The 573,658-nt window shown below is 44.4% G+C and overlaps 15 protein-coding genes and 3 long non-coding RNA genes across 50 annotated transcripts in view; 7 read left to right on the plus strand and 11 right to left on the minus strand.

The window, feature by feature from the left end:
* Positions 1 to 2,291: 2,291 nt before the first annotated feature.
* RASD2 (RASD family member 2) lies at positions 2,292 to 10,665 on the plus strand. Its single transcript, XM_054631712.2, has 3 exons — positions 2,292 to 3,066; positions 6,517 to 6,796; positions 8,357 to 10,665. Exons 2-3 carry the CDS (start codon positions 6,526 to 6,528, stop codon positions 8,884 to 8,886), a joined length of 801 nt encoding a protein of 266 aa, XP_054487687.1. The 5' UTR covers positions 2,292 to 3,066; positions 6,517 to 6,525; the 3' UTR covers positions 8,887 to 10,665.
* A 10,325-nt stretch (positions 10,666 to 20,990) lies between these two features.
* LOC143694039 (uncharacterized) lies at positions 20,991 to 29,491 on the minus strand. The gene is made up of 4 exons (XR_013182216.1): positions 29,110 to 29,491; positions 27,203 to 27,290; positions 21,148 to 21,325; positions 20,991 to 21,062 (listed from the first exon to the last, which is right to left on the minus strand). It is a non-coding gene; the product is annotated as an uncharacterized LOC143694039 (long non-coding RNA).
* A 7,584-nt stretch (positions 29,492 to 37,075) lies between these two features.
* On the minus strand, positions 37,076 to 43,619 carry MB (myoglobin). 2 transcript variants are annotated; one of them, XM_054632232.2, is made up of 4 exons: positions 43,267 to 43,619; positions 40,896 to 42,941; positions 38,604 to 38,826; positions 37,076 to 37,906 (listed from the first exon to the last, which is right to left on the minus strand). In XM_054632232.2, exons 2-4 carry the CDS (start codon positions 40,988 to 40,990, stop codon positions 37,760 to 37,762), a joined length of 465 nt encoding a protein of 154 aa, XP_054488207.1. In that variant the 5' UTR covers positions 40,991 to 42,941; positions 43,267 to 43,619; the 3' UTR covers positions 37,076 to 37,759. The 2 variants fall into 2 exon arrangements, with proteins under 2 accessions (XP_054488207.1, XP_077034632.1); XM_077178517.1 differs by lacking the exon at positions 40,896 to 42,941.
* An 18,101-nt stretch (positions 43,620 to 61,720) lies between these two features.
* Positions 61,721 to 232,780, minus strand: RBFOX2 (RNA binding fox-1 homolog 2). 21 transcript variants are annotated; one of them, XM_077178524.1, is made up of 16 exons: positions 148,159 to 148,377; positions 124,010 to 124,168; positions 123,580 to 123,686; positions 122,396 to 122,620; positions 112,119 to 112,265; positions 99,186 to 99,239; positions 89,894 to 89,986; positions 87,113 to 87,173; positions 84,672 to 84,725; positions 84,445 to 84,537; positions 83,194 to 83,326; positions 75,198 to 75,240; positions 72,719 to 72,795; positions 70,174 to 70,262; positions 69,185 to 69,257; positions 61,721 to 68,065 (listed from the first exon to the last, which is right to left on the minus strand). In XM_077178524.1, the coding sequence occupies exons 2-16, from the start codon at positions 124,077 to 124,079 to the stop codon at positions 68,011 to 68,013; spliced, it is 1,374 nt and encodes a 457-aa protein (XP_077034639.1). In that variant the 5' UTR covers positions 124,080 to 124,168; positions 148,159 to 148,377; the 3' UTR covers positions 61,721 to 68,010. The 21 variants fall into 21 exon arrangements, 20 of the variants coding, with proteins under 20 accessions (XP_077034639.1, XP_077034635.1, XP_077034636.1 ...); XM_077178520.1 differs by lacking the exons at positions 123,580 to 123,686; positions 124,010 to 124,168; positions 148,159 to 148,377 and adding exons at positions 197,289 to 197,339; positions 232,298 to 232,780 and having other exon boundaries at positions 112,119 to 112,262; XM_077178521.1 differs by lacking the exons at positions 75,198 to 75,240; positions 123,580 to 123,686; positions 124,010 to 124,168; positions 148,159 to 148,377 and adding exons at positions 77,806 to 77,845; positions 197,289 to 197,339; positions 232,298 to 232,779 and having other exon boundaries at positions 112,119 to 112,262.
* Positions 232,781 to 247,272: 14,492 nt separating this feature from the next.
* MYH9 (myosin heavy chain 9) lies at positions 247,273 to 317,726 on the minus strand. 2 transcript variants are annotated; one of them, XM_077178538.1, is made up of 42 exons: positions 317,572 to 317,726; positions 301,716 to 302,068; positions 296,792 to 296,948; positions 286,520 to 286,547; positions 285,689 to 285,782; positions 280,625 to 280,717; positions 279,861 to 279,924; positions 279,219 to 279,317; positions 278,208 to 278,351; positions 275,219 to 275,314; positions 274,011 to 274,129; positions 272,759 to 272,911; positions 271,393 to 271,566; positions 270,450 to 270,623; positions 269,764 to 269,878; positions 269,222 to 269,284; positions 267,217 to 267,410; positions 266,761 to 266,882; positions 266,329 to 266,398; positions 265,212 to 265,372; positions 264,366 to 264,474; positions 263,249 to 263,380; positions 262,412 to 262,618; positions 261,781 to 261,918; positions 261,155 to 261,278; positions 260,196 to 260,367; positions 259,389 to 259,601; positions 258,767 to 258,911; positions 258,078 to 258,284; positions 257,016 to 257,120; positions 255,578 to 255,730; positions 254,977 to 255,225; positions 254,270 to 254,482; positions 253,384 to 253,596; positions 252,867 to 253,028; positions 252,058 to 252,186; positions 251,626 to 251,714; positions 251,290 to 251,413; positions 250,006 to 250,214; positions 249,479 to 249,587; positions 248,981 to 249,153; positions 247,273 to 248,823 (listed from the first exon to the last, which is right to left on the minus strand). In XM_077178538.1, exons 2-42 carry the CDS (start codon positions 302,046 to 302,048, stop codon positions 248,703 to 248,705), a joined length of 5,949 nt encoding a protein of 1,982 aa, XP_077034653.1. In that variant the 5' UTR covers positions 302,049 to 302,068; positions 317,572 to 317,726; the 3' UTR covers positions 247,273 to 248,702. The 2 variants fall into 2 exon arrangements, with proteins under 2 accessions (XP_077034653.1, XP_054488445.1); XM_054632470.2 differs by lacking the exon at positions 269,222 to 269,284.
* Positions 317,727 to 339,479: 21,753 nt separating this feature from the next.
* Positions 339,480 to 347,985, minus strand: TXN2 (thioredoxin 2). The gene is made up of 4 exons (XM_054632064.2): positions 347,855 to 347,985; positions 347,171 to 347,355; positions 346,035 to 346,158; positions 339,480 to 341,282 (listed from the first exon to the last, which is right to left on the minus strand). The coding sequence occupies exons 2-4, from the start codon at positions 347,353 to 347,355 to the stop codon at positions 341,166 to 341,168; spliced, it is 426 nt and encodes a 141-aa protein (XP_054488039.1). The 5' UTR covers positions 347,855 to 347,985; the 3' UTR covers positions 339,480 to 341,165.
* A 732-nt stretch (positions 347,986 to 348,717) lies between these two features.
* On the minus strand, positions 348,718 to 357,740 carry FOXRED2 (FAD dependent oxidoreductase domain containing 2). Its single transcript, XM_054631764.2, has 9 exons — positions 357,543 to 357,740; positions 356,520 to 357,065; positions 354,823 to 355,074; positions 354,127 to 354,396; positions 353,259 to 353,425; positions 352,460 to 352,625; positions 351,715 to 351,956; positions 350,708 to 350,878; positions 348,718 to 349,942 (listed from the first exon to the last, which is right to left on the minus strand). The coding sequence occupies exons 2-9, from the start codon at positions 357,041 to 357,043 to the stop codon at positions 349,677 to 349,679; spliced, it is 2,058 nt and encodes a 685-aa protein (XP_054487739.1). The 5' UTR covers positions 357,044 to 357,065; positions 357,543 to 357,740; the 3' UTR covers positions 348,718 to 349,676.
* A 115-nt stretch (positions 357,741 to 357,855) lies between these two features.
* Positions 357,856 to 365,348, minus strand: EIF3D (eukaryotic translation initiation factor 3 subunit D). Of its 2 annotated transcripts, none has more exons than XM_054631755.2 (15): positions 365,191 to 365,348; positions 364,759 to 364,892; positions 364,505 to 364,550; positions 363,991 to 364,127; positions 363,811 to 363,896; positions 363,262 to 363,334; positions 363,011 to 363,123; positions 362,670 to 362,802; positions 361,941 to 362,088; positions 361,577 to 361,707; positions 361,047 to 361,132; positions 360,692 to 360,821; positions 360,071 to 360,213; positions 359,012 to 359,292; positions 357,856 to 358,012 (listed from the first exon to the last, which is right to left on the minus strand). In XM_054631755.2, exons 2-15 carry the CDS (start codon positions 364,879 to 364,881, stop codon positions 357,999 to 358,001), a joined length of 1,644 nt encoding a protein of 547 aa, XP_054487730.1. In that variant the 5' UTR covers positions 364,882 to 364,892; positions 365,191 to 365,348; the 3' UTR covers positions 357,856 to 357,998. The 2 variants fall into 2 exon arrangements, with proteins under 2 accessions (XP_054487730.1, XP_054487729.1); XM_054631754.2 differs by having other exon boundaries at positions 363,011 to 363,126.
* A 63-nt stretch (positions 365,349 to 365,411) lies between these two features.
* On the plus strand, positions 365,412 to 379,500 carry LOC143694113 (uncharacterized). Its single transcript, XR_013182343.1, has 2 exons — positions 365,412 to 365,733; positions 373,941 to 379,500. It is a non-coding gene; the product is annotated as an uncharacterized LOC143694113 (long non-coding RNA).
* Positions 379,501 to 379,819: 319 nt separating this feature from the next.
* Positions 379,820 to 432,449, minus strand: CACNG2 (calcium voltage-gated channel auxiliary subunit gamma 2). 2 transcript variants are annotated; one of them, XM_054631770.2, is made up of 5 exons: positions 431,559 to 432,449; positions 430,869 to 431,014; positions 384,815 to 384,898; positions 381,005 to 381,145; positions 379,820 to 380,583 (listed from the first exon to the last, which is right to left on the minus strand). In XM_054631770.2, exons 2-5 carry the CDS (start codon positions 431,008 to 431,010, stop codon positions 380,048 to 380,050), a joined length of 903 nt encoding a protein of 300 aa, XP_054487745.1. In that variant the 5' UTR covers positions 431,011 to 431,014; positions 431,559 to 432,449; the 3' UTR covers positions 379,820 to 380,047. The 2 variants fall into 2 exon arrangements, with proteins under 2 accessions (XP_054487745.1, XP_054487744.1); XM_054631769.2 differs by having other exon boundaries at positions 430,869 to 432,446.
* A 14,065-nt stretch (positions 432,450 to 446,514) lies between these two features.
* Positions 446,515 to 456,240, minus strand: IFT27 (intraflagellar transport 27). 2 transcript variants are annotated; one of them, XM_054631973.2, is made up of 8 exons: positions 456,109 to 456,240; positions 452,414 to 452,493; positions 451,298 to 451,357; positions 450,577 to 450,636; positions 449,519 to 449,636; positions 449,098 to 449,207; positions 448,795 to 448,896; positions 446,515 to 448,173 (listed from the first exon to the last, which is right to left on the minus strand). In XM_054631973.2, exons 1-7 carry the CDS (start codon positions 456,140 to 456,142, stop codon positions 448,798 to 448,800), a joined length of 561 nt encoding a protein of 186 aa, XP_054487948.1. In that variant the 5' UTR covers positions 456,143 to 456,240; the 3' UTR covers positions 446,515 to 448,173; positions 448,795 to 448,797. The 2 variants fall into 2 exon arrangements, with proteins under 2 accessions (XP_054487948.1, XP_054487950.1); XM_054631975.2 differs by lacking the exon at positions 451,298 to 451,357.
* Positions 456,241 to 465,970: 9,730 nt separating this feature from the next.
* Positions 465,971 to 475,960, minus strand: PVALB (parvalbumin). The gene is made up of 5 exons (XM_054631580.2): positions 475,881 to 475,960; positions 475,374 to 475,441; positions 473,310 to 473,442; positions 472,751 to 472,860; positions 465,971 to 467,551 (listed from the first exon to the last, which is right to left on the minus strand). The coding sequence occupies exons 2-5, from the start codon at positions 475,432 to 475,434 to the stop codon at positions 467,523 to 467,525; spliced, it is 333 nt and encodes a 110-aa protein (XP_054487555.1). The 5' UTR covers positions 475,435 to 475,441; positions 475,881 to 475,960; the 3' UTR covers positions 465,971 to 467,522.
* On the plus strand, positions 473,438 to 512,019 carry NCF4 (neutrophil cytosolic factor 4). Of its 4 annotated transcripts, XM_077178540.1 has the most exons (13): positions 473,438 to 474,607; positions 483,827 to 483,952; positions 491,643 to 491,750; positions 501,610 to 501,694; positions 502,846 to 502,999; positions 503,306 to 503,376; positions 504,778 to 504,905; positions 505,886 to 505,943; positions 507,512 to 507,610; positions 508,352 to 508,482; positions 508,576 to 508,641; positions 509,414 to 509,638; positions 511,896 to 512,019. In XM_077178540.1, the coding sequence occupies exons 3-13, from the start codon at positions 491,707 to 491,709 to the stop codon at positions 511,918 to 511,920; spliced, it is 1,086 nt and encodes a 361-aa protein (XP_077034655.1). In that variant the 5' UTR covers positions 473,438 to 474,607; positions 483,827 to 483,952; positions 491,643 to 491,706; the 3' UTR covers positions 511,921 to 512,019. The 4 variants fall into 4 exon arrangements, with proteins under 4 accessions (XP_077034655.1, XP_077034656.1, XP_077034658.1 ...); XM_077178541.1 differs by lacking the exon at positions 483,827 to 483,952; XM_077178543.1 differs by lacking the exons at positions 483,827 to 483,952; positions 491,643 to 491,750.
* On the plus strand, positions 509,641 to 525,802 carry CSF2RB (colony stimulating factor 2 receptor subunit beta). Its single transcript, XM_054631963.2, has 14 exons — positions 509,641 to 512,019; positions 512,851 to 513,020; positions 515,167 to 515,296; positions 517,281 to 517,474; positions 517,788 to 517,936; positions 518,831 to 519,002; positions 519,083 to 519,215; positions 519,315 to 519,475; positions 520,363 to 520,508; positions 520,609 to 520,783; positions 521,794 to 521,884; positions 522,153 to 522,222; positions 523,015 to 523,118; positions 523,411 to 525,802. Exons 2-14 carry the CDS (start codon positions 512,951 to 512,953, stop codon positions 524,612 to 524,614), a joined length of 2,799 nt encoding a protein of 932 aa, XP_054487938.2. The 5' UTR covers positions 509,641 to 512,019; positions 512,851 to 512,950; the 3' UTR covers positions 524,615 to 525,802.
* Positions 525,803 to 549,440: 23,638 nt separating this feature from the next.
* TST (thiosulfate sulfurtransferase) lies at positions 549,441 to 558,226 on the minus strand. Its single transcript, XM_054631186.2, has 2 exons — positions 557,641 to 558,226; positions 549,441 to 549,933 (listed from the first exon to the last, which is right to left on the minus strand). Exons 1-2 carry the CDS (start codon positions 558,224 to 558,226, stop codon positions 549,635 to 549,637), a joined length of 885 nt encoding a protein of 294 aa, XP_054487161.2. The 3' UTR covers positions 549,441 to 549,634.
* Positions 556,309 to 557,508, plus strand: LOC143694114 (uncharacterized). The gene is made up of 3 exons (XR_013182344.1): positions 556,309 to 556,653; positions 556,924 to 557,009; positions 557,441 to 557,508. It is a non-coding gene; the product is annotated as an uncharacterized LOC143694114 (long non-coding RNA).
* Positions 558,227 to 558,290: 64 nt separating the features above from the next.
* On the plus strand, positions 558,291 to 561,126 carry MPST (mercaptopyruvate sulfurtransferase). The gene is made up of 3 exons (XM_054631187.2): positions 558,291 to 558,431; positions 558,868 to 559,520; positions 560,133 to 561,126. Exons 2-3 carry the CDS (start codon positions 558,926 to 558,928, stop codon positions 560,429 to 560,431), a joined length of 894 nt encoding a protein of 297 aa, XP_054487162.1. The 5' UTR covers positions 558,291 to 558,431; positions 558,868 to 558,925; the 3' UTR covers positions 560,432 to 561,126.
* Positions 561,127 to 567,233: 6,107 nt separating this feature from the next.
* The window catches only part of KCTD17 (potassium channel tetramerization domain containing 17), a 7,223-nt gene continuing 798 nt past the window's right edge, over positions 567,234 to 573,658 (plus strand). The window contains exons 1-7 of one of the 5 annotated variants that reach the window (XM_054631183.2): positions 567,234 to 567,446; positions 568,067 to 568,175; positions 569,901 to 569,992; positions 570,911 to 571,006; positions 571,388 to 571,513; positions 572,230 to 572,308; positions 572,553 to 572,842. In XM_054631183.2, the coding sequence (XP_054487158.1) occupies positions 567,240 to 567,446; positions 568,067 to 568,175; positions 569,901 to 569,992; positions 570,911 to 571,006; positions 571,388 to 571,513; positions 572,230 to 572,308; positions 572,553 to 572,809 (966 nt within the window). In that variant the 5' untranslated portion in view covers positions 567,234 to 567,239 and the 3' untranslated portion in view covers positions 572,810 to 572,842. Of the gene's footprint in view, positions 567,447 to 568,066; positions 568,176 to 569,900; positions 569,993 to 570,910; positions 571,007 to 571,387; positions 571,514 to 572,229; positions 572,375 to 572,552; positions 572,843 to 573,658 lie in introns of those variants that run through there. The other 4 variants (XM_077178544.1, XM_054631185.2, XM_077178545.1 and 1 more) reach the window with 4 other exon arrangements.

Genomic DNA, 573,658 nt, shown 5'->3' on the forward strand with positions numbered 1-573,658 from the left:
CCAATCATGGGATGTCTTTGAAAAAGTAGGGATTTTTTTGACCTCTGGTCTCCTGAGCCCTGAGGGAAAGTATGAAACCCTTTTTGTCAACTCCTTAACTGGTAGCACACCAGAAGAAATAAAACAAAAAACACCAGCCCAAAAAGCGACAACAATGTCTTTCAAGCCTCTGAAGTCTCACAGTTAGCAATTATCTTTCAAAAGTTATTACCTGAAAAGTAATTTATTATTTTACTAGCTGTTCGGTAAGATATCAAATAAAGCTAAGGTGCCTAGTTAAGAATGTTCTTATTTTATTTTATTACCATTTGAAGAACTTGATTGGTTATTTGAAATGCTGGAGAGAATAGCTGAGTAGGAGTTTGGGCTGGGTGAAGCCAGCAAGCCAAGAGTTTTGCATCTGGTTTACAAAAGAGCATGAGTAGGCTGAAATTCCAGGCTGATGAGATGGTCTCCACTATGACTACACTTCTTTCTTGGTAGAGAACTTGGTACACTTGACACGTGAGCCATAGGGATGAAAGAGGAGTTTATTTTCTGGAGCACTACAGGATCTCCCTTTGCTGGGTTCTGTGGCCATTCCTGCTCCTATGGCAATGATACCAGGATGCTGGTCACTCTCTTTGGATCTGAGCTACACAAGAGCTGACAGGACATCAGAAATGGTCCAGGTTTTATCTGAACTAATGACTTAGAAATGGGAAGCATCATATCTTAAGTCAAAAATTTGTCTGAGCCATGAAAGTACTCTCCCACCTTTTGCCAAAAGGCTCAGGAGCTGACAAAGAAGACCTGGTACTGTGGTCCAAAACGAGTTCACTTCTGCTCATGACCCAATACCAGTTCAGTACTGCTGCAAAATTTCAATGGTGCTCTGCCATGTCCTGCCCCTTCTTCCCAAATCTGAAGTTTTTTGCAGGATCTGCTGCTTCCCAAATTTGATCAATGTTGTTTTGCCTTGTGTTAGCCTGTGAGTCCCCAGATGCACATCCTGCTTGGGATGACCGTGACCCTGACTTCAGTGGGAGCTGCTTCCTCTCACAGACAGTTCCAGCTGGACTCATCCCACAGCCTGTGTTGTATCCTTTGAGGTCTGGGAGCACAGAGACACTCACAGGCGTGTCAGGCTGTGCCTGCAACAGCTGTGGAACCTCCTCAGTGGTTGCTGTGGATGGCTGTGGATGGGTTCAGTGCAGCACTAGGAGCAAAGGAGGGAAGCTTTATTCCAAGGGTGGCAAGAGATACATCCCTGTACTCTGAGGAAAAGGAGGAGAGAAAGTGAAGCTTCTTGGAAATTCCTCAAAAGCTGCAGGAATTGGTGAGGGGAGGAGGCTTTGAGATGATACGTACATGGTAGTTGAAAGAATCTTTGCGTTCAACAAAGAGTAAATTCCTCAGGGGAAACAAAAAAAACCCAAAAAAACAAAAAAAACAGGGAGAACTGTGGGAGAGCTGAAACTGTGTTTGCATTTGGAAGACTGTGCTTCCCTTCCATTTTCTTATTGTCAAAATACCCTGAAAATAACTGTTTTTCTTCCTTTCCTGCTCCACCCCCAGTTAGGAGTTTAAAGTAGGAAATGCTGAAGTATTTAATCTCAAATCTTTCAAAATCAAGTTTTTGACATATTTTAAAATAAACTCATAGATCTAAACTACTATTTCAGTTCAAAAAGAAGAAAAAAAAAATTCAAGTAGATCAGCAATGAAATAAACGGCAAACATGTTTCACTTGGGATTGAACAAATGCATTGAATTCACCCTATTTTTAGTTTGTTTCTCTTTTTCCTGAGCTTCAGTTCCACACACTTTCAGTTTGTTTGACCTTTTTACCATTTCTATTACTCATCCCTAGTTTAGTTTTTCATTTATTTAAATATTAATGAAAGAACAACAGTTACAAATTATTCTTATTTCTTAAACAAACCATGTAAATGTCTTGAGGTTGAGCAAACAGGGGAAAGCATTCCATACAGCAAAAGATTTACAGAAATTATGGACAGAAAGCCCTTACTTGGGGAATGAGTCTGTCTGCTGCTGTCTAGCAGAAAAAATCAGCAGGCAAGTACAGAGCTTTTAGAAAGAGCTTATGAATTTGCCGCTTACTAAGTAAATGAATTCTCTGTGTCCCTCATACACATACACTAACTCATTCCCCACACATGCATACATACAGGTCTCTGGTGGAAAGACAGGGAATGTGCAGTCTGCAATGCACATGAACTTTCTGTTTGGAGGAGAAAAGATTTTTCCAATAGGCACAAAATCCCACCCCCTCAGCACCCCTCCTTCCCCTGTGTCTGACACTGACTTCAAGGGAGGAGTTGAGCCAATTATCTGTGAGTCCTACAGAAGGAAAATCTGCAATTTGCCAGTAGTTGTGAGAGAGAGAGGGAGAAAGGCAGGGAGGGAAGGAAAAAAGACTTAACTGGCAAATGTAAAGAAAAGCCCCTTTTATCCTAGAGAGAGAATATTTTAAAGCAAATCTCAGACCAGAAGAAAAGAAGTCCGTGGGAAGGGATGAGCCAGGCAAGATCTGGGGAAGCATAGGGTCACCAAAGCCAACTTCCATACTGACCCTGATCTTTCTGCAGAGGATCTGAGGCAGCACAGAGGCAGGGTGGGCCAGCTGGATGCACCCACTACCCTGCACGAGTATGTGCTGCTCCTGAAATTCTTTCCTCACAGTAGAGCCTACAAAGTACAACTTGCAAGAAAAGGCAGTGGGAGCAGGAGAGACTCTGCCTCTCCTTTTCTTGAACTGAGCCTGTGAGGAAAAGAGCTCATCTGCCCAAAGGGAAAAACTGCCACCATTCTGAGACTCTTCTTTAGCCTAAGTCGGTTGCCTGATCCAGTACTTACATCCATGGGGGAACGCCCTCTGGAGCCCTGCGGTCCTTCCCAATCCTGCTAAGTTCTTGGGAAATACTGGAGAAGAACTGAGCCCAGAACAAGCAGCGTGGGATCCACAGAACAACAGCCTTTTACAACAGCAGCCACCTCTGATTAAAATTATCAGCTTCATCAGACTGCACCAAGACCCAGGACTGCTCTTCCTGGGAAAGAGAGGTAAGAAATCAGCACGGAGTTTGCAGTGAAAGTAGGAAACAAACATGCCACAGGAATGATTTCTGGTGTGCATGAAAATGACAGGGACACTAGCAGTGAGTAAGAATTGACAGGTCTGTTATGCATGTTACAGTTTGTGTCTGTCTTGTCCTTTTTAGCTGGGTGCAGTGATTAACACTGGGGTGGCAAACAGAGACACAACCAGCAGCTGAAGACAGAGGAGTGCAAGGGAGGTAGTTCAGAAGTCTATTCATGAATGGGGAGTTGTAGGGAGAGCATACACCCTGATGGGAGGGTGGAGAACTAAGGTGCAATAGCTCTGGGTAGGGTGAATAAAGAATATCTTCCTTAGGTATCTCCCTACAGGTGCTCAGGCTCAAATTTGTCAGTAGCTCACTGGCATTCAGACAAGTGCTCTCCAGAGCATACAAAAGCAGGTTCATTGTCATTCATTCTGATGCCTGCCTATAAAAAGAGAAGTGGTGCTTAGCTGGTAGAGGATAACACAGGGAGTCAAGAGAAATGGAGTTTAATGCTGATTTTGGACTGTGGTTTCAGCTTTCTCTGGGCAAATGAGCTTTTCCCTTCATTTAGTGTTATTTAGAGATAACATTAATTGCCTGTACTTCTATAACATTTTGAAATCCCTGCACTGTACCAATTTAAACTTTCTAACATCAAGCCAGTACATAAAGCAGAAGGTACCACTGAGAATTAATCTATGCTTAAGCATTTAATAAACTGGAAGGAAAAGATGTAGATTAAAACCAGCTGGAGGTTGTTTGTCTCCTCATTCTCTTCTGATTGATTTTGCTTTACTTAGCACATGAACATGTGGTCTCTCCGTTTCCTTTCCACTGTCTTTAATCCTTTTCACTGTATGAGCCCCTGTGCTCCACCCTGCCACTCTTGGGTGTCAAGGCTGAAGTTTCATTCCTTTTCTGAGGAGGAAAGGAGACAGACTGTGTTGAACTAGAGAAAAAACTGAATTGAGGGGATAAGAAGAGAAGGCTCAAAACAAAAATGTAAGTTCCCAGTTCAATGGCACACTCTGAGTCAGGTTTGCAGCAGAGGTGATGAGTAGCAACTCCACAAATCGAAATGCCGGAAAGCATATTTTACTTTGAGGGAAATGAAATGCAGTTAAGAAAGCACAGGAGTCATCTTGACAGGTGGAACAAGGACAGTGTAAAGTGATCAGGTTCCTCAGCATGCATGTTCTGTACAGGACATAAAAGGCATTCGTTCAAAATGCATAACTGCTCTCTCCCAGATGCTTTTGCACTGAATTGTACAGAACTGCTCTCTAGCAGGTGTAAACCACACAATCCACTTGTCCTCATGCAGCTACACCGGTCCATTACAGCCTGGAGAGCTGCCTCACCTCTAGATACTGGTCCTGGGTGGCCAAAGTAGTTTGTAGCTTTTACAACTCATCTGTTTCCCTGCTCTTCTCTGCCAAATAAATAAGCCTCAGAGGGTGAAAAAAAGCTTTTTTTTTTTTGTCTGCCCATGGATGAAAAACTGTATTGGAGTGGCTAGGGATAATGTAAATGGCAGTGTTTCAGAGACTGAATATGGTATTTCTGCACTACTGGAGATAGGTCCTGTGGTAAATAAAACACAGAATCCAGTTCAAATACCAGCTGTGCTTCTTGCTGTCATTTCTGCCACAGTAATCCCAACAGTACCATAATTCTGCATGTGTGTGTCCATTAAAAAAAAAAAAATGCCAGTTGTGTTCTGGCATTTATCTGGCTCTAATATTAGGCTGTCCTGCCCTCTGAATGTAATTCAGAGTATAGCTACTCCAAGGAGACCATTGCATTTCTTTTGTGCATTAAGTAGGGCTGAATATGCCATTGTTGTGCTGCAAATTATGGCAATAATAATAAATAGTCATGTTTTGCTGTTTCCTTGGGCTATAGCACAGAGCTTGTAATGATGCTGGATTAGAATTCCAGAGACTTCTTTATTTAGCACTGACTGTATCTTCACTGCTGCTTTGGTGCTGAGCACATGTTAAACAAAGTAAAATCTTTTAAGCTCTTCCATGAGATAATTGTCAGGTACATAAAAGCTTTGGACATAAAAGTCACTCAAGGGAAAGATAGGAATCCAGATCTGGACCCAGAAATGATCTTTCTGTGTACATAAAGTACTTGCATTGTAATATTAAATAAACAACACCTAAGTTAAATAAATGGCACAGTGGGAACTTGAATATTCTTTAATAAGAACCTAGTAACCAAAATAAACTCAGTCCAAAGTGTGCCTCCTTTGCTGTAACAGTCAGCTTTCCCCACAGAGGGGCTGTACTTTTCTTTCATCACACAGTTCATTTGAACTGGTACACTAAAATAGTCTGAGCAGCACTTTTTCTTTCCTACCAAAGTTTCCTGCATCTGAGTGCTATGTCAAAATGCAGTCTCCAGGGTCTCTAGACTCATTTTAGATGTCATGGGTTGGAAATCTTGTCTAATAGCTATTTAAGATGGCTGTCCTTCATCTTTTCTCCTGCTTATACTTAGCACCTCTGCTTGGCAAAGCCAGTGGCACCCGAAACATCTGCATGTATAAAGACTGGAGCTCCTAAAAAAATCAGTTTCTGCAGTTCTACCCATTGACAGCCATCCTGCTGCAACAATGATAGTTTGCTTATAGGGAGTTCCCACACTACCAGGCCAAACAGCAGAATTAAAATCTGTTTTCTAAAAGGTTACTGGAGGCACAGATCTTTGAATTTATCACCAGCCAGTGCTGTTTTGTGGCTCACGCTCCCTGCATCAGCAATTAATATTGCATGGGGCCAGTTATTTAAAGTTACAGAGATGTCTAGCTTGCACTGATGTTAAGCATGATTCTTGTTTCTGTCTGACTTTTGGCTGATCTCAGAAAATTAGTATTAAGCACAGCTCCTATTTAGGCAACCAAATGAAGCAATCTAGGTTCTAATGGCAGCTGCAGTGGCTGTAGTATATTGGGGAATCTGACCTCTGTGTTTATGTATCTAAATGAGAACCAAGTTCTACTGAAAAATCTGGTAAAATGTGTAAGTGACACAGATGGTGGGAAGGAACTTGGTGTCTCAGATGAAGAGCAGCTGATAAATTCAGCCCTTAATGTTTAAATGTGACAGCAAATTACAATTCAAAAGCATGTTATTTTCAATGTAAATGCCTTCATTTTTATACTACTTTAAAAGAAAATAAAGAACAACAAAAACAATAAAACAAAACCAAAACAAAACAAAAAAACACTCACTGAAAATGAGACTGAAAAGTTTAAGCATTTCCAGTGAAAAAAAAATCTGTATGAACCACTGATTGCTCTGCTGTGCAGGACTATGCTCCAGAGTTCTCTTTGGCAAGCTGGTGGTGAGGAGCTGCCTTATTTTACCCTCCATTTGGTTTGAGATCTTTCCTCCAACTCTGCTATTTCCTCTTTCAGGACCAAGCAATGATGAAGACTATGTCTGGTGGAAACTGCAACCTGAACGTGCCAGCCAAGAACTCATACCGCATGGTGGTGCTGGGAGCCTCCAGGGTGGGGAAAAGCTCCATCGTCTCTCGCTTCCTCAATGGCCGCTTCGAGGATCAGTACACTCCCACCATTGAGGACTTCCATCGCAAGGTCTACAACATACGGGGAGACATGTATCAGCTGGACATCCTGGACACCTCTGGGAATCACCCTTTCCCTGCCATGAGGAGGCTTTCCATCCTAACAGGTGAGAAAGTCATGGGGAAGGTCATAAGGACAGAGGTTAGCTTGAAACGTGTAGCCTGGGGATGACTGGTTTTTGGGACATAGCTAAAGGGACTGCTTGATTTACTGCAAGATGTATTTCCATAGAGTCATATTTCCTGGCTGGCATGGTCCCAGCATTATAAGGAATGCATTAGCCACAGTAGAGAAGACCAGTGGGTGAAGGTCTAAAATTGAGGTTTTCCCTAATCCATCTATCTTCCCCTCCTGCTTTGTACTTTTACTGATGTCACAAATAAATGGCTGAATGCAATTCTGTGGGTATAAAGAGCAGCAAAGGGCAAATTAAGCATGTTGTTGTAGGACACATACAGTGAAAAATAAATATAAAATGCACAGGAAGGGAATTCTAACCAAGAAGGTCCCAAGGATTTTTTTATTCTGAAAATTTCCAGCCTGATTTCCTTGATTTAATATTCCAGTAGAAGGATAGCTTTACTTTTACCCTTTCTCCTTAATCTGCATCTAATCAAATGTGTTTAAAGACAAAACAAGGGGAAATGGTGGGACCATTTTGCCTCTTCTCACTGTTAAGCCATTCCTGTTGTGGGCTAAAATATATTTTTTAATTATAAAAGTGACAGTAGATGTATATTCAGCCACAGCTCACAACAAACCTTTCTGGATTCACTATCCACCTTTCTAACTGGCCAGTGAAACATGGCATTCACATCTGACAAGGCTACAATCCATATTCAGTGAGGTCCTAGAACCAGTTTCTGGGATGCAAATGTACGCTTTAGTCCCTGAAAGCTCTCTTAGCATGTTCCACACACATGTCATTCAACAGGCAATGATTTGACTTATTTTCTACTTCCTATTCCTATTCCTATTCCTATTCCTATTCCTATTCCTATTCCTATTTCTATTTCTATTTTCTATTCCTTCTACAAGGAATTGCAAGTCAGGAAATGTCAAAAGGAAATGCCAGGGGATGTGTGTCATTTATGTATTAGGGTTTTTTCATGGTCTGCTTCTCTTGAGGAAATACAATGACAGCAGAGTGCACTGAAAAACCTCTAATTCCTGACTTGGGTGTTCACGAGTGATTAGCTGTAAACCTTCAGTTCAGGTGTACCTTCATGTATTGTGTAATCAAAGGGTTAAGGCTGAGTGGCTACCAGCTCTCCACTCTTTCTGGTGTCAGAAGAGGATGTGTTTTACAGAGAGATACAAATGAAAGGAAATAAAAAGAAGAGCAGTGCAGCAGAGCTAAGATAGAAACATGTCAACAAAAGAGATAAAAGCAGGCAATAACTTGCAAGCCCAGTGCAAACTAGGAATGCAACTGGATATGATTGGAGTAACATCATAGCCAAAAGTCTTTTCCATAGTACTATAGAAAGATGTGGGGAGTTAAATGAGAAGAACTAAAGTACCGCTGAGTGAATAGGTGCCAAAGGACCAAATAAAAAATATGGGGAGGAGATGAAAATAAAAGAATTGCTTTTTAAAAAATTGCTCCTCTGAAACTGGCTGTGACCAACAAGCCTTTACAGTATATATATTTTTTTAATTGCAGGGGATGTTTTCATCCTGGTGTTCAGCCTGGACAATAGAGAATCCTTTGATGAGGTCAAGCGACTCCAAAAACAGATCCTTGAGGTCAAATCCTGCCTGAAGAACAAGACCAAGGAATCAGCTGACCTCCCCATGGTCATCTGTGGCAACAAAAATGACCACAGTGAAATCTTCCGCAAGGTACGCACTGATGAAGGTGAGAATCTTGTCTCCAGTGATGAAAACTGTGCTTACTTTGAAGTGTCGGCCAAGAAGAACACCAATGTGGATGAGATGTTTTATGTCCTCTTCAGCATGGCCAAGCTACCTCATGAGATGAGCCCTTCCCTCCACAGGAAAATCTCCATCCAGTATGGTGACACTTTCCAGCAGAAATCCTTCCGGATGCGCCGAGTCAAGGACATGGATGCCTATGGCATGATCTCTCCCTTTGCTCGCCGGCCAAGTGTCAACAGTGACCTGAAGTACATCAAATCAAAAGTTCTCAGGGAAGGGCAGTCCAGGGAGAGAGAGAAATGCACAGTCCAGTGAAGGAGGCTTGCGCTTCTGTCTGAAGACAACATCCATGTGCAGTGCCTTAAAGAAAAATGGTCTGTGGAAGCAAAGAACAGGCTCATGGGGTTTATTGAGAAAACCCAACATGGAGAAAGGATAACTTCCTGTGGATTCTGCTGAGTCACAAATGTAGATAACATCAACCTTGAAGAGGACTGGGAATAATCATACAGCTGAGATACAAGTGCATTTTTTTTTGTCTTTGTAATGTAGCTCCTCTTCATTCCCCTTTTTGTTTGAAAAATAGAGTCCTGAGAAGTAAAGACATTTCAACCTTATTGTTACAAAGAAAATAGATCAAAAATGCACAGCATTAACAGTGACCCAGCATGCAGCTCTTGCTAAGAGAGAGGAGATTATATGTGTGTATGTGTGTGTATCTCTGTGTGCCCAAGTGCACGTGTGCATGCATGTGTGGAGCTCTCCTTTTAAAAAGTGGGACTTGCAATTCAAAGAGCAGCAGTCTTAACTGAGCATTCCCAGATTGGGAGTGGACTCTATATATGGATGCATGACTTTCACTCCTTCTGAGGGCACCTGCATTAAGAATTTGGGTTTATGTTTGTTGGAACAGTTACCATTTGACATTGACATGATTGTTCGTTTGTATTATAGTTTTTTTTGCAATTTGTTGGGTTTTTTTATTGTCTGGGGGTGAGTTTTTAGCAAAATCAGATGGCAAGTGCATTTGATATTAAACAGTGTCTGCTTTCTACCAGTGAAAGGTGGTTTTCATCTGTAACACTTTCTAATACATACGTTGACTGAAAGTGAAATTATTCTGCAAAAAGCCAATGCATTTAGCTGCTTTGCAAGCCTGGTGCGATGTTGTTTCTCAAAGCAGCCACACCAATTCTGAGTTTCATAATACAAATGCCACTCTTTGCCTTTCTGGCCATTGGACTAATGATTCCTTCCTTTGCCTGTATCAGTTGAGAGTGACCAGGCTTATACATAGAATCAGACCATTTCAGAGGCAGGATTGGATTCTTTTTCAAAAATAAGAACTGAATGGTTATAGGGCCAGCTCCTGCATATTTCTTCTGCTGACATGCTTCTAGTAATTTTGTTAATGGTTTCCCTCACTGTCCAGTAAAGGTTTCCTTGATCATTTGCACTGCAGGAGTCCTTCAGAACAGAAGCTTTGTCCTGGCTGTTCAAACAGGATTGAACTGACTGGTCAGATAAATCTGGGGCTGTCCATTCACTTCTTTCCTTTCTCAGCCTTCCTTATCTTCAGTTCTCTCCCTGTTCTGCTTCTGGCTCTGTTGTTTGATGAGCTCCTGTTCACCCACAAAGTCTGATATATTCTCTTAAGTGTGAGCTTTCCACTCTTGCTGACTGGAATGAGATGTGTGCACACATACCTGTGGGCAGAGCGTGGCCCCGAGACAGTAAACAACAGTAGAATATATATATTATATATACCTCAGAAAGACCTTCAGATATATTGTCCCTCCCTCACCCTCAAGTTCTGTGTTTGGCTACATCTGCCTTGCTGTGTCCTGGGCAGAGCCGTGAGCTAGTTTGTGCTATAATTTGACAGGAAACCAAGAATTATGATTGTCTGTAAAAATTAGCCTCTGGGATTCAAAGTCCCATATTCATTTATCAACCCCACCCTTCATTGGTACTGTATTGGTAAAATACACTGTTCTTTTATTCCTGTTGCCAGGGCAGCACCTTTCTGACCACATCTCCCTCCCTATCTATAAATATGTATATGGTTTATGATTAAACCTGATTTATTTATTAGCTGTGTCCTGGTTTGGTTGTTTGGTTGTTGTTTTTTTTTTAATTTCTCCAAGAATAATGAGGAAGGTCCTGTGTTTATGTTGTGCAGGTGAATCTAGGTAAGCGAGTTCTGGATTGAGAGTCCTGATTAGATCTCCAGTAAGTTCTGGAAGAGCCTTTTATGTCCTCCAGATGCCAGGGGCTACACATTTTCCTGTTCGGAACGGAACTGTGTCTATACCCATATCTATCTATCAATCATCTTTTTGACCACTAACTTATATATACAGATATCTGCAGAGGCAGACAGTTACTTTTCCCTAAGCTGCCTCCAAAATGAGAGAACAACAACTCTCTCCTCCCTGCGCAGAGCTGACATGTTGATCCCTGGTGCAATTTAATGTGGTCTCTGCGGAGACATCACTGTTTAGCTCAGCAATCTCTCCAGATCACCATCTGTACCTCCTACTTCTGTGAGTCCTGGTCCCTCTGAGCACATCCTCACCACCCGACAGACTCCCCACCCAAGTGCCTCAAGGACATGGAGTGGGTTTGAAGATGGAGTGAGAAAGGCATAAATAATGGATATTGATTGGGTTAAGGGACCCTGGAATACTAAATGAGAACTCCTTGCCCTATAGACCATGTACTGCCTTACTGACCCTGCACCTGCTCTCCCAGGCCTGCAGGATAAAGCTGAACTTTTAAAGAGCCTTCAAAATCAAGTCTCTGTCCTTGTCTTATAACACTGACCTTACCATTATTTTCCTTACTTTTCCACACCTCCACAAACACAGTCTTTCCATCTCCACAAAGACACCAGATTTCCACACCCTTCCATCTTCTCCTATTCCTGCCTCTTCCGCCATGGACACAAAGCCACCCAGCATTGAAAAGCAACATTGCAGTGACAACAGAGGCACAAGTGTAGGGGAGGCTGAAGACCAAAGAGCAGGTGCTCACATATGCTGGATGCCACAGGAATGCCAGTGATCTCCAGCTGCATAGTCCAATTGGGCCAGCTAATGCTCAAGGTGAGAAGCATCTGAGAAACTGGCTGGGAATGAAGGTGAAGCTGCATTACAGTTACCCACAAAAACAAATGGCAATAAGCAGATAATCTTATTAAAGTAATCCTAGTCTTCTCATTGCATTTTGTTACTGATGGTAATTGCTTTTGAAGTTAGATTTTCATGCTCCTGAGGACATTTTTTTTTCTTTTATTGCATCATTATAGTAATTCTATTAATATCTATATCGTATTTGGGCTCTAAAAGTGCTTACAGCCCCTAAACCAGACAGTATGTGTATCAGTTGTTTATTCACAGTTAGCAGTCATTATGTTCTGTGGAAAGGCCAGGGACTGGGAAGCAGAGAGCAAGGCTACCTTCCTGCACAGGGGACATAAGGCAAGGCAGGAAGAGGAAAGAGGAATTGTTTCTTTCCTGCTAACCACTGAATGCATCTGGCTATAGAACAGAAAAGGGAAGAGGTTTATGGGAAACTCTTATTATGTGTGTTCAAAAACTGTGAGACCCTGAAAGGAGCAAAAAAGAGACCTACAGCCAGGTCTCAGAGGCACCACCAAAAAGAGAAACCACCTCTTTTTCTTTTTTTTCTTTTTTCTTTTTTTCCTTTCTTTTCTTTTTTTTTTCTTTTTTTCCTTTAAGATTCAAAAGACCTGCATGGAACTTACTGCAACCCAAGAAGTCATGAAAATGCACAGGACTAAGGGCAGGTCTGGAGGAAGGCATCTGTCTGGAAGAGATGCTAAGAGTACCCTTACTTGGTCTTACCTGGTGTAATTAATTTGCTTTATTCCCACAGCTACCTCATCCTACACTGCAGTATATAAACCCTATCACTAGGGATGCAAAGCCTTGCTTAGGGTTTTTGTGTATTTACTTTCAGGACAACAAGCAGAGACCCAGTTGAGGATCAATCACAGCCCTGGAACAAGACTAAGATTTATTTTTTATATTGCTCAACACAGCAAGATTGTCCTTGTCCTGAAGAAATTACCAATCAACACATAGGAGCTACTATAAATATTGGCAAAAATCTAATCAAGTCACAGGGTCAGAACTAATCAGGAAGGAAATAGTGATCATGGGGAATTAAGTAAAAAACAATCCAAGGGTGGAGAGGACAGAACGAAGGCCTGTTTTGACATCCAAAGGATTAAATTAGGCTTCTGTTCTGAAGGATCCCCAGGAGAGCTGCTGCCACCAGGCCAGCCTGATGCTAGAGAGAGGCTTTCATGATGCAGCCTCACAAAGAGCGTTGTCTCCCTGAGACCCTGGGGTCCAATATGTCTGATTGTTTCAGAGGTCAAAGGTCTTTCACAAAGGCAAGTAGGAAATGGTGGGATAATTTTTTAAAGGGCAGCAGAAGAGAGCTTCAAAAGGGTGCTCACAAAGGGTGAGCCACAGGAGGTTGTCCAGGTAAATAATTGAAAAGATAGGCTAGAATGTAAGCTATAAAATGTACCTTTCATCTTTATTTCATGCTTCTCTACGCACAAGTCAAAAAGAAGACATTTTATTTAGCCTTTTTTACCTTCCTCAAATGTTAGCCACTGCCTACTGCTGCGTAGAAGCCACCTCCCACCTCTCATTACACCTTTTTCTGCCTTAGATTTATTCTCCTGTCATCTACCTTATTATGGGCTGCTTTGCTAACCCTGTCTTAGTATCTTGGCTAGGGTAGAAGGTTACAAGAAAAAGTGGTTTTGAAGTAACTGATGATTATTTAATTTGATTTGAAATCACTGTTACATTCAGGGGCTTTATTGGCATTATTGTTTCTGTAAAATTACACAGTGGCAGGCTCAGATTAAAGGATCTCCTTGAAAAAGTATATAAAACATGATATAATGTACATTTTCCCCACTGGTTTCTATAGCAACAGCCTTTTCTCTGCACTCAGAAAGAGCAGGGAATTTGCAGGGGGGAGATGAGTAGCAGTAGCTCTGCCCTGCTCAGATCTTTCACTTCTGAGTCCTCATGGGAAATTTTCCTCCCTTCAGTTTCTCTTATGTGGAGAAACAAAGACCAACAGCCAGAGCTGCTTTGCAGACTACTCTATATGTCTTGTAAAGCTGTGGGATGGATATTTACCACAGACAAGGAAGTTTTATTGCATGATTTCCATTTCCATTATGTGATTGTCAGCTGGGGCATTGCTCCTGGCACAGTGCCTGATATGGGGAATACACATGGCAAAGTGCTATGAACCAACTGCTGCACTCAGTATAGTTAGAGCTAACTGTGAGCCTTGACCATCTCCACTCTTCCCTGTGCCTGTCAGGCTCACTCTGAGCCTGAGATTTCCCAGAGAACCATTTCCTTTTGCATCATGGCAACATCAGCCAAAGACCTCTCCTTGCCTCTACCACCATTTGTCATCCACAGTGAGCAGAACCACACCAAGTCCCAGGCATCGTGTTCCTAGAAAGTTATTGACAGCTTGGAAGGAGACCAAGAACTAGCAAGAAAAACATTTTATGAGCCTAAGGGGATTGACTTGAGTAAGCCTTAAGAAAACTCTGAAAGGGATAACTCTGTGCTATGCAGGCAAACAAACTCTGAGAGAGCCTGGCTGAAAACCCCTTGATGTATTTGAGGTGGAGATGACAACTGAGACAGCTCTTTTTTTAGAGTTGGACAGGGGGATAGTTCAGTGGGAACAGGAGTATTAAGCAGGAAAATGTAGGCAAGACAGCAGAGCAGATTTTAGGGCAGTGGAATCTACTGGAAAATTTTCTAAGAGATATCAGTAAAGTCCAATTAGGAAAACACTTGGAAAAACACTGAAACCTACATGGGCAGCAGGTATAACCTGGTGTTGGCAGTGGCTAGGCTGACTGAGCCAGTAAGTTTTCTTGATCCCACACACTTGTTTCTGTGATGGACCCTGAACCCAAGTCTGCTTCAAAGAAATTTCCTCAGACTGACTGTCCTCACTGCACACTCCCAGTCCCACAAGTGGAGGGTTGGTAGTTCACTGGTCCTCTCTCAGGAAGCCACTAACAATAGGGACAACACCTCTTAAGTCAGACCGTGGTTTTCACAGCATTTCCACAAAGATCCCTGGACCACTTGGAGTAAACAGCTCCTTTGGTGAATAGCCCATGAGCAGGTTTTTTGCATTTGTTTATTGTTCAGAAGTATTTGATGACTCATTAATGCAAATGGGTCCTGTGCTTTAACTGGGGTGGTTAACTAAGATTATCAGTTCAGATTAAACATGAAAACAAGGACAAATGAGGCCACTGTGTTTCAGGACATCATGTAGCAAAGTAAAATAACATAAAGGAAAAAAATCCAACTTGAGTATGTGTCCCCTCATTACTCTGACCTAGAGGCATTTCAGATAGACTGTATTTATTCAAGAGTGTCTTCTCACAAGCATTTGGCTTTCAGTTAGTATAGAACACTAATTCACACATAAAAACATCAAATATTTTACACCTTTTCATAACAATGGAAAGGTTAACAATCTCAGGTTCAGAGTGAGCCTGACAGGCACAGGGAAGAGTGGAGATGGTCAAGGCTCACAGATAGCACTAACCATACCTGAGTGCAGCAGTTGGTTCATAGCACTTTGCCATGTGTATTCCCCACATCAGGCACTGTGCCAGGAGCAATGCCCCAGCTGACAATCACATAATGGAAATGGAAATCATGCAATAAAACTTCCTTGTCTGTGGTAAATATGTCTTGAGTCCATATTTTGAGGTTAAAAAGAAGCAAAACAAAAACCCCCTACAGTTTCCAGAGTTGTGGCCAATGAATGGGTGGTGATGGACAATTCCAGCTGCAAGAAACAATTCCTTCACACATTGGGACCTTATCTGGAAAACTGGACAATTCTATTACACTGGGACTTGTGGTCTTTCTGTTCCACTGGGTACTAAAACCACACCAAACCACAAGAAACACATTTCCAGCAGTGGAACTGTATCTTGCATTTCAGAACCCACTAGCATCAGGACTGTGACAGATCCCAACCAGTTCTTCAATGTCTTTGCAAAGCTTTCAGGAGTTTCAGAGTTAAAGAAAGCTCAAGGTGGTAAAATAACTGTGTGTTAGGTAACATGGGTTTCTGTCTTGTTCCTCAGGTCGGAGATCTAACCACCCCTAAGAAGAGTTCTACCAGTTTCCACACCCTTTACATAAATCAGTGTCTTGGTTTCCCATCTCTGAGAGAGGGCAAATAGCACTTGTGGGATAGCTGAGAGAGGATAAACATCATCTGGATTGCGAGGCATTTGGGTACCACAGCAATGGATAGACACATTAAAAGGTGAAGGAGGCAGACTGGAAACAAATACCACCTCAATCAGCAGCTGAGCTGCTGCAGTGCCAGCTACACAGGAGAGCAATTGCACTCTGCACAATCCCTGCTTTCTGCTCTACCTACAGACTGGTTCTCTTCAGCATCTTCTGGGCTGGGAAGTCCTAAAAGCTACAGGATTAAAATGACACTCTGGCAAGCCCCTGTCCCTCAGCCACTACCTATCTGTGTGCTAAGCAGGAGTGTGCTGTGGAAAGGTTTTAGCTCAGGGACCCTTGGGTGGATGCACAGTATACTATCTTCTCTCATCCTCTCTCTGCTGGAAAAACCAGTGTCTCAGGAAAATACATCCTTGTTAAACACAACCTGAGGGGTTAGATGATGGCATGGGTAAGATCAGTGGCAGTGCTTTTGGTTGATCCAGGGCAGAATGTGTCATCTTTTCTGTCACAAAACAGTTTGTTCCTTGCTGGGTGGCTCACTGCCAAGGTAATAAATAGAAGTTTCTAAAAAGAAATAAAATAAAAAAGGAAAAACAAACACAGAGCAACGACTTGTTCTGCAAATTGACAGGAGACTTGCCTGAGGCAATGGATAAGGGGTGACAGGGATGAACAGCTCTCTTGTGGAGCCTTATTAAAGAGAGGAGCAAAGCCCTTCTCAGATACTCTTTATGAGATGCTGCCATCTGGGAGAAATCTGGATTGCCAATTATCAGAGAGAACAATTCCAGCTGGCCACAACACTGTCAAGGCAGAAATTATCTCCTTACACAATGGCACTGACTCAGACTGCTTGCAACTTTTGTCAACTTCGGGGCAGTTACACAAGGTCTGCCATCAGCCATAGTGCTATTTATTTTTATTATGGAGTCCTGCCCACAGACCAGGACCCCGTTATTCCAGAAAATATACAAATGCACAACAAATAGGAAATCCCAATGTATGCAAACACAAGGGCAGAGTCCTACTCATTATCTCCTGCCCTCCACAGCATCTGTCTTATATCCTATGATGGCTTCTACCTGTTTCCTACCAGTATCTTATATGCAACCTAAAGTGACAAGAAGCTGCTGTATGCAGCTATATTAACCCACCAATTTCCTGGTGAACATCTGAGAGCTAATTATTTCAGTAAAGACCTCGGAACTACTACATTGTGGCAGTAGCAGCACCAAGACCTAATGTGATTTAGTAATTCTCTTCCTTCAGGTGGTCTCACTGGAACAGAGAAAGCAAGTGTAAGGATTATACACTGTTTCCAAAAAGCTCATGGGATGGGTAAATTCTTTATTATTCTTGCACTGGTTTCTTACAGTGTTTCCCAGTTGTCCTTGCCAAGGAGACTTCTCTTAAGCAAACAGAGCATCTTTGTGGCATGTTGTAGTCCAATTGTTGTGCCAGCCCCATGTGGCTCATGGTTGTTCAGACCTAGCTCTGGACTGTGTCTTGAGACAAGCAGAGAAGCCCTGTTACACCAGGCTATCGTGAAATCTGAACCAGGGCAGGAAGTGAGGCAGCCATGCTGGCATTGCCAAGTCATGGCAAAGGCCTGCTGACTGCCCTTTCCTTTGGTGACCAGATGGTATCTCAAGGAATGTGTGCCCCTCTCCTGCCTGCGATCTGGGACCTCCTATAGATCTCAGGAGAAAGAAATGCATCATATACTGCTATGAGCAGGGTATGCACACACTTTTGAAATACAAGCTGATTGAACAGACATTTTTAGATGGATTTAAAATATAACACCTACAGAATTTAAATCTGAAAGCAGTGAAAAAGCACAAGGACTCCTCAGTGAGCCCTTTGTAGAGCTGTAGCCCAAGCAAGAACTGCTATTTCACCTTGATCTCCCAGAGAGGAATACCTCCAGCACAGGCTTTTAGAAAACAGTTCACAGTACCCTAAAACTTTGTTTCCTCCCTCCACAGGATGATCATTGGAGAAAGGGCTGCCCTTGCATGGTAAAACCCTGACAGATGAAAAAGAATCCAGCCAATGGAGAGAGCCCTGGTAGCAGCAGAACGCTGTGCTCCGCTAGACGGTGAGCAGATGTGTAAGAAATGAACACACTTGACTCAAAGGAGAGTCTTACGGATGTCTTCTATCCCTTCTTGGGATTTCACAACTTCCCCAATGAATTTTCTCTTTTCAGACAAGAATTCTGCCAAAGAGGAAAATGTCTGAAAGCACCTCATTAATTAAGGAGCCTTGAGTTTTGATGATTTTCCATGAAACTTCAGGCTCTGAATTGACTTTTGAAAATGAAATGAGCTTAGGCTCACTTAAGCACTTTTTCAACTTCATCCAAATTGGTTGAGTGAAGAAGGAACATTTAAGAACTGAGATTTATGAGGAGAAAATATTGTTCTGAAACAAAATTCCACTAAAAAGAAAACCGAAAACATAAGTGACTTTGCTTGAGAGGTGCTTTAGTAGTGAAGGTTTTCTCAGCAAAACAAGAACTGTCTGAGAGGCCCTTCTGCTTTGCCATTCATTAACATTAGAAAAACAAATTTAAAAAAGAGAAGCTTTCTGTTTCTTAAAAGAACTGAGAAAAGGAGTGTATTCCCAAGTGAAATGTTTAGTTTTAATTTTTTCCCATGGCATCTTTTTGTCAACCAAGAATTAAAAGAAAATGGAGGGTAGAACTCCAGGCATAATCTGTGCTCCCACCTGCATTTGTCTGGCTCATGTATTCCCTACATCTACCTTTTACCTCAATGGCTATAGGAGAATATGAAGCAAGAACATATAAAGCAGCCAGTTTTGTTTTGACTAGAGGTATGTGGGATCCTACAGGACCCCAACATAGTAGAACATCATTAGCAAGTGAGTGATAAAACTATCTCTAAATTAGTTCTATGTTTTGTGTCTGCCACTATTCTTAACTAGGAAGGTCCTGTCCTCTCCTATTTATGCCAAGTTTTTACAAAAAGCCCAGAAGGGAAAGAGAGTACCTGTTATTTCTAGCCCTGGTAAACTTCAGGTTAAAGCTTACTCTTTTTTCTGCTTAGCCAGAATGAAGAGGGAATCAAATGTCTCTGTTGAGCTGTGCTGATACTGCCAGGTACTTCCTTATTTTTCATGTCAGACTCGTATTCTGTCCTCATCACCTGCATGTTGTTGCATACTGCAGTGCCATGTTTGTACCTCCTTGATGGCTTTTAGTCCATGACCTTGATGTATGCTCAAGCCTGCAACGAGAGTCTCCACGGATACAGACACAGTCTCCACAGCCTATTTCTTTTTGGCATGTCTAGGGAGGTGACTGAGGAGAAAAAGTCTTTTTGGATCCATGGCACAGTGACTCTTCTCTGCAATATGTTGTGTTCCACCTCAGAAAGCCATCAGATGTCATTTCATGCCATGTCACACAGAGAGTGACAAATTACTGCTAGAACTGAAGGCTTTCCCCTGTCTTGTCTTGCTTCACACAAGTCAACATTGATGCCAGGCAAAGCATTAGAAACTGTATGGTAAACAGCCTAGATCACAGGAATCTTTCTGAAATTCCAGGCCACAGTGCTTATCTTGTCTGTGTCCCATACAAGACAGAACTGTTTTGGTCTGCAGAGAAATGAAACTTGTGATAATACTCTAAAAAGGGACTCGTGATATGCTCCAACAGATGCATGGTGTCTTCCAACAAGTTCATTGTGGGGCACAGTCCCAGACCATCCCAGAAATAAGTGTACAGCCAGCCAAAATGACTTTGACTTCAGAAGTGAGAAGTCAAGTGAGAGCACTTTGGAAGTCTGGCAGTGCTACACCAGGGCAGTTATGCAAGACTTGGTTGATAAATGGTGCTATGTTCAAACAGTTTGGTTCTGGGGTACTTACAGGAAAGTACAGCTGAGCCCAGAGTTTAGGGTCAGTAGCCTCAGAGGGACCAGACTATGTTGGCACAACCCTAACAAGCTTCCAGGGCAAGTTTAGGGACAAACTGGTCTTTGAGACCATGCCAGCAAGGCAGCAACCTCACAAAGGCCTGACACATGATAACTGGTCCCCCAGTTGTCTGCTGTAACAGGAAACATCAGAGGCTCATCCCTTGACATGACTCCAACTGAATATGGGCATTAAGCCAGAAGCTACTCTGTGGTGGGATGTAGAGCCTGCCTCTTTGCCAGGAACTGAGTATGTCAAAAAACGTCAGGCCAAGGGCGACAAGAGTCAATCTTCAGGTTACCCCACTACCATGAAAGACAATTTACTTCCTGAAGCCTGGAAGGGGCAGACAAGAGAAAAAAACAAAAAAGTGGGCAAAACATGGGAAAAAATAAGCAGACGGGGCTGTCACAGGGTGAAGACTGTCCTGTGGACAGGAAATGTCTCTCTGGAATAGTTTCAAAAGTTTCGTTTTCTGCCTGTGTTCCAGAGGCCAGAGGCAAGAGCCTGACTATTTTTAAAGATAAGTTTGACGCATTATGAAGGACCTTGTGTGACATGATAGGATGTTGCAGTCAGGAAATGGACACCCTGACCCAGGAGAGGCATTCCAGCACTGCACTCCTGAGCTTGGGTTCTGGCTGCTACAGGCTTCACTATCTCTCTCAGGAGGAGACAGGAAAAGAAATGAAAAAAATCCAAAAGCCAAACCTTTCATTTTACTCAAACAGAAATAAGTCAGAAGGAAACAGGAAACTTCGGGAAGCAAACTCAGATGAGCAAAAAAATATCTAAGGGTGTATGTATGTCAGATGTCCTCTTTAACTGAGTAGTGGTGCTATTCCTGGGATCTGAGGTTTGACATCAGGCCAGCAGTAGTAGCTGGGCACCAATGGCCTATGACTTGCTGAGTTGATGTGAAAGCACAAGCCCATGCAAGGTATTCCAAAAGTCTGTGCCTCCAATTAGGCTGTGAGAACATGTTGCCAGGGTGAGCCCATACTAGCATGTAATCTGATGCAGGCCCAAAAAGCTGGAGGTGTTGATCCTGAATGCTAAACAAAAACACTGGAAACTAATACCCCAAAGACTTGGTCTTTTGTATCTTACCATAAAACTTGAGAAGCTGAACAGTGGTTTAAAGAGACAACTTACCTGTTGGAGCTATAGGTCTCATGCTTGGCTAGAAGTCTTGACTGCTTTCCCCAGCCTGGGGACCACACACCTTTCCTGGTCACAGAAAAAGCAAATGCACATTCAGGCAAAAGGACACTACAAAACAGAAGCCATCAAGAAAGCTGGGACAGTTTCCCACCTGGACAATTATGGTCTCCAGTGTTCTGCTAGGAAATGGGGTGACACAAGCCTCTGTCCTGCAGAGAGGAAGACACTGTATGGGAAATTCCCCCTTGGTGTTCCTTTTTGCTGCACTCCATCAGGATTTATTCTTCCTCCATCTTCTCTTCTTCTCTGGTCCACTGTCACCTCTCATCCTGACACAGAAGAAAGGGCTTTAAGGTGGAAGCTGTGTTATAGAATTCACAAAATCAAATGCTCAGAAGCAAGAGACATCTTGGTCACATTAAAAATTAAATGGTGTCAGGTTGTGTTCTCAGACTCCAGAACTGAATCACCCACTCTTAAATTATAGTACATTCCCTGTCACTTTTTGACCCAGATCAAGGAGGGGTTCTACCAGGCAATGTCTTTAAACAGTCTGTGATTTAGCCCAGGCCAAGAACAATTCTTCATAAGGAGTTTGTAGACAGCCACTCATGGCTACCCTCTTCTGGAGGGTAACAACATTTAATGTAAGTAAATGCAGACCATTCCATTCCAGTTGGTTTCAGTGCCAGAGAAAGATCTTACATTTAGTTTTCTAGTACAGCTGTAGCCTACAGTATTGTTCAAGGAGCAGGGTAGAAAAGACTACAGGGTTTGGAAATACCTCTCATGCAACCTGCTTATAGTGTGAAACAACATCATCCTTCACATCTCTGTGACAAAGAGAGCTGTGACTGCTTCCTTCATCTCTATCTCTGTTTATTAAATGGCCCATTGGTAAACTCATGGGAATAAACTACAACAGGCATGAAACTCACCTTTTTGGAAGGTACAGCAGAGAAACAGCAGCACATTTCTACGTCTAGGGCTCTGGAGTAGCAAAAAATATAGGTAGTGGGGAGGAGGAAAGCAAGACTGCTCAAAAAGAAATGAGGTATGAGGGTAGGTCACACAGGGCAAGGTTGCTGACTCTAACCATGAGTTAAGGGTCTTGGGCCAATTTACATTGCCCAGCTGATGCTATTCAAAAAGCTTACATGTACATGCAAGTCAAGCTACAAACTTTCAGCTCCATTCATCTTTTGCATCAGAAGTACTTGGAGCACAACAGCAGTAAATTAGTGCCAGCTCTCCCACTGAGATAATTCAGAGGATCTTTTCCTGCCCAGCAGGGTCTGATTTTTCATGTAGATTCCATATTGTGATTAATATGGAGGCATTTTCTCATGTAACAGGGGGAAAAAAACCCAAATCCTCTAAAATCTTCAACAAATAGGGCTTTTTGGGGGAAAACTTGCTTTGTTTCTTCTTCTCTTCTCAGTGAACTATTAATTTAAATGAAAAACTGTGCCTGCAATGGGCAATGATACAAAGAGATGGATTGATCCACCCTATTTCACTCTTGCATACCTTTTGGGGAGCATGTACCTTCTGAGTGAGACTTGTCAATCACCTTGGTACTTGATATTGTCCTTACCTCCCACACCACTGATTAGTGTCACTCACTGAATGAGCAGAGAGGGCGCGGAGGCAGATTCTGCCAACAGCAAGAAGCTTACTTCAAATCAAACTTGCAAAATACAGCCTAAGATTCATGCCATGTAGGTGGAGGGAGGAGGAGAGGAACACATCTTTTCCTTGAAGAACTCATGGCTTCATGGCTGCTTTTTTTCCTTGTAAAAAATAAACTGTCTAGTTTAAGGAGGAAAAGAGAGAAGGTAGGTTGGTTTTTAGGACCACTGTGTGGTGCCTTGGTAGTAAAACAGCACAGGGTGAAGGGGTGAGGGATATACCAGGAAACTGCACTACTTGTGGAGGGTCTCTGTGAAAGCAGGTCATCCATACCCATCTACCAGAGACAGCTAGATTGTTTTTATGGAATTATTTCCACATGGCAGGAGCCCAAGGGACTCTGCAATGTGATGGAGAGGTAGGGAAGGAAGAAGGAGAGAAGTGGGAGGCTGGTTTTCATGTCTGCATGTTGACAGCCAACATCTTGGAAGCTTGATGGAGAAGTCTTCTGCTAAATGTTGGCCTAAGAAGAGGTGACACACGGTAGCTAGAAATGGTGTGGAGCTGCAAAGAACTGAACTGGAATCTCTCCAAAGCTTGAGCATGCCTGGGAATTGGAGCTGTGTTCACATCCTATGAATGGTTAATTTGGATGTTATGGAGTTGAAAGGAGTGTTGGAAGGTCCTAAATTTTATCTGGCTGCAAACAAAGAACAGGAATTATACCTCAGACTGGGGTGTGACAGAAATCTGTGTTGCATAGTGCATTTGGAGGCAGGACTTGCCTGGAGTGGGACAGAGATTTACCTGTATGGCATGGGTCCCACCTTCTGCAAAATTAGGCTGTTAATATTGCTGAAATAGGTACTGTGAGGCTTAGGAATGCTTGCAAAAGGGTCCAGGGGAGCCCTAATACTCCAAAGTCAAAGAACAATGAGCCCCCATCACTTCCACTGATGGCAGTGAGATCTGAGTGGAGGAAGGGAGTAGGGGAGGTTTGCAATGGGGTTGAACTGGGCTTTTCAAAGAGCCATATTATTGGAGTGTTATGAGCTTTGACATCTGCAGGATGAGGAGTCTGACAGGTAAATTTTGATGTGAGAAAGGAAGCCTTAAGGGAAGAGGACGTAAAAGGCAATGGAGAGCTGGGAGAGTGCTCTTAAGGGTAGGGACAGAACCTCCTGCAGTCATTCAGGGGTAAGAGAGTACTTGGAGCAGTAGCTGCCCATCCCAGCATTAGCCATGAGCCCCCAGCCAGAGTGTGTCAGGAGCCCCAGCCACCTTCACCAGCCCTGGCAGAGGCGAGGGGAGCTGCAGGAGCAGGGCTGCCCTGTGCCTGTCCTGCCTACACCCAGACCCACCTCCTCTGGCTTCTCATAAAAGCAGCAGATCCTGCACTAACCTGGCACATGGACTTCCACCCCCCTCTTGGGCCACTAACTACAACCCACAAAGCCATCAGTACCATTAAAAGGCCATTATCTGAATACATACAATTAGGGATTACAACACAGCTTGATTCTGCACCCTCTGACACTGCCAACAAAGCCCTGCTTGGGCAGCAGTCCTTTTCAAGGCATGGATGGGGTTCTCCACATGACGTTCACACTTTCAGGAACTGATCATTTCACTGCCAAACAAAAGCCATACAGCTGGATTCCGTGCACAAATGACTCCATCTAGAAACAGATGTCCAATTAAGGGAAAGGATACTTCCAAAAAATCATTTTGTTTCCTACAGTTTAGAAGCTTTTTTTTTTTTTTAATTGACTTTTCATGTTAATCAGTTTGGGGTTGGTTTATTTTTAACTGAGTTTGTAAATTCCTTCACACTAAGCCCCCAATACAGAAAGAACAGAATCTGCTATTTATTTTTGTTTTTTCAATTGCAGAACAGCTATCACATTTTCCACTCCATCTTTTGTCTCAAAGACTTTTGTGCCATTGTAATTCAATAGACCTAAGATCTGTTTTTAAGGGAAGCTGTAGAGCTCAGAAGATCCAGCACCAAGCAGGTCCTGTGAGTTTTTGAATGCTCTTAAGGACAATCAAGAGAAGTAAAAAGTTTTAAGATGAGGTTAGTGCAATGATCTAGTTTACACCCCTGATGAAGTGCGTCCAACAGTCAAACAAATTACCTGTAATGGGGAAAAAAGAATGAGAGTTTACAGAACAGATCATTCTGCCCAGAGATCCCTACAGCCTCATGGAAAATCATTCCTTGGAGCTGATGAAGACAACAGAACACATGGAGAAAGGAAGGGGAAGCTGCTTAGAGCAGGTTCATGCCAGGCAGGTGTGATTTCTTGGTCTGTTTTGGTGCCACATCTTTCTTCTGGGCTCACCCATGTTCAATGGCTCAGGACCACCACTCTCCAGTAAATGCTGGGGTTTCATGGAGAGGAGGGTCCCCATCCTTCCCAGGCCTCCAGGAACCAAAAAGCCTCCTGGAAAAGCATGTTTTGCCAGTGTTGGGCTGGAATTGCCCAGCTGTTTTGGCACTGGCTTTCATCAGGATTTCCACCCTCTTGCATTTCATTGCCCCTCACCTGCAAACACCCGAGCCTTTGGTACAGGCAACCAAAAACACAAGAGAGGCCAGTGGGGCAGGTGGAGGTGTAAGTGAGTGCCAGAGGATGGAAGGAGGAGAGGGGAGATTGGATTCTCCTACACCACGCTCAATATGGATTTGAGCCACGCTGTGTGTCAGCGCTGACCCTCTCTTGCGGGTGAGGAGAGGGGCTGGGGATGTGTGTGGGAGCAGCAAAGGGATGGGCCAGCCGGCTTTCCCAGCCGGGGGCTCTCCTGGGAGCCACCCTCACACTCCTCCGCCAGGGCCGGCAGCCGGGATCCCACCGGGATCTGCGCTGCACAGTCGCCTCCACCCTCACCCACAGCTCTGCACAGAGCCCTGGCCTATCTGTGGGAGACGATGGGAGGGGGTGCAAGAAGCCAAAAAAAAAAGCAAACCAGCAGAAAAAAAAAAAAAAAAAAAAAAAAAAACAACGAGAAAAGAAAAAAAAAATCACCCACCCCCTCTCGGCGGGGGCGCGAGGCGCCAGGGCGCCATCTCGTGGCGGCTCCCCCTCAGTGACGGCCCCGCGCCATGTCCGCGCCAGGGCCCCCGCTTGTGCCCAGAACTGGCTCCAAGCCCTCCCGAGCTGCCACCAAAATGCGAATTCCTGCACAAAATGCAGATTTCTGAGGAAGTGGATTATTTGGAGGGTGGGGGAGTTGAAACGCCGGGAAAGCGCTTCCCACTATTGCAGCGGCAGTCATGACCCGAGCAGCGGGCTGGGAGCGTCCCCTGAACGGCGGCTCCCCCCCCTCACACGGCCCGACCCAGAGCACTGCAGCTGTGCAAACACCGTGGCTCCTGGGGCAGCCCCTCGGCCACAAGGCTCGGAATGCTTCTGCGGCTCCCGGCGGCCCAGCCTTCCCACTGGGCCGGGGAGGAATTTTCTGACAAAACACACTTCAAATCAACAAATGTCAGTTTGTTAAACATCGTGCTTTAACCGCTGTGAAGTCTGGTGGCGTGCTGGTAACTAAAAGCCTGAGTAACCATTCCTTTGCTGCATATGCCAGGTGGGAAAATTTTCAGCTGGGGAATTGGATATTGCTAAGGTCTTCATCTATGGGCAGTTTGTCTTGGCAGTGTTGCAGGAAGGTTTACATGACCAATCATGGAAATTCTGGTCAAAGGAAGAGGGGAGGCAAAATAAAAGTCCTTGTGAGCAGCTGTCAGGCAGCTACTGTCCTCTGTAGCTCACCTCAGAGTGCTTTGCTCACATTCAGAGAAGCAATCATGGCCCCAAAGCTCAGGAAGTGAAGACGATGAAATGAGTTCTCAAGTTTTATTCCAAGCGTGGTTCTGAAGTGCGGCAGCAGAATTGAAAGCTTTGGTGCCTTCGTCTCTGAATTAATTGTTCTTGACCTTCTTAGTCATTGGACTTGATGCAATGAGTCATTTGAACTTTTCACAAGGAATGGTTTGATGCTGTTTGGCTTGACTGGAAATCTGGCAATCCAACCCATTATATCTACCAAAACAAGGGAAGTCTGTTGTGACAGTATCAACCACTATATCTTATGTATAACTAAGTGCTCCTCAGATGATATTAGAAAAATAGATTTGGGGGTTTTTTCTTTAGAAAGTAGCAGAGATCATCTGTATTATCTGAGGTCATTTTTTCTGTCCCTCAATACAGCATGGCTAAAGAATTTCTCTCCATAAACTTCAAGTTGAACTCACAATGAAGCTAATGTCAAGTGTGTCATTTGGGGTTATTTTCTGCAACTGAATCCAGTTTTGTTGCAGTGCTCATCTCCTTTCTCTGACTGTTTTGTAAGCCAAGCCACCTCCTATCTTGTCACCTTCTACTTGCTAGAATCACTCTTTGAAGTCCTTTGTGTCATGGTGCCTACTCCTACAGACTGAGTACACTGTCTTTCACAATTACCCAAAGGAGTTATGTGAAGAACAAGTAGATCCATTTCAGTGTATTTTGTGTCTGACAGTTTAAAGCTGTGTTGAGTATATGAGGCCATGTAATGAAATCGTGTAACATTACCTTGTGCAACAGGATGGAGCATCTGGAAGCAAATGAGCAAAGTCTGTCCTTGGTTGAAGTGACTGTCCCTTTCTGGAGCAGGTGGAGCCTACAAGAGAAACAGCAGGGGTCAACAGCTGCATGTCAGGCAGGCTGTGCTTACACCCAGCTTTTCCAGAGGAACTTTAGAAGCTGCACCACAAAACCGGCTGTGGTCTTCTGTAACAGTTACATCAATACAAAGGTGAACCTCCAGCAGAAGACAGTCAGGTGACTTAAGGAATGATGGTCATGCTCTTATTTTTTACATTCATGGGGAGTGACACAGATTAATTTTACCTTATTGGGAAATTATCTCAGTGCAACCCTTACTGGCAACAAATGTCAGCTCAGGAAGGTTGTCTACAGAGCACAGACTATTTATCTTTGGTCTCTTGTGCTTTGTCCAAACACTCAGCCATTCCTCCACTAGTTATAATAAAGGTAGTGCCTCAAATGCATCAAAAGTTTTCATTGAGGAAGTTGTGGGGTTTTGGTGGGGTTTTTTTTTTGGGTTTTCTATTGGATAAATGATGTTCTGTAGAAGGCTGGGGAAGATGCTCTACAATGAAACTCTGAAACCAGTCATCTGAATGTGGAATGACATAGCCCACCACCATGTCTGTAATAAAGAAGCATGTTGAATCTGAAGACATAAATGTCCTTTCCCTGGTTCTATTTCTCATTTCAGTGTCTAATCAGATCTCCAACATCTGGCTAGATGCTGCTGTGTGAGTAGCTGTTTCACATCTGGGACATTGGACAGTAACAATGAACTGAATGGAAGAAAGAGTCTGAGCCAGGAATGCCAGCTTTATAGCAATCTTGGTTTGAAAAGAACTTTAGGATTTACTGAAGAGTTGGGAGGAAGAAATCCCACATACTTGGGCAAAACAATATCTCTTCCAGTAATGCATGTGACAACATCCCAAGGAAATAATGACAAGAAAGAAGAACTAGTCAGTGCTAGTTAAAGTGGTTTTTTTTCCCTTTCCCATTTTTCCTTGCTCAGTTTCCCAGAGGATTCCTTCTTGACCCTTGTGCTGTGGTACCAAACATGACTCAAACTTCTACTTGACTAATGTCACCATTTACAGTCTTTCTCTGCAGCCTGGGTGGGCAATATGCTTCCCATTTCTGTCTCTGTCATAGGCCAAATCCCAATTACTCAGGGAGAAATAAGCAAATGAACAAGTGATCTCATGACACCTAGTTTAGGCTGTACTGGGGAGTTGCATTAATTCCTCCACAGAACACAGAATAGTCTTCTCAGGACATAACAGTATACAGCTTAAGAGTGGAGCAGAACTTGGTATCATCCCATGTCACTGCTACGTCAACTGCACCACTCAGCTTGGTGTCATCTGCAAAACTGCTGAGGATGCACTTGATCCCACTACCTGGGCATTTACTATTAAATTGTACTAATATTGAACAGTTTTGGTCCTTGTATGGACTTATGAGCGATTTCTATGGACTTTTGACCACTCCTCAAGGGTCAGTATACACTGCAAGGACACCACTCTGCCTTCTTAGGCATATCTAGTGCATCTTTTGCTCTTTTCTCAGTTTGCTCCAGTCCCACTCCAATAAGAACAACCTAACAGGGAACAAATCCTGTTGTAAATATGAGGCTTGGTTTACACAGTAATTTGTACCAAAATATTTCCTATCCAGAATTCTTAATAGCAATCTATGGTATCCTACTAGGCAGAGAAACCTTGCACTTGGCCAGCTCTGACACCAGTCAGCCAAGTGCAGAGGATGAGATTTAAATAAAACAGTTCATTAAGGAAAAAAAACCAAAACCACAAACAAACCAAAGCATTTCAACAGTTTCCCAAATAAAAGTATCTGGCTGGTCCCCCCTGGTTTCCTGCAACACTTACCCACCTATGCAGCTTCATAGTTCTTGTTTAAGGATCATTTGATGAGATGAGAATGAGTTTGCTGCTGTTAACAGGGGACCATGGCTGGCAGTCATACCACATAGATTTAGCCATGACATTGAGGATGCAGAGCTAGGCCACAGGACGAGCAGTGTCTCCTCCTTGAATGCCCCGTAAGGGGGAAAAATGAAAGAGAGTGAATATGAAGCAGGGACTGTTAATGGCAGTAAAACCTCCCCAGGAAACCTAGCACCAAGCCCCAAACCACTGAAGAAGGAGACAAAGCCCATGTGGCAGGAATTCAGTAACTGTTGCTGAGCAGAACAGAGCCCACCCTTTGCACAGCAACACGAGCTCATTTTGACTGATTTCCATGGATATCTGCTTCTACTACATCTGCTGTGGGGAATTGCAGTTTGAAGGCTTTAAATAGATCACAGTTATTGCCACAAAAGGCACTAATAAAAGGGGCTCATACTTCAGCTGATGAATAGATGCAGAACTGATTTCCAAGTTTGTACTGCATCATGAGCAGCAAAAAAATCACTAATCCTAAGCCTGTGGCAAAGAATTTGCTGCATGAATCCAGGTCTTTGAATGGTCTCACACCCACTGAAATTGATGAGTATTGAGAGGCCGTGTACATTTGGGACTCTGGAACAAAACATTTAGTTCTGTGTATTAACTATAGCCTTTGTGCTGTACATACACACATGTACACCCACACACACACACCCTCATCACAGACTTAATTGTAGGTAACTGTAGGTAAGCACTTCCAACAGGAGGGAAATTAAATGCCCAAAGAAAGGTTATTCTTTACATTTATTTCTAAGATGCTCTGTCCTCAAGATACAAGTGATGTGTCACTCCTCTCTCTCAATAGACACTTTCTAGTATGTATTATCTCTTATCTCACCAACACCAGTACTTGGAAGGATGCTGTACTCTGCAGCACTTACTCTGTTTTGGTCTATTTCTAACGTTGAGAAGCTCTAGCACACTTTTCTCCATAATTAGCCCCTTTACTGAGGGTGGTGCAGTGTTGTCCATCTCCAACCTGACCATAGATGGAAAGAAAAAGCATTGCCTCCATTTCTACTTCTTCCCTGCTGTATGTTGCCAGAAGAATTGGAACTGAAGACTTCCCAGTTATGAGCCACTGTGTATGAACAGGGATGTGATGCAGCTCGGAAAGGAAATGTTTCTTGACCATCCTCCATGAAATCTGTACATTCCTTCCAGCCAGGCACAGCTGCAAGCTATCCTCAAAACAGAGCAATAAGGAAAGAAAACCCTTTTTCTCTTGTTGTACTCACTGAAGAGAGCTGTGAGTGTGGGTAGATCCAGATGTTACCGTCAATGAGGTGGGAGGAGAGGTTGGAAGCATTGCTTGCAGGAAAAACAACCCCAGGCTCTCTGAACACCACACAGCAGGCTGTCACATAGGCTGTTGTTCCCAAGCAGCCTCATGCTTTGCAATATGTCACTTAATGCTAGGCACAGAAATATCTTCTCCCTCCTCTCTCCATTTTTCTTCTCAAAGAGAATGCCCTTGGGAAGGAGCGGTCCCATTAGGACAGTAACAGCCTCAGAGCTGTATGAAGGCTTTTAGACAGTCCTGGTTAGAAATACTGGTAGAAATACTCCAGGACTCCAGCACACCAAGAAAGAGTTTGGTGGTTTAAAAGGATTCAGCCAGCCATGTGTTGAGTGAGGAGGGCTAGCTAAATACAGTCAGTATGAAAACCAGCACTGGGTTTTTTGTTGTTATTTTTTAAAGCCTACTCCTTTAGAGCCTAGGCACATGAGCTAGGCAGGGATCCCTCACTGAAACCTGGTCTCCTGAAGGCAAGCCCTTACCAAAATGGAAAGGCACAGCTCATTTTTAAAAGACCAAAGAATTATGAGCTGAGTTATCTATGTGATAAAAGGCACGCACCTGAATCTTGTTCACTAATCACACTATTGGATGGAGGTAGCTGGAACAGCATTTTTTGGAGGCTGGATTAGACAAAATATGACTGGATCTGCCAAACTAGGCAGAAGAAGGTCACTTCCGTGGACTATAAATTAAGTTAGGCAAATGAAACCCAGATGGCTTAGACCCACCCAAGATGGTGGCAAAATGTTAGAAATCAAGGAGGGGATTACAGATGAAATTGTAAGTATGTGCATAATTACACAGGAAGATCTGAGGTTCATGCACTAGGTTCTCTTCTGCTGGTGACATATTTTTAGATATCCATGGCCTTTATTATCTCAGTCTGGGACTCTTCTTTTTCTTTGGAAGTGAGAAGGTTAGCAATTTCCCAAGTGCCACCATAGTGCATAGTTTATCTCCAGAGAACTTAATTTCAAGTTCAGCCCCACAGTCTTTAGACTGCTTCACTTTGCATGCAGCATCTGTAATCTCTTGGGGTATTTACACTGCACCCGCATTGTGACTGCACATCTATACACAGGATGTCCTTTGGCAACTGCTAAAACTCAACCACTTCAAAGCAAAAACTGCTCACTGGCAGATGGCACAACTTCACATGTCTTCCTACACAAAAAGATCACAGGCATCCACTGCCCTGCAGCCAGCAGCCTGACCTAGTGGCAGCTGAATGAAAAAAGCCTGAAAACAATGTACTCATGCCTCTCTGCCTCAGTTTACCCATTCTAAAATGGGCTTAACTGCACAGATGGAAAGCATAGATAGGCCTTAACTAAAGTCTGGGCTAAGAACAGTAGAGCAAATAACTCAGGCATATTGTAAGAGAGGTGCTGTTTCAGTATTTTGTAGACTGAGACTTTTAAACTGGATGAAACTGAGTTCTTAATTACCTTTAGAAATTAGAACAGAGCTTGTCCCTGATGACACTTACAGTCAACAAGTTTCTGATCTAAAACAGATAAGGAAGCTATGACTCTGCTCAACTAGAAAAACCATAGTAGGAAATATGTTTAAAATTATATTCTAATTACTCTTCTTGTTATGAGCTAGGAATTTGTGACTGTTATGAAGAACTCCATTTCATGACAGAGGATTTTGATTGAAAAGGAAAAAAATTGATGACTTTATACACTGAGGGATCATTTCTCATCTGTAGAGGGAACATAGCAAAAGACATAGGGACACCAGCTTAAATGTGACATGCTAAAATTAGCTGGGGAATTAGTTGAGTTAGTAATACATGCAATTATCATGGCAAAAACAAAATGTACAAAAAGTTTCTTTCTCATGGTTTATGGGCCAGCTTTGTGAAAGCATCACATCCATAATCTTAGCACCATGAGAAAACTCCATCTTTCTTCCCATACAAAAGCATACCAATAAGCAGCTTGAGTTAGGAAACTCCCTCCATTGCATTACAGCAGAAGGGTTGTCAGAATGATGGTAATTCATTTTTCTTTCCTCCTTAGGAGTCCCATAGATGCATTTGCCTTCAGAGGGGGAGCTGAGGGCTGCAAGTGTGGCACTTGGTGTGCTCTGCCTCCTCTTCCACCATCTCTGGACAGCTTGTCTGAGCGTGACTGGTGCAAACCCTTTGCTCAGCCACAGACTCTGCAGGGACACCATATGGCTGGTTTAGACAAAACTCTGTGGTATTTTTACTCCTTTATACCCAACGAACTCACAGTTAATCCGTGGCATCCCTCAAAGGGCACCAGACTATTCATCCAGCTGAGTGAAAAAACACAGACTCACTTTGACACTGTATCAGCTAACTCTCCAGATAACCCCAAAGCTTGCCAAAAGGACAAGCCTGATGTCATGCAAGCCCTGAGCAGAGCAATCCCAGATCTTGGTGAGGGTATCAGCTCCAGGAATTTTCCACCCCTCTGGTGAGAGCTTGGATGCTGAAATTTATCATGAATAAGGAAGCATGTTAAGGGAGGACAGAAGATAAAAAATCTTAATAAAAGCACCATTAATTATATATACTGGTAAGTAACAGAAGATCCACAAGCTAAGCATAGAGACATAGAGAATTAAGTGCTAATAATCCAGAAAGTCTTCCACCCAAATCTATTCTGACACTTGAACATTTGAACCTGTTTTAAGGACAATCTAAAATAAGATTGAGCACCCAGCAGCTGCATTCATACTGAGCTTTCCTTGGAGAAGGGAAACGGGAAACAGGCATAATTTCCTTTAAGCCCTCCTCCAGACATACGGTGCAGCTAAGTACATACCAGTATGTATCCCTCCCCATCCCAAATACACATTGCCTTGTCCATGCAGCTGCCATCTATGCTGGCATGCCCCATGCCAGGGCTTGCCTTGCCTTGCTCAGGAGAGCCCCGGACCTGCCTGTCTGACATGGCTTATCACGAGTGGCCACTGCAGGGCTGGAGGGGAAGGTGGAGGCAGCCTGCTCTGTTTATTTACTTGCAGGGGATGAAAGCCAAACTGGGAAAGGACTTTGGTAAAGTGCAGTCAAGTGACTATAAAGTACTGCTTTAAAAAGGCACAAGGTCACCTTTGCTGACATTTGGATAAGGATTTTATAGAAGTCACAGGACTGAGAGATGGGCTTGTTGTGGCTATGATCACAGGGGAGGGTGGGATTTATGTTCTGGTTAAGAACACTGCATTGTTGTGACTCTTTCGTGTTCACAAATGCTCATTTATTAGGCTGTTGGATAAAAGAGGCTGATTGGGCTTTTTCTTCTCACTTACTTAGACTCTGTTGGCACAACTTCATGAAATTTAATAGCCCTACTACCCACCAGTACTCCCCGGATGCCCTGTTCTTGCATAGTTTGTCTTCTTATTTGGTTAGACCTTAGCTATTTCAAGGCTGTACTTCATTTGAACACAATGTGAGAACTCATATATATCATTCTCTCAGATGAAGAACTGGTGCACAAGAATGCTGGAATCTGAAGGATTTGGACAGACGTTTGCTATATTGTGTATTTTGAAGCTGGTGCTTGTGTTTAGGTATGTGTGTGTGTGTGTATGTCTGTCTGTCTGTGTCTCTGTGTGCTCAGTCTGAGAAGCAGACTCTGATTGTTAAGCCCTGCACAGCCTGGAAAAGCAGCCTTGAGCAAACTTGAGATTAATGAGTCCAGGAAGAAGGAGGACACGATCTGCCATGCACCTTGTGGAAAAAAATGTTATGGGCAAGGATGTCTACATCACAAAAACACCTGGTTCCACTATTTCTTTTCCTCAGTGGCATAACACACAGGACAAGTTTTGGCCAGGTGGTAGAGACCATAGGGATCATGACAAAAATAATCCTCATCTGAAAGTATGTAGTATAGGTAGCATTTGTGTCCTTATTAAATTAATATAGGCATTACATCCTTCAGGCACTGTCTGTGCTTCAATTCCCAGAAACCAGACTTATCTGTTCGGTGACTATTACATGGACTAGAAACATCTCTGCCCTTTCCTCCCATTAGCCCTGCAGGGAGATGCAAATATGAAGAATGTCACAAGCTTCATACTAATGTGCTAAATATTTAACATAATTAGTCATCGGAGCCCTATCCCTTTCTCCCACTGAGGTGACCAAGAGAAGATCACAGGATTAATAGTATGGTCCCCAGCCCTTGTTCTGTGAGGCCATTTGACGTTGGCAGGTGTATTGGAGTCAGCAGGATCAGCAGGCAGAGGGAAAGACAAGGGGGACAGGCAGCACAGCCTGCAGTTATTGCACCCTGGCTGGGGCTGACAGCTCATTTGCACAGCGTCTGGGAAGCGAGGGCCTGCTCCCCTCATCTGAGATTCTGATGAGTGGCTGGTGTCTGACACCGAAGCCCAAGAGATCCCAGACAGGTCACTGGCTCGGAGCCATGGCGAGTTCTGCATGCAATGGAAACCGCAGCGGGGAGAAGGGCTGCAAGCCCGACCTGGCTGCAGCCGGTGCGTACGTGCTGGAGCAAGGTGGCTGGCAGCCACACAGTCCACATCTCATCGTGTGACTGGGAATGAGTATGTGACACCACATGGTCCCAACGGGCACCGGGGCTGGGGACAAGTCCCTGGGACCCATCCACCTGATGTAAAGCTATTCCTGGAAAAGAAGGAGGAAAATGTCTGGGCTCGCGCTGATATAGTTTATCTCCACTAATGGACTTTGTCCTATATATGAACCAGAAAAATTTTATGTGCTAGCAGCAGAGTGAAAGGAGGGCCTCCAACAAAGACTCTGAATCAATATAGCACGGAGCTAAAAAAATCCTTTTCCCACCATCTGCTTTGTTGTAGGAAACTTCCCCTGTCCTTAAAGCCAGGGCCATTGCAGGAGTTTTATAGACTCACTCTGTAGGAATTACATATATCCCTGCAGTCATGTCAGGACTCAGCCAAGGGCATACTCTGTGCCTAGAGTAGCAAAGGTGCAGGGAGGTGGATTTCACCACAAGCACCCCAAATCACTGAGCCTGCTGGAGTTACCTTCACTGTTACTGGTACCCGAATGTGCTGGTTCATCTCGGCTTGCACATCTTCACTGAGCCATAGGCACAACCAGAAAACATCTGTCAGACCCCACATCTGACCAGGAGATTTATGGATGGTTCCTAGTGCACTGACACAGTGGGGTAAGGCAGGCAGAGAGAAGGTCAGTGCTCCCAATGGGCTGACATTTAGTCCAGGTACCTAATAACTGGTAACTAGGCACAACACACATGCAAACTCTCCTTCCTCCACCACATAAAAATATCTAGACAACTCCAGTCCCACTCAGACTGACAGAGGCAGCTGCTATAGCAGAGCTTTTAATCCTAAAGCAGAGTCTGTTGTCACTGGCAGGAAATCTTATTGTGTTGGACAAGCAATCCTAGATCTTAATTACATATATTTCCCTCCCCACAAAACCAGACGGACTAGACTGGAGTCAGACGAAGCACACTGCTTAAGCCAGGGACCACCTGGCTGTAACTTCATCTAGGTGACAGCATATGCCTTTGTGACCTCCTCTGAAAGGTTGAAACACCAAGCAAGCTCCCAGAGGTAAAGTGAGGAATTGTAAACAGCAAGAAATCAGATATGCACAGTTCTGCGACGGAATTTATTGTTCCTTCTCCTTTCAGAGACTGAATTCTTTTGGCCTTTGCCCTGACCAAAGACACAGCAGATCATGCTGGTACAGGATTGATTTTTAAGGGAGCTGGTGGCTCCTTCACTGTCTCCACTTAACTCAGTGTAGCAGGGACTACCTTGAACTAGGTCCTGCTAGTAGCTCCTGTTACTGAGCACCTCATTTTTCTTCCTTGTGCTTGCCCTCAGACTGTCTCTGTGAGATAAGGTGCATTACTTTCTTCACACCAAAAAGAGCAGCTGTGTCACTTCCATGCATTTCTCCTAGCCACAACCCCCTGGTGTTGGGATGGGGAGAGGGCAACAGGAAGAGGGAGGTATCTTGCCATTCTGTCTGTCTCACTGTGTTTACAGATGTACACGACAGGATGTGGGTGTACATCTGTAAACACAATGCAGCATGCACTGCAGGGGCACCTCAGAAAAAAATCAAAAGGCTGCAAAGACCAGAGTTTGGGTCTTCAGAGCTGCCATTGCAGCCTTCCACCTGAGCTGATCATCCCTCCGTTCCGGTGTCTGGAGAGAGCAATGCACTGCACTGCTGCTGGGAGCCAAGACTGCTTGCACATGCCACCTCCCCATAAATGAATAAGGGACCTTCCCTCACCACATTCCCCCAGCACAGCAGTGGCCACAGCCTTTAGTCAGGGAGCTCTTCTCTCAGCACTGAGGCACTGAGCTGAGGCTGCTGTCTTGTGCTGTGAGGTCCAGTAATCAGGTCATGTCCCCATGGTGACATCCGAGTGCCCTAAGTCCCTGGCTAAGACAGATGCCACGTGCTGCTCAGGTCATAGACTGACAGTGCAGGTTGCTCTGCAGCCAGATATGTATGCAAAACACCTTTCCATTTTCTACTCTTCCCCCAGTTCTCACTGGGGTGTTGGTACAGCCAGGAGCAAACACACAACTCTGGTGCAGGGATTTTTATTTTCTGAGAAACACATATTTCACTTCCCAGGGCAACAGAGCTTCAGACACATAGTGGTGGCTACTAGAAAGCCTACAGATCACAGGTAGTACTGGTCTTTATAGTTTTGCTAATGCAAGTTTAACAACTAAACCTCCAGAGCTGGCAGGCACTGGAGACTGACTGGCTGCATTCACCCCCACAAAGCAAGGTAACACTGTGCTGGAAGCTCTCCATAGTAACCTGCTAACAGTCTGTGGCAGGAATGGGATGCTGTGTCCCTGCTTCCCATTCTCACATCTCTCATTTGAGTCATTCCTTCACTCATTCACCACACTCAGCACTTCCCTTGATCCTCCACATCCCTTCATCTTTGGCCATGCCATTTGCCTCTCAGATGAGACTGAGTTTCAGGGAGAGAGAGAGAAAGGGGATAAAATAGGCTGAAGCTCATAGATAACCCCTAATGTTATTTTTCCTAAAAGAGCAGAATATTTCTTTTGTATACATGAAGCCAGGAAACAACAGTTTATCATGGATATCACTCTGAGTGCCTCAATGCTGCCTGGAGTGACTCTTGGCCTCTCATCAAAGCTTTCCCACACAGCAGAGATGGCCAATTGTGAGATGTTCAAAATAGCGCTGGGGAAAGATGCGTGGCCAGGCCCTCCATCGTGGCGCTCCTTTGTGCGTATGTGCTAACCCTGGAAACCGAACTCCTTGTACTTGCTGGCCATATCATTTCGGAACAGCTCCAGAGCCTTCTTCATTGCAGCCTGGGCATCAGCCCCAAAGTCTGCAGCGTGTTTTTCGGCAAGGACCTTGATAATGACTTCAGAAATGAACTATGAGGAAGGAAAGAGAGAAAGAAAAACTGAAGGGACACTCAAGGTTTATTTTCAGAAAAGCCAGACTAAGAAATAGGTTGCAGAGCCTGGAAATATCTCTGAGCTAATTCAGTAGGCCTTCCTGCAGCCTCTGGAGAGACAGTGAGGTCTAGTATGCAAGGAGTCTGGGCTAGGCAGAAGCACTGGGCTCTATTCCTAGCTCTGACGCTGATCTGCTTCATGACCTTGAGTAGACCATGGCCCTTTCCACTTTTTGTCAGCCTCATCCATTAAGACTGCAAATTCATGCCCTGTGTTTGTATAACACTTACTTTTATGGGTCTTGGTCTCCAATGGATCCTCCAGGGCTTACTCTAAAATTGTATGTCCCTTGTGTCCAGTCACTGACAGTCCTTATGTAATTCAGTTTCCCAGGCATGCACAGGCTGCATGGGCTGGTTTATTGTTGTCAAGGGTTGGTCAGACTGCGTGTGGTGTTTGGAATGGGAAATCTAAACTTGGATATTCACATACCATTTGCATACCATGAGCCCTTTTTGTGCCTCCTCCTGCTTGTACACACAGACCCTGGACTTGAGGGAGAGCTCACTGAAGTCCAACTAGTCATCAATAAATGAAAGCCCAGCTCTCACATAGCTGTCTTACACACATTCACTACACATCAGACACTGAGACTCTCTGCCCTTTTCCATACCTCCAAATATTTGACAGGGATTTTGTGCTTGGTTGCATGGGTCTGAGCCAGGGGCTTCAACTCGGCCTCATGATTACCCTTTGCCTTCAGGATTTTGCCCAGTTGGGTAAGAACAGTAACTCCATGTTTCTTCAGATCTTCAGAGCCCTTCATCGCATCAGGGGTCTTCAGGCCTTTGAACTTTTCAAAGCGATCGAGGGTCTCAGGATGGTCCTGAAAGAGTCTGTGGACAAAAGCAGAGGGACTTTGGAGAGGGGAAGCTCCTGACATACCTCCCTTTGAGTACTCAATCTACTTTATTCCCATCTTCTTACCCATTTCTTAAGATGATCACCACTGTCTATTTCCATTCCCTCTGGTCATGACAGAGACACTGCCCTAAACGTGCCCAACTAGAGCAACAGAGGAAGTGTCTGTATTTTTTCCATATAGTTCTGATAACTCTTTGGCACCCATCCCCTGGATTATGTCAACGGTTTTAAGACAGAGACAAGAGCCAAGAGCCAAGGCTAGTCATGATACTGAGAGGTGAGTTTTTGTATTCATGTGAAGGAAAACCAAAAGTAGACAAAACCGCCTGTCTTCATCAATTTACTGTTGCTGGAGAGCCCACCTATAGACTCCTGCCTCTCACTCAAACTCTCTTATCAGCCCATGATTTGTTGTCCAGGAAATGAGAGCTCTACAAGCTTCTCATAGCAAAAAAACCCCAAACCAACAAAAAAAAAAAAAAAAAAAAAACAACAAAACAACAACAACAACAACAAAAAAAAAAAAACCCAACCAAAAAAACAGCCCCCAGCCTCAGGTCCCTTATATCTGGAGGCTGTGTGTTCTTGAATGTCATCTGGATGAGAGAGTTTAATGTGCCCCCAAACCTGATGATTGCAGACATGGAGGAACTTGGTTCCTGTCCTTTTTTCCCACCCTCTCTCCCTTCCCTCTTCCCTCTCTCCTCCCTCAGAAACTCCTTGGAGGAGACCTGGGTTGGCAGGGGAGCGCAAAGTCACAGGCTGACATCTATTTATTTAATGCCATGCTCTAATCTGTGATACTTGTAAGAAAAATGGTACTAGTTTTCCATTGGGAACTGCTTTTTCTCGCATGTGGCAAATTCAGAGCCAAATTAGCCACCTCAGAGATGGATGGGTGAAGATGGCTCAGGTTCCTGTTATTCCTCCAGCACTCCTGTTCTGGACCACAAGAGGGGAAAGCCATCACATTTCCACCCACTTCATTCCTATTCCATTCCTTACCCTTCAAGTGGCAGCTGATCTGGATCATGATAATGCAGGTAAGGAAAACAGCCCCCTTCTTTGGCTCATCTTTCAAAAATGTTTTTTACAGCTTTGCAGTAGATGTGCCTGGAGATGTGGGCTCCTTGCCTTAGCCATGCTTGGGATAGAAATCCCCCAAGCAGGTGCCAGATCTCCACTACTCTCCTCGGTGTCTGTACCACACCCATTTGGGTGTGCACAGTCTGAGAGGAGAGCTGAAGAGAATCTCCTCAAAGTCTGCATCCTCTCTGGTCTTAAGGGACAAGCTAGGCTCCAGTGTCCACCTAATGTTCTTTCCTGCTTTGCAGTATCTGGGGTGTTCACCACTCCAAGTGCCAGGATCACAAGGACAACATGGAGGATGGGGTCCTCTCTCAGTTGGAGACCTCAGCAGCACTTCTGACACTGGAATGATGGAGAAGGGAAGTAAGGGGAAGGATGTGCCTCATTTCATACTTAGACCTCAAATTCATCATGAGGTAATGGACAAGTGTTATTGCACAGATTTCTGGCCAAAAAGCAGGATGGGCAGGGCTCTGCCAGGTGAGACTAAGGTGGGGAGAGGGAAACTCTCAGGTACTTCGTAGTTAATTTTACTGAAATAGATTCCAAGAAAATTGCCACAGAGGTAATATTCCTCTCTTTTCATTCTTTCTCTGCTTCCCCACATCCTTTCTGCAGAGCATCTGAAGCCCCATGACACACTTCACTCCAGCATTTCTCACTGTAGTGCTTGGGAAATGAGGATCCAAAGCAGAGCTTGGCCACCAGAGGCAGAGAGACAAAGCACAGCCATGTGTTAAAAGCAGCATTGGTCTGCTCCTGCACCCATAGAGAGATGGAGAGACAGAAGCACAGCCAATTTACACAGGGAGTAACTTTTAACCCAGAAAATAGCAATGGAAAAACCATCATTCTACAAGAAAGAAAACACCTTGTTGAAATAAACACTGACAAGCATGTCTCTCATCAAAAGCTCTCAGCTTTACTCTTAGGACTGAAGCTCCTTGCTTACCTCATTAAAATTTGATGGCCATGGCCAGCGAGGTCGGACTCCACCTTTCCCCAGACTGTCAGGACTTGCTGCCATTCCTGGTCACTGAGCCCCATGGTTCACCAAAGACAGGTCCTGAGTGCTTCCTGCAGCCGTTTGCCTTTCCCCAAAGGGTAGCTGGAAAGCTCACCCGTGGGATTTATAGCCCCTGCCCACAAACCTACACCTGTCAATCATCAGCTGGACTTCTTGCTCTCTTTCAGGCTTGTCTAACCTAATCAGCCTCTCTGTTTTTTCCTAGGAAGCTATTTTGGGTCAGGTACTATTGTGGGTGCCACTGATGGCATAATTTCTGCTTCTCGTATTGGACTGGCACATGTCCCACTCTAGACAGAAAGGGCACTGCCGGAATGCTGTGCCAGGAGCCTGTCCCAGGTTCCTAAGGACCCAGAGACAGTGTCAAGCTTTATGGCAGGAGATTTCTGAAGAGCCCAGTCATCTGCAAGGCCACCCTGCCTCCCTGTCCCCTGGCCTGCCAAGGGCAGGCAGGAGAAAAGGCCGGGACAGCCAGTAGCATTGACTCCATCACTTCAAAGGCCTTTCCTTTCCCATAATGATCTCACCATCCTTTTCTCCTGGGGTAACACACCACTTGTGACATGCCCTTAAGAGATAACCATATTCAAAGCCGCCCTGTCATTTCCCCACCTGCTGCAGGAGGAATGAGGGGATAAAAGCTGTATTGGAGCCAGTTTCCCCACATCTGCCTGCCAGGATCCTGCTGCCTGCTCTTCTGGGAAATACCTAGGATTAGCTGATGGCTGAGTCTGGATATTAGAGCCAAGAGATGTACAACTGAGCCAGGAAGGTAATTTGCAGCAGACCAGAGACACAAGGACATCGCAAAGCTACATTCAACACCCACCCAATCAGCAGTTCTGCTCTCTGGCTACTTCTGTCAAGCCAAACAAATTTCAGTGTTGGAAGGAAAAGCCACTGAGCTGACAAACCATGTGGATATGCTTTGGGAGGGCTCCTAGACTTTCTGTCAGGACTGGTAATGGCCTGGCACCCCAGTGGGGTGACTGGTCCCTTCCGGGGGTGGCTGCAGTCAGAGCATAGCCTGATAACAAAGCCCAGCCAGTACTGCTGTCCCGAACTGTGCACCTGGCTCTGGATGTTTCCAAGGAGAAGGCAGGCAAGAAATATCAACTAGAGGCTGAAGACACCTGCCTTGGAATTCAGGAGAAGAGGATTCAACCCCACAGTGTCTACCACAGTGCTTCAGGATCTGAGCTTCTTCAGTGCCTCTGCACTCTTCCACTCCCTACAAGTTCCCTGCTCCCGCCTTGCAAGGGGAGAGAAGTGCCCACATACAATGGGCAGCAAGGATGATGGAGCTACAGAGCCTCGCATGCCTTAGAAACACAGAGGTTTAAAGGGAATTCTGTGGGTAAGAAGGGTGGCAAAAGCCCAGTGGAGGTGTCAGCTGGCATCCAAGCCTCGAGATAAGGACATTTTGGCCATTACGTGTTGCAAGCCTCTGTCAGCCAAGTCAATTTGAGACTCTGAAATCCTCCCCTTCCATCTCCTCTATGCACTAGTTTGCTTCACATCCAAAAATCTACATCTAACACTTCAATTTCAAGATTTCACCCTGATTTACCTGTGCAAACACCAGGTGACTACCAATTAGCCAAACTAAGCTAATCTTATGGAATAGAGGTTAGTACTCCTCCAACTCATTCCCTGTGCAGTTCTGCACAGCACAGGGCTGAGACAGGGGAGATGACATATCTGCAGCCTCACTGCCCATGTGCTCACAGCAGTAATGAAGCATTTGTATCCTTCCAGGCTTGGGCAGGATCCTGAACACTGACCTTACTGGTTTACACACCTTTCAGACACACCAGAAACGTGCTCCTAGTACATGAGAGGCTGCTGCTTATGCACCAAGCTCTGTATATTCCCCAAGCTGGAGCTACGCAGTTGCTGTAATAACTCCATTTGAAATTGGTCGACTCTTCGCTCTCTGCAGCTTTCCCCAGGGCTGTGAAGCCAAAAGTCCTGGTATGGACATTAACATTAAATTGTCAGAATACTTAAAATGGGTATGAGATTCCATATTGCTTTTTTCTGCAAGCAAAGTAGTAATGAAATGAAATCATAAGCTTTTCTCCCTAGAGCTTAAATAAATAGTCTACAGAAATACTAGAAGTTTTATAGTGCACCAGACCACCCCTCAACCCCGCAGCCATGAAAAGGACATAACATTTTAGTATCTACAGTCCTCTTGCCTTCCCCATGGGGCAAAATCTATCACTTGCATAATCATCTGGATAAACACAAAGCACAGAGAGCCAGCACAGGGGCTGCCTCCTTTAAAACGTACCAGGTGACTGAATAGCCTGTTTCAAGCAGCTCTGCTTACACCGGGGCCGTGCCGGCACACGTGGCTGCGTCTCTGCCCCCACACCTGAAGCTGTCACTGAACCAGCAGAAATGGACCTCGGATGCTTTTGGCCAGGCTTTGGGGCGCATCGCTGGAGCAGTGCGGCCGCTTTCACCCCACTGCAAAGCGCCTCGGATGGCCGTGCAGGAGCAGCCCCTGCTGGAGCAGGGTGCAGTGCCCTGACTGACTCGGGGACCTCCCCAGCCCGGCCGCTCCGTGGCTCGGTGTCCGGCGCGGGCCCGCAGCGCTGCCCGGCCCGGCCCGGCCCGGCGCGGAGGTGCCGCGGCTCCGGCCCCGTGGGCTAGGGCTTGCTGCCACCTCGTGGCCACGGGACACCGAGCCGCGGGCACCGGGGCGCGTCCCGGCCCTGCCGCGGCTGGGAGGCTCGGGGAGCCGGCCGGCCGGCAGTGCTCTCATTCCGGAGGTTGGAAGGTGACCCCGGGGCAGGCAGGCAGGCAGGCAGCGTTGGGTGCAGAACTTCTGTGAGGGGCTCATTTTCAGTACGAGATGTAGAGACATCGTTATTCCTTGGCCACTTGGGATGCTGTGCCTTCCCCCCTGCCCCCCAGCCTTGATATTGCAGAGGGCTGGAGTGGTGGCATGGGGACAGAGGAAGCTCCCATGGGACAGCAGTAGAGCTACAGCTGAGACTCAGGGTACTGCCGCGAGGAGAAATACTGTTCTAGAAACTTCATGGGGTTTGTTTCTACCCAAAAATGCTACCCAAAGGTGCTTAGGAAAGGTCCCCTGACCTTACAGGCTCAGCAGGCAGGTAAAGAGCGGTCTCTGGCAAAACAGTGAATGCAATTCACCCCTGCCTTGCTCCACCCTCTACAGCTGGCAAACCTTTCTACAGGTATTAATTAATTTAGAACGTGCCACAATTCCATGGACAGAAATGCCACTTGTCCTTCTCTTTGATGGGAAATTCTGTGACTCACTTGAGCCCACAGACACACCAGTGAAAAAGCAGGGATTGGCTCTTGGGTATAGTTTCACCAGCTGTTTTGGCGTTATTCCTATGGGGTCAGCTGCCCAGGTAGAGCTGGGGGACACAGAGGAACACACACCAGCCATAGGGATGGACCAGGTCCAAGTTTGTTTGGCCATATTCAATTATTTTTCCTAGAGTATCACTGTTGTGAAGAGAGAAATCCAACCCTGGGCTGGAAAGTGAATGTTAAAGAGCCCAGCAGTCCCCCACACTGCCTTGGTGGTTAAGAGAACAAATTTCTATCTCTGTTTCCTCTGCAGCCAGACCTGCTGCAAGCAGGGAAATGGGCACCCAAGAGAGAGGCAGTGGCAGAAATCACAGATTTCTTTTTCATTTGAAGTACGTCTGTGAAATGAATTTTCCAGAAAGAAATAGACAGACATGTTCCAAAATCCAGTCCTTCCTCAAGAAACAACCCAAATCATCTTGTGTGCTTACACAGCATAATGTCTCAGAGGAACAAACAGATATTTTGACCAAATAATTTTTTTATTTTCAATGAGCTATTTTTTTTCCCCACAACATAATTTTTAAAAAGCCCTGAGAGCAGCCAAGGGTCCCATGGCTGGGAGCAGTGATGACAGCAGCCCCAGCTCTGCTGTGAGCCTGGGTTGTATAAAGAGTGACGTGACGTAAGTAATACACACTGCTGTGGTCAGGGGGAGGCTGGCACTCAAAAAAAGCCAGGAATATTATATAACAACAACTTACATAATTACCTCTTGCATAATGCCAGGGAAAAGGCCCTCCGTAACGCAGCTGTGGTTTCTATGGCATTTTGCTGAAATACAGCTTCTTCTAAGAGACTCATTTGTGCTTTGTTTCAGGAGCCTGCAGCTCAGTCTATGCAGACAGGCAGGTGAGAGTCCTGCACTCACAGCAGCTTGAGCTGGAGAGGTGAGGGATGCAGTAATGGGATCTTACAGCAGGGCGAGAGCATTGGCTTTTGGGCAGCCCTGCCATTAACTTCAGCACTCTGAGAAGCAGAAGACTGTCATGTAAGAGCCCCATCCTTAACTGAGTGTTGTGTAGCCTCCACTGCTTGTAGGAAATGAGATGGAGTCTAACTGATGATGGCAGTGGCCAAATCCCATTCCAGGCTCACTCCTCTCTTCCCCTTGTTCTTAGACACTATTCTTAGCAATGCCTCCAGGCAGGGCTCCTGTTCACTGATGGATTTCAGCAGCTGAGAGGTGACCTGACCTGCTTGCTTAAAAGGAAGAGAAAGGACTAAGAGCAGAAGATTTCAGCATCAGGACAAGAAGATTTGGGCTGTGAGTTTGCAGAGCTATGCTATATACTTACCATGGATTTTCTCTGGGATCAAGCCCTATGCTGTGAAGTCAGAGGTAGCTTTACCTTCACTTCAGTGCTCACAGGATCCAGCCTTTGGTGACTATCAGACATAACACAGGCATGACCCAGAGCTCCTGTGCAATTATTGAGGCATCTCACAATGTGTGTTAACTCTGCACAGCACCTGGGGAAAACGTTTATCTCAGCTAAACAAGACACTTCTTGCACACCAGTGCTTGCATTCAGTGGGAGAATGTGCAGGAAAGCAGAAGGGCAATCCAGGACAAGAATATCTAGGCTACAATACAGAAACTGAAGCTGTCTCTGAGGTTGCAGCAGCTCTTTCTGGGGATGCAAACCTTCTCTGAAGGACTGGGAAATGCAGAGCACAAAAGGACTGAGGATTTTGTGTGGGAAACTGTGAGTGCAGTTTAAGAAAGGAAGAGAATTATTAGAGAACAACAGGCAGATTTTAAAGTCTCACCCACTCAGGAGCAAAAGAAGAAAATTATTTTTTAGAGGTAAGAACACAGGTTATACCAGTGGGACCCTGGAGATCTCCAGGAGTCAGTGGGAGATGCTCACCCATGTGGCATGCAGCAGTCTCTTCAGGTGGATTAGACTTTGTAACACCATACTGACACTCAAGAATTTGTGTACTGCCCTTTGAAACACTAAAGCAAGAGAGAAATTCCTCCCTCATCCCTCATCATCAATAAAATATTGTAACTAGAGCCTGCTGAAGGACAACTGAGAAAGGCAGGGCCACAAAAACACATATGGGCAGTAAAGGTCAAGCAATCAGCCTGCATTCAGTATTGGGTGTCTGCCTGCCACCCTGAGCTCTGCAGCTCAGAGCTACCCACAGGAAGCTGCAACAGAGACATTTACAACGTGGCTGAGGCTGGGATTTAGTGATGGGTTAGACGAAATCCAGGCAGCTGGAAGGGGTGGCCGCTCCCCACTCCATGCCTTATGCCAGAGAATGTCCTAATTGTCCTCTTCCCAGTGCCTTGGGTATATGGGTGGTGCCTTGCAAGGTTCCTGGGTGCTGCTGGAGAGGTGCTCACCCATGTGCATGCAAAGGCAGCAGCAGCTGCAGCATGGCCAAGACCAGAGTGAGAGCAGCCTCAGCAGTGACAGAGCTGAGCCACTGTGCAAACAAGTGCCCTGAGTGCAGCCCTCCCTCCTACGTCCTATGTCCCTCCTACGGACACACCAACAGCCGTGCCCAGAGTCTGAAGGGAGCCAGCAACAATAAATAATTCCTCCTGCTTGAGTTGCTCCTTGAGGAAGAGAAGGCACTGGGCCTCAGCACACAGTGTACAGCTTAGCTGTGGGCTCTCAGTCTCCCAAAAAAAGAGTGGGAGAGCCCATCACTACATGGTAAAATTGGGTGATACAGCTGCAAATTTCCTTCTCAGTCTGCTGGGCAGGCAATGGCCCTCAAGCTACCAGCACTTAATATGAGGCTGTGCATGTGTTTAAATTGGATTTGGAGGCAATGACAGCAGATCCTCCCCCACCCCACGATGCCTGTGCAGTTCTTTATGAGGGCTTCAAATGAACTGGATTAAGAAACTGATCTGAGTTTGAAGTATCTGTTTATCTTTTGGAGAGTGTATTTTGAAGCCAGATAAGTTCTGTGGTCTGGACCAACACATGCTGGCAGGGGGGACGGGGAGGCAGAGCTACTTACGCAGGCATTCTTTATGGAAGGAACACCCGTGGAGTCATCCTCCAAAACCCCAGGCACCACTGTCTAACTTGTGGGACAGCACATACAGGTTAGGGTTTCCCTTTGCCTGAGTTTCATGGGGTGAAAAGAGAGAAAAAAGACACGTTTTCATTCCCTTTACATGTAAAACATCCTCTCATCCACGAAGCATGGAGCTTCTGTGAGATAAGAGCCCATGGGGAAGCCAAGATCTACCCCTCATTTTTATTGATGTTTACACTTGCCTTTTAATGAGCTCCAGCAGGTTCTCGCTTCCAGCTGCAGTTGGCCCTTTTCAAAGTTCAAGGTCTCATTTTGCATTATTGTTCCACCGCCAAGTGCACCCTTAGGGAGGAGAGGAACAACCAGGACTCCTTCTCTTCTGAGAAGCAGCACAAGTTTAAGCAGCCCCTAATCCAGTAGTGCTTTCTGTGCTCTGCTGGTTTTACTGGGAACTCCTGCAGGAAAACTGATCCCTCTGATAAGAAATACTTGGCAAAATAATCACAGCTTTCTTCAAGCAGATCAGCACTGAGCAGCAGTGAGCACGTGTGGCCTGGCTGCCTGAACAGAACACTTACCACTCAGGGTGGGGTCTCTGTTCTGCATCTCTTCCCTGTTGTTTCCTTTGCTGTGCTTGCAAACAAATCTTTTGCCCTGTCCTCTTCAGGGTCCTGCTGGCAAGACAACCACAGTGGTGGTGCTTGCTGCTGGCTGCAAGATACTGGCACAAAAATTACAAATACTGGAAGATTTCACCTCTTCTGAAAATCCCAATCCAGTGGTTCCTTAGGTAGTGGTGCAGGTGTAACATGGCATCCCTGCCAAATGCTCAGCCTGGCCAGCCCTTCCAGCTCTTTGGGGTCTGGGGTTGCATATACACATGTCCCAGTCTGGGCACCCTTGGAAAGCTCACCTCTAACCATCTTACATACACAGGATTAATGGACAACTATCTCATCTAGCCTCTTCCCTGAGCAACACTAGTGGCAGGGGCCCAGAGAAAGTGTAAGAAGCAGGAACAGCTCTATTCCATCACAGCAGCTTGAGGCTAAAGGACTTCCCAAGGTTATATTTGCATGCTTGCATTTAACAGCCATAGGCAAAATTCTTCATAATTTTTGTTAATCCTCTTACACATGCTCCCCAAAATATACTTCAGACATGGCTGCAGCCTTACTAGGTCAAACTGTTTAAAACAACCTGCTGATTTGGTGACTTTGCAGAAGATCAGCCAATGCACAAAGACAAAAAATCTGATAATCACTTTCTAACCATTCACAAACAGCTTTAAGGCGTGCTCATCAAAATAAAAACGCAAACCAGCAACAAAAATGAAGCTCCATTACCCTCAAAGATCTCTGCACATGCAGGGCTCCCATCTCTCATGCCTTTTTAATTGTGAGTTCCCCAAACACCACGGTTTTATTTTTTGATCTTCCTCCTCCTGCTAAGTGCTCCAGTGTTGGTGGCACAGCTGGTCGGATCCAGCTGGTCTGTGGCAGCATCTGTCTGGAAATTGCTTATCTTAGCCTGCGGTCCTTTTATTTCCTTCCCCATCAGCTGCAGCAGAGATTTCACTCCACGTGGTGAATTTCACTCTGCTCCAAATGAATTCATGCTCCTTCTCCATGTTTCTGTGCTAATTTTGTGACTTGTCTATGAGTTTACAGCAAGGGCCAAATTACACTGGATTTATTATCCTCCTGAGCAAAAGGCCAGCATTTATCTGCTGCTCTTGTAGAACTGCAGCTCATGGAGCTGAGAGAGGTACACTGGCTCCCACAGAAAGACATACAGGGCCTCACCTACTTATTGGGGCAGAGAGGGTCCAAATCACAAACAAAAAACAGACAAGGGCACACTGGGACCACAGATCAAAAAGTCAGGAAAAGAAATGGGACTGCAGATAGACCAGACAAAACAGGCAGACCTTTTGTGTCAAAAAACGTGTAATACAAATGTCTCATCTGTGAGCACAGTCTGGGCTGAGAGAGAATCTTTGGACAGGAGTTCAGATGGAAATTCAGATGGGAATGTGGTGAGTTTTGACTTGTTTGGTTTTTAAACAAACTAAAAAGACTGACTTGAACAAAGTGAGAGGAAAGCAGGAAAGTGAAGTCCTGGCCAGTCTTACCTGCAAGGAGTGAGTGTGGGAAGTCATTGAGTCCATATCTGCTGCTCCCTTTTCATGGGTCCTGCTTTCTGGTGTTTCATTTTGCAGACAGAGTTGTGCCTCTCACCTGGTGAGTGATAAGCACAATGCCAGGGCACTCCAGGTGCTGGCTCTGCAGCTCAGGCCACTCTCTTGGCCTAATTCACATGAGTATTTAATACAGGAATCATGAACCCTCTCATTAGGATGAGGCCAGCAGAGGTTCAGGGCTGCTGGCAGGCCCAGCAGCTACCAGGCTCTACACAAAGCAGAGGGAAATGCCCACAAGAGGGAGAGTTGGTGCCACTCTCCACAGTGATTCTGTGCAAACAGCACTTCCCAGTCTAGCAACTCTAAGAGCCCATTCCCCTTGCTCCACTTCTCCCAACAGAAATGTTTTCCTCTCCTGGAGATTCCCTTTTCCATGGTATTTCCCATCCTCCTCTTTCTCCACATGACTGGTATCTCATCTTGTTTGTGTGGGGTAAGCCCAAAGGCCCCACCGTGTGGGTGCTGCCATCGGAAAGGCACCAAGATCTTCTGCTCCCCTTTACTCCCACTCACATTGGGCTGTGCTGGGAGGGCACCCCTGCACCAGCCTCAGCACAGGCAGCCCCCCCTCTTGCCCAGCTCATCACTCAGAGGTGGCACCCCTGGTCTCTACCCTGCATGGAATTACATGGAAAATTCCATTTCTGCTGGGCTCTGCTCATCCTCAACACTCCAAGCCTAAAGCAGGCTCCACTGGGGTATGGGATTTTTAATCCATTTTCCAAAAACAGTTGATGGCTACCAGCAACAGGATCCTAGAAGTCTCTGAGCTTCTGCAGGGCAAATCTTAATGTGAGGAAATAGCAGAAAACCCTGATGATGTGGAAATAGCCACTCTGCAACCCTCTATGGCTGGAAGTGCTCCATGGTGCTGGAAAAGCATGAGCACCAGCAGGACTTTCCTTGTGGGATCATCCCACCAGCTCCACAAACAGCATTCCTATGCTCCCAAGTCCAGAAACTTTCCAGAAACATTCTGATGATTTTGGCTGGTGATTCAGCAGGAACTGTAACACAGCTCAGAGCATTCCTGGGGCATTTTCCTAACCTGAAACCTTGGAGAAATGCCTTCAGAGGAGATCCACATGAACCACATCACCAAAATCAACACAGGACCCCCAAGCATGGCATATCTTGGCCACCATGAGCCTCCAGCTCCCAGAACAAAGCAGGCTAACTGGCTCCCTCTGCAGAGAGGGATTTTCTGCCCGAAGGAAAAAGTCATGGGCACTTCTTCTGAAGCACATTGTGTCTGCTGGCATTAATGTGTCAGGCATTGCACACAAAGCTGCCCTGGAAAGCAGCATTGACACGAGATCACAGGAGCCCCTAAGCCTGATCAGTGGCCAAGGAGCTCACCACAATGGTGAGCATGGTCCATATCCCAGCTAGGGGCACTGGGCAGGGAGGCCAAGGAAATTTATCAGCACATCCACAGGATCTGCCTTGCAGGACATCCACATTGCTGTGCAAGATGGTGCACATTGACAGGGAGGAATGAAATGCAAAAAGGAGAGAGATGCCCCCAAGATAATCCAAGGGATGGAGCACCTCTCCTATGAGGAAAGGCTGAGATTAGAGTTTGGTCAGCCTGGAGTAGAGAAGGTCTAGGGTGACCTAATAATGTCCTTGCAGTACCTGAAGGGAGCCTACATGAAGATGAGGAGAAACTTTTTGCAAGGGCTCATAGTGACATAGGGGGAATAGATTCAAACTGAAAGAGTAGGTTTAGATTAGATATCAGGAAAAATTCCTTACTGTGAGGGAGTGAGGCAATGGAACAGTGCCCAGAGAATTTGTGGATGCCACATCCCTGGAAGTGTTCAAGGCCAGGTTGGATGAAGCTCTGAGTAACCTGGTCTAGTGGAAGATATCTCTGCCCAGGGGAGCTGGAACTCCATGATCTTTAAGGTCCCTTCCAACCCAAACCATTCCTTGACTTTAGAATTCTAAGCCAGCGTATTGTAAGTAGAAAATTTATTCATTCACTTCCAAATTTTAGCTCTAGGACTGGGCTCATGAGCTCAGGTACCCAGTTAACTTTTTAGAGCAGCTTATGATGATCCAGCATGTGCAGAAATGCACAGTGTGAAGAGCCAGCACCTAATCCCAGCTCCTGCAGTGGATCAGAGCATCTCGGTCAGCCCTCCCTGCTCAGAGAGGGCTGCCTGAGCAGACACAGTGAGACAGCAGTGTAAGCAGGGGCTTAGAAAATACAACTGACTACTGCAAGCAGCATGTTTTTACTTGGCTTTAGGTATGGTGACAGGAGATAACATAGCCAAAAGGCATCAGAGGTGAGAAGGCAAAGCAGAAAGGAGAAGGGCCACCCCTTAGCAAGGGTGAGGCAGTGAGGTTATTTACACAACAGCCTGTGGATATGTGTCTTATTTATACAGGATAAGAAGAATGAAAATAGGGTTATCTTACGTTGAGTGAGATCATTTAATAGTACACAATTACTTCATACAGATTTAGCAAGAAGTAATTAAAAGTAAGGTTGTGCTCTGAGGCAGAGTTCCCCTGCCACTGAATTCAGGTCCAGTGGGAAGTTCACACTTGCAGCCACTCACCAAATCAAATCCCTGAACTTCAGACATTTCCCCCAGCATCTTAACTGTTGTGTCCTTTGAAGTTATATTTTAGGTTTAAATTTCAATCTTTATCCTCCTTTCTTACCTTTCTTTCTAGTTTGAAATCCAGAGGCAGCTTCCATCTGCTGATCTGAGTGCCCTGGTGCAGGGGAACAGGATCTCCTGCTCCCCCAGATGGGCAGCCTCAGGCAGCCAGGATGCATCCATGTCACTGGCCAGAGTCTTGCTCCCTGCCCTCATGCAGGGGTTCAGAAGCATACTGTGGATAGGAAGGAGATCTGCCTTGGGAGTGGAGCTTGGAAATGTTATGTTTTCATCTGAAGGCAAAATCAAACCGCGTAGACCCCTGATGGAACACAATGCCAGGGTGTCAGGAGGCTTTTGGCTTGCCAGGAACCCAGAAGAAATGTTTTCAGCCTGAGTGAGGTTGACGTAAATATTTTCTTTCTTTTTTCATCCCTCTGAACTCACAGGTGAACCAGAAGCCACGGGTTTGCCACCTTGGAAATAAATTTACAACATCAGCAAATGCTTTTTGAGTGCCCCAGTGAAGTAAGCAACTTGCTCCTTCCTTTCTGTTTTCACCCATGTGTGACTGCACGAGCCCTCTGTCTCTGCAAGAGCACGACTTTTACTACTCTGGCAGCAGAAAAACATGAAACCACAACTGCCCCAGTTCTCCATCATTTTTCATCCCTGCACAGCACACATGGGGTGTGCCTTGGACCAGGGGGCTGTGTCAGGTAAGAACTGCCACATCACAACTGCATTGCACCCACCCTGGGCGGACCCAGACAGCATCCTGGGGCAGGGCGTTGATGGGTCCAGGGACAAGAGCCCAGCTAGGGACACCATCGAGGAGAGCTGTCAGGTGGGGACAGCATGGGCTGAAGACTTTTCCCTCACCTCAACACACACAGCTGCAATATCCCCAGCATGTCCTGGCACAGAAACCAATAGAGCAGATTTTCACAGTGATGAACACAGGGGAAAAGAGAAACAGAGGGACATTTTGTGAAGGCTAAACACCCACACCAGCTTTGCAGAAGTTGTTTTGCTTTCCACCTGCTTATTCCCACCCACTTAGGCAACTTAATACTGACTTTTCATTCAATTTTTTTTTTTTAAGAATTTGAAACAAAATGAGCTAATTACAGAGTAAATATTTAGCTTGAAATGAGCAGCAGATATTCAAAGCCATTTTCTGACATGACAGATGATCTGAAAGGAGCTATGCTGCAGGCATTGTATGCCGATCAAACCCAATTTAAAAATACAAGGCATAGAAGCAAAAATAGACATGACCCCAAGCACAAACATCCCCACACAGGCAAATGTCTCCTGTAAAATGCCATGGGTGTTTTCATGACAGCTGAACCTGGCGGCACTGGAACTGCATCACCCACCTCTGAGGGTGCTGCCGTGGTGAACCTGTGTGAACAGCACTGAAGCAACACACAAACATTGCCCTGGCAGGGCTCATCCAGCTGCTCCAGTTTTGGGACCCCAGCATGGGCCCTACATTTCCTGAAGACCTAGGGAAAATTCCTGTCCCCTTATGCACATGACCTAACTTCCAGCTCTTGGTATGCTCAGTGGAATCTAAGTGACTCTTGCTACCTTTACCTAAATTATTGTGACATTCAGCTGACAGGTGGGAGCCAGGTAATGTGGGAAAAGTAACCTTTTCACCCTTAAGTGCTGAGGAGCTCATATCCAAGCAGTCACACCTCAGACACGCTGAGGAGCAGAGAGATGCAGGAGGAGCTGCATCTGCTTAGCATCTCCAGCTCCAAGCCCACAGAGCACACTCAGAGATCAACCTTTTCCCAAAGCTTTGGCTCAAACCCTGGTGCTCCTGAAGCAGCCCTGGGCTTGCAGCAGAAGTGGACAGAGACCTGAGTCCAACTTTGGTGAGCAGGATTGGGAAACAGGAGCTCTACAGCCACACACCACCCACAAAATGGGTGTGGATGGCTGGAGCCTGTGCTGGGTCCCTAAAGGAGTGAAGGGTTATGACCAGATGTGGGTATGGCCCCACATGGGAGATGCAGCTGGACCTCCAGGACCTGGGGCAGCCTGGAGAGGAGAAGTATGACAGACCTCACTACCCACACTTCACATGTGGGAAACCAGCAGGGCATTTATGGGATTAATGGGCAGAAGGAAAATCTTCAAGGCAGTAGCTCTGGGACAGGAAAAAATGAGGAAATTCACACAGTATCCCTGAGTCACTGTACCCACATCCTGGGGGATGCATTAGCTAAGGAAGACAGGGTCTCTACCAGGTCATCCCAATGTCTAATGACCCAAGTATTTTGAAATCAGAAACACAAGGAGCTGCAGTGATGGCAGTGAAAACATGGACATGATGTGGCTCCTGGCAGAATTGTTCCCCAGTGCACAAATACTAATGAAGACAACTTCAAGCATGAGGTGCTAGTTTGGTTCTTCAAACTGAGGGCTGAGCAGAAGGCACCAAAGTGGTCTTGTGGGCAGAAGGAAGTGATGCCCCTGCCCAGAGGACACAGCCCATCAGTTCTTCCACACCAGCCTCCTGCCTCTTCCCCTTGGCTGTCACTAAGGCAAACAGCCATCCCTGCTATCCCGTGCCTGAGGTTTGGGATGAAACTTCACAGAACTCCTTCCCCCTGTTCCCTCCAGGAGGCCCCAGTGCCAGGGCTACTCCATCACCCTTGCCAGGCTGTGTGGTCCCTTCACCTTTTGGTCAAGCCTTTCACCCAATTTATAGCATTAGCACCATGCTGACAGTCCTTTGGTCCTTCAGATTTCCCACCCAGGAGCTTGGTTGTTTTGCAGAAAGCAGCTGTAAAATCAGACCACCAATGGGCTGGGTCTGAGACTGGGTCCTGGGTTTGCTGCTCTTCACTGGTCAGTGACATCTGCAAGGTGAAAGAGAAGAAGCCAGCCCTGTCCCTGGTGTGGCCACAGACCCTCAGCACTGCAGCACAGCTCTGGCTCTGGAAATGGCCTTCCTGCACATGGAGAGCCAGGAGATGCCTGGGATATCCCAGACCCAGGCGCCTCACTGTGGCTTTGGGAGGTGAGGGCTGGTAACTCCCAAGCTCTGAAGCCTCTCCGGGTTGTTTGTGGAAACACTAGTCAAAGAAAAGAGGTGCTAAAAAATAAACTATAAAATGAAGTGGAGTAATAACTGTCCTGGGTAGAGGAATCTCAGAAATGTCATGGCCTTGACTGCCCTGGTGAGTAAGACAGCTCTGGGTATTCACAGCCCTGCTGAGTCCTGCAGTGAGTCCTGGGAGGCCGGCTAGACCTGGCTTTATTGGCCCCAGTTCTCCTTTTAGTTTTATCCAAATGGCCAGACTACTGAAGTACCATCCAAAATGTGCCTTTCTGCTTTTTCTGCCTTGCATCACCCTGTGTGCTCAAGCCCCATTGTTCCCGTGGGTCATTCCTTTGGGCACATTCATGGCTCTTGGTTTCTCTGACTTAGAAGATGAGATGGCAGCTTTTAAAAGCATTTGTATTTTCCCCAATGCCTGGAGTGAAACTGAGGCCAGAAACATTTCTGGGCATGAAATATGCCTCTGAGCATGTTAGGATTTTGTTCCATGAGGACTTCTTGGCTGCCAGAGGGTAGAAGCAAAGGATTTGGAAAAAGATAACTTCTGTTCTGCAGCACTCCCTGAGCAGCCACCTACCACCAAGCCAATCAGTCAGGGCAGCATAGCAGAGCTCAAAGCTTGGGACCTGATTGTTTGCAAAGCAGAAAAGACAAGATTCATCCACTGCCTCTTCTCTCCTCCTGGCAACTCTCATTGTATTTTGGGCACAGATGCTCAGACTCAGTGCTGGTAACTGTTCTAGAAACATGCAGCCCCAGGAGACCGATGGAGCTGCAGTGGCAGGGAGGGAATGACGTGGATACACGTGGTGAGCAAAATCTCCAGGGGTCACATCAGAGATGTACTGTACCCAGATCCAGCTCTTATTCAGGACACACTTCCTGCACACGCAGGATTGCTGAGATCTCAGCCTTGGCAGTGCCTATAAGGCTCCTGTTCCTCTAGAGCCTCTTAGCTGTGAGGATCCCCTGCAAGGAGACAGGAAGTCATAAAAAGGCACAAGATGATCAATATTTCACATTTTTCCAAAGGAAACGAGAGTTAAAATTCACCATGCATCTGTGCAGCTCCAAGTAGAGCTGGACACTGTTACATCACAGGGACGAAGTGGCTCCTGGCTCTGCACCGCGGCCACACAGTAAATGTCCCTGGTGCCATCAGTCACCAGCAGGGAGAGGGATGCTCAGCCAAGGTGTTTCTCAAAGGACCCCTTTGTTTTTGTCAAGATGTTTCATTTCAGGGCACGATGAGGGCATGCCAGAGACAGGCAGGGCTCCAGAGTATTGAGTTTTCTAAATGCACAGAACTCCCCAGTTCCCCCTGCAGTGCCAGATCACACCTGGCCTGCAATTCACAGTGAGTTTTGTGCAGCTGCTGGGATGTCCCACCTGAGACACCTCTCAGGGTGTTGTCATGGCTCTAAGCACCAGGCCATTGCTAGGAGCCACTGATGGTCACCACTTCCACAATTTGAGCAGTTCTGGCCAGGTGCAAATGTGTTCAGCCCCTGGAGGGCTATTTGGCTTCAGTTTCATTTTCTTTGTTTTGAAGGCACCATTCCTCAGTGGAATGCAACATACTTGAGAGCTTGAAGGCTCCAGGATCAGCCAGAGGAAAATCAGGAGGTCTGGCATCCCATGGCTGGAGTTATTTAGGACCCTCCTTGCTACTAGGGATGCCTTACAGCTGCTGCCTGCATGCTGGTCTTTGGGGGGACAACCAGAGCAAGCTCCCTTAGCTCTGTGCAGGGGGTTTCTACCCAGTTTTGGTGTGAGGATACTGGCTGATGGTTAGGAGGCCTTTCATGGTCCCCCACAGCTCATGGATAATGCTGGGGACCAGTGACTTGCCAGCACAGGCCCCAGTACTTACTCATGCTGCTGCTGACATGTACCAAATCCATAGTGCAAGAGGTATTTGATGTAAGGAGCCTGTGGGAATGGGGTTTTTCCCTCAACCCTGCAGTAACTGCAGGTATTTGCTCTTTTCAAGTCAAAGCTATCTGAGAGCCCAGAGCTGAAGAGATATTTTGCACAGTCGCTCAGTGACCCGAACTGCTGAGCCGGGCTCTGCCTGCCTTCCCTCCAGAGCTAATGACCCTCTCAACCACAGCAGGACCTGGATCCACACCAGGGATGAGTCGGCTTCACCACAGCTGTCATCTCCAATGCTTCAAGGCTGTCTCACCCAATCTGACCCCATGAAGTGTGTCAGACTCACCTCTCCAGACCTCTGGATGCACCAGCTCTCAGCTCAGCGCTGCTCACATCACACTGTTAGTGGGGAGCAAGCGGGTCATTTCTGTTCCTTTACCACAAACCCCATTGCAGGCCCCCAGAGAAAAAATAAGAGTGTTACCCCTGGGTCACAGCTCTGCAGCCAGCTCAGCCCTCATCCTCAAGGCCACTGTGCAAGTTCAGCACACACCAGCTTTTCCCCAATTCTGACTTTTTCATTTTGTCCCCAAACTTTTCAATCAGCCCTCCACAACACCCCTGTGCAAAGCTTTGCACGGATGGCACCGATTCTCCCTTTTCCTTTCTCACCTTCAAGCCCTGCAGCTGAGTGGGACCAGCAGGGCAGGCAGCACACCCACATTCACACTGGGGCGAGCCAAAATCCCTCCCCAGCCCCTTGTGCTGTGGGCAGAGGCATCCGCAGCTGCCCTGCACGGGGGAGAGCGCGGGGACAGCCGGCGGCATCGCGCCCACGTGAGCCGCTCTGGGCCAGGAGCAAGGAGCTATTTCTGGAGAAGCGCTTCTCATGGAGCAGAAGCAGCAGAACTCAGAAGCACTGACCGAAAAAGAAAGGCCCTGGTGTTTTGAGCAGGAAGCGAGGTTTCCCAGCCTCCCGCCGGGAAGGACGGGAGACATCCTTGCAAAAAGAAGAGAGGACTGTGGTGCTCTGTGGCAGCAGGGCTCCAGAGGAGCTCAAAGGCTACTTCAGCAAGACCGTAAACACGCCAGATCTGCTGTTGTTGCAGAGCTCTGTGAAATTGGCGATGTCTGAGCGGAGTTCAGCTGGAGAGCGCTGGTGCTATAAAAAACAAAGTGACTTTGGGCTTTGACGCTTCCTCCTGACACACAAAAAGGTGATTTGTGATTCAAAAGACAAGGAATTTATCATCAAAAGGAGCTGGGACAGAGCTCAGTGTTTACACATGGAAGAACAAGACAGGCACCAAGAGCAGATATATTTATACTCATCCATTAATAAAAGAAGCCAAGTCAACCATACCTTTGTGCTAAAGTTAGAGCACAGCACTCTGCATGTCCTTAAAAAGGCAAGAAAGTTTCCACAAACTGGGACAGCTGCTCCCAGTGCCGGCTCTGTGCATCTCCTCCTTGGCACTCTGGCATCGGTGTGCTGCAGCAGGAAAGGGGCCAAGCATGGCGAGGCTTCTCCAAGTGGGAAGGCTGACTCCTAAAGTCTGGTCATGGGCTGGTGGCCACTGCATCTCAGGAGCCAAACAGTCCCTGCTGCACTGTCAGAGACCTGCAGAAGATGACTGCCTCTTGCCAGAAACAAAAATCCTCCAGTGTACTTTCAGCTCCAGTATTTTCATTGCTTCCCTGGTTATGGGGCTCACACAAGCCAGTTTTCTCCTCTGCCACAGGTGGAATGGGGGAATGCTGGGCTTGGCATGCTCAGGCTGGCTCTGTGGGCAAGGAACTGGTTTGTGGGGAAAAGCAAAGGGAAGAGAAGCAGCACTCAAGGGTTCCAGGTTTGGGTCAAAGGGTCAGTGCAAGGCCAAGGTGGACAGAGAGCACCCAGGACAGAGGATGGTCCATCTCCAGTGAAGTCAGCAATAGGGCTGGATGATGCAAGTCGAGTGAAGGTCCTGGATTAGTATTTGGCATTCATTAACACACAGCTACAGTTGGAGTTGCCTGGCTTCACCTGCTGTGTGCTGGGGAATGTTACACCAATTGGCAGGAAAGACACAGAAAAGTCAGCTCTCTGTTCCTTGGGAGGTGCTTCTAGAAAGCAATCAATTATCCTTCCTGACAAATAACAGATGAGCTCTCACAGTTGTTTTCCTGTTTCCCTTCTCTTCCCCCACCCAGTTCCAGCCCTCAAACCATGCTGGAGCAGCAGGAGCCAGCACTGGACATGCTATGCCAGAAATGATTGCATTTCAGGCAAACTGAGAGCAATCACAAAAAATACGTCTTACCTAAATCAAAGTTAAGCACATTGCAGTTTTTCTTCTCCACACCCCAGTGAAACAGCTGCAAGCAACAAGCAAGCCCGGCTGCACAGGGCAGGAAACAGCTGCAGGCACACAGCAGAGCAGGGGTCACCTCTCACCTTCCAGGACACTGAAGTTGTTGGCACTGCAGAATGCATTTCCCCTCTGAACTCACGCAGAAGATGCTACAGTTACATGAACTTGACTGACCTTTGAGCAAGACATAGCACTAGATGGCCTCCACAGATCTCTTCCAACCCATATTATTCCACAACTTTGCAATTTTCTGCATAAAGACAGAAAGAGGGCATGCAAATAACTCTTCCTCCCACACCAGCCACTAAGCTAAGCTCTCCTATCAAAGGGATGCTCAGGCTGCTATCTCTGAGCCAGTACAGTCAATAGAAGTCCAGTGGCAAAATCCTGACAAGAAGTCAGCTTTGCTACTGGCACAGGGATCAGGACTTCTTCCTCAGCTTTTGGGTCAAATCTCCTGATGCAGCTTGTCAGTGCCAGCCTAAGATGCAGTCTTAGCAGTCACAGTAACCTCACCCTTGAGCTCTTCTGCAAGTTCAGTTTGAATTAATAAATCATTTCAATATGACCCAAATGCTTTCCAGCAAACGTTACCATTTACTGACTCCATCCCACCCTGCAGCAGACAGGCACAGCTGTGTGGCACCGAGGTTCTTACTTGGCAGCCACGCTGGTGGACCCGTACCAAGCCCCCTGGTACAGAGTCCACGCCAGGGCTATTGCCAAACCCTCTCCCCAGGTCCTTCCTGATGACAGGGGCACTGTCACTCTCAGGTGATGCTACCTACACACATAGAAACAAGCACCATGGCCCACAATCAGCTGTGACTAATGTGATTTGTCTATTTCTTATTACAATTATTTACAGCTTATAGAAAGGGGGATGCATTAAATCAGCCGTGTTTGCTTCCTCAGCCAGCTTGCAGTGCATTTAAAGAACCTCTGCTTCCTTTGGTGAGCTCTGCTTCTGATAAAGCATGTTGAGCAATGCTGAATATTACAACACATTTACTAATTAGTGAATTATGAATTACTTTGACTAATTAGTGAATTCCAGGATCAGCCATTTTACAGCTTTGCCGTGAAACAAGGGTAGGCTGGAAGACCTAGAGCTCCCTTCCTGTGCCTCTGAAGCCTGCCTCTGCAATACCTTCTCCCAGCACTGCAGAGCTTTCTTTCAAGACCTTTCCCATTTCCACTGATGCAGAATCCCTTAACCAGCTTTTCTTCAACCATTATTCAGCCCTGATTTCCAAGCATCTAATTTTAGCAGTCACTGTTGAATATCCTCTTGAGTTATTGTTAGAATGAAATGAGGATCATCTGACAGGAACATATCCTTGGTAAATACTGGGAAGGAATACTTAAGGAGCTAGCACACCTTCCTGCATCATAATCGACAATCCTACTGCCCAGGGACACACCTTATCCCCACCCTTTTTGTTCCTGGTACCTTGCATTTCCAAAAGCAATTAAAGCACCAGCCTCAACTGTACCAGGCATATTTGGCTGTGTAAATTTGGTCAGTTATTGTTTCAATAATCACTTTCAATTAGCCACAGGGATTTATTATTTACTATTTTTAGGATCATTTCAGCTTTAGAGGCACCTGATTACACAGATCTATATTTGCATGACATCTTTCACTGGAGGATTTGTAAGTACTATGTAAAATGTGAACGAATTTCTGCTTGTCTGCAGCAATGCTCTTTTTACAGACAGGACAACAGGGGCAGTAATTAAAAGACATGTCCAAACTCCCAGAGGAAATTTACACTGACAGAGGAACCCCAGCTTCCAGTGGTGTGTGTTAACTATTACACCTGTGCTAACACAGACAGAGCAAGGTTGGCCACACAGGCACTAAAGGAGATGCAGATACGTAATTTGAAATGGTTGTCTCTCCTTCCACATTAACAGGTTCAAACACCAACTAGGCTTGAAGAGAAAAAAAAAATTAAAAAGCTTCTTATCAAATACCAAACAATTGGCCCTTCTCTGCTAATAAGAAGCAATGGGAAAGAATGGCAGGGAAAGGTGTGGATTTTCTGAGAGGTCGGTATAGGAACAGATGGGGCTGGGATTTTGCCAGCGTGAGTTGCCAAGGCCCTTTATCACTGCTAAGAAGATCCAAGCTCCCGGCTCGTTCTTCACACAGCTTCCCTTCTTTGCATTTTACCTGCCAGGGCAATGCACCAGCGAAATCCATCCAGATGTGCTGAAAAACAAACTACACAGGGGAGCCAGCAGACTGGTGTTTCTCTCTTTTATTTAAAAACAGTGCTTCATTACCATTTGCAAAGGGTTAGGAAGGGTTTCCCCCCTTGCTTAGAGTTTATAAAAGCCAGCAACATGATCAATAATTTATACACATGGATAGTAATACAAAAAAAAGGAATAAAAGCTAAAGATCTAACTACTCCAACCTTCACAATTCCAGCTACTTGATAATAATAGGAATAACCCAATGAATACTGTATGGTCTGAAAGCTACTATACAATATGATACTTAACGAGGGAGGGCGGGAAGTTAAAGGCTGTCACAAAGCCCTGGGATGCAGATACTGCTTCTCCAGAGTCAGCAGGGAAATGGGACCCTGGGCAAGCGGCTCGGGCGTCCTAGGAAATGATCCAGGGGAAGGGAACGCATCCCCCTCGGGACACGCCCTGTTCCCCGGGGTACCTGGAATGGGAGGTGCTGGGGAGACTGCGAGAAGGGGCAAGTCTGTTGCTGCCATTGGAGGTGCTGTGGCATCTCAGCCTCGCACTGAAAATCTCCAAGTCTCAAAGAGATCAGCCTGTGAGGTCAGTAAAATACTCCACCAGCTCTGTATCACTCTATAGCCCTGGTTCTCATTTGCTATCAGCCCCAGGTTTTAGCTCCAGCTATTTACAAGCAGGATTTATCATATAAAAAAAAAAAAAAACCAAACAAAGCAAAAACCAAACAAAGCCTAACAAAAACCCCAAACAAACAAACAAGAAAGAAAACCCAAGGAAATAAAACAAAACAAAGTCATATCCCCTAGGGTAAAAGAGGATGATTTTGTCACTTGATAATGCAGCCAAATTGAGCTGCCAAAACTACAACACTCGCACACACAAAATACTGTGAACAGAAAAAAATAGAAAAATATGACCAGAACTGAGACTACTAATGTGGGAGGCCTGATTTCTGTAAGGAATTTACTCCTCAGGGAAGCAACAAGCCCCTCCACCAGCAGAGAACCGGGAATCTGGCAAGAGATTTATTGACCCACTTCAGAGCATCAACAAAAATTTAAAAAGAAAAAACATTCCTAAGATTAATGGGCATTTTGCTGACTCTGACTGCCAGCCAAATGAATATCTTGATGGACGGCTTTAGACACCAGCAATCTCCTGGTGAAATCAGGCAAGGTTTTTGGCTGATGCATTCCTGCTCTATCACAAGTTGAGAGGCAGCATGGGAAGCTGGTCACCTGCACAAGCCTGGGCCAGCTGTAGCCCATGGCCCCAACAGGACACCACGGGCAGAACTGGCAGCCCCAGCAAGAAGCTGTCTTCCAGGGTCAGCAGTGGCAACAGAGACAGGACTTGGCCATGCTGAGTCCTGCTCAGGCTGCCACTGATGCAGGCACTGCAGAGGGATGGGGGCTCTCCTGACAACTCCTGGCTGGAGCAAAGCAGACCAGGCACAAACCCCACAGCCTACTTGCAAAGGGCCCCATTTCACACTCTGGCTATCAGACTCCTGCTTGCCTTGTTGACTGGAGTTTTCATTGTAGAAGTTTACTGGGGTTGGAGGGTGGAGAGGGCAATCAGTAAGGTGGGGATGCAGGGAACAGGCTTTTCAGACATTAACATCACCAAAAATAGTGTTTTATGCAACAAAGAATCAAGTCTCACTGGTGTATACTACAAAATGTTTGACATTATCCAAGAGCATGTCAAAAATAAAAACACAAAGAAGTTTACATTGGATGTTCATCTTGTTCACTAGGTTGGTTCTCCCCCCCACCCTCCTATTTTAAAACAGTGCAAACAGGTAAAACACTTTAAAAATCACCCCTCTACACCAAGGACAGCATTCCCCCCACCCTGCCAGGCTGGAGGGTCACAGGCAGCAGGTCCTCTGCCAGGCTGCCTGTGTGCTTTCCCTTTGGAGCTAGATTCAGCAAAAGCACTCCCCAGAGCTGTTGTTTGGGTTTCCCTTTATTAAATTCCTAAGTGCTCCCCAAACCTGTTTTCCACTTGCCTCCATCTTTGTGGCTAGGATGGGAAGATACAGATAGGGATGGGCTGGGGAAAAACATGGGTAGAACTGGGAGGCTCTGCTTTGTATTCCCCACTGATAGAGCTCTGGGTGCTGGAATTGAAAGCCCAGCAGCCAGTGTCTCTCTTCAGACAGGGAAATGGCTTCATTAACCGTTCCACAACCAGCACTCAAGCCAGCTACTCAGAAATCCCTCCTCAGCTCTCACTGTACACTTCACATCCATGGATCTCAAAACAGGTAAGAACAGGGATAAACTTCAACTTCACTTTAGGGACAGGGAAGCAAAGTCTAAAGTAGCAACATGACTGCCCCACAGGGACCCTTGAGGGGTCACTGACAGAGCCCTGTCTGAAACACAGGTCTCAGACTCCAGAGCCAGTGCTCCTCACTGGGCAAATCTGCTCCCTCTCAGGCACTGGAACAGCCAAGTCATAGCTATCTTTAAACATGGCTTTGTCTATCTGAACTCATGACACAGGACCCACCTAACTGCTTAACCTGGGAAAAGCTGGCTACAGTAGGCTCATACCGAGCTCCCCATTGCCTCCAGGTCCCGTCATGGCTTTTCTTAGAAAAGCTAACTCACCTACAACAGTGCAGCCTCCCACACGTGGGGACAGGAGAACAGTTTGCTAACGTGCTGGGCATCAATGTAAATTATTCTCAGCAGAGAATATGCTATACCAGTAGTAGTTACTTTATACCAGCACAACTGTAACTGCAAGGAAATACAGACCAGCACATTAAATAAACCAACTCTTCAAAGCAAAACTTCATCTGTATATCATCCTGTGCTGGCTGGACCTATTGCAAGACAGCACAAGCAGCTACCGTTAAAGATACATTTTTTTCTCTGCATCAAGAGGAATCCCAGATGCCACCAGACTAGAAGGTGACAAACAGCAAGCTATTTGCCAGGCTGCCTGTGCAGTTTCCCTCAGAAAGCCAAACCCTGCTTTGCAAGGGACCTGTGACTGCCGACCCATTGCACGGACAAGCACTAGCTGCCATCATTCTAATCAGCCAGGGCCCAGTTCAATTTATTAAACGTAATTAATTTTGCATAGGGAGATATAGGCTTTGTCCTCACTTCTTCAGAAGATGGATATAGCCACACCTTGGCTACTCTGAAAGCATCTCTAGCCAGTTCACAACACATCAGAGTGAAACTGGAGCTGTTGTTCACCAGCACAGAAGAAAGGCTGAAGAGCTCTCCTGTCACACACAACACTCACTCAAGAAACCTTGCCATGCAAGTTTTTGGGAGGTCTGGTGCTTTGGACACCTGGAACCAGTGAGCTACCTCTGGCCCCCAGCCATGCAAGTGTCCCGGTGTCCCCTCTGCAGCTCAGTGCTGGGAGCAGAGAGCCAGGCCATCAGCAAGCCCCCTCAGGGGATCTTGCAGCATTAACTACGGAGCCACAGAGACACCAGCTGCTTAATGCACCAGAGAAGCCCGGCAGGGAGGGACCAGAGCAGGCCAGGCTGGGATACAGGAGGAATCAGGCTGGAAGGTCTTAGAACAGGTATTACTCGGAGATCGAGGGAGCAGGGCCCCCCAAAGGTTGGGTGCTTCTGCACTAAACCCCTCACATTCCTCATATCCTTGGGCGGGCTGAAGCTGCCATGCATAGACTCTGCCAGGAGGCAGAAATGGGGCTGGCCTCCCTATTCCCAGGGAGGCCAAGTGGCAGGGGGGGATTGCAGGTGGCACTGCCAGGGCAGGGGAGGGCACATGGGGTGGGAGAACCTGGCTTTTGGGGAGCCGCAGTCAGAACCAGCTGAACTGAATGTGGGAGAGGGGCAGTGGGGGAGCAGCTGCCCCAGGGGGCTCTGCAGAGGCTCCTGGGCTCACAGCCTGAGGAACTGCCTGCAGGAAGGGAAGGGATGGCCTCGCTCAGGCCCTCCACCCACAGTGGGGAGAACAAGTCCAGTAGAGGCTTTTGCTGCATCCCAGCTCCACAAGTCCCCTGGCTGCTCTGCAGTGGAAATAACTCCCCTTGAATATGACTCTCTCTACCACAAGTCCTCCCTCTTCTACCCCAACTCAGGCAGTAAAAACCCCCAAACATGCCGAGTCTCCCTCATTTCCTAGATTTTGTGAAAGCCCCAACACCCTGTTCTCCCCCTCCCTATTTTCAAGCTAAAGTATTTATATACAAACAACAAAAAAATTGTCATAACAGCAACAAACCAAACTTTGGCTTGGGGAAAAAAAAAGTAAAAAACCAACAATAAAACCAGGAAAAAAAAAGGTGGCCAACAGGCTGGCAGTTTGGTGTCCCCTTTATCTAGCAATTCCTCCAGAAAAATCAATAGCTTCAGGGTCTCTACCTTAACCAATGGTGTCCCCATTCTTCCCATTTGAGGTGCCTCCACTCTGCTGTGCACAGAGAGGCTCCATGCATCACTGGGGAAGAGCAAAAAACGTGTGGTGGTGTGTGGCTGGACCAGGACACTCCCCCAGGAGAAAGACCTCTGCTTGCAGATGTTGCTTAGTGTTAAATGCAGGAATTTTCCTATTCTGTATCAGTGGTGGATGGAAAAGCAGGTGTTCGACAGGAGCTGGAGAGGCTCTGTCAACAAATCCATATTCTGAGCTGCCCTTCTGAGGGCAGGGGCTCACCCCAGCACCAATCCATGGAGTCGAGGCAGCCCGGTACAATCACACTTCTGCATCTCTCCAGCATGCAATTAGAGCCTGCCTCTGATCACTGGGTTTACTGGGAGCACTCTAGGAGCCAGCAGCTGAACAGGGAGATCTGGAGAGCAGCAACTCCACATCACATCACAGCTCACAGTCATCTAAGTGTGCTGTCTTTGAAACACAGCGAATTCTCTGTCTGTGAGAGCAGAAGGGAGATGGTCTTGGGAGTCGTGGACCCCTCAGCTAAATAGTTTCTATCCTTCCAAGTCTTCTAATATGTAGTGTCTATATGGACTCAGCAGACCAGGTGCACAACTTTTTGTGAGAAGCTGGGCAAAACAAACCCAGGGGCTCCAATGCAGCTATGGAATGGCCTGAAATAGCTTGTGGTAAGAAGTTCCTATGAATTCAGAGCTTGCATGAACTGTTTCTGCGATACAAAACTACTTCAGGATCACATTTAGATATAAAAGATCCTCTTCCCCCACACAAACCCACAAGCTTGTCCTTCACCTCGAGCAGCTTATGTGTGACTGGTTTTTCCTCACTCAGGTTATTTGAAATAGATTACTTGCAGAAGCACCTAAGCAGCCCAGGATGAACAGCAGCAGAGCCCCTGCAGGCTGGGCCTCAGAGCATGTGCCACGCTCGACTCTTCTGCTTGCTTTCTTCCTCTGCAAGGTTGCAGGTGCTTCACCTCCCCATGTTTAATCACTTGCTGTCCACAACAGAGGTACTCTGCATGATCCTGCACTGCATCTGCCACTCCTCGAGGAATGAAGGGGTGGAAAGGGACAGCAAGAGAGAAAGATCTTCAAAAGGAGGAATGAAAACTATGACAATTACAGCCACCTGCAGCAGACAAAAATCAGTGAGTAAAAGTTCTGTGTGTAGGGAAAAGATCATCCTTATCAAAAACTCCTTTCAAAGTCTTGTCCCCTATAGAGCAGGTAACAGCTGAAGTCTTTGGGCAGGTTGAGGGACTCTTCTCTTGCGAAGTCTAAAGTTCTGACACTGCTGAAACTGTCACAAACCTGTGAGCGTCAGATGGTGATAGAAACAAAGAAAGTCTCTGCATTTCCCCCATTTCCAAATGTAAATGACTATTTCCCACCAGCATTCAGGTCCCAGCCACAGCCAAAGAGTGCTTCCTTCTGCAGACCAGAAACACGGCAGGTGGAGACTTCTCCCTCACGTCCTCCTGTCTCATAGGCACCAAGCACCAGACCCAGGGAAGTAACTCTGTCTGCGTGTTCCTGATTAATTGCATGATATCAGCTTCTAACAGCTTTCCTTATCGCTAATCGCCTTTTCCGTGATTGGTAGGATAAGCTATGCACCAACATACAGACACGGAAATGCATTATTTTTACCACAGTTAAAAAAAACCCCAAAAATGAAAACAAAAACAAACAACAACAAAAAAAAAGCACAATCTTTGGAACAAAAGAATTAAAGGCAGAAATTTAAAGGAAAAAAAATACATATTCGAAGAACATAGTGAGGTATAAAAAAGTATTTTCTCTTTTGTTTTTTTTTGTTTTTCCTCCTCGACTTGCTATAGAGTTCCTCTACTAGTAAATATTGCAATAGCCAGGCCTCATGAACTGGGGGGGGCTGTCCCGCTTGCAGGGGGCTCACGTCACTTCAGTAGGGGGCAAATCGGCTGTAGCCACCTCGGTATAAACTCGCCTGTAGAAATGAAATGGGAGAAGAAAAGGTTGTTAGGAGAAGAACTGGGAAGAGATATCCAGGACAGCACCCAAATGCTTCTGGAAGGACCTGTCCTCGCACTGACCCACCACCATGAGCACCTCTAAGAAGCAAGAAAGAACTCTGCCTGCAAAACCAAAGATGTGGCTCAGGAGGGCATGCTCATGGCCAGCCAGCTGGAGGTGAAGTTTGGCAAGTCTTGCTGGAAGGGAATTCAGTACCAGAGTGGGGACTCACCAGTCCTAATCTCAAGCCAGTTGTCCAGGCTGCCTTTAGAGACTGCGGAGACCAGGACTTCTAGGATGCTCTTCACCTCACCTCAAGGTAAAGGTCTAAAATAGATATGATAACTGGGTATCCTAGAACTACCTGGTTTTCCCTCATTGACCCTAAAGAGAATCCACACGATGAGCTGAGGCTGAAATGGAGTTGCTACACTGCAGATATCTATTTTTAGGTGTCTTTTTCTCTGAACACATTTGTATTCCAGCCTTTGCAACAACACAGATACTGCGCTGGCTAGCAGATGGGCAAGCATGTGTTTTCAGCAAGCTGCTCCACTCCCCTCCGATGCCAGCATACCTCATCCTGCCCTTGCATAACTACTGCTGGCAGGCAGGACACCACATCCTTCCACTAGTGCAAGAGGGAACCAAGTGAAGCAGCTTTGCTTCACTTGCAAGATGTCACAAGAACAACTTATTCCCTTGCTTTCCTAGAACTGAAAATGGCAAAAAAAGGTATCCTGAATCTCTAATTATTGCTGATTTTTGCTCTATGTATCACCTCTATACAGTTCTACTGATTCACCAACAGTGTTCTGGCTCCTGGCAGTTCTGTTTGCTATTCCTTTTTATTTTTCATGGTACTAGATGATGTGCAAGATTGAGTAATAACTGGTCTCCTACAGCCTAGCTGCTTTATAAGTGTACACATAGACATGAATGTGGAACAACTGGGAACACAGCATTGCTGCTAAGGACCTCCTCCCTCAACAAAGAAGTTTTTCTGGGTGGGTGAGGTTTCATTGCATGATACCCAGTGGCTGTTCCCCATGCTGGAAATGAGAAACAGCACAAGAAAGAAAATCCCACTTACCACAGCGCCAACTCCGTAGCTAGCGGCAGGGGCAAGGGCATGGTAAGGATCTGCTGTGTACACCCTGCCATAACTGAAGAGAGGGAGAAAAGATATAAAAAGAAAAAAAAAGTCACTTGGGAGGGGCAGAGTAATAGCTGTCTGACCACAGATAATGGAAGCAGCAACATGCCCTTGCACACACATGTATGCATCCATGCACACACAGGCACGCAGGCAGCTCCTCTGCAGAGATCCTATGAGCATGCTGCCATGCATTGTATGAGATGGGCAAGAGAACAGCCTGCCAGGAGGAATGTGGCACAGGCCATGAGCCTGACCTGCAGGAAAGAGGTCAGCACCTTTGAAATGTCAGCTAGTGCATCCCCTACCTTTGGGTAATTGCATGATGCAGTTAGGACCAGAGGGACTGCTGGCACTAGTGCTACTGGCACAGTAACAGCTGCTGAATGAAAGCAGTGAGGGATTCTCCACTATGGGAGGAGTATAACCTTTAATGTGCTAGGATTAAAACACGGCCTCACTGCACAGGCAATGAAAAATCTTAAGGCAAGCACTCTGATCAAGACAATCCTTTGTATCTATTCAGAGCTACATGCTAAAGCATCCTAGAGCACTGCATGAGCTGAGTCATTTTTACTTTATGACGGGGAGAGAAAGGCACCCAGTGATTTAGTAGCCTGCCCAAAGCCAGATCTCTGACTCTGAGGCTGTAACCACACTGCCTGCTTTGTGCAAAGAATCACAAGGATAGGGAGGAGGCCAGGATTTGTGCCAGCTCACATACACTGAGGGCAATACTGTCCAGGAGCAGAGACAAACCGTGCACTCAAGTCTTCCGTGTTGGGTGGTGCATGCATGTGTGCACATGCGAGTGCAGGTCAGACAGAGAAATGGGGGAAAGAAGCAGAAGTTCTGTGATGGATCAATGCTCCTTGAATCCCTGAGCACAGCAAGCTAGCCCCCATGGACACCTCTCCCTTACATACCCATCGCTGTAAGCTGCTGCAGCGGCTGCAGCGGCTGTGGCTGCTGTTGCAGTAGCAGGCTGTGCATATCTGTAGGCTGCATATCCACCCTGCAGGAGAGAAGAGAACTGACTTTACAGATACCTGTCCACCCATAGAGAGCATTAAAAAAAATACTAAAAAAAAGTCACACACATCACAAGGAAAGGAAGTGTTTCAAACTGCATCAGCTCCCATGTCATGTCTATCACAAGCATCAGCCATTAACTCATGTATATTCCTTTCCTTAGAGGGACCAGGGAAGCCCTTCCATTATCCTCTTTAGAAAAAGGAATACACTAAAGGAAGACTGAGCATTGTTACAACCCTAGAGAAAATGCAATTTGGCATGGAGGAAATGGAAACTAGGAAAGACCCGGAATCTTGCATGCAAGGTAATTTTTATGACCCCTTCCTCTTAAGGAGGGGAAATCAGAGGTGGACACTTTCTATGAAGTATTTTAGGAAGGGAACCATTCAGAGAAATTCCTACTTTTTTTTTTTACCCTCTCTCTTTTACAGCCAGGAAAACCCAGAGGGCTAGAACTAAGTGGGATCCACATGTGCAAAAGTAGCAGTAGTCAGAGAAGGTGAAAAGTAATCAGGAAAAGATGGTCAGAGAAGACAGTCTCGTTAGTTTCAGGGCTGTCAACAAGCAAACCAATATTGAGGCCAGCCAGACTATTCTCCCCTCCTCTCCATATACGAAAGAAACAGGTCAAGAGAATCATACAGAACAGCCTGTTCTGCTGCTGTATTTCTGCCCATGCTACACACCTGTAGCAAAGGTGATCAGAGGTAGTTACTAAAAATGTACTTAACAGCTGTGTTGTCAAAATGTGAATTCTGACTCAGAGAAGACCTGTGAGTCTCCTTCTGAAACTCCCACAAGGAGCTCTTGGGGCAGAGCAAGGCCTGCAGTACTGGAAGACCAAGGCCAGGCACCTTTCAGATCAGGGACAAAGGTGGCATAGCAGGCAGCAAATAGGACTCTGAAGCCCTGGTAAGATCTTTATTGTATTTCTGAACACTTTTTTTAACCTGGGGTGAAGGCCTGGTAAATGAACCATAGTTTTGACTTTCTAGAAACACAATGAGCCATAAAAAACATCAGAAAATGCCAGATTGCTTTTGGCTTTTTTTTTTATTTTTTTCTTCCAATTGACATTTCAGGGTTTGAAGGACCAGAAGGCAGAGTTATGCTCTTCACCTTCAGAATAAGCTCAACATACCTCTACCACTTCTTCCCTATATATCTTTTGCATACATGTAACTAACTAAGGGAACAAGATCAGCTCCACTACAGAACTGTGTCTTTGCTCAATCCAAACCTGGGTAGCTTTTAAATTAGAAGTAGTGATTTTAAATTAATATTGGTTTCTTTCATGTGGCCTGCATTAGCCCTGTGAAGGCTGATGTGCTATCCAAACATGTTTGCAGATCCTTTCCTACTCCAGAGAAAAGGGAGTTGCAACCTCTTCAATCTTTTAGTTAACAGGAAAAAAAGCAACACAGATGTAAAAAGCAACACCTGTTAAACATCACCACATGGCCTGGAAAAGATGCCATGTTACAGTTTAGCCCTTTTAATCTCACCTGGCTGTTTCAAATCCTGCATTTTGGATTGACAGTTGGGGATGTTTAGCTTGGTTTTGCCATGCTATTATTGTACCACCATGTAAAACATGACAGAGGCCAGGGGAATGAGGTGCAGCCTTAATCCAAATCCAACCTTCATTAACCTCACCAAATTAAGACAAGACTTTGTATCAATGCCACTGCAGTATTCCCCTTAGGCTATATGCTTCCTGAACCCTTGGGTTGTCACTTGGGCACAGTGTAGGAGGCATTTTCTCCAGACACTACCTTCCACAGGGCAGCTGGCCTTAGCAGGCACCCTTGATTCCCACTCTGCCCCACACTTCCACACTTGCCAGTCACATTTCAGACCAGAAGCTGCTTCAAATGTGCCTGGCACATACTCTGAACATGACAGCAAGATGCAGTTTGAAACCAAAAAGGCTTATCATGTAATTGTCATTTAACTCATGTCTCTCATAAAGGAAAACGAAACAGAACAAAACCAAACCAAACAAAAAAAAAAAAAAAAAAAAAAACAAAACAAAAAAAAAAAAGAAGAAGAAGAAAGAAGGGTTGGAATCAGGTGTGGGAGAGGGAACAGAGTAACATTTATTAATCAAAATTAAAAACTAAGCATGCTGACATCTGGAGCTAGAACAACCAGCAAAGTCACCACGTTCAGACTCATATTGGCTAGTTCTATCCATCCCAGCATTCTCTTGGGACAGCAGCTCGCCCTAGGCTCTACCACAAGCTCAGTGAAGTACACAGCCTCAAGTACTAGAGCGTGCAGCCACAACAACCTGCTATTACGGAAACAGTCAGTCACCACTGGAGTTAACATTCCAACCTCAAGGACTCCCACAGCCCCCCCTTGCCCCCCAGAATGGCTCCCACCCCAGCCCTGTCCCACACCACAATGTTAATAATTATAACAAGCAATAACCCATCTGTTATATCAGAGAAGGGAACAGAGACTCCACTGAGAGATTTAGAGCGGGATGTTAACATTTCTTCAGTCAACTGCACAACAAACAAAAAAAAAACAAAACAAAACAAAAAAACAGGAGAAATAATTCATTGGAGAAATGAAGTTAAGAAATAGCTGACGTGTATTGCTTTTTAACCATGCACTGATGCAAATTTGAAGCTACTGGTTATTTAAAAAAGGAAAAAAAAAAATCTCAGGATAGAGGTACACACATACAGGCAGACCTGCTCACTTCAAAGCAATCTGCAAAGTCTACTTAGGTGTACTTCAAATAAAACCAAAAATGGGGATCATAATGGCCATGGTGCATTCCTGTCATAGGAGCAATGAGTGTGGACAGCTGGGAGATTTCTGAGACGGGATGTATTTAGCATGACCAGCAGGTCCAAATACACCAAACTAGGGTGAAGGAAAAAGGAAGAACTGTTGTAACTATAATTTGTTTTTACATAAATCCTTTCACCAAGCTCTGGGACTGTACAGAGCAGGCACAGATTGCCTTACCCAGCTGATGCTCCTGTTCTCCACAACTCAGGATCCACCTATATAATTCAATAAATACATCTAAAGCCTGTTCAGCTTGTCCAATGCACCAGATATTCTTTCCTGCTATTCCTTTTCACACAAAACTTGCAACTGATATGCAGAGCTCATCTGCAAGGTCCTAGGGCCCCTAGTGATTTCTGGTGCCACCCACTTCAGGTACTCCAGTAAATAAAAAATATAACAGTATAGAGCATCTGCAACCACAGCAACAAAGAGGGAAAATGTGTTTCCAAATGAAAGAAAGAATTATTAAAAAAAAAGAAAGAAAAAAAAAAAGAAAGGAAAAAAAGGCCCTTGCCAGCTTCAACACATTCCTTCAGTGCCACAGCTAACTGCAACAGAAGAAACCAATGAGTGGCATAGTGCCTGAAACTCAGGACAGCCATGCAAATTCCCACTCCACCTATTTGACTCCACAGGGACAGGTTACCCATACAGATTCTGTTTTTAAAAACCTTCAGTCTCATCTCAAAGGAAGTAAGTGTGGCTGAGCTTCTTGTGCAGATGTTATGTCTGAGACGTTTCTATCAATGGGACACTTTAATTACTGCCTCCATAAGGGAATGGGAACTAGCAAGAAGGCTTGTGCATTGTCACTGAGCATTAGAAACAACCAAAAGGACCATGCAAATTAAGATTAGCCCTTTTTGGTATACAGGCTTTTGGATTGTCTGGGGACCATGTGAGAGAAATGACCACCAGCCTAAATGTTGCTTATGCTGATTCAAGTTCTCTTTCTCCATCTGGCATTCCAGTCTTGCTGGGGCTATGCTGGATCCCTTTCTCCATGTAGTGTTTGAGCCTACAGACCTGAGCTGTCCAACAGCTGTATTTGTTAGGTATGAACAAAAGCTCAATTTAAAATTACTCTTCTGTGATGTTACTATCCTTGGCTCACCAACAAAGCAGTATTTTACTTTAAATTCCTTCTTTAACATTAGATGGCAGCTTTTTCAGTATTGTCTTCTATTTTCTGAAATAAGACAAACATGGGAAAACAACATCTACAGGAAGCTGCAATCCCAACTAAAGCAGCATTCCAATTACTGAGTATGTTAATGAAAATAAATTAGCATTTTATGCAGTTCAGCTCAAGTACATCTTCTCCACCACTCTTCAAGTCCATATCAGGTGATCAATCCAACGTGAGCAAGAAGAAATCCAAAACTAGAGCTTACTATGCAAGTGTGGTATAAATCTCCCTTTTCTTTTTCCCTTCCTGCCTTAGAAGGGCACACAAAGTATGTCACTGCCCTCTTTACTCCAAAGAGCCTTTCTGCCCCTAGGACACAAGTGTGTCCATAACCCCAGAGAAATATGCAACTCATGGTACCAGTTAGGTACATTTACTGCTTGCCAGGTTTAGGCAGCGAGCCCAATTTTAGGGTCTTTTATTTGCCATCTCTCAGATGTGTCTTCTCCACCCCCATACTTCCATACGACAGAAGTTACGAAGCAGAAAGGGCTAGAACCGCTTCTGGTATTTCTGTATTAGGAGGGTGGCATACGTGCACCAGGAATGAGCATGAATGAATTAGAAGAGGTGACAGGACAACAGTGTCCATTGCAGCAGGTGCTTCTACATGGTAATGGGACAAGCATGACCTTGTTAACCTTTCCACTGAATTAAAGTTTTGTTGGTTTTTAGTTTTTTTGTTGGTTTTTGGTTGTTTTTTTTTTTTTATTTTGAGTGAAATGCCACTTGGTATGAAATCTGGACACACGCCACCCTGCTGCAGCGGGGGCTTGGCTCACACGTGAGTCTGCGCTGCTCTAAAAAAGCCTCTGTTCCCATCTCTAATGTGGTGCTGGAATGGTTAGTATAATTCAGTTTTTTCCACTGCAATCCACAATCTGATTGGTTGGCAGGTCACACTGGCACTCCTACCTGAGGTATTTTAGCGCTAATGATTGGTTCCTGTAAGACTATTCTATAACAGAACACAGGAAGAGCAGTTCAAAAAAACACAGCTGTGGAAAGAAACAATCATACAAACAGCCCGCAGCGGGGCTCACCAGCCTTTTCTTTCCAGTGGATGCAAGCACGCTTTTCACAGGCAGGAGCAGTCTTGGCACAGGTGGGTTTGTTTGGGTTCCCCCCCCGCCACCCAGATTGACCCCATTGTAGAAGAAAGATAACCTTTCTTATGATCCGAAATGAAGCCCTCTGCATCCTGGGGCAGCTTGTTTTATCAATTCAGGTGTCTTGCCAGAGTGGGACGCATCCAACAACAGATGGAATGCCTTCTTCACAGAAGAAATGGCTAGCAGGATGGTTGCCCCAGGAAAGAAAAAAGGAGTGAGGAAAAGGAGGAGGAGGAAAATGAGAAATCTGTGCATAGCATTATGCAGAAAAAGCAGCCCAAACTTGGGACACTGCCCTTTCATCTCACCTACTATAAACCACTCCCTGCCAGCTCAGCTCCTTTTCCACAACCCTATGGACTCAGAAATCTTAAGAGAACCTCGATTTAATCCCCCCCAGTCCTAACTCAAATGTCCTCTGCCATACCTTCCAGAATCTGGGTAAACCTATCACAGAGGGATAGAGGCTCTGCAGTGAAAAGCATAACAAATCAGTGAGACACAGGGACATTGAAGTCATTCCACCTGTGCCAAGCAAACTGTTTGGAAGGGCAACTTCAAGTTTGGATAATGGTAACTTTTTCCTGAGCTCCATTGGAGGGCTCTGGCTAGCAATAACACAGGTAAAAGCATCACCATCTACTTCGATGCAGTCCTCTCTTCCATCATCCTGCTTTCTGATAGTGACACCACTGCCACCAACAGCAAAGTCATCAGAAATCCACCTAATGGCTCTAACCTGACCTGGGGGCTTTGTGTTACATGGCGGTACTGCTCTGGAGCACCAAGTGGTTACAGGAGTTCACTGCTGAAGTTTCTGTCCTTACATGTTATATAAGCCTCTCCTCCCCAACAAAAGCTCTGAAGAAGCTTTCTCAAAAATAGGGAGTAACCCTGGCCAGACTTCCCTTTCAACATGGCAGCCTTTTATATGCCACACTCTGTGGGAAGAGGCACTAAGCACCACTCATTTTCTTGGTTACGTGCCATAGCAAAGTCAGTGTCTGTAAAGGCAGTGCTTTAGGAGTGAGGCAGGAAAACACAGAACCTTCCGTAGTCCTTGACACAGCTTTATAAAGAAACACTTGACTAGGCAGATCAATCTTTAAAGAACTGCACACATGATAGTATATGGAAGAGTGAAGAAATGCATGCAGTTCTTTCTATCTCAGAGAGCACATCTTCCAACTGCTCTACCTGGGCTGGAAAAAGCACCTGTCCCAAACTTCCTCCTCCATATAAGCCAACAAAATCCAAAAGCTAGTTCCATCCATTATCCTGAGTCTAACCCCAGGGTCCTCTTTATAAATGGCAGGAATAGCACCTTCAAAGGAGCAGGACTGTGAAATCTGTGCTGACAATTGTGTCACTACCCAAACTATACAAAACTTCCCAGCTGCAGGGAGCTATGACCTACAATGCAACAACTGGGAACTCTGATAAAGCCAGGCAGGCTATGAGCTGCAGTGGCAACTGAATATTTTAGCTTTGAAAGGCAAGTTCCTACCATATTCCTGCCCTGCAACAGCTCTCCCTTGGAGAGGAAAGCACTTTGCTCACTGGCTAGTTCAAATACCTCCATCCACAACCCACCTATGTACACACAGACTCCCTGGAGATTTGCAATACAGACTGACTGGGTAGGACAAAGACAGTGACAGGACAAAGTCTCCCATGGTATAATAGCTAATTCCCCAACAGGAGGAGGCTGCTGACTCTTGTAACCGAACATCTCCACATATTTGTACTTTACAATTCCCTGAAGAGGTGAGAGAATCTAGCCTACTTAGGTGCCATTCCTACCAGCAAAATGAGATGTCAGTTTTCACTCTAGCATCTCAGCCTCCATTTTTAATCAGTCCCAGTGTCTTCCCCAAAGGGATAATCTCCACATCCCAGTGGCACATGAACATTTTTAAACATACAACTTGTTCAGTGTAGTGTGGGCTACACAAATCAAACCCAAAAAGGCCCCAAGAGGGAAGAGAAAGGGGAGGGAAGAGGGGGAGAAGGAAAGGGAAGGTCTGAGGCTAAACCAGTCCTGTTATTTTTATATCCAAATTATGTAAATGAGAGAAGTGTTGAGAGAAATTTTAATTTGCTAATCATCTCTCAGGTTGATTAGTACCAGTGTGAATGTGGGGGGCAGGACACCAAATAAACTGACCCTGGCAATGATCAGGAAACCCAAAGGCTTAGGTCTTGCACCCAGGGGCAAGCGCAGTGACAGAGAAGCATGCTTGCATTCCTAAATATATAAATATATATATCCACAGGAAGAAGAAAATAAAAGTAAATGATATTTAAAAAACCAAACCAAACGAACAAACCAAAAGAAAAAGAAAAGAAAATAAAAAAAGGCTGGCTTGTCAGGGGTTGGGGACAAAGAAGGCTCCGGTGTGTGTACTTACATAGAGGTCAGCACCGTAAAATCCGTCCTGGTAAACCACACTGCAGAAAATCCACACAAAAACAAAACAAAACAAAAAAAAAAACCAAAACAAAAGAAAAAAACAAACAAAAAACAAAAGAACAGAAAACACATTCCGGTTATTGAGGACGGCAGCATGCACATGCGTTTTACACAGGCAGGTGATGTATGAATCCACAACCTGGGCTTTTGGCAGGAGCAAATCAGCAAGAGAACATGTGTGCGCACGCACGGCTCCAAGTCATCTTCCATGGCATGCAAAGGGGCAGGGGGTGGGCAGAGGGGGAGACAGTATGCAAAGGAGAGACGGAGGGGAACCACCATCTTGTACAGCAAATATTGACTCAAAAAGATCTGACGTCCTGAAGAGAGACACAAGGGTGTAGAAGCCTCCACTCTGGTTATTCTCCTGGAATGATTTTAGTTACCCCCTAAAACACATGGAAACATTGGCTTCATGAAGTGGGCTTGTGAAATTGAGGAGCCCTTCACAGAAGGCATCCCACAGGGGCTGGAGTCGCCTACGTCAGGAAGTGTGGTTCAGAGACTTGTGCCTGATTACATTTTTCAGGCTTCACAGGGCTGCATGAGTTTTGTTTCTGACATCCATACATCACCTGCTTTTACCCTGCACATTAGACATGCGATAAGATTTGGCTGATCACACAAGCATGCAAAGTATTATTATTCAGCATCTTAAAGAACCGATGCAACACCTCAGGAAAACAAGTCAATCAATTCTGATCAAAGTAAACACAGAGAAATGTAATTGAAAAGAAAAAACCAAAAATACCCACAATGCATTGCTTTCACAAGCAGAGATAATGAGCTAAAAAGGTTAGGTGACTGGTCCAAGATCCGAAAATTGAAAGGTGCAGTGGGAGTCCCTGGTAGTAATTACTTATTCCTTAGCAGAGAGACGCAACTGGAAGGGTTTCCATGGGATGGTGCTTTTTCTGCTTTAAGCCATAGTTTTGTTTCTCTCAGAACTTCAAGCACGAAAACTGTTAAACAGAGCCTGGGGTTCCCAAATAGCTGCTCTTACCAGAGCATTCACTAGGCATAAGACTACACAGCTCACTCTGGGGACAGGGGTTGGGGAAGGATGAGGAAGGAAGAGAGGGGATGCCCCCCACCCATTTGAGTTCAGCGTGTGCTTCATATACTGAGGAATTTCCTCCAGCTTTGTCCCCTGAAGAGCTCCACACAAACTCGCTCAAGGCTTTAAAAAGCATTAACCCAACCATCTGTGATGCTCGTGGATCTGATGTGCATGACTTACCCACAGCATTAAGAAAAAAGAAGGTATGGAACACTAGCTATTCTTTTGACTACCATTTTTTACTCATCAGATAGAATGTGAAATGCTGCCAAGAGCCTGCAACCCTCAGACACCCACCTATTGTAAGGCACACACACACAAAAAAAGCCCAGCAGATCTTGCCAAAATTCTGCATGCTATTACTAAAAAAAAAAAAAAAAAAAAAAAATCTTGCAGTGTTAGCTACTGCTTGAATAATTTAGTCTTGCTGCCTTCCCCAGGAAAAGTACACTCCATTCCCAATGGACACAGTTACTGTAGTCTCCAAGAGCGCTGGGAGCAGGAATGAAGATAGAGACCCTTGTTAGAGGAAGAGGGGAGCCACTTCAGCAGGGAGAAGCAGGCCATAAGATCATGTTTGTTGAAGCTAAATTTTTACAACCACATAACAAAGAGTTTGGCTCCTGGGGCAGTGACTTACATTGCTGGGTTCTCTATCTAGGACCAGGAGTGTTTTAGCAGTGATACTCCACCTGCTCCTGCAGGAAAGGCAAACGCACGACAGAGGAAGTGACTTGGTTTATGAACAGGTTAGCAGTTTTAACAGTTATTCCAAACATAGGCAGTTGGATGAACATAAGCATTACCACATTGGATCAGGCCACTATTTCTATCAGCAAGAGATGCTAGCATCAGCTCTCCAGAGAAAACTGCAAGGAACACTAATAACAGGTAAGAATAAGACTTCCTGGATCCAAACACCCAAACACACATGAATCCTTCATCTTTGCTTTAGTTAGGATTTGACTGACATCAGCTTCCAGGGCTGAAATTCAGCAAGGTTTATTTATATGGCAGAATATCCATACTTGTGATTTTTAATGCTAGCAAAACCAGAGAATTCCTTCATCTGAGAACCACATTTCGGTTATGTAGCTTGACCAGAAGTATAAAACAGCCTGGCAGCCAGTCAAATCTTGGAGCAATCTGTGAAAAGCCTACTAGCTGTGCTAAAACACATCCAAGGGAAAAAGAAACAGGCTGGTTTTGTAAAGTAGCCAGCATATCATTTAGGTGTACCAACAGCTGACTGTTGTGTTGGAAAAGGAGCGAAAAAAAACACTTCAAACCCTCAAAGCTGACTGCTGCCCTGTATCTAGTCTTCTATCTACTATGGCTTCAAATCAGTGAATTTCATATATATTTACACTCCTAGACAAAATTACTATTTACTATGGCAAGTCTATTCCTCATATAGGTACTTAATGACCATGCACAAGCCAATGACTAACCTATAGTTTGAGAAATAAAATTTATCAAGCTTATTTAACTTTGAGAGTTTTATAGTAGGTGAGTTTTTTTCAGACTGTCTGGATTCTTTCAGCTTTTGGTCTGAAATGTTATTTGTTAGCATTCTCATTTAAAAAGCATGGCTGCTACAAATCAGGGCAATATTCCAGTACAGTTTTTACTTGTGCTTTATATCAGAGATTATAATGTCTCCTTATTTCTACCAAGTGGCACCTCAGTTGAAAACTGAAGGTTGCAGTACTGTTCAAAGTGAGGTTTAGGTGACTATCTAACTCACCTACAATAGTCTAAGCAGTTGCTTTCTGAGGTATCAAAACCCTTCTCTGGATAAACAACCATGGCCACACATAAGTATGGGCATTCCACATAGGCATTGGCAAATCCTGAGTTCTTGAAATAAATATTAAAACTATTAAGAGCTATGATTTCTTGCACCTTCCTCTGGCTTAGCATTTGACACTGTCAAAACTTACTCTCACCTGGATGGTGCTCAGGTCTGATCCAGTATGGCAATACCAATGAGCTTTTATTAATCTACATTCTGTATTTTTTAAATTCTGCTAAGCTCTCAAATGCAGTGATACCATTAAGTTTTCTAACTTAAACACCACTGAGGTTTGGGAATACCAATTCCTTCTATCAGGTTTGAGTTAACCTGTAACCCACTTTACTGTTTTCTTCAACATTACTCACTATGTCTTGGTCATTCATGTTGCTGACTGATCTTATGGTGTCATCTTTCCATTGGCCAGGAAGAAAGTAATGGATGGAGGGCAAGATGTCAGGAACGTGTGCCTGTCCCTGACCCCATGGAGGTCAACAGTGCCCACACAGAGTGGTGGCTGTCCTACAGGTTACTGCAACATGGAATTGTACAGCACATTTTGTATTATTCCACTAGGAATCCAATTTGTTCTACAAAGCATCTTGCAGAGACAGACTATGATGACAAAAAACACCAGTAGTAGGTAATTACATCCCACTGCTTGGGACTAGGGACAGTTCTGGGACTCTGTGAATCTGCCTTGCTTACTGGTGTCCTGTAAATGTTTACTAGGTAGTATGCTGCCCATGAAGACATGGGATCAGTTAGCAAGGTCAGAAAAATTCAGTGTAATACCAGTAAACACAGACATGAGACAGTATTTGGAAGGGCTAATCATTGGAGCCTGGCCCATATTTCAAATGAAAATAAACCTTTTACATGGGACTCAGGCTGGATTTACATCAAAGACTAGGCCTTCCCAGTGCCCCACTCATGACAGCCTCTGGCTAGGAATGCTCTAGCTGTTACTCCCAGGGATGAAAAGCACATTCCGCCTCCCTGGTGCAAATATTTCATATTCTGCTAGATGGTAGCACTTAGCTCAGCTTTTCAGCTTTGCTGCTTTGTTTCACTGTGGAGCACTCCCCAGTAAAATTGGACCAGGCCATTTTTAGAGCAATAGACAGACAATTGCAGGTCAGAGGCTATGGTTAGAGGATAGAGAAGGTAAACTAGGAGTGATGGCAAAAAAGTGGATTTGAAAACCCAGAAGAAACACTCTGTTCAGAAGACCAATATTGAGACGAGAGGTTTCATTTAAAGTCTTCTGGTGAATTAATACAAACATTGCCAAAATTGCCAAAAAGCAAAGCTAGACAGGTACTTGAGCATTGCAGCTTGCTTCCTGGAGCTCCACTTTAAAAATCAGACTAGACTCTGAAAGGATCACAGTAGCTCTCATCACTTAATCTGCTGCAGAAGGTATTGTGAGCTTATCCAGCATAGATCAGGCCAGCTCCCTGCACTGATGTGTATGGATTCCACTTTCCCTCTTAATAAAATATTTATGGTTTTTTTTCTTCCCCTTTGGGCCTAGTGTAAAGGAAAAGAAGGGTCAGTCCACATCTCTGTGCTGGAAGATTCGTTTCTACTCCTGTTCTTTCTGAGAACATGGCCTGGAAAATATGGCAAGTAGAACTCAAGACAATATGATTAAAGCATCCTCAAAATCAGAAACAAAACAAAACAAAAAAAAAGACAGTTTGGAAGGGATTTGTTGATTTATCTATCTGTCATTCCACCACATTTAAACAAACCAACAAAAACCCAAACCAAAACTCACATACAGATCTAGTTCCCTCTACTTTTAAACAGCAGAATACTCCTTTGTAACAGCATTTTTTGCACTGCATTACTAGTGAAAATTTGAGGGCAAAGAATGCTAAGGCCACACATTTGCCATTGCTTCATTGCATTATCATTCTCTCTACATCCCAAACACTCCCAGCTTTAAATTAATGGACTTGATTAATCTTTGTTTTAAACCTTTTTAAACCGTCTCCAACAAAGAAAGCAAATCCATTGTGGGTAACTGGCTCTTCTGTGTCCTACTGCCAGATGGTGAGGCATGAATTAATGGATAATATTTCTCATTCCTGAATATGGAAACACAAATGGAGTACAAAGAGCAGAAGTTTTTCAGGAATTTTAGATCTTCTCTTTGTGTCCTTCTCAGCAGCACTATAACATATTGGGTCAATGGATGACAAATACCATATACAGACAAATTGAGAAATTATGAGAAGGAACCCATCAGCACTTTAAGCTGTTGCAAGTACTGAAAATTGTTTCAGTCAAGAACTTAACACAGAAAAATTTAGATTTGCCCCCACTGTATGCCATCATGTGCAGAATGCTCTGGCACTAGCAAGATCTTGACTCTCACCATCCAGACAATTTTAGGGTTTTGTTAACCGATTAGCTCTTTGACACGGCTGTGCAGAGCACTCTGCTCTTGTGACAGTGCTTACCCTGGGTAGGCAGGGATGGCCGTGGGAGGAACTGCCCGCACTGCCCCGTACACTGTCCTTCCTCGGCCCCTCAGATGGGCGCCCCGAAACGCGGCCGCTGTGGTGGCTGCAGTTGGATAGGGGAAGCCTGGAACTGTGAAGATAGACAAGGTGGAAGGTGAAAAGGATACAATCTCCACTCCAGAGAGCAACCACCTGCTTCAAACAAAGTGACACAACAGCTCCACAGCGGTGGGACATTTGGCATCAATCCTGCAGAAGGACATGCTTATAACCCAGCAAGCATCCCATACATACTTCCTGCTACACCATGGCCTTTGGGGGTAGAAGGGTTGCAGAGAGGTTTGGCATGCAAGAGGTTAATGTTTTGGCATGCCTTACCCACCCCAAACAGGGCTCAAATCCCCCCACCTTTCAATACTGCCATGCAGTCTGGTTAGAGTCTGAGAAGCATGGGGAGTTACTATCAATACAGCACGCAGTTCTTCCAAAACTGCAGAGGCTCTTTAAAATAATTTGTCAAGAGGCCCTTAAAGTCAACCAACTTACATCAGTCTCTTCCCTCCTTTCCCCTCCCACTCTTTGCCACCCAATCCTCTGTATGTTCATTTTAAAGCCTGAAAGACAAGATAGCCCATATAACAGCAGCAGCAATTTCCCATAAAATGCCAGTTTACTGAAAGCCCACCTTCATTTAACAAGTGTGACCAATAACTGGCACCACATATAGCAATGCCTCTATTATTATACTTTAAACTGGAGTAAACTGGCTTGTGATGAAACTTTGCAAAACCTCAGAGGCATCTGCAAACACGTCATAAACAGATACTGAGAGGGAACGAGTCCCAGGGCACAAACCCAACCCAGCATGCATCCAGGAGCATGCCACTAGGGGCCCTGCAGACCCGTGGTTCAACAGCTTGTATAATATGTACTTTAGGGATTTGTCTGTTAGGTTTCTTCCATTTCAATACAAGGAGGGGAGCAAGGGAATGGCCCATTCCTCACACACACCCTCCCCTTGTTCTGCAGCCTCCTTGTCGTTCAGAAGGACCCATTCAGCAGTACAGCAAGACACTGCAGATGAACAAGTTACAGCAACTGCACACTATACTTTGGCTCAAGGTAAACTCATTCCCAGCGTGACCCATCCTTTCAAGTATATATTATACAGACTGGAGAGAAGAAGGGTAACAGGTCATTATTAACTCAAGCACAGTAACAGTACAAGGGCCATTGGGGGCTACTTACTGATTAAAGGAATGTAAGTGTTAATACCCCCCCTTCCTGACAGGGGCACTGCAGCGTCATTGCCCAGCGAGACATCTGCTTGAAAGCTGGATGCTAATTTAATTAAAAAAAGAATAAAAAACAAAAACAAAACCGTAAAAAGGTTATAAAGAAACAGCAGATTAAGAACATAAACAAACACCACTGCAGTTAAATGGCAGAAGTGGAAGTGTCTACTTAAGCTCTACCTGCATATAACTCAGGGCCGTACACCGCTCCAACCACAGGACTCAACTTCCAACCTGAAACAACAAAGACTGCAGTGAATGCCAAAATCTACACCAAGAGAAGGAACGGGCAGCGTGGGTAGGGGGAATGGTCTCTTGCATGCGCCCCAGCTTCACATGCACAGCTCTTTCCAATTTCTGCTTCGCCTCAATCCCCCTTGGTGTAGATGGAGGCCAACTGCCCTTTCCTAATGTCAAGCTCTAGGTGCAGGTCACCGGTGTATCGGAGGGAACAGCAAAACATCAGCTGATCTGCAGCAGGCAGAGGCACTGCTGTGGGAATGCCAACTACCTTATATGTGTATTTGCCACGAGCACCGTGCGACCTGGCATTCCCTACGGGAGCCTTGCTGCCAGCTCCTCCCTACTTTCACTGGGAACACTGCAGATATAAGCCCTCTCTAAAGCCACTGGCCCAGACTGTCATCTCAGGCAAGTCAAATTATAGCCTTGAATTCTCAAAGCACCCTTCTCTCGTCTGCTAGAGATCTGCTAAAAAGCAACAGTGTCTGAATTTCCTCATTAACTGCATTATGCAACTGTAGTTCATTAAAAAAAAAAAAAAATCATTCTATTCATCTCACACTTTCTCCTCACTGTTATTTTAGCATTTCTCTCCTTTATGCTGCTTTTCAGGTGAAAGCCTTCACAGAGAAATTATTTCAATATAATCTGGATAATTGGCAAGAACTCCAAATCATCAAGATAAAACCTACAAGAGAATAGAGCTTAAAGAAGTATGGGTATGAGTTGGTACATATGTCCAGTCACATCTAGAAACCTATTTGTCTTTCCCCCCTCCATCTTTCTAATGCGGGAAAGAAAAGAAATATAAAGCTAACAATGTGATCTGGGCTGGCTTCCACAAAGCATTTCTTTCAGAAAAGATCTCAGCTGTTCAGCTAGCAATCACAGAGGCATTTTTATTTAAATAAATCTATACGCTTCCTCTGTCTTGGAGCCCTGGTGCACTTGCTGAACTTTTAACACCTCTAACCACTCTAGAAGCTATATGAACAACTCTGAGAACTGCATCCCATCACCACCACACGTGCACCTGCTGGCAGAGTGTCAATGACAGATGCAGTGCAGGCTCCCTCTGCAAGTACAGGCACACTGCTGCTGCACTGGTCACCTTGATGGCAAAATACTCCAGTAGTGGCAACAAGAGCACTGTCAACTCTTAAATTTAATAACAGTTGTACAACCATACTTGCCAGTACTCCTTAAGCCTGGTCTAATACTAAATTTCTTTGCATAGCTTTAAAGTTGGCTTTAAACTGCTGGCTGCAAAAGCAAAATATTCTTGTAGGCTATCACTTTCACAAGTAAGCCAAGTTTCAGTACCAAACCGTCACATACATGACATTTTCTGCTCTTGTTTTCAGGACAATGTACCATGGATGCCTTGCCTTTTGCTACAAAATCTCCTAGTTCCTTCCAGGTACTGTGAGACCCACAGTCCCAAGCCTTTTGCCTGGCTATGTTTCCCCAGCTCTGTACCCAAGGTAAGATTTACTTGAAAGGGACCACTCAGTAAGTCAGCAGCAGAGCAACATAAAACATTTTTATCTTCTGAGTCTGGAGACTTTGTAATCAAAACACATTGTCACACCAGCTACTACCTGTATGCAGCTTCCTGCCTTGTAGAAACTGTTTGGGAACACTTTCACACTGAAAAGAACTTTGCTGCCCGTTTCAGGAGAAAGACTCAGATTCAAAATCTTTATCAAAGCAGCATTCTGCTGGGAGAATCACTTTTTATGCTATATATGCCTATGAAGTAATATGACTTCACAGAGAACCACCAAGATATCCCAATGAAACAGGATTCCTCACTACCCAAACAACTTGGTCTTTCTCTGTTTAGGTTCACTGGAAAATTCAGTGAATACAGGCAGTCTGAAACAAAAAGCAAGCAAACAAGCAGTGCAAAGGCTCTGTTTTACTGGTTGCTTGGGGACAGCTGTACTTTTACAGATAGAACCTAAACTGAGCTATCTTAAATTATTCAGCTAATTACTTAGATTAAGCATCTTAAGTTATGTTTCTGCATTCATATTTAGGTATGTATGTGATGGCAGTGAGACTCAGGAGTACTGCACATCCCACCATACAGAATCAGCTTGCAGTAGTAGGGCAGGCAACCCACTGGCCCTTGGCACCTTCACCCACCTTAGCCACATGGGGCATGTCCCTACTTCTTTCTGTCCCCACTTCTCCATCTGGAAAATGGTATTCTCCACAAACACTTTTGGGTTATACTGAATGGTATAATTATACAAATTAGAGTTTGTGAGGTTTTATTGGTTCCTTTTGGTCCTGAGGAGAGGTCATGACTTTTCTCTTTTGTCTTTCTTCAAACGTTTCAGCTCATCACTAGTACAAACTGTCTCTCTTACCATTTGCATAAGGTGTGACCATCTTCTTATTGGTCATCACTCTCGCAGTGGCATTGTTAACCTAAAAGTAAGAAAGGGGAGGGGGAGTAGAGGGAAGGAAGCACAGAACGTTAGGGAAAATGGTGAAAAACTCTCAGATACCACACACACACACATACACACTATACTTCTCTGAGCAAAAAAAATTAAACAGCTAATTTTACATGAATGCAATCTTTAAATTACTTTTAACAGTTGCCATTTAATTATAAAAGTTACAGCTAAACGTGGCATTTTAAAATTATGCATTAAACAAAAGGCCAACAAGAGTAAAGTGCAGATTCTCCACCACCCTGACATCCCTAGGCACGGGATTATTTACAGCTCAGTGATCAAAAGGGCAAAACCCTTGATGCTTTGTCCAGGTTCTCTTAGAGAGGCAGGAATAATTTCTGCAGCCCAGGGCAGGGGAACTGAACCAGGTGATGCACAAGCGGACTTGCTTCTCAAGCTCACCGCTGGAATTGGGGCCCGGCAGGTCACTGGCAGAACACTTGAGTAGAAAAAGGTAGCCTGGAGTCCCTCAGCATTAGATTTGAACTCCCAAGGCTTGAGGAACATCACCAACTCTTTAGATGATCTACATTCACTGATTTACACCCACCATTTTCAGATCTTTTTCCAGATAATTTTTTCCTTGTCACAAATCTCATGGGACAAAAAGAGTACATAGCAGCAGACCTGGATCATTTTTGGGTTTACTGTGCCCTCCACCCTCTTTACAGAGCTCTGCACAGTTCCAAGCGGTTTGACTGCTCAAGCAAGTGGGGTGTTACCACAGAGATGGTGCTGATAAAGAAAAGATGGACTAGTTTGGAAGCCAAGTTACTGCAGCCCCGTGTCAGCCTCAAAGCTCTTGCAAGGAGGGTGAAGTCTTTATGAATCATCAATAATTTATCAAAACGCATGCCCAATGGGAATGGAGGCCAGGGTGAAGAAGAAAAAAAATGGATACAAAAATAGAAGCTGCCTCAGGCCCTTGAGATGTATGGATGGTGGGCGTACACAGGGTGGGGAGTCCAGAGCTACATTTTACTCTTGTTTCAGACCCAAAACAATAGAAACATTACACATTTAAAAAAGAAAGAATGGGAAACAACAATGATGAGACTGAGAGCATGCAGTTAAACACACACAGATAAAAAAAAGAAAGAAAAATAACACACCACAATTGATTCAGAGGGTGGGGAGGGGAGGAGTGAGGGGATAGGGTCTCACAGACAATCATTAGATGGAGCGAGTGCCTGAAATCAGCTGCTACAGCAAAGTGCAACACAAGCACTTAAAGGAAAAATTGCCAGAACCAATCAGAAACCACCAGTCAGCAAAGAGACCAACAGCTGCATTTAACTTAGTAAAGAAATAAACTGGGGAGGGGGCAGAAAGAAAAAGAGAGAAAAACAATAACAGCTACAAACAGGTCTCAGATAGAAAGAGCAGCAGAAAGAAGGGGCAGGAGAGAGAGAGGAGGATATGGGTGCATTAATAAAAACCAGCCAAACTGGAGTTCAGTAACTCTGAGTAAGATGTGCAAGGGGAAATCACCATGAAGTCAGTAATCAAACAGCTCAGACTGCTACAAAACAATATGTACATCCAAAGTCCAGGCGGCATTACTCAACAGCATTGAAAATAAAAGGGAGAGAAGGGGAAGGAGGTGGGTGGGGACAACAAGTCAAATCACATTTCGTAGTGTTAATGTGAGATGGCAGATGGATTTTTTCTTTCTTAATTTTTTTTTGTAATTTTAAGAAAAATTTAAAAAAAAAGAAAAGAAAAAGCTTCTTCTCTAGCACTTTTGTTTCACTTACCGCCAACTCGTACCATCGCCAGCATTGTGTATAGTTACCATGGAAAGAGTGAGTCAAGTGAAGGGCCCTAAACGCTAAACCATCGAAAAGGGAAATAAAAAAACAAAACAAAACAGAAAAAAAAAAAAAAAAAAGGCAAAATATGCAGACATCTTACTCAAAAACGGCGGCTTTTTTTGTTTCAATATTTGTACTTTTTGGTTTGTGTTTGTTTTTTTTAAAGAAAGAAGGAGAGAGGGATGATGCCAGTTAGCCTTCAACACAGTGGAACACCAAACTGGTCAACACCAGACAGGCCCAACATATGGCCATGACGGCCAGCCAACATTAACCCTTCCCTCCCTGGCGGCGAGAGCTAGCAGACTTTAAGGATTAGCTTTCACCAAACCTATTCTTGACCACGGGCTGATCAAGAAACCAGCAGTGTATATAGCACAGCCCACCTGAGGCTGCTGCCCCACGTGTCCCCACCCCTCCCACAGGCATCATCTCACACTTGCATGGAGGAGAACTGGCCTCAGAGGAAAGAGAGGATACTGGCTGGCCCCCTGCTTTCTTTTTTGGACACAGTTAGAAGTTGGACAGTACTCTTTCAGTTAGTTTTGTTCAGGCCTGGTAACAGGAAATCGGAGCCTTGCAAACTGAAGCAAAGGAAAAATCAAGACAGCAGAAGGGCAAAAACTTGGAGTGGGTGGGAATAAAACTTAATAAAAGAAGAAAGAAAAGGAAAAAAATACCCAAAACAACAATAAAAAATATTCTGTAAAGGGTGTAAACTTCTATACATTTCAGTGCAGGGAGGTGAAGGACACAGACAAACACACACGCACACACGAGACTGGGATCCAAATGTGAAATAAGTGAGGCAAGACACAAAAAGAAATCAAAAGAATAAATATAAAGAAGAAATTGAATTACTGAAGACATGCACCTCGATTTTACGGCCCTCTACCACGGTGCCGTGTAATTTCTCCCTGGCCCTGTCTGCATCAGCACTATTCTCGAAAGTTACGAACCCGAATCCCTGCATGCAGCGGGAGAAGGGGGGAAAACATGCACATCGTTATATATTGAAATACTGATCTCTAGGTAAATAGAGAAAAAATATCACAGTATGAAATCGACATCAGCACAACTCAGCAATAACCTCCTAGAGTCACATTGTTGGTTCATGCATGTTTCATAAATGAAAGAAATTAAAATCAATAAAAAAGGAACTGTAATCATAATAAGAATAATAAGAGTAATTAAAAAAAAAAAAGAAAACATAAAAGCAATTGAGGCCAGACCAAAAAAGAAGTACGAAGTTACTCGAGACAATTTTTCATTTTGGTTTGGTTTGGTTTTTTGTTTAAAAACACTAAACCCTGCTCTGACACAGGCAAGCTGGGTAAGGCCAAGTAGGGCTTCTCTCCCCTCTTAATGAACACACAAATTTCGTAGGACTCCCGTCCACCCCAGACACAGTACAAGGCATCAACACTGAGCAGCACTTTTTTCCCTTGAGAACTGCTATGAGAGTTTGAGCAATCTGAGTTCATGCCTGGCACCAGGAATTCTGCAACACTTTAGGCAAATCAAACGTTGAACCTTACTTTTCCCACCTGTGGAATGGAGACAGTAATAATTACCTACCTTAGAACACTGTTGAAAGGAAGGGCTCTTTGTAAAGCATCCCTTGTAAGCTCTTCAGGGCACAGCTCATGCCTACTTCTAAGCCTGTAGCTTCCCCAATGATACATGGGGCCCTGAAAGTAAGCAAGGCTTCCAGGTGGCACCATAAAATAAGCATTTTTAATGTGAAGATTTAGAGTATCGCATACTGTAGTTTCAGAATATTCTTATCTCTGAGTACTGTGGTGGACTTGACTGTACATCTAAACACCTAAATACTGATTCATTGGTCAAGGCAGGTTTTGTATGACACTGCTACACATCTGCTGACCCTCTGGTACCCATCTTACTCAGCTGTGTTCTGAGATGGCAACCTCCGCACTGTGGATAGCAACAGATCTCTGCCTGGTTAGAATACAGAATTTCCAGAAAAATCGACATGCCCTGCTTGGAGCAATCACAAAGGCTCAAGGACTGCCAAAATGTCACTTTAGTTAGATAAATTCAGGTTTACCACACCCATGAAGGCACAAGCAACACATGACTGTCCTACACATGCTCATCCTGCTGCCAGCTCATGCAGTGCTATAACAGGGCAGGGTAAGAGACCATGCTTCCTTCTACAGAGCTGAGTGCACTGACATTAAGAGAGAGCCAACATGACAAAATGAATTAGGATTTTAACTAGGAGCAAATGGCATCTTAATACAGACAACTGTGATGAGATACTCTTCACGCCATTAGAGATAGTGGACCCAAACAAAAAAGCATTGTTGCATTCTGCTTTCAGGACATTTTAACAACAGCAACAACTGGCTCCTGTGGCTTGGTATAAAGCAAATACTGCTTTAATGTACAGAGAGTAATTTCCACTGGCTCCAGCACCCTCAGGAGCAGAACAACAAAGCTTATATTTGATGCAATGGAAACTGCCTCCCAATGTTAACTGAAGAGCGAGGTGATGAGAGTGATCTACAGCTATGCTTGTCAGGGAAGGGGGGCATGCTAGCCAGGCAACCTCCTTCATGCACCTTGGGATCAGTAAGTATTTGGACTGGACAGCCCAAAAAACAGATAGCATCTTGATTTCTAAGCATTGTTAGCAATAAGACACAAGCAAGCTATTATTCTTTAAGTGCTTTTTAAAGGTCTTTACAATACTAATCTTACTAATCTGAACAGCCCAAGCTGTTTAAGTGACAAGCTGGCCTTTATCATCCACAGCCAGGTTTCCAGCACAAAACTGCCATAAATTTGTAAAATGCAGGGTGGTGGCTGTAGTTTTTTTTTGAGGGGGAAGGTTTACTTTTTTCCCTCCCCCCTGAACAGTAATAATAAAGGATCTTAGCCAGCACTGCAATGCTGAGATCAACAAAAGCGCTCCTTTGGGCTCCAACCCAATAATCTAAAGCTTCAGATAATTTAATTTCTCCAGCTATAAATAAAGAGCTATATAAATAACAAACTGATGCCTCTTTCAGAACAGCATAGAAGTTGCCTGTTTAAATGAATTAAAATCAGAGCTACAAGACACAGGGGCTAATAAAACAGCCCAACTGCATATAACTCTCAAATATGTTGCAGAGAACTGAGTGGATGCGGGGGGTGTAATAGCACAGCTGATTATGAAGGAATAGGGTACTGTGCCTGCTTTAAAGAGACCCTACAGAGAAAGGTAAGCCTGAGAAAAAGAGCAACACCTTTCCCTCTGGTTCTGCATAATGGGGAAAAAACATCCTTTAAAGGCTGGGGGAGGAGGGGAGGTAAAGACTGCAACAGGAATCTCTATTTCCCTCTTCTCTTTTTGCATTAAAATTTCTGTTTGTTCTAGACAAGCCTGTGGAGAACAAATGAAATTTATGTCTTCAGTGATGATGTGAACTGAAAGCTGGAGTGCAGATGGAAAGTAATTCTATAGACATTAATCTGTGCGGGCTAGAACCAAACTAAGACTATTTTAATTCACATCTGTTTGCAATTAGTGAAGTCTGTATGGGATTTTTAGAAACTATATTATCATTAAATATCTTTAAACTGAGTAGGAATTTTCAGTATTTTTATTAAGTTAACTCAAGGTAGCATAGAATCCACATGCAGACTATATGAACATAATTAACAATGTGAATTAAACCAGAATTAATCTGATTCAGAACAACATAACTAATTAAGCATATTTTATTGACAGATCAGCCCTTAGCTTGTGCAACTCTTTGCTGAGCACCATTTGATGTCAATGCTGAATTAATATTTTACATAGTTGACTATGGCAGTTAGTATTTGTGTCCTCTTGGTTTGTCATATTAATGCATCTCTTAGACATTCAAATTTCTATCAGGAAAAACAGGTGAGCCACACTTGACATTTTTGTTATTTCTAGGCTTAAAAACTAGCAATTAGATATATATACACACATTTTTTAAGTGGGAGAGAAATAATAACATACATATATTTTTTATTCCTTCTCACAGATGACCTGTAAAGAATAGGGATTAATTTGTACCTAAATACATATGCAACAAACACTTTTCAGTTTTCCCTCAGCAAGGTTGTCTTGACCTTGAAAGAAAAAAAAAGAAACAAAGCAAGAGAAAAAAAGATGGGGCAGGTATCCAATATTTACCAGCTTAGCTTTATAGCAGGTACTGGATTGCTCCATAGTAATAGGTATGGAGCCAGAGGAAGGGAAGATCGTAGATGAACACAATACTTAGGTTTTCTAAAATTTAGATTATACACATAGTTTGAGTTTAATAATGTTATGATAACAAGGCTGAAATTTTCAACAATTCCTCCCCACCAGCAACTGCCACAAACTTCTCCAATGCAGAAAATAAGTTTAACTTCTCCCATGCAGAAGATAAGTTTAACCCAGCGAACACTAAATTCCAATAAACATTTTTAGGAGTGGTGAGAAATTTGCAGTACCAGACTAATCCCTTTTTACCCAAAGGTTTATTAAAAGGGCCTGAAGAGACCGAGTAACTGTCACCCTTTTAGTCTGGCCTCAGATTCTGCAATAAATAACAAGCAACATGATGAGCAGTGAAAAAAATAATAAATGTATATATATATATATATATAGTATTTGAACGTTTCCATCTCTGAAGAATGAGAAAGAAAATTTACCATGTAACCGTAAAGGGAGAAATCAAAACCAGACGGTTCTCCTGGGTGTGGCCAGAACACAGAAATTAAACAAAAAACAACAACAAAAATAAAATAAAGTAAAATAAAAAAGAAATAAAACCAAAGAAAACTAAACAGAGCCCCTTGAAATCCATGCATTGTTAACCCTTTGTTTGTCATGGAGTTTAGACCAGTCACCTCAGCAGCAGCGTCTTTGCCTTGTACCACTGGAACATGCAGCCAGCAACCAGCCTTGCTGTTATCTGCTGCTGTGCTTGTTTCTAACCAAGTTTTTTTTGGTTTTTTTTCCCCTTATTTCAATATTAAACTTTTAAAAGCCTGAAAAAATTCCCAAAGAGGCAGCAGTTTAGGCTACCTGTTTCCAAGGCATTTGGAAAGAGTAGGAGGGTTTCAGCTATAATCCACCTGAGATGAGCAGGGCTGAATGCACCGACAGCAACACAGCACAAAACCCAGAAACAAGTTATTGAAGTCACACACACAAATGCACCCCTCATGTTGGAGAAAATATCTGTGTAAACCAAGCTGCCACCATTCCAGGAGCTCTTCCAGTTCCTCCCAGCCCCTGTGCCATGATTTGCATTAAGGTACATACACATGTAGAACATGCACATGTCCGTGTACCTGTGCAATCTGGTGAGTCAGATACAGAAATTAACCTGACTAAAAAAAAAAACAATATAAGTATCTTCAAAAAATCCTGCAGGGCTATTTTTAAGCTCTATCATTTCCACAATCCAGCTTGAGCTGCTCCACTGCCAATCCCTGCTGCAAAACAGCAGAGGGGACAGAGGCCAGCAGCGAGGAGCTGGAGCCCAGCCTGCACTGCTGGGCAGCGAGAGCCTGGGGCTTCAGAGCAGCTCCAGCCAGCTCAGGACAGGGGCTTCACAGCCCCAGTCATCCCCAGTGTGTGCTGCTCCTCCTCTCTTCAACTGATCCTGGACCTCACTGCGTGGTCCATGAGTTTAACAGGCTGAACTGACTGAAGACAAGCTCATTCCTCTCCCTGCTGCATCAGCTAATTTAGCACCTAGATCCAGCTCCCTACATAGTGAAGTGAGCACTGCTGGAAAAGCACTTCCACAGAAGCAGTAGATCAGCTTATACTATGAAACCATAAACGTCAGCCTGAAATGCAAGTTTAAATATATCAGTTCAGTGTATGGACTAATTGATCTCTTTAGTTCAGTATTGCAGACTTCAAGGCATGAAACCAATGAACTAGGATAAAGGGAGACTGGTCATGTCTCCTTCATGCCACTGGCATCCTAAAGGGATTTGGTGACCTGAGAAAGTGATGCTGGTCACCAGTACTTAAATTGTTTTTAAACCTCATTGTATTAACAATAACATTGTTTGTATTTCTGGTTCAACTGATGAAATCTGACCAAAAATTATAAAATGAATTAAAATGAAAACAAGATTTCTAATTCATTTTATGCAACAAGGGGCTTTCCACTGAGTGGAAACTAGGCCCAGAACAAGAGTGCCTCAACTCAAAGCACCTAATCCCTTTAAAGTAGAAATAAATGCACATGCAAACTTACAATCTTTAAGGCACCATTACCAAAACCTAGTCACATTCTTATCTTAACTTACAGTTAACTGCAAACTTAAAAATCCACACAGCTTCCACAGAAGTTTTTTGTTAATATAGGTTTACTTACATAAATTCAAACACCAACAGATGCAATTTCTCTCATAACTGACTACACAACTAATATTTGAAATAAATATGAAGCACTTATAGGCCCTATAGTCCTATACAAGAATTTGGAGATCTGGGTCTCCCAAGTGGAAATCAGTGAGGGACATAAAACTTACAGTATCCTGAAACCATGAGCTCCTCTGCATTAATATGAACTCTTACAATTTTAAAAGCTACAAACAACCCCAAAACCACCAAAACCCACTCCCTATTCAACCAAGATTTTGCTGTATCCTTACATACTCTTGGTCTCTGAATGTCAATGAGGGCACATCTTGGAATGCCACACGGTACACAGCTGGTGAGCAAAGAGCTTGGATTCCCTTCCCCTGCAGTTTTACAAATGCCACAGGGTACTCATTACACAGGCAGACTGCATTAATTCTGCAAATATGTCCACTTGTTCAATTCAACACAATAGTGGCAAAATACCCATCTAGAGGATGCATCTCCACTAACAAAAGGAGCAGGAATCCTCTCGACTTCCTCTGGAGGTGTTTTATTCACGGTTCAGTGAAGTGTATGGTAAACTGCAACCATGGGCAGAATGCTATTTAAAGGCACTTATACCAGTCAGAGCTAGAAATGTAATGGTAAACAGGATAAATGAAACAAACAGCTAGTTTCCTGGAAGCAAGCAAAAAAAGCCAAATACATCAAGGGAAGACTGACGTCATTCTATTAAACAAGAAAAAAACAAAATGTAATTCAAGGAATGTTTAAAGTTTTTATCTTGTTTCTCACACAGAGTGAAGCAGTAGCAGTGTGAGGCCTATCAGGGCCCGTATATTCCTACTAAACAGACTCAATCTGGGAAGAAAGCGAGTTACAAAACAAGAATTCATATTGCTTTGAGAGAAGAATCAGCAAAACTCATTAACTGCCTCCTACGCTGCTGTGATAGAGAAAGTCAAAAAATACCATTTCTGAAAGAACCTGAGGTGAGATGGATACACCCAGCTCCCTCTTTGGTCACCAAACTCTCTAAGTACACAGAGATCCTTTTGATAGATCTTCCCCAGGCTGTCAAAGAAAGCTGCCTGGTCATCTCAGGTGGATTCAAAATGAAGAATGCTACCTGAATACCTCCTCCAGTCCCTCCTTCTGACAGCACTGGAGTGATCCCAGTAGAGTTCTCCCGCCACAGCTCGGCGGGGACAAAGCGCTGCTCAACCCTGTCGCACACTGGGTGGGGGCAAACCCAGGGCAGTTTGCAATTTACCACTGTACCTTTAAAATATTTACAAAACATATACACAAAACACTACAACCCTTAGGAACCCAGGGAGGGGAAGGGAGCATTGAGAACACAGCACAAGGCAGGCAGCAGGAGCATCTGCTTTCGGATTCCCAAGAGAGAGGAGGAGGAGAAGAAGAGAGAGAGGTTTCATATCATTAGATTAGAATGGAAACCACAGGGCAGGAAAATGCATTCAGATTTTTTTTCCTAAGGTGTAGGAAGAACCCAAGAGTGAGTGAGTGGCCTCCAGAAAGATCCATTTCCTTTGCTTCACCATCAGATCACCAAACTGTAGTTTTTCCATTATTATGTGAATACCAGGTGCTTCGTGCAGCTACACCCCACTCAAACACTGGGGCCTCCCATTTTCATGCTAAGCAGGAAGAATCTTGCATTCTTTTTAAAAGAAGAATTATTTTGGGTGAGAAGGATGCAAAGATACAATGAAATAACTCTTTGGCTGTTTTCTCATTCTGTTCAGATTCTGGACAACCCTCAATACAGGCTACTAGTTTTGTAACTGCTTTTTGCTGCGAGACAACAAAAAAAGCAGTAGAAAACTGCATGGTTAATAAAGACTAGAAGAACATTTCTCTTTTTTTTCTTTTTTTTTTTTTTCCCAAATATTTATTAAGGGTTCAGGGTCAACATTCATCAAGGAACTCTTCAGTAATAATTTTTGTTTTAACTGAAAACCAGAAGCCTTGGGCTTTAGCAACAGCACAAGAAGGTACTTTTCATAGTCATAAATCAAGACTTCACAGAAAAGCTTTCAATGTCAATGCTGCCTAGAAGGGAAAGGGCAGCCGTGGGCGTTTAATACACAGGGCTGTATGGATGGGAGAGAGAGAGTGAAGTTCATGTGTGAAGAGGAAAACACTGCTCTGGAAAGCATAGGCAGTGGGATATGAAGAACATTTTGCCAGGCCAGTTATTTTTGTTCTTTCTTTTGCAATTATATGTGAACAAGTAGGGATTTGATAGAGGCCAGAGGCTATTCTCAAAACCAAACAGTAATGACTAAAATCAAAAGTAATTCACAGGTAGCTTTGGCCTACAAATATCAAAAGAACAGCAGAGAGCAGAATAAATATTTACAAATTCAGCACAGCTGATTGTTTTGGTAAAGCATATAGATTTTTAACCATGCAGGGAAGTAAAACTCTAACTAAACCATATAGACATTTACTTGTTCAGACTGTCTTGTTAAAAAACAAAACAAGAGAAAACCATGGTATTAAGCAGAAACAGAGGATGAGGGGAAAGGGCTAAAACTCATGTCTTTTGTATACAGATCAATGGCTTTCTGGTTTCCAGATAATACAGGACTGAAGAATTTCAGAATGCATCTTGGGCAACAAGGGTGGAAATTTGCAGAAGGCTCTGAACGTGAACATACCCCAGAATATATCTTGAAGCAAAGAGGCCACCATAAAAACTGTGGACCTCAAATCCAAGCAAAAGGCATAGACTCTAAACCAAAACTGCTTAGCTGAATTGCAACTTCAAAACCTTTTGTGTGCATGCACACATGTGCACACACGTGTGTGTGAGGAGGAGGGAAATTTTGTTTTAATTGAAAATGGGAATCTTAGCATTGATTAAGTCAAGCAGAGTATAGACATGCACTGTGCAAGCTTCCCCCATAGAGCTTTGGCAATGCACCTCGCTCCTGACCTGCAAAACTCCCTGCTATTCCAGTGCTGAACCTCCTGGGCAGAGAGAGAATCACAGCAATTTGTCATTGTGGTGATACTGGTTACATGATGAGAACCAATTGCCAATTAGGACAGAGACCACTGAATCTCTCTGCAGCTGACCTGAGCAACATTTGAAATCTCATCTCCAGAGATATAAATTGCCATTAACCCTCAACAAAACTTGCCTCTTAATATATCTGTAAGAAGAAAATAGGAGTGTGAATGCAAATTCTGTGGGGGAGGTCCACATGGGGCAGGACAAGTGGAATGAGGATGCTTATATTAAAGCACCAATATCTCAAACATGAAAGGTCAGTATCTCAGAAATGCCAAATAAGTCTGCAAAACAGTATATAAAATCCTTCCACATATGAGATATGACAGTTTTTCTACAGAAGTCTTTTAATGCAATGAAAATGGCAGGGATGGGAGTGAGTTTAGCTTTTGTTCTTACAGCCTCCCATCACACAAGGCTGTTTTACCTTATTCTGCCTTCCTCACAGGGCAGCCATTGCCAATGCAATGGAAACGGGTTGGTATGAAGGCTCAGCTGACTGAGACCCTGTTTGTTCAAAAGGCTGGAGAACCTGATCCCACAGACAGGAGCATCTCTGAGCACTTGTACATGCTACCCAGAAACAATCATGCTCAGAGTCTCAAGTCAGAGGGAACAGGAGACAATCCCTAAAATAGCTTTTCCCTTCCCCCATCACTCTAATTCCTGCTGATCTCTACAGAATATGTTCTCTAGGCAATGAACTGCCTTTTACTCTGCAATCAAAACAAGAGAAGCGGGTACAGAAACAGGACTTACCTTCGAGCCACGCTCATTAAAGATTATCTCTACATCAAGGATTTTGCCAAATTGCTGCAGAGAGACAAGGGAAAAGAAAAAAAAAACATTTATTTTTGGCAGTACATTTTTCCTACCTTTTGCAAGGGCTGGCTTAGTGCAAGAAGGTAGGTGAGAATATTTCCATTTCTAGCATACAGGCAAAGGGATAAAATTCCAGTGACATGACCCAGTTCTCTTGGGTTAAAACATGCAGATCATCATGGTCACAAACTCCAGGTTTTCTCACAAAAGTCTAAAGGAAGAAAAACAATCTCCAGAAGAGTTTCAGGGATCTGAGGAAACTCATCTTTCCCCCATTAATCTAAACAATTCTTCTTTCCCTCATTCTACTATTTCACCTAAGACATGGTTCTATGATTTAATCTCAGATATCCAACAACATTTCTCACATATAATTCAACATTTCAACTTCCTCCTGAAGTGGCTATAACAAAGAGAAACTTAAAAGTGATGTTTCTCTGGAGGGAATAGTAACATAAGACTCCCAGCCTCAGGGAATTCCAACACTAAAGCTTCTTTCCTTCCCTTTGTTTTCCAAAACTCCAAGCCTTCAAAAGAATTTATGGCAGATTCAGAAACCATGAAAATGAAAAATTCCCAACAGTTTGTTTTTCAGAAAAAGATCATTCAACTTAAACCTGTGACATATACTAGGTGGTCAACAACCTGTGCAAGCTTATCACACATAATAGAATTCTGACCTCTGCCTCAGCCTGGAGACCCCAAGGAGAGCTCTGCACTGAAAAGGTTCCAAAGAGCTCCCTATTTAGCACAGAAGGAAATCTACCACTTCCGTGGAACCATGTATGGATTACATCTTTCACCTTGCTAGGAACTAATTAAAATACTTTATTGAAGCAGCCAGACTCAGAACAATAGCCTAGAAGTAAAAGTATCACCACTTCAACAGAGACTCACAGTGCTCGGTCCTCCAGGAGTGTCAATGCTCTATTTCCAAACTGGATGTCTGCTGTCTAGATGTCATTTTTAGGAGTGTGTATATGGAATAGTCTTCATTTTAGAGACACATACATACTGTACTCAGACAAATGCTAGATCAGTTTTTCCTATTCCATTATTTAGGAAAGCTTCCATCAACATGGTTTTGATTGAAGTTTGATAGCAAATGAAGGAAGGATCAACAAGAAAATAAAGAATGGTTTTACAGTTAAAAAAGATGGTGAACACAGGGTCTAGGCACTGAGACACTCTCCCCTTTGCCCAGCATTCTTAAAATAGCATTTTTTTTTAATTTAACAGTTGCATTCAGAGTCAAATGAGTATAATACTAATTCTGTTGGTGACCCTCTCAAAAGGCTTGCGGCGAGAGTTGAAAACCTGGAACATTTACAGCAGAGAGCCATGGTGGCTAAGAAGAAGCTCTGAATATGTTAAGCAACAAAAAGTTGCTGAGTCCCTTGAACAAGTATTCCGCAACTGTCTGCAAGCAAACAAAACCCTTCCAACAGTTTTAGCTATAGTTTCTGTCTGCTTGTCTTCTCCATTTTTAAAAAGGAGATCTTGGTTCACAGATGTTGTTTTTACTGTTCTATTGTTTAAGGACAATACTTGATCCTCTATTCATCCCAAGAACAATTGAATTCACAACATCCTACGTTACACAAGTTTGAATAATGCTAATGTAAACATGCATCTTCCTTGAAACCTCAACATCCCAACAACTTAGGCTTGATCCATGCTGGTTCCTTTTTTGACTGCTTCTCTGCCAATCACAGCTAAAATACGTTTTCTATTTCTATCCCACACTTGGTGTGGGCTTGTCAATAAAGGAGATTAACTGTTGATTGCTTTTTGTTGTCTTTGTTGCATACAGCTTTGCTACTGCCATGAAAGGAATCAGTCATGATTGTCATGATTGCTTTCTTGGTAGACTCTCTCAGCATCGTTACATGACTGGGGCTGAACCAATTCAGCAACTTGTGGCTGCTGAAGGGCTGTCCCTGCTCCTTTGTCCTTCCTTGTCTGGTCTCACCAACCTTCCAGAGCTGGCCTCAGTTTTCATTCTCACCTGCAGATAAGCTGATACAGCTCAGCAATGTTGCGAAAACCTAGCCCAAGAAAAGGAACACATACAAAGATTTTGACAATTTACTGAGCTGAAGTGGCTTGAAGGGTCAGTGAGCATTACAGCTCAAAGAAGCAAAAGGGAGCAGAAAGCAGCACACCCTGCCCAAGAGCAGGATCTGTCCCCTGCCAGATCAGCTCAGCTGCCTAGTCTTGCCACACACACTGAAACAGCCAGGCTCTCAATAAATGCAAATGCCAAAATTATTTTCAAAATCTTAAAAGCCATCAAAAATCACCATTTTCTACCTCATTAGAATCATCTTGAAAGAGAACAAACTGGGCAGCTCCTGGTGCACAATTAGGCCGTGCCATCCTCCCCTCTCTGCACAGCCGGCTGGGCTGGATCCTGGGGCATTGCTGCCAGCGGTGCCTGCCAGCCCTGCTGGTCTGAGCTCCCCGTGCAGGGCTCCCACCCAACAGGAACCCTGTGCTGGGCCTTTGACTCCTCGTGCTGGCAGAACGCCGGCGGTGACACTGAACGCGAGAGGTCTGAGCGAGCTGCACAAGAGGGGGCATGAAGATGGTGGAGGTACAGCGTTTCCTACATGACAGAATTAAGAGCCTGCAGTCACAGCAAACACAGGCTTGACATCTACTGCAATGGGCTACATCCACCCATGCAAACTGCCCCAATCTCTTTTCCACCTCGGACTTGTGGGTGTTTGAAGAGGCAAGGGGAAGGACCTCCCTGGGAGAGGAGAGCAGAGACAATGGGGGCTGACTGCTGAATGGAGGCTTGCTGGGGAGGGGTTTCCTGCTCCCTGAAATTCCCAGAAGGAAAGCAGAGCTGGGAGGCAGAAGGACATGTGCTGGGCTCTTCAAGGGCCTGCTGCAGCCATTGCCACAGCTCCTAACACGAGACCTCTTGTCCCCACTGCTGCAATGGTTACAGCAGGTCCCAGCACTAGAAGGCACTGTTTTTTTGGTAGCATGCCAGAATTTTCCTGAAGAATGAAAGCAGGAAAAAAAGAACTAGTTCATTTTAACAGTTTATAACTCCTTCAAAGCTGAATCTAATTTAGTGGAATATAAAAAGGCACTTTGTTCCCCGATGGTGCTTCGCCTAACAAATGTCAACAGTCTATTGCAAACAATCGAAGTTATAAGAGCTCCTTAGTGAAAGGTCACAATTTTTGTATGAGAAATGCTAGGCCATCTAAATACAAGGGTCAACACCAAGAGTCCTCATAATAATATTTTAAAATAATGTATATACAGGCATGTTTGTATTGTTCAAAAGACATAGGGACTGGCCAAATAAAACAAGTCCCATGCTTAAGTCATCCCATGAGGACTAACTCTCTAATCTCTAACCTTGAAGACATGAAATCACTGAGCTCACAGACTTGATTGGCTCACTCAATGATTACCAAGAACTTCTACTTGGAACTCTGCACAGGCTCTGGAGGAGGTATTGCAGGACTACCTGTCTCCAATTCTCCCCATCATGATTTAGAAAGCTTACTATATGACCAAGAGGCCAGCATTCCTTACCACATCAGGTCATGCAAGCAGCCACCTCCATGAACTGTTCACACACCTACCATGTGATGGGAAATTACACACACACATGGTATTCCAGTCATGCCACAGCAAAGGAGCGATAGAATCTTGTTTTATCTTACTGGTCTCTTCCCTGGAATGAACTTGACAAGCTTTTAGTTATTTATGGTAAAGCAGGTAAATAAGAATCAGACCCTCTACAATGGTAGCAGGGAGTGTTGGAAGTAACAGTTTTTAAGAGGCATAAAGATACAAACAGACAGGAGTTATGACCAGAAACTAATCTTCTTGCTTGAATACAATCTACCTTATTATAGATGCAAAGGCATGGTGCAAGAAAAGAGATGCATGCTGTGTGTTTCTTTTCACACAGATGTCATGAAGGCAACAGATTTTTCCAGCTGAGGCCACAGCTACATTAAACATAATAAATTTGAGAGATCTGGCACTAGAGAGCTTTTGTCTTCCAAGGCACTGACAATTTGGTAGGGCCCCTCCTATGTGCTCTGTTCCAGCTGGCCCTGACTCCTGTGCCTGTCTAGGGCTTTCAAAATCAGCTCCAAAATGTGCCAGACTTAATAACTTAATCCTAAAGATGTTAACAACAGAGACTACAAGGCAAATTCTCTAGAAATCATGGAACAAAAAAAGATAATGAGAGACATCCTGTGACAGCCTTATCCCTACAAGAAAACTCTAACTGTCCAAGCAGTTTCACCAGCCCTACAAAATTCACTAAGACATGAGTCCAGTGAGCTATATGAACTTTAAAGGTGTCAAACAGTCCATTCTTAAAGATGGTCAATATTCAAAATAGCCAAGAAACCAACATCCTATGCAGGAAACCATGAGGCACATGAGCAAGAGCATTTTATAAGCAGGATAGATCCATGCTACAGAGAGAGTCCTTTCCCTAGGTCCCAGCTCCATGGGATATCATTTCAGCTGAGCACAACTGGCTCCATCATACCGTGTATTAGTCAGTGCTTAGTTATGGCAGCATGGTCTGCCAGAGGTACACTGTCAGCACACCAACTTCCTCACCCAAAGCTGAGTCACATCTCTTCAAGCAATGGGGCCAACCCATGTCAGCCAAGCTACACCACTATGCTTTGCTGACAGGAAGATGGAAGCATCAAGGATTTATAAACCAAAGCACTACCACATTTTACCAAGTGAACAGATAATGAACAAGCACTAAGCAGCCCTTAGCAGGGTTGAGCTGTTGCCCAAAAAAATACACATTTCTGAGAAACCAGACTTTACAGGAAGCCAGACAGAGTGCAGATTTCTAACAGGATTTACAGACAACAGCCATCACAGGAAAAAAAAAACAAAACAAAACACGATGATGAACACAGTTTCTCAGTCTTTTCTTGTTCTCTAAATACCAAATAAAAGATTTTCACATGAAACAGTGAGATGGGGCTGAACAGTATTGCAGGCCAGCACCCAGAGAGACATCTTAACACAAGTCTAGCTTCCAGATCTATCCTTCCAGCTCCTTGTCCTGCTTTGTGCCATTCCCCAGAGGTGTGACTGCAGTGTAACCTGGTACTGATGCTGTAGAAAAGGGTACTTGGACCCATGCCCACAAAAGCAGCATACATTCCAAAATCAATTTGAGAGTACTTAGCATGTAGACTGAATCCATATGAAACTGGGTCAATAAAAGACAACTCCATGTAATTTTACCCAGGCCTTTTATCCAATTAAATCCAACTACTGCATAACACTGTTTACTGAATGACATTCAGCACGGCCTTGCTGCAGACGCACCTAGTAACTCATAAGAAAATCTAAAAAATCTTAGATAAATGTATGATCCAGCCATCACTGCCTTCCAGCAGAGGGTCAGTACAGAAGTTGATAGCAGAGAGCTTTCTCAGAGCAAGACAGACAATACAAGAGCTATTGGCAGCTGCAGGGGCACAAGCACCCCTGCACACCATGGCCAGGCAGAAAAAACACAATGTTCAGGCAGCACTGAGCACACAAGTCCTTTCTGAAAGGTGGTTTCAGAAAACACCCAGGTGAAGCACATCAATATAATCAGCAGCACCTCTTATAACTCTAACTAACACCAGCAAGAACAAAGCCACACCCTGTGACAGGGGCTCACTGTCATCACAGGGAGAGCTTGGAAACAAGAAAAGCCAAAGAGAGACCACTTTATGCCAGAATATTTGCTCTCCAATACTGGTACATGGGACTTGTTACATGCAATTGGTGGCCAGTAGTACCAGGAGATGAAAAACCTAAAATACATCTTGATATCCAGAAGACAGAATCTCCTCCTTCGGGTGTCCAATCCGCTCAGGAAGCAGAGTCCCCTTAAGCAAGTGTGCCATTGCTATACTTTGGGCCCAGTGCATCAACACCTGCAGGTCAGAGCTTCTTGCTCTACCATATTATTACCCATAGACCTTAACACTTAAACAAGTACTTCTTCCATTGCCAATACCTGTGCATCACTAATTACTTCCATGATTCAATTTATTTACTGGCAAATACAGACTTAAAATTCTATCAAGTTCTTGCTGACAAAGAGCTGTAGTCTAATCTGTTATTGCTTTAGCCTCAAACTATAGGCTTATGGAGGTGTTTTGCTCTCTTGACACCAGAATGAAGTTGGATGAGAAATTATATCCACCAGGATATTTTAGGAAGTGCAAAGCGACAAAATGTTTCCTCAGAGGCCAAGATTTGAGGGCTGCAAGAGCTTCCAAAAGGATCTGAGCTTGCAGAACTCTGTAGCTTGGGTCATACAAAGCAGTGGTCCACCACAAAGATACATCATAAAGAACCTTGCAGTAGCAATATGAATTATGCTTAGAGAAGAAAAAGGATAACATCACCTGCCTGAATGTCATCCTTTTACAATGTAAAAAAACAGTGGCTACCATTCTGTCACCTGTAATAAATGACATTTTTAATAACTTCATTAACTGAAATTAATTAAATGGGACATAATAGTCACCTTTACAGAAAACATCTATGGGTTATTACTGCTGTAGCTGATAACACACAAAACCTCTTCATCAATTGGGTTGATTATGCTCCCCAGCAGAAAGAGCTAACAGTCTACAAGTAGTAGCTATGGATTGAGCAAGTTTTAGTAAAAGCAGGGTCTTCATTTGAAGCCAGAGTCTGCAAAAATTCACAGCCTGTACTGTGCTAACCCACCTTCATCTGCAACCCTCATCAACATAGCCCTTATGTTTATCTTACCCTTAACTGAAGAGCATTTCATCACAGTAAATTCTGAGAAACATCAATTCTGACTCCTTGTACTGCTGCTCTCACAACAGGTAAGAAAGATTTTGTGCAATGTTCATCCATATGAACTACCAAAACAATCCACTTGCTTGTTGTTGTAGAAAAAATTCAAGATTCAGTTTGGGAACAGAAGGATCTTCCTCTTGAAGGCTGTTCAACCCTGCCTCTATCTTTACCAGGAGACTCTGAAGTCCATCCAGCTCAAAAGTCCAGAAATGACCAGACTATCCCAGCCAATTTTACACTGTGAGGACAACAGCTTCTTGAAGCATGAAAGGGAAACCATGAGGTGCAAGCACAGACACTATCACAGCACAAAGCTGAAAGGATTAGAAATATGGTGAGGGGAAACATCAACTTTCTTCTGCATACACAGTCCAGAAAGGAAGGGTGCATCCTACCACCAGTGTAGGAGAACATGACTACCATCATGTCAGGGGCCTTGCACACATTAGCCAAAGAATGTCCCTCAGAAAATGGATAGTAAGATTTTGAAAGAAGAGTTGCTAATTTGTTTTTAACACTGATGGCAACTCTTCTTCTCCTTGGTAAGCTGTTCCATTGTTCAAATAAACCTCAATGACTATGAATTTTTTTTCATATTTCAAGGGGAATTGTGTTAAATCTCAGCTTCCAACTGGAAAATCTTATGACTGTAAACAAGACCTAAACCCCTTGTCAGCAGGTATCACCCATATTTAAGCATTTGTATAGAAATGACTTACCATCTCCTAACATCTCTTTTTAATAAGCTGAGTAAATAATGTACCTAATACCTTAGCAAGTTAAAAAAATCACTCACCTTCCAAGTCCTAGCTTATTTCTTTTGGTCTTAAACTGATCTCAGAACTGAATAAAATTATGGAGTCACAGTCTTTTCAATTTGGAACATGAGCAAGATCACATCCCTCCTTCAACCTGATAAGCCCTTTGAATTATTGAAGCAACTATCTTCAACAATCACTAGTACTTTCCCAAATCAGTGTTTTCCAAAGAAAGCTTTCCATCTTAGGAGCACAGTCCAGTTCCCACGTACTCAGTACTCTGCAATGAGCTGCATCAAACACATTTTTGTTGGATTTATCATCAGTCAACCAGGCATATCTACTCATTCTCTAACAGTAACTTTATCTGTCTCTTTCCTCCTCCTCAAATCGTTTTCTAACTGCAAACCTTACTGGCAAGGTTTTAATAGTACCATCTCCATGGGCTGATACAGATACTAAACAAGACAGCGATGGAAACAGATCCCTGGGGAAATTGACAATAGAAACAGTCTTGATCACAGCTATCTCCCAAGTAACCACTACTTTTTATTATCTATCATTAGAGGTTTTTAATCCCTCTAATGTGTGTTGTGCTTGAGATAAGTATTATTTTTCTTAAAAATTGGTCACTTGGAGAAATTCAATTGGTTGAGCAATGTTTCACTCTATCAGTACTGCTTTGTACAATCTTGTCAAAATAGACAAGACAGCATATACATCTGCAAAGATGTATATTACAAAGTTCTGCTAAATAGATACCAGCATGTTTCTTTCAGATTCTAATAGGCTTCTCTAAAATGTTCCAAAATTATTTTTATCTTGAATCAACATACAGATAAATAGTTCTCAGCTCTTTGGGTCATCCCTTTCAGGTTTTTTACAATAGTGAATCTTGGTGGGCGTGTTCCATCCTTTTGCAACTCCTTTAGCTCACAAGAATTGGCTTAAAAAATTGGTATTGATGAATAATGAGCTCCTTGCTTTGGCTATTATTGTTGGACATACCTTATCTAGATCTGCTGTTTTTTAAATATTAGTGAGTACTGTCTCATCCTTCTCTGTTATTAATTATGTAGAAAACCAGATGAGGTAAAAATAACCCCTCTTAAATTCTAAACACAATCAGTTGGGGGTTGGTTTTGCCCTGTTTGATGTTTTGTTTTGCTGTTGTTTGTGGGGTTGCTCCCCAAAAATACACAACTACCTCCTGATTGTATACTGTACCCATACACAGACCTTTTATCTTTGCATGTAAAAAGCCTGATGGGTTCTCTAAACTTAGCTCACCGGTATCTCCATGACTAGCACATTTCATTTCTCACCTGTTTCTTTGCTGAAGTTTGCACCTATATTCACTGCTATTTACTTCCTCCTCCTTGCCTAAGGTGCGGAATGCTTTGAGTTTTATTACCACAGTTTCACCAACTGTGGAGTCATGCCTTCCTGGCCATCAGTATGATGCTGCTGAATACTTTATGGCTTCCATTAATACTTCCCTTTTAAAAATACCTTCCTGGGCAGTTATCCTGCCAATTGTTTAAACTCCAAGAAACAGACTATTCTAAAGCTCCTTACAGTGCTGCCTGATGCCATATTCTGTCTGCACAAAGCAAATACAGACAAATAACAATCACTGGTACCTAGGCAACGGTGGGACTTCAGGTCAGCTATTAACTCTTCTTTATCTGCAAGAACAAGGTCAATTATTGATTTATTCCACAGTGGGTGCAGAACTGTGTGCATTAAAACACTGCCAACTCCTTCTAGAAGCTTTCTGGAAGTCTTTTCGTTGGCCTCATGAAATGTAAAGTAAATATTACCTGTTTTAAGCAGACATATTATTTTCCTCCCTGTAAGATGCATATATATAAAGGAAATGTTTGGTCTTTTCCTGAGGATATCTCAAGGACCTGTTAGAAACACATTATGGCTGAGAGACCATTGGAACCCAAATAGTTTAAATTTGTTAAGAAATCCTTATGAGTGCAGTTCTGCCAAATGGTGCAGGTTTAGAAAGCGTTATGTAATATGCATTTAATCACACATGGGACAACATGTCTCAAGTCCATCTCTACTCAAGTCTGGACAAAAGCATTAGATATTTTCTGTGCCCCAGGACTGGGCTGACCTCTCGCATGCTGTTCCATCCTTGAGGGGACTTCTTTACTCCCTCCCTACCATCACATTTATTTCTTCCTCCATGGCTTTACTGTCTACCCGATTTCTCTCTTTGTACAGTAGCTTGGGAGAATCACTCCAGGCAAGGATTTTGAGTCTCTCAGATATGACGTTGAGGAGATGTGACCTGACACACAGAAGGGAGAGGGAGAAGATGGGGGTTACAGGCTAGTCACAGCTGAAGACTCAGACAACCATGAGTCCCCTTTAGGAGTAAGGGTAGGTTTCAGTGAGTCACCCAAAGGAAAGCATCCTGATCCTGAAAAAGAAATAGGAGCAAGCAGGATTCAGAGAGCACGCTCTCCTGCTCGAGGCTATGAGCACGCTGAGAGAGGCAGCACTGAAAGAAAAAGGAAGATGTGCAAGAATCATTCATTATTTCCTTGGCAAAGTAGCAAAGTTCTCTATTACAGAAAAATGGCACATGGGGTGTCATGTGTCCCAGAAGATGAACACTTTGCTGGCAGGCATAACTCTCAGCAGCCACAGGGCCAGGTGAACTACCAAAAGGTTTTACAAGGAATATATCATTTACCCAGTTAAAATCACATCAATGTGCTGGAACTTGAGATCATATTTAGAGAAAAAATAAGCACCAGAGGAACACCAGAAACCAATTCATATAGCATTATTCCCCATCCCTCCTATGCACAAAAAGGCACCATGTAGGCCCAAGAAAGGAGAAGAAATCTTAAACCAAGTAGTTAAGAGTGCATTTTCTACAAGTCACTTCTTAGGACAGCAGTTAATCTAAACTGCTTAGGTGTCCCAACCTGCAAAGCATAGGCAAAAGTCACCAAGACAGGGATGTCCTCGTAATTCTATCTCACCCATGTCTCCCACACCAGGAGCACATGGCAGAAAAGCATCAAGGTGAACAAGTGTGAAAAGGGCTAGCTGTCAATTAAGCACCAGTCCCAGGAGAAGGGACAGCAATGGGGAACACTTTATGTAAGCGACGCAGCTCCCAGGAGAGGGGAGCAGCCGTAGCACAGAGGAGGACGTGATAAATACGGACTGGAGCAGGTGGTCCAAGAACTGGCTGTGATTTCAGCAAGCATTTGTCCAAACAGGACAGAACTGCCTGCTGTGCAGCCCTGCAACAGCAAGAAGCAGGCTGGAAAAACCACAAAGCAGAGCAGAAGATTCAGCAATCACAGACTGCCAGATGAATTTAATTCTGAAAACATTCCCACAGGCATCAAGAGTATAACAATAATCTAAGGTATGAACAACATGGAAGCAAACCCAGACCACTTGCAACAGAATCACAGATCCATGGTTTTGGCTGGGAATTGACTCCAGAGGTCATTTTGTGCATCCCCTGCTCACAGCAGGTATAATGAGATCTTTTTGGCCGGGTTGTGTCCAGTCAAGTCGGATAGTGTCAAGGATGGAGGTTCCACAACCCATATGGGCAATGTGTTCCACTATTTCAGCATCCTCACAAAAAACCTAACATTTTCCTGGTATCTAATTGATAAATCAAAGGCAGAGAGGCCCTGGAAAGAGACCTAGACAAATTAGAGGGTTGGGCAATCACCAACCATATGAAATTTAACAAGGACAAGTGCCAGATTCTGCACCTGGCATGGGGCAACCTTGGATGTCCTGACAGATTGGAGAATGAGATGCCGGAGAACAGTGCTGCAGAAAGGGACTGAGGAGCCTGGTTGATGGAAAGTTGAATATGATGAAAGGCCTGAAAATTCACTCTTGTTGAGTACATTAACACTTCCCTCAGCCCATTTCTTCAGCCTGGCCAGGTCCCTCTGAATAGCAGCCTTGCCTTTCTGCATTTTGGCCACTGTTTTGTTCCTTTTGTACTGTCTGAGTTACAGACAGATAAGCCAAATTCTTCTCTCATTTACAGCATTGAAGTCCATGAATTAGACACATTTACAATACTGCAACACTACTCTGCATGTGAGAGTGCACCTTTGTGCATGCATACACACCCACACCTGAGATGGCTCAGGAGATGCAACAACTGAAACAGAAATACTGCAGAATTTGGAGAAGCAGCTGCTATAAGTGAGGACCAAGGTATACACTCCAAGCCTAAAGTGACAAGAGCTTTGGGCTTTCCTGACTTCGATTCATTGGACTGCACCTCAAAAAGGCAGCAGCTGTTAACTTCATAAATAATAATAAATATTTCTGAAGACTTTAAAACCTGCTATCAACCCAGGATCATATTATATCAACAATATAATGATGATGATGATATAACATACACATAACTTCACCTGAACGTTAGGTCATGAGATATCTAGCTCGTTTATCCATGTTCACATGGACAGAGTCACCATGTGTACTCACATAAACACATTCTTCCTCAAAGAGATTATAAATCAAGAATCATGAATAGCATCCAAGGATTAGGAAAGACTATGTGGTCAAAAGCAATGGAAGGTATATCATACACAATATAAAATACCATCTGACTTGCACTAGCTTTTCCACATGCAATCACTGCTTGGCAAATTGTTTGCAGCCATCTTTCACCACAGAAATAGATCACGAGGAAAGAAATACTTCAACATGCTTCTAATGCAACTGAAAAACAGTGCTTTGCAAGTCAGTGTTTAATCCTGGCCTTTACTCAGAAATAAGGTAAGGTTTCATTTTGTTTTGTTTTTTTTTTCCCAAACCAATTGTTAGATTACACTGAACATTGGTGCTCAGAGAAGCTGTGGGTTGCCCCAAGCAGTGGTGTATGCCCCATCCCTGGAGGTGTTCATAGCCAGGCTGGATTGAGCTTTAAGCACACCTAGTGAAAGATGTACCAGTCCATGGCAGAGGTGTTTGAACTGAATGATCTTTCAGGTCCCTTCCAACCCAAACCATTTTATGATTCTATGAACATCTTAATAGGAAGACCATTGTTATAGTTCTCATGTGTATTAACTAGCTAAGTTAAACACTACCAATTGTTCTACTCCTGCAAATATATTACATGTGCTGACTTAAACTGAGGGGGAAGGGCTTTTCATTCACACAAATACACAGCACCAGGTGTCCCACCTTTGGAGGAGGAGAATCTGCCATGCCTGAAGAGGTGCTCATAACTTACCCCAAACATCTGCCGAAGGTCAGGATCTCGAAAGCGGAAGGGAATGTTAGACACATGAAGTCGTTTTGGAGTGGATTTGCTCTCAGTATTCTCACTGCTCTGTGTCTGTGATTGCTGTCCATCTGTCTGTGCCCCTCCTTCTGTCTGCTGAAATCAGAAAAGACAAAAGTGTGCACATGAGCAGAAATCACACAATTTCCTTTCACGTGTCTTGTCTGCCCCTTCTTAGGTATCAGCACTGCACTTGCAATGGAGCCATCTAGCACCTGGCAATTATTTTGATAAACCCAGTAGCACTTAACAATCGATCTGTTGTTCTTCCCCTCCCTTTCCATGAGTAAACACTAATGAGATCTCAGCCTCCCTCCCCTCCTATCACCTTCCAGCTTAGTAGATTTGTCTTTGGTTTTCTTTAATTGCTTCTCTCTTTTAGACCATTCTTCCTCACTTCAGCTGCTACCATATGAAAGCTCTAATGAAGAGACGGATCTCTCATATCCTGGAGCTGGGAGGTAGCACCGCCACTCTAATCTCATGTGGCAGGATGTTCATGCAATCATCAAAATCCCACAGCTGAAGTGGCAGCTCTTCACTGGGCCAATACCAGAAGTGCATCCTGAGGCAAAACGGCATCTGCTCTGTCAAGCTCCCTTCAGAGAAACATTACCCTAAAAGAAGATCTATAATTAAATGGTAAAATCCATATAGGAACAGCTTACGGATGTCTCTGATTAACTTTTTACATACATTTAAGTGAGCCCAGGAACAGGAAACAGTCATCACCACTGCAAGATTTAGAAAAAACTCCAAGTCCTGCCTTTTGCTACCAATTCCATAGCTAAGAAAGGCAATTTGTTCCACTGTTCTCAAGTGCTGACTGGCATGGCAAAGAGAGGTCAAGGGGTACACCGGGGTATTTGTTCACAGAAAAAGTACAAGAAGCAGGCAGAGGGATACGGGAGATCTGTGTGCCAGATGAGAGTCCTAATGCCTGCACAGAGATTACTGGCAGAAGAAAAGTAGGGAACAGAACCTCAGCTGCTTGTGTGAGCTTAGACTGAAAAGTGCTAAAATTTGAGCACAGCACCAAATATAAAGGCAAGGCCCCTTTGCAAAATGAGAAAGGCTTGATGAGAAAATAGCATTTTTCACACTTTAGTCAGAAAGATGACCTCAAAACCTCAGGGCCACAGAACAAAGCAGACTACAATTTAGTCGGTTTTATTGCTCTTGTCCCTTTCCAATTGCATTCACTGACAGGCCAAGGTATTCAAAGAGCACCCACCCACTCACTCTGTCTCCTGCTGCTTGCCTCAGACTCCCAGGAGTTAAGCTTTGACTACCCGTGTGATGCACTTTAAAGTGTCATTTCAACTCTTTAGATGCCAACCTGACTTCCTCCTTAACCCATCAAGTAAAAAGAAGTCCTACAATAAGGCAAGGACTGTAATTGCTAAGAGTCAGTCTTCTTAAGGCACTTTCAAGAAAACATGTGGGCCTTAAAGATATAAGGGCTGAGGGTTTTGCTAGTTTGGGTCCTTCTTTCCTCCTGTTTTAAATATGCAATTTGTGTACCAAAGATGAAAGAAATCTGAGGGGAGCTGCCCACACCAATTCCCCAACCACTGACTGAACTTGATAGGTTGCTCTGCACATAATTCAGTATACAACACTTCACAAACATTTGGAAACATCTCTTCACAGACAAACTCAATTGGCAACACTAAGAAATTATCTTCTGCCTAGAAATACCACTTAAAGATATGACCTTGAACTCGTATATTGACTACAAAGCAAGTGTATATACAAAGACAAGAGCAAGCAAACAGTGAGCACTGGGGTCTTGTCATGCTGAGCAGAGCAGTGGCAGCTTTCCATTTCATTTCAGTAGAGCTGTGCATGCAGCACAAAACATGTTTGATCTGGTTAACATAAATTATCTCTGATAGGAAGAATGACAATACTGCCCTGACAAATATGTCTACTTCCCATAGCTGTGCAAGTCTCAGGAGAAGCCTTGTAGAATGAGGCCTTTTTATTTGTCTAAGACTCAATCATCCCCCAAACATCAAATTTTGGAGAAAAATTTCAGAAACTTCCTTTTGATCTTATCCAAAAGCTGTCCCCCCGCATGTTCGACCTCTTCTCCTTCCCTCACCTCTATGACAAAAAGGCTCTCCAAACTCATAGAGAGTACACCCTAGGGGAGGAATCAATGCAGCTGGCTTGCAATTAAATCACACCAAGCTACTTAGTGGTTTTATTTTTATGCTTCCATCAGAGTCCTCTGCTCCTCAGGGCAAATTTGTCCAAGAAGGACAAAACACAGGAGTAGCTTATCTATCACCACTGCATACAACACCTGCAAGTAAGTACTCCAAAGTAACTCCCAAAAATCACCAATACTCCTGCTAAAAGGGATAGCTACATTAAAATATAGGTTGCACAGGAGTGGATCTGGCGTTTCCAGAGGGGAGGAAGCCAGAATGTTGTATGCACTCCTCTCCCATCCATTTGCTCCCAGGCAGAGGGCAGAACTCCTTTCTTACCAAGGGTGCAATGTATCATGTACAGTGGCCTGCTCAAAAGCACTCACAGCTGTTCCTGCATATGGCAGAGAGCTGCTGCCACACAGGAGTCTTTCTGCAGCACGTGAGACGTGCACAGTGAGACAAATGCTTCCAAGAGAAGAAATGATAGAAGGAAAAAGGGATCTTGGTCCACTCTTACGTTTTTAACTCCACTGAGAGACTCCAAATGCTTTTCATGCTTTCACATAGCCTAATTTTTCAGTAGTAGTATAAAATTAAATATCTTCTTCTCTATGCTGTAGCTCCCTCATCTCTATCATCCATGGCCCTAAGGTAAGATTTGAACTTTCCACCACTGTAACATTAGCTCAGTACATTTGTCCACTGCCACACATTCAACTACAACGTAAATGAAAAAAACAGTCTCTTCAGATCTTTTTTTTTTCCTTTTACAGTTATTCCTTGGCTTAATTCATTAGGAAAGAGATGAAAGGAAGGGCCTGGAGCCTGTTCTCAGGCACCACACAACAGATCCTGGCAGCTGTGCTACCCTGACCAAACCAGATGATGAAAGCCCTCATTTCACCAAGTGCTCACTCCCCACCTTGACTGCTTCCCCACAGGGCATTCAAGCTCCTTCTGGCCTTGTGTCAGCACTTCCCAGTGAAGAAAGAGACCTCTCCCTTCTCTAGAGAGCCAGCTCAGAAGGGCACTAACACACATTCCCTAGGTCCCAATGTCTCTCATCAGGCAATATAAACATGCTGCACCAAGGTCTCACACTTAGGACAGTACTGGATTCACTGCACCTCCTCAGCACAGCCTGTGTAGCATGCACTGATGCAGGTGATAATGCCATTCATGCCTGAACAGGAACGCTTTGAGCTCTGCTCAAGGTCACTGAGAAGCACATCAGAGCTTGGGACAGCAAAGCATGTGCTTCACGTTTAACTCCTTGCGGCCTGTGTCCCTAGGCCAGCTTCTCTCTTACACCTGCCAGCAGTAAGGAAACCCTAAGCAAGAAGGGGCAGCTGAAAAGAAAAGCACAGATTATACTTGTGCACATAGACATGTAAAAGGGGAGGAGGACACCTGGAAACATGAGAGTGTTCCAAAAGGTTTGGGGGCAGCTCTACAACTACCTTCCCACCTCTCAACTGGTCTCTATCCTAATGCAGGTGAACAAGCAATTGCTGAGGATTTCCCCTCAGCAGCAGGGAGGCAGGGGCTCCAGCACCACCTGAGCTCCAAGCAGATCTCATCTGTGCGGCTAGACAGAGGGATGCCTCCCCGGCGAGGCAGACAAGCACTGGTGCAACACACCAACACAGATTATTAATACCCAGCACATTCTGTTTCCATCTCCCACTTGCTTCTAGAACTGGAACCACTTCAGATCCAAGTTCCAGACAAACAAAAACCAACCCCCCATTCTCTCTCCCAGGAAGCAGGCGGTCCAAAGCGTTGTGAATCATACTGAGGAGGTTAAGAGCCATAAATCATTGCAAAGAAAATATTTACAAAATACAAACTGTAACTAATAACTATATTTAAAAGGGGATTTGGGTGGCTTACAAAATCTAGGAGACAGACTGTGCTAACTCCACTGCTCCTCAATCACTCTTGGATCCAAAAAAAGCCAAAACCAAACACCCAACCTTGTTTGGATCAAGAGCTTGAAGAACTGTGGAGACAAGGACCAAAAGCTACAACTGGGAGAAGGGAATCTTCCCACAATGAAGCAGAGTGCAGATAATGTGGAAAAATCTCTACAACTTCTAGTGAAGAACCTGTGTCAAAACAACCAGTCACTCACAAATGAACAGAAAGCCACTGAGGAGGTTTCATGGAAAAACAAGAGAAGAATTAGGCTCTAGACACAGAATCAATCTCCTTCCCCACCATCCTCTGCTAACACAGGCTTGAGGTCCCACACATCCAATAGCAAATGCCATGGGAACTTTAGCTGCTTAAACACTTGTTCAGCAGACAGAAGACCTTAAGGCTAATTATCACTTTAAAACAGCAGTAAATATAATTTTACATTTATATCCATGTACTTGGTTTTCAGAGATGCCAGCAGTGCTATATTAAAAAAAAATGGGCACTACTTACTGGCACTATTAACTACCATCCAAAATATTCTGTATGCTAAAAAAACAGAACCAAAAATTCTAAGAACATACCAATTAACTTCTATAAGGCTTTTTACTATTTTCCACACAGTCAGGTGAATTTACGGTATATTTTTTCTGATATATATTTTTTATTTATATTCTGATATATATTTTTTGTTAGTTAGCTATTTTCAGACATTATGAAGCTTAAGTAATTTTATTCACTTTCCTCATTAAAGACATACCTCACAGAACACAAACCTAACATAGGAAAGCACATAGGGAGCTTTGCTGTGCTGCACAGTACCTCTGCTGTGTCCAGTAACATTTTCAACTCAAAGATGGCTATTTCTAACCAGAAATTCTTTAGTGCTTTTTTCTTTTCCTTTTCCCTCTCAATGAAGTGGTGAAATGGAGCCCCCTGAAAGGCCTGCTCTGCTGGTCAGATTGTCAAACCTTTTGTGAGCAGTTCCAGCCCATTCCTCGCAAACAAGGATGCCCTGACAAGGTGAAAGAGAGAGCAAAATTTCCCAAGCTAGTGGTCACCACTCCATCAACAATGGCAGAAGAACTGCCACACAGTGACAGACTTAAGATCCATCCAGCCCATTATCTTGTTTCTAACAGCAGCCAAATGTTTGGCATCTGTGGAAGGAACAAGAACAGGGCAAATGCTCGCTGACTTTCCTCCAGCAAACTAAGCCAGCTGATGTCTCAAATTGCAAAGCATCCCATGGACAAGAGCTGCAATGCTAATTTCTTCATTATATGGAAAAAATAAGTAGTAAACCCTGCTCTTTTTTCCATACATGGCAGCCAGTTATTTCCCACTTGTATCCTAGTAAGTGAAAATGGGAAAGCTCCATATTTTAGTTGCCTTACCATACAATCTTCTATGTACTCGTCATATACCTTTAGTCCTGACAGCTCTTTCTGTAAGTGAAGATTTCATTTCTTCGCATAAAAAACCTGCTACATCCCTTTCATCATCGCTTTTATCCTTCCCTGTACTTCTGCTAGATCTGCTAAAACCTTTGAGAGATAAGCAGAATTACCACAGCTATATACTCTAACGTAATGATATTTGTTGATTTATTTCCTATTTCTCATTTTTAAATCTGCCTCACTAGACACAAGTCTGCATGTGCTGACAATCTGCCTCATATTCAAAGCAAACTCTTGATGTTAAATGTCAGGGTTTGCAACCTCAAGACAGCAATTTCTAAGCTGAGTTGGCCAAACAATCACCAGCAAACTACTTATTTGAAGCTAGTTCTTCCTCATGTCTACCTGCTTAGCAGTATCAGAAAATAACTAATGATATTCATTAAACACATTCTTCACCTGAAATACATCACATGAGCAATTGTTTTAATTATTAAAGGGATGAAAAGTAATTACAGAGGAAAACTCTGCAAATTCAGTCTAGGCAAGAAATACCCAAGGGGAAGTCATCATTATAACATTGTCCATGTGTTGCAAAAGTCAGTTGAGGAATCCTCAGTGTGTTGGCTCTCTTCTTTCTAAGCCCTTGCTAGATGTACAAGGCACAGCCAGATGACCAAGCACCTTCCCCATCTTGCTTCTGAACATGACACATATGGGCCCCCACCATGAAGGTGTCTTCTTTGAGAATATGAAAGTCAATACCCCTTTATGCCATAGCAGATGATTTAAGTACATTTCATTAGAACACATCAAGAAGCAGAGACACAGTGCTCTGTAATTAAATAATACTTTATACTGGCTCATGACAACGTAACACCAAGGCGACAGCACCTGCCATTTTCATGTGAAGTAATTTACATAAACTTATTCCTCTACTTCTATACCTCCAGCTGCATTCCATAATTTATACAGACATACAAATTCTTCCCTCTGACATTAACAAGAGAAACAAGTTGAATAATCAGCTTGCAGTAGTAAGTGCATTGCATTTACTATCAAGCAAGCTTTTTTAGTTCAGCAGATGATTAATCTTCCCTCTGCGGGTAGAGTACCAGGAGATGCAGAGAGCTGACAATTGCTCTCGGCTTCTGGCCATGCTCTCCACACACTTACCTTGCAACAACAGCATTTGCTGGATCCCTCCAAGAGCTGCTCTAATTCATTAATCCAGCAAAAGAATTGGACAGCTTTCTGCCAGGTCAGTGAATTAAAGTGGCTCACGTAAGGAATGCCAGAGACAGTAAATAGGAGTGGGAGTTTGTGCTTGGAGCCAGATCTCTCCTTTCTGACAGCAGTGAATCTCTTAGATCAGCTCAGCTGCCAGAGGTACTGCAGCCTAATTAGCATCTCCCCTTGCAGCTAACTGTGCTGGGTATTTCCATTAGGGATAAGAGCACTAAGGTAAACCAAGAAGGGGGAAGGGGGAAGAAACCAGGCAGCCCAGCACGATAAGTGAAATGCTGAGTATCAACTGTTTAAGAGAAGGGCTGCAACAGGCAGACCAAGTAGGCCAAATAAGGTCCTGTACCTCAGCCTGCTTTTAATCCAGGTCTTTCAGCTGTGCTTTGGGACAGTATCAAGAGAAAGGACAGATGCTTGGACATGAAGACCGAGAGGTCTTCCTGCCACATGCCAGGCAAGAAACAAAGCCCCACAGATGAGACTTGGTCCTAAAATAGAGATTCCAAAATACAAAGCTGTTTGTATTACACCAACTACTGTGCCAATTTCTTTTCTATGCCTCAATCCTGAGACTCCGAATGCTTTCCACTACATTCAAACCTCTGTAACCAAGCTCATCCTCAGCTCATGACACCAACCAGTCATACCCTCTTTGTTCAGGGTTTAAGTCTGTGTAGAAAGGCATGGACTTCAACTCTCAAAGTTTACTTTACGTAAGTTCACTGCTGATCTTAGACCTCAGGCTCCCAGACCACTGTCTTTTCACTCAGACACTACCACTAATCTCAAATCATTCTAGCTAGCTAGCCAAGTTTATATGAAAAGGTGCTCCCACCCTGTGTCTTAAGGATCCTGTTACAGACCACATTACATTGCTGTGTAACATCCAGCCAAGGAGATCAAGCCCTCTTTCTATTAGTGACCTTTAAACTATGCCCACGTTCTTTTTACTTTTGCAGTTATCCTAAAGGCTATCAGCCCGAAAAGCAGGAAAGGTCCCTATCTGACCACACCTTTTGCTATCTCCCTCTGTCCTGCCAACACAACCAATCACAGGCCTTGTTCTTAAAAGCAAGCAGGGAACTTATCTGTCCGGCTGAAGGAATTTCTGAATCATCCCATGGGAGCACAGGCTTCAAGTCAGCAGCTAAAAAATCCACTGGCTGTTGAGTGTGGGGTACTGCCTTCACACACGTGACAGCAGCTGTGCTTGTCAGTCACAATGATGGGAGGGAAGGCTCAAACCTCACCCATGATGGCTTTTTGCTTTATTAAAGTTAGCACTGCTGTTTGAGCAAGATGGTAAAATGGCTAGAGGAGAAGATGCCTTAAAGCATAACAGTCTAGTCCATACGGACTGAACGTGTGTGTCAAACAAGTAACAGCCAACACACATGATGGACAAAATGCTTAACATTAGCTGTAGATGTTTAAGATTAAATAACCAACCTGTTCTGCTGTATTTTAACAGCATTCTTTAACTTGAGTAACTACGGAGCCTTCTAGCTTCCCCTAGGTCCTACATCATTAATCAGCATACTGAGAAGAAAAGTTAAAAAGGAATTACATCCTAAGGCAGCCCACAAAATCAAAATAACTTCATAGAGGACTCCTAGACAGAAAGATAAAGAGACTTGGAAGATCCAAGTGGATGTGAAAGTCTGGTGTGAGAAAAGCCCCTGGTTGAGGCGATTTACCCCTGCTCCCACAGGTTTCTTCATGTGCCACCATATGGGATCCTCTGGGTTTGATCAGTCCCAGGCATAGCAGCCACAGCAACGCCCTTGTGTGCGCCCTTAGCCTTTCCCAGCCAGCTATGGCCACAAGCCTGACTCCGCATGCTCAGCTTGCACGTCTTTAACCACATCAAACAGTCACTCCAGACGTGCACACCTGTTTCCAACAGCCAGTACAAGTGCTATGTGCTATTCAGCCTGTTTCTTGGATTACCCCCTGCCAGTCAGGCTCCTTCCACAGACTCCTGGCAACACCACTGCCTGCCAGCAGTCTCCCAGCAACACTCCCTCCCACACAGATGGGCTCCCAGTCCCTCCTCGCAGGCTAGCCACAGGCTGTGGGCTCCTTGGAGCCAGCATTAGTTGATGAAACACAGAGCTCAGCCCTGCAGAGCCATAGAGATGGCTCCTAATATGGAAGAGGAGCAGGAAGGCTGGCAAGAGCTTACATCCAAGGTCAAGGCTAACATCATTTCCATTAAAAAGAAATGCTCTTAAGCTCTGGACAAGGATGGGAACAACAAAAACACAGGGGGAAAGCCACTGCCCTGTTTTTTATTCCCTGTTTCTAGCTTTCTCATCCAACTGGCAGGGCCTGAGGTAGTTTTTGCTGGAGATGGGCAACCAAAATCTTACGTGTTGGAATGATATCAGACAATGTGGAGCTAAAATGATGACTTGCATTTCTGCACACTGCATCAGCGCTTGGTTTTGTTTCCTGTGTGGTCTTTCCTTATCTACTTTTTTTGCCAAGCAAGGCGCCCTAAGTTCCTTTTGCGCACTAACGTGCCTTACAGAGTGTGTACTTTTTCAAGATGCCGAAGTTGTGGCATTCCCAGGAAGAAATCCAAGGTATCTTATCGAAGTCATGACCAATGGCGCCAACCATGCAGCCACTGCCCACTGCAGAAGCACACATCAGGAACCATGAACACTTGAGCTGGCACTATCAGTTCCTCCAACTGTTGGCACTGAATTCATTCAGTACTTACCAGGGAAAAAATTAATCTCTACAACCCAAACACCAACTACAAGTAAAACTGAAAGCATTAACAGATTAAATCCACCCCTGAGCGCCGAAGGCTCTCACCATAAGGCTCTTTATTAGGAAGTTAAGTCTTAACAAGTGGCTTAAGGGGTGGATAAAGCTTTTCCTGGGATAATCTGCCAGCATGTTGCCCAGTGCCAGTTCCAGGCCATGGAAAGAAGAAAGAAAATATGTAAGATGATGGAAATCTTGGTTTGGCAAATGGATGACCAGTAACTGAGAGCTCATCTCCCATTCTTGCTCCCTGAAGTTCCCTGCTGTCTTCAGAAAGTCAAAGAAAAGTAATTTTCTACTCTGTTAGCTTCCTGAAAACAAAACCACATTGGGATTACACCTAAGATGCATGTGCTCACCCTAATTCTTTGTACTGTCAACTCTCCAGAATTTGCCTCCATCACATCTATTTGAACCATTCGCCAATTAACACAAAGTAATTAACACTTTTGTCAGAGGCTGTCTTTGGACAACACCACCATGCTAAAATCACCATGATCATGATTTCAAGTACTACTGTTCTCTGCAGGCACCAATTTACAAGGGGAACATGCAAAAGGGGAAACCCAGTAATGGAAAGTCAGAAGCCACATTTTGTTTATAATTCTCTCCTTTCAAGTCTACTGCTGGTTTGCTGCACACTTGAGAAACAGCAATCTAATCAGTGGCTGCCTTTCCCCAAAGCATTGTGCCGTTCTGGCTGGGCACCCTGTGCACTTACTGCAAGAGATCCGTTCTGCGTGCTGGCCGTGTTCGTGCTCTGCTCCCCATGCGGCTGCGTGCTTCCGTAGAGTGTCAGATTGTGCTCGCTGGTCTGGCCTGCATAGTCCTGAGTGTGTGGCACCCCATACTCTGTGGGAATCCCATTCTGTGGGGGTGGTGGAAATGGGATTGTGGTGAATGGCTGCACCATTGCATCAGGAGTTGCTGATGGCTCCTGGTTACCCTTAAGAAAGGAAAAAGGAGAAAACAGCTTTATACTACAGAAGATAGATCAAAACATCAGCCTGAGAGACAACACACACGTTCATGTGAATATCCCACCCACCGTCACCATAGTATTCCACAGTCTTCTATTATCTCTCCTATCAAAAAGCACATGCCTTGCTCCTCTGAGCCATGACACTGTTTTCTTAATCTTTTCAGGGCAATTTTCTTGCTACTGGGTGGCATATAGCGAACAAATTACAGGGTTTGCAGATTGCATACCCCTGTGATCTCACACAAAGCTTTACACACAGTAAGGTATTATTTCAGAAGAGGGAAGAGGCACTCACACATTGGAACAGAGAAGAAACAGAGAAGAACAGGGTTTCTCAAAACCCCTAGAAGTACCATAACTGGGTCCATCTCCTCAAGCCTGACCCCTCATTGTTCACAAGCAACCCCATAAGCAAACACATCATGTGGTTCAAAGCACACCTCTCTGTTATGTTACAGTGATAAAAAAGTACAGTTTTTAAAATCCATCTGCAGAAGCCCCCTCCTTTGCCCTGACAGCACTGCATACACAGCACAGGTATCTGTTGCTGGAATATCCCATTTGCTTCTTGCTGGCCATGCAGGAGACACCAAAGAGCCGTAGGGAAACAAGCTAAGTTCGCAAGCCAGCCCACAGTCACTCTTTCCCAATCCTGAGCATCTCTACAATCACTCAAGGCACTAATTACCCACTCCTGCCTCAGCTTAGGGTATCCCACAGAGACCTCTTGCATAGTGGACTTCTTAGAAGCTTTTAGCGCAGTCTTAGATGTAGCTAACACCAATCAGATGACTCAGAAACAAAGAACTGACCATGCAAAAGATACCCCCAGAAGACAATAAAAATGCTACCCCACCATGTCAAAAAACCACGAGAAGGAAACAAAAAAGCATGCAGCCCTACAGCCTCTGCAGGGATCTCACCAAGGGGGGAGCTGCATTCAGCCACCTGGGGTGAAGGAGAAGAGCCTTGACACTGAAGCCCAACCCTGGGAAGCCCAGGCTGCTGCACCGCTCCCCTACTGCTTTCACTGCCGCAGCAGAAAAAAAATCCACAGAAAAGATTTATGATAGGAGGGCTGTTTGATTTATGTGCATGTCAACAGACTAATACTGATTTTAAATTTTGGCTGCTGTTCCAGCCCTGGGTCCTCCCCCACAAAGCCTGGAGGTGCTCGAGGCTATTCTGACACCAGCATGCTTAAATCAATGGAGTAAAAGCGAAACAGACCTTATCCCGTGAATAGGAAAGGCAGAGTGGGAATTACCAAGCAGCCTTTCAGCAGAGAGCATGCAGGGGCTGACAGACCTCCAAAGAAGCCGGACAAACCTTTCAGTCCCTTTATCAGCCTACCTGCAGCTTTCCCTTCCGGGCGGAGGAAACAATGATAAACGCAGTGCACCTCCAGCCAGCACCGGGTCATTCAGACACTGGCTGAATCCCAAATTTGCTCTGACATTAGTCTATCTGGTCTGCCTCCCCTGGGGGCCACGTGGCCACGCGCTCCTGCAGCTGGGGAGAAGGAGAGGGAAGGGCATTCAATACCACTTAGCAGAGCGGAGCTGCAGCCTTGGCCCGTGCTGAAGAAGGAACGGTTTCAAGTCCAGCCTTGCTGCCTGCAGGAACACAAACTCCGCAGCCTTATCTGAGAATGAAGAATTCAGGGGAGCATGCCAGCCGTGGCCAGTGCTCAGCTCCTTGCACGCACTCCTGCAAGCACTTGCAGCCCTGCGTTGCGTGCTCGCAGCTCTGCGGAGGTTTTTCACGCACCAAGCACATTTTCTGAAAGCAGGACAGGATTTTTGTTTCCCCCTCAAAAAAGGAGGGGGGCTCCACCAGCCCTCCAGTTCTGCTCATTCCTTTGCTATTCTCAGCTTCAAAGCAAGCCACTTCTGACTCCAACTAACCCATCATCAAGATCTGCAGAGCGAGTTCCAAAGCAGGAGGCAGGACAGACAGAACGACGGCCATCCCACTGCAAACCAGGTATCAGGAATCCTACTGCTCACCTGCTCAGACCATTTATCCCCTGACATGACAGCTCCATTCTGTCCACGTACTGTCTCCTTTCCAAGCTCTTCTGTTTACAATATTTCATTGGATTTGATGGCCTGCATTCTTCCCTACACCCCACCTTGTCTGCCCCCCTTTCTGACATTTCCAGTAGGAGCTAAATAGGAAACTGACTTTTTCTTTTCAATTAAAGATTTTTCCACAGGAAAAATAGAGGAGCAGAAACCATTACCAGTCTTCTTAGAACAAGCTAGATTTCCAAGCCAGCGGCATCCCAGGTCAGAGGCAGAGAATGCTGATTAGCCCCAAACAAAACCTATTCTGCCATTGTGTCAACAGTGCAGGGCTGCTCCCCAAAGGACATAGTCCAGCATTCTGTACAACCTCAGTCTTAGACTGTTTAAAATGCCAGTCCAGGAACCTTATATATTCTTATTTTCAATGTTTTTCCCCCTCAGTTAATACTGTTCCTTCCAGTTTAAATGCATGTCAACCTTTTAAGTATTTTCTCTCCTTTCTTCAATTATCTATCTATAAATGTTTGAAGGATGAAAAATACTTTCTCTCTCCTCTGTTGCTTGTGGCATTTTGATAATACATATTTAGTTTGAGTTTAATCACACCTCTCAAGCCAAAATATCCTGGTGAGTTTATTTATTACTTCTCTCTGACCTTCCTAAGACTTTTCAAAGAAGGATTTCTGGGGAAGAATAAAATGTTTTTAATACCACTGTCACTCCTCCACTCCTCAAATCACACTAACATGCAAAAATCATATTTTTTATTACAAATGCATCCTTCATTTAATGTCTCAGGTTATCTGGAGATCTATCATTATTATATTTGTCCAGGTTTCATCATGCCATGGAGTATCTGTATCTCAAATTATTTTTCTCTTGATATGATTATGGACATATTTCCCGTCTGATTTTTTTTTGTAATTTTAATTTCCTTTGATGCTTTAGAATTACTTTTTTCCCCTGTTTCCACTAGCGTCAACAGAAAAGGACTCCTGATGAGATCTCTGCAGGTTTCACAGCATACTGATATCCTCCAAACCCAGAGGAGATTCTACCTCTTCTGTTATTCAACCAAATTTCAACATTTACACAATACTTCATATTTTCAAGAGGTAACACAGAACACACACACACAGATCCCATTTATCTTCAAATACAGAACATGAACTCCTTTCCCTACTTCTAAACCACCATGTAAAATTCTGCATTTAGGGGTGCTGCTTGTCACACTTCACAGGAGGTAGAGAGAAAATGGAGAAATCCTCACATTTCCAGGTAAAGGAAAGTATCTTGTCTATCCAATCTTGACATACCTCACTGCACTGCCAACCCTGCCTGTTTAAGCTTATGAAGAGGTCTTAAAAATTTACTCAAATGCAACAAGAAACCCAGATAATCATGTCCAAGAGCAGTCACCAGCCCCAAACTTACACAAGGATGCCACCACAGGACTAGGAAAATCTGGGTGCAGCTCCCCACAAAAACTACTACCATCTTAAACTCCTGTGATGGTATGAAGTAAGTTTTAATCCAGGTGTCTGTCTTTTAATCAAGAGCAGACAGACACCTCTCTTGGCCGCAATGCACCAGGCTGGCAGTCTCCAGGAGGTGAGTGTGAGGGGCATTTGGTTGCAGGAATAATTTTGGCAGTTCCAGATGAACTGATTAGCTCTGCCAGTTTGTGCTGCCATGCACCAACCATGATAACTGCCATCCCATGCTCAAAGTGGGAAAGGGGCTGTCCAGTGCAAGTGAAACAGTGCAATTAACCCACACTCCTTAAAAAACCAAAAAAAAAAACCACCAAAAAAACCACCAAACCACACTTCAGTAAGATATATGTTGACCTATAATTCAAAGTAAAGTGATAATTCCTGTGTCTTCTATTCCTTCTGATGCTCTGTTCCCACAGAAATCATTCATTCACATCAGGTAGGAATTCAAAGCAGCTGCCCCCTTGCAAAATGTTGGTATCTGATTTGTGAGCAAGCCCTCAGGGCACAAGAAGGATATGGTTACCCATGTGGGCTCTGCTTTCAGGCCCCTATTCTCAGCCCTACAAAGGTCCAGTCATGTCCTTGCAGGTGCCAACTTTCTTCCTTAAGTCAGGAGTTTGCCTACACAGATCAGTACAAACTGATCCCACATTTTGTTTAAAAACAAATTAGCTAAAGCAGTGAAAAACCCCTAACAGGGACACATTTCTAAGAGCTTATGCAGCTTTAAGTTAATTAATGAACTTTGCAGCTCCAAGCTAAGCGGAGGAACGATGAGTAACCGATGAGTAACTGCACGTGGCGATACCTTGTGGAAGGGTGGGAGCTGGGGACGACAACTCAACAAGGAGCAATGTGGTTCAGCAAATGTGACACAGGATGAATTCTTTCAGCAGACAGCAGGTGGTGATCCAAGATCACGGCACTGGAGCGCAAAGAGCAAACACCAGAAATGCACACAAAGGCCTCCTGCTTCCATAAAACTGTCAAAGATCAGTCTGCTCTGTGAAGGAGTGGTTTTGTTTTCCTCATCAGAGAAATGGGTGTAAGTAGAGGGATATGAAAGGAGTCTTATAGCAATGCAGCTCCAGATCTCTTTGGTATTCCTATGCCATAATATGCATAGATAGAAAACCCTAACCAGACAAATAAAAATTATACTCCTGGTAAAGCTAAGCTAGTAAAATTTCTGTATAGATGTGGCAAACTGCCATAAGGTAACTGGTCTGTGTTATCCATAACCCTACTGTGAGTCATCAGAATCACAGAAAGATGCAGGGAAATGGTACAGCATATAAACATCAATCTCTTAAAAATGCCTTTGAACTCTGCTAACCCCCAAATCACTGGGATGTGGGTATAAGCCTATTAGTGGAATGGGGTTTCTAATACATATGTCTTCACTGAACTAATTTTATGAATCCTCGAAGCAACTGACTTGCAGCTAACAGAGGCAATTAACCTGTTTGTGAAGACCAGAGTTCCAGGCTACAACTGTTTGCTCTCTGCACTAACCTAATCCCTTCTGTAAACAGCAAAAATGTTTGGAGCTGGGATCTGAAGAACCTGTCAGGAACCTGGAGCTGCTGCCCACCCTCAGCTCTCTGTAAGAAAGGGATCCTTCTGAGTGAAGGGAATGCAGGGACCATGCTGTCCCTCCTAGAAGCCAGGTCATAGCTTCCTGTCAGGGATGCAAACATCACACATGCAAAGCACTGCTCCCTGGCTGTACAAAGACAAGAGAGAAAGGGCTTACCGTACAAGGCTGCTGCTTAGGAGCATGAGAATAATTAATTAATTAATAATGGCCTGTGTTCCACCCCCCTCCCCTTCTCACAGATCAACAAAAAAGCTGCTGTAGCAGGGTCTCTTTTCCAGCCCCTTCCAACACAGTCTCCCTTCCCAGTTCTCAGCTGCAGCTTCAGAGGGGTTCTGGCTGGAGCTGCCACCATCCCCCCTCCAGCTGTGCACTCCTGCCCTCTCTCCCCTGCCAGCCTGCCCACCACTGAGCCCTTTCAGCACATATCCCAGGAAAAAAATCACTCACTTTTTATTGCCAGGTTAGTTTTGTTCCCAGTTAAGAGCGCTGAAATAGCTTGGCAAGGAGCTGGAGGAGAACCAGAGCCAGAAAGGACAGGGGGTGGAGAAGCTGGGGAGGGAAGGGCCATGGGCACCAGCACTTGGATGAGCTCAGGCTGCCAGGGAGCTGCAGTCTCCAGCCTGCATTAACCCTCTTCTCAGGCAATCCCACACTTTGCCCGCTGATAACAAATGTATCAACAAGCTAATGGGAACGGATACAAAGCAGCAGAAGCGATGCTCCCCACATGCACCAGGAACTCCCTGGTTGCTCCAGCATTATCCCTTGCCCAAAAACCACAGGCTGGGGCATTCATTACACCAAAGACAGATTCCACCCTACACTGGTGGCTCTCACAGCACACAGAACCTACGCCTGGGTTTTTAAAACTCTGCTTTTACTCTTTAGGGCCATGAAGATACTCAAACACGAGACAAAGTGATGTACAGAATGCTGAAGTGATGGATTTCCAACACCTGAGACACCCCAAAACAGTGATTTGGCCACACCAACCCTTCAGGTGCCCACAAACATGATACAAGCTCTCTATTCCAAAATGCAGCAATAACACTTCCTCCATTGTGGCCATTTCATTACAGATTAGCTTTGAATGGGAAGAGAGGGTAAAATGCCTACAGAAAAGAAATCTGGGGGTGAAAAGGATATATACAAAGCATATAACCGTCTCATATCCTTCATCTTTGTACAAACCCGTTCCTGGATTCAGAGGGGTATGTGACCCTAACCTGACACCCACTCTCCACATTACAAAGGCATTTCTGTAACTCCAGAGAGCAAGACTGACATGCCTGTGTGTCTGGGACACAAACTGATAAAATCAACACTCTTTCTTGGTGTGGGTTGATCATAAAAGCACCTTGAAGAGGATCACTGTAATAAGGGGTTTTGTATTTCATCTGCACATCTGGAGCTTAATCTTCATTTGATCTATGACACACTGTAGTAATAGAAAAGGATGCTGGATTTTGACTCTACTGTCATGGGCATGAGAGCAATTCCTCCTGAATCCTCCCAAAGACAAACTCTAAACCTAGGTAGTTCTGGAAACATCTGCTGGAATTTTATGGCAGTTTTGTTAAAATAAAGGGAAGTTAAGTTCATTGGTACACTTTTTAAAATTTAAATCAGATGTGATCACTCAGGAAACGCCTTTTCCACTGGGTTAAGCCTCAATAAGCTAATCTTGCACCAGTCCAAAAAAAAAAAATCTAACAAGAGATGCCTGCACTCACACTTGCACCTAGCTAACCATTTAAAGGCATGTCTCCTTCAACTTCCTGGTGCAAGCTTGCACTAGATTATCTAATCTTGCCCTTCCTAGATATGTAAAGCAAGGGAAGAACAAGTTATCTTCCAATACACACTCTGTCATTCCAGGCCACCAAAAAGTGTTCTGTAAAATAAAGCAGCTGGCCTTGGCCTTTTTTTTTTTTTTTAATGTGTTTAAGAACATGTTTATGGAAAAGAAGTTCGAGCCCCCCTTTTGCAGGAAAGGATAAAAGAAAATTATAGTCTTATCTTACTGTTATACACAGGAAGCACTCACTCATCCCTATGCTATCATCACTTCCAGTAATGGCCAACTTTTGCTCTACCCCTATGCACAAACACAGGCTCTCATGCACACTTGGTAAGATGCCCTTGGGCAACCTGCAAAGAGGCTTCCTGTTGGATACAACCAAAGCTTTAGTTACCCAACATTAATAAGGCCCAGGGCCACATCTACTTACCAGCCTGAAATGTATCTTTCAGATTTTAAAAAGCCCTCATTTCTGCTCCTGAAATCTACATTATTCCCCACTCAAAAGAAAAAAAAAAAAAAAAAAAAAAAGGTTAAATGTTACTGGCACAAAGGCATCCCACCAAATGCTTTCAATCCAGTCATGCTCTCTGGGGTTGATTAGAGAGAATTGTGCTTCAAGAGACATCAGGGTCCCAACATCTGTTTGCATTCTGCATTAGGAATTAAACTACCTCTGAGAATTACTGGGGAGAAGGGGATAAGGATGGAGAACAAAGGAAAAAGTCACCAGGATGGATACATCCTCAGCAACAAAGCAAGCAATTTAAGAGAAAAGCTCAGGCTCAATTTTTTGGTCCAGATTGGTCTTTTAGCACCTACCCTGGTTGTTCTTCCCATCTCTGCAACTTTCCAAGTGACTATTTTCCACTCAACATGCATAGTCAAACATTCTTAAGGAAAAAAAAGATTTCCATAAGATGACTAGCTTTCAACAAATCAGCATGAAAATAATGTCTCAAAATACCACGAATCAAGTCCTTCATAATCCAGCAGGCACCCAGGGTGGTACAAGCATGTCCCATACAAGAGAGATACTCTTCTGTCAGGCAAAACCAGCTAAGTTCTTTCTCTGGGACCAGAATTGAAATGAGTCACAGCTAAGGAACAGTGTGCTGCAGATGTGTCACGTATGTTTAATCCAAGCTAGCTGCCATCAGCTATTCAGCAGATTAGCAAACCAATCACACTCTCCATTGCATGACTGTGGATCCTCTCTCAGGGAAGCAGCAGAAACCGGAGGCCAGTCATGGGGAAGGAATGGGTAACTGCTTTTCAGGAGAGGTCCATGGTTGCAGCAGGATATCTGGGCACTATATGATATTTTTGATGGCACAGAGGGCCTGCATGTGCTGGGTTTTCTTTTTTCTGCATTACTCCAGAGACAGCTAACCAATGGTTACCGGTGCTCCTTAGAAAAAGAAGGGCTACAGCGCATGGAAATATAACAGGGAAGAAAATACCACCTGGTCCCACAGTATCTCTTGACCAGGTTGGCAAGGTAGTGTCACGGTTACCGTCTCCTCAGCTAATTCTGCAATCAGATTGCTCAGTTCAAACAGCTTTGTTTCAAGGGAGAGAGTAACTCACCAGCTGATGTATTTCAGAAAACCAGTATCTGCTTCTCCAACCCCAATCAAGGACCTAGCTGGACAGATAAGCAATTTTTCATCACGTCTCTGCTCTGCAAATGGACTATTGCTCTGCATCTGCAAGTACATCACCAAATCTCAGTGAGCGTGGAGAGTTACTCCTGCAACCTCAAGAACTCAGATGGCTTTCCTCAATGTTTAAATCCTTGTGAAGCTCTCTCAGCCCTTTAGAAAGATTTGTATCTACTTTAGTGACAAGGATTTCTCAAAGCCCTCGCTATGTAACACAGCTATCTGCAATAGACTCTTCCAGATCTCTCTATATTTCCAGTGCTCTTCTAGGAAGGATTTTGAAGATCACTGTTGGTATCAGGCTTTCCTGTCCTTCTCTTCCCTGCTGTGAAGGCAATGAGCTGAAGGAAGTAGTGAGCTGTGCAGAGGGGCTGCTCTGAGCTGACCTGGCTCCTGGAGGAAGGACAAACCTCCAAGCCCTGTCAGGCAGCTTCACGTACACTGGCCCCTTCAATTCCCCAGATTTCAGTGGACAGCAGGGAAGTCTTCCCGCCTGCCTGCACTAACTCCAGCACCATACAGAAAAAAAGCAGCCCTGCCTCTGCTGCCAGAGCAGGAGGAGGAAAAAGGGAGAAAGCGCCGGGAAGGGGAGAGCACATCTGGAATCAATTGGAGAGCGCTGAATGCCTTGGAAAGAACTGCAGAGCTGGCAGAAACCATAGCGAGGAGCCGCGTGTTCGGACGTGACTCTGCAGCAAAGGTGGAGAACGAGACGTATGCAGCATATTTAAACACAAAACCAGAGCTCCTCTTGAGGCTCTGGGGTTTTTTTCATGCAAGCAGCTAAACGGCTCAGCCCTGTCATATTTTCACTGCCACTGGCCTATCATGGGTACGCTCAGAATTCAGTACAGAAGACAGGAGATGAGATGAGGCAAAGGGGACCCATCTGTGTCTCGAGTACCAGGACTCAGTCACGCAGCAACAACATTATATCAAGCTGCTCTCAGGGTGCAGGGCGGAGGAAGTCTGTGACTGACTTGGCACATATTTCAGAACAGAAATTTGACGGTTTAAAAACACAGATTTCTTCCCACAGTTACTTTCCATTCCAGCATTCTCCTATCTCTTGCTAGTCATTTGTTCCAAGAGTAGTTTTCCATTTTCAAAGAAGCCTCCACTGTGTGTCCTGGAAAGCAGAGGTTCTGGAAAGGAGCAGAGAGCCATAGAGATGCAACTCACCAGTGCAGAAGCCTGGTACAGAGAGTAACTACAGCTTTCAGATATATTACCAACCTGAGCGTGTGGGAAGCATTGCTACTTGGGTATGTGGCCTTGGCCAGACAAAAAATAAGATATATGCTTCATTTTGCAAATTTTAAAAATGGAATTTAAAAATTCAGAAGGGAATATGAAAGAGCTACATAAATGACCCCAAGATTGGAAAAAGCCACATGGCCACACACTGAAAACCTTGAAAAGCCCAATTTATTTTGCTTATCATGAAAAAAAAAGTGATAACTGATTATTTTATTAAAGTATATTAATTGTGAAGAACAAAGTACATGCTAATAATATTTAATCTAATGAAAAAAGTCATCAAGAAAACCAAAAGCCAAAAGCTGAGTCTGATAAATTCAGCCCTGGTAAAAGACACCATTTCATTTTGTTTACTGATTTCTAAATGACAGTCATTAAGTCAGCTGGTAAGAAGGACTCAGTCTTTTCAATCTTTTCTGGGTTTTGTGCTGAAAACATTACATCACCCAAAACAGAGGTACCTGAGTGAGACATAACGGCCTACAATGCAGGTACAGCCAGAAGAGACAGCCTAAAGCCAGATCTATACAACAATATCCTGGAAAGCTACAAGAACTGGTGGAAGTCAATGCACATAAATTAAAGCTGATTAAACTAAGCAGTATACACATTTATAAGCATAATAACCTCACCTCATGGAGAGGAACAAGCTGTTGAAAAGCATAGGTGCAGTTTAGTGTACCACCTAATATGACAAACTACCAGCTGACCTTGGAATCAGGAGCTGCTCTTCCCCTCCCCGGCTGTTGTGAGATCCAGTCACGCCACAGCCACTGCCAGAAAATTAATCCAAACAAAAGTCATCTGTTTGGTCATAAACTCAACTGTCTCGCTCTGGATCTGCTTAAGCACAATGCCCAAAGCAGTGAGGAGGCTGAGCATATGGCTGGGGCACAGAGACAGGGGAACTGTTCTTCTCACAGCAGCCCACAGTTACACTACATTAAGTGCAACTTTGAAATGCACCTGAAAGCCACTTCATCCCAGAACAAGAGGCTAGATGGACATTTATCATATGCTATTGCCACTACCTGCTTCACTTGTACTTAACTTCTAGAGCATCCCCACATAAGCCAGCATAAAGCTGGTTCATACACAGTGAATTTGTCGAGTATCTGAGGAAAAATTTTCCCATTGTTACAAAATCCTTTTAAAGCCTCTTTTCCCCAGGCCTTTCAGCTAATGTATGCTTACCACATTCCTACTGTAACCACGAACCAGTACAGACTTCTTCCCTGCACAGGCCACCTGCACAGCTCATAGGTAAAGCTCGAGGTGAGCAGCACATCTGACCACCTTTCAAGTGCCTTTTCCTGGACTGGGTATCACTAAAGCAGCTCCTGCAGCCCCCACACTCAGCAGCACCATTGGAAACCTGCTGCTCCCTTGCCACCACCACGTCAATGCCCTGGGACACATGAAGCATGTGCTGGTTTATCAGTAGCAACACGCAAAATATTCACATTAAACTACTGCTTATCACTGGCACTGGTACTTTTAAACTGCTCTATTTTACTGAAGCTAAATCAATAAACCTTAAAAGCTAAATTGAAATAAGAGCATCTCATGTCAGGGCATGTCTGTCAGCATCTGCAGCTCCCATAATATATTATTGCGTGAGTTCCCGGTAAATTGACCCCTCCATAATTCTCAGCAGATCCCCACCTTCCACAGCCAAGTGCATTAAAGGTCCTTTTTCTCCTGCCTCCTTGCAACACCTACAGAAAGACAAAAACACAGGCTATGCAAAACTTAAACCCTTAAACCCAAGCCAGTTGGTTTGCCCTTCTGTACATCCCCTTTCACACTCACAGTGTCAGGCTAAACAAAGCCCCTCACTCCAGGATACAGGCCTGGAAAAAAAAGCATTAGCATCTGGCAACCAAGAGCAGCACCCAGCATACGGGCCTGAGAGCAAATACAAGTCTCTGGCACGAAGAGGAAACACTGGGACATATGCCTGAGTGCTCCTGTCAATCTTGCAGTGGGGGAATGCCCGATTTTTTTTTTAATATATTTTTATCATATTACTGAAAAGAAATGCCAGGGACTGCTGTGGCCCCTGTCCCTTGAGGCTCCACTGCTGCCATCAGGCTGCACTGCCTTTGCAGCAATGAATATTTAAACAGGGCAATAAATATTTCAGAGCACATTCATCCCAATAAGAAGTCTACTACCATAAGAGAGATGAGACAACCACACAGGGCCGGAGCCACTCCCTCTTCTGCCCCTCTGGCTCCCACACTGCCTGCCCTTCCTTGGCCCTACTTCCCTCCAGCCCTCAACAGGCACCTGACAGCCTCAAATATTCATGAGCACAGTTCCAGTTACTTTCCAAACAAGCAAAAACACCTGTGAAAAAAGTAACAAGGTGCTCTCTTTCCACAGAGGTGCAGAACACAGCTAGATCATGCTTTGCTTTCATCTCTCCTGGGGTTTCTGGCTCTTGGGCGCTCATACTCGGGAAGAAAATAATTTGCTTGAAGACCCCACAGGGTCTTAAATCTTTAAGTATTGCACCTTAAAAGAGAAAAAATCCTAGCAGCACCAAACCCAAAGCTCAACCAGCACCTGGTTGAGAAACAGTATGTGACAATCTGTCCTTACTCCCCACAACTCCCTTCCTCAATTTCAGCAGCGCATTTATTCAGGCATTTCTCGGGTATGAGCAGCTCCACTAGCCTCTCAGTGGGATACTAACAGACATGCACACCTTGGCCATCACTGGCACAACTAAAATCAGCTAGAAATCAAGTTTAGGATGTAACACAAAACCCATTCATTTACTCAGCTATCACCTGCTTGTCATTCATGTACTGGGGACTATTTTGACTATGACAGTGATAAAAGCTTTGGGTTTATAAGTAGGACCTTAGTTATGCTCTCACCTCTAAGCTCCTTGGTCTTTAAAGATCATTTCAGGGGGTAACTAATACTCTTCAGAAAATCAAAATCACATATAAAGACATTTATTGAGGATCAAATTTGTAGGGCCACGAAACCATGCAACCAGACTCAAAAATTATCTTTTGTAGCAGCTTCCACTGCATATCTACCTAGATTCAAAAGACCTAAGATATTTGCTGCTCACAGAGCATATGGACAAGGCTTCAGAGAACAAATACACCTACTCTGAGTGAAAGGAAGCCAAAAAGACACCCTCACAACCAGCAAGCAAAGGGTTATCCTGAATGACAGACACAAGCTAGTCTGCCCTGGCTAGCTGAGCTACACCATGGCATCTCCTTTCCAGGTAAAAGCTTTAATTAACAGCATACAGGAAGAAAGTAATCTCTGCCTTTATTAGCACCCATGGACCATCTTTTAAAAGACGATGGTAACCAAACCACAATCACAACGTGTCACATGCTGCCAAAGGTGCCCCTTGGGCTGCACAAGAAGACACTCTTCATACCTGGATCCTGGCCCAGCTCAAGGTACAAGCTGGGCACCAAATGGCTCTGCCCTGCCATGGCTTGGGCACAGCAGGGAGCGTGCAAGGGTATGCGACAACTCAGCAAGGTCTGCAGATGCAGTCTTGGATTAAACTGCTAAATTCCCCTGCAGTCTCATTTCAGCTGCTTTTAGACCTCTGAAGGAGAACAGCCGGGTCTTTGCTATGCGCAGGAAGGGCCCTGCAGCACTCTGAGTGAGTTTTCTACCGCAAGCCAGAACTCCTGCTATTTCCTCCTTGGTTCTCATAGCCAAGGGAAGAGACCAAGGCAACCCCCGAGTGCTGAGCAGCGCTCTTGGGATGGCCAGTTTCCTATTAATGAAATTCTCTCGTCCTCCTGCTCTGTGGCACGAAACAGCTCCAAAGTGAAGTACTGAACCATCAAACAGCAAAGACTCTTTCCAGACAGCATTACAAGGAAGAGCACCTGCCTACTGATAGGTGGGTCAATCACCCACCACCACCCTCTGTCCCTTCTGCTCCTGAAAGAGCAGCAGCATCCCTTGGTCAAGACTGGCCATCAGTCACGCCACCAAAAAGATGCTGTTTACATTAAAAGCATACAATAGCAGTCACAGCAGTGTAATTCAGAGACTGACAACAATCCCGCTGCTTTGCCAGTGGTGAGTCCTGGGATTTTATATCTCTGCTTCTAACTACCACCCCAGCTGTCCTTCATATATCACTGAAACGAAAGGATCATCAGAAGTCAGATGCAACCTGGCCCAAAAAACACCTTGTACTTTCCTATCTTATTAAAAGACCTCATACACAGAGAAAGGAAAACATCTTGGAAGATGAGCAATTACCTCACCAAGTAATTTAGAGCAGGAGCCACCATTTTACAGCAGACATCAAAATAATGAGCACTCCTCTGCTGACTGTGCAGCTCTGTGTTATTCCCATGATGGGCTGCATACCCAGCAGCATGTTAAACATGGAAAAAGCAGCATCTGATCCCACTCAAGAATAAAAAAAAATACATTTTTGATACGATACAAGAAGTGTTAGAAAGGAAAACAACATTTAATTCTGTGGCTCCTGAGGACCTCTCATGACTCAGAAAATAAATGCAAACAGATGAAAAAGTTAATTTGGATCATATCAGCTTCACTGGCATGCAAAGGGCAGAGCAGGCACCCTGGGGAGAGGGAGGGAAAGATTTGCCATAGATCAGGTTACTATCGCTGACAACTGACCTAAAACGCCACAAGATTCGACCAGACCCTACCCGATCTTCTAATTTTCAAAGGAGCTACCGCCTCCTTTAAGAGATACAATGTGTGAAACATGTAACACTGAGGTGGGGGAGGAAGGAGATCCCGCAGCACAAGTATGTAAGTGGTCCAGATAATAATCCTCACCACGTTAAGAACGAGCCCAATTAACTGAAACAAGAACAAAGCAGAAGTGAGTTGCTCTTTTGAAGATGTAGAATTTTCAATGCAAAGCAATGAGGAGATAAGGAACCAGAATAATCTCTCCACAGTCTGAGGCTACTGCATGGAACAGACAGGCAGTTGCCCTGTCCTAAAAAGATGCTCCTTGAAAACAGACGTCCATCTGCAACCCAACACACTCAGCTTGGGAATTTAGAGACCCAGCTTGCTGTATGGGCTCCATAGTCTGATTCTCTGGATGGGCCAGCACAGCCCACAGACACTGTTGTCAAACCTGAGAAATGCTGTTCAGCATCAGCCCTCAACACTTGCTTTTAACTCAACCTCATTTGATGGGATCTGAACAGCCCATCATCACAAACTGAGCTTTAGTTCTGTCCTATTAAATTTTTAGGAAGGGTTTCTACTCAAAAGTGGCCAACAACATGAGTAGTAGCCCACAGTAGCCAATATATTCATTGTTAACAGAAGTGTCCTTGATTTGTTAGGCCTTCAACATCCACTAGATGATTCACAGGAAGACTGATACATCTGGGAAACTTCCTTTAAGTTCTTTGCAATGAAAATTACTCTTTTAGGTTCCTCTTGCATGTCTAGGACATAAAGCCTTTTCAGAGTTTCGGTATTTGGCACCACAGGGCACAAGGACCACCTCCATTTTACAGCCATGGCTGATGATCATAAAGGAAAAAGTTTAGTGCTCTGCTTCTGCTGGGTACTACCAACATCACACCTAATCAACAGATTCACCTCCATGCACTTCTGCAAGAGCAGGGCCACCACAGCTGACCTCACATGAGGGCACAGGAACAGCTCACACAGGCACAGTAATCCCCTGGCAGAAATTTGGGACAGACACAGCTGAAGGCAATTCCTGAACCACTTCACAGCTGAACTCTTGAAGATGTCCCTGCTCATTTCAGAGGGGTTGGACTAGATAACCTTTAAAGATCCCTTCCAACCCAAATCATCCTATGATTTTAAGGTTTTATGATTGGCTACAGGAACACTCTTCTGCTAGGATTGTCTGAACAGTAGCCAGGAGGCTCATCACAACTCTGCATTTAAACCATGTCACTGGATCTCAGAATAATTATGTAGTGACACACACAGCCTCACAGCTAACCTAGAGGCCTACTACACTTTTGAAAGCCACTACAGCCCTCTACAAACGCCCTAGAAGAATGAAATTCATCTTCCTGTACGCTCTTCCAAAACATTAGCAAATTCCTATTACTCAGTTCTAGCTATTCTTCTTCTCTGTGTTACAAATAACACAGCTCAAAGTTTCCTACCCACCCACTGTGGAAAAAAAAAAAAAAGCCACTGGCTCTCTACACAGTTCTGCTTTAAGAAGAGGTCTGGCTGGGAGATGTGTTCTTGGCCATGTCAGCTGCTAAGCAGGACCCCAGCCACTGATCAGGCAGGGAGGCTTGGAGCTGGCAGGCAGGAGGGCCAGGCAGGCATGGATCTGAACGGAGACACTCGGGTCTGCAGCCTTCAGTGCAGCTTTCTCTTGACTTCTGTGCAACATTTGCAGTAACTCCTGCAGCTCACTGTCAAAACCAATTAAGAGTACTCCTAACAAAAACCAAGAAAAGTTCCTGAGAAATCACAGTTGAGCTGAAAGGGACAATAAAGTCACCGCCTTTCTCACCTCCTCACAGCAGGGCTTGCTAGAAGACCTTCATTTTGTCTAGGGCCAAAGTCACCATCAGGCTGCTCAAAGCTACAGTTTCAGACTTGATGGAGAACAAGGATCATGGATCTTTAATCTGCTTAAACCCGATTTAGATTCATCTCATTGAATAAGAAAAAGTATTCAGAAGTCTCGCTTTCTGATGAAGCACTGAGATCTCCACAGTATTTTTTCCACCCTTCAGAAGTCCATGTTCCCAGATAAATTCACTCTCACACCCTTGCAGCATTTTGATCAAAAGAGGCTTTGAAGGGCTAGAGTCCCTCAGAAAAATTCTCTTAGGATGAAGATTTGCAACTGGCTTTGGATGACCTAAATTCTTTCTGCCACTAAGAGAGTCAGCCCCTCCTTGACTACAGCACCTCATCAGTCACACTTGGTGTATTCACAGTCTGTCACCCATGTCCCTGTGAAGGACACACGGAGCAAGGAACTGTCCAAAGTTCTCACCACAGCCTTCAGTCACAACCTTCCTCATTCCTCTATCTCACCATACTACACTCTTTCCCACAGATTGGCTCCATCACACAGTCTAACATGATTCTGAAAAAGTATTTACACCTCCCCAACCAAACTCATATAAAAAGGACTCCTGGAACTACTTTGCCTCCCTTTCCCACTGCTTCAAGATAGAATGCTTCATCCTGGACAGGGTGGAAACAGACCTGAGAAAGGATTTGCAAAGCCAATGTAGCAACGTTAAATAGCATCACGCACAAAGAAAAGCAAAAGGGAAAGTTAAAGCAAACAAATCTGCATTAAATATTTGAGTACAAAGCAAAGCTAACACAGCACAATATCTTATAGTCAGCCAACAAATTGATTAATTCACTAATTTCACCAAATTAACATGCTATTCCTTCTATACCTCCTGATTTAGGCTGGAAGGATCCTTTTTAAGTTTAGATCAATTTAAAACTATGCCTGTTGAAAATGAAATCCTTTCACTTGCTGCCCTATTTATCTTAACTACATTTTATAAAGCAGGAAGGAACACACACTGCAAAAACAAAAGACTTTCATACTCTTGCTCTCTAATATTCTGAAGTACTTTGCATAATTGTTCAGTTTTGATAACCTCCTTTCATATGATGCTAGAGCAAAAATGAGAAAAGCTACAAAGAACAACAAATCAAATTAATGGTTTCACTCTTCATGGAGGGTACACTAGACAAAGGAGGACTAGTACTACCTAAGAAATCCAAACTCCTCTCCAAGGCATTTTTAAATCAATCTTTTAAAGTAATTTAAAGCAGGTTTTGCTATTAAGACTGGAGGGAGAGCATAGGCCTAGATAAGAAGCTTCAGTGAGACCCGATAGGTGAATGATGGTCTATGCACTGCGTAGGTCAAACTCTGATTATCTACATCTTGGCTAATCAAAAGCAATTATCTGAAAGTCAAATATGCCCTCCAAGTCAGGTAACTCATGGAGACAGGACTTATATACAGCACACAGAAATCCTAAACTCCACAGGACCTCAACTGCAGACACTATGAATTTTAAGCAGGATAACCAGGAGGACAGTTCAGAGGGTTTTAACCATACTCAAGACTCCAAGCCTGAGGGCAGACTTCAGAAGCTAGAAAGATTACCCTTGCAATTACTTGGACATTTTTGGTGCATCCATGCACCCTCAGATTACAGGCTACTTGGAGTGCAATTCCAGTTAGGTATTTAGAGACTACTTGGGGTAAAAATCTCCATTACAGGCAGGGCTGGTAAAGCCAGGCTGTTTACTTCCCATTGTAGGACCCAAAGTTCAGTTATTAAAATTCCAAGATACCATTCAAATTGAATTTTTTTCATGCTATCTACAAATGATTTTGGAGTTGGTGACTTCTTTTGTTACTTAAGCCATAGCAACCCAATCCAAGAAAAAAGTAGGGGGCATATTTTGTCTTGTTTATGATTAAGAGAGGAGGAAACCACCACATATGCTTTCAAAAGTCTAAGAGAACTTATTACTTACACAAAAATTTGCATTTCAGGAATCTACATTTAGATCACCAAAATCATGCCAACATTATAACAAAAGTATGGAAAATTACAGCACCTGTCTTACATTTAATCAATCTCCCAGTAAAGCTATATGCAATGGTCAAAAAAGGCTAGAAGATAGAAAAGAAAGAAGTAACAGTATGCAAAACCTGCCAGAAATGAAAGAACCAACCCCTTCTTTATATTTCTCACAGAAAGAGCAAATGGTGGCAATAAGCTTTATGTTAGACACTAGGAAAGACTTAACAATGCTCAGAAAGGCCAGCAGTGGCATTGCAAATACTTTTAAGGCAGGTTACTTGTCATCAGGAATAGCTTAGATACTGTTTATTCTAACAGGAAACAGAGATGCTCTTACAGGTGGCTGGTAGTGCCCCTTGCACCCCATTTTCTGTGATTTTATGCTCTGATTTGGACATCATCCTCAGCTTCACAGGAGATACTGGCCAGGTCAGATCTAGGTCTGGAGATCACTGACAGCAGGGAAATTATCCACCTCCAGTACTTTGCACCATCTCCTTTGCAGGGATGATGTAACATCAAGGAGCAGTTACCCACCTCAAATCCAAAAAAACCAAGAAACAGACCTGTAAGTACAGCAGGAGAAAATTAAATTGAGACAAGAAGCCTGAGCACTATCAGCACAGGCAGCGACAGGGAGCAAAGAGATAGAACAGACAAGTATGACTGCAATAGGAACAGAAAAGGCAAACTAAATGAGGAATGAAGGGAGTGGGTGGAGAGTTAAAAAAGCCTATGACAAGGAGAATATAGTGAGGACAGGGAGGAGGAGGAGGAGGAAGAAAAGCAAAGAATTAGCAGGTCTAAAAATCAGCTGAGAAGGAACTGAAGGGATCAAAGTAAAGTAGTCGTCTGGCAAAACAGGAGGGCACATAACTAGAGAGGAATGGAGACTGGGAGAGTATGGATATGGTATGGCTTGTATGGGACAAGCTACTGACCAGGCATCATGGGGAGAGGGTGAGAGGAAGAAGCAACCATCTGTCCTCCAGTGATGAAGGGCAGAGGTGAGACAGGAGAGATCACACAGGGGTGGAAGAGAGGGCAAAATGTGCATACCAGTGTAGACCCCCAAAGCCTAAACCAGAGCCTAATATTGCAAAACGTCACCATTCCTCTGCTGTCAGCAAATATACAAAACCAACTGGCAAACACAGATCAAGCTGGTCTGCACAGAAAATGACAGCTAATTACATAGTCAGTCAAAGTGGCAGAGGTCTGTGGGCTGTATCTGGGACGGCCAACTCTGCCACTGATAACTTGCAGGGGTCATCATGGTGCCACATACACTGAAGCTGATGGGGACAGTTAGAGGGTTGTCTGTTTTTTCTTTTCTTTCTTGCAGAAAAAAATAGCATACAAACATGTGATTAAAGACTATCATAAATAGCCACAGAAATAAAGAGAACAAGTGAAGGTTTCTTTCCCAACTTAAAATACAGAAATGCCATGTAGTTGAAATGCCTCCCCATTACCATCTTGATCATTCTCAATTCAGTTTAAGAATAATATTGCTTAATGAACGGTTTTGCAGAGAAAAAATAAAAAAGATCAGGTATTAAGTAAAGCACACTGTTGAACAGCATTTGTTTTATTTTCTTTTATGCAGGCAAAACACACTATTTTTTCCAAAAGCTTACAGCCGAGCATTAATTACTCTGGCTTCTATGAACCCTACAAAATCAGCCTATACATCTCCTGCCCTCATTGGTCACAGCACAGCTTCCAACAGCCCAGCAAAAAAACCATCCTACACAGCAGAGGATCATAAGTGACTCTACAGGAGCATACCAAAATACTTTTGGTAGGAAAATTAACATTTCTCTACTCTGATTCCAGAGAATACGTCTGATAGAAAGAATACTGACTACATCCTTTTAAATAGTATTCTATTTAAAAGAAGACAGGCAAATTAACCATCTCCTCCCTGGTACTCAGACCTCCAGGGAATGCCTGTTAGTGAAGTCTGTGACTCTGCAGCTGGGAGGTAAGTACATTAAAGAACTCATTGCAAAGGGGTACCCAACTACACACACCATTTGCTGGAAATGGGTCTAAAACAGGAACAGGGAGCATTTTACCTGAAGCAGTCACTAAGACCAGAATCCACGTCTAAAAAACATCACACACAGAGACACCCAGTGCAGACCCCTTTTGCACTGGTGCTAGAATTTTATAGTAGAAGGCTGCTCAATACTAATTGCAATAGAGCCATCATGAATTAATAACCTGAAGGGAAAGATGCTGCTGGTTTAAAGAGCCTCCCATTTTTGCAACCTTGAACTTTTGTAATTTTTGGTAGCTCACTACAACCTCTTTACTGATCCAGATACTTCATAAATTAATAGTTCTTAAAATACAATTAAAACGGTATGTTAAATTTACACAGCCTTGGCAATCAAATATCACAGACAACTTAGGCATCCTCATTTCTCAATTCCCGGGGATAACCACCTAGTCACCTGCAGAAGACATGCACTAGGGAGCAGCGAGGTTATTTCTAGGACGGGACTCAAGGAAATGGCAGTGCTGTATCAAGTTGCTTTTCTCCATCCTGCCTAGGAAATGTTGAATAAAGCTTCTGCCATTCCAAGGCAGGTCTACAAACACCTGCAGTGGTTTACTTCTACTCCAATGCATCTCAAAGTGCTCAGCACAGGAGGCAAACAGAAAAATACTAAAAAACCAGGTTTTGACAGGCCCCACTGACTTTTAGGCCCTTAAGTGTATGCCCTTCTCAACCAGCAGTTAAATCTCTAAGTATAACAACAGTTACAAACACAACCCATAGCCCCACCTCAAGCAACTATGTCCTAATATCAGGGAAAGTGAGATGCAGATTAATCTTTGCATTCCCAAGGGATAGTCTCCTGGAAAAGTGATTGGACAGGATTTCTCTCACACAAACCTCTGATGCTGACATGGTGTCTTGCAGCACTAAGGAGAAGCCCTAAGATATACAGCAGAAGGGAATGAAAAACTAGGGGACAGGTATAGGCACTGAGTCAGATACCATGTAAACAAGCACCATTTCTTGAACAGCAAAGAAAGGGCAGAAGAAAGAACAGCAAAGAAAGAGCAGAAGTCCACAGACAGAGAAGAGAGCGATTCCCTTCAGACAGCTCATGCAAGTTTGCAAGATAACACCAAAAGACAGAGCAAGCACCAAGGACTACTGAACTGAAAGGAAAGGGACATGCAATCCTCAAAGCAGGGAAAAGGGACAGGGAAATAATGGTAGGTCCTAACAGAAGTCCAAGAGGAAAAAAGGGGGGGCTTCTACTACACACAGATAAAGCTTTTCTTTCTTAATTCTTTCTTTTAAAGGAGCAGGGGAATTCTGCAGCATCCAGCTTGCCTGGAGGGGAACAGAACCTAAAGCAGCCGTAAGGGGACGGGAGGGGGGAGGCTGTTCTGGGACTCAGTCTCCCTCGCAGACAGTTCAGACAAAGGAGGATGGTCTCCTATAATGGGATGCATTGTACATTTTTAGCTAGCACAAGGTGGCTGTCGTGACAGGGTTCCCCATCTCCTGTCTCCCCCCCTCAACTACACACCCCTGCATGATTCCAACATGGAACACAAAGATCTGTTTTATCACACCATTACTGTAATGGGAAGTAGAGAAAGACAGGGAAAGGGAATGAGGCAGAGGAACGAAAAGGAGACAGAGCAGCCTTTAATGAGTCAGCCGCTGCTCTGATTTAAATAAGATCTCCATTTAAGGAGCACTGCAATTGTTGGGTTTTCTTAATTTAAAAAAACAAATCACTGACTAAGCAAGCAACTTTTGGCTGCACAAGTTGTCTCACAGCTACACGCAGGGTCTGGGAGGGAAAGGGTTATAGAAGGGGGAAGGGAAAGGGAAGAAAACCTCTGGAAAAAATGAGACTGCTTGCTGGTTCATTTTAACAAGGACATAAATTAGTCTCAAAGCCACAAACGCCATCACCTCCCTGAGCCCTGGGCAGAGTGTAGCAAGTCAAACACGTGCCAAGATAAACGGCACTGGCTGGAGCCTCCAAGGGGTGCTGGGGGGAACAAGAGGGGGCATGCTGGCAGGCAGGGCAGCAAAGATGCTTCAAATGGTGCCACAAAATGGAGACTGGTGATTCTACAGCTGCACAAAAGCAGACTTTCTGATGTTTCTGCTTACACCCACATCAAAAGCTGGGAACTCAAGACAGATAAAGAAGGAAAAAGGGGTGCTGAGGTCAGAAAATAGCAGTTCTCCAAGGTCTGGCTTTAATTACCACAAGCAGCCCTTCCTCCTCCTATCTTGGAAGAAGGCCCGCCAGCGGGCAGCAGCCCAGGTGAAAGGTTCCATCGCTGAGAGCAGGGAGGGGAGCAGACAATGGCGGGGGGATTCATTACAAAGACACACACACACACACACTCAGCACTGCCGGCTGCCACATGGGCTGGGGGGACCCCTTAAGGAGGCAGCAGCTCCCTCCCCACTCTCTGAGATGCTCGACACCTTCCCCCTCTCCCAGCCCTGATGGGAAACAGATTTGGAGGAAAACGCCAGCAAGGCACTGGGCTGTCCAAGAAAGGGAGGGCTTTGTGCTCCACACAAGCCAGCAACCTCAGCATGCACCACACAGAGAAAAAGCCTTTTAGCATATAATGCCCATCCACAGAAGACTCTCTCTTTTATCTGCAATTAGTACATAATGTACTGGGCCTCGTTTAACACTCATTTTCACTGATTTAGGATTAAGGGGGATAAGGCTAAGGTACTATCTGTTAATGAATCTGAGCTCTTACTCTCATTAGCAATTTTTGTTTCCTCTTTTTCAAGCATATTTCTACTTTCCAGCATCTCCCATTTCTTTCCATCGCTGTTTCTAGTCTTGCCACTCCACACACTCTTATTTATTCTGTTCTATCAGCTTGTCATGCCTATGCAGAAAGAAGCTCATCTCCCAGATCTCCAAGGAAGACAGCAAGCTCGCTCCTTACAATGCAAGAGAACTCAGACCAGGTAGGCAATGTTTTCTAGAGACTGAACGAAACAGAGCAAGATTGTAGCAATGCTGAATTCATTCAGTGGCAATTACCAGCTTAACATACCAACAATATTTACTTTTCATAAATGAGACAGAGCCCCAAGGAAGCAAGTTCACAGGTTTATGTAATGGCACTCCACTGCTTCAAACAAAACTGCCAAATAAGAATAATGTGGCTGGGGATATTGTCTTGAATGTGCCACGCTCCTTCAGCCCCACACTTGGCCAAACCTGCAGTGACTGCTAAGGACCAGACTAGCAGCCAAATGATTCCCCTGAGAGAAGGCAGCACTCTGCTAGAGCCAAATTCACCTGTGCTGTCTTCCTCAACTCTGTGTACCAGGGCTACCCATCGCTCATCTAGAACCCCAACTGAAACACAGTCCGAGTTCTCCTCTCCTACTGTTTTTTTAATATGCATCTTCTCCAGCATCACAGCATGTAAATACACAATGCAAATCCTGAAAACCTATACTAAATAGCACATACTCTTAAGACAATCGTAATTCAAGGTCAAATAGTACAATAACACAAAGTCTTGATACCTCCTTCCCCACGTCAATAAATTAAGAGTCTCTGTGGAAGACAGATTTCCCTGGAGTCTATTAGGATATCCTAAACCTTTAAATGAGTTTATACCCTCCCCTGTTTCAGCCAGTACTTCAGTAGAATCTCATTCTTCCCAGCTCTGCACATCCCCAAGCCTGGGTCCTGGTGACTGCACTGCACAGACACGGGCTCCAAGCATGACGGCTGTGGCTGAAAGCACATTTTAACACAAGACTGTGCAGAACAACTCTCTGAAATGTGCACACCTGCAGCTTAAGGGCACACACCTCCATCTGACCAGGCACACTCAGCACACAGCAAAACACAAATGGACGCTGACTGCAGAGACACAGCTTTCCAGCATCGCTTGCTAAACTAAATATAGGTACAGAAAGCCCCACGAGATTTCTGCAGAGCTCGTCTGTCTCAGAACAGAAAGCCTTGGTCCAGATAAAAAGGACTCTCTAATGGAAGGGACTAAACAGCAGAAGCAGAAGGTGGGGCTTGGGAGCCTGGGAAGATACCTTTAGAGTGACAGAGACCTATTTTGCAGCCGCTGACAATCAATGCGAGAGGAGAGAGGGAAAGGGTCAAAGTGGGTGCTACTTCTCACAGCAGATTCAATCTGAGTTAGGCACCAGTGAAAGAGATGCCCCTTGTAGTGGGACATGCAGGATCTCAGCAGCAGCTAGTGAAGGGGGCTTCAGCCAGAGTTAAGGAAAGCCAAAAAGGCAGTATGCATCTATTCTGAAGACCTGCAAAGCTTTACAGAAAAAAAGCACTTGTGAAACCCAGTTTTGAAGAAAAGTTCCTTCTGAGAGTCCTTCCCTCCACCCCCTTTGGGAATATCCCCCAAAGGTTTCCAGCTCTGCAAGGCACTGCGGGGACATTATATAATGCCTAACTCCAAAGGATTCCAGCTCCACGATGCTGCTTTCCTACTCCTCCCTCCTTTTGCCCGCTCCCTCCGGTGGCGAGTTGCATATGCCATGCCAGGAAAAAAAAAAAAAAAATTCAAAATCCAAAAGCATACAGTAGCCTTAAAAGGCGAGCACTGTCCGACGAAAACCCTTTGCGGTGGATGCGCGATGGCCCTGGCAGCTGGGCACGCTCCTCAGGAAACGTCAGCCGCTTTCCCCCGAGAAGACACGGGCAGCCCCACGCCTACAGCTACCTACAAGGGCTTCCCGGCCCCCGCGGTGACCGGCAGCCGGATGGAGAAGTGCCGGGGAAGCCGTACACCTTCGGGATCGGCCGTTCAAAGGCGGGTTTAGCCTAACTCGAAGCAGGGGCAAGCCGTGCCCCTCGCGCACTGCTCTCTCTAGAGGGCACTGCGAGGCTGCTCCGGGCAGGGGGACCGCAGGAACCCCTTCCCCAAAGCTCCCACCGCGGGTGCCCGGCGCGGCGGGGCTCCCTCCCGCACCGCTCCGCACCGCGCCGGGCGCCCCGCTCCCCGCCCAGACAAAGCCGGGCGGGCAGCCGCCGGAGCCCGGCCCTCCCGCCACCCTTACCTGAGTTACCATTTTCTTTTTCTCCATAAACCAAAATGGGGGAGGCCGGCCGCACGGGAGAGGGAAAATTTACAAAAAAGAGAAAAAAATAAAACGAAATAAAAAAGCAGCAGCCCCGTGGAGGCGGGCGGCGGCGGCGGCTGCCTGCGCTGCGCTGCCTCGCCGGCGCGGTGCTCCCCGAGCCCTTTTTCCTCTCTTTCTTCTCCCGTGTTCCTCCCCTTCTTCCCCCTCCCTCCCTCCCCCCCTGCCGCCCCCCCGGCTCAGCCAGATGGCTGCGGGAAGCACCGCCCCGAATGCCGAAGGTAATTAATGCGAGCCGGGGCCGCCCCCGCCGCGCCCCGCCCCGCCCCGCCCGGCTGGGCTCGGCACGGCCCGGCCAGCCCCCGCCCCAGCCAGGCGCTCCCTCGCCTGCCCGCCGGGACTCCCCACTGCTTCCCGGGAACCGGGAGGCTCAGCGAAGGCGCAAACGCGAGCTGGAAACAAAAGCGAAGGTGGCGGCCCCGTGCAGCGCCGGTCCCGGCCGGCAGAACCTCACGGCCCGGCCCGAGCTCCTCCGCACCTACCATTCCCAGCGCCCCAGGCCTCCCCCGCCTGCACCTCAGCAGGCGGGAGAAAGCATCTCCCGGCTGGAGGATGCTGGAGAGATAGCTGTCAGTTTTGCACAGACCTCCCTTCTCCCACAAAAGGGAGAACGCGTGGGTTACACGGTGTGTTGGCTGAACCGGAAGCAGTATCCGTGCCAGGATCTGCATTTCTATCATCATAAAACCTGGAGACCGCTGGACTCCTTCCCAGCTTGCTTTTTTCCCCTCCCATTTATCTTCAGCAAGCATCTGGCCCTGAGCACCTGAGCACGCCACGGTTGACAGCATCTGTTCTCTCAGCGACCCCGTAAAACAGAGTGATACACTGCTACCCCATTTGCCAGACGGGATCTGAGATGCTCAGATTGATTTTTCCCAACATTGCACCCATGGAAACCCACGGACAGGGCTGAGCAGGGGTCTGCCAATCCCACAGTTAGACAAGAAGACTGTACTGATGCTCCACTGCTCATGACGCAGAGATAAAACCAGCTCAGGCAAGTTGTGCTTCTGATGTATCTCTTCTTGACACCTGGTACTCAAGAGACTCCCAAGGCTTTAGCTGCTTTTTTTTGCTAAATTACAGTGCAGTAACACCTTGAATCCCCATGTGTTCTTTGCATGAATATGCCCAGTTATAATTTACATGGGGGAAAAAAAAAAAAAAGCCCAGTGGTTTTGCTTCACGGGCTTCTGCTACAGTACTGCTCTCCAAGCAGCCCACGCTGACCACGATGCTTTTTAGTTTCCCAATTTCACTCGCTGCAAACTGACCTCTGGCTCCCTCCCTTCTTCCTTTTCTCCCCTTGCCCTTTCTCTCCTCATTCAGCAGGCCAGCAGGAGCATGTGTCACAAGCCAGTCTCTCCTCCGTTGTGAAAAGCAGGAGACCAAGACACCAGAAGCCCTTACATGCTACCAGCACATGGAGGCAGAGAGTCATGGGCCAGCCACCCAACACAACCAAACCGTGGTGTGGGATCCTCTGGGAGGGAGCCAGCCTCCATGGCTGCAGCCTACAAGTCTCTGAGTCAGAGTCCACGTTCTTCTGTGTTATCTCATCCTCTCTGGTAACTTGCAAGTTACAATATTTACATGCAGTGTTGCAAAACCAGGGAAAGTAGTGGATTTGGTTTCTCTCTCCCCATTACAAACCTGAGATTCTGGAGCACAGTTCTAGGTCAAGTGTAAATTCCATTTAAAAACGGCAAAAAACACAGTGACCTCCTTAAACCTTTGACACGACAAAGCACCAGGTTTCAGCATTGTGCATCTCATTCATCAGACCTCTGCAAATCACTCAGGATAATCTTCTTATTCTCTCCACTTAAGCACTTTAACTGTTGTGTTCACTCGGTCTTGTCTGTGCCATGAGGTAGCACCTTCTTGTCCCAGATGTAGGGTTGTAGCACCGTAGACCTTCCGGACATCATCCCACTACCAGAATAGCACTAGAATAGCACCATTTCTACTCCATTCTGGCCTTCACCTGAGGAACCTCCAGAAATACATGCCATCAGAAAGAGTCTTCTAAGGAAAACGAGATGCCCAACGATGCCCTGAACCTTCCCTTGCACTGCCTCCCACCACCTAGTTGGTACATCTGCCTTGCTCATGTGCCAGCAGAGTGGGAATTCCCTTCAGTGTGATGTGCTGCTGGTATCCCTGGTATCCCTCTTTAATCTCCAATCATTTCCTTCCCCATGCTTGGAATATATCCACCTTTGCTCCTGTTGAGCAAGAAAAAACGCCCAATATTCAGTAGATGTGCTCAGTCAACAAGACACACAAATCTGCAAGAGTTCCCATTGCTGCAAAACCAGCTGAAGTGAGTATCTGCTACAGAGTTTCAAAAGGTAAAAACACACCATGCAACATGACCAGAGGTGGCGACACTTGAGATCTTTGCTGTCTCACTGGAGCTCAGGAGCCACGTCTGATAATGAACAAGGCCTACAAAAAGTTGGTGGATCTGTGCAATTCATCTTTCCTCACTGAGGCATGGGGGTCCAAATGTTGTGTCACGGCCATGCAGAATAATTTGGTGGACCTCCACTTAGCTTCTCCTGCGTGAGAATCATGGAACCACTCCTGAATTTACCACGACAGTTTGCCAACCTCTATCAAGAAAAACCAAAACCCAAACTGCAAATCTTGCTGCTGAAAAGAACAGAGAAGCATGAGCAGAGCTGAAGGCTGGAAGCCTGAAGAACACACAGCTCAGAGCCACGAGATCACCCCTTCCTACTTACTGCATTTATTCAAAAAGCAATGTATTCAGAACAGCTCTAGATGCCAATACTTATGAGTTCCTACGGTTTCTCATACATCATGGGCACATATGCATCAAAACTTTGCTAGTGTGCTGTAGAAGTAACATTTTGAAATAACTATGGGCAAATTTAACCAGTCTGTCTCTGCAGTGCGAGGGCACAGCTGATAATCCTCATCATGCCAGGCAAAGCTCCTTGCTCCCACCTGAGCATGTCTGTGACACTTTTGTATTCTCTTCTGTGTTTGCAGAGATGTACATGATGGTTTCTGGTTAGCTCCTACCATTTAAATCCTAATGGAAAAGAAGCTGGAGAAGGATGTTTATGCAGCAGGCCAAAGGACAAGGCCACTGAAATCACACTGATGAGAGCACAGATTAAGAACTAACCTCTAGTTTGACTAAGTAGTCTACATGTACACTCTTAAATACTTGGGTTAGTTTAACACTCATAGAAATTATGGAACTACAAAGAGGAGGAGTCCACAAACACTCTGCTTTCAGAAAGTTTCAGGATATATTGTCCTTTTTTCTTTTTTTGGCTATATTATTTACCACCCTTTGCTACTAAGGGTGGAAAGCAAGCATAGCCTTCAATTTTAACATCCCATTACCTGCATTTCTGTGCTGGCTCAAGTTTAGATGGAGCAAACCTGCCAGCTGGACCAAGGCCAGAGGGAAGAAAAAGAGAGTTTCAAGTGCAAAGAACCAATTTATCAGGAAGAAATCTTAACAACCAAAAGACACACTTCTGCTGGTGGATTCTATTCATCTGCGTAATAAAACCCCCGATACAAGGTAACCTAACAAAATACTATTTAGTGGCTATCTGATGTATCTCACAGTAGATAATCTTGAATTGCTAGTCTACATTTCACATTTTCTGGATAAACGTGGTGCTTGTAAGGACATGGAGTGCTGACATTGAATAGCCAAGGACTGCCTAGAGAACATCATCTTTCACTTGGCTCCAAAAGTATTTGAGCCTGACCCACACAGCCTCTGTCTTCTCCAAGACTCCACACACTGGCCAGCAAATGTCACGTGTGCTCCAAATATAGCCCCCTCCCCCAGCAGAGGCTGCAATACAGACTGCGCCCAGCCCCGAGCGCTGCTCTCAAACCCACCCGTTCCCTTCACCCTACACATCCTCTCTGGGCCTCCAAAAGCAAAAATGAGACAAATGAGATTGTGGCGGAGGTTTTGTGGGTGATTTTGGAGGAGGGAGGAGGAGAATAGGTGAGGAGCTGCTCTGGGTGGATCAGCATCCCTGTGGGGACAGGCTGCAGTCACACATACAGGTCACATGTGCCCCAACAATGCAGTGAGACACACAACAACACGCCAGTTTGCAGAGCACAGCACTGCTGTCAGTTCAACATCCCCTACAAATAAACAAATGATCAAAGAAAAAGGCAAGAAATGTGAAGCAGAATACACAAGTCTCAAACAAGACAAATCTTGAAGTTAAAAAGTATCAAATGGTACTACTCAGGTGCAGGAGATTCAAAGCCATCTGCAGAGTCTCTGGGCAGAGGCCTGGGACACAAGAAGCCCAGCTTGGAAGCAGTGTCCTTCTACAAAACCAGCACGTAAGCTCCAGTTTTGTCCAAACAACATAGAGAACAAAACTCCTAAAGTCACCACTGTCCTTTTGCTTACCTGGACGACTGGGTATTGGTAATCCATACAATACACACCATACATAGCCAAAGATCCTCCAGCTAAAGGCCAAATGGACACAGGACTGGAAGCTTCAAATCCGAGTCTCCGTCTTTCAGCCTTGTGGGAAGGACTCTGGCAGCCCTGCGCAGTGCTTGGCTCGGGCCTCTGGGGCCACTCAGGTTGACACTAGCTCAGCTGAAAATAAAAAGGAGCTGCCTGGCTCGGCACAGCTCGGCCCCTCTCTTCTGGGATCCAGCAAGGCAGCGCTCAACCATAGGCGGTGGAGGCTCCTAAAATTAGAAATCCTCTACTGAAAACGGCCCTGCAAGCCTCGACTGAGGAGTGTCCTGCGATTCCCGGGCAGCAAACAGAGCAACTGCCAGGAAGAGGGGGACACAGGATCTTCGCAGCCACTGCTGCCAGGGATGGGAGGAAGCAAACAGCATTTAGGATCTGAAAAGAGCATATGTTCTGGGCTCTAGGTGCGTCAGAGGGAACACTCCCAATCCAGGACAGGGAAAAACATATGGGACTGTTCCTCCCCCACCACCATACCCTTCTTGCTGTCCTCTGCAGGGACAGGTGCTGGGATTAGCATAGTAAAACCCTTTGGTGTCAGGGAAGCAGGGAGGGAGAGGAGAGAAGCCACACTAATATCTCAAACTGAAGGGATCTCTTTCACAAGGGAGTGTATGCCCATATCATTTAACACTTCTCCCTCCCTCCCTCCCTAGCTGAGGCAAGCAGGGACAGCTGCCGGAACCGAGGCTGGCGGGGGGAGCTGGGCCCTGGAATGGCCCCCACTGCCCCAGCTTTGGGCCGGTGGGTTGTCCCCCTCAGCTGTTCCAGTCAAACTGGGGGCGGCGAGGGGATTAACTCTGTCACATGGGACGGTGAGCAGCAGGGAGAAGGGGGCAAGACTGGGCAGGGCCAGTTGTTGTGCCCATTTTAGGAAGCTCACCCTCCTCACTCCCCGGGAGGAATCTGCTCCCTGACCGACAGGGACAGATGGGGAGCTGCTTGGCCAGCAGGCTCACACCCCAGCAGCCTCACATGCCAGCCACGTTACCAGACATCCGAGGGCCCGCTGCTGATTCTTAAAGGATACACCATAGCCAGGGGGAGCACCGAGGGGGCCTGACCTCCCACAAAAAATTGCATGAGGTTTCACCCATCATTACAAAAAAACCACACCAAGATTTTTGTAGTGATGGGTGGACACTGGACCAAACCTGGGTTCTCAACGAGTTAACAGCCTAAGCCCACAAAAGATTCCCACCTTCTTCTCAAGGATAGCAGGGATAAAACCCCTCCCTCTGAGGTTTCAAAAATAAACATGCTAGAGTGATCAAACCCAAGAAGGGCTAGCCAAATTTCCCCCCTACACACCATTTTAAATACATAAAGTCAGGGAGTTTTTGCATTTCTAATCTTTAACTTTTCTGTAGTGCTGCTGTGCACCACTAAACAGCCTCCCTCAGCCTAGCTCTAGGGCAGCTGCCTTTCTATTGTCACTTATAATTTCCTCCCCCACAGAAAGGGTTAAACTTGAGATTTACTTTTCTTCATGAGTTAAATATGTGGATCATTATCTAGTACAATTTGCATGTGCAAACCTTTCTCATTCAGGTAAGGGGTGCCTAATCCACAGCCCTCCGACCCACTCAGCTCAGCAGGACATCTCTTGGCTCATCCTCAGCTCCCACTGCCCTTTCCCTCTGAGAGCCTCAGGAAAGGACAGCTATGAGCTGGGTGAGTGCTCATAGCAGCTGTCGCCCACTCTCATCATCTTTCCTAGAGGCACAGGGCCCTCTTTCCTTACAAAAGGAGCATGACCAATTTGGGGAGTATAAAGCATGACATTTTCTACATCTTAAATAAATAAATAAAAGTTTCTATAGTCATTGTTTCTGTGTGAAGATTTGCACAGACAAAGAAATTAGTTGCCCATAAATGGGAAAGCTGCTATGTTTCTAGATCTCTTCACTGGGGAAAAAAGTTGAGGCTCCCACAATGAACTTCCATCTCATTCTGCCTTTTGGCCAACTTATTTCACCCCAAAGAGACCCAAAACAGCTTTCTGGGGCTCACCATTATGCCCCTTCTTCCTCACCAGAGGACTTTTTGGCTACCTCTCAGCACTCCCTGCATACCCTGCCTGGGGGCACAGATAGAATCTGGTTTCCTCTGAATGACCAATACTTTTTTATTTCCTTCTCTTTTCTGTAACTACATGTTCAAAAGGTGCCCGCCCTTCATTCTTTTGCATAGCTCATTACTATGCACTCAAGCAATTTAGTATCTCCAATAAAATATTTTTATGAAAAGGCATTAATTTATACAAACCCAAAGACTTTTCCACAGCCTGTTTTTGCTACTTCATATTACTGCCCCAGGTTTTAAAACCAAATCCCTAACTAAGTTAAAAATCTTACATTTATTTCACAATCCAGTTCTTGTCATTTCCAACCAGGCCTCAGGGGAATAAAACATTTCCAAATCCTAGTACAGATATCTTCCTATCTATAAATACCCATCAAATGGGCAAAACAAAACAAGGAAGGGGAGCATCGCCTAAGCTCCTCTGCTGTTTTAACTACAGATCCAATAAAACTCCCATGCTTTAAAGTTTTTGATGCAAACTTAAATACTGTGATTTAACCAGCACTAAGATATTCGTGTGATACTTTGGTAAAAAAGCATCACACTTCTTGTGTCCCTCAGGTAATTAAATGACAAAAGCTTGGTTTAAACTCATATGTGCCAAGGTGCACAGAGCAGGACTTTGCTGACCAGTAATAAACTACTGAATTTTCTGCAAGACTGTCCACAGGGGCTGGTTTACTACTGCACACTGACTTGCAACAAATATTAGCCAAATATAAGAGGGCACTACACTCCATAATTCTGTTTCTGGATTAGTCCAACTACATTACCATGCAACCTACTATGCCCATGCATTTCCAGTAACACAAGTTAGGTAAGGTAACTGTTATAAAATCATGGCCTTGTTCCTGCAGATGCTTACATTTATGAATAATTTTAAATTTACAGAAATATGAAGACTGGAAAAGATGTCCTGACACACAGAATCAGATCAACTGCAATCATACAACATCATCTTAACTTTTCATGAAATTTATCACACTGCATCTTAGAGCTGGGTTTTACAGCTACGCTGCCCCAGCCAAAAGGCTGTTCTAGAATATCTGGGATTTGTGTTCTTCAGCTTAATGCTATTCCTGAGCAATTTCTGTCTTTCCTTTGTTCTTGTGCCAGTACTGTCCTATGGCTTAGCCGTATTTTATTTTTCCCTTACAATTAACCTTCCTCATGTATTCCCTTTCTAACCATCCAAACAAGCAGCTGTTCCAGTCTTCTGTCACATGACAGGCTGGCTACTCCCCAACCTCTAGAAGCATGTTCTTGCACCTGATCTAGCCTGTCCTCATCTTTATTTTGAAAGACATCGCCCAGAACAACATCAGCTCTGTTTCACATCTCCAGCACTAAAGTGCATCTTCTCTAGTCTCATTAGTACTTTCCTCTGCAGCACCACATCAGATGCTGTAGAACCTGTCTATTGTAAGAGACGTCATCCCACTATGTAAAACACACATTACCAAGGTAAGAAAACTGGTTATCTTAAAAACAGACAGACTGATAAGGCACAACCAGTTTTAATGGATTTGTGTTGCCTTTTATCACATTCTTTATTTTTATCCAAGCCTTTAATTAATATTTGTGTGCCAGCATGCAGTGGAGGTTAGGTCTGATTTACTCAGATCATTCCCCACCAGCAATAGGTCTATTCCACTTCCTGTTCTCCAAACATATGACAGCACTCCTATTTGATAGATTAAAACTTCTATCAGATCTGTAACTGCATGAACCAGTTCTTTCACTCTCAGGAATAGGCACCCCCCTTCCCCAGGCAACCCTGCTTCCCAGCCCAGCCTACCTGCACTAACTAAGATCTTTGAAATGTCCAGTGTGGTTGCCTCTATGGTGGGTTCATGCCCATTAGCAATACTGCCCTTGCTCCCAAGATCAACTTTACTTAAAACAACAAAGACTGGTTCAATTCTGTGACCACAAGAGCATCCTCATTAACAACCCTATTCTCAACACTAAGTGGCCCCACCTCCTCCCTTCTCTCTAATTGTATTTTGAGAAACTGTCACCCATTTCCTTAGCAACACTTTTAAGGTTTAATTCAGCCTGATTTTTGGCAGTTCTTATTTCATCCCTACTGATTTTAAAGGCACAGCAATCTCTGCTGATAAATTCTCTTTTGTAAATTTGCTTCTTTTTTCACCTAACAGCCTTTATAAAGTTAGGCTAAAGTTTCTTCTTAGAGGATTTTCCCCTTTACATATACTATCACTAATTTGTATCCCAAGTGCCTCTGAAAAAGAAATTAAAAAAACATCCCAACCAATCAAAAAAAAAGCCCACCAACTCCAAACCACACCATTCAGGGCTGCACTGACTTCATTAAATATATTGCTTCATGGATCAAAGCTTATATCATGATCATCCCATCCAAGGGTGGGGAGATGGAGGTTCCTAAACAGCTTGTTTTCCTGTAAAAGTCATAGCACCAATAATCCACTAACTGTGCCAACAACAGGTGATGATGCTACCATGACAAAATCTTTTGATCTGATAAATATTAGCAGCATTTGTTCTCCAAGATGTATCTGAAAAATTAAAATTTCTCATACTAATATTTATCTCTCCAATGGTACTGGGAATAGTATAATTTTCGAGCCTCAAGTTTCTGTCTGAATCCAATCCTATGAGGGATTACAGCAGACTCACTGCTGTACTTCCCAGTACTTCCCCTGGGACCTCTTTTACCATTCTTCCCTACATCAATATGACCAGAAACAAATCCTACATTATCAGTATTACTCTGCTTTCTTCTTTACAGTCTACTGCATACAATACAGCCTATCACCTTTTACATCTACCCTATCTGAACCATACATAATCTTGAGAGCATGTTAAAGCCATGATTACTATTCTTGCAGATTGATATTATCCCTATAATATCCAGTTTCATGTTCTGCACCAGTAGCTCTGGTTCTTCTATTTGTTATTTCGAATGCCAGGAGTCTACCAAAAAAAACACAAAAAAAAAAACAAAACAAAACAAAAAAAAAGCCAAAAAAAACCAAAAAACAACCAACAAAACCACAGCACTCTGATGTTTGCATTTATTGATCACTCAGCTCCAAACTCTCTCAACTCTCACCCATCTAGTTACTGCTGATCTTTATTAACACTTAATATTGTTTTTTCCAGCTCCTACCTACCCATCACTCTTTCTAGATATTCTGTTTTACATGCCACTGTAGCAGCATTTACCTAATTTTCCCCTTTCTGTGTACTAAGCAAGGCATGGAGATAACACAAGTTTTTCCCTGTGTTCTCAAAACTCAGTACTTCGCTTCACATGCAGTGCTCTCTTTGATGTCTGGAGACAGAGGAATATTTTTGGGAAATGCCAGGACCACAGCCCTGGGCTTTGCTTTGCTGCTTTGTTCAGACTGTTTATAGCAAGCATGCTAAGTCACAATTACAAGTACAGCTATAAGAACATAATATAGCCATACTCTCATGATGCTTGAAGTGCAGCCATGGAAGTTCCAGACATTTAACACTTTTTTTTTTTTTAATTGCTAAAAACTGTGGTACTGTGGGGACACAGCAATATAGCATGGAATCTGAGATATTTCCATGATATATAACCATTACCACACATTGATCTTTACTAAGAAATTACACCAACAGTTTCATTTTATGAACTACATTTATAAATCTTTTGCATAATTTTCTGGTCTCCAGACAAATTAATCCAAGCCTTATCTAGTTACTCCCACTAAAGGGCTCTTACCTCTGCTGAATCTAACTCTTCATCGCTAGAAGCCTGGCTGATGCTCTTCCTCTCACCCACCAAAAATGGCATCTTTAACAATTAGCCAATCACTACATCTGCTAAACTAGGTCATCAGGGATCTGATGAGCAGCTTACAATATGTCTCTGCTTTTAAAGACTGATGTAAATGTAGGAAACATGCCAGCAAGCAAGGATGCATTTTCTGGCTGGGTATGCACTGATTTCCATAGCAGCTAAATAGATCAAGCAGCTCAGCCAGTTCATACTAGTGTTAGACAAACAGCACCAAGATTACATCAACAGAGCTGCAAGAGACTCTCATTTTGCACCAAAGCAGGTCCCATGCCCTGAGCACAAAGGTGGCTTGTGCTCACTCCAGGTGAGAATTTATACTGGAAAGTCCCCATTCCTCTCTCTAGGGCAGCAATTATTGCTTGTTTGCTGGAATGGATGTAATGGTTTCCAAAGAGCTGTGTGATTTTCATTTTTCTTCACAGATTTAATATCACCAATGACTAGAAAACTTACTTATGGTCTAGGTGTTATTCTGACCCTGCAATCATAAGAGATTCAAGTGGGGAGGACATAAATGTAAGCAGAGCACGCACAGAAAAGCTCAATATTCCAAAATGGCACGCAGAAGCAAACAGGACAACATATGGGTGACTGCAGAAACCGGATTTTTCTCACGTTTCAGAAACCTGCCAGTTTTATATAGATGTCCTGATCTCAAGAGCAAGAAGATTTGGTGGTGGATCAGCTGTTCAGGTGAGTGAATAACTCAGCACCCAGCCAGTGCCTTCTCTGCAAGTGAAACATACTAAGTAGGGAAATGTCACAGATAGGAACAAGATACATTAAAGCAGAAATGAAACCAGCAGTACTGGGGGATGTGGAGTAGCAGCAAACCAAAGTGTGTTGGATTAGCATAATAAGGACATCACAGGAAAGAATTTGAATGGGTTGGTAAAGCCATAGGAGCTATTTCTTGCCTGAAACCATATCTGATTAGTTAGTGCTACTGAATCCTCATGTTCATTAGGATTAATAGTCCATAAACACATTAGCACAAATGAAATTACCAAAAATACACTTTGAATCCAAGAAAAGTAAAAGCCCCCTGGCAAAAGGCCCGAGGAACCCAAAGCTAAAGAAAGGAGCAAAAACGTAAAGCAGCAAGGATTGCCCCATCATACCCACTGCTTCTGCCAAAGAAATACTTCAGGCAGACAACAGAACTTCAGTCATTACACATCCAGCTCTCATGGAGAAAACACACAATTAAAAAAAAATGGAGAGAGAAAAATTCCAAAGATAGTACTAAATAAAACTGGAGCTCTGAAATAGCTCCTGTTCATGTCTTTTCTCCTCCAAGTGCCAGAGATCTCCCTTTTCCATCTTTTTCTGCCACACATTCTCCGTTTGCAAGGCAATTTACTTAAGAGTGATAGAGTTTGTTTACATGTGCCACTACCACTCTAAACACTCTCCAACCAAGTTCCATAGTACTGAAACTGATCTAAAGTGGCATAACCACACCCACCCTAAATTGTGGACATAAGATAACCTGCATCCTGTTTCTGCCCTTGAGTCTTCACTGCATCATCTACACGTAGCTGTTAAATATTAATGGTTTGTCTAGACTGGAAAACTAGAACAGTTTTAAAAAACAAATACACAGCATAAGAGGAGAGCAGGTCAGAATTAGAAGTCATTACTTCTTAACTTAACTACTGCTTATTTTCAAAGCCTCAACAAACTCTGCTTTAGGGAAGGACATGGAAAAAGAAGGCAGAACAATAATACAAAGTCAGTCTGCTAAAGGAGCATATTGCAAGACCTCTGTCTGCTGGGCAATTGGCACTTTTTATTTTGTTCAGCTTTCTTACAGCCTTCCAGTAGAATGGTAACATTAGCAAACTCCAGAAACCTGTATACCAAAGGAGACTCATGAAATCACAAGCCTGGATCTTCTTCAACCAGAAACCAAACTCTTCCAATGCCCAGCCTACACCGTCACAGCTGTCAAGAGAGACAGACAAACACTCTTGAAAGTACAGATCCTGCCCAGATACCTTCAGCTGCCAGACAAGGACTCAAGTTAATTCAGGTGAGTTAGATTACCCAAAGTCTACCTCTGAAATTACTAGAAAGGAAAAATGTAAGGCAGTGATGAACATTCATCTGAAGTTTGAAAAATCCCCTGTCAAAAGACTGTGTTCCCAGAACTGAGGTTTTATTCAAGACACTAACGAGCTGGCTCCCATCAAGGCAGCTTTAACAGAACAATAACTTACAAGATTCTATTAGTGATTAAGCTGCAAAATAAACCTGCCAGTTGTCTTGATACACCAGCAGCATATAGAAGACAACAACTTCAGCTTTCCTTTCTACCCCAATCCAGTGCTTTACATGCACTACAGAACATGTTTCAATTATAAAATCTTGAGACAACTCCAGAATACTAGAATATAACATGCAGCAAGTCCAAAAAAAGCTTCTAAAACCAGGTGGGCTCCATCACCTTAGTTATTACCAAAGGCTCAGTATCAGTGTAACAGGGGGAAAAGAAAGCATACACAGACTTCCCAGAAAGAAATTATTTGTGTCTTAGGTCTGGGCCTTCTTTCAAGGAGAATTCTAAATACTTGGCACTGCTTTAGGAAGCAAATAAGTATACTTCTGGGCTAAGACACTTGATAATGAAGGTGATCATATCACAGCTTTCTTCAGGGACCACTTATATAAGCACTGATCTTGGTAATACTACATGTCCATCAAAATGCTTTTTGCTCATTACATGAGAAAACAAAAAGGTGTCCAGATGCAGAATTTCAACATCAAAGAAGACAAGGAGTTTTCTCTTGGTAGTTTAGACATTACATGACAGCCACACTGCCTTTGTATATTCCTTTGGGGGCAGTGGACAAAGAGGAAGCAAAAAGAATAGAGTGGAGGCAGTTTTCCTTCACTTCAGAAGCTGTTCCAGAACCTCAGTCAGAGAAAAGTTTTGCCCATTCTGTCTCTCACGGTCCCACCTGGTTTTTCACTTAACAAGCAGCAGCAGCAGTTCAATTAGTTGATCCTTAAGAGGACAACAGGGAGATCCGAAAAAGAAAGATTTGACTCTTCTAGAAATAGAGCAGCTTAAGTCTCAGCATTTCTTCAGATCTATGCTAAGCCTACAAAAATTAAGGTTAATTCTTTAATTAAAGAACCACCTTCCTAAGAATAAATATTATTAAAAGTCACCAGATGGTAGTATCAGACATACTCTCACCAAGTATTTTTAATTGAATGAATCACAGACTTGGGCTGGACCACACTGACGATTCCCAGGCAGTGTAAGCACAGCTCTGCCATTACCTCAGAGCCACCAGCAAGCGGCCATGTGGGGCTGCTGGAAATGCCACCTGCATTCCCAGTCTATCCCAGCAAACGGCTCATGGGATAAGCCACTTCCAACAAGGGTTTGAGCCAACACGTTCTGCCCCTCCTTTGCCTGGGGTGAAGAGAGAACATGAACAACCACTGCAGAGCATTTCAGAACATGGCTGTGTGGCTTACTCATCTAGCAGAGCACTTGCTTCCCAGCAGAGACAGTTTTGGTATGGACTTTCCTCCCCACCTCGCCTCCAGCTTATCAAATTGCCTCCACGTGACAAACCAAAATAGAATAAGGTACTTGTTCCAAGTTAACGAGTGGCCACACAATAAATTATGCTAGTATGAACTTAAATTTATCCCTACTTTAGAGTGGTATGGCTTCCCAGCTACACAAACAAAAGCAGAATTTGGGGGAAAGGTTTCCTGGGACAGCATTCTGCTGTTCCAACACAGAAGCAAAGCACTCCCTGCCCAGCTTGGTGCAGTAAGAATAGCAGAGCAGCTGCCCACATCCTGTAACTGTGTAAGCAAGAGGCAAAAAACATCAAAAATACTAAACAAAATTCTTAATTGAATTAAAGTAAGAGAGAAATAAACAGGCAGCACTGTCTATGTGTGATAGCTGAGTTTGAGACTGTATTACTGGCAGGAACTGAGGAATTGGAGAACATCATGCAAGCAGGACCTTTAGCTGCCACAACACCAGGTCACCAAATAAATCTCAGGAAGTCATCTGGAAACAGCTCCAGCACAGTAATATACAAAATATGACACTTTCAGAATAAATCTGCAAAGCTAATTTCATGATAGAATTACATCTGTCCATTAATTTCTGCAGTCCTCAGTTCAAAATCTTGCCCACCTGCTCAGCTTTAGATGATGAATCCTGTTTTTTCCCCCATTCCTGTTAAAAAAAAAAAATTAAAATCCCAGTAAGGCAACCCAAAAGAAATTCAAGAGCAAAATACCAGAAGTGCTGCAGTTAAGAGTTTGGTGCATTTGCTGAGTGCACAGAAGGGATCCAGAAATAGCATGCAAAGCTGAGGTCTGGCGAAAATGATGCAGTTTACCCTGAAAGAGGAGAGTCAAGACAGGCTAAATGAATGGTGACAGCAGCAAGTCATGCTTTAATGTAGGGGAGGACCCCAGGGATTACTCATCTGGAGGCAGAGGTGCTAGTTATTGCTGTGTCCCTTCTCCAGTGCTTTCAGTAGAGAAGTATATGGCTGTGGTGGAGAACAGAAAGAGGTATGTTAAGACTATGCCAGCTCAGAGGCAAGAAGTTGTCTTCACATCACTTTCTGCCTCAGACTAAGACAAAAATAGTAAAAGGCAGAAAACAGCTACATTTTGACTGGGATTTTTGAAACCTATCTAGTTTTAAGAAAGCAGGAGAGAGAAAAATTCTGGAAATCTTTTTATTCTCACACAGAGTCCCAGGACATGGGCACAGAGGCCTGCCATGGGCACTTAAGATAACTGCCACCCACACTTCTCCCCAAGAGCCAAAAGAACAGAATAAAGGCTGACATGGCTCAGTCCAAAGCCCTTTCATGCAGGCTAGTTTCAGCTCCCAGAAAGTTCTAAAACAGGCCACGGCAGCTGAAATCCCCAGACCAACAACCACTGAGGGCTTGCTCTGGTTCCACTATCTGCACAATCAAGATACCTGCTCCTCTGTGACCTCTACAAAAAAATTAAAAAATAAAATAAATTTTAAAAAATCACTCATGTTCATTCACCCTAATCTGCCACACTATCTGCATTCTCTGTCCCAAAACCATGCCATACAGATGGTTTCCTGGCTCCCATGAAAACCCCTATCTCTGCCTTCTCTTGCTATCAAGAAATCTCCACCGAAGACTTGGCTCATGTTCTCTGCACAACTCTCCAGTTACTCTGCAGTGGGACTACTCTCACTTTGTGGTAACAGGGCTACTAAGGCAAAAATTAACTGCAACCCCTCTGCATTATCAGCTGGGATATCAGCAGCACTCAACCTTCAGCCTCTGTGGCTTTACAGGTCTCTTAGCAAGAATTTAAAAGAACCACTTATCTCAGGCTAGAGATTCATGCATAGGCCAGAGTTAAAGTAGGGCAATACTTAAACTGCATCTCAAGCTCACATTGTAATGAAGCAAAAGCAGCAACTTCAAGCTCTGAAGGGGCACAGCAGGCACACTCCTGCAACTGCTCTGAACTAGACAGCTTCTGAGAAACTTGTGTGAATCTTAAAAATCTAATACAGCATGACAATGTTCAACCTGTTTTAGCAGGCAGATCCAGCTGCAGCATCATCTTTCACATACATTACCAGCTTCTCAGTACAGTGCTGAGAATGAGACCCTATTCTGCAGCATAGGAACATAGTAGATGTGCAAACACTGTAGGAAGCAAATTTCAGAATGGCAGATTGCCAACACCTCTGGGCAAATCGAAGAAAAACCATCACTGCCACCCAAATGCCCCAAGATTGTCAGCAATGGAACAGGAAAATGTGTAACCACCATCAAGACAAAAACAAAGAAAATGACAGTCACTTTTCAAAAGGAAAAACACCCATGTTTTCTTCACATTTGTTCCTGGCTTACCCTCTTTGTAATTATGGGACAGAGGTAATAACAGCCACCAAAAGTCCAGCTGTCACATTTTGATAATTCAGTGAATGCCCACACAGATCTAATTACCTCAGCCAGTCTACATGCCTGAGACCGCATGTGGCCACAGCCATTCCTCAGCCTTGCCCTGACAGAAGTTTGGAGAGTGAAAGCAACAGCAGTGCTAGGATGATCAGATGTTTTTTAGAGTGACCAAGGTTAAAGTATAGGGACAAGAAGAAGGGAAACAGCTGCTCTAGACCTAGAGACAACAGAATGCTTAAAAACCTAGAAAAATAATTAAACGAACTAATGAGCCAAGAACCACAGGTCAAGGCAGATACAATTCCTCAGCGGGGGGAGAGGTGAAGAAGGGGAGAAGGCCCCCCCCCCCATATTGGGACAGAGAGAAACCAAGTTAGCAGCTCCACAACAGAGCTGTGGCAATGAGAGGAAAAAGGGATATATCAAGACAAGAGGTGATTTATTTTTAAGTTTCAGGGCTGGAATAAGCAGCAGATGATGAACAAAAGGAAACGTCTGTGGTGGATCCAGACAGGAGACAGAAGTGGGATGGCAATGCCACAGGGTTTGTTTTGTTATTGGTTTTGTTTGTTTTAAAAGGAAGTTAATAGAAAAACACCAGCAGCTTAAAATGCTCCAAGCATATAGCCTGCCACTCCTCCTAGGTTGTAACAAAAATTCCTGTCTTGTAATGAGAAGGGCTTCTTGGGATCCAGCAGCCCTCCAACTCTTCACCCCCAGCTGGGGGGCCGAGGGGGTTCCCGTATCAGCGGCTCGGCAGCACGGAGCTCCCCACGCTGGCACCGGCCGCCTGCCCAATTCAGACCTGTAATCTCCCCCGACTTTGATTTAATGCAGCAATTACTGGTAATGTGGTTTGAAGGAGATAAATGCCCAGTACAGGGCTGGCTGGCACTGATGCTCATTTCGCTCATGATGCAAGAACAGTTTTAATTAAAATCCCCTTTATGATAAAGGAGCTGCTTGACTGGATGTTTCTGTGCAGCCCTGATACGGAGCCTCCTCCAAAGCGGATTAGAAATCAAAGTTTCCCTCTTCTCGCTACTGGCAACACACAAAAATAGGGAACACTGTCACCATGTCACCCCTCTACAATTTCCTTAACCCTAGAAGTGCTGGGAAAATGCCCACGTTTCCTTAAAAGCAATTGTTACGTCCTTGTCATGGCTCTAAGTGTTTTTCAAAAACTAAGCACAAGGGCTGCTACAACTGGAATAAACACTTCCTCTGTGATCCCAACCTGGTTTCCCCTCTATCTGGTTAAAAGGAAATCACCTTGGCTACTTCTATGGCAGACTCACACCTACAGCCTGCATTCTGGCAAGGAGAGATTTCAGCCCCATAGTGCTCTGGCAAGGTGGTGGGAAATCAGAATTTGGCTGAAAGGCTGGAAAAGTAGAAGCTTCTGCAGAGGAAGGCAGAGCAGCATGGACAGGAGAGAGGAAAGGAGCAACACTGCAAGATAAAGGCATAAAATTTGGCAGAACAGTCAAGATCCCAGCACAGACATGTTCCAGAAATGATCTGTCAGCTCTTGATCGAGTTACAGCAAATGTAGGTGCAATTTTGGGTTGGTTTTCTTCTTTACAGTATAGGAAATAACAGAGATGAATAGATTAAGCACTGCTAGTTTCTATTGCAAGTGCCAGGAGCAGATTGTCACAGTGAGAAATTAGCCTTGTGCATTACACAGAAAAGGCAGCACTGAGTTTGGAGGTCTGCAGACAGTGCAATATGAAGATAAAGAGCCTCAAGTCTGAATGCACATTATTCCTCTCCTCAAGCCACCCGAAAACACATAAATATAAAGAGGTTGATTTAAGCAGCTGAATTTCTCTGTGACCTTCAGAATATATCTGTGGGCCATGGGACTACCTAGGCCTTGACACAGGTTCCAGTCTTCTCAGAGCATGTGCCTCGTCATCGGAGCAGTGCTCCATATTCCCTGACATTGTCTTCTCCTCCAGTGATGGAATTCTGCTCCAAAAACCCTTTTTCTTTAACATAAGAAAACAATTTCAAAGTGGGTGTTATGTTCCATGACTCCCCACCCCCTTCAGATAGCACAGTATCAAACAACAGATGAAAAAAAAAGAAAGCTCCTGACAGAACCAGGAGGGATTCAACACAACAGCATAACCAGCTGACTTCACAGGAGACTGAAGCAGCAGACACCAGACCACCAAATGCACTGCTATGAATGATGAAACCAGCCTTCAGGAGGAACCTTGCTCCTCAACAGGATGAGCAAAGGGTAAAAACACCAGGTCAGAGACAGCAACACGAAGATTTAGTGTGCTTTTTCTGGTACACAAGGGAAAAAAATGAAACCAAAAAAGGCTTGGTATAATTAACAAGATTAAAGGGGGATTTAGGATCAGGACAGAAAAAGCAATGGGCCAGATTGATCCTTACAGGATTAAAGCTGGAATCCTACTAAGAGTCCAGTGGTTGAGAGATCAACGCAGTGTAATGGGATTAAATCAACATCAGCTTTTGTTTTTACACAACTGAACCTCCAGCGCCTGTATTTTTACTGCTTCAGATAAGCAGCAGAAAAGTTGACTGGTACCCACAAACAACCAGGGCACAGGCAGCCAAGCACTTCCCCTTTGGCTCTCTCAGGCAGAAGAGCAATAGGCAATGCCACTTTCAGAAATAAAGAACAAAAATAATGTGGTTTATTACAAATTGTCCAAAAAGCCAAGAAAGCTGAGGATTTACCATAGTCTGTGTTCTGGCCAGCCCCACATTAACTGGTATCAAGTGTGGTGGGATCACCCAGGCCTGATGGATGGGGAAGGCAGGAGAACAGTCCCAGCTGCAATCAGACATGCTGCCAACAGGCAATTGGATTTTGATATTGTCTCTTGCCGGCAAGGAACAAAGGACGCAGTATACTCTGCAGAACATATCAGCAAACACATTAAAGACAAATTGTCGCATGTCCCCATTGCACAACAATATCCAAGAATTACAAAAGTGAGAAAAGCCTCTTTCAGCATGTATCATTTGCATTACAGCTGGTGCAACACATGCAGGCCAGCTGCACTTCTGTTCCCCTGCCCCGAAATTTCCAGTGCTTGTCGGTAATTTGAGTTGGTAGCAAGGGGGAGGGGAAGAGGGAAACAGGACAAGGCTAGATATTCTTTCTAGATATGTAAGCTATTTTTAAAGTTTTTAATTCTTGTAGGAGAGAAAGCCACGCATGTTTAAATGAGAGGGTATCCATCACCACCACACTTGGTTGAAAAGGGAAGGGGTGTTTATTGCACACCTGTTCGCAACAGCTAAACAGCTGCATTGAACAGCAACATTCCTTATGCAAGGAAAAAGCATTAAAGGATCTCATTTCTACAGCACTTCTCAGTCCAAAAGGTGTTTAGAAACAGCAGTTACACACACACTGTATACACTCCACCCAAATTTCTTCTGCAGAAGAAAATTTTCCCCAGCGCTAAAATATAAAAATGCCAATACCACCCATTTCTTAAAAGATGTCACAGTCAGTATCCTCACCTACACTGAATGGGCTTCTTATTTTCAGCTGGTTGGTCCAAAAAAAGTAATCGCCATTCAGTGCTCCTCCTCAGTCAAGCAGCAGCCAAAATCCCAGTGTAATAAATCAGGGGGAGGGGGAGGGAAAATAGCTGGAACAACTGCTGGATCCAACAGGTCTCAGAGCAAATCTGCTCTGCAGTGCTGCTGAGATGGTCCCCATGGAGATATGCACCCCATTTATGCTCCACCTTCCTGAGAGATGTTTTGTCTTTACTCACAAGGGTTCTCCATCCAAAAGGTATGTAATGGATGCAAGGAGACATCACCATCATGATTGAGGGTGGAATGAAAAAGAAGACCATTACAACAAAAATGAAAAGTGAAAAAATAGGAACAGGCAGTTCGCACTGCACATTTTCTATCTTCTAGCCACGTATACATATTTGAATTCCAGCATTTTTCTGCATTTAAACTTTGTTTCAACACTAGATGATTTATAAATTGTAAAAAAAATGCACAGAGGAGTGTTCTAGTATCATCCTATGCCAGCTCCTTAAATATCATGAATAATAATCCCTAAGAATATCTTGAAAAACTGTCATCTGGTCAAAATATTTTCACTTCATTATTGTCTTATGTCCAAGATTCAATCAGAGCATTGTGTGGGGGACAGCATCTTTCATTTGAGGCAGGAGAAAAACTAACTGCCTTCGCCCTGGATTCAGCTTCAGACCCAAGAACCATCTGGTAAAAAATCAGCCAGCGCATTGTGCAGGCAGTATATTAGTCATGAGACACAGGACTCTGAGAACAATGAAACCTAAATTTAAGGGACAGACGAAGGAAACTTAATTACTTGTTTAAGCTTCTTCACAGCTTTGAGGAATCTTTAACATTTTTAGCAAAAGAATTTAGCACTGGAGGGCACAAAGCACATCCTCAATGGATTTCTTAATTTTCTGCAAGCCTGTTTTCACTTCCAGTGTGGAACTATCTGCACTGGTCCACCAGCACAGCTCGCCTCTCCAGTGCATGGCTGCAAGGTGAATCACATTGCCTTGGGTACGGGGTACCATCCAGAGCTGTGGTACTGCAGATACAGACTGCAGCTCCTTCTCCAAACTGACAACTCCATACAGAGAACATTTTTTCTGACCCCTCTACATCACTCAAGCTCCTTCTGTACTCAGTAGCCCTTGCTGAAGTATGAAGGGATCTTTTCCAGCTAATTGCATAAGCTGTCCAATCATATTTTTAGTTAGGCATGCCCACATACACAGTTGTTACTCTAGTGACTGCTTAGAGCTGTGGCAAAAAAGCCACCCCAATTCAGTCCAGTCAGAGACCTTTCCTATAAGATTGCCATTACCTTGGGGGATAGGACAGCTCTGATAGACTGGAAAGCTGGGTGGAGAGAAACCTAATGAGGTTCAACAAAGGCAAGTGTAGGGTCTTGTACCTAGGCCAGTACAGGACCTACTAGAGACCAGTTCCCTTCTCCCAGGAAAGACCCGGGACTCTTGGTGGATGACAACCTGACCATCAGCGGTGTGCCCTCATGGCCAGGAGGGCAAGTGGTACCCTGAGGTGCATCAGAAAAACTGTGGCCAGCAGGTCAAGGGAGCTGATCCTCCCCCTCCTAGCTGGCCCTATGAGGCCACACCTGGAGTGCTGTACCCAGTTCTGGGCTCCACATTTCAAGAAAGACAAGGAGATACCACAGAGGGTTCAGTAGACGCCACAAAGATGATGTGGGGTCTGGACCATCCCGTATGAGGAGAAACTTCAAGAGCTGTGCCTGTTTAGTGTGGAGAAGGGACAACTGAGAGAGGATCTCATTAATGAATTTAAATATCTCAAAGGTGGGTGCCAAGAGGTTGTTGCCAGACTCTTTCTGGTGGTGCCCAGCAACAGGATGAGGAGCAATGGCCATAAACTAAAACACAAGAAGTTCCACTTCAGGATGAACAAGAACTTCTTTACATTGAGAGTGGCAGAATATTGGAACAGGCTGCTCAGGGTGGTCATGGAGTCTTCTTCTCCAGAGACATTCAGAACCATCTGGACATGTTTCTATGTCACCTACTTTAAATGATTCTGCACTGGCAGGGGAATTGGATTAGATGATCTCCAGAGGTCCTTTCCAAGCCTAAGAATTCTGTGAAAACAGCAAAGTTCCGTCACAAATGGAATTAAGATTAGCAAATAAGCACCATGGGAAGTGCAGGAAACACAGATGTTCAGTCTCAAATTGCTATTATCTGCACTCTTCCTCAAGCTTTCAGCTGGAAATCACAAAGGCTGAGGTTTATTCTCTCCTTATTCTCTTACTGTTTATTCTCTTCCTTCCAAGATAAACAGGCTGTTTTGTGAAAAACTAACTTAAACAGGACCCAGCCCCTGTCAGTCTTCCAAGACTTGGACAGGCTTACAGCAAACTGAGTCCCCTGTGCTCACCACTGTTTGGACAGGTGGGAATACAGCAGTCAGGCAGAAGAGCCACTGGAGAAATACACCAACTAAGCAAACCTACATACCCCTAATTCTTTTGTTTAGACTCATCAGAGAAGGGAATTCCTGAACAGCAATGTGCTGTACACCTGATTTACACAAAACTGGATAAAATCACTGTAGCCTATAGAACAGCGCATCCTGATCTTGGATCTTCATCTTCTGAAGCCGGTACCTTAATTTGAAATGGCTTCTCTTTTTGAACTGCACTGGGCTTTCTTGTCTCAGTAGTGACCTTGGCATCTCCCACGATTACAGGCTTGCAGGAACACAGAATTGGAAAAGATCACCTGGATTATCAGCTCTAGTCCTCTAATAACACAGGCAGTCACATTATATAATTAATCTCTTTCATACACTCTTCTTTCTCTGTTTCCTAAATCTCCAAAGCCTGTATAAAACCCTAGATGCAAATAGATGCAAGTTGCTTTGTCACACAAAGCCCCAGAGGAACGCAATGCAGACATCCCCAACCCAGCTGTGCACAGAGCAGCTCGAGTGTGGAAGCAGTATAACCATGTTCATGAGGTGCTGCACCAAAGCTAATAAACCTTATCGAGCAGCAGAACTCATTATCTCAGCTGCAGTGCTGGACAAACATAACTATATTACTTCTGGATTCAAGCTGCTACGTATGCATGCCACAGCATGGCACCACAGGGACTTGCAGGCTGGGGAATCAGCTTACAGGCTACTAGCTCGAGGATTTTCGCATGAGCTCCATTTTATGATTTTCCAGGGCTTTTCTGCTCCAGAGCAAGAATCCAAAAATCAGTGTTTGTATTAACACAAAATGTCTTTTAACATACTCACAGAAATTCACCCAGACCTGACCTCTAACATTCATTCAGGAAAACCTTTCTCCATCCTCACAGCCGCAGTCTCCCAGAGGCAACTCAATCTCCACCTCTCTCAGCAGTGCCCATGCCATGTGCACACCTTTCACACGCAGCACCTGCGCTCTCCCTCCTGTCAGAGCTCTGGGTGATGCTGACATTCATTAGCCATGCCTACCAAACAGGTTCCAGCCAAAGACCTAGAGGCACAGCTAGACTTCCCCAGCAAGAGCTGCCCCAGGCTTCGTACCAGAAAAGATCAGGCAGTTTTTCCTGGATAGCCACTTGTTTTGCTGCTATCAAACGCATGCCATTATGTCCATACTTTTCACTGGCAGTAGCTACCTCTCATGAAAAAAGACCAAACAAATAATAAAAAGACCTGGCATGAGGAAGAGCTCGTTGCTAAGACTCAAGTTTGGCAGCAGAGTTGGGTTTCCAATCCCTTGGTGGTAAAGCTGATGAGCTCGGAGCCTAGAGGGAAAAATTATTCCAGTGAATGCAAAGAGAGATTTTAAGTGACAAAAAGGCAAGTAAAAGACAGGTCAGGAAGAAAACCAACAAAAAAATTCAAAATGAGCTTGGCAAGCTTACTAGCACTATTCCTGCTCTATGGTAATTAGTGGGTCTAGGTAGGATCTTCACTTTCATAGGGCTCTAGAGAAAGAAATAATTTCTCATTGCAAGAGGCAGCCAGCCCTCTGACAAACACTCAGCATGTACTCTGTACACGGCTGCGAGAAATGAGGAAATTATCCATACCCACTATAAACAGAGCAATGAATCTGGTGCTTTCCTACCAGAAGCCTAGCAACAGCATGGACCTCCCTTACCTTGGTCCCTCCTGCCTTTGATAGTTTCAGCTGTCTTTGAGCACAGGAGAAGGATGATTGATAAATTGCTTCATAGGGCTGCTGCTGCCCCTTCCTTTCAACCTTTCTTGTAACAACAGACCTCCAACAAGGCAACATTCATACATGTAACTCTCAGAACACATCATGCTCTTTAGAAAATACTTGAAATGAAATGACTCTAGATTATATCTCATGACTCACAGTACACAAAGATTCATCTGCTCATAAATGAAAAAACTCCGTCTTTCTTATCCAGTAAAGGGTTTAATGCTTTTCCCACCTTCAAACCACTCTGCTCCTGGCTGTCACCAGCACAACACCTGCCCCCATGCTGTCACTCCTGATCGCCCTCAGCACAAATACCCTCTTGCCTTCACAGCCCAAATTACCCATGTCCCATTTAGAGAACTTATGACTAGGAGCTCTCTTCAGCAATTCAAGAGCCCAGACAGCTGCACACAAATGGGGATGAGTGTGAGAAGAGACAAAACTAGAGTTAGATGGTCCCCCACAAACAAAACACTTGCCTGCAAAAACAGAACTCCTATATGCACCTCTTATACATAAGGCAAATACCCACCTTGAGTTGCAACACTGACAATACACTCAAACAGTTTGCAACATCAGAGAGACTATCGCACCATCTCTGCCTCAGAAAGACTTTATACAGCTGCATCCTACACAATGAAAGTGTTAAGATAAATAGTCTCTCTTGATATTTAATGGCACAGATAGTCTGCTCCCTTCACTTTGCTCACAACGCCAAGCATTAGATCATCACAACAGATATTTTAAGTTTCCTACTCCCCAGCTCTCCACAGCCCACAATCTCCTGCAGTCTACAAGGCTCTCAAATATTTAAGAGTATCCTGCAACAAGTTTCACCCGAGGGAATACAGTTCAGCAAGCAGGAATGTCAGACTGAACCAAGGCTACACCACCACTTCATTCTAGAGACAGCATTATAATCAAGGACTGTGATGTTGCAGGTAGCCTGTATGTCTAGGTTCAGTATCCAGGCCACAGCTGCAGAGGAAGGTGTATTCTCCTTTTTATTTTACTGTTTGTCAAACCTGACAGCACTCAATATTGCACAATCACTTCAAAGAAGATAATTCTGTAACATGCACCCCTGGGGGATGGGGGGCTGGGGGAGAAACATTATGGTTGCTGTGGGAATCTTAATTCTGGATTTCAGGACTTGCATATTTAAAACCTCAAATTTAACATTGCATTAATGTAGCTTCATGCATTGAATTAAGGAATGACTCAGTACAAATCTCCATGCATCTACTGAAGTCCTGACATCCCAAGGACAAGAGGCACAGAATAGAAAAGAAGATAGCACAGGCAACAAGAAGAGAATGAGAGGCAGAGAGGAACCTGTGAGCAGGGAAGCAACAAACTGGCACAGCTGAGGCACAACAAACCCCACACCAAACCAGATCTGTCAGTTGAGGCTCCTTGTTCTTACAGCTAAAGGTTATGTAGCTTGCCAGGATAAAAAGAGCTTAAAGCAGAAACATAAATGGGCACAAAGGAAAAGGTCCCTGAAAGGTCCAAGGAGGAGATTCCCCAAAAGTAATAGTGTAACCTGTACTGAGAAGGGAAAGATCATATCTAGATAGCAAAAATTCACTAATTTTTTTAATTATCATGGCAGAGTGCCCAGATGATGACTTTAAAACCCCTTCAGCTATTCAAGCATTTAATACTTGTTTTCTCCACTTCTCTGAAGTTTAACTGCAATGCAAACACAGCGGTAATGCTGTCTGAAGTTCAGGGTGCAGGCAGAAGCAGCAGCCAATGGGGTTCATCCATTGGCAAGCATCCCAAAACTCAACCCTGTTTTAAGAATCCAGGTCAGTGCTTCACGTTTTGGGCCAAAGCTGGTCTTTAGGCAGGCTAACGCCTATATTTTATACTAGAGTGCTCACACTTCTCTCAGCACAGGAGGTGAGACAGCAGGGCAGCTCTCCTCTGCTCCCACACTCATCCTCCCCATTTCAGCAGAGTAAGGAACATCTCCATTGTTCATTCCTTATCTAAGATCAGCAGCAGCATTGGCTGAATTACTTCTCCTCTCACCCCACCCACCAAACCAAGCACAAATCTTAGCTGAGCCATGGGTGCTGCCCAGTCTTTCTTCCTAAAAACCAGCACCCCAAGAAGGGGTCCCACACACCAGGCTGTGACCAGGGGCTGAGTGCAGAAGGTGGACGTGCCAGCCAGCAGGGCCTGCTGGATGAAACCAGGCAAGTGTGCATACCCCTGTGAAGAATCAGGTTACCCTGCAACAAAGATAGTGTGTGTATGTGCAAAGGAGGGAAGTCAAATCCTTCTGCCTGGGTTCCAAGGCTTGCTTTGTTGCTAAAATAAACCAGTGTTTGTTCCTGGGAGTGATGGGGGGCCGGACTCAAAGCAGCCAGAGGCAGAGAGAACCCTCTCATTCTGAGTTACAAACAAGGGTTTAAAAAAAAAAAAAACCAAACAAAACAAATCAAACCAAAAACTTGGGACCCAACTATTCTTTACCTCACATATCAGGGTAAGGAAACCCAAGGGCAAACTGCTGATCTCAAGGGTGCCCGGGAGCAGACAAACTATACGTTGATGACTGAGCAGTCCAAAAGCTGACTGCTCCAGTGGAAATTCCAGTCCTTGCTCAAAGGCTGAAAATATATATGCCTTTGTATAAGCTATTACTTTGCTTGCTGGATCTATATAACACTTTACATATTTTTTTTTCCTGACATTTTCCATACTCCACCAGAAACTTGAGTAACTGCGCCACTTCTGGAAAAACAAGCTTGCATCCAGCTTTTCTCAAAAGAGTTTCTCCCCCCATCCTCAAAGTCCCAAACTGCAAAACTATCTAAACCCTTCCTGCTCCTCTCCTAGCCTTCTGAGACTTACAGATCCCTTTCAGCAGCACTCCTTCACTACCTGGGATGTCTCTCAGTAACACTAAAAATCCCATAAAGCAGAGGCACATGGGAACAGCTTTATGCATAAAAAAAATTATATATACACACACAGGTCTCTCAGTTGGCAGAGAGTGAGCAGCATTATACCAAAAATTTTGTCTCCAAGGCACCTGCCCAAAACTGTTCTCTCTAGAGGCACTTATAACCACAGGAAAAGCCTGCTTGATACCCAGTTAATAGTACTTGCTCAAAATATTATTTTTTTCAAAGGGAAAACTAGCCCACAGTGAGTAGAGGCTGCACAGAGCTAAGCCCAACAGTGAAGGCCGCTCACGTTAGTGCAGAGTCCTTCAGCTTTCCATTCCTTATATGTGCAAAGTGTGCAAGCCCTCACACACGCTTCCTACTCACCCAGAGGTACATCATGTTAGCCTGGGTCCTTCAAACCCAGCAGTGAGATGATCCGGCAACACAAGAGGCACTTCAGTAAGACTGACGAGACCGAGGTTGGTCGAGGGTGGTTTTTTTTTGTTTTTTTTCTTAAAGAAAAAAAATCCAAACGGCTCAGTTTGAGGCTTAGAAAGCGTCTCGCCTCCTCCACCCCCCTCTTCCAGCTCTGGCTGTTCTGCGCTCTTCTCTCGCACTTAATCTCTCCCTGGGAGTTCCCAGCCCCGTGTGTCTGTACTGGCGTGCACAGCACACACTCTGCATTCGCCTCCAGGGAATTTCTCTCTGTCATTCTGCTTCTAAAAACACAATCTCAGCCTCACAAGATTCTTGCAATAGGCAGGGATGGGTGGGGTTAGTAATAAATGCAGCCCGGCTTCCAGTGCTGGAGAGCGCTTACTTTAGAAAAGGGAACTGTAGCCGTGAATGAAGCAGAGAAAAACCTTGTCCTCCAAGGTCACTGGGGGTGAGGACCCATTCCCCCCCACCCACTAATTGTTCCTCCAGAAATCATCCGTAGATGCAGGAGCCACGCAGGGTGCCATAGGCAGGTTCTGCACATCTTCATCTACCCCCTTAGTCAACACCCCAAATTCGGTCACAATTCAGTAGCTGTATTTAATCATTAACCACTGACAGGCATCAAGGGGCATAACTACAGGGATCCTGAAGCTAAGGAGAAAATCCGTGTGTGCCAGCCCTGGAGCTCCCTCAGGAAGAGCAACCACTGCCGGCATGAGCTGGGGAAGAGAAGCGACACAGATAAAGGGGTTAATCTGCTTTCGCAGGTGGCTCCACATGAGTGTTTTACAGACTTGCATACTGCTAGAGGGAAAGCAGCAGCTGGCTCCGGTTCCTCAGAGTGTATCGGGTTCCCACTTGCCTGGAGGCAGCTTCCCCCCTAAGTCTGACTGGGGCAAGTGCCCTCACAGCCCTGTGCTCCCAGCCTGCTCCAATTTCAGGACTGCAAAGCTCTGCTGGTGGGGCGGCAGCCCCAGGAAAGGCGCGCTGAGCGAAAGACACTCGTCCCAGTTCCCTCGACAAGCACCAGCAAGCCCTTCCCCGCACGAGCAAATCCTCGTCCCATCCCCCGTGCGCGATGCCACAGGATGAGTGTCACCTCGCATCTCATTAATCAGTTAAACCGCTCTTCCAAACTAGGAAAACGGGTTTCTCGCCCCCTTCCCTTCCCAGCTCAAAATGAAGAATTGACTTCCCTTGCTTCCAAATGCTAAGTTAAATATGGCCTCATCTCAAATGGGGAAAAAAAAAAAAAAGTAAAAAAAAAAGTGTTTTCATTGAGGTACTGGTCTCCTTGGAAATGAGTTTTGAAGAAATATTTTTATCTCAGCTAAAGATATAGAAATTGTGCTATTCCACATATCACCTCTGCTTCCTCTACTTACAGATTACTTAAATGCAATCCAGGGGGCTTGGAGCAAAGCACGTGTCGGGCTCCACACAAGGCCCTGTTGACATGGGGTGACCAATGGATGGGCCCCCTGTCACAGCCAGCCCAGACACCCGAGATGTGCTCCACACTCCCCAGGCTCCCCTCACCTTCAGCAAGCCACAGACACACCCCAGGGCAGGCGTGTCCCAGGAACAGACCCTGAGCACGTGGGATGGCAATAAAGGAAATAAATACATAACTGTCAGTGCAGTCCCACATAGAAACCTGGAGAAAAGGCTTATTCCCATTACCAGGAAGCAGTCAATAGGGATCTGCTGGTTAAAGACAAGCAAGACAACACTACTTTCCAGCCCAGAAAACCCAAGCCCTGCAGCTTAGGGAAAGGAGCAAGAGCTCCTCCAGAAAGCTGGGATTGCACAGGGTTGTTCCATTATGGCATTGCTCAGGTCTCCCATCTGCTCTCACCTTTTGGCACAATGGGTCAGGTTGAGAGGGTGAAAAGCAATGTTCCTAAAAATCACTTACTGCACTAAAGCCTATGCCCCACAGTCTCCAAAGAGTGAAGCATGTGATCCAAAAACCTGTTCTCAAAGGCTCTGAGAGGAGCGAAACAGCAGCAACGCTGACATTTGCATCACGATTAGACGCTTCTGTTAACATCTCTGAAGTAGGGTCACACCAGCAGCAGCAACTAGTTCAGCCAGCCTGCAGACTGAAGCAGACATTTCTGCACCAGATAACCTTGATGGCATTTTCAAGGTTTTCTTCTGCTCCAGAATCACAATTCAAAAATGATCTTATGGTCATTTAAATGAAAGCTGAGATTCCTTGTGTGTAGGGGAAAAAGTGAGAAGACACATGGACCAGGTAAAAAACCCAAATAAATCCTAGTTCATATAAAAGACTCGAAAAAGATGAGTCTTAAAACTAAGCTGAAGATTTATTAAAAATGCCCCTAATTAAAAACATAGAAAAAGAAACAAAAAGGAAAAAAATTCTTCCCCTTCTTCCCCAAGCTCTCATCCTATAGGCCACCTTCTGGGAAAGAAAATAAAAACTTTCAGAATAAGCCTACTCATTAATTTCAATAACTGAGGCTTGTTACAAATCATCCCAGCAATTCCACATTGTGCAGGTCACATTCAGCTCCAAATCAAAACAAGACCCGTGAACCCTCCTTGAACCATCTAAATACCACCTCAAAATTTATTTGCCACTATAGCTACAAGGCCATCACCTCCCCATGGAAGGCACACAGAAAGATTACTGAGAGCAGCAGACTTCTGGTGATGTAATGCCTTTGTCCTGGAGCAGGAACCCTGTTTGATGAACTGCAAGAGCAGGTTTCTCTACACCCAATATTCTCAAGCAGTGAGAGGAGTACCCAGCAGGTGAGGAAATGAGGCTGTGGGAGGACTTGAGAGGCACCACCACCCTGCTTCAAGAGAGCTGCTGCTGCCCAGAGGTTCAAATCAACACAACAAGCGTGAAGCACATGCCCACGACTATCCACAGCTGCAGAACTGGTAGCAGTGCCATTTTAGCCTCAGATTACAAGCAAGAAAAAGATTTGGCTTGGCTGATACAATTGGGGGAGGCAAGGAACAACTAGATGTTGTTCATTCTTCATTCTAGGTCATCATTATGCTTTTTTTCAGATTTTTCAACTACATTAGCTGGTATATAAAGAGTATCCATACAAGACATTTCTTTCTGAAAAATTTCTTCTAAAAGAACACAAAATATTCTCTAAGGAGCAAGAGGACAACAGTACATCAATGCATCTTATTCCAGAAAATCAAAGACAGACATGACTAAGACAGGCTTCTGATACAGGTAGCTAGGATCCCCTACAAATGTTTTGCCATAATCCTAACAACAGTAGTTTACAGGATAAGTGTCAGGGAGCTTGTAAAGTCTGCTGTGTGTGGAAATACACATTATCTCTTAGGGATCTTTCATGTCTCAAGCAGGATTAAAAGTAGAAAGGAAAAGATTTTAAAATTAATATATACCAAGCTATGAGAAAAATGTTCAGAGAACTGTAGCTTAGTGAAACACTGGTCCCTCTTCTGTGATGGGAGGCTGTTGTGTAAATCAAAGTGAAAGGGGAAGAAAGCAGTCTGCAAAGACTTTAATGCTTGTTAGAGAAGTAAGGAAGATCTTAGCAAGTAACAAAAGGGGAAAGAGAAAAAAGGGAGCAAGTAACCACCTATTTAATATTGTATAAAGAAATTTGGAAAAATAAGAGACACTGGGAAAAATGAAAAAAAAAATCTACCTGTTTCTGTACCAGTATCAAAAGCTTTAATTACATACAAGAATTATTGTGACCACTCAGTTATGTGCATAGGCTCAACCCAAGTATACTGCTGGCATATAAGTTTCAAATAAGACAAATGCTTAAAAAATAATTTACAGAAAGTTCTAGCCTATTTAGGAAAGATCTGAGTGGGCAAGCAGGGAATGGGCACGGCACAGTTTCAAAGAGTTGTTATCTGTTTCTAGCTGACTGTGTCTCAGAGGTGTATGATTTCAAATGCTCGTGGATTAACATTCTAGCAGATAAAGCTCAAGAAATGGTACGAGCTGGTGTGTCTGCTACACGCCACTGAAATCATATTAGATAGCACACAGGATGAGTGGCTAGATGAGCACCTCTTCATAACACAGGGAAAATCCCATCTGATCAGCTGGAATTTCTAATGCGACAACAGTTGCAGGAGGCATAGGGGGGCTGGTATCAAAGAACACCCTCCAGATTGCTAAATTAGAGAAAACAATTTCTTAGTTCATGAAGTGTTACATTGAAAATGAGTAAGTCCATATTAGATGCCATCTTGACAGAAAAGAGCAATCAATTGTAAAAATATAAATTGGCGGTAGCTTAGTTAAAGTGATTGTGACAATTGCATCTGGATATGTGCAAGGAGAATAGAGACCAAACCAATGCACCTACATACATACTCAGCACTTGAGTGGGACCAGAGGTACAGTGGCACATTTTTCCTAGACAGACAGATTGCTTTTCGGGCTTCCCTGTCACATCCCCGCACTTGAACACTTGTATATATGCTAGCAAGTGAAAAAAAAGAAAAGCTGAGAGAAGAAAATAGAAAGGAAATTAGAAAGGGAAAAAATAAAATTTACAAGGGAATCCTAGTGACAGGAGGTAAAATCCATAGTCAGAGCTGGAAGATGATAATGTGTTTTTAAAGCTTCTCAAGAATAGAAACCCCAGCAACTGCATTGATCCGCTACTATGGGGAAAAGGTAGAAACATTCCCAATACTGAAGGAAGAGCCAAAGCATTCAATACGTATTTCTGTTCTATATTTGGAGAAAAGTCAGCTGTTGCAGTCTGTGATAACAAAATGCCTTCCATTCCAACAGTAACTAAGGAAGATGTTCCAACAGCTACCCAACAGCTCTGTGGCTCTCTTATCTAGCTCAAGCTTGCAAACAAAAGGGATGCAACCAGATAACAAGTGGGTTTTAACTGTACTACAGCTGTGGACATATTGAAATGTGGACACTCTGCAGTCTGCTTTGAACTGCATCACCTGCACTTTGAGCTCTAATAAGCCCTAACTACAAGCACTAACATTAAACCTGCCATAAGGCCAAAAGCACACTGTGATGCAATGGCAACACCAAATGCAGGTGTTTCTTGCAGCCCATTATTATTAAAGCCTTGCTGCTGCTCGCTGAGTTTGGCCAGCCCCCATCATACCAGAAGACTCCATCAGGAAAGCAGCACTACTGCTAAAGGAATGAGACTGCAGAAGGCTGAACAGGGAAATTTAATTTCAAACTGAAGGAAAGCAGCTCCTCACAGCCAAAAGCCACACTGTGTCCACATTTTATGCAGAAGCTGGATTCAGACCGAGGATGAAGACTCAATCATTGTCCTACCACAGCAAACATTTCAAGAACCATCTACAAAAGGTCTGACTTGAGACTGGAACAGCAACATGCTCTACAGCATCTAGAGGGAAATTTCTCCAATTCAGTGGCTGCTTTCCATGGCTTATCTGACTCCAGCAGAAGATCCCAGGGAGAGAACAGGGGAATCAGACCTCTGCTAGTCCTGGGTTTGGGCATCCCTTGTGTCTTGGGGGGTTTTATTTGGTTGGATTGGTTGATTTTTATTTGGGGTTTGTTTTGGTTTTTTGAAAGAAGATTAGAGATGGGGCTGGAAGCTATCTGGGGAGAGGCACAGAAGGCAGCCTTGGGCACACATGCAGTTCCTATGGAGATAAGAGGATCTTCTTTGAGGTCAGTTTGCTCCTTTGGGTGCCACTGGAGACTACCCTGGCGGCAGAGTACTGCTCATTTGTGAGACTGCCTCTGCTCAGGATGCTGGATTATCTGTGATTATCACAATTTCTGAGACACAAGGTAGATTTCCTCTCAGCATCCAAAAGGACTACAGGAAGCCTCACTCTGCATTATCCTGTTTATGAAAGGAAGCAAGAATACAAAGTGCATACAATAAATCATCCAGAAAAAGACCACAATTCCTCTCAGATGTTTTGCCAAGCAAATAAGCCAAACACTGGCATATTACAAGAAAAAATCCAACATTTTGTTATAGAGCAACCCATTTCATTACTGAAAACTGGATTCCCTGTTTTCTCTTCTGCATGTATGGTACAACAAGAGGCTTCAGAAAAGAGATTACTTATTTAAAGCAACCTATCAAAGGCTAGTTCATCTTCCACAAAAAGCAGAAAGCCTGAAACAATAAAACACCCTGACATGCAAACAAACCCAACAATTTTTAAGGACTGTCCTGCTACTGACTTATCACAGTAGTTAAATTTAAGTCCTTAAATAAACTTCAGGAGATCTCAATTCATAGGCTTATCATTCAAGTACATAAGGTTAAAAAAAAAGAAATGGATACCACTAAAAGCTTTTTCGAGTTTGTTTGGGATTTTCCTCTCCTCACAACTATGCTCAAGAGCACCATTCAGGAAGGCACTGCCAATTCTTCAAGAGAAAAAAGCTTAGTAACTAGGAAAGGTACTTCACTGAAAACATGTTCCCAAAAATACACTTTTAAATTAAAACCAAGAACACCCACATGAACAAAACTAAATTGTGAAGCCAGAGAATTCAAAGTTAAACACTGAAGAGCATGCAAACATTTAGATGTAAGGAATTCTCACAGCTCCAGTTTGGGCATTCATTTGCAGAAACAGAATGACTATGCAGCCACTCCCAGGATATAGCAAACATGAGTTGGGCAGCCAAGTGGGAATTTCCATGAATTATACCTGTCAGCCTTACTGTGGTGGATCAGGAGTGAAGTCTGCAATCCTCCAATATCTTCTGAGGAGAATCTAGCTGGCTGAACATCTACAGAAGAAAAAGCTTCTCTGTTGCTGTGTTGCCACCCTAGGCCTGATTTTCAGGCTGTTTCTTCTGCATTCTATCACACAAGGATCTAGTCTGAAGTCCACACTGAACTGGCACAGAGCAAATATACTTAGGTACTTGTAAGAGGGTAACAGAGTAAGCTCCAACTCTGGTATTTAAACATAACTTTTTTAAAGCTCAGTTAGTTAATAACTGCCTTAATACCTTCATAAAGGGAAAAAAGTTGATCTCCCTTCAGTTTTTCCATGGAGTAGCAGAAAGCTATTACACAGCATCAAATTCCAACAGAAGTCTATTTTTAGTGTCAAATCAGGAGTACAATATCCAATTGAACTGATAAAAGGCAGAAAGATTCTCTCTGCCCTAGACTTGTCAGTGTTAAACAGGGTGTTTCTGTGGCTGTGGATTCTGAAGAGGAAGTCATAAACCCAAAAAAAAAAAAAATCAGCTCAGCTCCTACATCAACAACTCATCTCTTCATAGTCCACAGAGGAAGTTATACCAAAGGATGAACTGAAGCTGATGGCATCCAATTCAAGGTGTGAGACTTCAGGTAGCAAGAAGGAAACTGCTTCCAAAACCTTATCAATCAAGCTGCAGCACCATTGCCCCATTTTTTTTGTCTCTGTGTTTACCATGTCAAGTGGCTGCACTGCATCAGCGATTAATCAGCGCAGCAACATGCCAGAAATTAAGAAAGGGTATGAAGATGAAAGTATTGCAACAGAAGGTAAAGGAGAAGACAGAGCATAGCTCTCTTGCCTGGACCACAGGGGCATTTACTAATATGCTGAAACTTTGGCTTAGGTCTGTTGATAATAAATGGGAATACAGATGGAGAGTAATACCATCCTGCAGAAAGGGACTCCTTCTGGCTTGTTTGTGCAAAGGAAGGTTAACAATGTTAGTGAGTTATTCAGGAAGTAATGGATACCTTCTTGCCCTGAGCAAATTCCTTTTCAATAACAGTAGTATTTTCCTAGGCAATATGACTATATCAAGGTATAATGGCTACTATATTTATCTACAGAGGCCCTGTACTGCTGGGATCTAATTTACTATGGCTTAGAAAGCAGTTTACAAATCCTGGGATAGTAAAGTTGCTAGAGAGAGGAATAAAATTCTATCCTTTATTGCTTGGGTTGAAAACTGGGTTTTAATGTCCCTTTTTAAGGGTATAAAATGCATTCTCTTAAACTTAGAGACTCAAAGACTAATAAATCCTTAAAGTAAACTGTAAATACACCTATGAGAGGGAAGAAATCAGCTAACAAATACTACAATCTGCCCATTTTTTTATCCTTATCGTCACAGATACCTTATTTCTTATTTCTCTTTTATTCAAATAACGTTCTTTCATTTGACCCTCTAAGAAGAAGAAAAATCCATGACTTTCCCTAGCAGCCTTATGTACCTAATGAAGACAAAATAGCTGAATGCCTGAAATAAGGCTTCAGCGTGGGAAATAGCACAAGGATATAATCAGCAAAGAAGAAAGGAATTACTGCAGCTAATGAAGAGCTAACACCAATAAACACTGAATGACATCTCCTGAAAAACAACAAAACCCAATTGCTAAAAGACTTTGGTGGAACACAACCTGTGATAAGTATGGGTGGGTGGAAAGAGACCAAACACACGTGTTAAGGACTGCAGATATTTCCATTACATAACGGGAGTAAGAAAACCCAGGCAAAATCGCCATTAGCAGAACTAAAAGCAAAATATTTCAACAGGGGTATTGGCAGTTGTCAAGCCACATAAAGGAATAGCAGATTGTTCAAATGTAAAAGGCATTAATAAAGCATAAGAAAAGAGGTATAAATAGATATAAAACAGAGAAAGATTTTGAGATGACAGAAAAGCCACCGGAAAATTTTAGTTATAGAATATAATATCCCCAACTTCAATTCACAATGATCAGCAAAGGTCAGTTGTCAGAAATGCAATTCTGTTTCTGATCTCATTCTGAGCAAAGCACTCTTTAACTATACCTGTGCCACCACCATCTAGCTGGATTACTCTCATGGCTGCAGCAAACAGTTCCCTCCATCTGACTCGTCCCTAGGGGAGCTATGAGCTTAAGACTATTTAGAAAAGCGTGTGTGTGTAAAGACTGACTGCACTACTGGTCTCCCACTTTATAAACAAGAGAGAATCTATTCTTCAAAGTCTTTTCAGTCTATACACTTAACATGGAACTTCCAAGAGGCATACAGATAGATACCTACCTATGATTTAACAGATCTCACATGCACTGAGTACTGAAAACACTCACATTTTGTCACATGGGATGTCCCAACAACCTGGCATTTGTGTCAATGATTGTACTTGAATCAGGAGGATTTTGGCTTTTGTAGGAGCAGACTGGCTATAGATCTGATATTCAGCATCACTGCAGTCTGTGAGGTCACATACTGTGACCTTCAAACACCTCACATTAAGGCTCATCCACCTTCCCTTCTTTCTCTGACAGGCAACCATAACAAAAAGCAAACCTAAAAACCCCACACCCAAAGAAAAAGTACTGTGAATTCCATTCTGTTGCATTTTCTGATCAAATCCTGGCAAAATCAGACTCTTGCATTAGGTATTAATTGCAGCCTCCTTATTCTTCCAATCCCTTTCTAATAAAGACAGACAGAATGAGTAGCAACTCACTTAGTTTAGATGAAATGAATGGTTTGAAGTAACTATGGCTAGTCAACACATGCATTTATTGTGTCCTAGGTTCTATGCAATATAGTCTTATTTTATCTGAATCCAGATTTAAGCTCTGAAGTGTAACCATGCCATCTGATAAGTATTGTAACTGCTAGAGAAACTACACACTTGGATAACAAAGCAACAATATATTAAATTGTTCCCTGTTCCCAAATTTCCAGAAAGCAACAGTGACCAGAACAATCTTTTTTCATCCTTGTGCGACCTGAAGAATGCAGTTTCCCTTTCAGATAAAGGCCTTTCTATGGTTATCTAATGGTAATGTCACTACAAACTGGATTAGAGATGCCCAGAAACCTCGAAATTCGTACACAGATAGTCAGCTGTATCCAAAGTCTAAGTCTGAAGGAAATCAAATGCTCCAAATTGTGCTTAATGTAGTTAACTTTGCCCTTTAGGTAGCATAAACCAGTAAGAACATATTACACAGTGATTAGATTAATTCTTGAGTAAAATTCAGATGGCTGGCTCTATCTGTCTATTTCAAATTATTTCAGTGACGATCATTTTTCCCGTACTCTGCTCTGCAGCAGCAGCTGCTCGAGAAAAACAGCAGTTCTCTGTCTGGGGTGAAGTTGACAGCAACTGGGGACAACGCTGCTGTCAAGAGTTCAGCTCCCAGTTCTGAAATGCCATTCTACTGGAAATACCAAGGAGCCTAAATCCGGCTACATATACCACGGGATGTAAAATATCTCTATCTCAGCTTTCAACAGAAAGCTCGAGTCTCATGACATTTACTCCTTTGGCCCCTGTCAGTCTTCCTCCAGACCCCGCAAAGGATCGGAGCTAGCTGCCATAAATGGTTGGAAAACAAGATGTTGTTCTCCAAGCACTTGGAAATGAGCAGCACTGTTTTAGCTTAGAGAGACCATGGCAAGGAGCCAGGGTGACAGGTGCCCTAGAAATAAAGATGAGGATCAAATTGTTGTCAATGTAAGCCGCTGCTGTCCTCCTGACCTGTAAGAAAGGGTAGCCCATGCTCTCCAGGTGTAGCAGCAGGAACAATGGACCAGAAAACACGAAGACGTGTTTGCTGGTAGTACCTGAAGTGTCTCCTCAACAAAATCCATCTGCAAAGGAATTTCAGTGGGTCTCATGAGATGCAATCCTATTGCTAAATCTTTATAGGGCCTGGCAGCAAGCCAGCTTGATGCTGCTGTGACATCAGAGTGCAGTTTGTTGAAATCCAAAGGCAGCAAGTGTTAAAACCACAGATTCCTCCTAAAACTCCATGAGCTACAAACCTCTCGTGTGGGCAGCAGCAGCAACTAAATGCACTGAACAATTGGCTGGCCTTTGGAAACAGAGGTGGGAAGAGACGGGTCATGGGGGACTGCCTGCCCTCACCCCCAGGTAAACAGCAGCACAGCATCTGCTGAGGTTTTCAGTTAAAATCCATGAGACAGATCTCATCATTTTATCAACAGCCTCTGGAGACAGCAGCCTCTGACCTTTATCAGGAAGAGCACCCTTGTCCTCTAATCACAGACTTCCTGGAAAATGCAATCTAGCTGGCAATTAATACAGAATGGAAGGGGGGAAGGGGGGAAAAAAGCCTCCTAACATCAAATTATCACTCCAATATTTTTTAAGTATGTCCCCACCAAAATGCAGAATTCAAGCAGATTCTCACAACCTATTTCACTCCCACAGGCATTATTTAACAGTTTCTACTAAAAAGATTTTTCTCACCTCTCCCTCCACCAGAAAACCTGCCCCCTCCCACTCCCAGTCTTGCTTTGCAGATGTTGCCTGCGGCAGCACAGCATCTTGCTGTGAAAGCTCCAACGCAGGGGTGCAGAGCGTGACCTGGGCAGAATTACATGTGCCATTTCCACTGGGAAATCTAAGAGACTTATTAAGCCAGGACAGTGCCGATTAATCTACTAATGGAATGAATCAGAAGTGTGTTCCTGGACCCTTCCCTTTCACATCCCAAAACCTCGGGGGAGCTGAAACCATCTGGCAAATGCCTACTCTGAGCAACATTATGCTACTGCTGGAAATACCTCTCCCTTAATACTAAGAAGAATGAAACCATCTTCCATCCACCAGGTAGTCTCGGGAGCATCTGCGTAGCTGGCTGAGGTAGGCTGCTTGCACACAGCATCCTTCCCCAGGCAATGCAGAGCTGCTCACTCACCATGCAGGAGAAGCCAGCAGAACAGAGAGCAATCCTGTTCATTTACTCGGGGTCCCGCTGAAGCTGTGCCGGACTTGGTGTAAGGCACAGAGGTGCAGATCCCAGCCGCAGGCAGGCAGAGGCACGCTCCCTGCCCAGCCTGAGCAAATGCTCCTCCTCAGTCCTCTCAGTCCTTTCTTCATGCAAGTACGGTAGCAAGGACAGGTTTGTTTATGTTGATTAAAGAAAAATAATAATAACGATCTCTCTTCTAAATACATTCATAATGGAAATCTGACCAGAGAGCTTACAGGGAAATCAAAACATCAGACCAGTCCAAGGTCCATACACAGCAGATATTACTAAGACAAAATGAAGGACTGACTCAGAGATGCTGAATACCCCATACTATTTGAGTAATAAGGATGCTCAGGAAGAAACAGAGCTGAGGCAGCTGTTACAAAGAAAGGATCTTGGGCACTTTCAAGATCATATAGGAGCAGAGGAACCTCCTATCTTACAATTTAAACACACACACAAAAAAAAAAAAAAAAAATCCCAAAAAAAAAAAACAGAGAAAGACCAGTCATGTGGCTGTGGAATAATGTCAGTGCTAACAATTGGCTTTTAACTGTCACAAAATAACACAAATGCAGGACAGGGGAGTCAAGAGGTCCTCCATGCTCAGGGACAGCACAGAGTAGAGTATGTTTAGACCAACGTCCATCAGGAATTTCCTAACTTGTTATTACAGACTCCTAGAAACTGGAACTCTGATCCCCTAAATTACCCTTCCACTACTTCACTACATTGAATCAGAAAATGTTGGTTTACTCCACAATATCCAATTTAAGCCTTTCTTGATACCAATTAAGCTGTCTTCAATGGACATAGTAAATAATCAATCCCAATCCTCCATATTGTCTATTCTGTCCATTTTAAAAGAAGGAACAAGCTTGGTATTTTCCTATTATGTCAGGCTCCCTGAGCCTCCTTTTCTTGGTCTTCCCTGGACATTTTCTAGATTTCACCTGTGTAATGTCCTGAAGTGCGTACAAGTAGGCACAGTGCTCCACTTGCTGTATTAAGCTGCAAAGAATAACTGTCTTCTGCAGTTTACTTGACACACCTGGAAATGCATTCCAGGTTTTCAAGATTACAAAAACCAGCACCACATACTCAGTTTGTTATCTCCTATTACCCCAGATCTTTCCTTGGATATTACTGCTTAGCCAGTTAGCCTCCATTTTATACTGCATAAACAGTTCCTTTTGTTAATACTGCTTGGTTTTATTTAATTTCATATTGTTGGATTTCAGGGCATTTCTGGAATTTACGGTGATCTTTCCAATTTCTAATCCTATCTTCCAAAGGCTGCCAGGCCCTGCACATACATATGTTCAGTCACTGTTTTATTACCCTCAATTTTGATGAGCACTAGAGAACAGCAGAGCAGGCAAGCCAGACCACGTTAAGACTCCAGATCAGACACACACACACAGAAAAGCATGATATAATTGTTCCACATACGGTTTTCCAATGAGGTGTTCAGCCCCTTCTTAATTTCACCTTTCATTTGTCTAGTTTATGTAAAGGTCATGTGGGACTATGTCCAAAGCCAGTAGCTTTCTCTGTCTGCCAGGCCTGCTGCCATGTCAAACAAAAAAACAAAATTGATCTGACATGATTAGCCCTTAAAAATTAGCAATGTATGTCTGCTGTTGGCTTAATTTCCTTTAGTAAAGGATCTGACCATAAGCATCTGATCTTTCCCAGCATCTTTCCACATTCTGTAACTGCGCTGACCAATTGAATTTCTTGGGATCTCTAAGCACCTTTAAAAAAATTAAGATGCAAGAATAATATTTATTCACGCACATGCTCTTCATTCACTTGAAAGCTGTGCGATTTCATGATGTGCAGAATACACGCTGGGGAAACCCCACCACGGAAGCACAGGCTCTGCATGCCCAAAGGAGGGACCAACTTTCACAGTGCCAGCAGTGCTGGGCAGCACCCCTCCCTCTGGAAGAAACCAGCTCGGGCCAGGATTCTGCTCAAGCCAGGAAAGCCTGGAGAGTGCCTGCTTAGGCTCCCCTCTAGAGGAAGGCTATTATGAGCACTCCTCCTCCAACGACCCTCCTGGATCTGCCCCTGCTCACAGATTAAAGGCTTTTGTGGAAACCTTTTCCACTGTGATTCTTCAGCGAACCAAACGGTGGGACAGGACGCACGAAGGGGCTGCCCTCTCCCCACCCCTCTAAACACTACTTCCCTCGCCCAGAAGAGCCGCTCCAGCAGCACCTATGAGGAATCACCCCCAGAGCCTTGCGGGACGCCAGAGGCCGAGCCCCCGTGTCCGTGCGGCGGGCTGTGCTGTGCAACCCGAGGCGGCGGGCCCGGGCCGGGCCGAGCCGGGCCGGGCAGCGCTGGGCTGGCCGTGCGCCGGCTGCCCTCTCCCGGCAGCGCAGCGCCAGCGCCGCCCGGCCCCGCGGGGCACCCCCCTGGCACGGCACGGCACGGCACGGCACGGCACGGCACAGAGCCCTCTCCCGGCAGCGCAGCGCCAGCGCCGCCCGGCCCCGCGGGGCACCGCACAGCACAGAGCCCTGGCTCCCAAGAGCACGGGCTGTCCGACAGCAATGCGCTGCGGTACCTCTGGGTACCTAGAAATAACAGCTGCACAGGTATTATTCAAGCGGTTTTAAAAAAATCATTTATATATCTATATATATATCTAGATAGATAGATAGATATGTATATGCTGAGGACCCCAACTTCCCCTCATCCAAGAGCTTTAAAACCACCTCAATTTTAAGTTAGTGATGTACAGAAGAACTTTTCCCCCATAAAAAACACCTAAAGTAGGCAGCTGTTGCCACAGGATGCTGTGGATGCCAAAGGTTTAGGCAGGCTCCAAAACCATTTAGAGAAATTCAATAAAGAAAAAAATCTATCACAGGTGACTTTAAAAAAGAATAAAAATCTATAGCCAGGAAATCCCAAAGCCACAGGATTGCTTCAAGAGCACAGCAGAGGGGAAGTATCCCCAAATCTTGGCGCTGCTCCCTCTGTTTTAAGTACTTGCTATTAGACACTGTCAAAGCCAGAACACTGGAAGGCAGAGACCTTCTGTCTGACCCGGAATAGCTGCTTTCATGCCCTCCATAGGATATCATAGCTATCAACAGGCCATTTTCTCTGCACCATTTGGTTTTAGTCCTACAACTGATCCCGACTACTTCTAACACACATGCCATACTCTGGCGTAATCATTCAAAAGGGAAAATCTAAACAAGATGCTGTCCCTCTTGCCAAAGGAACTGAGGGGCTTGGGAATCTCCAGGATAAGACATGGAATAACACTCATATGGTCACCACAGGAGAAAAAGTGGTCTCCTGGTATCTCCCAAGGATGACTCACATCTCCTCTCCTTAACCCTTAAGCAGAGATGAGAAATTGCTTGAATCAGAGGACTCAAACATGAAAGGAATTTGTATTACATCATGCAAGCCCATTTCCTGCCAACGCCTTACAACCCCAGAGCTTTGGCCAGACTATTCATCAGCAAGGTATTTGTTACTTCCCTTGAGAAGCTGTTTATAGGTCTTAAGGAGCTTACTTCGAGGAAGTCTTCCCATGTACCTGAATTAGGTGCACTTCTTAACTATTTCTTCTCTTACAACTTTTTTCACGTGGTTACTTATTATCTTTTGTTATTGATTATGAGAAAGGCATGCACTGGCAATGGAGTTTGCTAGATATGTTTCTGGAAGGTATTCAGGGCTCTGTAAGGAAAGGATTCTGTGCCTTGTATTCAGAGATCAGAAAGGCAGCAGACATGAGGGAAGAGGGGAATAAATATACAGCCAGAGTGATCTACTTGCAAGACTCATGTCAACTGCAAGACATTGTGCTTCCTGTATTCTTTAAGAGGTTTGATGCTAGGAAATCAGCTAAACAAAGGAAAGGAGAGATTTGGGGAAATGTGGCTAATACAAGCACAGAGACTTGGTTCAGAGTGAAATTTCAGAAGGTTTATAACAAGCTAAGCTATTTGGTGGTTTGTGTCTTACAACATTTTTAATCCCCCTTATAACTTTTTTAACCCCCTTTTAATCCCCCTTCTTGCAGCATCTTAGGGATATAGTCTGGCATGAGAAAACAAGGAACCACTTCTTCATGCTTCAAGTGATCTAGCAAGTGCCTGACCAAGACAGTTCTGGATTCAGGGGAGATGCATCACCAGATCAATCTCAGTAGATCTTGCTTTTCCAACTCATCCTTAATTGTTTAAACTTCAATCTGTAACCAACTCCTCCTTCAGTTTTTAGCTAAACATTCTGTTCTCTATCTTCCTTCTCACAAACCACAATTTACATTTTTTTAACTCTCTTCACTCTCTCAACACGTTTTTACCTTCTGAAAGTACTGTGAGTTTTAAGCAGCGTGGGATGCAATCTGGTAAAGGACTTCTCAGGTTCCTTCCCTCCTGCAATGTTAAATGGCTTTCCATAAGCACATCTGAACTGGCCCAAACTCTTCATAGCTTCATGATGCAGTAACATCCCAGCAGTTCTCCCCCTACACACTCTTGAACCCCTTTGTGTGCAGCCACCTCAGAGATGCTTCTCACCTCCTGAATACATTGGACATTTTTGCCCAGACTACATTCTCTGAAATGAAGCTCATTTTCTATGGGATACTGCAGGTAAATCAGTAGTAGAATATCCCTTCAGTCCTGTCCAGTACAGTGTAGAAACACTTCATTGCTTGCCTGAAGAGGGGCTGTAGGAGCCAGGACATAGCAGATTTGGCAGACTTACCCCAGTCCACCTAATTTTAAACCTAAGCAAAGTGCTTAGTGTAGTTTTCCCTCATTAGCTTGGTCCCATCCCAGATTTCAGGTTAATTGCTTTCAAGCCAAGAGGGACTCCTTAAAACTACCAGGAACACCAAGCCTGGTCTTCTCCATTTTACTTGGAGGATCTCAGAAGCTTCCTGATCTTTGTCCTGGCTATTTACTCACAGAGTAAGGTGTTAAGACTTTATATGAGCCTCTCTAGAACCTCTCTCTGCCCCTGAGTTTAATAATTTGTATTAAATACACTTTTCAAACGGAGAGTGTAAGAAACAAACAACCCAAAACCACACAAATCATGCTCCTTTCTAGCTCCTGAATAACTTTACACTTCCCTGCCACCACCTCACAGGTTACAGAGCCACATAACATACATACTGGAGGTTTTATTTTCATGGTCAGTTACTAGGAGGAAAGCAAATTAAAAACTAAAACTTTTCAGGAAGACTACTTAGATTTGAACTTTGAGACAGTGAGTCTTTGTTTCAAAGATGACCAAGCAGGGCACTAGAGACTGTGAGTTGGTGCTATTATGGTACAAGTGAAAACAAACAAGTGACCAAACCATTTTCCTCCAGGATGACATTTTTGTTTGCTTCATGGCAAGAGCATCTCAAGTCTGTTGGTACTAAATCAAGAGATTTTTTTTGGGTGGATATACTAATGAATGCTGTGCCACTTAGCTGCTAATCAAGTTGTGGCAATATTCCCAAATTCACACTTCATCCACATAATGGAGAAGAAGAAAAGATAGGTAAAGGAGTCTCAGACCACACAAATGAGAGAGGACAGGTTTCCCCCTCTGAATTCTGTGTGGAGATCCTTGCTGTTTGCTGCCAAGAGACCACCAATGAGCAGCAGTGCCTCTGTGCAGCCAGCTCCAACAGGAAGCCCAGTGACCTGCTGTCCTGCCTCCCCATGAGAGCTCTCACACACCCTTCACATCTCAGGATGAAGGTCTTCCTTGCCAAACTCCCCACATCAGAAGGACTGGGCAAAGAAAACAAACAGGGAGGGAAAAAAGCAACGGGGAGGCTTCCTGTTCTCACAGGCTGCCACCACTGCTGTTCATTTTCCCCTCACCAGCCTGTGGCCCAGAGAAGGCAGCGCTCACATCCGCCTGGAGCCGGCGATGCCCCGTCAGATATTCCAATGCAGCAACGGAGTGAAGAGCCAGGGGAAAGGCTGACAATTGGAGAGGATTTAACAGCATTTCACCTTAAGCTTGAACTCAAAACTGAGAGGATACTGATAAAGCTGTTCCTAGCAGTTGCCATAGGCAGCCACTACCTTGGGCTGCAGCCTCATCTACATACAGGAGAACAAGAGGTCAGGCCTAGCAAGTGCTCAGATGGAAAATCAGACACTGAAATTAAGCTGTTGAAGGAAATGTCACTTGTGATAGGTAACGATGTTTCCACCACATTAGCACCAAGCCAATGGTTCAGTTTGATTTAAGAATTGTACTTAGGGAAGTACAAGCTTTTAAAAGAGGCTTCAAACCAATATCCTAACCCGTTGTGATAGCTGAGGATCACTTTCCATAACAGAAGAGGTATAATAGCTCTAACATCCTGACCCAGTTCTGGTGTGTGCAATTACCTCCTGCTTCCATAAACTCTCTCTCCTCCTCTCTTCCCTTTAGTGGCAGCTAAACAAGGTGTTCTTGCTCATTTTGCTTCCTGTTGGGGAACAAAATTATTCTGTGCAGCTGCCAAATTCTGCCATGGAAGTGCCAGTATTCGGCACTCTAACAAATCTCAGACATCATGTCTAATACACTTGGACATGAAAAGCACTAGAGCAATATAATATAGGCCTTGGCTATATATAAAATGAGCTGGCACAGTCAGCATGCAACAGCCTTCTGGAAGAAGAATATGTATTCTTGATGAGTTTGTCTGTATGTAAAAGCTGTATCAGTGTAGCTGTACCAGTCATTTTCCATGTTGAGACTAGCTCAAAGTACCTCAGAGCTGTTTGTCACAGCCCGGGAAATGAAGCAAAGAAGTCTTGGTTCACTGCATTTTAGGCAGGTGCTTACATTACAAAAAGAGAAATACCATTTTGTTGGCAGACCTAACAGAGGGCTGAAAAACTGAATAGTCCCGAGGGAATAAGCTCTCCTCACCAAAAGACCTAGTTCTCATCTCAGTTAGCAATGTTACACTATGTTACACCAATGTTCTGTCATTTTCCCTTTACCACGGGCTTTGTCCCTGCCATCAGCCTAGCTCTGGGAAAAGAAAGGGTATCCTGCCATTCCTGAATGGCCATTAGGCACCCACAGAGCAAACCCTGAATTCTGAGAACAGTCTCAGAGAGCTCTCCAGCTCCTTACAGGAGTGTAACATAGATCTAGTAGTGCAATACTAGAAACAGAAAGCACCTTTTTAGGCAAACTTATACAATAATGATTTAGCACACATGCTCCCCGGGTCCTATGACCACAAAAAGTCCAGCAAGTTGGCCCTCTGATGGGGCAGAGGAGGAACAAGGGGGCTGCACAACCACCCAGAGCTTTGGGTTATCATAAAGCAATCACACAACACCAGAATTCTGTGAGAAAGAGCCTCAACATGAACCCCATCTCATTTGTTTCAGTACTGCTGCTCATGCATGGTGACAACAGAATGCTTCAATACGTGGGAAAAGATACAAAATAAACTCTCTTCTTGAGACCTAAGCATTCCCAAGTGGCCAAAGTGAGGACTCAAAGCAATCACACATTTCCACTGGCAGGAATAAAAACTCCAATAATCTGGAACATCTGGGTATGATTTAACCACTAGAGGGTGTAAAAACAGCACAGTGAAAGGTTTGCAGCCAGCAATTTAACAGCATTCAGAGCCTGAAGGAATGAAAAAGGCATTCAAACAAATGAAGGAGGAGTAGGATGCTACATAAAGTGAAAGAAAGAGCAGAATTTGACTACTGTGGTCACAGGATGAAAAACCCTAAAAATGAGTTCTGCTTTGTTACTTCTCCTTAAGAAAACAGTGTGGGGAAAAAAACCACAGTACAAATACTTACGGTAAAGTAGTGCAATGGGGACGAGCACGATACACTGACTTACCCTCACCAGCTCAAATCCAGCTCCTAGTTTGAGGAAATCCAACACAATTGCTCCTGTATCTCATAATTACTTTGTTACAAGGTTAGGACCCCTACACATATTCCCACATCACTTCCTCCTTTCCCAATGCAAAAAAGCAGGTGATGGATCAGCCATTGCTGATCTCCCATGCCAGCCCCAGCCTGTGGCAACAGAAGACTTCTTTTTCTGCTGCTATCAAGTTAAAGGCTCGCAATCAGATTAGCTAAAAGCCTTGAAACCTCATTAGTGAAAACCAGATCTGAATTTAAGCTGCTTCAGGGACACAAGCAAGACAGAAGGACAAATACTTACTACGGATCAAAAATGTCATAGAGAGCAGGTAGAAAAACCAAATTAAACAAAAAACAGCCAAAAAATATTTTTACAAGCATTTTCTAAATGAAAGCACACAAGTTAAACTGCAGCTGTTTGTCCTCCAAGAAAAAGCTATCTGCCACGTGAAATACATACACACTTGCTAGCATTCATTACCCCCCGTGCTCACCCATATAGAGCTCCCCAGGGCTGCCCAAGCTGTAATTCTCATTTCACATCCTGGCTGTAGTATACCTTCCCATGCCCATCTATGCTGATCTAGCAATCTGCCAGCAATAATAGTTCTGGACATTCAAATCAGAAGAGTTTTTATGGGATGAAAAAGAGGAAACCTGTGAAGTGGGATGCACTGGTAGGTATCAAAACACCTCTAAACAAGTAGGTAAAGTGAAGCACCAAAATAACGTACAGAAGGTGCTACTAGAATGGGAAAGCCAAAAGATATGAGCCACTTTAAGGATCTGACTGGCTCTGCCTCACAGCCTAGCTTACCTCACTTAGCCTGGACAGCATAGGAACACAACTCTCACAGCATCCTAGTGTGTAGTATTTATTTGTGCTAGTTAACAGTTTAATATATCCCAGAAGACATTCTGAATAATTTCCTCCTATAAACTCATACTCGCATACCAAGCACCAAAGATTTAAGCTCTTCAGTTGCTGAGGCTGCACTATGCTGCACTTCCTTCCTAAAAACATCTCCCATTAAGCTGTTATTACATATACCCAGACCTCATCAAGAGATGATGAAAATCACTTTCTTTATATAGCAGTACCTGAGAGTATTAAAGAATTTGATTTTGGTTTTGTTATTTGCTCATTACTGAAATGTGCTGCATTATTGATTTTCCGTGCATATTAATTTCCTGCTACACTGGTTCATATTCTGCTTTGCAGTAGCACTGCAGAACACTGAAAAAAACTTCATTCTAAGAAGGGAGATTTAATGTGTGACAGTTCTATCTTACAACCATTAAATTTCATTTGTTCCAAAGCATCTCCTCCTTCCATCGTGCAAATTCATCAACTGGGATTTCTGTCTTCTGTCAGGAGGCAAGAGAATGCTTACAGATGCAGTGCACCGAACAGTGTAATTTTTACTGCTGTAAATCTACTGTAGGAACACATCCTGAATAAGAGCAAGGGGCAGGGGCCCTGCAGGACTTGAAAGGAATGCAAGACAAGTTCACAGATATTAGAAACAACCCAACAGGATGTGTCATTCCCTACTCCACCAGCAAAGCAGACTCTCACAAAAACTCAGTGTTGTTTTGCTCCCCAGATGCCAGAATTACAGCAATAAGTATAAAACAGGGCCAAGCATGTACTGGCACTGAACATCTACATTCATTAACACTGAGGAGATACAGTGGGACCTTAGGACAGGGATTCTAAGCTGTGACATTTTTAAGTATCAAGAATTTCCTGAGCTGTTAGTAACATGGATGATATTTAACCCCTTTACCAGGCACCTTGCCACATATTGCTGGAAGCCATAAAACCCCAGTCAATTAATCACATATGTCTCCACAAACAATCCACAACAGAACAAAACTATTTTCACCCCATAACATGACAGCCAGGAAACTGTCAGACAAAACACACCTAAGTGTACAGAGATGCAGGGACACATACATTTACTGCAATCAGACACTTACTTGATTGTCTCTTGCTGGATAGCCATGATAACCTGAAGTCAGAGGCTCGTTCTGCAAGACAAGAAAACAAAGAGTGAATGTAGGAGTTTCGAGGAATAGAAAGCAAGGAAATATAGGCCTGTCTTAACTCAGCCAAAGACAAGACCCTGCATGAAATGGGGGAAGAATGAGCTAAAGTATTCTGCCAACTTCCTTTTTTCCATGTAAGCCAATACACCTAAAATTTATTTTCAACTGGCATTTTTCATATGCCAAATTGTGTAGAAGGAAAAAAAAAAATCAAAGCCATAAAATAAGCATAAACTAATCCTACTCTACCCTCTGTAAAATCAGTTATGCATAATATTGGTCCTTTTCCAAAAACTTTTGATATGCAAACACATTTATTATGATGAAAACTGAAAAAAACAGAACATAAAATTACAGAAGCTATTGTGCACCTCGCCCAGTCTTGAAGAAATGTTTCCCTAAACATTAGCTGTAAATGTATCATATTTTTTTCCTTTTCAAAACAATATTAATAGTTTAATATGAAGTTCAAAAGTAGTCAATATAACTTCAAACATCCCAGTAAGCCTGCACAATATCTCAACACTCCCAACAGGAAATCAATCCTCTAGGCATCATTTCTTCAGCCCAGAAGGGATTCTGAGCCCACATATTTGGTCACATACTGGCAGCTCCATCATCCTCTCTGCAGGAATACATGAACCTCCAACACTTCTGGAATTTCTCTATGAAATTCCCAGACCCATCTCTATTTTAGCAGTGCAGTGAGGATTAAGATAATATAATACTTCCTAAATATTTATTTCTGTTTCTAAATTTATTTTTTGGTTCCTCTCCCTCCAACACATCCTCTTTGGAATGGGGAAAGGGCACACACATGCCTTTCTGTCTGAGCAGAGGATAAACTAAACTAGACAAAGTCTGTATCAAATTCCACCCTGGTACCCCTGTGCATTCACAAGCAACTCCCAGCAGAATGCTAGGAGGAGGAGCAGGAGGAGGAGGAAAGGAAAAGAAAGGGCCACCCTCCACAATCACTTTCTAAGTCTATCTCCTGTTATGACTTCTGAGGAGGAACTCAAGTCAGCCCTGCACTTTCTCCAGCAGCTCTTGGGGAAGGAGAGGAGGGAGAGAGAGGCCCTGACAAAACACAGCAAAACAATCTCAAATTGTCAAAAGCAAATACATTATGGGCATGAAGCTGACTGGAATGTACAATTACTGTCAGGAAAGAAGTTTTGTTGAGATGTTTAAAGTTTTGTGCTGGGACATTTGAGTGAAAGGCCAGCTCCTACCAGAGAGAGGTCTCCTACCCTACACACAGCCTGTGGCCACTGGCACAATTTCACAGTTTGCACAAAACGCAATTTAACACAACTCCTGCTGAAAAGCAAGGTGCTATTATTTCAGCGCAGAGACTAGCAATGCTATTTAAAGTTTGTATCCATCCTCCCTCTCTTCCTCTTTACCTCAAGCCTACACAGGGGATTCTCAGTGGAAACCTGCCAGGAAACAATCACCCTCTCCTCATGCTCTCAAGCTACAGTAGCATGCACAGTATGAAAGCTTCAAGGACAACAAAACTTTTAGCAGCCAATTTTTGGGGATTAACAGTAATTAATTAGGCTGGTCACTGTGTGAGCACATTCTTCTCAAATACTAGCAGCCAGAAAGCAGGTTAAGCACAAAACTCCACAAACTATTCGGAAAAAGAAAGAAAAACACAGAAATTGGAAGAAGCAAATGGAGACCATCAACTACAACATCATTCAAAGTTTAAACTATGAACTTAAGTAAGAACAAACAACACCGTGATGGAAATGTACAGTTAGTCTTTTTCTCCCTCAGTGTAAGTACACCTTATAAGCACTGTGATTGTTTATCCCACAAACTGCAGTTTACCAATGTATGCCTAAATACTATAAACATCCACCCTATATCAGGAGAGATGGTCTTCTCTTGAAAGACTATTCCAGGCATGCTTTTAACAGTACTTATACACACACCTGCAAGGTCAGTATCTCACACAAGTTCCTGTGCAAGTCTCTCTCAATACCCTCAAAACCAGAAAGATTTCTACACAGAGAATAAGGAACTAATGGACAACTTGCCCTTACGGATATTAAGGATATGGGCAGTGAATGCAAGCTGAAAGTTACAATAAAGAAAGAAAAATATAATTGTTATTTTCAGGATTATGTTCTTCACATAAGGGACTAATAAAGAGGGTCAATCATCACAAGGCTGTGGCAGAAAAGAGACAGAACTGAACTTTGTGGGATTTCCTGAAATCACAGTACCTGGATGCCAAGAAACCACAGCTAGAAACAGAACAGTTTCGAAAGTAGAAGAAAATCACAAAAGTGTGAATAGAAAGATGATTACAGATATCTGAGGGCAGTCCACAATATGTAAGAAGCCAGAAAGAAACAAGAAGAATTGAATGGAGGGGGAAATACCCCACATCCCACAATCTCTACTTTGTTTTTTGAAGGACAAACCTCACAGAATGCAGACTAGTAATGTCTGAGGAATATGGTTGCATCAGGAGGCAAAAGAAGAGGTGAAAGAGTGTTACATTAGTGAGAGTTCTGAGATAGCAGAGGTTAGAAAGAGGGCAGCAGCTGGAGCACTAAGGTCACAAAAAGGCCAAAGATATCTCTTTGCCTTTCATACAGCAATGCTACCACCAAGTACTGGACTCTTTGCAAAATCCCTGCTGTGCGTATCATTGCTCTAATTGAACTTAACTCTCCAAGAGAAGGCAGGAAGCGCCTAGGGAAACCGTCTCCTGCCAATAATCTCCAGTGCTGCCAATTTTACAGGTCACTAATGGTGAATCTGGGGCCTGCTGCATGATTATTCCATACGGAGTTTGCTTTTGTTGAAAAGTAAACAGAGCAAGAAGTGAAAGCGTTAAACTCCTGCAACTGGAACAGCACAGTCCAGCAACACCCACACAGAAAACCCCTGCTAGTAGGAAATCTAAGGCAGCAGAGGCTGGGGATACAGCTCAATCTCGTCCTCTGACTGCACATGAACAAAACTAATCTCACCAAATGGAAGTGGAAAAGGGAGAGAGGGAAGGTTTGACACAGATAAGTACCCACCACAAACATAGAGGGACTCTGCCTTCTGGCAGCAGCCTGATGGGAGAGGGAATCCCCAGATAACTCCATCCCTTTCACACAGCTCCCTCCTGCCAATTACATTTGCTTTCGATGCCAACATGCAGCCAGACATTCATAAAGAAATTGAGTTAGGTAGCACTAGCCTGCAAAATCAAATCAAACTGCCACTGGGATGTTTCATTACTTTGTTTACCACTGAAAGGCATTTCTCAGGCACTTGCAATTTGCTTTAGAGTAGGGAGAATAAAACTGGAAGCTAATACCAGAAATCAGCTTTCTGCAACACATATTGGGATTTTATTCAAACCATATTGATGATCTCACACATGAGCTTCCACACTTCCATAGGATGGGTGACCACTGTGGCTGTACCCCAGTGACAGCCCCTATGCAGGCCAACTAGATTTGACAGGATAAGTCACAACTCAGTCAAATCCACTAAGTCTTTACCACCCATTTATTTCAAAGTTTTCCCATTCTTTCATTTCCCAGCCTTGCAAACACAAGACCTTTTCCACTGGCACTTGCAATAGTAAGGTGTGCCACAAACTGCAAGTCACGGATACTGCCTCAGGTCAGAATATAAACTCAGTGCAGTCATTTGCAGATGACTGAAGCTCAAAGTAGATCCTCCTGCACATGTAGAACAGCCAGGCTTTGGAGTTTTTGGGAGTTTTGATACCACTCAACTTGACAAATTCTAAGAGCTGCTGAATTAGACACATCTTAAAAACATAAGAAACTACCAATCAACAAGAAGTGATCATCTCTGCAGGTGGCACTAACTTATGAAAGGCCTCAAAGGACTGGAATAAAGTCATTCCTCTATGGAAAATGTCACAACTCTAACACATAATCGAAGGTCTGAAAGTCGTTCTACCCTTTTCCTAAAATTAAAACTAAATTTTGGCTTAAAAATGCAATCATCCTATTTTTGGACTAACCTGACCCCAGAATCAATCAATTTCACGTCACAACTTGCCATTTTGCCAGATGCAACAATCTCTGAGGCCTGATCAGCAACTCTTTCCTGATAGCCAAATGAAACCTAGAGTCTGCAGATTAAAACTTTGCTCGTAGGAATCATTAGCTTATAGTGAGTTCCTCCACACTTCCCCCAGCCAGAAAATCAATTCCTGCTGAATCCAAGCTTCAGCTTGAAGTGCTGCGTCCTTTCCATTGCAAAGATAATCTCAGAAACATGGCCAAGTAATCTCTTCCCTGGATCTGCAGCATTCCTGCTTTGTGACAATGCCAGGATAAGTGGAGTGAGGTTAATGTAGTCCTTTCAAGTTCCATAACCACCTGCTGGGTTCCGAACAGCAGCAGCAAAACTCACAGGAACAGCTCATCTGTCTCTGCTCTGGCTGCCCCCAAGAGCTACGGCTGGTGCAGCAACCTGGTAGCTTGGAAAGAAGCAACCAGAAGCGAGAAAGCCAGAAACCCTCGGACTACACAGAGCAATGAAAAAAAGGCAACAAGAAATTACTTGTTCCTCCCAAAAGCAAAATGGGATTTTGAAGTGATGAGATAGCACAAGCTACACATTTATCAGACTTGTACTACACAAACAGAAGCCACTTTCTCAGAGCACAGTGAATAAGATGTTCACAATAAGAAAAAAAAAAAAGGCTGAAAACACTGGCTACAAAGCTATTAATCTGAAAGTGACAGTTGCGAAAAAGTAAAGATCATGAGCCATACAGAAATCCCAGTGCTGTTCATCACAGCCCAGTGGTTTCACCATCTTTTTTGTTTTACTTCTTGCATACAGGAAAGACAGAAATCCTGTGCTGGGGAAAGGGGGAGCGGCTGGGGGGATTGTCTTGAAAAAGGCTTTTTAGTATTTAACTGTGGCAGAGCACTGCTAAAACTGTAAATGCCTTGATCTTATTATCAGTTGCTAAGAAAATAGGCAATTCTTTATAAGATCCTTACTTGCACAAATTATTGCATATAAACAAAAAGGAAATAACCATTTCTTTGTCCAAGTGTATCTGATGCATTCAGTGTGCCTCCTCAATTGTGTGTGCTGTCTCCTACCCCAACTTGTTTTTGGATAAAATTAATGGGGAAAGTAGCATCTAAGGGTGAATTACCAATTATTAATGAAAAACTGAACCAAGCAGTTTTTAAATGGATCTTAATGTCACCCTTCTCCCTCGATACTTATCCTAATTTGATATACAGCTCTTGCTAATCACTCTGCAGCACCAATAACTGTGTCTATAGTATGGGATGCTTCCCTTCAGCTGTCTTCACTTTCAATTAAACTTGCTTCATGGCTTTGGCTGTTTTCCACATGTGCAGAGACACAGACATCACCTAGAGAAGACCTTCCATTTATTTGCTTCCTTGTTAGTGCCCTGACATCAACAACCTGTACAATTTGCTGGATGCAAGTAGCAGGACTTACATTTTACTTTTCACCCACTTCTCACCCATCCACTCCCCTATTCCCCCCCTTTTTTTAAGTGTATTTGGGGACTAAAAGCTTGAGATTTTGATAAAAGCCACCACAACAAATACACTGTGCACAGCTGCCCTTGATGACTGGGAAGAATGCTGGCTAGCACAGCCCTGGCTTCCGACACCCACCCCAATGGCTGAGGCCCCTTCTTGAGGGAGGGAGAAGCAGGGGTGCAGCTGCCAGCGCAGGACTCTGGCTGAAGGGACCTGGTGCTCATGAGAGAAGAGAAGCGCCCCCGAGCTCCCCACTCTGAGCCCAGTAGAGGCCAGGACAGAGGCTCATCCGGCCCCTCTTCCTTCCTGGAATTCTGGCCCTGTTGCTGCAGCAACAGCAGCCTCCGGCCTAGGCCCCCCCCCACCCTGCTCCAGACTTCCCCATATCCTAAAAATCCTGTGTTTTCTGCAGAGCCAGTAGGATGGGGCAGGAGAGCTCCCGTGCTGCCATGTCCATGGTGTCTCAGAGGGCTCTAGGGAATGCAGCTCCCACCTGCAGCCTCTCATCCACCCCAGCCCCATAGCATAAGGGGGTTCCTGTCCCAGGTGTCCACTCCAGCCTCTCAGCTCCACCAAGCTGGACACCCAGCCCTGTAGCAGGGCCATGGCACCCACGGAGCCCACAGCCTGCTGTGGGACGCAGCCCTTCCGCCTGGCCATCGGGAAGGGGCAGGACCCCGGCGGAGCCCAGCTGGAGGAAGGCCAGGCCTGCCAGAGGCTCCCCGGGCGGGAAGCCCAGTGACACAGTAAAGACAAGAAAGGAAAGTGATGTCAGATTAATAAAAATAGTCTCCTGCCCTGACCAGAGTTTGAATAGTCTGGAGCAGTAGGCTAGGGAAGCCCACAAGGTGGTCAGACAGAACAGGGCAATTTGGGGATGGCTGCATCCCCGTTGAATAGAGCCCCAGTGATGCCACCCAAAGGTGTCAGTGCAATTTTCTGTATTTTGAAATACGTATTTTCTTAACTCCACTCTCCTGGCACTTCTTTTCTGTGAAATCATATGCATACAATAGGAAGAATAACTGACTGGCATAGCAGAGACTGCAGAATGAAACACAGACAAATACATATCTGACCAAACCACACAGAAAAGTTTAAATACCTTCAGGTCTGTTAAAATATTCATGATGCAACAAGTTTACAAATGCGTACTCAGGCTTTAAGCTGACAGTGTCCATATGGAGTTACAGTACAGAAGTCTAATGCTGCAGAGAAAGGGGATTTTCATACACAAAAAGCACTTCCACAGCTAAAATTGAAGTATTTTATACATATTCTTTATAACAATGCTGACTCTTTTCTGACTTTTTTTTCCTAAATAACGGAAGCAGCTCTCTGGTCAGAAGCAGCCTTTCCTCCAGCTAGGTTTTTCATTTTCCAGATGAGCCAACGGATGTTTTCAGCTACTCAAATATAATTGAAGAGAGATGAGATTTCATTAATTTACTGTAATTTAAATGTGCAAAACATACACTTTCTTTGGACTACATATGCTAGCATCCTCATACTGCTCGAGGCATGAAGAAAATACAGTCTGACTCTGCTGGTCCATGACCTACAGTGGCAACAATAGACCCAGTGCAAGTTAAAGCCCCTGGGAATACTCTGCACTGTGTGACGTCTGTGATCCAGCAAATACAAGGACACTCTGCATGCACAGAAGTCAATAGCACAAAATATTGATTTCCCTCCTCTTTTACTAAGCAGAAGCCTTTTAAAATGGCAGTTCATCTTCATGCTCTTACTCAACAGAAACAGGACAGGGCTCACAACAAAGCTCTAAAATCCAGCACTGGGGGCACCTCTGGATGCCATAATTGTTACATGGGGCTGAGGAAGCATTTCACACATAATTTACTCTAAGCCAACTCATTACAGGGCAACATGCTCATGGCACGAAAATCTGGCTTGCTCAAACATGATGACTACAAGCTTTCACAAGGTGAAGACTACAGAGTTTTGCCTTAGCAGTCAGTCCACTGTTCTGTTTTCTAAAAAAACAGGATGGAGAATATAAGACAGAACAGGACGAGGGAGATGACACCACGGATCCAGAAGGGAAGTCAGTTGATCACAAGCTTCTTGGCTGATTTTACAAATGTTCACAGGCTGTTGCTCAAAGGCTAAAAAGAAACAAGTGTACTCCTACTTTGCAAATGAAATTATAGTTGTCATATTACCTCCAGAAGAAAAAAGCTGAAGCTAATTTGTCAGCTGGGTGTGAAGAGGCTGTGATATAAAATTAAATCTGGCTTGCTCTAAGGGAAATTGGCACAAAAAAGAGATAGAGGCTCAACAGCACACGACTCTGACAAAATCATACTGTATACTAAGTGCTGCAGGCAAATAGGTGCAAGAGAAATTATCTGTGCCCTGGACACACTGGCCTGATTGCATAAGCTGCCCTACATAGCTACAGAAATTATTTTCCCAGGTTCACATTACAAACCATCTTCCCTTTCCCCAAAGACATAAATTGTTCAAATAGTCTAGCCAAATGCAGTTTCATCTCTGGAATACTGCAAGTGCCCAGAGCCAGCTTGAGAAAGGAGAGAAGTGAGGTGGGCAGGCTGATGGGCTGGAGCTGTAATGGCAAGGGGTTAAAATGCCTGGAGGAGGGAGAAAGCAGAGAGCTTGGGGCAGCCAGGACTGTTTCTGATTAAGCCTGCAGGATTGTGGAGCTGCACAGGAAGTGCTGGGGGGCTGGGGGTCTCAGAGCCGCCATCCCAAACACACTGGAAATCTTTGTGTTCCAGCAGCACCATCTGGAAACAGTTAGAGAGAAACAACTCCCAGGCCTTCCTTCGCAAAATAGAGAAAAAATAGTAAATCCACTCTTAAGACCATTAAGTCTGGCCTCTTCATCCCCCTCCTGGAAAGCTCCTCTCCCTACAACAGCAGGGAACAAAAGGGCACCTCTAAAAGGGAATGAACCCCCTCTCATGCTGCTGCAAGAGCAACTTGCACAGCATGGCAGCTCCCTCTGCTTACAAGGGACACCCCAAAGTGCATCCCAAAGAGTATCCAGGGCACTAATTGCACCTAATATGATCAACTTGGGGGGAAAACGGACAGCAAGTCATTCCACAGCTAGAATATCCCCAAATGGGAGCTGTGCACATTCAGGGATACCCTGAATTCCGGCCCTTGAAATATCCTATTTCTCTGCCATAAATCAGCATATGGATTTGAGAGAACCCACTCCACCTGAGACAAATATTCCAGACACACACAAAAGATCTAATTCTGTTTTTAAGAGGACAGAAGGACCATGATGCAAAGCACATCATCATAGTGATGGCTCCCCCACTGCCTCAGAGGTACCAAGGATCAGAAGGGCAGCAGAGACTGATCCAGCCATTTCAACCCCTGACAGGCTCCTTCTGATAAGGGAACAACCTCTTAGTGCCTCAGCACATGTTCTGAAGACAAAGGAGGTGTCTGTCTCCAAAGTGCCATTTACTAGTATTTTAAAAGGGAAAAGTAGAGGTCATGACTGTTGAATTTTACCAGAATAAATCCTCATGTAACAGTTTATTAGAAGGTTACTCCCCTTGCAAGGGTTCCTATCTCCACGAAGAAATAAAGCCTGCTTTTACCCTTCCCTCTTTGCTTTACCTTTATTCATCTCTCCCACACACATCAGTATTTTTCAGGGTTTTCCTTCTAATTAGACACCAAAGTGCTACACATTTGCCTACAAAAATGTAGAGAAGTATCAAAACAAAATCAAAGCTAACCTTTCAACATCCCAATTAAGCAATTCCATATGAAAAGTAAGGAGTGATTCCTGCTATAACACAACACTATTCCACTACAGAAAACACACCTTTGCCTTTCTTTTTACATGCACCCTATAGCTGACTGCCACCTTCTTATGGGCTACAGACAGGTGGAATGGGATGTGGTCACATGCCAAAGCTCTCTGTAACCAGAGTGCAATTTATAAAAATAATAAAAAAGAAAGTCTTAAAATAACAGGTTTTCTAAGCCATTAACCAAGGACTCTTTGGAATCCACTTGTGTTATACAAACCTCCTCACTGCTCATGCAAAGCTCTTGCTAAACATGATTACCCTGAGTTACCTGCATGGCAGCTGTGGTCACACCTCCCTACTGCAAAGCATATGAAAAAACCAAAATCCTGCCTAAGCTACCAAAAATACCCAGCCTAGACAAACTGCACAGGATGGCAGGCTACAGCTGATATCCCAAGCTAGGCAATTAACTTATGCAGGAGGGATGAAGCATTCCCATGCAAGCAATGGTCACAGCTAGAACACTGTTAAAACAAGGAGAAAAGGAACACTTATCAAAAGATCTCCTCCTCTCACAGAAGAGGAACACATCCTCTCTGGAACAGATTTGAGTTTAAGTACATGCTTTGTTTCAAAATTTTAAGAAAAAGGAACAAAAAATTGGGAGAGAGGAAAGATAGAAAGAAAGAGAGAAAGATACAAAACACCATCCCACCTGATATGGGGGTCAAACCAGGTATTTGCAGTAAGCTACTGTTTCCATTTCATTGCAGGGAAGCAAGGCAAGCCTCTCTGAAGACTTTTCTAAGAAAGATCATGCTACCATGGAGAGCAAAATTAACCAGAGTAGTCTGAATTCTTCAGTTTGGTCCAGATGGGAATGCTAGCCCTGCTTATAAGGGATTGGTTGCTGCTGCTTCCCATTCTGCCAAAAAGGGACAAGAACTTTATGTATTAATGGAAAAATGAAGTGAGAGACTTCCAGCAGTCTCAGGTATTGGATATTCTCGTACATCCTGTGTGTAAATACAGCCATCAACAACAAAAATAAGATCGTGATTAAACAGCACGAGCTCATAGTAAGAAATTGGGCCTGTGAAAGGTCAAGAAAGGTGCCAGAGAGCTTTGTGGTGACTGCACTAATAAAGCCCCAGGCTGCTGCACCCCAGGAACCTGGGAGATGGCAAGATCTGGGTCTGTCAAGCAGGCAGGAGACAGACACAGTTCTTCCCTGCAGCATCCTACATGCCTCCAATGCATTTGTCTCTTTTTACGAGCTTTAGGTCTAGTTAAAGCCCAGGAAGTCCTCAGGAACAGCATACAAACTCCTCACAGAGCCTCAGTTCCACCCTATTGTCTTTATGGATAGTCTGAAGCCACTGGAAAAAGACCCACGCCCCCCTCCAGGAGGTCTCAAAACCCCCAGAATGCACATTCCTGCCAGCACCACACAAAAGCATCAAAGCCCCCTCCCTTCCCTGCCTGCAAGACAATGGAATAAACAAGGCAGTGGAACTAACCCAAACTAGTTCCTCGCTGATTTGTACCCTATGCCCCCTGCAGCCATTCCCATTCCAGCCTCCTGCAGCTATAATCACAGCCCCCCTCACCAGGTCCCCTGCCACGGTCCCTCCAGCAAAGGGAGCCAACACCACGGTGTGGCCGGACCGATCGCCCAGCTGCTCCACATGGAGTGCAGAATCCACAAGTCCCGACCGCCCTGCCTTCCGTGGTGCACTTCTCTGCATCTCTCCCACCCCATCACCATTTTTCATAAAGCTTTTAGGAAGGTGATAGCATTACAATTCCCCCAACTTTAAAATGGAATTGAAATTACTGCTTGGTTTTTAAGTGTGCGTGTGTGGGCAGGGATTGTCACAGCACATTCACCTAAAGCTTGTTTCCTTCACAATTTAGTCTAAAAACCTCTCTCCTGTGTGCAATCCCTGGAGATTTTTTTGCATTAAGAAGTAACATTTCCCTGCCTGAGTCTACAGATGAAATGCAGAACAAAAGAGATCTAAAAGCATTGGGCTCCTGAAATTACAGCATCATGTATCTTCCCTATGCAGCACACTCAGATAAAGGAAACGAAAAGAGAGCCACCCTCCCACTGAACGCACAAACATCTTAAATTAGGTACAGAGAAACTGGCAGTGTAGCAAACCTCCGAGCGGGAGCAGACCTAAGGCACTGTGGCAAACAGCAGAGGAGAGGGCCAGTCAAATCATAAAACCCTGCCAAAGCACCATTTGGGGTTTTTTGTTTTATTTCTCAAGGTTCCTTTGAAAATATAGCCAACATTTTTAGTCAAAGCTCTAGACAGTTGCAGTCCTACAAATTCAGTTCTACTTGCTCCTTCCTTCTGCACATTGCTCAGCCCAAGTATAAAGGGATTAAACCTCAAACTCCCTTGAGCTAGACAGTGATACAAACCTTTTAAGAGTATGGGTTTAGAGCCAGATTAAGCTAACCTCAAAAATCACTGTACCAACAAAGTAAATAGCTCTGTTTTTTTTCCTCTCTGGTTCCCAAGTGTGCACCCCTACTTTACCCCTTGCATGCACAGTAGGGATCACAGAAGAAAACTGCAAGTCAGATCAGCTTGCTGATCCTTCTGGAAACTAATCCCTCAAAAAGGAGAAGGATTAGATTCAGGAACAAAGGTGGTCGCTACAGGCCACGTAATCCCTAACACCTGTACATGGGAGGGTGCATGACCACATGGTTGGAGTCAGGGAGAAGGCAGGGCTTCTCTTCCAATGAAAGCATAGTTTCCCATCAGCTTAAGCCAACTGCAGCAATGAGAACCTTGCTGACAAGAATCCTCCTTAGAAACTACCAGTCCTTGACCTCCGTTCATTTCAGAGCCTTTTACACAGGTATCTAAAACAATGCTTTGGGATTCAGAATTCTTACTCCCTTGAAGAACTGATCATGAGAAACATCAAGCAATCATCCAAAGCAGGAGAAGAAAGTCATGATATCATCACATTTCATGGCTTCCCTTCCTCATGCCAAGACATCTCCAATAGTGTATGGCCTAATCAGATATAGGTGATGTTGGCTCATACTTTGTTCCTTTGTCCCTCAGAAGCACAGAGCAATGCAAGTCTGCTGTGGCATTACTAGAGACTGGAGCTGCTTAAATGAGTTTTCATGAGGCAAGTGATGCTCTAAGGATAGTAGCAATGAGTACTCAAAACCAAGCTGTCATGCTTGGTCCATTAATTATGTCCAGAGCTGGGAGAATCCAGGAGGGAAAAGGCATTTTCATCAATTAAATCTATCTACACTTGGTAGCTATTTTTCAGAACAGTAATTGGAGAAGACTTACAAAAACAAATGCTAATACCTTTTTCCCCAGTTTTTCCATCATAAAAGCACTGCTCTTAGCTACAGGCCCATCTACCACTGCCACAAACAGATGTCACAGATTTGACAAGACCAATTGCAGAACACTGATTCTGGGGAGAATGTCAATCGTAGGATGAGGCATGTAGAAGACTTCATAGTAGGCATACTAAAAATATGCATACCTTTTCTTTGACAAGAAGAATATTAAAAAAAAAATCTTCAAAAACTAATCTAAAAGAGTATATATTGCTTTCCCTCACAGGGATAGGAAAGAACAAAACAAATCTCATATAGTAGTCTCATTGCTTAATGCATTACAGGAAAGCACCTAAATGATGGCCACAGAAGATAAGGTTGTGTGTATATAAAACATATATTTTTACACATATATAATACATAGTTATATATGAACCTGACCAAAACTGAAACATAACAGACCCCTAAACTTTCTAGGCAATTACCAACATCAATGGAGATTTTGTAGCTCTAAAAATGACACAAAAAGGAAGGTCTAGGAGCATTCCTGAATTTGCAGTGTATCTTTCTAGTGCCAAAAACTAAGTCCTGAGGCACCAACAGTACCACCTGTAGTGTAAAAATGTTTGTATCAAGATGAAGCTTGTAATCCTCCTGGGTGAAAAAATGCACCTCCCAAATCTCATCCCATGTGAAGTCAGCACTGCATCAGTCAGAGTGTGTTGAAAGATAGCACTGGTGCCTGGAGGATTAGTTGCAGCTTTGAAGAAGCAGCAAAGAAAGAAAAAGGAGAAAAAAAAAGAAGGCTACTGTAATTTCACATAGATGTAAGTGCTGCATGAGAAAGCTGTTATCAGCCGCACAGAAGGACACTGTACAGATTTGGGACAGAAGGATTGAACACATGCAAATCACAGACTGAATTCTGTCCCCCACTGCTCTTGAATCAGATCAGGAAGATAAGAGAAAAAGACCAAAATCTGCTCCCTTCAGAAAACAGTCAAAAATCTGGGGGAAGAAAAAAGAAGGAAGGAAGAAAAAGTTTTCCGTTTCTCCTGCTGCCATTACTGAAGCCAAAATGGCTACAAATGAGAAACTCCAAAATTTAGAATCTCTACTCCACAAAGAGAACATAAAAGCATAGAGTGCCACATTTTGCAGACAGGCAATTCCAGCTCTCCTGCATCCTGGAAGCCACGTGTTTCAATCAGGCTTAGCTTCCCAACTCACTACCTGTAGGCCTCACCATTTATGAGTCCCAGTCTGCCACCCTTTGTATTTAGTTCTGGAGGGGCTGGATGCTTTTGCCACAGCAAAAACACATTTGCAAGCCCTGTGTGCTAACCAGGAAGCACAGTCCTAGACTTTCTCCCGGTTGCTGCATGAAGGCTTCACACCTTTGCAACTCCATGTCTCCCACTCATTCAACTTTAAAAGCAATAGGAGGAAGCTTGCTTCAGACATTCCCTCTCCTCTACTGACAGGGAATAGTATACCTCTTCTCCATTCCTGCCTATACAAAGGACAAAACAGATGACTTTATCCTTTGTTCCCTTCCTTCCAGCCTTTTTGATTCATTAGCCAGTCGATGCTCATGAAGTTTGTGATTTAGGTTTTCCTGGGGTTTGTTTTGCTCCTCTTTCTCCACTGACTTACTCTACTCTGTGCTGCAGAGAAGCCACAGCAAGCAATACCGTAGCCACCACTTCAGAGGTAACAGCACACTGCATTGCTCCAGGCATAAGTGCCAAAGTGGGGATAAAAAGGACAGCACATCAATCCTCCCTTATTGCCCAACATAACCACACACTGCAAACTGTGGCCAGTGACTCTCAAACACTCCCCCTTTGGCTGGGGGGACAACATTCAGCAAGAAAAGCTTTCCAAGGCCCAGGAGAAAGGCGCACCACTCCAGCATCCAGCATTTGCACAGGCATGAAAGGACTGGGTTTCTCTGTGAAGGGAGTTCTGTTTTCTCTAGCATCTGTCAGACCCTGGGGACCCCTTAGCACTTTATCAAATACTAGTCCCAAAGGGCTGTAACAGTGCAGGATTAAAAACATTTTTAAAAAAAGCCCTTGTTACATTGTACTCCATCACTTACATATTGCCTCACTACAGAAATCAGTTTTTGAGGAATATTATTGGTTCTGATTATTATTAATAATTCTGATTATTACACCTATTTCACTCATCAGTTACACCAGTTTTCAAATATCAGTGTAATTACTAAAGGAAAAGTCAATCCATTATCAAGGCTGATTTATTGGTCAAAATCCAGAAGGAGATTCTGGACAAAGACGACCAGACAAAGAAAGAGCCGATTTACATGATCCAATTAGAGGTGAAAAAACACTCCTCTGTGCAGCCAGGAGGAGGACCTGAAACTCCATCCGCCTTTGTCAACTGGGACCAGAGAGCACTGGGGTCAAAGGAAGCTTCCCCAAAGACCAGCCACCTGCTGTAATTGCTTAAAAAAGAAAACACAGAGGAACAAAGCAGAGAATCTATACAGTGAAGATGGTACCAAACATACATCCAGAAGTTCTTTTTAAGAGAAGCGATAACCTCCTTCCAAAAGTATAAAATGTGTCTTCAACAGCTTTTATGAGTTGTGATAATGTGAACAGTAGAGATCTTTTAAATGTTTAGCAAAAAACAATTATTCAGACTACTAAGAGTAACATCATAGACAAAAGGGAAATGGTTTCTATTAGAACAATTTTTTAAAAATTTCCTCTCAGAAATTGTGAAACGTGGTTTTTTTTTCTAGCACAATCAAACCTGAAAGCTCAGGATGCAGAAGTAAGGAGAACCTCAAATGGTGTGTGAAACATCAGGATGTGGTTTGCAGAGAAATCCACTCCACCAAGATGAAACACAGATAGGACACAATACCAGATGCTGCACGTGGAGACCTGGGACAAGACGATCAGGATGGGGAGCCCAGGCAGGCTTCAGCACGGCTACAAGGCAGAGACAGACAAAAACACACGCAGACCTGCCAACAATCCTTCGAGCAGCGAAGGGGCCGGCGCCCACCTACGCTGCGGATGGAAGGGCTGCAGGGCAAGCCGGGCTCACCGACCGTAGCTACACAGCCCCGGGCCAGCCCGGCGCAGGCGGCCGCCCCCGCCCCCTCCAGCCCGAACACACAGGGTGCCCCTGGGGCAGGCGCAGCAATGAATTCATCAGCGGGCGCTGGCAGGGTGCCTCGACGCGGGAATTCAATAGGAACAGCAGGCCGAGGAGGAGTGAATAATTCAGGCGTTCCGCTCGCTCACACCATGCCGAGGAAAGATGAAGCCCGCTCGCATCGCCCCGAGCCGCTCGGCGCACTCCTGCCCGGGGCCAGGACCGACGGCGGTGCGCGAGTGGCACCCGGCTGGGCGAGCCCCGGCAGAGCCGCCGGCTCGGAGCGCTGTGCCACGCTGGCAGCAGCCCGGCCTGCCCTCGCCACCAGCGGGAGCGGAGCGCCGACACACTACACAGCACGGCTTGTTCCCCTCGCACACACAGCTCCCTGTGTCCCGCCGGGAAGGAAAAGCCACCGGCAGCGTCATGTGCTCTCCATCAGCCCTGCTCCCAAAGCTTAAAGCAGAAGAGGTTGAAAGCTATTCTCTTGCAGCCATTGCTCTGTCCCTGGAAATGTTTGTGTTAGACTAGTCTATCAGAAATAGAAAAAGCTGCAGGGAGGGAAAAGAGGGATAAGGCAAGACAATATACAAGTGTTGGGGATATGAAAAATGTTAACCTTCAAAGCAATAGGCTTATAATACTGCATCCTACAGCAGAGTAAACAGCTTTTGGAAAAAATCCTCTGAGCTGGTCAGTCTATGTCAGGCCAAGTCTAATGATGACCTGGAGCACACAGTAACACTGGGGACAGTTTTCATCTACCCTATGCAGACTGAGAACAGACAATGATTACAATTCAACACACTCCAGTAACACAACCTCTTCTTGCCATCATTAGAATGGGAAAACTTCAAAAAGGGCAAAAAGTATCTCTGGATTTCTTTCCTCCCCATTGATTCTATCAAGAGACATCTAATGCTGAAACTGTTCTGCCAGACCTTGAGTCTTGAGGCCAGAACAGACCTGGCAGGTGAGGCCAAAGTTCTAGGGGCTCTCATTTTTCAATCATGCATCTCGCAGCACATGCTGCAACACGGCAAAAATGCCTCCAGCACATAATGTGCATGCTCCCTCCTGCTCCAGCCCAGCAGCCAGTTTTGCCCCAAGACAAGGTAGCCCACATTATCCTACTGGCCAGGACAAAATCATTGCAGATCGGCCAGGGCATGAACAAGCAGCAGTTACTGCAGCCGAGGGCAAGATGCGGAGCCTCACCGCTGCTGCTAGCAGCACTGGATCTGTCTTCACCATGAGGAGCTCTCTCCATCGTTTCCACTCTCAAGGACTTCCCAACCAATTCGGGATCGCACATTGCACACGGCGGCTGGCCGGCAGTACCAGCTGCACTTCCCAGCAAGCTGCACTTCCCAGGCATCGCACTACAGCTCACAGACACGCGCAAGCAAACAGTGTCTGCAATGGCACTGCACAAGGCTAAGCAGATGGAGGTAGATTGGGTCCACTGTGCTCAGTAGGAGCCCAGAGCGGGGGAAAAAAATCTCATTTGATACTTATTCCTTTTCCTGCACAGCAGACCAACAGGGCAAGGCATCTTAAACACAGATGTCCGTCCCATTACAGATCTCCCTGGGGCCTGCCAGGACTTCGACTGTAGTTCAGCAAACAAAGAATCCCAGACAGAACATGAAGCCTGGGCTCCAGAAGCAGCTTCTTTATCTTTAGTGCATTTTTTATATTTTTTAAATTTTTTGGCACTCTGCTGACTTTCACAAAGGTAATGCTTGGAATGTACAAATCTGCACCAAAAACTGCAGAGAGAAAACCTTAAGAATGGTATATTAGCTGAATACAAACTCAGTACACAGTGTATTTAGATTGAGCCTTTTGACCTTCAGATCTTACTGTACAAACACCTGCAAACCAGTAGCTCTTCCCTTGTAAAACAGCGGTGGGATGAGAGATGGAAGAAGAGCATGAAGTCTGTCTCAGCCTAAATCCTTCATTCCTTTTAACAAACAGGAATTACTGCATCATTAGATTTAGTAGCAGTACTTAAAACCAAATCAGATTTGGCGAGAGGAAAATAAAGCTATTGATTCCTGACATTTGCAACCTCAAGTATATTAGACCAGCTACACCATTTATATTTAGTACCCCAGTAAAGAAAGCAGCAGTCTCTAATTAAACAGACACAGCATAATCTTCGCTGAGGGATCAAACGCACCAGAAACCTTCCCCTTCCTGGTGCCACGGCTCCCTGGGAAGCCAGGCTCTCTCACGCTGCTGCCTGCTGCGGAAACCATCCCAGCCGGGTGAGTCACCAGCGCTATCCCCCAACGGGCATGATCCAGAGGGCCTCTGGAAACAGCTGCTGGGAGATCAGCAGAAAGAGAGAAATCAGACAAGATCCCAATTTTGCCTGCTCCAAGAAGATTGTTTTATTCTTCTCACTTTGTCTCCTCCATGCCTCCAGGGACTTGTCTCCCTATTGAAGGGGGTGACAGCCATCGTTTTAGCTTCACTGACACCATCATGGATTCTGGAAGCCGGAAGAAACTTCTATGATGTACCTCTTAATGTACAGAGAGAGCCTCTTGGAAGAGTTCCTGTGCAGCAAGGTCTCAGGCCATTACCTAGCACAAGGGGAAGGGAAAGCAGAACAAATCGGAGGGGACAGAGGGTTTCAATTTGGGAGTGCAGTGCTCTGTCAAACACAGCCAAAGCAGTTTTTTATATCCCCAAGATTTACAGCTCTCACCTACTTCCCCAACTCAAATCTTTCATGGAATTTACTGATTTTCTAAAAGCTCTGCACTATAAAACAATCCCAGTTCTTTTCATGTTTGCATTTGGCACAAACAGTGCTGGCATTGCTTGGACACATGCTGCCCAAATTCAGAGAATAAAGATGAAGGATGCAATTTCCCTGTAGCTTTAAATTCATTATAAGAAGCACTTTTCTTAAGTGATCCTACTCGCTTCAAGAAAATCGGAGCTATTTTATATCATGACATTCAACCTACAGGAAACAGCAAAGTAAGTACTGAAGAGGAATATTCACAGAGAGGAAACAGCAGGAAAGGGACTAGATGAGTATCTTCAACACACATAAAGTTTTCCAGCTCCATTTCACTTCCTGGGCCAGCTGAGAGTCACTGAGCAGCACTGTGCTGTGCCCAGCTGAAAACGTGAAACTCAACCCCGTGACAATCAAAGGAAGGGTGGGAATCTCTCAATGAGCCTGCCCAGGAGGTGGAATACTGGCCAAACCTCATTACAGGGCATCTCCTGCCTTTCTCTCCTCTGCTGCTTGCTCACTGTGACATTCAAGCTATCAGTCACAGAACTCAGCAGCGTGCAGCCGCCTGTACCCCCCTGCCCAGAGCCTCCCCGTACACTCCCCAGCATGCAGCAGTAATTGCCTTTCCTATTAGCCCACAGCGACAACAGCTGCCATGGCAACCAGCAATGATTTTAATAAGTTTGGTCTGTTTTCAAGGGCAGCACACGCGTGCCGGCACATGAGCACGTTGCAAACACGCGCCGGGGGAAGGAGGACCTGCCACCAAATACAAAGGCAGAGTTGAAAACACTTGGATCAGAGAAACCGTGGATGAGCAAACATTTACCCCCCTCTTCTGCAGGAGGAATGGATGTCCACTCACTTCTAAAGCCAAGTGGATGTGAGAGGGGTTGGCAGTGGTATGGCGGTACTAAATGTGCAAAGGCTCTCCTTGAGGAGCTACAGATACTACCAGGTGACAGAAGTGACAGGCAGCTGCACTGTGGGTATGTTGTGCCACATCACCCTGCACGCTGCTGCTGTCAGCACTGCTGAGATGAACACAGCCAGCACTGGACACCAGCTTGCCTCTCAAAAGGATAGCAGAGGAACACATCCACCATGGTGGAGGCAGCTGGATTTAGAGATAAATTATTCTCTTTGGCATTACTTATTTTCTATGAGATCAAGAAAAAGAAGCTCCAAGCCAAATGGAGCACAGAGAGAAAGGATCACTTCTTTCAGAACCTATTTACCCCCAGCTTAGCCTCGAGGTATGATTTCACACCATGCACCCCAACAAAGAGGCTGTGCCCATTGTAAATACCCCACAAACACAAGGATTGGTGGCCCAGAGTAAAGGGGTATTACCAGTCAGACCAACTTATACCAGGTGGTCTAAAGCTGTCTAACCCAGTAGTACTGACACAACATTTGCAAATCATAATATTTAGTACTACTGAGGTTTTTTCAAAAGCCTTTTGAAGGTTTAGTTTAATCAGCTGTCCATCATCCACTCACCAGCTGCTACAAAGGGACAATTTCTGCTATGCAAACTGCACCAGTATCTGTAAACTCCACATAAAAGACTCAGAGGAAACAGACAAGAGAAGCAAACATGATACACTGAAGCCCAGAATTCCAAATTAGCTGCAAAACTAAGCATACAGTATCATTCCAGTCTCACAAGCTATGCAGACTCATAGGAGAGGGGAAAAAAAAAAAAAGTAAATCTGCAGCACCTTTTCCACCATATCATGTATTTTGCACAAGCCTAAAGAAAATATGAAACATCTAACAGCTGCATGCAGATTCATAAATGTAATTAATTGGAATTTTGAATTTTGGTGCTAGGGAAAGATGCTGTAAAACGCTGCAAACTACCTTTTGCTAACACAGCAAGCTGATGGAGAGTAAGGTAAGGGGAGTGTGCAGTTCACCATGTGTTCCAAACAGCCTCCAAGGACCACCCTTTAGATGGAGGGGGCAGCAATAAAGGAGGCCACCTAGCTCAAACAAGGGGAGGAAAGATGGCCACTGAACCCAGTGCTCTGAGATTTCTGCTCCTCTGCAGGTGACCTGGGACTTGTTCATTTCTCTGTGCATCACCTCACACCACCTTTCTTCCTAACATGAATACTATGCAATTAGGATTTCAGAGGGGCTCAAATCCAGGATAACTGAGGCTAGGCTAAAGAATACAGAGATATTTAACTGCTAAAAACAAAGGATTAAATCAATGAACAGGAACCAAGAGTTCTGTTTTGATTCCTGTAATGCTATCTGCCTTGAATAAACTCTGGATACACTAGTCTTTGGCTAGCCCAGACAGGACAGAAAAAACCTCCTGCTACCTAGTGACTGAGCCACATGGGAAGCAGTGGACAAAAAAGACTTCTGGGAACCTACAGTTCCCTTCATCTGCCACCTGAGCCATGACTGTAAACCCCTCCCCCAAACAGTAACACTACCTCATTTCACTGTACATCCTCCCTTTCCAAGCAGCACATGAAAATGATGCTCCATCCCTGCCAGACTCATTGCTGCCCAGGGGTTTAAATACAGCAGCAATGAATTGACTGGTCTTGTTAATTCAATTCAGCTACATGGGAAATCTGTAAACAGAAGCACAAGCCATGACAATACTATCAGAGGGCTCTGAACATAAAACTGAAAAATTTGCTTTTGGTTATCACTGCTAACCATGCAAGGAAGAAGAAATTTTCATACTGGATATTTTACATTTTTACTGTTTAAGCTCTTGCAGGTAAGAAGAAAGTTTCCTACAGGCAACACTGCTTTTTCTAACCTGCCAATTAGTTTCACACACAAATGTGTGTGAAATGTCAGTCAAATTCGGAATTAGCATTTGACTAGATACACTTCCAGCAACTCCAATCCAGGGCTAATTTAACAGATATGACAGTACCCCTTGAGTCTCCAGGGAAGGGCAGGACTACCTGCCCTGGCTCCACTGGGACAGAGCAGCCTTTGGGAGAGGACTGATAACCACATCCCATGCTCTCTTCCCACTGCAATCTTATTTTCACAGTGCACCTGTTCAAATGCAGCCTATACAAATGCAACAGTAATTTTTTTCAAGCAACTTCATGAAGATAGTTGCCTCCACGATGCAATAACCATCTGTGTATAAGCACATTGTTCAGAGAGCAAAGCTAACCATCCAACAGACTCTGCACCCCAGGAAAATCCATAGAAGACAAAAATATTTACCTGCAAAGTAAAGTTGGGAAGTGACCTATTAAGAAGCTCTCCCCTACTTAATGTCACTGTATTCATTATCAAAAATCCTGCCCAGGAAGTCAGAGGTAGAGAAAACCTTACAATGGTAGGAATTCACCCATGGAAGAACAACAATGCCACATGTTTACTCCAGCACAAGGGATCCAGAGGTTTAGGGATGGTCTTTAAAATCCTGTCCTAAAAACAAAAGTAAAAATTGTCAATCCCAGAGCCAAGCAGACAGATCTACAGACCTCAGAATTTTTAAATGCAAACTTCCAACATTTCAGGCATCAAGAAACTGGTGACACAGTATAAGAAATTGCTTAGGAGAGTGTACATAAAATTTCTATTTACCTGAGGATTAGGTAAACTATACAAGCCAAACAAAGCACTTGATACTACTGTGCCAGCAGGTCTGGTGAGTTTGTCCACTGTAGTGCACCTTTTCCACACTATATGCATCATCTCTTTATCAAGCACCATATCCAAGAGAACCAACTTCACAGAATACCTTACAATAGACATGAGAGCCCAAGCACAGAGATTTCATGTTTATTTAATCACAAACCTCATAAAAGAGCTTGCTGACACCTTGTCAGCAACAGTGACTAGCTGACACCAGGCATCTTGCAAGGTTTCAGTGCACAGGAGAGTCAAACACACCCATCTCCTGCTACACTTCCCAAGGATGGTCAGGGACAGGCACAACTTCAGGCAGACTGTCATCACATTCAAGTTACAGCCAGAGGGTTCCTCATTCTGAGGTAACAGGACCAATTCTCTCCATTTTGCCCACAGATTCCACATATCTACTGAAATCCAACAGAAACAAAAACATAGGATGATCCAGATCTACTGAATCACTATCCACTCCTCATCTACATATTAAAACATGCAGACTGGCTAGTCTTTCTCTGATGCCTCAGAATTTTGGATGCCAGAAAGGATAAGAAAGGAGAATCAGGTCACCAAAGACTGCTGCTACAAGCAGCTACAGAAAGGATGGAACAAATGCTGGAACAATGGAGCTGCCAAACTCTGCCCCTATGAGCTACTCCCATGGTAAATGTCTGCAGTAATCATGAGGTCCAAAAATGAAATAAATACCATGTTGGGGGGGGGGAGCAAAAACTATTTTCTGGTTTTCACTAGAAAGGTCATGCCTATTTAAGGAAACCTTCCCAAGGAACATGGATATGCTCCATCACATCCATCAACTAAGAGTCCAGAGTTAAGTGTAATCACTCATCAAAGAATTCCTAGTCCTTAAAGGGGTCATGGTTGAAGCAAACCCAACTCATGCTACTCCTGGCATGCCAAGCAGTCACAAATACTTGATACTGCCCAAGATGAAAACATCAACCCACTGACCAGCAAAGAAAGAATTCTTACTTAACCCTTTAAGCAATAAATAACAGGAGGAAAACAAACACACAAGAAGTCTCATAGCACTTCCATCTACTCAAGTCAACACCTTCCCCATGGGAAACAACCACCCCCAGGAGAACTTATACATTGGTCTGGCTGAAAGAGAGAGATACACTCAGACATGTTATTGGACCTATAGACAGAGAGGTTTCAAGACAGAACACAAAGCATGAAGAATTCTTAGTGGTGTTAATTTGTGATTTATCAACAGATAAAACTTATTTTTCTGAAACTGTAGCATTTGGCCCTGACCATATGATATTCCTGTTGAAAGCCAGAAGACATCAGGCAAGATGGTGAAATGCAGCAAGCCTTTCCTGGAAGGAACCAATTAGGGGACAGGGACAAACACAAAAACCAGACATAACTATGAACATAATTTCAATTTCCTGGCAAAGCCACAAAGAGACATATATATAGGTATATAGACAGGTATCAGGTGGTCAGACAATATATACTCAAATATCAGTCTTGGCCTCATTCACCACATCCATCACAACAGCACTGAGGGGTCACAAGTGGGCACTGAGAGAAGGGATGGACAGATTGTATGCTGGTTTTGGCTTTCACAGAGTTAATTTTCTTCACAGTAGCTGTTATGGGGCTGTGTTTTGGATTTGTGCTGGAAACAGTGTTGATAATTCAGGGATGTTTTAGTTACTGCTGAGCAGTGCTGAGTCAAGGCCTTTCTGCTTCACCCCACCAGTGAGGATGAGGCTGGGGGTGCACAAGAAATTGCACAAGACACAGCCAGGACAGCTGACCCCAACTGACCCAAGGGATATTCCATACCACATGGCATCATGGTCAGCATATAAAGCTGAGGGAAGAAAGAGAAAGCGGAGACATTCAGAGTGAAGTCTGCCTCCCCAAATCAACATTACAAATGATGAAGCCCCGCTTTCCCTGGGGATGGCTGAAGCCTGCCTGCTCATGGGAAGTGGTGACAAAGGAATTCCTTGCATGCAGGGCTTTTGCTTTACCTGTTAAACTGCCCTTATCTCAACCCACAAGTTTTTTTTACTTTTAGTCTTCTGATTCTCTCCCCCATCCCAGCAGGAAGGAGTGAGCAGCTGTGTGGGGCTTAGTTGCCAGCTAAGATTAAACCACAACAGATGGAAACACTACAGAGTGAAGTTCCACTGTAACCCTCTCTATATGACAATCAAAATCCACAGTTGGTCCATTTCCTTTTACATCCTCCTCCTCTTCTGTGAAGTATTCTCTGGCCCATAGTTGATATCCAACCATCATACAGCCAGCACTGTTCCCAAATGCCACTATCACCTCCTGCTGAGTCCATCCCACCATCAACAGCAATGGCCTTGCCTCCTCTTTCTGTGACTGTGACATCTCAGCTCAGCTCTCACATCATGAGGCACCTGGCATGCAGACCACCACTCTTAGGGAAATCTACCCAGCCCAGGAAGTCACTTTTCCAAGAAGTGGTTAGGTATAAAGGTCAGATTGGGAAAAACCTGCTAGATCCAGCTGGTGACACTAGCAGATGCCAGGTCTCCACTGGATTCATGTGAGCTTTGGAGAGGACACCAGCTTCATCTCCTCCCCTCACTTCAAGGCAATGGGAATTCCCATAACACATGGAGAGGCACAAAGAAGGCATTAACAGGTCAGTCTTTATATCCTCTTTCCAAAAAGCAGTGGGATGGGGTGTTTATTCCTCCCCTACAGCTTTATACTACTTCCAATGTTGTAGTCTGACAATTCTAGCAGTAAGATCAGGCATCCAGCCAAAACTAGGCTTGTTGTCTGGGGTTCTCTGAAAGTGACAAAACCCCAGCCCTATAACACAATTCTGCCCCCCCCTTTACTCAGGTAAGGAGAACTGAATACCCATGAAGAGGCAATAAAAAGCAGGCAGTGGTGGAATGCATGAAGGACTCATTATTCAGCAAACAGAAAGGAAATACCAAGTCCATGATCAAACCAGGTATTTTTCACCTGACACACCTGTATCCCAAGCAGCAGGATTCCTTTGCAGCCCTAATGTGTCACATTAGGTAACAAACTCCTCAGCAAACATGCCTCTGTCCTCCTTGCTGACCCCACAAGCAACCACACTGAGACCTGTGCTCCAAGGAAAGGGGGAGAGCTGCCAGACCCCACTGGGAGCCAGCACAGGGACGGGTCAGAAGCCAGTTCCTGCCTTTGCTGTCCACACAGCAGCTCTTTGCCTCTTAACAGACCAAAACATGTTTTTTAACTCAAAAGGCAGTGTAGCTACATTCTCTCCTAAAATAGCAACTACAAAAGTCAAGGGCTGCAGATTAAAAAATAGCAACTATCCATGCCACTTCCAGTGTTTCCTCATGTGCAGGTATGTTACAATAAATCAGGATTATGTGCTACTTTTTCCTAATTCCTACCTCATTCAAGACTAAAAAGTGCTGTTCTGAGCAGTATAAACAACTGCAGAAACCAAAAGTTAGGTGGTTTAGTAGTTTAAGACAAGCAGCATCCATTCTACTTTAAAAGCTAGTTCGATTTCAAACCTTATCTTCCAAGTAAAATTTCACTATGTTGCTGACCAATCTCCTTAATTCAAGCTATTCTAGGTATTCTGCTGGGTTTTAAGATAAAGACAACATCACTGTACATTTGCCCAACATGACACCCTCGAGGATCAGTCTATGGAAGCAGAAGGCATCATATATATATATATATATATATATATATATATATATATAGTGGAAGCTGTAGAGAGCTGTAGATCAAGGATTAAAACATCACCAAAACCTGACCTCAATAAAAAAACCCAGCTACAATCAAAAAGACAAATAAAAATAAATTAGATTGTAAATGTCAATCTTTTTTTTTTTTGGCAAAACTGGTCTTGCTACCAGGTACTTCAATCCCCCACTTCCACAAAAAGACAGTATACCTTTTCTACCTCTCAGGAAACTAAAAAATAAAATCATTAGTACCTGTGAAGCACCCACACCATTGTGGTGAGTACTGTAGAAGAGACCATTAAAAATTAATAGGTCTGTACTCAGTACAAGGTTTAGGTTATCTGCAATATTTCAGTTTGATGTCATACATGAGATGAAAGAGAAGAAATGAAATATTGGATAGTCCAAAACCTGACCTTACACCCATTTTAACTGGTCACATTAAGTTTAATAGCGCCTCAGCACCATCTGTTTGCTGCACTTGCAGAGATGAAGTCATCTCCAGAAATGTAAAAGGTATGACCACAGAATTATGACTTCACTTGATGCCTTCTTGTCACATTCTCCTGCTGGGCAGTTACTGGCTATGAGTCCCAGCCCCTTCAGTGCAGATTCACCAGGAATTAAAGTCTGCCCAGTTGCAGCCTGCCGTACACAGGTTCACCCAGGTTCACTTCTCTGTCTCCTCAATCCTCTGCAAGGAGGAGACAGCACCTGCAGTTCCAGACCACCCAGGACAAACCTAACTCCAGCACCACTGCAGAGCTGCACACCTCTTCCTAGAACTAGAGCACTCAGAGCATTCTGCATTTCCACACACTTCAACTTCTGCTTTGGACAAAACAAATAACAGGATGGGCAGGTGCTTCAGAAGCCAGCTGGATTCTCCTGCAGGCTGTCCAAGAGACATTCAGATCTGCTGCTGCAAATCAGCAGCAGTGCTGCATACACTTTATTGCCTCAGTTTCCCCCATGATTCAAATAATTCCTGAGGCCACTGTAACATAAATACCTGTCTCCCACCCTCATACATGCCACCAGCCCCAGGACATCTGCCCATACCATGCTGCCAGCCCCCACTTCCTTTGGTATGCCCCATGGTTCCACCTGCTGCAGCAACATCACAGCCTAGGCTTCCTTCCCTGAATGAACCTTTTGGATCTCCCGAGGCTGGGTGGCTGGTCCTACTCATGGGAGCAGAAGCAGCACCACTCAGAGAGGGGTCTTAAATCCCAGGAACAACCCCAGGTCACCCCAAAGCTGAGCTTCAAGAACTAGTGCCTATAGGCAAGGAGAAGCACCTCCAAGACCTACTCCATCCTGGTCCAGCTTTGCTCCAAAGCTGCACAGGGCTTTTAACATGAAATAAGGGTAGGAAAGAGCCCTCTGATGGACCTGCTTTCCAGGATAGCAGAGTACAAAGGGTAACGAAGAAGCCATTGCTTACACTTCCCCTCATTTCTTCTTCCCACAAAAGGGAAGCAAAGACACAGAACAGAATAAAATCAGAGTCAGACAGAGATGGCTCTGGAGCACGATCTCTCGCAGGAGGTGCTTGGAGAGACATGCTTGGCTATTCCACCTGCAGATCCAGGGACCCAGGAAGAAGATGCCCAGCCCTGCAGCTGGGCAGAGCCTGGCCTTCCCCCCACCTCCCTGCCTGAGGTCAGTGAGCAGGCTGGAGGAAAGGCGACCTTCCCGCCCCTATCCGGGCAGGAGAACGGCAACCACAAGCAGCAATTTATAGCACCAGGATCCCAGCTAGAGCCTCCCTTCAGCCCACACAGCACTAAATCAAGGCTTTTTAGTGATGCCTCGGTGGGATTTTCTTCCTGGGCATCACCCTAACAGTGACAACCACTCCAAACGTCTGCAACAATCTCCTTCAGAAATAGCAGTGGGAAAGCTGTGCAGAAAGCCTCAGTTTAAAGTGCACAATGCTCCAGTCCCTTGAAGAAATCTGAGCTGGATACAGATCCCAAGGCCTCAGAGGCCTCTGGGGAACATATTTTGATATTTGTGACACACAGAAAAGCCACATAAGGTTGATTCTTTAGCCTCTCTATTAAAAGAAATTTAGCTATGCACAGTCAGAGGGGAAAAGTGCTGACATGATGAGGGTTTTTTGCCCCTTAACTGGTGCAGCTTCTTCTTGATCTCTATGCTAATACCTGCATTATTGCTGAGGCAATTATGAGCAGATAAAACCCCATAAAGTCATGCAAGAACAGCAACAAGTGCTTCTATTCCATGCTCTCTGAAGCAATCATCCAATCTTTCTGCACCACAAACTCTCCTAGACAAAGGCAAACATAAGCAATAGCCCCAGTAACACACAGCCACTTCAAAAACATGCCAGCATGAATCCCGCTGTCCTATCCAAGTAGATCTCATTTCCTCTTTTCTAATCAGTGTGAACCACAAGTACCCTCTGCCCACACTCCAAAGGTTAGAAGGTGGCACAGTGGTATAGCTGACTGAACACCAACGTCACACCAAGTGAGCTGACAGAAACTGCCAAAGTTTCCTGCTCTGCCCAAGCTGATGCTGGATCCAGCTCTAGTTCAGCTGATGCTGCTCATTACACAAGGCAACCTTCCTTCCTTTGTGGCCACTTAAATACCTCGTATCACTGCTAAGGAGTTGGAGTCCCATTTCTTTGGTCCAGCAACAGAGCTGACAGGGGTGGTTTAGACAGATGCTGTATGTATGTATGTATGTATGTATGACAAGCCAAATGAGGGAGAGACTGGAACAGTTCACAAACATCCTGGAAATCTTCCAGAACACAGAATACAGGTTAGAAGTCTAGAAAACTATGTGGCCTTTCTCAGCAAAGCTTTCCTGCAGGAGGTAGCCAGACACAGCTCAGCAGGACAGCTTGGCAGAGCCCTGACAGGGAACACTGCAGGGTCAGGAGGGTGGCATGCTCCAGGACTGGTGAGGACTCTTTCATCCAGTCCCTGCCATCGTTGCACTTGGCTCCTACAAATATCTCTAACTCAACCTGGAAAAAATGAGATGCATGCAAGAAAGCGAAGCAGAGGGAGGAGGAAGCATGCTGGAGAAAATGTATACACATCTTTCAAACTGAATTTACAAAAGATTGCTGGCAAAATTAAATTTACTGGAGAGCAAAGGGAGTTAAGGCCCAAAATGCAGTCAAGCAGCTCTAATCCCTAAACATTGGGATTATCTCATGACAGCTACACTCGGGTGTCCACTCAATACCACTGTAAAATGTAGATCAACAGAATGCTCCAATGAACTGGAACTCGTTACCTCTAATTGCTTCTCTCACTTCTCTTCTGGATGTTCCTCTGATCCCTCAGCCACTGCATTTCAACAGCAAACACACAGACAGAAGGTCAAGTAATATCAGAGACGGGCAAATTAAATAAGAGATTTCCAGACAACAAAAATATCTGCCCTTCTCCTTCACTTCATACAAAAACTAAGGTTTGCTGAGTGCCACAAGGCAAGTCAGCAGCACAGAGTGACAGGTTTTAAAACATCTTCAACTAATGTGATTCCTACATTTTCCAGAGGGGCAGAGGTTTCTGTGCAGCCAACCAAACACTGCTAACAACAGGCTTTATTTTTCCAAGCTAACAGGGGTATGTCCTTCAGCAGCAGTTTCCAGGGGGCCACAGACCACACACAGAATCCCATTCAGATCCATCTCAACTTCAGTTTGGCTTCCCTACCTCTAGTGCAAACGAAGCAGCTGATTCATTTTATTTTATTTTACTGCCTCCTTTGCATCTCCTGTGTTCTGGTACTGCTGCTGCCACCAGCCTCAGCAGCAGGGGCTGAAAGGGCAGTCACAGTAAAGCACAAAGGGAGCACAGGGACACAGCTGCCAAACCTTCAGTGACCAGCAAATCTTTTGAGACAGTCTTGAACACAGAAGTGCAAACCCCCAGTGCAGAAGGGCAAGGCAAGGGCCCTGCTTGCTGCATCACTGGGAGGAACAGAGGGTATTGCACAGGATTTGCCTGCAAGCTGCTCCAAACTCAGCTGGGTGGGCAACCTTTCCAACATGCAAGGGAGAGAGCAGGCCTCCTGCAAAATACCAGAGTGCTCGTGTTTCTAAACAGGAATCCTGAAAGGAAAAATAAAAAGCTTGTATCTACAGTTTATATCTACACATATGCAGAAGCAAACCATCTCTAGTGGAGCCAGATCTCTGTTTGGCTTCCAACCTCACAAACGTGGCCATCACCTCTAAACACAAACCTCTGGAATCTACAGAGAAATACTGAGAGATCCGGGAGAAGTACAAAAGCAAGCAGAATACTTCACTTGGACTTTCTATTTTTGTGAATATGGCAAGAAAAGAGCCAACATTAAAGCACTCTTAACAACTCTAAAATCCTAACTTTCAGTCTGTTTGCCAAAGGTTTTCTTTGAACTGGAGATTTTCTAAGTGTTCCCAGACTGTGTAAAGTCTAACTCATAACATTCAAATATTTAAAAAAACAAAGGGCAAAAGCAAACAGAGAAACAACAACAAACTTAGAGGTGATTCATTACATCTCATCACATCAGCAACTCTCTGTCGAAACAGCATCCCAGGAAACCTCATCCTGGATCCAAGGCAGGGGTCAAAAGATTGGAACTTCATTTCTTGCACTATAATATCATGTATCCCCTGCACTGCTCTGCATCTCTTTACAGAGACAGCCATGCCATGAAAAATAAGAGGGAGGAAAAAGCTAACCTGATTACACAGCTTTTCCACAATTTACTGGAACTAGATGTTCTCTTCTGTAAGATATAAAAATACAGACTTCCAAAGGGTCCCTCACAGCACAAAAGCTGTTATTCACTGCCCCCATCTTGATTACAATCCCAGTCAGCCCTCTTACTTGTAAACCCAAACCTATCTAGAAATTATCAGCAGACTGATTTCTTGCCATCCTCTGGAGCACCACAAACAGGCCACAGCTTGAACAAGGACACTGGTTGCCATGAAGCACCAGCCATGTCCCCACTCTCCCCTTTCTGTGGCACCCTGCAGTACAAGGTTTCCAGTCACTGTGCTGGAAAGAGGTCAGGCTGGTAGAGGGTGTCATAGACCATCTTCTGGCTCACGGTAGGATGAGAAACCGCAGACTTTCTTGTGGAGCAAAGACTTATCGTCTATTACATCATCTTTTTAGTCACAGGGGACTGATCTCAACACCACTAGTCATCTTTATGAACCCTGTGCTGACATGGCTGAATGACAACACAAAGTCACCACTCATTGCTGCCACTAAAGGTTTTTGTGGACTGGGCAAGGCACAGACCACAGCTGCATTAACTTCTGTCCTGACCAGCTGGCCACACTCACGGTTGCAAGAAAGGTAATTCTCCAAATACTCAGGGATACTGAGCACACAAGTCATTCATGAAAGAGGAACAAGGATCACCTCTGTTCACACCTTGCCTCTAATTCCACCCATGTATTACCACAAAGTATGATTTTAATTTACTAACCAGCCTAGACCCCAAAAAAAGTTAAATCAAAATTCAGCTTGGGACTAAAAGAGGAGCTGATTAACTCATTCAACCCCATGCAAAACAAGGGGATGATAGTTTAGTAACTTTTTCAGCAGTAAACTGTCTGTACACCTCTAGCACCTAGAAGGCGAAGACAAAAACAGCACCCCAGAATAACACCCTTGTCTGCAGTTTGAAAGAGAAAGGGACACTTCCCAGCTAGCCACAACACTTCTCATCTTTCATCACACAAGGAGCAGAGGAGGAGAGAGATTGTTGCAAGGGTACTTTCTCTTCCATCTGTGCAGCAGTCAGTCTTTTCTAACAAGAAGCAAATACAGCTGCATCAACAACTGCATTTCAGTGCAGTTTCACCAGGCTAATACAACTTTCTTTTTTTGTCTTCTCCCCTGTGTTAGGCATTATTTTTACCCAGATCAGCAAGCTGATCCAAATGATTCAATCATCCAAGTCAGCAAACAGAGCATGAGGTAGTTCCTTGCTAGTATTTATACGGTTAAATCAGCAGTACCTTTGGGGCCTTTTACTTCCAAAGCCTTTTACTTACAAACCTGTCCAAATACTTCTAGGTGACATTCCTGGCCGGTAGCATTTGACTTTTGCCATTTATGGAACAGCGAGAGCTAAAACCCAGCAGTTCCTGGTAGACCTTTTCCTCCCACGCCACGATTAGCTGAAATATGTCCCAGAAGCAGATAGCAGCCATGATCCGATTTGTCCCAATCCCAACTCAAGCAGCTTTACACCACCCTCCTAACAAGATCAGCACTGGCCAAACACCATTTATCCAGCCTGATCAAAGATGGATTAGATAATGAAACCCTAACTGCATAAGCTGTCTGAGCATGCTGGCCTGAGACAGCAGAAAACAAGAACACCACTAAATCTAAGGGCTATTCAAAGCTTTCAGGTACCCCCAGCCCCAAGGTATTAATAACTAGCTACTGTCTTATCTCCCTATAGCCTAGTTTTGATATTTCATGCTAATAGACCCCCCCAAAAATCTATTAGTTTTACAGCTACATTAATAATTTGTACATCTAAATGATTTATTTCAGCATTACACACTGTGTTTGTATCCTGAGCCATTGGTAGGTACAGGTTATTCAAAGAAGAAATGGTGGGGGGCATAGCATTCCGTGATTCCTTGCTATCAGCCCAGAGACACGAGGTCACCAAGTTTACACAGCAGCAACCCGTAGCTCTGGAACAGGAAGTAGAAAATTGACAGGATCTCCAGGAAAAACAAGGTACAACGGTTGCTGGTCTGATTTCCAGCTTTCAGAAAGCCTCTAGTACATAGGAGAGGGAGGAAAGAAAACATCAAAGAATAGGCTCTTTATTCCTCTTGTAAGCATTACATACAGTTAAACATAGAGGATTTACTAAAAAGAAGCTGTTATTCTAAAATAAGGTACTTCAAAAGAAGGCACTATCTAAAGCGAAATCCTTATGAAGGGCAATCTTGTGTTTTGTCTTTTAAGGAAAAAGATACCGAATTTCCCAAACATTAAAGAACATATTTTTCCTACCTCTGATGTTATTGGTAAGTTTGGCTTCTAATTTGGTACTTCTTGCTTGCAAACATGAGAAGATTCTCCAAATATATAAACTACACTTTTTAAAACTAAAAAAAGTCAAGGGAAACTTCTGGACAGAGAATTATAGAACAGTTTGGTTAGAAAGGACCTTAAGGATCACCTAGTTCCAAATGATGGTATGTATTTGCACATATATACATACATACACACATGTATATGTTTATTTTCATCTTTTATAATAAAAGGATTAAAAAAATTTTCCATATGGACACATATGGAAAGATTAAAATTAAGAATGCCAAATAAGTACAATATGAGTGTCCTAATCTGAAGAACAGCTACACTGACTACAGACACACTTAAAAATTGGGCTCTACTAGTTGCACCTCACCTAATTTCTCCACTGTTTCCCACTATCTGGTACAGAAATAAACCCCAACTTTCTGCTAATTAATTTGACAACCAATCCCTACTATCATGACCACCAGCATTACGCACACTGTTGTAGCCCCATGGCTGAACACTGCAATCTTACTATTCACTGAACAGACAAGACACTTTTCAATGTAAATACAGGAGGGAGTTTTTTATCTGTAGAAAAATTGTACTAATTTGCAATTAAAAACAAAAAATAAACAAACAAACAAAAAACCACAGACTTTTGCTAAACCAGCCCAAGTCCCTTCTTGAGCAATTTTCAGCTGATTTACCCAGGTTTGTATCAAAAACAGCCAGTTAAACCACTGTATCCAGGGTAAACTGGTGCATCTTCTGTAAGTACACAGGATCTCTGCCTCAGTTGAACTCTGAGGAGCTGGAAGAATTTCGTGTCACTATGCTTGTGCACTCATTCATAACTCCTAGCAAGACACACCGTATAAACACTGTGATGCTGAGCATCTTTCTCCTTGCAATTGTACACATTGCCTGAGTCATACCTGACACCTACGTGTGGGAGAGCACACTACTTCAAGGGATAAAGGAGCACTACACGATTTGCACTGGCCCTTGGGAGAGCACAAGCAGCAGCAGCGCTCGGGTACAAAGCTCCAGCAAACGCTCAGGCCACACCATCACACTTGGGAAAGACTGACGCTGTGGGGTGGAGAGACCACCATGAAAGGCTGAACATCAGACAGAACCACAAACAAAACCTTCCTGCCGCAAGCTGTTTAAAAAATAAATAATTCTTGAGCGTGAAAAACTGGGGACAGCCTAGGAAATAAAAAGGGAAGAGTGTTGGCCAACATTTGGCATCTTGATAAGAAACACCATGGAAAGAATGGGATACTCCCTTTGGAAAGCCAGGAGCCTTACTAACCCCAGAAAAGGTGAGAAGAGAAACAAGCTCAGATGAATAAATCACGCTGCTTCCAAAGAGCTCTGATATTCTCATCACGAGAGACAGAAGCAGAAAAGGCCAGTGCAACTGCCATGATAAAACAATCCTCCACAACACTCAGACAAAGGGAGGCAGAAACACCTTGGCAGTATCACCCCACAAACACAAAGGCCAACGCACCTGAAACAAGCGATGTTTTGGGGACGATCAAACCGCGCTGGCAGGAGACGACAGAAACGTGGGACTCTGAACCACCCTAGAAGACGCCCCACTGCTCCGCTTCCCCCCTTCCCAGGCAGCACCTGGGATTTCTCCTGGCGCTGCACAAGCCCCAAGCGCCGCGCGTAAACCCCGCCGGGCCCGGAGCGCTGCCGGTGTCCCGCACCCGACCCCGACCCCGCGGCCTCCCCGGGCTGCCCGGCGGTGCCCGGGGCGCGGACCCGGCGGTGGCTGCCCCAGGGCCCCGCGCCGCTGCCCCACGTGCTGGGCTGCGCCCCGGGAGCCGCCGGGCTCGGCCCGGGGGAGCCGCGCTCGCCTGGCTGCCCGCGGGGAAAGGGCCGCACGCCCGAGCGCAACGCGCCGAATCCCGCAAACCGAAATCAAACGCGGCCCGGCCCGGCCCGGCCGAGCCCCGGGGAGGGAGAACCGGGGACGGCCCGGCCCTGCCCGCTACCTGCATGCCGCCGCCGTCGGCCTCCGCCTCCGTCCGCAGCCGCTTGCTGTGGCCGCCCTCCGCGCCGTCCCCGCCGGGCATGGGCTGCTCCAGCTCCGGCTCCCGCTTCACGCCGCGGGCGGACCCCGCGCCGCCGCCGGCCAGGAGCTGCGGCTGTGGCTGCTGCTGCTGCGGGGGCTGGCCGCCCTCCGCCATCCGCGCCGCCGGAGCCCCGGCCGCCCCCCGCCCCGATCACCCCGCTCTGTCACCGCGGCGCCCGGCGCTGCCGGAGGAGCGGGAGCAGCAGGAGGAGAAGGAGGAGGGCGGCGAGCCCCGCGCCGCGACCGGAGCAGCAGCGGGCGCGCCGGGCTCCGACCCACCGGAGCGCCTCGGTCACGGGCTCGGCGGCGGCTGGGGAGGGGCCGGAGCCCCTCGGCAATCTCCGGAAACGCCGCCGGAGCAGCGCGACCCCCTCTCGGAAACCTTCGGCGGCGGCGGCGGCGCCGGGCGGGGCGGGGCGGGGCGGGGCGCTGGGCGGGGCGGGGCCGGCGCGGGGCTGGCGCGGGGCTCCGGGCGCCGCGGAGCCGCACGGGGCGGCGGGAAATGGCCGCTCGGCCCAGCCCGGCCGGCCCCGCCGCACCGCGCTCGGCAGCGGGACTGCGCCCAGCCCGCCCCGGGTCCGGCCGCCACCGCCCTGCGGGAGCCCACGGCGGGTGCGGGACCCCCGGCGGGGCTGCGGCGGTCACGGTGGCCGGAGGAGTGCGGGGCACCCAGCCCTCGGGCAGAGCCGGGTCTCCCGTCACGGCCCGGCTTGATCCCGGCCCCGTCGGCGCAGAGTTGCCTTTCGGCGTGAGGTTTCCGCAGATCTTCCCTAAGGAGCTGAGGTGAATCTGGGGTGACGGGTACTGACCTGACCCCCGCTTTAGGAGGATCCAGCGGCACGGGATGTGCTGCCCAGCTCTGTAGCCCCGTATCCCGCTCAGAGCAGCCTCGCATCCCTCGGTGCATTGTGTTCGTTCCGGCCTTTTCCTGGCCTCTTCCTTGCACCTCACTCCAGGGCTCACCTTGCAGCCCCAGAGCACATCTGATTTCTTGAGAAAGGGCTGCACTGGTTTCTTGTCCCTAATGGCCTCCATGGGTTTCTCTTGCACTTATATACATATATTTATATCTCCTCATTTTTTCTCCTGCATATGACTTCCAACCAGATGGAGACACTAGTCTGCAAGAACCCAAAGCCTGTTCATCAGCCCTTTTGTGTGCCTCCATGTTTTTGATCTTGAGGAACAAATTTGGGATCCTCAACCAAAACTTGGAGTTGATTTTATTACTCAGCTGCTATCTGGTGGCGCTAAGGACAATATCTGCTCTAGAATGAGGAAGGCATAGGCAGCCTGCGTTGTCCTGAGCATAGTCTGGAAGCCATGGCAACTTGATGGAGAGCTAATCCACAGATCATAATACAAATCTGTGGTTGGCTTGATTATGGGATGGGAATGACACTCCTGCCTGCCAACCATTTGGAGAAAAAGGAAGAAACTAAAAATGGAGTTGGTCAGTGTGAGGAAGCCTTTCTTGAATTCTCGAATATCACCATGTGTAAGAAAGCCTGGGGACCAGTTAGATTATCTTGGTGTTCCATATCCCCTGTATGTGCTACATCTGTTGATCTTCATGAAATTATAGAGCCTTTAGTTTTGAGTGACAGTTACCATACATGACTCCAGTCTTCCTTTACACCACATTTTTCCTCATCCAAAAATAGTTTTCAAGGCCACACTGAAAGCTATTTTAAGTGGTATGTTTTCTGCTGAGGTGCCAGCTTGTCTCCTCCAGTGACGGGGGAAATCTCTTTTTTTCAAAATGATTGTAAATCCCCACGGAGTGGCAGGCACCCAAAAGACAATTACATGCAGCTTTTGTCTGCTCACCCACCAAGGGTAAACACATGTCTCATTCATCTTGACTGGGTTTGATAAAATGAGCCAGACTGTCAAACAACACTGAAGAAACGTGTTCAGTCCATTCTTGGCTTGGAAAGAAGCTGAAATTCTCATGGCTGGGATGCTGCTCATACAGAGAAAAACAGCTTTTTTGTATTTCTCCTTCCCCCCCTACTTTTGAGAAGGGATTCTACATGAATAGTCCAGGTTAAGGTATTGCCTATGAGGGCAATAGGCCTGCAGAAGGCCTCAACCTTCAGACAAGTTAGGAATAAACAGTTTGGAGAGAAATCTTGGGAGCATTCCTCTCACTGTGGTGAGAGTCTATCTGACCCTTCCCTTGGGGATATCAAAGAAAGGAGTTGCCTTATGGTGCCCAGCTTCCATTTTTCTCTTCTCCTTCTCCTAACCCCATTTCCATCATCTCCTGCCATGCAGGTGCCACAGCTGCTGCCAGTTCTGCCTTGCATCCTGTGTGCACGTGGTCTGTGCTGCAGAGCAGCTCCTGGCAGAGCTGGCAGTGCCATAGGCACATCCCTTGGAGAGGCATTTTCAGCTGGCTATGGTATGCAGCCTGCCAGGGGAGCACCCTGACTTATAGTGCAGGTGGAAAGAGCTGAGTCCTCAGTGACCTGCAGCTGCCACCACCATGCTCTGTGCCATTGTGAGCTTTCAGACACTACTGCCGTGTTACTGCATACTACCATTCATCCAGATCTTTCCATTTCCTCTTAAAATAAGATTAATTAATTTATCTTCATGGTATGTTTGTGGGATGGGTATTATCTCCATTTAACAGATGGGATATGAGGCATTCCTGAAGTCACAAAAAAGCTTTTGAGCTAAGACACAATCTTAATCCGTTGATTTCCTTTCACACAACCCAGCTGCCTTTTAGGTATTTGTATGTGACATCTGAGACATACTAAATAGACAGCTGACTCTGTTAACCCTTCCACTGCTGCACAGCACTCTTCCCAAAGGCTCCTATGTGCTGTGATTTCATGGGCAAGTTTGAAGAGCGCTCACCAGCGCTTTGCCTTTGACAGATCAAAGACAGGCAATCCTAGGATGTGTTATCCTGGCAGAGAGCTCCCAGAAGCTGGCATGAAGAGTATATCTTTCCTGAACAGATTCATACAATTTTAGAATAAAATTGTGGTGGTTTCCTCCCCTCAGAAGGATACCTTCTGAAGAGATTCCTTGGAGAAACGTGCTGGTTCTCCCGCTGGGCTGGAAATCAGTCTCATCAGGATGCCGGGTGTGAAACATCTATGGAAGTACAAAGGGCTGGGTCCCAGAAGGTGCTTGAATGGAGCAGAGGCGGTGACTCATGAAGGTTCTAAGGCACAGACATGAAGAGAGGCGCAAACTCAGTTGTTAGCCTTTGGCTCTAAGGCATAGAAATCATGCAGAGAACTTCAAAGCAAATGTCTTCTTTCCACCACCACAACTGAGAAGTGTTTCTTGCTGATTCCATCATCTACACACCATATCTCACCCTGCTGACCAGCTCTCTCTTGCCCTTTCAGCCTCCAGCAGCTTTGTTCCTCTCCTTCATGGACAATTTTGTCTCTCTGCTAAGTGGGTCAGGTGAGGTCTAGCACCAAGCCAAACCATGCTCCTTCCTGCTGTTTCTGTCCAATCAGACAAGCCTCTGGAGCCAAATGCTCTTCCTCCTCACAGCAGTGCTCCCACAGGTGATGAAGTGCCGCCAAGGTAAAGTTTCAGCCTGGACTTTGGTCCTGGTTTCGCCAGAAGCGGTGATGGAGCTTTCAGTAGTAACTACTGTGAGTAAATGTTTCGTCTTCCTTATCTCAGGCCAGCAATTTGCTACAAAATTTTACCAGCAGAAGCTGCCTTTTCCTGTAACCAATTAGCACACAGCTGAAAATATATAACCTAAGCCAGCAAAATCCAAAGACCTTGTCACCTGGCCCAAACCATGTGCCAGGACGATGCCAGTGCCCGATGCCAACATCAACATGTCCCTGTGACGCAAGGTGCTGGCAGCTGTCACTCACTGGGCCAACAACCACAATGCACCTGCTCTTTTCCCAGTGCCACCTCTTGCAATGAGGACACCTGGCTTCAGGAAACGCCTCCAAGCACCTCGGCACTCCAGCAAGGCAGCAGTGTCAGCAGCTGGGAATCCACCAGAGAGCTCAGAGCAAAACCTTCCTGACTCATTTTCCTGTTTCCTGCAAACATCCCTGCAGCACATTTATGGTTGCTGTTTGCTTGGTCTGTGGTTCTGTGGGGCATCAGGCTGTACAGCAGGTGTGGCATTTCAGGTGTCCCAAATGGCATCTGCAGCACAGATGCAGTTACCTGCATGGATGCAATTAGCATAAAAATGCCATCTGCCTGCACTGCTTATGCCTGGGGGCATGGGGAATAAAGTAGGTCCTTCAGCACTTCTAACATGAAACAGCATCCCTCTATATCCTAAAAATGTGTAATAGCAGAAAGGTGTGTGAAGAGCACATCTGGGAGATGAAGGGTCTCTTGTTTTCCCGTTGAGATGGCAGGGCTGACTGGATAAATGAGACTGAGATAATGACCAAGAGAAACAGTGTGAGCCACAGAGCTACCACAGGGTACCTCCCTCCATGGGGACACAGACCAGAAGAAAAAAACCTCATTGGCTCTCCCCTACCCACTGGATGCCAGAGATCCAGTACTTGGGAAATACCTGGTGCTTATTCCCCTCGGCTGCCTGTCATGAGTGAACCAGAGGTGGCTGAAGGCTGGAGTCCACATCAAGGGGACAGCAGTGGCTGCTGTGGATGCAGTCCTCCAGTGGCCTGGCCACACATCTCTGGCTGTGTCTCTGAAGCATCTCAGGGCTTTGCCACCCTCTCCTCTCTCAGACAGGAGTCTGTAGCAGCCTGACATACTCAGCTTACACGGGCACACAGACAAAGAGAGAATACCAATCATTATTTGCAACTGCGCATTTCCAAATAGGCTGGAGGCCGCACAGCTTGAGAAGGGCAAATGCCCTGCTGGAGGCAACATTCATTCCTGGTGTAACAGGCAGATAGAGCAAAGGACAAAGCAAAACATTCTCTGTGGTGGCTGGGCACATCGTGGAACAGAACAGGGTGGCAGGAGGCAGGGTTATCACATAACTCCTGTTCATTTTCAGTGAAGCACCCTGTTTATTAGGGCCCTTCAGCTACAACTCAATTTACTACATGGCTGATCTCTGGAGTTGAGGCTGATTCTTCCTCCCTAACTGGTTCATTGAAAAGCTTCTGAAAGTGCATTCTTACACACAAAATGCCAAGTTAAGCTGGTCCTTAACAGGACTCACCGTGCAAGAGGAGCCATCTCCCAGCACAGAGAATAGCTTGCAGATATTTTCTGCAGCAATCTCGGTATCACCTTTCACTTCTGTGACTGATTCAGGGATAAAGAAAGGGTGTGTGGTTGAAGCTGGCCCACACCCTGATGTTTCCCAGCTGTTCAAGCCTTCCCTTGAGACATCCGCCATCTGTGCAAATTACAACAGCATGAATTACGCCTCGGGATCCAAGCCACAGCAGTGTTTCCAGGATTGCTCCAGCTTTTCACTGTTCCAAACATTTTGCAGGTCCCTCCTCTGTTGCTGCTAAAGTTTTAGCTGTTTGTATCTGCCACGCTCACAGTTTTCCAGTTCCATTGCTTATATTTTCCTTGGTCTCAGCTTCCAACTGAAATTTCCACGTGTCCCGTCCTGTACTTACTCAACTTTCCAGACCACAGCACATCCATTATAGATGACTCCACCTGCTGGCTGTCCTGCCGTGCAGCATTCGCATCACAGGGACTTGAGACTCAACTCACTCACATAAACATGACTCAAAAATCGTGCCCTGAGATTGTACATTTGCAGTAAAAGATGATCGATTTTCCTTCGTGCAGAAAAGTGCTCTGTGAATTTATGCTAACATTGTACCACTAAGCACTTGCAATATGATTTTACCCTTTCACAATGCTATTTGCTGCTGATGCAGCTCAGATTTCAAATAAAATTTGAAAACATAATTTTCCTTTTTTTTTTTTTTTTCAGTGTGATTTCTCCACTCTAAAAATAGTTACTGCCTCTTTGGCTTCAGATCCAAATTAGAAAACAGTGGTAAAGCACAATAAATACTCTGTATACAAGCCAAGAGGATATTTTCAAAGTAAGTCAACCTCCAGTTTGAAAAGAAAATCCCCCACGTATGCTACATCTGCATGAATACCAAGATTTCAGATAAGCTCCCGATGTGTGTGGAGCCAGCTGGGTCAGAGAACTGACCTGGGAGAGCGCGAAAAATCCCTCACTTGTGAGTCAGTGTGACATTCAAGCACTTGCCTAACTTTAGCATGAGGAATATCATTGCAATCGATGAGGTTATTGATGTGCTCATGGACAGGGCAAGGACTCTGGTGCCCGTGCCATGCACACGGGGCTGGAGCAGCTCTGCAAGTCGCAGGCAGGGAAGCTGCCTGCATCTGTCTCGAAACACATCCATCTGCTGATTGCCAGTGCTCTGCTATCTCCAAGAAGATTAAATTATTTCAAATGCAATTTGTAGTGCCCCCCCCCAAAAAAAAAAAAAAAAAAAGCTAAGCTTCTTGCCTGGAATCATCTGAAATCCAGACAACACATAATCCACTACAGGAAATATAAACGCCTAATGCAATTTTATAGGCAGCTGGAGGGAGCCAAGTTTGCTAGCCCACACAATAGCTTGCAGATTTCTCTGTGGAAAACAAAGAAAATTAAAATAAATAAACAAATAAAGAAATAATTTTAAAAGGCAGGGAGAGAACTGGGCTATAGCTCCCCTCAAACCTTGGGAACTTCAGCTGTGGCTGCTGGCAAGAAGGGGCCGCTAATCCTGCAGTCTGTAGCAACCAGAAACACAGCCATATTTAGTCATGTTTTCCAGCCCCTTCTCCTATTCCTGTCTGCTGAACAGCCATTTGATCAGGGCTAGAGATTCAAATCAAAATGAAACGTTACCAGCCCATGCAAAATTCAGAAAGGGATATCCACAGCCCTGCGAAGCTGATGATAAAACTGTGGTGGAAATCCCTGCCTGAGTGACACTGGAGCTGGCTGGGGATACCAGCCCTGTGCTGTAGGGTCTGGCTGACCCAGAAATTGTCTGTGTGACTCAGGATTACTATCTCATGCTGGCCACTCCCTCCAGAGACTGGCTTCTGACTTTATTAATACCACTTTTCTTCATACAACTTGCATTCAGATAGAGTTTAGGTGGTTTGGGTGACATGGGTTAAATATGGAATGGGGAAATCACCACAGTTTCCCAAGTAAGTGCTACAAATTCCAGCAATTTACGACAGAGGGAAAAGCTGGAAGCAGTTTGAATGCATTCTTCAGCAGTGAGAATGCACAGGCAGGGCACCCAAATAAATGTAATTGTGGTACGAGGCTATAACCATGTCATTCTAGGGAAGTCACTGCAGTTTTATCTCCTGGACCTGCTAACATTGATTTTAAAAATCTTTTTCTCCCTTGAATATCCATTTTCCAGTGTCCCTGCTGCCACTCCCTCTCCAGCATTCCTGAGTCTGCTCCAGCAGGCCGGCCCCAGCCCCTTGGAGTTGCTTCCCCGCCCACCCGGCATCCCCCAGCCCTCTGCTTTTGTGATTTGTCTTTTCCTCCCTGTTACTGCAGCAGGAACTTTCCCTTGGGAGACATTAGTAGGGGAAGGGAGAGGAAGAGAAATGAGAGCCAGAGGTTCAGATTGTGAGCAGGAACGAACTCACCCCTCCTCTGCCAAAACCTCATTGAAGGCTCCCAGAACTATCAGGAGTGTGAGCCTACAAGCCAAGGGCTTACTGCCCTGCCTCTGCTCAGCCCTTTTCTTCCCCACAGCCATTGAGGTCTCTGCAGTGTACCCCAAATCCCTCTGCAGCGTCCCCAAAATCCCTGCTCAGGCTGCCCATGGCTGTCCCCTGTCACTGAGCCCAGAAATCTGCTGGCACACACATCATGCCAGGTAATCCCGTCCATAAACTGCTCGAGCTCTAACTAAAACCACTGTTAAAGCAGTTTCCAGCTCCTCCATGGCTGTGGGGCAGCTGCTTTAGAATTAGGTTATAGCAAAGCTCTCCCCTTCATATAAAGCTATTACCCAGCTGTTGCTTTGTTTCAAAGAGATCACCTCACACTATCGGCTCTGTGCTGTGACCGAGTGCCAGCTTAGGTGTCGTGGCACCAAACCAGTCAGAAACAGGCCAAAAAAATAAACTTCCCTCTAGTGCTTTAGCACTCCTAGGATACCTGAGAAGTGTGGGATCCCCAACCCCCAGAAACAAGCCCCTGCTGCAGCGTGCAGCCAGTAATCACATTTCATCCTGGCACAGACAAATTCCTTTTGCACTTCCTCCCTGCCGCCAGCGCAGCACGCTCGCCCCGGAGAGCGAATTATAATCAGGCTCAGCGGGGCTCCCAATCAACACAGGTAAGTACACATCGGGCTCTCTGTGCTTCGGGAAGAAATGAGGCAGCCCCCTTCACCTGCTGCATCGTTGATAATTCATCTCTTTCCTCCAGCTTTCAACCCACGAGAAATTTCTTCAGCTGAAACCATTCTTCATTAGTTCTCTGAGGTACTTAATTTTTAAACGCATCCCAGTCCATCAGTCACAGCTGGTATTCTCCATCCACGCTTTCCACGTCATCTCTAAGGCAGTAATTTAGCAGTGGGGTTCTACCAGATCTTCCAGATCCTCAGGTCCCCACATTTTTCTTCTTTTTTTTTTCCCTTTTTTTTGTTTAAAGAAGACAAAAGTTTAAATTGCAGAGCAAGAATTGCCACAAGCACTTATTTTCTGTGAAATGTTGTGCTGTGACTGACTCTTGGCATCAAAGGATTTGCTGGGAGGAGAGGAGAGGAGAAAAAAGAAAAAGAGAAAAGACAGTAAATATTTTTCTATTCACTGCTCAAGAAAATCAGAAAACAGTAGCGTCAAAGCCACGTGGGAGCAATCCCTGTCCTGGCACAGTAACTGCCCAGGTTAGCAAGAAGGGCTGTGCCAGTTGCACCAGAAAAAGAAAAGGCAAAATCTAAAAGCTAAGCAGGTAAAAGGAACAAATTATGTCAGAGCAAAATTTTGCTGCCTCTGCAGCCCATCTCTGCTGCTTGGTTTGCTCTCACCCAGCAGCTCAAACAGGAGAGGTCAGCCCTGCACACACCAGGTGTCGCCAGGTCCAGCAGTGTGAGGAGGACACAGGGCTGGGGCACCTGGGACCAGGTGTCTGTGATCCCCCCCAGCAAAGGTACCTGGGCAGTGGCAATCGATTTACCCCCAGCCTAAATGGGAGCCTGAGGGCCTCTTTTGTGGCAATATTAGTGGGGTTCCCTGCGTGCATACAGGCAGGGTCCCTGTTGGGCAGGTGGGAGTGTTGCTGGGATCAGCTGGAGCATTCTCAGGGAATCTCTGATCTGTGCTGGAGGAAACTAAGAGCAGAAGGGAGCTGTGGCTGGATCCAAGTCCAACTGGCCCACTACAATTCACAGGGAGCACTCTCTGCCTCGTTGGGATGTCCCAGCAAGCGGGACAGTGACCAAGAGGTGCCCCACAGGCTCCCAAGCAGCTCTCACCTTGTGCAGCCCAGCCAAGGCAGGAGCAGAGCCTGGGCAACTCCAGCCCATCCAGAGCCAGCTCTTCCCACCACGGCGCCTGCTGGGAGGTGATTGCTTATTCCACCCCGGTGGTCAGGAAAAGGCTTTGTTTGATGGGGGAAAACAGAGCCAGCTGCCCACAGCAGTGCTGCTGCCCCCACACACCTTGCCAGTAGAGAAATTAGTCGGGGGAGCCTCCCACCAGCACTGCCTGAGCTCCTCCCAACTTCATGGCAGCCTGCAAACACAGATTAACTTTCCTGGGAAATGACAGGATCCAGCTCATGTGTTCTGTTTGGAGTGAATGTCCCATGACAGTTTATTTTAATCATCTTGTTGCTTTTAATAGTTCATTGCAGGGTCGTGAGGCAGCCTCTCCTGCTGGGCAAGCCACAGGTACTGCAGCCCCATGGAGAACAGGCATCCTCTAGCACAGCTCATAGAGGGGCCAGGGGAGTGCAGAGGGAAGATTTTGGGGAACTGATCTGCCAGATCCTGGACAGCAGAGCAGGAAACAACTGCTCTGTCCATTCAGGGGATTGGGACCTTGAAATCTTGCTTCAGAAAGAAGCTGTTTTGAAATGGTCCTACATGATAATCCTGGACATAGCCCTGTCCCTGCCATGTCCCACATCCCTGGAATGGGTGCCTGCTTTCTCTGTCCATCACATATCTCTTTGCTCCCAGGTTATGGGAGAGGAGCCACAGAGAAGCTGCTATCTGGTCTCCCTCTGTGATTTTCTCCCTAATCCCCTTTCATCCTCTGCCCAAAGCAAACCTGTCAGGTCCCTTCATGGGGATGTGTTGCCAGGCTTGGCTCTTCCTCGGTGTCCCTCTGAAGCCATGCTGTGTTCAGGGCCGTGCTATACCCAGTGAGAGGACCAGACCTGCAGGCACGCTGCACATGCAGGTCCTGACACTTCCATGGTGGCAGTGGGGCCACCTGCCCTGCACCAGTCAGCCCCACAAATGCAGGTGCTGGGCCCCAGCACTTTTTCTGTTCAAGCAGTTCTGGTTTTCTCACCTGCCCAGGGAAGCAGCGCCAGCAATGACCTCTGAGGTAGGCGGGGCTTTACTCCCGGTGTGATTTCCACCCACGCTGCAGAGATGCTCTGTGTTATCCTCTGGTGCAGCAGGGCTGCCAGCTGTGCTGGCCATCCCTCCTCTGAACCGAATTCCTTGGCTGCAGCACAGAGGTGAGCTCTTCCCTTAGCAAAGGAGGGGTGTTGGGATGCAGATAAACCCCCTCCAGCCTCATAGCAGGGGCCTGAACAAACACAGACAGCCCAAACCTGGCACCTTTCCTGTGTGGGGGCCCGCTGCAGTTCAACTGCAGTTCCGTGCTGGAGCCATGTCCTTGAAGTCACCTCCCAGAAACTTTGCAGGTGAGAGGGAAATGGTGAGCTGAGCTTCAAGCAAAAGCTGATCAAGAGCTTTATCTGTGCCTTACCCACAAGGACACATCAGGGCAAGACAGCCGGGTGCCTCGTGCTTCCGAAAATGATGAACTGGTGAGCTGTGAGCTGCACAAGCACAGCCCACAGGATCAAAAGCCTGCACAGCAAATTGGGCTGTGTTACCTCATTAAAACTTGTTTTGGCTGTGCCCATAACCTCAGCTTCAAAGCCTGCTGCAGTTCCTAGCAACAACACTTATACCCAGGCAGAGAGCCTCACCTGAGGCTGGAGCCAGTGTGTCCTCCAGAGCTGAGCTCCTTGCAGCTGCACCAGCTCAGGGAGGCAGAAATAGTGTCTGAAAGAGCCAGCTCTGATCCAGGATGGACTTGGCAGCACAGACAGGATGCATGCAGCCCCCATGCCCTCCCAGCTTCCATGGGGAAGTGCTGAGAAGGAAATGAAACAAGCTTTCAACACATGCCTGCTGGCCATGGGGCAGCCTGGGCAGGCTGCATCCAGCCAGCAGCTTGCAGGGCTGGGAAGTTTTGCCAGGGTCCTCTCAAATCCCAGGGACAGCTCAGGATTGAGTGAAGCATTCCAGAAGGGAAGAGCCTGGGCTAGGAGAAAGGATGCTTCCCTTGCTGCTGCACCAGGAGTGCCTCAGTGCCAGGAGTTTGGGGGAGGAAAAGTGAAAGGTGGGCTCAGCTCCTGTGTGATGCTGTTTCTTTATAAGGCAGCACAGGGAGATGTTTCCCTGGATACAGTGGGAATGAAAGGCAGGAAGTTCCTTTGATCACAGTTCCAAGAGTTTGTTGTATTTTTTCCTTTCTCCTTTTCTTTCCTCTACCAAATCATTGCTTCACCCACAAAGCTCGTGGAGGCTGCCCCACATCTCTTGCCTGTACAGCACAGCATCCCTGCACTTCTAGGCAAATCTCTCCACTGGCACCACCATCCTCTGCCACCAGAACTTCATGTCTAGTGAGACTTTTTCTTGCCACAGAGCCCTCCTTCAAACTCAGTCTTAAATGAGGTCAGGGATTTGAGCCATGGCTCTTCTCCTAAAAAGGAGCTTAAGGAAGTGATCTATTTGTCCCAAGTGATACACCCTGCCACAACACCCACTTCCATGACATTCTGCACAAACTCCATCAGAAGTCAATTAGGGCAGTACTGAATTAAGCCATTCACAGTGTAATTCCAGCTTAATTAGTAGCAAGCAACCACATTATGAGTAACACATTGTAAGGCCAAGTACTCCATCATCATCAGTCCTCCACTTCCTCCCTTGCTCTTCCTTAGGGCTGGAGAGCTGAGCAATAGTGAAACCTCCAAGGCAGACTCTCCTGCAGGGCACGTGTCCCATGGCCTCTGCTGCTGCAGGTGAGCAGAGAAGGTGGCCTGCCCTCAATTCTCCTCCCACACAACCAAGCCCAGTCCAAAGAGTGGCTGTAGTTTTACCTAATTGGCTTTGCAGTGTCCTTCTCTGTATGTTTTACCCAAATTCAAAGTCTTAGAGAGGGAGGCTGCCCCAACACAGGGAGCTGGCTCCCTGCACCTCTCTCCTCTCATGTACCAGACCAGCATTGCTTCAAGACATTTCACATTTTACTTTTCCTCTTGCTGCATGGCTGCCCAGCTCTTAGTTCTGCCCAGCCACACAGGCTTGAAGTGCTAGCAAGGATGGAAGTCACAAATTTAGGACAAAAAAGGTTTTGGTTTAGTTTTTTTGCTATCCTTTTCCTTCTGCTTTTGCTCCCACTGCTAGAGCATCGGGGAAAAGACAAAATTAAACCCAAACAGACAGCAGTTGTCCACTAGTACTACCTCTCTGTCCTGAAACTAGGAATATTGTCTCCAGCATCTCCAGAACAGGCTGTGCTGCCTGAGCTCTAGCTGGGCTGCAGCAGCCTACATTTTATCTTCAGATCACTCAAACCACTGCTCTGAGACCTCCCTCACATCCTAGGCTGGGAAAGCTGCAATTTCCACCTTTGCTCCCCCACTCCAGTGCCTGTCACTGAGGACTCCCACTCCACAGCCATTGAATCTGCATCCTCATTCTCCATTTACATTAAGTACTACTTGAATCAATTTGTGGAAGAAATGGAAGAGAGCTAAACCCTAAACCTGGCAGGTCAGTGCTGCTGTACCCAGAAACCCAGCTGGAACTGCCTCTCTTGGCCACGGTGCTTGCTCTGCCCTGGGGGAAGCTGCAGCAGGAACAAGCAGAGCACTCAGCTGCTCCCCAGGAAAGAAGGCTCTTTGCACAGGATGCTGCTGCAGGCCTGGTGATTCACCTCCATTTCCCAGAGGCTGGGGCTGGGCTGGTGGCTCTGCCCCTCGGTTCTGCTGCTGCAACAGCCCATGAGGGCCACACTGTAACCTGCAACAATTTAACGTTTTTTTAAAGCTGGTTTATTACCTGTAATTATCTGGTTGTCAATCCTTTGTCCCAGAAAAATGGCCCAGTGTAGGAACAGGAATGTTTGTAATCAACTTCATCTCTTACATCTCCTCCAAATCTCACTATGCCCTTCCCTCTAATTTAGATCCCTTCCACCACCTGCTGGGGTCAGCCCTAGGGCAGGACGGTGCAGACAACAAACAGAGCTCCAGCAACAACTTCCAGAAACTATTTTTTGTAGGCCCCATAGAAAAGGTCCCAGCTCAATCTCTCTTCCATGCTTATTACCATTGTAACCATTCACCTACTCACACCATCCCCAAAATCTCACAAAAAACCAGTGTGAAGCATCCACAGCATTCTCTGGAGAGCCACAGAGAAGCAACTAACCTGAAGCCATGAGAATCTCCTGGCTTGAGGTTGCACTCTGCAAAGCAGAAAATGGTGAATAGGAGGAATTAATTTTGTCCCTTCCATGGGGATGCACAAAAAAATGGAAAGCTAAAGAAAAATACTGTGCCAGTTAAAAAAAAAAAAGACACAAGACTCTTTCCATCTTGCACAGGACAGAGCGGCAGCCAAGCAGTGCTCTGGCTCACACACTGCAAGGCTAAGGAACACAAAAAGCAGCCTGAGCTTAAAAGGGTCTTCACAGCACCAGCACAAGGTTCTGCTCTGCATCACTGCAGTGCCTGGCCAGTGGTGCCATTTCAAGTTGATCCTATGATGGGAAAGTAATTTCTATGCAATTTAAAGGCACAGTGGTCTCAGAGATACCCTGCAAGTTTCTGGAAAGCAATTTGGAAAAAGATTAAAGCAGCTGAATCAGCAATCTCCCAGATGACACTAAGTCCATTCCTGTTTTTAACAGCAGTCCTATATGCAGGACATGAGCACAGCAGTGCCTGTATTCCACATATCATAAGCCCACATCCAGCCCCTCATGCCTTAATCCCTATCCAGACTTTCTAAAACTGCAGCCAACATAACACAGCTTCAAAAGCAGCTCATTCTCAACTGTCCCTTTATAAAGGCACTGCACCCATTTGTGCACATGGTTAACTGTGCCTGCTCCTCCTGCACTGCCCCTTGGCTTTTTTAACTTCTACTTACGCTGAAGTTTCTTAATGAGCAGCCTTTTCCCCTCCCAACATCTGGTTAGGCCAGAACGCCGTGGGCAGCAGCCATGTGTGCTCCCCAGGGAAGGAGTTTCCCGTAAGCTGCACCCTCCCTGCTCCTTCTTTGCCAGACTGGCCCTGGCAGCAGCCCCTGCTGGCAGCACAGGCCCTCGTGCTGAGTGCCAGAGCTCCTTCCCCATTGCTGCCACCCAGGGCCAGGCCCAGCTCACCCTTTCTCAGCAAGGTCTGAATTGCTGCCAGCACAGGATGGGAGGGACGAGCTTGGAGTCAGGAGCTGCTGGTGCTGCACTCCAGCTTCTCCTGCCCTGGCTGGAGGACCAGAACGTGCTTGTGGCACTTCAAGGGGCCAGGAAGACCAGAATATGGGCACAAGTTTCTTACACAATTTCTGGCAAAAATGCACAAAAAGCAGAGTTTCCATGGCTGCACAGGGTCTTCACTGCACCCAGGAAAGGAGGGAAGGGCAACACACACATGACTGCAGCACAATAATCTTTATTGGTAACATCAGTGGAGCACCAGTAAACCATTACTGAGTGTAGTGGTGACACACAGCTGAGGCACATGCTAAGGCACTTTTATTATATAAAAAAATTTAAATTCTTCTGTGACAACAATCAGGACAGGAGGCTCCTCCATTAGGGTGCTTCAGGCATACAGTATGATGCTTCGTATTTAAATCTTACTTTGCTCATAAGTAGGTCTAAATGCAGCATATACAATATGGTTAAGAATACAGGTAAATCCAGCAACCAGTGTATGGTGTAGAAAAGTAAAGACTATCTGTATATAACCATGGTCCCAAGAGAAAGGCAGTGATAAAGACCTTTATTTTTTTTTCTTAATTACTTATTACAAGAAATACAAAGGCCTTACATATATCTGTGCAGATTAAAGGGTTTTTAATATACTCTTAGTCAATGGTGCACAATAACTAATCCCAACCCCTGGTTACAGAGCAGGTGCAAGAGGTTTGGAAATGTCAATAAGAGGAATTTCCCTCCCCTTATCCCCACCCTCTGCCCACTACCCTATTAATTTCCTCTAGATTCTGTCTATTACCATTAAATATATTTGGTCCCCCAGAGATTCTCGGACAAGCACAAGGACATTGCTCTGCTCCCCCAGCCTGTCATTAACTACTGGTCCCCACTACCTTAGATGAAACCATTCAGAGGCAGAGACACAAACAGGACATCATTGCACTTCAGAGATCTGTCCAGACAGGAAAAAGAAGAAGGGAGGAAAAAAGAAAAAAAATGGAAAAAAAAAGACGCAAGGAAAAAAAAAAAAAAAAGACAACTTTGGCAAGTCCCCCAGGTAAGCTATCCCAAGAGGAGTTTCCATCTTCGGCCCTCCTTGGAAACACAGGGAAAGAAGAAAGGGCAAATTGCCATGGCCAAAGCACACCGTTTTTCCTGAAACTGCTCCCAAACCACATGGGTGGGCAGATTAAAAGAGGCAGAAGTCTGAGGTCACTGAACATGATTGCCGAAAGCAAACAAAGAGGGAGGGGAAAGAATACAGGATGAAGCTTCCCTGCAGCTAGAATTGAAGACAAAAGGAGATTTACAGCAAAAATAATCTTTTCCTAGCCCCACTCCCTCCAAACAATAAGGATTTACCAGCAGACATGGCACAGACAGTTCTACAGGCCTTTGCAGTGGCCAAACTGCTGGTCAAATTTTGGAGCCCTGGCTCTTTGGCATTAAATACAAAGAGGATTAGGAAACTGGAAAGAGGAGAAAACTAGGAACACAGATGCCCGATGGCTCCAGACACACAGACCTGGGCTTGCTCTGCAGATCCCCAGCCAATTTAGGAGGAGAGGGATTGCTGAAAGTCCAATGGAAGAGGGGAGGGTAGGTGGGTCACTCCCTTACATGTAACCTGGGTCAAATGGGAGGAATTATTCAGTAGCTTTGGCATCACCAGCATCTGCCTTGCCATCCACTTCCTCGTCGGACACCGACTCTCCTGTTCCCTTCCTGACCATCCGGCGCGTCATGACGAACGGCAGGTCCCCACGCCTAGGGAAGGACACACGGCACGTCAGCAACGTTCCACCAACTCACAGGGGCAGGCTCTGGGACGAGGTGGGGAAGCACCTGGCCCTGCTGTTTGCTGTGGGCACAAAGCCCATGCTGCACTGGCTGACAAGGCGTAGCACAAAACACTCCTCCTTACCTGAGTTTGCTCTTCAGGGAGCTGACTTCTCTGTTCATGGCATCTGCTGTCTCGGTGGCATCCTCCAGCTCCCGCTGCAGCTTCCTACGGGATGCATTGGCTCGCTGGGCCTCCTCTTCTGCTTCCTCCAGCTGGCGCTTCAGCTGCTTCAAGCGCATGTTGGCCTTGTCCGCCTGAGCGTGTATGGGGCAAAAAGTAATAAGAACTCAGTGATTCCCCAGAGTTGCAGCACAGTAGTTAGAGCAGTAAAAAGCAGAGTTTCCAAAGCACCCTCTTCCATTTCTGAAGGGAATTTCCTAGGTCTTGAGGGGTCCTAGTTTTTCTTTAAAAGAATCACATTTTCATCTGTCTCATCTTGTAATTATTACAGTGACAAAGAAGAGGAGAAATCCATAGGATGGTGAATGCCTTGGTTGTAGAAGGAAAAGCCTGCCCCCCCAGAAGACTCAGACACTGCAGGTGTCTGTGATGTGTCTCACAGACATATCAGGTACCCACCTGATCTTTGAATTGCTCAGCATTACGCCTCTCATCATCCACCTGTAGCAGGATGTCTTTCAGCTTCTTCTCGGCACGGCGCACCTGTTTGCTGGCAGCCTGACGCTCCCTGAACACAAACACAGGGGGGCTCAGACAACAGCTTATCTCCCACTGTTCCCAGCAAGACCACCTAACCTGGGCAAGTTAGAAGTGAGGAAGATAGCAAAAGTCCTCCTTAACTTAGGAAGAAAAGGGGATGGGAAACAATGTTCCCCAGAAATGACCAAAAGGCTGATGTCACATGGACAAGAGCTATAGAGGGGCAACAAGCGTACCACAGCTACAGTTTTAGGAGTAGTTGAATTCAGAAGAAGCTGTAAGTGTTTACTGTGAAAAACAAGGAAGGTGTGCCAGGATCTTACTTCTGTGCTACCCTGTATATCTAGGGTGAAGCTCTCACTCAGACAAATCAGAATTAAGAAGAGCTTAAAATTCCAGAAGGGATGGAAGCTGGTAAAGCAGACAGAGTTTCTTCTAGTACATACTTGGTCTCCATGTCCAACTGCTCTTCCAGCTGTGCTATCTTTGCTTCCAAGGCTGTGATGGTAGCCTTGTACTTGGACTTGACGGCGCTCTCCATCTCCTGCAGTTTGAGCTTCAGCTCCTTGTTCTGGCGCTCCATCTGCTGGCGAGCATTCTCGTTCTTCTGCGCGTTGCTGCGCTCGGCATTCAGGTCGGCGTTCATCTGATCGATCTGCACCGAGACAGAGATAAGGACTGCTCAGCACAGCCAGTGCTTCTGCTCAAAGGCTCATTTATTTCTCAGAATCAAAAAGAACAAGGACCCTGAGGGTGAGCTGAATACTTGGAATAACTCTGATGCAGAGGGAGCTATCTGCAGGCAGGACACTTCTCAAAGTATCTTAGTTTACCCAGATTTTCAAAGTAATTCCTTGAATAACAGGTTTATCAACCTCCTCTTAGGGCTAACTAAACTTGCCAATCACATTCAGTGCCCTCTAGGACTAAGGCCATGGTCTGGCACTTAACATTAATTATCAGTCTCTGAATTACAAAAATCCTGAAGCAAGTGGATCCAATACATGTGCTTTACTAATTTATTGGGTTTTTTGGTGTCTATTTCCAGTACAAAGCAGCAGCTTTAAAATACTGACTTACAGAGGTAAAAGGGCAAGAACTTGCCTACTTTCAAGCCAGGGCTCTGGCTGATAGTCAACCATGTAGAGAACTACACTCTTGTCTATTAGAATTAATAAGCCCTTTGGAAAGCCATCAGCCCAGATCCTTGGCTTTGGAGTGCTAAGAAAACAGCATGCTTGACTCTCAAGTTGGGCAGACAAAATAAGGCATGCAACAGGCAGACCAAGATCGTGGTTTCTATAGCAGCCTAACAAATTTCATATGTTCAGTCCATTTGAAACAGCATAGAACTGGCAGAAAAGTAATTTTCTGAACACATTGTGGCACTCTTCAGCAGGTCAAGTTGGAGCAGCATGCCACAGATCATCTTTCTCAATATCCCTTTGTACAGAAAAAATGGACTGGGAGGGGGATGGTTTGGTTTAAAATAAACTTGGGAGATTGTTCCAGCTACCCAATGATTTTAAATGGTCAACGCCAGGGAGTTGACATAATTTTGGTTGCTATTTTCTGTACTGTGGTATTCAGCTGTTTCATCTTGCTCACACTTATGGCCTTCTGAGGGCCTGCACTGTGCACAAGGCAGCTGCTGGCATTACTCAGAGCACAGCTGGACAATTCACAGACACCAGAGAACTCCCATGGGCTGCTGCAGCCTCAACAGGTACCTGAAGATTTGCCTTCTTGAGCCGGTCATTGATTATCTCAGTGTTGCCCTGTTCTTCTTCTAACTCCTCCTCCAGCTGAGCTATCCGTGCCTCCAGGCGCCTCTTCTCCTCCATGGCCAGTGCTCTACAGAACACAGAGTCAAGAGAGCATTAATGCAGCACTGATGGCATCAATGCCTTGGGGAAAACTCACCACTTGTACACAAAATTAGCTCAGTCTTTAGGGACCAGAGGGGATACAGTGTGTGCTGCAGTCTACATAAAAAAAAAAAAACCAGGCCAAGAAGTGTTTTCTCACAGCAGCTCCTCCTCCCTCAAACGGGGAACATGACTCACCCTTTACCACTGTTGTTGGCAATCTCATCAGCCAGCTCATCCCTCTCTTGCTGGGCCTGGCGCTTGGCACGCTCAGCAGCTGCAAGTTCCTGGAATGAAAACGAGACGGACACTGATCCAATAGGAAGCTACCAATTAATGCAGCATAGGAAAAAGGAGTTACTGGTAATGGCTGGTATGGTCTCAGCATGATCCAAAGCTAATTCTATGACATGGCCTGTTCCCTGTCCACCCCACAGCTTCCTTTGCTTTGCACACTCCTATCACAGCTGTCAGGAAAGGGCCAAAGTCTGCATTTTGAATTGGACCTCATATTTGAGCAGAGCAAAAAGTACAAAATAAAGGAAATAAACACTCCAGCTTAGATTGCTACATATAGTTCTTGGCCAAAGAAAACAAACCAACTCTTGATTTTCATGCATATTCCATTACCTCCTGCAATTGGATCATCTCTGCCTCCATGCTTTTCAGCTTCTTCTCGTTTTCTTTGGCCTGTGCCAAGATCTCTTCTCTGGAAGTGCGTGTGTCCTCCAGTTCCCGCATGTAATCCTTCATTTGTGCCTGAAAACAGAGAATAGAAAGGGATGAATTTCAGAGCACTCATACTAAGAGACATGGTTTGTTTGTCTTATGGGAAACATGGATGGAAAACAAATAGGGATTCAGCAAATTACTCTTCAGCAACCACAAAGGTTGCTGTAAAAACAAAAGGATTCATCCTTTTTGCATTTCACAAGTAACATGTGAAGATATCAATAGAAGCAAACAGGATTGCTTTTTGTAGAAAAAAGTTTTGTCAGATAAATGGAGAGGGGAAGGGAAGGTACAGGGAGCTTTCTAGTGAAGCAATGGAATGAACAGTCTAGGGAGGATTTAGTTTTTCCTGAGAACAGGTCAGACAACTGCTTGCAGGAATTTAAAAAGCAGAACAGAGCCATCTTGGGGCAGGAGTAGGCCTAAATGTTATTTAAGGTCCTCTAGTTTTGCAACTCCGTAATCCTTTTCAAAAACAGGGACCTTGAAGCAAGCACTAGAGTGGACTTTGTCTCCCAGGGAGTTAAACAGGCAGATTGGGATTGGAAGGATGCTTGAGATTGCCAAAAAATCTTTCACAGTGAACTGCTGCAAGATTCTGCTGCTCTTGTGACACTGATGCAATGTTCTGGTAAGGTGAAATCTTTCATCCTGTTTCCCTGGATAAAAACTCTGCCCTGACAGCTGAAACAGCTGCAATGCTTCACCTGCAGTTTGCGCAGCTGCTTGATGGCTTCTTCACGATTCTTGTTAGCAGTGTCTATATGGCTTTCCAAATCCTTCAGGTCCATCTCGAGCTTCTTCCTGGCAGCCACAGCCATGGAGCGCTGTTTTCGTTCATCCTCCAGTTCTGCCTCCATCTCCCGAACCTGTGTGGAGCAGCAGAGGCATCAGCACTTCAGCTCCTTCCTTTCCCAGCACCCACTTCTCGAATTCCCCTTTCAAAGGCTGTGTAAGTACAAGCCCCTGACTTGTCTTCATTCTCCCTGGCAGGGGGATGGGGCTGACATTCCTCACTAATAAAGCCCCACGGGTTCCTGTGATAGACAAAGACTATTGGAACAATCACACAAGGGAGGAAGTCTGTCACAGCTTTGCAATATTGCCTGGAGTATTAACATTAACAGCAATCTTTGGATTGGCACTGACCATCTGCCTGACCATCTCTGGATAAAAGTGCCTTTGTGCACAGAATGCATTGAGGATTTACAGAGCAGTTCTTACTTGTCTGATCAGCTGTTTCTTCTTCTCTTCATTCTGTTCATCACGGCCCTGGAGGTCCCGGTCAAACTGTGCCTTCATAGCCTGTTGGTTCACTTCTAGCCGCAGTTTGGCATCCTCTGTGGCCTGCAGTTCATCCTCCAGCTCTTCCAGCTGTGTCTTCATCTCCTCCACCTGCTGCTCCAGGGCTCGCTTAGCTTTCTCCAGCTCATGGACCTACAACACAGTACCACACGTGAGGTTTCTGCAGAGAGTGCCAACAATTTAATCTACCCTAACAGAAAAAAAGGCTAAGAACAGCCATTCACATCAGACTGGATACAAGAACACTGCACCTTGTCCCTTGTATTAGGGCAGATGCACGCTGCCAGTCTGAACCACAATTACTGTTAGTTCCGGTTGTTAGTCTGTGGTGGTGGGGAGAAAGAGAAAAGCATTTGTCAGCCCAGTTCTGACTTAGTGAAGACTTACCAGAGCTGGACATCTCTGGTTCTGACAGAATTCAAGAAAATACTTCTTAGCCTCTGAATTTATTATTTTCCTTAATTAACATAACATTTCTCTTTTTTTTTTCAAATATTGGAGGTAATGTCTTCCACTGCCTGGCTAATTGCTGTATTTTACATATCAGGTTCACACCATACCTTCATCTCCGCCACAAGTATACCAGGCAATTTTCAGCTTTGATAATGCTTCATTTGGGTCATTTCCAACCCACCTTTACCACTTAGTGATATAATGCAAACATAACATTCACAAACTCACAATGTATCCAGTACTGTCTACAATGTTCCTCTGCGTTACCACTGGCATCAGCTTTTTGCAGTACAGAAGTAACAGTATCGACTGTGTGACATTTCCTGCCCAGACACTTCAACTGAATACTTACACTTTTCCCAACATCATCCTTGGAGCTCATGAGATCTTCCATCTCTGCACGGAACTGCTTATTCATTCGTTCCATCTCAGCCTTCTGCTCTATGGCTTCTTCCAGGGCTCTGGCCAGGGACAGGGCCTTGGTCTCCTTCTCCCGGGCCTCTGCCTCAGCGCGGTCCCGTTCCTCCGCGTACTTGGCAGAGATGGTCTTCTCCTCTGCCAACAGCTACAAGAGCCCAGCATCAGTATTCTGAGAAATTACTGATCATTTGCTAACAAGGTAAACATGCATCTTTTCATCAGGGCCTTCTTAATAGTGTTCTTCCATGGATAGAAGGAATCAAGAAAATGCAGCTTCAGAGAATGAAGCACACCATTCCATCTCTAACAACTGTGCTGACCCCAAGTAAACAAATCCCTGATTTCCTAGGCCTCCAACCTATTATTTTTAACCTTCTCTGAGATGATTTGCAAATGACACTTCAAACTCTATCTTGGTTTTGATATAAATGTTATCCCTTTGGGAAAAGGAACATTGCTTAACTTCCTATTCATAGAACAAAATTAATTCACTTCTATTAAAGCTTTTTTCCTCCACTCTACGTGCTGTGCCTTAGTTCAGAAATAAATATGCATTCTCCAAGCAGTATTGCTTAGGTATTCTTAAAGCAGACCTATCAATAAGATGTACCTACTGAATGCTTATGATTGAAGTCATACCTGATCAAACTTCTTCTGCTTCTTCTCTAGGTTGGAGACGATCTGCCGCTGATGGTCCAAGTCCACAGCCAGGTCATCCAGCTCTTGCTGCAGGCGGGTCTTTGTTTTTTCCAGCTTGTCATATGCAGCTGTCTTCTCTTCGTATCGCTGGCTCAAGCCCTCCAAGTCCTTCTGCAGCTTCTTCCTGGCTTCCTCTGCTAACTCAAGGCAGCCCAGACCATCATCCATCTTCTTCTTTGCATCTATTGCCTAAAGGACCAGGATTGCATATGAAGTCACAGAAAATGTTCTGTGCAGTTTACCAGCACCAGAAGTTTAGGACTTTCAAGTAAGAGAGTCTGAAGGTACCACTCCCTGCTCAGATAATGTTCTATGACTAAATTTCCAAAGGAATTCCTGGACAGAAATCTACAAGCAGTTCATATGATTATCATCAGAGACCACCTCATTTCCTCTCACACAATCAGCAAAATCACCCTTGCTCAGGAAAGGCTGTGTTACTAGAAGTCAATTCTGCATTTAAATTTTACTTCTCTCAAGACAGATGTGTACTTATCCTTCCTCTCTAAAGTCACTGGTTTATGGGATGCAGACTCTGTACCTGTTGCTGAAGAATAGAGATCTGTTTCTCCAGGTTTCTCTTTGCCTCCTCCTCTTCTTCCAGTTGCTCCTTGAAAGCATTCTTCTCATCCTCCATTTGCTTCAGCTTAGTGCTGAGGCTCAGTTTGAGGCGAGTCTCCTCCTGCAGCAGCTCCTATAAAGCAAACACCCCAGTGGAATTCAGCACCACTCGTTGGATTTAAAGGCTCACAATCCTCATCCACTCTCTCCAGGAGTGCTTCTGAAGTTGAGTTTAAGCATGCAACTAAATTTCACAGATAAGATAACTGAAGACAGAATTTAAATAACTGCCTTTCAGTGAGTCAGTATAGAAACAAAATATTCAGAAGGATCCTATTCTCTCCTACACTCCAATCATTAAAGTAAACTCCTTGCCACACAAGCTTTTCTCAAGGCCTTACCACATAAGCTTTTCCACAGTCCTTTCTAAAGTCCTCCCAAGTAGCACAGAAAGTATTCAGACCTTTCCCAACAACAGCATGACTGTACTCTGATATGTGTCTCTCTCATATTCCAGTACCAAAGGAACACACAACAGACCCAAGTGCTCTTGCATGGTTAAAAACAATGCTGGTCTCAGCAGAACTGTACAGCACTGGTCATTTACCAGCTTAGGGCACAACAACATTGACTGACTTATGCTGCCAGTGCTTGAGCTGAAGGATCTGTAAAGATTAACTAATCTTCAAACCTAGTGCAGAATTTTTGTATTGTGTCCTGTCTTTGAGTATGTTTTTTAAAGACTAGTAAGTAGACAGAACATCAATGACCGTCCAAGGCTACTTATTATTGATGTGCTCTCCTTTCCCTTCCAACCTCCTTAGCACTCCATGCTTGACCTTAAGAGTCACATTCTGCTAACTGTAAGTGCATGATTTTCCCAAGTGTAAGACTAAGGATGATTTAATTCCTGAAAAAAATACAAAATTATTTGAATCTATCACTTCCCCAACATCCACTGGGAAATAAAACTTTCTGCTTAATTTGACAAATTTACTGGAAATCACACACATATGCACACACACACAGACACCCTGTCAAACACTTGACTATGAAGATCTCACACAAGAACTTCAAACAAGCATTGCAGTCAGCTGAAGCACTTAAGTGCTCTCAGTGGAAAAGTGATAGAGGAGGATTTCTAAGCCCAAGACAGGGAAAGTCACATATATTCCACAGGCTGAGAAGCAGAAGGTAGATAACTAGTTTTTTTTTCTGTAGAAGTGCTCTCAGTGCCATGCAGTTTAAACCCCTTAGCAAAAAAAAAAAAAAAAAAAAAAAAAAAAAAAAAAAAAAAAAAAAAATCCAGACCCAATCCTTTGAATTGTTGTATAATCAGTGCTTAATGGCATCCAGAGTGATTCCTCCCTTTACCAATGTGTAACAGACACAGTTGCCTTGGTTTCCAAAGTTCTCACCTGTGTATCCTGAAGCTGTGATTCCAGAGCAGAGAAATCCTTTGCTAATTTGATTGATTTACTGTCAGACTGGTTCAGAAGACCTGTGACATTGTCCAACTCAACCTGAAGGAGAGATCAGAGTATCAGTTACTGAATGCATCAGCAAAAACAAAGGCAGGAAGAGGCAAGCAGCTATAAGACCTAAAACTGAAAACAGAGGCATCTCTCAACAGGAGGACATGTGTATAATCTTTCAAGGAATGAACACATCATTTCCACAGTCCTGGGAATTAAATATGAGAAGCTGAAATGAGATTTTTATTTCAGATCACCTCAACAGCCTTCTGATTTTGGTTGGTTTGGGTTAAGGCCTATATGAGATTTTAGCCTGGTAAGCAATTGTAATTTTTTTTATTAAACTCGCTCTCTTCTATTTTATACCATCTGCTTCAGGATTATATCTAGAGTCTCAAAATTAGATTTTCATGCTTCAAAAGGTTGTGCATATGCTAGTAGTGTTTGACTTTTAATGATGACCCTCCATAAAGGAGAAGGCCAAAGACAATGTTTCATGTCACTCTAAGGGATTTGCTGCTCCTTTGAAGAAAGGAGGAGAAACCCATAAATGCCCACATCATCCTTGACATGCCATCAACCATGTGACAAAACTTCCAGACACCATCTCCCACAAGAGTTACACAACCACCAGTCTGTGTGTGCCATTCCAGGTGCTCCAGCAGCTGAGTGCTCACAGAGCTGTGCTGCGCAAACCACTGCCTGTCTTCAGGGGGCACAGACACTCTGACTCCTTGAGCCTTACAAAACTCAAACTCCAACAGCAACTGGTTATTTCACCTTCTCAGGGCTGCTCAAAATAAGTAACATCAATCCAAATATCCTGGTCTGGCAATGAGTTAAGGAGTTTGCATAGCCCTTGGGAAGCAAATGATGGATTTGCTGTTTTTAGGAACATTATCCTCAGGAGGAGCAGAATTTTTGAACTAGCCATGGGGAGACACCACCCTACAACCTTTTCTCTTGAGCCCTGGGCTGAAGGTAAGCAAAAGCCATGCCACTCACCTGCAGTTTGTTAACCCTCTCAGCCAGTTCAGTCTTCACTCTTTCACCTTCTGTAAATTTCACCTGCAGCTCCTGGAGCTGAGCATCCACTTTTTTTCGCTTGTGCTCAGCATCGCCTTTGCCCTGCAGAAGAGCCTTCACCTCATTGGATAGCTCAACCTTCTCACTTTCCAGAGCTTGTTTTGCTTTCTCAAGATTTGCTTTCACCTGAAGAGGAAAAGAAAAGGCAACAAAACCCCTCAGACTTTACATATGGCAGGATCCAGTGAGTACATGTTTTTCCAACAAGCAAGCTAATGCTGTATGTTTAGCAGTTAAGTTGCAGACTGCTTACTCAGAAAACAAGATGAACAGCCTGTCACTGATTATCAGGAGACAATCTAACACTCAGAGAAGACAGCAATACAGAAAAAAAAAAGTTCTGCACCATCAGATTTCCAAATTAGAGGTTGTACAAGCTAACAACTGCTAGCAGTGAGAAGAATATCTTGGATAAGCAGTCTAAGACGCCTAACAGGAGAAAAAAGAATGAATGGCACTATTTAGAACGGCTTTATATATGCTTCATGGAGAAAAACGATCTACCAAGGGAAGAACAACACATGTATGAGTATCATGAACACTTTGTGCTCTTCTGCACTGTCATTTCAGGTTGACTGCTTTGGCCCTGTGTTTTTTGTTCCACATACCCGTTTGGTTTGCTCTAACTGCTCTGCCAGATCTTCAATAGCTTGTGAATGTTTCTGCCTCATCTCTTGGATTTGAGCCTCATGACTCTTTGCCTCATCTTCAAGGGTCTTCTTCAAAACCGTTACTTCTTGCTCTCTCTTTGACCTGCAAAATTCACAAAATCCATTTTTCACAAATTCCATTTAAATGTCAAGGAGGGAATCAAACAGAGGTGCATATCCACCAACACCACCTCTAATGCATGAAAATTCCAAGGTCCGTTTAGGCTATAAAGATACTTTTCAAAGCATTTATGCATTTAGCAATGCATTTAGCACTGCATCCTTCGTAAGTGCAAGCTGGCAGCATTATTTCTGCCTAAGAAGTAACAGCCTGAAAGTACCAATGCTTCAGGGGAACCACTGATACTTTGGTTAGGGAGCAAACCAACTTTCTGACATCAGGTGAGGTAATACAGTCCTGACTAGGGCTTGCACACCACCTCCTTCTGTAGTCACTGAGGCTGCTAACCAGTGATAAAGGCAAAGGCTTGCTATTGTAAGAGACTGAATACAGCAGAATTATTAAAAACAGCCAAAACCAAACCCAAATAAAGATAACACAGCCCCATCTTGGAGTTACCTCAGCTCCTGCTGGGCAGCTGTAGAATCTAATGTGTCTTCCAGCTCTGTTTTCAATGCCTCCAGCTCTTCTCCCAGATCCCGCTTCTGTTTTTCAGCTTTATTCCTGAATGCTCTCTCTGACTCCAGGTCTTCCTGCAGCTCAGTGATCTGGGATTCGAGTTCCCTGATCTTCTTCAGGGCCATGTTCTTCTGCGCTGCCTCTTCTTCCACTCTGTGTTCAACATAAGGTTCTGGTCAGAGCAGACTTAAGCCATACACAAATTAAGGCAACCTGTCCTACCAAAAATAATCAAGAAAAGCTGGTATTGATCAGTTCTACAGTGTTATATTCAGACTTCGATCCATATATGATCTACAAATCCTAAGCTCTATCTCCCAATACTTGAGACAGTGCAATTACTCACCTTACAGAAGGGGACAGAGAGGGACTGACAACAGAAGAAAGCAGAAGAGAAAGCACCATTTTACAATGGAAATCAGACACTTTACCGAGTAGATGAACACAGGAACTACCAGAGGGACACCAGTGTGCTGCCACTACTTTTTAATCACAGCTTAAGGACTACTACTCCAGTCAAACGCATGCAGTGCCTATTGCATACATAGTCTAGTTCTGGACAGAGAATGTGGCAGTGAGCAGCAGCTAAAGAACTCTAATGCCAAGGATATGGATCTTAAATAGTCCACAGGCTAAAATACAACATCCACAGGTTGCATTTATGCCTATTCACCCAATTCCAAGTGACACAAGACAAGAAACACTTCCCAACCAGGTGGTCCCTGAACCCCAAGGTCAAGTTCTCACCTAGCTAAGGCTGCCTGCAGCTCCTCTTCCTTCTTGGCCAGCTGCATTTTGAGTTCTGCAATCTGAGCCTGCAGCTCAGCAATCTGGTCATGCAGATCAGTGGAGTCCCCTTCAAGCTTCCGCCGAGTCTTTTCCAACTCCTGCCTCTGCTTTTCTTCGCGTCGCAGGCGTTCTAATGGAGATGGGGACACATTACGTTACACACTCAGAACATTGTACAAGCACAGAAAAATAGATTTAAGCAATACTTTCTTTCCTGATAACACAACTGTCCAAATTGTAGCTGGACTGCATTATTTTGTCAGGACCTATAGAGGCATCTACTCCATCTACTCTATTTTGCCCTCAAAATTTATCTGGGCAATTTCCCTTCCCCTCATCTTACAGCCAAACCTCCTTTTCCCACTCTCACTGTAACAATGCAAACACAATGCCAGCCTCACACCATGCAGGCATAAGCACCCATTTAGTGGTGCTGAACACAAGGACTGCTCTCCCTTTACTGAAACTAAACAGGCAGTCTCCAGAAGAATATCTTTCTAGAACTCTGAAGAACTTGTGCAAACAGGCTATCAGAAACAGCACCAACCCTGACAGATCGATGCTGCTGGAAGTAGAAAAGTGGAGACACTTCCACAGCAGGAGAAGAAAGAGAACCAGCCTCTCTTCTCCATTGGCCTGGCTGCTTTGGAGAGGATTTTTATTTAGATCAAGGGCTCAGCTGACAAGGCACATAACCTTCAGCCAGACAAGAGCACAGCTCTATCAAACTGATCAATAGCTCACACGCTATAGACTAATTTTTAACCCTTCAGAAACTTGAGAGGACTAAAACTCTTTCAGAAATGAAACTGAAGTTCAACAAATTTTAACAAGAAACCACCTAAAACTAATTAGGTAAGTCTTTACAGGATCTATCTTTAAAGAAAAAAAAAAAAAAACACAAAACCCAAAGCCACCTTCAAGGTCAGTGATCATGGCCTCATGCTTATTCTTCAGTTTGGCTAAACTCTTAGATTTTTCCTCTTCCTCTGTCAGGTTTGTTGTAAATTCAGACATTCTGTCTTCCAAGAGTTTCTTTTCCTGCAGAATTGAGAAAGAAGAGTTAAAAGAGTTGCTGGAATAACAGGGTATTTTTCCAGATCTAACTGCTTAGAAATGTCAATGTCATGAGTGCCTATTCCTGCTACAAGGAATCTCAAAGAAAGAAATCCTTTCAGAATCACAAACAGAATTCAAATAAATTTAAAGTTGAATTTAAATGAAAGATATGATAGCCCTTTCAAAACTGAAAGGGAAGCCTGTTCATAAAATAACTTGATACTGATTGGCATAACAATGCATCAGAAAATGTTTGCTCATGGATCATTATTTAAGTGAAAGTTATTTACATATCATACAATACTGACTGTTGAGAACACAGGCAGGCAGTTACTTTCAAAAATTCAGGTCAGAATTCTCCAAGACAAGACTGAGTTAATTAGTAAGTTTCCCTGTAACAGGGAAAAGGTCAGCCTGTAGTGGTTTTCTCCAAGAGAAACACCAGTGCATCTTTAGCTTGTGGAAGATGATGTGGGAGTCTTACCTTAGCCAATTTGAGATTCTGATCTTCCAGAACTAGCACATCTTCTTCTAATTTCTTCAATTTGGCCTCTGTGGTCACTTTTTCTAGCTGCAGCTTCTGCCTTGCACTTTCCTCTTCCTCAAGCTGCTCCTCTAGTTCCTTCACAACACCCAAAGAAAAGCAAGGTGTTTGTCAGTGCTGCTCACCAATCCATGGAACTAGCATAGTAGCAATACTAGAATGGAAGGTTTCTTCACCCTTCCTTCAAGGTAATATCAGTAGGTCCTAGACTGACATCTCTGCCATGACTTAATGCAACATACTGCGTGCCAATCAACAAATTTTCTAGCAGAATAAGCAATGCTATTTTGCAAAGAATATGACCATTCCTAAAACAAAGCAAAGATTTGTCTAATTGTTTGAGAAGTGGCCATCACCTTCAAGAATGGAATAGCTCATTCCAGAGGACTGACTGAATGCCTCAGGCTCAGCACCAAAACTGCTGCGTTCTATTGCTGTTTCCACGGATGGATTTTCCCATGCCTCTTTCCCTCCCCTTCTCCCTTTCATTTCCCTCCAAGCTGAGGCAGAAGAACCACTCTAACCCTCGCTATCCTCTTAACTGACAGAGACAGCATTCCTAAGGCATTACCTGGATGTTCTGCTGCATTTTCTTCTTTTCAGCCTGCAGATGTTGACACCGTTCTTCCTCTTCCTCCACCCTTGCTTCCAGATCATGACATATTTCCTCCAGCTCTTGTTTCTTGGCTGTCAGGCGAGCTCTTATCTCCTCAGCTTCAGCACACAGTTCGGTTTCTGCTTGCAACTGTTCCTGCAGCTGCATCTTCTCTGCCATTAGCTACATTGGATGCAAAGCCAGAAATAAGACAAGCTCAATTTACCAAAGCACTTAGCAATGTATGTTAAGTGAAGTTCTGTGCTCCTCTGTTCCACAGTTAGTTTTAAACCTTGCAGCAGTCCCCTGCTGTTAACCAAAAGCTATCAAAACATGGTTTTAAGTGTGTCTTCTCCTTCACAAATCAGGAGCTGCAACCACAAATTGTTCACAAATTTCTCAAGACCATACCCATTTGAATTGTCTATTTCCACTTACAAAAGTAACAAATAATTATTAGCTCTATGGGAAAAAAACCAACCCTGCTCCCACCTTCTGTGTTCCCAACAAAAAGGATTCCATTAAAGACAAGACTGAGTTCAACCAGCTTGCTGCAACACTCAGCCAAAGGAGACTTTTTTTCCTATAATGGCTACAGAAGGGCAATAGGTAGTAACTGTACAAAAAGACCTGTTGCAGGAAATGAGCTGCAAGAAGGGCAAAGGAAAGTGAACAAAAGGCAGCCAAATCATGTTCCAGCAATTTGGAATCCTGCAGTTTGTCTGTCAGACCAAGAAAGCAAAGGAGGTGCTCTCAAGCAGTTGGACAGGCAGAGAGAGAAAAATTTTTACACATCACATTTGCAAAACTCACCTGGGCCTGGAAAGTCTCCATCTCACTCAGTCTATTTTCTGCAGCCAGTTGCTTCTCCTTGACCTTTATTAGTTCTTCTTCCTTGGCCATCATCTCCTCCTCCTGTCTGCTCACCTGCAGAAGGGGCTTCACCTGAAAGGGAAACCAAGGGAATGAGGTGTGTATAAGGAATAACAAAAACATGACTAAATGCTCTTGTACTTGAGAGAAGCATTGACTAAAATAACATTTTAGGTAAGTTTCTTATTTGAAGGACCAATCAACTGTTTTGCTGGGGGGGAACACTGGGGGAATTATACAGAAGTAGATCACCTACTCTGCCAATAGCACACTTTCTGCCAGTCCATTTATTCTCCTCCAGGATGGGATGCATCAGGAAAGGGTCCAGTAAATTCTAGACCCTCAAGGGTTAAGTAGTAATAGTGAGAAAATAAAGTTGCCATACAATGGGGAAAGTCATAAGTAAGTCAATGTCATATACGGGGACTTCTGTAAGGTTTTTGGCATGGTACCCCAAGATCTTTCTCTCTAAAATGAAGAGATACGGACTTGATGGGTGGAGTGTTTGGTGATCAAAGAACTGTCTGGGCTGAATCCAGAGGAGGATTCTGCCCCTCTTCTCTGGTGAGCCCCCAACTGGAGCGCTGCATCCAGGTCTGGGGTCCTCAGCCCAGGAAAGATATGGACTTGTTTGAGTGGGTCCAGAGGGTCACAAAAATGATCAGAGGGCTGGAGCACCTCTGCTATGAAAACAGGCTGAGAGAGTTGGGGCTGTTCAGCCTGGAGAAGAGAAGGCTTCAGGGAGACCTCAGAGCACCTGTCAGTACCTAAAAGGGGGTTCACAAAACAGAGGGGGCCAAACTTGTTAGGAAGGCTTGTTGTGACAAAAAGGTAATGGTTTTAAGCTAACAAAGAGTAGATTCAGACTTGATATAAGGAAGAAAGTTTTTTACAATAAAGGTGGTGAAACACTAGAACAGGTTTCCCAGAGAGGTGGTGGACAGATGCCCTATCCCTGAAAACATTCAAGGTCCGGTTGGATGGGGCTCTGAGCAAAGTGATCTAGTTGAAGATGTCTTAGCTCATGGCAGGGGGATTGCAAAGGGAAAGCTCTTACCTTGGTGAACAGCCTCCACCACTGCCAGTTCCGCAGTTTCAGATAGGCAGCACAGTTTCTCTGAAGCACTTTCATAGCTGTCAGTTGCTGCTGGCGCTTGGCAAAGGCTCTGCAAAGCAAGTGGAGATAAGACAAAGGAACCCAGAGCAGCACACAATTCACACCATCAAGCCTTTTCTTAGATACTTCTGTGTTTTTTCTTTAGAAGGTTCCCTCCCAAAAAACCAGCAGTTTCCAGTGAACTTTCTCTTGATTTTCATCTGTTTTTTCTGCTCACATAAGAGTGGCTCTTTTTTCCTTAATCCAATTTCCTATTTTAACAAAATTTCTGTCATGTCTTCTACTCTGAAAAGCTTTACTATCTTCACTTCCAAGAAGGGAGATCTGAAGCAGAGGTGTGTTTTTCCACCAAACTGACAGGTACTACTTTTGATCTTAGAACTGGACCAATTGCAGCCTTACCTGATAACTTAAGAGAAACCCCACACCTCCTGCATCAGTACCATACTAAGACTTGTCCATTTGCACCTTCACAGCACTTCTGTGAAAAACTTGATCTGCTGCATAGCATTCTTACAGAGAAAAACAGGCTTTACTGCTCAGATAGTTTCTGGGATACAGCACACAGATTCGTGCAGGTGCCAGAAGTCTGGCATTACAGAGATGAGAAAAACCTAAAAGACCATCAACTGTTATATACAATAAATAAATCATGGCCTTTCTGACACAAAAAATAATTTCTAGACAATTATTTCATTTTTTTGAAGATAAATTTATGCTTGAATGGGAGAAATACATGTTTATGATGAAATACATGATTATGACTTCAAAAATCACTGTACTTACTTTCTGGCCAGGTAGCCTCTGCAACATGCTTGGAATCCAATAATGACATCTGTGATCTTCAGGTCTCTCTCTTCTTCAAGATGAGCAAGGACTCCAGCTCTGAAAAACACTTTACTCTGTCCAATTCTGTAAAGGTTGGAATCCAGCTCCAATGCTTTGATCTAAAAAGAGAGAGAGAAGAATTCATGTCCTGCAAAGACTGTTTCATGTGAAACATCACAAAACATATTTGTGGCTCGTGGCTCTAAGACAGCCCTTCTCTACAATGTGCCACTCAGGGAAACCAAAGTTGCCAACTCCCAATAAATTCCTGGCCTATCCCAATTAGAGGAGCTGAAGCTCAGCCAAGCATGGCATCAAATGGAGGTAATCAGAGACAGAAAATATGACTGAAAGCATAATTTAATAGAGGTATCACATAAAGTATTCAGAATACAAGGATGCTGTGAGGAATGCATGTCTAGTCCTGAGAGTCCTCTTCCTTTTCTAGAAGAAACACATCTGTTGATCCTTCCCATTTACTTTTTCTCAATCCTATCTTTGTCCAAAAAAGACACCCCAGCCCAACCTTCCTTTCAAGGAGTTGCTGCCAATGCTTATATTAGCTAAGCTAGAAAGAATCAGCTATACTCCTGTAAGACAGAAAAGTGGGAATCCTGTATGACCAAGCTCAATTCAAGCCTAATCATCAAGCTAGAGCCAAAGCTTTCCTTTGAAGCAGGCAATTCCACAGAAACTAATTGGAGCCTTTGCTGAAAGCATTTGTCAGCAGCAGGCCATTACAAAAAGTTTACTGAAGCTCATACTTTAAGCCTGTGCTAAAGATAGCATTAACGCTTCTGAGCATTTTGATTCTATGAATACTGCTGGCATCTCAAAGTATGCATCTGCGGAAAGAGAAAGGACCTCTTGCCTAGGATTATTGAATCTCATGCCAGACAAGAGCCTCCATCCATGAAGCCAAGAGGAAGCTTTTTGCACCCTTCTCTCAGACAAAACATTTGACTTTGGAATTTCGGTCTGTGAGTACAAGTTATTTTTAGCCTGCACAACTCCAACTTTTAAACCACAGCCATCTAGTTTATTCTATTCAAGTAGAGTTTCTGGGATGTTTTACCATCAGCACGCAAGCCTGCTTTCCATCCATAAATCCTTTGGGAATTGCGTTTGGAGTCAAGATTTCATATCTGAAAATGAGAAAGCATCAGACTAGTCACACAAGTGTATTTGAAAACAACAAAACAAAAGAAATCAGTCTGCATTCTTATGCCATTGTGAGGTCAACAGTTTTTCAAAAAACACTGCACCTCTAGACAGCAGAATGAAGCAGCAGCCTTGGACATGGTCCTCTATGCCTCACCTTAACTACATCCTTACTGGAGAAATCAAAAAATGCTTTTGAGAGTCTTTCAGCCAGGGCATACCAAGGTACAGATGTGTTGTCTTTGCCAATTTTTCAATCTAGTTGCAATAAAAGACTTCCAATTTTGTACTTATGTCTTAACTTTGTCAGGCCAAAGACTGCTTCAGATTCTTTTCTAGGGCTCACCTTTGTCTGAATTCCTGGAATACAACTCTGTTGGGGAAACCCTGACGACAAATACGGATTCCCTCCAGTACTCCATTACAGCGAAGCTGGTCAAGGACCAAGTGGGGGTCCAGTTTTCCAGCCTAGTGAGGAAAATGTATATTTTATGAATACCACAAAGTTCTTACAAAAAGGCCTTACCCCCTGCCTCTTGCCCTCCCTTTCTTGTAAAGGAGCCAGTTCTCTCTTTTCCAGTTAGAAGGAATGGAAAGCTTTTATGCCACCTTAAGAATTGCAAAGATCAGTCCCCACAATTTTAGTAAGCATACAGTTATTTAGGATGACCTTAAAAAATACCCTGAGAAAACAGGGCCTCTTCCAGATCTCTTGCAAAACTTGACAAAAGCCATCAACCCAGCCACATGCCCAGGAAGCCCATGTAAGAATGCATGGGCTGTGCTGTTATAGATGTCTTACCTTTTTCTCATGGTTGGGGATAATGCAACGGACGAAGTTGGGGTTGGTGTTCCTCAAGGTAGCCATCAGCTTAGCCAGTTGTTCTTTGTAGAGCTGTCCCACTGTCCGGAACATTCCCTTCCTGGTTTTAAAGGCCCCTGGCAGTGCTGTATCTGACATACCAGCTACCTGATCCAGCCCAACAATACGGTCCACTAGAGAGAGCACAGGAAAGAGCATTAAAATCCTCTCACAAACAAAGGAAGCATTGGGACATACAAAGAACATCTGGGTAGAACAGGATAAATGAGAGGAGCTGCAGGATCCTTTTTGCTTCATCTCTACACAGATGTCCACTCCTGTACAAAATTTGTGCAGGGATAGGAGCAGGAAGGAAAAGAAAGCATCAGCTCACTACAGGAAGTTTGAGTGATGGAGTCAAACTTAATCCCAAACACATTCTACTGATGCCCTGGATGGCAGCACTGGAAGAGCAATCTAGAAGTGAGTTTCAGATGCTTCTACTTGCTTAGCTTAGAATGAAAAACAACAAGAGCTCTAGCTGCTAGCCCAGCAGAGTCAACTGTTAGTTAACTCTGATCCAGGAGGGGCCACAGATAGAGAAAAAGCCCAGCTTCACTCTTGCATTACAGGCAGGACTGTCATAACCAATGATCAGAAAAGTCATATCTACTTGTAAACTGAACAAGCACAGTAAAAGGCATGACAAAACCCAAACCTCAGGATACCACTGCTTGAGGTGTTTTTGGAGTACAAGTATTCCATGACACAGACATGAACAACAGCACTAGGAGAAAGTCAGAACTCCCTGCCCAAAGTTTCTCCACTATGCCACAGTGACATCCAAGCATTGATGAAACCATCACCTTGATGAATGGACACCACAGATTTTTTTTTTCAATAGAAGTCAGCTAGATCTAGCTAGTCAGCTAGATAGTAGCAGGGGCAAGAAGAAACTGAAGTTTTACTTTTTCACACTGCTTTTCTACATAGAGATAGAAATTCACCCATCCAGCAAAAACCAACTGTATCACCAGAAATTTCCACACTTCCAATACACTTTTATTAAGGGCTTCAAGCTACTCTTCACCACCTTTAGTGGTTGGCTGATGTCTACACTCAGGCTCCTAATCTTCACTTCAGAAAATACACCAGCTCGTGCTCAACTGTCTTCTGATTAAAAAAAAATACAGCTGCTAAGAGACACCCTACAAAAGAATAAGCTAGAAAGAGTATTCTCATTTACAGCTAATATTAGCTAAAAACTGTTCACTTCTAGAGCAGCTGTTGGAATAGGGTCAAGGTTGCCTTATCAGAAAGAAAAGAAGGCTGTTACTAGATGACATCACAGGGAAGTCCACAGAAGTGCATCCCAGACTGTGGCTGTGCCAATACTCTTAATCTTGAGCCCTGCAATGTACTTCAGGATGGAGAAAAGAAGAGTCACTTCAAAAGAAGATCCATCTAAGAACAATAAATGAAAGTGATAAGCTGTGGTCAGTTGACATTTCAAGCCCAAAAGTAGTCTCACACAGCAAAGGCCTCGTTAGGCACAACTTGCTGATGGCCATTTTTCATCCAGGACGAGTCCCTTTGCCAAACCCTCTTTTAAATTATCAGCTGCTGAAGTGAAATCCCAGTACTAAAACGAATGCCAAACTGGAATTCAGTTTCTATGCAGCCTCAGAGATCTTCCTTCCATATCTTGCAAGAAATACAGCTGAGCTAGCTCTACATTCAAACAGTTAACAGGGATTTGTTCCTACTCAAGTTGTGCAAGAGCAACTTTAGGCACCTGAATGTGTCTGTATTTTTGTATCCACTCTCAAGGTGAGTTTTACTTTTGTTTCAAAGTCCATGAGGAGCTACTAGCACAAAGCAGAGGAAATGAACAAGAAAGACAGGCAGGTATGACAAAGGGACAAAGAGAAGTTAACGGAAGCATTTCTTGCATGGCTCTAGGATGCATCACACACATGACACGACAGCTGGGTTTCTCAGTCACCTGGTTCTAGATGAAGAATAGGAAAGTGTTGATAGAAATAGGCTCTCTGAACCTTCTGCATCTCTGCAACAGACAGAGACGTCAAAGAAAACCTACCACAGAAAGTGACAGTAACAGTAAGACTCAAAACCAGATAAAACCCAGAGAAGATAGAGTAAAATACTGAACAACACTGCAGAAAGGGCACACTTAGTTGCAGGATTGAAAACAGGTTCCACTTCAGATCTTGAGTGTTGCAGCTATACAAGCTGCTGGCTCATAATGGTGCATTCATATTTTATCCCAGTATTCCTCACTTTGAGACAGAATTGCTATATATGCAGCAAGTTTAACAGAAGTTGTTGCAAATGAACCTTTCTCTTGAGTTACAGTCAACTTTTAATAAAATACCATGATCTAAGCAAAGGATGTTCCAGATAATGCTCATCTTGGTGGCTTAGTCTTCAGGGGAAAAAAGCAAAACAGCTCATCACAGGCTTTTGATGCCCAAGTTTTTCACACAAAAAAAGAGCAAACAAATGAAATACAGTTTAATTACATACCATCTTTCCACAGCTCAGACACAAACTTATCCGACGACTGGTGCAGAAGAGTGGCGATGTTATCGTTCAGTGGATCCATGTTCTTCATCAGCCATTCATCTGCCTTGTAATCCACCTGGAGAAGATAAACACATCAAGAAGATTGGGATGAGCAATTTTCTGCAGCCCAGTATCCAACATCATCTGGCACAGTCTAGGAAAGTATCACCAAGGTTTGCACAACAACAGATTACCTAACCATTCCTGGATTTACCATCTAAGTAAGCACGCCTACGAATTTCCAGCCCTTACAAAAAGCTGCATGTTCTGTTCTGTCACTAAAGGGAATGGATTTGCAATGCCAGTTTGTACCACCCAGAGTGTCACACAAAAAACAGCTGCATCAGCATTTTTGGTGATGAAGTCTTGATGCAGGATTCCTCTGAGCAGTACCTCCAGTCTCACCAAGTCACACAGAACAAATTTAAATTGCTGTCAGTCTGATATGTCTTGAACTACAAATATAGATAAAATCACAGGCAAGTTAGGCCTCCTTAGACCCTGTGAGCTCCTCTGCAATGGAACACTTTCATGAAATCTTCTGATGGCTTCTCATAAGCAACTATTTTGGTAAGTAGCCATTTCTAAGAAGTAATGTTTATGAATTAATCATTCCAACCTTCACATTTTAGTTATTAATTCTTTACCTTGCCAGCATAGTGTATGATACAGAAGTCAGCTTTGTCTTTCAGCTGTTTTGGCTTTTGAAATTTGGGGTGGGTGCCTTGTTCTTGAACAACTTTTTCCACAAAGCTTTTGTCTGTTGCTTTTGGGAACCAGCACTCTTCATCCAGCAGAGCCAGTATACCAGGAGGCCCAGCCTTAAAGAAGGGAAAGATCAAAACATCATTAACTACATGACTACAACGATAATTAACACCTTTAGATGGCTAGAGGAGGAAAAAAAGAACTAAGCCTGATCCACATCACATTCACCTCTTGTGTGATATCAGTTAAACTATTTCCATTGTAATATAAATTGTTAATAGTTCTTCAATATCCTCATCTGAATTCTGACCATTTTTATGAAAAAGTCTCTTCTGTGACATTTGTCTAGGTTGTTTTTTTTTGGAAAAGATATTTTTTATTAGAAGAAATATTATTATACGGTTCTCTAAATATATTCAGGTGTCTAAATGCAAAAGGCCATAGCAGAAAGTTTCACAAACTAGTCCTTACTATTGGAACATCTACTATGAAATCTGTAAATTCTTAAGTTTCATTAGAGCAAAATGAAAGCAACAGAGTTCACAGCTTCTCATCACACCTGTAGTTAAGTAAGGAAGTTCACACTACTTATGGCAAGCTGCACATACATCTAGCACCATGCAGACCTACACAAGTGAGGACAATACAGTGAGAGGGAAAGAGACCAATTAGATCCATTTTCATGCAGTGTTTCCTACAGAACTGACACTAACAGCCTTTTTGGTGACACACTTTCATACAAAGAAGAAACTGTTTACTCCTGCTTCTAATCATATTACAGTGCCAGCAGAGGATAACAAAAGCTAGAGGGCCAGAGATGATGTCCTCAATGACAAAATGAGTGCAGCCATTTCCTGCTGGACAGTAAAACAACAAACTTACCGGCTTCTCTATGAGGTCAATGCAGGGCTGCAGGTCCAGGCCAAAGTCAATGAAATTCCACTCTATGCCCTCCCTCTGGTACTCCTCTTGCTCCAGAATGAACATGGTGTGGTTAAAGAGCTGCTGCAACTTTTCATTCGTGTAGTTAATACACAGCTGCTCAAAGGAGTTCAGCTAATGAAGAAAAAAGCAGAAAGATGTTTGAGCAATTGCTTGTGAAGACACACGTAGCATCCTATTAGCACAAAAGATCACATCTGTGGTTCAGGAATCTAAGCTAGAGTGGGGCAGACAGTCCACTGTCAATAATTCCTTTGGATATGAACTGCCTGTTCTGTCACGTGCCACTGCACACTGCTGCAATCCCTAGGGAAGTTCATACACACTGGTTCTCAGACTTTGCAAAAGAATGTTTAGTTGTAAACAGCAGAAGAGTTACTGCAACTATTTAACCCAGGACAAGAAAGGACTCTGGTTTTCTCACAAATGCAGAGCCAGCAAGTCCTCTTCATAGGAAGAAACAGCAACAGAAGCCTGAAGACAAATTCCTAAAAGTGTGTGGACTGGAAAGTCCCTTTTTAATCCTCATATAAAATGAGAGCAAGGAAAGTGAGAGAAATTTCTATAAAATTTCCAGATTTCTTTTGGAACGGTAAGGACAAGGTTAATAACCCACAGTGTATTTTTACGTTTGACCACACAAATCATAATGCAGCTTCTAAAGAAAGTGGTCCTGTTCTAATTCCTCCCTATTTAATAATTCCTAACTATGTTATTTCTTCTCCTCTTCTTTACATGAGATCCAGCAACTGTGAAGCCAAAGGTATACCAATAAGCAGGAGAAGGAAAAAAAATAGCCCCCAAAATCCAACAACAAACAAACAAACAAAACCAACGCCAACTTTTCTGTGTCTCAGTTTTCTATTTCATTAATAAATGGTCCAATTAATTTTGCAGCTGTTCATGAGTTAGACCCAGTGTAACATAACACAGGTTGACAGGAGCTGCCTTGCTGGGGTAATGGTAGGATACTTCTTTTTTGATGGCAGTCTGTGTCTGCTTCAGATTATAATGCAAACCACATCCTAAAATTATTTAATAGAATCCCATAACAGTTTGGCCTAACAGTTCACCGTCATCTAGAGAAAGAGCTCACATTTTCCCTCTCTCCCATCTCTCGCTCAACTTTCCTTCATTTCTTCCTCTCCTACACTTATCTTGAATGAGACTTGATGTTGATTCCCCTTTTTGTGGGCTTCACATCCTTATCAAGAGTGTGTTATTTTCCAGTTGTAAAACTATTTCCTTCTGCGGTCTTTGCTCCATATTAAACTGTGCTGAGTGCAAGGACCTGACATCTCCTTACCTCAAAAATCTCAAAGCCAGCAATGTCAAGGATTCCAATGAAGGAAGCACCCTGTCTCTTGGTCTTGTCCAAAGCCTTGTTGATGCGCATAACCAGCCACCGGAACATCCGCTCATAAGTGGCTTTGGCCAGTGCTTCAATGGCAAAATCAGCCTAAACAGCAAACACATCAACATCAAAAGCTGCATTATAAACCAAAGAAAGGCACAGATTACACTGCTTCAGGATCTAGCAGCACAACTGTAGTCTGACATTTTCTCTCCACCAGGAAATTCACTGAACAAGGCTTATTTCAGTTTATTTCAAATGAAAAGTAGATGGCATAGTGATATTCAATATATAAGAGCAAAAAATTTGTCTCTAAATTAGTGTGTCAAAACCAAATTTCAGGATCCTACCTGTGGAGGAAACAAGAGCTGGTATTAAAGAAAGAAAAACTATGACCAGTCACTCCCAAAGACTGTAGTAACATGGAGTATTTCATAGGCCCAAGGAAACGAACTTAAATTCTTTTGTAACTTTGGATTTATGAAGCCAAATCCCTCCCTGCCACTACCCTACCTTTGCTTGACACAAATACTACATGTAGTAAGAAATCACACATCAAAAGGAACAAGCAGCATGGAAAGGCAACCTCTGACTTTTTCCAGACTTCAATCTCTTACCAATCCCTTCCATGTTACAGAGCCATGTTTCTGTATTTAGAGGATAATGCTGTGGTCATAAAGAAGCCAGGCAATGAGTAAGCACAGGGGTTTGCTCCATTCAAGCAGGCCATGAGCTCCTAGGTCAGGTTTCATTTACAGCACAACCAGTCAAGACTGTTACAAAATTTCCAATAAATTTCAAGGGTGAGCAGCAAATTCTTCTATCTTAGTAGCTGACCCACTCAAAAATAGTGCTTTCTGAATTGCACCAACTTGAAAATGTCACCCTTGCATACCACATTGAAAATAACTCCCCAGGGACAGCCGGTCACCAAAATTAGGGGATTTGTGTTTTCTTTCTTCTTTTTTTTAGAGAAAATTTGCTAAGGGACAGGGTGAATTCTATCTTTATACAAATTACATGAACAAGCAATATATTATGTTAGAAGCAATATATTAAGGTACAACATTCAAGTGTGCTTTCCATACATTGCAACCATAAAGATGGTTAGTAAACACTACAGAAACCTTTGATACATTCATTAGCAGTGCAGCAGTAAAATTAGAGACCAAAGTGGTCTCATTCATTTTTTGAGAATGCCTACCTGTTCTTTGGTCTGAGCTTTCTGGACATAATCTCGTCCAACTTTGATGCGAGGAGTCAGGATACCTCTAGTGAAATCTGTCACGTTGATACCCAAAAGGTGAGACACCTTCTGAGCAGCTAAAGATGGTAAGAGGAAACAAAAAGATTCATATTACTCTGTTTTTCTCACAGAAAGAAAGAGAAAAAGAAAAACATTCTGACAACTGTCTTTAGAAAAGTCAGGAAACAGCTTACAAAAAACATTAAATGAAGAACAGGTTACTGAGACAAAATACCTTCCTAACCAAAAAACCACTCTAAAAAAACCCTCTTGCAACCCATACAACAGTTTACTGAGTTTCTCCAGAAGCCACTAGAATATATTTGAAGTAACAGCCTCATACAACTAAATTGTTACACAGAAGCTTTAGAAAGGTCATTGTCTGTAATCAATCTAAAAATACATCAGATAATGGATTCTTAATCAAGCTAATTGTTCTGTCTTCATCTACTGATTAGTCTTGGAGACAGCTCCGTATTTCAGATTCAAGATCCAAAACCCAAAGAGTTTATTCTCCTCCTTAAAATGGCATTTAGAGCATATTTTAAATAATAACAGCCAAAAAAAAAAAAGTCCTTTAGTGATAAATTAGCCACATTTGCACTTCTGCAGTACATCAACGATGAAGGTCTAAAAGTTAAGTCTTCCAACAAATAGTCTTCTATCACATGAAGCATGGCACTATTTACACATTCAACAATGGGCAGTGCAATTAAAATATGCACACATGCTTTTATACCCACCATAAAACTATCCACCACCTTACTCTTACAGTTACCAGACTACCTACAAAGGCAGCAAAGAACATTCCTTAAAATCTGATAATATAGGTTTGAGGGAGCAAATACTGTAGCTCGTTTAAAACACACACTCCACATATTCGGTAGAGTAATCCTTTTCATCTGTTCATGGTGTGTACTTCCTGCCTAGCCCTGCCACAGGAACACTGTCACATTCCTGCCCATGGGTGGCTGCAAACACACGCCTGGCAGAACACTTTGTATATTTGTATGGGGCACGCCAGCTCCTCTGACAAATAATTCACCCTGTGGAAAAACAGGGCTCCAGCATTCCATACATACTGCAATACATTCTCCCCCTTGCAAGAACTTCCTGGAGGCTTTTTTGCTGCACTTTTCTATGGTGTGGGGCAGGGGATTGGTTACCTGTATTGTCTGGCATAGAGGCTTGGTCTGTGTTACGCTCCTTCTTGAAGACTATGTTGCCAAGTTGAAGAACACCTGAGATAACCTTCAGCAGACCTTTTAAAATAGTAATAATAATAATAATAGCTTAGTGTCAGACATCACCAAAATGTGACCCAGTTATCCATATCGCCCAGTTACCTTTCCTAACATGGTAAAGAGGCCCATCTCGGCATCCCAAAAATCCTTCCGAAATTTAGGAAAAAACACCACAGCTACTCATCTAAATTACTCCCATTCAGGACAAAGAACTTGCCTTGTCATTCCTATGCAAGACTACACAGCCTAGAAATTCACCTATTCTCAACATCTCTATAAAATAGTGAGAGACAGGACTGAGGGTAAAGTGCTACCTACAACAACTGTATTTTTTAATAAAACACTTTTTTCTCTGCTTCAGGATAAAAACTCATGCAATGAATTCATACTCAATTTTCCTCAACAGTTACTGCTGAACAAAGGAAAGAGACATTTAAGAGTGCACCTCAATTAAAGATTTTGTTTCCTTAACCCTGTAACACTTTCAGCTCCCTGACCAAGATCTGCAGTCCTTACAGACATGCATTATAAAGTACAGAAGGCAGCAGGATGTGGGCGAAAGTGCCTGTACCGTAACTATTACTAATTATATGCTGAAGCACCCCACCCCATTGCTAATGACACATTCATACTCTTCAAGTGATGCATGTCAAAAAAGCCAAACTATCAGATGCCAAGACAGGGAAGATGGTGTCAATTCAATTTTCACCACATATCAAAGCTCATTGCATAATAGCTTCCAGTTGCCTTGAGCAAAGTAAACTGCCAGTCACTTGAAGGGGATCTTCTAATAAAGGTATTTTTGGTCCCCCCAATTTCTACTTGTTTATACTGATTTTGGCTGGGGTAGAATTAATTTACTTCACAGTAGCTGTTATGAGGCTGTGCTCTGGATCTGTGCTGAAAACAAGTGTTCATAACACAGGAGGAGGCTGGGGGTGCACAAGAAAATGGGAAAGGACACAGCCAGGACAGCTGACCCCAACCTACCCAAAGGATATTCCATACCACGTAGCATCATGCTCCGCATATAAAGCTCAGAAAAGAAGGAAGGGGAGGATGTTAGGAGTGATAATGTTTGTCTTCTCAAGTCACCGTGTGATGGAGCCCTGCCTTCCTGGGTGTGGTTGAACACCTGCCTGCCCATGGGAAGTGGTGAATGAATTCCTCATCTTGCTTTGCTTCACTTGCATGTGCAGTTTTTGCTATACCTGTTAAACTGTCTTTATCTTGATCCATGAGTTTACTCACTTTTACGATCTCAATTATCTCTTCCATACTACTGGGCAGGAGTGAGTGAGCAGCCATGTAGGGCTTAGTTGCCAACTGCAGTTAAACCACAACACTATCACAAAAATATTTGTTTTAAGAAAACATCCTTTTGAGGATGAGAGTGAACAAAGGCTCCATTATATGCTACATTAGGAGCAACAGAAAAGAAATATATGTTTGTGATTGTCCCACTCTGCTCTGCACTGGTGTAGACTCACCTCAGGTCCTGAGTGCAGTTTTGGGTACCACAATATCGGAAAGATATAAAGCTATTAGGGACTGTCCAAAGGATGGCTATGAAGACAGCAATGAGCCAAGAGAAAGTCACAGGAGGAGTGACTGAGGTCACTTGGTTGTTCAGCCAGGAGAAGAGGAGACTGAGGAGGGGACTTCACAGCATCCTACAGCTTCCTCAGAAGGGGAAGTGGAGGGCAAGGCACCTGTCTATCTGGTAACCAATGACAGGATCCAAGGGAATGGCATGAAGCTTTGTCAGGGGAGGGTTAGGCTGGATCTTGGCAAAAGGGCACTGGCTCCTCAGCAAGTGTAAAACATTAAAGCTATTTTTGCTGTAGTGCCTGAAACCAGTAACTCATCTACATGACAGCAAAGACATACCCTAGAGCATACATTAAAAACAACTCGAAACACTGAGCATAGCAGGACACCCTGACAATGAATTAGGCTACCATTTCTTTTTTTTGGTTTTGACAAATTTCTCTTCACCTCCATACAGAAGTTTCAGTCTCAGATGATTCAGGACATCAAGAAATATATTACTGTCAATAACAGCACAGATTTTAACAGCTGGACTGTAAACAGCAGAAGGCAAAGGTAAATAAATGTTCCCTACAGCCACAAGAGCTGCAGCCTCCAGCAGAGGAAGTGATGTCAAACCACAACAGATGCTTACTTACTTCAATGTAGACAGTAACAGTCCTAGCTTTAGAAGACCATACACATTTTGAAGGTGACACTTTGCAGAACACTGATTTCCCACCAGTGGGGCAGATCATGAATGAGCGAGCACAGAGCTCTGGTGAATGTGTATCACTGTGCTTTGTGCTGGCTGTGTGCATTTCTGTTCTCACTGTCATGCTACTGTGCTCCCAGAATCAGACAATATTAGTTTCTGATCAGCAGTTCAGTGTTAAGCTGGAAAGAAAGGCACTGTGACCAGCCCATTCTCAAAGGACTAATCCAGAAGTCACTGGATCAGATACTTTAGAGCCACTGCTAAGGGATAGGGGGAGCACACAAGCCATGCATTGCATAAGAGAATGAGGGGATTCTTGTATCTTTAATATGTTTTTCGTAAACTGAGTATACAAGCCTCAGATTGGGAACAAAAACAGCAAGCAGAAGCATGTTTTTATTAGCTGCTTGTTCTAGAGTTAACTGTATAACCTGAAACTGTGCTGGTAGATCCTGAGGTGGGTCACTCCAAAGCCACTGAAATTTGTTACTTGCACACTGTTCACTCGGGGCAGGGGGAGCAGGAACAGACACAAGCAAAACAAAACCAACAAAATCCCTAAACAAAAAGCTAACAAATCAAACCAAAACAAAAAAAGAACACCAGAACAAAAAAATTTCGAGACACAGCCTGTTCCCTTTTTCATTCCTTGCATATTCATACCTATCTGCTCTTCATCTGGGATGCCCATAATCTTCATTGCCTCCATGGTCTCCTGAAACATGTCCTTGTCCTGCTGGCCCGGGATGGTAACATGCCCATTGGAAAGGAAGCGGTATTTGTTGTAAGGCTCCAGCAGCAGATCATCTTAGGAAAGAATTGAGAAAGAAGTTGCTATGGATTTTTTTTTTAAACAGACAACAAGCTACCACCAATATCAAATTTCTGATTTGCATACACTACCAGCTCCTGGATGAATCTAGGATTATGTCCAGTTTTACTTCAGGCTGAATATTTAATATATTTTAGATAAACACAGAGTTTTTCTGTGTTATTTCTTGCTATTCCTTCCTCTGGCCTACTCCACCAAAGCAGTGCCACTCATCATTAGGTCCTAAATCTGTAAATAGTAGGGATTAACTTGAAAGTAAATCTGCCTTTAATTTCAGATACCTCATTTGTTTCAAGTCAGATAAAAGTTCATATATTAATTCTTGAAACAGTAGCAGCTATGAGAAAGTCCTCTCCTTGTGTCATTCCTGCAGATCCATTTGCAGCTCTTGCACAACACAGACCCGCATTACCACGCTGAGGTATTAAAACAAGGTGTGCTGGGATCCCAGACTGCTAGAGGTGCTCAGAGGCTTGCAGATTTGCTCCACTCAGTTACACACCGAGTGCATCACAGCAGGAGCATTCCTGCACCAGAATGGTTTACATCATGCAAGACTAGACTAAACATGGGACAGCGATTTAGATAAGGAAGGGCGTAGAGTCATTGCTGGCAGGGAAACAAGTGCAGGAAGGAACCAGAGCAGCAAGTTTTCAGGAACTGAGAAGTGCAGGGGGAGGATAGATGGATGCATGAGTGTATGAAAGAAGTGGAGGAAAGCTGACCATATCCAAAAGGCAGAGAAGGGGAACTGTGAAGGAACAGGTCTTCATCTACAAGTGTTCTGAACCCTCTGTTGTTGAAATTATGGGATTCCCTCACCACAACACAATCATACTTACTCTTCAAATGCTCTCCTGCCCCAGAGAGCAGGTAGTAAAAGATGTGGAAGGTTCTCTCCTCTTTGGCCTGGCGAATTGCACGTGACTTCTCCAGCAGATCTTCAGAGAGTCAAGGCCCATGACAGGACATACAAATCCCTTCCTACTCTATGGTAGGAGAAAAAAATACCTGATGTTCTCCTCATACCAATTGACAGGGGTATTGACTTAGCAATCATTATCAGTCAATAACCCCTTGAGCTTCTGGTCTCAGTTCTGCCAGCCTCTGAATGATGACTATGGTAAGAGAGACTTAATTGGTAAGAAACATAAAAACTGATGCCATCAATCCCCACTTGCCTTGGAAAGAAGCAAGAATGACTTATGAAATTCCATACCTATTCATATTGCTGCAGTTTATGCTTGCATTTCACCTCTTAAGATTCGAATTCATTCATTAACTCAGAAAAGGTCTGCACCATGATCACAAATGTCACAAAATACTACTGAGGAAAGAGGAGACTACAACAGTGATCTTGATAGCAGAAATTTAGAGTGCTTCCAACTGCTTTCTCAACCTAAGTCAGTGGTGATGAGACTGCTAGGTATCATTCCTGACACCTCTAGAGCCTTGAACCTTTCAAGGGGTTACAGAAAGGATACAGGTTTCAATGTTGGCTCCAACAATGTAGCCGTTGACATCAAAGTTGATTCTGATAAATTTGCCCTAAGAGGAAGACAACAGCATTAAAATTAGTATTCTTTGTGTTTGGTAACAACAGTAAACAACAGAGGTAAACCTTCTCTTTTTCATCCAGGAAAGGAAACTCCAAACAGGTGAGGCATGTTTTAGGCAAAGTGTAAGGTCTGCCAATAGGCAATGCCTACTGATCACAACAACAATTGAACAAAATATAGACACCAAGCACTTCCAGACACTTCTGTCATTGTGACAGCCTACAACTCACACTCACTTATGTTTCAACCTAGATTTCCCACAACCAGGGTCCCTTGAACTTCACATTACACTACCCTGACAGCTCCACCCCTTTCAGTGTTAGCTTCAACCATTTTCATTTGGTTTTGCTGCAGCTCTGCCACCCGCCTCTCAGATGTTGTCCATTGTTCTCCAGAACAAGCAAAATAAAGACAAGTATTTGCTCTCTAGGATAAAACCAACTGTAATGATTAAAAAAAAATCAGCACAGATGATCCTGGCACAGGATCTGGTTTCTTCATTCTAGAGATCTAAAAGATCTATTCTGGATAATTCACCAAATGAAATTTATTTCCCAGATTAATTTTAAAAAAGTCACTCAGTTACTGTATCTCTGATAGCAATTCACCCAAAACCAGAACACTCTGGAAAGTGTAAAATACACTTTTGATGCACTTTTTGAATACACTCGTGACATAATAATACTCACAAATCTTGAGGAGTTGTCATTCTTTACTGTCTTGGCATTTCCAAAGGCCTCCAGGATGGGATTAGCCTGGAGCAACTGTCTCTCCAGTTCTCCCTAGAGAGAAATCCAAAATTAATAAAGTAGGTAGTGGTTCACAGCATTAACCTTGGGTCAAACCAGCGCTGCGGTTTCAATTCAGACTAGCTTGGCATCTGTTGCAGAGAAGCCATATTAAACCTTAGGAGATGATCACTTAAACCTTCAAAGGAGACTCATTAGTTATCTGGGTTAAACAGAAACATTCATAAATAAGCCTCATTCCCCTTCCTCCCAGTGTGTCTTTCTGTTAGCAAGAAGCCCTTCAAAGTCACTTGGCTGTAACATCCCGCAGACTTCCCAGGGACAAATTAAAAACCATACCAGCATCCAAGACCAGGCCCTCATCCCAGAAGTGTACTGCCACAGAGCCTGGAACAGTGAGGTAAATCCTATCTTGCTACTAAAAGACAGCTCTGAACACTGCTACTAGTAGGTTAAGAAGTTAGTCTGAAAAAATCTAATGTTTTGTAAAAACCAAACACAAAATGCTTGCATTTCTTGTAAGAGTCTACATCTTACAAAGTACAAACAAGCAAAAATCTCCTTTGTAAGGAGGAACACACAAAAAAGAGAATTAGTGGTATCCCACAAACTGCATGATTGCTTGCAGTCTGCTGCCATATTCACACACTCATCCCCTCAAGGAACACAAAATGCTGGAATTGTAGAAAAAGAAATTCAGAACTTTTATCTCTGCCCAGTACTAGGCCATTGCAGCATATACACCTTTCCCTGCAGGCTCTACACGTATCCCTAGCACTTTTGAAAAATTACTTGTCCTCTGTGCTAAAAGCATGGTGTTCTCTATATTTCAAGATCAACTAAAAAGCTTCTGGAGACACAAAATTACAGTTTAGATTAATGTTTCTCTTTTTAGCAGTTATCAGTAAGTACTCAAGACTGCCTGTGCATAACAGATGGAAATGAAGTTTGATTTGTGAGAACTGGAATTTATGGGGAAACTATTTAAGGTTACTTCTAAAGGAAAATTGTTCCCATTTGTTCTCAAAGACAGATTAGTTCTTACACAGTGTCTCTAAAAATACAGGAAATAAAAAAAGGAGGAAGATATATGAGAAACTGTACAATGAACTACAAGTCTTTATTTTTTACTTCTACGATCACTTCACTTCATGCTTGCAAAGTGCAAGGCCAAACATGACCCCCAGCCCTGGTGGAACTGCACACAGACAGAAGGGGCAGCTGCTGCAAACACCTCCATTCACTGTCAAGTATATGTGACAAGGGGCTTAGCCCTGGTAAGAGAACCTGAGCTGGCACATCATCTGTCTCACAACAGACCCAGCATCTGGCATTGCAAGGAAAAAAGCCTCAAAACTAGGGTTCAGTCCTTGAAACTGTGTGGTGGTCACATTTCTCCTTGTGTTCTGCCACATGTACTGAAGTTGGAATGCTCTTTGCTCACACCATTTCTCTTCCCCATCCTGCAGTGAAGCCCTAGGCCTCTGTTTCTAACTGCAATTTATTACTATTCAAGTGAGAGGTGACAGCAGCACAGCACTTAAACCCAACTAAATGGAACAAGGAGGGAAAAGAAATCAGTCTTTGACATCAAATCTATTTTAATTATTTGGCTATAAATAAAACTGAGGCCATAGCAGCTACACAAAGAAGGGAAGTTTATGCAAATCCACATATAATAGACCCTACTGTTACTTAGTACCTCAGGAAAAAGTGTCATTAGTTTCAAGTAGGTGTTGGTAAATTGTAGTTTAGAGGTGATTAGGTCTCTTGAAACACCAAGGTAGCAATATGCATAGAGAACGACAGCTTGGCCTCACAGCAATGTGAAGCATTTTCCTTTCCGGGAAAGGAAAATGCTGAAGAGTCGGTCAAATCACTGAGCTCTCCTGATTTGCCTCAGCACCATGACACAGTGGAAAAATCCAAGTTCTCAGCACGCCACAGTAACAGCACATAGGACTAAGTGTCTGCAATTACTGTACCCATTCCTCACTGCATGCTGTCTTTGTTTAAAAGGCAATTCCATTATGTTTAAAAATTTTAATAAGTTTTGGGGTGGACTTTTTGGGGGTTTTTTACTTTAAATTTTGATGGTCACCTTTCACTGATGGAAGATTCTTCATTATTTTTATACAATAGGTAATTTTGCAGAGCAAAACCATTACAAGACAGAGCTGTCCAAGCTTTCTAAAAATCCTAAGGTACCTATCATTAAGATGCTGCCAATTTCCTGGTGCTTGTAATTGCCATTCCTTGACCTGAAACAAATTTGTTTAACACTTGGCATGCATTTGAAGTATGTGCAATATTCCTCATGAAAACAGCAGCAGAAAAAGGTCTGTTAGCCTGTGGTTGGCAGTTCCTAACACTCTTCAGTATGCTGTCTTTCTACTGCTCTGAAATTACAAGACAAATTTAAAGCAACTAAAATCCTTGACATCTACCTTGCACTGAATTTTTTTTCATCTCATACACTTTTTGAAATGTTTTTTAAGCAAGATAGAAGTCTTTCCAGCTATTTATGCTTCAGAAAGTATGGAGAAAGGCATCCAGAAATCATGTCTACCTTTAACAGCATACAATTAAAAAAAAAATATGGGGGATGGTGTTTGGGTTGTTTGGTTTGTTGGAGTTTGTTGTTTTGTTTTTTACACTTCAGGGATTTGCTTTTGTATTCTTCTCTGCAGTCATGTGAGAGATTATCAAATAACTAAATCCCAACACCCGTGGCTGCATGGGGGAAGGAGAAGGATCATCCATAACCAAAGTTTCGTTACAAATATTTAAATATCAGCTACCATTACCCATGGATTTCTGATTATCTGCAAACACTCACATCTTGAAAAATCATTACATTATTTAATAAGACAGTAGAGAAGCTGAGATTAAACACGGAAAAACACTGACTTCAACTTCCATAAACAGAAGTTTTAATAAATGAAAAAAAAAAAGTTTCTATCATTAGATTCAGTACATCCCCCAAAAGGAGCCTTAGTGTGCATAGAAGTCACACCATGCAGCTAGAAGCTTATTTAGCTGAATATATTAATCCACTGGGAATGGTGGAATGCACCACTACCTCCAAAACAAGTGAGACAGAGTTAAAGAATATGTTTTATAAAACTGATTTTGCCCTGGTATTTGGAAAAACACCAGTTTACATCCAAAAGTTCACAGTAAAGAAAGTACCACTACTTTCTATAATATCCTTTGTTTAGTTCTGTGCCTAAAGACAAAAATCTTCCATGACCAGTATACCTGAGATCCTCAAAAAATTAAATGTATTCATCTTCATAAGTTCCTATATTCTGATTCCAAGTTTGCACCATAAAGAAGTGCTGCAGAGCACTCACTGCTGATTAACAAAGGCTTCAGCTCTAAATCCCCTCTGGTAAGGTCAGTTTAGTAACAAAACATGGAGAGCAGGACTTTTTGAAAAAAATCAAAACTTAGGGAAAAAAATTAAATATCAAGCTTGGGCAAATCACTAACCAGTCCAACTTAGGACTGTTTTATTCTCCTGAGCAGATCTGTCCTGCTTCAGCAGTTCAAATTTTACTCATGGACAAGCAGTGGAAGAATACTTAACTCAACCCCATGATTCTATTTTCCACACTTAAAAAAAATAAAAAGAAGAATGTTTCTAAATACAGCTACTGACAGACCATGGAAAAAGCCTTCATATGTCTGAAATTTTGGCACATAGAAGATTGGGTTTTTTTGGTAGAATTCCAGAAGTTAGTTACTACTATGTGCATGCACACACACAGTGTGCCTGCATGCAGAAATGCCTTCTTATTTATATACTCTACATGCATTAGACATGCCTACACATTAAGCTGCTACAGGAAAACTCTTATGTAGAGATGCAGTGGACACACCTAGCACTTGGCTTTCATTAATAAACATTTCCAACGTGTTCAGATCTGGCTAACAAGCCCACAGTACTAAAACTCCCTGGCTAAATACTTAACTACATCAATATTACTAGGAACATCACACACACTATATGCTTAAGAGTCTAGGAAAGCCTTGTCCAGTCCTATTGTCCTGATGGAATACTTCTAAGATGGTATGTATCTGGGAAAATCCTGCAAGAAAAACTTTAAAGGTAAACTAGTATTGAGCACAGAACACAAGTATTCTTGATATCACTACAGTCTCCAACTGAACATCCTTACAAAAAGATTACTGTGCACCACACAAAAAAAAAATAAAATTGTGAATTGTCTATGGATTTGTTTTAGCTGCAGAAAGTGATATTGGTGTGGAGTGAAAAGCCGCTCAAAAAAATCACACAATGGGACAGAAAATGCATTCCTGGTGCAGAACGTGCAGTAAACGTGCAGCTCACCTACGAGGATACAACTGAAGAATTCGGCAATAGTCCATCGGGGGAGAGGGAGGGGAAAAAAATATAAGTGAGACATCTTTAAAGTCCTCCCACCATCATCACCACCCTCCTCTCATGTGCTGTTTGCTTGGTTTCCCCCCTTTTAATGTTTTCCTACAATTTTTAAGTTTTCAGCCGATGTCCACTAGCCTATCATTGTATTCTCCAGTTTTGAGACAGTACATGTAATGGCCAGACCTAATCTATAATGGTACAGAAGAAAGGAGACAACTCCCCCACAGAAGGACCAGTTTTAAACCGCCTAGACTGGTTATAAGCAATACAACCATGTGAAAAGATCAATACAGGTGATGCAATTACAGCAGCTCTTGCCCATGCACTTGCCCATGAATCCAAGGGGTTGTGGATGAGTTTATGCCCACTGTAGATCCACCGAATTCAAAGGAGTTATGGCTTTGAACAGTGTTCCCTGACTTGCAATTTTTGACAGACTTGTTGTTTCATAGTTCACTGACCTCCTCAATCCCCTGACAGATGTTACCATCTAAGCTTCTACTGAACAATATGTCTTTTACCAACATCAGCCAATACATATTTAATGTCCAAAGTCTGCAGAGCAATAAAACATCATTAAACCTAGGTCTTACCTGGTCTTTTTTGGACTTGTGCGAGGAAGCAACATGAGCCAGATACTGAATAACCTTCTTGGTGTTCTCTGTTTTACCAGCTCCTGATTCACCTCTGTAAAGAAAATCTAAAAGTTATCAACAAACAAGATGTAAGGGGACATAATCATATTTCTAATCCCAAAAGGGCTACTGACATCCTTAACTGCATCCTGGCCATTACAGCACCTCCCTTAAAACCAAGAAAAAAAAGCTGGGCTGCAGCTGAACTGCAACATGGAAGGCAATAAAGAACTGTGTTTTCTAGTCACTTGGATACAAAGACTGTCAAAGTGGCTGAGGAATAGCTTGGAGGCTGCTGTAGAGGTTAGGGTGAAAGGTAATGAAGTAAATCTTTCAAACGGAAGCCTCCTGACTGCAAGAAGAAACATACCAATTCCTTAAGCATGGCTGAGGGCCAATCAATTTTACTGTGTCTAGAAGACAAACTGCTGCATCAAGAGTATCTGTTACTCTATCAGCCTCATCAGTATGCATGCACTTAAACATAACAGCTGCAACAAATCTGAAGGATCACTCCAAGCCTTTTCCATTGACAAAGCTGTATTTCTTCAGTAGTTTGAGCACAAGGGGCTGTTTCAAAGCCAACCTCCCTCCATTTATTACAAAAATTATTTTGCAGAAGGAATTATATATTGGAGGAACTGTAGTGGGCTTTCCTTGACTCTCCATTATTACCTAATTCTGTAATTCCACTTCCATCACTTAAAATTAAGAGAGTCCTTCCTTTTTACAAAAATGTAAAAACACAAACTTTGACATGCAGACAAACTGACAATTGGAATTACTCACGTGCAAAGGATGGACTGATCCTCTCGATCTAGAAGAAATTTTAAAAGAGTAGTCAGACTAGAACTCTAAAAGAAAATTTCTCTGACAGAATGAAATCAACACCAAAGACACCAGGAAATAGTAAACACTGACAAATATCCTCAGAATCACAGCCAAGTAACCCCCTCTCTGGCAAGACACCCACCTCCTACCATATGCCAAAGTATAATGGCACCACAGCAATTTAGTTTTCTTCATCCAGAAAGAATATTATTTGCATTACAATTTTTCTACAAACACTAAAGAAGTCTTCTACTGAATGTTTCTTTACCACACAGCTACAGTGTGATGTGCATCTACTTGTTCTTCAGCCCCTATTGCAGTGGGCCCATACTGACTTACAAAAGTTATCAGCAGAGCAGTGAAAATGGAAGAGGTAGGGGGAAAGTGGGACAGCAACTGTTACAAATCCCAAAGTGCCAAAGATTCACATCAAACAGACGTTTTCAGACCAAAACAAACACTGGAGGTTGAGTGACAAAATATTTGTTACTTATTTTGTACAGACTGGACCCAAAAACTGGAAGACTGAGCAGCAGCCTACATCCCATACAGCTGATTGTTTGTGGCATCATCCCCTATTGTATTAACACAGCAGTTGGTAACAACAGAAACCTTTTCTTTTCCATGCTGACGTACCAGCAGACTTACTAATGCCCGTGTTCAATTCCCAGCTGTGGATATCTTTCCAGTTATAGAACTTAATTGACCCAGCCCATTCACTACTATCTTCTCCCACATCTTTAACCTCCTGCCAGCATTCACTTCGTTATGCACAGTCCTGACCAATCCTTCCACCATGCCTTCATCCCACAGCTCCTGCACACACTCCACCTATTCTGCCCTGTTTCACTTTCTACCCCTTCCCTCCACCCTGTGCCCACCTACCTCCACCCAGATTCCATGCCATTCCTTCACACCACCAGGAATGAGCTGGGAGCACTAGGAAGACTGGAGAGTGCCTGTGCCTACACCAGAACAGCCTCAAGTAGCTTGTAGTCATCACAGGGACAGTGAAACATGGAACAGGTGGGCACAGCAAATCATTGACTGACAGCCCACAAGAGCCACTGGGGCACTCAGAACACACTGTGCCACCAAACTCAAAATCCCCATTAGGCTGGGAGGCTTTTTGGTTTGATATTAGGTGTTTGTTTATTTTTAAATCAAGACCAGAGGACTCACAGATTATTTAGTCTGAGAAGCTCAGTAACACTGCAGCAGTTAGATGTCATTCAGGCATTGCAACTTCCTTTTTCCACTCATTGCATTGGACTAACATCTACTCTCTAAAGAGAGAGAAAGCAAGCCTCAAACATCCAAGAGAGTCTGCAATTCAATGGATCTAATACTGTTTTTCATAATTAGTGACATCCATTATGTTTGTGTGACTGTCTCCACATTTTAGCTACTGGTTCTTTTAATTTTTTCCCCGTAGCTTAGAGAAACCAAGAACGCTCAGTATTCTTCCCACCAGACAGTACTTAGATGATATAATTAAGTCAGCATTCAAGTTGTTTTGTGCAAGATAAAGAGATTGAGCTGTAATTAGGGAAGGCTTTCTAGTCTGATAGATTTCAAGTACCTGAAACCTTTTCTATATCCTTAAATACTGCTGCTGCAAGCACATTTAGCATTCCATTACTAACATCCTGAATGCCATATTAATCAAGAAAAATCTCCCATACACACAGTTTAAAAAGAGAGGAGTATATCTAGGGTTTGCACATATTTTTGTGGAATAAGGAAAGCTGGCAAACCTAATAGGTTTGAGATTCCATCTTAAAATATTCTGAAGCCAATAATGGAAGCATTGAGTTCACATGCTAAGTATATGCAACTCCTGTTCTTAAGCATCTTTACTGGAAACTGACTGTATGTAGATGAGCACAAAAAATGAGAGGAAAATAATCTGGTTTTTTCCTGTTAAAACTTAGATTACTTGCCATTACCCTGCTAATACTGTTCTCAGAAAGAGCTGATCAGCCCCAAGCCTGGAGGAAAGCAAGTAGAAGAAAATCACCACTCAAACAGTTTTGGCCTAGCAAATTCTTAAGCCTTCAAAACTAGATACTGCAGCTTTACTTAAATTGCATATTCATGTTTTCAAGTGCTGAATTTATTCACTGCCTTTGAGATATACACTCCTTTTGCTGAAGGCCAGGCCAATAATAGATGTTAGCCAGCTCCAAAGGCCTCACATATTTAAGGTTCCCAGTGGGTCAAGGGCTCAGCAGGCACATGCCAGCCCTCTGCATGACTGGGCACTTTGAGGGTGGATCAGGGGAATAACTAATGACTCATTTATGGATTGCCTAAGGAAATGTATTCTTCAGTAGTACAACACCTGAGTACAATTCTGCACCACAAAGCAGCTATGTGAAAGGACAAGACTGTGCCTCTGAATAACACCTGACTTTCAAAAGCTTGAATAAAAACAAGCAGTTCACTTGTCCAGAAAAGGCTATGCTCACATTCAGGTACTACAGAGGCTCTTCTAAGAAGTAGATTTGAGAGAAAGAAAAAAAAACATTTTAAAAAGGCAATTCTAAATAAGGTGGTCCTTATTGCTGGTAACCAGCTCTGACCTTGGAATTATGAGTTGGGGCTTCTCAAACAGGCTGTGGAGCCCCAGGCACTTGAATAGCACCTGCCTCCCCATTTCCATCCTAGAGATGATCCAGCAAAAGAACACCCATAAGCAGACAGATAAACCGACTGTTCAACAGAAAAAGAGGTGATCAACATCAGATAATAATACCAAGCAGTTCTTTGGCAGTGAACACTCCTCAATCATGCCAAGTTTTCTCATACTTGATTGAAAGTTCTTTCCAGCCTTGTTCCAGTAAGACAAGATAGCCACAGCACCCTGGATTGACCCTAAGGAGTCCCAAAGGCAACTACAGGATTTTTCCCCACCCTAACACAGAGCACGGTGTTGAAAGGTGGTCAGGCAGGAAAAGTCACAGACAGTGTTTGAAATCCTCTTGGCATGAAGCTTTCCTCCCCCAACATACTTTCCTGGTGGCCCACTGCAGCTGCCTTAGTCACCTCTGCTTTAAGTCAGCAGGATCCTACCTGCAAGTGCAGGCAAGTCTCTGGGAGCACGCAGACACTGCCATAAAAGGCAACATTCCTGTTTGCAATCCGGGGGAAATTCTTTCCCAGGACTGCAAAGCAGCAGTCATTGGGATAGCTGGAATTCTTCTAATTGTGTATAGACAGACAACTCAAATAATGTGTTGAGCAACAGGAAACTGGAGCCGACCAAAGGGGCAAAGAGCTAACGCATACAAAGCATAACTCTTAGATACTCTTCAAATTAAGAACAGTTTCAAGTGCCAATATTTGTTCTCCATATGACACTGACTTGTGCCATCATGAATCAGAATTCAGTTGTCCAGGCAAGAGGCCACCTCCCCCCTCCTTTTTTTTTTTTTTCCAAAGGATCATTCAACATGGGCATACTGCACTACTTCAGTCAGCACTTGCCTTTACTTCATTGTCAGTTGTGCAAGCAACCTACTCAGCAAAAGAGAATGTGCTGGGTACCATAAACTCAGTTGCTTATAATAACACAATCAAGAAACGCCTGATTAAAAGAAATCTGCACCTGCTTTTCAGTTCTAAACAGAGTCACTTATTAGAAACAATCCAGAATAACAACTCATTAGTTAATTATAGCAACAGTTCTGTATTTCAAACCAGCTGACAAGGAAAGCTTTTTATCTAGGCTCTTCTTCAGCTCTCATCACTATAGCATTCAAGTGATCACAAGACACAGCAGCCTCAAACATCCAGAAATTCAGGAAGTAAAATATTCTTCAAATTTAAACTATACAGCAGTATGGTATAATAAGATCAGTAGATTAATTTTACTATGTAAAAAACCCCATAATACGTAACTTATTCTTGACTTTCTTTCGTCCAAGAATAAAAGATTACATTTGAGACTGCTTGCTGCTTTAGCATACTCTAAAAACTTAATTAAACCAAAATTTGTTTTCACAAGAGCGACATCTTTTTACATAGAAAGTGCTCAACCAAATATACTACTGCAAAACAACAAGTGTGAATAAATGCTGAACTGCTGTGGTCAAATACATTGGCATAATTGATAATTTAATACAGCTCCAAAGTCTTGAATTTTGTTTTTAAATGTTTTGGGATGGGAGAAGAAAAACGTTAGAAGGCTAGAAGAGAATGTGCAATTTAAGCTCCTCATCTCAGTTACAGAACATCCTACCAGGCCTTTATCACCCACTTCCTCTGCATGAGTGACTCTCATTTCAAGCCTGTTCATCTCCATAAAAGGAGAAGTAATATAGCTTTCACACAATGGTGACATCACCTCTGCAGCTAAGAGGAAGTGGAGCTGAAAGGCAAAGGCTTGGCTTGCAGTCCCCTGCCTATAGCTGACTCATTAAGGCTAAAAGCTTAACCATAGCTCATGGTACCACCCACCTCTGAACCACAGCGTCTGGCAGGCCAGGGCAGCCCAGCCCCGCTCCCGTTACTGCGCTGCTCCCAGCCCAGCACCCGCGCAACGCCTGCAGCCCAGCCCGGCCCGGCCTGGCCGGCCAAGCTACACAGCTGACCTAAAGCAAGAATTGCTCTTAAATGCATCTAAGCGCTTCAACCATGCAGTGCTGTCAGCTCTTTACTGCCTCCTCAAAATTCTCTTCCAACATCAACATAATTTTACATCCCATGTCCTTTCCTCAGGCCTCTTAACGCAGGAGAAGCCTCAGGGACCTGACACACTGTGCTCCACAGTGGGAACAACCCCACTGGCATCAGACCCAATCAAGTAGGTTCACTGTGGTGCTTTAACCTACATTCTGGCTTGAATGGAATCAGAAACACTCCAGGGGAACACCAGAACAGAGCCCCAGAACCTGTTTTTGCACTGTCATTTAAAGAACCTATTATAGGGAAGTCTCAAAATGCTAACAGCCATCATCAAGTAAAAAAGAAAGAGAAAAGAGAAATCAAATGAAGGAGAAACATAGCATATCCAAGACAGCTCTCAACAATACAGCTTCAAGATGTTTGAAAAAAAAAAAAGAGAAAAGAAATCACTTGAGTTTACAGGAATACTGCAGTGCCAAGATTCAGCTCTGCATTAGCTGAAGTTTGAAAACAGTCACAAGGAGAAAAGTAAATTTCATCTTTCAAAATGAAATATATCCTACGGGCTCAAATGGAAATATTTATTCCCCCAAGACATTTTTGGACTAGAGCCCACATCTCCCCTTCTCTAGAGCTCTTTAACTGAACCTGGAGATAGCAGAAAACAAGTTGTAAGCTGCAATTTTAGGTTATGCAAATGTTTATGAAGTTCTGACAGAAAAGAAAAACTAGTATACAGCCTGCAAAAAGCTCAGGCAGCTCATGATACTAAAACAGTGAACTGGAGGGAGACTGACATCAGGGGCTGAACCATTACATAAGTGACTGCCAGAGAAATCCTGCTCTAGTTTACAGGAATGAAGCAAAATGGGTGTGGTAACTACCAAAAAACAAGTGGGCAACCGGACTCTTTTTTAGCTCCCTGTTCTCATAAAAACCACATCTCAAGACACAGATTTTTAAAGCTGGATTTAGAAATTCCAAGTAATTCAAAACATGTAAAACATTTCTTAAGGAAATTTCAAACAATGTACATACTTTCTTGCCATTTGCACCAAAACAAATATCCTCCATACTAGCATCCAAATTTCATGTTGCCCTTTGCATGAGAAATTTGGACAATCTGGAAAATACACTTCTGAAACCACAAGTTATATTCTTTTGGGTTTTAGTGGAAATAGAACTTGACCCTTACATGCAACTTGAAAGGGACATGTGTGCCTCTACATAATCTGAGCAGGTCTCAACTGAGAAGCACTGACAGAATATTATATGGAAAAGAAAGATGCACTTTGGGGTAGGGCATTATATAGTGCAGCATAGCAGCCCAATGCTAAGAAGCAAGCTGAGAAAGTACTTGGAAGCAAGAAAGTTAAAACAGAAGTATTCTGCTAGCTAAGAAACTTAGAGAAATATGCAAACATTTAAAAATTACAAACAAAACACTTGAAGGTCTATATTCTACAGGAGCAGATCTAGAGGACTATCTTTTGTGAAAATCACACGTGGTCCCAAGGTGAGTGTGAGGATCTACAAAGCAAGTGATTTGTCTTACAACACCTAACACTGTGATTCCTCATTTAATGTAACAAGGTGTCACTAAAAAAATCACCAAGGTACTGTGCTTCAGATTTTTTTTCTTTGAAACACCAAACCCAGAAACTACCTAACTCCCAAGTGAACACCAGCACAGTTCTGGGCGTACAGGTCCCTTTGCAGACTAATCCATCAAGGTCAAGGAGGGTTTAATCATTGCTCAGTGATTTTCAGAGTTTTGTTAGGTGAAACATTAGGAGCTCTCCAATAATGTGGAGAAAACCAGCTAAGAAAAGAGACTGAATATATTCATTAGCTATGTGCTGTCTATTCCCTCTCCTACCTATCATCTCAGCTGAACAGGTCTAACCTTCGTAGACCAGAATCACCATACTGACCTAACCTATTACAGAAGCTACAGATACTTTTTCAGGGCATTAAAACAGATACCATGTTCCAGATACCAATGAAATTTATATCTTCTATCACTATCTGACACAGAAAATTCTCTATGTGTGCTCCAAATAGACAAACAGGTGCTGTTTAACAGCTTTAAAATATGTTTTTCTAAATTGAGGCCCTGGAGACTGTGAATTGAGGTAAAGAATGTATCTCTTCAGTATACATCAGCTGCATTAGATTTGTTTGCTCAAGACACCACTCCACTTGCAGGCACTGTGCTTCAATCATTAGCACCAGAAGAATAATTCTTCTGAAAGCAGATCTGAGGCTTCTGGCACCCAGGTTACCCAGGGAACAGAAACATTAAGACAAATTGTTGTTTTCTCTAAAAGCAAAAATGTTACACTTTCTTTTGAGAGTTCTGTTCTTGAAGCACAGGAAGTATCTCCAGGTAACATGTAGCAAAATAATGTTTTCATCTCATTTCTGAGAGTCACAGTCTTGGGTCTGAGAAAAAAAAGGAAAAAAACCCAATAACAACAAACAACCCACTCTGAACATGCCCTTCACCATTTTATTTCTTCAAGAAAGTACTTCTGAGGAAAATTAACAAAAAGCAATATAATCTCTTGGAATATCTAAGTGCCCTGACACTTCTGCCAATGAAGCAACCAGAAGATACAAAAGAAGACCAAGCTCACCCACAGTACATCAGCATAGATGCCTGAAAACGGTTAAGCAGTTTGTGGATTAGCAGAGGCTGGAACAAAACTCTCATCTTCCTCTCCCTTCCTGATGAACCATCCCTTTGAAAGCCCTGTTTATTCAAACACCTAAATTGACTGAAAATCAACAAAAACAACCCCCCCCCAAAAAAAAACCAAAACAAAACAAAAAAAAAATCTGAGTCCAAATCAATTAACACCCAAAGCTTTTCCACACTGTCAGTTTAAGAGATAACTATATCCTGTGCTGACAGAAGTCAGAGTCAAGTCAGCTTGCTATCCTTCTCCAGGCCATGAAGGATTCCCAGTCTTCAGGGCTCTGAAAGTAACCTAGGGAAGGCAGCCTAATCCTAAATGCCTCTGGCTCATGTGGAGCACCCGACCCTTTCATCTTCTATTCTCTGTACAGATTCCTGCCATACCACTGGCTGCTGCACCAAACCTCCCCCACCGCTGAGCAAAACCCAGAAAGTGGAATAGGAATGTTGCTTTCCATTCCCCTTGAGGCTAGCCAGGACCAGAGACACTGCAACAACCTACTACTCACCCTCACTCCCAGTAGCAGACATTGGAATGCTACTGCTACCCTTTGAAACAAGGAAATAAGGCAATAAATAACCCTAAAACAATCTCTAGAGGTCTTGTAGTACACACAGGTAACTGTGAAACCACACAGAAAAATCCTTCCAAACCTAGTTAAACAGATCAAGGCAGGTAAGTTCAAAAGCTAATCGGGAATGATATTCATATCAACAAGCATTACAAAAAGTCTGCAACAAGGTATCTAAAACTAGGTAAAGAAGAGCTGGGGTAAGCCTCTAGACTGTCAGTACTGCTGAGAATACAGCATAGCTAGAATTGTTCTGGGAAAGGTAAACACTCCAGCAGACCTCATAGCAACTTTCCCATGCTTGGAAAACACAAGCAGGGCTGCCATTCTTCAGCTCTGTACAACAAAGCAAGTCAAGTCTGGGGTTTCCAAGTCCATCATCCAAGCGGTGGTCTGACAGACACATCACCTCTTTTCAACAGGAAAGAAAATACCCACATAGATTAATCACTACCTCTGAACCACCATCAGACCAAGGAAGGTCACCTGTCCCCTGATGTAGAATTTCAGCTGTTTGGGTATCTTCTGTCACACACTGATATATACCTGGCAGGGATGAAGGACAAGATACATGCACTTTCAAGTGGTTTAACTGTTGTCTGTAAGGGAAAAGGACTTCAGTCTCCTCACAACACTGCCAAAAAACTGTTTCTGACTCTATGTAGACAAGATTTCTTTCTAGGGAACAGTAACTTTGGTACAGCTAAGTTAATAGCTTGTTTAACAAAAATACAAATTAGTGCTTGAGCTAACAAGGAGCAGGCAATGGAGGGAAGGAAGCAATAAAAGAAGGAAAGAAAAGGAGGTTTATGGACAACATTCTGCCATGTAAAATATAGGTGGAGCATCTATTCTTGACCATATCATGGCAGATCCAGTCTTTCTCTAAGGGAAGTGAGATCCTTTAGAGGTCCAGCTTCACAAGTTTTTATCTTCTGGATGCAGCATTCATTTCAGAGTAACACACCAGCAGTATGGCTGCATTTCTTCAAGACCTGCCACATCTCCAGCAAATTGCCACCAACACCCTGCCACCAGTCCACTTCAGCAGGTCTGTGTACTCACCCCTCTCCATCCCAGGCTTTTATAAATATAGATTAACTGATCCATCACATTAGCTCACCCCTGTGCTCTGTCCTGCATGGCACCACACTTAAACAACCTTTATCAGCTTTCCCCACACCAAGTTTGTTGGAAGACACCAAAACAGGTTGGTGGGTGGAGATTTTCTTTCTTTTCCACTCTGGGAACCTGTATCATTATAGCCCTCTTATGCTTGGAGGTGCAAGTGGTAGCAAGGGCAGGTGAAAAGCAGAACTCAAACTGAGACTAATGAGAAATTTAAACCATGATTTTATTATATCTGGATTTTGCTCAAAAATGTGATGCTAGTGACATGACCTAGGGGGAACAAACACCTTAGTCATTTCTAGACATCAAAAAATTAAGGAGTAGTAACATTCACACAGGCACACCAAATCAAACTGTCCATTACACCCTTTAAACCTTACAAAGTATGCCTCCTCATAAAACCCAGGTAACAAACAGGAAGAAAATCACAAAATACCTCCACACCTGAACCTCTCCAAGCATCACAGACACCACAACTGACTTAGTGAAAAACCTCCTCTCAGAACCAGGGATCTGCACAATGCATTCAGAGTTACATATTTAGAAGTCCTCAAGTGATAAACAGGTAGCAGATAATAGCCACAGTTCTCTGATTCTCAGTTGTATAATGTGGAGTGAAATAGGTCTATCCTACTTGCTTTCTTTTATTGCATGAAAAGGAAACAGATGTACTTAATATTTCCTGATAGTGAGTTTTATTAACAAAGTAAGAATATAACCAAACAAGTCTTGACAGTAAAGCTACCACTGACCATCACACTTCAAAATATAGGTTATGCTAAGCTTGATTCCCCAGCCAGACTGTGCAATTGGATTTTAAGCTGGCTTTTGTTAAAAGCCTCTATCAAACAGTACACATCCCTGCCCACCTACAGCTATGTCAATTCATAGGCTCATCACTGAGATGGAAAATTTGCTACCTCAGTTCTCCTTTCCTGCTTCTCTGAACCCCATGCATTCACACCAGCCTGTTCTTTATGTCAAATTTAGCTCTCACCAGACTTTTTGTACAGTTCTTCAATCCACTACAGCAGGAGAGAGCTATTCACCTGAACACAAAAGCTGGTACCAAGTAGTGTCTGTAAGCAAGGACAATAATGCCTTTTGATAGCAGTGAGTTGTTGTTCTCCTACAGTGTTTTGACTGCAACCTTGATTTGTGATTTCAACAAGAGTCATTATCTCAGTCAGCACTCACCTTGCATCATACTCCTGTAGGCTGTGTCTGTGATGGCATAGATATGAGGGGGCATTTCATGTCTCTTTTTGCCTTTGTACATCTCCACTATTTCTTCTGAGTATATGGGCAGGTTCTTGTAAGGATTGATTACCACGCAGAACAGGCCTGAGTAGGTCTGGAAAGAAAACACCCCAGCAAACAGAGACAGAAATTAAAAATGTTATATACTTGCATATTTTAACAGTACATTACTTGAAAAAACAAACAAACCAAACAGTGCTTTTTTAATTACTTCTTCCAGTGATGCCATGTGGAATGCTTCCCACTAAACAATATTAGAATCTGAGGAACAACCCTAGTCCTCTCACCTTGACCAGTACTCAACTCTTCCAAGTGTGCACTGAACAGCTACTGACCCATTAGTAATACTGATATCACTGATCTGCTCCCCAGCTAATTAACAGTCCACTAGGACTGGCTTTTCTTCCTTTCAAAGTAAGTGCCATTTCGTGATAGAATGTAGGTGTGCTTAGCTTCAAAATGCATACATTTGTGTTCTGTCTCATGTTTAATATCCATTTATCTAGTAAATGATCACTAAACAAAATAGAACCTCAAGCCAAAATAGTTACTAAAAGAAAAATAAGACCAGCCTACTCCTCAGAGGTTTTCAAGACCACTAGACTGTGCCAAAGGCAGTGCCATCCTGTTCTGAAAGGAAAGCTGGATTAGATGGCCTCCTGAAGACCCCCCAAGCCTGAACACTTTCATGATTTGTAATGTAGCAAGTGTGACTAGAACTAGATTCAAATTGTAAGGTCAGCAATGTATAGTATGTTCAGTATGTATGTTTAGAATGCTCAGTATTGTTCCAAACCAGTCAAAATGGAAAAAAATTCTAAAAGAAGTCAGCGATATATGCCAAAGTTTGCTTCTAATTCATATAAAATGGTTAATTCATTATCTATGACAGCAAACTTCCATTTCTCAATTGGTTTCCACTGCCTTAAATTGCACAGTTCTGAGGGAATACAACTGTCAAAACACTTCCAGTGAAAATATTAAGCTTCTTAAAAAAAAACCCACAGACCCAAACTTTGAAATCTGAGTACCTTAAAAAAAAAACCAACAATTTTTTTTACTTGCAAAGGGAATAAGAAGAGGAGAGGCTTCTTAGATATTTCCTAGACATTCTAAGAATAGCATTCCAAGCCCTGCTCCTGGGGCTTAGTGCTATCCTAGCTCCCTGTCAACTTTAGAAGCAGCTGTTTGGAACATCTGGAGATGAGCAGCTTCCTACAGCAACTTGCAGTGCTACCAGAAGAGAGTACATTTGGCACTTTTTATTTCTATTGCCAAGATCTCTTCTATTGTTTGCTCAATGAAAAAAGAGTGCTTTGGAGTGGTAGAGAGTTCTCCACAAGGAGCACAGAGAGTACTTAATCAGATTTAGCTCCTTAGCTAAAGGTAAGGATTAGACTGCAGTGATCAGAAGGGTGAAAATAGCATCTACTACACAGTTTGTGGTAGCAGATGCAGTTTATGTCCAATCTTTCTACATGCTGGCTTAACACTAAGTAACAAGTCTGCTGTTATATGCAGCAGATTCAGATATAGATTCAGACAGAAGTCCTCCAGGAAGTGAGTTTTTCATAGATACTTAAGGTTTCTTTTCCACATCCCAGTATAAACAATCAATCTATGTTTCCAGACCTACTCTTTTTTCCCCCTCCTTTTTTTTTCCAATAATTTTTTTTAAATATTTGAGGACTATTTGAGTGGCTTACAGAAAATACTAAATGTCTTTCCAAAGTGGAAAACTATGAAAGTTGGCTAAAAACCTTTTGGCATAGTACTTCTAAAGTTCCAGGAAGCTAAGCTTCTAGTCAGGTTAGGTTTCAGGTGGTGCTTGAAGAGAGCAGTTTAAGGAGTTTACAGCAACCAAGCCAGCAATGTCAGTTCCTTTTGCCTCAGTTTTAGTTCTCCATCAAGTCTGACAGCACTTGCACAGCACAGAATAAAAGCTGGAAGTCTGGATGATGCTTTCCTGACCTTTGACTACACCGGTGGAACACAGAGTAGGACAAAGAGACAGAAATGGGTCAATGCAAGAGCAGCATGTTCACAGTGCACACAAGTCCACAAGGAAGGTAGAGCTTTCTTAGCTGTGTATGTGTGACTCCTCATAGCTGTGACTGCTGATAGATCAGAATGGTTGCTTTTCCTGTAAGTAGAGTTCATGTCTAAAGCCACCCTATGGATGAGAGCAGCAGTTTAGAAAAGGGAACACATTAATTTCACTTAGAGTGATGAAGCCATGAGGCAAGTATGTAAGAAGAAGCTACCACCTTCTTCCAGCATTCTGCTTGCCAGGAGAAATACCTAAGGGAAGTTTCCAAGCAGTAAAACGACCTCAGCTGTGTGAAGGGATATTTTTGCCTAATAAAGACAGGCAACTAATTATGGCTGGGATAAAAAACTGAGTAAGACCACCACGTCATGACTGCTGGTTGAGGCAACTGACAGTTTCATATAGGAAGCAAGTTGAGTTGTATGTATAAGCAGAAGCTGCCAGCCCTACCACAGAGAAGAGTTATCTTCATCTTATTGAAGTACAAATAAAGACTCATATGCATAAATCCCTGAATTGAACCCAAGGTTCCAATTCAAAGGCTCATCTATTATAAGCATAGCTGGCTTGGAAATCTGTACTTTGTCTCAGACATTACTATCTCAAAATAGAATTCTGGCATTACCTTTCACTAACTATTTCAAGTGACACACACGCCAAACTGGAACTAGTTTTATTTTTCTAACTGGTAAACTAACTCTGAGGAGTTGAAAGGACCATCTGCAGCATGGCACAAAGCTGACAGCATCAGAAAATTTATTTTCCAGTAACAGTTAACTTCAATAAAATAACTGGAACATGTAAGATTGAGTTTTGAGTTTCACACTGAATACAAACAAAACAGTTCAGGTAAGCAAAAATGATTCTCAAAAGCTGAAAATGATCTTTTGATAAAGGATTCTCAATAGAAAGGGTTAATATGAAAGCCAGTCTCTTAGCAAGTCACCTCAGTGCAGAACCAATCCACACATGGAAATAAGCAAAATGGTGTTTGGAGTCAAGCTCTTAGTTCTTGAATTGTTTGTCACTCCTCACTCAAAATTTGCCTGCACCAGCAATAAGATTTCCCTCTTTGTATTACAGGATGAAAAGACAAAAAAATAAAGATAGATAAAAAGGCAAAAAGATAATAACTTATAAAAACACACAGCCTTGCTGCCAAATAAGAAAGAAAGGAGAAGAACAGAACTGAACTATGCCTGCAATCTTTCCAGAGACATTTCTGCTGGAGATGCACTGCGTCTACTCCCTTTCTTCAAGCGGATTAATGATCAACCAACAGCCACTCCAATGAAAGTATTTTAAGCCTTCCCATAAATCTCCTGACTTGCTGAGAACTGCTGACAGGTGAGATCAGTCCATTTCACAAGTGCACAGGAACACAGTTTTGGCAAGACTCAGATTCTGTAATAGAGCAACACTATGCAAGGTTTGCTTGGGTGAAGGGTGTGGGGATTTTTTACAAAAAAAACCTCACAATCTTCTTACAATCCAATTAGAAGAACTCAATTTATTAGTCACAGGCCATGTCTGAAATTTCAAATGGTATCTTGCAAGATATGTGAAACAGCCCATTGCACAGCATACAACAGACCTTGAGACACTGCTGAATTATTTTCAACAATTATTATATAATGTAGCAGCATTTCCTACTCTAAAAGTGTTACACGTGGATCTTGCATATCCTATTTCATCTGAATACCAAGAGTTTTCCACCTGAGAGTAGATTTTGACAAATAGTGGAAGGAGTTGTTAACTACAAAAATAATAAACTACGTAAACCTCCAATCACATTAGTTCTCAAATTTTGACATCAGACTGTGGAAATCAGACTAAATTTGTATCAGCCTTGCATCTTTCAGATAGGCTCTGATAATTTCTCCAATAGTCATCTGTATGCCTTCATGCCACTCCAGAAGAGCAGACACAGCACTAGTAAGTCATGGGTTTCTCCCTTGTGTTCTCCCTAGTCCTGTTTTAACCAATCACTGCACACAAATTTTACATTACCACTGAGTTTAACAACTCATTCTATAACTGCAGAGTATTAATAAAGCAGAGGCTAGCATGACCAACATCTGCTTGCTAAACATAGGCAACATGAAGGGAAAAATCAGAAGGGAACTGAAGAACCAGGTCAAGGTTCCAAAGTCTCCTTCCCCTATTTATTGCCTTTGATATTGAGTGAAGTGATTGCTGCCTGCTTCATTGGGTATGACCCTTGGTCCCATAAATGGTGTCTGTTATTTACACAGCAATGAGAAGCAGGAATCTCTGCTCTTGTCCATTTGGAGACGGAAAGAAAAGGAACATTTCCTATCTCTAAGTACATGGAGGCACACATGTTTCCTCTCTAGAAAGATGCTCTGAGATCCACACAAAAAGCTTGGCACTTCTTTCCCACTGAAGCTCCAGACATGGGAAACACATTTCAGATGCTGGATGGAATAGGACTGTGTTTTTATTATTATTATTTGGTTAGGTTCAGATCAGACTCCCTGTTTACCACTACCCAACTGCTCTTGTGTCTTGCTAAGAGAAAGTTAAAAGGCATTCAAAACATCCTGCAAACAAAGACATTAAAACATTAAAGCCAGATTTACCATAGCATTCTTTGAAACTTTCAACATTAACTAGAGGGGGATTGGTGTAGTTTAGTGAAAAAATTTTAAGTAGAGGGAGGAAGGTAGGTCACATGATGAGTTGTGTATAGGGGCAATGAAAGGCTAACACATGCATTTAGGAGCAATTACATTAAGTTCACACACTATGTCATCAGGAACTCCTACCCCAACAGACAAGATTACTTACATAGATCAGTCCTGAGTAGTATCTCTCCTTCAAGTTGTGAAGCACAGAAGCCTCATTCAGGCACGTCAGCTCTGCCATATCTTCTACTTTAGAGAATTTGGGGGGGTTCATCTTCTGGATGTCATCCTTATTTACTTTCACTTTCTTTCCGTTCTCTGCCAGTTCCACGATGGCTTCATCTCCCACTTCTTCCTTCAGGCTAGCTGCCTCAAAGCCATTCTTCTCTGAGGGAACCCATACCAGCTTCTTAGCTGCCCAGTCAGCCTGAGTCAGGGGGTTATTGATGATGTTTTTGTCCACATAAAGGTACTTATCTGCGTCTCTTTGCGACATTATGGTTTACAGCTGGGGACCTGTGAAGAAAGGGGGAAACAAAGAAAAAAGTTATTTTTAAAGCCTCGATTTGCCTTGCAACTTCTCAGAGGCAGACAGGCACATGCTAAGTACTCTGAATCCCTGGTCATTAGAGCATGCCTCTCCCTCCTTTAATTTCATGTTAGCAAGCACTGCTAAAGTTGTCAAACTTCCAATAAGGCCAAGGTTTTGCTTGCCAAGAGTATGAAAAAAACCAAACTAGCAAGCAGTTTATAAAAAACCCAAAACCTACAACAAAACACCAACCGTTAAGCATTTGGAAGCCATTATTTGGCAGAAAAGAGGAAGCACATTAAAGTGGCAAGCACCAAACAATTTGTGCCAATCCTCATAGCATCAGACACTATGTCAGTAACATTCTGGTCAAGAGTAACCCTTCACTGCTCTACTTGGTAGAGATATTGGCTCAGAAATAAAATCATAAATGTGTAATCAACACTTTTACTTTTTATCTCCTTATCCTGATAAGCTATAAATCAAAACCCACAACTTCTCAGAAATGTCAACAACCAGCCTAAAATGTGAGGTGCAGTTTACTTCTAAAAGATAGCAGTAATTTGCAGACACCAGTTAAGACTGATATTAGATACTTTCCATCACCAGCTTAGTAGTAATACCCAACCCACCAGTTTATATGGGTTTTTTTTCCTAGATAATGTTCAGTAGCACAATATCTCCGAGATAGTAACAGAATAAATCAGGAAGCTCTACAGCTAAATATCTTCTATTAACATCCTACTATGAAGCTGTGGTCAGATAGAGGAGAGAGTTTCATCCCTACAGAAGGGAGACTTAGGCTGCATACTTGAAAAATGGCACCCTAGATTTAGTGTTTCATCAAAACCAGAACACTACCGCCAGGGATTTTCCAGTTTATAAGGCAGCAATTTTATTAGTGCCATTCAAAAGTCCTTTCAATCAGAAAAGGACTGCATGCGTCAAGGCTCATTAACCATGTAACAGCAGCCTCTTTACAAGATCCCATAAACATTACTTCTCAAATTCTTCCTCACAAAGATACCAGTGTCCTCAATATATGTTTCTCATAGCTTGAATAGAAACTAGAGCTCTTTATTACCTAAAGAACAGAAAATGAAAATATGAGTACTCATGTCCTAGAAGGCTATCAGGAGCTATATGGATAATTTCTCTACAGAATTCATATTTACAAACCAGCAGGCAAATCAAGTAAGTGAAGTCTGACTGCACACACTGCAGACAAAAAGATATTGAAAGCAGGACAGAAGCAGCTCAATTCCCAAAACATGCATGAGAGCAACAATAGATGTAGAGTCCCAGCATTAGCAAACAGTGAATGAAGCCAGAAAAGCATCAGCCATAATAATGATGGGCGCCAATGCCCACACCAGTCATTTGTAAGCGTGTAGGGAAATTCCTTTCAACAAATGTATCACTGTAAGGGGTATGTAACTTTGTGCCAGACACTGTATGGATAGCTGTATATTCACAGTCAAAAATTCTTCAGCAAACAAAGAGAAAATCACTCTATAAATAATCACTTCCTTTAGTTTGAGTTTAAAATCTTTGTCTTAAGCCTTACTGAATATGCCAAGCAGCTATTCCACACTTGACCTCATCTTTCCTTCCCCACAGGGTCACTGACACCTCCACCTTAACCACAATGGTGATTCTCAGAACAACTCCTCCTTCTCATATTATTCCTGAAAACTAGATTTTAATGGATACATGATGAAGAGATATATTGTAAAGACAAGATGCAGCAGTCTGGAGGCTGCCATAAAAAACCTGAGCTGTCAGGAGAGCTCCAAGACCATCCTATAACAGCAAGCCTGACAGAGTATATAGCAAATAAAGAAGGCCAACAATTCAACAGAAGATATTAGGATTTCATGACACTGCAGAGTATCATCTGCAGGCTGTGATCAAATGGTTAAAAAAAGGGAGTGGAAGGAAAGAGGGGAAAAAGAAAAAAAAAAGAAATAAATATTCAATTGTGTTTAGAGTTGTATCAGGTTTGGCAAAGCAACAGCTGTGCTCTGCCCTCCATTACACAGCTTCCTGCCTATGCAACTCCCAGAATGTAACCAGTTGCCTTTTTTGGCTATAATCAGGCAGGACACAGAGGCACTATGCTTCAGCTAAATTCAGTTTCATCATTTCCTGAGGAATCCAAAGTAACCATCCATCTGAAGTGTCCTACATTACAGTGAAACAGTCCTCACTTCCTCACTGCTAGAGTACATGCATGCATTCAGTATACCTTCAGATACATTCTAGGATAAAGACTAATTCTTTTTTTGGCAAAGGAGTAGATAAAACCACAATAAATCTTTCAAAGAGTATCCCCAGTCAGTCCTAGATCTGAAGAGAACTAAGAAAATAAGATAGTTACAGAGAGGTTAATCAAATTCCTTGCAGGAACAGAATCCCAAATTATCTCACATACTACAAGAGTGTATTCTTCAGCCAGTAAGAGATCATTCTAGAGCATCTATACCTTTTTATTTTCAGGGCTCAAAACAACTTTCACAGTAAGAGGAGAAATAGCCTAACACAGCTATTCTAAAATCTCACCAAACACTAAGTTCAAGATATTTTTAATATATTAAATATATATTAATATAGTATAATCTAGTGTATATAAATATATATATATATTTTATATAAGTTAATATATATTAAGTACTACCAAACAGTAGTGAGGAGATTCCAAAAGGGTCTGCACCTCAGACTTGAAAATTCCCCTATTGCATGGCAGCAGCAGCCTTCTTATCATCATCTTAAACTAGCTCTCCTGTGCTCCAGAACAGAACCCTCATGTAGTAGAAGTAACAGACAGAGGCTCAAACTAAGATAACATGGCATTAGAGCTATTCTGGAGGCTGACTGCGAACCCACAGGGCGTCTAAACTAGCAATACCACAAACCAACCATTAATTTGTCTTCTCCACAAGAACAGTACCAGAGGAATCAGATTCAGCAAGCTCCATCTCATGGACTCTTAAACTTATCTTCCTAGCTTATGCTGCATTTGACTGGACATTTCTAAAAATCCCTTAAAGTGGTGGTCAAGGAAGGAAGCAAGCCCAGTAAGCTCTTACACCAACTAACAATGAATGCAAATCATTGCTGTTTTAGGAACAAATTAGGAAGCAATTTGTTTGCCTGGTAGTTTGCATTTGGGTAGTTTGCATAGTTACATAGATAATTATGTAGGACAAGGACATTTATCTTTGCATAGCTATTGTGCAACTGCCAGATGAGAATGCCATTAACAATATTCTTTTTGATGCCAGTCTATAGGCAAGAGGACCAAAGAATACAGAAGGAAGACAGACCATCCTTGTTTTGAGTTTAAATGTCTCCTTCCTAGTATTGTTTCCAAAAATTACATACTACGGTCACTTCCCCATTAACCCAGTATGTTCCCTTATTGTGGTTCACAGCAGTCTGGGGAAGAGGCTGGTCAAACTTTGCTTGTTTTCCATTATTTCAGAATCCAAGAGATATTCTTTGTCATTTAACTAACTACATAATTGCCACAAAGATGCCATACAGTCACAGAGAGAGACAAAATTCTCTCTACAGTCATGAATAGGATAGGACCAAGACATCAGTATGTAGTGCAACCTTAAAAAGTAATACCAACTGCCCTGTTGACATACATATTTCCCAGCAGACAGATTCTTTTGAGAGGAACAAGTCAAACACTGGATTTAACTTAAGATGACATGCATTCCCATTGAATTAGGCAGAATTACTCCAAACCCTCACATATGAATACAGTCATATGGACAGAAGTTTACCTTAGTCTCCTGCAATTTCATAGCCTTAAGGCTTGAATTATAAGACACTTCACACACACTCTACTTAAAGCAACATCAAGTGCTTCCCATAAACCTGGGAACAAATACTTTATCTGGTTTGGAAAGGTCTAAAGGCTACCTCTGCTGTAAGGTCCCTTTCTTTCAATTACAAGTGTTTTACAACTGCTAAAAGCACAGAACATTACCTATTTGTAATTAAATTTTCAGTAACTATTTGTATTACATCCCCCATTCCCCCCAGACATTTACTCTGTCAGCAGCCACAGAATTGTTCCTGGGAGTGAGCCACTGCTCAATTAGATAAGCTTGAGCTTTACTAACTATGGAGCTAACAGCTGAAGTAGAAATAGAATTCATAAGAATTCTATACTTATTTCATAAGAGCATTAATGCAAGAGTTAAAGCATCATACTTACAAGTACTAGAGCACTGGCTGGGCAAGGAAATACCTCTAATCTGAGTTACCTAAACCATCATTAAAGTAGGGATCCCTACACTGCTCTTTCTTGGCTTCAGCCTCATTCCTAGCAAAGATGCATTACTATACTGGAATAGACAGTTTTATTCACACACCATTTCATTTCCCTGCTTTAATGAATTATGACAAGTTTGTGCTACCGAGGATGCTAAACAGCCATATACATGCACTGAATCCTTGGCAATTCAGATCAACACTTCAGAACTTTGCTGTAAGACTGAGCCAGCCTGAAAAGCGATGTAAGTGGATAATTACTGGAAGTTTTCTTCTGTTTCATATCTGCCAGTAAGACACTGTTACAAATTTTCTGTGATTTCATATTAAACAATCTTCCCACATGGTTTGCCTAGTGGCCTTTCTACTTGCAGTGCAAGAGGAACTACCCTAAAGGGTGACAAAAAGAATGAACAATAAACAGCAAACATATTTAGACTACAAGTTAATTTCCCTTTCTTTAAAGAGTTCAGCTTTTAAAGGCAGTTCATGAATACAACTTTGCCACCACACCACATTCCAAACTATCTTACCTTTAGCAGCTTGTCAGAGGGTGCAATACAAGACAAAAGGCTCTTTCTCAGAACAAAAGGACTGCACACCATTTCTATAAGCAAGACAAGATTTTTGCACTAGAAAGTTACAGCACTACTGGTCACTCATGGCCCTATTTCAGGTACAACTAAGTTGCACTCAGTGAAGACTTTGATTATTTGTTAATACACAGCATTTAAAAACAAATCTGAGAAGCTGCTAATGATTGAAACTAAGTTTGGTCAGTAACAGTCATATGATGGGAATCGTTGCTTAGCTATGATCTGAACAGCTAATACTTGTATTATTCCTGCAATTCAACTATTTCACTTTCCCCAGCCAGCTGAATGTGGTTCCTCAAATTAGATTTAAGAGCAGCTGAACGCTAGACTAAACTAGTCTGAAATAGACTTTAATGGCCAGGCTAGCTACAGTGACCATGAACTGACATTATAAAACCCCTAACCTACCAATAAAAAACTTCCTATAACTCCCTTGTATTCACTAAGGAACTGTTCAGATCTCATTTGTTTAGGTTAGAGTGACACTTCACAACTCCAAGTGCCAGTATATTTATGGAAAAGAAAACTGTAAAGTTTGTTAGCCCAAACTGCTCCAATTTGTAAGCAACACCTACATAAAAACCGGGGTTTAAATTACTAAGGGTGAGAAATGAATCACAAGGAGGCAGAGGGAAAGGAAAGGGAAAAGCTGGCAGGAAGCTGAACTGATGGACAGGTTATAGCTGCTTATTTCCCAAGTTCAGTACATTGAGACACACCAGTGCTTGATGCTTCAGGCTGAACGCAAGAATCACGAATTTCAGTTATCCCACAGAGAATACATCACCAGGCAAGTACCCGAGCTCGCAATTAACACCCCCTCACAGGCAGCCCCACGCTGAAGGCACAGAGCTGCACTTACCCTTTCCATTCAGAATGCTGCCATGCAGACTCATTTCTTCTATTTCAGCTTTATTTGGGACTCAATGACTGCTATTAGGCTTACTGAAGTTCACTGCTTTCCTCTCCAGTCACAGTCTGACTCACACAATACATTGTTGAAAGATTTATTTCACAACTGGAATGCAGTTTGCTGGCAATTATTGTTGCATATTCAGTTTGACTGTAGTGCTGCCCAGACTTGCCAGCTACCCTGTTTATTACTGTAAATTAAACTCTAGGTAGAGCACTAAAGTGCCCTCTCTGTATGTGGGGCTCTAAGAACCAAGAATGAGGAATCTAATTATCTAATGCATAAGTGATGCTTCTATTGCACAGAAGTGACTTACTGGCCAGACTACAGGCAAGACAAAAGAAAGAAACTGAAGGAAATTCCGCATCTTCCAAGTGGCCTAAAGGTACCCAACACACATCCTCAGAAGAGTGAACATGGAATAAATGTTTCTCGGTTTCTCCATGTCCAGCCCTCTTCATCAGCTGCCAAGCACCACGTTGATATGTGTGAAGCAGCACTTTCATATATTCTGCTGTAACAGCTGACAGAAGGGGTTTGCTCTGGCAGCTGGGACATCCCATAGCAAAATGCAAAGGCCACAAAGCCACGTACAAGCAAGACACTTACATGCCACTTAATAATCACCTTTTCTCTCCACTGGGTTCAAATACAGTAGGAGTGTGAGAACAGTCCTACAAGCATGGCATATGTTCATTTAACAAATATTAATGCCAATCTGAAGAGGCTACTTTTGGGTACCAAAGACTGAAAAGAGGGTAAAAATGCAGTGGCTTCACCACGGGCTACAGAAGCACAGGAACAATCTTGGGCAACCACACTGCATGCAGTAATTAACCACTGTAGGTTACAGGCAAATAAAGGCAGGCACTAGCTTCCTAAGTTAATGCTAGGGCGGGTATGCTTGCCTCTATTTTAATTGCACCTTATGAGTTCAGGGAGACAAAGACTACCACACTACCATGTAGATGGCACCAATACAGTTAATCAGCTCTATGAAGCCTGTGCATGCTGTTTAAACACACCAAACACTGATTTAGGGAGGGGGAGGGTAGCCTTCTGTTGATTTCAAGTCCAGTCTTTAGCATGACAAAGCTAGGCTGGCTGCCACCCAACCCCATTCACTTTGAATAAATATTCAAAGTTTACAATCCTGCATAATACACTTTCTGCAACTGTTGTTTCTCATTAGTGGAGTACAGTACATGCCTTCTCAGCAGAGGAGAGAATTCCTCTTACAGAGACAGTGTGCCCACAAGGAAAACATTCCAGGGGGAGAACACATTCTTCGTGACCACTCAGCAAAGTAATCCCACTTAAGGAGACAGCTGTAGTTCAGAAAATTGCAGCCCATCCCTGCTGTTCAAGCTGTTTTGCTGGAAGACTTGTTTTCAGGAGGCATAATGGCCTGCATAAGTTCTGATCAGGCATGCAGAGTTCCCTACGGACATTGCAGGAGAGAGGGGGGAAGAGCTTAGAAAGTTTTAACCTTTGTTACCTCGGGGTCACTTTTCATCTCTTCCCTGATATTCTGATTTAAGGCAAAAATGTATCTGCCAAGAACTCTGAGGCACTGTATAAGGTAGCTCTACATACATCAATTAGCACTCTCTGTCATCTTTGTCAATGCCGGGTTTCAATTCACTGCAAGAGCGAACAAGAAATAAAACAATTACATCTGCTGGTTCATCCTTTTAGATGCAAATATTTAGCATTTACCTGGCCAAGATAAAGTCATCTTACAGGAACAATTACTCTTGCTAACATTAACTGACAAATTGCTTTGATCAATACTACTAATCATCTTCCAGCTCATAATGAAAAGAACAAATCATCAGTGTAAATATGTCCAGTAAATAATTTTAAAAAGTATTATTTTTACTTTGCAGCAGAAGTTTCTCTAGAAACTTCCAGTTCAGCCTACTGTGCCAAACTAGGACTGTGTACAATCAGCCTTCTGCTACATCTCATATTTTTATTTTTGTTTCAAATCATTCTGCTGCACATTTACAGCAGCTACGGGGATGGCAGGCAAAAATCTGTACTGTCTTTACAGGATCCAAGCTGGATTCTCAACCCTTCCAGCAATACATAACAGTTCAATAAGAAGACCTACATCTCTGTTTATGACAGTGATGTCTGAGGTAGGGGTCTGAAGAATGACTTTTTCTGGACATGAGAACACAGCAACTCTTAAACAAAGAAGAAAAAGCTACATAGCCTTTGCGTTCCAGGATGTGTAAGGAGGCCAGGTTGAAAGTATTTATTTTTTTTTATTATTTTTTATTTGTATTATATTTGTTTTATAAATACTTATGCTCATAAATATCATGTTCAAGATGGTCTCAAAATCCAGCTTGTGGCATTTCCCTATTGCATTCAAGGTCTGGCACAGCCTCTTAGCTATCCATTATAAGCATTGTTCTACAGAAAGCTCCTGGCGCAGTAGAGCACACGAGGAACACTCAAGTTTGTCTTCTGGTTAGCTTGCTCCCTCCCTGACCTGTGCTTTCTTCTCTCATTGGCAAATATATCAGTCTTTAAACAGGAACAGCATTAGGCATCACTAATTTTAGAATTCACCCAACCGTGTCCTCCTGTCTGGATCTCCTGAAACACGGATTTTTATGTTAGAGGAGAAGAAAGGACTCATCTTTCAATCTCAAATGAATAAAAGCAAGGGCACTTGAAGTAGAAACCTAGTCTGGACTATTACAATCATGGCTATATGGCATATAAAATTTTCTATTTTCTGGTAATTCTAGAAAAGACTTTTTTGGAAAAAAAAAAAGAAAATTATCTCCTTTTGACAGGTGACTGATATGACATTCCATGGTTTCCATACAAGGAAACAAATATAATTTGAAACTTTCCAATAAAGTTTTGCTTTCTGCCCTAAAAGGACAAAAAACAACATAAGGAAACACTGACCACACAAAACTGTTTTGTGTGTTTCCACCATAGTTAACAAGATTGTCCACACCCATATACACAGCAGTGCTGTGGTGGTGAGGCACTGGAACAGGCTGCCCAGAGAAGTTCTGCATGCCTCATCCCTGGAAGTGTTCAAGGCCAGGTTGGATGGAGCTCTGAGCAACCTGGCCTGGTGAAAGGTGTCCCTCGTGGCAGGGGATTGAGACAAAATGATCTTTAAGGTCCCTTCCAACCCAAACAATCCCGTGACTCTCTGATATTCTTCTCCTTATCTACGTGAGCAAGAGCTGAACCACTACTGCAGCTGCACTTTTTCCTAACAGAATTAGCAATAATACAACATGGTGATATTTATCACTTAAGTCTACATCAATTTTTTTTGAGCACTAAAGAACTAAAATTTATTTATACAATTCTGCCCATTATGAAAAAAAAATAGGATTTGCCACATAACAGATTAGCTCCCACCATGTGCAAGAAGAAGATAAACTGATTTTGCACATGTATATGTCAGTGCTACATGGGCAATGTAGATAGCTTTTAGAAGTTACATTAATTTGCCTAATAAATTGGCAATCCTTCTTTTATGACTAATACATCTTTCTCATCACATTTGTGTGTTCTCATTTTACTTTTCCCATCATATACTGCATTAAACTTGGAAAGGGCCATTAAACCAATTCACAATAATTTACTGTGTAATGAAACGTCACAGACTTTAGTGTCTGCTATAAAGATTCATACTGCAACATAAACCAGTTCGCTTAGCTTTTATTGCCTGGGTAAAGTCACAAATCTTAAGTCACAATTTAAAGAGTTTTTGTGCTTGTAGAGAAATCTTATTTGGTATTTATCCTCCTCTAAGAAAGAATATTTACTTGGTCAGTATGCAGACACATACACTTGAAACACAGCTGTTCCAAGAATCCAATTATTTAACTATTTTAGGTAGTCAACTGTATATCTGCATCCATACCTCCATTTATTTAAACAATTCTGAGAAGTCTGAATACATTCCACTTGATGTCAGAAAGGGATAAAATCATTTCTATCTCTGAACAACGGGGAAAAAAGCAACGTCTGAACCACAACTATGAAGAACAAAATATCTTTAAGTGGCATTCTGCTAAAAAAATAAAATTCTACTAATACAAAAGAAATATTTCTTAGACTACCTCATATGCATTTACAAGTAAAAAGTAAAGTTGTTTTCTAGATAGCTACCACAATGAGGAATTTATGAATTAAATTGCTGTTTCTGGTTATCTTCATCTCAAATCCTCTCCTTCTGACCTGTTCCACTCACTAACTGTTAAACACACAGCTACCCATCCTCATAACCACCCAAAAAACCCAAAGCAAAGTGTCAATACCTTCCTCTACATTTAGAACTATGACTGATACAGCTAAAACAGAAGCCTGAGAGTATTTTTATCTATATTTAAAAAAAGGTGCAAAAATCAATTTACCATATAAACCAACTAGTTTCAAGTTCTTAGGCAGGAACTTACTAATCCAGTTCAGTGGTTTGATTTCAGATTTACATTCAGTATTTCTTGAGAAGTTCTTTCATCTAAACACCCTATACCTGTTCAAGTATGTCTAAATCCTAAGATAAGGTTTCTTTTTCTTAAATTGATAGCACATCAATTAAAATTACTTTGTTCACACATTTCAAAAAACTGATTTTATAAATTCTGGCACAGAAAGATTGGAATCTCTCGCAATAAGTGGCAAGCAGACCTACATGTAACAGTCCCTGTCAAAAAGAACTTACTAACAATTGACCTACAAACTGATAAGTACTGTTGAGTCAGTCACATTTCAAAAGAAACAGAAGCAACTAAATTTTTAATTGAAATTTGGCTGTAGGTTTCCTTTCTTTTTTTTTTTCTTGGACATTTAAAACAATTCTGTTACTATAACTGGGTTGGTTGTTGACCATAACCAACTTGAACCAAAGTCAAATCTACTGCACCTCCAAGGTTGAGTAAAAGAGTCTAAATTCAAATGAACTGGTCAAATCTTGAGCTTAAAAGAAAAACACAGGTGAATGTACTCTCATCACCACAAACAATAAAAAGCGAAGTAAACTATTACAAGAGCATGCTTTAAGTCTAAGATTTTAAACAGGAAGCTGCCCAGCAGGAAAAAAAAAAAAAAACTCTGACTGCACACAAGTGACAAAATAGAGCTGTAAAATTTCTCTAAACCTTTTTTCTTACAAGTCTGAAGGCCCACTTTGCTTTCGCGCAAATCAGAACTCCAGTTCTGTGCAGAGGCATATATCACAATGGATTTCCTGGCGAGACTCATTAAAATGGTAGCTCTTGATGAATGGAAGTATTCATCAGTTAAGAAGACTTCATGATACAGATTTTCAAGTTAAGTTTCCCTTAACATATTAATTATTAGCCTGACATTACTGAAGTCACTTACCCATGTGGTTTTATTTACTGCTCTCAGTAAAGTCAGCATACATGCATTAGGAGAAATTTCTATTTCTAGTCATGAAGACAAGCAGAATCCAAACCCTATGTACAAAACTCTAGAGGCATAAATTTCATAAATAAGTCATGGAGTCAAGACACAGCATACAGCATTACATTTTATTATACCACTCTGCAACCAGCAGCAATACATTTGTAATACTTCTATAAGAAAAAATTTATAGCAGACAAAGTATGCCAGATCAATTTTCCCTTTTGCTATGGTTAAAAAAAAACATGACTTAGCAGTACTAGCTCCAGAAGTATCACACAATGAAATCAATCACAGCTCCATTACCAGAAAACTGCAGACACTAGTCTAGTTTCTCTAGACTCTAGACTAGTTTCTCCAGACTCTTCAGGATGCTCAGAACAGCAACAGATTGTGATGAATGGTAACAGGCCAAAGGACCATTAATTGAAAATGGGGACTAACCCATTATGCTGAACACAACTGGGCTAGAGTGAGGTCAGAAGCTTTTAAACCACTACAGTGCAGTGGCCTAGGACTACAAGACGAATCAGTGTTGAGATTATTACTTCAAGTACTCCAAACAAGTTCTCACAGCCACTGAAGAAAAAAGCGAAGCAGATAAACCATAATTAAGATGAACTTGTAAATTGATGCATTTCGTTTCGTTGGACAACACCCATTTGCATTAGCTTCCAGGGCAGAAGTTGCATTTGTGTTTTCGTTTCAGCGTACTTTATTAAAATCAGGTTGCTAGTTTCCATCTCTTTCTACACTAGAAAACTCAATTAGAACCATGGTGTGGTTAAACTGAAAAGAAATTTAAGGTACAAGGTCACCGAGCCACCATTAAGTTAGAACAACTGCCAGCAAAAACAATGCTGCTGTAGGCAATCCTCTGCTATTATAGTTTTGTTCCAACCCACAGAAGACTTAATGTCAGGCACACAATTTCTCTACTTAACATGCAAACAGCTCTGCCTCAATTATAAACTAAGAAAGCAAAGAGTAACGAGATATTTACACAAGAAATCAAAGAAAAAATTTATGTTAGAGGGCACTGGCAGCATTATTAAGTCAAACAAACAAAAATACATTAAATCATACATTGAGGATTAAGGTTTTGGACACCTTTTAGTAGACATGCACACTAATTGGGAGGCTCTAAAATGCACTCCAGTCATCAGTTAGTTTCAGCATGTTACCCAATAACCCAAAGCTACCACACCAAAAAGTAGATGTACTGTGGGGGATAACACAACCTTAGCTTTGACTTCCCCTTTCAGTAAACCTTGCATTAACTAGATGAGTTCCTGTAGCTCCCACGGGCCCACTTATAATCTCACCCTATTACGGTCACACTAATCCATAAGCGACATCAATCTGGGCAAGACACAGGCCTAGGGATGGGGTGGAAATGGACGACTGAGAAGAATCAGCTCAGAAATCACAATACCTCTGACACGTGTCCTGTCTCTTTTGTTCTGGACGTTAACAGAACCAAATCTGAAATTTGGATATAGACAGACACAACTGAAGTGTATTTTTACAAAGCCAGCAGTAGCTGATATACATGCACTCCCTCATACCTGCATGTGAATAGCCTGACACACAACCAGCCTGTGAATTATTACATGAAAACAGTCAGTACACTATTTTTAAAGACTTCCAAGATAATAATGGTTCGTGTTTTCAAGATAGTTTGTTGAAGTGGTAAATGCAAGTCTTGCATTTGTAGTAGATACATTTGCAGTGCTAAGTAATCTTGCAAAGAGACTCAAGATGCACCTGTGGCATCTAACTGCAAGGCAGTTTTCAACTTGAAGATGAGTGAGTATTAGAGCTACCACTGGCTACATAGCTTGAACACTCTCCAACATTTTTCATATTACCTAAATAATATGCTGGACAACAAAGATTATTTTAGCTTCCTAAGTGAGAGATTTTTCTGTTCTCTTTCCTATGATTTTACTGGACAAGGTTGTTTTTATTTTCATTATTATTATTATTACTTTTTCATTAGATTCATTTAAAATATTATGGTGCAGCTCTCACAAGCTATTTGTCTTCTTAAAACATTCTGAAACACATCAAAATCTATGCAGAGGAAATAATGAAAAAAATCTTATTCTTTATCTCTTGAGATGAAATTATCATCTGGCAACTTTTTTCTTACAAGATTAACTTGAAAGAAAAAAAGAAACAAAGAAACAACCAAAAAACCAACCCAGGACCGTGGTAGAAAAAGCTTAACAATCTATGCAAAGGCCAATAAAAGGACTTCAGTTTCTCCACTCATTCTTTTGAGGCAGACAAAACCTGATGATTAAGTCTTCCTGTTTATACAGAAACAGACACAGGCTACTCAGTGGTGCAAACGCTTCTCCAGAGGTCTTCCAAAGTCAGACCTTGGCTACACAAGTCAAGCATCCAAGAGATAACACCAGATTCCAAAAAGAACCACATCACTCACCAGCTTGGTGCCAGTCACACTCACTTGGATGTTTCAGGTCAGTAAAGAAGTTCAGATCCCCATTTTTACCCACTACTACCAATTTTGCTTCTATTTTAGTATTATAGAAAACTTTGCCTGTCCACCTCCATAAAGACAGTGCACATAGAATGAATAAGTGCAATAACACATCATTTCAGCAGTTCCACCTGATATGGAGCATCACAGAACTGTTGAATGATTTCCTTGTAGTTATTTTCACAAGGTCAGATTAGCATGAAGTCTTGTGTTTATACAGTTTGGAAAATTGTGATTAACAACTTCAAAACCCTTCTGTGCCACTTACATTTATCAATTGCTTTCCCCTCATTACAACTTTCTAGTTAATAAAAATATCAGTTTATCTCACTGAAGCCTTGTGAGAGCACTACAGATGCAGACAGTGCATCTATGAGTCAATACCTATCTGCACCATGATTTTTGCTGCCATTTTTGCTGGAATGCCATCAATAAGTGAACTTAGTCACATCGTGACCTAGTGACTAATTTCAAAGGCATTTTACACAGGCACTAACTGATTAGAGGGTTGTTACTTTGGAGTTAAAACTTTACCATACCTAGCCTTATGAACAGGAGATGTATACAAGAGTCAAGAATGTGTAATTTAATCTTTCAATCCACGGTTCAACAGTCTCCATATAAGTTACCTTGTATTTCCTTACAGCGGGCAAATTATAGATGGACCTTGGCCTGCAGACTACTACAGTATCTTTACAAGTTTGAAGCGTACTTTTTTAATGCATTGTTTGAGAGATTACTCTGTTTTGGAAGACCTGCCCAGTTATAAAAAAGCTTAGGTTCTTAGTCCACTCTGATGGAGTGTGGCTCAGGACATCGTGACAGGATATGGCAGAAAATCCTACAGAAGAAAGATCAAGAGCACAAACAGTGCTTCGAGAAGAAAAAAAAAAAGAAGGAAAGGAATTGTAAAGAGGAAAACAAAGTGGAATTAAAGAGTCACTGTGTGCAGAGTTTGCTGACCAATGCAGTTTACTTCTGAAAAATCCCCTTTTAGTACCAGAAGCATGTTATTCTTTTAAAACTCATTTCACCCTGTGTTTAGGCAAATTAGGAGCAATTCTCATTAAACTTCCTGGGAAGGCACCGCGCTCGGGGGCTATGAAACTTGTTACTTTCCACACCTACCGAGGACAAGTCGGTAAAGATACCACTCAAAGCCGGAGAACTTTTACTACTCGGTTGGAGGTGATGCCTGAAAGCACAAGCTATCTGCAAGAGCTCTCGGTGCAAGCTTCATCTTGCCCTGTCACTCCCTCCTCCCTCCCTTTCTCCTGGCCCAAACCGAACGAGGAAGTGGAGCCGGGCGGGCGGGCGGAAGCCAAGCCCATGGCGGTGTCTGCAGGAGGGCTGTCAGCCCGTGACTCAGGCTGCAGCCCTGACAGCTGCAGCCCCCGGCGGCCCCTGCCCGCTGCCCCCGCGGGCCGGGCAGCGGAGGGAAGGAGGGAGGGGAAGGAGCTGGCTCCGGCGGCACAGGGCGCCAGTCACCCACCCCACCTGCGGGAGGCCGGTTCGCGGGGCGTGCAGGGAGCAGAGCGGCAACTACGCGGGCACGCACGGCCCCGGGGCACGGGGGAGTCACGGGGAGCACAGCAGCACGGCAGGTCCCTACGGGGACCGAGCGGACACGGAGCGGCGGGACAGCGGGAGCCTTCTCGCCCGGCCGGACAAAGAGGCGCCAAACCCGGCGAGGGAGGGAGGAAAGCGCGGCGCCAGGGGGGAAAACTAGAGCCACCCGCGCCCACCGCCCCGCCCGACCGGCTTCACCTGAGCCCGGCTACGGTGGAGGAAAGGAAACGCCGCGGCGGCGGCTGCGCTCCTCACGGCAAGAGTGCGGCGTCCTCCGGCTGCGGCTCCTCCCGCGGCACCGTGACCGCCGCTCGCTCACCGGCTCTGCTGAGCCGCCCGCCTGCCCGGGCGGGGCCGCCCCGCCCCCCGGTCGCCAATGGTGCCGCCGCTCCTGAAGACTGACGGGCACCCTGACCAATCAGAATGGCCAAGATGTGCGGAGGCTGAGGAAGCCGTTGAGCCGTTAGCAACGCCCGTGCGCCCCGCCCGGCCCCGCCCCGCTCAGCTCAGCCCGGCACCGCTGCCGCTCGGGTGGGGAGTGGCGGCAGCGGCTGAGGGGCTTTGGGGGCGCCGAGGGCTCCACCCTGCTGGCTGTGGGGTCGGGTAGGGCTCCCCCGCTCCGATCCGCTCGGGTCGAGCCCGGCCGAGCCGCCCCCACAACGCCCCACGCCGCGGCAGCCCCACAATGCCCCGCGCCGGCCTTTGGTGCTGCCGAGGGCAGCGGGTGCGGCCCGGCCGGGAGCAGGAGAGGGGCTCCGCGGGGCCATGGGCTGCGGGCCCGGCCGGGAGTGGTAGTGGGGCCGGGACCAGGAGCAGCAGTGGGGCTCCGCGGGTCCCCGCCGCCTGAGGCCGTGCCAGAAGTCCTCCGAGACGGGGTTGGGGGTGTCCGGCCAAGAGGTTCCCACTCAGCCTCGTTGTAGTGCAAAATACCTGCAACAGTCAAAATTTTGTTTCACAGAGTCATTTAGGTTGAAAAAGGTCTCTGAGATCATCGAGTCCAACCTATGACCGAACACCACCACGTTAACCACATCATTGCACGGAGTGCCGCATTCAGTCTTTCCTTGAACACCTCCAGGAATGGTGACTCCCCCACCTCTCTGGGCAGCCCATTCCCATGTCTAATCACTTTCTGTGAAAAAATTCCTTCTAATGTCCAGCCTGGCTCAGCTTGAGGCCATGATCTCACCCTGTCAGTGGCTGCCTGGGAGAGGAGACTGACCCCCACCTGGCTACAGCCTCCTTTCAGGCAGTTGTAGAGATTGATAAGGTCTCCCCTGAGCCTCCTTTTTTCTAGGCTCAACAACTGCAGGTTCCTCGGTTTCTCATAAGACTTTTCATCCAGATCCTTCACCCGGAAGGTAAGGATCTTGTTTCCTTTCACTGGACTCTAAGGGACAAGGCTGAGGCAGGCAGAAGCGTGAGTGTAAGCAGCCCCTGATACTGCTAAGGTCTTTGAACAGCCAGTGTGCATGCTCACAGAGGCCCGAAATGTATTTTAAAAGGCAGGCTGAAAGACTGATGTGTGAAAAGACAAAGGTGGTGTAATTCTGCCTCCTTATATTAAGTGGAACTTCAGGATGAGCTAAAGGAGGAAGCAATAGCCAGGATGTGAGACCAAAGTCCTTCTGAAAGGAGTACAGCATATCTTAATCCATATGCCAGATCCAGAAAAGCAGATAAGGTTTACTGCACCCTTTATGAGAATATAGAAATACAAGGGTCCTTCCCTTTATGACTTCCTACTTTGTGCAAAAAGGGTACATTTGCAGATGTAGTGCCAGTGACAGAAAATGCAAGGCAAAATTTACTGGTGGCAGTATCAATGCTACAAGCAGAAGAGGCAAATGAAGTTAAAGAGGCTTGAATAAAGAGGGAAGTTAATGGAGAAGTATCTATAGTAAGTGTTTCTTGTCTGAGTGAAACACTTAAAGCTTAGAAAGGTTCACTGCAGCAGTTTGGAAACAATCCTAGACATTTTTATCTCAAGACACAGAAGACAGTGGGAGAAATCACTGAAAGGTGATTGTACAGCTGAGTATCAGGGACACAGAAGTGTCACTGTTAGACGCAGAGGTGAGAAATGTAAATACAGATGCAAAATACAAATGAGAATTTAATTTGGTCATGAGAAAGGAATATACAGGGTACGTCTTTGCTAGTGCTTCAAGGTAGAAAATGAAAGGAAGCTGGAATTGTGACAGACAGCCACCTACATAGCCAGATGCCTTTGGATTTACTGTGAGGGTGATGAGGCACTGGCAGAGGTTGCCCAGAGAAGCTGTAGATGCCCCATCCCTTGAAGTGTTCAAGGACAGAGTAGATGGAGTACTGAGTAACCTGGTCTAGTGGAAACTGTCCCTGCCCATGCCCGGGGAGTTGAAACTGCCTGATCTTTAGTGTCCCTTCCAACCCAAGCCATTCCATAATTCTATGGTCAGTCCAGTGGCTCATACTCAGCCATGAAAAAAGTGACCAACATATGGAACAGATATTTATTAGCTGAACAACATGGTTTTAACTTCTCCCACAAAAATGAAGCAGAAGGAAAATAGTGGAGGTAACCAAATATATCAAAAGCTTTTTAAGAACATGAGAAGCTGCATGATTAGCCATGTGGCTGAGAAAGGAAAGGTAAGCAAAGGAAAGCAGTATCAAGTCTAAACAGAGCTTTTAAAGGAGGAAAAGTAGCAGATCTTAGCTAGGAAAGCTAGTACAAAAGGCAACATGAACTGACAGCCATAGTTACTTTGGAAATAAAAGATAATGACTGGAAGCATGAAATGCAGACATAAAAAGGTTGTCACAAAGTCATTTTTGAAGAGTGTATATTATTGGTAGTTTAAATTCTTTTATTTTTCTCTGACTCTCACACTCACAAATGTTCTCTGCTCTTCCTAATGCTCAGATTTAAGGCTAAGGTCAGACTGGACTGCCTTCTTAATGTTTGGCCCTTTTTTGTTTTCTTTTTTTTTTTTTTTAATATAAATCTAAGAACTTGGTCCCTCTCCTGTTTAATTGATATTAAAACTTTCTTGATGCCTTCATCAGTAAAGCATCAAGACTGAGTTCAGAACAAAGACTAGTACAGGTTTACACCATCTTCCCCCTTCACAAAAAGTGTATCCCGCCTCTATAGAAAACTGTGTGTTTCCCTCATGATCAGATTTGTAGATGTGCCATACTTGAGCCAAGTCAGATTTTAAATGTCTGTCTTCTGTAGCTTGATTACGTTGAAAACAAGTGCAATAGGTTTTTGTTGGCAGGAAGTTACCCAAAAAAGGGGACACGCCTTAGAGGAAAACAAGAGTGACTAAAGAGCTATCAGCCTGATTTTATACATCTGTTACTTTCTACAAATTCACAGGATGTTTAGGTGGATCTTTCTGATCAACTTCAGTCATATTTTCCATCAGTGTTTGCAAGCCAGCATGATTTGGAAGAACAAACCTGTAATGGTCACTGAATTCTGGAAAACATCTAAATAGCAAAGAGATTTACCAGTTTGTTGGGAATAAATTAATGGCACTGTAGTATTTCCAAAGGGAAACAAATCTATGAGGCAGTGAGCATCCAGAGATACTTTGCTAACTTTTACACACCAGACAAAGGGCCACTTTGCTCAACTACAGTGTTTTCCCCTACACTGGTCTAATCCAAGACCAGTTTGGTCTTAAGTTTGTTGCAAACAAACTTTGCTTAAATTTGTTGGCAAACAGCAAGCACTGGGAGAAGCCTGCACTTCATCAATCAGGAATAAATGTAGGGACATTTGATTTTTGTATCTGACAAATAGATAAAAGTGGCCAAATTATTTTGGTGAATAATTTTCAATGCTTTGGGGGGCAGAAAAAAAACTCTTTCAAAACTTGTTTCTTACTGACAAGCTGGAGAGAGTGAAACAAGAGGAGTGACAGAGACAAAAAGGTGTTTACTCCATGGAAGGAGTCACATTGCTAAACTCTAACCACAATGTCTTTAGACAGAAACCACACATGTACAGATCTGGAGAATGTCACAATCCAGTGTTGCTAAGAAGCCTGAGCTCTGCTTTTGCAAAACTTGAAACCTTAGTTGTTTCAGTGCAGATTCATAATTAGAATTTCTTTAGAGAAGCAACTCTGAATTGGCTTTAATAGATACACCCATACAAAGCAGCAGCTATAAATGCAGATGAGAACTTGAAGCGTTTTCAGGTGTTGCAGCAAAAGGAAGTGGCTCTTTGGAGGCAGGTCTGTAGAAGAAAGTCACTTCTGTCTGCAGACTTTGTGCCTTTGAGCAACCTGAAATTTGTCTGCAATTTAAGCACCACGTATTAGCACATAACTTCCTTTACCCTTTATACCAATTCTTTATTGTTCTCCTCCCAAACCAAATGCCACATCCAACCTGTGAGAGTATGAAAGAAAGGTGGAAAGCCATCTTAAGAGATGTGGAAGGAGTGAAAGCAAGTGATGTTTCCCCTGAGGGCTGGGAGGGGCGTGTGTGTCAGAGAACAAGTCAGTGAAATGTGTCCTGGCTAACCTGTCTCAGAAGCAGCCAGGAGCAGATGTTAGGAGGAGAGCAGTCCTCTTACAGAATGGTGTTACTCTTAGCAGAGCTACCCAGCTTCTGGCATGGCTGTAGAAAAGGTAAGGCTTAACTGGCTCACTTTTGCATGTCAAGGAGCAATTCCATCATGCCCTCTTCATCAGCAAAACTGGTTTAAGGTGTTGTCTACTCTCCCACTAGACATTTAGTTTTAGTGCTATGACATAGCTTACCACTGCTCCAGCAGTGATGGTGAAGATTTTTAAAAAGTCATATTGTACACTTGATCACTGAAGAACAGCTAAAAAAAGAAGGTCAAGAAAAAAAGATCAGTTCACTGATCTAGTTTATAGGCCCTCAGAGAGATGCATCAGCACAACTGAGGCTCCGTGATGGGAGTTTTTTTAAATTAACTTTGCTGATGGAGAAAATTTAAGAAGGAAATATATGTGCACCCCAAGACAGGGGAGGAAGGGAGGAGCTGTACCTGGCATACTCTAGCATTTAAAACACTTATTCTATTTTTCACCTCTCCCCAACCCACCACCCACACAGTTCCATGTGAACAACCTGCTGAACTCCTGCTCTCTCATTGTAGTTCTTGCTTCAACTTTAGTAAAAGAGGAACATGTTTTTACTTTCTCAATACATTAATGACAATATCTGCAGCTGAAAAACAAACCATTTACATACATGTGGTCATTTGGGATACCATTCAGAGGCACACTTCTCTAACACTACTGGAATAAGTGTATTTATCACATGCCAAAGTCCCTTCTTTCAATAAAATGCAAATGACACCATCCTGTTGGGGAGGCAGATAATCAAACAGCTGTGCTATGAAGTCATGAAATATCCTCAGAAACACACCTAGATGAAAACTTCTGTCTGAGGCAAAGGAAAAGTCTTCTTGGAGCTTTTGAGTTCCTCCAATCCCTGAGATGAGATTACAATTCCATTTGGCATGGTTACAGACACCACATTCCTGATCTGGCATAGTAAGAATAATGGCCCAGAGCTCTTTACATCCAAGAGGTACCTCTGTCATTTAAATGGAACCACAATGCTAAGCAACAGACATTTTTTTAGTTCATTATATCCTCTTCCAAACTGTGTTTCCTCTAGCCCTGTTCTCTTGCTGCTCACTCCATTCTAGTCAGCTTTAAATTCAGAAAAGCTGCCATCCAACACTAGTATACAAAAGGACCAACACGAATACAAGCTATCCAGCAAAAGAATCTTTGTCCCAAAACTCAGTTTTGGAACTCAGGAATCTGAGTTTCCTGCCTTGGGCCTACCCAGACTTGTCCTAAATGCCAGCAGAAAACATCCTGTTACCTGCCTCAAAAAAAGCACAGCAACTGCTGGTTTTTTTTTTTTTTTTTTTTTTTTTTTTTTTTGGTTCGTTGGTTTTGTTTGGTGGGGTATTTTTCTGAAGAAAACAATAATTTTCACAGTATCTGTTACACCTTAGGTCCTTCAGTGATAATTCAGCAAGTACAAAATTTTAGGCTTGTCTGCCCTTGCCTCACAGTTCCCCAGTTCAACAATTGCAAAGGAGCCTTTATTAACATCTCAAATACCTCCTTTTCCTTCTCTCTTTCTCAGAGGCGTAAGAAATGCTTCAGATTCCTGAGTTCAGAAGGGTTTGGGGGCATTCCTCTTAGCAGAGGATAAGTTGAAAGGAGAACAGCATCCTGCCCTTCTGTCACACTGCACCTGTCATGCTTATGACAAGCCAGGTTTGGGTGAGGTATTGATAAGGAAAATACACTTTAAAGAGACTGACAAATCCATCTAAACACTGTTTAATTCACTCTGATAAGGTAGGGCTGTGGAGAGCTTTCTGTCACCTTTGATTCTATTTTCCTTCTGTAGGTCTTAGGCTGGGCCATGTTTTCACAGAACCAAGAATTCAGTAGCAGAGTGATTGTGTTATAAAACAGGACTTGGTTCAGAGAACAAATAAGAGTGACAGCATTTAACTACTTCACAAAATTTAGTCATTGTTTTAATTGCTTTTCAGCATCAGCCACCTTTAATGGACCTCTAAACAAAAGGCATCTAGCTGAATGTTCACTTCCCTCTTTCAGGGTGAATTTAGTCACCCTTTTTTTTAACACCCTCCTTACAAAAAACCAAGAAAGCACCACTACTTTCAGCTTGTTGCCTTTCCTGAGGTTACTGTATGAGATTCTTCTCCACTAATGGTGCCTCTCAGTTTATCCCATGTCCACTGTTTGTTTTTGGGCTCAGCCTGCTACAGTAATCAAGGCCAAATATTTGCTCAAATGAAGTGGCCCTGTGGTTCTCATTCCAGGAAGTTGGCTGAGGACAAAGTGAAACTAGCTTGAAATTCTCTAGTATGCCCAAGAGATGTTAAGAGCAAGGGATTTTTCCAGTGCTGTAGAAAGTCATCCAAATTCCCACTGTAGCTCTGTTGTGGGAACTGCAGGGGAACTAACTCGTTTATAGCCTGCCCCAATTAAAGACACCACTTTTATCTGCCAGAAACCAAAGTTGGTCCAGTCAAAACCAAACTTTGGGATCATTCTGTCAGGCTACAACCAGAAAGAAGACCCAATGTGAAGTTACCCGAACATTCATTCCCCCTCTTCTGCAAGGCTGAAGTCCACATTTTTCTGATAAGAGGAGGCTACATCCTTTGTGCTTGCAAGTCAGTGGCAGGTCTTATAAACACACCCACAGATTCTCAGCATAACATATTGCAAGCTCTGTGCATCTGGAGCCAGTGCATGCTTTGCTCAACAACCCCCCTTTCATTTCTGCCAAGATTCCCTCCCACATTTAGGACTTTTTTCCTGCTCCCTTGAGAGCCTCTTCAATTCTCCCAGCTCCTCCAGCTTCCTTCTGTAAGCACAGATTGTTCTGTATGGCTTTGCTGGTCTGCTCTGCCTTTGGGAGCATATGGACCAGTGCAGGGAGCTGGGCACGAAGATCTGTGCACTATCCTTATTCTGAGCTCCGGGTTTGGGTCAGGGGGATGCACCAGAGGAGTTCACTGAGAGTGAACTGACAGTGCTGACACAGAAAATTCACCAGGACTTCCTGGGGCATTAGCTTTGTAGGATGTGAGAAATTGCCAACACAGATACATGAGGTGCCATCACTGTGGGAAGCCTCCTTTCAGATGAGGTGAAGATGATCTCCATTTAACACAGTCACCCTTCTCTCCCATTTATCAGATCATCATTTCCCGGGATTGCTCTGGAACAAAGAAAGCAACTCACTGGGCATCCTGTGTGCTTTTATAACACACGGATTCTGGTAAAAAATCAATAACTCACTGAGGAGTAGCAGGCTTCTGAGCTGCCCAGGCTAGCACCTGCTCTGCAATTTCTCAGCTACCAAGAGACAGGAAAGGGTTAGAGGAATCAAACCCACAGGACAAGGGTGCCCAGGGACTTCTTCCTTCAGGTGAGGTAGCAACTTGTGTTAGGCCAAGATGTAAGGAGTCTTGCAAACACTGCTGCCTTCTTGCACTGCACTGGTCCCAGGGAAGAAAAAACAAAACAAAACAACAACCAAAACAACAACCAAAGAAAAGGAGGTTAAAACGTTTTCTGTGGAAGAGAATATTATGAATATTATTTGGACTTTGAGTTATAAACCCACGCATGACACAGACCTAAAACACAAAATAAGGTAGCACTGCTCTCTTCTACCTAATGGGGCAAGTCATTGAACCTGTGGTAAATCCTGTCCTCTTCCTCCTTGACTTTTCTGTTTGTACATAAAGTTAAAGCATCCTTAAAACTCTTACCACTAAGATCTACCACTCTCCTGATTACAGCTGCATCTAACACTGAGCTTGAAACACACACTTATACCTAAGTTTGCAGCTAATTGTGAGACACTGCAGAGGCCTGTAATTCTTTGCCTCTTTATAGAGGAATGCACATGTATAAAAGCCTTTTAAATTTTCATAAGCTGCCCCTTAGATGTGGGATAGCAAAATAAAAAAAGATGAAAACAAGATGCTAACCCAATGATTCAGCTTTCTTGCAAAGTTTCTTCAACCAGCCATCATAACCCTGAAAATAATCATCCCAGCCCATTTTTCCTGTGGGCTAAAAACACATCAGCAATGAGGATCATAATTTAAGGGGTTTTTGTTGCTACTAGGAACTAATGAGAAAGAGCTTTGCATTACATGGAGAAAAACAATCACATGCAGAAAAAGAAAGCGAGTATGTGTATGTTTGGTATTGTTGTTGAGTTTTGGTTTTTGAGGATTTTATTTATTTTTTTTATTTTAGTTTAAGGAATGCTAAATCAGGTTTAGCTTTGCTAGGGGACATACCAGCTGTCTCCAAACTCTTTTTATGATGATCTCTCTTGTACTTTAATTGAAAAAGCAGGGTGTGGAAGTTTCAACAAAGGCTCCCCTTTGTAGTGTGTTAATTAGGCACAGGAGTTAACAAAACCCCTCAGTTATAAACAGTTACCTTTCCCCAGGCTTACTTTACCTGCTATTGCATTTGTACTAATTTTCTATTAGGTTTCCAGAGTGGACAAGACTAATTTCTAAAATTAGTTTTCTAATTAGCAAGGAAAAAAAAATCCAAACCAAACCCAAGCAGGAAAATAAGTAAAGGAGGAGGGAAAATACCACTGTAATTAGAAGCACTTAAAGATGCATATTTTTTTTGTGCTTCTTCAGGATACAAGAGACCAAGGTCTTTTAAGTTCAGTATAAAGTCCCCTCTAAAACCGAAAATGGAAGTGACTCCGGGTGTAAATGCCTGGGCATGAGAAAGAATGTGATCGGAATTTGTGTGCCCTAAAATGATCGCTACTCTCACCTCTCCAGAAGGAGGAAAGAGAGGAAAGTGAGAATGCCTGCAATTTCTCCAGACATCTTGCATGCCGGAGTCCCGGCTGGCTGCTCAGCATGTGCTCAAAGCCGGGACACACAACAGCTGGGAAGGGAGCGGCCCCTGCCCTCCTCCCTGTTGGCAGTGACCTCACCCATTGGCACCGCTGTGCCCAGGGCAGCGCCAGCCACCCAGGCACTGGAGCCCTCCTCCTCCTCCTCCTCCCTCTGCCTCCTGCCGAGGGAAGGAGCAAGCCCCAGGGGCTCGGGGCTGTGCTGCCTCGAAGAGAGGCAGTCCCGATGATGGAAAACTGTACTATAAGGATGACGGCCATCTTAACACCAAACGTTTTTCACCCTGTGTTAGCATGAAACCTTTCATGCTGCTGATCTCTAATCTTGTTTTCTGTTTAATTTCTGGAGAAAGGTCGAGCAAGGCATGTGAATCCATGGTATTGGAAGAAGCACATTATGATTCAGTCTCCGGTCAGTGCCACGCTTCTCTTGTTGCCTCTGATAGTGCTGTTTGCCCAACACCTTTACAACATTGAAGGCACCACATATTCAAAGTTGTCTTTGTGTCAAGGAGCTGCCCAGAAAGCAGGGGAGTAACATTTCTGTGGGACTGGGGAAATAGTAGCTCTGCCTACATTCCCAATGGAGGCTGTGTAACCCATCCTGCCCGCAGACCTGGAAAAGACTGTCTACGGGGAAACTCATAATTCTTGGTGGCAGCTTCCCAAGCACAGCAGTTCTTATTGGGAACTTGCCTCTCCTCCCTGGAAGAGACTGCAGATAGCCTAGGGAAGATAGGCATTCCAACCTTTATTGCTGCACATCAAATCACTCTTTCCTTCTCCCTGTATTGCAGAAGCACAGACTGATTCTGAAGCCAAGATCAGCTCTTGCTGCTTTCCCCAAAGAGCTTTCAAGCTCAGACAGACCAGGAAAGCTCAGTGTGAGAGCATGATCAGAAGTGGAGAAAGGCTGAGCGTGGCCTCAATGCCTGCAGCAGGTTTCAGGCAGGAAGTATGTACAGGTCCTACCCTGAGTGACCAGGCAGGAGGGAGCTGAGGACCCCATGGCAGCACAGAGCTACTGCACGTACGGTGGAAAATGTTTACACTGCTCTACTTGGGGCCCACAGGAAACTTTTGGGAAGCGTGTGCTGGGTCTAAGACAGGAACCAAGAGAGTCAGTGTTTAAAATATGCACTGACAATGAATTGCTTCATTACTTAGAGAAAAATTGAGAAGGGGGGGATAAAACTCAACCACATCAGGAAACAGGCAAATAATTGTCTGACACCAGGTCTCCTGATTGCTGATCTAAGACTTTGCTGCTGCTCAGCCCACAGTGTCTTACTCATCATGATCTCCTTCCAGGAGATATCATGGTCTTCTCTGCATTTAGGCATGGACCTCACATGCTGGAAAAGAAACAAATAGAAACATAGGGCAGCTTGCCATTTTTGCTAAGTGTCTTATTTTGCCCTGATCTACTGTTTTGTGTTCTCCTCCAACACCATATCCTGTTCATACACCCAAAACTGAAGAAGGAAAGTGACACCCTTCAAACTAAGGAAACTTTTGGCCCATGAGCTGCTGGAGAAAGACAGATGGGTGGACCACAGTGCTTCGCCTGCAGCACTTTGTAAAACAATTGAACAGTCCCAGGCCCAGGCAGGAGACTTTCTACAAAGGCCAAGGCAAGGAGCCGTGCAGGGCAGAGCACCTGGAGAAACTGGATCTCATGACCTGGACTTGCACATGCATGTGAGAGACATGGGGAACACCGCCTTTCTGGAGCTGGAGTGGGGAGGGGAGCTCTGGAAGCTGCAGGCAGGAAGAGCCTGACTTGGGAAGAGCGAAGCAGGTAGCAATCACACAACTATTTATGGCTCTTTTTCCTTGTGACAATCGCAGCCTTATAAGGCAAGAGCGCTCCAGTCGGGGCAGAGCTGCGGAGGTGGAGCCTCCAGGGGCACTCCTGATGTTTGCTCCCAGGCTATCTGCCTGCCCAAGCCGCTGACCTCGTTCCCGGGAAAAACCCTGGGAACCCTTGCTGAATCCAGCTGTTCAAATTTCAAACTACAAAACGCCTCGGCTGCCCTCCCCTTCTCCCCATACCTCCTACTAGCTGGAGCTGTGGTGAAGCAGAGATGTCTGCTTTTGTAATATTGTGGATATCAGGGAGGTTGGAGAGTGCCCCCACAGCCGACGTGGGAAACATATTCTCATCTGGTTGTGACAGTACTGAGAACCGGAAGCAAAAAGAAAGAAAAAAAAAGAAAAAACAAACAACCCTCCCCATGCCCCCCCCCCAGCGTTGCTTGTTGGACACAAGGGAGTGTGTGAAAGGCTGCAGCTGGAAAATGTGGAGCACAAACTCATTTGCAGATCCTTTTACCCATGGATGTGCTTCAAGAGCCCCCCAGTAACTTTGGCTGAGCTTCCAGTATGTGTGTTGGGTTCTTACACATTTCAGCCCTGTCCAATCCACCCAGCTGAACTATGCTGGAAACAGTTTGCGAATAAAACTGAACATAAACATGCTGAAAATGTCACTGTCATCAGATAAGGTTGCTATGCACATGAAATTCCTGACACGAGTTCATTAAACCAAGGACATGAAAAGTTAAGCCACATGCCTATGTTGCCTGGGATGGGAGGAGGGTATGGTGAGTGTGGATTCAGGCTGTAACTTTATTTTTTTTAGCCTTCTATCAGCCCATGGCCATCACTCGGGTGTGACTCAATTTCTCCCAACATCAGGGGAAAAATAAAATAAAATAGAATGTTACAGCACCCACCTCCCTCTGTGAATACAGGTGTGATTTGGGAAGGAGCAGGAGGCAAGGGTTAGCCATGCCACTTGGGAGCTGTGGAAGGCTGGTTTTCCAGAGGGCAAAGCACACACTGACAAAGCCAGGCCTCAGCAGCCTTCACCAAAACCAGTCATATTTAGCACTGCAGGAGGTAGTTAATCTCTGTATTATGAAACAGGCACTAAGAGCTTCCTCTATGATACACTTCTCATAACTGGGGCTGTATTTGACTTGCAGAAATGCCTGGGCTAGATGCTCCTACATGGACTTACCAGTTCTCAGACACCCCAATTTGCAGAAGTGCCAGATGTAATGACCTTCCCTACCACCTATTGAGCTGTTATAAATCTCACACCACATATTTTAAGAGAGGAGCAGGAGCTGTGGGAGTGGTCTACAGATGGGAGTGATTTCAGGAGATGCCCTCTCCTAAGCCTACCACACAGCCACTCTTTATCTGCTTTCTCTTCTCAAGAAAGATGAGTTGTGCACACTTTGCCCTGGGATGAGCAACATGGGTTACGTTAACCTGCAAAGGTGAAACATCATGTTCTCCTCAGCCTCTCAAGGGTCAGGGTTGGGGTTTGATGACTGTGTAAAGCCAACCCAAGTCTGAGCAGTCTCTGAAGGATGGTTATTCCCCTCCCTCCTCTGATCTTCACACTCCCACTGCCAGTCTCGGATGACAGCCAGCTGATTCAGCTGGAAATAACCCTGAATCAAAAGAAAGACAGATGTTTCCAGTTTGATAATTTTCTTGGTACATTTGACTACATGCCTGCTACAGAGGTGCTGAAAATGCACAGTCATGAGCAGCCAGACCCACAAGCTGCTCAGAAACTATGAGGGAATTGAAGCTGAGTAGAGGCCAGAAAGCCTCTTTTTCAGGGATATTGTGAATTAATTGAATTCAGTTGTGTGGCTGGTCAGAGGTGTTCTTATGGCATCCCACAGGCAAGTGGTTGCAATCAGTATCTGAATTAAAGAATGCCTACTATCAAATATGTCCCATTACCAAAATCACAGCATCATTTAACATAAGAGGTAATTTTGGAGATCTCCAGGTCAACCATCTGCTTGGAGCAGGACCAGCCTTAAAGTTAGATCAGGGTGCTTAGGGCCATATCCAACTGGGATTTGAAAAACTCAAAGGATTGCAAATCCACCATCTTTTCCCTCTTGTCCTTCCACTGAGCACATTTGGCAATGTGGCTTTACCTTCCACATAACCCCCACTTGTGTAGTAGAAGTCAGTGGTTAGACAGTCCCCCTTGTGAGCTTTCTTGTCCCTTTGCCAACCAACCCAGCTCCCTCAGACCCTGCCCGTGTGTCAGATGGTCCAGCTCCCTTGGGCAGCTTCATACTTCTGCCCTGGAGCTGCTCCAGTGTCAGTGTCCCTCTTGCAAATGTGAAGGACTATCCTGAAGCAGCCTGAGGAGGGAGGGCAGGTGTCTCTGCCTGCTTGTAGAAGCTCGAGTCTTTGAGTGTGAATGTTGGGGTGTGCCTGCACAGCACCAGCATTCGTCCGTGTGTGTACACAGCATCACAGGGCAGCTGTGCATCCGCCTCTTGGTAAATATTGACTCAGGAGTTTAGGTCATAAAAATGGGTGCAAATTCACTCAAGGCCCTAGAGCTGTGGTGGTTTTTGTAAGCAGAGCTTTCCTGCAGGTGTGCTGTGTGAATGCCATCCACACTGAGTCCCAGGGATGTCTGTGCACGGTCCTCCTGCAGCAGCTTTGCACCTTAGCAGGCACAGATCCTCCTTCCCATTATTGTTGGAGAAGATGTTTACAGTCAGGTTTAAATCTGGTCAGGTAGCTTCTTGATTACTCATTTCTCAGCTATTACTCTGCTTCAGTAACCCTGAAGCTCAGGGAGACAGGGTGTACCAGTCAGTAGCCATGTCTGGAAGACAACAGAAATCATTTTCTGCTCTGCTGATGTTGCCAGAGGGCAACACACCACTGCTGTGATGTCATGAGCATGAGGCACAGCCTTCAAAGCATTAAAAAAACCACCCATTACTGAGGGGGCCAACAGGTGTTTTTGAAGGAGGCAAGTGAAAAAGGGACACCTCAAAACTTTTATCTGCTTGCTGTCTTGGGGATATGGTAGGCAAAATGTTGTGTAACTGTGAATCAGCATTGCCACAATCACAATACTGGGATTGTGGCTAAATGAGCAATCCCTCTGGTGTCTTCATAAGTCTTGGTACTGTGGTGTTGGTGGACGGGGCAGGGTAGAGCTAAGGCTGGGCCAGTGACTGCCCCAAGCTAGAAAGGCAGCAGCAGCAGCAGAAGAAAGCCCTGAGGTGCTGGTTTTTAGCTGGCCACATCCACTCCTCATTTTACTGCAGGAACTACATCAAGCCTCTGTCATAAGGAGCTTTGGTGCTGCAGCTGTGGGTGCTTGGATGCCTGACACAAAAGGAAAAGGGGTGTTGGGTAAAGAACTCCTTGGTGTTAATCTCCAGGCTGGAGCTGTAGTCTTACACAGAAGAGAAAAGGAAGCAATGTAGTTTGCTATGTGGAATGGAGATGTAAATCTAGGTTAACAGAGGGTGAGGTTCTCAAAGGTCTGACCCAGATCAGAGCCAGGCAAAGTTTGTTCCCCAGCTATAGAAAATTATTACAGAAATGCAATAAAACAAGGTTTTACTATAAGTCAAGGGTAATAATCACCAGCTGTTTATGTCACCCAGCTCCTTTTATTCTGAAATAATTTAAGGACTGCTTAGGTGGCATGAGGAAAAGATATTCAGGTCAGATTTGAAAGGCAAAATTTATTTCAGGGATCAACATCTCCTTTTGAGACCCTTTTGTAAATACCAAAAATCAAGGCAGAGAGGTGAAATACAAGCTCAGCTGATCTTCCCTGTCAGCTCCACATCTGGATCTACAGAATCCAGCTGGGATGCCCTGGGATGTGTTGGGACAAGAAGCTGTGTCTGCACCACATCACCACATGTTAGAAGGCCCAAAATACGTGCACAGCCACCATGAACCATGGGACCTTGTGCTCTGCCCAGGCCAGGGTGGACAGTCCTGCCCAGCTTGGCAGCCTAGAGAACCTCACCAAGGCTTATCTGGTTCTGTGCCCTCCTCCCTCCCCAGACGTACCCCCAAGGCCACGTTTTCCTGCTTCACCCCAAAGGCTTATTTTTCTTATTTTAAAACAAACAGAGCTGTGTCTGTTTTGATTTCTAGAAGAAGGTTAGAGGGAGGTCAGAGCTGACATCTGGGTTGGAGATAACATTCCCGTCTAATTAGCAAGCCCTGGATAATGAGGGCCTTCCTGTCCCATCCCCCTGCCCTGATGTGAGAAAGGACAGTCAGCACAGGCTGGTGCAGAAATGGGGCAAGAGAACACACTGTAGGGCAGCATTTCATCTTCTGGTGTCTCCAGCCCAAGCTCCTGGGCTGCTGATAGGTGCCCGTGGGTGATGGCTGGAGGCTGCTCCTCCTCCCTCTTTATGAGGACACCATCATTTATGAGGTACTCAGCCTCTGCAGACTCTTTCCAAGGCAAAGGCCATGGCTTTCCAAAGTGCCAATGGTGCTGCCATTCACCTCTCTGCAAAGCAGGGTTTATGGGTGTAGACACCCTGGGTACTACCTGTGCTGCTGTGTGTGTGGCAGGAGAAGACACTGGGAGACACAATATTGGTGGGAGACAGATGAGATGAGGACAGTGAGGTTCCCGAAGGATGGCTGGGCTATCTGCTGCTCTCCCCTCAGCGTAGGGAGCTGTACATTGGCAGCTCCATCCCTGCTCTCAGGAACTGGGTCATTTATCAGGGCAGTGCAGCCCGCCGGGCTGACGCGATGCAGCTGTTTGTGCACAGCAGTCCCGCAAAGAGGAAGCGGCCACAGCCAGAGCTAGCTTTGGCCGGGATGCTGGGCTGCGGGGGGAAGGGGCAGGAGTGCTGGGGAGACCCAGCTTGTGAGGCTGCTGCAATCTGCAGACATAACCCCCTGCAGCAGGACAGGGAGATGCTGGAATAAGGCCTGACTCAGCTGGGACAGAGGCTCCTCGGCTGAATCACCCGAACGCCGTGCCTTCCCTGCAGCTCCCCCACTGCGGGCTGCCGGCGCTCTTGCAAAACCCTGGGACATTACAGGCACAGGCAAACGTGGCAGGGCTGAACTGCAGCCAGGCACTCTCCAGGTGAGATTACACAGTGGGTGCATCTGGTCCTTGGAAAACCCCGGCTGACACCCCTTAGCAGAGCCGGTGACACACCAGCCTCCTTGCCTCATCAGCTCCATGGCAGAGGGATTTGCTGCCAGCAGCCTCAGATTCCGCCCTCAACGGAAATGCCACAGCCTGTTGATTCCTTGGAGGGGACGTGACCATCATTCCTGGCCTCAGTATAAAACCCCAGGGAGGGAAGGAAAAAGGAGGCAGGGAAACAGGGCTTGGGATGTAACAGTGGCAGAACTTAGCCATCATGACCCCAGCTGCAAGCTGGAGAAACGAAGCTGGGAACAGTGCCCTTGGGTCAGTCATGTGCTGCTGGCCACCACAGGCTGGACACAATGTCACAGGGAGGCACAGCATTGTGGGGGAGCAGCAGAACAGGGAGATGACAGCAGCCTAAGGAGTTTGCTTGCAGACATGGCCACATGGTGCCAGTTTCTGTGCTGGAGGCTCCAATGAGACCAGCAGTGTCGGGTCCCTCGCGTTCCTGCATCCTTTCATCTCAAGGATGCTGCCAGCTTCTGCCTTCGTGTGCGATGCCAGACAGATTAAGAAAACCCCAAACATGCTTCCTCCTGAGAGTTGCCAAAAAACTGAGAACAGAACTTGATCCCAAGGTCAGGGAAAGGGGAACGAGAACTAAATAGGGTTCAGACAGGTACAAGGGGGTTGGAGTGCTGGGCAACCGCACAGTTTAGCGTGAGAAATGCAGTAGTAGGTGTGATAGCAACAACTTTTAGTCTTTCCTGAGCTCTGTGAAAAGTTTCCATGCTCTTGCCAGGATTTTAGGATGAAGCCCATGGGACCTGCCTGGCTGGGAAGGGGAAGCTGGATCTCCTCAGGTAGCGAGATGAAATAGCTTAGGCTGAAGGATCAGCCCCTTGAGAACAGACCTGGCAAGCAAGAAGGAAGAATGTGGATTTTTTTTCTTGTAGCTTCCTGCCAAAAACTGGCATAGCCGTAAACACAAGTGCTGAACAATAAGGTCTCCTGTCCCAGCAGCTGCTAAAGCTGTCACCTGGGAAGCTTCCTGCAATCAGCCAGTGGTAGGACAAAAAGGAGCTCCCACATGCTTTCCTGCAATTTGTCATGTCTGATCTCTGTTCTGCTCAGTGCCTGTCATCCTCCCTTCCCCCAGAGCCATCTCACGCTCCAACAGGAGGATGTGATTATGAAGACCAACCTCTGGTGCAGAGCAGGCTCACTGTTCAGCCTTGCTTCTCCAAACAGCAAGAAGTGCTTCTCTTTATGGCTTCTGAGTCACCCTATAGCCTCTCCTCAGAAAGTATTTCCCTTGGGCTGGTTCTGCAGGCAGTGGGTGGATTTCCCTGGTGCCTCAGAGATCCATAGCCCTCTGCAGATCCTCTCTGCCTGCCACGTGTTGAAGCTCCAGGGCTGAGGGTGACCAGAGTTGGCAGGAGACTGCCACTGGCTTCCTTTTCAGACCACTGCACCTTTCCAAGGCGTTAATCTCTGGGTCTGAACAGTGCCATGCTGGATCTCTCCTCACGGGTAAGTATTTTTAGAAAGTTTGAGCTCAGACTATGCAGTCACTTCTGAGCTATGCCAGGACAAAAAGAAAACAACCACTTCTGCCTGAACAATACCAGCACAGAACAAAAAGCCACTGTAAATGAGATTTTTCGGCATCACTCAAAACTAGCCAAGCTTTGAAAGATGAAACTTGCAGTCAAAAAAAAAAAGAAAGAAAAAGGTTCCTAATGAACAAGTGAACAGAAAGGGCTTTGACAGTTTACTTAAAGAGCTGGATTAAAGCAAAACGATGTTATATAAATACCAGCGGGCATGCTGGAGCTTGCATCACTCCTTCTCCATCCTGTCCGCTGTGACAGCCAGAGCCAGAGCTGGGTTTGTTACCTGCTGCTGCCTGTGCCATGGTCCCGCGGGTAAAGCCACCTGCAGGGAAAGGAGCCCTAGCAGTCCCAGCGCCCGCGGCTACCGGCGCTGCCTGCGGAGAAGCGTTATTGCCTCACGATGGAGCAAGACAGGAACCCCGGGGCATGCAGCTCCTCTCCTTCCCAAGGCCATGAAGCTCCCTGTGCAGAGCCTGCCGGGACAACCACCCTCTCACTGACAGCTGTGTGGGGCTGCCATGGAGGAGCTGCAGCCATGCGGGTGACCAGAGGTCACCATCTCTGGAAAACACCGAAATCTCTGATGCATGTTGTACCCCCTGGATGACTTGAAGTCAGTGTTTCTGAGGACTCTCACTGCAAAAATTTCCTGTTTTTCAGGAAATTGCTCAACCACTTGTCCACTCGTAAGAGAGATGGAACCAGGGTGCTTTAGCAGCAGAGCGAAGAGAAGTGTGGAGAGGCTCAGAAAGGTACAGGGAACTCAGCCTTGCCTTGGGTGGGAGCAGGCTGGCCCCTGTCCTTTTCTGTCAACAGCTGCAGCTGGCTGGGGACATTTGTGAGTCACAGAAACTCCTGGCACTCTTCACAACAGAGAACCAGAGTATGGGAGTAGATAAACATGTATATATATACATATACACCTGTTGGGACCTTATTTCATGCAGGCCATTGAGAAAACCCATCCATTTTACTGCATTTTTATTGTAACTTCTGGATCATGAGAACCTAGGAAATCAATGTGAGGTGGGAAGTTGGATGCTGCCCTGTTGCCTGCAGCTTGCAGCTGTCCTCCACCGTCAGGACACGAGCAGCTCCAATGTCCCCCTCTGGCCTCTCCTTGTAGGCTGTTTCCCTGTCTCACTTCCCACCCTTGGGCAAGGGACCCTTTGCCACCAGGAAGGCAGCCACAGGGTTTCTCCTCTCTCCAGTCCCACTGGGATGTGGGCAGACCCATTTTCAGTCTACCCCTGTAGGCCTCTTGTTTTCACCCATTTGGCTTGTCTGGTCTAAGAAATTCAGGGTTTCCCCTGCTGCTCCTGCCTCCATCCTTCCCTGGCTGGTAGAATGCACAGAGAGAGAAAGCAACCAGGCCTGCTCAGCACAGCCTCTGCTTCCAGACTGCATCTAGCCTGGGGCTACCACTTTCCTGAGAGTTGCAGTCTTTGGTTTTTGCCTACAAAAGGTTTTAAGGGGAAAAGTGTTGCTGAAGTTACAGAGATACTGAGGCAGAGAAACCACAAAGCTCACACAGGTACCCTACATCCTTGAAAAGAGCAGGACATGGCAGAACACCACCCCTATGTGGTGATGGCCAGTGTCCTGATTTAGACTGGGACAGAGTGAATTTTCTTTCTAGCAGCCAGTGCAGTGTTGTGTGTTGGATTTAGTATGAGAATAATACTGATAACATACCAATGCTCTACTTCTTTCTAAGCAGAGCTTACTTTAAAGCAAGGACTTTTCAGTTCCCTATGCTCTGCCAGTGAGGAGCTACACAAGAAGCTGAGAAGAAGCATGGCCAATAGAGCTGATCCAAACTGGCCAAAGGGATATTCCATGTCATAGGACATCATCCCCAGTATATAAACTGGTGGAGTTATCTGGAAGGAGCCAGTCACTGCTTAGGCTGTGATGCCCAGCCAGTCACTGAACAGGCTGGGCATCAATCAGCCAAATGGTGAGAAATTATATTGTGCATCACTCCTTTCTCTCGTGTTTTCTTTCTTTTTGTAGTTTCCCTTTTCATTACAAGTATTTTTATGTTATTCATACATTTTGCTTTATTCAAATTATTAAACTGTTCCTGTCTCAACTTTTGATTTTGCCTTTTTTCCCCCTGATTCTCCCCCCCATCCCACCAGGAGAGGTGTGAGTAAGCAGCTGCCTGGTACTTAGTTGTCAGCTGGGGTTAAACCACAGCTTGAGCCTGGGTGTGTTGCAGGGGCAGGTAAGGAGGACAAGAGACTGTGTAACAGGTGATCTAGTCTTCTAGTCTGGTTTTGGCTTGGAAATCAAGCCTATGGTAGCTTTATCTTATCTTTTTATTGACTAGAGTATTGCAGCTGCTGTTATTCTTTAACTCGCAGGAAAGTCACAGCAAACACCTGCCACCATTTAAGCAGTAGTTTTGAACAACACAAGAGCTTAAAATTGCTGCAAACAGCCTTGCAGGGCTGGAGAATTTAACTGCTGATTCTGTCTGAATCCTGTGATTACTTGGATGAGAAAAATGAGGTGTGTGAGGGGAAGCTCAGAGTGATTAACAAACTGTTCGGGCCAACAGCCTGGCTGGGCTGGTGAAAGGCCCTGCCTAAGGCAGTGTCAGTGGGGGCCATTTCCCTGTTGACATGGAGCTGGTCTTTGTTTTCTTCTTTGCACAGGAGGAATCTTATTTGTTGATAAAGCAAGGGATTTACTGGCCAGGCTGCCAAGGTCAGACCTCACTGGAAACAAACTGGCCCAAACTATCCCCTTCAGAGGACCACATATACACAGCCCACTGTGTGCTGCAAGCCAAGCAACCTGAGTTTTCCATCCTCTACCAGCCCTTGAAGCTGGTCTTGGCATAGCACCTCTAGTAGAGAAGACAGCAGAGCTCTCCCTCCCTCCTTGCAGATATTCACTATGAGCCAGAGCAGCTGGAGAGGAACTCGGAGTTCATCAGGCAGGCACAAACATCTTGGGGAAAGGAGCAGCTGTGTTAGGGCTTGATACAAAGTGTAAAGCCAAGAGAAATGAATGGAAAACCTCTACTTGCCTGGAATCAGGCGCCTTGGACAAGGCTGTGAGGACAGAGGCACTGTGCCTGACCCTTGGCATTGGGTTCAAAACATGCATGGGGAAGAGACGTGGGCTTAGCTGAGTGTTGCTCCCCTTGGGAAGGCACTGATTGCCATGTACTCTTAAAATAGAAACGAGGAACATTAAGAGCTGAGAAAGCTGCTGTTAAATAGACAGGCTTGGGTAGGAGAGAGCAAATGCTTGACAGATCAGAGGAGGATTCAAAGTGCTTAACTCCAAAAGGGAAAACAAACTTCATCCTCACTGGAGAACATTCTCCCAGCTGACATGGAAAAAACAACTACTGCTGAGGAATTACTCATTGCTTCAGCTCCCTTCAATCGGGAAAGGCCAACATCACATTCAGGTGCCATGAAAATTGCTGTGCAGCCCCTCTTTAACCACTACATAAATACACTGCTGGCACTGCTTCCTGCTTGCACCTCCTGTTATTAACACCGCTGTGGGAATCCCTGAAGCCTTCTCCAGCAGTTGGCAAACAGGGAGCTGAATTAAAAACCTGGCAAAGAAAATATCCTTCTGCTCTGAGTTCTGTCCTGTGGTAGAAACTTGCAGGCTACTTGAGGAATCTCAAGCTGTCCCCAAACCCTTCCTCCTACTGTCCACCTGTTACACTGTTCTGAAGGATTCCCACAAGGCATCAAGTACGTGGGTCTTCAGCATTTATCTCAAAGAAACAGTTCTGTCTTCCCCATAATGCACCCTAAAATGTGCTGGCACTTTAACAGCTGAGTGACACTTTAGCTCTGCTTTTCCTTAGAAGGAAGCAATAAAATAACTATTTTATACTGCCCCTTAATTACACAATGCAAAGTCACTGTGTTTTTTCCTGTTCTGTAGCATGGTAAGGCAAGAAAGTTGATTATTGTTGGGTATGTGACGCTGTTCCCCTACTTTTCCTGCTTGTGCAGGAAAATGGAGAGTCTTTACTAGAAGTGTTTACTGAGCAGGAACACTGAAACTGCAGGGGAAATTGCCCAGCCTGAAACCAGAGGAGGTCAGGAGCAGCACAGCCTCTGTGATCTCTGGAATAAAATGAAATGCCAGTTTTTATTGATTGTAACTGACCAACAGTTCTTTACCAGATTACATTCAAGTGACATCACCTCTAGTAGCGTGCCAGCGGTGAGGTCAGCCCAGCCCCAGTGGGAGGCACCCACCTCAAGAGACCAGTACCACCTTGTGCTGTGGCCCTGGCTCCAGGGGAACAGAAGCAGGTGGGAGCAGTGATGCCAGCCAGCTGCACTGCAGTTGCAGCAGGACTTGGATCACCACTCCCCTGGTTCCTTCAAAAATCATAAATTGTTACTGCAGAGGTGCAGAAAAAAAATTACCTGGCTGCTCATATACCACAGAGGTAAAATGGAGCAATGCCAAAGCAGATTTAAGACTGACTGAAGGAAACAGAAGCTGTGGAAAAAAAAAAAAAAAAAAAAAGGCAGCTTGTACATAGTTATTAAGCATTTACAATGTTCTCATGCAGCTTAGATAAGCAAGCTGGAATTAAACAATACAGTAATCATCAGTGCTGGTGCTGTGCTCTGCCTGCAAGCTCAGGAGGAAGCTGGGAGCACTCAGAAGCCAGGTTGACAGGAAACAGGTGTATGTGAGGAGGAGGAGGAGGTTAGAAGGGCTGAAGGCTGCTCAGATAGAAGCCCACAACTGGTACCCTTAGTCCAAAGGTCAGGGCAATTGAAGTCAAAAGGCTGCCTTCTGGCAGGGCTCACCCGTGTGGCCACATTTAATTATTCACGACAGGGAGAGGGAGGCTCTCAGGCTCCACAGACAGGGGAGGGGTGAGAAAAGCACAGGGGGAGGGAGCACAGCTCAGGTTCCCTGTGTGCAGTGAGCAGCTGTTCATCTGTGCGTGAGAGGTGAGTCCTCCCTATGGCCCCCTAGATCCAGCAGCACACAAAGGGGGTCCTACAGGCAGCACTGAAAGCCCCATGGAAGGAATACCCTATTTTGTTTTCAGTACATTACCTTTTAGTAGGGATCAAGTCATAACCTGCACTTTCCCAACTCATCATTAGAAACTGTGCTGCTGATACTCCCAACTCACCTCTCTGGACAGACAGATTTGTGAGAATTAAGTTTTATTCTCCTGGCTAGACAGCAGTGACTGATAAAAGTTCTCTACTGCTGCAGACATACAAAAGGAGATCTATAAAATACTTCTCCCTATTTTCTCTTATTAAATTATGATGGGAGCCCATGGATTTGGGGAGGAGTTGTACCTGTCCCATCAACACAAGGACGGACAAAGAAAGAGACAGGTTTCACAGACAAGGCAGAGGCATTCTCAGCTTTAAACGAACCCACCCAGGGCAGGTATGTACCATCATCTTGCAGGGAGCAGCTGCCCTCTGCTCTGGGCTATCAGATGTGAGGCAAAGACAAAAACATTCCTCCTCTTAACTCAGCAGCAGCTCTGCACGTCAGCTCTTGGCTGATAAACACAGGCTCCTAATTCCAGCCACATTCCCCGTTTTGAGAATAAGCAGCCCTGCTCCTCAGCGCCCTTTGCAACTACTGCTGCTCATGAGAAGGGGGAGAAGGAGGGAAGGGTTACAACATTTTCCATCTCCTAAAAACACCAAAACAGAAGAAACCCCCAGGTTGTACAGGGCAGGCAATTGACCTGCCCACAGCTCTCCCAGGCAAGGAATGCACAACATGGACGTGTCCAGAGGCAGAGGTACAGCCACCCTTTTACTTCAGGCTCCAATGAGTTTCTTGAGGAATGCCTCCAGCTGATCCTCGTCCTTTATGCCCACAAATTTATCCACAACGTCTCCGTTCTTCATGGCCAGCACAGTTGGCACTGCTGACACCTGGGGCAAGAGAAACAGGGAGACAGGTGAGCAAAGCCTGCAGGAAGCCACCTGCACCTGGTCTCCCAATGAAGTCTAAGGAAGTGGCTACAAGGGAGCTGAGCATGCACTGCTCTAGGGTAAGATGTCCACTTGCAAAACAGGCCAGCTGAGCTCCGTGTTCCCCCTCTCTGCACTGACTTACACCACTCTACTGGAGATAAGGCTGAGCTGCTTTTTGAGTTTAAATAAGACCCAAATGTTTAAAGACAAAACCACAACTAATACAAAACCCGTCTTCAGTACAAAAGCTTCTTCTCCTCCTTTCCTTTTGTCCTCTCATAAACGAACACACGTAGGACACATCTCAGACATAATGACCTTTGGACATTTTATGGCCAGGGCAGCATCAGACTGACCCGTGTTCTTCTCCAGACAGGACTGGAGCTCTAACCCTAACCCGCCCCACCATTGCACAGGCAGATTTCCTGCTCATTTTATGGCAATGACAATCCCCTCCAAGCCTTCTTCCTTTCCCCAGTTCTGTTTTCAGTTATTTAACTGGTCACAAACCAGTGGTCATTCAGTGCAGATCCCTGATGATTAGGTAAGAAGTGAAAAAGTCCCTCTGACCAGAGCTAGCAGGCAGCTGTGCTGCTCTGGGCGCTGCTTTTTTAGCTCAGAACAAAGTTTGCTGGGAATTATCCAAGAGAACAGTGTTGGAAATGACAACATTCCCCAGGGACTTGCTGGTTGACTGGTGACAGCAGAAACCCCAGGGACATGACTGAAAGAAGGAACAACCAGAGCTTGGAGAGCTACAGCAATGGAAGATCTAATCACATTTCTGACCCCACAGCTTATCTCTGCAAAGTTTTCCCCCCAAAACACATCCTGTCCTTATCTTGCTCGCTGACTCTTCTCCAGCCTGCAGGGCCTTCCCGTGTGCACTGCCAGCCCTGCTGCCAACAAAGATCTGTAAATCCCTCTGGAAACCCATCAGAGGGCTGGCTTTTCTCCCAGTGGGAGCCTGAGATGAAAAGGACATTTTGTCTTCCCTTCCCACCCGGTCCCAGCCGGGCAGTCCAGCGTGGCTCCCCACAGTGTCCTTCAGGGCTTGTGCAGTCTCATCTGAAGGGATGGGAGCGTCGGGGCTGCTCAATGCACAATCTTCAGCTCCTCCTAGTGACTGCAGGGAGCAGATCCAGAGGGCTTGGGCCCCAGCACTGCCGACGGTGCCAATACGTTCCCTTGTCATTTTGGGAGAGAGAAAAGATGTACTGCACTCAGCTGCTCTGTCCCTGAGAAGGCAAACCTCCAATGAGCCTCCCTCTGGTTTGCACAGTGGGTTAATATCGAGCAGAGTTGCTCCAGTCCTATCCAAAAAAAACAAGAGCTGGCCCCTGTTAGGGCTGGGGTGAGGAACAGGCAACTCTTGGAAGCTCTCCTGAGAAGCAGCCAACACCACGTTGCCAGGCCCTACAGGCTGACCAGCGCACCCACTAGTTTCACATGGCCTTGATTCCTCTGTCTCTCTCCCTCTGTGCAGGTGAGCAAATCCAAAGAAAGAGTGGAAGGTCTGGGGCTGGTGCTGCAGAGTCAGATGAGAACTGGGGGCACAGAGCAACTTTCCTCTGCTCAGAAAACATGATGTTTTTGTCAGCTTCCTTCCTGCCAGCTGCAGTAAGGGCAGCCTATTAATGGAGCATGTACTTTGTTTTGCTGGTTGAGAAGCAAATATCATGGGAATTTCTAGAATGCAAAGTTGAGGGCACTTTTTCTTTTTTTGGGTCCCATCTGCACTGAACCTAAACAAACTTTACTCCTCCCTGAAGAGTATTTCTATAGAAAAAATCAGTCTGCTTTTGATTAGTGTTGACCACAGATAAACAAACAAACATGCCCATCCAGGTTATTCCTGGCAACACCCATACCAAGGGAATTCTCCCCATCTGAAACTTTTATACAAGCTCAGATGCCAAACAACAGAGCATGGGGAAGTATTTCACCCAGGCCTCTGAGTGAGGAGGTAACAGGATGGAGCTCCACTGATGAACGACCACCTCTGTACCCAGTGGCTCTCCTGAGCTGCCCACCCACAGTGGCCACAGATGGGGCTGCCCTTTCCTGGTCACCACACACAGAGGCAACTGGCTAAGGCAAGAGATGAATCTAAAGAATTTTAAGAGACTGCAGATAAACAAAAGTATTTCTTCTCCCTTTCTGCTCTTGGGGCGAGAGGTCAGGATCTGGCTGGAGCAGTGGAGAAAGGCCACAACCGGAGATGAAAGGTATTTGATAAAACAGGGAGTCCCCAGAGAAAACACTTTTGTGCTGGGCATAACTGGACAGGGAAGGGCACAGGGGACATTCCTAGTTGCAGGAAATGCATCCGTGCTTTGTGCTAAGCTGGGATGGCTAAGAGCCAAGGGCTTGTATAAAGGAATGTGCCAGCATTCCTCAGCTCTTCCAGGGGGCCTCCCCCTCCCACTGCCTCCCTCTGCACCAAGGAGGCTGCTGAAGAGGACATTGTGCAAGCAGGCAGCAAGCTGGGGTGCGTGTGTGCGTGGGCAAGGGAATAAACACGGATGGAGTGAGACTTCCTGGCAGCTAGTGGAGGAGTTGTGGGGGTGGCATGGACACTAAAAACCCCCAAACAAAGACTTCCTCAGCGTGCAGACATCTGATTCCCTAAAGAATGACTTTAAAACAAATGTTTTCTGATTCCCTCTAAACACCACCTGTGGTTTTCCTGATCTCTCACAAACACTCTGGTCCCTCTTTGATCTCAACCTGGCGCCTTCTCATCAGCCCTTACATTTCTCCTTACATGGTAACTTCCCAGAAAATGAAGCAAAACCAAGCACATGCTCAGCACCATGAACAAAACTTCTGCCTCAGAAAGGATGCTCCAAACTTTGAAGATCTGAGCACAAAATTCTCCCATCCCCCTACCTGTTTGCAGCTATGGTATGTGCAGACAGTCTAAGGACAGTGTTTTAGCCATGGGGATAATGGCCAAGACAAGACACACATGCATCACTCCAAAAGTGGAGGAGGGCTTCTTGCAAAACAAAAACTTCACCATGTTTGTAAATAAGATTCCTGAATGAACTGCTAGAAACTGACCCTTTCCTGCAGCCTCAGTCCTACCTGCACACAAACACACACAGCAGGCAGTGCTCCCTCAGCACCCGTGGGGAGAGGACACCCAGCACATTATCAAAGCTACACAACTTGGGACTTTCAGCCTCTTTTCACCGACCTTTCTCTGCATGCACACACCCTGCTTGTCGTTTTCCACTCATTTGAGATTATCCTCTTGTAATCTCAGCTCATTCTATCTACTGGAAGGTTTGGAACAACACATGAGTTGAGCTAATAATCTCTATTCTCTTCTCCTTAGCATGGTTGCTACCAGAGCTTTCCCTGCATCTATTAGGATTTACACACTTCCAGATCATCACTAAAAACACCTCATCCTCTTCAACTTCTCACCAGCACCCTCTGAGCTATGCAGTGTTTTGGGCTTGCAGCAGCCAGCCCTGCTCAGGAGCCAGCAGCCATCTTCCTTGGCCTGGGGTGTATCTGCCAGCACGCCTCCACCCTGGAGAGCACCGGAGGCTCTCATGCTGAGCTTGTGGGAACTGCAAATCATGACTGTGGCCACCAGCTGTGTGGGCACTCCACCACAGCACAGGCAGAAAGGTCTCCTGGGGAAAGAGTGGGAGCGAACAAGCTGCTCCCACTTCCGTCTCCTTCTGGCTCAGCAGGGTGCAGGAATGGCATCTTCTCCAGGCTCAATAAATTGACAGCTTGCTCAGGAGATAGTTCACACTTTTCAGGGCAGCTTGAGGAGCTTGCTGTGCTAGTTGTCACCCTGGGAGCAGGACTTCATCTGCAGAGGGGGAGCAGATCCATCTGCATGATACCCAAGTGAAAATGAGGCATGTTTTTCCCCTGTAAAACATAACAGCAGGATGCCCAAACTCCATGGGCAGAGTGGTTGTTTGCAAGGAGAGACAACAGAGGCAAGCACGGCCCTCAGAGGGCCTTTTGCGTTTCTTAAACTACCTAACTACTGTCAGAGGGGACAAATAAATGAATCATGTAAACTAAAGCCATGGCCTTCTCCAGTCATTCTGTTTCTTCCTGGGAGAAAGGCAGCACAGGAAACACACCCAGCAGCAACGTCACACACTAGTGTAAGCACCAAGGTCCTCCCCTTTCAAGAGTGGGACATGTGCTCCTGTTATTTTTTCTGACCTGGCTTCTACCTGTCCAAACAAAACTCACTGTGTCTCCTTGTGCTGCAGCTTAAGGATGGGGACTTTATGACCCAGCTCGAGATCCTGAACAAGGAAGGGAAAGAGAGGACAGGCTGGCTGCATAAAGAACCATGTTCAGTAGCACGGCAGAGTGGGGTTTGTAACTTCACGATCTTGCCCTGCAACTGAGCACTCCAGCTGGCAGCAAAATGCCATGTGTACTCCAGGCTCCTCGAGGCCAGGGAAGTGTTTACACTCACAGACACATGCAAGGCCTAGAGAGCCCTCCCTGCAGAATCAGAGGTGGGGATGCTGGGCACAACAAGCAGAGCTGGAGCAGAGCCAAGCAGCAAAATCCACCTACTGACAAGTGACCCAATGGATCAGGAACCTCTAGGCTCTGGGCTTCCCCTCCCCTCCAGTGCTGCTGCTGTGCAGGCACAGTTCTCCATAGGGAGGCATCTCTGCACTGCCAGCCAAACAAAGTCTGTGCTCTTCCACCTACCTCATACTCGATGGCGAGGTCTGTGTGATCATCAATGTCCACCTTGGCCATCAGCACCTTCCCCTCCTGCTTGGCCACCAGCTTCTCTAACCTGGGGCCGAGGATCTTGCAGGGACCACACCACCTGATGGAGCAGGAAAAGAGAGGGCACATTAGGAGAGGCAGGTGCAGCCATGGAAGGCATGCTGGAACACCAGTGCCTTTACCACCACTGCTGTTCCACTCAAGAGCCAGCCTGGAAATACAATTCCTGAACCAAGGCTTAGAAAAACACTTCTCTCACAAAGGAGCTGTCAAAGGTTAAGGAAGCTCTGCATCCAGCTTCAGGCTTCAATTAATTGTCCCTCTCCTCCCTGCATGATCCCAGCTGGTGCTCACTGTGGTTTGTCTGTTGGTTTATTTAGAGCAGAAGTTTTTTGGCTGTTTTGTGTTCTCTTTGCACCAAATCAGCCGTAACAGGCTCACGTAACAGTAACTGGAGGACTATGAAAATACGTGAAAAACTCAAAGATAATCAGTTAATATTGTTAATTATCTTAATCAGTTAAGATAATTGTTAATAGAGCAGATACCATCTAGGAATATTTTTACTGGCAGGTGGATCACAGCATTTTTATTGATGACAAATGCTGTCATTGGTGTCACATGGCTGTTATTAACACATAAAAACATTTGCTATAAAGAGCCTCAAAACCATGCAGCTTTAAGAAACATGGAATGATACACCATAACAATGGTGAGGCATAGCAAGTGCAGAGCTCTCTGAGTACGTTGCATCCCTGAAGCCAAATAGGGCAGATATCAGAGCTTTTTCCTGAGGCATCTTTTGTAGGATGATGCAACACTGGGGCTGGGGTGACACCTGAGCACCTGGAAGGTGCAGCTGTACCACCCTGGGGAATGCCTTCCTGGCACTCCTGTTTGACACTGCTGCAGGCTGTAGCTGTGAGGGGAATCTTCATGGATTGAGCCTGACGAGCAGAAGCATCTTTCAACACTGGACTCCACAGCTTGGGAAGCCCTCAGGCATGCTCTTCCATGGTGAGCCCGGAGTGCCACCACATCAGGAAAGTCACAGGAACACACCTGCACGGGTGGTGGAGGAGAGGGGTGCAAGAGCCACGAGTGGAACTTACTGTGCATGGAAGTCCACCACAACGGGCTTGGGGCTGTTCACCACCCGGTCCTGGAAGTCGCTGCCATCCTGCACGTTGAAAGTGCTCCTGCGGCCGGCTGAGGTGCCAAAGGCCCTGCCGTGGGATGCCAGGGGCCCCCGCGTGGGGAGCGCCAGCAGCCGCTGGAGCGCCAGCCTCTGGGCCATCTGTGGGGAGAGTGGTTGCTGGGGCGGATGTACCCCACGGCTGGTCCCACTGCAGCAGCGCCCTGATCCCAGCCCCCGCGGCAGGACAGCCCCACGCCAGGAGAGAAGCTTATGGGGTATGACGGGATTGCTTCCGGCCCCCTGCCCAGCCCTGCCCCGCTCTGAGGCTCCAGCCCAACGGGCACGGGGCTGCCAGCTGGAGCCCGCCTCCTCCCCGTTCACAGGGAGACAGCTCAGGCACAGCCTCCCCGTTTCGCTCAGCCCTGCGGAGCATTGCTGCCCCCACGGCAGCCCCCCCCCCCACCCACAGGGCAGAGCCAGGCCTGCTCCGACACCGCGGGGCTCCGTCAGCCCATGTCCAACAGGTGGCACAGGGCCCCAACCCTGTGGGGGAGAACAGCCCCAGAGGCCGGTGCCCCGTTGCTCTCCGAGCCCGAGGGCGGGAGGGCAGGACCGGGAGGGCCCCGCTGCACCCGCCGGGCCCGCGGCCCGCCCGCACCTTCGCGGCGCGGAGGTGACCGGACACAGCGAGCTGATCCGCACACACCAAACTCCCGCCCGCCTGCGCCGATTGGCCGCCGCCGCCGGAAGACTCTACGGACGGGCCGGCCGCCCTCACAGCCCATTGGCAGTCGCCCGGAGAGCCGGGAACTCTTATTGGCTGCCGTGCCTGTCCTTTAGGCCGCTTCGCCCCGCCCCTGGAGGGACGGTGGGATGTGTCACGTAGGGCGGACCCTCGGTGCTGATTGGCGGCGGAGCCCTCCAATGGGCGCGGCTAGCGCAGCACGAGCCGTGGTGCGATCCCGGTCCCGGTGCCACGGCCGGTCCCTCCGTCGGGCGGCTCTCTTCAGCTTGAGGCTAGGCAAGGGGCTGCGAGCATCACCTGCTTTTAGCTTTCCTGGCAGTGCACAGCTCTACATTCCCCCCGACAGCAATTAACTTCGTTCCACAACGCGCCGCACGGGAAGGGCACCGGGACCAACCTGGATCCCTACACTCAGGGGTGACCACAGACCAGCGGGTCCATGCCACCCTCTCCAGCTGCATGTGAACAGGCACTGTCTTCCAGCAGCAGCATTGCTTGCAGAGCCCAGCATTCTCAAAGAGAGCAAGAACTCCCCTGTTACTTCCTTGACCTCTTCTGCTTCCCTGCCTCTCCAAGGAACTAAGGTTTTAGGGAAACAGCAGCTGAATTCATAGGATTGGGAGAGCTTTAGGTACATGTAAGGTACAGCCCCCCTCAGTTTGGAAGCAATAGTGTGCATTTTTCAAGAAGCTAAAAAGTTGGAAAACGTGTGGAGATAAAAGCCTGTTCCCTTCATCCCTCCTCTATTTCCTAGAAATCACAGGGACATCATGAGGTCAAGCTCAAAACTGCTCTTGCTTTGCAACTCCAGGCCCATGGAAGGAGTCCAAAGGGAGGTGATAGGCAAGCATATGTGGCTGACAAGGGGAGCAGTAAAGTGCAGACAACCTCCCTGTCAGTCCCTCTAAAATCTCAAGGTGACTGGAGGGGAATAAAACAGAGAAAGAGCATTTTAACAACATCAAACTTTCTTGATGGGACATAGTGCAAATAGGAGAAATATTGTTCATGCTTTATAAAAGACGGGCTAACCTTCTAGGCTGCTTGGTGTGGGAGAAAAAAACATGAGGACAGCAGACCCAAACTCTGTAAGTCTCTGTGTCCAGGCATTCCAAGCAAGGTACTCATCTGTTGTGGAGGAAAGAGTCCCTTGTAGTGTTCTCTAGAAATTATAAATTATCTGACCTATACAGCAACTAAAAGAAAATAATCTTTCCCCACTCAAGCTACACAACTGCCCTAACTCAAATGCAGGAAAAATACCAGGAAGTTTGCCTGGAGTACCACTTCAGGATTCAATGCAGAAAAAAATCTTCAAGTATACACAGCGTAGGGCATCCAGGGACCAGAGAGCCACAGGCTGTGAGCAGGCCATCTCTGAGGGGGACATGACATGTGAAGTTTCCCAGGCATTCCTGTGCTCACTTCTGTGGCCTCTGTACATCACTGCAGATACTGGTCAGTGAGATAAACACCAACACTGTCTTCAGGCAACTCTGAACTCTGCAAGGACAACATGGGAACCTCAGCATCGCTGGGTTTTGGTCCCTCAGTCCTTCAGAGGATGTTGGTCCTCTTTGTAACAGCAAGATCTGAGCAGGTCTTTGGCAACTCACGATCAGTGGGAGGCATGGGGATGGAAAAGGGATGCTGGAAAGGGCAGAATCCTGCTGTGGATCTCTGTTACAGTACTGTCACGAGAGCACCTATGGATTTCAGTGTGGAGCAAGAAAGGTTAAAGCTCATCCTTGGCATTAACAAGATGCTGCAGAGGACGAAGTGGTATCCCATGATCTCTCCTCAAGTGCTCCTGTGACCCATGGTGGCTGTCAGGGGGTCTGTCACCCGAGAAGTCTGTGTGAGTGTAATCCTGGAGCAGCCCAGCCTGTACCGCATGCTGCCGGAGCTCCTGGCTCCCCAGCAGCCCCTGCATTCGAACGTACCCCTGCTGGCAGGAGGGAGGCAGCTTCTGATGGGTGAAGGCAAACAGGAAACAGGACTCTGCAGGGGAAAGGATCAAAAGTTAAGAGTCAGCAGAGATACCCCGTAGGAAAATACTCCCATAAACTATCGGGGACTTGTTCAAAACAAAAGGCAGAAAGGATGAGGGAAGATGGCTGGAGTTTCCCACCCACTCCCCTTCCCTGGGTGGCAGCACAGTAATTGATGTACTTCTGCAGAGCTCAGGAGATGCAGAGAGGGATCCCCAGTCTGCACACTGAGAGAAAAAGGAGCTGGATTTGAGCTTGCATCCATCTGGCATATTCTTTGTGCTACAAGATGGCTTCCCTCTGTGTGCCACATGGGCTTTCTGCAGGAGGGTCCCACACCAGTGTTAAGACCAGGAAGGGAGGCAGCAGAGGCTCTTCACCTCTCACATCACAGCACTCCCATTTCCCATGGGAAAGCAATCCAATCACCAGTACATGAGATCTAGTACACAATGGCACAAAGACATGTTCAGATAATGAAGAAGAAAGGAAAGCTGCAGCTAAAAAAATGGATTGAACTCGACCTTATATGCCTTTCTCTAAGTCCTGGCATGCCTGGGCCAGTCTTCTTCTAATGGTGACAAGAGCAAGGACTCTTTGGGAACATACACACAGAACAGCACTTTGTACCATCTGGTGAGTGCCTTGAGGAGGTGTGACTGATGGTGAGACACACAGGGAGATCTCAGCTATTTTGCATATGAGATCACTTCTGTCCCTCGTTCCTCACATTGCTCCTCCTCTTCCTGCCACTTCGACCCTGTGCACAAATTACCTGCAAAGAAATTGCGCAGGTCGGTGCCGAGGCAGTTCTCCAAAAACCGCCTCAGTGGCAGGATGTGAGCATTCGGGGCTGTCCAGTCTGTCAGGAAGTCCTCCACAACGTGATGGATGGCATTTGGCCGGGGCAGAGGCCAGTCCGGGGGACGGAGTCTCATCTCACGCTCTGCCAAGAGAACACTAAGGGAGTCTCTTAGAAGCAAAATGGCATTAAAAAGAGCTTGGGGAATGGAAAGCAGCTGTGACAGCTGTTTCCGCTTTTGTCCTGACCTTTTAATCCGTTACTTTCATTTGCAATCCCCTCTGCTAGCTCTGTCCTTAACAGCCCTGCCACCACACAGCTGCCCTCTGTCCCTGTCTGTAGCATTCCTGTCATTTCACTCCTGTTCCCCCTAGGCAGGGACTGCCAGATGGGCTACGTTGTGTTTAATGCTGCTACCCATCATGCTGATTTCCGAGAAGGCAAGCTGGACCCTAACCCTGGGTTTCTGGAGATGAAGATTTCAACACTCTCATTTCCCAAGGAAGTCTGCCCTAAGCCTGCTTGCTGCTGGATAGAACACTCCTCTTCAAATCCTTGCCTTTGGCTGCCTCTTTGTCTGTGTGACCTCTCAGACTTGGGCCTGCCAGAGAGCAGCTTTTTCTTCGCAGCAAGATGGCCAAACAACAACACCCTCATCTGTCAGGTTCTGCAAAATTCACATAGGGTGCCAGCCAAAGGGAAGAACTGTTCCTCTTTTGGGGCATGGGGAAATTTCCAGTATGCCTGTTTGTTCCTATTTTCAAATGTGAGGTCTCTGGTACAACCCTCCAGTCCCTATATCGGTCTTATGGATGGAACTTTCTTGCCAACTCTCAGCTTCCTTTTCAGCTCATCCAGTGGTGGGAGGTGTCTCACAGGAAGGGTGAATAGTGCTTTCAGGTACCACCCCCACTCTGGCTCTGATTTATCTTTATCCCTCTTTGTTTTGGTTGTGTCACACAATTAGCAGGAAAGCTTACCTGTTGGGAGGTGTTTGTAATAGTAAATAACAGGATGTAAAAAGTTGGACTGCCAGGCATGCTGCGCCTCTCCCACAGCACGGTTGTAGTAGAAGACATCCTTGTCAGCCCCAGAGAAATTCCTTCCATACTCCATAATGATGACAAAGAGCCCATTGCGAGCCTTTCTTCCCGTCTGCATTTCGAGCTCGGCCAGGACTCCAATAGGGTACTCTTCCAGGTATTCAAATTCTGTGGCATTCCTGTGAATTGAAACACCATAGGAATTTTCCACCAGAGAAAGCCAGCTGGGATCCAACCCACTCCCAGCTGGTCAAGGCTAAAGCCAAAAAGTCATCAGATAGTAATTTTCTTTGGTCATTACAAATCTGAGCTGGACTTGATGCAGAGCTTATAAAGGCTGCAGATACTGTTACAAGACACCATTATTTTCCTAGATTATGGGAGTCTCTCTACAGTAGCACTGCTTAACAAAGTTTTTTCCTGGGGTCAGTAAAAGAGTACTACACCTCTGAGCCTAGAGGGAAGGTCTGGACCATTTCAGCCCTTTAAGAGGGAGAAACAGAGTGCACAGTTGGGCACCAGTTGGAGCAGTAGTACAGGTTTAGGGTGGCTGCCTATGCAATGGTAACATCCTTAGGCAGGAAGAGCACAGCTGGTGTGGGGGCAACATGGGAGGCAGTGGTAAAGAAACAGAAATGAAATTATGGAGCGCAGTGCTGGGAATAATTACTCACTCACTCACTCTCTCAGCAGTATGATGTCAGCCAGGACACTGAACATCTGGTAGAGGCCTGAGGCCTCATTTACCCTCTTGATGATGGAATTGGTCAGCTGTGTAATAGGGTAGACTGTGGATGGCCAGGGGACACCATGGTGACGGTTTTCCAATAGGCGATGGACTGCCCGAGCTAAGACATGAACAGAAACAAAGACAGCTTATTTAACAAGGCAAGCTCATGCTGTAAGAAATCCAATCTCTGTGCTGCAGCAGGAGGCAATAAAATAGATCCTGAGGAGTGCTCAGGATCTCCCACCCCAATCACTGGTAACTGCAGTGGAGATGCCCTCAGAAAGCTGATGTGATGCTAAGTGGTGGGGGAGGGGGCGGGGGGTCCTTGGGGATATTTCATTACTTCTCAGCAGTCCTTTAATGATAAGGATGGGCACACACATAAAGAAGGAAATTCTCTCTACTGCCTACAGCTGCTGGGTTTTAACTCCACAGCACAGACCTCTCACCCACAGCCTGTCACAAGGCAGAGCCTCTGGCAGGAAGAAATCTATTGTGTTACATAAATAACAGACAGCGGGCAAGAGAGATACAAGACAAAACAAAGACAGACAACCAAAAACTTTGTATATGACCCCAAGTCACTTCTCCTCCACTTCAGATGATGCAGCTGCAGCTTGACTGTGTTTTGTCCTTTTTATTGCCAGAACAAGACTAAGGGCAATCTCTTTCCAGCAGTAAGCTATGTATTGTTCCTTTGAAGGGAGGGAGGATTTCCACCTCTGCCCTTTCTGTACACCCCAGTACTCACTTGTATACCGGAATCCATGGATGAAGCCCCCAGCAGATTTCCTGAAGTCAACTGAATGGCTAGCAGTGCCAAGAACAAAGAGCCCCCGAGTGCCTCTAGACTCATAGCTGGGTTTGATTTGAGGATACTTCTTAATATTCCCTTTTCCTGGCATCATTCTCAGGGATCTGATATGCAAAAGAGAAGAGCAGACTATCAAGAAGGACAGGAGTAGAAAAATAAAAAGGGTTTCTAATACACATTATTTTGCAGCCACTGCAAGATTCTGCTTCATACCCCTGCTGCCTTCAGTGGGGTTTACTACTAAAATGAGGATCTTTGGAGGATAAGGGTTTTCATCTCAAGATAGCCCTGGACAAAGTCTAATTCTCAGCTGACCCACTAACAATGAATTTTGGAAGACAGTGAAGTTAGCAGTATCATTTTCAACTGCAGGATGTACCAAGGTGGAATGAAGGTTGCATCCTCAGAGAATTTTTTTTTCCTCAACAAAACCTTTTTGTAGCAATCTGCACCTTTATCATCCTCATTTCAGAAAAAAAAACCCAAACATTGCTAGCCTTGTCCATGTGATCTGGCAGGTCAAGATGTTAAGTTCTAAAGGTACAAGCTTTTCTGTGTCACTCAGGTCTCATTGCTCCCATCGGCACAGCCTTAAAGCCTGTTGGTCAGAGGGCAGTGACATACATTCCCACTGGGACACAGCCTTACCTGCAGGATAAACAAAGGACTGTGCAGCACCAAGCAGCTCAGAGCACACGGAGGTCCAAGCAATGCTGCCAGGAGAAGACCTGTTCTTCCCTTTCCTCCCTACTCAGGCCCTTCAGCCTAAATACCCTTTTTCATGGAGATCCTGGTTCTCCCTCACCTATTATAGATAGAGAAGTCAAACTTCCAGCCCAGGCAGCGGATGACACGGTCGTAAGGTGCGCGGGTGGCAAAATTATCCAGTTCATCCTGAGGGAGGGTGATGGAGTCGATGCCTGCGCTGATGTTCCTGTTCTCCAAGTAGAACCGCAGTGTGATGTGCAGCTTTCCCTTTTTGTCCTTAACGATAGCCAGATCTTCCAGGTCGCCCTCTAGAAGCCCATCCAGAGATTTCAGCTGGTAGGTGTCCAGCAGGCCATTGTTAATTGCTCTGTGGAAAATACAAGAATGTAAAGAAAGGAGGTTCTGTCTTAGCTTCTGAAAATGGGATAATTCATCAGGCATCCCAACTCCTCTTCAGTGTAAGGGTTATCCCCAGAGCCTCAGGGCTCACAGGAACAGCACAGGTAACATAGCCTGGCTGTCCTTGCAGGATGTAGCCAACCTCCTAACTTTCCTCTGTAACTAGAAGCAAGGGAATAACTTGAGAGCCAGTACATTTTAAAGATTGTAGTTTCCAAGTGGACATGTTTCTATTTTAGGTCCTAAAAAGCTCTCACCAAGCCTCTGTGTTCAGCAACTGCAACCTGGATCGCTTTAAAGCAGGGACCTATGGAAAGCCCTATATTTCCCCTATGGCCCCCATGACCACAGCACCAGTCCAGCCTGTTGCCTGGGAACAGGAGCAGTTCCTTACCTCAGATCCCCGACGTAGTGGGTGGCCCAGGAGAGGCGCACGCGGGAGCGGCTCACCATGTGGATGAAATTCGTGACACCCAGGATGTTCTCTGCTGTCTCGAAGGCCGAGTTCCCTCGGCCCAAGATCAACACGGTTTGGCCAGTGAAGTCCTCCGGGTTGATGGACACAGTCTCGTAACCCTCAACATACTCTGAGCCAGGAAAGTTTACCACATTGGGAACCCACGTCCCAGCAGCAACCAACAAAGAGCTGCAAGAACAGGGATAGCACATGGAAATGCAGGAATTTCAGGAAAGGGGCTCCATCTCCTTATTTCTTCCTCCTCCCTCCTCCCACTGTGGAAGGTGGCTGCAACGTGACCCCCACAGTGACACTGGACCAGCTGCACAGGCCATGGTTTCAAGAGAAACCTCTACCTAGCTTCAACTAATGACCTGCTCCTCTCTTCCCTATCCTCAGGACAACTAGGAACACTGTTATATATATAGCAACAGTCAGTGTGGGTGCTGTGTATATATGCATCTCCCTCGCCTGTTCATGAATGCAACTTCTACTCATATGAACTCACTGACAGTATCACAGGTTGATTACATGTTGCATAAAAATGATTTGGATTTAAAATTTGAGTTGACATTTGGCAGAGCAGAAGTCATTTTTAAGACAGACAGGAAATAGTTTTGATATTTTGAAATGTAACTGCCAGTCATAAAAACACATTAGCAACATTGCTAATTGTTTAACACCAAAAATAACTACAGTGATCTTTTTATATCCCTCCATAAGAGCTTTTACTTGATTCTTGAGGAAGTTTTTGTGACTTAGATGGAAGCACCAGGCGGCTGAGGCAAGCAGCACTGCCTGCTGTCCCAGCCTTGCTTACACAGCGTCCCGAGAGCAGCTCGCTCGCGGTACGTGGGTGTCCGGGATTGCCTTCTGTCCCCTCGGAGCCTGCCAGCAGCACACCGGCAAGTGACAGCCAGCACGACCTGCTGTCATAGAGCTGAGGCTCTCAGGAGAGGTGAGAAATATACTCCGTATGTTCACACGAGTAACTTCGAGGTTTTTAGGAATGCAGCTCAGTGGTGGTACAGGATATACACACGTAAATAGGACGAGTGAAAGGGGAATTCAGCGACCAGCAGCCCTGAGGGTTATTCTCACAGTCCTTGCCCCTCCCCAAAAAATTCCCCACTTTCCTCTGCTTCCCCCCTGCCTGTTCCAGCTCTCTGCTAACCAAGGGCTTCGCTTGTCTGGGACACACCCCATAGCCCATGCGGGAAAACGGGAACAAGATGTCACTGCTCTGACTCAATCCAGTTTGTAATAAAGGCAGTGTTAGCTGTGAGTACAACTAAGTTACTTTTTCCACAGACAGCAACTATCTAATGATAAAACAAAAGTGCCTTCAAGCATACTTATCAAGGACAGACGCTGCAGTGATGACCATGGCAGCCAATTTGTGTCTGCCCTCGCAACCTCCTCAGCTGCCCAAAGCAAAACACTGCTCGAGAAAGGCAATGCCTTCCCAGGAGCAGTTATTCCACCCATCTGCCTGCCAATCCCTAAAAAATGTTTTCCGCCCGTGATGGTGATTAAGGTTCTAAGAGGCTGTGAAATCTCCATCCACAGAGATACTCATGCCTCAACAGGGCAAAGCTCTGAGCTTAATGTCAAGCCCCAGGTTTGCCCATTACCTGCACTTGTAGTTCTTCCTGTCCTGGTCAGTCAGGAGAAAATAATGGCCGTTCCAGGCCTGCTCATTCTTCTCCAATGTCACATGGATGATGGCTGTGTTGTACTGAACCCGCAGCTTCAGCAGGGAAGCAAAGTCCTCCAGGTAACGCACCATGGTGTCAGCGTTGGGGAAGAAGTCTCGAGAGTAGCGTCGGAACAGCAGCCGCCGGTCGTGGCTGAGGAGCGAATTCCAGTCGTGGCGGAGGTTGAACTCGCTGTTGGACTTGCCCGTGTACTGCTTGTTGATGCTGATGAGTTTGCGGTGCCGAGGGTAGAGCGCGAAGAAGCTGCCGGGAGCATGGCTCCGCTCAAAGACGATGTAGTCCCGGCCGGCTCGCTGGAGGAAATAGGCCGCCTGCAAGCCCGCGGGCCCGGCCCCGATGACGCAGTAGTCGTGGTACAAGAACGCGGCCCCACTCATCGCGCACAGGCTGCTGGCGTACAGGGCCAGCCCCAGGAGCGTCCCGCAGAACGCCGGGGCCATGGCGGGGCTGCCGCAGCCGGCCCTGAAGGGAAGAGGACCGGGAGGCGTCACCCCAGGGGCTGCAGCCTCCCCAGAGGAGATCCCCGACCGCACCAGTCTTGGCCCACCGCCGCCCAGAGCCGGCCGCCATGACGTCCCTCACACAGCGTGGGGAGTTGGAGCGAGGCCCTTCTCCCTGCCAGCCAATAGCAGCAGGGGTCCCGGGCCTTCCAGCCAATGGGCGCACAGCGGCCCCCGCCACACCACACAGGTGGCAAGGTGGGGCAGCACCTGTGGACTGCTGGTCGCGAGCGCCTCTGCGCCTCACCAGCCAATGGGGACGGGCGGCGCAAGCCCCCCAACCAATGGGAGAGGGGGTGCCCTGCACTGCCCTCGCTCCCCCGCCAATACGGTCCCAGCCCTGATGCCCCCGCCCCCGCCCAACGGCGCACGAGGCGCAGCGCACGTGACGCGCGGGGCCGCCGCCGCCCGTCCGGACCCGTCCCGCCCGGGGCCGTACCTGCACCATGGAGCTCCCGCCGCTCCGCTCCGCTCCTCCCGCTCCGCTCCCTGCTCCTTCCCGCGCCGCCCGGGCAGGGCGGGGCGGGCACGGCGCTGCCTCCCGCCCGCTGCGGGGGCGAGCGAGGGGGGCGGCGCGCTCCCCGCGTCACGTGACGCCGCCACCGCCGCTTCCCGCCGCCGGCACCATGGCGGCGCGCGCACCACGTGTCCGGGGGCGGGCGGCGCTTAAAGGGGCAGGCGCGGGACGGAGCCGTGACCGCGGGGGACACCCGAACCAGGCACACACACACACACACATACAGCGCCGGAAGTCGGCAAAAATCAACTTTATTCCGCTTTCCCCCATTTATGATCGATGTGCAGCACAGCCGGGGCAAAGGTACAGCCACAGCCCAGCCCCGGGACTGGGGCTCCCCGGGCACTGCAGCCCCTCCCTCGGTGCTGGTTGCAGGGTTCAGCTCTCTTCCTCTGAAAAAGAAGAGAAGCAGAAATTAGGTGAATGCAGCTGGAGGAAGAAAACCCCAAAATTAAACCCTCGCTGTCAAGGAAATGCCACAAGGAACACAAAAAACCAAGGCTGTCACTTTGGGAAATTCATCCCACCTCCAACTGTCTCCTTGCCTCTGTCCAGCTTCCCAACAAACCTGCCCATCAGCCAAGACCACACACTCGTCATAAACAATTTACATTCCTAGGCAAATTACGCAGCAACCCAACTAACATTTCCATAATAAAATCCAGAGCAGCTGGGCTAAGCTTACAGCCTAAAAATAATCTGGGAGATATTTTCCTATCACAGAAGCAAGAGCTCTAGGATAAATGGTTTTCCTCTGTCAGTGGAGCACATATAGATCTCACATCAGAGATGGTTTTAGGCAGCAAAGGGAAGGCAGCAGTTGTCCACTGGGCACCACTGATGCTCCAAAACTCACATCCAGACCAGCCAGTGATTGCTCAGCTTCAAGAGTCACTTCAGAAAAGCCTTCACCACGTTCCCTCAATTGCGCTCTGTCACCACGCATTTGAAATGTGTCACCTTATAGTCACTGCCATTTCTAAAACTGCAGTCAAAAAATATCCCAGAACCAACAGAAATTAGCACCCACCCACTCCTGCAGACCTTGGGGCTGCTGAATGAAGGGCTTCTTGGCAGGCTTCATTCTGCCACACAGTGCTCTGGATGTGGGACCTCCCCACAAACCCTGCTAAAATCAGTCCTCATCAAGTATCTGTACAGAGGCACAACATCTGCATCTCCAACTAGGTGCTGTTTTTCTTCCAGCTGAGTACTCCCAATGTCACCCACACCTTTTCAACAGAGTCCCATCCTTGGGACCACACATTCTCCAGCCTTGTTCCTCTCCTGCCATTGCACTGGTCAGATCTGACCTTTTAACTCTGGACTTAACCATACATAACCGACTAGAACATCACTTTAAAGCATAAAGCTCCAAGTAGGCTACAAACCTTCCTCTTCCTCTTCTTCCTCCTCATCCTCCTCATCTTCATCAGAGCTAAAGGTGCCATCAGGCAAACTGTAGATGCGGATCACCTGCTTGTTGGGGTCCTTGAGGATGAGATACTTCCCCTCATCCAGCTTCATGCAGATGTCAATGACGCATCGCAGGATGCCCCAGGCATTCTCTATGCTCAGATTAATCTGGCTGGCAAATTCGTTTGGCTTGAACTGCTGTGTGCCCAGGATCACGTGGCGGGCAGAATCCTTCACGTGGTAACGGGATACATACCTGGGGGGCAAGAAGAAACCACAGGGGTATCAGGAGATTACGCCCAGACAGCAGAACACCAGCAAGAAAAGCAGCGTGATCATCTTATTTTTGTTTTCTGGGCTGAAAAATCCTAATACTCCAACACTGAAAGCTAAGAGGATTTCTTGGCTACAAACTGTCAATCTGTGATGCACCTGGAAATCCCCAAATCGGATGGAGAGGTACAAAAGATAAAGAAGAATTAGCCCCACAGATAAAATTAAGAAATAGCACGATTAGCTGGGAGTTTGGAATGAAAAATATGGAAAAGAATAAATTCTGTGTCTGTGGATGGAACTGAGGGTGGCAGAACCACTAGAATTCATTTAGCAAAAGCCTCTTGTTCATTACCTGCAGTACTCAACTGATTTTAAGCTGACAGTTTAAAAAAAAGGTGTGGTTGTATCTCCCCTCACCACCTAGTTTCTCAGTTACAAGGCACTGAAGATCTCAATCAGATACCCGAGAGGCACCACAGTCACTGTATTTATTTCCCTTGTTGGTGACCACAGCAAAGAGGCTGAGAGCCCACACAGGCCACCTGTCCCTCGTGTGTGGGGTGAGTCACAGCTGGATGCTGAGAGGAAGCAGCTTACACCAAGGCTGGTGCCCTCACCACAAGCTTTCCTTTTTTGGCCACTCAAACACTGGGTGATTTTAGCATTACTTGTTCTGTAAATGCTTCACTCAGCCATACACCAAGTTTAATACTAGAAAATGCACCTGGAAGACATTTGGTGTGAACCGCCCCCCTTACCCGAGTTTAAGGTACTCTGATCCAGCCAGCAGTGCACAGCATGTCCAGCGGGCCAGCTTGTAGCTGTTGTTCTTCAGCTCCGTGGCAATGACAGCCCCTCTCTGAGAGTCCAGCTTCTGGCGCCAGTCCACCCCATTGCAATACTGAGAGGAGAATCGGAACCAGGGTCAGCCTGACAAGCCAGCAGCAGCCATCTCTTCAGCCACCTTGTCATCACAGAGGGAAGCTGTCTAGCCTATGGTACTACATGAGGGAGTGCGAACTGCAGCCTACAGAGAAAGCTCTTGCACTGGGAAGGGAGAAATCCAAACAGCTGGGATTGCTCAACATTTGTGGCACTAGTTAGAAGGGGCAGTTTGTGAGGAAAGAATTCTAGAGAACCGTAAGAACAGACTGGCTACTATGCTGAACACCCAGGGAGACAAGAGGGTTCAAGCCAGCTACCTCACATTTAGGGGAGAATCTCATCAGCATTGCTTGTCTACCAGAGTTATACTCCTTAGTGGAATGTAACATCCGGGGAACACGGCCAGATGTTTGTCTCATCTTCCCTGCTGTACCTGGCATGTCAGGCAGCAGTGAAGCAGTTAGAGTTAGCTTGGGGATCCTGTTCTTCCTCACCCTTGAATCCCACTCGTTCAGTGTTTTGATGTTGATGAATGACACTTCTCCATTAGCTCCTGTCATCACTCCATCATGCTCACAGCGGACAATGAGATCTATATCATCTCCCAGCTTCCACCTTCGGTACCTGCCAATAAACAATCCAGCTGGTTATTTCTGACCTTCGGTCTCTTCCAGATCCATGTAAGCATCCAGCAAAATCCTTTCCTCCTTTATCTTTTCACTGTGAGGTCATCCATGAATCCCTCTCAAGGTAAAGCTTCTATCAATAACATTCCCAACCTGTTTTGCTTCTGTATCACACTGACATCCTGCCCCCTGCCAAATCTGGGCATCAGAAATATCAACTTACCTGTATGCAACAGAGGCTACTTCATTTTTATCCATGTCATCCTCCACAAAGGGGTTTGGGTTGGGAAACTTGTACTTCTCTTTTCCCTGAAGATGAAAACAGCAGAGCATGTTAGGAGACAGCTTTCCTTTATTGGAAAAATATTCTTTTACAGCAACAGTAGCTGATTTCCCTTATGTAGAGAAACACCAAAACATTAAGACAGCTGATGAAAGCCTCATGCCCACATTAGTCACAGCACTATAAGCAGTACTTGTACTGGCACTTAGGCTTCCTTAAGTGTACTGAGAAGCCTGTCTACATCATCAATGGGAGTAGGATGATACTCTGTGAAATCAAGGTGAAAATCTTTCTACAACAAAGTCACACTGCTCACCAGAAATAATCCCACCTCTTTCAAAACTGAAAGACCATTGGTATAACACAACTGTCAATTAAAATGCTTCTGTTCTGTATTAAAGCAGCCTTAATGAAGCCTCTTCTTGAGACTCTGGAGCACAGACCCACTACTCATCACAGTTCTACCGTACCATCCTCAGACACTGCTGGGAGAAGTTATGATTGATGTAGGTAGCTTCCATGGCCAAGTTGCGTGGAGAATTAAAAGAGTTACCCTCTTCCTGTGGTGGTTCATTGGCTGTTTCACTCACTGTCAGGAGGTCTGGGAAGAAAACCAGATGCAAATGGTTATACTTGGGGGAGTAACTATGTCAGCTTTAGTGAATTGCTAGCCCCACATCAGAGCAGAATACTTCAATACTGAAGTTCCCCACACAGCTATCACACATACTGCAGTAATAAGCTTGTTCAGGGGGCTCAGTGTGGACACCTAAGTAAGCATGAAGAAAATATGACCCTACAGCTGCAGAAATTCCTTTCAGGACTTTTCCTCACCAAAATCTGAGTTGTCCCTCTTGTCAAAGAAAAGCTTGGATCCAACTCTCTGGACAATGATATCCCAGGAATAAACAGAACGAGTGCAGCTCATCAGTGTGGCCAGGATGGCATCTGTGGCAAACACATTCCCTTGTGTCTTGGCCAGCTGTGAATATAGAAGGAGGAGAAAACTGTTTCAGCAATAAGAATAGATATCCCTTCCCTAGGGATAAGGGAAGGACAAGAAGTGCTAGCAAACCAGATCACTGACTTCTGCTGTTCTGACTGAGAAAGCTGTACTGGTGAGTACCCCATCGACTGCCAGCAAAGCGTAAGGTACTACACAGCAATCCTGGCCCACCCTCACCCACACAAGGGAAAAGTAAGAAACTGCTACGAAATATTAATTCTGTTGGAAAATGCACAGCTTCTCACTGCAAATCAAGTCACAAAAAAGAAATGTCTGAGCCTTCCTCACCTTCAAAAGCAAGGCCCAAGGATCATGTTTCTGACCTAAGTTTTCTTCCCAACATACCTCAAGTACTGGTCTTCTTGCCCTTCCAGAATTTTAGCTTTTCCTTGGCCAGTGCTCCTACCTCTGCCTTAATCTAGCTCTGCCTTCCACCTCAGAAAAATACTGGTACCAGTAATGCTGGTACCAATGCTTCTTGCTTTTGCCATTTGGTCTGATGGTGACAGCTGGTCTCCAACAACAGCCCACACTGAATTTCACAAACTGGTGGATACCTTTCGGATAACTGGGTCATCCGTAGTGGTGACGGTATGGAAGATGCGCTTAATGCTCCTCAGGAGCTTCTCGTTCCTTGTTGTAATGCGGTCGAAGGCTTTGTCGTAGTACTCTAGGGCTCCACAGCACTCTCTGCAAAGATAAGAGGACCATCTGGATACCCCTCTTACAGATAACACCACCCATGAACCACGCAGGGCCTGCTGGGTGTTTCATTATCTCCCCTTGGTTTTGGTACTTCATAGAGAACATTGGGACCAGGCAGGAGACCTCTGAGCTCCCGCTTTCCAAAAATCCGGTCACTTCAAGGAGCAAGCAAAGGGCTGTCTTAGGAACTCACATGTCCTGTGGTTCTGACACCTCCAGATAGCGCATTTTCATCAGTCGAGGGAAATCCATCTCCTCCTTCACCTCCCAATCGCTGCGAACTTCAACAGAGGAGTCACGAGGTTTCTGCTGTGCGGCCAGAGGGGGGACACGTACAGAGAGAAATGGAGACACATCAGGATTTGTGCGAGAGGAGCTGCCCTGTGAGTGCAGCCACAGAAACTTAACCATCAGAGGGGGCACAATGCTGATCAGTTTGTCTACCTGTGATTTCTGGTCCCACTTCTGCCTCACTCCAAACTGCTTCTGAAACTTCTTCTGTAGGCGCAAACGATCTCTAAAATGACAAATGTGAGAAAAGCCGTGATTCCTATATGCCACAACCACTCCTCCACTTCCAAACCACTACCAGAGGAGCACTGCTTTCAGACACTGAGCTCCTGAGACATTTGTTGAGCCATCTGTTGATCAAGACACCCAAGGCATTAAGAAGTCTGTTCTTAGCTCTGAGCAGCTCTTTATATAGTTCTACCTGAAGACTGAAATGCAGTTTTCAGAAAGGATATTCACTCTTTAGAATACCACCATTACTTTCTAAACACAACTAAAGATTTCTAAAATTATTAGGAAGCCATTTGAAATCCATGCTTTTAAGTACTAATGATACTAGAACAGCACTGGACTCAAAACACCCTGAAATTCTCTGCTGACTGTTTGCTCCAGCAGATTCTGTTACTGTAAGTTTGCAAATTCATCAACAGTATGTTCACACACTCCAACCCGAGCTCAGTATGCCCATCTCTGCAGCCTCACCTCTCCTTCTGCTTGGCACTCTTTGGCAGTGTCTGCATGCTGAACTGCAGCATGTTCCGACGGTCCTTGTCTCTCCGAAGGTTCCTCTGCAGAAATGACAGAGAGAAAAAGGAACCGATTAATTGGGAAGAATCCTGTGGGGCTGAAGCTCCCTCTCATCCTGTCTCAGGGACACCCTACCTGTGCAAACCTCATGCGGTTCCTCTGGTACGCTGTTTTCTGTGTCCGGGCTGTGTCCACCAACTGGAAGCTGGTCTCATCCTCCTCGTGGAAATAAGCATATTGGCTTCCACCCCCAAACTGTGATGAGTACTTGTCTGGGAACAAAACAAAGCAACTCAGCACCAAGGTCCTAAGGAAAAACCCTGATGCTTTGCCTCTTTCTCTCCCCATCTGCCTTCACCAAAGTCTGATATCTAAACTAGGACTCCTGCCTTATACCTGCATGTCTACTCCCCCTCCACACCTCCCTTACCAGCCCAGGCAGTACAAAAACCCAGAGTAAGCCGCAAGGACAGGGAGAGCCCCACAGAGCTCTCCCAAGGGTAAAGCACGCTTCCTAAAGTAAGCTGCCTGTCTTGCTGAGGTGTGCAGGTAATTACAGGGTGGGTATGAGACATGGAAGCAGGAACGACGCTTAGAAGGAAACTTTGCAGAAAATAAACCCCAGAGACAGCCAGCAGACCACACGTACTTGTGTATCTTTTATCCTGGTACGTGGCTCCTGTCCAATCGGCCACCTAAGAACGAGCACAAACAGTTAAAAGTAAGCATTAACACAACATATGCTCCATGTTTAATCCTTTTGACTCCCAGCTCTGCCTGCCAGCCCTGCTAGGTGTTCACAGTGTGTTAGGACGCACTGCCAAGGGTGCCGGAGGAGCAGCCAGGGTAACAAAAGCGAGCACGGGAGGCAGCATGCAGGGGTGCCCAGCACGGCACAGGTACCTTGCCCAGGCGGTCTCCTTTGCTGAAGGGCTGGTACGGCATGTCCTTGAACTGCTCGGGCACAGCACACGGGCCCCAGCCGGAGGGGTTGTCCTGGATCACAGGTGCCACAAACTTCGCCATTTTTAAATTTTCTAAAGGTGGAAAAATGAAAAAAAAAACTCTCAAACCCTCAGCTGCCGCACGGTGTGGCACCGAGACCTGAGGCCTTGCTCCGGCACAAGCCACCGCCAAGGGAAGGCGCCTTCGCCAACCAGGCCCGGGGAGGAAGGAAGGGTCCCGGTGGGCGCTGCGTGTGCCGGGGAGGGGCGGGGACGCGGCCCCACCGGAACCGGCGGGAGCGGCGGGGCGGGGCTGGGGGGTCTCGGTAGGCGCGGGAGGTGCCAGCGCGGCAGGCGAGCGGCTCTGGTGCGACCCCAGCGCCTCCCTCACCTGCGCGGCCCCGGCGCGGCCCCGATGGCGGCGGATCCAGCGGCGGATCCGGGAGCGGCTCCGGCGGCGGCGGCGGCGGGCGGGGAAAGGGCCGCGCGCAGCCCCGGCGCGCCCTTCGCGTCAGCGCCGCGCGACGGCAGCGCCCTGTCGTAAACGCAGAAAACCGCCAGCCCCCGAAAAAGCGAGCAACCAGCGCGGCTGCCGTAAAGCGACAGCGTTGTCGCAAAATGTCAACTATTAAAAAAATTTCTTAAGAGAAGTTGTTCTTTAATGTTTGATCTTTGAGTACTTTCAACTCTGATCAGCAAGAAAAGAGGTTTAATCTGTGGAACAGGAACTAACAAACAAGCTCCAAGTGATGTTCAGGTGTTAGAAAGACAAATTACTTGACAGTAGAACTGCCTTGTTAAGGTTTAGGGATCAACGTTCTTCAGTGACCTCAGGGGAGGCTAACAAAGCTTGGGAAGAGGGTTGTACCACAGATAGTGGACACGAAGAATGCAGAATTTACAAGCCACAAAGACATTTGGAAGAACCCCCAAGGTAAGGAAGAAACTAATAAAGACAGCTCAGCAGCTGTGCTGAATCAGCTCCAACTGAGTAAAAGGTAATTCTGGCAGGGGGAGATCATGGCCACTGACCCAGGAAACCACCAGCTCAAAAGGAGAGAGATACTGAGCATGCAGACTAATTAGCATGAGCAGGGAGAGGCCCATTAACCAATAGAACACAGAACACTAATTAAAAAGAGAACTAGGCAACTTATAGCCAAGGGTCATTACTGCCTTCGTTTGCCAAAATATATAAAGAATGAGAAGTTTTGGTAGTTGTTGTGCTGGCTTTGTGGATTTGCCAGCTAGCACCTCTTTCTATGCAGAACTGTAAATAAATCAAATATCTGGATTATGTCTGTGGATTGGCCTCTTGCAGGCTGGGTGAAAAAACCAATTTTGGGACAATACTATCATTTACCAAAATTTCATTCCTGCTTAATTGCCACTTAATAGAGAAAAAATATGCAGGAGTGAAGGAGAGTATTGTTAAGGATAGTGTAAATTTGCCCCGGTGATTAAAATGCTTGAGTTTGGTTTTTAAGTGTAAAAGCTGGGGGTAACGTGTGACAAAAGCCATTCACTTTGTACCCAGATGTCATAAAGAGGAGGAAAACTTGGCTTTCTGTGTGTGGTGAAGGCTCAGCAGAGCACAGCAGCCCAGACAATGGTGGGGTCAGAAACATCGCCAGTGCTAATGGTGGCTACACTTCTGGAACTGTGGAACTTCTCTTGGCAGAGGTATTCAGCCCTATGGCAAATGCCTGTTGGGAATCGTTTTGGTGTCAATGACTTGCCTTTTTTTTTTTTTTTTTTTTTTTTTTCCCTTTAGAAAACTTGAGTTCAACTTAATTTACAAATCATGTATTGGAAAAATATTGATTCTCAGCTTAGTCAAATACAGATTTCAACTATTAATGTGCAGTTCCCATCTGGTTAAGTTTGCTGTACATACATATGATGGAGTTACTTTGAGGTCTGGTTGGTAAATTCCTGTTTTCCCAGATAAAAATGGAGATAGAGGTTAAGAGATGACTTTAATAGGGAACAGATGTATAGGACTCTGGACAAGAAATATGTCAATAAAATCACATGCTAGGACAGGAAACATGACTTAATGATGTGCTTCTTCATTTTCTCACACATACAACTTCTTAAAATAAAAATTTATTCCAAACTCTGCAATGATGCTGTGGAAAATCAGGTACTTTTCAGGCTGTAGTTGTATGATCATTCAACCAACATTTTGTTTTTAGAGGGTGTTACAGAAACCACTTAACTTTGAGAGTTAAAGATGGGTGAAGATGGTGAATGGGAATTGCAGTTGTCCTTGCTGTGTTCACAGTGTGATATTTGAGCTTTCCCATTGTCCCTGATGGCTTCCTTGGACCTGCTGGAGGCAGACCTAGGGCTGGAAGTTGGATTCAGCCCTACAGCCTCTCTAGGAGACCATGAGCCAGTGATTTAATACAGCAGTGCCTTGGGTCCCTGTCTCTGTAATTGGGTTAGTATTTCTTCTCAGGGAATGAGGACAATAAATCATTAAATCCCAAATGTTCTCATGCCAGAGTGATTGAAATTTTCTCTACCCCTAAAAGAGCAGGATCTGGTTTACAAATCTCTTCAGCTCACAGGCTAAAAAACTCTTTAGAGAATTTTACTGAGTATCTTTTACCTAGGAAGAGTCTAGATCAATATTTTCCAGGCAGAGAGGTTGTGCATTTTCTTCTTTATTTTCCACTTGTGATTGCTCCTCGAGAAAGAACCGAAGCTGCAGCGGTCTTTGCTTTGACAAGACACCCTGCCATTAATCACAAGTGAGATTATTAAAGTGCCTCTTCCCGCTAGCAAAATAAAAAAAATCCACTTATAGAAATACAGTTTATAAAATACAATTTGTAACTGTCTCACCTAAACAGCCTTTTTGGAGACAAACATCATTAGAGCTGGAACTGCCTCCCTTGTCACTTGCAGAGGCTCAGTGGGATGCCAGCTCCACAGTGCCTGTCCCTTGTCCCCCCAAGCTGGCTTTGTGGGCTCAGAGAGACTCAGCTTAGGAGATGGTGAGGAAAAGAAGAAGAAGTTCCAAAGAGAGAAATAGACTTAGGAATGAAGGAATGAAGAGAAATAGACTGATTAAACAAAATCCTGTGCTTTCCTCCATTTCCTCTTCATTCCCAGGCCTGCATGAGGTGCATGCAGAGAATGTAGTGCTGCTGCTGTCTACCAGAGATGGCAGATCCTGTGCAGCTTGGTCTCAGCCCTTCAAATTTCCTTTTCTGGTGACACAGTTGGATATAGGTGTGGGTTGGAGGAGATGGCATGCATAGGGAGTGGCTGGTGCCACTGGGATAAATGCTCCCCTGGGCATGAATCCAACCTCCCATTTTCTTAGCAAGGAGAAGAAGAGTTCTATAAAAAAAAGAATCCAGTCTTAAGCAGGGGAGATTTTCTGCCACATTTAGAATCATAAAGTGTTAAGGGTTGGAAGGAACCTTAAAGATCCTCTAGTCCCAACCACCCTTGCCATGGGCAGGGACACCTCCCACTAGACCAGATTGCCCAAGGCCTTATCCAGCCTGGCCTTGAACACTGCCAGGGTTGAGGCATCCACAACTTCCCTGAGCAACCAGTGTCTTCTCACCCTCACAGTAAAAAATTTCTTTCTAATATCCAGCCTAAATTTCCCTCTTTCAATTTGTAGCCATTAGTCCTTGTTCTATCAGTACGGCTCCTGATGAAGAGCCCCTCTCTGGCTTCCTGGTAGTCCCTCTTCAGATACTGGAAGGTTGCTATGAGATCTCCATGAGACCTTCTTTTCGCCAGGTTGAACAGAACCAACTTTCTCAGCCTATCTCAGGTCACATTTCCCAGGAGAGGGAGTAGGTCTGTCCCGCTTCCCACTTCACACCAGGCACTGTACCTCCCGTGTCCTGCTGGGGCCCTGCAGCTCCTTGTGCCTCTGCTCCTGTCCTGCTGACTCCACACTCTGCTGCTGCTGCAAACAGTTCCCCTCCTGGCCTCTGGTTTTCATGAAAGGCACGTGAAATACATCGCTTCCTGGAAAAGTACTCCAAATACACTTACCTTGCAATCATTTGATCCTTGATCCATAATTTCAGTTCATCAGTTAATTAATCATTTAATCAGTTAATAAGGCTAATCACTCTTCCCTGGAAGATGCTCATGAGAACAGCCAGATAAATTGCTCCCATCTGTTTCTCTGTTCTTGTCTCCCACTTCTCTGGCTTTGGGCTCTGTGCTGGTGTTTGCAGGCCCATAAAACAGGGGCTCATTCCAGCACCGTAGATGTTCCAGTCCAAAACCTTCTCTGCCATCCATCTCTGCAGTTTGGGGCTTGCTGGAGAGCTGTCACCCCATGAGCTGGCTCTGCGTAGAGCAGCCTCCTCCTGCTGAGAGAGGCTAATACACAGCTCAGGCTGTGTTACCAGGGGCTTGCCAGGTTTAAGTGAAGGAGAGCATGTCCAAGCACCCAACCTGTTAGGGGCCTTTCCTAGAAAATAGATCACCTCTGCCTTGAAAAAGCTTTGGAAAGCCTTAAGATGAGTTGCTTTGCAGCTTGTATGATGGTACTTCAAATTAAAGAGGATTGGAAGACTAATGTTCACATTAAAGCACAATTTTCCAGTAGTTCTTTTTCTCATTCTTATAAGAAATGCATCAAAAATAGACAGTTGGGTTCCTGTTCCTCACTAAAGACCAAACACACCGTATGCCTGTGCCATATGCTTAGTCTCCACTGCCCCGTGCTTCTTGACAAACCCAGAAACCAAGGGAAATAGTCTTCAGCCTTAACACCTTCCCACTGCAGGGAACCCTGATGTTCACACACACCTCCTCAGGTCAGATTCCTCTTCTGCAGTCATTGTCATCATCTTTAAAGCAGCAAAGCTTACTCCTCCAGGGCTTTTGTTGTAATCAATTTTGGCCATGTATGAACTGGCTCATGCCCTGGATTGATGTTCACAGGCTGGGAAGCCCTCCTTCCTTCCCTGGCCCTCCCCTTTGCATCCCATCTTTTCCATGGCACTTTTATCTGCCTCCTCAGCCTGCTGTTCTCTCAGGACAGGTGATTTGCTGCAATGCTTGGCCTCCTTTCCAAGAGCTTCATTCCTCTCACTGTTGTCCTGGTTGCTGAACTATAAACCTGTCCTCTCATCTGGTGGTTGCTCACCAGCTTTGTCAAGGAAATTCTGGTTGGATTTCCAGGAAAATTCTTTATTGGATTTTCAGGAATCCTGGAAAAATGGCCATGAAACAGCATTACTGTGTATGTGCAGTGAATCTGATTTTTAATTTGCTGCCTGTGCAATCTGGTGGGGCTGGGAGCAGGTGGCACCTGGCAGATTTGCTGTGTGTGTTCAGACCAGCCCTGGCTGTCTGGTAAGGTCCACAAAAGGAATGTGCTGAGTTTATTGTTCTTGGTAGCAGATAGTGCTTTCACTGTGAGGCTTTCCCCCTCTTCCTCCTCCTGCTGTGCTGAGCTCTCCCTGGCTGCTGGGCTGGATTGTCTTGTCCTCACAGACAGACAGAAACTGAGCAAGGACAGACTTCCCCTTCTTAAACCCCACTGCTTCTGTAGGCTGGGCTCAGAGCTGTCTGCTCCCTCCATGCTACCAGGAAAACCCACAAAATTTGGTGTATCCAAAAATTGTCTTTCTGTGAATTAGTGCTGTCTCTTGCCTTTTTTTGACTATTTTTGCCACCAGTGTCAGACCTCTCCCAAGGTTTCTGTAGCTTTGACCTCGAGGGTCTGGACCACATGAATTGCCAAAGAGACAGTGTGTGTGTCATGCTGCATCCTCACCCTTGGCTGCTGAGCACTGCCCTTTCCAGAGCTGCAGAAGGAGCCCAGGGCCCGCTGCCTTCCCTCAAACTGTCAGCAAGATTGTCTCCTTTGATCTGCATTCAGTGTTGGATTTTATCCTAGCAGCCAACAGGCTAATTCCACAAGTTTATTCTACAAAGCTCAATTAGAGCAGCTGGCGCCAGCAGCGTCCCTGCTGGCTCCAAGCCTGCATCAGGAGAGGAAGATTGGTGCAGTGGCTGGGGTATGAGCTTGAGAGTCCACAGGCTCAGCTGCAAATCCCTGCTCTGTGGCTGTTTTCTAGGTGACACCAGTGAGCTTCTGCAGTGGGAACTTGTCACCTCCATGCTGTGCAGGGAGGGACAAGATTCCCTGCCTGACTGAAGGAGATACAAGCTATGGTGATGGGGAACCCTGTCAACAGAGGCTGCTGCTGGGAAATGCTGCATAGATGCAGCCAGATCTACAGCAGGGAGGAGGATGTGGCCCTGGGAGGTGGAAGGCACACAATGCCTTCTCACCACTGAGTTAGCGGTTTGCTTTTCACCTGCTGGAGCCCTGCTCTGTGCCCTGCGATTATCCAGTGCCTGACTCGTATGCTGCACTGCCCTCAGAAGGATCTCAATGTGAGCAGAGCTATGGGCAACATGGGTTTTCTTCGCAAGGGCCCTTGCCCAGCACATAAGCACTCATGGTTATTTCCTTCAACATCATCAGTGTTAGAGTAACTTCCATGAAAAATCAGAATCTTCTGGGGCTAAACATGCTGTGCAAGTGCTCTTGCCTGGCTGGTCTCTTCTCTGGAAGGCTTAATGTTTATGCCAGCCAGGAAAAGAGGTCTAAGCAGAATATCGGGAGGCAGAAAAAGAGTGCAAGCAATTTCTGCTAGGAAACACAGTTGAACCCTATTTGCACAAGACCTACTTTCAAGGCAGTAAGGAGCCAAAAGCTGATGCTACCTATGTGTAACATACTGTTCCCTTCCCAGGGACTGTCAGGAAGGTCCCCACAAAAGAGAAAGGCAACAAGCAGCAGCCCAGCAAGTCCATGGTAGCCATTCCCTTCTCTGCTCCTTGGTAAGTCAGAGACAGGGCTGGCCGACACGCTTGGCCGCGGACAAATGTGCCTCTCGGGGTACAGGGAGTGCGGAGGGTACAGGGAGTACGGAGCCTCGGGGCCATTCCTTCCTCTCCTCTTGAGCAGATTTCAGCGCCATCTGCTCTCTTCTGTCTTTGGAGGAGTCAGCCGGGTGCTTTTGTCCCTTCTGGCAAAGCTGTGCTGCGTATGTCCCCCATTGGGCAGCAGGTACCCCGAGGCAGCTGGGACGGATGCGCACTCTCAGCCTTGCTCCAGAAAGCTCCCACTGCAGCAGTCCAAGGTCTTTCTTTCTCTCCTTTTTCCTGTCTGCAGCCTGTTCCTCTGGATCAGGCACTTCCCAAGGTCACAGCTGACTCCCAAGGTCAGGCCCAGGCTTTGCACTTGGCCCCTGCTGTAGGGGATGGGAAGGGGTTAGGGCTGGGAAGGAACCTTCCCTTCACCCCTTTTTCCCCAAAGGATCCACAAGCAGCACCAGATACTCGAGGGAGAGTAGCAAGGGCAGAAGGAGACATGGGGCAGCCATGGGGCTCCCTGGCCTTGGAAATGCTTTGTGGAATTATTCTTTTCAATGCATGCATGAAATATTACCCTATTAAACATTCCTAGATGATCCCTGGCCAGGCACCAGTCAGAGCTGCAGATTTTAGAGTAGGAGAAGCAGGGGGACTTGCTGATGATAAGCAGCTTCCTGGGCCATGCTGCCTCCTACCTTATGGCCACACCAAGCTCACACTAAGAGCTTTGCTGTCTGCCCTCCCTTCCTAAAATAATACGTCCCCCTGTGCTGGCTGGAGCCCATTACGGGTGGGTCTAAGCTGAACCCCCATGTAAATTATGTCCCTGTGTCCCCTCTGAGATGCTGTCAGGAGAGGGGGAATGAGGGAAGGCAGGTAGTGAGGAGCCCTGGAAGAGCGGAAAAGTCTGCTGGCCACCCCTGTGCCCTAGGGGGACACCGGGCAAGGGTCCTAGCGCTGCATCTTCCCTGGAAGCTGTGGGGCTGCTCCAGCTCCCGCACAGTGCGGCTGTGAGGCTCCGCTGCTGTGCCGAGCTCGTCCCACGGGATGGCACTGCCTGCTCAGGAACAGGCAGCCCGGCCGGCGCCCCTGGCAGGCATAAATGCAGCAAATTAAACCGTGCTGGCAGATTCTGATTGACAGGTCCCTAGAGAGCAAAGTCCCTTGTTTTTTCCATCCCCGAGGGGATCAGGAGCAGCAGGAGGAGCAGCAGCAGAGAAAACCCTTTCCCAAGCCCCGTACTTTGCCCTTGTGGATCTGTTTCTGGGACTCAGCCCACAGCCGTGCATCTTGACCCCTTTGCTGAAGCCGCGGGTGTCGGCCAGCCGGCTCCTCCACTGCGGGCGCTCCGCAATGTCAGCAGCTGACCGCTGCAGAGGATGCCGAGCCTGCCGGGGCCCGGCCCTCGAGGCGTCCATCAACCGTGGCACCCTCCTCGCTCCGAGCTCAGGGTGCAAGGCCCGGAGGTTTCAATAAAGGGCAAGCGAAACGAGGCCAGCGGGGTTTGGCGTCATTCGCACGTTACTCCTCTCCACGGTGTAAAATTGGCACAAGTGACAACGCTCTGCCAGAATGGTTCACGTCTGTGTTGGCTCTGCCAGAGCCAGGTCAAAGCTGGGATTTGCAGCCAGGAAGATGGAGGCAGTCACCCAATTTTTGCTGCTGCAGTTGTGGGAAACAGCATGGCCCACTGGGGTGTCCTGGATCCTCTGTCAGGGTCCTCAGTGTGGCTCCCATGTCTGGCAGGTTCTCAGCACCCCTCTATGGGCCAGTGGTGGATGGCTTGAGTAAGGCATAGTCACCATGGACACTGGGACATCACAGATGTCCTCCCTACCCTTGTGGGCACAGATCCCCAGCTAAAGGTCTTTTTATGGCCATGTCTGGGTGGCAGGACCCTGTTCCCTCTCTCGGGCTGGAGGGGAGTTTCTCATCTCCATGGGGCATCTTGGTTGCACAGCTACTCTGGAGCTCTGTGGAGCTGGCAAACTGTGGTACAAGTATGCTTGGTTTGATCAGAAGTTCTGTAAATGCCCTGCCTGGGTGAGGAGCTGCACACTGCACAGCAGCCCATGTGTGGTCCAGCTCCATGCCTCAGCTTAGTGTGAGGGTGACTTGTTCCCCACTCTTGGAGGTAAAACTCAGGCTGGTGGCATTTAATTCACATCTGCTTAATCTGCATAGGTCCTACTCAAATTTTATCCTCCATCTGCCACTATTCCCTACCAAAACTGCTGCCTCTTCTTTCTGTCTCTCCAGAAGGTGTCCAGAAGAGCCTGGGGAGAGGAGGGGAGAAGGCCCCAGCAACTGGAAGGGCCCTGGGAAGGAGATGCCAAGATGTCTGGACCCACCTCTACCTTTGGGAATACTTCCAGGCCATTCAGATAGCCTGTCCTTTGCCATCCTTGCTCACCTAGCAGCTTTAGTTATGTTGACTGTACCTCTTCACAGACCCTCCTCCTCCATCAGCTCTGCTTCTCAAACCTTTCTGTGTCCTTGGCCTCGGTGCTTGGCTTTTGAAAGGCGAGCTGTGTGGCTGTCTCCTTCCCCTGTGGCAGTCCTCACACACAAGCAAGACAGCAGGCTTGCGTGTCTGACGCTTGGCCTCTCTCTGTAGTCATCTGGCACTAAAAATTATCTGCAGAGAAAAATACTGGGCTCCATACCTGGGACTTAATATCCTCCCTCACCAAACCATAATTACTAATTACCACTCCTGGGTGTTTAAACCATTTGAATGATGCAGTTAAATGCCCGATGTTAATTTAATAGCCAAGTATCTGGGTTTCCCCACATGAGGAGCTCTCAGAGCGTCTCCCACTGAAGCAAAACACAGCCAGCTCTGGCTGTGGTCCATATGAGAGAGGCAGCAGAGGAGCAGCAAGCACATGTTGATAGCAGACCCACACATGTGAGGGCCTGGGCATTACTCAGCAGCAAGTGCTCCCTTGCCCCACACCATCCCCCAAAGGGAGCCTCCTCTCCAGCTATGCTGTGCCTTCATGGGATAGAAGACCTGTCACCGCTGCCAGTGCAGGCCAGCATCCCTTGGGCATTGCAGGCCCTCTGGAGTTCAGATCCTTTGCCAGAGCCATCCTTGCAAATTGCTCTGTCTCAGTAGGGCAGCACTCTCTCTGGCAGATGCCCTGCCTGCCTTCTACCCATCCCTGGCCAGCATTTGAGAGTGTGTCCTCAGGTTTGGAGGGGCACTGTCCAAAATCATCCCTGTGCAGAGCCAGACAATGCATTCCTCTGGCACCTGAAAGCAGGGAAAGACCATTGGCCCCAAAGAGGTCACAAGGCCGGGGCATGACAGGGACCTGGCTGAAGGCATTGGACCAGACTCTGCCTGCTCCATCTCCACTCTGGCTGTGTTGCAAGGGGCCTGCTGTCTCTCCTTCCCCACTGCTGGGGCTTGGGACTGGGGCAGGAACTTTTCCAACCCAAATATTTTAACTGACCTCTCAGTCACGAGGCCTCAGTGGCTCAGTGCTGTGGAGGAGAGGACCCTGGTGCCCTGCTCACCCCTGGCATACTCAGGGCCTGCCAGAGCACACAGTCAGCAGTGGGAGAGGCAATCACGTGGAATGGGGAGCACTGAGAACTAGGAGGGGAGCAGGAAAACATATTAGGGTCTCTCACCTACCTAAGTGTTAACGTGCCTGGGGAGAGATGGGGAATGAGAGCTTCTGCCCACGCACAAGTCGTTTGCTTTCGATGCTGCCCCTCTAAGACATCACTTAATATGACATTAATTAGTTAATGTTTGCAAAGTGCTTTGAACATGAAAAGTGCTGTATAAGTGCTGAATATTAGTACTAATTACTATGGCATGGAGGCTGGCGCAGTCTGAAGAGAATTCCCCACACCTAATTTCAGGCCGGAGCTGCTTCGCTGCCTCATCCCAGAGAAGGGGAGAAGCCTCTGCACCCTATGAGGAAATGCACCCCTCATGGAGTTGTGTGGAGGGGGCGAGCTGTGCACCCCCTTCACTCCAGGCAGGATATTGTGTGGGAAGTGTAGCCACATCTCCCCAGTGCCTCACTTGGCACTGAGGAGGATAAGGGAGCACACTCTTGCCCCAAGTTCTGAAGCAGTCCAGGATTGGAAACATCACTGGGTGGATGGAGGATATGCAGGGAGGTTCCTTCAGCTTATCCCACCCATGCCCAAGCAGGAGCACTCAGCATGGGGGGAGGCTTCAGAACCAGGCAAGGAGATGAGGAGGAGGTGAGAAAGTTTTGGGGTCTGTGCACTAGATGGGGTGGGAAGACAGGTGCCTCCTAGATGTGCATGTGGCAGGGCCAGGAGCTCCCTGGTGTCCCCCAGACAGGCTCCTGGCCTGCTTTGCTGCCTATCCCCTCCCTGTGCCCTCCTTCTTGGTGAGGACGCTGCTGGGAAGGGTCCCTGGAGGAGGAGCAGAAATGGGTCGGCGGGTGCCCCCGATACCTTGGCAGTGGAGCATCCTGCCAGCTGGAATGCTGGGGTGGGTGTTAGGTGCTACCAGGGGCCCAAAGGAGGGGGATGAGCTGGAGGAGCTTGTGCTAGAGGGGGTGCAGTGAGGGCCAGAGTGGAGACCCACTGGTGCTGCCCAGGGGGTAGAGATGCTGAGCACAGGTATCAGCATGTGTGAGGTGCATTGGGCAGCAGGGAGAACTGCAGTGCTGTGATCACAGTGCGACCCAGCAGCACCTGCTGGGACTCCTGGAGCCAGCTGTGCCTTCCTTGCTGCTGCCAAATTAACTGCCCTGCTCTGACCTGCTCATCCAGCTCACTTGTGTGCTGTGGGTCACACACAGAGAAGCTTTGTCACTCAGATGGCTGTCCTTCCGTGTCATCCCTCTGAGGTAGCAGTCACAGAGGCTGATGGGGATTCTGGTCTGCTTCAGAAAGCCACGGAGGGTCTCATGGGAAGTGAGAGCCCAGTGCGGGGTGAAGGGAAGCTCATTGGTGACACCCTTGCTGCCAATGGTGAGTGGGAGGTGAGGGGATGTGCCTAGTCCCCTTTGTGGGGATCTCGCCTCCCTGCTCTGCTGCCACCTTACCTGTTTCTCGGTCTGCATGTCCAGCTGTAAGTTATTCCCCCTCTCCAAGCTCCTACCTGAGCTTTTCTACCAGGCACCCACTGCCAACCCAACTACTGAGGAAATTGCCATGAGTGGCTGAACAAAACCCCAAAACAATGCTGGAGTCACTTTCTTTTTCCTTTTTGAGCCCTCCAGTGTGTATAAATTCTGACCTTGCTGGCAATTCTCGGCTTGCCATGAAAGCCACTGTTTGCAGTAGGATTTGGAGCATCAGCCTTTGTGGTATCTCCACACCAGGAAGAATGGAACAGGAGGGGAGATGCTGGAAGCTAAAGAGAGGCTGGAGCAGGTGTTTTGGAGGGCAGCAGAGAAAGCCCATGTATGACTCAAGTTTACCCACACTTACTTAGAATAAAAAGTTTTGGCAAAACACTCTTCTCTTGCCTTATCCATTCCTGTATCTCGAAGACTATCTTGAAGCAAGCCCATCCTCTGAATTTCCAATGAGGATGAAATTGTCCACAGCAGTACATTCTCTTGCTGGGTTTTGTGGTACTCTTCAGGCACTACAAATCCCCCCCAGTAAATCCACATAAACAAGGACCAAGTTATAAAAAAAAAATCTTTATTTCATGTACCAGGATTTTTTTTTTGTCATTTTCTCTTTTTAAAATTTTTTTCTTTTTAACAGTCTGAAAAAAACCCACGAAATAAAGGAAATGGAGGTTGGTTTCTTGTACTGGTTTGAGCTGGACATGAGCAACACCCTGGGGAAAATTCTTCCCTTCCAGCCCTTGCCTCCTGCCCACGCTCTCCCGGCGCCCTCCCGCACTCTCCCCTTCCCTCCTGGCCCCGGGGCGCGCTCAGCCCTGTGAATGCTCCCCAGCTCCGAGCAGTGTTGGGTGGGGATGGAAACCCCAACGCCACCTTCCCTCTACGCTGGAATCTGGGGAACTGGCTTTGACTTATTCCTCGGGAGGCATTGGAGGGGGTGAATATCCCCTGTGAATCGTTCTGAAAGGGCTGGGGGGCCACGGGAGGGGATGTCATTAGTGGGGTGGGGTCTGAACAGCCAGCCGAGGCGCTCGCATCCGCCTCTTGCCCCGTGATGCCGTTTCTGGGGGTGACCCCGTCCCTCTGCTGCTCCCCGCCCTACCCCGGAGCGGGGAAGGGAGGGTGGAGTGGCAGCGGGTCGGGGGTGCGGGGAGGATCTGGCTGCTTTACAGCAGAACCCCCGCTGGGACCTGGAGCGGGGACTGCGCAGCTCCTAAAACTGGAGCAGCAGGAATGGGGACGGACAAAAAGTCGAAAAGTGGGTCTGAGCTGCCGAAGGGCTCAGCGGCCCCATCCTGCAAACTCTCGGCTTTGTGCCTGCCCCGGGCGCTTCTGCTCTCGGGGGCAGCCCCAAAGGGCTCCCGTCCTCCTGTCCTCGCCCCGGGCTGGCCGCTGTCTGTGGGTGTCACAGGGGCACCCCATCACCCCTGTGCCACCTCCCCTCCCGCCTCCATCGGCAGCGGCTCCCGCGGAGGGAGCTGCATGGAAAGGAAAGCTGGCACCCCGGTGCCCCCTTCCCCTCCCTGAGGGGCGCCAGGGAGGGAGGGGGCGGCAGCCAGGCCAGGGGCCGGGGAGGCTGGGGGGGCCCAGCTGGCCTTGCCCTGCTGCTGCGGAGGGCACCACGGCGGTCGGGGACCCCCAGGAGGAGGAAGAGGAGGGCGCAGCGCGGCGGGCGTGGGGACACCCGCTGGCTTGGCACCTCTCCGGCACGGCTCGGGGGCTCTGCCGCGGGCACTGGCAGGGGCACGGATCGAGGCCGGGCAGTCTGTGGCCGGCTTTGGCTCGGGGTGTGCTCACTGTGCCCAGGCCAGGACGGGAGCGCTTTCAGGGGCGGCTGGGCGGCCTCACCGTGCCCCTGCATGGCTGCAGCCCCGCTGATGCGGCCCAAGGGGGATCTGGGCAGATTTGAGGGGTGCATGGCCACCCTGGGGAGCCTCTGGAGCATTCACAGGAGAGCGTGCGCCCACCAGGGCAAGAGTGTGTGAGCGTGGGCACACGTGTGCGCGAGTGCTGTCCCCCCCACAGCATCCCATGTGTGTCCCCCCCACAGCATCATCACCCTGAAAGGATGGGAGCCCCAGCTGCCCTCCGCCAGCCCTCCCCACCCTCTACCTGTGCCTCCCACACAGCTCCCTGCTGCCTCTTTTCTTTTTGTTCACAGTTTAAAGCTGAAGAAAACAAAAATTAAAAGAAAAAAATACTATCTGTTGTTCTTGCAAGTAAATCCACTTATTATATTTACATTTATTTATAGCTGTTGTTTTATTAAAAAATTGCCACTTTATTTTTTTAAGAAACCTCTTTTGTCCTTTTTTCTTTTTTTGTCTCTGTGTGTGTGTCTTTATTTACTGTGTCTGCTTATTTTTTGCACTGTCACCGTTAACCCCAGGGTCCCCAGGGCTGGGGAAGTGGGGACCCCCCTGGGGACACTGTGGAGGGTGACTCAGCATCAGCTCCTGCACTCCCTGGGGTCACTTTAAACCCCTGTGGATCTGTGGAGGATGAGCAGATCCCCACGGATCCCAGGGGAATGGAGTGGATCCCCGTGGGTCTCAGGGGAACAGAGTGGGTCATGGCTAACTCCGGCACCCAGGATCCTGCATAACTGGCCCAAGGACACCGAAGTCACTGGCAGCCGAACCCCCATTCCCTGTTCCCCAAGAAGCCAGTGCTGGGTTAAAGGTAAGTGGGGAACAAACCATAAAATGAAAGAATAAAACCTCCCAAAATTAAAAAAGCTGCCTCCTCCTCCTCTTCCTCCCACTTGATTTATTGTCATTTGTTATTTCTTGGTTCCCTTTTATTTTTTTAATCTGTTTTTATTAAATGTTAAAATAATGGTACATGGGAAATCATGCATTTTCTTTTAAATTTATTTCTATTTTTTAAATCTCTTTCTCTCAGTTTTAAGGATTTTCTTTTTTTTCTTTTTTCTTTTGCTTTTTTTTTAAAGAATTTTTTTCACTGTTGTCTCTTTCCTCATGTTTCCTTTTCGTTTGTTTGATTTTTTGTTCACTCACTTGTTTGTCTGCTTATCTGCTTGTTCCTTCGTTGTTGTTGTTTGTTTTTTTTTTGTCAGTTTTTTGTTTGCTTTTGTTGGTTTTTTTTGTGGATTTTTTTTTTTTTTTTGCATTGGGAAGGTCCCCACTCCACCAAGGGGCGCTTCCACCTCCTCCTTCCCCACCCCCCTGCTGCCCCCTGCCCCCTTCCACCCTCCCCACCCTGCAGCCCACCCCCGTCTCCTCCTGCCCGTTCCTGCCCCATTTTCAGCTCCTGGCGACGGCTTCATACCGGGGTGGTCCGGCGGTTGGCTGTGTTGGTGTGGATAGAGTCCTTGTTCTCTTTCTGGATACAGTTGTGAACCTGGAGGAAACTGTTATCCCTGTCGGAGTTGTAGGTGGCGGTGGGGGTGGTGCTTGCCTTCAGCGGGTCCCTGGTCAGGGTGTACATCGAGATCTCTGTTGATGGCAGGGTGTTGAACCCTTTGATCCCGACGGGAGAGGCATCCCTGGAGTGTGAAGGCTCGGTGGAGCGGGAGCTGGAGCGACTGCGTCTCTGATAGCGGTACCGGTAGCTGGGGATGCGGGTGATGGCGGAGGACTGGAGGTAGTCCGTGGCACGAGCGTTGGCACGCAGCTGTTTGTGCCGGTCTATGAACATGTGGACAGCCAGCACTCCCACCATCTCGGCTATAATGAAGGACAGGGCCCCGAAGTAGAAGGACCAGCCGTAGGAGTAGCTGTTCTTCTTGGAGTCACTCTTGGAGGGGTCTCCAGCGTTGGCTGATATGTATACGATGATGCCAATTATATTACTCAGACCTGCAAGCCATCCGGAGGGGGAGAGAGAAGGAGATGTCAAGAAGGTCACACATGGCAGTGGTGGGGCTGAGGGGTTGAATCCCCTCCTGGATGGACAGTTTGCCTTGGCAAACCCTCCTCATGTGCCTGCCACGTCCCTGGACCACACTCCTGGTCCCTGAGAGATGTCAGATGTTAGAGAAACTCTCCCTCTGTCAGCTCCCAAGCAGGAGGAAAAGCCTCTGCCTGCCTGCCTCTGCTGGGTGAGCAGGCAGGATGGAGAGGCGTCCTTGTGATGCTGCTTTCAGCCCAAATAAGACTTATCAGGGCTGGGAAATGCACACACTCCTGCCTAGGCAACTGTACCCCAATGTCCTGGCTGGGCAGCCCCCCAAGCCCTGGAGCCCACCCCTGGGGCATCAGGCTCTGTGCACCCCTTTACCTGCAGACACGAAGAAGATGCCGGCACTAAGGATGATGTTGTGTCGGGTTTTGTAGAACTCGCTGGCTGCAATGCAGAGTCCACCCATGAAAAGCAGAATCACACTCAGGATCGGGAAAATACTAGAGGCTCTAACAGCCCCTGCAGAGGAGAGAGGGAGGGCAGGGCAGAAAGAACAACACAGGTGTGAGAGAGAGGAAAAGAGGGCATGGAAATGACACCGGAGTGAGGGGGACACGCAAGCGCATTTAGTGGGTGGGGGTGAAGGGGAGAGACAGAGGGCAATGTGCAGTAGGGGAGTAATTTAAGGAGAGATAAAGGCATTGGGGGATGGAGGGAGGGAAGGAGAGAGAAACAAAGTGTGTCAGAAAAAGAGAGTGGTCCAAAGCAACTCTCCCATGCCCTGGCCACTGCTGCTGCCACAAAGCTGGTGGTTCTGCATGGCGAGGCAGAGGAGGCTGTGGGGCTGGTGACTGGGCTGGGAGCCTGCCTGCATTGTCTGTGCCCCCTCACACTGTTTTTTCCTCTGTTTTTTGGGGGACTGTGGGCTGGAGGGGGAGCCCAGGCACCATTCAGCTTCTCCTTCTGCAGGGCTCTGCTGCTCAAGCCTGCACTTCAAAGAACAGCAACCCAAATGCTTCCTGCAGAGTTGCTCAATCTCGAATCCTCCCAAAAGGGCATGAGCATCTCAAGGAGATTTTTTTTTTTTTTAGGGCTGAGAAGGAGCTCGTGGTGCCATGCACTGCTCTGCAGCTGCAGTGAGGACTGAGAAGAAACAGTCCCAGCCCTGTGTGCTGAAATGCGGGGCTTAACCTAGTGATTAAATGACTGGGCTGCTTCCAGAGGGCAGTGATGGTTTGGATGTGCCAGCTCCCACACACGCACACTCTCCATCGGTCGATATGGGAAGAGCTCAGCCAGCAGAGGGCAATGGCATAGATGCACAGATGCACGTATATGCTCGTATGTGCATGCAAAACATACCCCAAAGCTTCTGGGGGGTCTGACTCGTGTTCCTGCAGTGAAAGGCCACGTCTGTGTGTACGCACACCCACACACACGGGCACACACGCACACACCGCTCGTGGGCGGCTCGGTGGGAGCCAGAGCTCTGCCTGAGTCTGCGTTGCGAATATTCCTATTTTTTTTTAACTAGGAAGGCCTTCTCTCCTCCCTTCACAAGAGAAAATAAGCTGTTAAAGTGTGAAATGAAGCCTTGCTTGATAAAGAAAGGTATCAGACGGGCTGGTGCAATTCTGCTTGTGGAGCAAAGATCTGGGAGGGGGGATGAAAGCTAATCCTTCCTTGCCTGCAAGAATGAACCCAATGAAGCAAATGCAGGACTTTTCCCTAAGTGAGCAGAGACCCCATTTCAAAGACCCTGTTGGCCTCTGGATCCTGCTAGGCTCAAGCAATCAGCTCTTTGAGGGGGGCCTAGTGCGCTGCTTGTGCATGGGGAATGCAGAAGGCAGGGAGAAAGCTCTCTTGCTTGCTTTCCAGCTCTGCCTGGCTGTGTTTCAGGGAACAGGATAACAGTAATAACCATCTTAATAGCTTCTGGAAAACAAGGTGGCATTTCACGATGGGAAGCTTAAATGGCAGGAAGCAAACGTCAAGCAGACACCCACTGTTGAGAGGCTTTCTAGGGGGATGCTTGGTCAGTCCTGTAACCTGGTCCTGACTACATCAGTTTTATCTGTGTCTTAATTCTGAAATTCACATCTGTGGGGAGAACCCAAAGTTGCTGACTGACATGGGAAGCTGCAGGTGTCATGTGATGGAGAAGGACAGCAGTCTTCCTCAGCCTTTCAGGGGGACCATGCCAGCAAGAGAGGAGGAGAATATCATTCAGCCTTCCTGGCTCGAGAGCCTGTGGCCTAAAGAAAAGGGGCTGGTGGCATATGCTCCCTAAACTCACCTGTGTCTGCTAGCAAGGAAACACAGGGATGTTTCTGCTTCCTCTCTGATAACAGGCATTTGATTTCAAAAATCCTAAGACACCTTATGTGGACGGCTGGCAGAAATAATGGCTAAAACCTTCTAGCCAGGCCATGGACCCTGCTCCATCACTGTCCTGGTCCCCTGGGGCATGAGGGAATTGCCTACTCTGTTACAGATAAACGACTTCCTAGCTGTTTCTGATGGTACCACCAGGCATTGCCCATGCAGAGCACCCAGGGACTCCGGTTTGACAGAAGTTCTGGGAAGAAGCTGTTCAGTGGAGTCCTTCTTCAGGCAGGTCTAAGCCAGCAGAAATCCCAGTTCCCTCAGGAATGACCCAAATCATCCTTTATTGACTTGCCAAATCCCTCTTTGAACCTGATTCTTTCTTAAAAAGGGCTCTACCCTGGGGACACTGTCAGGTCCTGACATTGGGCCAATTTTTGTCTTCAGATCTTGTTCTCTCTGAGGGAACAAACCCGTCCTTCTTGTGATGTTTGGCCCCTTCCCCAAACTCTTTTTTTCTGAAGTGCAATTGATGCTTCAAGCAGCTTCTTTGCTCCCAAGCAGCTCTGCAATGGCTGATTTGCCCTCGGAGGCAGCCTGCAAACCTTTGGCATCCCTGTGCCAAACCGGATCAAACCTCTGTGTTCAGCTCTGCTGTTCAGGCACCATGCAGCAATTAAGAGACCAGTGCTGCAGAAAAGCAGCTGAAAGAAGCAATCTCCCTCAGTTATTTACAATTTACAGTGGATGAAGGACTGTTTGAGAAACCAAGAGGAAGCAGCATAAGATCTGCCTCTTTTCACATACAAATGAGCCTCACAGATCTGAAATTATCTCTCTCATCCCTGCCGCAGGGCTGGGTTTCCACATCTGGCTTGGAGCACACCCGGATGACAAGGAGCTATTCTGAAAGACTCCCGGTCTTTGGAAGCCTCTGATGATTAACCTTGGAAGGTCAAAAGCACTTATCTCAAATTTCTGTTGGGAGAAGATCTCATGATGTCAAAAGACATTGGGCTTGTGGAGGGAGGGCAGGATAGCAAGGTGGAGACCTAAAAGGAGTGTTCCCTGTTCAGCTGTGCTGAAGGAAGAATAAGACCTGCCTCTAGGGTGGGTGGAAATGCTGGCTGGGGAGGGCAACCAGACAGGGCAATGCATGGTGTGGATCTGTCCTGCTGGCCAGGGTGCTGCTGTGCAAAGCGGTGTGAGCTTCACTCACACATCTCAGCTGGGACTTGAAGCTCAGACTAGGTCTCATTACAGACATGCCTTGTGCCTAGGGTTCAGCACCTCTCCTAGGGCCTCTGGGTGAGCACCAGGTCTTTTCTTCCAAGGGCTCTGCTGTCCTTATTCCTGCTGCCTGCTCCCATCACTAAAACCAGAAAAGATCAGACCTGCAGTCTCTGTAGGGAAGCGGTGTTTGGGGAAAGGTGAAGACAGCAATAAGAGATCCTCAGACAAAATCCAGCTAATTTCTTAAGTCTGGTGCCACCAGAGTATCAGATAAGGAAATATAACTTTCTCTGCTTTAGGAGGACATGCACACTCACACACACACACTGCCCCAGCTAGGCCAGTCCGACCTTAGGCTCAATCAGCAGCTTTTCAGTGGGTTTGAATTAAGACTCTGATTTTATATCACAGTTAATTGCTGCTTATAAAAAAAATGCCATTGGTTGTTTCTGTGAGTTCGAGTTTGCACTGTTTCATGGGCAGAGCCCCTGGGAAGTGAGTGGAGTAATTTTTAGGGGGTGATGAGGCTCTGGGGTTTCCACTGAGCCTCACAGGTCCCAGTGTCTCCACCACCCTGGGTTCAGAAACAAAAGGCACCCGAGCCATTGCAAAAAGAGCCTGTGGACTTACGGAGGAAATATTCTGCTGTATCGGCTTCATAATCTGCATCCTCAGGGAAGTGATCGATTTGCTTACACAGACCTTTAAAATTCCCTAGGGAACAAGAGAGAAAAAGAACAAATGAGAACACCAAAACCTGCCTTGCAGGAACAGCTGCCCTCTGCGTCACCTTTTGTGCCCGCCTGCCTTCCTCCCAGGCAGCATGCCCACTCGGGTGTGCACGCCTGGGAAATGCCCAGGGCCACTCCTTGCACACTCGCACGTGTATTTGCACAGGAATGTGGGGTGTGCTGTCAGGCTCCGGCCTGATGCCCACCTAGCCCAGCACGCCTCACTCCGAGAGGAGAGCCCCAGGAGCTCCGTGACTCCTGCTGCAGACAGGCGGGAGAGCACTGCCCGCCTGGAGCGAGGCGGGATGGGAATGGGAGCCAGGCTCTGGGCAAGCACAGGTGTCAGCGTCCCCTCCCTCAGCATCACAGGCACAACTGTGAGTTACAGCATCAGACCCCAGTGTTTCCCCTGGCATGGCCTCCCTGGATCCCAGCAGTGAGGGCATCAGGGCAGGATGATTAGGTGTGGGTTGCAAAAGTATTTGTTTCTCTCAGCTGTGAATTCATTGCCCTCTAATTCTGTGGGCAGGATACATCCTTTTGTTCTGGTTTGGTGTTAGAACAAAAGTCCTTAATCTACTTTCTCCATATGAGTGCTTGTTTCTGCATACCTGTGTCAGGCCTGCTCATGTGTCCTCTCACGGACCAAGGCTACAAGAAGCTCGGTGCAAGTGTGTGTATGCAGCTCAACAGCAAAACACCCTGGTGCTGGGGGAGGAAAATCTTCCACCATAAGTGAGGGAAACTGGGCTGGACACAGTTCCATCAGGCTGGTGTATGTAGAAACTGAAACCGCCAGTTTCAGTTATGGGACACCGTTTTTCACACTCTCCATGACCAACAAGACCATCTCAACAAGGGGCCGGTGACATCTTCCAAGTCTTTTGTTAGCTGGGATGTCTACCAGGCTCTTATTTTCATCACTCATATCTCCTCTTGACAACAGGAGTACCACTCCAGAGAGGTACTCCTCAAGCCACATCATAATTTTCACCATGACCACTGATTAATTAGTATCTCAAATGATCAGGTTGTCCATTCTTGTACAGGGTTGCCCATGTGAAAGACAATTTCATTATGTCTCCTGGGGTTCCCACAATTTTTTTCTCCTATCCTCCATTCCATTTCCCTCTGGACACTTGCACTGACTGGCCATTAACACAGAACTGATGGGCACAGTCTGTCCAGAAAGGAGAAATGCATTGTCTGCATGATGCGCGTGGGTAGGCATGGTGGTTCTGTGGGCCTCCTCACCAGATGTCAACCCACAAAGGTGCTCAGGCTCACTGGCCCCTCAGCAGAAGCATTTGGAGCCCAAGTCTGAAAAGTGGCAAATGCTGTGGCAGCCTGGGTAAGCTCCTGCCACCCTGACCCTGAACCCAGCTTCTGGAGCAGCTGGGTGTGAAGGGCAAGGGGAAAATGGAGCCACCCACACTTGAGGCTGTTGCCTCTGGGAAGAGCAAGAGAGCTCTTCCAGACCAAACCTTCCCAGGCTGAGACCTGCAGTCACCATGTCAGGTCCCCAAGTCATGTCTTGGAAGGTCTATTCCAGATGGATTTGAATGAACTTTCAGATATTTGTGAACACATGGAAGAAGGACCAAGCTCAAAGGATTCTCCCTGAGTTGCTTCTTGAGGCCAGCCCTCGATGGATTAACATTTGGGATGCTTTGGGAGGCAGTTCTGAGTAAATATCTGAGTAAATGAAAGGCAGGTAGGTGGGTTCCTTTAGGTCTACCTCCAAGTTTGGCTTCTTCTGCATCCATCTGGCTTGTGTCTGATGCCTCCAAGGTACCTATTGCATTTAGCTACTCATTTGAAGAGCTTGCATGAAGAGACTGGAGACAGCAGAGAGGAGTGCGTGCGTGCATTAAGAGGTAAGTAATATGAGAAGAAAGTAGGAACAAAGCTTCTCTGTGTAGCTCTGACATACTATTCCCACACTAAAACTGTGGGTTATGAAAGGTTATTAATCACCCATCCCAAATCCAGTTACCTTGTTCAAAAAGTGTCTGCTTCTCAGCCATGGCTCTTCTGGAAGGAAAGCTTCATAGCCAAGTAAATTGCCTTGGCACACTTCCACCCTGCTACTTGCCCACTAAAATCCCTATGAGGCAGGCAGATACATCATGAAGGGGGTCCTTTCCCTGCCTTGCTCCTGACTGCCTGGGGCCATCTGCCTGTGACAGATGAGCAGCTCCTCATCCTGGTCCTTTGGCTGCTGTCACTGCTGTACAGTGCGTGTGAACACTGGCACACTCTGGGGCACTGGGGAGGTCTCCAGCTTCAGATTTCAGTTCCTCACCCAGCAGATGCTGAACACTGAGTTCCTCCTGCCCGTACATGCTGGGGGAGCAGGCAGAACCTGCATACACCTCCCAGGTGATGTTCCTGGCACACAGCCGGAGCCTCCCAGTTGGAATCAGCCAGGGAGGGAAGACGCAGTGCATCTGGAAACCCCCTCACTGTGTGACATCCTTTCCCTGCTTCCTTTTTTCTCCCTCTCCCCCGCTCTGTTTCTTGCTGAATTTGAGGCTGATTAATTCCTATGTAAAGAATTGAGCTGCCTGGGGAAGATGCTGCATCTGGTGCAGGCTGTCTTTTCTATGGACTTGCGTGGGATAGCTGGTTAGAGGTTCAGCCGCTGAGGCAGGCTGAGGGGATATGCAGGCTCTTCGAAAATCTGCTCCTGGTGCTCAGTGTCCCACTGGCTTTGCTGACCTGGCTCCGCAGGGTACTTGGCCATCGGAGTGTCCAGCCTTGGCTTGCTTAAAATGCTGTGGCATTGTGGAGCTGCCCTTCTCCACAGGCTCGTATGCTGTGCCAGGTTGATTCCCCTCCCTGGATCAACCCTACTGGGGTTCATGAGGGCAGCGTTGGTGCCACTTTAGCCCCTGCTTTGTCTGTGCTCAGCACAGAGTGCTGTGGGTTTGGATGCTGACTGTTTGCCTGTGCTACCACACCCGCTCCTCCAATGCCTCCTAGTTCCTCTGGGCGATGGATGGGGAAAGGATGCAGAATTTAGGTCATTAATGCGCTAACTGGGAACATAAGAGAACAAGATTCAGTTTTTGCTCTGCCACAGGCGTGCTGTTAAAACCACTTCTCTCTGCCTCAGAGTCCCACCCTGTAAAATGGGGGTGACAGTGCTCCTCTGCCTGGTGCTGTACGGGGATGTGTTAAACAGGGCATGGTGTGGGTGTGCTGTGCCAGCGGCTCCCAAAGCGCACAGAGTGAGTGAGTGATGGATGGCAGCGGTTCAGGAACCCGCTCGGTGTGGGGAAGGCCTTGATGTCACTTCTCGTGCCAAGGTCACTCGGCAATTCTCTGACGGACATCTGTGGCCTGCTGAGATGGTACAGCAGCTTCCCTGGCACCTGTGCTGGTGGAAGCACAGAGGGGGGATGGAGCAGCTCAGCAGTGCTGCTGAGGTCTGACACAACAGCCTTTTCTTGTGCTGCACGTGTGGTCTGCGGAGCCAGGGATGGTGAGAGCCGTGTGCCACCCTACAGTTAATACTCCTGAATGCCTGAGCAAGATCAAATCATTATGTGGGAGGGCATGTATGGCTCTGAGAACCCCCCAAGGAAGCAAGAACCACATCTCCTCTCTGCTTGAGTCCCTTTGCCCTTCACATTCTTCCCAACTCAAGATATTTCATGCTGTGAACTTTGAAACGTGGCACGTATTTCTGTCTTCTCCCATACACCTCTCTGAGACACTTGAGCCACATGCTTCCACCTCCTCCCTGTAGCTCTCCCAGTGCAGTTTGGGCTCTCTCCTCATCCTTGTTCATGTTGACCCATCAGATCTTTCTCCTGTTTCTCAGTCCCTCTCATTCATGCAGCCACCTCCCTCTCTGTGCTGTATCAGTATGGCCATCCTTCGAACAGCCTGCTTTGGGGTGTGCAGGCTGCAAAGAAGGTGGGGATGAGCATCAGCCTGTCTCAGGAAAGGAAGGCTGCAGATGCCCAGGTCCATAGAAAAGCATGGAGCAGTCTCCACATCCCTTGTGTGTTACTGGGGGTTGTTAAGCAAGACCACCATCGTTTGCTTGTTGCCTGTCCCAGCTTTGGAAAATGCAGTTTAGAAGAGCCAGGACTGGTGCAGTAGGCACCCCTCCAGTGCCTGGCCAAGGACAGAAGTTGCCCGGTTGGGTCATTAAGAGCAATCTCTCATACTGCCAAGAGGGACTAAATGTCTAAATGTCTAAGATGAAATTCAGCATCAACTGTGTGTTCATCTGTGAGAGAGACCTCCTCCAGTGTGGCAGGATCACTGTTTGGGTATAAGCTGTCTATCCAGGACAGCTGGCAGCCACCAGCCCTGCTGCAGCAATACTCAGACTGAGCTACCCCCGATGAGAACCCGGCTCCGTATTGTTGGTGATAGTTTATTTTTGTGCCTCTTTGTGCAGCCCTCTCTCTTTCAGAAGTCTTGCTTGCCTGCAGAGTGCAATCCATTGCAAAATAGTAAGTTCCAAAGAATGAAAAGCTACTCCCTTCCTGCGAGGTAGGAACACTTTTAAATGGTCAGGACCATACATCTGAAAACTGTGAGCCAGAGGCAGAGGAAAAGACATCCAAAAGGAGAGAAGCAGACAAAGAGGGATGAGAACAGAAAGACCTGTTTTCCCAGAATGATTTGTGATATTTCCATTTATGGAGAAAAGCAATCCGCTGAAAGCTTTCCTTCAGTCTCACTCTCTAATTTAGCAGAGGTTTTGGCATGATGGCTTCTAGAGAAATAAATAAAGGGGGCTGGATATAGCTGTTGTCTCTAAAAGCTGAGAAAGATGGTTTGGTGTTGGCCAAGGATTCAGTATCGCTTTTTGTCACATGCTCCCCATATCATTTTAGGCAAGCCACTTACCCTCCCCTGATCTCTTCTTTCACTCAAAATGGGAATAATGTGTTTCCCTGCCTCAGGAGAGTAGGCTGAGGATATTTGTATTAAAAATATGAAAGTGATCAGACACTGGATCATTTGGGCCAGATAATTCTTCCCACCATGTAGTTCAAATGTGACATGCTCATTTTTGATGTGACCTTCTGTGCATGAAGGCTGTGCAAACATGACAGCTCTTGGAAGTTCCCACTTGTGCTGCCTGCCCTAGGAGTAAACTTTGGTGCAGATTAAACTGTTTGCTATCTGCCCATGAAAGAGATACGAGAAATGGCACATGATGGGCAGGTAGTGAGACACAGACACAAACGATTCTGCTCCAGGATTCTGTTTCTGAGCAGTGTCCCTTTGGTACCAGGTGGTGAAGTGGGGCTCAGAGCCAGCCTCTGGGCTACGGAGACAAATTCCACAGCTACATGGCAAACTGCTGGCATGCCTTTCTTACACACAAAAGGCTTCCAAACCAGGAGAAGAGGTCTGCCATCCTTGTCAAAAATTGACACCAGTGACACTGAGTTGTTAATGCCCAACCTGACATGACTGCAAGAGGAAGGAGTGAGGTTTCATGAAGTGACAAAGAGCACAGGAAAAGCCTTTTGAAGGCATTTTGATTGCTCTCCTCCCTTCCAAGAATGAAGCACTTGAGAGCACATATAATTTTGGGGGATTTGGAGCTGATGAAAAGTGCGGTGGCAGGGAACACAGACAGTGCTTGTGGGCATCTGCTTTTACCCACATGTCCTGACGCTCCCAGAAGAAAGACTGGCCCTTCAAAAGGGCTTATTATCCCTCTCTGGGGATCTCTCCATAGATAGCACCTTACAGAAATTAGGCCATCTTTTCACCTGCCTCAGTACGCAGGTTACAGGGTGTAGGGCTAAACCAGCACACAAAGCATAAGGGATGGTCATTCTGGGGCTGGAGCAGGTGCTGCTCTTGCAGCTCTGACCCTGCACAGTGACAGGGGATGCTGTGCTAGGCTAATACCTTTTGACCCAGCTGGGTAATTTTAAGAGTGAAGAATGCTCAGCTGTCATTAGGAACAAAGGGATTTTCCACCACAAGGTGAAGGTCAGTGGGGCAGTAAATGTGGTCTGAGGAGTTGACCCTGGGACAATAGCAGAGATCCCATGGGAACTACAGGCCATCAAAAATCTTGCCACCTTTCTGTCCAAATGCAGTGCACCTGCTTTGATGTGGTCTTCTTCAATGCAAACACGCAGCAATGCATATGTTAAATATCCCAAACAAAACCCTAGCAACATACCCAGTACGTGGCATACATAATTCTCTCCCTGGGGAGAGGATAAAAGAACAAACCACATGTGACTGATATCAAGCTCCATCACTTAATGTGCCAATGGAATTCATTCAGATATTGTGCTGAAGAAGCCTGTAAAAGAACTGGTGCAAAATAGAAATTGATCTTATAGTTACGAAAGCATATCTGCCCCTGCCTATGAGGTAGAACCACTATACCAGCTCTCTTCACCTTATTATTAATAATCATGTTTATTACAGCTGTTGCCAAGGATCAGATGATAAAGGGAGTTGCAGTAAAAATGTTACAAACACTGTCTTACAGACCACTGCTGCCTTGATGAGCATGGAGGAAGAGGTGTATCACAGCACATTAGCAATGACCAAAGCTACAGCAGTAAAACAGCCTAAAACATACTGGCTCTGAGGAGATTAATTTATTTAGGAGATGGCTGATAAATAGGGAAAGAAATGCAGACAGAGATGGGAGAAATAAGTAGGAGAAGCCAGTATGATGTAGCATTGAGGAGGAGATGATGAGATGGAAGGAGAGGGGTATAGAGAACTGCCAGTATCGAGCACCAGGGAGATTAGTCCCGTTCAAAACAATACCAGGCTCCTGCTCTGCCTTTTTCTGCTCTTCTCCTCATTTACTCTCTGCAGCCATCCCTGACAATCACCTGGCAAAGGAGAGGAGGCTGATGACAGAAGGATCATAGAATCATTTAAGTTGGAAAAGATGTCCTAGATCATCGAGTCCATCCTTTGACTGATCACCATCATGCCAACTTAACCAAAGCACTAAGTGCCATGTCCAGTTGTTAAATAAACTCTTCCAAGGATGGTGACTCCATCACTTCCCTGGGCAGTCCTTTCCAACGCTTAACCACCCTTTCAGTGTGATGTCCACATGTGCAGCTGGAGGTGACTCAAGTCCCTCCTGTAGAGCCTCAGCAGTGTGGGAGTGCAGGAGAGCCCATCCCACCCTGGCATTGCCTGCATGGTTCCTTGCACAGCTCTGCTGCAGCAGCCAAGGGGGCCCACGCTGTGCTAGGGCTGGACTCTGCAGTGCTGTCAGCCTGGAACCGTTTTGCATTTTTCCTTGGAGGTGGCAGCCTCCCTTCCTTCCCACCCTGCTCAGTGCTACTGCTGCATGCTGCTAAGTAGCCCATAGACTGTGCCTCAGAGCTGGCTACAGCTATTCCATGTACGTGGGTGGAGATGCAGTGGTAGCAAAACCTATTATTAAGATTATATGAAGATTTCCATTTATAAACACCCTCTTTTTACAGGGTTGTAACTTTCAAAAATATCCTTGCTGTGGCTTGAAATTTCCTGTGCTTTGTCACAGGCAGAGAAGTGAGATTGGCTGGGAAAATTGGGCAAAGGCTATTGAATTCGTTTTGGTGCAAACGCAAATCCAGCAAGTTTGAGCTTTACAAACTGAAACATTGCAGGTGGCTGCATTTCAGGGTCTGCTACAAATCTGTCCAAGTCACAAAGGAAAGATCTCAACACAGCAATAATAAAAATAATTCCAAAAATCCTTTTTTGCAGACACCCAGTACAAATGTCTCCCATGGTAAACAAATGCCTCTGTTTCCTAGACTTTGCCAGAATCAAACCTGGACTGAATTTCTTCTGAAAATAGTACTTAACACAAAAATGTATTAGGCTCATCTGAATCATTGAAAGCTGTGGATAACTGTGCTACTCCTAATGTTCTATTTCTCACATTTGCCTTCGGCACTGACATTGAAAATAATTTTACATATACATATGTAACAAATGCGTGATTTCATTTATATGTCAATGAAATAATTTAGTTCTTATAATGATATTTGCTTGTGTGATTCAATGAATGAGTAAAGCATGAACAATATCTCTGGTTCCTCAACAAAGAGATCAGAAACTATTTCTACTGCTGTTAGAGTGACTAGTGTCACTCTAGGAAGGAAAAAATATATGAACCTTCTGGCTTACAAGCCCCATAACAGTTTTCAAGGTATATTAGCTGAGTTAGTAGAAGTACTGCCTTTGCCTTGCAAGAAGAGACAGAACTAAATTTGAAATGAGCTGGGAATCAGAAATAGAATTGAGAAAAATATTTGTAAGTAGTTGTGCTCAGATGTTGTAGCATGATGTTGGGTTTCAAATTTGAAGAACATAAGTGCTGGACTTGCTGTGGTGGAGGATAAAGAAATAAAAGCAGAAGTTGATCAGGACATGGAGAAAAGTCCAAGCAAAACAGGAAGGGCAAGTAAAAGAAATAAAGAAATTATAGATGATTAAAAAAAATCTATCAATTTGTAGCAAAACCATTTATATGTATGTGTGTGTGTGTTTAACGAGTCAAATGTGACACTACAACTGTGAGTCGAATGACAGGAAGGGTGATGCAATTATCTGCAGTGAGAGAGAAGTGATGTGCATAAGGTGTGGGAGGAGAGGAGATGCTCCATAGCTACCACAGGCAATCCCAATCCACGGCTGCATATCCAGATGTGACAGGAAGGAAGACAGTAATGTAAGCCTGCATGGAAAGGGGTGGATGGGATGGAGGAAGCATTTAAGAGCTGGTTCTTCTGTTTTCTTTTTTTTTCCTTTTCCCTATCACGGCAACAATATTGTAACTAGGACAGTTTTTGCATATAGAGTTACAACATCAAACTCTCAGAAATCAGAGCATGTAAACAACATCCTAGCTGGATGAGGGCATAAGGACTGAACCATCTCGAATTTGAACTCAAAGATTCAGAGCTCAAATGGATTAATCTTTCCCCAGAAGTATGTAGAGGAAAACCATGGACTAGAAAATTTCTGATTTAGTTCATCCTATTGTGTTGCATTTTTCTGCTCAGATGTAACTGTGTTGCTGATCTATGAGTGCGCATAAGAGGACAAAGCCAGGCTCACCTTGTACAGTAGGTCATGTTTTGGATCAGTGATGAGACTGTAGCTCTAGTGGTCACTGGAAGTAACTGTGCACAGACATGAATTCATAGGCAAGAAAAGAGGTCAAACCAGCCCTGCTTACAGGGTGAAAAGTGTCCTGCACAGCCTGGGACGAGCCACAAGCTGCGCATGCCAGTTATGAGCTGAGCCCCTAACTCAGCAGGAACCAGGGCTTAGCTGTTCCCAAACTCCAAATCTTGAATCTTGCAATTGTAATGCTGTATTCACAAGGCTTTTTGAATGCAATTGCCTTAGTCATTTTTAAATTATGAAGGAGGAGAAAAGGCACTTCAAATCTTTCATCTCCAGCTCCACATTGCATTTGTCTCTGACATATCCAGCTGGATCTATAGGGAGACACTGTCCTCAGTTAAACTGGTGTAAATCTAGTGTGACTCTGAGCTGCTCCTTCAGCATTTAGGGCCACAACCAAGAGAGGAATTAGGCTCTCAGCTGTTAATTAGCTTATGAAGTATGTGGTGTGCTTTAGGGTCCTTCAGAATGCAAAGCGCAATATAGAAATTATTATTAGTTATTAATAACAAAATACCCAAGAACCCCAGGGAAATAAGCCAAAGAATGGAACAAGTCAATGACAGAGGCAGCTTTTAATCCATCCTCCCTCTTCTGTGGCACTTAAGCTCTCCTCCCCCTTCCCCTCCGAGGCTCAGACACATGGAGGAAGGGACAGCCCACCATCACACATGTTTAGCAATTTGGCAGTCTCAGCAAGTCTCCTGTGTTCTCCCACACAACATCATCAGCCTGCAGTAGGAATTGTGAAATCTGTAGCAGAATTGACACCCAGCAGTAAAAATTTTGGGGAATAACAGTGTGTGGGAATTCCTCAGCTTGCCTCTCATGGAAACTTGCAATCCTGCTCAGTGGTCTTCAGGGCTTTTCATTTCATTGCCCTCCCTTCCTCTGGGAAAACGATTGAGAAGGTAGGCACCACTTTCTTTAAAGGTGAGAGATGAGACCCCCCTAGATGAGAACTAGGGCTCCGTTTGCTGTTGCCTGAGTTGGAGCGAGTGGCTCCACTGGAAATTCCCAACCTGTTCTAGCCATTCCAGCCCAGGAGATGATTGTGAAGTCTATTTCAGTGGAGGAAACAGAACAAGGGAAGGGCTGGACTTTCTCCAGTTGTTTTTTGCCCCAGGGAACCCAAGGCCCTTCATGCAGCGCTGACAGAGGTCCCGCGGTGCGGAGGCTCTGCGGATGAGTGTGGCAGCCATTACGCGCTCACTGAGCGCGCACACGCTTGCCCTTGGAGAGCAGAGGCGGCTTTGCCCAGGCAGGGAATATTGGTTATCCCTTAGTCTGTTCAGGAAGTGTGTTGGGATTTTTGCTGTCCCTCCAGGCAGCCCACCAGAGATGGCCAGGAGGGAGCTGGGCATAGGATTTCCTTGGCAGGAAGCCCTGCTGACTGCAGTGCTTCAGGTTGAGCTGCAACGTGCAGGGCCAGGCACTCACGGAGCTTTTCTACCCTGTGTCCTTTCTGCCCTGGAACGCACCACCTACAAATTAGAAAATGAAAGCCCTGGGGAAGAGGTCAGGACTCTCCAATTTTGCAATTTCCTCTGGCAGTCACTACATCTCACCCTCCAGCACTGGTGTTTTGGGAGAAGCCTGACCCAGAACAGATACCCTGCTGTGCTCTGGGGAACGTGCTGGGATGAAGGGAATGTGAGTGTGCTGAAGGTCTCCAGGATGTTCACTCCTGATGAATCCAGTCCTGACCTGGACCTCACTCACAAAATTATCCAAAGCCTCCCAAATCAATAAGGAAAAAGAAACGTGAGGGAAAACAGGGCAGGAAGAGCAGAGGACTGATTTGATGCATAGCAAGCCCCTTCCTACCGACAGCTGAGGAGGAAGCCACTGGTCCTGAGCTAGCTACTTGCAGAAAGGGTTAGCTGTGTCTTCAGGGGACAGACTCCATTTCAGTCCCCTCCCCCCACCCCCAATCAGCCTGAATGCTGAATCCAACCACGGCTTAATATTGTTTCTTGCATTTCACAGCTGTGCTAGGATTCAGGATTTGAAGAGTTGTATGGATTTGCACGTATGGGTTCCAAAACATTTTAGGCTGATAGCTCCCTGTGCTTATTTAGGTGCAATTGCTGGCAAGGCAAATATCCAGAGTAACAACAAGACTGGTCTGTGAAAGTTGTAGGAAAGCATTGCCCTCTGTGCTGAAAGAGCCAGGACACAGAGTTTGCTTTGTTACACACATTATGCTTATTTTTCACTTGGGTCACTGGAGTTCAGAAAATGTTGGTAAACACAGATTATATCCCACAGGGCCATGCAGGGTAGCTGTGAGTCTGATCAAATTGCCTTAGCACAGCTATGCCGAGGCTCCCAATGTCTCCAAACAAGCTACTGCTGTTCTAACTTGCTGCTTTACTCATAATCCACATCAAACACTGGGTGTTAAAGTAGATATTGCACAGATTTGATTTTAGGTCCCTTTCTATGCAGCTGAGCAAAAAACAAATGCCAAGCCTTACAAGTGTTGCTAGCTTTTAGAGGCTGCTATTAGAACATTAATAATTTTATTATTGTTATTTCCTCAGGGTTGCGGGTACCCTGGTGATTTACAAGAAAACAAAGTGATTTGGCCCTCTCCTTAAGCTCTTACAACAAAAGTTAGACTTAAGCACAGCACTGGGCTTATTTAACAAGCAAACAGTGCCAGCAGGGTGTTTGGGAAAGGGAGGTTTATAGCAGCACAGGATCATGAGACATTTACGATTGTGTGCACGTGTATATCATGTTAGTTTATGCTGGCTTTTAAAAAGAAAACCATAGAGGGGGAAGGTGTGCTGGAGTTAGGGATAATGCCTGCAAGAAAAACAAGTGGAAATCAGTGAGGGAAGGATGATTTGGAAAAGGGAGGCTGAAGGGAAGGCTGCAAAGGAGGAGTGTGACTCTTCTTGTGGCACAGCCAGGGAAGGCATATGGGGGAGCAGGTACTGCTGCTCAGTCATAATAACTCTTTTGAAGCTTGACTGCAAGTCGTGCTGCTCCACCAATATTTTTTCATCCACTGAGCATACTAATTTATTGCAGAAGAGTCTGTAGGTGTGAGCTATGTGCTAAGGCTAATCTCTGAAGCGTTTTCAGCTACTCTACACGTAACATTACTCTTGCGTCCCAGGGAGGAGGCTATTCATAATGGAATAAAATTTACTCACAATACTAGACTGGGGAATATTATTTTTAATGTGATCTGGTCCAGTTACACTCAGTTAGAAACCTGAAAGGCCGTTTCAGGGTTTTGAATCATGTCCAAGAAGGTACCAAGCCACCTTCTATGTCCTGGATTGTACTGCCTGGAGACATCCATCAGAGCTTCTTGTACCAAATTGTACCTCTGTGCTCCCCACCTACACCACACATGGAATAATGTAGGTCTCAGAACTGAAACTTCCCTGCTTTAAAGTCTTTAACATGAGAACTTATCTCCTAAGACTGCCAAAACCCAAATCCATTTCATATCTGCCCACTTTTCTTTGGAAAATATTATCAGTTCTCCACTGGAATCACTGGTCTGAAGTACCAGCCCCTTTCTCAGTTTCTAATTTACTGCTATAGCTGCAGCAGTCTGTGAAGTAACAACAAAAGTTGTGCTGCATCTTAGATCTTAACCTCATTCTCTTACCTTTGAACTCAGTTGCCAGACAAGAAAAGTGCTTAGATCAAAGAAAAGCAGCATCTCAGCCTCACTGTGTTTGTCTCTCCATGAGTAAATCCCTTTTTTTTTTTTGCCACAGCCACTGCTGAAAGTCTTTCTGTCTTGAAGTTGGTCAGCATTTTTATTGAACATTTCTCAGACGGGTGCAGGGACTTTGACCTGGTCACCTGAATCCCAGGGGAATAAAGTGAATACCTGAACTGTTGGCTTACTGACAATTTCAGTCCATCTAACTCATGGTTTTGGTTTAAACAAAAAAAGGCATAAAAACCTATCTTTTTCCCACCTCAATGTAGAACAGCAAGTTTTGTAAATCCAGAGCTCTGTGGGATGGGAAAGTAGTTGTCCATGTTTTTCCAGCCTGGTCTCTGCATCTGCCTCACTTCTTGTCAGCTACCACACACCTTACTCAGCACATGTTTGCAGCTTCTCTTTGGGTCCTGCTGGGACAGCTGTGGCTGCTGAAGACTCAGCTGGCCAGCTGTTCCTTGGACACCACTTGGCCACTTTACTTAAAGTTGCCACACCTCAGTCTACCAGTCTGCTCCTTCAAAACTGACCTCTGGAATCCATTGTGCACCAAGACCTCTTGATCAGCATGGCTTTGGAAGGTGGTGGCCTCGGTTTTGCTGAGCCAACACCAGAGTCAACCTCAAACATAGAATTCAGTCTGTGCATTAGTCTCTGGTCCAAACTGTCTCTCGTGGAGCCCCTTTTTTTTATTGAGTGTCTAACTGAATTTTGGCCAAGCTGGAACCAAAACCATGCAGGTTTTCCTCTTGTTTCCTGTGTAACCTGACATAACAAATGGATTGTACAAATGCTTCTTGAGAGCTGCCCTCCACTCCTCCTGAAGGGCTCCTCTTTTTCTGTAGTGCACTTCACAGTGCACTGCAGAGCAGAGGCCATCGATACAGCAAAGAGAGAATGAACAACTTTGCCTAACCCTGGGATCCTGTAACAGCCCCAGCACTGGAGATTCCCCTGCAGGGCGTGGGAGGGGTGTGGGTGTGGAGAGAAGAGAGAGCATATCCTGACAAGTTGGAAGCCTTGTGTATAGAATACCTGTGGAGACTGGCAGGGAAAGCAAGCAGGCTGGGACTGGATGCCTTCCAAGCATCAGAGCAAAACTCAGTCTCTCAGTGGAGGATGCTAAATTCTGACAACGGGAAAGAAACAGATAGACAAGGGGTGAGTGGGAGGGGAAAGCCTTTTCCTGATAATGCTGTCTGCTTGTAGCTTTAAACATTATTATGTATTTCAACATGCCATCATGTGTACACAGCATTTTACTGGCAGCTAAAGAGGCAGAATTTTGTCCCCAGGATTTTGCAATGCAAAGACTCCAGCATGTGGGGCACTTGCAAGTGAGGATACCCAGCTCTTCACAAGAGACTCTCAGCAGCCATTAGGCAGCAGCTACAAGGCCTGGATCCTGCTCCTGATGAGGTCAGTGGGAAACAGAGGGGACAAGACTGGGCCTAAGACTTGCAGGATGAAATGAGGGAAGGAAGTGCCTGAGAAAGGTCACAGGCTGAGTTATGGCATGTTCATATCTTGTTTTCTCCTGGCTTTGGCTGCGTGTATCTGAATCATTCCTCATTCCAAAGATGTAATATAGTAAACAAAGTTAATAGTCAGAAGGGGCAAAGCTTGCCAAGGGCATAGGAGAAGTGGAAGTCATTAACGCAGGGAGACTAACTGCAGTAAATGAGTCCTGAGGGCAGGCACAAGGGAGGTGAATAAGGCTGTGTAGTGGAAGGAGGGGAGAGGACAGCAGGAGAGGAGGAGCAGAGTCATTGCTGCAGGGCAATGGAGGGGGCTGAGGAGGGGCAGATGTGCTGAGTGAGCACACAGTAGCATGGGAGGGGAGGCAGGGAGCAAGCTCCAAGAGAGCCACGTGAGGCCTTGAAGATGAAATGAGAACTGAACTTTGATGTAGAAGGAGTCTGGAAGTCAGCACAGGGATTCAAGAAGAGGGAATGACACAAGTAGAACAGCAGGTAGGGAAAAGATAATGTAACTGCTGCATGCTGGGTGTTTTAGTGTGAGTATTAAGCCTCCCCTACAGTCCTGCTGGGCCTCTCTGGCTCTGAGAATTGAGCGGGTTTGTGCTTTCATGATCTGGTCTAAACAGCTGGGTAAAACATTTTCCCTGTATTGCTTTTTCCTAATCAATTGTCCACACATCAGGAATGTTCATTCCTAAGGGAGGCAGTGGAGAGGGCTGTCTGTGAGTGGTGGGATGGATACCACCAGAGCAGCAGAGCAGTGTCACTGAGGGGCTGAGGATCTCCCAGCACAGCCCACAAGCTGTAGGGTGCAGAGCATTTCTACAGAGAGAAAAGTTGTGGGATTTCCTTCAATCTCATGATGTCCTCAAAAGTTGATCAAGGGGATAATCCCAGCAGTAGAACATTTCCCACACTCTGCAGGTTCCAAAGAAGATCAATATCATTGTCTCTGTTGTTTATTGTATCTTCTCTAGGTCATGTCTTGTCAAGGGTGTTTCCTGCAGGACAGAACTCCCAGAATAAGCAAGAAACATTCCTGTTCCTGTGGCTTCTTTTGGGACAAGCTTCATCTCCCATCTCTGAAACCTTGAGTAGATTTTATGTGGTTTTTTTTAACAGCTCATCTCTCCATTCCCCTTTGAAACAATTTTCTACATGTGAATTTCTTCTATTTTCTTACCTTCCCTGATCTTTTCGACTTCTTAGTTTTTAGCTTATTGTTCCAACTCTGGTGACTTTCTTCCTGCTGCCCCTTCCTTTTCTTCTCCTTCCTTCTTAACTATTGGCATGCAGTTTCTCAAATGCAGCTTTCTGATCTCTGGGACTCAGTCCTAATAAGATCAACTTTTCCCACCCTACCCAGTGCTGCCTTGCTTAATTTGCACCAAACCCTGTTGTCTCTTAATTTAAGAATTACACTAAAACTTTGATTCCCTTCAAGCATTTTCCTCATATGCCTATTAGTGCTCATCTGCAGTTTGCAGTTTGACTGGCTCCCTCCTTTCATCTCTCTGTCCATTATGAAAATACCTGCAGTGCTGAGTTAATCTTCATTTCTGTCCAACACCATCTGCATTAAAAACCAAACCCAAACCTGAACAAAATTCATTACTTCAGGATCTTCTTCAGGATGCTTTAGCAAGTCTCTGATTTTCAATTGTTTGGGTTATACTTTCAGGAACAACAGTGTGAATCCATCCTTCATATCTATCAGGAGACTTAGGGCAGCTTATAAAGGACAGTCTTGCTATTCCTTCTCTGCCCTTCCTCCCTGTTCCTCTGACACCACTATTATTCCCAGCACACACATGTTGTCTTCACCTCCTAGCTCTTTTCCAGACAATATACTTTTCTCATCTTTCAATCACAGATTTCCCTGATTTATATTGTTCAAACTTAACAGTCCCCTTTCCTGATCCTTTCTCATGCCTTTCCTCCTACTCTCTTTGCAGCCCTGGAAGCATCTGGCATAATTCAGTCGCTCAAGAAAACAACTACTTCTCTTGACCCTGGTACCTCTCATCATTTAGGCCTATCTCTTTACTCTGTCTTTTTACTTTACTCCAGTGTGTGTTTCCAGTAATTCCATAGCTTCTGGTACTCTGCTCAGCTCTTTGAAAAGAAGCCATTATCTGCTGTGTCCTCAGGCTCCTCCATCGACACCGCCGTTCCACTTAACAAGCACCCAGAGCCTCCTTATTCTTCATAGAGCACTTAAGAGAGTCACTCCCTGCAATCTCTCCTACATGACTCTCCTCATCCATTTTCACTCTAGGTTCATGCAGACCGCAGTGCAGGAATCTAATGATCTCCTCTTTGCTAATGATGCCTGGTCCCATTTCTTTTTTTACCTCGTGGCAGCCTTGTGAAATGGTTGCCCACTCCATCCGTCTCGAGGTATTCATTGCGATGAAGGCACTGTCGTTTCTTAGCAACTGCTCAACTTTCAAGTGGCTCTTCGGATGGGGATGCCTCTTCCGTGCTGGGATCCCTTCCCCAGGGATAAATGATGCTTTTAATATTTCTTTTTCTTATATTATAATCATACCTAACATTCATACTGCTTTTCACTCATAGAGCTCAAAGAATTTTGCAAAATCAGTAAGCATTGTTTTCTCCATTGTAGGGACAGAAAAGCTGAGTCACAGAGACACTAGGGCCAATATTTTCATGTGTTCATTCATTTTATGCATCTTCATTTCTGGGAACTCAGTCTGAAATAACTTAACCTAATTGCTTTGCTGTAGGACATGAAAGGGAGCAGTAGGTCTTGAGCACCTTTGAAAAATACAGAATAGAACAGTAGGTGCAAAATATCTCAGATGAGGCACAGAGAACTGAGTACCTATGAAAATGTAGTTGTATACCATCTGATCAAGACCACAAAGAGCTCCCTTACTTCTGACATCAGAGCCAGAGACCTCCATTCATGAGCCTACTGCTGCTTCAGGGTCTTCTTTCTGCCTTAAGTGGTGGAGAGATGTGATGGTGCAAAGCATCGGGGTATTTTAGAAGTTTCAGAGTAACTCTTCATGCTGTGACATATTCATACCTCCTCAGTTGTTTTTTATTTTTTTTCTTCTGTGAGGAAGGTAGAAAACAACCCTGTCCTAGAACTGGTGGACTAGTAGCTAGATTTAATATTGAAATGGTGGAAACTGGTTCAACATTCTTATCACCCAGCAAAGACTTCACCCTGGCCTTCCCATATTCTAGATGAGTTCATTAAATATTCGGTTCTTCTGACTGCTTCTTCTCTCCTTCTGACCAGCGAGTCCATTTCAGATCTAAGCAACCTTTTCCACTGAGATTAGAATGTACGTTCCTGCAGAGTGTCAGCTTAACAAACTGTCATTCACAGACAAAAATGTATGAGTAAAAAATTTCTGTGAGCTCTATTGGCCACGTTAATGTCAATAGTACTCAAATACACACAGTTTTATAACTGCATTGGCTTGTCTCTGCTACCTGCAGCCTCTCTTGCCTAAGGAAGTTTCTGGATTTGTATCAGCTTTTCTCTGTTTACTTCTTCACAGGTAGAATAGTTCCTCTTAATTTAAAATCCTTCAAATAATCGATATAACTTTTCTGTCCCTGTTTGAAACCCATTCTGCTTATGTTGTGTGATGGCTGATGAACAACTCAACATGAGCCAACAGTGTGCTCTCTCAGCACAGAAAGCCGAAGGAATCCTGAGCTCCATCAGCAGGAATGTGGCCAGCAGGGCATGGGAGGGGATACTCCCCCTCTACTCTGCTGTTGTGACCCCACAAGAGTCACAAGACTGGAGTCTGTGACTGACACACCTGGAGTGCTGTGTACAGTTCTTGTGTCCCCAGCATAGGAAGAACATGGAACTTTTGGAGCAAGTCCAGAAGGGGGCCATGAAGTTGATAAAAGGACTGGAGCACTTCTCCTACAAATGTAGGAGACAGGCTGTTTAGCCTGGAGAAGAGAAGTTTGTGTGAAGACTTCATTCATTTTTTCAAATCTCTCTCCTTTATTTTCCAATCTGGTTTGTTCCAGTCTGTGCCATTACTCAAATTTCTCTGCTAGCAGGGGCTTCCTTGGTGTCCCACACCTCCAGTTGTTGACATGTCTTTTTCCAATACTGCTTCCCTTGCATGGACTAATATTTCTCTCTCTGCTTTTTAAACTCTCTCTCTCTCTCTCTCTCTCTCTCTCACCCTCTCTCTCCCCTGTCTTGACTTCAATTGATAACAGATTTGTTTTGCAATTGTTTTTTTAAACTTTAGTCCTGGGTTTTTCCACTGTGAACCCAAGCCAGCTTGCGCTTTTCTAACACTCAGTACAAATGTTACAAAATATAGGATTGGTAAGTAATGTAAAACTGCAATTCCATACATGATCAACAGAAAGTCGAATTTCTTTTGAAGAGCCTGGGAGATACCCACTTCCTCAAAACCATTAACAGTCTCTCCCATGTGTTTTAAAATAATTCTTGAAGGAACATAATAGTTTCCCTTAATTTGTTTGTTGATTGACTTTTTTTTTGACAGCACAAGGGCAATTCAACCTCTGACTTGTTTGCTAATCCGTTTCTGCCAGCATGGCTTTAAGTATATGAGATGTGAACTCCAGTTATTTTCTAACTGGAGACATGTACTCAATGACTTTTATCCTATGCCATCAATTGAAAATAGAAAATATTTGGGTTTCCAGTTCCCCCCCACTAAAGAAATAATGTAACAAAAATATGCCCAAAAAGCCCAGATGCTTTTGCAGCTTTTCCCTCATACAAAAAATTTCCAGTAACAATTTGGTAGTTGCTTTAACTTGTTAGTAGTAGTGTCTCATCAGAGTGAATACTTTTTGGTTACAGAATCAACATTTGCTTTTTACAAACGTGTTCATGTAAATGTTGCCATTTAAAGGAAAATCCATGCCAGTAAATATGTTTCTGGAACAGTCACAGAAGGCAGACAAATGGAGTGGGAGCACAATTGAAGCTAATTTGTTTAAAGTAAACTGAATGATCGTACATAAATATTTTGTGTGATATTTACTAAAACCTATGTTCTTGCCCATCAGATGATGACTATGTAATTTTTGCAAAGTAAAACAGGCGTGTAAGAGCCTAACCTGTCCCTTCAAATGGTAGGAATTAACCAACACTGGGAGATGTATCATGCTGAGTTTTTGTTTAAAGGGTAGTCTTAGAGGTTAGTCTTAAAATTCAAGTCTCACACACTTTTCACTCCAAATGCATGTATACACTCAGCCAAAGTTTGACTGCATCCATAGAATCCTTCTTTGATGAAGAAAATGTTACTACAGAATCAATACTTTAAGGTTAATGACAGGTGGAGGGTATGAAAAGCTCCCTTCTTTTGGTGGAAATATATCATCTTTCTTAATTATTTGTCTGTCCAGCTATGTTTCTTTCCTTGGCTGCTACAGGAATGCTGCTGTTGTAACACAGGATAATCTTACAGGTGCTATTAAGGAGCACCACATCTCTATCTTGTTTATTGGACAGCAAGGGGCAAGTGTGGAGGAATCAGTCCAGCAGAAGTTAAGGTGGTTTAAGCTGTGTGAGTTACATGCTGGCAGGACAGGGAGAAAGCCACATTACAGCAGCTCACACTGCTTTGGATTCACTCAGTTCAAGCTGTGAACGCAACCAAATAGTTACATTTTGCTGGCATTTTTATTAGTTATAGACTTCCATCTTTCCCATCCAAGCCAGTGAAACAGCTCATGTAGCTTGCTGGGTGAAAAGCCTTTGCTCCTGAGTGGGGAAGTCCCAGAATTATACCCCAGATATTTTATGCAGTGAAATGGCTGCAGCACAAAGTAATGGCTGTGAATAAATAAAGTTGGTATTAGAAATTTATGTTGCAAACATCTGATGAACTGTTCAAAAGAGAGATTACAGAGATGACAGTGTTGCCACATCTAGCTCTGGATCAATCATACCACTGTACACCATTACATGCCTAACATATAGATTATAAGCCAGCTATGAAACTGATAAGCAGCCCTGGGAATCACACATATTCCAAAAGGAGCAAACCACCAAGGGCTCATCATGGTGCATACTGGTGACTGTGAGCAAACAAATCTGGGCCTGTTTGCAGAGCCATATGACTGGGTTCCTCTGCTACACAGCCTCAGGTTTGGAATACTGCATCTGTCTCCAACATAGCCCCATTTCCCAGCTGGCCTGAGAAGCCAGCTCCAGGCAAGTGGGATTAACGACACGCTGACATGCACACGTGCAAGGAATTAAGGGAGGCGACAGTAAAGAGGAGATGCCTGTGACCAATGCAGCCACTTCTACGTCAAAGGGGGAAGCTTCTGATCATACAAGAGGCCCAAGCTCTTACCAGGGGTCTGCACAAAGCTGTTTGCAGCTTTGTGTCTGCAGCATCATTGTGCAGTACCCGGAGGTGCAGCCTCTCCGGGAGCTCAGAGTTTGGAATGGCTCCTCTGGCTGCGGGTTTGAGTGCCCTGACCAGGCTGATCCAGTGGGCAGCCTGAAGCCTGTTTTATATGTTTGTCTAACATGTATCACAGCAGGAGGTACTGCTTTATGAAATACACTTTCTAATTGCAACCCAGGGTTGTCCAGACCAGTGGCATTGGCTGACAGACGTTCACGTGGTCCCAGATTGCCTTTTACTGTGTTTCTCATCCTCCCATTTATCCAATAGACCATTGAACTATTGAACAGCTCTGGCTGACACATTTTTGCAGCTCTGAGACCTACAGCACATGAGCCTCAGTATATGGAGACTATGATCTCTTGTCACATAAAGGGAAAAAAAAGGATAGTTTTTGTTTGAAAACAACTGAATTGGTTGGTGTTGCTCTTAAAACCTTCTGCCTACTTGTCACTGCATGATGAGAGTTGTATGATCCTTGAGCTGTTGTGCAATTTCCCAAGTAAGGAGCCAAATAAATGGGATTTCAGAGGAATATTTTTTTCTTTGTTCTTCCTGGCAGGACATTATACCTCAGTGGAGGAGTTCAAATCTGGTAGCATCCATGCTGACCAGAGACAACTTCACTGCTCCTGCTCCAGGACTCTGAGGATGAGCTATGATATGGTGATTTATCCAGCCTAACCCTTTGCCAACAGTAAGCAGTAAGTTCCTGTTTCATGCTCAGAAGCCTATAAGAGTTAGCTCACAAAGAGAAGTCCACCCATCCCCAGGACAGAGGGGAGCCCCCTGTGCATTTGACTTCAGGGACTAGAAACAGGGTGCGTGGGATTTCACCAACTGGTGCAGAGAGGCATCAGACATGTTCCCATGGGTTCAGAGCCTTCAATTCCCACACAGTGAGCTCCCAAGGAGCTTGATTCTGCAGAGCACATTTTCCTACATCTCTTACTCTCTGGCTACTCTCTTGTTACCGTGATAAGGTAGATGAAACACTGCTATCTCTTTCCTTGTGCGCACAACCTAGGAAAAGCCATACAAGGTGCTTCCTTTGGCTTTATTACAAGCATGTGGCCCAAGCAGGGCTTACAATTTTTATTGATTTGAGATCCAGGATGGGCTATTTTCAATTCTTGATGAGTACCCACTGAGAACTGCCAGAGTGAGATGGGATAAGTCTCAAAGGTGTGATGCACAAACCACTAAGATGGAAGTATAAGTTTTTAAAAACCCATATGTCTCTGGAACTTTGGGCATAGCTGTTCTTCAGTGATACACCACATTCACTTGGAGTTCTGCTGGGATGTGATATCCATGAAACCTAGCTGCAGCTGAGTAAAGCCCTGAGCAAACTGGCCTGGCCTCACAGCTGACCTGCCTTTGAGCAGTAGCTTGGACTAGAGAATTTGTGAGGTTCCTTCCCACCTGAATGTTCCAGTTATCCTATGATTCAAACTCAAATACCACACACAAATGTCTGATCAACCTTTTCTTTATCCATAACCCTTGTGCTGTGTCTAGAGGGTGTATATGAACAAGCACAACTGGAGGTGAAAGTCAGTGCTATGCCATTGCAAAGCCTGTAAATAGAGTGATTCAATGCATACACAACGTGGTAATGACCAGACTATAAACACCTATGGAGCAACTCTAAAATTTCATTCTACCACAGGATCCAGCTGCTGAAATTTGTGTTATAACTAGAACTTACAAGGAGAAAAGGAATTGGATTGAAAAAACATACAGGGAAAAACAGACTTTCTCAAATCGGCAACATGTTGACAGATTTCTGTCAGTGCAACATATATTAAAGTAAAAGAATCTTCCATGCTAGTCCAAACATAGGAAATGGGTGAGTGCTCCAGCAGATCCACCCCATTGGCTGATTATGATGTTCTTCAAAACTCATTAAATCTCTGAGAATATTTTGGGATGGAAGCCCAGGCTTCCAGGCTAACCTAAGATTTATAATGCATTATTATTATTATTACTATTATTTCCAACTTACCAGGGAAACTGAATCATTAAAAAACAACTGGAACTTAATTCTAACTCAGGCCAGGGATGTTTTATTCAGCTTGGGTTGGCCATGGATCTCACAATTTGAGAAGATCAGGAAAACTGGAATTCCAGAATCCCAGTGAAGCAATCTCAACAGCCAAAAAACAATGCACTTCACTGCATGTTACTGCATTCTGATGGGAAGTAAAAGAAACAGCTTGTAGTTTACATGAAAGTGCAGCAAAATCCAAAATCTATGGACTTCTAAAACCACCAGTAAGCCCCAGTTCTTCACCTATCCAGCCTGGGGCATAAACTTCCCTCAGAGGCACATTCCTGTGCATGCACTTACTGAAGTGCATGCACAGGAATTGTAGAAGCAGAATTGGGATTATCAGCTTTGTCCCTTCTCCAGTGGGACTTGTACAAGTTCATTCCATTACTGCACTGATGAGACTGGTGCAAGCAATGAGGTCATGACTGCAGTTACCTTGGACCTTCGAGGGTCTCTGGGGAATCATAGCCCTTTTCTCTAGGAATGCAGCTGCACGCTTTCAACCTGCATTTATCTTACAAAGCAGTGTGTCTCCATTTGAAGCTCTGCACAACAGGATCCTTCATAATGGACTTGACAAATCTGGGGCAGTGCACAGAAAATCTCCCTTCAAGGGAACAGGTTCAGGTGCACCGACACTGATTTTCACTCTTCAGCAGATGGAAGGCTATTTAGAGGTGGAACACTGAAGATAGCATTATTTGCCAAGAGTTGCATTCCAGAGTTTAAAGGAAAGGACCTGTCAAAGAGAGAGGTTTTGCTGGTAAGAAACTCCCAGACAATCCCAGCTCCATTGCATCAGGAGGACTAAATGATCAGTGATCTTGAGCAGATGCTCCTCCAATGGGAGCAGAGGCCATCGGGACGACTTTTTGTAGCTGTGGGATGTGTCCAAGGAGAGATACGAGGTGTGTATAAGGAAATAATCTAAGACAAAACAAGAAAGTGTACATCCATCCAAGCATCTGGAAAGAGGTAGCACTGGCTGACCTGACAGACTTGTTTGTATGTGCATGGTGAAGCCTGAAGATGAGCTGCCAGGGATGGCTGAGCACATTCTCTCCCTGAGGATTTCTGGATGGGATTCTCAGACTGGGATCTATCTCCCTGTGAACTCACTGAAGCATACACCAGTTCCAGACTCTGTTGCCATGCTCAGTAGCTTGTGGGAGAGGAATAGTGTAGTCAGTTCTTGCCACGCTGGACTTAAGAGGTTACTCTGAGAAGTGGGAGCATGTCAGGATCTTCATTCCTCTGTTGCAATGAGGGAAATGTCCCAGGCAGGAATAGACTTCTGTGGATAGGGGTGTATGACATACAGAATAAAGCTAAGGTGCTAAGATGACCATATTTCAGCTTCTGATGAATGGTAAAAGGAGAAGGATGAACAGGCTCCTCCTTTTTTTGTCCTATCATGCTGTCCTATCCTCTAAGGCTGCTGAGGTATTGCTAACTCACTGTGTTAGGATCTGCTTGTTAACTCTCCATGGAGTTAACAAGAGGAGTGAGAGCACATTTGGGAAAAGGTAGAAAGAGAGAGAGTATGGAAAAGATCTTGGAAGGAAAGCCAAGGACAAGCAGATATAGTCATGATGCTTTGGCTGGGACATATATTGAATAATACTTCTGAGTTGTCCATAAAGTCAAGCTCCTGGCAGAGGGTGGATCTGGATGCTAACTCAGCATTTGTATGCCATGAAGAGAATAGCATGGGGACTCATTCCATTTTCCTCATTGAAATGATCAACTCAAGTGAATTAACTTGGTTTCCAGCTCATCCAACCCTAATCATCCTCCTTTGAAGTTCTCCTTCCTCATTCATGCTGTAATTGTGCCCTATATAAAAAACCCAATGTGTCTCAAAGGCAGCTGGAGTACAAACCACAGAAGGGATGTGGAGGCCTCTTATCCAAGACAAACCTACACTGAAAATTAATCCTGGTTTTGGACACAGTAATAGCTCTCAGATTAGAGAGACAGAAGAAGGTAGCATGGCTGGACTGTTAACTATGCCTCTGCTTGCTGCCCTTGAAAGGGACTGATTCAGGGGACTTTGTTCACCCAGACTAAAATACTTGCTGAGTTGGAGGAAGGTAGAAAACCTTGTTCTGGTGTTACATAAGAACATCATGTAAATTAAACTGAGGGATCAGTTCAACTCTGTAACTCTGAGCAAGCATAACTGTAGTGAAATAAAATTGTTACAAGAAGGAGTGAGAAGGGCTTTAGAGACTGACTTTTCTGTCATATCTCTTGGGAAGAAAATCTCAATGAAAGCCACCAGTATTAATGAAAGCCAATTGGAACTTGATAGGAATTATTTTGCTATTTTGTCAGCGTTGGTTGGAACACAGGGATTTAGGAAGATTTCCTTTGTAGAAGCACATCTAGGAACACTGTGCTGTCTCCTCTGAGCTGTGAGATGCACAAGCCTTTGGGAATTTGTATTTCTCTCAGGATCTGGTTTGTATGCAGCTTTTCAGATTTTCATGGAAGACCAACAAACCCACATTACTGGCATCTGTTAACTGAATGAGAACACACAAGCCCAGACCCAAATCCTACCTACATGCCGTGAAGGAACTAGAAGGATAGAAGGGAAATTCAGGTTGCCTGGAATCACTGTGCCTCTTCTAAAAAATATCCCCATAAACAAATACCTTATCACAGCAGGGTAAACTGCCAAGTCCCAAAGGCCCCAAACAATGGGCTTCGAGAAAGTCTTTCTCAGGTTATTAAACAGGTCCTATCAAAGAAATGGCAAATGAAAAAGTGGCCTTTGTTTTCCACAGTCATGATGGGTCTAGGGACTGGAGTGGTAAGGTGGCACGGGGACCAGCACAACATATAGGGGTCCCAGAGAATGGAGCATTCTACAGTTGAGTCATTTCCTAACTGCATTTGCTGGTATCACACTTGGCTCTGACCAGAGCATTTCATTGCTTTTTATTGGAAGCACACAAACATTCTGTCCCATTTGAAAGGAAGGAGAGGGAAGAGCTCAGCTGCAGCAAAGAATAGAGAAATCAGAGAGTGAGGGAGGGAGCTGCAAAGAAAAGAGCAGGTATAGTGCATGTCCGATGAGGTCCATCTGTTCCTCATTAACCAGATGTCTCCCACCCACCTCCCGAAGTGCCATTGACTGCGTATTGTCAGGACAAGAAGGGGATAACAATGCCACCACGGTGCAGACATTCATACACCAACAGGAGTCCTGCCATGGAGCCATCCCTCCCTCTACTGCCCTTCCAGATTGGATGCCAAATCCCTCTTTTTCATAATCAGCTTTTAAACAGTTACATGCTCATAAAGCTTTTGCATTATAATTGCCATTTGTTTCATCCCGCTCTGAAAATGGCGAGTTATTTCAGCCCACTTTACCAGAATCAGACCTTACTTCCTGTAAGTGTGTCACAACTTCCTGCAGCATTTAAAAGAGAGAGAAGTGAATACTCGCTTTAAAAAGTGGTTTCTACTTGCCAAACTTCATCATTTTAAGAGTCAGAGAGTCCTTGGATTCACACCTGTATCCAAAGTACAGCAGTAGATTTATGGACAATTCAACGTACTAAAGATTATTTAGAAATGCAGGAAGAAGCATAAATTACTTTCTCTATGTTGTTAGCCAAGGATCATTTATAATAAGAGCCCATTGAATCATCCTTACTCCAAGGGTGATCTGTGCAGTGGTCCATGTGTGGGCATGTCAGCCCACACAGGAAAACTCTGTCTTATTCTCTAGGCTGTATTCACAGCCTGTTCATGGCAAGTCTTCCTTTACCTCCATATCCCTGATGAAAGCAAAGCACTCTGTCCTCAACCCTCTAAATCATTCCACAGCACAGCTCATAAATTGTAGTGTGCAAATGGAGCATCTGCTGAGCTGCAGCCACAGATAATGTGATGCTTCCACCTATTTTCCTTTGTAAAAGCATGCAGACTATGCTGTGCACTGGGCCCCTGACTCATGTAACAGTTAGAAAATAGCCTGTGTCTTAATCTTGTCATTTTGGTCCAAGCTGCTGCACACTGAACTTGAATGGCTGGAGGAGATCCGGGTGGGCATGTGTCCTCCAAAAGCAGCAGCTCTGAGCACTTGCCAGATGAGCAGCTGAAGGCCTCAAGAGCTTGTTGAGATAAATATCTGTACCTCTTTCAGAGTCATTGTACCTAGTGAGCCTGTACGCTGCTAGAATAGCACTAGGTTTAAATGCCTGTTGAACAGCTGGTGCTGAGCCTCATGTTGATGTGAGACCTCTGCATGAGCTGTGCACTCTCCTTGATGTCACGGTGTTATTACATTGCTGTCACTACGAGAATAACTCCAGTGTGGATTCCTGCTCACTGTGAGGCAGAAGAGTCCTTCATACATCAACAGCAGTTGGTCCTTGAACCCTGGTGGGTGATGACTGAGACTGCACGCAGGGGCAGTAGGATTGCTGAGCCCTGTGCAGGCTGCAAAAGGCTGAACAAAGCCAGGTAAAGAAAGACTTGGTTGAGCAACAAAACAGGAAACTTCATCAAGAGACAAGAGAGAATGGTTTTTTAAAGAGAAAAGGCTCATTTGGTGAAGGGAATAGCCAGGAGTAGAAAAGACAAATTATGAGCTGGAATTGAAGGCAGGAGATTTCCCATTGAGTAAGAAAGAGAGGGAGCTGTTGGGGGGGACATTGTTTTTATTGCTTTTTCATTATCTGTTTTTTCTGAGAGGTGATGGGTTCAGACATTATATGCAAATTTCATCTTTACCACAGATGTGTTACATCTAGCAGTGACTGTAAGTGAAAGAGTAAGGTCATGCCTCATGATAGGTTTCTGTGAAAGGCTGTACTTAAGCTACCTGGGGAAGTTGTGTGAGCCTGCAGGGAGAGGCAATTGCAGTAGGAGGTCAAGTTCTCAAGAAGGAATGGTCGATAGAGCTTTGTGCCCCTCAAACATCCCTGGAGATGCCCAGTCAGGTGTAGTGCTTTTGTCTCTCTTTACACTCCAGAGGCTGAAAGGATGCTGGAAACTCAGCAGCTGGATTCTGCAGCAGCAATCTGATTAGTGTCCAACAAATGGCTCCTAGCCAGGTTTGTGACAACCTGATCAATCAAATTCAGAAAATCCCTTTTTAACTTCACAGCTGACATTGGGAAAGATCTGGGAACATGTTTGGGAATTGAAGGCACCTGCTGAACATGAATGAGAAAGAAAAAAAAACAGACAGGCAGATGGAGAAAGAAATGAATGGACGTTTGTGTGATGGTGTTTGGAAGAAAGCAAGCCATCTTAGGTGCCAAATTATGTCCTTGCCTGCATCACATGGCAAACATGAGACTGCACTGTGATGGCAACTTAATGTGGATGCATTTCCATGTCTTGCTTTTGCACTAGGAAAACACACCTGAAAGTTTCTCCAGGTGAGTTACAACTGACATGGAAAGCCTGAGGAGAAAGCTGGGATCCAACAAGACATGGGAGAACATACCCAGAGTGCCTGTTGTTGCTATTAAACACCATCTGTCACAGACCTACACAGGAATTCAGTATAGGATTCTTCTTCCATCACAAAAGCTACATGAAATAATCTGTGTCTTAGCCTCACATGCATCACTGCTGAACGTAAGAATTAGTAGTTCATGCTCACTTTTAGTAGCCATGGATTGGACCCAATATGTCAACTTCATGACTTATTTTCCTGACACTGCCCAAGACTTAAACAGCATGGATTTTCTTTTTCTTTTTCTCCCTTGCTGTTTTCTTCTCACTCAAAGCATTGTAGAAATGGTTTGTTTTTTTAATAAAACCTTTTTTAGGTGTCAAGTAAGCCTGCAACTGCAGCAGGAACAGTACCCCAATGTTCTCTCTTTCCCCTTTGGTTCTAACAACCTCTGAGTATCAATTGAGCGTTGCTTCGCAGAGGAAAAAAAAGATAATAATGAATGACTTAAAATACCTCTGCTCAGGAAAATATGAACTTGATTTCGGTTTCAGAGGGAATGACATTTTTCCTGGCTCACTCACTGACTCTAATTGAAGACCAGCAAGATCTGGTGTGGCTCCAGCAGAGACCTCCTATGTTCAAAGTATCTGGGAGCTTGAAAGAAGTACTGTAGAGTTTGAATTGGCTCTAATATGCTACTGATTGCTATCCATGACGTTTCCCTGGAGCTTTAGAGAATATCTGTGTACTTCACACTTGCAAAACAGTCAGTATCCTTCCATGGTGTGATAGGCAGTGAGGCCAGGTAAACAGCACTTTGGAAGGAAGGCAGAGTGATCTAATAGGGACTTATGGCTTGGTGAAAAGTGAGTTCAGCTCTGCTGCAGTCTTTGTGTATACTTGGCTTACCACTTAAACTTCCAATGTCTGAAATTTTCCACAGGTAGAATGGGCATGGGAGTATTTTCTTGTGCTCCAGAGACACTGGGTGATGGAAAGCATCAAGGGGTGAAAAACCACACACTACCAGAATGGCTCCCATTGCTTTGAGCAGAGGACAGCAATTGCATGCATGGAAAGCACAAGCTGAAACCTCACCCAGCAGCCCTGGTTTTGCTGCTGCAAATTGGGACCTTGGGTTCAGTACTTTATCTGTTCGCCTTTGTTTACCTGACCAGTGATGACACTAGTGGGTTTGGAATGTCATCTTGACTGGTGCCAGTAAAACTTTCAGACCATGATCTGCCACTCTCTGTTCTAGAGGGGTCATGTGTGTCATGGAAAATAAATTTATTTTGAGGAGTTTAAAAATGTTATCGAGACTATTCTTACATTGCTTTTCTGCAAAAGCAAGCATTAGTTACTTCTTAAATAACCACACAGACCTCACAGGAGGCCATAATGGTCCTTTAAAAATGCTAAAATAGTCTCTCTATGCATAAAAATGCCAACATTTTCAACTCATGCCATTCAAAGTGACTTCTGGAGGGAAGCTGTGGATTTCCAGCTTTCTCAGTGGTGTCTGAAGCAGGATGGTTTGTGTGGGGGCTAAAGGTGGCATTATGCTGCATTTCTGTTTTTCTGATCACCAGACCAGAAGAGATTGGCTTAGTCTCTGATACAAGCTGGAGTACCTCAAGGCTGTTGCAACATATACCTGATCAAATCCTAACTGCAAACAAGGCACCACTGTAGCAAGGGACTCCTGGAACGTGATGTCTTGTACTGTTCGTCCTTTGGCCACATCCCCTCAGTGAGGGAAAGCTTATGCATTTCTTGGCTATGTGGGAGTTCCTGATAACAGGAATGTAAACCACCAATGTGCAGCAATGTTAGCAAAGGGCAGGATCTGACTCCATGGAGTCAGGCAGCAACAGAATTAACTGAAATAGCATGATGCTTTCTGTCTGAAAAAAAGGAAACCACTGCCTCAAGACTAGATCTTATTTGTTTTGGGCCTTGGGCAGGTGTTGTTTTGGAATGCAAAATCACAAATGTCACAGTGTCTGCTTAAACTAATAAATGAGAAAAATGCACATTTTCCAGAGAAGTGATACTTCAGCCATGAGAAGCAGCTTTAACTTAGTGCAGTAGAAGGCTACATTGCAAACCCTTCTCATCATTTCCCTGATGCACTCCAACAGGGCTCCCAAGGAGTATCTGAAGATCCCAGCATGACCTCGAAAAAACCTGTGTGACACAGCAGTACCTGATAGAACCAGTGCAAAATCCCACGATAAACTAGCATGACCCACAGGACTGACCCTGTGACAACATTTGATTTATGGCAAATGACATGGATTTAATCACTCACTGGAGAATGCTGAATGACGCAGCAGCGTTGCTCACTGTGGCTCTACTGAACTGGCACGCTCCAATTGGCTTTGGGAACACACCCATTGGGTGATTCATACAATTAAAGAGCTGCCAATCCTCCCAACACTAATGAAATGCATCTCTGTTTTACTGGTAGCACTTTCTAGCAACCCATTTAGGCTTTTCTGCTGCTCTCATCACCCTAAGGTATGAGCACATCACAATTGATGGACAGCTGGTTTGCTGTTGAGGTTAAAAGGAAAACCTGGCTCCAAATAGGATGGAATTGAGTAATTCATGAGTTTATAAGCAGAGTACAAATATTCAGTCAGATAATTAATTACTATACTGACTTAGAATGGATTGGATGAGGTACCCCCACCTTGGGAGGGGGACACATTAACATTAATCTAGGAATGCTAAGAACTGTGTGTTCTAAGTAAACCAGCATTACAAAATTGTTGTAGTGTATAAACTATATCTCAAATGTGGTTTGAGGTTTCCTGCAGACTGTGAGAAAGACACTCTGGTTCTTCTCCACTGGAGGGAAAAGTAAAGATAGCTTCAAGGTGCACAGCAAGCTGCCTACTAAGATCACTGATGTATGAGCAAATATCAGCCAGAGCAGGTGAATAGGAGTCAGTTCTCAAATTCATTCCAGTTGATTCAGCCCATTTAATAGCACAAAACAACAAATAATTTTGCTTACATTCCATCTGAAGACATTCCATATATAGGGGAAATCCTGGATGACATTAATAAAGGGACATGTGGTCTCTGCTTAAGTCTCTTTTCTCTTCCTCTGTCATTCTGGACCAAGTATGACCCAGACATGCTGGAAGATGTAGTCTATCTAGGACAGCCAGTTGGGTCTGTCATGAACTAAACTAGTTCAATAGTATTCTCTCAAACCTTACAACAGACCTAAATTTCCTATTAGAGCCTCAGTTTCCTTTACTTCCTTTGGTTTAACACCCATGAGGATCCAGCTTACTTCCTTCCCTGCATGAAAATGAAATCTTCCCTTGCTGTAGGGTCTATGCTGACTCCCCACTCATGTTTTGCTGCTGTACAATTAAAAACCAGATTCTCCCTCATTCACTCTCCCCATCCTCCTAATCTAATGCCCTGGTGTTATCCTGATTACAGCATGTAGAGATGTGAACTGATCTGCCTCCCATCTTGTCATCTTCTCTCGCATATCCGACCCAGTTCCCAGGGTCTGATTTTGTACAACTATGAACATTTAGTCTTGAAAATTGATCACTGGCCCAGAGGCTAGATGTTTGTTACCCGGAAAAAAAAAGATGACGTTACAGTTATTTTAGGTCCTGAAAAGGGCAGGAAGTCCTACTACATTAGCAGTGAAAGGATCAAGAGTGGCTCAAGAGGGTCTTGGCAGGTTCAAAAAGTCACAACATTTGAAAGCATAGTCCACATTTGATCACCTATCAACAATTTATCAATAGCTCGGTGATTAAAAACAAAGCTCTTTCACTTCATTAAACACATTCAGTGCCGTTTGCTCTACATTCCAAATGGCTGAACTGATGTTCCAGTGCAGCCTATTTTTAGTCTTTCTGATTAGTTCATTATTTAGGAAAAGCTACTGACTGTGTATCTGTTGCAGAGATCTAATTCTTCATGTGGATCCCAAGGAAGAGAAGAGCTTCACATAGGTCTTAAGAATTTATTTGAATGTGGGGTTTGACCACTGTCCCTGCTGTGGTGCAGCTCAGTGAAGTGATGAGCCTAGAGCTTTCCTCTCCTTGAGTCTTTTCCTTCATTTTTGTTATGGGAAGAAGCCCTGTAATATATTATAGTTTTTTTCCCTGAGAAAACTAAGATACAGATTGACAAAACTAGCAGTCTCAGTGAGAATTAAACAAGATACTCAAAATAAGTGATCTCTTGGGTGTCTGTGTAAATCACCACCTCCAGATCAGATTTTATTTATTTTAAGAACAAACTATTTCTTTGCTGGTAAATCCTGCAGTTTTGTCATGAATCCAATGAATTTTTCTCTGGTAAGTGACAACCCTGGAGACAGAAGTGGCCGTGTATCCCCAGGGCAGATACCACATGGGCAAAAGCATTCCAGCATTGCCTCTTCAGCAAGCTTCAGCCCTCATGTAAAAGGACAGGATCTGCAGGTCACATGGAGATTAGTCTCTGTGTCCTTCAGCCCTGCCTGCTAAAACTGCAAAGGAGAAATCCAGCTGTGATGGCATCTACTGGCTCCCGATTTCTCAAGCACTTGCACACACGTCTGGGCCAAGCTCCATTTTAGAACCCAAAATAACACAATGCACCTCCCATAGGGACAGAATGAGATAGGATCATTCATTTATTTCAGACCACCTGTGGTTACCAAGCATGGGGGAAAACCCCTCCAGCCACTTAGGTATGCCTCTTTGGGGATATGGGAATTAGATCTGGACTGAGAACTAAGAGAGGCTCTTACTACAAGTGCCCATGGCACAATGGAATGTGACCTTGCATGGGTTTTGGAATCTGCACACCTGAGTAAACTCTGCATCCTGACAACTCTCAGATGCACAGCTAATTTGCCTGTGCAGGGCACCATGCTTGAGTGGCCATTAGAACTTGAAATACCTAAGCTAGCTTGCTTAGAGTTATTTGGGAATCTCCTCCTGGCACTGCCTGGTGTTGGGCAGGCAGGGTCTGTTCTGCATTCTGCCTGGAGAAGGAGATGAAGTCAGTTCTAGGTGTAATAGCCTCTTAGTAATGTCAAAAGCAACAACACAGAAACAAGTTGTACACTATTGCTGTCTTCTGCTTTGCTGCCTTTCAAAAGTCATTTGTCATCTTAGAGTGTCACTTCTTTGATGTAGGGACAACAGTTTTGTGTGTGCACAGTGTCTAGCATAAAGGTGTTTCCACCCTGTGTGAAGCATTTTTTGTGTAGCTGCAATGGCACAATGGCAAGAAAAGGTAAAATTCTCAGAAAATCTCCACCAAAGAACAGCAGCCAGAGAAGAGCATTAAGTGTTAGTTCCTGTGCTTTACCAAAGATAATCTAGCCAAGACATGGGTTCTTTGCCATGAAAAATGTACCCAAAGACTCGAGAAGGAGGACAAACTCATGTGCTTCCAGTATGAGACCAGCACAGAGCCTCAATATATGAGGTGGCCGTGCCTGCCTTTCTTGGCATCACCAAGTCAAGTCTAAAATGTCATGCTCCAACTAGTTTGTTTCTTCTTTCCTTTTTCAAACTTCACTGTATAGAGTCAAAACCACTGGTCACACTTTCCAAATTGCTGGAGGTCCAAGACTGGTTGGTCTATACGATTGATCCTGCCCAGTCTTTCTATGTCTGAACCCTTCTTTCTCCCACAGACTGGGGCAGGAAGGAGTGAGAGGGAGCGCTGTTAGTGGTGGTAGATATTGGCATCAGCAGGTGAAAATCCATCCCATTCCACAATTCAGAGAAGATGGATGAGGAGGTCTGTCTCTCCATCCATCCAGCTCTCTCTGATACTCCTGCTTCTCTCAGCAATTCAAACCTCTCCTACCTCTGAGTCCCAGGATTTCTTCTGACTCATCTTCCTCTTTCAGACCATGTATCTCAATTATCTCCTTCCAGCACACTGCAATCCTATTACCACCTTCCCTTGTCATGCTGTGGCCAAGTCCTGGGTCCTCTCTTGCCTAATGTTTCCTTCTGGTGAGCTGTGCTTTCCAGCTGTCACAGACCTTTCCAGCCCCAAATGTCCCTCCATTTCCAGTGTACAGAAATGCTTTCCTCCACACCTGAGTTGGTTTATTCCCAGACACAACCCATCCCTTCAGTTTCTGCAGAAGAATAAAAGTCCTCCCTGGTCCTGGTGCCTTTATATTGTCACAATGCTCTTTCTCACAGTCTTGCTTTTCTCTGAATGCTTTCCCCCTCACTGTTCCTGTAAATGTGGGCCAAGCTGTAATGATGCAGCACACAGAAAAACACCTTTCTCCTGTGATCTTAGACAGCCCCTGGAATTAATTCCTGGAAAGTCATTCTTGTCCTTTCTGAGTTATGCTTTCCTGTGAACAGATGGACAAAGTGATGGATGAGGAGGGGAAGAACGGAACAATGATTGAGAAAGAGTTGTGCAATGATTAGGTGCTCACCCAAAATTTAGAAAAATTGTCAGTCCCATGCATTTTTCTGTGCTGTGCTGCTGTTTGCATTGCAGTTCACTCAGCAGGGTAGACATATTATTTTCTCTTTTGCTCCCTTTCCCAAAAGCAAAGCAGCTGCACTGCTCTGCTCTGCTCTTGGCAGTTGTTCCCTTTGAGGCTATTGAGTACAGTTCCAATGGAATCCTCAGCTAAAGGACACTGTGCAATGTTGAGCTCCAATTATCTCCAGCAGCAAGCCTGTTCACAGCTGCTCTGTTGCCCCAAACCCTTGCATTTCATGAGAGACCCTATCATCCTCCCAGGCTTCCTCCCAAATTCTCCTATTGAATTTTTTCTGTGTATTTTCTCTTCCTTGAAAGAAATACATGGCTCCTACTTTTGGAGACACATGAGCAGCAGGAAAGATTAAAACGACTCCATGTTTGGAAGACTTAGAGGTCTAGCCCATTGTGCAATCCCCCAAGCCTGGAAGATATGAAGGAACCAAAGCCTGGTTATTTTTTAGGGAGCAGCTACATGTCTCCACTTCTGTTATTTCACAGGTCAACTTACAATTTCTGTCTGTGCTGCATACACTGAGATCATAGGGCTCCAGGCAGGCATTTTGAGGAATATCTGGGACAGAAGCTTCTACACCAAACTGTAGCATCCCCCATACCAAAAGCATGCACTGCAGTACTGCTTGGAAGTAATTGGAGGAGAAAGGAGCCTGGAGATAGCTATTCCTGGACTTTTCCTCACTCCTGCCCCACTGTATTTCCACAGTGCAGTGGGGATCTCAGTCTCTCACTCAAGTGTTTCCACTGGACACTGGCCCCTCTTGCTGTCCCCAAAATAAACTAAAACAGCTCTTCACCCTGCTTAAAATGTTCCTACTGTCTGTGGCCCATTAGGAATTCCCAAACACAGGGAAACCATCCATCCTGTGGTTGTGAAATTCAGTAAAACTTCATAGTGGCTCCAACCCATTCCCTGTACTTTTTGTCTCTGAATATTTAATTTCCATCCCCCTCCCCCCTGCCTTCAGGCAGGATGACATTCTTTTCTGCTCAAGTCCTTTCAGTCCTTTCAGATCTTGAAGCTCCCAATTACAACCACTTTTCTTGTGATGGTGACACCTTAAGAGACAACAGCAGCTGCCTATAAAGGGCCTCTGCCATCTGTTTCCTCTGCCACTTCTTTGAGACAGCTCTAGTTATATACAGAAAAATATTTATCACAGTTCATTCACTCCTCACTCAAAAATGAGCAAGAGAAAAATGCCTTCTTTCATGGTTCTGCCACTGCCCTTCAAAAACCCATGACCCTCAGCCTAAGGAAAAGGACAATGCTTGAATCTAAAACAAAGCAGCAGAAATTCCTGATGGTTGGTCCCTTGAGACCCTGTACCCTGAAGGCAATTCTGGGGGCTATCTACATTTGGGAATGGCTCCTCATGGCTGCCTGAAAGGCAAAAGTCAAAATCAAACCACTTCATCTTTCATACCAATCATATCTGAAAAGGAGATGCACGTGTGCACATGTGCACACATGCACATTTGAACAGACTTAGTTGTCAGTCCTTTTCCACCACCTCTCCAAAGAGGCTGGATGGGATGGGATCAAGTCCTCCTCCTACCCAGGAGGACTATGGGCTAGAAATGTAAAGGGAAGAGGGGAAACATCATCAAGGGTTAGGACTGTGGGAGAAAAATCCACACATGAGAGATGATGTGGAAAAAAGAGAAGAGATGAAGAAACAGCGAATTCTGAAGAAGAATGATCAAGAGAATGAAGAAAAATGAAAACCAAAGGTGAAGAAAAAATTGAACTAAGAAAGAAAAATATTATGCAACATCCTCAGGAAGAGATGAAGCTCCAGGAACAGGTTCTCAGAAATTTACTGTTTACAATGGACAGGTCACAGTAAAGTTGCAGAAGTCAGCAAATAGGGTTGGATGAAAAGTCGCTTGATTCACAGTGATCTGTGATACTGAATGAACACAACCATAAACTTGGGAAATATTCAGTGTTCAAGCATTATCCATCTCACTGCAGCTACACTGGTGATATAAACAAGACCTGAAGAAAGAGAGAAGTTCCCTTAGTGATAGCAAATTTAAGAATGAAATGTTGTTATGAAGGAGTGGGAGGAGAAAAATAAAACCAGCACTAAAAAAAAAATATCATGTTCAGAAGGAGAATGAAAACTGAGAAATAGGAAGAGAAAAATCAGAAAGGGATAGAAAATCCAAGAAACGGAGGTGGATAGTGTTATTCTTTATTTGACAGAATGTATTCTTTATACAACAAGCTAAATCAGAAATTTATAGGTGTTTGCTTCTAGCAAAAACACACATCAGAAAAATCCCTACCCATGAATAGGATGACATTGCATTCTCAAGTTTTTGTATACCATCCTCATTTTCTGTTTTTCACAGCTAGAAGATAGGAGTATATGCTCTGGGGGAATAGGAAATGCAGCATAAAGTCCATATGCTTCTCTGGGGAGTTATAGATTTGACAGGAAGCTAGTATAAATACTTTAGTCACCTGTGCCACAGAAACAGAAGTGGATTTCACCTGTACTGAAGGGCTTGATATGAAAACTCTGATTGAGTAGCTTTTATGGGAGGAATTTGATGGGAGAGCTTTTCTGTAACACAAGGAGAATAAACAGGTCTGGGAGACAGAAAGCTGTCAATAAAAAAGAGAGATTCAGATAAAGATAGAAATGCAGAAAGAAGAGAAAGAGAAATGTGAATGCCAGCAAGTTCATGATCACCTCTGCCATTTTACACACTCACGCATCCAAGGTGAGGAATCTGTATGAGAATTTTTACCCCACAGGAAAAGCAGCCAAATAAAATTTTCCTGATGAGGGTGAAAGATGATGAAAATGGGAATAGTTAAAGAAGGAACTGCTGGACTTGGTAAACAGCTGGCATAAATAAATGCAGAATCTCATTACCTTTGGGGCTGTCGCACCCACTCACACTAGAAGTGAATTTAGCCCCTGGTTGGTTGGGTATGTCACTGGCAGAGCGGGGACACGCGGTGACCTTGGGGGCATGGATGCTGGAAGCACGCACAGCCCTTCCTCAGCCTCGCTCTCCCCTTGCCTACACGGGCAGCGTAAGCAGCGTGGCTCCATCCAAGTCACCGAGGTCACATCAGAGCAACGAGGGGAGAACTGGGCCTCCATCTCTTGTGCATAGAAACACTACAGTGTTGTACGTCATTGCATGCCAGTGCAGTCATCATTTCCACAGATACAAGAGGAAAGAGACACCCTTGTTTCTAATTTAGTTGTGATAGCATCAAAGAGACCCAAAGCCTATTGTTTTCTGCGAAGCAGGGACTTCAACAATAGTAATTCTTTGCACATATATAGCACCTTCATTGCCAGCTACTTACTTTATACCCTGGGGTGTGAAGAAAAAGGACTCCACTTAATTCCATATGCTCTTAATTGCTCTCTATCCCAGATCTTTCCTAGCAAAATATGATAGAAATACCTAAACTCACTGTTAATTTGTCAAATTAGGGCAGTCATTGACACCAGCAGAAATGCAGGCCTAGTTTGCATCTTACATTGCAACTGCACAGCATAGCATCTAGAAACAAAAGAAATGCCAGACTAAGTAAATCTGAGCTCTGTTTAATCCCCGACAAATGTTTCAGGGAAGAGGCAAGAACCACATGGCAGTCAGATAGGGGATAGACTGCCCTTGTGAAATGTTATCCTAGTTTTTTATGGCGACTGGCTTAATTGCTGAATTACAAAACACCCAAAATGCTGTTCACATCCATTAGGAGGACGCTTAATTTTCGTGAACTCTGTCGTAAATGCCCACTTGCTTGCTAAATGTTGTTAAAATCTTGGCCATGAGAGCTCCAGTGGCAGTGAGCTCCACAGCCCTGATATGCATCAAATGAGAAAGCTTTAACTGGGTCTCCTGTGACTCATGTCAGGTCCTCTTGTCTGTGTGTTACAAAATGGGGAAATCAAGAGCTACTGATCCACCTTCTCTAGTCCATTCATTATTCAACACAATCCAATCACTTTCCCTCTCAGTTACCTCTTTTTTTCCAGGCAAACATGCCTAGCCTTCATACACAACCTTCCTACTCTTCCTTGTCCCTGTCCCCCTTTTATGAACCCTATTCTGACTTTGCAACATCCCATCCTTGGATAACCCTTGCTTCTGCACTCTTGCTGTCCCCTTTGCTTCACTCCTTATGCTTGGGGACTTGCTGGTGGTGGGTTTTCTGTCTGCAGCCATGTGCTCCATTAGACCATTAACAGCAGTGTCCCCTTTTCTGGCACCCAGTGAGTCACCATGGTTCATGTAGAGCCCTGCGTGGTACACAGTCCCCCTTTTCTCACCAGCCAGTGATATCCTCTGCCCCTCCTCACAGAAGTTCATTCAGACAACCATGGGGCTTGAAGCCCCCAGCCTCATTCACCTTCCCACCTTAGGTATTCCTGAGAATCTCAGAGGAAATCATTCCCCTGAAAACAGTTCAAAAAGGATGACTGCTCGCTGATACTCTTCTCCCTGACAACCAGAGATCCTTCACTGCAGTGCACAACAACTGCCCCAGGGTTATGGCTTGAGAGACCCTTATTTTCCATTTGGATCCTGGCCTGATCCATGTCTGAGGGTTGCCAGGGAGGGCATTTAGGGCTGCCATGAGCTCCTTCCGGCCCAGTTGCTGGCTGCACGCAGATGAGCCAGCTCATCAGCTGAGCTGCCAGTGAGCCCTCCGGCCATGGGAGGTTGGAGGCAGCAAAGTGGAGGGAGCTTGGACTGACCACAGGCAGTGAGCAATGAGGGGAGCAGAGGGAGGGGCTCGGGTTTCAGCCCCCTCAGAGGTAGCTGGGCTGCGAGTAAGAGGAGACAGTGACAGCAACTGGTGTCATACACTGCTTGGAGGAGGGGGCACTGGCTGGAGAAAGGAGGAGGGGGACAGCCAGAAAGAGGATGGAAAAGTGTTTATTTAGAGCACACAGGCAGCACAGCTCCAAAAGAATGGGGTCCTTTAGCTTGAGGGAATGACTATATGAAAGATGGGGTAAAGACAGGGGGAAATGATGGCAGGGAGAAGAGGAAAGAGGATAGAGAAATGCGTCAGCAGCAGCAAAGGGGACGGAGAGGAGCAAGGACAAGATAATATAACAGAGGATAGGATAATATAAGATAGGATAATATAACAGAGCAAGGGGGATGGGCCTCAGAGAACTTGGAGACAAACAGGGAGAAATAATGAAGGAGAAGATGCTTTTGAGAGAAAGCACAGAAGAGACATAAAGATGAAAGAGAAAAATAAAGAGGAAAAACAGGGGAGGGAAATGAGAACAAATTAAAATGGAGATGGATAGAATGAGTCAAAGATGGAGGGTGAGGAAAAAGCTGGGGCTATATAGGCAAGGGAAAAATAACTTTTAAGTGTATTGTATTTACACTGCGATCTGCATATGCCTAAGCAGAGGCTGCCTAACTGGCTGGCTGCTGCCTTGGACTGGGGGCTGAGCAGGGAGGACATGAATCAGGACCCCTGCTGTAAGCCATTCCTCCGGCAGCAGCTCCCTTCTCTCCTTGAGAGCCCCCTGCAAGGGGGAAGGGTTCATGCCCGTGAAAGGAAGGCAGCAGCACATCCCCTGTCAACGAGTGCGATATGGAAGGGAGATGCAGCGCAGAATGGAGCAGCGAGGGCTCCCCCTGGGATAAACCGGGTATGCTTGATTGGGAATCTGCTCTTAAAACAGGGGCAGGGGGCAGAGCCATCTGAGAGCCTGAAATGTTCCCTGCTCCCCCCGGCAACCGCCTCGCTACTGCTTTTAAATTAAATAAATATGGAGATTCTGCTGTCAAACCTCAGTGGTTCTCCTCCCCCAAAACTCTTGCTTAGATCATACCAAACCGCAACCAAGTGAGACGGGGGCTCAGAGGGCTGCATGGGGAAAGGGATGGGTTAAAAGTGAAACATTAGATAGGAATAGCTCCTGGTCTCCCTGGCAAAGAGACATTTGTTCTATCTCTGTGTAATTTCTTTATACATTACTGCTGCCACACTGAACCTCCATGTCCCTCCCACTGCATTTCACTCTCACTCTTTTCAGCAAGGCAATTTCTGGTGCATTTCAGGACAGTATTAACCCATTCCTCTTTCTCTGTCAGCAGGAAGATTCATAATTTAAAAGCAATTTAGAAGTCTGTTCTAGCAACTCACTAGTGAGGAACAGCATTTCTTTGTCAGATCTTACAAAGGAGCTGAGCCTGCAGGTCTCAACCCCTCACATGCCTGTCTTCTCTGTGACTTCAGGCAGGTGTGAATTTAAGCTGAGAGGAGAACCAAACCCACCCAAGTCTGGGATCCTGAGTAATTCTTCCTCACCATCTGCCACCCCACTTTTTAAAATCCTTTATCTTTTTCTTCTTCTTCACCCAAGGCCTGTCCAGCTTTGAATCCTTTTTTCCCCGTTAGATGCAATGCCAACAACAATCAGCTCTGTGCCTGGTCATTTCCTCCTGCTGCATCTCACGGCTGGGCTAGGATGCTCTTGGTCCTGAACTGTGAAGACATGGAGACCATGATTTAATCTACTGCTACACGCATTGAATTTTCAGATAAGGCCCTGGATTAGGTCAGCAAGGATGAAAAGAAAAGACCCTTTGTAGATTTGTGGATCCTTGGAAGTAGGACGGCAGGCAATTCTGAGAGCAAAACTAGGGACACTGACAGGAAACAACAGCTGAAAGAAATAAAATCATGAAAGGTAAGAGGGAAAACAGGGAAAAAACCTACATATAAAATGGATGTGAAAGGAAAGAGGTGCACCAGGAACAAACAGCAGTGGGAGAAGGCAGTGAGAGGAAGCGACGCAGCGCCAGAATTGTCTGGCAGAAGCTTGTCCACTGCCTGTGCCCTGCCTCACTTTGCTGTCAGCTCTTCATTTTTGCAAACACTGGATCTGCACTTAGCTCTCATGCACTGTTCAGATATAACAAGCTGGAAAGGGAAGAGATCAGCTCATTAATTCTCCTTGGGAAGGGTCTCTAGGCAGGAATTATTTTCTCCACCAACATCCATTCAATTACTTGCCTTCACACCAGTCAGATCTACAGGGATGTCTAACCCCATGTGCATCACTCATGCCTGCCTGCCCTGGACTCTTCTCTCCAGCCTTCTCAGTACAAAAGCCTCCCAGACCTATCCGTTTCTTAATAATAATGACAACATGACAAAACCAATAACCTACAGATACGAAATACATTTCATTTGCTTGCTTCATAAGACCCTGATAAGGCATCGTCCCTCACTTTTTGAGATCCTGTAGGAGATCTACAGGAGCTAATGAAAGAATTAGACAGGGCATCACTCATAATAAAAAGCGGTTTTAAAACATTCAGTGCCAAGAAGGAATTAGGCTGGAATATCCGCAGCCATTTCAAAGTTGTAAGAGGTGCAGCATCCATGTGGGGCATGAGCTTGCAGATCTCAATTGTTCAGTGTTCCCGTGTGTTTTGTGCCTATACAGCTAAAGGGCGGAGAAAAACCATTTTTCTTGAAGGGCAGCGACTTTTGAATGGCCCAGAGATACATTTGGGCAACCCCAAAGTCTAAGAGAGAATCATCTGGAGGAAGATTAGGGAAAAAAATCAGAAGCATGATCTGCAGTAATGTGAACTGACACCACCTGTCTGCTTGAGTCCCACCATGGAACAGGGGCTAACTGTAGGACACAAGAAAGGGGGTAAAGAAATCCCAATAGAGGAGGAACTTCCCAAATTACACTCTTCTTTGAAGTAATACAAAAATCTGAAAGTGCTGGCTGAAAGTCCATTGTAGGGAATAGAATGATTGAAGAGAGGGAAACCCAAAAATTGAAAGCCTGGGAATGAAATTCTCCAAGAGGAGCTTACAATTCTGACAACAATGTGTCTGTGCATAGAGCCCAAGATAAGTACTCACATCCATTTTTGCTACTGGATCTCTTGGCCAAGAAGAGAAAAGACAATTTAGTACGATAACTTGAACATGAGGTGTCCACCATCTCTGACAGCCTACAGTGTTGACTAATGCCAGCGTTCCTCCACGTTTCCAGAAATGAAGGCAACATTATCAGAGGCTTCCTACCAGTAGCAGATGGCAGTTTGAACTCCTCCTTTGATTATTTTCTTGTTACAAAGCCTCCTGCCCTCCTCTTCACTACCTCCCTCACCCTACAGACCTGCCCTGACATCTACCCCAGGGAGAAGAGTGCCTGCCCCACATCCTTTATCAGGTCCCTCTGCCACACCATGGGGAGGCTGTGCACAGACCAAGGTTTTTGTCCTTTTTACAGCCTCCTGAGATGAAACTCTTTCCTCCATAAATCTACCCACTCTATGTATCATGGGGGAAAGGAGTCTTTGCTGCATCCTTCTCTCTCCTGTTCACCAGCAGGAAGCTTTCACCAGGGAGAGGGAATCAACCAGGGACACAGTTCTGATTCCTTATGACAAGAAAGAAGATACCCCCCAACTAAGTTGATCAGGCATGACAGTAAGAGCCCTGCCATCCAAGGGCTGGTGGGGATATTTGGCTGTGCTGTCCTGGGACCAAGGGAGTGCCAGCCAGCAACCCATGCAGGCTGTGGGGCTGCAGGAAGCCAAGAAGAGGGAGGCATCCCAGCAGTGCCAGTGCCAAACCTATGCTGTGCCACCTCACGAGGCAAATCCATGCTCAGGCCCTGCTCAGCGCATGCCCATGGGGATGGTTTTGCCTTCTGCTGAGATGCTCTTGAAACAAAGTCTTTATCCAAGTTTTAGTGCAACTGGTGCCCTCAGGCATGGCACTCAGAGCTGGGCTCAGCTCCCCTGTGGTGCATTGCACCCTCCTACCCCACTTGCTGCTGCTGCCCAGCATTGGGGGGCTGAGGGATTGGGCCAGTCCGACCCTCACACATGTGGGGTGAGTGAGAGCACCCTGCCAGGGCCATGCAGGTTGTGCTCAGGCTGAATTTCGTGCCGTTCATGCAGGGCTATGAGGGTTTTAGCCCACTGGAGAGCATCAGCAGGGAGGGCAGGGAACCTGGGCTGGCAGCATAACATTGTGGAGGCTGGGGGCACTTCAAAGCTTTTAATTGGAAGCATCCTGGCACATTCTTTTGCCATGCAAGCCACTTCTCAACAGTGCCTGTGGGGTCCTGTCAGATGTAAAGGAGAAGGAGCCCCGAGCTCCTCCAATCTGACAAACCTCACCCGCCCCTTCCTCCTCCCCCTCAGACCGCGTCCCTCTGGGTACGGCTCTGTGGGCAGATAGACATGATCTGAATTCACTGCCTCTCCTGGCTGGGGTCCTCATACCTTCTATCTCAACCCCAGCCTCCCTCCGCTTCCAGCTTGGGGACATGGCTCAGGAAGGGAGTTCATCCCTGCAGCCTCTCTTTCCTGCATGGCTTTGCATTTGGGCTTTTTTTTTTTTTTCCCTCTCTCTCATTAATTTTTAATTAAGGAGATGTCTCCTTCCCTGATTGTAATGAATATCTGTGTGAAAGGCTTTTCATTTTTTATTAATATATACCTCTATGTATTTATCTATTTGCAGGAAATCTGTGCGTGTGTGTGAGCAAGTGTGTTTAAAACATCCCCCATTAATTTACTGCTATTGATTTTCTGGCGTGGATACAGCATATAGTATTCAGCATAGAGCTCCTCTGCAGGATATGTTAAAAGGCAGCAGTTTGGGTTGACAAAGGGCACTAAATGCAGTATGCGTCAAATAGACCATCGCTCAATGAAGTCACTTAGCTATTCAAAACATGTCCAGCCATCACTCAACCATTTGCACCAAGAACGGGGGGGAAATTCATGCTTCTTCCTGGACACAACCATTTCCAAACAGCAGCTTTAGCTTTCTTTGGTGAGAGACATCAAAACATACATAGTTTATTTCCCCCTTCCCCCTGCCTTCCATCTCCCAGTGCTGGGTTAAGAAAATAATTTCTGCGGTACCCACTTGCCGTTCTCTCCCAACAGGGAGCTCCAGGCACACCCAGCTCCAGTGGACACCAGCAGGCACCGATCCTATCCCTGCATGCCCATGAACCCCAGCAGCCCACTGTCCAGCTGGGAGCTGATTTACAAATAGGGCTTTCACAACGGGCTCTAATGTGCGCTCCTGTTCTTTCACTCTCTCCTCACTACGTGTGTAACACAAACCGTGCATTTACATCGCTTGCCCCTCTCCCTCCAGCGCAGGCTGGAGACCACCTCCCCAGCCCACATGTACGCCAATAGCAGTACTCAGCAACACATATTTAAAAGCGAATCACTGGCCCCTCTTTTCTTTCCCTCTCCCTTTAGAATGTCTGATTCCAGAAGTTGGCTGCAGTGGTGTCTCTTCTGTCATCAGACATGTCACTGAGTTGCTGTTCAGATTCACCACATCAGACTTCAGCTGATTTCTCCATTCAGAGACCTGTTTATTTTAAGCCTTTACCATAAACCTTAAAAAAAACCAACCAAAAACCCCAAAACCAACCCCAAACAAAACCACCTCCCAACAACAAACAAACTGGGGAAAAACCCCAGCCCCAAACCAAACCAATCAGCAGAAAACTAGACCCCTCTGCATTCAGCCCAGTGAGATGTGGTTGCCTACAGATATTACAAAATGCTCTGAACTCTGTTTGAGATGACTGGTATCATTCTGAACGAGACATTTTGGATATAGCACGGTTGCTTCCCTTTCTCTCTTTTTCCTTCCTAAAGTGAACTAAATTGCATCCAAAGTGCTTTGCAATCACGTCCTTCCCACATTGCCCCTCACTCACAGTCTTGTCTTTGCAAATAAGCCTTGTGCAAAGAGAGCAATTATTTCACTCTCTGGTTGCAGTCGGAGCACGGCAATAACACAGCATTTTGGCATTGCTTACCCAGGCAATACAAACAAGCTGAAGACAGGCAGACTGCACAGTTGCTTTTTGAGAGGATCTCTTGGTGGTTTTGTAACACACACATTATTCTAGTTGGAGGGAGGAAGTGAATTTTTGGAGAAGGTGGGAGTGGGGAGGGTGGGAAAGAAGAAGGAGAAGGGAACAGAACAGTGAATGTTTTGCCTGTCTTCTTGCCTCTGTGCTCTGAGTAACTGAGCCCACCACTCTCAATGCACCGTGAAAGGAATGAAGTGAGAAAATGGTGGAATGTGGAGGGATTTATTGGGGGGAGGAGGGAGAAACGTGGGGTGGTGGGAGAGGAAGGGGTGGGGGGGGGGGGGGTGTGGAGGTCCAGAATCAAATACCTTCTAGGCAGCAGGTTCTCCATAATCCAGAATGGGTCATGACTTCCTCGTTCTTTTTGCTGGTTTCGTTCTCACTGACAGTTTTAGTCTTGCAAACCCCTCTGGAGTAAAGCCAGTAGTCGGTCCCCACAGCTATGGTCATCAGGCTGAAGGCAGCGAAAGCACCAACGGTGGTTAAAAGCATCTGAACACCTCTGTCAAAGAGCCCCATAATTCTTCATTATACAAATACCCAACCGCCTTCTGATTCTTGGGGTGTGTGTGTTTAATAAAATAAAAGAATAATAATTCCGACTAATAAGATAATGGGTATAGAGAGAGAGAGATAGATATCAAAAAAGGGAGGTAAGAAAGCCCACGGAAAAGAGTGTAAATTAGAAAGACCACACGGGAAGAGGCTTGCCTTTTAAATCGGAAACGTTCTGGTTGAAATATAAAAAAAGGAAAAAGGAAAAAGAAAAAAAGAAGAGAGAAAAGAACCAAGAAAAACCAAACAAATAAAGAGAGAACCCCCCCCAAAATGAGACGCCTTAATCCCTTTTTCTAAAATTCTGGTCTCCAGTTTCCATATGTAATGGCTAATTTGGAGATGGCTTCCACAGTGAACAGGGGAGCAGCAGCAGCATCCTCAACACAATCTCTCATTATCTGGACCTAGACAGTTAGAGACTGTAAGAGCAGAGATGCAACCTTCAGTCTTCTTGCTTAGCTCTGCAGCCTGCGCCATGAAAATCCTTTTCCTTCCCAGTTATCTTCCTTGGGTTTTTATTTTTTTTTTTTTCCCGGCAGCGGCAGTCGCTCCAATCCTCTCTCACTTTTTCTTGCTTGCTTCTCCTTCCTTTTGCTCGCTCCTACCACCAAGCCAGAGTGCCCAGTATACTGTAAGCCCTTGATTTCAGCTGAACAGGTGCCGAGGTCTTGCCTCCCATGGCTTTTCCGCACAGCCGCGGCGCTCGCTCCCGGCGGAGGTGGGCGAGGAGAGAGGGGGGCTCCTGGAAGGGGGGATTGGGGAGGGGGAGGAGGGGGACAGGCGCGGCGCCCCTCCCGGGCGGGGGTCGCGGAGCGGAGCCCGGCTGCGGCACCCCCTGCCCCGCGGCGGCCCCCGGCGACTCCCGGGCCCCGCTACTGCATCAAGCCGGCGGCGGCGGCGGCGTTGGCGGCGCGGCGCTGGACGGCTCCCCCGCGGCAGCGACAGCGGCGGCGGCGGCGGCGGCGGCGGCGGTGTCGGTGTCGGCGCTGGCCGGCGGTGCTGCAGGACAGCTCCCCGGGCGGCGGGGCGGGCGGAGCGCTCCCGGGCCGCCGGTGCTGCAGGACAGCTCCCCGGGCGGCGGTGCGGGCGGAGCGCTCCGCGGCCCGCGGTGCTGAAGGACAGCTCCCTGCCCGCGCCGCCCGCCCTGCCCGCGCCGCCCGCGCCCCAGCATCCGCGGGCGGCAGCCTCCCTCCTCCTCCGCCCCGCTCCGCTCTGCGCGGGCAGGCACAGGCAGCAGGCAGGCAGCGAGGGGCGGGGGGGCAGCCTGCCCCCGCCCTGCGCCTCGCCCGCCGCTGCCGGCTCCGGCAAGGGTCGCTTCCCCGCGGCCGCCGCGGAGCCCAGGGAAAGACGGCGCTGGGTCTCTCCCTCGCTTATCGCCTTTTCCCCCCACCGCCGCCCCCCAGCTCAGCCTTCTTCGCATCCCCGCCGTAGGTACCCGGAGCTGCGAGTGCGACCCGCACACCGCAGTTAGACCCGCACAAAACTTCAGTCAGCCGTTTCTCTCCCCAGGAGGCGGGTGAAATGTAAGGTGGAAGGGTAATTTAAAAATAAGCATGTATTTCTGCTCTTATTGCTGTTATGATTTTTAAGTGCTTGCTCTTCACTCTTCTCGGGTTTGCTGCAAGTTGCATATGTCTTGGTGTTGCTCGTTTTCCGTCCCTCTGCCTCCCCCTGACCAGCGTTGTGTCGATCCCCGTGTTCTTACTTTGTCTTTGGGGATTTCACTGAAATCCCAATGCCTGCTCCAAGAAGCAGACATTTTGGGAAGATTCTTCATGAGAAAGGACGATTTATGATAATTAGTATCATTTTGTTAAGGAAAGACACCACCAAAATTGAATACCTCCACCCCCTCAACCCTGGGAAAGCAATCCACCTTTCACATCCTCATTTTACACAGAAAGACGCATGAGCTGAATGGATGCAGACTGAAATCTATCACTGTTTAAGTTTTCTGTGTCAGACACAACCCGATAGTACAGGGAACACATACAAAATTGTGTAATACTGACATCTAAGTATGTCATAATCCTCTCTCTCTTCCTCAGCAGTATCATTACACCAGGTTAATTACATTAGTCACCTCCTGGTTCTATACATGTAGCTGCTCATTAATGCAACAATCATGAAGAAAAGAAATACTCTAATTCTTGATGCAACCAATTTTGTTTCTCTCTGATCAGATTCATTGTTCAGTCAAAAATTAGACCAGGAGATCTGCTTGAGGTTCACTGCTGCTCTATGCGGGGGAGCAGCGCTGGGGGAAGGGGGTGCTGGGAAGTTGAACCAGTTGGAGAGCTTCAGCCATGCTGCAATTTCATAACTCCAGTTACCTCTTCTCCCTACTCCCTCTCTGGGTGCAGACTGGGACTGCCCTTCCAGGACAATCTGTCCCAGGACCCATGGACATTAAGGGCTCTATAGCAAGCAGTCAGGGGGCCACTGGCTGCCCTACAGACCCGGGGTCATTTCCCCCATTTGGAGGGCACAATCCAGGCTGCCCTCACACCGGAGACTAAGGTAGAGGTGTTTACCAGTAAGCACTCATGGTGTCCAGCATCAGCCATATACAAATAACCACCAGCAGGCAGAAGAGGCCCCAGGGAAGTCAGAAAAAGGGAGAGGTCATAGAACACAGTGCAGGTCGAGATCACTGAAATCTTCTTTGTGGTCAAGCATAGTACCTAGTTCATCTGGGGGAATCCAAGCCTTGCCCTCTGCCATTGGAGCTGGGGGGGCTCTTTCTATACCCTGGAGCTGCTGAACAGCTAGGGATGAACAAGGGGGCAGGTGCATACTGTACTCTGCATTTTTAGTACTCTGAGTACAGCCTGCTGCAAGAATGTGGAGGATGGTAGCTTGTGGACAAGCTCTCTGAACTGTTGTCCTTGGTGCAAAGGAATTTGGGAGGCAGAGGGATGTGGAGAGCACCCCTAAGCTGGTGGGAGATTATGGCTCTATAAGGGATGGCCTGTGCTGAGGAAGCTCCATAAGGCTCTTAGCTTGAAAGCTATGGAAGATCACCCAAGGACCTCTCCTCCCCTTATATATCTCCTGAAAGAGGGAAGGGGCTTTGAAGAGGAAGGCATAAGGGAAGAATAAATAATTCTTGGGGCTCTGAGCATTTTGTTTTTGTGTTGGTGGTTGTTCCTTTCCAACCCCACCCCAATATTCAAATCTTCTCATTCTTCAAAGAAAGATAGAAAGCCTGGGCCAGGAGTCTGAAAGATTGTGAAGAAAAAAAAAATCTTCATTTGGCTATTCTTGAACTTAAATCCATCAGGCACAAATATCTCATGTGTGGACAAGAAAACCACTCTGGAAATCTGGACCTCATACTTCCAAGGGAGGCTGGCTCTCAGTTACTCTGTACTCTCAAATACTGTATTACAGCAACAAGACAAGGCTATGTTCTCTCCAAAGAAATTGCCAGTGTAAGAAAGCCATGTTAGGGTAGCAATTTCTATAATCTCTGGCTAACAGAAGTCAGACCTATGAGAGCTCAGTGCATCTCAGGATCAGAACTAAACATGGCTTCCTGCCTCACACTTCCCAATTTCCAGAAATAATTCTCTTCCTACTACCCTACTTATATACTCTTAGACCATTCACAATAATCCCTCTACAGTTCTAAATGCCACAGGAGAAGAATGGAACAAAGGCAATGCAAATGCCAGACTGTCCTGTGTGACTGCTTGTGCTGTAGTTAGATGCTGTGCTGAGATTTCGTCTTTCCTACAAAGAATCATTAAAAATTATAATACAAAACAAGAATACAGAATAAAATCACTGTGGCAGATTTTTACAACAGTCGCATCTTCTGAATAGCGCAACACAGAATGACATCTATAGAAGAGTAAGGAGAGAGAAATTAATAGTCTGGAGGAAATAGAGAGATTTTAAATTACATTTTAAATTACTTGAAATGAGAAGCTGATGAGACAGGGAGCCACAGGAAGTCTGCTTCCAATGGCAAACCAAGAGTGCTGCTATTTGTGGAGAGAAGGGGCAGTGCTGTAGGAAAAAAAGGGGCACGAGAAAGATGCAGGAAGCGAGATGAAGGGCACAAAGTCGGAAGCAACTCCATGGGATGGTAATGAGACTGAATAGTGTTTGTGGATTGAGTGCTGCAGTGGAGCTCTTTGGCACATAGGATAAAATCAAACAGCAATAGCGTATAAAAATTGGATCTAGGAATCTTCATCCTGGGGAGGCCAGCTGAGAAGGAGCTGTTGTAATGAGCTGTAAAAGAGATAGAGTTGGTGCAGCTGCATTTGCAGGCAGAGCAGAGGTGTTTATAGGGAAACGCACCAGCAGAGGAGATGTTAGAAAAAACAAACTGGGGTTAGGGTGATGATCATAGAACTGGAAGCGAATGGGGCCGAGAAGAGAGAAATGAGATATGGCATATAAAGAGAATGAAAATGTAAGATATTCTACTGGAGAAGAAAAAAGTCACATATCTGTATTAGAAAAGCAGATGGGGTGATCAGACCAGTCATCACTGACATCCAAAGCAGAGGGTCTCAAAGCACTTAAGAAACGTTATTCACATCATATCTGCATACTGATGCTTTTCTTAGCCCAGTTCAACAAACTAGAAAGCTATCGAAAGATTTGTGGGTTTTGCCAGAGACCTGCAGGTGAAGGAGCTAGAGATGGAGATGATAGACATAGGGAGATAAATGCAGATGGAAAAAGCCTCCCTGGGCCTCTCTTCTTATCTTCAGGTTCATGTAACTTGAAGATCAACAACACAGTTTAAACATCAGACAATCAATACTACAGCAAAGTAATCTCTAGTGTAACCCTTTGACCAAAAATTAAAGACGAAGGGAGATACAGGATATGGAGGTCTATCAATTAAAATGAGCAGATTTCCATGCAAAATGGGTGTGGGTTCTTCCCTGGGAGTGCCTTAAAAAACTCTTGTGATAGGCCGGAGTGGACTCTGGTAGACACCAAGTATGAGATTCTAATGCTGCCATACAGAAGTCCCTCAGTTTCTCACTTATGTCCTCTTCCAAGATAAATCTTGTACAAATGGTTCATTTAGCCTCACAACACTCCTACAAAGTAACACGTTCATTAGTTTGCAGAGGCATTGGAAAATCCAGAACATGTTCAAAAGCACACCAAAGTGAAGGTGTTTGTGCTGATTTTAGTGGGATCTGGGTGCTGCTATGAATGAATTGGGTACCCACGGGTCCCCAAGATAAGTGTTTCAGATTGAGTCTTGAAGCTACAACTCCTATGCTTTCCATGTGAGACTCCTTTTCCCCTTTTTCTTACACACCTTTTCTTCCATTAAGTGATATATTTGAAGATGGTTGCGAAACAAAAAGTGTCCTCTCATTAGCCCTGAGGGTTGATTTCTGCAAAAAAGGAATGTCTTCCTTCTCTACTCAGAAGAGATAGTTGGAGAAGACTGAGTTACAGGATGAATTTTCCGCCATGATGAGTTGCTGCAATGTGAACTGTTTTGCCTCCCTTTCTCTTTCCATGCTATGCTAAGGTTTGTATGTACAGCAGCCTCCTAATCAATAGAAATAGAAAAAAATCAATACCTGCAACCCATTAGCTCTAACAGAGGGCAGGCTGCTAACAAGTCATTCTAGCTGGAATTCTAGTATTTGGTAAAGCACTCTCAGTGAGCATATATGCATATGGATATACATATATATATAGACACACACACACAAACCGAATATGACTAGCAGAGAATATAAGTTATGAGAACATTCCCCCTCCCACCAGCCCGTCTATCCCTATGTATTTACATAAGTATGCTAAACTAAAAACACTCTTCTCCACTCAGATGCTGTGCCTCATACTTATCCTCCCCAGAACACACATTTTTCTACACTTAATCTATAATCCCAGCTACCTTCATGTTGGACTATCTTGAGTATAAATAAATACATGCCTCTACACTCCCTTACCCCTGCCTTAACCATATGCCATAGAAATCCAGCTTGAGATCCACTCATTCACTTATGACACATACAGTCATTGTTTTGCCTTTGCTGTATCCCTAGATCCTTAATGGAAATTCTCTTTTTAGTTCACATTCATATCCAAAGCCAGGCACAGACAGTTCCCACTGACATCTACATACATCCAACCCTCAAGGCATATTCCAGGTAACAAAAAGTTGGTGAAAATTTTTGGCACAGGTTTTGTAATCAGAATCTGCTCTAGGGCCTAAGTCACAGGGAAGAGTGTCCAGAATGGATGGAGAGGCAATGGGTCTCACTGCCCTTTGTGTCTGAAATATGGGCACCAATAACTATGTTACCCACAGTAAAGCCTTTGTCCATTTATCTACTGACTGTTACTAGATTAGACCATCACTCCTGATTTGTCTCTCATAGAATGGGTGGTTTCTCCTGGTCAGAGGACTGGATTTCAGAAAGTCCAAAATCCAAATTAAAAGCAGTCATCATTTCTTGACAAACAGTTTTATGAAACTCCCCTGAGGAAATGTACATGGGCTGTGATTTGGTTCTTAAATTTAAAAAAAAGCGTGTAATCAGTTAATAAATCAAAAAAGAGAAAGGCCTTACTTTTTTCTAAAGGCTTTCAGAATCTTTTTGGAAGCATCAGTGCAATGATAAATGCTGAGGTAAAGGTGAGGCATACAGTGAGGATGGTTTGTGTTGACACTGATCGATATCCTGGGATATCAGTCTTCCTTTCAGTGTAAAGGGCACAGATGGGGACAGACAAGAGGATCTTGTGCAGCCGCATCTCTTCAATATCATCATTTAAAGCCACAATCTGGCCCTAATATGAGCTTTTGCCATCTAGGCCTCTGCAGCCACAGAGGTATCACTGGGGCTTCCTCCATGGACAGACTTGGTCTCCTAGGTCTGGTGGTACTGACACAGACAGTACTGCAGGACAGCTATGCAAACTTTCATCTTTAGGATACCCCGAGCTTTTCTTCTGTCAGATAGTTTAGGATATCGGGGCAGGAATATTGGACATTTAACTTCTCTGATGCTCAATTAGTATATCAGGGTTAAAAGGATTCTTGAGGGAACATCCCAAGAAAAGGAAGAGAAATGGTTAGTGTCTAGGATAGGCTATTTTATCCCACTGAAAAGTCAGAGGGACAAATCAAGAACAGCACATATCACAGCACCTATTCAGGAGTTCAGTGAGTTGGCATTCTGAGAGAATTCAGAATCAGCATATCCCACTGATGCCAGAAACAGGCTACCAATTTTAATGTGAGAAGGATTTACTTCTGTAGTCCCACATAGTCAGGGAGGCATCCCATGAGGTGTAAAAGCACCTAAGACACTGTTACCAAACAAGTCAGCTGACACATCATGACCACAGAGCTCTTGTATTGTATGAATTCCTAACATTTGTTTTCACATTACCATTGTAATGGTTTAGGATCCCTCAAGTGAATTCCTATAGAGGAAGTAGGTTAAACACATCAGATTAAGCCAGTAAGATGCTAGACTAGAGCACTATGGTGATGCATAGAAGAGTATTCCATGGATAGAAATTGTCAAGAGGTGGTATTCTCTGCCTTGGGAATAAAGGCCTACTTTAAAAAAGGAAGCAAAACACATAAGTCTATTTAGGCTTCTAACTCCATGTTTAGACAGTGAGGAACTGTCCTGATTTTCAGTTGTGCTAAGGAGTCAGCATCTCATGTTGAATTTAGAGGGGCTCTAAACACCTCTGAAAATCCAGATTTCTGTTTTGATGTTTTAATGTCATTTAACATAATAGTTTTGATCTCATGAACCAACACATTTCTTAATAGAAATTAAATCGAAAATTCCAAGGCCAAATAGTGGGTTCATCAGTATCTGACACTTTCAGTCATTTACTGCAGCTACTCACCACTTTTAAAATTTTCTGGGAATGATCAGAAAGCAGCATTCATTTATATGGTGGCAAATCATGGGAAGTGAGAAGCCTACTGCAAAGCAAAACAATTCCCAGCAGTGCACTTGGTTCATACAGCCCCACCAGACCACGCTCAGGGCCTTGATGATGCCTCTCTGCCACTATGTGCATCTCTTTGGCAGCTGACCCCAGCAGAGGCTGACCAAACACTCCAGCCCATCCTCCAAGAGTGTGGAATTATGGCTCTCCTTTGTGCTTCTCTAATTTATTTGCTCAGTTGTGCTCTTTAACAGAGCGAGCTAGTCTGGCAGAGGACACAGGGAAGCATCTCTCAGCCATGCTCTGAGTCCATAGCAGAGACATGGGAACATACACAAGAGTAGGCAGCTCAGAGCAGGAGAAAGGCTGTTTTTTCCCTGGGTAACGGGGGCGGCTGGGAGATGAGCAATCCCCTACGCAGAGCTGGTCCTCCTCCCATGCTCATCACTACTGCATTCTCTGACAGGATACTTTTCCTGTGTCTGTTAGATAAAACTATTCATTTGCCATCTTTCCACTAGCCAGTTTGAAATGACAAAACACTTCTCTATTTCACAGACCACTGGGACTCTTCTCTGCAACTGACCTATATTGGTTATAAGCTTCATTTGTTCTGGCCTGCACTCCTCTCTCTTCTCCCACATGGAGCACATGCACTGCTCCTCCCCCTCAAACAAACACCTTTACACATCCAAGGACATTGTAAAAATAAAATTATCACAACCTGGCCCTCCGGGAACCTCAGTTTTACAGTTTGTCCCACTCTGATGCCAACAGAATTCACAACCCAGTTCAAGAGAGACAGACAGTGAGTGAGAGAAAGCAGGCAGACAGGCACAGACAGAAGGAGATGGAGGAATCGGGGAGAGAGAAAAGGAGCAGAAGGAAAGAAACAGGGCTCCTAGTCCAGAACACAATGGAGAAAGGGGGATGAAGTTATAGGGACAATAAAAAACTTAAAATTATAGAAAATTGAAGGAAGAGAGAAATAAGTAGATAGAAAAAAAAGCAGAGGAAAGTACAGAAGAAAACAAATGGTCAAAGGGAAGAGGCGGATGTCAAGTCAGGCAGCAAAGCAAACTGGTGTCTGTGAAACAAGACAGAAGAAATAAGAAGATGCTTGTGAATCTGGGCATGGGCACATACTTTTTCATGTCTCCTTTTCTATTATGAGTACACTGTGAGGAAAAGGGCAAGAGGAAAGAGAAAGGAGCATAAATAAATACCTGAGCTGCCATCTTAAACAGTTTCTAATAGTCAAGCAGATATGCTTGAAATAGGCAGTCCACAGGTTGCAAACACTCAGGTACAAATTGCAGTTCAGCAGGTAGGAAACTGTCTGCACTAGCATAGTGGCATTTACATTTCTGGGTCCACTGGGTCTCTCTGTGCACTGGCAGCAAGCCCTGAATGCATAAAAATGCTTCTGTTTAGTACTGGGGAATAGTGCTCTGATGGCTGCCCTGCCACCTCTTTCAGGTTCCAAGAAGAAAACCTCAGCCCCAAAGATACGAATGCAGTTAGTCTCCCTTCTTTTCGTACAAATCCCTTCCTCCCCACTGCCTGATGCCAGCTTGTTTGCATTCCAAGGGTTCATCTCTATATAGCATTGTTCTTTTGTTGCTCTGCTTTCACTCTCCTCTTTCCTTATGGCTCCCCTTCCTCACTTCCATTCATTCAGCTCACCCTTACACAGGCCTGTATGAACACACACGCACACAGAATTTACCTCTGTAGTTATCCACTTATCTATGAGTGTAGTATGTGGCTGGCACACATCTCTCTCCCACAGACAATCCATTGATTTCCACACCACAACCCTGCCAAATCTGCCTGTCTTTCCTTCCTTCACAGCCTTTCTCTTGCTGCCCCCCAGCCACTCGGTTTCTTTGTCTCTCCCTGCACAGTTCTGTATGTTTTTCCCTCTCTTCAATCCAGTCTTCCTTCTTCCCAACTCTGCCCATCTGTCTGTCTGTCCCTCCTTCCCACAGTTCTCTCCAGCTGATACACATGTACCCCAGTGTCTCTCTCCCTTTCTCCCCCTGCCACATTTCATTTCTTTGTGTCTCCTACACACCCAGGCCCACACTTGCTCTCTCCCATACTGAGAGAAGGCAGCAGCAAAGAATTTGCTGCTGACCGCTGCATTGCTAGGAGGCAAACACATGGCCAGCCTTGTGCAGGCCAGTTTCTGCCTGAGTGCCCCAAGTCACATATCCCCAGCATCATCTCCAGCACTGGGAAAACAGATGGTAAAATAAATGAGCACAGTCTGATAAAAGGAGGAAAGGGTGCCTGCCTCGGATGCTCCTCACCCGCACAGAGATACACATCCAGCATGGGGACAGCCCTCTCGCTCCTATACCAGTCCAGCTTTGTGCCAGAACTAGCCAGCTGAACAGGGCACAAGCTCTTCCCTAGCACCAGATGGAGAGGGGTAGGAGAGGGTGGTAGTAGATAGAATGACCAGTGGCTATTTTTCTGACCACAGCTTCTAATCCTGGAAAGCAAAGTTCATGGGAGGAAATAAGCAGTCTTAAGGTCATGGGGAGGGCTGGTGTCATGGGAAGTGTAGCAGAATTGTGGGGACATATAAGACCTCCACATGCAGAGACAGGAGGAAAAACATGGACAGGGAAAGGAATCAGGTATCAAAACAGCTGTGGACCAAGATGGCATTCAGGGATCACTTTTATCTCAGTGAAGAGGGAAAGCCAACCTACTGGCAATCTTAGCTGTGAGGGTCATCAAGAGCAATGACATACTCTGCTGAAGGGAAATAGCTCCATACCTCAAAAGGGACAGAAACCAGAGAGCAGGGTTTGCATTACTTTGCTTTTGCTCAAACAAGAACCATCCTCCTGCTCTTATCCAGTTCCATAATACTGCCCAAGAATGTTCCTTTACCTCCTCTACTACCTCACCAGATACCTCCATCCAGTGACTTGTAGCATCCTTTCCTCTGCATTTACCTGTTAGAAGAAACCTATACTTGTTACCCTTTCCAAACCCACCAGAATTCCTTCCTAACATTTTCACATTCATTGCAGCCTCTCTTTGCTGACAACAGCACTGAAAAGCATTATCTTAACCCTGCAAGACATCTTTCCTAGATACTCTGTTCTTCTGTGCCTACAAGCTGATTTTATGCTTGATGCTTCAACTGTAACCTGAATCTCAACACTTTCAGTTTTACAGTCCTCAAACAGAAGCCACCCACCATCACAAAATAAAGTCCTGTAACTGGCCCACAATGGCCACACATAACTGTTAGACTAAGAGAGAGCAATGCTTCACAGGAATCAAAATGAATTAGCAAAAGCAGAGAAGGGAAACCAACACAGAAAATATTCCTTCCATCCCTTTTGCTGTATGAACTGATTGTGAAGTTTCTGTTGTGATATCAGTGCTCAAGTAGTAGCAGGCATTTCTGCCTGGTAAGGTGGAGGTGCAGGTTCTCTTTCCATTTCCTGAATGTATTCATGATGCAGCATCACAATTAGGCATAAATGTATGTGTTGTTGTCCACTTTCCCCCTCCCCCTCACCAAAAAACAAAAAAAGGGTTTAAGCAGAGAGGTCATGATAATTTTTGGCAAAGGAAAATAGAGATTGCGTATATAGCATTGGAATTATTTGGTGTTTAAAATGTGTTTATGAAGATGTGTGGGTACCAGTTGTAGATATCTATTTCCCTTCACTCAGAAATTCCCTCAGAAGAGCTGTACTCAAATATGAATTTTCAACACCTCTTCACACTCTTCCACCCTGATAGTCTGATAGTGCCCTCAGCATACCTACTCTATGTTTTCTGGTCTCGCCTAGGTACGCTGTCTCCAGCCACTGCTGCTCACAGCATCACAGCTTGCTGTGCTTATCTCCCCACACTATTCCTAGGTTTACCATTCTGGATTTTTGCTACTGCCCTTTCAAATTCCAGCATCAACCCTGTCACACAGACTTTAACTCTTCCTGCCTTGTTCTAATGCAGGCCCTACATCTTAAACCTAATCTGATGGCTACCAGTAGCCTTCCTCATCATGGCTCTGAATCCCCCATGTCTGCCCTTGGCCCTGAGAGCTTGGCCTGGAAAATCTCCTTTCAGTAATTTATTCTTATCACTTGCCCTTCCACCTGCAAGGTCATCCAGCTGTACCCTGTATCCTCATTTTCCCTCAGTGGCTCATGCAAAAATTACTTTCCCTCCCACTTTATTTCCATACAGCATTCTAAAAGACAGGAAAAGCCTCAGGTTTTCACATCCTTAAATCCCACCCTCCCAATCTGCCTCAGCAAATCCTTTGGGCTCTTCATGAAGGAATACAGCCCTACGTATTTCCTACATATTTCTGTTCCCCTAAATGCTCCTGCATTTTCCCCTGTCTGGGACACAGAAGTCGATACTTCTGCCTTTATATCCTTTTCCTCACAGTCCCTAACTGGCAGCCCTTATATTGGCTATTTTTCTAGTACTTGTGCAGAAAGATCACAGGCTCCACGTATCTCCAACTGATGTATATCTGGCTGGAGGGAAACTCATCAAACTGACCCCATCCCTGACCCCAGCTTGACATGTAGGTTCTGTCACATTTCCCTTTTAAACATTTCCAGATTAAATCTCAGAAACCAGGAAAGGGAGCAATTCTAAGCTTCTTTTGACAAACAACTCTAGGGGAGGAAATACGTGAAGACATGACAGATAAATGAAAGACCTCCAAGAAGTAAAAAAACCCTACCAAAAATTCCCACCAAAACCCCAGGTTAGGAGGAGAACAGCCAGTGTCTGACAAAGTTACACTGCAGCAAGCTCTGAAGAGCCCAGATGAGGCTGCCAGGATCCTGTTAGTGGTCTCCTGCCAGGAAATTACACCCCAGACCGAGCAACATTCCCATCTCTCAGGTGACTTCCACAGGGAGTCATAACAGCTAAAGAGCCCTGAAAAGACTCAAGACTGAGTCTAGCTCTCTTCTTCCTCCCTCCCCCAAGCATTGTTGTTCTGGGTCAAAAGAACCAAGGGCAACTGGCACATAAGACATCATTCTCCAGGCAAAATGACAGCAGGAGGAGGAAATAGGACACAAGGAGTATAGAGATGATGTGCCCCTAGGCCAAAAGGGATGTTGTGGAGGCCAACATGGCCCTTGAAGTGCTCCTGCTCTGACTCCACCTTTGAGATGTCCCTCAGCCCTAGGTTCCACAGAGTCTCATCTGCAAGATGGAAAAATTACTTGTTAAGAGCAAGTAGAGGTGGATACTGTCCACAAAGGAGCAGATATGAGATAGGAAAAGGACTGAGAATGCATGGGGAGAGAGGGGTCCCATCATCCAGGTGTCAATAATAGGGATGTCTTCCTGCCACCAGCAAATAATCTGACGTGATGCTGCTGACTTCGTGTAGGCAGATGAGACCACAACTGCAAGCAACTGCCACCTGAACATGAGAGATACAGTAATTATTAAAACAGAGCACAGCCTTGAGTTGCGTAAGGACCCCCACAGATCTGCACAAGCAGCAGCAGAAAGCAGTTGCTGCCTCCAGAACAGAAATGCAGAGTTTTCCCTGCTGTCAGCACCTGCGTCAGGCTCCCAGCTTCTCTTGAGATACAGCTCTTAATTGGGATAGATTGTACGTTTTCTGCCCAGCTCCCAGTTTAATTGCTAGTTTATGACTTAGCCTGTTTTGTGCTTTCCACGCTACTTCTTTCCTCACTTAATCTAATAGAATTATAGAAAGTATTGCTGGGAGGACCTCAGGAGGCCACACAGTTTATCCTTCTGCCCCAAGGCAGTATTTCATTTTCAACAACATCATGTGTCTTTTGCTATCAGGTCAGATCGGTCCAAGATGTATAGTGGGTAAAGAAATGAAGCTTACCCAGGGGAGTCAATTGGCATAAAAGACTAAATCCAGCTCTTCAAGTCACTGAAGTTATATCAGAAATAACCCTGATCCAAATGGTGTCATTTATCAGATCAGTCTTTTAAAAGATGTCCTTTCTTAAGTTTAAAGTCTTTAAAATGAACAAATCTCTAGAAGAAACTGTTTTGACAGCCCCATTTCAGTATATTTAATGCTTCATTATGAACAGCAGTGACCACTCCATTGTTAAGACTTAAGAGATCTTATCACAGTGTCATCAGCTTTGAAACTCCTATTAATTCCCACAATAAAACCTGATCTTTCTGGAATTTTACATCCTGAATTTCACTCCACAGTAGACTATGTCTGGCAAGACAAAACAAAACCATTAAAGCATCTTTTATATGACAACTTTACACAAATGAATTTCCAGTAAAATTTCAGAATGTCAGACAGCTTCTTAAGGCTTTTTCTTCCAAGACAATTTGACTAAAAATTCCACTTTTGTTTCCTTTTGTCTATTAATCTAAGAAGAAATGTCTTGCAGCCTTGGGAATAGATAATGCAGAAATTAGAAGGATAAAAAAAAATCAGCTGGTGATGTATCAAGCTAAGTAAAGCAGGGCACAAGTATAACAGAGATTCTGTGCAGACCCATGGGGACCAAAGAAAAGGTAGGAAGGAGGGACTCCAGGGAGGAAAGAAATGGTTTTGTCTAATCAAACAAGCAAGCAGGAAAATGGACTACGTATCTATTAAAACCAGTTAAAGGATTGTTTGTTTCCTTCTCCTTCTTTTGAAATTTCAGTCCTGGTTGAGCTGAGTCTTTTCTGTGTTGTAACACTCATGCTGAGCACCTGCAGCACTGCACAGCTGGACAAAGCAGGGGAGCTGTAAGAAGACAACAAGCTTCCTGGTCAGCAGACAGGCTTTCTGTCTTCCTCCCACTGTTCTCCACAGCATCTGTAATTCAGACTGATGCTAAGCCTATAAGCAGCAAACACAAATCCTCACTCTACAGATGTGACTGCCAGTAAACAGGTAGGAGAAACTTAATAACAGCTCCAGACTGTTACTCATCCTGCTGGTCCAGCTCACTTACTCACCACCCTGAACTCCTTCACATGGAGACAAAACTATTTCCCACAATCTTCCCATGTTTGGCTTCCATGCTTTCTACCTCCTCTTCACTCCTAGCCTCTACAACCAAGGTCACAATTAAGCCAGGAAAATAGCAACAACCACTACTTGCATTAGGATGGTATTATACAGCACATTAGCCAGGAAGGACAATATATTACGCTGTTAAAATAGATTTGAAAGGGTTGAGATTGTTATTGTCAAACACACTATTTTGAAGGACATTAAACTGTGTCCACACTAGTGCTTGAAACAGTCCTGTAAAAAGCAAGTTGGACAACATGCTTTAGACATGACTTCTTTTCTAATTGTGGTTGTGGCCTGTGGAAGAGGGAAAGGGGCAGTGGGTGAATCCCTACTGTTAGCTAATTAGATCATACATTTCCTCTCTCAGGCAATACATCTTTCCCTGCATGGGCTGCATTTTTCTTCACTAACTTCTCAAAAGCAGCTTCCCTATAAATCACAAATCACCACTGCAAGCATTCCCTTAATGAGCTCCTCCAGCCTTTGCATTTATTTTATAAAACAGCATTCACCAATCTTCATCTTACAGGTACATTTAGAGTGTTTATTTGAAGTTATGGGAGGTCCTTCATGTGCAGAGAGACAGATTCCCTGGTTAAAGATTGCACAGAATTCATTTTATTACCTATTCCCAAGGCATTCTTCCCCCTAGACACACCAGGTCACAGGTGACATACACAGCTGGTATGTTATTTTCAATATGAAAAAATACGAGTCTTGTTTTGTGATCACATTGTCAATAGAACCAGAGGGAAATGAAATACCAAATAAAAACAAAGCTTCTTTAGTTCTTTAACTGGATCAGCACAGCATCCAAAATAGCTTTTATTCTTACTAGTCAGAGTAAGAATAAAAGGTGCAGATACCAGCACCTGCAAGGAAGAGTCTATAAGGCCTATGTAAATCAACAGAAAACACCCAGGATTAACAAGAAAACCCGTGCTAGATACAAATGCCAGTAATGCTAATCCGGTTGAAAAAGAGTGAGTCTTCTAGTTACCCTAAGTCCATAGAGGACTCCTTCCTTCTTTGGAGAAAGCAGGAGCTTTCCCAGCTTGTTCTGTCATTTTTGAGTTGGCTTTTAGCAAAAGAACCTCTTGTTTTTACTTCTTATAGATTGAGCTGCTACTCATCCTCTTTAACTGGTATTCATGCTCCCTAGTGAGTTCTCAGCATCAACACACTGTTGCCAGTGAAATGAGGCCACTGCTTCTCCAGATTATTGAAGTGCTTCATAAAGTCTGCTACAACATCTGCAGCCATATTTCTTACGTTCAATTTAATGCACTTTTCCTAGCACTGGGTATAAAAATGATTATAAACCACACATATAGAAGTCTTGAAACACAGATTCCTGAAAAGGCTGCCTGAAAAATCACTCAGTGCTCAGTCTTTACAAAACTCAGCTTCCCTTGCCCAAGGGAGTCTACCATAATCGGGAAGATAATGGTTAAATTTTTGAAACTCTTGGTGTTAGGCTCAGTTCAAGGCAGTGCCTTACCACAGATGCTTTTGCATACTGCATTAGCAAAGACTCTACACATGGAACATCAGTACTCCACACAATAGAGCAACTCTCTCTAGGCTTTTACCCTTTCTAATATGAAACTTCTAGCCAGACACAGCTGAGTCAGAGTAACTTAGCCAGGCTGTCTTTCATTTCCTTAGTTCTGTTTCCACTAGCAACATCAGAACCGTGGTCTTTTATCTGAAATTCAATGACAAGCAGAGAGACTTTAATAAGAGGACTCTGATTTTGAGATTGAGAGCTGAACCTAATCAGAACAGTATTGCCAAATTCAGCTGACAAAAATGACACAACAATATGTAAGATGATAAAGACATGAAGAAGAAAAGGTAATTTTTTGTAAGTTTTAGATTCATCTTTAGAATAGAAAAGGTATTCTTGCAATTTCACTCCATTTTGCAGCTACGCCAGTTTGGATGTGCCTGCAGGAAGCCCTTCCTGCTCACTTCAAGGGAGGTGGCAGCCTCTGGAGAACTCCTGTGACCTGGGACCAGCAGAGGGCACTGCGTCACCAAGTGACAGCGGTTGGACGCGACACAGCTCCCACCAGGCAGGGACAGCGAGCCACGCCGAAGGAAAGAAACAAATTCTGGAAATTAGAAACATGCATTAGTCACCAGCATATCAATCCTACAACTGATAAAGGCAACACTGCTAAAACTGGCCTCCAACTCTGCGTGCTCCTGGAAACACACCAAAATCCATCTCTGCCTCCACACATCTCAGTCTCTAGGGGTTGATTTTAAGGCAATAAGCCTCCTCCTGAAAATACTTTTCAAGGGGTAGGGCCAAATCGGTCCTGCCCTGCAGTATATGCATCAAGGCTGGCTTAAGTCGAAAAACATCCTGTCAGCTTCCTCTCTCCTTTTCCAAACCTCTAAATCCCTGCTTGTAGCAGCAGGAAGTCTGTTCAGACAAAAAGATATTAAAGTAAAGAGCTGGCAATTTCCATTCTGTCCTCCCCTTTTACTCTCCGCCTCCTCCAACCTAGCAGACTTTCAATGAGCAGAGAACCAAGTTAGAGGACATGAAAGGAATGCTGAGGTAGCAGCTTTAAAGAGTGTCTTTCTACTTGCCTATTTCTAGTTTATTTTGAATTACCAGAGGATGACCATGAAGTAGCAAATAGCTCATATTTTTTCTTCTCTCTGTATTCAGTCCAGTGGGACTCTCAGTACTAGAAGAAGCTTAGAGGATAAATAAATCATACCAGTCAGGCTAGTGAGTGAAAAGTTTCCACTTTCTCTTTGTACAGTTGGTGGAATAACTTTGCCAGGATGTGGAAAGGGGCCTCAAAATTTTTCATTTCCTTCTGTAAAGAAATAAGAAAATTGTCAATTGCAGATGGAATAAGCATTTGACTATTTCTGCTCTATTTCACCAAAGAAGGATTAAAACTGAGTTAGATGACAAACAAGGTGAAGAGAGTCCCCAGTTATCTTTCTCTGCCTGAAAGAGAAGATAACTTTACCAACACCCCCTTGCACAGATGGTGAAAGGAGCAGATACTCACCACTGACATCTCACAGTATTCCAGGCCATGTTTCTCAGCCCACTCCTGTGCTTGTTCCTGCTCCACAACTCGACGATCAGCTAGGTCTGTTTTATTTCCCACTAAGACACCTACAGAAAAAAAGACATGGAAGGAAAGAAAAAAACCCCAGCTCATCAATGCTGACTTGTAAGCCATAAATACTGGAATATTTGTAGAAGTAACTGAAGAAGTTGTAGGCGTGGCAAATAGTCTATAACTACCTAAAAAAGATTCCAAAAAGGAAACATATTCAAGCCTTATCTGTTTCTTGATAAAAGCAAAGGAGTTGGAGGAAGCCATGTCTGCCCCAACTTAAAATAAATGCTCTATTCCACAGCTCAGCAGAAACAACGGCTAACATACAAGAGGGGAGTAGATAACAAGAATCACACATTCTTACCTGGGATGTACATCCCAACTGCTTGAGCCCTCAGCTTCTCCAACCATTTGTTACAGTTGTTGAAAGATTGCTCACTAGTGACATCATACACAAGGCACAGGACGTTGGGTTGCTCCCACTGCACAGCAAGAAAGGAACACTGTCACCTCTAATGAAACTGATGTGGTCAACAGCCATGATGTAAACGTAGCAAACACAGCTGCTAAGATGAAAATAAAAAGCCTAACACCCAGGAATCCTATGCCCTGCCTGAAGTTTCACATTTCAATTGACCCAACTAAATCACTGACATTGGGAGAGGTGGTTTTGCTTTCCTCCCCAGTCCTGTCTGTGCAGCCCTGCCCCTTGTATCAGCTCTGGCACTCATCTGATCCCTGGGGAAGCTGATTTTTCATGCTGAATCAGCACAAAATTAATCCTAGGAAAAAAGTAGAAAGGTTTTCTTCCAGTTTGAGAAGCTGAGCCAGCTTCCAGGGAAGACCCTTGCAAACCAGATCTAGTGCAAGTGTAAAAGTGGAATCGCTTTTGTAGACAATGAACCATTAGGTTGACTTAGCCATCTTATGAAAGCTTACATCAATTAACTTGTTCTGCTTCTCAAAATGAGATAACACAGTAGAGAACTGTATAGGGAAGGTCACAAATATGTGAAGGAAAAAACCCAAGGGCAGGATTATGCTCAAGGACAAGAATGAATCCTGTTGGACTAAACACATCACTGTAACACAAAAAAAACCTCCCACTGTTGAAGTCGCAGCAAAACAGATGTTTTTCTAAGAAATAAAAATAACTTTAAAAAACAGTACACAGAAATTCTCCATTAAAGTTTCCTATTTCTTTTGTAAGAAAACTGCCTCTCTGCTTTCCTTTCTCTGGAAAGTATTTCTTCTAGTACTTATGCAAGTTTTAGAGAGGTAGAACAGGATGCGTTGGCAACTGAGGTAATTGCTCCCATTTACACTAAAGACAAAGTTTGCTACATCTGCCAGACTGGGGAGCTCAGATCTTCAAAGCAAAAGCACTTCTTTGGAAGAAGAGGACTGTTACATAAGACTTACCAGTTTCTCCAGCATTTCAGAAAATAGATCTTTTCCTGCAGAGTCAAAAATGAAGAATTCCTGAAAGCGGAAACAGAAAGAAGGCTCTTGCCAAGAAAAATGCAGTGTAGGGAAAGGTTTTGGAAGTAAATACTGCAACTTGTAACTCCAACATTTTATTCAGGACAGCAGTGTCATGTCCCTAAGGGACAAATTCCCCGCACTGAGAAAACTCCAGATAGTATGAGAAAATAAATAGCCATTTTTCAAGTATAAGCAGTAAAAGAGTTACTTCCAAGGCCCCAAGTCTAGTTTCTATCCCTACTGGAAACAGAAAATGTTAAGTGGGACAGTAACTTCTAGTATTTATACAAAATCATATACATTCCATTCGTGGGAGTATAGGGCATTAAGGAAAAATAACAGATAAGCTGCGGCTTTTGTAGTTCCAAGAATCATGAACTAAACCTGAGTGCCCTAAAGGACAGAACAGAAATCTCAACAAAGCTGGCAATAACTTTGGTTTAAAATTTTGTGTTGGATACAAGTATATAAAAATTACACTTTTAAGACCAAACTAACCCTGGAGCATCAGCAATTACACATGATCAGCCTCATTTCCTTAATGCAACTTAATTGCCCTATGAACATGCATAGTGATCTTCTACCAGAATGAGACTTGTGTGGGGCTTGAGCTCTGGATGTCTCTTTCTGACCAAATTTGTGTCACAGAAAAACTCACCACACTATCATTTGTCTCTGGAACTGATACAGCCTTCACCAACAATTCTATGCCCGCTGTCTGTCAAGAAGAATCAGGAAAATGAGGATCAGGAGAGTTTTTAAGAGCCTGTCCAACTGCATACCAACTGTGCATTGGATTGAGGCAATTCTTGTGAATCATTACAATTTCATCAAACATAGACCGCTGGATACTCAGCAATACTCCTCCTAGCTCTGGTAACCTAATCTCACCAATATGTCAAAGGCTCATAGATTTGCTCAGCTGGGAGAAAAAGGAGGAGAACCAAGGAGATTTGCTTATTTACAGCTCAGAGTATTAGCTGAAGTCTGCAGGTCTACGCTCATTCTCACACTGCTGCTCTAACGCACGCCTTAGAACGTTCTGCACTAACCATGTGATGAGCTAACATATGGGACTGAGATTATTTGTGCTTCTCCCACCTTTTATCTCATTCTGCTTTGTAGCTCATTTGTTTGTTCTATTTCTATCCTTAAATTCTGGTTTCCATCTTTATTTCAATGAATAAACTTATTTTAGGGGTTTTTTTCCTCCACACTCATATTTTCCTTTTTTTACTTTACTTATATTTACTTTTATTTTTATCCTGCTTCTGATTAGTCATCATCATTGATTCTTACACTGAAAGACTGCAAACTGTATCCTCTTCATCTGGGAACAGTTTCTGTAGATTATAATTATCTTGGGGCTATGCGGCACATCTTGGTGTTTGCACAGTGATAAGCGCACTGTCCACATCCACATTTAATAGTTGGAATTAAAAGCTTTCTCCTTCAGCAGTGCTTTTTCATAGAGTAGTCCCTAAAGGGGGAAGCTCTCTAACACCACAAAACCTTGTGAAAACATTGGTTCAATAGGAAAATCACAAGATTAACTAAATTATTCTGCCTTAAGTTTCAACACCAGCACCTACATAATGCAGACTTACAGAATGTTAAGCTCTTTCTCTTCAGAATCTAGGGTGCAAGAAAGAAAACCCTCTAAGATCCCACCTTGAATGCCTCAACTTAAAATAATATTTATTTTGTTCTAGGCCTCTCAGTTTTCCCACTCATCTTAGAAAAATTTAGCAGTCTAAGCCTGTTGTATGCTTACCAGTGTGTAGTTCTTCTGAAAATGAGCCCCATCACTGCGAAACATCTGGGCTAAAGCACTCTTACCCACAGCTGGATCACCTGCAAAACCAAAAACATAAAATATTTTTGTTTCATACTAGAGAATCTTGTTGTTTTGTTTCATACTAGAGAATTTTTCCTCAGTTCTGATACTATGAATGTTGTAAGAGCCCAGGTGCTCTGACTCTGAATACAGGTAATTTAACTGTCACATGAAGCACAAAACCATCTCAAAGGTAATACCCACACAAGGAAATGAATAATGCCATTATGCATACTGGTGGCTGACATCTGATTTCTGATCTATGCACAACAACAAATGACTGCCACATTAAGGTGGAACTGCTGTTTGTTCTAAAATTCATGCCTACTCCACAGCCCTTACCTAGGAATTAAAATTTCCCAGATATGTTATCATGTAGAGAAAACTACAATGTGAAAAGGGCTTCCTAGGAGGCTATTTCTTGTCCTTAGGTTACCCATCTCCCCAGACTCAAATCCTTGTTATATACTGAGACAAAGCTGCTTAAGCTGGTAACATTTCTCAATGAACTCTTCTTGCTGACCCTGCTAAGAGAGCAACTCTTGCTGACTCAATGCTGCTGGTGGCTCATTAGTCGCATCCTGGGCATAACAGAAGCAAACGTCAGAGAGAAAGCACATGGCTGGAGAGAAGAGCCTGCTGATTCATCCCTGTATGGAAGGAAAAGCAAGGGGCTTTGGTTTTTGCTCTTCTAGAGCCAAGGCTTTCTGATATGGCTTGCACAACACTCCAGGCAAACCTGACAGCTGCCTGCTTTGGCTTGCTCTTACAAAACTCTGAGATCCAAAGCAATCACAGGATCACAGAACAGATTATGCTGAGTTGGAAGGGACCCACAAGGATCACTGGGTCCAACTCCTGGCCCTGCACAGGACCATCCTCAAGAGTCACACCATGTGACTCTCAAGAATATTGCCCAAATGTTTTTTCAACTCTGTCAGGCTTAGTGCTGTGACCCTTCCCTGGGGAGATGTTACAGAGCCCAATCACCCTCTGGGTGAAGAACCTTTTTCTAACATCCAACCTAAACCTCCTCTGACACAACTTCAGGCCATTTCCTCAGGCTATGCAGAACTCACATATGCCCATATCACTACATGAAAAAGATGATAAATCATAACCCTTCCTAAACAAAGACTTAATGCTTCCAAAGAGCTTATCATTTCTCCACATAATGTCTCATTAGCCTGGATAGTTAAAAGGACAAGAACCAGTAATTAAAAACCTCAGTGCTTCAAGCTTTACCCTCAAAGGCACACTCATAACAGCCAAGCCTGGAATACAAGTCTTTCACATTATGTTGTTAATAAATAAAGCCAGAAAGGAAGTATTTTACATTAAGTTGTTAATAAATAAACCAAGAAAGGGGCATATTTTTGACTCCATTACAGCTTCCTAATGGTGTTTTGAAGGAAATTGATTAAGCCCTCTGCTCACTATTACAGAGGAGGAAGGGTGTTTTGGATAGTGACAATTACCCCTAGATGCATTAACCAAATGTAGTTCTTGTTTAAACATTTTTAGCATGCTTGCTTACTTTGAGCTGAGTTGGGCTCATAATATTTAGACAGGAAAATCTGGTAAGTCAGCTTGTTTGTTCTCTGATCAGTTCAAGCCTGTGCGGAAGACAACACTCTGTTCTGAGTGGAAGCTATTCTGTATTTCAATAGACAATTAGATCTGTCTTTGTAAAATGAGATAGAGAGGCACACATTGCTCCAAACTGTGCAGGCATCAGCCAGCACAAATTCTTAACTAATGCATTGCCTTTCTTTCACTTGACAGCCCCGGGCGTTCTTTCCCTCTTTATTCTTTGCCATCCTCTTAAGCCCATCACACCAGTAGACTTCCTCAAAGTAAATTTCCTTGCCCTTTTCAGTTTAGTCTGGTGTGCCAGTAGGGCATCTCACAGTATAAATTCTATCCATATTTCTGTTATTCTGCCAGAATCTGTAGAGTCTTTCAAAAATGCCTGCTACTGCCAGCTGTTTCTCTACAATGAAAACCTTTGTGTAGTGTCTCCATAGTAAGCTCAGACAACAGATCTTTTTACTTTATGCCTGTAAATGACCCTTGAGCTAACACAGGAATCATCTTCTATTGTCAATTCAATAGTCTGTTTTGCTAATAAGAGCCCTTTTCCCCTGTTCTTTTTGACCTTGGTGTAGCTCCCACTTCTGTGTCACTGGCTCTTCATAACCATTTCCTTAGGTCCACAAGAGTTCCCAGTGCCATTTCTGATGGGTTTGCTCCTATTTATGTAATTGCATGTTCTTGTTCCCTTTAGGTTGTTGTGATTACTCATGTCTTTGGTCCCTTTCACTTTAGTGGCTTTTTCTGCAACAGAAAATCTATTTTTCCTGGTCTGCTTCACTAATTTATTATTTTTAATAATACAGGGATATTATTGTGGCGCATAGAAGAATGACATATGGGATAGGACATTCCTGTTCTTTGTGCTGGGAACAGAATTGAAAAGGCCACTCCAGACCCAATAAGGATTAAGGACATAAACAGGTCATCTAAAGAAAACCTATGTGATTTTAAAATGGTTGTGGAATTGGCCTTTGGTAACACTAAACAACAAAACTGGATAGACTTCAGCAAAGCCAGTATACTGGGAGCAGGAAACTTCCAAATTGGAAATGATGCCTATGTTTCAAATGTAGAAGATAGGTAAGATATTCATGCTGTTCACAGCAGTAGAGCCACAAGGGAGATCAATTCTTTTGCCTTTGCCAAAGACCACATCTGGCTTTGTGTGAGTTGATGGCCAGCTGCTTCTGAGGTTAAAAAAGGCAAACATTTTATTCCGGATGAAATAATTTGGAACAAAGAGTTAAACCTGGGAGCTGACTGCAGACAAAGGTTTTATGGATTTGTGCTTTTGGCTGAGGCTGCACAGAGCTTCAATGTAGAAGGAGGGGAAAAAATGAAAAGATTTTTCACAAAGTTCTAACAGCCAGCTGTACTCACTTTCAACACCTCCATAATCCATCCTGACTAAATTAAGTGGTGTCTTCACCTCATTTTTTTCTCAGGTTAGCCTCTAAATTGTTTTGGGGAAAGGATGCCACTGTGAAGTGCTCATCCTTCTACTCTCTATCTAGGCTTTACCTTTCTATCATACTCTCAGAATCATCCTAATTTCTAACATGAACTTTTCACATCAGCCCAAAGCAAGGCTCACAAACGAGGCAGGACTCAGCTGCCTAGCCTGCTCCCTTCACGCTTTCTCCAGTCTCTGTGCCCACCTTTCCACACTGCCGAAATACTCTTTTTGGTTTGGGTTTGGTTTTTTTTCCTCTTTCTCAGATCCTGTCCTCGCATTTCATCCGATCCAACTGCACCTCACACCCTCCCTGGGCACTGCTCGACTCCACGTGATAGGCGAGGGCGCGTTCCGAGTGCTAATAACACACACGACCTCCGCTGCTCCCGTCCCCAGGCAGCCGAGGTCTCCCTTCTCTCCCACCGCCTCTCTCCCCACCTCTTCTCCGGCGGGGCGGCCCCGGCACGAGGGGCTGTGGGAAGCCGGGCCCCCTGCGCTGCCGGCCTCTCCCGACCCCGCGGCGCCCGCTCTAGTCGCGTGTGGGCAGCGGGGCGGATGGGAGCGGGCGGGCCGGACTCACCTGCCAGCAGGCACTTGGCAGCGAGCTTCACCATCGCGCCGGCCCGCGCCCGGACGGCGGCGGCGGCACCGCCACCGCGGTGAGCCAAGGCCTTGGCAACCGCGTGGCCCTGGCAACCGAGTGACCGCCCGCCGTCCCTATTGGCTGCGGGCCCTGTTCATCAAGGTCACCCACAGTTATTATTGGTTTTCTCGTTTCTCCCCGCCCACTAGTCGTGCTGTCAATCAAAACAGGCGCCCCGCCCCTCCCGGTGGCGTCGCGGCCGTACGGGAGACGCAAAGGGGAATTCTGCCTGGCAACTAAGGACGTCATCGAAAGCCGGCTTGTTATTGGGTAGAACACAGGGGCCTTCACCACGGGGCTGAAATGACCCTCTGGGGGTACGACAGAAAATGATAAAAGTTACGGGCAAGGAGCTGTGGCAGCCCCTAGGCGGGAAGAGGCGAGCGGGGGGAGAAGCCTCCACTTCCTGCCTGTGAGCCCGCGGAACGCGATGTTCCGTGCGGAAGGGCCCCGGCTCCGTGTGCCTTGCTGCGCATGCGCGCGGCGGGAGCGTGGCCCTGCCGCGGCCTGCGCGTCCCTCGCGCCGGGCCCGGCATTCGGGTCACGCTTCCCTCAGGGCTCGGGCAGGAGCGGAGCTGCCCTGGACCCGAGCTTTGCTGCGGCGGCTTCAAAGTCCGCCACGAAGCCGGGTCAGCGCGGCGGGAACAGGCCGCTTGTGAGGCCGCTGTCGCCCTGTGGGAGCGGAGCTGCGCTCCTTCCCTGACCGGGCAGCAGCTGATCCGCTCTCCTTTGCTTCAGTGCACACTTTTCCTTGTGTTTGGCAGTGTTGATGTACTCATGGAGAAAGTTCTCTTGCTTGCTGATTTCGTAGCTGCTTTCTCCTTCGCGCCCCCGCCCCCTCTCCCCCCCCTTGTTAATTTTTGTATCCTTTCACTCTGCAGTGGGTTAATTTCTTTGTTTTTTTATATTTTAAAAATATTTCTACAAAGCTCTCCCTTGGCTACTATTAAACTATTTCTGTGCCTTAATTTATTCTTTGAACTGATTTTCTGTCTTCCTTAAGCAGTCCAAGTGAGTGGATTTGGGTAGGAGTCGGAAAAGAGGACCATAAAATTTCCTGGGTTTTCCCCTCCTTGCAGCTTCTTTGAAAGATCTGTGCCACCAAAAAACATACCATTAATAGCAATCCATACCTTTTTTAGGGTATGGATTAACTTTTCTTGGCTGCACTTTGAGTTGTTTATTCTGGAACACAGAATGTGCTTACTGCGGGAAGCTGTGAGTAAGGTTGGGAAGAACAGAATAATCAATAATGCATCTGTATTTGGGTTATAACACTGGACATTCCAAGGGTCAAAAATAAAGTTTTCCAAGTTATATTTTAATGTCAACATTTTATTTTAATGTGACTGCTTAGAAGGCAGCTCTTTCACCTTTCCTGGGATAAATTGCCTGTGACATGTCTAGCCAGGCAAGCAAATAACATAAAATCAATGAGAACCTATAGCTGAATCAAAGGAGCCTTCTATATGCACATAAAATACCATTGGGTAGGACATTTTTATCTATGTGATAAAAACATGAAGGGGACTTCACTAGCCTGAGTGGTCAGACTTCAATTGTAGATGATGACTTGTAGTAAAATATAGTGATGGAGTCACTACTTTTCCTTTAAAAGAGAAAAGAAAAATTAATCCCGGGTCTCATTATTACTTTCCCTGTTTTCCATCCCCAAATCTTCCACCACATAAAACAGATGTGGGCTGTTGATGTTCTCCATCACTTATGTCTAAATAGCTTGCCTCCTCTTTCATCTTTTCTGCCTTCCACTCCATCCTCTGAGAAATTCACTTGTCTCTGCATCGTTCCATTTTTGCAATCTTTGCATTATCCTTTGTTGTCTATTTGTAATATTGCCCCAGTTTACTGACAGGTCTCCAAGTGAAGGCTTTGAGGCTCCATGATGATGTACTTGAGGTTTACTGATCGTGGCTGCAGTGTGGTGGGATCCATCAGCATTCATTGAGGTCACAAACATCCCCGGCATTTTACACTGGGATCGCTGCAAAGGAAGGCATAGATTATGTTGGAAGTGAGATTTTCATTGCTACTGAAAATTTTTGCTTGGAATCTGAATATCTCCTTCCTGCTTGCTGCTTTCATATTAGCACCCTGTTCCTTCATCCCATTCCCTCATTTCCTGCCTCTGCATGCATGTGTGCACAGAACTCTTAATGGATTTGTATCCTCTCTATTTCTGCTGTCCTTTTACCCCACAATATTTTTTTTTGTACCCAATCTATCTTTTCCTCTGCCTGACTTCTCACAGGTATAAGTTGTTCCCCTAGCAGCATTGACAGTGATAGATTAAGGATGGAATTACTTATCTGCACCTTGTAATCCAAACAGAATCACAGTCTGCTGTTAGCAGTCCACAGGGGTTGCTGCTGAATAAATTGGAATGCTGGTAGCTGTGCTCGCTGAAGCTTCTCTCATCTTGAGTATGTGAGAAAGAGGAGAAGAGGAACCCTGTGGATTTAAACAAAAGAAAAACCCCAACAACAGAGGGTGATGCCCTTATCCTAGAGATGTGTTTATTAGGTTCAATCCTGTATTTATTAGCTAAGGAGGAATAGAACATTCACACATTTAATTTTTCCCTCAAATGAAACAAGATTATTTTGAATGGGAAGTGGCCCTTCTTTCATGTGAACAGGCAAAGTTTCCTTGCCAGCCACAAATCCCTGAAATTTGAAGTCACATTCGCTTAGGTAGTGGTCATAAAGCAGCAGTCAAACTGCACGTGTGTCTGTGTGCCGTGCGTGGCTCGCATTTCATCTGGCTGCAGAAGGCAGCAGTGGTGGAACTGCATCTCCAGCAGGAGTGGCAGGGAATTTCAGACACCAGGTAAGGCTCTACAATGGGGATTAAACAAACAGAGGTCATGTGGTCTTTTAGACTGAGGTGTGGTTGGTGTTCCCGGTTCTGTCAGGCACTGCATAGGTCACTTCATTATTTTCTTCACCGAGGATACCTGTTAAAAAGTGATTTTTTTCTGAGGCAGAATTCACTAATATTACTAGGATTTGTTTTCACAGTTGTTCATCCATCGATGGAAACATTCTGGATGTGTTCAGAACTGAGCAGGTTACAACCTGTAACTTGAACCTGCTTCCTGATAAAAGCTAATGAGGAAGAACTGTAGCTTTCTTTGGAGTAAGCAGTGCTTCTCAGGAGGGCATTAATGTTGAGGAAAGCGAATTAGTAGGTCTTTCTGTAAGAAATCTCTCAAATACAAAGTATTTCATCAGTTCTTTTTTAAATCTTATGTTACTAAAAGGGAACAGTGTAACAAAATGTCTTCAGAAGTATCTTGTGAATGAATATTCAGAGTTCATGCAGCTTTTTAAATCTGCATAGATTCTTATAGGATTGACTATGAATGTTTACTGGTATGTCTGGAGAGTTGTGAAAGCTGCAAGAAAGGATGTGTAAATTTTATTGTAGATTTCCATTCTTTACACTTCCCCCAAGCGGTGGAATAAATAGATACTCCATCTATTTTGAGGGCTACTTCATTTGGCTTCCCCCAAACCCAGCTTTTATTTCTCTTCAGAGTGGGGCTATTAGCACAGAAGTGAGAATTTGGATGCTTTCTCTAGCTCTGTTGATAACACCATTATAGTTCAGGTCTTCAGATTTTGCTCTTTTGTGGTGGGGGCTCAGGCACAGATCTGAAGGCTTTTTGGCTGAGAGTCAGTGCACTGAAATGTAAGATGATTACAAAATGGTTGAATCAGCCAAAGGATTTGTTGGCAGCTACAACAGCCCTTCTGACTGATCTGGCATATCTGCCATTTGTTTCTGATCTACTCCGTTGGGAGAGTGGAAGTTAGAAATGGATGGCAGTTGTGGCATCAATGGAAAGTGGTAAATTACTAAATGTAGGGTAGGTACCTTTACGACTTGGTTGGAGGATGCTGATTGTAACTGTTATGTTCTCTCTTCTGATGAATATGAAAGGAGGGAAAGATTTCTCAAGGACGCATTCAAATCCACAAGGATGAAGATAAAGAGAATTTCCAGAGAGTAATTGTTCTTCTGCATATGTCTGGAAAAATTCCAGCTTGAATCTTTATTTTCTTGTTCGTGCACATGGAAGCTTGAAAAAGTGCCGGGAAGAGGCCCTGAAATCTTTATTTAATTTTTAATACTGCTCCCCAAAGCAGCAGATAGTGGGCTGTTGATCGGGGAGCTGGAACATCACACAGAAAGTTGTCTGGGTTTCTCCACAGGGCAGCGTCTGTGACAGACTGAGGGCTTGCTGTGTGGCCTGAGCCTTCCCAGCCGTGAGAGCTGCTACTGGAGCCATCTCTGTGCTCTCCTGCACAGCGGGATCGGGTGCTGGGGAGGGAGCACCAAGCGTGCTCCTGCATCCCAGGGAAGGGGTTAATCTGTCAAACAGAGAGTGCATGAATATGTGACAGCTTTAAATGAGCTACCCACAATTCCAGCATGCCAGTCATTATGTGCTGATGATGACTATGATAGCAGCTGGGGATCTTTTTTTGGATCTTTAGCTGCTGTCTGCTTAGAAGGCAGATGCTAGGCTTTCACTAATGCTATATCTTATGTTAAGAACTGCAAGACAGATTGCATTCAAATAATGAGATTTATTAAAAACTATAAGTTAATGTTTGGGTTTATATCCTATTTTTTTTTAGGCTTTGAATGTTCAAGGCTTTCTCTGCAGGCATGACAGCTAGAATTTTTTTCCTTTTGCTGAAAACTAAGATTCAACCATGTGACTCCAGGACTTGGAGGTTTAATGGAGGAAGGAGAAGAGAAATATTTGAGACTCCTAATTAAATTTTCAAAAGTTTACAACACCCTGTTTTCTATTCTCATCCCTTTTATAACAGGCTAAATTTTTGGGCACCAACTTTTTCACCTTAATGATGTCCTTTATTTTCAAGGTGAATTTATTATAATAAAATATCTTCCGCTCCAGGCTTTTCAAATCCTCACTCTAATTATGCCAGTACTTCCTGCTCTAGATTTCCTTTTCCTGAGACCCTGAATTTCAATGTTCACCCTCTGACCTCTGTCTCAGAGCTCTCTGTCCATTTACTTCCTGCTTCAGAAGCAAAGCTCCTGCTCCTGCCCTCCCAGTAGCTGCTCACACCAGCTACTTCCTTCCCATTTGTGGCTGAGCCTTGCTGGTCAAAATCTTTGTTGGCTTTCTTCCTACAGATGCAGGATCTTGATTCCTGCATCTGATGAAGCTTTAAACTTCTGGGCTATGCAGTGAACTGGTAAATATTCTGAGGGAGAAGGATTCAGAGCTTGTAAAAATAGGATAAAAATTACGTGGGAGCCTTTCATTGTTACTTGTTCAATGCTTTGTATTCAACAGACTAGATGGAATTTCAGGTTAATTTTGACCTATCAGACCTTCACTGGGAGATAATTTTAGTTCTATTGTATCAGTTACCTTTCGAGCATTCAAAATGAAGATGCGTTTGAACACCAGGATTCTCAACAGCCCAAAAATGATAGAAACTCATGAAGTCTATGGGCAAATGTCTCTTAAGACTCTGCTTTGCTAAGAAGGCTCTCACGTGTGACCAAGGAAGTTAATATATGCAGAGAGAACAGAAAAACACTGGCTCTAGTAATGGAGGTTGTTACAGAACATAATTGAACACTGACTGCAGCAAAGCTAAAAGGAGACTTGCATTACAATGACAAAAAATCTTTATTTTTTCCCCTAACCTCTGATTTCAGCTGTCTGACTAAGAGCAGGTGCTGGGCAATAGCTCAATTTCAACAACCCATTGCAGCTGAAAGAGTAGATGCAATTGTGCTGTATCCAGCAAAATTGAAAATTGCTTTAAAGAAGAGGAATGCAAATGTTTTTAAGACAGAAAATCTTCATTCATCTGCAGAACGAAGCATAAAATTAGCACAGCCTCATAATTTTTATTCCTCTTTATAAAGCAGTAATAACTGTGAGATAATTTGCTATTTCTTATGTATTTTAGTATCTTTCTAGTGATACATTTTTAAAACTGCATTGTATTGTGAATACACAGGGAGTAGAATTTATTAACAATTTAAATGTTATAATTTTAAAAAATCCTACCAGCCAGTGTTTCCAAGACCTGAAAATGTCTCTGAACCATTTGAGTAATCAGCAATCTTGGGCCTTCCCTCCAGTAATCAATGGTTAAGCCTTTGGCCTCTGGTCCTGCACCCCTTATGACCCAACTGGAGTTATAGAATGGTTTATGCAATTAGGGACCTTAAAGATCATCCCATTCCAGCCTCAATGCCACTAGACAATGCTCCAAGCCCCATCCAACCTGGCCTTGAACACTTTCAGGAATGGCATGTCCATGGCTTCTCTGGGCAACCTGTGTCAATAAAGAATTTTCCCCTGATGTCTTATCTAAATGCACATTAATAGAGAATTACCATGTTCTTACCACCTGAACGCCTAAGTTAATGCCAGTGTTGTGCTACTGTCATACCAGTGAAACCAACTGTATTTCTGTTTTATTTCTGTACATAAACCTCACGAAGCATCTCCTGGAGTTAAAAACTGTTGTGGCAGTAGGAGTTGAACAAGCTGATTCAGGCACTGACAAGATCCCTTCACTTAGATTTTCCTGGGTGGGAGACTGAATGAATTTATGAAAGCAATATCTTTTCTAGCTGCATATTCCATAGGCTTATTAGCATAGGTCTTCCTGTTAGTTCCATAGGCCTTTCAGTATTTATATTTGGGTCATCTGATCCATTTACTGTGGTAGCTCATGCAATTTCCTGCTATTTTTCTGGTGGTTCGAGAAGGGACTCTAGCATTCGTATTTATATTAACGTCTGTCTTTAAAGGTGCATCAACCTTTGTTAAGCTTTGCTGCTTTATTGACCAGAAGAGCACTAACCAGAAAGGCACTTCCTCCCTTGTGAAGTAATTATCCCACATTAGGAGATCCTACAGTCCAAAAAGTTTTAATGATTGATCTGTTATGCAGACAGCTAACCCTGTTTAGACAATTTGGCTTCACTTTCCTGTGTTCAGGAGAAATGTAATTTTAAATGTTGTAGCCCTAGAGAGTGTTGGGATTTCTAAAGGGATTTCTTTGGGAAAGGGAATCAGCTAAAATGCTTGCTGGGAATGAGGAAGCAGGAGCTCAGGTTCAAGCCCATGTTAGCAATGAGAGTCTAGGACTTAGAGGAGGTATTTAAACATCAGCCTGTACTAAAGCCAGTGCTCTTCTCTCTGTGCTAGCCATGGCTCCTGAGTGGGGTTAGAACAAGAATGCCAGCATGTAATTTAACCACAGCTGGATTTTGCTGTGCTATTGCATGCCTTATAATTTCTCTTTCATTTGAAGTTGCTTTATAAATAAAAGAATGGGTTCTCTACCAGCCAGCCATTTAAATCTCAATCTAGGATTTTAGAGTCAAATGAAGTTATTTTGTACATTATGCTCATTAATAAAAATTTTGTGGGCTAATTTGTGACTTCAGTGAACCTTTAGGCACAATTTTTGGTGTTATTTTGTTAAGACAAGACTTGTTGCAAATATTGTGCAATGCTGCAGTTTGTAATTCCATAACAATATTAACTCTGTTTTGAACAGAATGTTGTTAATATTTAGCTACTTAGCACAGAGGCTCTGCTAAAACTGTGTGTGTGTTGCAGGAAAGGGAAACATGAACTCTATTACCAGTCTTCAAAAACATTTTGTTTAGTTAGAAAAGGCAAAAGAAGCAAGCAAACAATCTTTACATTGATAAAGTGAAGGATGTGTGGAAGCAATGGCAGGACATTAGGCAGTGTTGATCTCAGGACTTGGTGGATAGACTGTAAATATAAATCCTAGCTCAGCTTCTGCAAGGTGAACAGGTGTTATGGCCTCCAGTCCATTGATTCCCAAAATAAGACATGTGGAAAATTGCTGATCCATGAAACTCCATTAAGAGCTTGGCAGGACCCTTAAAGCATAAACAATTATGCATTTGTTGGTTAAAGATTTAGTAATGGTAAATGGTGATTGGAGAAATATTAAGAGTTGGTGACAGTCTGCTAATGCAAACTCTTTCTGTTAAATGCTAATGCCATTTGTCAGGATGTGATGGTTCAGCTATGACTTGAGGATTTGGCTCCTCTTCCTCTTGAATTGTAGCTCAGAGCAAGCAATTTCTTCTCTAGCAATACAAAATACCAGTTTGAACAAGCAGTGACTATATTTTTTGTCATTCAATTGTGTCTCATTGCAAACCATTGGATATGAATGTAAGTAAAGGATATGTACTGATTATTTAAAAATTTGTCTTCAACAGGATGGCTGAAGTATTTTTTTTCCTTTCATAACTTCTACTGTATTACAACAGGGAAAAAATTATGGAGCACTTACTGTTCAGAGCAAGGAAGATGGCAATTAAGAAATTTAAGGTAAATGTTTCTTGGAGAAATGTAATTTTGCTCCTTTGTTTATGCATCTGAAAATTAAAACATCTTTCTTCATGAAACAGTAAATTGCAGGGTAGTGTGGATTTTTTGTATTTCTCAAGCATACTGTAATCCACACTGTGCAGAAAGCCTGATTAAATTTTGTAGCAAATTCTGCTTTCTTTGGGCCTTACAGTGGTTTTGTGACAGTCTCAAAGACATTATAGCAAGAGCAATATGAGAATAAATAACTTACTATTTTGTATATGAAATGTTTTATATTTTATTGTAACTTCAAATTTTGCATTTGTTTGTTCTGTTTTGAGTCATGTCTAGATAACATCCAACAAAAAGGAAAATTATGAATTTTTTAAAATTTTGAAATGAAACAGTTGAAGATTTGGAGAGGATTTGGAAGAAATTTGTGTGGGAAAATAAGAGTCTAAGAGAAATATTGAAGATCCAGCAGTGAAAGGAAAGTAGTAGTTTGATGGCAATTGATAAAACAGTAGTTTTTTCTCTGGGCAGAAATTTACTTATATTACACTTGTATTTGAGTTTTCTTTTCTTCTGTGATAGATGCATATTGAAATTTGAACTTTTAATTGAAAATGCAGTTGGGGGGAAAAAAAGTGTGTTTAAATAGAGATTTTGAGAATTCAGAGTGTAAGATCTCAGAATACAGGATCTGAGTATACCAGTTGCATATTTGAATAAACCAATCAAATGCAGGTTTGGAATATCTTATACTGTCAGCATGAAAAGTAGAGATGGTATTTTGGAGGTCTCTCTACCCATTGCAAGTTTTTCAGTTTGAAAATAAAGGACATTTCTTTTCACCTTCTCCATTACTATATGGCTGAAAATTTTCAGGCCAAATTAGGCGCTGTTGCTTGTTCCAGAGTGATTGAGGTAACAACATGAAGAAGGACTGAAGCAGGGATCACTGGGGTATTCAGACTTTTATGCTAGTGAAACATGCTGCTGATGCTGCTGTAACTTTATTTATTTCACGTAATCTACTGTAATTATTTTTTAGACTCATTAGTGGCTTTATTTATTTGCTATTTGTTCTATTGGTTTTTAGGTTTTTTTTTTTTTTTTTTTTTTTTGCTAAAGCCCTGGATAAACTCTCAGCTATTGTGCCATCCAGTGAGGCATTAAAATACAAATCCTTGCAGCTTCAGAGAATAGAAAGGGACTATAAAGGGCTTTGTTTTTACAGCAGCTTTTATGTCGGTTCTCGAATTCCCTGGTCCTTCATTCTGGCTGCTGCAGTAGCGGGGTGCCGGATGCCTTTTCGGTATCTCTGCGTGCTCCTGTAATGAGGCTTTATTGCCACGCGAGGTCAGCAGCTGCCGAGAAAAAGCAGGAAATAAACTCGCTCCACTGCAATCCGTTTTCATTTGCTTTATTTAGAATACTTAAAAATCAATACATCCTTCAGAACCGTATATACAGTGTGCAAAACCAAAGGATTTCTTTTGAACGCACAGCATCTTCAGCAAAAAGTCTTCCTTGCGAGTTACTACAGAGTGAGGATCTAAAATGGCTTTAGGAACGTTTATTGGCTTCCCGAGTAGCATTGGGTAATCGCTGGGGCAGAGGATGGTGTTCTGTACAGTGTGATGATGACAGGGTTTCAGCCTTATCTTGTTGTCTCCACTAAATTGGTGATAATAAGTCTAAATTGAATAAGGTTTTATTGCTGCAGGGAATAATTTGGAATACAGAAATGGAAAATACCCTTCCTTTTTACTGCAGTAATAATCAATGTTCTGTTAAGATGTGGGGGAGATGTTGCCTGAAAAGATTTCCCCCCTGCTTTTGTCTTTGCTTAAAAGCAAAACACCCCCCAACAACTCAGGTAAAAAGTGTAAGCTTGGTGCCAAAGTGGCTGAACAGGATTTGGGAAATAAGTATTGAGCTCTGTTATAGGCTTACTCTTGTCTAATCATTTCCTTAGCATAAGTCTCAGTTTCCTATATGTAACTCCAAAGAAGATATTCACTTATCTGGTAAAGTTTTAGAATAAATTTTTTTGGATGAGATTTTCTGATTTACTGTTTTTACAGTGGGATTATCAACTGCAGCGTCACACCTGAATCTTGGTGTTCTCTTTCCTGAAATTCATATTGTTATTTCTTCTGAGTATGCCATTCTTCCTGCCCTAGATAGTTGTGTAACATTGCTAGCAAGCATACCCTGTGTTTCCGAAGTGACTGCTTTTTAATAGTTTATGAAGTTATCTTCATGTATGATTGGCACCAGCTGATATTCCTGTCAAAGCTTTTATCCAAAAATCCCCCAGCACTGGGCAAATTTAACAAATGATACAGATGACAATCAATTTACTGATCACCAAAATGCAGTAGGGGAGATGTAGTTTAAATATTAGGAAATACTTTTTAGCTATAACACTGATTAAGTTGAGAGAACAAACTGCCAAATGAAGTTGGGTAATTGCCATCACTAGAGATTTTCCATCACTAGAGATTTTCCAGGCTATGAGTATGCATCCATTTAGCAGGGATGGCTTAAAAATAATGCAGTCAGTTTTGCCACAGTTCAGGACTTGGACTGAATGACTCATTATATGCGTGTTTTATCCGAAATAATTTTTAAAATTTCTTCCTACTTTACCCTGGCTAGGGATAAAGCAGCAGGGATGTCAGCAAAAAAACTAGTAACATTTTCTCTCAGCGTGTGCCAAGCCTACATGAAATAAGAAACAAGTTGTAGTGAGAGAGAAGAAAGCCCAGATTGATGTGACCTTTATTATTTTAACAGTGTCTTTCAGCACAATTACAGAGTTGCAGGATTGCAGAGAACAGAGCTGGAGTATAAAATAACATAAATAAATAGAACAGGAGCCAAAGCAGTCAGCAGGAGGTGGTTGGAATTGGGCAGTGAAGGATGGGTGAAGGGTTTGCATTGGTCAAAGCCTTTATGATTCAGCCACCATAGTTGCAAATTCTGGAGAAAGGAAAGAATTTTTTAAAATATTTTAAAAACTAAAATTTAAAGAAGGAGGAAGCATATTACAATGAATACAGAGTCACTGGTGCAGCAGAAATGTCACATTAACAGAAGAATAAAGAAATCCAAGTTAATTAAAGGGAAAGTATGATTTGGGAAATCTTACAGTGAAATGAAAGGATTTTTTGAGAATAAGGGAGAAATGCTATACATGCCAGACTGTAAGACTTCCACCACTATTTATCTAAAGAACTTGATTAGTTCTCAGTTATTTCTAAATCTCAATGGGATGAAGGCAAGAACCAGAAATTTAATCTTGCAGTGAGATAAATTTCTTTTATATCAGAGATTGGCAAAGAGAATCATTAATGAGTCTTTCAAAGTATTTGTGTCCCATATTATAATTATATTGCATTTAAACTCAATTTTGTAATTGTAAATTGAGTGAAAATGGCAGATTACAAAAACAGAAGGCTAATACCAACCTATGTAATTTTGACTGTGTTGTAAGAATGAGAAAAATTCCTGTGGTGTCAGAGAGACAGGATTTTACCCTGTGGCTTTTATTAGTGATACATCCATAATATTTATGTAAACGTATCTATCTGCAATTTAGGGTTATTCTATGCTTTAATATATATACTGCATTTCAGCAGGGAGATAAAGCATGAAAAAGGCACATTTGTGTCCTGGTGAATGGCTGACTGGTTATAATTCCTAACTCCATCTAACCTTGGAAGAGTTACACACAAGAATGCGTTGCACAGTTGTATGTGCCTCAGAGCACTGAAAATGACAGACTGGAGGGAATCCCAAGAAGAGCAACAAAGATGATAAAGGGATTAGAGGATATGCAGAGAGAGTGGTTTATGGGTTTAACATAATCAGCTGAGAGGAAAATGGCAAATAGGAGAGGGAGTTGTCTGTAAGGCTCAATAAAAAAATACTGAAGTTGGACATAATGAAGAGTAAAGTCTGGCAATTGAAAAAGATAGAAGATTAAAATTAGGCATTTTAAAGAATATTCTGGTGTTCCATTGAAAAATGCTTAACTCTAACCAAGTGAGATCTTAATTGACTGTTGTGTGCAAACAGCACTTTTGATAGCATGTCCAAAAAATATGTTGCCAAATGCAGACAAACCAGACTGAGAAATAAAAAATGTCAGAGGGTTTAAATCAATTCCAAATTTATCCATCGTTTTGAAAGATGTAAATCCAAATTAGGATTAGTGATGCAGATTACTTAACACAAAACACCTATAAATCCTGTACATGGTGGGTACGTAGATTGAAAGTGTTGCAAACTGAATTTAAGAGATAACATGAAGTGCTTGTGCTAAAAACCCCAGCTATTCTGGTCAGAAAAGGAGAAAGGCCATGATTATTAAATCTTTGTGTGAATAAATCCTGCAGAGAGAAACATGAACTGTAATGGATCAAACCTTTCCAAAAGGGAAAACTAACTATGCATATACCATTAAAACAAGTTGTCATACTTATTACAGCTAAATTAAATACCTTTTATGATAATTTGTATCTACAGAATATATTTGGAAAAGGTTATTCAGACTTGCAGCCAAATATTTTCTATAATACATTTTGATTGTGCCATTATCACTTAATAGCAATATATTTTACAGGTACTTTGTGATAGCCAGCAAACCATAAAATACTCCTTCTTGAGTGATTGCAACAATTTCACTTTTCCCAGGATTTTCAATGTATTTTAAATATTTCAAAGATGTTCCAGTTGAATAATCTTCTAAATTAGTTCACTACTCATTTTTGTATGAAGGTTATTCCAACCACAGGTGGCTTATAGAAGCATTGTTACAAAGTGTACTCATATATGCAAAACTTCTGAGATCAGGCAGGGTATATCACTCCCTTGTAAATGGTTATTGCCTCTGGCCTGTTAGTGAGGGAATCCTTGTGATCTACTACATCCTTGTTTCCAGTTGGAGTTACCCTTCCAAACAAAATTATGTCTTTCTTTGAACAAATAGTGGCTTTAAATTGCAAGGATTTAGACCATTTTGTCTTGTAAAATAATTTACTATCTGTTTTGTGTCAGAGCTCTGACTTAAAAGGAGAGGACACTGTGTTCAGTACAGTTTAGTATTATATACCAGCCTAATGCATGCCCTCTAGTATTTTACTGAAATGACAGACATGATTACAGAGGACATGTTGTAGGCTCGTGATTTCTCTCATCAGATTGTGGTTTTTACATTTTCTTTACAACAGCAAATCTGTTTAGGAAACTTTATAAGTAATGACTTATGCTAGTTTATTTTAGAAGATTGAAGAGGACAAAGCTGGATAAGAAAAGAAGGAATTCCAAATATTTTTTGTTGTTGTTATTATGGCTTTCACCTGGCAAGGTCATGACTTAATAGTTGTTATTTTGCATGTTTAATGTCACATTTTTACAACATTCTGATTTACAGGGATAAAAATTTGGATTGTGCTGCCCACAGTGCATGATCTTTGAAAGCTCTCTATGTACTTTCTCAAGTCTATTAATATCAGGAAACTAAAAGGCATGATCTCCATGTCCAATGCTAATACACAAAATAGATTTAAAACAACATTATGACTAGAAATTTTCCTTTTTTTTCCTCATCTTTCTTATTTTCCTGAAGCTAGTAGAGCTACTTCAGCAACCTTTTTCAGCCCGATCTAGAAGATAAGATTGCTTGTGTTATGAGGTAACCTGGTCTTGACCTGCAATTTTTTTCAGATTCATCATCTTCTGACCACATTGGTGGAATGTGGAGGGGGTCTGACACTGCACAGAAGATGATCAGGTCTTACAGGAAATGGCTGCAAGTTTTCAGCTCTTTGAAACTGCTTTATCGGCCACAAGTTGAAACCGATCGGACAAGAGGTAAACTGCTGAAACTATTTCAGAGCTGAATGGTCTTGCAGAAATGAGAAAAGGTTTAAAGAAGAATCGAAAGAAAAGAGAAAATTTGTAATGTGAGACCCCAGCTAGAAGAAGGCTGATTGGGTTGGGATTAATGTTTGTGATGATACATCTGAGCTCGTTATCTCTGTGGTTTTAAAAATCCCTAAAGATCAGTTCCTACAACTGCTGTGGGCTCCTGAGGGACAGCATTCAAGGGCCATCAGGAGAATTAACATTAACCTCTGTGAAAGGCTGCTTGTTTGCAATTGTATAGTTATTTAGGAAGCTGATGTTTGAAACAAGGGGTGGAGGTGATGCCTGACAATTCAGCTGCAGGGAAGCAAAATTGGTTTGCAACAGAAATACGGCATCACAATACTGCATATGAATGGGATGTAAATTTGTGACTTTACGTTTTATTTACATATGCAGTTATATTATTGGATTGGATTTATGGGCCAAAGGAAAAGCTGGGAAGTGTCTGTCCTCTTTGTCCTTTGGTCAGTCTCAGCTGTTAACTTTTGTATGTATTTCAAGCCTTTCTGGTGTAAAAATTGGCTGTTAAAGTCAATTTAAGAAATGGAAAAGAAACTGTTAGTGTTGTATGGTAGGGATATGGTCAGAAGAATCAAAAGAAAAAAGCACATCATTCTCTTCTCATTATCAAGTGTAAACACAGAGTATTTCCATTTCAAAGTTAGGGAACAGTAAAAGCTGCAGAAGAAAGAGATAAGGAAAAGAGGCATTTCATATTGCTTTATTACAATGTACTGGGTTTCAGGCACTGTTTCAAAGGAAAAGTTATGGTAATCTTAAATATGAAGGTTAATGCTATATTTTCTTGTACAAGCCAAAATCATTATGCAATATTGTTCTTTTATTCCAATTAAGACTAGTTTTGATTTGCAGCCTTCTGGAATAGCTGAAAATTTATCTGTTATGAGGCTGGTGGATCAGCTGTAAGCTTACTTACCTGAATTAAGTTTTCTTTTGAAAAACTGACTCAGTGATTTTAGTAATACTATCACTAATTTTAGTGTGCATAAAGAAGACCTGTATAATAAAGAATATGAAGTTTCAAGAAATGACACCCACGCTGGATTCAGCAGCACTGCTGAAGTTCAGCAAGAGCTTCACCTAAACCATTATAAAGTGATGATTGGAGAAATTAAGAGGCTTTGGTCTAGGGACATGGCCATAGTCACTGATATGCCAGTGTGCATCTCCTGACTGATATGTCAGTGGCTGATTTTGTGTGTTGTCTTCTAAGCTGGGAGACTGTGTTAGTTAATTTTGCTTTTTACTTCTCTTTTAATTGACCTATTTTTTTTGAGATAACAGTTTTTTTAAATTGCAGAGATTGAGTAACACAGAGAGATATGAGAGGGTTTAGGTATTTTTTAGATTTCTACTTATGATATGGCTTATTGATATGTCAAAACCCTAGCAATTGCCTGCTCTCTAGGTGATTTAATACTCTGGCCACAAACTTCTATCTCCTTCAATGAGGAAAGCTTTAGTTTAGAATTACATCTCTTCTTGTCTCCTTCAGTGTGTTTCATTCACTGTCACCTCCGAAAAAAGAGGAAAATGAGAAATTTTGTGTGTGGGCTAAGCTGATTCATCCCAAGGGGGAATAGAAAACAGCACTAGCTTTTTAAGCAATGCTGTGAGAAGAAAAGTTTTTTTCTTGTATATCTCATATGCAGTAAAAGGGACTGACAAGCTTTCTTAGGTGTTAAGACCCACGTAAACACTAGCATAAGCTAGATAGACTGTTATTGTATAGAAATTCTGTAGCCAAATGGGTGTACTTTGAATTTTAAGAGCATTGCTTTGCTAAGTCATGCAAAGTCATTACTTTCCTGCTAACTAAACATCGAGCATAAATGCTGGCGCTGAGCTTTTATTCTTTCCACGCTTTATAGTCAAGCCTCGGTCTCTGAACTCGCAGTGTCCTGATCCTCACTCCCTGCTATCAACAGACAAATTACAGTAAGTGAAGCAGAGTTTGGCTGGGTGCTTAGTCCTGCTCTGCGGAGTGCCCGACCCACAGCCGGGTTCCGTGAGCTCCTGCCCCCTCTAGTGTCACAACTCGGCTCCTCTTCCTCTAACGCTTCCGAGCAAGGTGCAGCAAATGGAGCGGGACTTGGCATTTCATTAAACCCAAATTGTGTCCTTCAGAAGGTCACAGCCCCCAGTGATTCCTAGGTTTCCTCAGTTCTTGTGTGTAAGGGTAATATTCGGTTGTTACTGTCAAAGTTTACTCCTCTAATTACATACCATCAGCGCCAATTTTACCATCACCGTCCTTATCTCCAGCAGCCAGAAGAGCCTTCGTTTCTTTGTCTGATAGGTCTCTTCCTTCTGGAGTAAAGCCCTTCAGGACAAACCTAAGGAGGAGGCATAGAAAGTAAAAGAACGTTTGTTTGGAGTTTTTGTTTGTTTGTTTTTGTTTGTTTTTTTTTTCCCACAGAACAATTACACTTCATATCTATTTGTACCACTGATTCGAGACACAAGTTGGAATCCGGCGTTGTGTCTTCTGTTGTTGACCTTCTTTAACATTCAGAAGTGCTTTACTCTGAAACTGCATTTGGCTGAAGAACTACCTGTAAGGTATTGACCATTCATGTGTTTCAGGGATCCTGCAATCCAAGTGGCAACTGGCTATCTCCAACACTCTTCAGCTCATGTGCTCAGCAAAAAACTGGCATAGCACACAAATACTATACTCAAGAGTTTCAGCTGTATGTTACTGCCTAGAGTCTTGTAAAAATAACCCACAGGAAATTAGAGCCTTAAAGCAGGGATATTTGAGAAAGGATGTAACTTTACTTACTTCAATTCTTCCTCTTCAATGAAGCCGCTCTGATCTTTATCAAGAATATGGAAAACCTTCTTCACATCTTCTGGGCTCTTCTTTTTCAATCCTACCATCTCGAAAAACTTTTTGTAGTTAAAAGATTCAGCCGCTATAAGAGATGAAGAACAAGAAAACTGCTTAGAAAAGTCATTGAAACACACACACCAACACATACCCGTGGTTTTCTTCCATGCTGCTGTTTTTCCTGCCCTGGGAGGAACAGTGGAGCCCAGCTGCGGTAGGAGCTGAGTGTACTCAATGTAATCGTCCGTGCTTCACAGGTGCTAATGGAAATAAACAAAGGCAATGTATCCATTTTGCAGATGAAGAGCTGAGCTACAGAAGGATGAGACTTGCCCAAGGTCACACAAGAAGTCTGTGATAGACTTGGGAGCTTTGGGAGCTGAGGTCTAACGTGCTTGGTCTCACCTTAGTGCCTTAAGCTTTCTTTTTTTTATTTTTTTTTCCGCTAAGTTTTACACTAGAACAGACATCTGAGAGCAGACTGACTATTACATAGCTGTCACTTTTTAACATTTCCACCCCTGGAAAAAAAAACCCCAAAAATGCTCTTGCTCAAGCATTGGCGAGAAGCGTTTCAGAGCACTGTTTGACTGTTTGTTTGGTGGTTTTTTTTTTCATGGAGACTTACTAGAAACCAGTGTTCCATTTCAACCGCTGAAGGAATGTGCAATCGTGGTGTGTGAGCTCAGACACTGCAAGGGAGTCCTGCGCGGCGCGCTGCCTGCAAGACCTTGTGAGGAGCTGTCTCCGGGGAGGAAAAAAACAAACAACCCAGAGCCCTTGAAATCGGAGCCGAGTTTACCTGCTCCACCTCCCTTGTCCTTTCACCGCACCCGCTTTTGTCCCACTCAGGTAGCCTAACAATTGTGATGTGGATTGGAAATACCATACAGTGACCTCCAAAACGTGCGGTGGACTTTTTTTTCCCTTCCTCATGCGTTCTTATTCCCGCCGCGTTAAATTTTCCTATTACATAAAATTAAGGAGGCTCAGTCTTCCGTGATCTGCCTGAGATCTGTCATTAGTTGCTGCTAATTGCATCTGCTCCGGGACTTGGGGATGGCCATAGAACAATGGAAGCTAATGAGTAAAACAGCTGCTGGATCCAGCAAAGCAATTTGTCGCTCCCTCTGACTCCGGCTTGTGAGCTGAGCCGGGCTCAGCGGGTCCTGCTCTTCTGTCTGTTCGGGAAGGTCATCGCACAGAGCAGGACTGACAGAGGCGGCTCCCGGGATGGTGCGGTCAGCCAGGTAGTTTGGGGGAGGGGGGGATAACGTGCATCCCGGAGCAGGATTTCTGGCTTTCTTTGATAGCAACCTTAACTACCTGAATCTCTGTAAACACGAAGAGGGCTTGCTGTCAGTTTTGGGGGTCGCGATGAAAGAGAGGGGTAGGGAGCATCTGATACCCGGAGGAGTGAAAAGGGAGTGTGGACCACTGCAGCCATTCGACCTGCAGGGAGCCCCTGCAGTCGAGCAGTGCACCCGCACCCGTGCTCTACTGTTGCCTTCTGTCCATCCCGAAAAGCAAAGCCCACCCGGGGACTCTGCATAGAAAGTACAGAGTGGTTTCATAAATCCTTGAAATGGGAAACAGCAGTTCTGTAACATCTGAAACTAAATTTCAGGAATGAGTGGGAAACTGCTGACATCCACTGCTGACTTCTCTATCCCACACCAAGATACAATGCAGCTTGGTTTGCCGAGGGGTTTGTTCCCTTTGAAAGTATCCTCTCGGTAGAAGCAAAGTCTCTCTGCAGTTACTGCTTACTTTCCTTAAAAATAAATATTTCGCCTCTGTAACGTGCAGGACAACTTTGCTGAGGATGCAGCCTTGTACTTTATAAACCTGTCAGAGGCATTCATTGAATATCTGAAAACACATCCTCATTTGAAATTTTGTCTAGCTAGTCCCTCTAATCTTCTCATAGCTGAAATAAATGCACAGCTATCCTAACCTGAAAAGATGAAAGGAGGAAAAGAGAGAAGAAAAAAAAAATAGGAAAAAAGCACTCACCTGAAAAGGCTCCCACAGCCTTCTTGATATCCTCAGCGCTGAGCAAGTCAGTCATAGCCATCCTGCAACTGTTTGAACAGGGAAGCAAGTGCGAAAAGATTAAAAAGTGCTTTTCTCATCATTTCTGCTCATATGACCAAAGCTGCAGTGCTGTGTGGGGATGGCACACCGGGAAAGGCTGGACCCGTGCCAGCTCTATAGCTCTGCGTGGATAAGTGCTGTGGGCTGTCGCTCTCCCGTTTGCAGAGCACCAAGTAGTCCACAGACGCGAGGGTTCAGCTAAAGAGAGGGCACGGGGGATGCCTTTGTGGGTCTGGGGTGGGGGAGGACGCAGGTGGGGGTCGCTTCCTGGGAGGCTGGAGCCTAAGCCTTACTGGAGCAGTGCCAGAGGCTGCTGTGATACCGGCTGGAGAAAGAGTTTTGCCAAGGTCAAGTCCTCGGGTGCAGTGGACAAACTAGTGGTGCAGAGCAGAGCCTTTTCATTTAGAAAGTCAGAATGAGCTTTACCAGTTATATTCGGTGATGAGTAAGGAACTGCAGCATATGCCAAGCTTCAAGCTACTCTTGAGGTCGGGAAGCAAATGTTATGTAGCTTTTGAACATTTGCCTTATCGTTCAACCACTTTAAACGTCTCCCCCTTCTCCCTTCCCCCTCCCCTTCACACACATATTCCTTTTAGACCTTTTTTCTTTCAGGCCAGTCCATATTAAGCATCTTCCTCACTGAATTAATTATCACATCCCAGCGAATCCTACAGATCCCGTTTGTAATGCACAATATGCTGCAGAATCTTCCGTGATAGGGTACGGCAAAACGAGATGCGAGGTGACAACACACTCGTGAGGAGCTCCTGTGCAGTAGTGGGTTTCTCAGGCAGGACCGGGCACTTCCCGTTCGCATAAAAAAAAAAAAAGCATTTAGGATTTGTAATGTGTTTTCTAGGGTTATTTTTTTTCTCCAAGAATCTGTGCCCATTTTTCACATAAAATATGGCAAGTCCAACTTGCTCTCAGAGTTTGGGCAGGAGCCATTAGGCTGAGGTAGCCAAGGTTAGGGCCCAGTAGTAGGGCAGATCTCTGCAGGAGTATTGGCATCGCTGCTCCAGGAGAGACGGGGGAGGACAGAGTGGTGGCAGCGAGATCCCCGGGCGCGATCGACGGGTACGGCCCGGTCCCGCTGCCACAATCACACCTCTCCTCTGAATGGGGCCGCCGGAGAGCAGCCTCGAAAAGGGGGCGGCTTGTGCAGAACCTCGGGTTGTGCTGTCAATAATTGCTCGGTGCTTTTAAAAGTACGAGCCCTGTCCTTTTTTTTTTTTTTTTTTCCATGGCCCAAGTTCAGCTATAATGGGTAAGTCATTACCATGACACTGAACGCAGGACTGAGGAGGAGGTGACATTGGGGTGTCCCCCTCCCCTTTTTTTTCTTCTCCTTTTCTTTCCTAAAGGTCATCTCTTCATAGTGGAAGGGACTGACGTTTTTCTCTCGTTGGAACTTCTCCCCCCCACCCCCGGCCTCCTTTTTTTCGTGTATTTCCCGAGATGCAAGAGATGCTTAGTTTTCTCCAAGGACAAACAAGGAGATGGATGGTGGAGCCAAGTCCCTCTCCCTAGGCTGAACGCATCCTTCCCTGCTCTACAGGGAAAGAGGAGCTGAGTGCTGGGATGCTGGACCGAGATAAACCGCAGTCCCCCAGAAGAGCTCTGCACGCCTTCTCGCTTGGGTCGTTCTCACTCAGCAGCCCCCGTTCTTTTGGAGCTGGAGGTGGGAGGGTGCAGTAAAGACAGCACTCGGAGCATTGGGGTCTCCTACTTTAGTGGAGTTCAGCGTTCAGCCTATTGTTAGTCCGTTTTAAACGTAGGATGGGTGCAGACCCATCAACATATGCAGCTATTTGCCGGAGATCAGTGTGCCTATCTTATGAAATTGATGTCCCTTTACCTTTCCTTAGCTGAGGGAAAAGAGGACAATCTCTTCTTGTTGCCAGTGCAGACCCCGCCGGCCCAATGCTACATCGCCCTCTGCTTTCCCTGCTCTGCTGCGTGCGGCACCGGTGTGGTCTGAAAAGGAGTTGGGCCTCAGTCTCCGCAGTTTTTTTCCCTTTCTTAGGAATCTTTTACAAACCCGTTGTTGAGCCAGGAGCTTCCTTTTAGGTCCCTACAAACAGGAACGCACCTGCCCAGCCTCCAGTGAAGATGCTCTCCTGGCGGGTGACTCGCGTTTCGGTGTTAGCCGCGCTCTGCTGACAAGGCAAGAGCGCATTTGGACGGCTGCCCTCGGGGGTAACTCGAGTCGGTGGCTGGCAGGGGCGATGCTCAGCGCTGCCCGCTGTGCTGGCAGACGCCGATCAGCTTAAGTAGCCTCATGCCAAGCAAAGCGGCCAGAGGCGCATTCCCTGTCTGTGTCCTGGGGATGGGAGCCGGGCGGCTCCCTCCGCATCCCTAACGATGCGCGAGCTGCCCCGCTTTCCCACCGTCATCGGATCTGTCAGCCCTCTACGGCCTAATCATGCTGTGGAGGCGAAAAGTGAGAGGTGTCAGAAAAATGAGGCTTCAGATCAGGTGGAGCCATCTGTAGAGCGTAAATAACATTTCCCCCAGCTCAGAAGCCGTGTCTACCCTCCACAGCCGGAAAGGTGAAAGCAGCGACACAGGGTTTGCGAAGTGGACAGCTGGGATCTGCCATGGAGGAGAGGCTGAGGCCCAGCTCCAGCCTCAGCAGTGTCTCTCTTTAAGGACAGCTAGCAAATTTCCAGACCCTTTTAACCACCAACCTGCAGTCTATACTGTTATTCTAATAAAAAAGGTGTTGCACGAGTTGACAGTTTCTCACTCGACCCTTCATCTTTTTGTCATCATCCCTGCGAGATGAATGACGCATTTTCCTTTATCTCTGAGATTTTGCCAATTTTCCTGCCCGAACTATTTGCAAAATCCACACCATGGATTTCCAAGTTGTCTGCACCAAAACTTTTGTGTAGATCAACTCCCCGTTCCACCAACACCAGAATGATGATACTGTTACTAAGTAAACGACCAAAGAAATTAAGTAGAAATCAGCCCACCCTTGCCAAAAGCAAACCAGGGAGAATTTCCTGAACAGCACGAAGCCCTCACACCAACAATTGAAGCAGAAAGACGGCGGTCCTTTGCAAAAAGGGTGACCCATTTCCTTTAGCTTCCTAGTGACCACACCAAAGAGAGCAACTTCATCCCATCGCTTACAGTCATCTGTGCAGAAAGAGACGTGCAATTTCTAGACGTGTTCTGAGTCTTGTGGTTTTGCTTGCCTTTGGTTCACAGCTGGCTATTTCAGTAAAACCTCTTCGGGAGTCCTTGCTCTCGTTCTCGTTCACTTTCTTTCTCCCCTTTCCCAATTTCGTCATTTCCACCTTCTCCCCTGCTTTTCTCCTCATTCCCCTTCAATGAGCTCACCTATGTACTCCTTTTAATGATCTATTCTTCTTATTTGGAGTCTCCTTTGAGGGAAGCGATTCCTCAATGTTTGAGAGATTTGCATCTCTTTGTTTCTGGGCTTTTGTTTATGGAAAGGGGAATGATGCCGAAGTGATAGAAGATACCCTTATCTGCGAAGATCCTGCTTCTTGCCCGGAGCTGGTAAATCCACGTTTGCTGCGGAAATTTGAGCATTTTCTTGCTACTTACCTCTTGGATCTCTTGTAAGCACGCTTGAAAAGGTGTTAGATAGGGAGGTGGTCAAAAAGAGGTGGAACTCGGGGTAGGAACCCCACTTATATAATCTCTGTCGCTCTTTCTATTTTCGGCAGGTGATACCCACTCCTCACTGGTATCAGATATTCAGGGGTTTTGTTGGTGGTGTCACATTTATCTTTCCCTTAACTAACAGAAGAACGCTATTAATAATCCTTGGCGCTTACCTTTCCCTGGCTGTGAAAACCCATTACATTGGCAAACTGATGGTCCGCATGAAACTTGAATGTTAAGGGGAGAGGCAAGCAGTACAAGTGAGCTGTTAAGGGACAAATAGGCAAATAACAACGATGAAAATGCCATTGAGACCTATTTTCCATTGTGTAATCCATCTAGGGACATTTTTCCTGATTTTTACTGTTTTTCTGGCAAGGGAAACCGTTTTGCAAAGGACCATGAATCATACATTGGATGAAAGTGGCATCGGGGAGATCATGATGCATTAGGAAGTTCAGTTCGAGAGATGGGACTCTGCTGATGAAGGGAATAGAAGATGTAACCCCCTCATTGGCGTGAGGGAAAGCAAAGATAGGGTCTGGAGTTTGCCCTTTTCTTTCATTAGCGTTGACAGATACTACTTGAAACAAAACAGAAGAGCTCTAAATTGCTTCCTGCACCTGAAGCTACAACATTCAGCTTTACCTCTTGGCCTTGAAGGAAGTCAGAAAATTTTTTTTCCTGCAGGCAACAACAAACTCAATTGTGTAATTCTGATTGCTCATACTTACAGGGGCATGCAAAATCTGCATTCAGGGCCCCATTGGGCAAGGAGCTGTAGAAGTCTAAAAAATTTACAACCTGAGCTTTCTTGGGAGAGACAGGGAATTATAAATGAAAAGATCCTATATATACAGCCATAATACATTGACTGTAACCTTTTCAGCATATAAATTCTCTTTATGCTGAGTTGCCTATTCCAGGGAAAGACACCTTTGAAGACACTTCTATTTTTACTCTGCCAAGCAATAATAACAACAATAAAAATGCCTATGAAATGTATTTGCCATTCTGTAATCCATTTGGGGACGTGTTTCCTGATATTTAATGTTTTTCTGGTGTGGGAAAACATTTTATAAAGGATTATGCACTACATTTATCTGTAGTACATTTATGAGTAAAAAAAAACCCAACTTTTTTCTGTTTCAACACTCAAACCCAACATTTCTTGGGTTAAAAGCAACGAAGGTTTTGTGATATAATGGAAATTATCTTTTGGGAAAGGTAGGTGCTGCAAAAGCTCAGATTTTTCTAGCTTGATAAATTGATCGTAGAAGTGAGGAAAGATAATTGAGGTATGTATAGGATAGGAATATTTAAAAATATTTCTCTACTGCCCAAATAATTTAGATGCTGAGTTTTGTGATAAATTGGAAGTACTCCATCAGCTTTAGATAATTTCTAAAGAGGCAGCTTTATTGAATCAAACATGACAAAGGTTAATTCAATCATTTGTCTTCTCTTATTTTTTTTCCTATTACACTTCCTGTAGTGGTTTTTGAGTTTTCAGTGTACTGCAGTAGTATGGGGAGTAATGCTACTTTTCAGCAGTGTTGTTAATTTCTCACAAATGCTGTGTGCATACCCTGGCTCAGAGCAGGTGATAATTACAGTGTGAAGTAGCTGGCTCTTGTAGGTCCAGATGTTTCAACCAAATGGTTCATTTCCTTTGGAACAATATAAGTCATTGTATACTGTTTGCTAAATTCAATCATGTGGGGTCTGCCATTCCCATATTTTGGGAATATAATATAATACATATTTTTCCCATATAATATGGGAAAGGGTTTGCCCTTTCCCATATTATAAACCCTTGGTGTAGTACCAGGGTTAGATTCTGGTTTAGAGATACCAGTATCTCATGGTTGTTAGCTGCATGCTTAATTTCCATTTGGTAGCTGCCAGAACAACTTTTTAACCTTCCTTTGGCAGCTTAGAGAGGATAAGGATTGTAGGACTGTCTTTTTGGCTAATGGACTGTGACTTCCATCTCTGTCTGTGCCACTGGAATGGCTGCATTTGTGCACTGGTGAAAGGAGAGCAGGGCCAGTCATTGAGATTCTTCTGTGTAATTCAGCCATGTGAAAGCAATCCTGATTAGTGGAAATCCTTTCTTATCCTTTTAGTTCGTTCCTACTAAGGCTTATTTACAAAGAGAGAAGCAGATTTTTGACCACACTGGGCATATGGTGAGGTCTTTGTTACATGTCAAGTATTTAATTAATTAAAGTGGGGGTTGTTGTTGGGAGTTTTTTTTTTTTTTTGTAAGAAGAATACAATCAAAATCTGACACATCTAGGTGATTGGTACAAATCCTCCTGAAGCTGGAAGGTGTGGAGAGTTGTGGCTCACTGAGATCCTGAGATTTCACCTACATGAAATGGTAGAATTTAGGGAGGAAGTTTGTGTTACTGCACTTGTCAGTTTTGGTAGTGTGGTTGCATATTTACTATCATCTCAGTCAGGTTCATTCACAAAAAGATGAGGGCTGGGTTTTCCCTTTAGGATACATGTACAGTGCAGAGTTGTGCATGCTCACCCATTATAATTTCTTTTTCTCTTTCCCACCACACATAAATAACTGTAATCCAACTAATAAGGTGCTCCATGTTCCTATCAGCCAATGTATCCAAAATTTGGGATGGTATATTCACAGCACTAGCATAGCACCTTAAAAGAAGAAGCTTGACCTGCTGCTATCTCATATGTCTGCTATGTGTTGTGACAAGCAACTTCAGTCTTCAAGGACAGCAGCCAGCCATCTTTTGCTCCCCATAGATTTTCCTTATTTGTTAAAGATGGAAGAGAATCACAGAATCATTAAAGTTGGAAAAGGCCCCCAAGATCATCAAGTCCAAACTTTGACTGAACACTACCAGCTCTAAGTGCTACATCCAGTTCTTTTTTGAACACTTCCTGGGATGGTTACTCCCACACTTTCCTGAGCAGCCCATTCCAATGCTTAACCACCCTTTCAGGGATGAAATTCTTCCAGATGACCAACTTAAACCTTTAGTCTGCTAGGATGTTGTGATGATGAGCACTTTTATATGTTGGAGAGGAAAATGGACAAATTCATGGAAGAGAGGTCCACTGTAGGTTATCAAACTCCTACAGGCCACATCCAGCTTGTGAAGTTCCTGAGCCAGAATGGTTGTGATTTGGGATAGGATCAGGGGAAGGTGTAATCTGATTGCTTTGTGATTACATTCCTCCAAAACACTTTTTTTTATGTCTACTGTCACTGCTTATACTACTGAAAGTGTCCTTTGTTTTGTATATACTAATTTTAATTTCCTCTTCAATGGCCTGTTCTTGGCTTTGCCTGAGGGAAGTCTGTATTCCTAGGATCAAAGCTCAGTGGTTCCATTTTTACTGATTTTTCCATTCCTCTGATAATTGTCTCAAAAGCTGAAGATAGCAAATAGCTGCAAGAGATACCCCAGAGGTATGAAATAGGTCACTACTAGTCCATGCTACCAGTGGGCTTTGGGGACTCCCCAGCTTGTATTGCAAATGGTGTGGAAAAGAAAGTAAAATGTCTCACCCAGAGGGGATAATACAAATAAAAACCCAGAGATAGGTGTAAACCCCTGGTGAGAGTTAGGCTCAAATTACCAAAGAAGAAAAAAGCAAGTGCTGAAAGAGTAGGTCTGTGTATCATAACACCTCCTAGCAACTTCAAATGGATATTTACAGCAAGAAAAAAAGCTGTTAGTCCCAGTGGGAAACCCTGACCCCAAGGTTAAGAGAATGGAAACAGTTGGTTTTCTTTACAACAGACACTTGTGGGTATCAGACATTTGTCATAATTGACACTTGGGTGGTGTTCACACTGGGATGGATAAGCCCCAAGTAATTATTACCACAGGGGTTATATTCCAGAAAAACTAGCACAGCAGAAAGATGGTTTCATTACTTATTCCTATTGATACTAGGCTGCTGGTAGGAGAACAGTCAAAGTATTTAGATCAGGGTAAACAGCTTTTGGGGAAATTGGACTTTAGTTTTAGCAGCTGGAAACCTATGGTAACCCAAATTTTGATAGTCATTCTTCGATTAATCTGTTGGGGTTTTTTTCTTTTTTACTTATTTTTTCTTATTTTTTCCTCTCTTTTTCTTGTCTTTTTTTCCCTTAAAAATAATTAATGCACTTGTAATTTATTTCAGAGATATTAGTGCCCAGTGAGATGGATTTAAAAGTCAAAGGTTTGTAAAGGAGTCGTGGGTTAACATGGGTTAACCCATGGGTTAACCCATGCTGTTAACTTGGGTTAACAGCAAGTGGGAAGAATTTTATAGCTGTGATGCTCAAATGGCAAGTTGGGGCTTTGCTGCCAACATCTCAAATGTAAATTGCTAGATAAGGAAGTCTATAACTATTACCAGAACAGGAGCACTGTGGTGTCAGCTGTTTATTTATTGTCAATATTTCATTAGAAAACAGTTCTTCCATTTACACAATTGGTAAATGAGATCTCTTCTTAAGTTAAAGTGATGATTTGAATCCAGCTAAGGTGAATGACAGTAAATAAAAGTCATTATTCTGAAATGCTGCTTCAGTCACTCTGATGAAAGGAGTTGAACAGCATCAGTACAGTTGTTAATAAATAAATACACACAAAATGATCTTATTTGCACTAAAAGAATATCTCCATGTTGTTCATGGCCTGAATCTGACCCATATTGAATTCTCCTGTGCTTTCACTTCTCTATATCTTTAGGTTGCCTAAATGGAAGGCTACAGGAAGGAAATCTTTGTTCTGGCTACCTGTTCTAAACTTCTTAAGAGAATGGACAGACATTTAAGTGTTAGCTCGTCCAGCAGCACTCACCTGGGATCCCCTCAGGTAAATGTCAAATTGAAAATTTGAGTTTATCTCTTGTAAAATCTTTATCCCCTGTTCAGGAGAAAAAAATACTAAAGAAAGAGTCACAGGCATATTCCTAAGGGAAGTATATTTCCCCTGCCATTTCCACTGCATCTCAACTTACAAGTTCCTTTTAGATATTCCTTCTGATAATCATCACATTGTTCAAAATTTTATGTATAGGGATTTCTTTATTTTCCTATGAAAGTGAAAAAGTTTATTCCTACTACTTAAAAAATGATTTGCAAAAAGGATATAGATTTATTGGACTAACCATTTTTATAGAAACTTATGTTTTTTTATATTTTGCACATCTGAATTGATCCTCATTATGGGCATACTATACCTTTTTTGCTTGGAGATGTTTGTATTGTTTCTCCTTCCCCGAAAGATTCATGGTGGCAATCTCTTGCAGAAATCATACTATTGCAGGGCCTTTTTGAATTCAAATTGCTTTTGAAACTTTGTATATATGCCTTGTGTAGGTAAGAGGAGTTGTAATATAGAAGTAGAGCATCAATGCATTTGGTAGAGATACATCAGCACTTTAGGCTCAGGCTTTGTTATTCTGTTGGTTGTTTGTAAGAGGCAATAGCCTTCTGAGCCTTTTGAGTTTTGATCTCACTGGGACACAGAAGCTTCTGTCTTGAAGAAGAATGAGATATTTCAGAAAATTGATAATTAATAACTTGCTTGTGGATGATGCAGAGACTTGTAAGACACAAGTGATGTGCTGGTTGGCAGCATTTTGCCTCTGAAATTTATGATCTCAGTTCTTTTTCCTGCACTTCTGTTGACAATTCTGCTCTGTAATTTGTGAAGGAAAAAGCAAATACCAGGGCATACTAAAAACATTGTTGATCTCAGAGGTAACGTGCTTCTATGTCTTCTGTTACTATGGCCTGGCTGCCTAGAGACTTTCTCCTGTTAAAGGGCAGACAAGTGAAACACCAACAAATCAACTGTTTACATAAGACCACACAGTACAGTGGCACAAGAAATTGCCTGTTACATCCTGTCATGGGGTTGTATCATCCAAAATGGACCATCCTTTTCTTTTTGGTATAGCTTGTGACAGCAGTTTCATTTGGGTGGAGCAAAGAGATAATTTCTTTCACACAGAGGATTTGTTAGTTACTTGACCCCTTCTTTACTACCATATTCACCCTGTTTATTGCACAGAACATTGTCTTTTTTCAGCTGGGCTTCTTTTACCCCTTCTTAATAGAACTAGATTTGTTCCAATTATTAACATTATTCATAAGCCTGTATTCATAAGCATATTAAAAAAATGCTTAAAGCTGTGTTCACAAGAGACAGGGGGACGAGTGGGGCTCTTCCTTCTCCCAGGAGAGCTAAAGTTTGCTAATGCCCTTTGAGGGAATGACAGATGATTCCTCTCTCAGGTTATACATGCTCTAAATCCTTGCCAGGGTTTTTCTCCAGCAATGAGGAGACAGATGCTACTGTAACAGCACAGAACTTGTGCAAATCCCTTACAAAGACCTTTATTACTGCTATAAGTAAAACCAAGTGACTTGCTTAACCTTTCATACTATTTTTAGATGAGCTTACGTTTCTGAAGGGTGTATTTGATTGCCTTTCATGGTTTTGGCTAGTTTTCTGTTGATTTCTTTCCCTTTTCTTTTAGTGTGATATGGGAGGATGAAGGTGTGATAAAGTGTCTGTTTCTCTGAGCTGTTGTGTTGGTATTTGTTAACCTGACATTTTGTGTGATGTGCCCAATTCCCTTTCTAGCAGTTTCTAGTAGCCATGGGAATAAAGACAGCAGAAATCACACTTTTCACAGACAATTTCTCTCCTGAAATAAACCCCAAAACTGGTGTAAGAGATAGACAAATGATTTTGTGAACAAATCTTTGATTTGGCCTCAGGGCAAATGCTATGAAGTCATGGGAGAGGAAGTTTGTTTTTATTTCACCAGTTTAATGTAACCTGGTTTGCAAGAATTGCTTTTAAATCCAGAGAGCTGCAGTTTCAACTCAGATGTCTTTTGAGGGTCCGAGCCATCTTCCACAGTTGTCATTGAGAGTCTCGTGGTGTTTTTAATGGAGATTTCACCATGGTCCTGTTCCAGAGCTTTTCTCAGGAACTGCAATGTGATGGGGATCAATTAGTAGCACTGAATAATTACTTTGCAGAGAGAAGGCCAATTGGTTAGGAGTTTCATTGACACCATAAATCTATGTGGGTGCTGATCTCTTGTTAGATATCAGTGACTGATGAAAACTACTGATGTTTTAGATTGTAATCTAAAGGCAAAACCAGGTAGAAGATTTGTCTCTTATGCTGTTTCTTCTTAAGTATCCGTATTCTATGCATGTGCTTTTTTATTGTTTATAAGAAAGAGTACATACTGGACTGTCATATTATGTTTTGTTTTGTGGTTTTGTTTTGAGGGTTTTTTTGTTGTTGTGATGTTTGCTTTGGTTTTGGTTTTTTTTTTTTTTGTGTGTGTGTGTATGTAAGGATACATAATTGTCCATCTTCTGACATGGAAGAACCACAGAAGAATACAGTTCTGGAATGAGAAATTATCAAATATTGTCACCAAAGCTAACCAAGTATTGACATACAAAGTTTTAAAGCACTGTGTATTTTATTACTCACTAAGACTAGGAGAAATATCTGTTCTAGTAAGTACTTATGAGTATGTGAGACTTATAAATAAGCAAACACGGGAATGATTGATTGTGTGGGGATGAAGGCTGGGGAATGGATACATACATGCTGAGAGAGAGAGATGTAGATAAATACCTTTTCACTGTGGGTGTCTCCTGGAACAGATGCCTCAAGCATGCCTGCAGCCTTAACCTAAGAGTGAGTGTGTGTGTGTGTGTGTGTATACATTTCTCCTCCCTACATAATCTACACCTGTAGAGGAGAGTATGTACCTATGTGGAAAGAGCAAGTGCATACCTGATGTAGAGTTAAATAAAAAGTTGTTTCAATGGCTGAGTTCCTGCTCTTATAAAATCAGGAAAATTGTGGTCATCTTGAAAAATATGTAGAAGCTTTGAGAAACCTATAGAGAAAAACATAGTTCTTCTACATTTTGGTAAGTGGAACATTTGGAACTTTCTGCTCCCCTAAGAGAAGTGCATCTGATACACTGTACAGGGATTTCAAAGTTTAATTTAGCTTAACTCTTGGCTGCAAACAACTGCTGATAAATTTAGTTGGGGGATTTGGGAAGACTAATAGCTCCTTAAAAGGAGCTTGAAGATGAGACAGCAAAACAAAAACATCTGCTAGACTCTCCCTTAGAGTGGTAGCACACCATACAGTCATATTTTAAAGAAATAAATAGGTAGGTTTTGGGCAAGAAGTAATTTTTGTAGATATAGACACTTGGAGAAAGAAAGCCAAATATGTGATTAAGGGAGTTGTTCCCTTTCCAAAGTGAAAGAGGGGCTATCTTGACTGGAATCAGTAGTATATAGCAAACATCCTTCTCCTGTGGTTCTAGATGGTCTGCTAGTCCTTTAAAAATAGCCATTGTTGACTTATTTTCCCCATTATGTTTTTTGTTGTTGTTGATTTTTTAAAATAAATTGTCATGTTTGTAACTCTTTGGATTTCCTTGTCAGCATTAATTCAAGTGCACATTCTTAAGCAAGGCTACCACACCTTCTTCAATTTCTCTGTGGTTAGTAAAGTATTAAGCAGTATTTCATATGTCCAGTCAAAATGGAGACTCAAACCAAATCAGTACAAGAAAACTCATTCAGGTATTTATTTGGAGAATAGACTTATTGGAAATTACTAGAAGTTTCTCTTCCTAGATGCTTCTTTCTCTCTTGTTTTATACTGCATCAAATTTTCTCGATCTGTAAATGGGGCCTATTTTAAGTATTGTACTTAGATGTCTCATAGCAAGTATCAATTCTTATGTCAAAGGCAGTGTGATCTTGCACTTTGATAAATTAAGGATAAAGTCTTCTTTACCCTTAACTTTTAGACTATGGACAGTCCCTCTGAAGCTAGATTTGGAGTTTAAATGAGAATGAAGTAACTATTTAATGCCTTTTTTTCCTGCCTTTTTCACATAGCCTTCTGCTATCCCACAGTTACATTTTTAGTTTTTCTATTGCCCAAGGGCCTCAGAGAGAACTTACATGAGAAAAGGTTAAAAAGAAAAAAGCATTTGAATAATTATTATTCAAACTAAGAGGGAGTCATAATTTGATAACATTTCAATCTGCTTAAAAAGAAATGTCCTTTCATAGAATGTTTAATTATCTTGTGGGTTTAGCAGCTGGATGTCTATTATTTCAGCAAAGAGTTTATTGAGATTTGCAGAAGGATTATATGTAAAAGCAGAGTGTCTGTTGTTAGCCTAGCTAAATCTGATAGACTTTGAAAGCATAAGACAGTCATCTGTAAGAATGTGAACTGTATTGCCAAGTCAAGCAAGTGTATTTTGTTTTCAAATTTTTTTGTGTTTTGCAACAACAACTGAAAAGAAAGTATTCAGATTAGAAATACAGGTCTGCTCTGATGAATCAGAAAATGGATTCAAGAGGAGATAAATTAACAATTTTTCTAGTATAAAATTTCTGTTATGTTCATAAACTCTTTGTATATTTTCATGATGATGTAGGTGGACTGGTAAGCCCCATGTCTTGCATTCAAAATATGTGAACTGTAACTTTTCTGTAACTGAGAGCAAAATGTCACTGACTTTTCAAGTTATATCTCTAAAATACCAGTTGGAGTTATGTACTTAAGTGAAAGTGTTATTTTCTGTGATTTTTGTTCTCTGAATCAGGTCTACTTATAAAATCTGCAGTCTTTCTGACTGCTCACTAGTTAACAGCCTAAAGAGCCCAATTTCAAGTTGTATAAATGTTTCTTCATCTTTTGTTTCACTGTGTCAGCATGCCAGGCATGGTGAATGTTATAACTGTTTTATTTCTTCTACTAAGACTCTTGATGTCTAAAGGCCACAGCATGAGCAATAAAGAGACTGAGGGTAATGGGAGACAAACTACTAAGGCAAAAGAAAATCCAAAGAAATGTATTAGTTACTAATAAAATTAGTGCAGGTCCAGTGGTTGTATGGTGCATAATTTCAGTCCCTCTATTCATTTTCATGGCAGACATATTTCCCTCCTCCCCCTTTTTGGAGCACTGAATATTTGAAGTGTCAGAGAACATTTGAGGAAGGCTGCTCAAAGGTGCTTTATGCATCTCTCAAGCTCTCTTGATTATTTTACAAGTATCATTAATGCAGACCAGGTTTTCCCTGGGATTACCAGGTCAGTTTATAGGTTTCTTGGTCATTCCAAAGCTTCCCCACACACTTGATAGACTTGATGACAAGAGAGCTGACAAAGCAGGTGCAGGCCCAAAGCCAAATAATTAGCTGCTATTTAGGGGAGGTGCCTTGAGGAATTATTTTCCAGCTCAGAGGTTCAAGGCTAGAAGGACAAAGGTTGGGATCAATAAAGGAAATAAAAGGTTCTGCGAAGAGAAAAGTAAGTTGAGGAGGAAGATGGGCTTGGGGAGGGATGAAAAATTTCACCATTTCCAGGGGAAAATGGTGAGGTGGGAAAAGTTGGTGATCAAGGAGAAAAGAATTTGCAGATGAACAAGACAGGAAGTATGAGCAAGGCATGGAGATCAGTGGATTTCTTCTTCTTTCCAATCTGAGAATATGCATCAGTACTTTTTACTATGATGTTATTAAAGGTAATGATTTTAGAAGTATTAATTTTATGGAAATGTGGGTTTCATCTAATTCTTTTTTTTTAATAAAAGAAATTTAATTTTATAGCACCGTATCATAGACTGTCTGAAACGTTCATGGTTGCCAAATGCCTGAGAGATTTTAATTTAGGTCAAGCAGATTGTCTTGGCTGGCCAGTAACTCTGATGGAGGCTTTGGTTGTCTGAAGATAGCATCTGGGATCTGAACATAGAATAAGTAAGGTTAGAAGAGGCCACCAGATGTCATGTATGCAATGAATAGCTCAAAGATGACCTAATATAAAGGGTAGGTTAAACTTGTCTAGTCAAAGTTTGCACATTTCCCATGATAAAGATCCCAGAGTCTTTCTAGGCCCTTGTTCCAGTGTCATGTTGAATTATTTTTTATCTCCACTGAGATTTTTTTGCTTATGCAACTCTCTCTCCTGTCCTTTCGTTGTCCACCTAGGAGAAGAGTCTAGCTGTGTCTGCTCTTTAATTTCACTTTGTTTATTTAGAGTAACAATTATATCTCCCTCCCAGTCTTTTCCTTTTGAAGCTAAACTAAGTCATTTACTTCAACCTTACCTTGAATATTGTGCTCTCCAGCCTTATTTGTCCTTGGTTGAGGTCTATCAGACTGTCACTCTTTGTCTTATTTTTGAGGGTCCAAAACAAGTGATAGTATTCCAGATACAGTCTTCCAGTATTCCAGATACAGCCTGATAAGCATTTACTAGACAAGGAAAAGAATTACTCTTGACCTACTGGCTACTGTTTTGCTACTGCAAAAATCCCCAACAAACCAAAGTGGAAGTATAGAGAGAGAAACAAAGGCTAAACAACAAAGATCTATGAAAGAAGAGGAAAAAGCAAGGATTTGAGTAAAACTTAGTCAGCAAAATTGCAACTGTTGTGGATCTGAGACTGTAGTTGTTCTAGGCAGCCATGCAGTCAGACAGTGGAAAAAAGGCTCTGATCTATTACCTTTTATGATGCAGAGGTCTTGGCAAGGAATATTACTACCTCAGGGCATCTACAGACTTTCAGGTACCAACAGAGTATATTCCAGGCAGTTCCCCAGAGGGTAAGGTCAGGATTCATCAGTTTTCCCTTCCTAGCTCCTAATGTAAATCATATTGGCATATCTAAGAGATATAATTTATAGCCAGCCTTCTGGGTGGTCAGCTTCACATCTCATAAATTAGATAGCCAGACACATGTGGGTCAAATTTGGAAATGTACTGCATTTCTTTAGAGAAAGGATAGATTCTTCCCAATTCTTCCTTACATTTGATTGTTTCCACACATCCCTATTTTTATTTTTTATGTTACTCTTTTTGTCAGCTGTGCATTGTCCCTATGTTTTCCCTCATTTCCCTCCCTTTTTCTTCAGTGGAGCATGTTAGTGATTGTAGTAAATTAGTATATGAAGTTATCTAACTTTTATGTATAATTTTTGGTTTATCCCACTTCCCAGATGTAGAATAAAGGAGGCTGTGTTCCTCTTCCCAGCCTTCCTTTCCTTGTTCTCTCTCCAGAGGCACATATTTCACAATGAGATGAACTGCAGAGAAAGTTCAAAGAAAGTTCTCTGGGTGTCAAAGATCACGATGCTCTCTTGCAGGTGAACAGCAGAAGATGTCCCAGCTCTTCTCAAATTCTAAAGAAAGATTTAAATTAGTCTCAGATGGGTCTGTGGATTATCATAGCACTCACTGTACAGCAGGGCCTGAGATCCTTCCTTTTTTTTTTTTCAGACTAGGTTTGTGCTTGATACTGCTGGTGAAAATAATTATCAGAGAAGAGGCATTAGTGAGGATGATGCTGTACCATCCAAAGAAATCTTTAGGCAGTGCAGATTATTTTGATTTTGTTCTGACATAAAGTGTTTACAGTAGAAGTTACTGATACAATTCTGTTATGAAAGTTCTGATTTTTTTTTTTAATCCTACAGTCCCCTCACTGTCTGTTTGTGATACAGTCAAGAGAAAGAAGATTGGAGTGGAGAGAATAGAGTAATGTGGGGTGTTCTCCTTCTGGCAATATCAGCACCAAGGAAGAAGTAAGTAGTATTGAAAATGGATTAATTCAATAGTGTGGAAAGTGATGATCCCACTAAAAGGCACTGGAGGCAAAGAGAGGAGTCTGTTTTTTCTGGTTAGTTAATGGGAAGACATCCAGTTCAATCCCCTACTGAGCACATCAGCCCATCTTTTGAAGGTTACTTGACCATTCTCATTTTAGTAAAATGTATTACAGTAAAGACTATCTCTGTGAGATGCAAAGATGTTAACCAAGGTGGGGAGAAAGAGAAAACAGATTCCCTTTCAAATCTTTGATTATAATATTGCAGAAATCAGTTTTATACTATCTCATCAGGGCAGTACTGAAAGACCCTTGTGGCCAACAGCCTGATTTAGTTTTAGAGCAGCCAGACAGAATCTAATATGAGGAAAAAAAGGAAAAGTGTGCATCCTAAGTTGACTGAGTATTTGCAATTGCTGGCAAATCCACTGCAAGCGTCTTCTGACAAACTGAACAGGATGAGCTGGAGATAGATCCCTGATAAATCTAAGAGCCAAAAATTGGCTAAACATCTCGGACAAGTTTGGAAGCTTGTTTCTTGTTTCTTGTTTGGCTCATTTCCTTGTCCCATCCCCCCTTTCTCTGCAGCAGAAGCAGTGTTGAAGGGTGTGCACTCCGTCTGGCAGGCTGTTGGAGGAGTCTCTGGCCTCAAATTACACAGCATGAGAACTCTGTGCACAAAATTAGCAGCAGAGTTCTGTGTATTAGGTGCCAGGGAAAAATGTCACATTCAGCAGAACTCAAGAGGCGAGATGTGGAACAGAAAGAACTGGAACAGGACATCAATCCCCCTCTACCTTTTACTGTTTTGCAGCAGACATATCTGAGAGTGTCATAACCACCTTGTTTGCACCTAAGAATTATTTGGGTAGTAAATAGATTTTATTGTATGTCTTAGTCACAGGCATGTTTGATTTTTATTCCCACCCACCCTTCACTTCCTCCTCTTCCTTTATTTTGAAGTTTTATTTTTGCCTTTTCACAAGGAAAACACTTTCCAATCATGAAAAAGTGCTGTTGCCATACAGTTTTCTGCCCTCTTTTCCACCTACCTGTGTTATGATTCCTGATGAGAAACCCACTGTTATGGCACTGCATTCACATCGTGCAACAGCTTGTACAAGTTGTTTGTAGTGAAATCTGGAAAAATGAATAAAGTGGTGGCAAATGAATAAAGTGGTGACAAACAGGGCTAAGGCACTAAAGGAGAGAGGAGAAGCTACTCAGGAGCTGTGTTCTGTAGATACTAACTCAGTAGCTGCTGTCTCATTCAGAAAAGCTATTACAGCATAGGTCATGGTTTGGGGGTGTGTTTTGGCTTCTTCCATACATCATAGAAGTGGTAAAATTCTTGCCATACCACTGTTAGATTGCCCTGAAGCATATGGGTGAAAGAGGCTGCATTAGTATTGGCATGTGGAGATGGATTGTCAGGAGACAAAATGAGTCATTTGGGGCTGTACATGCACACACATGCACTCACTGTGTTGTCAGACCAGAATGCTTTTGCAAGACAAAGTTATCAGGCAGTGCTTGTTTAATGTATTCCTCCCCATTCATTCTCCTCATCATGTTGATGTCTGTGCTGTGAGCTGGGCTGAGAAATTGATCTGTGGCTTAAAAAGCTGTTTTTACAGCTGGCTTAGCTAGCTGATGTATTTTGCAGATGTGCCATCTTGCGAGGCAGGAAAAAAGCAAGAGTATGTGAAGACAGAGAATTTCCTAAGCTGTTTCCATTACCATATACTGATTTCTTGAAATCACAGCTTCAAAGTTCTCCAGTACCTTTGTTTGGCTCAGATTATTGAAGCAATCCACAAGCACAATGATGCATTCCAAGATTAAATAGCACTCTGGGCAGAAAGTTATTCTTCATTTCCTTTCCTTGTTCTTTTCTGTAGTAGGACAGGCCTGTTGACTACTGCTGTTTAACATATGTGATAGTTTAGCCAACTACAGTCTTTTCTGAGGGTTTGGGAATCTGTTCTAAGGCCTGGCATCAGAGCATTACTGGCACATTTTAAAGAGCAACCTTTTTGTATTGTTTTCTGTTTGCACTGCAGGTGATTTTGAGTGCAGATGGGTTGCAAAGGATAATGGTTGTAGTTTGTCACTTTTTTCCTGATTTTCCCCAAGAATTATACCTCTACTGAGCATTTTTCCTTCTCACCTCCCCCCTCATGAGAAAAGTCTTAGTCAGCCCTATTTTACAGATGGCAAAGCTAAGGCAGAAGGAATTACACACAGCAAGGCAGGGGATGAACTTGCTATGGCAGTTAATTAAGAGGTCTCTTGTTCAGACCCAGTTTCACATAAAGAGGCAGCCTTCTGCCTTTTGAGATATGGGAGACATAAACTCCAGTCTTCCACACTTGAAATGGACAGTTCAGCCACTGATTGGGGATTTAATTGCTTATTGAAATGTTAATTGGTGCATTCATCCCGTGAGTTTATCTTTCAAGGAATGAAGGCTGAGGTAATAAAAGGCCAGTAGGTGAGGTAGCAGGTGAGGCAGGCTGTAAGTATATGTTGTGAGGAACAGACAGAACAGAACTTTGAAAATCACCAGACTTTGCTATTTATTGCCTCTCTGTTTGCTACTTGCCTGCCTATCCTAATCTCTAGCCCCCTTGCCCCCTGATTTTATTAAGAAATATTGTCCCAATTTATGAACCATTAGAAAATGAGCCATAAACTCTCTATTAGGAGCAGACTGGATATTTCTGCACCAGAAAATTGTGCTTCTTTGACTATATCAGTGTATCTTAAGTAGTACAACTCCCCTAGGGTAAAGACAATTATACCAGTGTAAAAGTGCATATCCAAATATAGCTGAGTCCCCCATGAGAAGGTACCTTTGTACCAGTAATAACTAGGTCCACAGCAAGGGACAGATCTATTACCTTACCTTTAGAAACCTGAAGCGACAAAACTGGGAATATAGTCATTTCATAATTCATGTATATTCCTAGGAGACAGATAAAACCTTTATAGGGAGAATTGGCCCACTTGAGGTCTTATTTACTGGCCAGTGGTGCCTGTCTCTCTTCACTTTTCAGAGAACTTCACTTAACTACAGGCACTTATCCAAAGTTCCTTAATAAGGTAAAAAGGAATTTGGTCACAGGATTTCTTCAAATGGATAGGGAAATTAAACTGTTAGGAACAGTGTAGGCTGATTTGAATGCATCACTGTACAAATTTTAGCAAATCTCAACCCTGTTTTGCCATTTGGGGAAGTTCAGTGAAAATTTTTTTGAGTAACTTGAACAGGTCTTTTGAACTTGTGAAATAGATGAAGCAGATTTTTTTTGCCTTGAGTAGCAATCAGTCACACAAATTTTTGATTCTCAAGATGATTAGGAGACTTACAAAAACCATCCTGCCAAAAAGGTGCACTGCTGCTGTGCACCAAAAGTAGATTTTAAAGTTCTGGAGGGATGGTTGTAGGCATAACTCTCTCAGGAGTGCTTGAATGGAACTTTCCTGCTTCTTTGTCTGCAATGGCGAGTTACCAGATTTTGACATTGGAGAAGTTGACTGGAGCACAGGGCTCCACCTCCAGCCCACATCTGTCATGCACAATAGCAGTGACAAGCTCTGCCCTATTTCTTCCTTATTTACCTCTTTTATCCAGGAAGTCATATATGATGTGGATGAAGAAATGTTCTCTTATTGTTTCTGAGCTTCCATTTTTCTCACTTTGTCTAGTCCTGGGTATCAAATATCCACCTGAGCTCTGCAAGAACAAAATGTCCATTGTTCATGAAGGACATAAACATGTTCAACTCTTCCATTTGTAGTGATTCTATTCCATCAGGGAGAAACCCTGTATATTTTTCAAAGGAAGCAGGTTTATTTTAAAAGAAGAATTGTTTTCCACTGAAAGGAAGATCATAATACTGCTTGTGATATTGCTCTGCATAAGAAAAGCTGGAGAGATCTGCCTATTGAATCATGAACTGTCAAACCTCAGAATGGTACTGTTGGTTGCATGTTTCCAAAATAGCTGATAATGTCAAAAGAAAAACATCACTTTTTGGTTTGTTGTTTTGGTTTTTTTTTCCCTGAAATCCTTATTTTGCTCAAGCATTAGAGGTGAAAAAGCCAGGATTCAGGTATATGATTTAGTTTGATATTCTGAGAAAAATGTAATTTTAAAAAATGCTGCTCTTTCTTTAAGATTTGGTATGTAAACCTCTTCCATGTTGAGTAATAATTTATTCTGGAAAAGACACCATTAAATTCACTGTCAGGAATAGTGGTAGATGCTGACCTTTAAATTTCTTCAGTCCAAGATGGATTATTTAGTTGTGTTTATATCAGCAGGGCATGAAAAGAGTCTTTTTCTGCAAATACCTACTAGCTACTTTTCACCCTAAAAAAGCAATCATGGAAACACTGTCCAGATTTAATTCAAAGAACATTTCTAAATTCTATCAATCCATACTCCTGTGACTTTTTAAATCCCAACATAATGCATGACAGGGAGAATATCCATACATCCAGACTCTATTAATTGAACCATTATCAAATTAAGAATACAAAACCAATTAGTTCAACTTATGCCCTCTTTTTTTTTTTTTAAAGTTCAGAAAGATAGGACAACTTCAGCATTTTTATTTTTTTAAATTTTTTTTTTCAACTGTCCTGAAAGCATATAGGAAAGAAACAGTCTTATTAGTTTCTATTGTGCCAACTGCCTCCTAAGGATTTTGTAGCACTACCTGCAAAAGTGCTCCAAAGATTACAGGGCCATTAATAGCTTATCAAATGTAACTTTTGTCCAGAAATTTTACAGAACTGTAATTAATTATTCATGTGCTATAATAAAAATAATTGCTAGTTTATACATGGCTGTATTTGAAAATAAGTATTGTAAAAGTCTATTAAAGCATTCCGTAAAGCTGGTGGTCTATACAAGTATTATTAAAGGAAAATGGAAAAGATCCCCAAACACTTCCCAAATCAGTGTTATTACAGTTGTAGCTCAGTCTCAAGCAACCACAGGAGTCAAGGCATCCAACTGCTAATGATGTGTATGCTACAGAAACAAAATTCCACATATCCTTTGAAAACAGTAGGTTGAGTGAAAGTATCTTGAAAACCAACTCTGCCATGTGTGTTTGTATTTGATGTTCAGCTTCCTTGCAGTCATGGCTAAATGTTACTTCCTTTGCAGATTAATCTGTGATGAGATCAGAATCTTTTAACCATATTATTCTTGTTCACTTTCTCCTATCACTTAAAAGATTTATTCTATGGCTGGTGATTGAGCATAACTGCATAGCACTTTTGTAAGATCAGGTGCATCAGAAAGAAGCCATTATTCCATAGAGATATACAAAATGATACAGTTGCTGCTGCCCTAGCAGACATGGTATGTAGTGCTGTCACCCAAACTTGATTCAGCTGAGTATTTCTGCTACATTTTTTGGTTTACCTTTTATTGGTGGTTCATGTATCTCTAGTGATTTGGGACTGCATTCCTATTTCTCACTAAAATTCCTCACTTGCTTTGGTTGTTTGGTTCTAGCTGATACTGTCAGATTTCCAGGGTGCTGTGTATCCTTGTACATGTGTTTTCTAACAACAGGTGCATTGGACAGAAGGCCACAGTTTCACAGCTCACAGGCATGTCCAAAATAATAGAGAAGATTGTGAACTGTGAAGAGGCATATAGCGGTGGCAGCATATGGTCATGATTCAGTCATCTGTGGATTCTCTTAGTAGTCTCCTTTAATGAACCAATTTTTGTTTTGTATTCCTTGCACTTGGATGAATTCCTGCTTTCTCTTCTCTTGCATGTGTATTTGGGTTGGTGCACAGCACCACAATGACCATGCCAGCCATAGTGTGTGGATGGGTTTTCTCAAAACTGAGAGCTGGCCATGCCAGCTGATGAAATTGGGTACTTTCCTAGTGCAGGCATATCTCTTCACATAGGTACTGTTAGGATATCAGTTTTGTAATGGATACTTATTTCATTCATGAAATAATTATTTGAACAGAGAAAGCATGTGTATTTGATTAGAGACAGCCTATTTTCTCAGCCCAAATAATAGGGGTATTATTTCTACTATAGTAGCACAATAGTAGAAATGGAAAGAAAGCATGTGGTAGTTGAGGCGCTGATTTGGCACAGAAGAACATGGCAAAGCAGTGTTTCCAATCTTAGTCTCACAACCTTGCTGATCCTTCTAACAAATCAGCTATCCACTCATCTGAGGTAGAAATCTGCCTTTTGTAAGAAAAGTAAGGCTTTTTTCTGGTTGAGTGCAGAACAAGAAAATACTGCAGAATCATAAACATTCTTAGTAGGTTTAGCATTATTCTGTCAGGTTAGTATTATTCCTAGCTGTAATCTCTAGTGGAGAGTAGTGGAATTGAGCTGCTTTCAGTTTGATTTACTCATCTTACAGCAGAACATTTGCATAGACAATCTGTCTAAGAGTTTCTGTCAACTTGTTTTCAAGAAGCCACATTCCTAGATAAACAATGAACGTGTATTTTTGCATTGTGCCATATCCTCTGTCTATTAAAAGATGTACCTGCATTGTATCTAGATTATCTTTCAGGACATTTGAAAAAAAATTAGGATACCCTTTCTATGATTTTCTTGTCAAAGCTATGATATGTAGCAGAGTAGCAGATCCCTCAGAAAATACAGTTCAGAATTTTGTTCTCCTGGTCCCTTCTGATCAAGAGACACTATATCCCCTCTCAAATTCTATTATGGTGCCATGGAAAGGAGCTGGGTGAAGGATTTACTTCATTAAAATGCAATGCAATGCAGTTACTCTCAAGGCTGATGATTACAGTTGTAAATAGAGTTTTATTTTGAAGGATGCTGGATGATTTTTGCTCCATTCAGATGGGAATTTTTGTTCTTGGCAGCGGAAGGAGGAGAAGGAGGCAAATATGTATTGAACACAAAAATGGAAGAGAATCAAAGACTGAAATGGAGAGGCAAGGATGCACATAACAGTTTTTGACTAAAAGACAGATAAGCTGTGTTACAACTTAGCCATATTGTTAAGAAATCATGGTTTCCTCATCACTTTCTTCCTGAAAGATTGTCAACTGATGTTATATAAATGCTTTGTCACTACAGTTTGAGTAAAAGCCAGGGCAAGCCGTTACCTTGTCTTTGTATGTGGCAAATGTGGGTTGTTTTGTGCACATGAAGCCAAAAAAAATCTCTGGCCTTAAAGGACTCCTGTCTTACTTTCATTGATCCATCCTTCAAATCTCATCTGTGCCTGATGCCCTGGTGTTTGACAAGGCTGATTTTTCTGAGGATACATTCTGCTCCCATTTTAAAATTTATTCTTTAGCTCCACCTCCTGGCTCTTGGTCTGTGAAAAGGAAGATCCTTGGGAATCACAGAGCCTCAAGAAGGGATCAGAAGTATTCATCCTAGTTTACAAATATTAATGTAGAGGTATATATGGGGACATTTTAGCTGAGGCAAAAGTGTCTTTGCTGTGCCCTGTCATACTGGCTTTCAACAGAGGCAAATAGTTTGGTGGAGGGTGGACAATGGAATATGTGGCTCATAGTTTCTGCTTTTTCTTGGGCTTTCAGTTTCTCAATTGTGGCAGTTTTGAGACATGACAGACATCACAGAGCAGTGTCTCTTTATTACTGTTTCCCCCCTGGTACTTCCTCAAACTCATGGGGGTAGGGAGGTACAGCAGAAATCGTCTGACACTGAAACATTAAAAAAAGATCTCTGAGGCCTTGCAAAGGAGTCTTGTTTCCTGCAGGAGAATTCCTTTGACTTCGTGTTCATCCTATTAAACCAGGAAGTGCCCAAGAAGTAGAGGAATAGATCTTAGTCATCTGGATTTAAGAAGAACAATGTCTCTTCCCCGACAGCTGCGAGAAAAGAGGTAATGGGTTATATAGCTTGCTCCTGCCTCCCCACAAGCCTCATGTAACTCCTGATCTGTTTGGTTAATTTGGATGCAAGTATCTTTGGTGATTCTAAAAGGCTTCTTGTTATCAGAACAGTGTGTAACTTCCACACTATTAGGCTGCTTAGGGTCAAGCAGACCATTTCTTTTGCTGGAGAGGACTTTCTTCTTTTTGTGGGGAATATTCACAACCTAGGACATAGTGGGTCATTGTCCTCTTTATAGCTGCAAAACAAGTTTCCCTTTTACTGGAGTTTGTGATGAGTGTTTGTGATATGACTAATTATATCTCTTGCTCTCCATAACCACATCCTTCTTCACAGTAAGGGGTAGTATTTACAGTATTGTGGGTGGTGCTGATTCATGGCATTTTCCTTGTACAGAAAACTATTGCAAGATGTTGCATCATTGCTTCAGCATTTCAAATGGGCTACGCCTTGTGGAAGCCCCTGGTTGGGATATTCTCCTAGCAGAATAAACTGAGACAGCTGCCAGTTTTTGGGTTTTTTTTGGTGGTTTGTTTTTTTTTTTTTTGTACTATCAGAATATTTAACATTTTGTCAGCTTGGGATTTTTTAGATGATCCTTTTAGAAGTCTCTCTTTATCTCATTTATTATTCTATTTTCCTCATTCTAGATGCTTTTTACTCAGGTGTTAATATAAATACCCCTCTGACGACACTGAGTTATAAGACTGAAGCAAAGGTGAATTTGTCTGCTGCTTGTCAAAATTGTTGCACCAAGGAGAAGGTCATAGAGGAAAAAGCATCTGCCAATCCATGCTTTTTTGTAGTGTGGGCAGTATAGACTAGTAACATGACTGAGTGGTCATACGGCTGCTTGTTAGTAATCCCTGTTCCTGCAGAGATTCTTCCTTCTCACTTCAAATCCAATTCTTTCTAGGATCTGCAAAGCTTATTCTAACCTTGCCTACTAACATGAGTTCCTTCACACACTTCTGACATTTTCAAACAAGTATCTTTGTGCTTCAGGTTATCTGCTGAGACTGGGGGATAAATGCCAAGGTCGTAGGTTCTATCCCCGTGCAGGCCATTCATTAAGAGTTGTACTTGATGATCTTTGAAAGTTGGTCCCTTCCAACTCCAAATATTCTGTGATGAACCCTACCTGCTGTGACTGGGAGGTCTCTCTCCAAATATTTGATAGCCTAGCCTTATTTTTCCAAGCCTCTTCAAGAGTTTGCTTTATTGTGATGTCATCAAGAAAACTTGACAACATTTTGACAGCTGGTGTAGGCACCAATAGTTTTCATATAGAAAAATACTATGCTTTTGTTTCTTTGTTCTTTTTCTGTTTGTGCTTATCCTGTTGTTTCTTTTCTTATATGTATGTGGTATATTTTATGCATCTTGCACAGAGTATAAAGTTTTTAGGATTTAGCTTTGTGCTGTCAGTTTCTACAGCACCTTGCATAACAAGCTCTTTTCTCAAAACTGTTTCCTATATTCTACAGTAATGCAGTAATAATAGCAGCATAAATCATTATGTATAATGATCTCCTTAGAATAGGATCCACTGATGCAGAGTTCCTTCTGTAATCTCCTAGATTAAGGAAGGATTAAGAATGCATCCACAGCTGATCACATTTATCAGGAAAAGCTTAGCAGTTCAAGTATTTGTTTTGTAGTCCTGTTCCGTGAGCAAGCCTAGGAATGAGAGGGGTATTTTTCAGGCATAATAAATCTTCTCAATGGTCACTGATTTATGCTGAACTTATTGAAATTTGACATCTCAAGATCAGACCTCCAGAGGAAGAGACTGACACCATGAGTTTCTAATATCTTGGTTTTCATATTAGAAAATGTGATATTGCCTATCTTTGCTCTGTGTGGCATAGGACATCTCAAAGGCTATTACCAATATGAGTAACCTAAATCTTCTGTTCTTGCTTCACAGTGATTTTGACCAGCTTCCAGATGATGTACCTGTTTCAGCTAATATTGCAGATATTGAAGAGAAGAAAGGCTTTACTAATTACTATGTAAGAAGGGAGAGTTATCCTGCCTCTACATGCCTTCGCCAGTGACTGGTTTGGTTGTGGGAAGCAAAATGCACTTAATCGGGTGTAATTGCTTTTTGGTGTGAGTAGTTCCATGTGGAAGATTTCTCAGTGCTTTATTTTTCAGGAATGGAGTATAGTTATCCCAGATTCAGTCTAAAAATTTATTTTCTGAATGAAATGTAGGAGATATCCTCTAACATCATAATTTTTCCTAATATCTGATTTGTTTCCTGTTGGAGTGCTGTATCATTGGTGAAGATAGTGGGAAAATAACTCAGAGGGTAGAAAGGGAGAGTCTTGCTTCATTATTCCATGGTACTGGCAAGTTAGGATGCTCCCATCTTCACAGAAAGAAGCATATTAAGACACGAAAGAGCACACAGGAAGGGAATAGTAGGGAAAGGCACTAGGATTTTCTGAAGGTTTGAATATGCCCATCTCAGTCTGACTTCTGCTGGAGACATTGCTCTTAAAACACTTCCCACTGCAGAATTCAGGTTTTTCTCTGGAATAGAGTGATGTTTGGTTGCTCTGTCTTTATGTTTTCTGAAGGATCTGGCTGCAATGTGACTCAGAGGTCAGTGCGTGGAAATTTTGGGTTCCTTTAGAGCAAAGCAATTTTGTCAAAAGAGAAATAAAATAGTGGTTGAAGGAGGTCAGACAATAATTTCTGCAACTGTGTACATTAAAGTCAAAAAAGAAGTATGAATGCCTTCAATTCTGAAAATCAATTCATTTAAATGTCAGTCTGTCTTTAGATTTAGATGTCCAAGGCATCTTATTGTAAAATATTTGTGTTTGTCTTCGTAAAGTATTTTGCTTGTCACTGAGGCAAAGTGTGCAAGCATAAAGTTGAATTTAGTAATTTCATGTTTCCTTTTAAGATCATATAATATAAAGCAGCCATAGGGACATGCTTCATATGCAAGCTGGACCCACACAAATACCTTGTTATATCCTAGTTCCTGAATTGGCAGATGCTTAACTGAAGGCATGCTTTCCTCTCTGCTCCTAAGAGGATATTCCCACTAATGGAGCACAGATCTTATGTTCCTATTTTATTCCTCACATTCAGTTGGTGAGTATTTATAAGTATGAACACCATCCGGAATGCCTCTTCTCTGTTTCAGATGTTTGTCATTGAAGTAAAGCTTAAAGGTGGTGGCAGATACCTGATTTTCCGGCGCTATCGTGAGTTTTATGCCCTGCACACCAAACTAGAGGAGAGATATGGGCCAGAGAGCAATAACAGCCCATTTACCTGCACACTCCCTGTACTGCCAGGTAAGCTGTCAGTACCAAACCTTTGCACAATTAGCAGCTTTCTCAGCTCCAGGCTGCCTGAAGGAGGAATGCAATGAGAGAAGTAGTTGTGACAAGGAACTAATTCCTGGCTGTGGATGCCAGAGAAGTCATGTTCCATTGACAGCCCCTTCACTTGTAGTAAAGTTCATTTAGAAACCTAAAATCCTTTAGAAAAGATGTAAATTTTTTTTCAGCTTCTACTTCCTCCTGACTGCTTCATTTCTCTGACAGCCTCTTTTTTGCTTTTTTTTCTTCAATAACTGTTACAGGTTTTATATTTTCCAGGAAAAGTTTTTGTTGGTGCCAAAAAGGAAATTGCTGAGAACAGGATTCCTATCCTAAATGTCTACATGAAGGTAAAACTTAATTTTAAAGTAAAGAATGCAGTGATCACTGCAGATACTTAGCCATTGAAATCAGCTAAGGTAGACAGTACTTTTTGGGTTCTAAGTATCTGCTTCTCTCTGTTCTGCTTTCCTGAAGACACAGTGCCCACACTGTGGTACAACTGAAGTCCTCTTCCCCAGATTGTTCAGACTGTGGTGTCTGCTGGAGTATGCAGTTCACAAAGGGTCTTCATATACAGATAGACATCCTTACCAAAACCCCCCAAGATGTGTGAGGAAATGGTGAATCTCCAGGTGCTGCATGAATACAGAGTTGGTGTGTGCATCCAAGGGATTAGGAGAATGGTGGGTGGGTTGTGCTTTACCCTACCCACCATCAAGTGCCACGCAGCCTCTTGCTCACTCCCTCCTTCCCTAATGGAATGGGGAGGACAACTGGGAAATGGTAAAACCCACAGGTTGAGATAAGAACAGTTTAATAATTGAAATAAAGTAAAATATAATACTAATAAATAATTGTAATTAGAAGGGAGGTAACCAAAAATACAGAGAAATAAAATTAAGAAGAAAACAAACAAATGATGTACCATACAATTCCTCACCACCTGCTGACCAATGGCCAGCCAGTCCACTGAGCAGTGATCAGTGGCTCCTGGGCAGCTCCCTCCAGTTACATACTGGGCATGATGTTCTATGGCATGGAATATCCCTTTGGATGGCTCTCCATGGAATATCCCATGGACCGGCTCTTCTGGCCATGCTCCCTCCTGACTTCTTGTGCAGCTCCTCACTGGCAGGACTTGGGAACCAGAAAAGCTGTTGGCTTAGAGTAAGTAAGCCGGTAGTTAGAAACAACTAAAACATCTGTGTGTTATCAACATCATTCTCGTGCTAAATCCAACACACAGCACTGTACCAGCTACTAAGAAGAAAACTGACTCTCTCACAGCCAGAATCAGGACAGGTGGGCTTCTGAGAGTACCTGAATTACAGTGAAGATGCAGCATGCATCAAGGAGAGATATTCTTTGTGTGCAGGTTAACTGAAGACCTGAACTTCAAATCAGTAAAAGTCTGAAGCACTGGCGAAGATTTCCACTACTTAAGATTGCCTTCTTTCCACAGTCATTCATGTTCTGAAAAGAAAAACAAAAAGCAATTTAGTTCTGCAGTAAATCAGGTACAAAAAGTGTGAAGCAATACATTGGCCAACTCCAGGAGTAAAGAGGAAAGACTGTCAGCTGTTCAGCTGTGTCCTGCTGAGTGAGAAAAGAGAGGAGGGAGCTTTCTGGCAGTAATGAATATCCTTCATGATCCTGTAGGTCAGAGAGGCATATTTGTTACATGTAAATAAATAGAGAATTGGTCTCTCCCACTGTTACACTCTGCTTCCTGCTTGCTCTTGGCACAGAACCTGCTCTGCCTCCCTGCTTGGGTGTTGATGGATGAGGACGTTCGGCTGTTCTTCTACCACTCAACCTTTGATGGTGAGCAGGTGCCTCACAGACTGAGACGGCTTCGCCCACGGACACGCCGAGTGTAAGTGATTGACATGTTTTTTTCAGCATTGCTTGATGTAAGAGATGCTGTCCAGTTTTGGGGGGAGAGAGAGATGAGGATCACCACTGTGTTTTCCAAGTGAATCCATGAATCCCTAATATAAGGGTCTTTGTGGTGGAGTGAACACAGACTATTTTTTGTTTTCAATTATCTCAGATTTTTTAAGTGGATGTGGTACTTGCATTAAAGGAAAATTCCAAAATGAGAGTATTTGCCTTTTTAAAAATACTGTCCAGCTCTATCTGCCCATATTTCTTTAATGGTAATCTCTATTATAATGTGCAGAATATACAGGCCAAGCTTAAGGACATAGGCTTGCACCACTGAAGTCAGTGTGAGTTTTGGCACAGAATTCAGTGAGATCTGGTTCAGACACTAAATGAAACTGAATACTTAATTTGTTCCCATACTTTGTCTAAACAGGGGCCTGTCCTACATAGCAGCATTGACACCCCTTTGGAGAACTGCTAAGTAGATGTCATATTTCATTACCCTTCAGATAAATTAATTCTCCTTTCAGCATTCCAAAGATGGGCTCGCTTCCTTTTCACCTGCCTCAAACAGTGCAAAAACTGCATGAGTATATGATGGCAGAGTTTGAACTAAATGCCATAAATGCTAGAAACAATGATGCCCAGAAAGCAGAGTAGGGGGACTGAGCAGTGCTATGGAAGAGAGGTCCAGAATACTGACTGTATTGAAAATTCCATCTGTTCTCAGGAGCAGACACCATCAGATTGCTGCTGCTCTGCACTGAAACTGAGAGAACTAGGGCAGTGTCATTGCATCCATATTTATTTACTTCAGTGCTGCACACAGATTCTCATGCAGTTTCTCTGGTGATCTATGGCTTACATGCCCCTTAAAAAGTAAAAACACAGACACTGCACTACTGATTGTGTAGCATTTTTAATGACTTAGAAGGATGTTTTCCTCCCTGTTGTCTCATTTCTTTGCAGTAAGAGTGTTTCAGATCAAGTGCCTGTTTTTGATCGCACCGCAGCTCCACGGGCTGAGGTGAGTACTCTGCACAGCGTGTCACAGGACAGCAGATTAAACTCCGGTTTACTGTGGTACCTCATCCATCAGGTTGCCATTTTCAATTAGAGCTTGGGGGAAGAAAGTGAAATAAACAATTGATTTTAACAACAGGGAATGAAACAAAGGATGGAAAGAGGTGTCCTGTTCCTCATCTCTTGAGTAATAAGAAGGTCTATGGTGAAATCAGAGTGACAGGAGATTCAAAACTGAGACACGTACAGCTTACTGCCAAATGGTCCACATTTGCATAGTGCTACCCATAAGTTAAATCTAAAACAGGCATAAGCTTCAGCCTTAGTGTCTTCAGTATATGTTTAAAAGCTTTGCAGGGGAGGCATCTTATTTTTGTATTTTCTGTAACATAAATGTATTTTCTGTAACAGAAATGCCCATACTCTTGTCTTTTGTGGTATATTTTCTCAGTATTAAGCACATGAAACTGCTTTGTAACCAGTATTTGTCCGAGCAGGTTTTTGCTTCCTGAAACATGTGATTTGCCATATAAGATTAAAATCCCCAGGCATCTGCTTTGAGTTTTGTTGCTTTTGTTCTTTACACAGAGAGTGATAGGTCTTGGAACAGTCATATCTCTTGGGTTTTATCTATTAATTTATTAGTATTGAATATACCTACCAGAACTTTTCAATAGGTGAAAAAAGGCTTTTGAAAGGGCTAATAAGTAGACACTAGCATAACAGTAGCATTGTTTTGTTTGTTTTTTATTAAGAGAACTCTTGGCATAAACAAGATCAAAAGAGCAATCGCAACACAGAATAAAGAGCACCTTTTCATTTTTGCTCCTCTAGGACCATTTAAATGACCATGTTTCTCTAAGGACAATAGGAGAGATGTGTATTTTTGATAACACAGCCACTTTAACTCTCTAACCTTTTGTTAGGGTGATAAGCATGTATTTGCCTCCTTTTTTTTTTTTTTTTCCTGAAGAGGGCATCTAAACTCCATTTCAACAACACGTCAATTTCCCAAGCTTTCCCACATCTCCCAGTTCAGCATCCAGACCTGAAAGCTAGATGTAAAAGCAACAGTTAGTTACCCTTAAATTAAGACACAACATTTCTGCAATTTTTAAAGGCTCTTTGTGATATTTTGCAGCAAATCTAAAAGCTGTAAGGCTGCAATGAGAAATATTATATTTTTTCAGTTCTCAGGATTTCAAGCTGTCAGTTGGCTTTAGCTCTGTTGTCTTACTTGCTCTTAAGTATTTTCAGCTTATTTATATTGATCTTTCTGGTGCTCAGTGTTCTGTCACTTTAAGAATCCTTTTATGTAGCTCTCTCAGGGTCATGTTTATCCTACTGCTTTCACTGCTTCTTCAAAGCAGTTTTGTGTGTGCTGAGTAGGAGAAGAGATTGTGAGAACTGCAGACTACGGTCAAATATATGTGACCTTATCCCAGAAATACATATGTGATGACAAAGTGCACACTGTCTTGCTGCTTTATGCTTTCTCCTCAAGAACACAACAGAAAGATTTGCTTTTGTAATTCTGTGAATTAATAATTTTGAGGTTATTACTTTCCATAGGCACTGTTTGATTTTCCTGGAACCAATAAACTGGAACTCAGATTCAAGAAGGGAGATTTGATCTATCTTCTCAGCAAAATAAACAAAGACTGGTTGGAGGTAAGACTGCAATAGCAGTACTGAATTATTAGCATACCTTGAAATATATGAGTAGAAAGGGCTCTTCTGATCCTTGTGACTTGCCTCTTCCTTTCAAGGAGAAACTGTATCATAATCAGGTCTTACTGTCAAAACTAAATCCCTGATTCCAAATTAGTAATTGTTTGGTTCCTTGATGGTTTTTAGCTTACAAATGTTTTGCCCTCCAGACTTCAGTTTTCATTTGCATTTGCTTCTGCTGGAATGTTTTTAAATTCTTTGGAAGTGATTAGAACACAGAAAGGCCACAGAAAGGAGATGGAAACTCCATTTCAGCGATTAATTGGTTTCTGGCCTCAGGGTGAGTTGATGTATGCTTCATGCTTCATACCACAACACACGTCAGCCTGATTAGGGAGAACTTGGGTAATGCAGCAGTGCTCTGAAAAAAGGATGAGGGGAACATACTGTATGTTTGCTGATATGATATCTCTGTTTGCTCGAACACCACAGCCTTCCTTTCTAGCCATCTGACTTGCATTTTTTACACACTGTTTCACTCCCCTGCCTGGTATTTGACTATGTAATTGTATAACCTTTTTGTGGGGATGCCATCAGGTCACTTCCATAGGATTTCTTTTCTTGATTGTAATGGAAAAATTCTTACTGTTGTTTCTATGTAAATTAATCGAATTCCAGAACTTATTGCATGTGGCCAAAATGGCATGGTTTTCTTGATTCTAACATTTCCTATCATTCCAGGGAACTGCTGATGGTGCCACTGGGATTTTCCCATGTGCTTTTGTGAAGATAATAAAAGATTTACCACAGCAGGAAGACACAGTTAATAAAGTTCGCTGTTATTACTATGATGAGACTGTGAGCACCATCAGGTAGTAACAAAATAGCCTTCAAGTTTGCTGATGACGAAATACCAACAATTCTCTTGTCATGATATGTAATGAGTATATGTGTTCTAAATACAGGGATATCTCAGTGGAAGAGGATCTGAGCAGCATTCCATCATTCAAAGATCTAATGGAATTGATGAGGTACAATGCAAGCACTTGGCTGTATATTTGATACTTAAACATTTGTCAAGTTCATTCTGGTTTGAGATTTTCCACATTCTACTTGGTCAGCTCCATGTTTTATGTATGAAATACTTTTCAAGTGTCTTGAAGAAGTTACACTTTGACTTGGCCTAGGGTCATCTGTGCAGACACTAGTCCTTTCTGGGATTGTCAACAAGTAAGGAATGACACACTTCTGACTCAATTGTGATGGGTAGAAATTTCCATTTCTTGTACTATGACAAGAGCCATACCCCCATAAAAGCATCTTTTGTCTAGTACATTTCTTCATGATGTAGGACACGGCCTTCTAACACTTGTTAAACTAGATTAATCTGGTGTTGAACATCAACAATTTAGAACATTAAATATTAGTAAATACTGGTAATAGAACACCTGTTCTAATATTCTTACACTCCTCAGAAAGAGCAAAAATAAGTAGGCAAAAGTGGGTGGTAACCACAGTCAGCTCTTTTGCATGGTAGTTCTATCAAACACACAGATTAATTGTGCCATTTATGTGGTGTTACTGGAAATGGTTCTTGGTTCTGGTAGATTTCTTAGCTTAAACACAACACAGCATGAATGTGGCTATATGATTTCTAGTACTGCTGCATCAAGAAAGCCAAGATACCCAAGGGTTTGTGTGACTTTTATTAAAATTAATTAGATTGTCAGTATATTATTCATCATGTAGCACCTTCCAGGCATTCCTTGATTTCTGGGGATCAATCCATTTCTTTTCTCCCAGGCAGGAGTTTAACCAAGAAGACATTGTTTTGAATTACCGGGATCCTGAAGGTGACCTGATCCGCTTGCTCTCTGATCAGGATGTTGAACTCATGGTGTCTCAGAGCAGAAGAAGTCCCTCTGAGAAGCACTTCTTCCCTTGGAAGTTGCACATCACTCACAAAGATGACTTGGGTGTCTACAACACTAGTTCAGGAACAGGTGCTACTCAAACAGTAGGGGCGATGTAAGTGCTATATAGATATCCCTCTCTGCAGGCAGTTTCCTTCAAAATGTCTTTGAAGTGTCCTTGAAATGAGTAATTTTTAGTGATATATTACCTTTCAGTGTAAAATCTGTACTTAGTTAACTTCTTCAGCTTTTTAGCACACATCTGCAATACAGACATCTACATAGAGACCAGAGAAAGTGAGTAATAGAGAAATAAAATCATGGGCCATGTTTACAAAGCAAGTCAGTGTCAGCCTGCAAAAGAGGTCTCCTGAGCCCTTAGACCTGCTCTAGTTTCTGTTCTTACTCCCAAGACTAGTTATTTGTCCAGAATGTCTTCATAAGCTTTTGTTTTTTCTCTAGACTCCCATAAATTTCTCTTCATTTCCTGATCTGAAGGTTTGTGGGCCGTTGGAGTCTGACTGGGTGTTCAGAGTTTGTTCTCAGAGGATCAATAAAACTTTTTTGGATTTCAGTGAAGAAGTTTCAGCCCATCTTAGCTTTCTTCTTTTCCACTGACCAGTATATTGAATTCTGTGAATCAAACCTAGTACACCTGTGGTCTTCCTTTTAGATCTTTATATAACTGTACAATCTACTTATTTTCATGTTCTAGGAAAATGTGTAGGATATCCTACTCAAACAGCAGTTTCTTCTCTATCTTCTGCTTTCTGACACTGCATTCAGAGTAGAACTAACAAGAAATTACTGTATCAGATTCTTCAATGAATAAAGTTAAATATTAGTTTGTCAATTTTTATTTAAAAGTGTTTTTTTGGGGGGGGATCAGCTTCTTGACATTATTTTATTAAAATATTACAAAATGTAACTTCCTGTTTCAGAGGCATTGTAGCAATGCAGTTTAGAAAGGAGGTGAAGTAACAGCAATGTGATATTACATGTGATATGTAAGAAAATGCATTGTAAGTTTGAAGCCTAATGGCAGGTATGGACTGCAAAGTTTCTGGTGTGCAGGATTCTTTGTTACTTGTTCCTGGAGTTCAACAGAGCAAGTGGCACTCAGAGATTTTCAGTGACAATTGGATCCTGTGATGGAACCAGCAACTCATGCCAACCAGCATGTCTCTCTCAAAATGGAGGAACATTTTCAATGAGAAGGGAAAGGGAGGAAAAATGTCTGCTAGGGAGCAACTATCCTCTTTTATAAGGGTGCTGGAAGAACATAAACACACTGGCCTTTGAAAATCAGGGCAGGATTATCCCCCTCTGCCCTTAAACTGCAATGCAAAATAAATTCTTCCCATCCAGCCAAGTTACATATTCCCCTAACTGTCTGCAGGTTTTATATGGACACCTTCTCACACACAGTTACCCCAGATATTATCCATTTTCTTTTTCTTGCTTTGCATGTTTCCCTTATTCACATGATAGGGGTTTTTTGGGGTTTTTTTGCTTGTTTATTGATGCAGTTCTGATGAGAGAATAACTCTGCTGCCTGTGGTTTTGGTCAGTACCGTGAGGATTGAGAGGAGGAGTAGCAGTGCAGGTCTCTGCCAGTTATATTCTGTATCTGGGGACTCATATAAGCCCCCATAGTTTATCCCTGAGAACACAAACCTGAGCATGTTTCTCCCTTATGGCTGTCTAACTTTCCTAAGGTTTATTTCTGAAGGCTTCTGGGCTGCTTTATGGTTGGATTAAAAGATCAGGCTGCCTTGGATGTAGGATAACTTCAGATCAACTACTCTCACCAGTTTTCTTGTTTTCTTTATGTACTACAGTACTTATAGTTTATTATTAATTGTTGTTGAAATGGGTAAAACTTAGAAATATTACTAAAGAGTTACAGAGATAAAGGTAGTTCACTCTCCCCCAGTACAGATGTACAAACAAAAGTCCAGAGAGATCCCTGCCATGAAGGTTGTCTAGTCTAGAGCAAAACAAGAAACAGCACTGGAGTGAAAAACAGAAAATTCTTTCTTCATGTCTCTTACATCTGCTGCAGTCAGTCCTGTATCTTTCTTAAAATACATAAGTCTCATGATCTGGTAATTACTAACACATAGATTGGCAATGACAAACTTCCTTTCCCTCCCTTCCCAGTTAACCCAACAGTCCCATCTAAGTGCATGCTTTGGGGGCTAAATAGGAAGTACAGACTTCCTATTTTGTGCAATTGCACAGACTTTCCTTGAAAGGGAGGTGTCAGCTTCTCTGAAAGTGGCATTTGAGGTTCATAAAAGATGCCGTAGTTATTTTGAAGACTTACTTGCCAAGAAAATCCTGTGGTTGGTTTATACTTCTGTCTCCAGTTCTAGGCAAGTGTGGATTTGCTGATATCTGCATCAGAGGATTCTGGTGCTGGGGGGTGGTGCTGGACAGGGAGAGTTCCCCATCAGGTTGAATCATCTGCCTCACAGACACCCCTGGATTCAGGTAAGGGAATGACTTCCTTTCTGGGGGAAGCATAATGGTAGAGGCTGCTCTCATACAAGGACCTGTGAGTTACTGGGGGATTCCTTAGCTGCAATGATTATTCAATGGCTCAGGCAGCTGTTTCCAGTCCAAGGAAGTGGCTTTTGGGAATCTGAAAATCAATAGGAATTGAAAAGTGGTTTTTCCATGCTCCCCTAAAGTAGAAAAAGTCTCAGATCTGTAACGTACTTAAGTAGGTGTGTGTACTATGACTTTGAGAGAGCGATGAGAGATGGCCAAAATTACTTAAATTCCAGTATTGAACAGTGTGGTCCATGGTCCTGGAACTGCTCAATCTACTTTTAGTCTTAACCAAAAACCAGGAAAAAAATTAAATTAATTTCTTTGGTAGTTTGTCTACAATTTGCAACTTGTTTGGGGCACACTGAGAAAAGTTCAAGAAAATTCTCAGAGTGAATGAATATGGAAATCCATCCACTATGGTTCCTAGGAACTTTGTCATTGAGATCATATTTTTAAGGAAATTAACCACTGTTGTGGTTCATTAGGAAGGCTTTAAGCATAAAGAGCAGAAGAATGAAATTAATTTTAAGGATGAGTTCTCATCACAAATCAGGATTTTTGTCTTGTTGCTGCTCAGCTGACCAAATCCCTGCACTTCCTTGGAAATGTACATTTACTTCATTCTCTGCTTGCATTGCAACAACACACAGTGAGGACGTGAATTTTGTCCTACAAGAAATGTCTGGTAGAAGTTCTTCCTGAATGTCACTTCAACATGATCTTAAAGAAGTTCCCTTATTCAGTTTTACTTCTCTTTATGTGAAACAGAAACAAACAGCTCCACAGTAAGCAGGGCAAGAGAGTGGCAAGTGGGCAATGGAAACTCTGAAATTCTGAGTTAGGATCAAGCCTGTGTGCCAAGGACAATATGGACATAAAAGAGATTTTCATCCTGCTGCTGTATCTGTATTTGATCTTCCATGTTCAAGCCATTCAAGGTGAGATTCAAATTTATATTCTCTTTCATCCTTCCATTATTGCCTTTCTTTTTAAATGTCTCCTTCTTTCAGCCAATGCTCTTCCTCCTTTTCTGCTTGCTTTTCTGCTTTCTTCTCCTGTTTTCTAAGCTGTAAGAGAGCAGACATCCTGAGCAAAACCAGCATGTAGCAGGTGCATGTACAGCTAAATCAGTTGTATGTTGGTGGTATGGACAGTATATAAATGGATAAGATGAACAAGCTGATTGGATAATGAGTGAATGGAAGGAGGGATAGACCCTGATAATTAGTGAAAACATAGGAAAATGAAGGACTGCAAATGAATGCATAATTCAGATGGTGCACAGGAGTAGAGACATGTGGCCAGACACAAGACAGTGTGGTGGGGGCTACCAAGAGCAAAATCCAGATGACCTGTTTTTCTTCTTCTGGAATAGCTGACAGATAAAGAGACCATCTGCCATATCCATTGCTTGTGCTTCCTTTCTTACACAATGAGAACTTTTCTTTCTTTTCTTTTCTTTTCTTTTCTTTTCTTTTCTTTTCTTTTCTTTTCTTTTCTTTTCTTTTCTTTTCTTTTCTTTTCTTTTCTTTTCTTTTCTTTTCTTTTCTTTTCTTTTCTTTTCTTTTCTTTTCTTTTCTTTTCTTTCTTTTCTCTTTTCTTTTTCTCTCTTCTCTTCTCTTCTCTTCTCTTCTCTTCTCTTCTCTTCTCTTCTCTTCTCTTCTCTTCTCTTCTCTTCTCTTCTCTTCTCTTCTCTTCTCTTCTCTTCTCTTCTCTTCTCTTCTCTTCTCTTCTTTTTTCCTTTTTCCTTTTTCCTCCCACGCTCTGTCCTCCCCTGCCTCCAAATTTGATTTCACAGAGCTGGGAAATCAATAGGAAGTACACCATAGCTGCCACAAGACTAGGCATATAGCCATCCTAGAGAGAGCAGACAAAGAGTGTTATCAGGAGTTGTACTCCATGGACATCTACCTTTTCTAAAGCAGATGCTCATGTCTGCAGTAGCTGGAGGAGTTGTGCTGCCTGGCCCAGCATTAATTACAGGATATCTTCCTTTGAGGTCTCTGAAGTGTAGGTCAGACTGGGTTCTTGGCATTCTGAGCCTTACCCCCACATTGACACTTCCACATTCTTTTCTATGTGGGATGCTCCATTTTCTGGTTACACAAGGAAAGCAGTAGAACTTTGTACTGGTTTTCAGTAGAAGATCATAGTAAGGTCCCTCTTATGCCTCCTAAGACAGCAACATTGTGTTCTGATGGGTTTTTGCCTGTAAAAAGCCTCTCAAACAAGCTGATTATAGCTTTCATCGAGAAATATTACTTGAGAGAGCACACTCATGTATGCACCTTTGTCACCTGAAGGTGCAATAGCCCAATAGTGCAGCATGGATATTGCCTTCAGGGAAAATAAGGAAGGATAAGAAAGCAGCTTGCTTCATAGTGCATGTGCCAGAGGCAGTCTATATTTTTCAGCTTCACAGTTGAGAACTTAAAAAAGAAAATATCCTTCATGAGAGATCTGGCCATCTCTGGATCATAAATCTAGTTCCAACAAATTAGTTTGGACATTCTTCTGAGTCATAGCAAGGCTATTCTCAGAGCATCTCACCTAGAAATAGACCTTTCTAGCATTACAAACTTTACTGGGAAGTTAGTAGCAAAAAAGTTCCCACAGCAACACATAAGTAGGAAATGATCACCATATGTCTGCTAACCATGGTGTCGACTAATCCTTGGATATACTCAGTGTTTGGCTAGAACTGTATGTCTTGCAGGCACAAAGATTTCACTAAATTGTTGTTAGCTGTAGTCTGGTTTTGACACTTGTGTGTTGTGGAGATGTGCAGAGTGGTCACAACTCTGCACATATATTCATGGAGTCATGCCCCATCCCTGAGATGTTCAGGGCCAGATTGAATGGTGCTCTGAGCAAAGTGGTGCAATGGAAGGTGTCCCTGCCCATGGCAGGAGGAACTTCATGATGTTTAAGGTGCCTTCCAACCCAAACATTTCTGTGAGTCTAGGATTTTCTGGTGCCAAGAGGAGACTTTTGTTATGAGAGCCTCACACATTCTGTATCTCATCTCTCACCATTTATATTTTTAATCACTGCATCTTTTCTTTGCCTGAATTTCTTTCCCAGAGAGTATCCCAATGAAAAGCTTGAAGTGCTACAGTGACTACAACTCACAGGTGACTTGCACATGGATGGAGCATTCAGAGGCTCATGACCTCATTGGTATGATTCTTTACCAAAGGGATAATATTGACATGTAAGTACCTGAAATGTGCTGAGCTAGATAAAAGTCCAAAGGGAAATTTGCCATAACTTGGAATTCTGGGGACATGCAGTCAAGTTTTTAGAAAGCACATCCACACTCTTTTTTAATTAAGCAAAAGTTATACCTGCTTCTGAGCCTCATCTAGAAGAGAGGAATGAGTAAGCTATGCCAGTGGAGATATTTTTATCACCTTTACAATTATTTTCCATAATTTTGTTGTAGGATCATAGATATGAAATACAGGGCATACAGGCTGCTAATAATCAGCATTAGGGGAGAAGGAGGTGTCAGAACAAGTGTAAATGTTGTTTGTAACCCTAAAGGGAGGAGATATTCCCCCTGTCCTTTTGCTCATTTAGGAGGATTGAGAATGTGGTTTTGATAACTTTTGAGAAATATGTGTAGACTGTATATTTATGAGATAGAGAGAGCTGGTAAGTTCTCTATCTGTGCCATCAGTTTTCCTCCAAGAGATACTGGTGTGTTTATTACAGTATCTCTCTGTCACATTTGTTTCCTTTTCAAAAGGGAACCAAATCACCAGACTGGATCATTGGCGAGGATAAGAAAGGACAGAAATAGAGGAATAGTTAAGGGAGAGAGGAAGGCAAAGATGGATAGTTGAGAAGAAAATTATTTAGAGTCTGGAGATACAGGAAGAAAAGGAAAAATTAAGAACTCTTGATTTTATTGCAAACAAGTGGGAATTTAATAGACCTAAAAGTAGATGAAAACAGTGGAAGAACTTTGGAACAGGACCTTGAGGCTAAATACTTCTGGGAAAAGATGATATAAAGTTTCTTGGACTTTTGGAGGATTCTCTAAAACATTGTTACATGATGAAGTGTGTGGATCATGAAATATAACTGAGGTGAAGGAATCAGACAAGCAGGTGTTAAACATGGACAGTCACACAGCTAAAATCAAAATGGCCAATAATTAAACAAGATCAGCTCATAGATGAAGAATAGTTGACTAAACCCCAACCTGTAAGGTAATGCTGGTGAGTAGATAGAAATAACTTCACGGCTTCACACCCTTTGGGCTGACTCTTTTACTTAAGGCTACACACATACTGCAGTGTCCAATCCATACTTCAGCAATGTCCCTGGTTTCCTTGATAATACCCAACTTATAAAAATAGCAATAGTGCTGAATTATGCTTGCTGATATATAAAGTTGGCTAGAAGACTCCATCCTGTCCTGGAAGAGACTATTTGGCCTTAAATATTCACAACTTAATATTTCTCATCTGAGCTGGAAAAAGATAATATACTGGGCATGAAGCCATAAGCACAAACAAAATTCCACAGGGTGCATAAAGAAGCAACGCATCTCTCCAGCAGCTAAGGCTACTGCAACCACACAAAGATTATCCTCTCATGCCTAGTTTAAAAAAAATGTTTCTAATTTTCATGATGCTGCTTGGCCTGGAGAAAAGCCATCTGAAAGGAGGATTAACATTGTGGATGAAATCTTTAATGAATACTTAAGGTCCCTTGGCAGAACAGAACTACTAAGGATATAGAAGTACATTTTGGTTGAGAATCTTTTTCTAAGTGTTTTTCTGGTACTGCAAAATGAGAGTCTTAAAGCAGTTTAGGATCATCAGAAATTTTATGGCCTTTAACTCTGAGTAAAAGGTGTATTTACATGACATAAATTTTCATCATACTATTTCTCACCTAAAAATATGAGATTACATAGAGCTAGGCTAAAAAGTAAAAAAAAAAATTAGCTGGTACTGTAATATTCTGCCACATGACTTTGAAATGGGGAGGCAAAATGCAGGTGTAAAAAATGTTTCTCGTATTAACTGATGCAAACCAGGACTAATAGGAACAATGAGAAGAGGATATAAGTGCCTTTGTGAATTATAACATCAGGATGGGATGAAATTGGTTTCAGGTTTTAATTTTGTACTAACTACAGGTTTTTGGATCAGTTCTTTATAGATCACTTTCTCTGTACACAGGGAGAACAAGAACATGTCTTGTGAACGCCAGACAGAAAGTGACTTGCATGAAGCTCCAGACATGTTTGTGCACTGGGTCTGCCGCAGGACTACAGACTATTTAGGAATAGGGATAAAGGATACTTATGGCTTCAGGCCTAAAAACGGAAAAGATGTTAATCAAACAGAACTGGATGTTGATCTTTTCCAAAACGGTAAGGCTTAAAATACCAAATTCTTGTTTCCCAATGAATTTTAAGGATTTTTGAGAATGTATTTGCTGTTGATCTAGAATTGTGAAAACTGCCAAAGAACTCCACATTGCAAGGGTTGGGTAGGGAGAGAAGGCAGCAAGTTTCTGAGAGCAGCTGAATGTGGTATCATCTCAGGAGCCAGTAAAGCAGGAGGTACTTGGTCTGTCAGGGATAAGATACTCTGGAAATGGGGAAGCTTACCTAGATGTTTTCTTCCCCTCTTTGTGTCATTTCCTCATTATCTCCTCTCATGCATTGTACCTTCACCTTCCAGTTCGGCCCCTCCCACCTCAAAACCTCTCAGTCAGCCCAATGATATCAGGAGACTTCTTGCTGACCTGGCAAACAGCCGATGGAAGCCAGGGGCTGGGCAGTGCACTGGACTATGAAGTCACTTACAAGCGGCAGTGGGAGTCCTGGGAGGTAAGAGCAGAGGAGCTGAGGTGTCCTGGTTTGGGTTGCACCAATTTGGGCAGTTCAAAGTCTGTGGAAAAAGTTGTGCAAATGAATGGTCTTTCCATTCTTCAGTCACTGTGAACAGCTACAACAAGTGTTGTTTTGGGTCAGGTGGAAGGGGCTCTCTTTCTGCTAGCAAGTGACTTGTCCTGTGAAATGCCATTTTTCCTGAACGGAATGCAAAGATCTCTTCTCCACTCACAGAAACTCCCAACCATTGTACTTGGATTTGAGTTGGATTTGAATCCCTCTTAAACTGAATTAAATCGTGATCGAATAGGAGGCTGTGGGTTCATATGGGGAAAACAGCAAAATACATTTGAAGTTGCTCCCCCTTTGAGACAGATATGTTTTGGGTTTTTCTTTTTTTTTTTTTTTTTTTTGTTTAAGTTTTTAGGAGTCCATATCCTTTGCCCTATCATTTCCTTAAATCTGCACATGTTTCTGGCTCCGATCAGTACCTGTCAGACTGATCTTTAGATTTTAAGAGAATTATCTTGGCCAGATTCCCACCTAATTCTGCGCTGAGCAGTGCTATGAACATGTGTAGCTGGAGCTGAAGACAGTCTGGACTTTGCAAGCTGCAGGAGTTTGCTACTTGTTGCGAGGGAAGATTGTGCCTGACAGTGGCTGTGCCTCACCTGTCTTGAGCTGTGCCGCAGCACACGCTGGAGCCCTCTTGTGTGGCAGTGAGGAGACACTGCATGGCAGCATGTGCATGGACCATCACACTTGTGGGATTGTTGGAGATGCAGCCTGGCAGTCAACTCCTCCTCCTCTCACTCTTTCCCTGTCTTCCCTGCACCTCTCCATCCCTCAATGTCCCAATTTCCTTCTTCCCTTCCTCTCTCCCAACAACAGGAAGCTGCCTCGCTCTTGCTCTCCAGCACCACCCAGTGCAGTCTCAGGCCTGAGGACCTTGTCCCAGGGAGCAGCTACGTTGCCCGTGTGCGAGCCAGACCAGGGCAGGCCAGTGGCTTCTCTGGGCAGTACAGCAAGTGGAGCACGGAGGTGTCATGGAAGACCCCTGAAGGTAGCATGGGAGGGAGTGGGATTGGAAACTGAGAAGCCAGAACCTTCCTGTCACTGACCTTGCACTTGTGTTCTCTGAAGGTGGCCTTCAGCCCAGGAACCTTCGCTGCCTCTTCAATGGTGGAGATCGTCTGACGTGCAGCTGGGAAGTGAAGAAAGTGATCACCACCTCTGTCCTCTTTGGCTTGTTCATCAGGGCCACCCCAGAATCACAGTATGTGCTCTGTCCATGGCAGTGTGTCTGTGCCTCTCCCATGGGGCTTCTGCCTGTCCAATCCCCCTGATTCCCATTCATCCTCTTTCTTCTCTTCAGAGAAGAGGAGTGCTCTCCTGTGCATGAGAAGACTTTGCCCCACACCCCATACGTGGTCCAGAGCTGTGAGATCCCTGTTAGCAATTCTAGAGGCCAGAGCCAGTACCATGTATCTGTCCGGGCCAAGACAGAGGAAAAGACGATTGAAGCCCACAAAAACAGTGAGTTCCTGTGTTGTTTCCTGCTTCTCCTTCTTGTTTCTTGGAGAGATGCCTGTCTGAGCAAGTGGGGCTGAGGACAATGGTGTTGAGGAAATGTGAGTGGGAAGTGGAAGAAACAATCACTGATGAAGAAAGGGATTGTATCAGGTCAGAGCTCTGGGGTGTAGGTGTGGAGTTCCTCAGTGGCACTTGCTACTCTGAGGAAGGTGACAGTGATGGAAACTGTTGTGCAGAAATCCAGGTTGTGACCTGGAGCTTCTCAGTGAGCATTTGCCATCCTGCTGACTTCTCTGTGATTCACATTCGTGAATGTCCCAGGTGACGGGACTGTGGTGAGAGGTGTCTGTAGTGAGTAGGAGTGTGTCACTATGTGATTTCTCAAGAAGTCAGTGAGCTCTTGTGGGTTTGTGCAATGGCCCCTGGAACCCTGGATGAGGTAGGAATCCTTTTCCCAGTGAGGTGCACCAGGTAGGTCATCTCTGCCCACATGTATCTGAAGGTATTTGGGTGACTTCTCAAACTCTAAAGCTGGGGCAGCTCCTGCAGTGGGTGAAAATATCAGGAGGTAGCTCCAAAAGAATTGAAAATTTCTGGAAATGTGGTGGACAAGTACAGATATTTCAACTATTGCTTTGCTGCTTTTCTGTACACAGGGAGCACTCTCAGTATTCATGGGTATGGATTTTCTGTTATTTAATACTCTTGTATACCGTTAATATTGTTGTATTTGATTAGAAAATGAAGATGCAGAGAGTTAAGAAGTATTAAAAAGCTGAGCCATTTTACATTGCACAAAACAACCTTGTTTTCAGTCCCGGGAAATGATTCACTATGTGGAAAGAGCCCAGTAGGTTGGTAAGTGCTCTGAGACATTCAGTGTGTTTCAGTCCAGGTGCTGCCGCCTGCAAATGTGTCAGTAACAGCAACAGGGAACCAAGAGTATGAACTAAGGTGGAAAAAACACAATTTGAAGTACAACTTCATACCACAGAGATACCAAGTCAAGTACTGGGAAAACGACCGATATGAAAAGGTAACTAACAAAGTGCAAGAGTCATGGATATTTCTTCACTGGTCAAATGGAAAGACAGTTCTTCTCACCTTTATCATTTGTGCTTCTTCCTTCTCCTCAGACTCTCCAGGTGTTAAATATCAGCAATGATGAACCTCCCTTCATCTTCACCCTGCAGATGCTGGCAGCATCTACAGAATATAGGGGGAAAATGCGTGCAAGGGTGAATAAGCCTCCAGACTATGAGGGACCTTGGAGTGAATGGAGTGAGGAGTTCACCTGGAAGACTGAGAATGGTACTTTCCATGCTTCTCTCAGGTTTTGGTGGACTGCTAATGGCTGGGATGGCTCTTTAGTATAACACATTGTCTCAGCTGGGGTTGGAGTGAGGTGCAGCCATGGCCTAGTTGGAGTCACTTACCAAGGCAGCTGCCCTGCCTGCATCCTTGCAGTACATCAACAATGCTAGGGAAGGAAGTGAATGACCTTTTAAGCTTCTTTCTTGCTTGCCTTCATAAGGTGAGTACAACTAACCATAAAGTTTTCCATGTGGAGAATGAATCAAAGACATCCTGCCCAAAAGATTATAATTATTTTCTGATTCCAGTAATCCATTCTGCTGTCAGTGACTAAAGAGCTTGATACTTTAAGAAGATAGAAGATAAAACATCAGCTTTTTATATTTGCAGAGTGACTATAAGGTTGTGTAAAACACACAATGGAGTCTGCTGGAGATAAAATCTTTATATGTTTTTGCTGTTTATGGACTTGGAGGCAGAATGTCTGCCATCATACAATCTTTTGCCCAAAGTAATATGATCTTATATGATTTGTCCTGAGGAAGGCTGTAGTGATTATACTGTGGGCAAATTTTGGTACATGTATTCAGGAAGAAATTAGTGTGCTGTTGTGGCTGTGGACAGGGGGAGCTCTTAGAAAATCTCTGAGACCCCATTTCCTCAGAACTGTGCAGAGTCAGGCAGACTTAAAATGTCTGAAGCCATGCCTGTTGTTCATAGTGGAGTTAGGTTCATAACCATCTTTTCATTAGCTTAAAATGTTTAATTCTGATGTCAGTAGAAGCTAAGAAGTGAATCAGTAAAGGAAACAATGAACTCCTTTGGTCAGTGTGCTGTTCAGGGCACATTTGGCCTGTCCCACTTTGGAAGATATTCCAACAGTTTGAAGGCCCTATGATCCTGTTCCTCCTCATATCAAATTCCCTGAATAGTGGCCAGAGTGAAAAACCTTTTGCAGGAAACAGTCACTCTGCAGGTGGATAGATTTTCTCTTTTCTCTGTTTCAGTTCTGCCACCTCTGGTTCTCCCAGTGATGCTCCCAGCTCTCATCATTGCTTCACTGATAGTTGCTTATTGCAGCTATAAGTATTTCCTCAGGTAGGCTTGCATTGCATCAGGGAGACTTAACAGCCCATGTGGGTGGCATGAAGTCTGAGGCACTTCTTGTCCCCCAGGAGAGAGGTTTGGGTGGAGATGGGCCTTGGTGGGCAGCCTTGAGCATGGCTGTGCAGGGAAGAGAGCTGGGTAGGGCTGCAGCGTTTCCTTGGCTGTGCCCTGCTGTGCTGAGCAGCACAGTCTATGTGGTGCAGCCTTTTCTGGTAGCAGCAAATTGAGAAGCAAATCTTGAAAACTGTTCTTGCTGCAGGAAGAAGAAAATGTGGGAAGAAAAGATTCCAAACCCCAGCAAGAGTCTCCTGATCCAGGGCTATCTGCGGGTAAGATGGAACTGTGCCTTGAAGGATTCATTATTTCTTTTTCTTTTTCAGGACTGCCAATAATCTCAAGAGCTCTTCTTGTTTTCTAGTCCACAATTAACAGATACCTTCATTTATCTATTACTTGTTTTTAGAAGTTCTGGTCCCACTCAACATAACAGTGCTCTTATATTTAGCAGACCTCTTTGTGCTGTGCTTGTCAACACAACTGTGATTTAAAATCAATGTAGAAAAATTTTCAGTACTTTAAAATTTCCTGTGCCTTGCTTTTAAAAGGGGGTTCTTAAACCTGCCCAGCACTTATGGGCTCACTAACTCTCAAAAGCAGGTTCCTAGGGTATGCTGCCAAGTAGCTCCCTGAACAGCTTGAAGTTTGCTCTCTTGAAGACCAGAGTAGTAACTCTACTGTTCCTTTTTGTTTTTTCCCATTACTCTGAAAATGTTAAACTCAATCATTTCATGATCACTTTGGCCAAGACAACTACCTGCTATCAAATCCCTTGGGTCCTCCATTCACAAATAACAAGTTTAGGAGGGCATCTTTCCTAGCTGGCTCACTGAGTACTTGTAGTCAGGTCAAGTCAGTCAGTCAGATAAGGCAATATGGGTTTGAAGAAACCATCTTCTGGAGAGGAGAACATACCTTTGAGTTGTATTCGTGAACTTGTATCCCTGTTACCAGGTGCTATAGGCTCTTCTATTTGTTTTCTTCGTCCATGGGGAATGTACAATTCCTGATTCTACTGCCAGTGAGATACTGCTCTTTGGTCATGTCTGCTTTTTCATTTTCAGAAAGGACATTTGGGAAGTTGGCCAACAAGCAACCAGCTGGACTTCAACAAATACAACCTTTCAGAGAAGATGGAGCAGGCTTGCTTCCTTCAAGTTGTGGACAAGTGAGTGAACAGCACATGATGGTGACACTGTGCATAGTCTCTAAGACCTCACTGCATCATGGCAGAATGGCAGAATATAATCAAATGTTCTGTCACTAAAAATCCTATACAAGTTGCTTTTGAGGAGGAGATTCAATTTTTTATTACAAAAAATAATAGTAGCTGCATCTGCACAATTTTTTTTTTCTAAGGCTGTGTGTAGCTATGTGTGTTTTCAACTAAGATTGGTTTATGTTTTGTGTTTAAAACAATAATCTCTCTCATGAACAATTTTTAACTTTCCCACATTCAGGCCGGCGAAGACTTTGGCAGAGTGCCTTGAAGGGCAGACTAAGAAGACAGATGTTTCCCCTGTTACACCTGACCTACAGAACTCATACCATGCTTTAAATGAGTCAGAGCATGCCCCAGTTGCCTGCTCAAGTCAGAGAGCTGGTCATTCCTTTCCCATTTCAAGGAGAAACAGTGCTGATGCAAGTATTGATTCCCACACAGCAATCCCTTGCTTTGCTTTCAATGGTCCGTACTTGTACAGCCCAGTGGTGTCCTCTCACCCTGATGTACACCAGACCCTGGAAATGGACCCTGTGGGACTCAGTAAGAAATCAGTTTCCCTTCAGTATGTGACTCTCCCAAGGGAAGACTCTCCCCAGGCCCCACAGAGCCAGGAGCAGCCAGAAGCAGCTTCTCCAAGGGACATGCTCCCAGATCAGAAGGAAATGATGCAGCACCTCAGTGACAAGGAAGAAGTCTCACAGGCCTCATCACCCTGTGGGGAAGGCACCAACAAGGGAACAGAGGAGCAGAACTCTCCAAAGGCTCTCAGCTGTACCACATCTCCTCAACAGTGCCCTTTGGAGTACATCACCACGGACAGCCTGGTACTGCCATCAGCCAGCACCTCCACCCATCCTCCACTTGTCACAGCCGAGGAATCACCTTGTGGCTCACAGCAGCCCCAGCCTCCCAGTGACCACTCTTGCCATGAGTCTTCTCAGGGGAAAACTGGTGTCATGATCCCAGTTTCAGGCCAAGCACCAGCCTCATCTCCTGAATTGCACCTGGATACCTTTGGTGACTATCTTACTCTGCCTGAAGGTCTCCGTGAAAATTCAAAGCCCACAAAGATTTCTTTGCCTATCTTACAGAAGGAAAATGGTATTCCTAGAAAGCAGCCTTTGTCAGAAGGTAACTTGGTGGTGTTAAACCCTGACAGCACTGAGCCAGTTTTCCTTTGCCAGGTTGGTGACTATTGCTTCCACAGCCTAAAATCCAGTGTGAAGATGGATAATAGTCAGGAAGACCATCAAGTCATGAAACTTTCTGAAAGCGAGACAACACTTGGGCAGCCTGTATGTGATGATGAATCCATCACAGGGAAGGAAAAGGATGTATGGAAGAGGGAAAAAATACAGGCCATCCAGCTCTTCAAAAACCTGAAATCAGATGATTACTTTTCCTGGCAGCAATCTTTGAGGATCAAAGAAATCTGTTAAATGAGTAAATATTAATGAATACCGAAGAGACAGGTAACTGAAAGAGGTTGCAACCATCTGGTGAAAATGAACCCTCAAACCTAGGAACAAATAAACACCAGTTCCATTTTCAAGCTTTCAGTCCAACATGTTAAAAAACTTGAAGTAGCTCAATGTCATTCTCGGGGGTCTTCACAGATTTGGCATGAAGGACTACACAAATATTGCAGTGTAGTGTTTTTTAAACTTTTTGGCTTATCCATGATGATCAGTTTATCCTCCTCATGATCCTATAATACATCACAATCATCTTGCAATTATATCAGATTGCTTGGCAAATCTTGTGGCAGGAAATGCAGACTTAACAGCTTGAAAAGCTATCAGAAGAAGACAAGCTTGAAAAACTTGGAAAGAAAAGTTCTATCCTTAAAAGCCATTTTGTTTCATTTCTGTGCACTTATAAAATAGCTCTAGAAGTCACCAAGGAAATTCTGTATCTTTGCCTTTCCAATATGGCATGAAATAGGTGTTGCCTAAGGTGAAAAAAACCCAGACACTTATAGAAGCATAAATAAAAACTGAGAAAAAGATTGTCGAAATTCAGGAAAAGTTTCTTAATGTTAACGTCCAGTCTCTCACAGTGGATTCAGAGGATAACAAGGAAACATTACTGGGATACATAAAGCAAGTTGTAGAGAATCATTTGGAAGAAGAAATATTACTGAAAGAAGACCCAAGGGCTCCTAAGGTTCAGTGAGAGGGAGTGGGGCAGATAACAGAAAATGGTAGGTAAGAGATGCTGGGAAGGTGCACAAGCCTGTAACTGCTGTGGTTCTTCTAAGTGTTGAAGTACAATATGATTTTCTTTTATGTTCATTGACTCTCTGTGCATTATATACTTCATCCTAAAGTGGAATTGATTCTTAGTTTGGTTTTTTTCCCTTAAAAATGAGAGTTGAGAAAGCGGAGACCTTTTTCCCAGTTTTGCTTTATAGAAAGTGGTGCAAGGTAAGAGCATTTGTTCAGAACTGCTACTCTGCAATCAGTGAAAAGGCTTTGGTTTCAGACCTGAAGGTAGACTTGGCTTCCAAAAAAAATCTTTTTTCAAATATAAAATCTGTATCAATAAACATATTATTTCTTCCTATGAGTATTTTGTTTCATATGTTAAACATATTGTGTTTACAATAAAATTACTATAAGATCATTTGCTCAGGTCTCAAAAAATTCTATATGTTCAACTATGCGATATATGAGGTAGGACATTTTTCTCCTGACTTTGCTGTATTACTTGACAGAGTAAAGAAGTTCTGTGTTTGTGCCACTTGATTCCTCCTGCTGGGTTAATGGGACTGTGCTGATTCAGAAATTACAGTGAAATTATTTGGGTTTTTGGGAATTTAATCCTTGTAAATACCATTTTAAATCTGAAAGGTGTGAAAATTGAACTTGGTGCTCTTCACAGCAGAAAGAAGGCAGTTGCAGCCTCTGATAGAGAATAGTGATGAACACTTTGAGAGATTTGCAATTTAGACCTTTTGTAATCAATGGATTTTTTTTTGAGAATTTCTTCTTTGGCCGTTTATAAGTGGCACAATTGGCTTCTTCCAGGCTGTATAATTGTGCTCTATCGAAGCATATCCTAAAAGGAGATGTTCAAATTCATATGTAAATGTTGTATCTGAATTCATATCTTAGATATGCATCACTTTGCTGGGCCTTGAATTGCTGGGGTTTAATAATCAAGAAGAATAATGAGTAGGAGAAGTTTTATTCAGCCCAGTGGCTTTTGGATAAAGCCCATTTGCATTGTCATCAGTAGTTTAAGATGTGATCAGTACTCTGACAGCTCTCTGTTCCTTCTGCTCCTCTGCACTTGGCTGGGCATTTGCAGAGGCTGATTTTGGAGACAGGATTTACAGATAAGAGCACATTTGTTATGATCCCACAGAGATTATATTATCATCTAAAGAAGCCTGGAGTTTGCAGAGTAACATGCCATTGTCAGGATAGGGGAGCTGCACAGTGGTTTGCTTTCCAGCTATAACAATTCATTTAGAGCAGAATGAGTTTCTGCTCTAGGGATACTTTCTTCAATATCCACCTAAGTATCATTAAATAAAATATGCAATGAACATTAGAAACAGAGCTCATAATCCACGGCTCTTCTCTGCCAGAGGAATCCACTTCTTACTGGAATCAAAACTTCTATAAACTTCACCTGTTGCTGATCCTATGAATTTTCCATTCTCCTCTGCATGAAGTCCAGATGCAGTGAGAGTGGTAAAAAGCATTTTACAATCCTGTAGCCTGGTGATTCAAGACTTAGAAGCAGTCATGAGTCCCAGGTCTTCAACTTCCTGATCATTAGCTTGAGCCACAAAGTTACTGTGCAAAGGCAAGTTGCTGCTCCCTTCCCCAGTGCTAGGTACTGATAAGCAGGAGGGGAATCATCATTCTGATGATTCAGGAGCCAATTATGACATGTTTCTCTCTGTAGAGCTTCTCACTAAGTAGTTCACCCCTTCAGCCTGTATATCTGCATGATGAGTCACCAATGTTTCCTACATAGTCAAAAAACGAGTTATGAGATGATTGCAACCCTTTCCTTACTGCATACTCAAACATAAAAGATTGTGCCCATGTTTTAACAGCAGGCATTTTTCCTTGCTCTGAAGTAATCACTTTATTATTCCCTTATCATAATCTTCATCAACCAGAAACATATTACTTGAATTTGCATGAGACTAGGGTAGGAAGTTTATTGTGACCTCAGTAGTTCTAATTAAGGTCAATGCTGAACTGGTCTGTTGCTGTATTTCTGTAGGCTTGGGGCTTTTCTCTTATGTAAGGAACGAAAATGGGGCTGAATGGTTTGTTAGAAAAAGAAACCTGTGGTGGAAAGCCCTCCAAAACCTCAAGGAACAGTAGCTGGAGAATTTCAGAGAATCCTGTACCTCTGCTGGGAAATGGAAAAAAAACCAACCCATCCTGCAGTCCCTGCCTTGTTTCTTGTTTACAAGCACATTGTACACACAATCTTATTCCCATAGAACTCCACTCTGTCTTTTCTCCTCACTCCCTACATACTCCCTTTGCTCTCACTATGGAGATGGAATTTCCATGAAAAAAGTCCCATTCTGTACATGGGGAATAAGTAACACTATGACTTCATGCCTCTTTTTGCCCCTTACAAGTCCTTTCAGGTGTATACCAGGATTCCACATGTTCCAACCCTGACCCTAACAACTCCTCAATAAAACACAGTGGATGTTTCACCATGAGGTTCAGTGGGTGAACCCAAACTCCTCTACAAATTTGTACAACATGAACCAGATTTAGGCCAAAACCTTTGTAAGTTGGTTGTGTAATTTTCAGCTTGTTGGTAGGGAACCATTTGGTTCTCATTCTTGAGGATGATCTGTTTGTCTAGAGAAGTAGTTATAAAGCTATCTGAAACAACTGGACAGCTTTTCCTATTATCTTTTAAAAAAATTTCCAGCTCCTTGCTTGCAGTGTGCACATACATTGCAAAGGTTTGGGATGAGTACTTTTTAATCTTCTAAGCTGTTTGTCCTTCTGTGGCACTCAAAGTTACACAGATTGTTGACACACATTTTTGAGTTTATTTTGTGCACTCCAGTTTCAACCCTTGCATTCCTTGACTTCTCTCTTTGTTTTCCTTTAGTCACGGATTTGGGGATTTTAATCAGAATAATTTTGGCAAGTTTCTGTCCTTTTCAATGCACTTCTTCTCATCTCAGAATATTTGGTGTAACTATAACCCTAGGTGCAGCAGTAAAAGCAACCTTGGGCTGAGGCTGGTGCCAAGCAGAAAGGTGTGGAGGGAGCCCTGTTGTGGCAGTCCTGTGTTCCCCTTGGCATGGCTTTTGTAACTGCAGTGTTCCCAAATCAGGGAAGAAAGGGGAACAAACTCTCTGGAAGAGAGATATGATCCAATAAAATATGATTGAAGAAACCCAGAGAATCTTGAAATTGAGTGACTACAGCCAAGTATACTGAGATGAAAAGAGGTGCAGTGAAAAGGACTGAAAACTTGCCAAAAGTATTCTCGTTGAAATCCCCAAATCAGGGAGGAAAGCTAAACAAAGAGACAGGAGAAGAAACTGACGAAATTCAATGCTTAAGAGAAAAAGAGACAATTCTGAATCAAAGTGAAAGCAATAAAAGTGAATGGGGATGGCATTAAGTGCAGGAATCTGGATGGAAGCTTGCCCAGTTGATCCTCATTATAATCCCAAGGTTTCATTCTTGTAGTGCCCAGGACAGTGGGCAGCAGTTTTAAACTGAAACAGGATAGATTTGGATTGGACATAAGGAAGAAATTTTTACAACGAGAGACAAGACAAAGAAACTAGCAGCTCAGAGGAGTTCATTAGAAGGTTCGAGGCCAGGATGGATGGGGCTTTCAGCAGTTTGGTCTAATGGAGGATGTCCTTGCCCATGGCAGGTGGTTTGGATCCTTCCAACCCAAACCATTCTGTGAATCTCTGGTTCTATGATTCTAATCTCATATCCCATTTATACCTAATAGCTTAGTGTTTTCTCCATCATCATTAGGTTGGAGTACCCCAGAAGAAACATTGTCTCTCTCAGTCATTCAGATCTCTCAATGCAGTAATCGTGGCTCTCTGGGTTTATATAAATCTGACCCGGCTAGCTCGAGCCCTTAGCCCACACGGACTGCATAGAGGAAGTAGGAGACGAGAAGCGCTCTTCCTGCATGGGAGTGAGTGTCCTATTATTGGCTTGTGCCAGGACACTTCTGGAGACAGCAACCACCCAGGCAGTGGAGTTTTATAGCCAAGGGAAAAGAGACCGTAGCCAATGGGATGCCATTGGGGAGGGGCGAGGGGAGGGGCCACCCATGGGACAGACCACCAGAAGATACAGAAAGGGGGGGATGTGTGAGGAAGGGACCATGTGAAAGGGAGGGGGAATAAACCATCCACATGGCCTGACATACCCAGTAAAATTTTCCCATTACCTTGTGCAAACAACAACTAAATAAACTATTTAGTGCAATACAACATCTCACCACTTGGTCTGCCAGATAATTAATAATTATAATTTTCCTGGGAAAAAAACACTTAAATCCTTTCTCCAATATGAAAACTAACCATTAATTTTTCTCATTAATTTTTTGTCTTTAAAGGACTTCAATCTACATGACAACCTTCCTTTTATCTCTTAGTTTCTTGGAAATGCATTTTTGAGGGACTTCAAGCTCTTTAGACATCTAGTTAGACATCTAGGTGTGAGGCATTAATTGGATAACCCTGTGCATGTTTGCTCCTGGAGTTCTTCCAAGAACTCTACCAGTTTTATGAGGCATAAACAAGTCTCTTTTACACAGGGATGCTAACACTTCTCCAGAACATTTTTTCTCTACTATTTCTATTTTTCTTTATAGTTTGTATCATCCTGTACAAAAACCAGCCTGACTGGTCAGTGGTTCCCTGGATAATTCTCTGAGTACTCCTCAAAAGCTTTGGTATTTGGTATTTCTTTTTCTCTGATGCTGAGGCCTGCTAATGCCTTTGATTATTTACCTCAAGTCCTTGTTCAGCAATTGAATGTTTAAATTCCTTTACAGATTTATATGATAAGAAACCAATTGAGTAATAGTATAGGTTATGCAAGGCTTGTAAAGAAAGTAAATACGTTTTATTAAACAGTAAAATTTAGTTGCAAAAGATCATTCTAAGTTGTCATTTTTCTCTACATGTCTTGCCTCATTTACTTTTTTCAGAACATTAGGGCTAGAATAACTCTACCTTTACAGCATGGGTAGACTTACAAAAGGCCTAAGTTCACTTTTAAAATTTGTATGTGATACTTTAAACAGCTCCTTTGTCCACTGAAAACATTTCATCCTTTAACAGCTTCTTAGTCTTATTTTTGCCAGTTTTTCCTTAAAACATTATTGTAATTGTGCCTTTTATTGTTTCAGCTTGTACTAGGTCTTGTATATATTTCAGGACTAAATCTGTTTGTTTTCTTGTGAGTGCTTTCACAAATAACTTCAAGAAGCAATTATTTACAGTGGCTAAAAAATAGACTCTGGGGCTAGATTAATACTATCAAATAAAGTAAAATAAAACAAAGCATTTGTCTTGATTTGGTTGCATAGTTTTATATGCTCTGCTTATCCAGGCTATTGTTTTTCTCTGTATTTTTCTTACCTTCTATCCTATCCCTTTTTCTAAGTCACAGGCTTTCTGTGATTTCAGACCACACAAACAGATCAATCCGAACAATTTATTTTCCACATCTGGCATCATTTCCTTGGTTTTCATTTTAAAATTGCCTCATAGTGTCTTTAATCTTAAATGTCAGCAGAACTGATTCTGTTTTGATTAGGTAGAATCCATCTTATATAAACTTAATCTGCTTCAAAATGTTACCAGATACTAATAAATATAATCCCCTTTTCCCCACAGAGTTTAATCAATCATGCAGTGAGACTCTTATCTGAGACAGTGTATAAAAGCAGGACCATTGAAGAATGCTACTATGTAGGACTCCTTTTTTCAGCTTCCTGGTTTAAACTCTGCTTTCAGAACCTCTCACCTGCTGTTTCTTTGTTGTTGGGCCACAACCATTGGGTTTTTCTTGGCACATACTGAGAGAATGGCTAGATACCTTGTGCTCTGTCATCTTTTCTACTGCATGTGTCTTTTCTAGTAAAAGCATTTATCCATTTTTGTATTTACTTGGTCATGAGAAAAGAAGGAGATGTTTTCCTTTTTTCTGCTCCTGAAGGGAGCCCATCCTACTTAAGAAGACACCTTTCAGCCTTTTTTGCACATGGTCCCTGTGGAATAACTCCTGGTGCAGTGTTGGTAATGTTCATGTAACTTCAGGTCTCCTTTCGGGAGGTGACATCCTCCGAGGGGTGGAGACCAGAGCCAGCAGGGGGTACCTGGCTGCTGTGATCTCAGTCTGTGACATCACATGCCTGACAAAGCTTCCACCGAGTGCAAGAGAGGCTGTGGATGGCCTGTACAGATAGGGCAATGCCCACACAGTATTGAAACAATGATTTGGCTTCATCCTCATGTCCTGTGCTGGAGCTAAAAGGCTTGACTTGTCTACCTATTCAGTCAGGTTATGTCCCACTTTGGGATGGAAGTTTTTGACTGCTTTACAGATGGTCTTTTGGTATTGTCAGCTCATGATTCTGTGTTTCCTGAAAGGATTTACTGAAGTATTTCTAGTTGAAGAGCCCATCCCAGTAGCCCTGAAGAGATTACCGATGAATTTATGGCAATCTGCCCACTGCATTTCATATACACCCATGAAAGCTGCTTTCACTAAGGCTCAGCAAATAGAGAAGGAGAAATTCTGGGATTTAGACTGATCTCTCCTGCTCGCTCTTTATATCTGAAGAGTTTTCTCGAACCTCTACCCTAAGATGCTGCTGAGGGCTCTAACTGGATTTCACTTTAAATAGGGAATTAACACACCAGTTAACTCCCTTTGGGTGACCTTTAAGAAGAAAGGCACCACTTCACAGCCTGGCTCTGCAGAAGGAGTTTCCTTTCAACCTGCCCAAGCCAGAGCTGTCAGTCCTTTTTAGCACAGGTCTCTCCTGACACAGTGAGGCTGCTGTTTCAGTGCAAGCTAACGTGGTAAGGGGGGCTGCCAGACTCTGCCATGAGACCAGCGTGGTGAATTTGCTGTCACTGATCCTGTCACATTCCAGGCAAGCACAAGTTGCCACAGCTTTGCTGAACAGAGATGCCTCAGTTCCACCCCAGGGAACTTAAATCTCTTGTTCACCAAGCATTGCTCTGTTGCAGAAACACTCCATCTGATAGGCAGATCCTTGGTGTCTAGGGACGCCAGGACCTAATTGGAGTAAATTAAATGAGAGCAGTAACAAAGTATTGCTTGGAATCACACACAGTGTGACTGTGTTCAACAAGCATGAAAAAAAGAAACGGCAATTATTTATGAGTGACTGAAGTTTCAAGAGACAAAGTGCATGGGTATTCACAACCAGTTCTCATCTTTCTCCACTGAGGTCTCTCCATCTAAGTAGGAAAATTCTTCTGCCTGTTCAGAGGAAACTAAAAGGATAAGTTCTCTTTTTTTTTCTTTTTTCTTTTTTTTTTTTTTTTTTAATCTGGGAAAATAGCATGAAGAGAGAAGTGTACATGTGTGCCCTTTTGGAAATGTGAAGATGAAAAGTCTCTGTTCTCAATTTCATGTCCATGCACTGTGTCCAATGTTCATTTTTACAGTATACTCTGAAAATGATTGTCAAGTAGCTTTCCCTTCTTATTCCACTCCTTGCCTTACTCTGTTTATCTTTTAGCTTTTAATTTTTTTTAATTTCTGATGCACTTCCAGCTGTCACTGATTCCTAAGAAGCTGTGTACACTGTGGTGGATCTAATCCACAGCTGGCTGAGCTCCGCTCCTTTCAGTTGCTGAAGGCAGTGTCCAAACCTGCAGAACTCTCTTCACAGAGGCTGCAGTCCAGGTTAGAGAAAACAGTAAGAGATTTCACTGCCTCTCACTTCATTAGATGCCACCAGCCCCTTCTTTTTTTCCCCCAAAGATTAAAAAGATAAATATATGTTACATTACACTGTCTCTATTAGAGTGTATTTGCCTCACTTCTATTGATGCAGAGTGATATTATCACTTAAATTAAAATATGTAATCAGAGTGTGGCTTGAATTTTAATCCCTCAGCTGTGTGGGTTTGGTTTAAGCAGAATCCATATTTAGTAGTGCTACTATGAAGTACTCAATAGTGCCATTACACACTCTGTTGTGCTACTATTTGAATGCAGACAGTTTTATACACATCAGACTTAGCAACAACAATGTGCCTTTAAGACAGCATTCACTGTGTAAAAGCAATATTTTGTTTAATGACTGTTTAAATTTATGGAAATGAATTTTCCTTTCAGAAAGCATTGCACACCAGGAGAATGGTGATTTAAAGGACAGGTTCTGAGCGCAGATTAACAGAAAAGGGAACAAGCAGCAAAGTTCAGCCTCTGGTAAGAGATCATTACATCTCACTAGCAGAAAAATATCACAGTTCTGGGAAATTGGTTAAGCAAAATGTAACGCTGAAAATACTTACTTCCCTGTTCTTCTTAATTTTATGACATCTCATCAGGAACCTAGTTGCCGGACCTACGCTAAAGTCAAGATGTAGTTAGTAACACAGCTGGCAGAGCAGAGGCACAGCATCTGTGTGAGAGAGGAACTCAGCCATTACTCAGACGTGTTGGAGCCTCTGAGGTGCTCAAAAAAAGGTATTGGAACAAAAGGTGATGAAAATGCTTGTGGTTTCATTCCAGGTGGCAACTGCCACTCAGCACCTCATGGTGGGAGGGGAAAAAGAATGGAAAAAGGAAGAATAAAAGTGGGAAAACTTGTGGGTTGAGGTAAAGAAAGTTTAATAGGGAAAGCAAAAGACAGTTTAATAGGGAAAGCAAAACCTGCTCATAGAAGCAAAGCAAACCAGGGAATGCATTCACCACGTCCCATGGGAAGGCAAGAGCTCTGTCATCCCCAGGGATGCAGGGCTCCATCCATTCATTAGGTGTTATGGTGACTTGGGAAGACAAATGCCATGACTCCAAAGATTCCCCTTCCCTCTTCTTCCCTCAGCTTTATATGCTGACCATGATGCCATGTGGTAGGGAATATCCCTTGGATCAGTTGGGGTCAGCTGTCCTGGCTGTGTCTTGTGCAATTTCTTGTGCACCCCCAGCCTCCTCCTCACTGGTGGGGTGAAGCAGAAAGGCCTTGACTCAGCACTGCTCAGCAGTAGCTAAAACATCCCTGAATTATCAACACTGTTTCCAGCACAAATCCTAAACACAGCCCCATAACAGCTACTGTGAAGAAAATTAACTCTATCCAACCCAAACCAGCACATCATTTCACTGTGATCTTTCCAGAAATAAACACAAACTGGGAAGATTCCTTGCCTTACATACGATTCACAGTACTGAATGCCATGGACTTGTGGTCTCTCAAGCACTAACTCTACAATGGTTGAAACAACCCAGTCTTGGCAGCCTCTTTGACTTTTTGGACCTGACAGTGACTTGGCTCAGGCACAGGTGTTTCTTGCAAGGTTAAGCTGTCCTTGGGCTGCTAGGAAAGACAAAATCATTCCTTGCCATCTTTTGGCTGTTGTTTCTAAAAAACAGAGCACTCAACCAAGCTGATCCAGGAGTTCTCATGATAGCAGAGACAACTTTAGCTCCTGTTCTTGGAGTTTGAATTCTCAGGGAAGGGCACATTCATTTTTCTTGATTAACAGTGACTTTTCCTCAACACAGACTCAGCTCCCTCTTGCATGGAGGTTTTTCATAAAAGAAAAAGGAAGAGCAGGTTCTCTGCAAATCCACCCATGAGAAATGTTTGTTTACTGATAGAGGGACACGAGTTTTTCAGCTGCTAGGTTTTTGAAATGTGTTTTCCTTGCCAGGAAGCTTTCTCCTTTCTGTGACTTTGTAGCTAAACAGAGTGGGTGTCTCTCACTTTTGCATATGACTTGCTAGAGGCAGAACTCTTGCTAAGGCAAGTGGGCTTATTTGGTGGGCATGGCAATGTATTGACCAAATAAAAACAACCCACAAAGGCAAAGTTGAATGTCGTGCTTAATGAGGCATCTAGTTTTTTGCCTTAAACAATAAACCACTCACTCATATGTTGCCCTTGCTGACTTTTTAATGAGATCTCTCTTGACTGTTAGAAAAGCAGTGGATTGCTGAGAGCATTTGTTTGGCTTTTAAAAAATCTGTAATTAAGTTCTTAGTTGTTTTTCTAAATGTCTGCCACATTCTTTCTCTTGTTAAGGGGTACAAAAGTCAACACTACACTGCTTAGGTCCTGAGGGTCCTCTCATTCAGTTTAGACCCTTGCTTTTTGCAAAACTATGCAGAGAATTACCAGGAGTCAGAATTATGCTTATCCTAGGACACTAATACTGATGTGAGTGCTCAGCTAAATAAATTCCCATTCAGCATTACCCAGTTGGTGTTGGTACTCTCATTTCCTCCAACAACAGGTTTCTCACTGGGGACAGCTGCTCTTTTAGGCTTTCTGTGTTATACTCACACTCGCTTGACCAGCCTTCCATCTGTGTTGGGGTTTCATGGAGCACCAGGCCTCTGCAGTTCAGGAAGACAGTGAAAGGTACCATCATCACAAGTCTTAGATGATAGCTCACTGTGTCAGAATGGCTGTGATTCCTTTTGGGGGGTGAGAGAGGGAAAGGGAAAGATGTATTTGCAGTTTTAGCAAGTGTTATGAGGCCCTTTTGATCCAAAGGCATGAAGCTTAATGAGGCTTAAAAGCATCAAACCCAACCCTTTAGACCTATCTTTTGAATTAGCATATTTATTGAAAATTAATTTTACCTATGAGAAAACAATTCCAACTTTTCTGCACAGGTTGCAGACCAGAGTCTTACTTTTCTTGCATGACTATTTTGATTTACAAACAAGCAGAGTCAAACAGTTGAGACTTTTTCAGTTCTAAGACTCAGATAAAATTCTGATAAAAGGCAAAGACTCCAGCCTGTTCTAAGAGCAGCAACTGATGTTGGAGACTTCTTGCCACTTTCCCATGTGGGGCCAATCTTGACTAGTGAAATAAACACAGATCAATACTGTGGTTATTCCCAGAAGTTCTCATCACCCACCACGTTCTGTGTCTCTGCTTTCTCCAGTGCATGTTCATTTTACCATTTCCCACTGTCTTCTTCAGCCTGATCCATTTTCTATTCAGAAAGCCTTCTAGTGAAGACCCTACAGTGACTACAATATGACCCTACAATGACTATACCTCTTACAGCTGGCACATGGATGGAGTATTCTCAGGCTCATCAAACCATGAATGTGACTCTGAGCTTTAATAACTGCTGTAAAAACAAAGTTCCTGGCTGGTGTCCCTTGAAGGGCCTGAAGAGGCTTTGTTGATGAACCAGAGAGATGGAGCTGGGCAAAAGGGCATGGGCTGGTCTTGCAGCTAGCATAGTATCCAGCTTGCAGACACCAGTGTTATGTCCAGACAAGGGAGAAAGCTGGTTCTCAACAAGATGAGGAAGAACAGGAAGCAGAGCAGGCTAACCCATCTGGTTTCATTAGCTTTTCAATCACTGTCCCCTGCTTTTGCTGTGAGAGCACACAGACACATTGTAGCACATTTAGTAACAGGACTTGCTAATAATTGCACTTGAGTGGAGAATAATGTGTTACACTAGAGACAGTGGTGATAACAACTAATCAGATTGGCAAAGAGGGCTGCTTCTTCCTTACGTCAGTAAGAGCATAGCTCTGTTGAAATTATTTCTGCAAAACAAAAACTGTGAGAAAAACAGAAGCTGTATGTGTTTGTTTGACTTATGTTTCCTCCCAGATATACTAGATGTGTCTTGCACTATCTTGTTGCTACTTCTGCTTCCTTTCAGGAAGAGAACAGAACAGTCAGATTGGAGAGTATGAGAGGGAGGAAGGAACAGAGAATCAAGAAGAGATAGGGGAAAGATAAAAAGTTCAATAGTGAATGAGGAGATGATCTTTCTCTCCAGCAAAGAGATTGGCAGGAAAGAAAACACATGAAATAAGAATAGGAAGAAATTACCTTGGTTTTAATTTTGAGAAAGAGCTGTAGATTTCATTCATGAATTGACTTGACAGCCACGAAGCCAATGGAGAAAGTAGCTCTTACAATCCCTAGAGTATTGAATTACATTCCAAAAATTAGCAATTTGCTCTGAAGTCTCAAACCACAGAAGTGTTCCTGCAGCATAAAGGACTTCACGGTCTGCATGGAAATAATTTTCTGTTTGCAGGAGCTCTGCAGTCCCACAGTCCTTACAAAACCTCTGTCTCAACTGCTGGTTACATTTCTCTGGTGTCCCTGCTTGTATTCTCTAGTGTGAGCAAGCACAACAGATGTGTGTACACATGTAAAATGCCAAGCCTACTGCTATGGAAGTCACAAGCTTTGCTTGCTGAGGGAAGGTGAGCTGGGAGCTGAAGGTGACAGCAAGGCATTGACCTCAGTGACAATGGTGTGATCCCACACCATTGTAGAGCAGTGACAGTGACCAAAATCAGCCATCAATTCAGACCCCATAGGAAGTCCCTACCCAGTATCCAGACCTAAGGTCAAGCTAGGAAGTCAATCCCATGGATCACAATCAGCAATGTGCATCACCAGGCACAAATATGGCTGTGCCATAGCTCAGGCAAGGGCCTGAATTTACAAGCACCTTCTGAGTGAAGGTGGGGAGACCCTCAGCCAGGATGATTCCAGTTTAGGCAACCTTGAGCATGGGCAGCCAAACCCCTTTTGAGGGAAGGCATGAAAAAGGTTGTGCTCAGGGCTCAGACACCCACCAACCCAAAATAGTTATTTTGAGTGCATCCTCCTTTGAGAAAAGAAAGAGAGAGTAAAGCAGAAGTGTTTGATATTAGAGAATTTATTCATGTCACTTAAAGAATTACAGGAGTATGCCAGCATAATGTAATATTGATTTAGAAACAGAGCAAAATATATAAGTGGGGAAAGATTCAGCAACCACACATAGGGCAGTGCAGCAGCATCATACTGAGATAGTCATGCTTTTTTCCTTCTGAATAACCAGGAACAAATAAATGGTTCTGAACAAAGAAATGGACTTGAAAGTCCCACAAAGGTCTAAAACACCTTGACTTCCAGAACTTCTCAATATCCTGGGTGTGTCACAACCATGGATATGATCAAGAAAACCACAACTTCTAATTTGACTTGATAGTGGAGGCAGAGATAAATATCTACTTGTTTCAGAATGATAAAAGTGAACCACTAAGTTTTGTCTCTAGTCTTGAGTATTTAAAACATTCTCAGATTATATTATTGAATATCTAATCCTTGAATTCCTTACTAGCCATAGGCTAAGAGCTGCATGTGGGTATTACCCATTGCAATGGGGGGACCAAAGCATTTTCACCCATTTATCTCCTGTGTCACCTTCCAAACACCTATGGAAATTGTAAGGAATTACTGCAGCTGTAGTCCTTGATCTCCCTGGATGGAAGTCTGAGGACAGAAAACTGCTTCCTTTCTTCTTCTGCATTTCCTTTGCAAATAGGTTTCAATAAAAAGCAGTGGAAACCTTCTTGGCTGAATTCCTTCCAGCTTGCCTGAACACAACTTTTCTCTCACAAAAACACAGATATTCCCTTACCCCCTCATCCTTTAGAAATGACATACTTTCTGCTCCTTGAAGCAAAGTCTGACTTTGAAAGTGGAATGTAAACAAAGAACAGCTGCATTGGTCCCAGCCAGTGTGTGGCTGGTCAGAAATAGCTCTAACTGGTCCATAATGCCTCAAATTTATGACAGAGAGGGAAGGTGACCAGAACACTCTCTTTGGGAAAATATCCTAGGTTGCAGAGCAGTTAGGGAAGCTGATACAAATTAAATTGACTCCTGGGTCTCATGATAATTATCTGGCTCATAGGAGTGAGGGTCAGGTCTTTTTAATTTGTACTTTTGTAGGTCATGTGAAGAAAAGTTGGGGTTGTTTGCAGCTTCTTGGAAATTGTTGTCTTCTCCCTTTGTCTAGTCTCACACTCAGTGCTTATAAGAGACAAGGGCCCTTTATTTTAAAAAACTGACTGCAAAATATCCCTGAAAGCTCGTGAGCTTCATAAATGCTGATGCTAGCAGTCACATTGCCTGAGTTATTAGTGCCAAATAATTCAGGGCCAAGATGTAGTATCACACACTGCCTTGCAACTGCTTGCACTGTTTTGTTGTCAGCACTCCCCCTGCCATGGTTTTGCCTGTGCCAACCAGTGCTCTCCAAGATAACAACCTGGCACCATTTGGGAGACAGCACAGGGTAGCGACAATTCCCACTGGGCCACATGGACACAGCTGTACTGGCTGAGGCTGTAGGCAGTGTCCTTCAGCAGCATCCCAGCAGGCTTTGCACCCAGGCTGGGCAAAGCACATCCTTTTTCACTCAGAGTACAGCTGTAACACAGTGCGTCGGGCACTTTGAGCTTGAATAAAAGAGACACAGAACTTGATCTGTGTTTTACACTGCAGAGGCTCTGTGGGAGACCAAGGAGACCAGCAAGGCTGCAGATGCAGCCAGCCTGTGCCATTTTACCAGAGAGCCAGAGGATGGCCCCTGCCCCTGTTTTATTTATGGGAAAAACATAGATTTTTCTCAAAAGCTGAATTGTGCTTTCATATCTCTGAACTGGGACACTTGCAGTTGGCAGTAGACAGTTGACCTCTTCCTGGGTCACAGAAAAGTCTGAGGCTTGCAACTTCTGAGGAAGGTACAAAAGATTTGGCCAGAGGTTCCTTCTGGCTTTCTGGAAGACAATGTACCCCATTGTACCCTCATCTCCTGTATGCACCTTAGAGCATCTCCTGTTAGCACCTTAGAGAGCTGCCAGCTAGAGAGCTGTTAGTAGCAGCCAAGTCCTATGCTTCTTTTCATCCAGCAGTGGCAAGGAAGACACTGCAAGGGTCTTCAGAACCCTAAAGAAAGCTGTTGGAAAAGGAAAGTAGCCAGCCTTGAGATCCAGAAAACCCCTTGCAGGGGTGTTAGATAACCAAACAAAAAATTCGAAATATAACACCACTATCATCCCATTTTCTGTCCAAAAATGCTACCTCTTCTCTCCAGCTTCTAGTCCAAGATGGTGAAAGATCTCAAACAACTCCAGCTCTTTCTCAGTCATATTAATGTATTTGGTAAAAGGGACAGTCCATAATTCCTAGGCACCTGCATTCAGATAGGCTTGTTTTGCACTCCATTGATAGGTGTGATTGGCAGGGGAAGAAGTTAGATTTAGCTAGAGCTTCTTTCTAAAAATAGTTAATCAATTTCAGCTCAAGGCTCTTGGGTTATAGGAAAAGAAAATTATTTCACTTGGGCACATAATGAGCTTGGATAATCAGTTTTCCTGCTCAGAAGCAATGAATCCAAGGGTTTAAAAGAAAAGGAATGTTATTAAGAGGGATAAAATGGCAACTCAGCATAAAAATTCTAGGCCTGTTCACTAAAATCAGCAATAGAACCTTCTTGCATATTTTTCAATGTAGCCCTCACCCCTGTTTTGCCCAAAGCTGAGAAAGCCTATTCTCCATCTGTAAGGAGTTGTTGTACTTAAACCTCTTGTACTGTTTCCCACCCCTGACACCGGGTCATTGCTTTTCCACCTTCAATCCAGGAAGCCTTGGCTCTGTCAGAGAGGAGTCTGTGGCAAGGAAAACACAAAGTGAACCCTGAGGAACACACCATTTGAGTTTTGGTTTTGTTTGATACCTTTCTTGCTCCTCAGCTCATTTGCTCTACCACTATCAAGTGGAGCACCACAGGTAATTCCTAACCCTCAAATCACCATTCTCTCTTCATGAATAAGAGTTTTTAATACCTTCAAATGTAAGACACAATTGTATTTTAAACTGCCTGAGAGTGAAATCCACTGAAGTCAATTCACCTGCTCCCTTTTTGTTGTGATCTCTTGTCACTTTAAGCAGCGCTGGATTTCTCTTTGATCCCATTATGGGCAGGATCAGCAGTAAGTCTCCATTCTTTTAGGAATACCGGGCTTACCTCAGGATAGATGTAGCTCTGAATTTGAGTTTTACTTCCATGCAAGTTTACAGCACAAAGGATTGAATCAAATAGCTGGCTGAAGACGCTAAAAGGAGTTTTTGCAGTGTCTGTCCTCTGTTCTTACAGTTGTTACCATCTCTTTATATGAGCCATTCAAAGTCATTCACAGTGGAGATACCAAAGGTTGGAATCATTCAGGAAAGCATGAAATAGGCAGAGGTGAGAGGGTTAAATGAAAAGAAAAATAAAATATTGTTTGGATAATAGGAAATATTTATTGCAAGTGATATAATGCAAAATGACCTGTGCTTTAACTGCAGTGATGCATAAACCTGAACTGGGAAGTAGCCATTACTGCTAGAAAAAGCTGTGAGGAGAGTGCTGCAGAAGCTGGGGTGAAATCAGCTTCTTCTACTTCAAGTCCTTGTAGTCTGATTATATTTGAAGTGCACCGACTCTTTAGAGGTGACCTAAACAGTTCTTTAATAGCAATTTCAGTGAATGCTTTCGCTAAACCAGAGAAGAACTCATTTTTTTTTCCAGTTTCTGAGCTGTCAGATAAAAACACTGGCTCAGAGCTGCCACCCAATGATCAGACCCTGTAAAATCACTCAAATACGGGCTACCTGTGTTGCAAAGCACTGCGTTCTGTGAGACAATACACCGAGGCAAACTAATTTCTTGCTGCATAAAAAAGGCAGTGAAAGGCCATTTTCATCTCCATTCTCCTTCTCCTCCTCTTTCCCCACATCTGCATATCCCATCACTCATTGCCTTGTCTGCCTTGCTTAGAAATTTTAAATGGTTAACCTGTTAACTTCTGGTATGTTTTGTTTTTCCTTCTGTACTGATTTTCTGCTGGTTTATCAATTTGACTCAGTTCAGAGCATGGGCAGGGAAATGCCAACACCAGCACAAAACAAGCAAGAAGGAATGAACTGTTGAGAGCTGAAGAATGGATAGAAGGGAGATTTCACCTGCTGTGAGCATGAGCACTTATTTCAACTCTGTTCTTTTCTAACTGCATGTGACATGGTACCTGGAGATTCCAAGGCTGGCTTTCCATATATGTGTTTAGAAATCCAAAGCACTCTAAAACACTTCTGCCACACAGGAAAATGCTCCTTGCCAAGGCTGTGGCTAAATTAGTCTTTTCAGCACTCAAAGACTTCAGGTATTGATTGTCCCTAGTGGCTGTGCTGCCTTACTGAAAACTATAATCCCAGTTATCTCTGGAGCTTTCATGCGCCACCTGTCTGAAAGTGGCTTTTCCTGGCTGAGCTGTACCATTTGGGAAAGCAAAGAAGATGAAGGGGGATTGACACAGGTATGTTCATTTATCATCAAACAGCTGTCACCCATTTGAGTGCATTATACAACACCAAGTATTTTATACTATTTAAGTGGTTATAAAATATCTTCATTTGTAAAAGGTATACACAGTGCCTTCATTTCACTGCAAGAGGCAAATACCTCATTTTGTGCCCAGTGGTGCACCAACAGGACCTTGCAGTCCATTTCTCTTCTGATCTATTCTCTTAATGAACCCTTCATGAATAGTAAAAAGGTGTTTGCTTCCAGCTGAACCATAATCCTGCAGTCTGCCTGCTTGCCCTAGTGTCCATTTCTAATGGCTAGTAGGCATTTTTAATGTCTAGTAGGAACAAATTTTACATCTATGTGTGGATTCATCCCACATTGTGTTGCCTATTAGCTGACTGTGCCCTGAACTGCCTGCTTCCAATATGCCAAATAACATCAGTAGATTTCTGTTCAGCTCCATGTTTTCTGGACTAGGACCTGCTGTGGTCTCAGAGGACAGTGTTCATTATGTACCTGGAGTTATATTGGCCATCAGTGCTGGGTGCAACACAGAGAACCGGCTGTTCCTGCAGAGCTGTGCTCTTCAGGGCAGGCCAGAGTGGTGTGTGCTCAGACAGCAGCCACTCAGTACTGATGTACAAAGCAAACCCACAGGGACGTTTCTACAAGCTGCAATTTGGCCAGTCTCCTTAATTGGAAAGACTTGGACATCTGCCTGGAAATATTCGGGTAATTATTGGTGGTGGAGAATGATTATCACTTGATTATCATATTAGTTAAATTTTAACCTCCTTCACTACTTTAACAAAGTCAGCATACTGTTATCTAATCACCAGCCAATGGTGAAGTAATAATCCTAATTCTGTCCCAAAACAGTTCATATTATTGAGCAAAGCATCAATCTTCCAAAATGGTGAGAGCTTAGGACCAGATGGGGAAGAACAGGGCATTGCTATTCCCAGAAACATACTTTGTGATTGCTGCACCAAATTGCTACACTTTGGAGCTGGAAGGCAGAGTCTGCAATAAAGACCATTACATTTGTGAGAAAAACACATCAGGAAGCACTAAAGACCCTGCATAGCCTGCATCATTCAACCCTTGGGTGGTCCTTACTTACTGCCCAGATACGCCCCTGAACTCCAGGTTGAACAGACTGGACGCTGGATGCATGTGCTTCTCTCTGAGAGCCACTTACCTCTGAGCTAGGTAAAGGTCTGTCAGGGGCAAGTGGGGCTTATGAGAGCTTCAGTAAGGGAACATGCATGTTGTGGGGTGATTTGTGCATTGGAGGAGTCCTGAGGCTTCTTACAGCTTTCCTGTTCCCTTTAGGTGGAATAACCTGTTGTTTCTTTGGTTTTATTTTCACTGTCTTGGCTTGTAAATAGCATGAGTTTTCACAAACAGCCTGATGCTGCCTCTTCTCAGGTGAATTTCCATTTGCTTTAGCACATTTCTGCTGCTGGGACAACCCTGGCAGGATCCCAGTGCATCCTCTGTGCTCTCTGGACTGGTGGGGTAGCTGTCAAAGCATCATGAATCTTCTCACAAAGATGAGTTTGCTCACAAACACACACCCCTTCCTCCACTGCCCTCTTACACCACTCACAGGTCCTGCTCCAACTTACAAGCTGAGCAGGTGAATTTCTGTGTGGGCTCCTCTCAACACCACATCCTTCTGCAAGGGTATGGACATCACACACTAATCCTTCCCACCATACCTGTGGTGGAAATAACAAAGTGATTTTTTTCTTGTTTGCATATTCAGATTTATCTCACACTGCTCTCCCCAGAAAAACTTTATAGAGAGGGGAGAAAGCACCAGGAACAAATCTGCTGTTGCCAGCTAGCAGGCAATGGGTTCAGGTTTCACAGGCAGGTTTATTAGATGGTGGAAGAAAAAGACTCATTGTTGAATGCACTCCAATCTTCAACCTTCATCTTCTAGGATTTGTCTTTTTTACTCCCCCCATGTTTCTTCATTTCTTTCTGCACGTTAAGATCTAGGAAATATTTCTCATACCATCTCCCTGTAAAGAAGGGAAATCATAGTTCAGTTACAGCTTCCCTCCTAGTGCTATCATACCCCAAGGATTATTCTAGCAGTAGAGCTTCTCTCTTGTTAAAATGCCATTTTCTACTCCCCTTGTGCCTCTGCCCAAATGAATCCTTTGTCCTTGGCAGAAGCAGCACCCATCTCAGGAATTCAGCAATGTACTTCTCCTGGCAGAAGTCATACCTAGCTCACTAATTCTCCTTCCATGCCAATGTCTGGGATCTCTGACTGCCTTCTGAAATATGTCAGGGGTGTAGGAATCTCTCATCAAGCTTTGGATCTTCAGTGGGCCACCTGTAAGGAACAGCAAATAAGGAATTGTATGTAGAAATCACCCTACTGCAGTCCTGGATTTGAGCAGGGGAGCAACACCAGCAGTTGCCAGGGCTCAAGAAAAGGCATGTGATGACTGCAGTACCTTCAATCAGGTCTGAGGCTGGGTGCTGAAAAATAGCTTCATCATCATCACCCAGGAGGTTGCCTGTGTTTGCCAATTTATCTGCTTTTCATCCTCAAATATGAGATGCACACAAAGGGTGCTGCAAGGTATCATCTTTATTTGTATCCCATCTTTATTCAGTCAAGCGCCCACTTACCTCCTGTTGAATCTCCTCATCCATGTGACTAGCTGCCTAGCAGCTACTAGCAGCACAGCTCCACAAAATCACCACCATCTTACCACTCCAGGCCTTCTTGATCTCATTTTCTGCCACATTACTTAACAAAGAGTTGCCAACTGTGACTTCTCTTTTTATCCCCTCTTTACTTCTAGCCACGAGGGGGCTTTATTTTCATTTCTAACCCTTTCCTCTTCACCTTCCTTTTAATCACACCTTTGTCTTGACAATATTGATTTTGAGCTCCCTGAGGAGAGATGTCCTTCTTTTCCATGTGACTACACGGAACAATGCAGTCAAGGACAATGCAGTCCTCAATACCCACAGTATGTCATGGAACATACTGTATAAGGAGAAGGAATCTGCCTTATGCTGGTACATGAGAAACTAGGACCAGGGACAATTATTTCAGAGTTTCTTGGATGAATTCTCAGTTTCCAATATTTGCTTAGATGGAGGGATCTTGGGGAACCTTGGAAACAGAGGTTAGGGAAAGATACTTCAGAGCTCCACATGTCTAAAGGTCTGGAACAGAAATTATGTTGAAACTGAACTGGAGGTAACTAGCAACTGGAGATGGCAGGGAACATTGGTGTCCATTTGGACAAATGCAAATGGTGTCCATTTGGACAACTCTGGACAGGATGACAGAGGTTATGATTTGCATTCACTTTTCACACTGTGGGGGAAAAAATAGTGAAAGAAAAGAAAGGGATAGAATACATAAAATGGGAGTGTCTAGATTCTAGTTCCTCAGGTACCACAGCCTGGAAAAGCAGTGACTTTGGATGGAAGGAATAAGAAGGGAAAGTGAGTATTACCTGTGGTCAGATCTCTACCCACAGCAACGTGGCTGCCTGAGCCCTGGCAAAGCATAGATGGAATCAGCTTTGAAAGTCAGGGGTAGGTGGTGGGTCCGCTCACCTTGGAAGAGATTTACTCTCAAATTGTAATCCAGCTGTTGGTAATCTGAAAGAGATGCCCAGGTCAAGGAGTTTCTTGTCATTTCAGTACAGTTGTTAGGTCCTTTTTGTCCTGTTTCTAATGCTGCATTGTCCTGACCTTGACATTTCTGGAAATATAAACAGGGAAACTCTGTCAATCCACTTTCCCAAAGTGCAGCAAACTCCTGGCATTTCCCCCCCTGCACAGCTCTTTCAGCTATGACTAATCCCTGGGACCTGGGTCTGTCCTTGAGTCTCCCTTAGCGGCTTCTGTAGGCAATGCATTGGACAACTAGGATGAGAAGAGCCTTTTGGGCAGAGGGAACATCTGTGTAACCCTCTGTCATGTCCTGCTTGTTGGGTGTGTTCCTCAGCCCAGGAGGACTTGATAGGTTTAGCCCATGCAAAGGCTGTGACAAGTTAAAACCAAAGCCCTGGCCCATAGTGGTGTGTGGAAACCCAGGGCACCAGGAATATTTCTCTGTCTGCTCTGGGGTGCCCTGACCCCCTGGGGAGCACTGACTTTGACCCTCATTCATGGAGAAAGTTTCCTAGAGTTCAAGATAGACTAGAATGCACAAAAGTGTGAAATAGATTGTAGAGAGTAGTGTAGGTGTATCACCTGGTGAGAAATTTAGGTTTTAGGATTTTTAGTATGTTGTGGATGGATGCAAGATGGAGGGCACAGGGTGTCATCCTGGGTTTCTTCTTCATGCTGCTTCTTTCTTCTTCTTCGTGGGTTTGGGTGGCATTTTGTAATTGGGCAGGAAAGCCTGCATTGCGGACTCTTTGGGATCAGTTATTGGGTTAAAAGAGAAAATAATCTAGGTGTCAGTTCTTAATTGGATAGTTTAGTCTTAAAAGACCTTGTAACAAGAGATTGTTAGCCATTTTCTGCTTTCTAATGAAAAGCTGCCAAACTCACAGTGGTGAGACTGTTTCACTGATAAGAAATAATAAACACCTGAGTCCAAACGTGAACTACTGTCTCAAGTGCCTTCAATCCAGACTTAGAGAAACTGACAACTGGTACCACCACAGTGGTGGAATACAGTAATTGTGAGCCTGCTGGCACTAGCAGCAGGACAAATGGGATCTGGATCAGTAGGAATGTATGTTTGGATTTGTCAGATTAGCTCAGGACATGACATGGGGCTTACCTTCTGCTCTTGAGGCAGTTGTGGGAAAGAAGGTGCCAGCCCATGGGATAGGAAGCCTAGTGCTCCACCAGGGCTGCTGTGAATCAGCAGCAGCTTGGGTTTTACACTGAGACAAGTCTTTGCAGCACCAAGTCTTAACACAGTATTGGGATCCTGAAGCTGAAGTTACTGTATCAGCCAGGCTCCAGGAGTCAGTGCTGCATGCTCTGCAGAACCTCTCCCACAAAAAGAACAGAGCCACAAGACATGAGGAGAGGAAGCCAGTCCTGACTCACAGGGAATGATCTGCTTCTTTTCTCTATCACTCTTCTTTCTTTTTAAAGAAGAGCCATACACTTACACATGATCAAAGTGCAGGAAGCTGCTGCTAAATAAACTGCTGTGCTAACTCCCACCTCCTACTTAAAACAAAAACATGTCTGTTTGTTATTATTACTATATTCGGTAGGAAGAACTTTCCAGTCTGCTGATGTAGAAATTCCTCCTCTCCCATTTCTTCCAACAAAGCAGAATTTCTGTTTAATGAGGCAATGTCTTCATTTCCCAAATCCCTTTCATCAATAATTTCCCCAGCTCATCTCAAGACAAAATGACACCAAAGCCTGCAACTGTTCCTACTTTCCAGTATGTAATTGTATACGATGTTGTTGTCAGTGTTATTATAAAAACACTGCAACTGCATGTGATTGTTATTTTTTTTATTTTATTTCTGACCCTGAAGGTCCAAAATCAAAGCACTGCTCAGAGAATCCCACACCTTGAGGTCAAGAAGGACTTCACGGCCATTTCACCATCCTCCTGGATAACAGAAACCACAGAAGTATGTCTACTTATTGCTTTGCTAAACCACTTCTGTGAGGGACAATAGGCAACCAATCAGAAAAGATATATCTTGATCAAAGAGCTAAGAAGGGTTAAACGTGATCTTTCTTTCTGAAGGAAATGTTTAGCATAGCCTAACACTGACTTTCCTGACATGCAGCCTTTGAGGAAAGAGGGAGCTGTTTTTCCCAGGCAGAAAACCTCCTTAGACAGGTGTGGGAACTGGCCACTCTCACCAGCCAGCAGCCATGGCCAAGAGTGGTCTCATAGGCCTTCCACCTTTGACTGGGTCTCCAAAGCGTGAGGAGGTTTCAGTGACTTTCCAAACCTGAGGAGCCCCATGGATGTGAACATGACATTTCTCTCTCTTCTTTTTTTTAACTGATTAAAAAAATCCAAATATCTATGGTTTACCAGGAGGCAAAGCCTCTTCCATAACCACCTCTCTCACCTGGTCCATGATCCCCGGTGTGGTGACTGGTGGTTTGTAGAAGCAGGGAGGTCCTGCTGAAGTCCAGGTATGGAGGTGGGATGAAGGCTGAAGAGTAGAGATGGTTGCTAGGGAACAATGCTCTCTCCCTCTATGAGCTGTGGGCTCCAGCTCCATAGGAAACATGGTTTCACACAGTTTAAAGAAGGGTTATCCTTGCTGATGGAAAACCACACAAGGAGCAGAGTAAAAGGCTCATGTTTCATGAAATACCCATGCTCAAAAGTTCTCATCACACATAAAGGATTTCATGGAGACTTTCCTAACATAGTCATGATAATCAACAAGACTGTATTTCAGCAGAAATGGATCTTTTAGCATCTCCAAATGCTAAAGCTGAACATGAGCTCTCTGACCTCAGCCTTCTTGCTGGGACCTTGTTGCTGCCTACCTGGAACAGCAGTAGAGGGTAATAATCAGTGGGCCATACCAGTTGATACCATACACTTCTTTTTGATGTCCCTTACCTGAACCCCAGGGAAGCAACACACCTCCCTGTGGGTTGGGTCCAGTTGCTATATGGAAGGTACCCCCATTTTCCACATTCCAAATGGGGAGATGGTGGGCTGGCAAGAAATCTTCCATAGAGTCAATGACAGAACTACAGCTTGGCCCTCCCATGTCCAATACCCAGTGCTGTATTTTAGCACTGAACTGATTCACTCTGCCCCTGATCTTTCACCAGGCCACAGAAATTTCTGCAGGTCTTCAGGAACAGAGTGGAACTCTCTTTCATGCTGCAGAGCTGCTTTTCCCACCCAACACAAGCAGGTCGCAGGTAACAGAAGAGAATTAGAAATATTCACAGATGCATCATCTAAGATTTTATTATTTGTCAAAAATCAGAAGTTCAATAGAAACCTAATGATAATTCTTTAAAAAATTGGAAAAATCTAAACAAACCGATATTTTCTTTACTTCCACCTCCTCCCTTTTGCTTTACCCTGGGCTGGAGACAGCTGCTAGACCGCGTTATCCCAGACCCAGCCCTCCCTCTAGGCCTTGCTGCGCTTCAGCTCGGAGACTTTGTAGTGCGGAGGGGCTCGGTGGAACCACTCGGACCAGGAGCCGTCGTACACGGCCACGTCGCGCTTGCCGCACAGGAAGGCGGCCAGGGCGATCTGGCACGCCGTGACGCCCTTGCGGCACGTGGCCGTCAGCGGCTTCGAGAGATCCACCTTCTTCTCACGGAATATTTCCTGGATCTCCTCAATACTCTTCTCGTGCCCTGTTTCTGATAGGAATGAGTGGAAGGGTATGTTCACAGCACCAGGGATGTGGCCAGATTCCAACCCTGCGAGAGTGAACCAGAAAATGAAACATGAGCAAGGACACATTAACATAGGTGATGAAAGACACCCACAAGAGACATTAGAGACATCACTGAAGATAGTCTCACTCCATCCAGAAGACTCATTTATTCCACTTGAGGATGAAGATACAAAGTGGTATTTGGCTAAAAAGAAGAGGACAAATATTATTCAACTTCGTTGAAGTCAAAACTTCCAGAAAATTTAGCAAACTATTTCCTCGCTGAAAGCAATGAGATGTAGAAATCTGAAGAAGCCCTAGACATGATAGGAATCAAATAACCTCCACAGAAAATGCCTTAACAAAGGCATTAAGGGCACCTGTGATAAGAGGAATAAAGCAATGCACTTCCAACCTTCCCCAGGTATGCCATCAGTGTGTAGTGACACACTGTAGTTTTCAGAAGCAGGAAATGTGGACTGTATGTGGAATTTGTGAAAGTGGTTATCTGTTCACAGTTTATTTCTGCATCACCTTAAAGTCATATTTCAGAAAAATAAACAAGAAATCATAAAGCAACCTTAAGTCAGCCACATCACGTCTGAGGCAGCTATCCTGGGACAATGGGGTCAGAGAAATCAAAATTTAAATTTTGTATCACTTCTTATCTACTCCATGAATGAAATCAGCACAGGTTGTTTTTCTTCTGGTGTATCTGAACACTTCAGGCAAGTCCAAAACTGCATGTCAAAAGAAGGTCTTTAGAGAGTTGCAGATATAAAAATATAATGGACAAGGTTGGCATCACACCCTTCAAATTCAGACTCTTAAGGCTTAATAATGGAAGCTTTTCCAATCATTTTGAGAGGCTTTGGATCAAGCCTCACCGGAGCCAAAACCATTATGTATTACACTGAAAATGTGTTTCAGGGAATGTTTCCTTGCTAGGTTTGAACTTCTAATGAGACAGATCTAAAAAAAATCACATGAATAGTAATCTGTTTCACTGGCAGCTATCTATGTGCCCAAATTATTGGGATAACTGGTCTTGGGAGATGGGAGTGATTGGGGCAGTTTAATCATTTGACTTTGTTACAGTCAAATGATTAAAGTATACCTAGACAGAGACTGACATCATACATAGTGACACTGCAGTTTCATCACTATGCAGAGTGGTAACATGACATAGTGAGATATAAGGGGAAAATGGCTTTGGCACGGAATTGAAGGGAATTTTTGCTCTGCTGAACAAAGACAGAGCCTAAAGACAATCAAAGCTGCCCTGAGTCAGCTTCACAAGTCCTCTTCCTGTTCCAGATGTACCCTCTTTGTCTCTTGATTAATCCTCCCCGGGTGCATTAAAAATACAGCACAGTTGTCCAGGAGTCACCTCATGCATCCTTCAGAAATGTTTAGCACTACTGAGAGAAGTTGGGATAAAAACTGCTGACTTCTGCAGGGACTAATGTTTAAAAAGGAATAGAAAAAATAGAAAAGGCAGCGTTTTGACTGATGGTTTCACCATATTTTTTCCAGTTGCAGAAGACAACAGCTCATCACTTCAGTACAGAGAACTCCAAAACTCACTCATCAATACAGTGTCTGTATGACAGAGAGGAAATAAAAAATGAAGCAAAAACTGAGAAAACCTTGTATATAGTTCTCAGAGTGCAAAGCTGCTTACTGGAGCCTCTTACGTGCCTGGGTTAGGCTACCACTTTCCCACAGAGTAAATGGAAAAGGATGCTTTCAGCAAAGGATTTCTGCAAGGCTCTGCTGCAGTACTGGTGATCACCCCAATACAGAAAAGTCTGTGAGCCACCTAGGGCACTGGGAAGTGTACTGAGACCAGGAACTCCTGGAGGATGAACTAGAAGGGAACCCTTGCTCAAACAGGCTTGCTGGGCCATCGATTCACTTTCTAGGTGTCCCAGGCACATGATCATTATTGCTTCTCTAGACTGTTCACACACCTTAAAATAGGTTTGTACCTCTCTTATTGGAGACTGACAATTCATCACCCTTAAACCACTCTTCAGGTAGGAGCTGAGCAGATCTGAAAAAAACACTCATTTTAGAGCAGTTTGGACTTTGATCTTTAGGGAGACTTTATTGCTCCAGAGATTCAAAACTCTGCTGGAGTCAGAGACCAGTGTTTGCACTCTGTGGGTGAAAGATGGAGAATTCTGTAGAAACTGCATTTATTCACATATGTGGGTGTTCAGCTGAGAAAAAGAGCTGAAACTGCACAACCACAATCGCTTGGACTGCCTAAGAAGAGCTCTCAAGTGGCTGAGGAAGCTTTATAATCTCTCTTTGCTAGGTCAAGAGCAGAGAAACACAGGACTGGAAGGCAAGGCTGGATGCAGCTGGAATCTGAACAGGGGAGAGGATACATTTGCTCCTGTCCCATATGAAACAGAGGACACTCCACACCAGATTCATGCAGTCACCATCAGAAACTCCAGGAAGGAACCCTAGGACTACAGAGCCTGGGCCCCAGCTACCTCAGCAGTCATTTTATAAGCTGCCTTTCAAAAAAGCATCCATCTCAGAAATAGTGTGGATTCTTGTCATGAAACTTCCCACTGAAGTACCTCCTGGCTCATGTGAGGAAGAACATTAATTTCCAGTGTTCAGATCATCACAGTCAGTCCATACACCACTTATCCTTGAGCTAACACTGCCCTATGGCCGAAATAATTTTTCTGCCCTTCTGCTATTGCTCCAACAGACTGATGGCAAGGCCTCAGCACTCCCAAAAACCTCATGTCCTTAGCCTAAACCCAGTAAGAGCCAATTAGATACACTTTTCTCTGTCTCGGCCACCCTATAAACAGCTCTAGTGTCCAGCAGGCTTCTGGACAAAGAAATGGCATTTCCTACCATCACAGTTGGCAGACAGGAGTTGCCAAGGTCAAATTACATGAGATGTTCCTGCACCCAACTAATTTATCCAAGTCTTAGCCTCTTCTATGGCTTCCAAATGTGGGTTATTGTCCTGTAGGAAAAACACAAGCAGTTCAGTTTTGGGCTACTAAGCACTTGAGTTTGCTCTCTGTAGTGTTATACACTTGTACATCTGCAGGTGGCACCTCACATCATTCTCCCCATGTGATCATTTAGACCTTCCCATGGCTGTCCCACAGCACATTTCAGTAACAACTCCCTATATTCAAAGCCTTGATGATTCAGGAAAATACAAAACAAAACATGTAAGCTTAATGATGGGACCTTGCTGGCAACTTACAACCCCACAGATCTTCTTTCAGTGCATGCTGTTCTTATCTGACTTATGTCCTTTTCAGTCAATTTTTAAAACCTAACAATACTCGTGTGATTTGCCCTCTCCTCATATTGACCCAATAAATGCCTCTCTAATGTTATGCCCAAAGCATGAATAAAGTGCAAATGGCACAACTCTACCTTGTAGATGCTTCCAATGGGTGGAAGAAAAGATCAGACATTACTTCCAGACATGCATGTTTCCATTTCTCTTATCTAGCCAACCAATTCTCTTGGCAAGGAAATAAAGCTCTTGGGTAAAGTGCAAGTCTACCAACATATTTTACTCAATTTTGCCTTTGTTTAAAGTAATTTTTCTTGAAGAGTTTTTTGAAAGTTTCCCAGTCTGTCCATGTTAGAAGACCAGCAGCTGCCTAGGTTGTGCTATATCCCCTATTCTAAAGATGAAGCTTGCAATTGTTTCTGTCCCATAGAACCATGCTTTGAATAAATGTATTAAATTCTTGCTTCATGAAGTTCCAATATCACATGACTGATTTTTGACACATATTTGGGATCGAGATCATCTGCCTCACTGGTTTGAGCATGGGAATATCTTTTGGTTAGCTCTCTCCCTGCTCTGCAGAATTATCCATAGGAGAGAAGAAAACATGGTAGCACAGACTCAGAGCTCAGTATAATGCCAAGACCACACACAAATAATCTTCCACCTGGAACCCCTGCTAACTGCACAGCAACCTTATTTATTCTTTCTCTCCTTGTTCTCTTTTGTTCACTCTGTTCCAGAAGATTTTGTTATTTAATTCCTTTTGCCAAGTCTCACTCAGCTTGGTGTCTGGCAATCCTTCCTCACAATTTATAACTTGTAATATGTTATCTTCTTCACTACTTAATCCCCTTTTCCACATCTGTTGATTCTCTGCTTACATATTGTTTTTATTGTTGGCTATTTATCTAAGACCATAGCCCCTCCTCTCTAGCCTTCTCTTTGCGATGAAAGCTCCAGATGGAATTTCTTAATGTCAAAGAGATAAAAGATTTGTTCAGCCCATATTTAACTCCCTGTGGCTTTGGAGTGTGCTGGCTGCAGATAGTTCTTTTCCAAATGCCTCCTCTGTTGCCTCCTTGTTTATCTCTCTCTTCCATTCAAATAGTATGTCTTAGAAGGGACAATTACTGATCTTGTCTAACCTACCGTGAACACATTGTAAGGAACACTTTAAGCTTGGTCCTGGCCAGCTCCCTCAAAGTCCTCATAGGCTCCTGTGGGTTGAAACAGACTTTGATAAAGTCTCTCAATCTCCATTCCTGTGCCCCAAGAATTATTACAGGATCAAAGCAAAGCCAGTCCACTCCCAGCTGCAGAATCCTCTTAGAGGAGAGGGGAAAGAAAAATGTACATTTCATTCTCATTCCCACTGAATATTCAAGATTAGCAAAAGCTTTATGTTTGAGGCAAGCAGGATGGAGAGCTGGAAAAATGGGCAAAATCTGAGGAGTTCTATATGCAGAAGGGAGACAAGGACTACTTCAGGGCTGAGAAAGAGAAGAAAACTACCTGCAAGCTCATTAAATGATTTTGGGTTTCCTCTCATTTTTTAGATGATAGAGTTCTTGCCTGGCAACTTTTGCCTCTTTTCTCAGATGTCTGCAAAAGAATTCAGAAATTCACAACTTCTCCGTATGCATTTGGTTAACTATAATTCTTGTTCATCAGTTTTCAGTGCCCAACAGCCAGAGAGGATCAGCACTGGCAACCATCATGTAATTATTTTTATCATCAGCCCTGGACAGCTAGCTCCTGCAGAAACAGAGCACTGTGCAGGGACACCTCAAACTATTCAGTGCATAGGTCAGGGCTGCACATCTGTCAGGCTTCTGCTGCACACTCTGCATGAACACCCAAGCTTTGCATCCAAAGCAATACCTGCATTTAAGACCTATGAGACCTGGCCTATAGAGATGCCCACTTTATTCCACTCTGGCAACTTTGGTGAACCTCTCCCACCAAATAAAATTTAGTACTATATTATGGCTTATCTTAACCAGTACAGAGATCTAAATCCCAGCAAGGATAAAAGTAAAACAGGGACAATTAATTCTTACCACAAAGAACTGAGAAACTAAAGAGGCAAAAGAGTCAGCTGCAATTAGCCTCTTCTAGAGACGAAGTTCACAGAACAGGAGAGATTAATTGACTTAATTAGGAAGTCAAGAACTGAAGCAATAATTAAACTGAAATCACCTGAGAAGGCAGAAAGTTCCTTAACCTGAAGACCATTAGTCTTCTCTAAATTGTGTCCTCCCTGATTGGATGACCCCTGCAATTAATCAGCATTGATTTCAAATTGCTCTTTTAGGTGTAAGCACTGTCTTTTACCCACTGCTGGTTGATGTGCTGCTACTGGCTAGCTTGGTTCAGAGAGCTGTCAAGCTCCTGTGGAATGAGCAGCTGCAGCTGGAGTGCTTATCCTGCTGGATCTGCTGTGGAAAGCAAAACTGGACCACCACAAATAAGCTGTTCCATGCTGACTCATTTCAAAGGAAAAATCTGTTTTTGAAGATGCTGTTGGGTCTGTGGTATTTGTCATCTTGTGACAACTCTCACCTTGGGAAAGAATGCAAAATCTACCAGCTCCCAGCAAGGAGCATTTTAGTCACATCTTGAGGTTAAAATTCAACCTTCACTTTGATGGGCTGTGGTAGGAGAAGAAATAGAATGAGTGATAAGCCTAACTTTCCCTTTCCCCAGCCACAGGCTCCTCCATCACTCCCATTACCTCTCCCATGTTCCACATTGTCTTTCTGCAGATCAAATGTGTTGAGGGGCTCCCTGTAGACACCTGGGCCACCCATGTGTGCAGTCATTTACAGCCAAATGCTCCTGAAGTTTGGATGCAGGAATGTACTTCAGGACATGCAGCCACAATAACTGGCGGTACAGCAACACACACACATGTGAACAGCCAGGACAGAATGACAACAACCTGTGGGGCAGCAGGGCAGCACAGCCTGGGGACCACAGAAACCCTCTGCATGTACCAGCAGGGCGGGCTCTGCTCAGACCCAACAGCTGCTGCTGAGCTTTTCTGTGCTTTCTTGTAGAAACTCTCTCTTTTCCAACCATTTCTGTGATTCCCTTGTTGAGGAACACATTCAGTGCTGGCAGCTCGGTGTGCAGCTGCAGTGCCAGCCGCAGGTTGGGCTCTGGGCTGTGAGAGCCCCAGGCAGGAGGCCAGGAACTGGCGCTGACCCTTGGCACAGCAGAGGGCACAGGACCTGTGGCACAGCCAGGTGACCGGACACTGAGACACAGCAGGAGCCGAGGACTCAGCAGGAAGAGCCAGGACTTTGTCACACAGAGACTGGGAGAGCATAAAAGTTCAGTGCTTCCTTTGTTTAGGTCCCTCCTTGGAGGCATGAGCTCAAGCTGTTTCTGTGTTATTGTACTGTTAATAAATTGCTTTAAGGAACCAGACTTTTGACGCTCTGCTAAGGAAAACCCAGGCTCGAGACGGTAAGAAAACCTGGTCTGAGTGTGTATGCGGGGAGTGTAGGTAGTCAAGTGGGGCACCCATCAGTTTAGTGGAACTGCCTGTTGAAAAGGGACTTTGGTCCCAGCAGTTAAAGTCTCTAGTGGTGGGAGTGTGATTGCCAGAGTGCCTCCTGAATGGTCAGTCAGGAAAGTTTCCTTTACACCCTTTCAGAAGGGAGGTTATTCTGGGATACACCAAGGCTTAAATTACACAGCAAGGGCCTCCTTTAACCAACTTCAATTTCATTTCAGGCACACTGCTGTACCTGCTGTCCCCACTGCACAGGACTTCTCCCACCCAGGACTTCTGCTGATTGGGTGTCCAGTGTTTCACCGAGGTAATGAAATCAGTTTTTGTTCCTCTAACTTGGGGTACCTAAAAGAGAGAGGCTGACACCCCACACATTTGCAAAAGGCTTCAGACTTTTCTTACATAAGCAAAAGAACAAAGATCAGCTCAAGCAAATTCTCTATTTGCTGGAAGTCAGAGTGATAAGAAGAATGTCCCTTGGGTTACTGTATTACCTAAAACCTTGGCTTTTGCTTGTGCACTCATTATGGTGAGAGGTGCCTGTATGAATACTGATAGTTTTTATGTGTCTGCTGGTTTTAGATATGCCCCTGAACAAACCCCTGGGAGCTCTCACCTCCCATGTTTGCATTTTGATAAACTTCTGCAGGGTGTGGAATGGGAGATCCTGGAACCAAATGACTGCAGCCCTTTTCTGCTATTTCCTCCTGCAACTTTATCTGCTATTTCCTCCTGCAGCCAACTGCAACAAAAGCATTCAGTGATGGCACTGGGGTCTGAACGTGCAACTGTGGATCCCTTAAGGTAACCAATGAGTCGGGCTGAGGCATGCCTGTGCATTAGGAAAATCTTTTTGATGGCTGTCAAGAGCTGTTACTCCCGGTCTAGTATTCACATTCATCCCATTCTGGGGCAGGTGCCAGTCCCACCTCCATTACCTTGATCCAGCTCTGTCCCCCGAAACCGGCCCTCGGGGCGGGAATCCACCACCTGGAAGTTTAGGGACGACACGTTCTGTACCATCTCCTCAAAAGTCTTCACCAGGGCCCTGTTCAGCCTGGCCTTAAAGACAGCCGGGGTGGGCTGGGTGACCTCCGCCGTGACGGGGTGCCCCTCCTTCACCCAATTCTTGAAGCCACCATTCAGCACAGAGACTTCCTTGTGCCCGAAGGCCCGGAACATCCACCAGGCGCGGGGGGCGTAGAAGGTGCCCACCTCGTCCCCGTCGTACACCACCACGTGGGTGTCATTGCTCACCCCCAGCCCCCCCACGTAGTCGGCGAAGTGGGACTCGCTGGGCAGCATGAAGTCGTAGGGGGACGACTTGTCCCGGCACTCCTCGATGTCGAAGAAGGACGCCCCGGGGATGTGCCTCTCTTTGAACTCCTGCCGGGCGTTTCGCTCCTTGGGGGGGTACCAGGAGGCGTCCAGCACCCGCAGGCCGGCGCCCACCCGCCCGGCCCGCACCGCCTCCGCCAGCCAGGAGGCCGTGACCAGCGCCCGGCTGAGGCTCTGCCGCGCCATCTCGGGGCACCGGCGGGAGAGCCGCCGCCGGGCCGCGCTCCCCTCACACACAGAACCCGACGCGGCCCGACACACGAAATGGCGGCGGGAGGCGCGGCCCGAGGGGCGGCACGGAGGCGGCCGCACGACCGGGACCGGCCCGCTGGGAGCGCTCCCGCCCTCCGGCGGCGGCCGTGGCTGGCGGGCAGCGAGGCCCAGCACGGAGGTACGGGGCGAAGCGGCGGCAATCGCGGCCCCGCCGAGCCGGGGGGGGCTCGCAGAGGGCGGCGGCGGGGCCCCGCAAGGCCCCGGCTGCCGGTGTTCTCCGTGCGGGCAGAGGCATGGGGCCGTGCCTGACCGCCGAGCACTTGGTCTTGGGCTGCCCCGTTCCGCTCTGGCTGCTGTCGGTGCTGGCTGGCGTCCCTGGATAGGGCCAGAGGAGCTGCGTGGGGCCGGGCGCAGGGCACGACTGCCGTGGCTGTCCCACTCGGGGCGTTGTTTGGGACGAGCTCTGGGAAACTACTTTCAGGGCTGGAGCATTTCAAGCCCCTCATTGTAGGCTTAGCCAGCACCTCAATGCAGACACAGGTCTCAAAATGCATCTTTGTCCAGTTGCTTTTTGAAAGACTGGTCTCTAATTTGTGACTCTCTACCTTCTGCAGTCAGGTGGACTCCGGCAGAATCCAGAAATTGGCTAATCTCAGCCAGGACTCGGGAGCGATGTCGCAACAACTCCTTTACCGAGCTCTGGTATCTGCAAAATGGCTTTCAGAAGCCATCAAGTCCCAGCAAGCTGGCCTGGCCTTGAAAATCGTGGACGCATCCTGGTATTTGCCGAAGATGAAGCGCGATCCGAAGCGGGAGTTTGAGGAGCGCCACATCCCTGGTGCGGTTTTCTTTGACATTGACCAGTGCAGTGACCGAACCTCGCCTTACGATCACATGCTGCCCAAGGCTAATGACTTTGCCGAGTATGTGGGGAAGCTGGGTGTGGGGAATGATTCCCATGTTGTGGTGTATGATGGCAGCGACCAAGGTCTCTTCTCAGCACCTCGGGTATGGTGGATGTTCCGGGTCTTTGGACACGAAGCTGTCTCCCTTCTGGATGGTGGCCTGAAGAACTGGCAGCGAGAGGGGAATGCACTTAGCTCTGGGAAAACCCAGGTAGCTCCATCTGAGTTCCATGCCTCCTTGGACAAGTCCCTGGTGAAAACATATGAGGATGTCTTAGATAACTTGGATTCCCGTCACTTCCAACTAGTGGATGCCCGTGCTGCAGGACGGTTCCGGGGAGTAGAGCCAGAGCCCCGAGATGGTAATGCACCTTCTGAGACAGTGGCATTATAAAGAGGGGTTTTATTTAGGGTGCCCATCACTTTGACTCCTGTAGAGGAAATGCTAGGAAATAATGGCTGTCTTTTATGGGATGGGACTTCAGGCAGTGCGTCCACCTGTCCTCCTTCCCTTTTGACTAGCAAGTGCTACTCATTGAAAATTCAGCAGTAGGGAAGCCATGTATCTTTTTGTCCTCATGAGGGGCTGGGGTGGGGAACATAGCTTTTGATACACCCTGAAGATTCTCATTGGTCTCTTCAAGTTCTGGTGCTACTCTTCCCTTCAGAATGGTCTGTGGAGGGGCGTCATCAGTGTGGGTTGCTCTGATGGGGAGAAAGATGTGGAGGGAACTAGGGGAAAGAATGGAACTTGGCAGGGTTGTGTCCATATGGTAACATGAAGGTTACATATAGAGCCATCCTTCCTGCGTAATCAGTAACCTAGTAAAGCAAAGTGTAACAAAAGTAAATGTACTTTTTTAACAAAATACTCTAAGCAATAAATATTCCTCTCAGTGAAACAGAAGAGGCTTTGCAATAGACTTGTCCCAGACAATAGAGGTTAATTCCTGTCTGTATTGTTTTTTCTCTAGGAATTGAGCCTGGTCATGTCCCTGGGTCGACGAGCATCCCCTTCACTGATTTCCTCACAGAGTCTGGCTTAGAGAAGACCCCTGAGCAGATCCGCACTCTGTTCCAGGAGAAGAAGGTGGACCTCTTGAAGCCAGTGGTAGCCACGTGTGGCTCTGGGGTCACTGCCTGCCATGTGGCTCTGGGGGCCTACCTCTGTGGCAAGCCAGATGTCGCAGTGTACGATGGGGCCTGGGTGGAATGGTACATGCGGGCACAGCCTGAAAATATTATTTCTGAGGGAAAGGGGAAAACAGTGTAATAAGCTGCATTGTTTCCCAGCTGTGCACATAGCTTGCCTTGAAACAGGATTTGGAAAAGATGGGTTTAGCTTTCCTGATTAAGTGTCTTGAGATGAAGGCATTGGATAACAATCATGCGCACACGGGGCTTCGGCACTTTCTCCTTACCCTGCTGCTGCTTAGGAGGATGAAGATGACAGCAGTTCTGGGCAGCCAGCTCTAGGTGACCCTGCTTGAGAAGATAGGGTGGAACAGATGTCCTCTCAAGGTCACTTCCAGCCTTAGCCATTCTGTGATTCTGTGACCATTTCACCTTATCAGATGGATGGCAGAGAGTGCTGCTGCCAGCATGGGGAATTAATTGAGTTAAGCCAAGCTCCTGACTCGAAACATTCAATCATGCTGATTCACAGGATGGTCATACTTATGTAACTGTGCCTCATAATCCTGCTCTCTGCTTCTGTCCCATCCATGCATGTTATGGCCACTTTGAGTGCAAAACTTCGTGGAAAGAGATGGCTGTTAAAGGAGCAAATACAGCATTCAGGTTGGCACTTGGGCTGGAGACTTGATTTGTATTTTTTCTCGTACTTGGACTCTAATGTGTACTTAGCCAGCCTTGTAGCCCTATTGTCCAAAATCCCCCTTGAGAAAAAGAAAAGATTATGGGATTTAAACAATGTAAATAAACATGTTTCAAGGTCTTTCTGCTGAATGGAACTTACTTGAGTGTTGCTTAGGTGAATACTTTTCAGGAGTTCTGTTTTTATGGAATCACGTTGTCCACAGTGAGATTCAAATGAGATATTTCCTTCTCTCTGAAAGTAGAGCCGTACCTCTTAACCTCAACAAGGTTAAGTAAGTCCAGGAAGGACAATGGCATGCCTCTCTCTTGGGTCTCTGCACCATCTTCCTGCTTTCAGTCCTAAGTCCATTTGCTTTTTTTGCCTTAAAGTCCACAGTTGTAGGTTACAGCTCTGTTCTTGAAACACCAGCTGTCAGCTTACATAGTGGAAAATGGACTGCATGGGTATTTTCATTCTTGCCATGTAACCTTTCCCTGCAAACTTAGCAGAACTGAGACCATCAGAGGAATAGCCCATACTGAAACCTATTTTTCCCCAAGACCTTTTTCTTTTATGTCTAAAAGATGAAAGTACACCAGGTATCCCTGATAATGTTCAAGATTTTGTTCTCTCTGAGATTTTCTCCTCACGTGAGGAGAAAATGCCCAAAACTAAACAAAAGACCCACGGAAACCTCCCACAAAAAAAAAAAAAAAAGCCTGCATCTCTTTTGGCCTACTGGTAACTTAAAAGTTAATGTGACAGTTTCTTCTCTTGGGCTTGCAGCAACAGGTACCTGTAAACACCTGTGGATAATGGGGTTGCACTTTCTAGGGAATGCAGTGGATACTTATTGTCACAGTTTTGACTGTAAGGACTGGATTCTTCCCTATTGCTGAGTGTTTATTCTTTGCATTTCCTCTTACCTCTTTTGGCTGCTTCTTCTTGGCCTTGGCTTGCATGCATGGAAGTTCTGTTTCTGCTCACCTCCTGGGCAGCTGGAATTTCACTGTTCAGTTTATTTCTTCTTCTATCCTCCCCACTCACACATAGGGTCTGAGCACCCAGTGACTGACAGCTTGCAATTTCCCTGCTTGCATCCAGACTGACAACCCAGCTCTTGGAGGCCTTGGGGCTGGCATTGCAGCAAGTGCTGAGCATACAGGGTGCGCAGGGGTCTGAAACAAATGACCCTTGTCACAACAACAACACAGAGAGGTTGATTTTGTGATTATGTGGCCAGATGAGTGCCTGCTCTGTTTCTCCAGTAAAATTTAGTTATTAGGAAAATTGACATATTGTTTCAGACTTATTTGCAATAGATGCAGGGAGCTGGCTCTTGTGTGTCCTTCCAGTATATTTTTTGATGCATCCTAAGCACTCTGTTCCTTTTTTTGCCACTGACCCATCAGTCCTGGGGATCAGTGGGGAATCTCTCTGCTTCCTCTTGAGATTGGGATACTTTTCTCTGTCTGGTGTTGCAGGGAGATGTGTGACACAGCCCAGCCATCCACCTGGAGATTGCAGATTACACTGAAATCTTCCCCCTGCCCTTGCTCTACATTTCACCCCTGTGGCTTAATGACATCTAACAGGGCCCTTCCCCCTCTCTGGTATTTAGCCAAGCTTGGCAGTACTCAACTGCCCTTCTCTGGCTGAATTTTCTGCTACAAAATCTCAGTGATTCTTCCCAGCTTTTGGCAAATGTTTTCCCAGATGCTTAACTTTGCCTTCATTTCTCCACAGAGGAGAAACTGAGATCTTCTTTCCCACAGCAAGATACTTTGTTTTTCTGAGGTATTCCCTCTTATATCATGTATCAAAAATCTATCCAAGAGTGTCTTCTGATGTTCTCTCTCTTTTTCGTTGAGATCCCTTCTGGTGATGCAGGCAAAGCACTGAGAAGTTTGTGAAGACCGAGACAATGTTTTCAAATCCTGGAGACTTGTAAAACCTATTTTGAGCTATAACAGATGCTACTGGACATATGGAACAGCTGAGGGGACTTACACCAGGACTATAAATGTTCTGCAGATCTTTATGTCCCTGACTCAGTGGGTGGGTTTCCTATAGGAACCAAAAGCTGGGGAGAAGTGGAGATAATGCAAATCACTAACGTTCATGATTTTCCTGTGGAAAATTTGCCACAGGGGATTGGTAATAGCATATCTTTTGTGGAATGGGGCTCATGGTAGCCAAAAAGGTAGCCTAAACAACAGCCCTGATGTAGGAGGAAGGTCACACTGACCTGTGGCTATCTTGGGACTAGAGTTTACAGTTCTCTATATAAATTTGAGAATCCCAGGCCAACATGTAAACTGTTTATTGGTATATTTACTATCTGCAATACTTTTGTCCTGAAGGAGGTTTGAATTCTGTGCAGTCTGGTCTAGTCAAAAGTAATCCCATGGTCCCCTGTTCTTCACTTGTCTTCTTTGTCACCTCTCTTCCTTTTCCTCTTCCTTCCATCCCACTCCCTAGCAGTCAGGCTGCACTATTTCATGCTTCATTTCCCAGCAAACTTTGTTTCTCTGCAAATTTTTCCAAATTCTAAAGCAGCCCTTCTACCAGCACCACTGGCCTGAGCACTGTATGAGCCATGGTAATTGGTGTTGCCTGCAGGGACATTTTATATTCCTCCCATCTCTCCTGGTCTCAGCTTACAGCCAGGTGCTACACAGCCATTCTGTCTCCTCCTCCCAGCAGTCTTCAGCAAAGGTGCTGCATGATGCACATCCACACACAGGCTTTGCACACTGCTTTGAATGCAGGTACATTGCTCACAGCTCCTCATGGAGCTGGAGGAAGATTAGCTTGCCTGTATGCCATGGAGCCTTTCTCTTCATGCTTCAATGTGCCTGGCTCAGCTGGCAGTCAGGCTGCACTCTATTATTCAACTGTGTCCGTCCCCAAGTCCAGTGTAGGGAATTTTATTTGCCCGATTCCCTGTTGGCTTACTTGCAAAATGTCGGAGCATCACTTGTCTTTCCCTCTCCACTTCCTGCAGAAAAGAGAGTGGCACTGATCCTATATGGACATGCCAACTAGTTTTTCCTGGTTTCTTCTCCAGTGCCTACTGCCATGTAATCCCCAGTATGTGTTCCCAGCCTGTCAGAGTGGTGACACTCTGTGCCAACACACGGTGATCCCTGCTCCCACTGCTGTTCCACAATGCAACAGTTCCAGAGGAGCAGCTCTACAATGCCAGTGATGCATCATATGCCATGTACCAAGCTGCAGAACACTGCAGTGTGTGTAGCCTTCTGCAGGATTGCATTGCAGGCCTGACTGCTGAACCAAGACACTCCCAGTTTATGTCCTGCTCTCTTCTCCTCAGCTCTTGTTCAATATCCAGTGGCTGTCAAGTTTTTCCTGCTCCCAGTCTGCCTGAGCAATGGTCCCCATGATTTCTCTGGGGACTCTGCCAGGTTATAGGGTCTTACAGCATCACACAGCGCTGTGTAAGCTGTTGCTTGCTCTCCCTCTGTGCATATATTTTATATACAGTTGTCAAAAAGGCAGCAGGAACAAGTCATAGACTCATAAAACCATAAGACTGAGAAAGAACTGATATCATTAAGTCCAACCTTTGACCAAACACCACTGATTGTTTAAACTTACCTCTCCTGTGTCCTATTTCTTGATTTTAGGGGACCTTAACAAGGGTGCCTTAATTGCATCTCAGAACTACATCTGGTGATAGTGTGCAATCAAGTCTGTATTTAGCCCATGCCACCAATTCATCAGAACATTTCAGTTGGTAAATCACCCCATACTGGCTTCTTACTGAGGAGTATTTTCATATACTGTGGGGAAATCCCTGGCCTGGTGCATTTTCAATGATTTTTTTGCTGTATATTGCAGAAAAAAAGCCTCTGATGTTAGAAGTGGTGTTCCTTGACATCTTTCCTTACTCACAATATACCTCTTTAGATTTAGCAATTAACTTTTCACCCCGTGGCCCTGAGGTGAGCAAGACTTGAGGTTCCAGCCACAAGTGGAGACTGGTATTGATGGAACAAAGTATGTCTTGAATATAGGCCATCCTGGACTCATGAGCAGCATTGTCATGGGGGAGGTTGGAAAAGAAGATGTTGAGAACAAGAGATGGACCTTAAAAAGAGGCTGAGGGGATGTGAGAGGAGGAAAAGGAGAGGGTGAACCCTTGGTGAAAGAGGGAAAAAAATTGAAGGCAGGGCAGATTTCTTGGAGGGGAAGATAAATGGCTATAGTCTGCCACCCAACTGCTGCATTCATATTGGAGAGCCACAATCCTCACCCCAGTTCTGTGCTGGAGCTGCAGCCAGCACAGACAGGGTCTTGTAGTCCTCACACACCAGAGGGCAGGGTAAAGGTCTCCAATTTGCTGTGGTTTGACTCAGAGGCAGAATTAGGAGGACAGCAGTCTGACAGCCGAGAGCTGTGTTGCACTGTGACGCTTCAGCCCAGGTCAGTGTTAGTCCGAGCATCTTAGATGCATGTTACTGCTCAGTGGAGACTGGTCCCAGGGCTGGGCAGTAATTTTGGCCAGAGCTTGCTCCATATAGGTAGACAAAAATATTTTTTCATGTTCTGTTAATGGTCACTCTAGTGCTGGTTCAAAATTTTTTGAATTTACACCCTGAAGCAGCTGAATTGTTCCTGTCCTTAAATTAACTGAAGGTCAGCAATCTTGAAACCTCTTCCGTGTTACCCTCTCTTCTTCTCCTCCCCTTGGCACTCCTCCACAGAAGGAGCAAAGTACACATGCCATCTTTGTGAAGGAAATCCTGGGTGACTGGGGGAAGGGCAATGCTGCCTTCTTCTGTAGTGATAAAAGGGAGTGATTTGCAAGTAAAAGAAGGAAGGACAAGAAGAAAAGGAATGTAAGAGTAAAACATAATGTTTTTTTTTACCCAGCCTCTTCACTCAATAACCCCCCATGTCCAAAGGCACTAAGATCTAAATGCAAGAAAAAGAAAGTGTTGTGTGTCTCTGCAGTGCTGCATTGCCCTGTAAAGGAAGAGCCAGGAAGTTGCTTAGGTGGAGGAAGGTTTTGAGCCACAATGGGGTGAAACACCGGCCTTTCCTTTCCATTCTTAATGTGCTCGAGCTGCTAGCAAGCACAGCAATGCTTAGGTGGGAGTGGGTAAGGCAGAGCTGTTGGAGAGAGCTTGTTCAGATTGTTTCTGTGCCAAGGAGTGTGTTTGAACAGAGTCCCCTGGGGCATGAACTGCTGAGCACCAGGCTTGGCCTGGCAGGAGCAAGTGGCAGAGGCAGGGCTAGATTCCATAACACGGGATTGGCACATCAGCCTCGGCGGCGGGTGATACATGCCTGGGGCAGAGGTAAAACTCCACAGAGAGCTGAGTTACAGTCTGAGCTCTCTTGCCCAGACACAAACAGGGATGGCAGGAGCCCAGGGGAAGGACGTGGGGGGTTTGCGCTGGTAGAGCAGCACAGGGGGGGAGTTTGCTGAGTCAGCAACTCCTCTGAGCTGGAAGAAAAATGATTCCTGCCCCCTGCCAGCACTTCATACAGATCCAAAATACAGTTCCCAGAACTGTCCCTACGTACGTTAGCAAGAAGGCAACTGTCTGCATATTTTGCTGCAAGAAAGTATGGCAACTGATGTGGCACTGAGCACTGAGCCTGGGGTAATGGATGTCCTGAAGGGAATGCTGTGAAGTACAGCCCTGAGGGGCTTAATCTGCCGACTGCCAGGAAGCAGCTTGTGCTTCCTGTCTCCGAGGAAGCTTGCAGACAAGACCCAGGACTGGAAGCAGGCAGAGTACCGGCCGCAGGGCTGGCGTCATGTGTGCAGTGCCCTTCGTTACAGCATCCTCATTGCAGGAACTGCGAGCTGGGAAAACTACAGTTCCCATCACCCTTTTGTGCATGTCCCGGCGAAACTACAGTTCCCAGAACCTTTTAAAGAGAGGATGTCTGTGGAAATAAATGCCGACGATTTTTGCATAACACCCTGCACCTCCGGAGTGCTGACCGGCCCATGGTCTGTGAAAACGGGAACAGGGGAAAAGCCAAGGGACTGTCAGCGCTGTGGAGCTGTGGCTTTGCCCACCCCAATAGCTACAGTGATATCCTCCAGCGTCGAGCTACCTTCCTCCTCTCAGGACTCCCTTGGTAGTCACAGGGAAGATCCTGGTCCCCGGGAAACACGGCTGCTGCGGAGGGAGAGGCAGATAAACTACAGATCCCGGCATTCTCCGACAGGCAGCACCTGCGGCAGTCCCTGCACGCCGTGGGGGAGGTGGGGGTGAGGATGAGGATGGAGGGCAGGGAGGAGATGCAGGGCGCCGTGGGGCTACGCTGCACCTGGGACATTCCGCCACCCGCTGGCACCCAGGCCAAGTGGGTGAGGCTCAATGTGGGGGGCACCGTGTTCCTCACCACCAGGCAGACCCTGTGTCGGGAGCAGAAATCTTTCCTGTGTCGCTTGTGCCAGGGCGAGGAGCTGCAGTCGGACCGGGTAAGGCAGCTGGGTTGCCTCCCGCACCGTGCCCCACCGAGCATGGGGAGGGCTGGAGGGATGCAGGGATGGCGCCAGACCCCGGCAGCTGCAGGAGCAACTGAGTGAGAAATGCCTGCTCTTTGCCCCCACTCTCCCGGGAAGGATTTCCCCATGCCAGATTCCACCTTGTTGTAGCCTGGCACCTGCCTTCCTGAGCTGGGGAAAAGAGAGGCCATCTCCCCTCTGCTCCTGCTCTCCTTCCTCTTTGTTACCCCACGTCCTGGGTTTACTTCCCAGCTGTGTCTGCCTGACTCAGCCTTGTTCCTGTAAGGCGGTCTCTGCTCTCTTGCACCAGGCCGAGATTCACAGTTACACAAAGAGGCTGAGGCCTATTTTTTGGACTTTTTCAGCTGGATTGATTCATGCTGAGGTGGGCATGCTGAGCAGATCAATACAGGAGTTAAAATCCAAGCTGGACTGACTTGGCTAGGGACTCTCAGGGACTGATGGTTTCCAAAGAATCTTAGAAATAGTGGACATATTTGCTTAGGCTTGTATTTTCTTGTATTCTAGGGTATTTACAGTTGGTTACAGTTTTCCTTGGGTTTTTTCTCCTTGTGATCTATATCTGTTGCTAGGATGAAACTGGTGCATACCTAATAGATCGGGACCCCACTTACTTTGGACCGATTCTGAATTTCCTCCGTCATGGGAAACTGGTCCTGGATAAAGATATGGCTGAAGAGGGTGAGTTGTGGAGCTCAGAAAAATCCCACTTCCCATATTTAGGAAAAATAGGACTTGTGGTCAATCTTGTTGTCTCTTGTTCTTGTTTTGGATGTTGATGTGGGGGGATTTCAGAGAGCTATCCCTGTGAAGTATGACAATGTCTCCTTTACTAAAGGGGTTTGCAGTGGGTGAGGAAGGCATCCTTGCAGGTGTTGTGGCATCACAACTGTCCTGCAGAGATGTCACCAAGACAGAAGTAGGCAGGATCTCAGAGCCTCAATAAGCCATTTTTTACTGGTTCCTGATCTACTTTTAACCAGGCTCTATGACTGAGTTTTCTATTAATGTCTGTTTCTAATTAGGAATGAAAGCCCAATAGACCAAACAAAACCAAGTTCATCCCTTCTACTGACTGCAATAAAGACCATCATTAATCAGTGATATGCACTGTTATGCTGCTTGTGCTCTCATGGTTGTGGACTGCAGAAATTCCAGTGGAACAAGTCAGACAAACTAATCCTTCATCTGAGGTTGACAGTGGGTCTAATAGAATGACTTAGGGACATCACAGTGTTACCAGTCAGCAGTCCACAGTGCCTTGTTATTTTTTGGATGCTAGGGTGTAATAAGGAGCCAATTCCAAATACAGGTTGTGCTGTCCAGCCCTTGCCAAGCATGGTTTCTGCATGGTCATTTGTCTTCTTGCCTTTCTTAGACATTTTTACCTAAAGCAAGGAAACTTTTCTTCCGAATAGTCTTACCAGTTATAATTCCAAAAATATACCCAACTAATGGTACAAGATTGTACTAAGCACAATTTTGAGGTGTTTCCTACTTTACATTTCTTGTAAGCCTCGGGTCGGAGAGAGTTCCTCTGCAGGTTTTAATATCAAATCTGAAACATAAACAGGAGCCCAGTTCATTTGCATTGCCTTTTTTTATCCTGCTGCAAACATTTAGGCTGGCATAAGACTAACCTAGTAGACAATTCACTGCTGAATGAGAGACACAGAAGAGGTCTGAGTGTGTCAGGTAGTGAGGGACCTCCCCATCTATATTTTCTTTGTACTGCCCTGGGAACATGTGAGTGTTGGCTTCCAGCCAACTTTCCCTCACTGATTCTCTGGGAACCACCTCCCTTTTCCTGAAGACCTGTTAGCGAACAGGTGAGTCTCAGGAGAGGCGATGGATGCAAACACCATAGAGAAAAAAACAAAAACATTTCCATTTACCTCTTTTAAGTTGAAGCATGGGGAATAGAGCCAAAGATCATATAAAGTCATATGGGGCTGCAACTCCAAGTGGCCTAGGAGGTAAGCTAGGCTTTTCTAGGGTCTTTTGGTGACTTGTCAGAACTGCATGTTTTTGTTTTCTGCCTTATTAAGAAAGTCTGAGCAAGGTCAGACAAATGGTCATTGAGAGAGACTGAAGCCTACACTTGTTCTCCTTGGCCAGGTATCTGGGAAAGGTATTGGCAGTCCTCAGCACAAGCCTTCACTGGCAGTGCCTGTTTCTGTAGTAGCAGGCAGCATAAGGAAGTTGGGGTGAGCATTAGAAACAAGATGCAGAGAGCCAAGTTTCAATTTTCTGCAGTAAGGGTTTCAAGCCTGTTAAAAAGAAAAGCAGTAATATAATTTCTCCCTATGGACCTTGTGAGGCTCAGAATTGATCTTTTGCAAGTCAAAAAATAAAGACGGGCTGCTAACTTTCTGTCTTTGTGGTCCTTCTGTCTGTCTTTCTCAGGGATCCTTGAAGAAGCTGAGTTCTATAACATTGGTCCTTTGATCCGAATAATCAAGGATCGAATGGAGGAGAAGGACTACACAGTAACACAGGTATGGCAAGATGGAGTGGGATGGGGAAAGCAGGGCGTGTAAAAAAGGAGAGAGGTGAGTCCAGAGTGAGAGAAGACCTGAGAGAAGCAGCAAGGAATGGAAGGAAACAACTAATTAGAGATTATGTGCTAATCCCAATGCAGCAAAATCTTGCAGGGGACAAGCTACCACCAATTTAGTTACAATAAACAAGTTGCAGTCTTGCTTTTCATCCCAGAAGTAATGCTGAATGTAGCCCCTGAAACTAAGCTCCTCTAGCTTTTGGAAGAAGGCAGCTGGTTACTGTGTGATATAGAGGAATGTTTGTGAGGAGAGCAAAGGTGTCATGGGGAGGAGGACTGGTGTGGGGAGTCCTGGGAGTGTAATCACAATGAAGAGCATGGAAATACCTGTAGAGAAACCTTGAGGAAACAGGTGAAGAGATGGCTGTGAAAGAGTTAAATGCAGACAAATAATCAATCCTGTGGCACAATCACACCCTGTCTTGGCCAGCAACCTTTGAAAATCTTTCTTAGAGGGAGGATTGTCTGCTATCTTACTTTTCATCTTGTCTTCCTCAGATTGTAAGCCTCCAGCAGCACAGCCACTTTGTGCTGCAAAGCCCCCTCAGCATTTGTTGCATTTGCAAAAATTATTTTGTACTTACAAGTGCATGCTCCCCATCAAAAGAGGGCAGTATCTTCTGGGGACAATGCAGGGAGCACTCAGCTCCGTCCCTACTCTTCAGAAGAGATACTGTTCTTGCCTCCAGTGACAGCACAGGAGAAAGCTGGATTGTGGTTCCCACTGCCCTTTCACCTGGGACATGGGGAAGAGGACAGGTCTGTTAAGGAGGGGTATTACCACTTCATTCTGCAGGAGGGGAGCAGCTTTTAGCATGTGACAGTTGTCAGTTGTGCTCTGCAATTTTGCTCTCAGGTGCCTCCTAAGCATGTCTACCGTGTGCTGCAGTGCCAGGAAGAGGAGCTCACTCAGATGGTTTCCACTATGTCAGATGGATGGCGCTTTGAGCAGGTATGGGTAAGGCAGAGCAGGGGGAGAAGGAGTTGTCTTCTGGGGAAAAGATCATGGATACCATACAGTTGCCAGGCAAGGCTCCTTCCCTCTCTGAGAATACTGGGTAAGTCATTGATTGACTCATCATGCTCAATCAATGACTCTTTCTTGCCCCTTTCTAGAGGTTTAGAGGATACTGTGTGAAGCCAGCCTGTTTTGCATCCTGGCTGACTTCTCTCCTGCTTCCCTGTGTTGTCTCCTCGGCTTAGTTATGAGGCCTTTCCAACAGGATTATGCGTTGGACTCAGTGCTGCATGATGGGCTTTCTGCCTTGCTCCCCAGGTGGAGTGGGTGTTTCCAGGAATATGTGCTTGTGATTCTTGCTCTCATCTTTTCTAGCTTGTGAACATTGGCTCATCCTATAATTATGGGAATGAGGATCAGACAGAATTCCTGTGCGTGGTCTCCAAGGAGTTGTACAACTCCCCCAATGGCCTGAGCTCTGAGCCCAGCCACAAAGCCAAGGTGAGATTAACTTTGCTATGGCCCTGCTCCCATTGCCTATGAGATCCTTTGCTCTTTGCTCCTTCTCTCTTTTCTCTCTCCCTTGCAACAGTGGGGCACCTCAGTGGTGAAATACAGGGGCCTGCCCTGGTGTTCAGCACTGTGGCATTACACCCGTTGCCCAAAAGGAGGAGTATGTGTGTTGGAGGGGTGGTGTGTGGTTGTGTGCGGCAAATGGCTTTAGCAAGTCATCCTGGCGCCTCTCATGCTACTCTAACATCCCCCTCATGCCTCCTCATGCCCATTCTGTGTGTATCACTGCCTATAGGGCATTATTTCCCTGAAGGTTTTGCAGCATTCTCTTTCCTTTTTGAGTCTCAGCCTGAGGGGCAGATATCTCCTGCTCCCCATTTGAGGGAAGGACAGAAACATGTGCAGTGCATGACATTCTGTAGGCACCCAGGATGCAGGAAGGAACACTAGCAACTGATGGCAGTTGTTGGACGGTGGGGTCACAGCACTTGTAAGTGGGTTAGATACCCTGATGTGATACTCCAGAGGAAAACAACCCTCTCTGTTCCCTGACCTAGAATTGTCTTGGCCATGGGGAAAAGTCCCTTTTTATTCCAGTGTTATGACAATTGCTTTGTTCCGTTGTGTGTCAGAAAGAACTGCCATGGCTCATCTTGCAAGCATTTCCACTCTTTCTTCCTTTTGTCCCACATGCTGGGCCACAGAACACAGAGGAGGACCTGGAGGAGGAAGAGCAGGAGGTGGAGGAGGAGGCAGAGGCAGAAGCAGAAGCAGAGGAGAAAGGTGCAGCAAATCCCTGAGGAAAATGATAAAAATAACCCCCCAGGCATAGACTCGTCCACCTTTCTGGTGAGAGCTCACAGCTAGCAGCAGGGAAGGATTAGAACAGGTGTGGGGTGTGGGGGCTGTCCTCTCCAGGAGTTGGAGTCTCTCTGGAGATAAAGCTGTCAGGGGAGAGCTGTTACCATGGCTGCTGCTTTGTATTTTAAACTGTTTGGTTTATCTACGGTTTTATTTTTATTTGCAGACCGTCCATCTATTCAGGATTGTGCTAAACTCTCTTCCTGCGGACCCTCCCTCCTGCTCCCTTCCGTGTCCATCCCAGCACTGCCATCTACCTCCCACATTGCCCCACTCGCCAGCCTCCAGCATCCTTCCCTCTGCTCTCCTTGTCCCTCAGGGCTCAGAGTGGTCTCTGCCCAGGGCCCTGTCTCTCTCTGCTCCTCACTTTTCCTCCTCTGCAGGTATGTTACCTGTCTGCACTCCCAGCTCCTGCCAGCCTGAGCTCTGCATGAGTGACTCACTTCCCTCTTGTGGGTATGGCCCTGGTTTGTAGAGCTTGGGGAGGGGAAGGAGGGAGGTGTGAGGTTGACTCATCCCTAAGGTGGCTTTACATATTCTGATCCTATGCGTGCCTTTACCTGCCAAGCAGATCCTATGGCTGTGGACCAGAGGCTCTGGCAGCAGAAAGGAGAGTGCAGCTGGGAGAGGGGTGGAAATGAATGCAAAGCAGGCCGGGGTGGTTTGGGGAAGGGGTGGAATTTTGCCACGTGTCTGCGTGACATGCATGCCAGATCGCTCCTCCAGACTGCGTCCGCAGCTCCTTTGCCTGCCAGCCCGGGCAGTTTGCAGAAGGCAGCCTGTTATTTTTCCTTCCCTGAGCTTTTCCCCCACAGGCTCTGCCAGGGTGAGAATGCAGTGGGAAAGGTGGCAAAGGCAGAGCAGAAGCAGCTGGTCCCCACTGCAGATGCTCTCACAGCTGTGTGGAAAATGAACCTCTCTGCTCTGCCTCCTGCTTAGGAAGGCTGGCTGGCCGACAAGTGTGGGGCTGGGTAGGGAGAGTGTTAGAAAGAGGATTCCTCTCCATACTGCAGAACTGTGAGGCTCCTGTTAAACTGGAGATGCTCAGTGTCAATTTCCACCGGTACTGATGGAGGACACTTGTTAGCTGGCTGACATTTCTCTCTCCCTCTGTGGCTGTGGGACCTGAGTGTTATTATCTTAAGACTCAGTGTATGTTAATCACATGGACTTTTTCTTCCTTCTGTTCTATTTTCCCACCCTCATTTATTTTCTTTTTCTTCTGTTTGTGTTTCCTCTGTCATTTCCCCTTTTCTGTTTCTCACTCTCCCC

This window comes from Agelaius phoeniceus, chromosome 5 (assembly GCF_051311805.1).
Source record: "Agelaius phoeniceus isolate bAgePho1 chromosome 5, bAgePho1.hap1, whole genome shotgun sequence".
NCBI lineage: Eukaryota > Metazoa > Chordata > Aves > Passeriformes > Icteridae > Agelaius > Agelaius phoeniceus.

Coding starts and splice junctions, on each gene's coding strand:
- IFT27 (XM_054631973.2), bottom strand. CDS start 456,142: ATGGTGAAGCTCGCTGCCAAGTGCCTGCTGGCAG. Junction 452,494..456,108: donor TGCCAAGTGCCTGCTGGCAG/GTGAGTCCGGCC, acceptor TTGGTTTTGCAG/GTGATCCAGCTGTGGGTAAG. Junction 450,637..451,297: donor CAGAGACAAATGATAGTGTG/GTGAGTTTTTCT, acceptor TTCCGCTTTCAG/GAATTCTTCATTTTTGACTC.
- PVALB (XM_054631580.2), bottom strand. CDS start 475,434: ATGGCTATGACTGACTTGCTCAGCGCTGAGGATATCAAGAAGGCTGTG. Junction 473,443..475,373: donor GGCTGTGGGAGCCTTTTCAG/GTGAGTGCTTTT, acceptor CATCTCTTATAG/CGGCTGAATCTTTTAACTAC. Junction 467,552..472,750: donor TGGTAAAATTGGCGCTGATG/GTATGTAATTAG, acceptor TCCTTTCTCCAG/AATTTGCAACTATGGTGGCT.
- TST (XM_054631186.2), bottom strand. CDS start 558,226: ATGGCGCGGCAGAGCCTCAGCCGGGCGCTGGTCACGGCCTCCTGGCTG. Junction 549,934..557,640: donor GGGGACAGAGCTGGATCAAG/GTAATGGAGGTG, acceptor TCACTCTCGCAG/GGTTGGAATCTGGCCACATC.
- CSF2RB (XM_054631963.2), top strand. CDS start 512,951: ATGGACATAAAAGAGATTTTCATCCTGCTGCTGTATCTGTATTTGATC. Junction 515,297..517,280: donor CAAAGGGATAATATTGACAT/GTAAGTACCTGA, acceptor CTCTGTACACAG/GGAGAACAAGAACATGTCTT. Junction 517,475..517,787: donor TGTTGATCTTTTCCAAAACG/GTAAGGCTTAAA, acceptor TTCACCTTCCAG/TTCGGCCCCTCCCACCTCAA.
- RASD2 (XM_054631712.2), top strand. CDS start 6,526: ATGATGAAGACTATGTCTGGTGGAAACTGCAACCTGAACGTGCCAGCC. Junction 6,797..8,356: donor GAGGCTTTCCATCCTAACAG/GTGAGAAAGTCA, acceptor TTTTAATTGCAG/GGGATGTTTTCATCCTGGTG.
- MPST (XM_054631187.2), top strand. CDS start 558,926: ATGTCGCAACAACTCCTTTACCGAGCTCTGGTATCTGCAAAATGGCTT. Junction 559,521..560,132: donor AGAGCCAGAGCCCCGAGATG/GTAATGCACCTT, acceptor TTTTTTCTCTAG/GAATTGAGCCTGGTCATGTC.
- FOXRED2 (XM_054631764.2), bottom strand. CDS start 357,043: ATGGCCCCGGCGTTCTGCGGGACGCTCCTGGGGCTGGCCCTGTACGCC. Junction 351,957..352,459: donor GACATCATACTGCTGAGAGA/GTGAGTGAGTGA, acceptor TTCAATTCACAG/GAATGCCACAGAATTTGAAT. Junction 350,879..351,714: donor TTACAAACACCTCCCAACAG/GTAAGCTTTCCT, acceptor TTCTCTTGGCAG/AGCGTGAGATGAGACTCCGT.
- TXN2 (XM_054632064.2), bottom strand. CDS start 347,355: ATGGCCCAGAGGCTGGCGCTCCAGCGGCTGCTGGCGCTCCCCACGCGG. Junction 346,159..347,170: donor GTGGTGGACTTCCATGCACA/GTAAGTTCCACT, acceptor CTGCTCCATCAG/GTGGTGTGGTCCCTGCAAGA. Junction 341,283..346,034: donor ACCTCGCCATCGAGTATGAG/GTAGGTGGAAGA, acceptor CTCTTGCCCCAG/GTGTCAGCAGTGCCAACTGT.
- MB (XM_054632232.2), bottom strand. CDS start 40,990: ATGGGGCTCAGTGACCAGGAATGGCAGCAAGTCCTGACAGTCTGGGGA. Junction 38,827..40,895: donor GGCCATCAAATTTTAATGAG/GTAAGCAAGGAG, acceptor TTTTGTCCACAG/ACTCTTTCAGGACCATCCTG. Junction 37,907..38,603: donor TCCCTGTCAAATATTTGGAG/GTATGGAAAAGG, acceptor CCTTCCTCATAG/TTCATTTCTGAAGTCATTAT.
- CACNG2 (XM_054631769.2), bottom strand. CDS start 431,079: ATGGGGCTCTTTGACAGAGGTGTTCAGATGCTTTTAACCACCGTTGGT. Junction 381,146..384,814: donor TACAGCAGAATATTTCCTCC/GTAAGTCCACAG, acceptor TCTCCTCTGCAG/GGGCTGTTAGAGCCTCTAGT. Junction 380,584..381,004: donor CATCTTCTTCGTGTCTGCAG/GTAAAGGGGTGC, acceptor GATGGCTTGCAG/GTCTGAGTAATATAATTGGC.
- NCF4 (XM_077178540.1), top strand. CDS start 491,707: ATGTGGGGTGTTCTCCTTCTGGCAATATCAGCACCAAGGAAGAA. Junction 503,000..503,305: donor CACACTCCCTGTACTGCCAG/GTAAGCTGTCAG, acceptor TATATTTTCCAG/GAAAAGTTTTTGTTGGTGCC. Junction 508,483..508,575: donor GAGACTGTGAGCACCATCAG/GTAGTAACAAAA, acceptor TTCTAAATACAG/GGATATCTCAGTGGAAGAGG.
- MYH9 (XM_077178538.1), bottom strand. CDS start 302,048: ATGTCGCAAAGAGACGCAGATAAGTACCTTTATGTGGACAAAAACATC. Junction 285,783..286,519: donor GATCAGTCCATCCTTTGCAC/GTGAGTAATTCC, acceptor TTTTCTTTACAG/AGGTGAATCAGGAGCTGGTA. Junction 259,602..260,195: donor CTGCAGGCAGCCTTAGCTAG/GTGAGAACTTGA, acceptor TGTTGAACACAG/AGTGGAAGAAGAGGCAGCGC.
- RBFOX2 (XM_077178518.1), bottom strand. CDS start 232,492: ATGGCGGAGGGCGGCCAGCCCCCGCAGCAGCAGCAGCCACAGCCGCAG. Junction 72,796..75,197: donor TTAGCGCTAAAATACCTCAG/GTAGGAGTGCCA, acceptor TTTGTTGTGCAG/TTGACTGAAGAAATGTTAAC. Junction 68,066..69,184: donor GCTACGGAGTTGGCGCTGTG/GTAAGTGGGATT, acceptor TCATTTCTACAG/GCGAGTTTATACCGAGGTGG.
- EIF3D (XM_054631754.2), bottom strand. CDS start 364,881: ATGGCGAAGTTTGTGGCACCTGTGATCCAGGACAACCCCTCCGGCTGG. Junction 364,128..364,504: donor CCAGGATAAAAGATACACAA/GTACGTGTGGTC, acceptor TTTTGTTCCCAG/ACAAGTACTCATCACAGTTT. Junction 359,293..360,070: donor TCAGAGTACCTTAAACTCGG/GTAAGGGGGGCG, acceptor CTTGCCCCCCAG/GTATGTATCCCGTTACCACG.